We start from the raw sequence: 576716 nt of genomic DNA, 5'->3' as shown, positions 1-576716 counted from the left end.
TGTGTGTTTGAGGTGCCTTTCCAGGAGAAATTACCATCAGTATGGCCATCAGAATTTCATAAAGAGGCGTTTTTATTTAAAGAAAATAAATATAGAAGACTTCATTAATAAGAGAAAAAAACCTTTGAAGCAATTCCATACAATTTATCCCTCCAGCAATATTACTCTGGAGCAATTACCATTTGCGCTATAGCCATGCATAAAGATCCTATTGTTACAGTAGTGAATGAGGACAGTAATGAACCACATTACTGTCTTCAAAGAAGTGGATATCTGTCCTTAGAAGACATTAGAAAAAAAAATGTGAAACTGTTGAATGCAAAGCGTTATCTTGCTTCAAGATAAAGTGTAATGTAACCTTGCACAATTTTTATTTTTGCTATCTGCAGAATGCTGTTATCTGGGTTTTGTGAGAATTACTTTATAGGTATTTTTTTCAAAGAAGCACTTGCATTTGTCTTTCACAAAATTCTTCATCTTTTCCAATGGAAGCCTCTGGGCAGCTGCAGAGTATGTCATCACCATGCTCTGCGCCAGCCGACACGAAGACCCTGCTCAGCTCCCAGCAGGGCAGGGTGACACCCAGCACTGCACACAATGAGCTATTGCAGAAGTCCTTTGGTAAGCCTGGAGGCGCCAGCCTGTGCCTGCAGAAGGACCTCGAAGTTGGGAGGATGCCATTTCCCTACTTAGGTGCCTTTCTGTTGGAACGCCGGGCAAATGAATTGTTGTGTAACATTTTGCATTTCAGAGTAGCTTGCAGTGTGTTGCTCAGCAGAAACAACAAAACAAATCGAGTAGAGAGGCTTTCAGGCCTTAAACACACATTCATTTCTGTTGTGAAACACCGTATAAATTCCCTGAATGGTTGTGCCACACATGGTGACAGAGGGTGAAGATGGCTGACTCTGACAGCTCTCACTGTTTCTTGCTTCAGTGCAGTTTTATCTGTACAGCTGGAAAGAGGTTTGAAGTTTATAAAATGCCTGAATCTGGGTCAGGAAATATTTCTGCTTATTGCAAGCTGATTTCCTCATCTGATGTATGCTGGAGGTGTTGAGAGCAAGATTTTGCACAGCTGCTTAGTCTTTGCTCTCCCTCAGAAGGCTGAGAAGGAAACTGTGGGGCAAAACATAGAGTCAAACAAGCAGCCACTTCTACTACCTGATATTCTCCCATGCCCCTATTACTCTAGAAGTGTTTAACTTGAAGGAAAAAAGTACACATCACAAAATCATGTACTTGGAGGTGCACCTACCAGCACACAGGAGGGAAGAGTGATGTGAAACTTCAGGTGTGCCACTGATCCATCAGTTGTGGACAGGATCCCCTGGTGTGCATACACCACACAACCCCACGACAGCAATGGTGAGGTCTTGTCCCCACTGATACTATTTCTTATGACACAAAATAGTGGGGTCTTATGCTGAAGTTCAGAAAAAAATGGCCTGTTAAACAGGACCAGCTGGTGATTGGAGTGGTGGGAAGAGGATATGAGCTCAGCTTCAAATAGTGTGTGCCTTAGAAACACCTTCCAGGTAAGCTTATTATCTAGAAGGTGCTTCTAAGGCACCCTGTGTCCTGAGAGAGCCCTGTGTTTCTAAGGCATCCCTGTTCCTTGGAGGAGTCTGGTACTCCATGTTCCCCACTGCTCTGAGCTGTAGCATTCCCAGGGAATATCAGAAGATAGTTTCGCATCTCTATTCCTGAGTTAGATCCCATCTGTGTTGGAACAGGTGCTAAGTGGAATTAGTGGTTTGACTGATGTTTGCTTTTGCATCTATACTGCCAGCACTTCAGGTTAGACTTGGGCCTAACAAGGTCATCCCTGATCCTGTACATCTTGTACCATGGAATCAGATGTTGCCACATGCAGTGTTTAGTTTCCATCCTTGTTGCTCTCAGAGGTTTGTTGGTATTGTCCCAATTGATGTTTGCTTCTTTCCATCCTAAGGGCAGCTGTTGTTCACTATTGAATGAGCTGCCTGTGTTTATTTCTGTGTATTTCATAGAGTGTTTACAAATCTTGATTTCTGGTGTATTTGTTATCTCAAGAGATAATGTTATTGTGATTGTTTTTCTTTTTATAAACTGCAAACAGTAAATCATTTAGTCTCATTTAATAAATCATGTCATCCTAGTATCTAATTTGTTTATGCTGTTTCTTAGCTCACCTTGACTCTTTTTTGTTTCCAGTTGTATTGAAACACTTGAAATTATGTACTGGCATGAAAATGGAACATTTTTCAAGAAGAAATCTTTATTGCTCAGTATAACAAGAAATAGTGCTGCACATGGGTGCCTTGTTGAACATGCATTAGCATACCTTTTTATTACCTCTGTCTTGAGTATGGTCACACAAAATCTGAATTTCTTTCAGTTCCTTTCACTGGTTCAGTGAGGTTAAAATATAACAGACGTTACCAGTGGAAGAAGGAAAGTTGTACCTCTAAGTGGTCAAAATATCATGAAGATATTCTCCATAATATGGAAAATTCAGCTGTACCAAGTGTGATAAAGATATCTGAGCACAAACTACCCAGATGCCCTGCTTTATGTTGTGGAGGATTGTCTACTATTTTGTGAACGGGACCTTCACTGTGTGCGTGTGGTTCCGTGGCTGTGTCAGGACTTTTGTTTATGACCTCGGTCACTGTTTCCATTTCAGAAGAACTAAGATAAATCCTTTTGACATTCCAGCATTTTCTGCTCTTGGCTGTAACTCATGGTGAATAGTTCAGATTTGGCAAATAGTTCTGTCTGCTCTAATACTACATTTTTCAACAAATAAATGATTTGCTGGCAGAAGTTTGCCAACTATGGTCACAGTTGCAAAGCTTTTCATGCATCTCAAACCTGAAGAGTAGCCTGTGTGAGTTTTATTTCCAGATCTCTTTTGTTCTAGTAAAAGATATGGTACCCTTCCACAAGCCTTTTATACCACTATTGATCATTTTAGTTCTGTATCTGCACAAAAGTAATATTGTGCATGCATTTATTTCCGTAACTTGTATTCAGAATGTTTATCACATACTTTGCTTCAGCATTTGAGGAAAGGATTGTTTTTTTAAAGACTTAAGAAATAAACAGATGATAGTTTATCACTATAATCTGATAGCATTGGTAAGAAAATGGCTCTTGAAAAATCATTCCTCTAGGACGTACTTGCATTTTTATGGCTTCTGCATGCTTCAGAAAACTAATAGGAAAGCTGCTCTTTGCATTGTTAACAAGTTAGGGCAGGAACATCTAATCACCACTGCTTAAACTCTCTACTTTTAGAAGCAAATTCTTAAGGCAGGAACATGACAGGGTGAAAAGATCAGTGTTAGCAATTTCTCATATGATTCTTCTTATTTCTTTTGGAAATTCTCATTAGAGTTTTTATCCCTTGAGAAAAGCAATGTTTTCCACTTCCATTCTTTGTGATGTGGAAGACATTATAAACGTGATAGGAGTAAGCTTTCAACGCAGAAACTTCTTCATTTCACAGAGCGAAGGATTTTGTTCAGAATGACAATGTGTTCTATGTTAGCTGAGAAAAAAACAGAGGTTTACTTGCTTCTGCCAAACTATTCAGTGTAGTAGGCATAAAGATATGAATGTGAATGATAGAATGAATGATAGCAGCAGTGCACTCAGAGACATACCTTTCACACATTTTGTAGGATAAAATCCTACATCATCATTTTTGTTTCCAGTGCGAACAGACTAATGCTTCAATTGTAAGCTCAAGGCTTATTATTGAGGCTATCTGCAGAGTTATCAAAAGGAGGACTAATACAAGTGTGTTTGGGAAAGAAAACAAAACTGCAAAGCAAGAAAAATAAAGGATGACACCAAGCTGTGTGGTACAGTCAACTTGCCTGAGGGATGGGATGCCATCCAAAGAGACCTAGACAGTCTTCAGCAATGGGCCCAGGAGAACCTTGTGAGACTCAACAAATCGAAGTGCAAGGTCTTAGACCTGGGTTGTGACAATCCCTGCTATCATTACAAGCTAGCGGACATATGGGTAGAGCAGAGTCCTGTCAAAAAGGATTTGGAGGACTGGTAGATGGGAAGCTGGATATGAATCAGCCTCAAAGACCAGAAACCCAACTGTATCCTGGGCTGCACCAAAAGATGTGTTCAGTAGGGTGAGTCCCCTCTGCAGACAGTCAGGATGGATGAGCCTCAGAGCAATCTGATCTAGCCGTAGGTGTCTCTGTTCATTGCAGGTGAGTTCAACCAGGTGGTCTTTCATGATCCCTTTCAACTCAAAAAATTCTATGCTCCTATGAAAGTAGAAAAACATGAAGTGTTGACTTCTTGGATCTGTTGAGAAATACCCGCACATGAACTCATTTTGATTCTGTTTATTTTCCTTTCTTGTACATTAACTGCCTTCTTCCAGCAGAGCCAGCTTGGTGCAATCATATCTGGGGGGTTCTTCTGCTGTTGCCTAAGAAACCTGGGCTTTGTGGAGTTGTTTTGGTTTTTTTAAGTGCATTTGAAAAGGAAGATTCTGACTTTTACTGTAAAGCATTGAGAAGTATGCCTCTCCTGAAAGGAAAAATTGAATCTGCTGAAATCTGAGTAGTATTTTATTAGACTTCTCTATATAGCTATTTACCTGAAGCCAATAACAACATCATATGTATTATTTTGGATCTGAAAGAGCAGAATAGGACATTGAGAAGTTGAAGCTTCTGAATGATTTAGTTTTTGTTTGTTGGTTTTCGTTTGTTGGTGGGTTGTTTTTTTTAAACTGAAAATAGATAAAATCAACTGTTTAAGCAGACACTTCTGTGCTGCTAATTTTGTAGATACAGAAACTTATACATCAAGGACAACCAAAGTCATCCATGCTTTCTTTTCAAGAGAGAGGAGAGGGAGAATAATGAGGGCTGTACCACAGCATTGTGTCAGTTCCTGTCAACTCTGTGCCCTTGCTCAGTGACATTTGTTGGCTGTGTTTCTGGGTAGTGAAGAGTGAGGGAGGCAGAAATGCCTCCAGTACAGAACAGTCCAGTTCACATAAAGCAATTCAGTTCCCTAACTAATGGAAATTGGGAAGTGAGTTGTTCATTCAGGTCAGTCTGATGAAACGTGTGAATTGCAGATAAGCACCTTGCACTTCCCTGAAGTTAGCTGTGTCTCTTCCTTCACCTGAAAGACAGGGAATGTCTTTACTTTTCTATCTGGCCTCAAAGTGTGTCTCAGAAAACATGTAAATAAAAGCTCAAAAATTAGATCAAGCCACAGGGATTCATGTGGGTTTTGGATGAATTACCAGACTAATTGCAAATTTATCATTTTACATTGAACTTCTGCAGAACTTAACTATCTTGAGATGATCACTCAAAAACAAGTTGAACACTTGTTGGTTTCCCCTCATACAGCAATGCCCTCCTTAACTAACCAAAGTGCATATGGCCATCATTTTCTGTTTATGCACAGCGCCTGTTTCAGTAACACCTTGTCTCAGGTACAGTCAATAACAATACTGCTATAGAGAGGTTTGCAGGTTTTGAAAGGATTGTCTGGGCTTTCCAAGATAGCTTCATCTGCTATAGCCTAACAGGGGATTTGTCATACTAATCACTACCAGTGAGTGATGCTCTTTCTCTGTAGCTATTTTTGTACCATGATAATATAAAAAGAGGATATTTGGTAAACAACAGCATCAGCATCCAATGTTTATTTTTTAAAATAAAAAATCCTGCATGATTTGTAAAAACGTAAATAAAAGGATATTCTGCATTGAAATTTGATTCACTGTTTTCTTGAATGACTGCATAAACAGGGCAAAACCCTTCTGTCTTGAATATGAAGCTTATGATAAGAAAGTCATTCTGTTCGCTCCTGCTCACAGGCATCTAATTGCTGAGCTAGTTGCACAGGAAGTTCACGGCAGCACTATGGTTTTTAAATCAGATACAAAAAAAATCATGGTATCATAGAATCATTTGGATTTAAAGGCACCATTCAAGGTTATCTGGTTCAGCTCCCCTGCGATAAACTGGTGTACCTACAGCAAGATCAGCTTGGTCAGAGCCCCATCTATTTTGACCCTGAGTGTCTGCAGAGGACCACCTCTCTGGCAACCTCTTCCAGTGCTTCGCTATTATCTCTACCCTTCTTTCAAATATCTACTAGGGCCTTTTCTCTTACAAAATCTCACCTGAAGTGGGGATATGGATGCTGTTGGAATTCAGCAACAGGTAAAAGAAAGTGCTTGAAGATAACAACTGTTGAGACGCTCAGATGGATTAGCTCGATGCAGAAGCCAATACTAGCTATATCCACTATCTAGTTAAAATGGCTAACTTTTTGAAAGAACATGTACAATTTCACTCTGCAAATTGCTTATAATTCCTACTGCTGGCCAGAGCAGCTGAACTGGTTGAATTTGGGGGCACAGGTATAAGAGCAACTATTTGAGGGATCCCACTGAATAGCTTCCAATCTAATGAAATGTATCCTGCTCCACAAGGGAATAAGAGACAAACAAGTGCCTAAAGGAATCGTGCAAAATTATCAGAAGGATAATCAGAAGGAGCAAGTTTGAAAGGCCCTTACAAAAAAATCATAATCAAACTGGGGATCCTCTGAAGTGGAAGATGGCTGTATTTTCTTGTACCTCTAGAATATCCTTCTGTAACCATGTACATTGGTAACTGTCCATTCAACCATCAGCCATGTTAAGCAGCTGGGTTTTTGGTCTTGGGAAGAATCACATGGATTTGGAACTAAGCATATATCCTCTGGAATAATGAGAGATTCTACAAGTGACAAATTTCACCACAACCACTGAAAAGCAAACTGCTGGCATTTAAGGACTCCGCACGATGTGTCAGATTGCATGGTGGACACAAACAGTTGCCAGAGGATTCACATCCATGATGACAGCACCACAGTAGATGAAAATTTGGAAATTTTGTGTTTCCAAATGGAATGGACGTAGTTGCATAGATGTACCTCTCTAATTTCCTTTTCCTAACTAGGAAGACAAGAATGCTACAAGATTTAAACAAAGAGTGTTCCTGGGAGTATCTTTTTTCTTTTCATTTAAATTTTTGTAACAAATATTTACATTATAAATCCACAAGAGCTGCACTGAGCTTCAAAAACAGGAGCTACAGAAACAAGGAAGCCCTTAAAAAGTAGTTCAAACTGTATAAAAGAGTGAAAACCTTACAGATCATAACAGACAGGGCCAGCACATATCTAGTCTGAAGACAGGGTTAATAAAGGGCAATAGAAAACTAGTTAGGCAACTCAGAGAGAGTAAGAAATGTGATAATAGGTTTGAAGTAGTTTATACTTAAGGAATTGTGATTTGTAAAGAACAAGCTAAGTTTCTTTAGTGATGTAAAGCCAAAGTGAAAAATATGACAAAACTATTCAAGGTTAAAAGAATTTTTGGACTTTACTTGCAAAGTGAGTATCCAGATTTTTGTAGTTAATTTTCATGTAGTGCCCTCAAATTGATAGCTGTTTATATTTTGACTTATCTGACTTGATGTAATGAAATATCCAGTCAAATAGCTTTCTGTTTCTTTGACATGTAACCAATAAAATACATTATCTGATGTCTGCATGGCAAGGGGTAGAAACTGAAGGTCCCGGGAAGTGCTCATGACAGACAGTCAGTACTCAGGTAATAAATTCTAACAGGAGGCATCTATGTGCACTGCACAGCACTTGCTGAAATGGGCCCAGCTGTTGTCTAGTCAAGTGTGGTTCCAAATAGTGCAATGCATTTAGCTCTGGGGCAAAAGAAGAAATAAAGAAAAACAAAACAAAACAAAACCATAGACAGACATGCCCATGCACAGATCTGTTGGTGATGCTTTTGCCATTTTAACCTTCAATCTGCACAGTGAGCTAGATGCTAGATGTCACAGCAGGCTGGTTAGATGTCAGGGGGAAATTTTTCACTGAGAGGACGGTGAGGCGCTGGCACAGCTGCCCACAGAAGCTGTGGTGCCCCATCTCCAGAGGCGTTCAAGGCCAGGTTGGATGGGGCCCTGGGCAGCCTGAGCTGGTGGGGGGCAGCCCTGCCCAGGACAGGAGTTGGGGCGGCTTGGGCTTTGAGCTCCCTTCCAACACAAGGCGTGCCGCGATTCCACGACGAAAGGAGGAGGGGGGCGCAATAAGGCGGCGCCTTAATGCCTGGCGCGCAGCACGCAGAAGCCCTATTTTCCCGGCAGGCCGCGGGGTGGCGCACGGCGCTCGCCTTCGCCTTTCCAGCGTAGGCGAAGGGCGGCCCGGGCTGCCGGTGTGCCCGGAGGACCGTCCTTCATAGCTAAGAACCGAACGCGAGCCGTGGCGGCCTGGAGCACGCCAAACACGATCAGCGTTTCGAAAGCCGTTGAAATAAAAGCTAGGAGTGACTTGTGTTCAGTCGGTGTTAGAAAATTATGATAAGCGTCACATACGTGGAGTAAATTGAAGTGGGACGTTTGTAAAGGATAAATAAAGGAATTTGGACCTTCTGCCGCTTACATCGAAATGTTTAATTCGCTTGATGAGCAGGCGGTCCATTCACTCTGCTCATAGATGCATTTTTCAGTAAATCTCTTCCCACAGATCTGTGACTTAATATCTGATGCCTGCTACACAGCAGGGCAGAGGCAGCTGGCCCTTGTCTCGCTGCAAGCAGGCAGAGGGCAGGGCCATGGCCATCCCTGGGCAGCCTTGGCTTCCAGCTCCTCAGATCGTGAGGGCTTTGCCCTTGATCTCCACAAGACCTCGATTTCAGCTTGCAGTGATACAGAGGAGCATTGTAGGGGCTGATACAAGGCAGTCCTCCTCTCTTTGGCCATGTAGTGACTGCCCTTCAAGTGATGCATAGTTGCCCTTTGGGGCAGGGGCTGCTTGTATCTGCAGCAGTGAGGCACGTTTGAACCAGGCTTGCAGTGAGACCTACCAGGCTGCAGCTTCAAAGAACCAGTTTGAGGGAAACGTTGTTAAAAATAGAATCACAGCACTGAATGTTGAGCATATGGATTTAAGATAGACTCAGAGATGCGTATCTTTAATATCAACCAAGACTTCCACAATTAAGTAGCGTGGCCTCCAGTTTAACACAGCCACTGAATTCCTCTGAATTAATTTGTGCTTCAAGTTCAAAATGAGGTATAATGAGATATAAAAGTGCATAATTAGATGGCCCATTTCATCTTAGAGAAGCCAGTCATCTCAGCCTCCTTAGCTCAGCTGAGTGAATTGACTAATTAAGTATAATAGCTGAGCAGCAGGCATGGAGATTTGGAGGTTTAGTTTACTTACTCTTACTCTGCAGGGTCATGCATAGTAAAAAGGTAGCTATTCTATACTATTTGCAGTATTTTTCCTTTTAGAAGTGCTTACTTGACTACTTTAGGGGAAAAGAGAGGTTCTTAAAAGAATAAAGGGCTTAGCAGTACCCACTTGGGAGACCCAAAATCTCCATGTGAACTTTGAAGGGGTTCTCAAGTTGTTTGAGGTGCTCTGACAGCACTCTGTAACATAAAGGCTTAGGGAAGTATTTAGAATAAAGGACCTACAAAGCTGAGGGACAACTTATCCTCTCATCAGTTCTGGAGTCGATATAGGTGTGCATTTATACATGCATGTATGTATATAAAATTGTAACAATTTTCTTCTCCGTCTCCTGAAAGGTATATTGTAGAGAGTTCAATTTTTTCTGAATCTAAAGGAGAAACAGAAGAATTTATATTTTGTTTTGGTAAACTGAAAAGAAAATATCTTGATTTTTTAATCTAATACTTGGTAAAATAACATCAGAATGTTCATCAGTCAATCCCCATCTTCCTTCCCCGGTATCTATTTCTGTCTGCAGATGATCTTCTCTGGAGTTGTAGGAAAAGGTGACTGAGTGATAGATGAGACCTACTCTCTTGCTGGAGTGGTGATTTTCTCTGTACAAAGGTGTTCAGGAATAATTTAACTTTGGACTAAAGTAATCCATCAAAATCTTGTTCAGCAATCTATGTAAGCGCTGTCAGGATCATAGTCATGAAAGAGCTATCAGCATTGACAGAAGGGAAACTGAGAACTTTTTGTTGAAATATAAAGTTTGGCAGTAGAACTGGTTGTCCCTGGTAAATACCCAGCAGCGGTAATACTCAGGAAACTGATGTATTATCTCTAGAGTGCTATGGAGAGCTTCAGGAAAAAAGTTAGCAATAGGGAGGATGGCAGTGAAAGGACTGAAAGTTGGTACTCTGTCAGGTTTTCTCCCTGCCCATCACCATTCACTGCCAATAGAAATGCTAACATCAATTATCAATTACAAGAAAATGGTGTAACAAATTCAAGTTTATTCAGTATTTTCAAGAACATTTGATAATTACAGCATCCTGTCACTCAAGCAAGAAAGTTTGGTACTTGTGTACTCTCAGATGCTTGATCTACACTGAGATGACTCTGGCAATGGGTCTGCCTGTTCTTTGGAGGAAAAGGTTCTGTAGTTCAATGAGATGTTTTAAGTTTTCTTATAGTAATCACTTTTCTCATCTTGATGCTCCAACTGTTTAATCAGTGGAACTCAGAGAATTCCTTCTGCATGTTTTTATAACTTTACAGGTGCAAAAGGGAAGAGAAATTGCTTAACCATAAACTCTCTGCTGAAAGAAGAATTTGAGTTTCAAACTGTCGGGTCACATCCAGTCCCATTTCATAATTCAGAAGGTTGCCCTCATGACTTCTAAGAAGGCAGATACATAAGACTGCCAGTATAAAATTCCCATGAGTGAGAACAGACCATTTTAAACATAAGAAGGTAGATGCTAAATATATATATATATGCATATATGTATGTGTTTTTTTTTGTTTGAAAGAAAATTCAATAGGATTGTGGAGGAGAGAAAGTCAAAACTAATTAATTTGATTCAATTTACATATATAATATATATTGTAATATATATATATATAATATATATAATATAATATTGAAAATGTACATAGGAATGTTTTCCACAGATGTTTGTTAATACCATGACTGATCAGTTTGATCAAGAGGGGAAGCCTAGAGAGAGGAATGAAAATGATGTAGCGTCTGGAAAGCATAGAGGTAGCATATACTTCTGGGAGTTTATTTTTGCAGGACAGTAAGCTGGTTCTCATGGAATATCCTGAAAAACTCCTTTGTTTAATTCTGAAAATCCTCATTTCTCATGGTTTCACATGAAGGCTGACTTGACTTGATTCTACACGCACACTGTGTGTTACAGGAAGGTTATTTTTATAACCTGAACTGATCACTTATATTCAGCTGATCACAGGAAATGCTGTGCTGAGTCCCAGGGCCTCCCCTGCAGAATGTCTAATACCTGCAGTTGCTTTCTTCTAGGAGAGAAAAGCACAGTGGGAACTGTGGATTTAATGCATGCTGAGACTAATGAAAACCCTCCCACTGGTATATGGACTAAGGATGAGCCTCTGAATTAGTTCAGTGCAATAAAATTGAGCCCATATTAGTAGGTAGATGTAGTAAATTTCATGCCACCTCAGTGAAGATAAATAAAATCAAGTCTCTTTAATTTCATCCTCTTTCTTTCCTCAAGAGTGTATACATTTTCCAGCATCACTGCAGCAGCGCTGTTCTGCTACATTCAGTGTGTTACGAATACCAGAGGATCAGTGTGTTTGAATATTAAGGCTTTGACATTCAAACTTGAATGAATGCAGTAAAACACAACCCCAGCACTCTCCCCAGAATGAGACCTGTTGCTGCAGTCATCAATAGACCATTAAATATCACCCCTTATCACAACTAATGACGAATAAATATCAAGAGTGTTGTGCAACTTCAGCTGTTAAATATTGCCAGCTGAAAGTCTTCGGATGAAATGACTGATCTCGGAGACTGTTTTAATTATGGGATCTCTGTAAGCAGTCAGTGGGAACAGCAGTATTGATAAATTGGAAATGTAATTGAGCTGCTAGGGCTGAGCGTGGCTATGGCTGTGCATAGACATGCAGTGCGTGCCTGGGCTGCATGACACCAGCATGGGCAGGGCTCAGGACAGCAGCAATAACACCCTTATGGCAGATTTCACGTTTGCTTTCTTGCTTGATCCACTTAGATGCAGTGGGCCATTCCATGCTTCAGTTTGCAAACCAAGAAGTAAATAATTTGATTAGAAGCAGAAGCCTCCAATATTTGTAAATATTTGCCTTTTCTTTTGGGATGGGTTAACTACAAAGACTACTGTGTTATGTGAGCAGTGGCAAAGCGTGCACAGGGGGCTCAGCCATGCTAGTGCTTCTGTACAGCCAGTCTGCATGACACAGCTTTATCCCGTACCTCCTGCATGGCTGATGCTACAGAGAGATTTAAATTAAAGCTGGTGGAGCTTGCTTCTGCTGCTATACTTACTCTTTTTTAAATGGTCTCTTCTGAAATTAGTGTAATTTCATTTGGAATTAACTGAATTGATATTATTAATCAGTACCAGTACATGTTTGGCTTTGGATATTCACTGCATTACATGATAGTATTTAACATTCTGCTGATCATTTCTGAAGATGCAGCTGTTTTGTACAGCTATTTCTTTAAAAGATTGAGCGTGTCTGCCTCTTTGTAGTCAACTCATATCCATATTTTATAGTAAATGATAGTCTGTAAGTAAACACATGCCAGTTTGTGCAATAAGAATGAAAAAACACTGTTATTAAATATAGCAAAGACTCTGACTACGTTAGTCATTCAAAATCTTCTTGCAGTTACAAAATGGATCCTTTATAAAATGTGAAGGCACTCTTCCCCCATCTGAAATATTGCTGAATGCTCAGTGTTATCTAGCATTGTACTACAGTGGAAAGCTACCGGACATTTCAGAAACTGGATTTTGCCAGGGTTTAGTGCTTTTGAAAAGCATCATCAGAAGAGACTGGTGTACTATTTAGCCCATTTATAACAGACACTGCTCTAAAGTTTGTGATTAAAGAGGACATGAGCCAGAATCAGTTTGGGTCCTTTTGTCTTATACACCTACCATAGCTCTGGGGAGTTTACAGAATTATCACTGTGTATGTATTGTTGGAGTTACCTTCTTCTACATGTACTTTATTTATATTGAATTTCATCTACACTCCACAAAATAAAAAATCTATTAAACTTAATATCAGTACTTCTGAGTGATCGGTGATGACAAGCCAGATCCTCAAGGCATTGTAGTGCTGTCCTTTGCTAGGTGAGAAGACTGCTCTGTGCAGAGCATTGCTCCACATGATCTCCAGAGGTCTCTTTCAACCCCAGTTATTCTACATAGGTTGCTCTGAAAGTGATACCCCCAATGTATTTCCACAGGGACTAGAACAGGTAGCATAATAATACTATTTGATAGAGCACACTCTCAGCTACAAAACACTATATTTCAACGCAGTCACCACCATTAGCTATGTGTTCTCATCAGCCATGAATGAGAGCCATACTCATAAAAATCTGCATGACTATCTGGAATGTGGTTTGTCTTTCACTGTCACCACTGCTGGAACGCAACAACCGCCAGCTCACTGTGCTCATATCCACTCTTTGGTCTCTAAATATTCTTACAAATATTCAGAAAGCACTGATGAATGTCAGAGGGTGCATTTTTTTTCTTTCGTGCATGAAGGAATTCAGTGACATACCTTTGCTTCATATGCACTTCCATGTCCAATATCATTTTGTCAGGATGCCCATCCACTGTTATCTGTCACACGGCAACAAAATGTAACAGAATAATGGTGGGAAGATTCAACCTCTACTGCCATACCACCAACATCCACTTCTGACGTTGAGGACTAACATCATCAAATATGAGGCATTACTTTCGGAGCAGCCATCATATAATCCACAAGATTGCAGACCTGTTGTTAGGAGAGACAGGGGCAAGGTGGGACGGAGTGAATCTATGTCAGCTATTGCTAAGAAGTTCATCTTAGAAAAAAGGAATTATTAACCTTGTTTTGTTTTCATTTTTGGTTGATTTTATTGTGTTTTGTTTTAAAGGAGCCATCTATGCCAGCTAGACAATTGTCATAGCTTCAAAAGGAGCACCTGCAGCTGAGGCCAGACCAGCTGAAGTCATCACGGCTGGAAGCTGCAGATAGGAAGGGTGATCAGAGAGTAAGGATAGAGATGTATTCAGAGACCACAGACACTGAAGAGTAAGAGGCACAACTTTTTGTTTGGAGAGCTGCTTTTGTTGGTGTTCTAGAAGCAACGCCCAACAATAAAAGTACTTCCCACTACCAAATATTTAGAAATTCTGCAGATTACAGTTTCATTTTCCTTGAAATATGAACTTGCCAAACTCATTCTGTGAATGTTCAGATAAAGCAGAGAAAAGGGCTGTACAAATTCTTCAATGTGAAATTAATAAAATGTTGCCTTACCTTTTGGGTATCCTAAGTGGAGTCTTCTCCATAAGGCACCCTGCAGCTAGCTGGCCCTTGAAAGCACAGGTGCAGAGACACTGTGAGGTTCGACGTGACACAGACATAGGAGACCTAAAAAGAAATTGAGTAATAAAGTGGCAGTATTCACCAAGGATATAAAAATCAACTTCCAGGGATTTAAAGAGCAGCAGAGGAATCTCACAGCACAGTGATTTAAACAAGAGTCACATGGCAGTCAGTATAAAAAAAGTGAAGCACATACAAAATGAGATGACTCTAACATTATATACACAGTCATAGGTTCTCAAAGAAAATAGTCATTTTGTAGACACATTGCTTCAGACAGTTCTCTAAATACATCTCCTTGTTGCATGTTCATCAAAACATGAGCGCATCAGAAAATTTTAGAGAAGAAAAGAGAACGAAACCAGGTGAGCTTGCTATGCTACTGTTTACCATGGTGGAGAGATAAAGTACAGCTTAGAGGAGAGATGACTATAGGGTGATATGATAGAAATCAATATGGGCAAAGTAGAATTAAAAAAAAAAAATTATAAGGGCTAGGGATCACAGATGAAATTACAATGTATTCACCAAATGATTTCTAAAATAACCAGGAAGCCAGGAAGCGTGGCATGCAACCTAATACAGATATTCTTGTAACCTGCAGCCTTCCCGTACTTGAAGCTTACCAATCCTCTACAGAAAAATAGCTCTGTAAGATGGTAAATGACATCTCTGCAGGCATAGATGTTTGGCCTTAAACTCAGTACCTTTAATATCAAAGCAGAAGATTTGAGAAATAACCCAAAGTAACAGTTACGGGTTCAGAATTGCCACCTCCCCAGGCCACTTGGTCTGGGTCATGGGTCCTCAGTCTCATGCACCTATGCCTCAGAGCTCCTGAGAAGAAGAAGGTGCAGGGAAAGGAAAGTGCCATCCTGAAACAAGCAGGAAGGAGGGAGGAACATGGCATAAGTTTCCCATTGTTTGACAGGCCAAATTTCTGTGCTTTTGTTGTTGTTTATTTATTTTTTTTAAATCTCAATGAGTATCAGCCACAGATTCTTTTACAAATAGAGACGGTCATTGTATAATTCATCTGATTTGTGAAAATCACTCTCTACCTGCTGAAAGACATTTTATGTTTTCCAATATACAGGCAAACACAAAGAATTCTCAAACTTAAGATGCAGGCTCCGCCTTTTCAATTTTAGTTTTGCTGCAATTTAACTACTCCAAGAATTTTGATTCCTGTGAGTAACATATACAGCAAATATATCAGTGTCACCTGCATGTAAAAGTCACTCACCTTCTTCTTGAATTGTAGAACCTCAGTAATATCGAGCGAGAAATAAAAAATATCTAATAATCAAGATGCCTAGAGGCAAACAAAAATCCTAAATAAGAAGTCAGAATAAGGCTTAGTCATGAGACAAATAAACATAGAATCACTTGAATTTCCTCTATCAAATAGTGCTATTGTGCTCTTTGTATCTTCTGTAGTTTCCATGGAAATATATAGAAGGCATTACTTTCAGAGTGATCTACATACCCACAGTCTCCACTTCTCTGCAGAGACAATTTTTAACAAATGAGTTTAACCTTCTTGCTCTGAGGAAAAACAGAAGACTGAGGCCTTCTCCATTGTTACAAACATCAGGTACTATATTAAGGAGATATTACTTTACCTTTCCTAAGGGAGCACATCGGTGATCCTGTAGTGTCTCCTTTCATTTGATTCTTCTCATGTTGGCGGGGGGTTCTGCAACACTTAATGCTGTAATCAGATCAGACAGATTCTTTAGCAGGGTCTGTTGTGATAGTACAAGGGGAAATAGTTTCACACTAAAACAGAGATTTAGATTGGATATAGGGAATGTTTTTTACAATAAGGGTGGTGGGGCAGCGGAACAAGTTACCCAGAGAGGTAGTGGATGCCCCATCCCTGGAGACACTCAAGGTCAGGCTGGATGGGGCTCTGAGCACCTGATGGAGCTGTGGGTGTCCCTGCTCATTGCAGGGAAATTCAACTAGATGGATTTTAAACATGCCTTCCAACTCAAATGATTCTGTGATTCTATGATTCTATAATATTATCCCTAAAAGCACCAGAGAATTACAGCACGCTTTTTTAGCTCATACTTTTGTAGTTCCCATGTAGTTCACACTGCTTCATTTCGTAAGTACACCTGCTATTTGACTGCCAATTTTACTGAGTTTTGTGGTTTCACTCTTTTGCTTTGATGTCATACCTTCTGCATCATGTGGATACGAGAATCTTATTTATAAAAATAAAAATTTCCAGACCTCATGCATCTGGAAGGAAACTGGAAAGTAAGAATACATTTCAATGTGTAAATGGAAATAGAAATAACAAGAATTTACTAATATACCTAAAATGTATTTTCTTTTTAAAGGCAATGAACAAATGTGGCAGTAGGAAAGTACATTTTCATAATTTGGAATATTTGTAATTAGCAATACTGAGCTAAGGTGTTTCTCAGTGCTGGGTGTTGGGCTCTATTTGCTTCTTCAGGAGAGAAAGAAAAACTGAAATATCTGGCAATACAAAGCCTAAGCATAGGGGTTGATTTTGTTGTGTTTTTTACAGTGCGCGTCAGTCTTATGCAAGCAGCCCAAGATAAACTATAGATAGGATTTTTTTCCCTTTCTGAGAGATGTATCTGAGGATACTCAAAAGAGAGATACCTCAGGAGGCTATACCTCAGGGAAGGAGAAATATCTATTGATTGATAACATATCCAGAATGTAATTGCGTGGAATCCCTGTAAGCCTCCTCAAAATATCACTTGAACAGGGGGAAGAGACAGTAATGATTGATATCCAATTGTCCAGACTAGTATTTCACTGCGACTGCTTCAGTATTTTCTCTAGAGGACTTACCTGTATTGGCTTAGGTTAAGATATTGAGAATTTTTCAACTTCTTACTTCTGCTGAAGGAAAATTGACTAGTATTTGAAGGCTCATGTCATTAAAGAAAAATATCTGCAGAAGAACACAAATTGAAATACTTATAAATACGACTGCAGAATACAAAGATGAATCTAAATAGTTGAATGAACAGAATTAGATGTTATGATCTCATTTTCTAGCAGTATGTGTATTTCTCTGTAATAAATAGACCATCAAAGTATATTCAAAAGGCTTTCTTACTAGGGTTGTGATATTGATTTTTTTTTAAATGAATGTGCTGACACAGGAGTATAACCAAGCTCAGAAATATGTGCAGATTGCTGAAGATTTTCATAACTGGGTATAAATAGAGCTTGTGGAGAAAGTCAGTGGTGTCACAGCCACATCAAAAATCAGTGGGCTGTCTCTTAACTTTTATCTCAGAAGTCAGTTTCATAGACAATAAGAAAATCCTTGCTGTAGTTAACAAAATACACAAGTTAGAGATGTAGTCAACGAAATATGTAAAGCGGGGGCTGTCAAGGTCACCAGGCATAACCAGGCGTAATCTGTGTGGGCCCCTTGTGTGGTTAGTTAATACGTGAAAGGGGGGCTGTAACAGTCATCAGGCTCTGCGGGGACTCCTTGACTCATAAGAAAACCATGATGAGACATGGCAAGACAAGACATGCCACATGTCTATTGGACACAGATAACCGTAGCAAGGGTGATTGGTAGCACTGTGATATAAGGGACAACTATAAGAGTGTGTTGCTTGCAATAAGTGCCATTTGCCGCTCACCACATTGGTGTCATAAAGCGTGTGATTTGGCCGGGGCTGTCTGAGCACTTCACGACGGGACATTAATCAGAGGTTGCCGAAGCAAAGGCAACACCTTGCAGCATACATCTATAGTAGTATATGAACTGTGCTAGTGGTAAAAGCTGGCCACTAGTCTTGCAGTAAGACCGTATCCAAAGTACTGTATGATTTTTCATATGGTACTTCCATATACTTTTCGTTTATCGCTCCTTTACGTCTAAATCTAATACCACCATTTATGACACTGCACACTTGAACCAGGTGATACTTTTCCTGCAGGAAACTACCTCTGGCATTACCAAGCAATGATCAACCAATGATTAACCATCTTCCATGGTGTTTCTGCAAGTAGCAGCGAGTGTGGTTGCACATACAGAGAAACTGATATTATCCATCCACCCCCCTTCTTTTTGGTCTGGGGAAGTTTTACTATTGCTTTTATTTGTGAATACCTTCATAACAAGATGAAAAGGAGTGTTTGTGCAAATACAAAACTGGAACTTAAGGTATTACATTTTCACTCAATTCCATCTATGAATGGATTCAAAACCAAGGGGTAATTGTGTTTTGCACTGTGATGAAGATTTTTATATGCCATGGTTTTGGTAATCTCTATAAATAAAACTATATATATATAGAATTATTGTTACAAATTGGATCCACATGCTAGCTTTTCTCTCATATGTTTTTCTCAAACAATTTTGGGAGGTTTTCAATTACATTTTTGAAAAGGCCACTGCCATCAAACATGCACATCTGATCAGAGAAATACAGTCTGTTTGGAAAAATGCAACTTTTGTGATGTTGTATTCTTACAGTCCCTTTGCTGCCACCTCTCTTCACTCTAAGTCTTAACTCCTTATCCTGTCATTCCCAGTTTAAAGTCCTCCTTACTAGGGCGGTCAGCCTGCTGTCAGACATGCTTTTGCCCCACTTTCTCAGGAGGACCCTATCTTTTCCTAAAAGTCTCCAGACCTCAAAGAGGGTCACAGAGGAACCAAATTCCTGTCAATAGCACCAGCTGCACAGATACATATTGGCCCACAGGATACATTTGCTCCTCCCCAACCTTTACTTAACCAGCAGTACCAAGGAGATGCGACCTCTGCCACTGTGTCCTTGAATCCCACTCCCAGAGCCATGTAGTCACTCCTGATGTGCTTCTTATCTCCATCAGTAGTATCACTGGTTTCTGTATGGATGAGCACCATGCAATAGTTATGGAAAAGCCTCATCAGTATCCCAGATCAGAAACCCTGCTGCTGGTAGCAGCTAACTCATCAAGAAAGCAAGTCAGATCAGCTAATGAGTATCTTCGCCATTCCTGTCTGCCAATAATTTGCATAACTGGAAATGTAAAGTTCCTTAAACTTGTGAAAAAGCTATGGAAAGAGAAGGCAGTTCTAACTTACTTATTAAACAGGAGTCACAAAAGGAAAGGAAGATTTCTTACACAACAATGACTTACTTTATTTCACATTTTTACTCATTTCTAAGATAGTCCTAAATCCGGGACAGTTACACAGAGCAACAGTATACAAGGCCACAACAACACAAATGTAAATACTAAGGCAGTCAGAGAAAATTGCTTTTTAAATCTGATTACTCTTTTTTCCCTCAGCTGGGTCAGGTTATCACTATAATTCTGCTTCTCTCTTTCTCAGTCTCAAAAAAGAGTTTTACTGATCACATATGATAGCATCATCAAACTCGTGAAACTGAATTGCTCAAACTTCTGCTATCTGCTGATAAATTTTACTTGAAACTGAAATGCTTCTTAAACACTTTGACAAAGTCGGTAGGAATTGGACACAGATAGGTCAAGAAATCTCTAGTAAGAGCTTAGGAAACTATTGTTAGCTGGTAGATGAAGCTTGATCTCAGACAAAACACTTCTTCCCTTCAAGTAAAATTTGTCGTACTTGTCCAATAACACTTCAGTGCAATCGGCTCTTCTCCTTAGGTGTTGTTCTGTACTAAAAGCAAGGCCATGTCAAAAATGGAAATTTTCCTTTCAAGTTCTGCCATTAGCAGTTCTCAAGTATCAGAGTTTCAAAGAAACACCATCATGTTTTCCCTTGCAGCCTCACTATACAAACTCACCTTGGTTTGAAAAAAAGGAGGATTGATTTTAAATTTACAGGCAACAAGTTCTTAAAAGCTGATTTGAAGCTTCAAGTGAATACCGCTGCACTTGCACAAGTTGCTGATACAATCTATAAAAACCACTGTTAAGAAATACATAAGATTGTTGGTTTTTTTTCTTTGCATCTGTTCCTCTTACCTGGAAATTTTCATGTTGTTTCTGTTTGGGAAAGATGGAATGTCTTCGTCCCATGTAAAAAAATGATGAGCAGACATCATGGAGCCCAACTTCTCTTCTATTCCTCCCATTCTCAGTCCTATAAACAGAACAAAAAAAGAAGTAAAATAATCACATCAAACATTGTAAATGATAAAAAAGAATTTTTGAAGAGAGATCGATGAGCCTAGTATGAAACCATGTGCAGTTAATGCAATTTGCAAAGCCAGACCAAGCAAACAGAAAGATCAGTTGAGTGCCGTTTAAAGTGATATAACCTGTTTTCACATTACTCAGTACAGTGCCGCTTGGTTTGGATTTGTTTTTCCTGCCTTTAAGCAGCTCACTTGTTCTGTTTAAAGTATCTAGGGTTCTTATTTTACTTTTTCTTTCATCAAAGTCCTTTTGGTCATTTAGCACAGTTTGTACTGAAAAAAAAAGATACTAGGACATGAAATGCATTGTTGCTGTAGGCTAGTGCTTTCTGTGGGAACTTTCCTGAAATTAGTGCCATAATTATTATTTGCGGGACCGTGCCACGTTCAACAACTGAATGCATTTTAAGACTTAGTTGTCTGCACAACAGCGAGTATCAAACATTCTGTTCTTCTACTTATGTGAGAGTACAATGGAAGGGTAATGAATATAACCAGGGAGGAAAAGTCTAAGATCTGAAGCTGCAGAATTGTTATATTCTTCATTTTTCATTTTTATTTCTGAATTGCTGTAGCATAAGCTTTGGCACCAGCAGATATTCACACAGCATTTAGCCTGTGCAAGACCAAACTGCAATATATACATTATTTTGCATATGGTGATAATGAGAAATAAAAGTTACTTGTTTAATGTCAAGTCTGTGCATAGCTCCAACTCTTCGTCAGTGAAAAAGTCTGACTGTTTAGAGATCTAGTCTGCTTAGAAAGAATGAGAACTAACAATAAGGCATTGCTAGTTTATTCCCTGCACCAAGAATGGCGCACAGAAAATACAGTGGAAAGCACCCTCGTGCTGTTCCCCCAGTGTCTTCCTCAGAAGTAATTCATTTCATTTTTCTTTCTTTCCCTTATTACCCTTCCTTTCCCCACTGTTATTATATTTTCTGTTGTACTCTTCTATTGCAGCAGCCACTTATGTGCTCTAATTGGTAGCAGGGCTTACCGTGCCGTGCACACACATACAGGTGAAGAGCACTAACAAGTTAGTGCCTGCACTGAAGAACTTCCAGCGTGTATAACTGACTCTTCTCCATTTCTATTCCTGACTTCATTCACTTATTTAATAGTGAGAGCTGCTGTGGATGTGCAGTGTGAGTGCAACCCTGTATTAGATATCGGGGATTTGGGATATTTCTAGTACACTGCTGGAATTGTCTTATAAACCCAGAAGAGCTTTTGAGCAGCCTTTGTTTTATATAAAATAATGAGAACAATAAATCATCTTTGGCATCTTCTCCCACACACCTTTCTTTTTCTAGACTGTGTTCCTCATTTTTCTTTGTCTAATACAGCTATGAACTTTCAAGGTATGGTCAGCATGATTGCATAGGTGATTGTGTAAGGTGCTCTGCTCATGTAGCACAAAAAGGATACTTGCTAGTAACAACCAAAGGGGAAAAAAAACAGTTGAAAGCAGATTTTTCTGCAGTGTCCTTTTTAAAGTATCTCTTAAAGCTCTTAAGCAAATACTTGTGGAAGGCGAGCATGGACAAAACATCTTCTTCTTCTCCAATTCTGAAGTTAAAAGCCAGACAGAAGAGGAAAATACTCACTTCAAACAGAACTTCATGTGGGGGATACATCTTTGCCTGGATCTTTCTGCAGTCAGCCTTTGGCATCTCAGACACATTTAAGCAGCACAAGGGTTCAATAGAGCCAATGGTTAATAAAGCAAATAAAATCCAAATGACTGAAATTATTCCTACTTCTGCCTGACGCTCCAGCTCACAGGACAGGATTCCCATTGCGGCTCACTCTGTGTAACAAAAAACCAGGGCCACAGTGACATGAGCTGGTATCTGTAATTCTACTGGCCTAGTGGCTGTGGAGAACTTCCTGGAGATGTTCTGACCACTCACACAAATACCTCCCTTGGCCGGGGCTGTTAGTTTCAGTGGAGGATCACTGCCTCCTTTTTCAATTGTGTGTGGAAAAGAAACGGTGACTCATTTTGACTTGTTTGGTGATTTGTTTTTTGCGAACAATGACTTTCAAGTAACTTGCACAAAATATCATACAGAATCAGAGACATCTGACCACCATAAGGCTGAGACACTGCAAGTGAACAAAATGAAGTAGTAGGGACAGAGGAGAAGATGGAACTAATAATGTTCATCAGTGAGAATAGTCATGAGCAGAAAGTGACTCTCCTCTCACTTTACCCAGGAGAAGATCTCCTTGAAGTTGTGCTTTCATACTACAGTAGGACCAGCTCAGGCCTGCTGTGCTCCAAGATTAGGGATATTTAGTTCCAAGCTGTTAAGGAGAATCTTTTAGGAGATTCTGATATTTTAGCTACTGTGTTTCTTGGTTAGTTATTAAAATTTCTGTGACAGAGTTAATGAGAAAAGGTGGTTATTAACCTTTATGTTCAGTGCAAAATGCTGATTTTTCCTCCCACATCTCTTAATGCTACACAGAGCAGTGATTGGCACAGTTTACTTTGTAAAGATATTGCCCTCCAGTGACAGGGAGAAATTAGTCAATGATAATAGTCCAGGACCTTCCAGAGTGAACAGCAGGATTAAAATAAAACATTTTGAGACATGTATAACCCAACCCTTAAAAAATAGATATGATCCTTAATGATTTTTCTCAGATTCATCAGTAATGTCGTGCAGGTCAGTGATGTAAAAAAAAAAAAAAAAAAAGAAAATTATATTTCTAAATGACATTCTATTTTCAAAAAGGTATCAGTACTCAAACACCACTGCATTACAAGTTTTGTGGTAAAGCTCAAGCCAAACTAGAACTCACTTACAAAGTTGACAAAGGGAGAAGATGAAAAGTGAAGAAATTGAGTCAACTTTACAACTTTCCTCAGACAGAAACACCTTAGGATACATTCAGCTGTTTTCAAAAAGAAGGTGTGTGAGAACAGTTTTGAAAGCAAAAGTCATCCTAGCACTGCCTGCCTGCCTGACACTCAGATTAATTTCAGTAAACATTGTGAGCCTGTGGGAGAAGAGCTGAAGTGAGCTATGACTAATTTGAATGTCTAGTGATAATAACTTGTCCCTAGTTAAAGGCTGTGCTTTATCCATTCTTGCCTACATGAAATTTTTACATCCACCGCTACAACTTACTGTTATTGTTACATTTTTATGTGTCTGGAAATGCACAAGGCGCTTCACACTGTTAAAACTCTAAGCTGCTGCTTCTTGCCTATTCAGTTGTGAAACAAAGAGCAATCATATCAGTGATATAAAAATTAGATGATATTTTCTATAAGCTATTTATATGAATAAATAAAAATCTTCATTAAAAAGTATTCTAATCACTTCTTTCAAAAGACAATGAGGATTCTTAGCAGGAGGAAAGATTTGCTTTAATCAAACAGAGGAAAGCAGCTGAGAGTGGCGCAGGCCCAGAGCCTTTCACAGCAGACAGATATAAGGAAAAGATGGGGCAGGAGGCATTTGCTCACCACTCTTATAAATAGCAAAGCTCAGAATCAAATGCAGCATGGAAAAATCTTTTGTAGATAAACAGCCCCAAGCCAGCTACTAGTTGATCACTTCAGTTTACCCCCTGTGGGATACCAAACATTTCAGTGCTTATTCATTGTCAAATTACTGAATGGAAAACCTGGGAAAATGCTTCTCAGAAAATGATATGGCTTTACCTGCAGTTTGATATTTACATCCATGAATATTCTTGCTGATGAGTTTACAAGTGGGAACAGTCATTGCAGCACTGCAATTATACACAGCTACAGAAGATATCCATGAAAATGATGTTTGAATTCATAAACATCATTAAAAAGTCCAAGAATTACACCTGGTGGAAAAGCAAAGACACCCTGGGGATAAACGTGGAGTTTGGACTAAGTAGAGTGTGCCCTGATCCTGCATTCAAGTCTCTGTGGCCACAAGTGTTTACCCAAGAGGTTTCAGTAGTGAGACCCCCACAGCTGATTGAATTTTGAATGTAAGAGAGCCACAAGAGACTGCTCCTAAACTGAGAGAAAGCTGAACAGTGAACAGATCCAAGCAAATAACATGCTGCTCTTAGGAAAAAGAGCCATTGCCTCCAAGTTGAGGTACCCCTGTGGCCAATGTTGCCTTTTGTTGGCTCTGCAATAAAGAAGACAGAAACAGCTGGCCATATATTTTAATTAGTTAAATTACTCAAAATTATTTTTACAGTGCATCGTGAGTAGTTGTATTATTTTATAGACATCAGTATTTCTAAAACAGCATGGAAGCTCTCTATCATATTTTTGTAACCTCCAATGTTGTAACTGTAGCAAAATTGTCACTGATTTCAGACAAAGTCTCAGTAAGAACCTCTACATTTGGTTTATATGCTTAGGGTTTAATCTCTGCTCTTAGAAATAAGGATGTTTGTTTGCCCTTTGTGTAATTAGCCTCACAGATTGAAAGTTGCAAGAAATCCTGATCTTACCATAAGTAAATGCACTGAAGAATATGATTATCAAGCTGTTAGGTCTGAAATACCAGAACCTGAAATTTTGTGACATAAACGTGATTCATAGCCTTATCTATACTAGAAGAAAAGACACGTGTTATTTTACACCAATACAATGTGCAGGGATGCTGTTTTCTGGTGCCATGACTCTGTGTAAACTGTATAATCTGGCTGCAAAGTTGCAAAAATACTACTACATTTATGCTGTATTTGATTATTTGCCATTTTATTGTTGCCTTCAGCAATGAAGTGGTGTTGGGGCTCCGAGATTTTTTTTGGTAGAGTGTAGCCAACTCGTTAAGAAAACATGATATCATGCAATTGTACAAGCGTAGGACCCATCTGAACTACCAAATTGCAAATCTTTCTGTCATCTGGGTGCATCCTGATGTTATCACACCTGAGCCATGTTTTCCAGTGCTACTCAAAAGTCCCATGCACTGTGGAGAAAAAAAGGCCAGCTGCCAAATAAAGGTGGTCCTCCTGCCAGCTGTACTCTGTTCCCAGATCCTCACCTCGGCATGACTGATGCGTAGAAAGAAAGACTCAGTTCTAATTCTGATACTGCAGAACAAAGAAAGTAGACTGCATAATGTTGGCTTTAACAAAACAATGAGTCCGACTTGCTTTGTAAAAGTAGCTGTGATTCTAGGGGGAAAATTGTGAAACATCCTACAAAGGTGACCAGAATGCCATTAATGCTTCTGGCCTATACTCTGTCCCCCTTCTTTTCTTTGTTTTGAGATGCTGTAAATCCAGCCCTGCACATATTAGTATCTCATCCAAGGAACAGTTGGGAAAGTATAATTAAATTTAATTTCTGTCCAGACCCTTTACAGTAGTGTTTCATTGTATTTCTTACCACTGTTGGTCTGTCTTTGCCCATGCTAACCATGGAGTTAAGCATCCAGTGGAGGAAGAAGTGATGCTTAAAGGGACAGTTGCGATCCAGTTCAAGATCAAGCAGAGGATATTCTTTCCTGCTTGGTGTACTTATGGGTGTTACATTGTATCTTTATTATCATTCTTTCGCACTATTTTGTGTAGCTTTTAAAAATTGCTAACTCATCCCTAAGTAGCTGCATTTTAAGTGGTAATACTTGCCTAAGAGAAGAAATGTCCTGCCAGTGAATAGCCTTTCAAAAGGCTTTGAAGTAGTCTCTCAAAGGAAAAAAAGTAAACATTTTTAAATGTTTATGTTACATTACTTTAGTTTGCAAAGAGTAAACCTACAAGAGACAGTGCTGTGCTGTCCTGATGCATGCCCATGAAATCCCTTCAGACCAAGATGTCCACTGTCCCACTTGGAGCACCCCAAGCACATGCCTCTGCCCACAGGCCCAGGGAGAAGAAGATGATGGTTTGGGAGGTGCAGAATCCCCTTTGTGCAGCACCACGCTTAGGCTACATCAGTAAAACAGCATTTCCTTGTCTTTTTAATGCTGTCTCCATCCTTTGAACTCCCAAACTTCTCTGATATATTTGAGATTTAATAAGTTGCTGCAGTACTGAAAAAGTCATTCTTAAACACCATGCTTACAGGGGTGTTAAAACATATGATGTAAATAGGTCGAACATGAAAGAGACAGACTGTGTATTCAGTTCTAGATGACTGTGTTACAAACAAACCCAAGTTTGATTCTAGGCTATGCAGACCCATGTACTTTTCTCCCAAGATTTAGTTGCAGATACTTCCCTTTGACTGCACACAGAGGCACATTTTATGAGGACAAGCCAGCATGACTCTGGTGCTCTTTTTCACTGATGGCTGGGTTCTACACTCTTCATCATCCCAGTAGTTCCAGTGATGGATCAGGGCTTCAAACATTTTGCTTCTGTTAAAGGTTCATTGGGCACCTAAAAGACACATTAAATGACTAATGGATGCTCTTCTTTTCATGTCTTAAGGGTAGCAATGCATAATGTAATAATAAGGGCCTATTAGAGTGTATCTTATTAGCATGGGCTTGTAATATTAAGTATACTGTTAACTTTGATGGACTTGCACCATTAACGTTTAGTGGAATATTAGCAGCACTTTGTCAGATCATATAAAGAAGGGTAACAGAGCCTTTTTACACCCAGGCCTACATTTTTAACTCATGATTTCCCAAGCTTTTGTGTCACTCAATGACCATGCAAGCCCAAGGACTGTGAGTAGTGAACACAATCTGCAGCTATGAACAGCAAGACAATGGCATTTCTGTTGGACAGTTTGTTTCTTTCACTTCATAAAATATAAATCATTTAATTTGGCAGATTTGGATTTGCAGTCACAAATAAAAGAGAAGATGAAAAACTTTCTCTGTCATGGTAGTAGGCAGTGAGTTTGGGTTAAATTTGGGGGCTAGGGGAGCTAAGCCTTAGTTTTCTTCTTTTTATGGATTTTTATCATCTTTATTGCAGAGCTTAAGGCAAGCAAAGGTGTACCAGCAGTATTTTATTTTCTTACAGTAAATTTTAACAAGAAGGTCCTGGAAAAGTGCCAGAGAGTAACATGTTTCTTCAGAGATATTCTTTATTGGATATTTCTGAAAGAAGAAAAGAAGACTCACCTGGCAGCTGGAGTTATGAGAAGAGGGCTGCAAGAATGATCAGCTTATTTGTAAAATGAGGCACAAAACAATTTTGCCTTTTAACCTCCCTTCCCCTTCTTTTTCTTTCAGTGAAGAATAATGAAGAAAATATGGGGTTAATAATGTTTCTATCTTATTACTCTTGGAACCAGATAGAAGAGAATGAACACTGAGAGTACATATACTTTCTATGCTCTGCTGCATTTGCTCTCTGGTTTTCAAGCAGAATTTAGTGCACACAATTCCTATTATAATTAATGTGACAGGAATAAATGTGGCTGTGACAAGAAATGAGAAAGCCTGTGCTGTATTGCCACTTCTTCCCAGACCCATGCTTAGCATCATTTAGTCCTCTCTTTTCATTCAGGTCTTTTTGTTCTTTTATTCGTGTGACTGGGATGGTAGAAACTGAAAAACAGATGGCAAATAAAAATACTGCTGTATTTATTTTATTTTTTATTTCTTAGCTTTTGCAAAGGTATGTTTGGAACGTTTGAAGACTTCAGTTGGCAACAAGCAAGAAACCTTACATGATTTTGAATTGCAGCCTACTGCTTCTAGCCTGACCAAATTACGTGACAAAAGATTGCAGAATTGAGTCGTGAAGTGACGTGTGATATGACCTGCTATTTCAAAGAGAAATGCATGTGGGGCAACTGCGGAGGGAGTAGGATTCTCTAGGAAGATTTTCACCTCTATACAGGGTAGTAATAGAAAGCTATACTCATCTGTATGAATCTAGTGCCCCATACACTGAGTCCTCTCTACTGAATACTGCACTCTCTGCTTTTGTCCTCATCAGTGAATTCTTCCTCTCTCTTCTCCTCCCCAGTCCTTCCTGAGTTTTAGTCCCATGCTCCTTCTTTGCCAGTCTTTCCCTTCCCTCTGCTCTAACTTATCTTTCCATGGGTCATTAGGCAGGTCAGAGTTACTGGGTGGCCAGGTGGAAACTGCTGAGAGCACATGGCAAACACCTTCATAGTTTTCAAGTTGCAGTGAGGAGTTTCATGCAGCCTTTGAAGGAGCTACGCTAGAGTATAATCTACAGCAGACAGAATGAACAGAGATGAATAGCTGCCAGATGATCTGATGAGCAGAGCAGTATGAACTGAAGTTTCTAAACATACACAGTTTGGACAAATTTGGGTAAGACTTCACAGAGGACAACCCACAGTGAATGAATCCTTCTTGCCACATTTCAACTTGTAGCTCCAAATGCTAGAACTGCCACGTGTAGTATTCTATAAGAAATTTTTAACTTACATCAGTAAACATAATTATTCTTAATCCCCATAGAAATATCTCATTTTCAGGTCACTATCAGGTGTAGTTGACAGATAGACAGCACAGCATGTTTCAGCCCAGGAGGTCTTAAATATGCCAATACTGTGATGCAAAATTACTCTACAGTTAAATATCTGCCTTCCTCCAACACCTGGATTACTGTATTCCAGTTTTTTGAGTCGCTTTACTTAATTACAAACTTTTCTGCAGATAGAAAGTACTAAAATCCACTAATGCTCAGTGTTCCCTGGGGTGAGATCCATCTTTTCAATTATCTAAGGGCTAGTCATTGTATCTCAGTTAGTCAAGGGGGAAAAATGAGGACAGACATTCTCTTGCAGTATGTTATGTCTCCACAGTCAGCATCTCAGTCACATGGAGTAAATCACCATTGAATGCTTCCCACATCTGCCTACTGATCCTAGTAGGTGGACAGTGGATAAGTGTAAGTATCTGAAGAGAGGTAAGACAAGTCCTGTCAGAGGAAGCTTTCTGTTAACACAATCAGAGTTGGAAGAGGCATTCTGGCTTTTCATCTAAGTTGAAATCTTTGAATTTCAGCCTTATAAATAACCAAGGTAAAATTCAAAGGAAATTTTATGGGAGAATGGGGAGACTGAAGGAGGCAGCTTTTCTAATTCCATCTTGCATGATGATAAACCCATCTGGCCTGGTGGTTTGGCAAGGGAAAAAGCAGAGAGGATATAGTGGCCTGTTTTTAACTCCTCCGCTAAAGAAAATAATGTGAAGCAGCAGGAAATGGGTATATCTTTCTCCTGGGATAGGATCAAGGAAAATAACCTTTCCTATAAGAGCAAGTGAGAAAGCAAGAAGGAAAAGTTTAGGATTAATTCCAAGAACACAGTCATCACCTTTTTCTATCACTGTGAACAAAGTGCTGGTTTGTAGGACTCCTGGGTTCAGGTGCAATAAGGATGCTAAAAAGAAAAAGACCTAGTAGGTTAGCACATATTCTGGATGAGCTATAGCACCCTATTTCTCAAAAGTGTTTTTTGTTCGATTGTTTGTTTGTTTGTTTTTTGTATCCTGGAGTTTGATCTACTTTTTAAGCTCAAAACATTATGCAAGAACATTAACTGAGTCCAGAATATTCAATCTCTGCAGGAGGGTGTATGAATCATGTTTATTTCCAGCTGTCTCACTATGGTCAAAGATAACCTACTCTCAAACGTAGTGTAGGAAATACCATTTTATGCCAAGCTTTTTGGACAGGTTAGATGGAAATTGTTTCAATATTTTTTGAATATTTGAATGCTTCCAAGCATCATGAGGGGTGCTCCCGCCTTCAAATTTTCCTTTATTCATAGTTCAAAATAAGAGTGAACTCTAGGTATAGGGGGTCTCTTAAGGTTTTTATTTGTCCCTTCAAAAAGTTAAATCCCCACATTTAACACTCATATTGTGATGAATGGTGACTCAACAAACATTTAGCAGAACAATTCTTTCCATTAGATTTATTGTAATTTGAGAACGATGCGCCATCTGCCATTGAGTGCTCAAGTGTGACAGGTTGATTATCGTGCTGATGTTTAGTAGTAGGTAGTATCTTCAAACAGTATAACACAATACAACACAATATGATTGCACTAAGCACTTTGACATTGCCAACTTGAATCAAGGGCACACAGTTTTCCCTACAGCAATTATCGCTAACGATCTTTCTGAAAGTCTTAATTGTTTCGCAGGGATCCTCTGATTTAGATCGGAAAGATCCAGTATTAGCATCCTGATATATATATGTTTATACATGTATTTCTAAGGCAAGAAGCTAAGATCAGTGCTTTGGATAGATTCTGTGTCGTGCATTTTATGTATGTGAGCATAAAGTCAGCATAAATTATGCCCTTGTTGCAGTAGTGATACTGAAGTAGAGGGATTGGCTGCAGCAGGGAAGATGAACACACTGTGCTTCAGAGCCTCTGGGGGATAGTCTCTAGTAGAACGTACTACAGGCCATGCTCTGGGAATATAATAGGAAAGAAGTTCCTCATGGTTCAAACAATTTTACTTTTGTTCTCTCGAGGAGCTCTAAGGAATATGTTGAGGAAGAGGAGGCTTTATGTGAATCCTTTATGAGAATCTCCCATGCATTCAAGCACATCATTTGAATTCTTGCTTTTCCAAGCAAAGGAATAGTCAGTAGCTAGTTAGTTCTCCTCTTGTATGTGTGCATCAGTGACTGGGTATGGGTAGGTTATATTTTATTTAGCATTTTTTAATATATGTATTAAGTTCATCATAATTTCTATGTCCAACTTCTGCTTTATTTTCTGGGCCAGACTGGTTCATCTACATCCTGCTGTGTTGCTGCAGACCACATCTGAAAAGATTCTTTTGAATTTTGAACAGTATTGCACTTAAAGCACGTTAAATTGAAACATGTTTTATCAATTATTTTATCCTTTTGGAAGGAAATAATGCAATTTTGGAGGCAAGTTCTGTGACTCTCCCTGAAGTTCTCAATGGAAGAGAAGATACACATTACCCTACATTCGCAATATTAATATAGTAAAATTAGAGGTAGTTTTAAATAGCGTAGGTCAAGTTGTGGACACAGGCATTCATGGCAGTATGGAAGTCTTCTTGTTTTCCTTTGGTACTTTCTTGCCTAAGTAAAGCTACTGTGCCCAATATTTAATATATACAACAAGCTGCAGCCTGTTGTATAGTCACTGACTTCCTTTGACATCTGAAATCCTTGCTGGCCTTCTGTAGTAAAAAATCTGATACGATGAGTCTATGCTTCCTTCCAGCTTTTAGAACTCATTTATAATATAAAATCAAGAAAAGGTGGCCACCTGTACAAACACATAAGGTTTGGTAATAAAGCAGTTAATAGGATATTTTGTTATACAAGCAGGAAGGTTTTTCAAATATCAGCAGAGTTTTTCTTTTTCTGTTGTTTTGTTTTGCTCAGTTGGTTTTGTTAGCTTTTATGAAAAGACTTACTGGCAAAAGGGTGTTGAAAATAATTAATCTAGAATAATTAATCTAGAATGTCCTGCATGTTATTCCTGGAGTTCCAGAAATGGAACCAAAAGAAATGAGTCCAGGCAAGATAACAATATAATGAATTCAAAATATATGTTTTATTTCTTTCCAGATTCATACTCAAACAGATTAATGGGAAATATATAACTGAAATTAATTTCAAACTATTAAAAATGGATTATGAAATCTTATATCCAGTACACTGTAAGGTTTCACATTTTAATCTGACTTGCATTTTGACAAAAACCTGGAATCTTTTGCAATTTGCTAGCTATCAAGGGATTTGGAACATTAAGCAGACAAGTAACCTTTTGGGCTCTTCTCTCTTCTTATGATCATTATTATATTATATTTTGATTTATATTCCATGAGGGAATTTGATCATCCAGATGTACAGTGATTCTCTTCATGTTTTCAACCAGTCAAGGAGCATTAATCAAAACTATTCAGAATCTCTTAACCTGCAGCAGTGCCAAGTACCATATTCATACTGAGTCAGCAGACATCAGCAGGTTTCCATATGACAACACATTTACGGGTGTTTTGGAAGGACTGAGGCTTTCACAGTTCTAGTTCTGTGAAATAAGCCATTCTAAGTATGGAAAAACTTGAAACAGATTCTGAACTTTCAACCCAACACATGCACAAATAATAGAGCAGGAAATAACGTAAGCTTCTCTTGTTTGTTATTGAAATTTCTTTAGCCCTGGTGCATTAGAGGTTGTTTTTGAGACACTGATTACTCTTCCTATCTCATTTGGGAAGTTGCCAATGCAAATTTACATTACTCTCCTCATGGACAGATAGCTGGGAAAGGTGATTTTTGTACAAAAACTGACCCAGACCGAATGTGAGATGATGTTCCTTTAGATTGCTTTTTGCTCTGATTTTTGAAGGAGTGCTGAGCAAACAATTCCATTTTCGGTGAGGTGTTGAGAAAGCAAGGTTGGAAATCACAAATCCTACTTTCTGTTTCTAGATTTGTTATTGATTTTTCTTATTAACTCAGTCATATAATATACCTGGTGCTTCTACTTCTTTGCATACATTCTTGAGATATTAAAGCCTAACTCAGAATGCAGTGTAAGTTTTCAGTATTTTTGAGATACCTGCTTACATGGTACTGGAAAAACTGTAGGCACTGTTAAGGAACACTGGCATATTCCTGTTTCATTATTAAGATGCTGTGAAGTTCCCATCCATTCTTTTGTGGTCTGCTGACTATTACTGTACAAAGAGGTACGTGATCATTCTTCTGAATGTATGAATGCAGCTCTTGATGTGTTTACTATTGTGTAACTGTTATTTCAGTCTCTGAACAATTAAAACAAAAAGGAGGAAATACACTATTTTCTACCTGTGATCTGTAACTACTGTCCATGTGTTCAAATTCAAAGGCAAGCAAGCCCCTCTGACCTCCTAGAAAGGACTGATTTGGATCCAGAATATTAAGCTTGTTTTCAGTTTCCACCATCGTGGTCCTTCAAGCAGCTTACTTCATACATACTTCAATATTTTCTCCTAGTTTGTATGTTTCCTCCATGTGTCCATATATATCAGTGTTTCCTGGTGTCACATACCAACTTGCTAGTAAAAAACATCTGAATAGAGATCGTAATTACATACAGGTGATTAACAGACAAGTGGGTTTACACCTTTGCCCACCATTTTTTATGAGACTGTTGTGAGGTTTCTTAGGATTCTTTCTTTTGTTCGTGAGGCAAACTGTCTGTCCCAACTGCCCACAAGTCAGCTTGTGCCTCCAGCTCTCCATTTGAATATGACAGCCACTTCCCAGAGGCAATTTAATGTCAGCTTCACTGTATTAGCTGAATAGTCCTGCTTGCTTGAGTTTTTCTCTCTCTTCTCCTGTAGATCTTCCATCCTTGGTCTTTCTTGTAGTTGATGTTCTTCATAACAGCATTTTGGAGGCATAAGGGAGCCTAATTTGTTCAAACTACTGGAATTAGTGACCTCATATTTTTTTTAAATCAGAGATGAATCAATTCCACGTTCCCCAAAACACAATGATAGGAAGAGAATGAAAAACTCATAATAATAAGGGATAGAAAAGTTACCATTTCCTTCCTGGAACCATCCCAAAAGATGAAGAGAGTGATGAAGTCTGGCAATATCTATGTATTTCCTCTTTAACAGAAAGAATTCACCATGGGGAAATTGCACCATGCTGTGTTCTCAAAATAATAGGGCAGCATATGTGTTTGCAACATAGAAGTTCTGTTAGGCATTTTATTCTCCAGAGTAACATATTCCATGCCAAGTACACAACAAGTAAATAAAACAAAGCATGAGCGGGACTCTGCGCTCAGGCAGTGTTCTCATAAGCAAATTTTCCTGTGTTGTACAATCAACCTATACAGAGAAATGTAGTGCAGTGTAGCAAATGCTCTCTTTCTGTTCACGTGTTTAGGCTTTGCTTAATGGTATTCTTGACTATAATATTTGTGGATGCTTTTCTCACTCACTTATTTACACTCCACCGTGTTTTTCAACCAGGTGTTAATTACACATCATTGTTAACTCTTTTACTATATGGCTGCTTGACTCTTCATTAACAGACCCTCACGGTATCAGCTTCCATACAGTATTGTGTCCATGCAAAATCTTCATGTTAGACCATTACACACTTATTTGACTCATGGAAACATGAAAACATAACTATACAGTTATTGAGATTGCCGAGTTATAGAAATTTGCCTTATGAAAACCTTTTCTTTCTCTCCAAAGAACTACAAACATGGAGGGAAGGCAAAAGTTATTCCAGAGGTTAGCTCTTTTAAAGATTGATATTCTAATAAGAGGCCACCGTCTAAATAATCACAATTGTTCTGTGGAATAATCTCCCTTCTTAATGTGCCTCTGCCTTATTGTCATTTTATTGAGGAATACCTTTTATTTTTGGTCTTGGTTTAATAAAATGTAATTCCTATATGCAGAAGCGACAACACGTTTCACTCTGCCATCACCATTTGAGGATGAACACACACATCTCAAAGTACAAACCTGTATTTACATGCTTCGTGGTTGAAAAATGAGATTTCTCCTAGCATGCACAGCATTTGCATGATGTATCCTGAATAAGCACACTTATTAAGATATTGAAAAACAATGAGGTTGGAAATTCCCTAGATAATTTGAATTAAGGTTTAGAGAGACAGCTTCTTTTTTCCTTATTTATAGTTCCAGCAATTTAGTGGTGATGAAACACCACTAAAGGACAAAGCTTGGACTGGACACAGTCATGTGGGTGGGCCCAGGTGGGAATGGCCATGGCTGAGCAGGACAGGGCTGTGAGAAGAAAGAGATCAGCCTTGTTGGAGCCTTGCTGGGGCTGTGGTTGATGTGGGGACCTGGGCTCCACTGCAGTCTGAGCAGGGACAAGAGCCATCGCAGCCCTTTGGCCCAGGCATAAATTTTCAGAGTAACCACTGACCTCTCCTGAGTTTGGGTTGGAGTGGTTTAAAATGATAGAATCGTGACTGGGATGGCTAATGGCTTCTACCTGCAGAAGACAAGATTTTGAGTCATTAGGTAAACTAGTCCAAAAGACTGTTATTGCAAACTAGTATTAAACTAACAACCATGATCCTGGCAATTCCAGTTGCTTCAAAACTTTCATCAGAGGCAGCAATCTCTTTGTAATCATTACGGTATGACTCAGTTTTTGCATTTCATGTCATGTGGAATCATTTCAAAGAGATTTTACTCCCACCAAAAATAGAATTACAGGGCTTTTTCAGTGTTGTTATTATCACGATTCTCCTTTTGACACATGCTGATCCTGTATTTGATATGACAACAGCTTTGTGATAAAAGAACTTAAAACTAGCCCTAAAATTACATTTCTCTGGAAGCATATCACATAGCTCAGGGACCACACGAAACCCAGCGTGGGCAGACCTCTCAGCTGGAGGAAATTGTCATAGTTCCTCTGACTAGTGATTTGCTCAAACAAAATCTCAATTGCAAGTTATAGAAAAAAACAGAAAACAAAATGTATCACCTTTCTTCATCTGTAGAAACGCACCAAAGTCTTCTTCATCTCCTCTGATACTGACTTACGGACTTTTATGAATATGCTGTGTATCCATACTGTTACTAAAGAAAGGTGTGGAAAGGTTTTCAGATCTACATGTGGAGCCACATGTTACAAATGTGGTATTTTATAATGGCTTTTCCTAATGTAGTTGTTATTGCAGATGGAGATCTCTCCACTTAGCACTCTGCCAATAAGAGAGGCAATATTTACACCCTACATGCACAGCTGGGAAATCAAGGTACAGGAAGTCTGGGTGAGGCACCTAAAATCTCCAGATCCAGGGAAAAACAGATAGAAAATCAAAATATCCCGCATCTGCAACCAGTGTTCAGCTACCAAACACAAGTGAATGTTGTAACGATGGTAACAGTTTTCATCTTCTCAACCTTCTTTCCTCACAACTGAGGGAGAATCAAGTGAATAAAATTACTGGGATGGTTTCTAAATTATGCCAGGGTGCTGAGCAGCTGTAATGAAACAAAACAGAAACTCTGTGTTCTGATAGACTAATTCAGATTGATAGGGGGATTTGTGCCTGGCTGTCCTTTACTGTCAGCATGAGGGAAAGTTTTCATGTATTGTAGTCTGTGACCCATAAAATACAAAATGTTAACGCATTAGAAAAGAGTAACAGCATGCTTTCAGAATTGAACTGATTGTTAAAAGTAATTTCGAAATAAGCATTGTACAATTTTTGTGATTAATAGAAGGGAAGATGAAAGTTTAGAAAGAACATCAGAAAATCATCTCTAACTCTTCTGAGCTCTGTGAATTATTCAGAAGAACCAAAACTGTATTTAGCCAACGTGTGTTCTCACTGCTTTCAAGCCAGTCAAATAAAGTATACTGAGATCAATTATCAGCATCATTCTAGTACTGCTTTGTCACTGTCAGTAAGCTTTCTGCATTACACAGTGGTTGCTCAAAGAAGTCTTCCTTGGATCTTGGAATAAGGAATGCAGACCTTCCCTTGCCACAGGGATCTGACTTCAAAACTGGGTCCAAGCGATGAGATCAGCTATACCTGCTTTTCAGAACCCTGCAATGAAAGCAATCTTGTTTACTTGGTAAAACTATAAGAAAAGAGAGCTGAAGAACAGGACCCTGTTGTGGCAGATGCATCTCTCAACATCCTCCTAAGTTGTTTACTCAGTGAACAATCTGCTGTGTTCTACCAAAATGACAACTCACTTTGAAAATAAAGAGTTTGGATTGCCAAAGAAAATAATGGGAATGGAAAAAAAGCAGTGGGAGAGATAAGGAGGAAATTCATGGTGAGAAGAGCAAACATTTAAAGCTGTAAAATGCAGTGCATAGCTTTGGGAAAATGTGAGATTTGTACTGCATTTGTGTCTGCCTGCCAGCATATTAGAAACTGATTTTATCATTTTATTTTTGCTCCTAATGGTTGTTTCCGCCACGGAGAGTGCTTTTCTACTGTCTTTTGAAGCCATTTTGATGCTGTAAAAGAAATCAAACAGCATTAGGAAATTCACACTCCTATTGGTTTTTAAAGCATATGGTAGATAGGCTTCACTACATAGTTTCAGAAGTGTTCCTCAGTTACTTAAACTGGAGGGAGAAAGAGGAGGCAGAGAACAGAAGAGATCAGAGGGCAGCTTGATGATTGCCTGAGTATTGACTCACTCAAAAAGAGAAGATGTTCTACCTGTGACAGTAGTGGTGAATTCTACTTGTTTGGCAGTTAATGGGTATCCTCTACTTTCAATAAAACAGTTAAATCTTGTCATCTAGCAGATGACATTTCTTCCAGTGCAGTACAGTTCAGTCACACCTCTGGGAGTCAAGCTGAAGGCCACAGCACAGTGAGAGTAGACTAGATAGAAGATTTAGCAAATGATCAGTTGAATGTGCAATCATGCGACTGATGTAATCTGTAGACTGATGTAATCTTTGAATATCAGGGGTAGAGGGGAGTAGGAAATGTACCTCATTTTCACTTTTTGATTCTTATTATTTTTTTGCTTCAATCCCTACTTTGAGTGTCAATGGTGTTGGCCAATGTGAGATGATTTGGTGATTTCCCAGCACTACAGTAGCACAAGGTCTGAAATGGATGGAGGCTGGGGCAAGAGCAAGGACTGACTGCTGCTAGGGACACCACTGTCTCCAAAATAGAATTAGCAATTACTGATGGCACTTGGGAGTGGGTATTTGCTGCTGTGGGGCATTGGCAGTGGCTAGCAATAGTGCCAATTTTCTTTCTAAAAAGTCTGGTTTGCAGAAATAGGGAATTTTGCAGAACCTAATTAAGAATCAGATTTAAAGGAAATAGGATTTAGGTCTGAGAAGTATGAGGAACAAAGCTGAGCTTCAGGCAAGACATAGTCTTTCTATAATTCTATCTGATACTGACATCTCAAATCAACCTGTGTGGCAGTTCTGGTTTCTTGCTCACAAAATGAAATTTGCCTGCTAGCATGGACTTACTTTTAAAATGCACTGGTATTATCTGCTTTTGCAGTGTAAATGCCAATATGGCCATACACCTTCCATGCAGTGACAGTAAGCACAAACTCTTGCTTCATGAGCCAACAACAGCAAAAAAAAAATAAAAAAAAAAAGAATGAATTATACCTCATTACAGTCACTGCCTCAAATTGAGCTCTTTGCCTGCAATGTTTGGACAACAAATGCCACTAGTAACCTTTCTGTCTGAACGTATGACAAGGTCTGCTTCTATTGGCAACTTCTTTTTTTCGCAAGGGAAAATGAAATTTCTGAACTCTTGTCAGTAAAAGTCCCTCAAATAGGAAGGTCTGTCCCACCACTTCTTCCATATGGATCATTGTAATTAGTCTCACTTACAAGTGCCAGACAGTCTGTGGCTGGCTCTGATCGTTTATCAGATCATTTCATAAGAGAATTCTGCAAATTAAGACAGAAGGAGCCTCAGAAATTAAATAAAAAAGGAAATGAAAATACAAGGTATGTCCATTTCATGAGAGAAGCTCGTTTATGACAACCTGTGTGGGCTGCAGAAATTTGAATCAGACGTTTTAAGTTTCTGAATGGCTACATCAGAATAGCATCAAGTGCAAACACAAGCTGTATGTTTGGTGACACGTTATGGTTACCTTAACACTTAACACAGCCACAGAGACACAGTTGTGGATGCAGCGACATTTCTTCACTCTTCATCTCATCTCTCACCACTAAATGTGTCCACAGAGAACATAGCTATAATATTAGAATCCAGCATACCTGAATGCAAACCTGCATGGGGAGGTCTGACCACCCCTGACTTCTACAAGGGTTTATTTCCAGCGTTTCTGTACTTTTTTCCATACTATTGTTGCAGCCAACGATGAGATCCCATGCTGATGGCATGAGGCACACCACTGAAACCATCTGCTCACAATAATTATTATGAAAGCAAGGGACAATAACGTGTGTGCCAGCTGCATTGTCTGTGGGCACACGTGACCTACCAATTTATCCATAAAATTAGAGAGCAGGGTTTCAGTTACATAAGGTGTTATTCTGTGTTTTTGGGATAAAGGATTATACTTTCAATCTTAACATTGGACGAATGAAAAGTTGAAAGGTGAGGAATGAGAAGAGTCTTGCTTATGATGGGTCCAGGCAGCCTGGCACCAGCAGCTTCCTGGTCTTCGGGCATCTTTATTCATTGGGTGTAATGTCTCTGCAGACTGAATACATGGGTCCCAAGAAACGCATGAGGAAGCAGAATCTGAGACTGCATCCTCCATTTTCCAATTTATTCCCTATGCAAAAGGCCAGCAATTACAGGGAGCAGAAGTGGTATGTCCTCTCAAAGCATTTTTTTACCAATAGCCCCTTTAATGTGCCATCGCTCTGTCTGGTCTCTCTTAACTGTACACAAGAAGTGATTGCTACTCCTGAAGTCTGTTTCTTTCTAAGCCTTCTTGATGTATCCACTGTAGATATAAGACTGGGCCACAGGTCAAAGGGGAAAGCTGAGGTTTGCTTACTTCAATTAATCTCACAAAAAAAAAAAAAAAAAAAAAAAAAAAAAAAAAAAAAAAAGAAAAAGAAAAAAGTGACCGGGGCAGTTATATGGCTTTCATTAGTAGCTATTTCTCCTGTATTTCCATGTCAAAAGTAGCAGAGAAGACAGAGGTATGCAAGTGAAAAAGGAAATCTTTTGTGAATGCTGGAAGCTCTACTGAAAATCAGAGAGCATATCAAAGAGTTTGAAAGGCAATGCCTTCTACGTTTTTTACACTTGTCCTTAAATTCTACCTAATTTGTACTTTAGTTTATGTCTCCATAAGGAAAAAAAAAGACAAGTAAGTTAAGTTCAGCATCTTTTCACATCTGAATTGAGTTAATTAATGTGAATTGAGAACGTACATTATTTTCTACTGACAGCATACCCTGGAATATATAAAACCAGAAATAAAGGGTGTTTTGTTGGGAGACAGCCTGGTGACTGTTTATTTCAAATTCTTGAGTAAAACTTCAAGAGTATAGAAATTTTGACAGAACCCTGATGATTTATACAGAACATGAGGTGCTGAAATTAAATAGGTGCTAAAAAAAACAAACAAAAGTTACTTTTAAACAATTGTATTGCAACTCTATTTCACTGTGATACCTCTTTTTCTTGACTCTTGTGCAGTTACGGTTTCTCTATTTCTGCAGCAAAAAGGATCACTCAGTTCAGGCGACATCTGAATTCCTAATGATAGGTAAGATGGAAAATAAAAATGAAGTGGATTTAATGCATAACTTTGCTCCAGACCTGGAGAGCATCTCAACTGTAAGTAAAAAATGATACAGAATAGCACAAGAATCTTTCCTGTAACTTAAAGTCAGTGTCCCTTTTTTCATTCAACAATTCTCAAACGTGAAACTTCAGGTTTTTTCAAAACATTGCATTGTTCATACACCACGTATCACCATTTTGGTGATAATGTCAAAACAACAACATGTTTACTTACGTCATGTTGAGTAAAGGAAATGTTTTGGATCAAGTTTCTGTATGCTTGGGGATTATTAAGCTATCAATGAATCAATTAGAAAGATATTTTCATACCATATGTGACAAATTATTACGGCCACTACAAGGAAAAGAGGTGTAGGGGGGCTGCCATTTTGTGATTCATCCTATTTCCAGCTTTCCTCCTGCTTTGTATGCATCCTATTGCAAGTAGCTGCTGTTGTGTTGTTACTGATGCATTTTTCACACAGGCTGTAATCCTAGTCTCTACTTGCAGCAGTGAACACTGTATTTTCATATTTTCTGCATTGTTTCAGAGATTAGGAAACTTTGCAGATCTACATGTCTTGTTCTGTTACACCAAGCATGCATATTCACTAGGAAAAAAAGTCTACAAAAAAGAAGAAACCATCTTGTAACTTTCGTACAGATAAAAGGAGCTGAATTCTTCTACATTAATTACACCAGTATTCAAGGATCAGAAGTCTCCATGGCAACCTTATTGTCATATGGCACACATCAAGCTTCAAGTATCCTATGAAACTACTATTTACCTTTTTAAAATACTGAAGGACAAGGGAAGAAAAAAAAAAAAGAAAAAAACAACTTAAGGTGTGCTTTAATAAATATCAATATAAAGCTGCATCCATAAATGACAAGATATAATAATATATAATAAAAAATCTGAAGCCTTTGAATTAGCTTTTAAATATGAAAAACTTTTATTCATGAGAGTACTTGTATTCTTCCAGTACTTAAAGGGAGCCTACAAACAGGAGGGGAGTCAATTCTTTGAAAGGGTAGATAACAGCAGGACAAGGGGGAATGATTTTAAGTTGAAGGAAGATTTAGGTTGGATGTCAAGGGGAAATTCTTTACTATGAAAGTGGTGAGGTGCTGCACAGGCTGCCCAGAGAGGCTGTGGATGCCCCGTCCCTGGAGGTGTTCAAGGCCAGGTTGGATGGGGCCCTGGGCAGCCTGGTCTAGTATTAAATGGGGAGGTTGGTGGCCCTGCCTGTGGTAGGGGGGTTGGAGATTCATGATCCTTGAGGTCCCTTCCAACCCTGGCCATTCTGTGATTCTATGAAGACTCAGCCTCACATGAGGAGCTTCCTCAGTCTTCTTAACTGCATCTCACATTGTCTTAGTAAAGGGAGAATAGCTGGAGTAGGACTTGTATAGAAACTGGGGATAGATACGCTGGAAGAGAACACACCAAGGATGAGCCAGAGCAGAAAAATACAGACAAATAGACAACAAACAAACAAACAAAAACAACATGGCCACCTCTTTTCTCTAACTGCTTTTAGCAGCATCATTTCTGTTCTTTTTGGATACTAACAAATGATGACCTGTAGGCCTGATGTCAGCGTGGGGACAAGTGACAAAGGTTATGCTAAATAATCAAATCCATACACAGTCAGAGATGACATTGGGGAAGATATAATTATTTTTATGCAAAGAGAAATTGTACCTCACAAATCCATGAGTCCTCTGGTGTGGATTGAGGGGATTGAGCACACAGACAATCACAGGCCACGGTCTACCTCCTCTTCAGAAGGATATTAGCAAGATTTTCCTCCTCTTCCACAAGCAGAAAGCTCCTCGACAGCCTCAGCTGCTAATGTGTAAAAGGAGAAAATCCTTTCAGGGATTTGTAACATATTAAAAAGCATGAAACAATAGGTAGGAACAAATAATATTTTTGTGATCAGAGAGAGGATGGTGTTAGGACCTATGCCAACAAGCATAACCCTAAATGACCTGAAAAATGAGAAGAGAGTACAGTGACAATTTGCAGAAGAAACTAACTTACTCATGGCACAGGTCGTAAGGAAAATAAAAATCAACAGCGACAGCCTGCAAAAGGTTCTTAGAAGAATGATGGGTGAATAAAACAGCATATGAATTTCACTGTTTGTGAGGTGATTCACAAGAAGAAAAACAACCCTCACTTTGCATACAAAATGAGAGGCTCTGAACTAGCAATTACTGTTCAGAGAAGAGATCTTGGAATTATAATAAGTAGTTCTGTGAAAATATCAGCTCAAAGCTTGGCAGTGGTCAAAAAGGCAGATAGAAGAGAGAACAAAAGAACAAACGTCACCAGGCTGATGTATAGATCTAGATGGTAGCTGTATCCTCAGTGGGATGCGTAGCCCTCACCATCCCCATCAGAAGAGAATACTGTACTAGTAGAAAAGGTACAGCAAGGCGTAACAAAGCTGGTTAAGGTTTGGGGCTTCCATACATGAAGAAAATATGTATTAGAGATTATGTAGACTAGAACCTGTCAGCCTAGAAGATCAATGACCTTAATGATATTTATGAAGTTGTGATAATATAGACATAAACAAAGTTTGATTAACCACTGCTTTCCAGTATAAAGACAAAGGGGCAGCAAATGAATCATGAAAGTAATGGGTTGAAGGCAAACAAGTTACCACCATATACCATGTTCCCCAGGAGTGAAATCCCATACCACTGAAGGTAGTGAGTGCCATAAGCATTCTCAGGGATACAGAAAGAAATTGAGACAATTTCATACAAAAAAGTCCCTTCAAGGGTTATCAAAGAAAATAAGCCTGAATCTCATAATGAGGAAGCATTACAGTGTTTCTTTTCTCATCCTTAGGCTCTATTTTATGCATCTTTTCTCAGACACTGTGGATGCCTTTAGCCATCTACTTTCAGTATTGTATGTCATTCCATAGCAAACTCTTGGGAAAAAAAAGCCCAGCTGCATATAAACTCATTTCATTGTTTAAATGTATATTAGACTTGGCACAGTATAAATTTGGACTAGTAAATGGATTAAAACCATCTTAGTTCTTGCATTTCTGATGATGATGGAGAGCCATTTTCATCTCCCTGAGCTTCTGTGCAGGAAATCACACTCTTCGTCATTTAGTATTATAGTGTTTCATCAGAGAAATGATACGTGTCCAAGGGCATACAGTTACATAGAGAAATGTACTGAATGCACATGGAGAACTGTAATGATGATAAAGGACCTCAAGGGCAAGACATACAAAGAGTGGATGAGCTCCCTTGGTTTGTTCAGCCCAGAGAAGAGGAAACACTAATCTTTTCTCTATGTTGACAGCAAGAGGACTTCATGGATCATGGAGCTGCATCAGTGGAGGGTCAGGTTGGATATTAGGATAAAGTTCTTCATCAGAGTGTGGTGGGCATGGAATAAATTCACCAGAGTTCAAGAGTCAAGGAACAGAACCATAGAATCACAGAATGGCTAGGGTTGGAAGGGACATTGTTTGGTGGCCCTGCTAGGCAGGGGGGTTGGAACTACATGATCCTTGGGGTCCCTTCCAACCCGGGTGATTCTGTGATTCTGTGATTCTGTGACATTAAAGTTCATCAAAATCCAGTCTTCTGCCTTGGAAAGGACTGCACGTAAACAACACTCTCAGACAAAGCGTTTGATTTTTTGGTGGTCATATCACAGAATCACAGAATCACAGATATGTGGAGCCAGGAGTTGGACTCAATTATCTTTACTGGTCCCATCTAACTCAGGGCATTCTATGATTCTATAATTCTATAAGGTTTGAAGAGAAAGATCTGGAGGTGCTGGTAGCAGACAGGTTGAATATGAGCAGCATTGCAACTTTGCAGCAGTGTTGCATACTGGGCCAAATTAGTGAAAGTGTAACCAGAAGCTCAAGAGAAGTGATGCTTCCACTACATGCAGCAATTTTGAGACCCCAGCGGGAGGACTGACAAGAGAAATACCAAGACACCGTAGTAAGTCTGGGGACAGACCACTAGGACGCAAAGGAGCTGGAGCACATTTGTACAATGACAGGCCAAGGAAACTTTTTTTGCTCAACTTGGGGAAGAGATGGTTTCAGGGGAACTCAGTTGATTTTTATAGAAGAGAGAGTCAGAATGGTTGCAGGTACCCAGCAAAAGAATAGAAGGCAATGTTCACAAGTCAGAAGAAGGACATAGCCATAAGCTCAGAAGGCCGCAATAAGGGTGTTTACGCTTTGGCACAGGTTGCCCTGTGACTTATCCTACCTTCGTCCTTGGAAATATTCCAAACTTGACTGTGCAGTGCCTGATCAACTTGATGCGACTTTGAAATTAGCCCCTCTTGGAGCAGGCAGATGAATTACACGCACAGTACCGAGCTGTCTGGAGATGCAAAGGGATGCTGAGCATTTCTCTAGTGTATTCAAAGACAGCTTGGGTGCATCTCCCATATCTGGCACGGGTCAGTGTGGAACTGCTTATGCAGCTGCTCAGAACATCTGTAAGGACTATCTCCTCAAGGCACTTTTTGATGTTTACCCAAGCCCTAGAGAAATAAGTATATCCCAACTGGCAGTTCCATCTCTTCTCTGTAGTACAAGTTGTCCTGTGAAGAAGGAAATTATTTTCTGGCTCTTGCTATAGAAGGAGAATTTCTTTCTCACCTGTGGATATTTATAGCAGGAAGACTGTATCTGGGGAGAGCCCGGAAAAGCACTGTTTTAATGCTTTATTGTCTGTGAAATCTTTTTATTATATTTATTTTACGTGGTTATTTTAGTAGGTAAAAATATTTTATTTCATGCTCTTTGATGTATTTTTTTATTTTTTTATTATTATTACTCTTTCATGTTTAAGTAGAAAGCAACCATTCTTATCCTTCACTCAGGAGACTACAATACTTCATCTTGGGTAAATACATATTTATTCGTAGTTAATAGAGCAAAATTATTCCCAATGGAGCTATTAGTCTATCAGCTAAGTATGTAATTATGCTTTTTTAGAGCATATTATGTACTCATCAGACCAGAATGACAATACAGAAGTTACTCTAGTCTATCTAGTAAATAGGCAATTATACCTTTTATTCAAATTTTTATTTACCATTTTAAAAAGTCATTCAAGTCCATTAAGTTTCCTACAGATAGTACTCCTGTACATCTTTGTATGCATCAACATATCTCATCTAATCAACTGAAGCATACATTTTGAGTTGTTAGTGAAGTGTGCATGAATAAATACACGTTATCCAATATGCCATGAAAGTCTTAGTGATATACAAAGATTGTGCCTAGGGTGCATCAGTTCATTTCTTTCTGTTGATGCCTCTCTTGGAGTTTCTCCAAGCTTCCCAAATCGCTTCTGAGAAGCATGTATCTGCATTTTAAGAGTTACAGAAATCTGCCACCAAAACAATCTGCCTTAATGTGAGAAAGAGGTATAAACCTATGGTATGCTTTTCCTGACTAATGATAGGATAAATATATGGATATGGATGCCATATAGTACAGAGAAATGAATCTGCCAGCTTTCCCTCTGAGCTTTTCCTTTTGTTTTCAAGATCATTTGATAAAAGTTTTTATGAACATTCTTATTTAGCAAATACTTCAACACATTCTTTTTCCCTTGAATTCAGCCAACATTAAGCATGGGTTTACTTAATATAATTTATATAATCATTTCTTCTATAGTGAATTGACTAGCCTGGTAGATGAAGGGAGGGCAGTGGATATTGTCTAGACTTCATTAAGGCCTTATAGACAAGCTGTTAATTTAAAGGCTAGATGGGCAGATAGTGAAGTATACTGAAATCTGGCTGAACAGCTGGGTCCAGAGAACGGCCACCAGTAGAATGATGTCCAGTTGGAGATCAGTAAGCAGTTGTGTACCTCAGAGGTCATTACTGTATGTAGTCCTGTATAATATCTTAATGATCTAGATAATGTGACCTTAAGCAATTTTGCACATGACACAGAACTGGGAGGAGTGGCTGACATACCAGAGGATCATGCTGCCATCCAGAGTGATCTTGACAAGGTGGTAAAACAGGCTGACAGGAACCTCATGAAGTTCAATAAATGTGAAGTTCTGCACCTGGGAAGGAACAACTCCAGGCACCAATACTGACTGAAAAGCAGCTCTATGACTTGCAGAAAAGGATCTGGAGGTCTGGGTGGATACCAAGATGAACATGAGCCAGCAACATGCCATTGCAGAAAAGAAAGCTTATGTTATCCTGAGCTCCATTGGTAGGAGTGTTGCCAACAAGCCAAGACAAGTAATTCTTCCTCTTTACTCAGCAATCTTGAGGCCACACCTGGAACGCTGTGCCCAGCTCTAAGCTTTTCAGTGCAAGAGAGACATGGACATACTGGAGAGAGTCCAGTGAACAGCCACCACTAAAATCCTGATGGGTCAAAGCACTCCTCGTATAAGGAAAGGCTGAGAGAGCTGGAACTCTCCAGCCTAGATTAAGCTCAGGAAGTATCTTAACAATGAATATATAAACAATGAATATCTAAAGGGAAGGTGCAAAGAGGATGGAGCCAGGCCCTTTTCAGTAGTACCCAGTGCCAGGACAAGAAACAGTGGGCACAAATAGAAGCACAGGAGTTTCTGTCCAAACATCAGGAAGCACTTCTTTACTGTGCAGTTGACTAAGCACTGGTACAGGTTGCCCAGAGATGTTGTGAGTTTCCCTGCTTGGATGTACTCAAAAGCCATCTAGACAACGTTCTCTGAGTGGTCTTGCTTGAGCAGAAGTGGACCAGATGACCACAAGAATATCTTTCCAATCTCAACTATTCTGCAAATTTTGAAGACATCACCACTGAAGAATAATCACTTTTACATAATTTCTACAGGCTTCCAAAATCTATTAATTTTACCTATTTTATAATATATGCAAATTAAAATGCCTTAAAATGCCACTTAGGATAATTTTCCATAAAATGTGTAGGACTTCTTTCATAAAATGAGAGAAAAGTGTACAAAAATAGTCATAATACTGAAACATTGATCCAACAAGGTTTTTAAGCACAAGCTTAACTTGACCAAATAAGTATCACACTCATACTGCTGGAAGAGGTTGAACCACTCATAGAAACATAAAAAAATGAGACTTCTCCCCATTTTTAAGTTTGTGCAGAATAAAAGTATGTTCAGATCAATGAATGCCTAGATCCATCATACTCCAGAGAGCTGTAAGCAGCTTACAACAATTAGAAAAGTCATTTCCTGTCAAGAGAAAAAAAAGCAGTTAGGTTTGACAAATGAGTGAAATGTCATTGCAGATTTTTAACACTGTCCCCCCTCAGCATAACAAGCTATATTTTTGCATGTGTTTTTTAAAGGTTTTTGTAGAACCTTTGTGAAATAGAATTTAAGAAAGATGTGTTCTGGAAAGTAGGGAGGATGGTGGTGATGGTATTTGTTGTATAGTTTGAAGAATAAACTGAACAGGAATACTTGGGCTCAAAGTAAGATGCTGTGTTGTGTGTTCTTCTTTCTTTGCTCAACAGAAAGAATAGCAATAATAATACAAATAGAAAAAGCCCTTTCCAGAAACAGATCTCTAAAATCAAAGCCTATTAAAATCTGTACATTGACCCCTGTTCTGTTCTGGAAAATAAGGATGGTGCTGATTCTCTTTCTTCCTCCAGATAACAAATAGCTTTGGACATATTCAGCTGCATTCCAACCTTTAGACACAGATGCTACCATAAGTATACATTCACTTCCATTTCTTTTATCCAAGTGTAATAATGGAATAAACATAAGAAAACTCTTAGAAGCCTCATTTTTACATTCTCTACTGGCAGGTTATCAAGCTATTTCTTCTCTGGATTTTGGAGATGATGTTTATTGCCACAGCTCAAGTTCATCAGCAAACTTGTTGTTGTCAAAAATCCTTCTTTCTCCTACTGTCATGCTGACAATGCTAAAAGCATTATACATTTAAATTTATTACTTATTGATTTATTATACCTGTAGAATTTCAGCCATAAGATTTAACTTACTTTCCACTGCAGATTCTATTGATAGTTTTCAATGTATCTTACAAAACAATAGAGAACTAAGCACTCTGTGAGTAGCTATTATAGGACAATTTAATTTTCTGTTTGATAAACAAGGAATATAAGCGTTGGGGAGCTCACAAAAGAAATTCTTCTCAGAAGAGCTCTCACTTTTTGCTGACTTTCAGCCTTCTGTTTCTATTTTCTTTTCAATTTCTCACCGTGGCTTCCAAAAAGTAATTGAGATTTGACCTGGTGGTTCAATATATCTCAGGTTATGAGTTCACGTTTATGTACTACTGCAGTTTGTGCCTTCTGCGGGCTTTGTGTATAAACATCATGAGCCAGATCATTATTTGCTGTAGACTGGTGTAACTGCTCAGATTTCAGCGGCACTACAGCTGTTTACATCAGCAGAGGCTGTAGACGCAAATTCCAAACACGAGTGGTATATCTCAAGTATCTTTCATTAATTCAAAGGAATTTTTATCTGAATGCTAAAGCAGGACTTACCTAACCCTCAAGAACACTAGTTTTTAATGGATATTTTCAATTTATTTATTCTGTTTTTATCCCACATGCCATGACTACCTCTGTAAAGATACCTCAGTAAAATAGGAGTTAGAAGAATACCACTGTTTCCTGAGGAGGTCACTCCTTGATTGCTTGGCATAAGGAAACAGATATTGTTGACCTGGAAGCCAAAATGAACTTTCAAGTGTTCTGGTTATGAACACATACATAATACATGTGCAACCTTCCTTCTTGTATGTTTTAGTGAAACTGCTTTCAGCCCGCCAGTAAAACATGGTGGTTATAATTAAGATGCCAACTGGTTTTTACAGGTAAAATATTTTCTGCTATGAATAGAGAAAACATCAATCACTGTGTTATAACCGTCTGCGAATCCTAATTTTTATTGACAATCACTGTATTTTGACTAATGACACGTTAACTTATTCATAGGCTGTGAAACGTCTTTGAGATTACTTATATTCATTGCTACTTTTTCTTTTAATCAATGTTGCATTGCCAGCTGAGTAAACTACTGAAAGTGAGAGACCTTTGGAGAAGATTTTCAGAAGAAAAATTGATTAAAATGACCCTATATATCTTCTGCTTTCCTGCTGATTTCTCTAAAGTGACCCTCACTGGTTATCAACCAGTTGCAATAATTACCTCTGATCACCACAAAAAAGTGAATAGAATTTCAAACTCATCCTTTATCACAGGAACGTCTGACAGGAAAAGAAATAATGCGTACAATATAGAGTGCTGGTATCTTTGGTGCACAGAGACTCCAGATAGAACAACGGAAATGGTTATGGATATGGTTTTTATATACATTGTCGTATAGTCATCTGTCCTCATTTTGCTCTCAGAAGATCACCCAACCAGAAAAGTTAAAAATAAAAAGATAATTTTAACAAAATGAAGCAATGGTTAACTCTGAGCAGTTTTCTCAGCTCTGTTCACTAGACATATAATCCTTTCCCAAGTGAGAAAAAAAGACGTGAATATAAGGAGTGGAGTAGCAGCATGTGTGGATAAAGAAGTGGCTTCTTTTGGAGGCAATTACAGTGTTAGATATTGACAGGACTGAGCTCAGTTACAGAAGTCCGTGTTTACACAATTCCATTGTTTTTCACTGGAATTGTTGGTATGAAGTTTAGCCATTTCTCCTGTAAGTGAATTACATAAATGCATTGGTGCATTCTCACAAAAAAAAAACCCAAAACATACCTTCCACATTTGGCACATGGACTAGTTGTATGCCTAAACTAATACCTGCAGAGACACAATTCTCACACAAGGATATAGAGTTTCACTTCATCCTCTGTCACTTATATTCCTGGGACCCTAACTAAGTGTGCACAGATTGTTGCTTTCACAGAATCACAGAACTGTAGGGGTTGGAAGGGATCTCCAGAGATCATCGAGTCCAACCCCCCTGCCAAAGCAGGTTCCCTACAGCAGGTCGCACAGGTAAGCATTCAGGCAGGTCTTGAACATCTCCAGAGAAGGAGCCTCCACCACCTCCCTGGGCAGCCTGTTCCAGTGTTCCGTCACCTCACTGTAAAGAAGTCCTTACGCACATTCATTTGAAACTTCCTATGCTGCAGTTTATGTCTATTTCCCCTTGTCCTGTCTCCATGTACCACTGAAAAGAGAATGGCCTCACCACTATGGCCCCCACACCTTAGATATTTATAAACCTGGATCAGGTCCCCTCTCAGTCTTCTTTTCTCAAGGCTGAACAGACCCAGTTCACTCAGCCTTTCTTCATAGGGGAGATGCTCCAGGCCCTTCACCATCTTTGTGGCCCTCCGCTGGACTCTTTCCAAGAGATCCCTGTCTGTTTTGTACTGGGGAGCCCAGAACTGGACGCAGTGCTGCAGATGAGGCCTCACCAGGGCAGAGTAGAGGGGGAGGATCACCTCCCTCGACCTGCTGGCCACGCTCTTTTTAATGCACCCCAAAATGCCATTGGCCTTTTTGACCACAAGGGCACACTGCTGGCTCATGGCCAACCTGTCATCCACCAGGACACCCAGGTCCCTCTTCGCAGAGCTCCTCTCCAGCAGCTCATCCCCCACCCTGTATTGGTGCATGCAATTATTCCTCCCCAGATGCAGATTCTTTCCTTTGAGCTTGCACATGAGCTCCTTGCTTATCCACACAGGTCTCCTGCCACCCTTTCCTGATTTCTTGCTCACAGGGACGCACCGATCCTGAGCTTGGAAGAAGAGCTGTTTAAATGCTGACCAGCTCTCACAGGCCCCCTTACTTTCTAACACCCTAGCCCATGGGATAGCTCCAAGTAGGTCCCGGAAGAGATTGATGTTGGCTCTCCTAAAGTCCAGGGTAGCAATCCTACTTTTTTGCTTTGCTTCTTCCACTCAGGATCTTGAACTCCACCATCTCATGATCACTACAACCCAAGCTGCCCCCGACCTTTACTTCCTTAACAAGTCCATCGTTGTTAGTGAGAATAAGGTCCAGTAACACCTCTCCCCGCATCGGTTCCTCAACCACCTGCATCAGAAAGTTGTCTTCAACGCACTGCAAGAACTGTCTGGACTGTGTGTGCCTGACCACGCTGGTTGTCCAGCAAATATCTGGATAATTAAAGTCCCCCACAAACACTAGTGCCTGGGAACATGACGCTACATCCAGTCGCTTATGGAAGGCCCCATCGACCTCCTCCTCCTGATCAGGGGCCAGTAGCACACTCCCACAGCAGTGTCAGCCATACCAGCCCGCCCCTTGATTCTCACCCACAAGCTCTCCACTGCTACACCGCTCTCCCCCAGGTGGAGTTCAATACATTCTAGCTGCTCTCTCACATAAAGAGCAACTCCACCACCCCGCCTCGCCGGCCGATCTTTCCTAAAAAGCACACAGCCCTCCATGACAACATTCCAGTCATGCGAGCTGTCCCACCACGTCTCCGTGATCGCAATGAGATCATGACCTCGCGACCGCACGCAGAACTCCAGCTCTTCCTTATTTCATAATATCATGAGCATTGACAGTTTTGTCTTAAGTTTCTCAGCAGAATCTGTTGATGAAGGTGGCATATCAGATATTCCTAATGCTCTTTGCAGGGTACCATTCATGATTGCTCCTGAAGAAGGGGCTCAGGATCATTTAGGTTCAAATCTCAATTCTGTCACTGACTACTCTGGTTAAGTTCCAAAAGTTATGCAGCCTCTCCATCTCAGTTTCTGTCTGATCAGGGTGCAGAAACACCACTGCCAAAGTATTAACAGCATTTTTATTCCAATATACTGCATGTTATGGGGATCAATACAAAGATGCTTCTATGCAGCATGGAAAATTGAATGTTATTCAGCTAAGCTTTTTTGGGACGCTGAATAACATTTAGCAATTTTGAGGACATTTTCTTCCTGCAGCTTATTAATACCAAGCACTTATTTCTTTTTGCCAGTTCTAGTGAACTAGCAAGCTGCCAAGGTGCTAATGAGTGTGCAGCCTGAATAGTAATTCCAATGCCATTGGTGATGATGATTATGAACACTCCTGAATATAGATGGTGCTGTCTTGACCCGTCTCTGCCCTCAATTTGAATGAGTTCTACTCTACTCCAAAAGATTTTTCATCTCCTCTAACAAAAAAGTTTAGAACATTTTGTTTTGTTTTTCAATAAAGCGTACTGTCACTTCTGAAAGCACCCTTACATAAGAGAGAAGTGGCTAAAGATTTGCTTCCACACCCTAAAGTTGCTCAAGACTAGATCAAACCAAGCACTGAAGCAAAGGAAAGTCGCATTGAACACAATCTGGAGCCCTTCCATAGCTGAAGAATTGTGATTATGGTAGTAGGATTTCCTTCTCTTTCCCATCCCACCAACTCCTTGTCTTCCACTTCTGTTCTACTTAACAATTTATGTAAGACTGTGAAGTGTGGCTGTACAAGCCAAAATAATTTTGAAAGGCAAAGCACTGAATCCAGCTAGCAGGGACCAAGATTTTCTGGTGAGAGAGCTCAATAAAATAACGTTATTAGCTACTATTCTCAGTTTCACTTTGTGAAATAGGATTTGGCAGAGTATGACTTAGGGTTCATGAGTATTGAACATCTGCTGGGCTGAATGCATTCCACTATAAGCAGCATGTCAGATCATTCTCCTTTCGGACTGGTAATGTTTATGTTGCTCTAGGCTTCAAGCAGAAAAGTTGAACTCTCTCCAGTGTAATGGTTCCTGTCAAGTTCAAGCAACATGGACAACAGCATGACAGCCATGAGCACTTCGTTGTAATCATGAGGAATACGGTGATGATACACAAATAACAGCATGTTAAAAATGAAAAATATTTATCTTTGTCCAAGAAAATATTTAAGAACATAGCGCTATGGAATACAGTATGTTTCAATCCTTATAACTGTAGGACAGGCCTAAAGGATCAGCAGAATAACCATTTCCCCCCTTCTGACTAAAACAAGCTACAATATCAACCCAGTGTGCTCCTCTTTATTTGCTGCTCATCTCTGATGGTTTCTGCTATTTGATTATTCAAGTAAGTAAGTGTAGTAATCTGTAATCCAGTTTACCTGTAGGCTGAGATACTCAAACTACAGTCTGGCATTTGTTGGCTTTTGGTTTTTATAAAATGTTTTCCTTCAAAGTTATGTTTATCAAGAAAAGTAGATTTAGTGACATTTTTCACAAAGCCAAAGTTCTCTAAAGGTCACAACTACCAGCCAAGCATCAATAATTACAATAGACACTGATACAAGAATTTAAGGCTACTTACTCTGTGTGCTGGGTGATGCTGGAAAAGATTACATTTGGCTGTTTACACCGTACATTCCTTAGGAAAAATAATTTCAGTAGGTTCATTTTATGAGTGGGAGAAAAGAAAAGAACACTTTCCTATCACATCTTCAATTCTGCTCTTATCATAGGTGCTAAATAACAAAGACAAACTGAGATAATACATGGTATGTTCACAGAATCACAGAATGGCCCAAGTTGGAAGGGACCTCAAGGACCATGAATCTCCAACCCCCCTACCACAGGCAGGGCCACCAACCTCCCCATTTAATACTAGATTAGGCTGCCCAGGGCCCCATCCAACCTGGCCTTGAACACCTCGAGGGATGGAGCATCCACAACCTGTCTGGGCAGCCTGTTCCAGTACCTCACCACTTTCATAGTAAAGAATTTCCCCCTGACATCCAACCTAAATCTTCCTTCAACTTAAAACCATTTCCCCTTGTCCTGCTGTTATCTACTCTTTCAAAGAATTGACTCCCCTCCTGTTTATAGGCTCCCTTTAAGTACTGAAAGGCTGCAATTACATCACCCCACAGTCTTCTTTTTTTCAGGCTGAACAAGCCCAGGTAGGTAAATAGCAGAATGGACTTTGTAAAACAAAATGTACAATAGCAGACAGAGATCTTCCTTAGATAATAATGCATCTTTCACCAATAACTGATGGTGAAGGATGAAACTGATGAAACTTTCATCTATCTATCCCCAGCACAAGCTTTTAAAATCTTACTCGGCACTAAAAGGTAGAGGCATCACGCCTGTGCTCAAAATGGTTCTTAAAACTAAAAAAAGCATTCTGTTTGGAGCAGAAAATGAAGTTTATAGAGCTCATTATTTCTTTAAGTGGGATATTCATTATCTGCTGATTGAAAACAGTTCTTTAATTTCAAACTCTGCCATCTCTTCAGGTTTTGCTTTCTTTGCAGTTAAAGTGGGAGAGACCAGCTCTTCCTATGATGGTTACAGCACAAAATTGTATGCTTGTAAACAGCCAACTTCATTAAAGAAGAAACAATATTCAGTATTTTCTAAATATTTTCTGCAAGTATTTCTACAAAAAAAAAAGAAAAAAGAAAAAAAACCCTAAAAATTCCAGGACAAAATCTTAGATTTAGATGGTTATCTTAGAATCAGTGTATTTATGCATTCAGGGATCTAGGGCTGCTGGATTTTTCCTAAGGTTACAAAACTAAGTAGTTTTAGAATAATGCTAAATCGTGGCTGTTGGTAATAGTCCCTGACCAACTACAGAGATTTACTTGGTTCTTGGTGTACATTGCTTATCTTGTCACATAGATAATTGGATACAGAGTTCCCCATCCTAGTAATCAAAGGTTTGCCAGATCTTTTACAGTGTTCTGTAGACAGAATGTGAAAAATAACAGAAACCAAGACATTGAGACCAAATTTTACTTTGGTAACCTCCAGCTGGTTGTCCATCCACCTAAGCATCTTCCTCACCTACTGTCATTCTAAAACCAGATACTGTTCACAGAAGCTAAATATTGTCCTCTAAAACCACATGCAAGAGAAAATTTTCAAATTAAAAAACCTTGAAATTTTCTTCAATTAATATAAATAAAGAAAATAGAGTGTTAGTATTCAGACGATAAACTACCTCTTCTAAAGCCTTTCAGTTAAGTCATTTTAACCACAGATTTTATGTCATAGATCAATGTTTAACACCTAATTCTTAATTTCCAAAGGAAGTGAAAGTCTAGTTTAGATTAACTAATTGCATTTCTGATTTTGATCCAATTAAATCAGACATCTTCAAAAGATAGATGGATATTTAAGAAATCTTATTACTCAGATTCTGAATTCTGATACAGAATTATGGGGGGGAAGGTGGGGGGAAGAAGAAAAAGAAAAGATCCTTTGAGCAGGAAGGAATTTAGAAGTGAGAAAACATCACTGTTAACACCTAAATTCAAGACTTCTGTGACTGCAAATTTTCCAGATGTTGTTACTGATTGCTAGGCTTTACCAAGCACTACTGATTAGTTCATTAAATAAATGTTTCATTAAAGAAAGCAATAAAGCACACAAATGCCTGTATTTCTAAATAGACACTATTTCACTAGATCACTAAAGTCTGAATGAAAGCTAGCCTTTCAGTAGATGCATAAAACACTGCCTGATGCTCAACCAGAAGGGTGAGACAAACCTTGCTCCTGGTAGAAACAATGCCAAAGGTATTCTATTAGTTCCCTTCCAGCAGGCAAAAGCTTTAAGTGTCGTAAGAGATGACATGAGCAGGGAAATGTCTAACTTGCAAATAGTATAAATAAATAAATAAATAAATAAATAAGCACCTATTTCCTCTGCTGTCTTGAGCTTTTTGGTATCCAAAATGTAGGCAAAGATTCCTCTGTCTTTAACACATGCTTACAAGAATAAAGAATGCATTTCTACCTGTAGTAATCATTCTACTCCATAGAATGTGACCACTATCAAGTAGAGATTACATCCACCTTCACGTGGCAGATGTAACTGGGAGCTCTACTTGCTTGCTGCACAGGAATTATTTCCTGCAATGTGCTTTCTGAGTTTTACACAGCAACAGCAACATGCAGGAGTGTTTAGCACATCCATCATATGACAGAGACTGGAAGTCTGTGGAGAAGAAAAACAGTCCAATAGCGTTCCAGGAGCTTTCTGATAAATTCTCCAATGTCAAAGATAGTGGCAGAAATCTGAAACCCTGAAAGAGATAATAAAGCGGCTTGTGTGGAGATAAGCAATGTAATCACAGACAACACTTTTGAAAAAGAAAGAAAGCATGTACATTTATGTTATAGTCATTAATAGTATGAAACTAGCTATATGCCAATGCTGCAAAGGAGTTAATGCATGCTAATGGAGTAGTCAGGAAAATACATGGCACTTTGTCAGAGAAGGACAGAGTTTGACACTGAAAATCAATTTTAAATAGTGGATTTAGTATTTAGGTCATCCTAAGAAAAAGATGTAGCAGAAAGAGCTTCCCAGAAAGGGCAATGAAACTGATCACAAGTGTGAGAAGGTTTTCATTTAAAGGAGGAGAAAAGATTAAGACTTTTTGACCAGCGATAAGTATAAGCAGATAGAACACAATCAGACATTAAGAGCCAGGTCTGACTAACAGTGGAGTCATTGGGAAGTCTTTCATTAACTTCAGCAGGGGCTGGAGCATGCTCCCTGTCAGATAATTATGGTGATTCTTTCATGACAAAGGAACAGAGAAGATACTAAGTTAAATGTACAATGAAACCACGTTTGCCACCTTGAAGTACACTATTGAAACAAGGAACCTGCAGAAAAACAAGGGCGGTATTCACGTTTCTGCTCGGTATGAAAGTGCATACAGACAGCAATCGTCGCAGAGAAGCATCCACACAAACCTTTCAGAGACAGGAGGAGCAGTTCAGATGTAGCTAACATATGGCAGATGAGACTAGGAAAAATTTCTTCTGAGAAAGAGCAGTGCTGCAGTGGCACAGGCTGCCCATGGAGTTGGTGCAGTCACCGTCCCTGGAGGTGTTGAAGAGCCATGTGGATGTGGCACTGAGGGATGTAAGAAGTGGGTGTGGTGGGGGTGGGCTGATGGTTGGACGAGGTCATCTTTTCTAGAGGTCTTTTCCTGCCTTAATGACTTTAATATTCTACATTGGTGCAAGATAACATGGGGCAGAGCTTAACAGATGTATTTGTGGGCTCCCCTCCTTTCAGAATGAGGAGTTTGCCCAAATCAGCAGCTCAATTGGTGCTACACAGTATGCTTGAGCTTCTGTGGAGGTGCTGAGGAGTGGCTTAGCTGGTTTCATGCTGGAAAACATCTAGAGGACTTACCATTCCTAACTCTCATCCTGTCAGCAGCCTGAGTTCAACAAGAAATTGTTGAGCACATGTAAAAATTATGCTGGTAATTGTTTTTAAGTGATTTCTCTAGAGGTAGCATAGAGGTAAAAAAAGTCTAAATGCTCACCTTAAGCATATGCCTTTTTCTCTATTAAGTTTCCTCTAGTGCTCTTCGTGTGATAATTACTGTTTCTAAACTGCTAATTAAGCTTCTGAAGACAGAAATGCTTGATTGTAGTGAGTTTCAAAACACTGGTGCACTGGGAGAAGGATTTTATCCTTGAACTCCACCTGAAGATCAGCACTTCAGAGTTGTTATACAGCATCATTTGATCAATCCTACATGTTTTTCAAAACCATCTTTCAAAACCCATTTCTGATCAGAAATGATTTCATATCATGCGAGGCTGCGATTTGTAAGGAGAAATGTCATGGCTAGGGCCTTAGTTCTCATCTTTTCATAGAAAGACTTCCGTTGGAAAGGACCTCAAAGACCATCTAAATCCAACCCCCTGCTGCAGGCAGGAAGGCCAACCACTAAATCAGACACTAAATAAGGCTGCCCAGGGCCCTATCCAACCTGCCCTTGAGCACCTCCAGGGATGGTGCATCACAGCTTCTCCAGGCAGCTGTGCCAGCACCTCACCACCCTATGACGAAAGCAATTACTCCTAATATCTAATCTACACCTCTCCTCCTTTGTTACTCTTTGCTATGAATCTGTCTACCTTTGAAATCTCTGCCTGAAAACATGAAATTGTGTTTGGTCCCAGAAGACCCTCATCTCATCCCAGAGCAGTTAATACCATCTTGGAATCATGCTCCCTTTTTCCAGCCTTCTAAAAATGTTCTCCAAAATGCGGGGAGTACTGCAAAGCAGATAGAGTAGCAGAAAAGGTGAGCACACCTTCCCACTTTTCCTATTGTGAGATGGGCCTCAGCCATTTGCCCAAAGGACAGCATTTGGGAGGTAATAGGGCTGAGAAACCTGAGAAAGGCACAAAGCACTTAGCCAACACAGACATAAAAAATGAACAATTATAATAAGTCTGTAAGCTTGTTATGTGCAAATTTGTATTGAATTCACATGTACTATGCTGATCTGCAAGTACTGGGCAATTGTACCCAATCATTTTTGGGTAATGCTGAAATGTGACATGCAAGTTTGTTACATAAACTAAGGGATACACACTGCAAGGTAGTTAAAAACATAAAGAATTGGTTTTCTTTGCCAATGATAGATTTAGGCATATGTGTTTGAAATATTTGTGCACTGATAAACACAACTGGCTTTCGGCTGATCTGACGCAGTGCTTGGGGGGGTTGGGTTGTCAGTGGAGTACAATAGCTGAACCTTTTAAAAAAAAATCATGATATTTTTGTGTCAGCCTTCCCGTCCAAGTTGCCAACAGCAGGAAGCCCTTTATGAGCAGAAACACCTGTGGATTTTTCTCATTTTTGTGTGCATACCTCAGTGTCCCAAAGTGCATTCCTTGACTCGTGACTCCTTGCACAAGGTCAGACTCGGCCCTATTGTTTTGTGAGACCATGGGGCAAACATTCGGCCTCCGGGCCCCGTCGATGAGAATTCTTGCATGGGGTTAATTACAGCAGCATTTTAAATAGTTATCAGAAATCACTCTTGAAAAACACTTTGGAGATTACAGTTCAGGTTTTATCACAGAGCAACTTCAATAGTGAGCAGCAGGGTAGGGTTGGCCTGGGGCTTGCTGTACCCCCAGCTCACGCCCTGTTGTCGGGAGCAGGACGGGCACAGGCCGTCACACCTGGAGAGGTCCTGTTTTGTTGTCGCCGCCTCAGACGGTATCTTACACGCACATCACGTTCCGTGCATTGACGCTGCCTTTGTGGTTCCAAGCACGGTGTAACTATTGATCCCGGCAGCGGAAAAGATAAAGAACAAAACAAAACTGGGGGCTGGGAGCTTTCATTTACGAGGTTGGAGAGCTCCGCCAAGCTTCCCGGTGCTCGGCGGGCGGGGACGGCCAGCGGCCCAGCTCCTTGCCCTCCGACGGCCGCGGAGAAGCCCTGCCCCGGGGCGGACAAAGGCGGGGAGGCGGGGAAGCGCCGGGGGCCGGGCCGCGACGGGGGGGGGGGCCCGCCGCCACCACCCACGGCGCGCCGCGGGTCCAGCCCGGGGGCGGCCCCCGCTCGGCGGGGGGCAGCGGGCCCAGCCCGACGACACCGCCCGCCCGCCCGCCGCCCCCGGCCCGCCTCCTCGCCGCGACGGGGCGGGCGGCGGCTTCGCGCCCGCCGCCGGCATGGAGGCAGCGGGGCGGCGCGGACGGGAGCGGGGGGTGCCGCTGCCCACCCTCCTCCTCCTCCTCCTCCTTCTTCTCGAAGGTCAGCGGGATCGGGGAGCCGGGGGAGCGGAGGGGCTGGGGGCGATGCGGGGCCCCGCCGGACGGCCGCCAGGTGCCCGTCCGAGCTGCGGGCGGGGGGAGCCGCCGTGCCGGGAGGTGCTGGGGTCTTCCCCCCCCCCAGGCCTCTCGTGGCTGGACTGGTTTCAGTGTGCGGGAGGTTTGGGAAGGACGGCCCGTGTAACCCGGTGAGCACTGCTGGGGGCTGCTGTGGCACCCCGAGCGCTGCCCAACTTCAGCACTTGCAGTAACTTCCCGGGAAGGAGGGCTCCTCGTTGCTGATAGAGCGCGGGCTGCTTGAATTAGGAGAGGTGTTTCATCGTCCCTCTCTCGTGCAGTGCTTCAAGCACTCCTGGATCGCAAATGCGTTGGGTCGCTTTCATGTCCGGCTACTCTGCTTAGCCTGCAGATCGGTGAGGCTGTCTGTCGTGCCGCGTTGTGGTGTGTAGCCCTTCTCTAAAAGGGGTAACTGCTCAGGTTGAGAGCACAGGCTCAGAGCTGCATTTGACCTCTCCTGCCCTCACCCTCACTTTGGTGCTTGTCTCCGCTCCTGCACAGGTGATGGGAGCTGACCTGCTGAAATCTGTTGTGCGAAATTAAGATGATGAGTGTTAGGATGGATCAGCAGCGCTGGCAGCTCGCTGTGCAGCCACATGCAGAGAAGCCTTGCTGCAAGCTGGGAGCTTGTGGGCAGGAGGTGGTCACAGAGGTTGCTACGATGAGGTTGGGTTGTCCAGACCCCATCACACTGAAAGCTGGGCCACAATGGATGACAGTCAGGAACACATCTTATGAGGAATAGCTGAAAGAGCGGGAGTTGTTCAGCCTGGAGGAGGCTCAGGGAGACCTCATTGATCTTTACAACAGTCTGAAAGGAGGTTGTGCGAGGTGGGGGTCAGCCTCTTTTCCCAGGTAATGATGACAGGACAAGAGGGAATGACCTTAAGTTGCACCAGCAGAGGTTTAGGTTGGGTGTTAAGAACAATTTCTTCTCAGCAAGAGCAATGAAGCAGTGGCACAGGCTGCCCAGGGAGGTGGTGCAGTCACCGTCCCTGGAGGTGTTCATGGTGTGGCACTGAGGGATGTGGTTAGTGGGCATAGTAGTTGGACAAGATGATCTTGGTGGTCTTTTCCAACCTTAATGATTTTGTGATTCTACAAATGCTAATGGAGTCATCAGAGTGAGCGAGCTCTTGATGGTCAAGAAGGAGAGCATGGGATGAGACAGGAGAAGTCTGTCATTTACCTTAGGGAACATGGCCTAGGGCTTTGCAACACCACAAAGTGATTATCAAACAGGAGATTGAAGTTTAAAATGGAAGAATGTGTCCTTCCACATCCTTTAGCTGTAAAGAACTTGCTTACTGTTATTTCACAGTTGGAGCTGTTCATCAGTCCCAAAGAGCATTGCTGCTGAGGACAGTTTTGGCTTCCTAGGCAAGAAAGCTTGGCATGGTGGCGGGCAGAGCTGGCTGCAGTGGGGCTGGGCTAGGCTGGCAGGGCCCCACTGAGATGAAGCTGGCACTCAATCTGGTATAGAGCAAGGGCAGCGCTGGCCACTGGCTGGGGAACCCCAAGCAGCCCTAAGTGTCACTCTGGACCACTCCAGCAGGGACATGGGGCAGGAGCCAGCCCACAGACAGCTTCATTTCCCTCTTCTCCAACCCAGCAGTGCAGTGTGGGAGGCAGCTTGGCTTCAGGTAGTTCTCTGGAGTCTTCATTGAAAGACAGAAAGATAATCTGTGGTGTCTTGACATTTTGAAATGCTTTCTTTTTATTTTAAATGATTTAGTATGAGAAGGGATTGATACAGCCAGCTACGAAATGTGTGTACACAGAGCATCTAAATATGAACTTCTCACTGAAATTTGGAATGAGAGGGAATTGGCTGCCATTTGGATTATGGGGTCAGGCCAAGCCTCAAGTGAAGTCCTGTGATTGTATAAAACTGTTAGATTGCATTTTCTTTAAAGCTGTATTCTATGGCTTTTTGTTGTTGCTGCTGTTTGACTGCATGAATGTTATTTTTATTCAGCAGAAGACTGTCTGGCTCAGTGTGATAATGACTGCAAGGCTTACTGCTGTGATGGGACCGCTCCCTACTGCTGTTCATATTATGCTTACATTGGGAATGTCCTTTCGTGAGTATATTTGCTCTTCAGAACAAATGATGCTCACTGTTCATGAACTTGATGTAAATTCAGGTTGCTGGAAACTATGTTTGGCAATAAACACTGACAGGGTTTGGTTTGGGGGATTTTAGTTGTTTCTTTCCTTGCTGCTAACAAGTGTTGTTAATGCTGTAAGGTCTCACGTTTCTTGCATTTTTGAGGCATGCTTATACCAGAAACTTGCTGAGATTGAAGGTTATGTCCTTAACTTGTGTACGCTGCTGAAGCCTTTGAAAGCAAGCTGTACAGGTGCTGAGAACTTTGCTTCAAGCTCTTCAAATGAAGAGGACTGTATGTAGAAAACTTGTATTTTTTGTTGAAATGCTTTGTTACAATACCTGAGTTGAGCTGCTATTGAAATATCTTGCAATTTAGATCCTTTTTGCTTTACTTTTTTTTTTTTTTCTTTTTATTGACTTGTTTGTTTTCACTAAATTGTGCTTTGGCTCTTGATGAGGTTTACTGAATAGATTCAAGGTGAGGGTAATCTGATCCTTTAGCACTGTGGTGTGAATAGCATGTTTCACAGTGCTTAGAAGAACCAATGCAGGTGAAATGGAGTTGGTATGAATATTTCCTGGCTAGAGGAAAGCATATCGATAAAAATCTTAGTCTCCAGTGCAGGTGTTAGCTCTGCATTGGTGAGGAAGAAGAGAAAATTCTGTGTGCTAGTTGACCTGACTCCAGGCTCTGGGCTTAACTTAAGTTAAAACTTAAAACCCGTAAGTATTTCATTTGTATGTGAGGACGAACCTAAACAAAACACAAAATGTTCTTCAGGACAGGGCATCTGACCTTGTTTTTTGTCAACCTCATCATTGATTTCTTCACCCATTAGCATGCAGTCTGTGGAAAGGATAAATGTGGCACTAAGGGACATGGTCATTGGGCATGGTGATTACGGGTTGACACTTGGACTAGATGGTCTTAGTGGTCTTCTCCAATCTCAGTGATTCTATGACTCTCTGTATTTTTGGTTTGTATTCTTAGCTGAAACCAGAGAAAGAAGATGTGGTATGTCAGGTGGATTGCTCAGTGCCTGGGAAGGAGTGATTTCAAAGGCAGTAGTTTTTTCTGGAAAGACACCTCTGTTGCAGGCTTTGTATCTGTAGAATATATCACTGTTGCCTTCAGCTTATTATGTAGCACTTTGAAGGAGTAGGCATAGCATGGCATTTTAATACAGAATTGATCCACAGCATTTAAAGCGGATCAGACAGTTCTTGGGCTGAAGTAAATAAAATAAGGATGGAACATCAGAATCCTTCATTCCTTTGGAAATAAGAAAGCATATATTTAATATTGATTACTTTTGGAGAATGACAAATGATTTTATTTTCCTCTCACCTAGAGAATATATCCTTTTTTCTTAATTTTCTTTTCTCCATCCAAGATTGCTGTCCTGTTTAGATGCATGGGAAGATGTGCTCCATTCCTGTTCGTACATGGTTAGGAATGATAGATACAGTAGCACAGTATATCATTTGTAAGAAGGAAGTTTCCCATAGAGCAGCAAAGCAAGTGGATTTCCTCTCCCGCTAGCCATGAACATCACTGGCATTTGCCTAGTCTGATGTCAGAGCTATGCTGTGGGAGGGATTTCAAGGGATTCTTTGGAAGGACTGCTGAGATATTCAAACCATGCCTAACACCAGGTTCACAACTACTTTTCTGTGCACTTATTTAACCAACATAAACAGCTGTTGAGTTAGAACTGAAATGCAAGTGACACTAGCATGTTAGAAAGGTTTGTGTGTATCTGTATGCATGCTGAAGTGGCTTTTACAAATGCTGTTTGTCAGTGTGACCTGAAGGAGGTATTTCATTCTTCTCATTTTTTTATGGATAAGTACTTCAATTCATAAACTCTAAGACAAGTCAGAAGTCATTATTACTCCTCTGATCTGACATGTTGGGTGATTGAGCCATAGTTTTCACATGTTTGGGTTTTCTTTTCTCACTAAAAGCTGCATGGGGTGTAACTTCTATAAACATGCATAATCTCATTTTGAAAACTTCAGGCGTTAATGAATTGACCACCTGCCCTGCTAAATTCTTCTCTGGTTAATTTACTAACATTGCTGGGAAATTTTGCAGGGAAATGAAGGCTGAAATTCTTAAAGCCAGCTCTTAACTTACATGTGAGTTTGAAATGTGGCCCTAAATAGTCATTGTGACAACTCTGAACCTTATTGGTAAGCTGATTGAACTCTGTCAGGCTCACATGTAAGGTTTGTCCAGGGGTCAATTCTTTGGCCTGCCTTCGAGCTCACTCCATTATTTTCACTTCCTTCTGGAAATGTGGCAGTCAGAGCTGAGCACGGGGTGATAGAAGTCTTTCTGGGATTATTTTTTTCTGTAATTGAGCATCTAGGTTTCAGTATCTGTTTTGAAGCAAACGATCATCACTGAAGACATAAATGAATTTACTAGTTTCTTTCATGAATAAGTTTGTAAGTCATTGTCCTCAAAACATGTCTGGTACTTTAAGCCTGCTAATTGTTCTTTGCTAAAGTTACTAGCTTTGCATGTAGTGGTATGGCACAACAAGTGACTTTAGACTGTGATTTTAACTGTGCTCCATAACAATAGCCACCTGTTTTGGCACCATGTTGGTCTTTATTTTATGTGACATGTTTTCCTGAAGAAGTTTCATGTCACCTCACCCCCAGATGAGAAACCTATGAATTTACATTGCAGGATACAATCCCTGGAATCTGGAAATCACTGCTAGTGAGCCATCTTTTGTTGTCTTACTGTGAACAACTGAGTTTAGAAATCTTTTAGAGATTTAATCCAACAAGCTATGTGCCCTGATAGTTCCACACCATTATGTTCTTTCAATATCTTTGTTTTCCAGTATCATCATTTTTGATCTTGCTGCCTACACCAAAGAGTGGACTTTATCTGCATGGCTATTTTTAGATTGCCTTTTTATTGTCTAAAACACTGTTAGTAGTCTTTAGCGTTTTATTGGCTCATCTGCTTCTTTAGAGATTCTCAGTGCTTCTTTGTTTGTTCATCACTAACTTTTCTCCTCTGCATGTCTTTCTGAGGTTCCTGTTCTTTATCTTCTCCAGGATGTTTTTTTCTACATACCAGTAACTTTTCCTTGCAGTTTTGGAAGGACCTTTCAGCACACAGTAGGTTCTTTTTTAAAACAATTTGATATTTTATTTTATGCCTTTCACTCTTCTTTTTCTAGACTCGTATGCCTATGATTGTGCAAACAGAGTAGAAACACCAGCCAATAATGCGTATCCTAGTTTTAAAACAGAGTCACTGTGACTAGATCATGATCACTGATACTTAGGCAGCTTTTAGCTTTTAAGTGATTAATTCTCTCTTCACTCATTAAAATGAGATTCAACACTGAGATATTCCATGTAGGGTTCTGGATTTTTCTATTTGAGGAAATTGCCATCTTTTTAGGGCACTGGGGAGTTTTTTTCTTCAGTCAGATGAGGTTTTCAGCAAACATCCTCCAGGCTGTGTGCATCTGTGATTAGCCTGTTTTTCTTTCTGCACATGAAGAACAGATGCAGTTATCAGCTCACTCTACTATTAGGATTCCAAAGACTGTAAAAAGTCCCATAACACCACCTTTAGCTGGACTTCAGGTATAGTCTGTAAGCTTTCAAGATCTGTGGTCTGTAAATTCATGATCATCTCTAATGTAAAATGACACATCCTTCCTCCTCCTTCTCCTCCTGCTTTTCATGATAGCCTTTCAGAGCAAGTTGTTACAGCCTTAGTTTTCCAGCTGTATTTCCCTTCCCACTAGTTTTCATTAATTACAAACTGACATCATTTCATCTGATGCATATGCATTTCCTCCTGTTTATTCTCTAGGCATCTAGTGCTCAATAGTTAGTTCTTCTAAAAACGCTGTAGTTCTTAGACAAATTACAGATTTCTGTTTGGACATGGGCAATGTAATAGAATTGTAATCAATAAATGAAAAGATGCAGGAACACTCGAATGGTCAGACTGTTCCTCCTGCCCAGCTTTTCATTTCTCATCAAAAGGTAGCACTGGGATGCCCTTTCCAGCCTTTGGCATCATCCTAGCTCTTGAAGTCAAGAAACACAAATTCCCCTCGTCTTCAGAAGCTAGTTTCAATGCCCGTTGAATCATGGGTGACTGACCTTTTATCAGTTTCCCCATGTTGCATCTGCTTCTGCAGCTTGCTGCTGGGCAAGGGACTGAGAGGACTGCAGTGTGTTTGCTCTTAAACCTGCTCCAGATTTGCCTCCAGCAAACATATCTTTGTAACTAACCAACCAGCAGTGTTTCACCTTCTGTCACTCAGAGGAGTTGGAGACATCTGGTTACTGCCTTCAGTTCTAGCCTCAAACCCCAGCACTCCTCAGAAGCTCCAAAGTCCAGAGGCTGCTCAGTGTAGCCAGGAAGGAAGGAAGGCAGACAGAAAGAATGGGAGGAAAGGAGGCAGAAAAAAACAGCGTAAAAATCACGTGTTGGCCTCAGCCTGCAAAGCTGAAGAAAAAACCGTGTATGGTGTGTCTAGGTGTGGTATTTGATGTGAAATACTTCATATCCAGTAGTACTGTGAGAAACGTAGATGATCTCAGAGAATGACAGTTTTTTTCATGCAAGAGTGCCCCTTAAGCTGATGTGGCAGTATGGAATGGAGGGTGGGAATGGAGGAGGAGCACACTGAAGGATAGAATTAACATTTCAAGAGTTAAGAGTAGCATAGCCTCTAAACTCTATAGTGAGTTTTAAAAAAATCAGGAAGCTTAGTATTCACTGTATATTGCAAATAATTAAAATTAGATACGTTCAGGCATCCCACAATAAATATGTGAAGCAACATATGGGTTGGGGACGGTTCTATGTCTGCACTTCAGCTGTTTGATATTCTGCTTAAAATAAAAATGGGTTCCTCTTCATCAGTGCAGTGTTCAAATTTTCCCGTGATTGGAGTACTTCTTGACTATATGGAAAAGTGCTCTTTGCCTGACTGTTAACATTTTCTATCTCTGACTCTGGAATTTCTGATACAATGCCAGCAGGTAAGATAAAAGTCTGATTCAGTAACTATTTCTCTTGTGTTGAGGCTTCTGGTCAGGAGAGTCTCCTCCAAAGAGCATGCAGTGCAGGTTAAACTGTTAGGTGACAGAGCCAGAGCCTGAGAATGGTTTTTTAAGCACTGGGCTGGCTGTAAACATGTCACCCGGGAGGACAAGGCACCAATAATTGGACTAAAACAATTTCCCTTCATTCTGAGTAAGAGAGGGACAGCCGTTCAGACTTTTAATCCTTGGTCTTTAACATGTGCCATGCCTATGGAAGTGTGCTATTCATGCTTCAGCCTGGGAAAAACTCTGCAAGAGGTGGCATCCAGCTTGCTCTGTACGGGGGGTTGATTAACAAACTACAGCTTAAAGAAAGGCCTCGGATCATGTTTTCATTGTAAGATCTGCTGGAGAAAGAGCTGATAGTCAAAATGTGACCTTTGCAAAGTGATTGAACTTCCATTGTTTTTTGTTCCATGCCTATTGTTCCAGCTCATATCCTTCAGTAGAGAATGTGCAATCAGATTTATGACCAGAGCAGTGTCTGCTCTTATGAAGGATGTAGAGGAAACCCTTGTCAACACCAGATTTAAAACTTAGGGCGTCTCTTCTTTAGCCCATTGTGCTTTTAATTCTGACTCTGTGTTGTGACAAGCAGCTTAAAATGGAAAAAAAAACTGTTTTGTTTGCCAAACAGAAAGTATCAAAAGATAGCTCCCGTTTCACATTTTCCACCTCTTTTTCTTTTTTTGCACAGGGCATCCGAGTAACTCTTTTATAAATGTTTGGGACTTTAAAAAAAACTGAATTCTTTTGGCTGCTTGTTTTTGGAAGTTTTATGTTGCTGGTTTTTTATGATGTAGTCATCAGAAGTAGAATATTATTTTAATGAAAACTGGAGATTTTTGTAAACATGCATGTTCTATTATTAGTGAGAAAAAAGGTTAGCATGATTCTGAGTTCTTGACATCTCTGTGGATCATCTGTTTTACATCATTTCGAAGACTGCTAGAGTTTGAACTGAAAATGGATGCATTATGGTATAAATCACTGAAATGCTTCCAGAAGACTCGCTGGAGTGGAGGAAATAAACATTCCTAAGGGATTCAGCACAATTAACTTTCTTTTATTGCACTGTTTATTTCTAAAATGTATTTTCAGCGAAAAGGTGAGATAATTTTGTGTTTATCACTTGCAGTGGTCTGTTTTGGAAGCTTGTAAGATTTTTCTGTAAGGTTTGGTCATGTAAAAGGTGAATATTTTCCTAGCATTTAGTAAGACCTATCTAAAGACTTGACCTGGAAGAGTACATCGATCAGAAGTGAACTGTTCTTTGTAAGATTTTTTTTCTTCTGTCTGTTATTTTGTATCCCTTCTCCTTTTTTTTTTTTTTTTTTTTTTTTCCTTCATCCAGGAGGAGAAGGATACATCCCTACATTTGATAAGAAACTGTCATTTTGTTCAGTCATCTGTACATCCAAAGCTTCCAAGAAAGTTCTGATAGTCTGCTAGGCATCGGTTCAACGAAGTAGTTAAATGCATGTATAACTTCAAGGCAGTGAGTGGATGCAAATTCATCCTGTTGAAGTCAATAGTTAATCACTGTGTACTTCAGAGGAGACTCCACGCGCTGGTTCTAATGGGGCTAGTTGTAAACTTAGACACTTCTTTTGTCCACCACCACAGTTTCCTCAATGTTCTCTGCCACTCCATACTCCTTTGTTCCCACTTCAGATGCCCTTTATCAAGGTGCATCACTTGTGGTGGGGTCAGAAAGTACGCAAGACAAATCCCGTCTCAGCTGACTAATCCATTCCCTGCAGTAGGTCCCTGCATTTCTCAGATACATGCGTGCCTTCTCTACCCTCAGCTGAACAATTTCTGTTTTATTAGCTAATTCTGAGATTTCACAGAGTTTGGAGGATTCTCAGAGGATTACTCTGTTCCATTTTGTACTGGTTTCCCTGTAGTAAGTAATATCAAACTGACTGAGAGCACGGTTATTAATGAATATACTTCTGGGTCAAAAACTGGACAAGTGGGCCGTATGATGCAGTGCACAGTGTGGTTGCTACTAGTTCAAATAAAAGCTGTAGCACTCGTTCCGTGTTTGAACTGTATTGTCCTAGAAAGATAAATTCTCATTTTCCTTTTAAATGTACCTCTTTAAGAGACAGAAACAAAGTTTGGAGCATGTGAGCGATTAAAATTTAAAGGAAATGAGCTACTAATTCACAGGGCAGTCAGAAGTTCCTTTGAGATTTATAACCGCAACTAGATGGAAATTCCATAGTTAATATAATCTTTAGAAATTCAGTGAAGTTTTCTTAATGATTTTTCTCCATTAAAAAAAAAAAGTAATGGCATTTACATTTCGAATAACTTACACTATCATAAAACTCTTTTTTTTTTTATTTAATGATTTATGGTTGTAAAAACTCAAGATACGGCTGGGTTCTTACAGAATGTGTGTTTAGTATGAGATGGCGAGGCACTAATACCATAGACAGTAGGCATGCTACATCATCTTACCTCCCTCTGTTGGCTCTTTCACACAGATAAGAGGTTTTTACAGCTATCATTAAATGGAATTATTCTTTTTGCACACAAGGGAGGCTTGGTTTAATGCTGAATGTTCTAGGTTCTGTCTTTATTGAGGACTGTGGTACAGTTTGTAACTAATGCCAGAGATACTAAGGATCTTCTAGTGTAAAACATCATCTGTTCATTGGCCAAGATGCAGTGAACCTTATATTGGGATACCTTGTGGTCCTCCTGCACTGCTGTTGAAGCATAAAGGGACTATATAAGCTATTGCTACCCCAGTCCTTCATACAGTCCTTAGTCAAGGTGATCCAAGGAGAGCATAACCAGGGTACTGTTGCCCTGTTTCCAGCTGCATAAGGCACCAGTGTTTGCAGGCTAGGAATAACATATAAAATTCTGTCCCTAATGTATGTGCTGATGCTCTGTCATTTACTGCTGGTTTGATCAGTGATTCCCCAGTACTGTTTGCTCCTATGCTGTCTGTGCATTTGTTTTTTTTCCTTCCAGCAGCCGGGTGAGACACAACCTGGAGGTAAGCAGTGTTCCTTCCTTTCACAGTGCCTCTGCAACAAATCCTCATGGAGAACACAAAAAACAGGAACACTCTGATAATATGTTGAGGAGAATTCAGGGACAGAAGGCAAGCATTGGAAAGACCCAAAATGAATTACTCACTTACAAGTAGCACTTATAATATGACGGTGTTTAAATGTTACGTGATAGCAGCTCTTAATTCTTTTGTTTGGATCAAATCCTTCAGCAAGTCCCTGAGCTTTAAGGACTCTCCTCATCTGCTGCTTTGGAAATGTAAACCTGCAGGAAAGGAAATACGCAGCCATTACAGATTTAACACTTACTTATTATTGTTGGAACTAAAGCAGCACTAATCATATTTTGTACGAGACTTTGGTGAAATATATCTCTTTGAATGTTTGAGATTTTCCTGGAAGAGTAGTGAGAATTTTGCTAGTGTGTTTAGCTATTTTGTATTAAAAAAATGCAACTTTTTTTAAATAATCATCTTTGCTTTCCCCTTATGTAGCGTGTTATCATCCAAAGATTTCAAAACACTTACAGTCTTCTACTTGCAATATCCTGTCAGGCAAAGAAACAACATTTTGGTGTTGCACACCTGCAATCCACCTAGGATAGACTAATCAATTCTAAAAGCAGTATAAATGATCTCAAACAAAGGCAAATTATTTGGCCTCTGGGTAGAATTTGGATTAATTGGAACAAAAGCTTGATGTCTGAATTTGGACACAGAATATGTCATGGAGGAGTATATTCCAATGAAAACCTCCTGGGGCAGAGTGGGACTTTGCATGTGAGGGTTCTTTCAGTGCCGTGTTCAGCACAGAAGCTCTCACAGTTGTGAATGAGATACGTAGTGTTAATCTAACCTGAGGAATTATCAACCTTCCCTTAAAACTATTCCGTCAGAGCATCTCATGTGCAAATGTTGCACATTTCAACAACAACAGTTATTTTTGTCTGCCTTTCTGCTTGCTGACAGCTCTGCAGTGTGCTGACCACTTGCTATTCCTCATGTTCCTTGTCCCTGGAGACCTCAGTGAGGCTGTGTCTGATGATAGCTAATATATTTACTTGGCTGAAAGCTAATATTGTTTATTCAGCCCACTGTGGTAACCCTGTGTTTGGCTTGGCAGTGGATGGCCTATTTACATAAATTGAAATTATGAAAATGGATGACAGAATTGCCTGTCTGCTTACCTCGCTTTGCTTTCCTCATGTGGCTCCTTGCAGAGATAATGTGATATTAAATTCCGGAGGAGAGCAAAAGAACAGAGCTTCAAGGCGACAGGGGCTGGCTGAGAAGTTATGGCTTTTTTCTCCATTTAAAATTGTTTTAAGAAAAGCACAATTCATATTTGTTCTTGAGCCTTCATACTGCTAAATGAAACTCATGATCAAATTAGCATATTTCTTGAAATGTAATAAAATGTCATCTTGACAGTAACACTTTCAAAATTGCTATATTACAGGGATGCTGTGTGTTTTGTGTGTTTCTGATATTATGTTGCCATCAAGGAAATAAGATAATAAGCTGAAATTGAAAAGGAAGCTGTGGTATTTAACATCTGTATTCGGTAAATTTACATTGTCATTACCTTCTATAACCCAAGTTATTTCAAATTAAAATCCTGTATCAGGAAAGGAGATTTTTCCTGCACCACCCCAGTGAGTTTTTCTTCCCAGACGCACGTGTGATGACATGCAGCCAGCTCAGGAAATGGCTGGTGCTGCCTGGTGCCACAGTGAAAGGCTTTGATGACCTAGTAAGGTCCTTTTGCATTAGCCACAGAAGTAAGAATTTGGGGTCTGAGCTGTTCACACCTTCTGATGCTCTGGGCCAGCTGGTAGGTACAGGGACTCTATCCTGTGTTCTGTGAAGTGGCAAGCTGACGGCGGCTGTTTACAAGCTGACCTCCAGATTGATGTTTGCACAGCAGAGGGTGGTTTGTATTGTTTATCTGGCAGGCAGAGTCACCTCTGAGTGTGAGCTGGCCTGTGTGCAGCTAGATAAGCAGCCCTGCTTTGCATCACTCCAATTTAGCAAGTCATAGAGCAACTTTGTCACTCTGGTTTGGTTTTTGGTCCTTGTTTAGAGGAGAGTGTTGTTACTTCCTACAAGAGAAGATTTGTTCTGCATTTCCATGAATAATTACACAGAAGGATGTCCCAGCTCACATCTGGAGAGCCCTGTGGTCCCCCTCCAGTGCCATCCCAGGCGAACCTGCTTGAGTAGGGAGTAGTGGGAAGCTGCAGGGAGGCTGCTGCCCTTGGGAGCCAAGAAGTACTGAGTATTCATTAGATTGTCAGGTATTTTAATGAATTAAGGGAAGTAACACCTGCAGTTTGTGTAGTTAGAAATCTGTCTAAGGTTACAGTGAAATAGTTTTGAGATGACATTGATTAAGTTTGTATTCTCCTGCTTCACTTTCCTTCCAGAAAGGCACTGTTATTGCAGAGCTACCAGCAATCCCAGATTATCTCAGGAGCTTGCAGCAGATAGGTTAGGCTCTTGTCAGAGACTGACTTGTCTCTTCTGTGAGGAAATTGTGTTACTTGGAAGTTCTTGGTGCTTAAAATGCGGGGAGGTGACTCCTCCATGGGGACACCTGGTGGCTGATCCAGAAAGTCACTGGGGCTGTGTTGAGCCAGCCCAGTGATTGGACTTTTGGCAGGGGTAGGGATGGGACCCTCCTGAGAAACTGGCACCGTGTGGGTGGTAAAGGGCAAGCTTGCTTCCTGGGTGCCTTCTTGCACCTTCCCAGTTGTCTCCCAGAGCCTCTCCATCAGGACACACTCTTGGCACTGAGGAGAGATGCAGTACCTCTTTTAGGCAACATAAAAGCAATATCTGCTTTGTGAGACCAGTACCTAGAAAGTCAGTTAGCAGCCATAGTTTATACCTGAGAGACCTGTGCCTTGGGGAACGGTTTTCACTTTGGCCTTGTTATGTGTTGATAATTTAATCTGTGTTTCAGGTGCTGACAGGGCTTTGTAATGAGATGTCATTGTTTTTCTAGGCTCAACACTCGCTGTGCTCACAGAAAACCCAGGGTGTGTGGATCTGTGAAACAAGTCAGAAGATACATTACTGTTATCTGTCACTTGAATGGTTTTAATAACTGGCAGAACGGCTCCTTCATAATCGCCAGTAGCACCGCTATGGCTGTCGCTCTATTTTTCTCACTGTCCTATTTTTTTCAACTTGTATCAGGAGGTGCAATCTGTCAATTAAGTGAACAAAATTGTCAAGCCACTTGATTTGCACTGATTTACACTGGCTGAAAATACAGTCCACTGTGAGAGGAGGTACAAGATTGTCCTCCATAACTGGCCAGCAACATCATTTGGGCTATCTCTGGCCTGTCCGGGAGAGATCTGCACCAGCTCCGTGGCAGTAAGGGTTCCTGGTGCTCCATTGACTGTGCTCAGGCTTGAGAAGCACTTTTTTTTCTCGGTAGTGTCAGCAAAATCCTCAGACTGGTTTCCCAAGAGCAACACAAGCCCATCTGACCGGGGGCCTGAGCCATAAAACAGGGATTGGACGTTCTCTCCCTGTCAATTTAAGCCTTATGCTTTGAATTTTATGGTCTAACCTACTTAGGAAGTTGCTTGAGGCTGAACTTCAAAGTGACCCTCGTTTGGTAGCCAAGTATTTTCAGTCCTGTTTTATTATAAAGTTTTCAGCTGCTGCTTTCTCACAAAATAGCCTGCTTGTTTTACTTTTTGTCTCTATCCACCTGCCTGGCCTGCCAGAGGGCTTGGAAGGCCCTCATGGTGTCTGCAGCAACACAGAAGCCTTGGCAGCGAGCACCTTGCTTGGAAAAGCTTCCTCACCAGGCTCGTGCTCTTCTGTTCTAGCAGCTCTAAACAGGCCCAGAAGCCAAAATAAAAACAGTTTGGCCTGGAAAGTGCAGCTATTCCCCAGGAGAGATCACACTGTGTCTCTTGTGCTGTAGTGATGTGCGTGGCCATCCCAGCACAGACCTGACTGTGTCTTTGTATGGGAGCTGTTGCTGTCCATGTCCCTGCCAGCAGAGATCTCTTCAGAGGAAATTCTAGAATTCCTGCAGTATTTCTCCTCTACTCAAAATGCACGCTGCTGTTTCTCTTAGCCTGAGAGCCCCATCTTTGCAGAATATGTTTGTATCACAGTTGCTTGTCCCTGTGAGCAGGATCCCATTGTGTTCCTCCCTGCCATGTGCCAGGGATGTGCTCTCTGGGGAAAGATCTGTGACCTTTCATGGGATGATGCCATTGTGTAACTACTCCTTCATTAAAAAGTTAAAAGGATTAAGAACTGGCTGACACGTCAGAAAGTAGAGGCAGCAAAGAATTACTGTGTAATGAGGATTGTTTGCAGCAAAGTTCTTTGGGGATTAGCACTTGTACCGAACGTTTTCCAATGCCAGTTAGGTCCGAGGAATCAAATGCAAAATTCCTGGCTGAAAATATGTGTGTGTGTGTTTGTGTGTGACAAAGATACATTTTAAGTGAATGCACTTTTGAAGATCTCAGATGACATATATAAAGGGGGTTCTGTAACATGAATTTGTTCCTTTTCAGTGTGCTTTGCAGTACAGGTTGCAATTACACATTTTTCATGAAGCAGTGGGGTTACAGCATTTGTATGTCTTTGGCAGAGATATTTTCAATGTGTAAGGGCATGTACAGCTCTATACAGATTTAAACTTGGCGTTTAATGCATATTGCTTGTAGTAGTGCATAAGAGCCCCTCTCTGATCTTGGTATGAAACATTTCAGAGCTGTAAGTGGCTCAGGCTATTGGTAGCCAAAATTCTTCATCAGGTCTTGATGCTGGCAGCTAGCTCATGTGAAATATGTTGCTGGCCTCATTCCAGCTGTTGCTGATTACAATCAAAATGTCACAGCTGGTGCCAGATGAAATATTATTTGGATTGCTCAAAATAGAAGCTGAAGGGCCGTAGAATAGCTTATGCCTTTTGCTTGCAGAAGTACCTCCGTGCCAGGGCAAACAACACCTAGCAAGATAGTGCAGGGATGCTTTTTTCATTTTCTCTGTGGCATAACTTTTTTGAACATAAATGAGTCCCTCTCCTGTGATGTTAATACGTTCAGAAATTGCAATAAAAATTTCAGCATTCTAATTAAATGTCTTTTTTGGGTGGTATTTCAGGAATTCGGTGACAATACAGAGAGAGATGATCTATGCAACTTAATTAAAAACATAACAAATGATTTTACAGCTTTCTGCTCAGAAGTGCTTAGGGATTTCAGATCCCATTTTTATGCATCTGGCAAGAGGCTCACTTCCACAGAAGAGGCACTGGGAAGTCACAGAAAACTCAGACATTCTGCAGTTGGCCTCCTGTGGCAGAGGGCATCCAGAGTCACTCTTGGCTTTTGGAGTGCTTGCTTTCCAAACTTCCCAGAGTTGGAAAACTGAATGTCTTTGTGTACGTTGACTTTCGTGTTCTTACTTCTTGAGTTTTCAGTCTGAGCAGCATGGCTCTTTCTTGTTCCTTTCAAAGAAAAAAAATACATGAACGTGCACACACAAAATTCTAAGGTCTGGAGAAGAGAAGGCTAAGAGATGGCCTTGTTGCTCTCTATAACTACCTGAAAGGAGGTTGTAGAAGTGGGGATCAGCATCTTCTCCCAGGTTGCAGTGATAGGATGAGAGGTAATGGTGTTAAGTTGCACCAGAGGAGGTTCAGACTGGATATTAGGAAAAATTTCATCTCAGCAAGGTCCCCTTTAGATATTGAACAGTTGCTCACCCATTTTCCCTGAACCTTCTCTTCTCCAGGCTGAACAGCCCTAGCCTGTCCTTGTAGGAGAAGTGTTCCATCCCTTGGGTTATTTTTGTGGCTGTCCTCTGGATGCGCTTCAACAGGTCTATGCCTCTCCTTTATTGAGAACTCCACACCTGGATGTGGTACTCTACTCACACCAGCATGGACTAGAGAGGCAAAATCACTTAACTCACCCTGCTGGCCATGCTTGTTTTGATGCAGCCCACTGTCTGTTGGCTTCCAAGAGGAAAAAGGTTTCATCACCAGGCTCCACTTGATCAGGTAGCCTGTAGTAGACACCAACCACAAGGCTCCCATCGTTGCATCTAACTCTAACTTTCACCCATAATCTTTCATTTTGCTCATGGCAAGGGACAGCTCTTCACACTCCATTCCTTCCTTGATGTAGAGGGCAAAGCCTCTTCCTCTCCTTCCTTGCACATCCCTTCTGAACAGCTTGTAGCCATCTGCAGCCACATTTCAGTTGTTGGAATTGTCTGGAGTTTGATGGCATCTTCTCAAATAAAGGTCAAAATGAGAGTGAAAATAAGGTCTATCCTGTTTGAAATAGATTTCAGTAACAATATATTCATTCTCTTAAGCTACTTAGCATATTTTTCATAGCGCTGTTATATTTAAGCTATGAAATAGGATTTTTTTTAGTTGCATTTTTAGCTAGTTATTTTCAAGACCGTCTTTGAAAAAATTAATCTGCCTTTATATGTCGGTCTCAGTCTTAATTTCTGCAGTCTGAAAACAGATTTGCAAAGGTCCTGAAAATGCCAACTTGATTTATCCTGAAGTCAGTAGGAATCTCGTTGAGGCTGTAGAACCGGATTGGTAATAAATGCTTCTGGTCCACGTGCACAGCAATGGCTGATGCATTGTTCACGTGTGCCATTTTAATCTCTGAAGTACACAGGCAGAAGTGATGGTTGGAACCCATTCATCAGAGCAGTTTGGTATCAGTGCAGTGTCTTTGTGGCATACGTGAAGCAGAATGTTGTACCTTCCAACTTCATACAGTAAATGGGCCGTAGAAATTTGTCCATAGGCTGCCTGCTGAAGGGGGCTGCCTTCCCTGTTCTTTGCTCCACGGATCTATCTTTAAGAAGACATTGCCTTCCCACCAAAAGTCAGGATAATCTTACTGTTATACTTCTTTTTAAATTCTCAAAGCATTTAATTATTCCGTGGCAAGCTGGTTGTTTCCTGCTTGTCGCCACTTAATAGCTTTGTCAAATGAAATGTTTGGTTTCTTCTGTGTTATTTGAATTAGACCACAGTAACAGCTGGTCTTCAGGAGCTTGTGGATGAGGTGGCAGGGCTCCACAGGCAGGTACAAGAAATGTAGAGTGATAGTGGAGCACATCTACTACTTCTGGAGGTGCTTTGTGTTCAAAGAGAGGCAGGAAAGGAGTGCCAGAAGTTGTCATTCTCCAAGGATAACAGCCCGCTCCCAGGGATGTTTCTTTTGTGGTGTGGAACAACTCACAGAATGTGGGAACAGAAAGGGGTGGTGGAGGAATCTTAGCCACCTAATCCTTCTGCAGGAAGCCTGATCTGGTTTGGGGAAATGAGAAACTGTCCGGAGCTGTTTTATAAATCAGCTCCTCCTTCTGCCTGATTCCAGGCTTGCCACCTGCATGAGCAGTGTGTGGAAAGGGAGCTCACTTCTCTACATGCCTGACTCACCAGTGCCTCTCAAAGGTGAGCACCCAAATGCATGGCCTCCCACCAGCAGCTCACTCAGCTAGCGAGGAGGAAGAGGAGGAGGAGGAAGTATTTTTCTCTAGCCAGGTCAGCACAACAGGAGAGGATGGCCTGTTGTGGTTCTCACAAGGAACTGGTCATAAGGAGGAAGCATTAGCTGCTAAAGATGTAACATTTCTTGAATTGTCTGACAAGGCACAAAGTGTTTTTTACAGTAATGTTTATTTCATAAGTACAAGTGGTTATGCTGAGGTTGGATGGCTTTGCTGTAAACCATGTGGACTAGTTCTTTTTTGGTTTTGTTTATAATGAAATTCTCTTGAAAACTGCTTGTTCTGTAGCCTGGGTCCTGGTCCAGCTCCTAGCAAATTCAGCGGAAAGTTTCATGCTGCATTTCATGGGATGTGGCCATGATTAGAGGGCTATCACCTCCATAGTGGTAATGCTACCCTCTCCTCCTCCACCTGAACAGAAATGGCATTTGATTTTCAGCCTTACTGCTGAGTTGGCTGGTCAGCATCATGACTGGAGTGCGTTATGGTGGCTTAATGGCCAGTTATGGCTGTTGGGAGCTGGATCCCTTTCAATTCTGGAGTGGACTGAAACCATCAAATCATTTCTGCTGAAAGACCAGCAGCAATTTTTGAACTAATCACATGGAGGTATATTTTATTACAGCTCCCTTGGATGTCTCAAGCCTCCCTTAAGCAGCACATTTAAAAATCACCATAATCTCCATTCAGAACCTGAAGCAAAGTCATACACTGAAAGCAAGACTGCAGTTTGGCTCAGAGAGAGGTACTTTGATGTAGAGCTGTTACGTTTTGAATTTATTAACTTAATGTCAGGAAACAGGACAGTGAATATTGCAAAGTATAGTCCATGTCTAGAAGTTTCCAGTGAATTAGTTATGGTGCCATGAAGAAGGCAATGTGTAATAAGACAACGCTTGCAAAAATAGCTAATGTGCTGTCAGCTTTAGGGCTCCATTTAAAAGGCAGGGTGATAATGGAAGCACATAATGTTGCTCAGACATGATCATCTACTGCTGAGATCTGTAGGTCATACTGTAGCTACTCTCTAAATTTAAATAGGTACTTACTGTGTGCCTCTGCACCAGATGGCGTAGGTTTAGCACAGCCTGTGCTGCACTGAGTGAAATGGAGCCTTTTGTGTTGTTGGTAAGGCTACATCTAGTAAGATAGAAATACATTAGGAATAGACTTTTATTCCTCAAATAATGCCTCTCCCTGCAGTACCTGTCAGTCAGGCAGACAATACTCAAGGAATGAGTGACCAAAGGGGAGTAATGACTGCAGATGGGGAAAATGGTTTCAACAGGAACAAATGCTTGATTTCCTGAAAAATTCCTTATACCAAGATATGTGGTTGTAACCAGACCAGCTACCTTTAATAAAGCATAATCTTTTTAGTAACTCATTGCAGTGGTGTCCCGTTATCTTCTTGGCAGAGGCATGCAAATGCACTGTCTGTAGTGCATTTGTCCTGATGCTTAAACAGAGAAGCTACCTAGCCTGGAATTTATAATTCCACAGATAGTTCATGTAAGAAATGTTCAGAATCCTCAGTGGACTTAACTTTTGGAGGTTTTTTGTTTGTTTGTTATTTGGTTTTTGGTTTGTTTTTTTTTTTACAATCTGTTTAAACCAGGACATCTGGGAGTCGTGCATGCCATCGGAAAGCTGTTCTTGAAGCTGGCAGAGGCTGTGCAGGACTCTCCATTGCTCAGCTCAGCTCTGTGCATGTCTCTTGGCCCCCTGGGCTGGAGTCACAGTGGTTCTGGCATTTATAAGTATCTGCACACACAGTACCTCCGTAGAGGTCTATTTATAATGCAGTCTTGAAGGAAATATAAATTAAGGCATAGGCTAGCTAGTGACAGAAACAGGACGTGTTTTGGGGCTGAATGGAAGAAGAGTCAGCTGACCTTTTGTTTTGCCAAATAATAAATAAATACATAAATAAATCACACCCTATTTAGTGAAAATATAAGTAGCTAGTTATTCCCTAAAAAGATGACCTGAGAAATGATGGGTAGTAACAACCTCTGTTTTCCTGCTTGCAAGATGCCACACAACCATTATTAGATTCCTGATGTTTCAAAGGAAGCAGAATTGGGTTTGTTCTCCAGAGAGTCAATTAGCTGTGTACTGGTAAATATTCTAAATCTGCAGGTAAAAAAGAGTAAAGCTTTATCTGCACTATGGAGAGCAGGTCAGTTGTGTAACTGTTTCTGCAGAATTCATTAGTGAGTTACACGTCAGACAGAAGGTTAATTTGCAGAGATTTGTGCTCTTCAGCCCCAGGTCCTCCAAGCTGCAAGACTGCTGCCCTTGCTCAGAACCCCAGTGCCCCAGGGGATCCATTTACCTTCTGCTGTTTTGTCTGGTTTCCAGCTAAAACAGGAGTTACGTTTTACGGGTGTAATCTGGTAGAGCGAGGAGATCTACCTGTCAGTGACGTCTTCCAGACTGCTTTGTGTTATGGGCTTACTGGTTTGACCCTTCAGTGGTCAGATCTTCTTCCTTCGGTCCCCTGAGGGCTTCCAAGGACCAGCTTTGTGACAGCATGACACAAAGACTGCGACCACCATTTTAATTGCAGTATACAAACTGCTGCCAGGGGAAAGATAATTACTGTACTGTGTTGGTTTTTCTACAAAAAGATTTGCATGTGTACTGTGGAGAGCTAACGTTTTTGGTTTTTTTTTTTTTAAAGCAAAATTAGCTATATATAAAAATATATCTGCTTATTCCAGGTTCTATTTTTAAAGAGAAATCAGCGAGGTGAAATCTTGGCTCCTTTCGTATGGATGAGTGGGGACTGGTCTATTAAGCCCAGGATGTCAAACAAGTTGCAGATTCTTACAAGTTGTGCTCTTACATTTAAAAAAAAAAAATCATTATACTTTTTGAAGATGAAGCTTGCCCCTTTTCTCCCGTTTATAAATATTTCATACTGAAATAATGCATGAGGTAACAGAATGCTGCAGGGCTGGCATCGCTCTTTTCAGATTCTGATTGAAGTGGATCACTGGGGAACTGAGCTTATGCTGAACAGCGTACTCAAATCTGCCTCAGTAGGGTTTGTTTCTCAGCAAAGCGTATTAGGAAAACAATTTGGCTAACGAGGACCGAGTGCGTTTGTTACTTGCTTTCTAGGTTGGTGCAGAAGCAGAGCTTTAGGAAAACAGGAAAAAAAGAAGTGGTGTCTGACATTATTCTGTAGTGCAATAACAAATGCATTACCCTTTTCACCAGGAAGTGAATAAATGAAATCAGTGCATGAATCATTAAGGAAAAAGCTGTCTTTTTTTGTCTTTTATTTTTCTTTTCGGCCTGGAGGTTCAGATTTTGGGCTGCTGGTTAACTAGGGTAATCAAAGAAGCAGGCTCAGGAGGCAGCTATGGGAAAGAAGGAGAAAACCTCCTTTCCTTTTTGTAGCTCTTAGAAGAAGTAGATTCCCTAAACATCGAGTCAGGAGCGCTTCATGGAACTGAAGCTTCATGAAAGCCAAGGGTGGGTGAGCACTAACGTAGTGGGGAACCCAGCATTGCCTTGGCAGATCTGCCCTTGGGCACTGGCAAATGGAGGCTGCCTGCCTCTGCGTCGGACATGGGGAAAGGCAGAATGAGTTCTGGGGATGCTGTGCAATGAATGCATGAATGACTATTACAGCTCGTTACTTACCATGGAAATTAGGTGTACAGGCACACTATATACTGCAATTTAATATTGTTTGTATTTCCAGAGTCAGCTCATTTTATCTATGTAAAACACTTAATTTCCTGTGCTCCATCTCTCCCAATACTCTGTATTGTCATGAGCCCCACAGAATATGGGTTTTCCTGGAGGTCATCTGTTTCTAGTTATCTGTGAGGGAAAATCTCACTGTGAAAGAGCTGGAGCTGAAATAAACACCCTGTCAATTAAAGTATAATATGTTCCCTTTTTTGAATCACTAGCAATTTGCATGATCTGGTGAAAACTACAGGGAAAAAGTCCTTGGAGAAATATTACAAAATGCCCAGACAGTTTGCATATTCAAACAATTTATTCAGCAATCTGTTGAATCTTAAACGATCTATTGAAATGGAAAATATAAATCATCCAATATTTTAGCACAAATGAGGTTTCTTCATCAGAAGATAAAACTTAATTGTACGTTTTGCTGCTCTGTTAGCAGGATTTGTATCCTGTTAAACCTTTATAAGGTCAGTAATTAATTGTTTTACCAAGCCAGTGGTTTGTTGGGGATTTTCTGCAACATCCCTGTTTCTGATGCGTGGGAGAGAAACACATGTTCCAGCCATACCATGGTTTTTGTGATTCATCAGAATTATCTCAGCTAATACTGGGATTTCCTTTGGGTTCATTTTGTGAAAGTACCAAGGACAAAATTTGGATTGAATTATTGGGCAACCTACTAGTGAAAACTGTAGGTAAATTCTTGGCTCTGACACTGCCGCCTTGGGCAGTCTGTTGTCAGTTTGGCCTGCAGATGCCTTAAAGGAATCAGGTGTTCCCGATTCTATGAGCATGTATGTGTGTGTGTTCTTTTTTGTGTTTTTTTTCCTTACTGGCTTAGTAAGTTCATAGCCTCAGTTGAAGCCCTGTGGTACTGTTAGTCATAATAAAGCACACTCCCTGTTTACTGGATGCACGTTGACAGAATTTAGGAGTGAAATTAAATCAGAATTACCTCCACATTTTATACTGCTCTCTGTCCCAAAGCTGCTGGGAACCAGATACTGCTTTACAGCTCCTTTTGGAGGTAACAGAAAATCATTTTTCCCCCTGTGTTTGCAATGAGGCACCATGAAATGAAGTGAGTTGTCTAAATATTTTAACTGAACGAAAGGTGGAATTGTATCACCACACATAATCCAGTTCTCCTGGTATCTGGTCCCTTGCTGCAATTACTGCATCTCTGTGCAAATCTTTACCAGATGCAAGTTGCCAGGGTCTTACACAGTAAATGTACTCAGTCCCTGATCTTACCCTCCAGACAGCTGGCCCTAACACTGGAATTTGCTTTCTGTAAAAGTCACTTTCACTGTTTGAAAAGAAACAGGACATTCTAACTGCTGACCCAAGAGACTTTGAAACCAATGGGTAAATCTGAACGCAGAAAACAGACACTAGTTGAAATCCAAGTGCATATGTGACACAGGTTGTTTTTAACATTACTGTAATCAACTCATTTCTTGTGAAGAATCAAGTACTTGGGATTCTTCTGTCTTGCATCAGCTGTTTCATGCATCTTGAGGAGGGTGACAGTTGTTTTTCTGTAAAAAGATGTAAACTCATAATTAGGTTAACAAGTAAAAGTGCTGGCAATAACCATGGCTGACAGCTAGCCACCCACCCACCTATTCCTGCACTGCCCTCCTCAAGACAGTGGAGAAAGTGAAATGGGAAAGTCTGATGGAAAAGCTCATGGGCTGAGATGAGAACAGGGAGATCACTCACCGGTCACCATCATAGTGGGCATGGGTTGGGCTTGGTTGTTAATCTTAGAGAGCTTTTCCAACCTTAATGATTCTGTGATTCTATGATCATGTGCAAAACAGAATCAACCTCCTATAATTTGTTGCCACTTAAAAATAGAGTAAAACGTTGAGAAACAAAGATAAAAACTGAAAACACCTTCCACATAACCGGCCTTTTATTCCAAGCTGAACTGTTCTCATTCTCAGCTCCTCTACTCATCTCTTCAAGCAGCACAGCTCGAGGGATGGGCAGTGGAGGCTGTGACCAGTCCATAGCAACTCTTCTGCCGCTCCTTCCTATACATGCTTTTTCTTTATTCCAGCATAGCTCCTCTCCACATGCCACATGCACATCCAGCCCTGGTCTCACTTCACACAGCAGCCCTGCCGCCCCTCACTACAAACACCTACAGGCAGTGCAGTTTCAAAATCTGAATCTGGTTAGGATCTAAATGAATTTGGGTCCTCAAAATAAACCCTGCAAAGGTAATGTACTGTAGCAGCTCAACCTTGGTAATGCTGGGGCTTCAGGGATTACTGGGGTGCAGGGTCCTCATCTCTTGGGTAGCAGTAAACTTGAAGGTAGCATCATTACTCAAGCATGAACCTTTCTGGCATGAGGATGTGACTGTGCAGGGCAGTGCTGTGAAAACTGTGAGCTCTGTTTTGGGGTGCCCTGACACAGACAGAGATAGATGCAGAACGGTCCATCAGAGTCAAAACTTTGAGGGAGGTATCATGGGATTTGTCAGGATGGAGACAGTTATGCTCTGCACACAGGTGTCCCAAACTGCTGGTTGATCACCCACCAGATACTTTCCATCCCTGGTAGCTGCCATCCCCAAGGTCAGCCAGCTGAGCTGGGATGAAAGGACGCAGCTGGGTGAGTAAGAGGAAACAGCTTCCCATTGATCTTTACGGGCTAAAAGTGCCTTTGTTTCTCAGGTCTTAGTGGAGGTGGTGATGAGCAAACAGAGGAGCTAGTGAGACTAAAGTGAAGGACCTGTCTGCTATTAATGTTTCTTAATCAGTATCCACCTGGCTGGAAGCCATGGTCTTTGTCTGCCATCTCCATAGTAGGGATGTGAGGCTTGTCCAGACATCCTCACTCAGTGGCAGGGCCTCCTCACTATTCTAGTGGGTTGTGATGGAGAGGATACAACAAAGTTCAAAACTTGGGGAGCAGAATTGCCTGATTTTTAGTCATATTAAAATTATATTAATTGGATTTACCACACAAAAATCCTCAAAAGCCTTATAAGTGAAAAATTAAATTTACAAATCCTTCCATGCCTTTACAACACAAATCCTGCCAATAAATCCTAAATATGCTTTCAAATATAAATCCTTTATTTGCCATTGGGATGGAAATCACTGATTTATGAATCAGAACAGTAAAAATCATGGGCTTGTGTAGTATCTGCAGATCCTGGTGTATTTTCTAATGAAGAATTCTGGTTTTGAATTTCTGGTTTTTGTGTCACTTTAGTGTGACACAAAAAACAGTGTATGGTTTGTGTCTGCTCCTACATTTTCATGTTCTGGCATAGGTTCTGAAGTTCTGTTCTACCTGGGTCACTAGCAAGAAATGTGAATGTGTTAGGAAGAAGACTTTAAATGATTACAGCTCCCGTAGGAGAAGCAATTCAGGCACTTCTTGCAGTGATCTGGCTCCCTTTGGTTGTTGGCACATGTGGTGGTCTCCTTCTCCCAGTGCTAACTTAGTCCAGGCCACCTTCTTGCAACTGATCCTCAGCTGAGTGACAGGACTGATAGAGGTGCTGTAAGGATCAGAGAGATGGAGATTTCAGCAGCAGCCCTCAGCAGGAGATCAGCCTGGCCAAATGTGAAAATCAGCACGGCAATAATAGTCCTGAAAGGCTGCTTAGAGGGAAAAGACAATTTTGACAAAATGGTTAGGGAGACTGCCACATATTTAAAATGATTTCTGATGTAAGACTAAATTTACTCCTGCATTAAACCAAAAGTAACTAATGCATGCAAGAATTTATTTTCTTCCGTCAGTCGTATTTGTGTCTTCCCACATACTGCCCTGCTATCCATCTTCTCCGCTGATTTTCTTCTTTCTCCCAAAGGCTATTGACACCTGGGCTAAATGAGAAGCAAACACAGCTGTGCCAGGTAGTTAGAGCTGTGTGTTCACTCTGCACTTATGCAAGCTGCAGCTCAGGATTGTGTGGAGGTGACCTTCTATACAAGTTCCATTGTGTTTTGCTGTTTTCCTTCAAAAAGCTCCCAGCCAAACATACAACCACAGCTCAGATAATGTGTCTGGGGGTACCAGCACCTCATTCTGTTGTTTCACCCTTTGAAAAAATGTAACTTCTGGAACAGCTCCAGGGGCTCTCTTCACCGAGCTGTGTTCTCACAGATGTTGGAGAGGTGCAGGATTCCACAGTCAGCATTGGCCTTTGTTTCAGCCCATCCTTTTGTGGGAATAGGTACTTTCAGGTGTTGATTGTCCTCCTGTCCTGTTTAACCCTACTGTCCCACATTCCTCATAAAGCTGAGCACAAGAGCTTTTGGGGGAAGCAGCACTTGTCTGTTAACTCATCTCGCATGCTAGTACTCAACCCAAGACTGCCCTCACCGAGAAGCTCCTATGGAATAATCATATCATCTTTTCATTTCAGGATTTAACCTAATAAACATCTATATGTAGGAATACAAATCAGGAGGAAGGAGATGTAGTGAAGTAAAGGAGAACTTAAGCAAAGCAACAAGATCTTTGGGCTTTGTCATTTGGGATTCTGAGGTGGAAGTATACTGGTTTTTGACAAGTCTGTTTGAAAAAATCACTGTGGTGATATGGAGTAACTGAACAGCTCCATCAGCAGATGTATTGCCCAGTGAAAGCTAAGCTAAAGAGCTCCTAGCTCTATTTCCAAATTTTGAAACTGCCAAGAAATTTACACATTATATTTTGCATAATTTGCTACTATGAATATTGGTATTAATTCCTTTATGTAGCTATCATGTCATTCCATGCAAATATTTAAAGACATACTGACTCAAATGTGATTAATAATGGGGTTAGGACCCAGTATACTTGGATTAGAGGCTTGATGTTTGGTAGCCCATGTCAGCAGTCCTTGCCAGCTTTACTTCTGCTCCACGATTTAACTCTGCATATTTAGCGGGTGATTATCTTAGTACGAAGCCGAGAGTTTAAATCGTACTGAATTCCTGAAAATCACCTTCTTGGAAACGCTTTAAAATAATTTTGATTGGGTGAATAGTTGCACTCCCAAGTAGTCGGACAAATTTGATGAACATGCTTACAAGTAGTCTTTAAAAACACAAAGGCTGAATTTCTTTCAGGTTTGACCTGTTCTGTCCCCTAGAAGTAACTTGAAGACTATTATCTGTCAAAGCCATCTCTGGCCATTCTTCTGTCATGGTCAGGGAGGTGAGAGAAGTAGGAATGGGCCTTCATGGTGCAGACCTGATGCAACCAGGGGGATTTCCATCATGGACACCACACCGGGCAACCTCTGATCATCTCTGCTTGGAGCTAAGAACTGCACACATCAAAACCAAAAACTCCAAACTTAATGTGTAAGCACTGTAGCACAGAGGCAGTTAGTCTCAGCTCAGTTGTGTTGAGGATGCACTGCTCTTCCAGCTTGTGCACACACATTTCTTCCTGGGAACAAATACTTATTTTCAAGGTGGTTAATGAGAAACTTAGGATCAGTAAGACAACAAGGCAAAGCTCAAGTGTGATTCTGTGTTGCCTTATAAAAGTGTGAAGAGTATTAGCAAGGTGTACCTTTACAGAGGAACTAACTAGCTAACCTCAGAGTTGCTTCACTTTTTACTATAGCTAGAATTACACTAAAGAATGGCTGATATGCACCTTTTTTATAACACATGCTGTTACTTGTACTGTGATTGTGCTTGCTGTAAAGCGTGCTCTGCCTTAACATTATTTCAAAGGTAGTTCATGAACAAGGCAAACATTTAAAACTTAATAAAAAGGAAAAGTTGTGCTCTTTAACATCTTTATCAATGACATTGATTATGAAATCGAGTGCATCCTCAGCAAGTTTGCTGACGACACCAATCTGAGTGGTGCAGTTGACATGGTAGAAGGAAGGGATGCCATTCAGAGGGACCTCAACAGGCTGGAAAGGTGGGCCCGGGTGAACCTGATGAAGTTCAACATGGCAAAGTGCAGAGTTTTGCACTTGGGCCAGAGGAATCCCAGGCATCCATACAGGCTGGAAGGAGTGGTCCTTGAGAGGCGCCCTGCAGAGAAGGACCTGGGAGTTCTGGTGGATGAAAAGCTTAACATGAGCCAGCAGTGTGCCCTTGTGGCTCAGAAGGCAAATGGTATCCTGGGCTCCATCAAAAGAGGGGTGGCCAGCAGGGACAGGGAGGTGATTGTCCCTCTCTACTCGGCTCTTGTGAGGCCCAATCTGGAGTACTGTGTCCAGGTGTGGAGCCCCCAGTACAAGAAAGACAGACAGCTGTTGGAGAGGGTCCAGAGGAGGGCCATGAAAATGATCAGGGGACTGGAGCACCTCCCCTATGAAGACAGGCTGAGGGAACTGTGCTTGTTCAGCCTGGAGAAAAGAAGGCTGCGGGGTGACCTCATTGCAGCCTTTCAGTACTTAAAGGGAACCTACAAACAGGAGGGAAATCAACTCTTTGAAAGGGTTGATAACTGCAGGACAAGGGGAAATGGTTTTAAGTTGAGGGAGGGGAGATTTAGGTTGGATGCCAGGGGGAAATTCTTTACAGAGAGAGTGGTGAGGTGCTGGAACAGGCTGCCCAGACAGGTTGTGGATACCCCATTCCTGGAGAGACCAGGCCAGGTTGGATGGGGCCCTGGGCAGCCTGGTCTAGTATTAAATGGGGAGGTTGGTGGCCCTGCATGTGGCAGGAGGGTTGGAGATTCATGATCCTTGAGGTCCCTTCCAACCCTGGACATTCTGTGATTCTGTAAAAACACGAGCAGCTCTTGCACTGATGCCAACCCTCGAGCTATTGATCAGCAATAGCATATACAGAAATATTTGAGGGCTCTTTCTTTACGCAAGATATAAGAGATTTTTTTTCTGTTCACCAGCAATTCCGAGCTTCCGTGACAAAAGAGGCAGTGAGTAATATAACATGAGTAATCTCGTGTTCAATTCCAAGATATGTTTTATGCATGAAAAGTTTTGCCTGGCAGGCAATGAATTTCAAAAAAGGAGTGTATTTATACCACATAGATAACAGAAAGAATTATGTTGCCAACGCCATCATGGCTTCCAAAGCATTTTATTGTTCATGAAGACTCAGTGCTGAGGGAGGATAACTGTTTCAGGTCACCAGATCTTGAGCCAAGAGCCTGCCTGGCTCATGAAAGGAAAGCAAATGCAGTAATAATTTCTGCTTTATTTGAAACCTGGGAAGTCGACACAAAGATTAAAAGAACTGAAATGTTGAAGGGGAAAAACACATTGTTGGGGGTTTTGATGAGGCTTGTTCTACAAAAGCTCACTCATATTTTATTACATACCTCCTTGACTTTTCTGCCTGGTTCAAAAGTGCACAGCGGTGCCATTAAGACTCCCAGGGGAATGGATGCTGTCTTCTTGTATTACATTTTCACCACCATTTCACGCCTGGTTTTTAAGGTCAGAGCATGTAATAATGATCTGTGAAGTATATATGTGCTTGTCAGATAACTAATCCTCTGCTACAGTACTAGTTGTGTGAAAGGAGTATCACAGAGATTGACTGGGGCTTTGGGACATGCATAGCCCATTGGGCATGATGGGGTAAACTCCCACCTTTCTTATTTGCAGACCTTTTACTGTCATTTCACATGAATGTAAATGAACACAGTGAAGTGCAAAGCACTGTGAAGCTATCAGATATACTGTCAGATTTTCTTCCTGATTATTAACAGATGGATAAGAAGATGCTTGTCTTTTCTCCTCATTCTTCCCTATCAGGAAGAGGAGAATGACTTCAACTGCTTGCCCTATAACTGACTGCCAAATAAAAGCAGTAACCTATGTTTACCTCAAATGCAGGAAAGCAGGAGTCCTTTCCCTACTACTACACAACAAGCAAATCTACAGCATAACTTTGCCTTGGAATTACTCCATCATTATTACAATCATTATTGCCAGCCTTGCCTATATGTCAGTGCCCTGACCTGTAACTTCTCCAGCTCTGGTTTGGATTTAGCACAGATCCAAACATTGTGGAAATTTGCTGGTAGGCACAAGTGGCTGTACTTTTATTTCTGACTGCTGGCCTTCTTGGTTGAGAACTACTTGCAAACAGTAAAGGAAATGCAAACCTACAATCAGATGGAATCACTGAAGGGCTCTGTCTCATCACCAATATCTGGAGCACGTTGTATAAGTTTTAGATCCTTTGAACTCATATGTGAAGAGAAAGTGAAGGCTTTTACAGGCTGCATCAGACTCTGCATTCCTCCACAGACCTTTGTGCTCTGTTGAGTGCAGCTTTTCAGTATTCACTGTATCTCTACTTCACGTGCTGTATAACACTCGGAAATCATGAAGTTTTATTCTGCAATTTTGCAGTGTGAAGCAGTTGATACATATGAGGACTGGAAAGACTAGATTCTTTTTCAGGGACTACTGCAATTCAACCTCTTGTGTCTCCTTTCCTCCTTTCGTAAAATAGGGCTGTGTTTTGGTTATCTTGACAGGAGTGCTTTTGTAAAGCTAATTTGCTGTCCTTGACACGATTTGTAAAACCTGGTTAAGGACACGAGCATCAACTTCCACAGCTTAAAAAAATGTGACTTCTGGTGTTTACCTTGGCAAAGAAAACCTGCTTCTTAGGAGTGCATGTATAAAGAATTCATTTGTCTTTTCAGATAGCAAAGAGAAGACATGCATTGAAAATGAAATTCAGTCTGTGACTTGTAGTTTGTCCAGGCATGCTACACTTTCCACCATGATATCTCCATTTCATTTGATTGCTTCAGCCAAGTTTACTGAGATCCTGTCCCCAGGAGAGGATGTTGGTAGGGCAGGAAGGGTCTAGATATCATTCGCTTCTTCCTGTTAGCCCTGGACAGCAGCAAATATTTCTGCCACTGCAGTAGTTTCTAGGCTATGATTTTCTTGGCTGCATTTCCCACCTTTGCACTTCTGGCACTGACTAATTTCCTTACAATCTCATGTAGTAGGAGAGCTGCACACATCCTAAAATAAAAGCCTGGGATTTCACTGTGGGAGCTTAATAAGGTGGGCATGAGCATTTATGAGAAGTGTGATTTATCTATATTTTCATAAATGTATGATGACACTAATGCAGATGTTTTTCAAGTTTAGTCTTAAGAATGTGTTTCCTTTAGTTTTGTACTACTGGGACAGTATTTATTTTTCTCTTTACGCATTAAATCATGGAGATTTTTGGTTTTCTGGAAATGATGGTTAACCAGCTACTGTCAAGTCTTTTTAAATGTTATTCAACTGCCAAATTTCTTTTTTTTTCTCCCTCATTCTACTTTTTCTTTCAATTTAGACTTACCTGCAGTTTTTCAGCATGACATTTTAATGAATGGCCTGTTCCCTCAGCTTAGTTCACAAAAGCTTTTCTACCCTTGATTTTATGTCATGTCAGCTATAGACCAGAATAGGTGAACTTAACCTCGGAGCACCTGTGTTACATTTTGAAATCTAATGTATTTTTTTGATGGGCTGTGCAAGCTCCACTATCTCTGTAATGAACTGTTTTGTGTTTGCTGTCACCAAGCAGAAATGTTTGGAAGGGGCAGAGCTTTATATTCCCGTGATTCTGAGGTCATAGTAAGGTTACCAAAAACAAAGAAACAATCTTTCTGTCAGAAACCAGGCCTTACCACTGCACCCTGCCTCAAAATGTCAGTCAAGTTCTGCACAGTTCAGATAAACCCACTCCAGTTTCATGTTTTCTTAGTGCATGAGGCTGTTATTAGTGGCAGTTGAATAAGTGATCGGCAGAAACAACTCCTGCAGCAAGGATGGCAATCTCTGAGGAGGAAGTGGAGCAAGCCTAGGCTGGTATTCTTCAGGTAGTTCCTCTCTGCTAACGAGATCAAAATCTGGCTTCTCCAGGCATGAGGACTGGGAACATAGATATCCTTGGCCATCTGTGTCTGAGAGCCTGAGTCACTGATGAAAATTAGATCTACAGCTTTGTATTATTTATCTGCTCGTGATGGGTTGACCTTGGCTGGCAATCAGTTGCCCACTCAGCCGTTCTCACACCCTCTCTTCAACAGAACAGAGGAATTAAATAAAATGGCAAAGTTTATAGTCAAAATAAAGGCAAACAGATCACTTTATCAATCACTGCCATGGGCATAACAGACTTTCCTTGGGGAAAATAAATTTGTTGCCAGTTAAAAGTAGAGTAGGATGTTGAGCAACAACGATAAAAACTCCAATGCCATTCCCAACTCTTCATATTTCATCACAACAAGTCCTTCAGGAGTTGGGGAATGGGGACCGTGGTCAGTTCCTAACTGTTCCTAACTGTTCCTCTGCTGCTCCTTCCTTACCACACTTTTCCCCTGCCCCACCACGTTCTCCCCATAGGGAAATCTCTGTTCAGTGCCTGCAGCCCCTCCTGCCCCCTGCTGCTCTCCCCTGGGTGCTGCAGGGCCATTCCTCACTCCGCTTCCCTCATCTCTCCCTGTGGTGTGTTCTGTGCCCTCTTTTCCTCACAGTTGCAGTGCTGTAGGCATTAGAGGAACTATTTCTTCTCTCACTGACCATCACTTTATATAGAGAAAGTAAGGAAAGGGTCATTTGGATGCTACTGAGGAAAGAGGTATTTTGAAATCTTCTGAGATAGATCCTTAGCTGGTGAATATCTGCAGCAGTATTTGTTAACCTTCAAAGACCAATATCCTCTGCTGCCACTCAGGGACCTGAACTTCTTTTATCCTCTGGAAAGAAGAAAGGAGAAGCTATTTTCCATATTGTGAATATCTTCAAATTTATAATAGAATAGCTAACTTGGAATGGACCTTCAAATATCAAGTCCAATTGCCAGACCACTTCAGTGCTAATCAAAACTTAAAGTACATTAATTAGGGTGTTATCCAAATGCCTCTTGAACACTGGCAGCCATGGGGCACCAACCACCTCTCTAGGAAACCTGTTCCAGAGTATGACCACATTCGTAGGAAAGAAATTTTTCCTAATTCTCAATCTGAGCCTCCCCACCACAGCTTTGCACCATTCCCTTACATTCTATCATTGGGGTATATGGATATAATGTGACTTGTGTCATTTAGTTAAAAATAGACGAGTCGTCTTAGAAAGCTGAGAAAGAGATTTTCTCTTTCCCTCTTGCTTTCCTTCACCCTGAGGTATCTTGCTTGCCTGAGGCTGAAAGTTGAATAGTTGGGCCAGGACTGTGGTGCAAATTGTCAATGAATTGCAGTAAAACTAACTAACTAACTAACTAACTAAGTATCTTGTTGTCATCTCTGGAAATACAGCATGGTTGTAAGGCTAGGAAAAGAAGGGTACTTGGTCTTGACTTTTGTACTGGATATGCATTTAACTTCTCCCTTACATCATGTCAGACCTACCTGCTGGTTTTCTGTAGAGTTTTAATTCTGTAAGGTATTCTAAATAAGCTAAATGAAATAGCTTTCTGTGCAGCTGGTAAAAGAGGAAAATATGGAAGTAAAACATGACTATTCCTTTTGACAATTAAATAGGAACAAATGAACACAGTAGTTTAAATCATAAGAGATTTCAGCTGAGCTGCTCATTAGTGGTAAAAACCTTTTCCTCTAAAACCTCCTGAACCCTATTTTTGAAGGAAAAAATAGGAAAAAGCACTTTGCCAAATTGATGTTTTGAAATGAAAGGATTCAATTTATTTGTTTCTCTGCTTCCCAAAAATTAGTCTTTACAGCAGAGTCTCCAGACCACCCGTAATCTGGTAATGGGTCTAGCACAACCTTGAGTCTCCAAAACAGATGTTTATCTGAGCATTATCTGATTCCCTAGTGATGGGAGAGTCTGTTCATAATCCCCAAACCCATTAAAGAAATGAGGAGGTTGTAAAAACATTTTGAAATAGATGAAACACCTTTCAAGAGAAGTTGCTGGAAAAGCAAAGCAAAAGCACTGAGGAACTGAAATGATTCCTTGGATGCTTCATGCTCTTCTTTGGCAGCTGCAGTGTTTATCTCTTACTGTGATGATTGCACTGCGTGGCATGTGCTGAACAGTAGTTCTGAAATAAATAGCTGTTAAAATTCCTAAGCGGAGCAACCTACAGAATCATTACAACTAAGTAGCTAGAAGTTCCCATACTTCATTACTCATAAGTTGACAGGGGATAAGAAATGTGCAAGTACATTTTTATGGCAGGAAATACTTCCTTTAAATTGCACCATTAAGTCATTTATACCAGTCACTATATTCTATTGCTTTATGGGTTTCATATCAACTTCACCTTCTACTGAACGCTGTAGACAAGAGGGTAGCATTAAAGACAGGCAGATACAAATGCATTCACCTGATTGCTAAGTCATGGTTTTTGTTCAAGCAAACACGCATAGAAGAGTTATGAAATAGTGGAACTGGGAAAAGAAACACTCAAGAGTGCAAGCTTTCCACTGCAAAAGCCTGAAAGTGAGTGCTGCATCATAAAATGTATTTTCCTTTATTTTTTCTATTTGCTTCACTATAGTCAGTAATGTTTTGCTTTGTTCTTTTTCCAAACTTTAAAATTTTTCTTTAGCGTTCCTGGTGGTTCCTTGTTTATTGTGCAGTGATTAAAGTTGTTCAAATAGGAAAATGGCTGACTTGCTAATTAATGCAGCGTGGCACCTTACTCACTGCTGTCCCCATTCTCCAAGGCCCTTCCCACAGTTTGTGGCTGACTGAACTTTCACTGTGTGGCCAAAAAGTAGCAGTTTCCTATGAGGCATCTCATTCTGCAGTGGGAGCATGCATGTGTTGAATGACAGAACCACAGGTTTCTGATGCATTTCTGCTACTTCTCAGTAGTCTTGTGCCTTCTTGGTCTTGTGTCAGACAACCAGAATCTAATGTTCCCATCACTCCCACCCTGCACATTCCCCTGATCTGTGTGTGCAGTTGCTGCCATGTCCCTAAGGTGTGCCTGTGCAAAACTTCAATTCAGTTGAAATGCTGATTATGTACATAAAGGGTAAGAAGTGTTTGAAAAGCAAGGCGCAAACCGAAATAAGCACCGCTCCTCATAAAACTCAGCTCTGTTTTGGAGAAATCATTGTGTCTCATGAGTTTCCCTTACTATCAGGTTAGCCCTTCCAGCCCATTATGTCATTTAGGCCACTGGTACTTAAAAGCCTGATAATTCTAAACTCTATTCCTAGCCTTCTTCCATTACAGTTAACGTCACGTATTAGATGCAGAGCATTCTGCTGCTACAGCCAAGTCCAACATTCTGCTGCTTATTTTTCTGTTCCTGCTTTCCTCATTCCATTTAAGTGCTGGAGTCCCAGTGCAATAAAGCATTTAAACATATGTTTAGCTTGAAGCGATGAAGTGTTTTGTTGAGTCAGAACCTTCGCATTCAGCTCTGCCTGTTTCAGTACAAGTATCCTTTGAAGTTTAAAAGGCACATGGAGGGATTCTCAGTGGCACAGAGAGGACCAGTTAATATTTCCTTTTATTAGTCTCTTTGGCTTTTTAATATAGTTGCTCTCAGATTCCCATTTTTTGCTTTCTGTGCCACATTGTGTTTGCCTTTTTTGTTTCTCATTACTCTGCTTTTATTTACCACTCCTCCAGAGCTGGGAAGCATAATTCTGTTTTGAGCTTCAGACAATTAAATGTACAATTAATTGAACTGAGTGGACAGGTCATGTTGGCAGATCCATGCCATGCTTCTGGTACAACCAGCATCTGAAAATGTGAATGCCACTCTCATGCCACAATCTGAGAGTACCGTCATTTGTCTTGACAGGGTAAAAACATACATGCAGACCTACATGTTTGCTTGATACTGAAGTGGTCGTATGTTTTGTATGTAATCAGTCGATGCATGCAGATTCTTCAGAAAAAGAAGTATTGAAAATTTGGCCAAGTGTAAAATGGGGGTTGCTAATTAGATCCTTCTCTCAGTCTCTGAGCCCAGAGCTTTCCCCTAGCTTTGGTGACTTAGCACTGACTCAGAGAGAGATGAGTCCTTTTGATGTCTTTGCTTTTTTTTTTTTTTTTTTAAAAAACCTGCTGCAGCTTAGCTTTGAATTCAGAACTTTTGCTTGCTCTTCACTCGCAGGTCACTGTGACCAGGCTCCTGCCATCTCAGGCAATACATCACATGGTTGCTGTTATAAATGTGCCAAGCTCAATATTCACACCTCATAAGTAGCTAACCCCAGCTGCATCTACCAAAACACTGTTCCAGAGCCATGCTTTTCTGACTGTTCAAAATCTATTTTGCGAACTCCCTCTACAAATCTATTAATTCCAGGGATACATGTCTAAACTGACCCTGAATATCCTATTTTGATATGCAATTGTTGAAATAGCTTTTTTCATCCCTTGTTGAGTGATGGTATTTCCAGACCAGGAAAGTTCTGGGGAGTTGCTGTGTGGCAGAGTGTACGTCCTTGCATGCATCACAGCATTCTTGCTAAATACGTAAGTAAACGGTGCAAGCTAATATGCATTTACTCATTAAGGGGTATAATTCCTGTTTAATCAGTAGGATGCATGGTTTGCTTACAGCAAGGGACATAATCCAATCCATTTTTCTAGGAAAATATTTCTCTTTGTTGCCTCACCATGGTGTTGACCAGCCAAGCTACTCTTTCCAACAAATACACATATGTCTGAAGTAATTGTAACGGGCTGTAGCACTTGTAAAAAAAATTGACCCCATGAACACATATCTTAATAAAAATTGTATTAATATGTGTTTTAGTGGTGGCTGATGCTTTTGATTTTGACTACTTTGTAAGCCATATAGTGGTACTCAGTCGCTTCTTTCACGTTGTTGCAAAATTGTGTAGAGTTTAGATTAGTAACAGGTCGTGACATAACAGCAGTGCTTAAAGCCTTGAGGAAAATTTCAAAAAATGTTATGTTCACAGATCGTCTTGTCAAAATAGCTCAGATTGTCGCTACATCTCTGTTTTGGCTGCCAGAGATATTTGCATGGAGAAGAGCTCCTCTGGCTCACGGATGCTATTGTTGTTTCACAGAGTGATGCTGAGCACCCAGCCCTGTTCGAGAGCACCAACCTACTAGAGCATGCAGTATGGCAAAGGCCAACTGAAGGTTGGCTGCATTTGGTGTTCCCGAGTGTGTTTAACTGCTGTCAAACGTGATAATGACAGCATGGGAAAGCCCTCTGCCAGGCTGCCTCACCTTGCAGAGATGGGGAGCAGAGCATTTCTTTTTGAATAGGCGAGCCAGCATTAAAGCTGTTACCTTAGGCAAAACGAAAATGGAAGGATAACATTTTAATTGTTTGACAGACAGCAGATTTAGGCTTCTATTCAGCAAAGTACATGGCGTCTGTTGACTTCCTTGGGAGAGTTATATTTAAACCTAAGCATATGTTTGAGTTCATTCCTAAGGTTGCCAAGTGGGGCCTTCAGGGAGAGCGCTTCTCACCTCCCTGCATGGGAAGGAGAAGGCACTGGGATCCGTGCCTGAAGGCATCAGGACACTTTGCTGCATCTTGTTAGCATAAAAAGTAAGGTGAAGTGATTCTGAGGTCTGGGCAGAAGGGACTAAAAAGGCAACAGGGTGTCTGCTGCATGGCTCTACAAGAATAACTGATATCTCCTGGGTTAGGAAAGGAAGGGATCTCAGTCTGCTGTGCCTCACTGCTTGGGGGCTTTTCCTGTCCTTCACCCAGTCTGTGCGGGCAAGATCTCTTGAGCTTGCAAGGAAAAATATGGCTGAGATATCAGGAACTGGCTGTTCTCCAGGCTCTAAAGAGCTCGTGAGGTGGAAGAGGTCAAGTTTAATTAACTCAATACTACTTAATGTAGCATGTGCATATGTTTTTATCGCACAGCAACTTCTGCATTCTCAGCACAGCAGCCATCAATATAGCAGCTTTTATCATTTTGTGAAACCTGCAGAAACTACAGAACGCTTTCAGAATTTAAGTTTATTTTTCAGGTTTTTTTAGTTTTCTGACTCATAGTCATTTTCTTTAGAAACATAAAATGATTCATATACCAAAGCACTTAACTTACTTTAAATTTGTAAATGGCACTTCATGCATACTTAACAAGGGTATTCCAAACCACTAAAACCATAATTTGCTTATACTACATAAGAAGGCTTGAATCCTGAAAAGAAAGACTTATGTAAATAAGTTCATAGTAGGGTTTCAAAAATGGTGACCTATTTCAGCCATTCTGATATTTCTTGGATAAGCAACAAGGCCAAGCACACAAGGTCCAGGCAGTTCTTCTACTGCCTTGATGACAACTTTCCAATGGAGATTATGGAGGAGCCAACAAGCCTGCTTGACCTTTTTTCTGCTGACGAGAGGACTGGCCAGGGATGTGATGACTTGGGGAAGCTTAGGATGCAGCGATCACGTAATGGTGGAGTTCAAGATCGTGTGTTGAAGGAGCAGAGTAAGAAGTAGAATTGCTACCCTGGACTTTAGGAGAGCCATCTTTGACTTCTTCAAAGACCTGTATGGAGGAATCCCATGGGCTAGATGGTAGAAGGTAAGGAGGCACATGAGAGATGGTTGGCGCTTAAAGACCACTTCTTCCAAGCTCGAGATCATTGCATCTCTAAGAGTAAGAAATTGGGAAAAGTTTGTAGGAAGCCTGTGTGGATGAGCAAGGAACTCATGGATAAAGTGAAAGGAAAGAAGAAGGTCTGTGAAATGTGGAAGAAGGTCCTATTCACCTGGGAATGTTGTCAGGTCATATAGGGATGCAGTGAGGAAGGCTAAGGCCCTCTTGGAATTAAACCTTGCAAAGCAGGTAAAAAATAAGGGCTTTTTAAGTGTGTCACCAGTAAAAGGAATGCTAGGGAAAATGTTGCTCCCCTACTAAATGAAGTGGATGCCTTGGTGACAGGGGACGCTGATTCAGAGATCCTGAATGCTTCTTAGCTTCAGTCTTTAGTGCTAAGACTAGCCCTCAGGAATCCCAGACCATGGAGTATATGAGAGAGAGTCTGGGTAAAGGAAGACTTTCTGTTGGTCAAAGAGGATCTGGTCAGAGAGCATCTAGCCAAAACCAACTCACACAAATCCATGGGCCCCAATGGGATGCACCCATGTATGCTGAGAGAACTGGCAGAGGTGATTGCTGAACCTCTATCATCTTCAATAAGTCTTGGCAAATGAGGGAGATGCCTGAAGACTGAAGGATAGCCAGTGTCACTGCATTCTTCAGAAAGGGCAAGAAGAAGGATCTGGCAAACTACAGGCCAGTTGGCATCACCTCCTTTCCTGGAAAGGTGATGGAACAACTTGTTCTGGATGCCATCTCCAAGCAATTGAAAGAGAAGGTTATCAGTCCTAGTCAGTGTGGCACCAAGGGGAAAATCATGCTTGACCAACCTGATAGCCTTCTATGATGTCATCAAAGGCTGGGTAGATGTGGGGAGATCACTGGATGTTGTATACCTTCAGCAAGGCATCTGACGCTGTCTCCTACAACATCCTTGTTATGAAACTTAGGAAGTGTGGAATAGATGAGTAGACAGTGAGGTGGATGGAAAACTGGCTAACTGGAAGAGCTCATGGGGTTGTCATCAGCAATGCAGAGTCTGGTTGAAGGCCTGTAACTAGTGCTGTTCCCCAAGGGTTGGTGCTGGCTTCAGCCTTGTTCAACATCTTTGTCGGTGACCTGGATGAAGGGATAGAAAGTGTACCTTCAGTAAGTTTGCTGATGATACAAAGCTGGGAGGAATGGCTGACACACCAGAAGGCTGTGCTACCATTCAGCAGGACCTGGACAGGCTGGAGAGTTGGGCAGGGAGGAACCTGATGGGGTTTAACAAGAGTAAGTGCTGAGCTGTACATCTGGGGAGGAATAATGCTATGCATCAGTACAGGTTAGGGGCTGACCTGCTGGAAAGGAGCTCTGCAGAGAAGGACCTTGGGAGTCTGAGGGATAACAGGTTGGCCATGAGCCAGCAGTGTGCCTCTGTGGTCAAGAAGGTCAATGATATCCTGGGGTACATTAAAAAAAAGTGTGGCCAACAGGTTGAGGGAGGTGATCCTCTCCCCTCTACTCTGCCCTGGTGAGGCCACATTTAGACTACTTGGTCCAGTTTGGAGCTCGCAAGTTCAAAAAAGACAGGGATCTCTTGGAAGGATTGCAGTGGAGGGTTACAAAGATCATTAAGGGCCTGGAGCATCTCCTATATGAGGAAAGGCTGAGTAGCCTGGATCTGTTCAGCCTTGGGAGAAGTCTGAGAGATGATCTGATAAATGTTTATAAGTATCTAAAGGGAGATGGGAGGCAAATGGATGAGGGCATGCACTTCTTAGTGGTGTGTAGAGATAGGACAAGGAGTAATGGCCTAAAACTTGAACACAGGAAGTTTCGTACTAATATGTGGAAGAACTTCTTTGTGGTAAGGGTGACAGAGCACTGGAACAGGTTGCCCAGAGAGTTTGTGGAGTCTCCTTCTATGGAGATATTCAAGACCTACCTGGACATCTACCTCTGTGGCCTGCTGTAGGGTACCTGCTTTAGCAGGGGAGTTGGACTCAGTCTCTTGAGGTCTCTTGCAACCCCTGCAGTTCTGTGATTCTGTGATACGTCCATAATGTCCATTGGCCTGTATCTGTATGGTCTTCATAGGCTCCAGCACAGCACCTGTTAAGAAAGAGTGAGAAAGAAAAATGCAATTGGTGCTATAAATCTGATGCAGAAAATAGTGCAGAAGTGGCTCTTTTATTGCTTTCATAGGAGAAAGAGAGCTGAATATTAAAGTGTATTAGAAAAAAGAGATGGAAAGTGAAGATGAAAAACATTTTTTTTCTTTGTCTGCTCCAGAATTTCTAAAATTAAACTCTCAGTGTCTTATTATTTTTATTGGAAGATATGAGGGAAAAATCCTCCTGTGCTGGATAATTCAAAGCCCAGATAGATTTATTTAGGCTCAAAAAGCACAGTATTAGCTAGCACTGCCTTTCTTAAAAGCTGTTTCACTGTTATTCAGGCAATGCACATAAATTGTGATTTTCTTTTTAAAATTGAATCAAGTAATATATGAAGCTAAGTAATCTCTTAATCCAGACTTATCCTCCCTGATCTTCCTGGAACTATTTCACATTACTCTTTTTCAAAATAAATAAAAATAAATAATCACAAAACCAAATCCTGCATCTTTTTAATTTGCCTATCAGGCAGAATTCTGTAAGTAGTAAAACATTTTGAGTTGAAGTTTAGTAAATCATAAATGCATTTTGAGGGTACAGTTTATGTTCTGAGTCAAATTTCTGAACAGTCAGAAGCGTTTTTTCAGATCCATAAAGTAGCACTGCTTGGAGTCATCTGTTCATTTTCAATTACTTTATTGCTATTATTTTATATTATTTTTGCTTGGTGTTGTTGTCCCGCCTGAAGCTGCAGGAAGCAGCACCCAAAGGGCAGAGGAAGCTTCAAGGAAGCTTCAGTGCAAAAAGGACATCCGTAAAGCATCCTGAAATCTTCAAAAGGGGCAAGGCAGAGCTGTTGCTAGTAAGTGGAGAAGTGGAAGTAAAAAAATGGTGAAACTAGAGTTTAAAGTACAGTTTTTGTAAAATCCAAGATCTTGCCAGTGGAAGAGAGTAGTTGGTGGGCTTATCAAGTATTCAAGCCATCGGGTGCTAAAATAACACTCTCAGCACTGTTGGACAGTACTTGTTTCAGAGGGAGGTAATTTGTGATGAAAAAATACTTCCCTGCAAATAAATGTTCTGGGTGATTTGAGGTCCCATGCAATTTTTGAATATATAAGGATATATCCTACAATGCTAGAACAAGGTCTGTGATCCCTCCTTAGTGAGAATGACAAACTCCCCAAAAATGGGCTGAATGAACATTTCATGGAGCATTTCAGGGATTATGATGTCTGCAATGCTCTTCCAGTTCAGTTGGCACAAAAAAGAGCCGCAATTTGCTTTGTAATATCTGGTCTGTGAACAATTGTTTGGTGGCTTCTCCATCTGCACACTGCAGTCTTCACTACCCTGAAAGCTCACATTTGGATTTTGCTGTCTCTCTTGGGAGCTGATAGTGCAGTTTTCTGAAGTGATTCACCAAGTGTATCTTCAGGGGCTACATTGCATCTAGGCAGAAACCTTTCAATATTAAAATATGTTTTACTTAGCAATTTACATGAACTACTAGATTTTTTTCTAGGTTACTTTTGTCTCAGAACTGACCACAAAGAAGGAATAAATGTTTCAGTTGGCCTCAATATTTCCATAACTGGGAAGAAGATCTTGAGTCAGCAGCATGCATTTTTTTATGAAGCATGGACTGAATGCAAGATACCAAGTCTGAGGTTTTCCCTCTTCTACAGTATTTTGAGATAGAATACATGAAGCACAGCCAGTGTAGAAGCCCCAAAAGGGAACCTGGAAACCTCAGGGTCATAGCCTAGAAGAGGCACGTATACATAATGCAAACAGGTTTCTCATTAGCAAACCAAATAATAACCCTCTCTCGGAGTTATATTTGGTGCCATTGTACTCTCAAAGACAACTCTGTCCTGAAAAGAATACAGCTGGCAAAGAAAACAAGTGCAGTTACCTCATTTGACTGAGTCATTGAGTTTGGGCTATAGGCACATGACCACTTGAGTTATTGTGAATTTATGCTACCACTGGGAATGGGAAAGGGGAAGCTTTTCCAGCACTGCCCTCCTAAGCCACTCAATCCTGCTCTGCTGTGCCAGCGTGTTTCTGGGAAAGCCTGAATGGTGCCATGGTCAGGAATCAGGTCCCAGCTCTCAGCATCTGAGGAAAGTCACCCTGATGCCTGTCTTCTTACACCCCTCTATCAAAATGAAACACAAAGAAGAGTGCTTTTAATTTTGTTGATGCTGTTTTTTCCAACAACCAGTTTAATTTCTTTCCTTATTTTCTGTTCAGAGGACATCAGAGGACACTCAGAGCTGCTCCAGCTGGTGCCATAGTACTCAGGGATAGTAGCTACACACATAGGGTTGTTAAGAAAGAGAAAGACTATGTGCTCTGGGTGACATCTCACTTATTCCTCCAACCAACAGGTTATTCCCTGGTGGATCACTGGCTGACTCCAGGCTTTGATGCAGGCTCAAAGCATGGAGAAGGTGTTCTAAAAATTGCTGAGTTACCAATCTTTCTGGCAACTGGGTAAAAAACAAACAAACAAACAAAAAAAAAACAGTGTAAAACTAGGCAGGTCTGACTGTTACATGCTCAGAGATTCCAAGATCCGTCAGGCACAATGTCTGGAGTTGTGGTATCTTAGTATGGCTTGGGTTGGAATCTTAGTATGCCATGGGCAGGGCTGCCCCCCACCAGCTCAGGCTGCCCAGGGCTCCATCCCACCTGGCCTTGAGCACCTCCAGGGATGGGGCAACACAGCTTCTCTGGGCAGCTGTGCCAACACCTCGCTGCCCTCTGAGTAATGAATTGAGTCCTAATATCTAACTTACATCTCCCTTCTTTCAATAAATTGGACTCTTAGAGCAAGAGCTTCCCAGGAGGGGAACTGCAGGATTCTCTTACGCTGAGCTCATGGAGTTTGCAAAGTCTAGCATTTGCAGAAGCTGGTATAAATAAATTTTTTGCCAGAAAGAGTTTGTTAGCAATTAACAGAAAGATAATATTCCTGTGTTTCTCTGAAGTGTTTCTACCTGGTAAACAGTTTGGTGCCAAAGGTGAGTTATCACTAGCTTTGCTAATTTTGTGATCTTCTTGGAAACCTGCCACATCATCCTGACATTGTGCACTTTGACTCTCAGAGGGTTGCAAGCTGGGAAGTGATTTCAATATCTCTCATTGTTGTTGGTTCAGAAAGTGTTTTGAAGGCAGGTTCAGCCAGCAATGCAAACTGCAGGCATAACGAGAATAAAAATGCCTGAAATAAGAAAAGGCAGTTTAGCTGCAGTTGTGCATGATTTTCTATCTAAGGCAACATTGGTCTGGCCCTTGAATTCATAAGCACAATGAGGAACATTTTGAAAAGTGGAAATTGCATTATGGCTTTTGTTTCCTCTCCAGGAAAACATGTGAAGCACATTACAGAGTGAGGGAAGGTCATGATTGCAAGGGACAGGAGAGGATGTCTGAATGGGGAAAGGTGGGACAAGGGGAACTGATGGAAGGCAGGGGAGATGAGGGTGAGAAATTGTAACTGGAAGCTTTGATAGCGTCTTAATTAGAATTCTGTCAGATAAGTTAAAAAGAAAAAAATCTTTCTCTCTCCACCCTGCAATTCTTCTGTATTTCTGACTTTTTAAAAATCTCAGTTTAATATAAATGTGCATTTTTGTATATATATATTTTTTTAACATTTCAAAATTTTTGAACTGTCAACCAGACAAAATCAGTCTTATGAAAATGCTGGACAGTCTGAGACTGATCAAAATGTATTTGCTTAACCACAATCAGTTAATAACACTACTGGGTGTTAAGTACTGTGGTTGCTGTATGGCAGTATGCACCTCCCAGCTGTGTTTCATGCATCATTCCCTCTGTCTATCACATTATTTCTTAGGCAGCCCTGCTCCAGGCCCTGTCTCTTGAGGTGGAGGGAAACAGTTTGATCCCTGCTTTTCACAGTATGAGTAGGGCAGTTGTCAGTCCTGTGGAGTACAGGCAGAGGAAGTTCAGAAACTATTCAGAAACAGTGACAAGGGTGCTACTGCCTGCTTCCTGCTATACCATTACTTTAGTGGCTGCACTGGCTGCACACCTTTCCAACATCACTTATTTTAAGCACTTTGCAGACCTCCTGGTCAAGCAGAACTTCCAGCAGAAAAACCTATGGTTTGGCATAAAGGAAGTAGGCATAAAACATCTACATCTTTCTCAAAAGGCAAATTGTCCAAAGAGTCTCTGCCAAGGGTAGCCCAAACCAGAACAAGCTGTAATTACAGGCCTTTTGTTTTGCAGTTTATATGACTTTCTCTGTGGTTTTGCAAGTGCACCAGTTACACTTCATTGTCTCTGCAGCTTTTTAGCAAGCTGTAGAAGGTATTCTATTGCTCATGCACTGGCAATACTAAAAGGCAGAAAGTACTAGCCTTTAACCTTTTGCAAGATTATGTGGTTTAACAATATGGAGCAGTCTCAAATGGTGACCTATTATGAGTACCTGGAAGGAAAGAGGTCAGTATGTTCATCCACTACCTTTTCATTGTACACCTATGACTCAGAATATTTTGCTGCTTAAGATAGTAATATTGTGAAAATAATAAAGCCGAGTGAGATGGGCACAGAGGAAAAAATTTTGAAGAAATTTTGACAGCACATCTTGGATCCAACTGAATAGGAACAAAAGAGGGGGATACCTCCCAAATACGTTTTGTACACAGATTTAATAGATTAGATTTGTTTACAGATATACAATCAAATCACTGTCTTCCTTAATGCTGTAAAACATGCCTTTAAAGGAAGTTCTGGTAGGAATTTTGTCAACGTATGGTTTGCAAAGCTAAGCTTCAAAGGCAAGCTAGATGGTTTGGGCTGCTACTCTGCAAACTAATTATTTAATTTAAAACAAGAGGCAGCATCCAGCTGACTGTTTTATTGGTTGATGAATTAGATGATTTGTCAGTCTGTGTTATCCTAGTTTCTTCCTCCTGTGGTGGCAGAACTGTGAAGAGAAGGCTGCAAGTTCAGCCATGGGTATCTGGACTGATAGCTATGTCATAACTTCATAGAAATCATAGAATCATAGAATGGCTTGAATTGGAATGGACATCATAGATCATCTAGTTCCAATCCCCATGCTGTGGGCAGGGTTTCCAACCACTAGATCAGACTGCCCAGGAACCCATCAAGCCTGGCCTTGAACACCTCCAGTGATGGGACACTCACAGCTTCTTTGGCAGCTGTGCCAGTGCCTCATCACCCTCAACTGCACGCAGTGCTCAAGGTGAGGCCGCACCAGCACAGAGCAGTCCCTTCAACCAGATAGCAGTGTTGTAGGCTTCAGTAAACTGTTTTTATCCTTTAAATATGGCTACAGTTTCTACTAGATTTTTATTTCCAACAGCCCAGTACAAAATCCACAGAATATCTGTAATTCGTTTTCAGCTCAGGGGTTCTTGAGGTGCCCTGGACATGAAGCCAAACTGCCCTTGGCAGCAAAGCCACTTGGAGGAGCACTCACTGCATGGTTCTGCACTTAGAAGAACAGAGCAATTGGGAGGAGGGGAAAAAAGCCCAGAGCAGGACTGCTTGCTCCAGTGCACTCAGGAGAAGACTGCATGTGAGATTGCTGCACTTCTGCTGTCAGAGTAAACTGAGGTTTGCTGACCAAATTAAATAAATAGCACCCTCTCTCTGCAAGTAACATCAAGTCTGATTAAGAGTTCAGAGAGTACATTTTTCAAAATGTCGATCACTGGATCGGAAGTTCAAACATCATTGATTTCTTTGTATTTTATTTTATCCCAGAGAATGATTTAAAAAAACAACAGCAACAAACTTTATCTGCTTCTCTTTGAATGCTTGAAAGGGGAAAAATAAAGAGTATATATTAGTATTAGCTGTAGTATTCCAAAATATGTTACATGCATTATTGTTCTTATTATTCTGGAGATGCAGTGCCAGCAAATCACAGAGGATTGGCAAGGAATTAATGGAGGACTAAAAAAGTATTGGAAATTAGGAAAGGTAATGAAATGGAAGAGATCAGCTGAGCAAAGTGAAAATGGTACATCATTCTTGCAGTGAAAGGGTAATGAAATACAGTGGAGGCAAAATGGGAATACTGATCTTCATATGCTTCTAAGAACTTCTTGCCATAGCCAGTCAAATTTCAGTAAGGTTGCTAACACATGTTATTACAAAATGGAAAGACCTTTATGCCAATAGAAGTGCATCTTTGGTGCAGAGCTCTACCACTTCTGATGTGATAGGTTCTAAATTGACAGAACACTGTGGAGTGAGCCTGTGTCCTGCAGCAGAGGACACATGTCCAGGCCTCGTAGCAGGAAACCCAGGGCCCATGAACGTTATCTAATGCATAATGGGAAAAACAGCCCTAACTCCCACATGAAAGAATGGACTCTAAGCTGATGTTACCTCTCAGAAATGAGACTTGGAATTATGGTAAATAGTTCCATGAAATCTCATCTCCCAGTCGTTTGACAGCCTGATCCGATACCATGGATTATCTAAGAAAAAAATAGAGAACAAACCAGAAAATTTAATACGCCTCTGTGTAGTACGTTGTTCATAGTAGCAGTCGCCTACTACAGTACATGCATCTGCTCCATCCTGACTGCTGCATGCACTCCTCAAAAGTCAACTGAATAGGATGAGAAGGGCAAGCGCGGGTGACCAGAATGATCAAATTCACCATATGCAGGGTAACCATGATAGGGCTCCTGCAGGATGGAGGGAGCTGGCTTCCAGGTATGATGCTAAAGGTCTGTAAAATAATGGGAAGTGCAGAAAGGGATTCAGTTAAAACATGAGCATATGTGTCTGGATTAGAGAGTTGTTGAACTGCAAAACAATAGTGGAAGCTAAGGGAAACACAGGTTTTTGCATTTTTCTTTCAGTCTTCTGTAGGCATCTTTTTGGCTACTTGCTCCTATTGCGTTTTCCAGATTAAGAAAGCCTTTAAAGGTTTGCCAGGGAGGGAGAGAGCTGAAGGAAACAGAAATCAAGAGAAAACACCTGCTTGTGAACAACAACACATGCACATGCACAATTAGAAGACAAAGAGATAGAGATGGTGAGCAGTGCATCAGACAGCACCCGGCCCCAGGGAGGCACCCATGGGTGCTGCCTGGTGAGGATACTGGTAGATGCACATACTGAAACCTGGCCCCCATCATCATGTTTGGAGGACATCATTATGGTCTGTGGGTTTTCTGAAAAAGGTGATGGAAAGGTTTTTCCTCATCTTTGCAGTTCTGTACTAATAAGCCAGGCTTCCAGGCAAAATGTTATGCTCCAGGCAATACCATATGTAAAGTCAGGGCAGAGCCAAAGAAGGAGAAACCATGGCAATATAAAGATGACAACAAACTAGGAAGTCCATGCCATGTAGCAGTGCAGGCTATGGAGACTTGGCTCACAGATTTTGGTCATACATTTAAAAGTAGATTCCTAAGCTTCCTTTTGGAAGCACTAACCTGTTGAGCTGTAAGATTTTTAGGGCCCAAGGTGGAGATGACCTTGGATACAGTGCTTATCTGAACAAATTTTTCATCCACTTTGCTTGCCTACATCCCAAATCTCCAGCTTTCTGAAGGGGAAAGTGGTACCAAGTGAATTTCATTTTTGTTTGGTAAGACCTGAAGGAACAGAGCTGCTCTTCAGTTTCTCTCCTGGTCTCTGGTCATCTCAACCCTAGCACTCCCAGGTTGGAGCAGCAGCTGGTGATGCCCTGTCAGCTGTGTAAAAGCATCCAGGTCACCAGGCCCAGCAGGCAATGACACATCTGACCCTGGGCACTGTGGCCATGTCCTCTGCTTGGTTCCAGCTCTTCCATGGCTCTGATCCCCTGCACAGGGCTCTCTCTGACCAGCAGCATTAAGCCATAAATGATATTTATGTTCTTTCCTGTGAGATGTTGCTAGAAACACACCCAAAGCTGCTTCTTTGTATGTGATTTTTACCCTGACAATTTCTCCTGACATTTCTACACTTTAAAGTTATTTCTCCCCTCTCCCTCTTACTTTTCTGTGCATTGTTCTTCTCTGGCATTTTTTCTAATCCTATGCTTTTGCTTCTGTAAATGACTTTGCATAATGTTTTCCTTTAAATTATTCCATTTCAAAGTTTTCCCTCCGTTTCAAACTTCCTAGTTGCTATGTGACTCTGCTGTGTGGTTTCTAGGTCTTCTTTTGCTCTACAGTGTCCTTCATCCCTTAGGCAGATTCCCTTGAAAAGCTTTGTGGTGGAGATAAAATGGAAAATATCATCACGGGGTTTTACCAGAGCTGTTGTGAGGGGCAGATTGCTGAAGATCCCTGCATCAGAGTGTGTGTGTGACTCAGTCACTGCCTGTGCTCCCTTGTCAGAGCACGTCTCCCCATGTCATCCCCACCAGTGCCCCTTAAAGTAGAACACTCAGTCGCTGTAGCAGTTCAACCTGTGTGACTCCGGCTCTGATTAGGATCCCACCAAAGCCAGCAAATGCCTCTCTGCTGATGCTCAGTCAGGCTGCAGCCAGATTTAAAAAGTGACCTACATCTCCTTCTCTGTATCTCAGCCTCCATTTGCGTAACTGCCCATGGATGGTCTAAATTTACCACTGCGGTGTGAAAACATGAATGTGGGAGCAGCGGTAGGCCTGGCTATTTAAACCACTTTCTGTCCTGGTTTCAGAGCAGCAAACAAGACTTGCACTTACTAGCTTTGTCAACAGAGCTGAGCAAATGAATATTTTCTTTGGTGACCGTTTTTGGTTCCAGTGCATAGCTGTACCAGCAGGAGCCACGCTGGAGACCAGCACCCAGATCAGTTAGCTGTTTCTCCTTAATTTGCTTACTGAACCAGGCTCTCTAGCCTGGCAGAAGTTATGTTTAGACTGAGAGGCCTTCTCAGGCTTGGAGGCATTGCCGATGGATTTCAGGCATATGCACATAGGAGCCAAACTTAGCTCTTTCTGAATTTCAGTTGCAGGCAGACATGGATGGGCTGTTTGCAGCTGTGTCCTGCCCTGCCCATGCCTTTGTGCAGGGACAGAACAGGGCCGATCAACTAGCTCTGCACAACAGAGACCAGGGGAAGCTGCAGGGCTGCAAGGAAGGCCTCAGTTCTCACTTCTGTCACCTAAAGCAAGCTGTCAAGTAGTAACTTCCTGGGAGCAATGAAAACTCCTCTTGAAGATAGGATCCAACATTTTGCTGTCTTTTTTCCTTTCCTTATGAGCACTCTCATTTCTCATGTAGGGTATAATTGAATCCGCATTTGAATTAGTGGAGAGACACTGCTCTGGAGCAATAACAGTTCATGCAGAAGGGGAAAGGAAGAATGTAAGCTGGGGTGTCTGATGAGCACTGGTGCATGAAGCATGTTTGCTGTGGTGCTAGTGCAACCCATGGCTTGGGGCAGGTAACCAAATGGCATCCATGTAAACTTGCCTCTGGAGACAGCTGAGAAACTCTCATTTGAATGGTATTTGAATTGGACTTATATTAAGATAGAATTTTAAATTTAGCTCTTGGAAAGTAACTGCATGATATATTAGCTATATTTGTGTGCAATTTTGTGCATTATCCACATGTGTCAACATTTTGGCTGGAAGTTATGCTTTCCTGAATGTGCAGCCAGTCAGGAATGCACAGAATTATACTTTCTGGGATTTCTGGGAGATTGGCCTGGCAGGGCCTACCTGGGTTGCAGGTGTGCAGCACAGGTTCTGAGGTCAGTGGTCAGTGGTAGCTGCTTCTGTTTCTTCTTCCTGGGAGAGGAATGGTTTGCAGTGTTTCTGTAAGAGCATTCCCTGTCACCACGATGCTTCTGGTGAAGGTGAAATGGAAGCGGTGATGTCTGTAAGAAGTTGTTAATACTGGTGAATACCAAAGTGCTTTGGTCTCAGCAATACTCTGAAATGGCTTTTAAGCTACTGGTTTTGTGGCCAAGTGCTTGCTGCCATGAGTTAGCATTTTTAGCATTTCATAAGTTCAACCTTTATGTGTTCTGCAAAATACTAACAGGCTTACTGTTCCTGCACACCCTTCATTTATTGCTAAATGACAGCAGAGAGCGATTTAGCTCCCCAGTAGTGCATTTTAGTAAGATAGCAAGCTGTACAACTCTGTATTTGTACTGCAAATCATATCCAAGTTCGTGAATAGCTGGTACATAAAAACAAACTTTTAAATTCATACTTAGGTTCCTAAATAAAAGGATTTTTCAATCCTGATTTTTCACATATTGAGTCTACCCTGACTCTTGCTGACTCTGTGGAAGCTAATAGGCTATCAACATGTTGGAAGCCAGGTCTGCTGCTTAATGCCATGTTGATTGGGGAAGATAAACTGTTTAGACTCCTTTCATTATTTATCTTTGTGGTACTACTGTACCTTTTTTATTCTCTGCACTACAGTAATTCCTAGTGGAGCTTATTTCAGTTGACCGAACTGTCAGTTTGGGTTGAATGTATGAAAATGTCCAGTAAAAAAGTTTCCAGCAAGGTTGCTACCTGAAATCCTTGCTGGTAGAATACATTCACAGAGTAAGAACATTTCTGGCAGGTCACTGCTTTGTTTCATAAAAGGACAGGCTATAAATACTGTCATTCACACGTCGTTTCACTTCCTGTGCCTAACAGCAAACCCCAGTGAACTGTATGCTCATGAGAAAGGCTCATTTTGCCCTCAATATTATTGGGAGCTCCTCAATGCCTCTTAGTGAGGCTTTTCTCCTGTGTGTCAGTGCAATGAGGCTTCCTGTCCTTTTTCTGTACGATTTCAAGGAAAGTCTGATTCATTACTTCAGGGGCTGAGCTAAATTCCTTCCCTTGTTCCATTTTAAAAGAAATCATTTAAGCCTCAAATACTTATGCTGGCTGCAGCAGCAGATGTGCAAAAAGATGGGCACTTGCTTTGCTTTTTGCTGCTCACCCTCAAGAAGAGCAGGCTCTCCTTAATCTCTGGGCTCAGAAGCAGAGCAAAAGGACTTTTTGACCCAAGATAAAATAAAGACAAAAACATTCCCGTGGAAGCACAGCAAGCAGGCACTTTGGGATGCTTCTGGAATATATTACTGGGAGTAGCTTGCACTTTCTTTTAGAAAGAAAATCATACCAATGCCTTTAGGAAGAAGTCTTGTGTGATGAGGAGAAAGGGAGGAAATTATTCTTGGTGATATCTAATTGTTTAAATGCAGAAGGTCCTGGAATGATTTCACGTACAATAGGTAAGTCAGGAGAGTGATCTGGCACAATTACAAAGGTGACTTCGAAACAGTCTCTCCTTTTGATCTCTAAAATCTTTCATTTCTTCTATCCAGATATCCTCATGGGTCAAAATTTGTAGCATTTGCAGTAATCAGTATGCACTTTTTTCTCTTTTTTTTTTTTTTTTTTGCTCAAATGGAGGCCACTCCTGAGGAAAGAATTCTGTTTCTTTTTTAAGCATTATTTGGCTGAGACTTACTGCATATTTCCATTCCCCTTGCAGAGGCACGGCAATAGCTGGAATTGTTTTCGGCATCGTATTCATTATGGGAGTGATTGCTGGGATTGCCATCTGCATCTGCATGTGCATGAAGAACAACCGTGGCACCCGAGTGGGGGTCATCCGGACAGCACACATCAACACCATCAGCACCTACCCAGGTAAGGATGCCAGGTGCAAATGGGGCCTGAGCTCCTGGTGCAGGTGTAGCTGTGGGTAATCCTGGCTTCACAGTGAAAGCTCTTCCTGATCTGCAGGGAGCAGCATGGCTCCCTGCTGGAGAATCTCAAGACAGCTCAGTGCGCACAGGGTTCGTTAGGTCAGTGGGCTAATGAAGTCTGGCCAGATGTCACATCAGCACAGCTGTATGGCAGCAGCACATTCAAGTCCTGTTCAGAGCAGCACTGTGTTGTGTCAGACGGGCTTTCTCCACATGCCAGAGGCTCTCCAATGAGAAATCGATTGGTTTTCTTCCTTGTTCTGAACCAGTGGGAGCTTGGAGCAAGCAGCAGAGACGTCTGTTGTGCTTAGTGAAAGACAGAAGGGGTCTGACTGTGCATGGCAGTTCTAAGTATCAGATGTGCTCCTGCTTGGGAGGGTGTTGGGTATAGGAGCACCAAAGGTGGTTCTCCATTAGGCTACCAAGGTCATTTTCCTGGGACTCCCATCATGTGAATGAGGCTACATTATTGAAGAGCAAAGCTGATCCTGGGAGCAGTATCGGTGTTTATGCTGCACAGCTATATCTCTGCTTTGGTGACATGATTAATTACAAATACAGGAGCAACTGCCAAGGGATAACTGAGAGTTCACTGTAATAAAAGGCAATGGTTTTTCACAGATGAAGTCCCCTCCTCCCACTCTTAAGAGATACTTTCCTTTTATATTCCCTTCAGTTCCAAAGGTTGCTGCAAACCCCAGGTGCATTAAGTATACTTAAGGGCAAGCAATGCAATATTTAGTATGTCTTCCTTCTTCACATCCACTGCTCTTATTGTCTGTTCTCTCCCTCATCCTCTTACTTTTCCATTAAACTAAAACCAGCTGTAATCATCCTTATCATGGCAACATTGTTTTGCATAGAGAGATGAGTAATGAAATAAAACTGCAATATTCCCTACTATGATTTGCTGGAGAGCCACTTTAGAATCTAGCAGTCACCACAAGCTGTAAAAATGACAGCAAAATGAAGGCTCTGGGGCTGTAGCCTTTTCCTCCCCAAATGTGCTATGACTCACCCCCATCTCTCCACCTCCAGGCAGTTTGTCTTTGCATTCCCTCTCTTCCTCCAAGCAGTAGCACTTTTTGGCAGTTGTGCCAAGCTCCCAAATGGTATCTGTTTTCTCCATTGTCATGAACACTTCTGTAGTAATGAGTAAACTGGATTTTCTGTAAAGTTTGTGTCCAGTATTTCCCTCTTCCATTGCCAGAACAGCGAGTAAGAAAACGCTTTTCCTTAGGCCTCAGCTACAGTGGCAGACAGGTTTTCAGGGAGTGCTTTTCCCACCACACTGGGCCTTGAGTCTCTTATCCCCAGTGCAAACATCCTAGGTTTCTGTTTTCTTTCTGTTGAAGTGATATTTTGATTCCAGTCTGCTGGGAATAAAAGGCCTCCATGGTGACATGAACTGAGAAAGAGCAGACTCAAGCTTAAAATTCATACAGTACCATAATGGGGTTTTTATATGGGGCCTTCAGTTCCTACCACACTGTAATTCTGCAGCACTTACTGTCTTTTTGATCAATGAATTAATCCTCCTCTGTGGGTAGCAGAAGTAATTGAAGAAAAGGTTTTCAGCTATTTCCAAGTATTTTTGTGGGGTTTTTTTTCCTGAATGACTGATCTGGTTTACAAACACAGGGCTCTCCTCAGAAGTCTCCTTTAGAGAGAACAAAATGAAAACTCTGTTATTCCTCAGCTTGGGACCTGAGAGCATTCTAGAAAGATGTCCAGATTTGCCCCAGAAGCTGTGATGCTGCTGTGCTGCAAGGAACTTTCTGCCTTGTTTGACATGGCATGTCGCACATCTTCTGGGGATCCAAAGGATGTTTCAGAGATCAGCGAAGGCCCTGCCTTCATAATTGTTTTTAGGCAACATAAATCTGTGTTGATGACAAAGAGAATCAGATGGAAGAGATCTGATGAAAACCCAACCTTTCTCCTCTGAAAAACAGTAGTTCTCTGCTGCATCATCCTGGTATCATGTGCCATATGGCCACTCAAACATTGTTAACAGTGCATGTCTGCGGTCACAAGGATAAGCAGTGAAAAAGGGCAGTGAGCAAGGACTTGTGCTGACATAGAGTGAATGTATAGTGACTGTCTGAAGAAAGTAAATAGTAAGTAAATATAAAGTCAGTAGACTTTATATCTGTTCTATGGAAGCCTGAATGTCAACTAGAAAATGCATGCATACAAAAAATACTGTTTTTTAACTACTTCTTCTTCCTTCTCCCATTTTAGTGACTCCACCACCATACAGTTATGAACATGAAATGGAGTACCCAGTTGATCTACCTCCACCTTATACTCCAACCCCACAGACTTCGATACAGTATCCCCCACCCCCTCCTTACCCTGGTTATTCTGGAAAATAACGACATGGCTTCACCCTGATGTTAACTGCCTGTTGAAACAGCCAGCACTGTTGGAACAAATATTTTTGGCTCAGGGACAAGTAGGATGGGTTCTGCACCAATATATCTGGTCAAACATCAAAATAACCAAGGAGGTTTTCTGTGGCTCAGGACAAAGAAGAATACTGTCCATTTTGGACCATCACAACTCGTGGTTAAACAATGTGTGACAAAAGAAAGAGTTCCTGTAAGTCAGTGCCTGATGAGTAGCGTTTAGCATCGGTGCTTAGCCTTAGCTGCAACCTCTTAGAGCAAATGGGTATTGGAGTCTTCCTGTTCAAGAACATGCACATGGTTCAGATGATTCAACAGGGTCTATTTCAAATTACACAGGGGACAGCTGCTGGGACTTATTCTGCCGGAAAATTCGAGATGTGGTCTTCAAACACAATACACTTTTCTGTGAAATAAGGGGAATAAGAAAGAACAAGGAAGACTGAAGCTTCAGTTTCTAATTTGGGATGATAATACATGATGATCAGCTGTGCGTATTGATCTGATAAGTGCTGCTGGAGTTATTTTTGGCCAAATGCAGGTTGTTTTAAGTGCCTACCTTTTAAGAAAGTTGAGACTAGTTTATGGCCTAATATGTAAACATAAACACATTTTTATATGTGAATTACACTAATTTATAGCTGGTGAACTTTTAGCTGGAAATACTCTGCACATTGGACAAGGCTACAGTGTCTTTTTAAAACCAAATTATATGTTGATTTTTAAAAAAGAATATTAATTCAGGAATACTCACAAGTGGGAGAAGAAAAAGAAATCAATTATTAGAGCATCATAGGTTTGTCTTTCAGTTGGGCTGCATGAAGATGTTCTTTAAAAAAAGCAATCATACTGTTTTCCAGTAATAATGGTATCCACTCTAACCAAAGATACGAGAAGATTGACTGTGAACATCACATTATTTTCAGATACTGTCTTGGGCATTCTAAAACTTCAATTCACCAAACAATATTTTTTGCATTTGTCATGCATGTTGTTCAAAATTATTTGATCTCTACTACAAAAAGTTCAAAGCTTCATCGTTTAAGGTATTCCGTGCGCTTATTGGGCTGTTACTGAGTAGCAGTTATTTCACAACAGAGTATCCAGTTACCAAAAGCATCATCCTTCGGTGATAAGACTTGCATTGTGTTCAGTTCTATATGCAAATCACAAAGGCACTGGTTCTTTTCAAGATATTTAGTTTGAGTTGGGTAGCTTTTACCTCTGAGCAAAAAAGCTGTTCAGTAGTTTTCTTGCATCCAAGACCTAAGTGACTGTTCTTGCTCAGATTTTGTAATTGTATTTATTTGTCCTTTCCATGATGACTAACCTTACCCTCTTGAAGATCGCGCTAGAAACTAGAATTGCTCAGGAAACCCAAGCTGTGACGCAGATTTTGGTTGCTGGGGGTTCCTTGGAGCTTTATCCAAGGAAGGACAATTACATTGTCATTTCTGTTTTGCTGCTCAGATGTAACAAATCCTGAACTAGGTTATCTTCACAATTGCTTCTGCTTTGGACTTCATCCTGTGACATCTTCGCTGCTAACATGACCTCTCCTAAGATAGAGATGTTCCTTGGTTGAAATCCTCCTGTGAAGTCTGACTTTCTGTGCACTGGGTTTTGCCACTCCCTACTTAGAACCATCTGTTGGGGTGTCGAGTGTGCCTTCCAACCTTGCCATCTGGGCTACTGGTCAGTGTGAAGAATAAAAGAAGCATGTTTGGTTTTTGTTTTTTTTTCCTGTAGGAAATTGTGTTTCTACCACATCGTTCTACACTACTACCTCAGCACCAGATGGTCTTTCTGTGCCAAAAAGTTACCTGTAGATAACAAATACTATCATTCACCCCATATGTGTATTTCATTTCTTTGAACTGAGCACGCAGACACACCAAAGAGTAGTTTATATGTGAGAAATCCAGTCTCCTAAAAAATATAGAGAAAGAAAATCATCATGAATTTCCCTTTAAAGGGAGAATTTCTCCAGCGGTGACCTTTGTTAGGACAATTTACAGAGCAGATTTCTTGAATAAAAAGGTGTTTCTGTAAAACAACTAAAAGTCTGTGGTGACAGAGTCCTCCTTTTCAGCTTTGAGACTGTATGTTGTCTCTGATGATATTGCATAAAGGTACTGCATAACTATCTACAGATCACGTATTCCAGTGGAAAATTATGGAAATAACAGTTTGAGAATTTCATAGTGATTGAGAGCTATTTGTTTGATATGAAAACTCCAGTGAGGATGTTGATTTTAGTATGCTAATATGTTCTGCAGATCCATATATATTGGGCTATACCAAACAATGATTTTACTTCTCAATGGTCATCCCATCTTCACAGAATCACAGAATCGTAGGGGTTGGAAGGGACCTCCAGAGGTCATCGAGTCCAACCCCCCTGCCAAAGCAGGTTCCCTACAGCAGGTCGCACAGGTAGGCATCCAGGCAGGTCTTGAACATCTCCAGAGAAGGAGACTCCACCACCTCCCTGGGCAGCCTGTTCCAGTGCTCCGTCACCTCACTGTAAAGAAGTTCTTGCGCACATTGGTGCGGAACTTCCTATGCTGCAGTTTCCGGCTGTTTCCCCTTTTTCTGTCTCCTCACACTGCTGAAAAGAGTCCATCTTCGCCATTCTGCCCCCCACACCTTAGATATTTATAGACCTGGATCAGGTCCCCTCTCAGTCTTCTTTTCTCAAGGCTGAACAGACCCAGTTCACTCAGCCTTTCTTCATAGGAGAGATGCTCCAGGCTCCTCACCATCTCTGTGACCCTCCGCTGGACTCTTTCCAAGAGATCCCTGTCTTTTTTGTACTGGGGAGCCCAGAACTGGAGGCAGTACTCCAGATGAGGCCTTACCAGGGCAGAGTAGAGGGGGAGGATCACCTCCCTCGACCTGCTGGCCACGCTCTTTTTAATGCACCCCAGAATGCCATTGGCCTTTTTGGCCACAAGGGCACACTGCTGGCTCATGGCCAACCTGTCGTCCACCAGGACACCCAGGTCCCTCTCTGCAGAGCTCCTCTCCAGCAGGCCATCCAACCTGTACTGTTGCGTGCAATTATTTCTCCCTAGAGGCAAGACTCTACACTTGCTTTTGTTAAACCTCATCTAGTTTCTTGCTGCCCAGCTCTCCAGCCTGTCCAGGTCTTGCTGAATGGCAACACAGCCTTCAGGCGTGTCAGCCAATCCTCCCAACTTCGTATCATCAGCAAACTTGCTGAGGGTGGCCATTATCCCCTCATCAAGGTCATTGATGAAGATGTTGAACAAGACCGGACCCAGCACAGACCCCTGAGGAACACCGCTGCTTACAGGCCTCCAACCGGACTCTGCACCACCAACAATGACCCTCTGCGCTCTGCCAGTCAGCCAGTTCTCAACCCACCTCACTGTCCACTCATCTATCCCACACTTCCTCAGCTTTGTTATAAGGATGTTGTGGGGGTCAGTATCAAAAGTCTTGTTGAAATCAAGGTAGACTACATCCACTGCTCACCCCCAACCACCCAGCCAATGACAACATTGTAGAAGGCTACCAGATTGGTCAAACACAACCTCCCTCTGGTGAACCCATGCTGACTACTCTTGATAAGCTCCTTTCCTCCCAGTTGTCTGGAGATGACATCCAGCACCAGCTGTTCCATCACTTTTCCAGGGACAGAGGTGAGGCTGACTGGCCTGTAATTACCTGGATCTTCCTTCTTGCCCTTTTTGAAGAATAGAGTGACGTTGGCTATCCTCCAGTCTTCGGGCACCTCCCCCATTCTCCAAGCCTCTCAAAGATGATAGAGAGCGGTTCAGCAATCAACTCTGCCAGCTCCCTCAGCACCTGTGGATGCATCCCATCAGGTCCCATGCATTTGTGAACATTGGTGTTGCCTAGATGCTCTCGGACCACCTCTTCCCTGACTAAAGGGAAGTCTTCCATTCCCCAGACCCTCTCACTAACCTCCAGGGTCTCAGATTCCTGAGGGAGAGCTTTTTCACTGAAGAGAGAAGCAAAGAAGGCAGTCAGGGTAATCCCCCATTATCAGAACACCCCCCTCACTTAGCACGGGAGCCACATTCTCCCTAGTCTTCCTTTTACTGTTAACATACTTTAAAAAGCCTTTTTTATTGCCCTTTATCACTTTAGCCAGATTTAATTCCAGGTGGGCTTTAGTCTTCCTCGTCGCATCCCTGCAGGCCCTGACAGCATTCCTATATTCTTCCCAAGTGGTCAGACCCTTTTTCCACATTTCATAGGCCTTCTTCTTTCCTTTCAGTTTGTGCACGAGCTGCTTGCTTATCCACACAGGTCTCCTGCCACCCTTTCCTGATTTCTTCCTCACAGGGATGCACCGATCCTGAGCTTGGAAGAAGAGCTGTTTAAATGCTGACCAGCTCTCACAGGCCCCCTTACCTTCTAACACACTAGCCCATGAGACAGCTCCAAGTAGGTCCCAGAAGAGATCAAAGTTGGCTCTCCTGAAGTCCAGGATAGCAATCCTACTTTTTGCTTTGCTTCTTCCACTCAGGATCTTGAACTCCACCATCTCGTGGTCACAACTCAAGCTGCCCCCAACCTTTACTTCCTTGACAAGCCCTTCCTTGTTAGTGAGAATAAGATCCAGCAACACCACACCCCTCGTTGGTTCCTCCACCACCTGCATCAGAAAGTTGTCTTCAACACATTGCAGGAACCGTCTGGACCGCGCATGCCTGGCCATGCTGCTTATCCAGCATATATCTGGATAGTTGAAGTCCCCCATAAGCATCAGTGCCTGGGATTGTGAGGCCACTTCCAGTTGCTTATGGAAGGCCTCATCAACCTCATCTTCCTGATCAGGGGCCTGTACTACACACCCACAACAGTGTCAGCCATACCAGCCCGCCCCTTGATTCTCACCCACAAACTCTCCACTGCTACACCACTCTCCCCCAGGTGGAGATCAATACATTCTAGCTGCTCTCTGACATAAAGAGCAACTCCACCACCCACCTCACCGGCTGGTCTTTCCTAAAAAGCACACAGCCCTCCATGACAACATTAGGGAAGCAGCATCCTCCTTCCCCTCTCCATCCCTTTGAACTTCACCCTCATCACCCATCAAGCTCTGTGTTGAGCCTCGAACTACCCGCTCAACCCCAGTGGCCCTCATTTTGTCCACTTCCCCCTTCTTACCTTCTTACCTTACCTTGTTCTTGCTAAGAGCATAAAGAATACAGATGGCATCCTTAAAGCAAATTAGGTAAAATTAATGCCTCTTACAATAACCTCTTTTGAAAAACAAATGGTGATTGCACTGAAAATAAGTAAGTAAACTGAGAGCGTGAAAGATTCGTGGAAGTGAAGGAAGAGAACTTAAACATAACCTGCATAAACAAATGGGAGCACTTGCTAATACTGAAGTTGAATTCTGTTGAAAAAGTTGAAATGTTGTTACACCTTCAGTGTTACATTCTTTGTGTGGAAACATGTAATTTATTCAACACTTCTGTGTTCAAACTGTCTGCAGTTCAGATATTGCTGGCCAGTAGTCATTTATTCTGCTTCACACAGCTTGCAGGTGAGTGGGTTCATGCAAAGCATTTTTACCCAGTCATACAGATTTATTTCAGTCTCATGCCCTACATCAGATTGTGAAGTAAGAAAAAATGCAAAAATATAACCTTTGGCTGAAAGAGAACGAATGATCTTTTGCTTTTCTTCCTTAGCAGTGGACAGTCTCACTAATTCGGTCTGTGAATATAGCAATGCCTTGGGCAATTTGTATACTTAGACTGCGTGCTACTGATTTGCTTATGGTCTCAGGTTGCTCTGCCTTTGCTCATAGTTTGTAGGCTGAATTGGGAAGACAGGGAAGGTTACTGTGGCTGGGGCACAGGACTTGATCCCATGAATCTTCTGGGTTTTATAGCCTAGCTCATGAGGTGATTGACTGGTTGCATGATTGTTGTTCTGGCCTGGAAGCAGCAGGAACTGTAAGTGCTTGCAAGAGCACATATGCTTACGTATGTTCTGATGCAATTCCTCTCTTGCAGGAAGAAAATTCTGTGTAGCATCTTATTTAATCCTGTTTTGAAGGTATTTCAAGCCATGATTCATTTCACAAACTTAATTTTAATCTGGCATTTTCTCCCCCAGAATAAGCTACTTCTAAGCCAGTCTCTCCGACAGCCTGTTTTTCTAGCTTACATATCAAGTAGCAGGAGAAATGTATTTAAGAGCTAATGACCCATTTGGGAGATTTTAGAAATTAGGTAATAATCAGTTGGAGGAGTGACAAGGCCAAGGCAAAGCCAAGGGAAGTTAATGTGCTAGGCTGCCATTACCCAAATGACACACTCCAGTGAAAGGATTGTTAATGCAATTGTAAGCCTTTTTTAATTAATGAAAAAATGTAAGGATTTTTATTTTTAGTGCTGCCAACTTTGAAAGACATAGTTTCACTGATGTACAAGAACCAGATTTTCAGTAGTGCCACAATGAAAAGATTAGATTGCTCCACTTGAATCGATATTAGCAGCGTTCTTGGTACTGTAAAATACATTCTTCAATTTAAGGCCAGTGTTCTCAAGACCCTTTGTCAATGTAGTAGGATGGTTCATAACATACTGACAGCTGTCTATTATAATAGTTAATGTTCTCTTTTTCTGTATTCATTTTCATCCTAGAAGGTCTCCAGATGCTTTAGTAACTAGAAAAATAATTATTTTAATCTTGGAATTAAAAACAACAGGTATTTCACAGTATGCAGAACACCTTATGGTAGAGTTGAGGTAAACAGTTAAAGATAGTGAATATATTTCTTCAGTTTCACTAAAATGGCAGTGCTTGGAAAATACACCTTGAGAAAATAGTGATCAGGACCTTTTGTTGAGTGGTCCCTTTTGTTACTTTCTGATGGGAACACCCAGCCTACTGGCTACTCTCATATTGCAGCAACCTCTGATGTCCAGAAAGCCATGTTCCAGTCCAGGTGTGAATTATTGTACATTCACTATAAAAACCCCTCTCCCACTCCACCATGATTTTGATGTGTAGTCAAACTAGATGAACAAATGAAAGACTAAGGAAAGGAACAGTGATGGTCCCTTATTTTACAAAAAGGAAACAGGACAGGAAAAGCAAAATGATCAACACATTTTAACTTTGTGTGACCAGTAGAGAATGGTTCGTTATTCCTGTGGACAGCCACTATCATTGTATATGTTAGAACTGTGCTAAAGAGCTGACATGCAGCCAGGAGGAAAGCCGGAAGATCCCAGGAAGCCCAGACTCAGGGATAACGTAACTCAATGGGCTGGAGTTGGTACCTAGAGCAATTGTGTTGGTCTCTGTGGTTTGTTGTGAAGAAGGTAAATACCTAATCAATCAATGTAAATTAAATAACATCACTGGAAAGGAAAAATGTGAATTTTTGTTGTGCTATGTGTGATTCGTATTTTGCATCCTTAGTGGAGATAAGGAAAGAGCAGCCTTTGGTTACCGTTGATGTCACAGCAATGACTAATAATGAACTAAAGTCAACTAAAACAAAAGGAAAGTCAAAGGCTGAAGTTCTTCTGAACAAAGTGCTTTTTGCTAGCCTGGGGCATGGAACTGGTTCCTAAGGGAGGCAAGCTGACCTGCCCCCAGCACAGACAGCTGGTGTGAAGCAGCTTACACCTAAAGGAGTGTGTCTGAATCAGGAGCTGAGTAATGCCTCAGTCTTTACCTACTTACTTGCAGGAAACGTCTCAGTGGATGAGGGCTCAAGGCAGTGTTTGATTCTTGCATAAATACCAGATAAGCCATTCTAGTCCATAATCTTCACCACAAATCTAAAATATGTTCATTTTCAGGAACATGAGCAAAGCGATTTTTCCATGGCTAGGAAACTGTCCTTCGTTTTTCCTGGGGAAGCTGGCAGCCCATGGTTTGTACAGGTAAACATGGGTAAAGAACTGACTGGATGGCCAGGCCCAGATAGTGTTGATGAATGGAGTTATATCCAGCTGGTAATCAGTCACAAGTGATGTTCTCCAGGGGCCTGGGAGTCTCTCTGTACTGGAGCCTGTCTTGTTCAGTATCTTTATTGATAGCCTGGATGAGGTTTTGGATTGAGTGCATCCTCAATAAGTTTGCAGATTACACCAATATGGGAGGAAGTGTCAGTCTTTCTGAGAATAGGAAAGCACTTCAGAGGAAAGTCTGAATAGCTGGGTTGAGGCCAATGGGATGAAGTTCAACAAGACTGAGTGCCAAGTCCTACACTTTGGCTACAACAAGGCAATGCTACAGGCTAGGGGCAGAGTGGTTGGAGGACTCTGTAGAAGAAATGAACGTGGGGGTGCTGGTCAACACTCAGCTAAACATGATCCAGCAGTATTCACAAGTGGTCGAGAAGGCCAATGGCAAACTGGTTTGTATCAGAAATAGTGCAGCCAGCAGGAGCAAGGAAGTAATTGTCCCCCTGTCCCCCTGTCCTCAGTTGTGGTGAGGCTGCGCCTTGAGTATTGCATTCAGTTTTGGGTCCCTCACCACAAGAAAGACTTTGAGACCCTGGAGCACATCCAGAGAAGGATGGCAAAGCTGGTGAGGGGTCGGGAGCACAAGTCTTAGGTGGCTAAGAAAACTAGGATTGTTCAATATGGAGGAGGCTCAAGGGAGAACTCACTGCTCTCTACAACTACTTTAAAGGAGGTTGTGGCAAGGTGAGGTCAGTCTCTTCTTCCGTGTAACTAGCAGTAGGACTAGAGGGAGTTGCTTCAAATTGTGTCAGGGAAGGTTCAGGTTGGATATTAGGAAAAATTTATTCTCCAAAAGAGTGGTGGAAAAGGCTGGCCAGGGTGGTGGTTGTCACCATCCCTGGAGGTGTTCAGTAAATGCTTAGATGTTTTATTGAGGGACATGGTTTATTGGGAAATACTGTGGGTGGACGGTTGCACTGGATGATCTTGGAGGTCTTTTCCAACCCTGGTGATTCTACAGTTCCATGATTCTATGATTCTAAATTCTCTCAGTAAATGTCATATTATGTTAACAGAAAGTCCTGTTACAGAGGTCAATCTGGACACTGGCATTGCCTTTCACCAGTTTATCCACATTGCCCCATCTTTTACTATTACAGCATTTGTACCAGTGATTCACCTCGTTGTCCTCATTTCACACACTCCCTCAAGATCCCTCTGGGCTATGTCCTTATTTTCCTGCCACTTGCCAAAGAGCCTTTCTGAGGAGCACTGATCATAGGAAGATGTTTGTAGGCAGCCCCTTCAACCTGCCCCCACTGCATTACCACTTTTCAGGAGCTGTGTGGGAGGATCAGGCTCTGCAGGAGTAATCTGTACCCAGGTTTAAACATCACCTCCTCCACAGGGAAGGAACATGAGCTGTTCACCAGCTATCCTGAGATCACCCTCAGCCCAAGCTGTAGTGATCAACCTCCCCTCTCTGGGTTTTCCCCAAATCAAAATATGAACAGCGAATTAGAGAGAGTTAATGGAAATGGAAAAAGAAGACATGCCCCCAGGTTTATCTCGGCTCTGAGAGATGCATTTTGCTCTGTGTATTTCCAGCTATCCAGTTGACAGGATGTTCCCTATTTCTGAAGGGAGACCTGATCCCTTCCCTGTAGAGCTGCCTTTAACCAAAGAGGAGGGTGTACATCAGCAATCCACACAGCTCCAAAACGCAAGCATTACCTGGGGCTCTGCTGTGATTTTGGCACCTCTGGCCCTCTGTTTTGCATTGGATCTGGTTTTGTATGAAAAACCATACCAGGAAGTTTTCTTTTTTGTTGCTGTTGTAGTTGAAATATAATACACTTCTGGGCTTAATTTTTAGATATGTAACATCCCTGGGTTTTATACAGGTGGGAACTTGGTGACTGTGCTGTGCTTAATTACCCAAAATGTTAACCTATGGCTGGGAATCCAGTCAACCTACATAACAGGACTCAAAAATTTAATGTATATTTCACTGTTCTCTGAAATTTAAATAATAGCAACTACAGACTATGTGGGGTGTACAACAGGATATGCAGAGCATATGCATGGAATAAATGTGTATACTTGTGACTGGCTTTGTTTAAGAGAGACTGGTAGCAGTGACCCGCTTTGTTACGATAATGAGCTTGGGATGGTTAATTACCTGCCAAGCCATGAAGAGATATCATGGTACCTGCTGTTTATTGGCAGCTAAGAGACAAACTTGTTTCTGTAGTTGCTACCTCGTGTACCAAGAATTTATGAAATCATCTGAGGCTGCCCTTGTCAATTATCATCATCATTAGTTCTGTGCTTAAAAATACAAGGCAGGGTTCTTGTGGGCATTCATCTAAGAAGTGCTGTGGTTCTGCAGTCTCCACTAATGTGCCTCAGCCATGATCTAATCAGGTAAATTATTGAGATAGATATAAGAATGAAAATAGATGCAGATGAACTGCTTTACTATTCCTCATTTGGTGGTACTCTTCATCTGGGGTGAATGCTGGGGGATCAGTGATCTCATTGAGGTTTTGAAAATCAACGGATATATTTGTGCATCAAGTGATGAATTGACAGATAAATCATCCCAGCTGAGCGATAAATTTTGGGTTCTTTACTAACAAATTGTAAACATGTGCTTAAGATTGCTACCACTGCCCTAGTTTAGCTATTGCTGTACAGCTGTCTTCATAATCTACAAGAGAATATGGAGGAGCATTAATGGTCTCCATCGTGTATGAGTGGTAGAGTAAAACAAAGTTACCTGCTGTCACCATGTCATTGTAATCAAAACAGAGCAGTTCAGTGTGTCCTTGGGTGTGTGGTGGTTTCCCAGTGATGGGCAGCTCAGCTCTATCATACTGCTTTCTCACCCCGTTCATCAAAAGGACAGGGAGAAAACATAATGAAAAAAGGCTCATGGGATTGATATAAGGACTCCATTCTCCCAGAGCACACCCAGCATCACTTGTGACTCAGCCCCAGCAGTGGTGGGTCACTGTTGGAGCAGATGGAGCTGCTCTGCTCTGACACAGGGCAGTGCTGGGCTCTGCTAATGGAGGCCCACCCCGCTACCAAAACCTTGCAAGGTAAGCCCAGTGCAGGGGAGCTCACTTATCCTGACTGTGTGTCCTCATTCACTAGCATACAAGTAGCTGCTCCCAGGTTCAGCAGTGGTTGGTGAGTGGCACATGCAGGGTGGTAAAGGGAATGAGGCAAAAGCCAGTAGTTATTTTCATTGGAAAATCTTAAAATCTGTGTTTACTTTCGGTGCTTATTGGCTGTTCATAATTTCTGGTCACCTATAGTGAATGGAATTGTGAATGAGCTGTGACTAGTGATGTAATGTAAAGAGGGGATACTGTACATCACAAGGATCAAAGCGCTGTGGAAAGATTGACTTGATAAACAATAACCCTAGGAATGCCATGGCACAAACACAGTCTTATTATGCTTGTCTCTGAAGCCAAAAGGGAGCATCCTGACCTTCCTATCCCTTACACAAGTCATATTCATTTTAAAATGATCAGGAACCCAACATCGTTTCTTTCACCAAGTGAGTGCAAAGAACTTCTTTTCCGAGCCTGATCTATTCACTGGTAAGCTTAGACAGTGATTTTTATGATCCCAATAAGGATAATAAGCGTTTTGGTTTTTTTTTCAGATCTTAGATCTTGGCTTGTTGGAAGTAAGGCAAAACAAAGCATCCCACTAGCTGGAGCTCAAGATTCACTGAAGTTTTAAAGCACTTTCCCATCAATGTGTGACAGACTTATTTAGATCCTTGATAGTCAAGGCATCTGATCAGAGTTTTCATAAATGAAATAGGACAACAGTTATCCATTCTGTCTGCAACAGGAGAATAATTCTGCCAGTCTAGACAAAGTGTCTGGCTTTCCTGTGCCCTGTTCACCATGACCCTCACATACAGCTTGCATGTGTGATAAAGATGGATTAAGCAAAGTGGGACCTGTGTCCAGAAATATACTTATTCATTTTACATCAATTTGATGAGCTGGTATTTTTGACCCTTGCAGTGCAAAAGGGCAGTTAAATCTTTGCCATTTGCTTCTTCCATGCCTCAAGAGGAGTTGACCTCTGGCAGTGGCTCTGCCTGTCCTTGCCCTCCCGCAGAGTCCAGCAACGCAGAGAGAGGGAGGGAATGCTGCTCTGAGCATCCTTAGGGAGAGATGTTCTGCATGCAGTCATGGGAACTATTAGACTATTGCATGACAGCTCTGCAGTTTCCAGACTCTGAACTTTTGAGATGTAGTATAGCTTCTCTGTATAAAGCTTTTTATACTTGTGTGCCTACAGGAGAGGTTAGAAAATTTTGTTCCCATTTCCAGCTTCTGAAGTAGTTCTCCTTCCTGCGCAAGGCAAACAAAATGATAAACTTTCCCTGAATTTCACTTGAAGATTTCCTCACTTCAGGTAATTAGCTTCACCTGAACACTTCCTCACTTGAAGGTAATTAGTTCCAATGGACCCTGGATACAAGAGCTGGAAAACAGCATCCAGAGATTTCTGTTAAGAAAAATTTATCATGCTGGGCAATGGGAGTGATTTTGGCACTTCTTCTTTAGAAGATGATTAATGCAGTCTATAATTCAGAAAGATTTCAGTCATCCTGATTATGAAAAGGGGATTGAACAACAGGAGGTAAGAGAAGTTTTTGAGTACAGATAAATCTTTGTGTTCCTCATATCTTAGAGGTTGGTGTTTAAAAGTAAGGAGCTATAGATAGCGATCTTCAGCAATTTTCAGTCTTCTCTTGCCTTCTTGTGTATATTTCCCAAGGGACTGTCAAGTGTTATTTCTTCCTGGTGTTGTCAGCTTCTATTGTCTGGCACATGATATATATTTTAATTGACAGCCAGTAGCAGTCATTCCAGTCGTAGTGAAAATGGTATTTTATAGCTAACGTGGATAGTAGTCATTACTTGAGGATGTGTCAGTTACTCATAGAAGGTATGAATAACCAGTAGCGAGCGTAACTCTTTTTCACAGTCCTTACTTAATAGAGACAATGTAATCACAAAATAGTTTTGTTTTTTATTATTTCTTTTATGTATGATTTCCTATTCTCTGTGTAGTTGAGGAAAAAACTATTCAGTATCTTGTTAGGGTCTGAGTGAAAACTTGAACTTAGAAATGTAATAGAGCATAACAAAATACTCAGTTTTGCCCACAGAAGTGTTAAATACAAGGTTGCCAGCTGAAATGTGTTGCTAGCACTGTTCATTAAATGTGCCAGCCAGACTTCATGTTAAGTCTGCATAGTGATATGGAAGTCTGATTTCTCATGTGCTGTAACACAGTTGGGAGGGCAGTAGGGAGGATATGACAAGCAGATCAGCCATCAAGGGCACATACTCAGCTCTGGAGGGGCTGTATTATGCTCCAGGATCACTTCTGTGAGTTCCTTGCTCTTGCACCTCTGTTGCTGTCAAGAAAGACATGGAACTCTTGGAGCAGGTCCAGAAGAGGGCCTCTAAGATGATCAGAGGACTGGAGCACCTCTCCTGTGAAGAAAGGTTGAGGGGACTGGGCTTGTTAAACTTGGAGAAGAGAAGGCTCCAGGGAGACCTCGTTGTTGCCTTTCAGTATTTGAAGGGAGCATATAAGCAGGAGGGGGAATGGCTGTTTACAAGGGTGGATAGTGATAGGACAAGGGGGAATGGTTTTAAACTCAGACAGGGGAGGTTTAGGTTAGATATGAGGAAGAAGTTTTTCACACAGAGCGTGGTGACACTGGAACAGGTTGCCCAAGGAGGCTGTGGATGCCCCATCCCTGGAGGCATTCAAGGCCAGGCTGGATGTGGCTCTGGGCAGCCTGGTCTGCTGGTTGGCGACCCTGCACATAGCAGGGGGGTTGAAACTGGATGATCATTGTGGTCTTTTTCAACCCAGGACCTGTGATTCTATGATTCATATCATTACTGGTAAATTTGTGTTTGCCATGTTGAGATGAATGAGATCTGTATCCCACCAAAAATAGACATGAAAAAAAAGTAATGTTACTTAAAGAAATATTTTGGTCTGAGCATCCACTCGCATTGAAGATGAAGCTCCTGTGGAGTGCTTTGCTGGTGATTAACATGATTTCTGTTACCTGTGTGGTATTTCTGAGTGTGGCTAAAGCTCATCATTGGCTCTGCTCACTGATCTTCATTTTTTTCCTGCAATACAGCAACTTAACTACACAGACTTTAGCTGAGACTGTACCACTAATGTTAATTCTTGTTATGACTGGCAAACTACCAAACCTGCCCCAAGACTGTTAGTGAAAGTATTATACCCCTTTTGCTTGTTGCAGGACGTGTTCTGGGTTTGTAGTCCATTTGCACTAAGACTGCCTTGCCTTCTAGTTTTCCTGCTTTTTTTTAATCTCTTCATTATCCATCCAGAGGGTTTTTGGGGGGCAGATTCTGAGGACTTTCCAAGTTTTGCTGTGGACACTCAACAGACTTATTGGTGCCATTATACAAGAGCTATTTAGTCCTGGACAGAGAAGCTAGGAAGTGGCCATCATCTGCTGTGTGATTGACCATGCCCCAGTGTAGGGTTGGTGGACCTGGAAAGAGGCAGATAGATAGGTCTTCAGATCAAATGCTGCCAGTCACTTGCTCGCTGCAGTAAATAAAGCCTATCTTTGAAATAGACTTAAAGCATCTTCACAGAACTTTCTAGAAAATTCATATTGATTGTGCATGCATTCATACTTCTAACCAGGAAATCTTCAGACTGAAAGGGTACAGGGAAAAAAAAAAAGAAAAAGGAATAAATTAAAAAAAAAAAAAGTGTTTAACCACAGGCTAAGCTAATAACTAGTATAACTAGTCATAGTTATCTTGTTGTAAAATAAAGAGGGAATAAAAGTCAGGGTTGGGTGATTGTTTGTTTTAGTATTGACAATAATTTTCCTTTCCTCAACCCCACTATGCAGACAACAGGATTTCAGACCCCCAAAATTTTTTAAGTGAGATAATTGCCAGGTATTAGCTGTCTCACAGCTTTACAAAAAATAAATAGGCAAATACCTATAGTTCATATAGTGAAGATGCAGTTTTAAAAATGTCAGCTGAGCTCAAGAAAGGAAGAGCTCTCTTCCCATTTAAAGCTGAGCCAAAGCTGTGAGTTCAACTTTTATGCACCCAATTGGATGGAACCCAATGGCTGCTCAGCAGCAGGAAGGGCAGCATGCTGCCTCAGTCTCCATGACAGTGGAGACTCCTATCAGTGTCCCCATTTGCTGGGGGCTCTGGACTGGGGTATTGGGCTTGGTCCACAGTGCTGTCATGCAGCCATGGGGTACATTGGGTACCCCACAAGCCCCTCTCCTTGGACTGCCTCAGTCCTTAGTGGCTGGAGCCTCCATTCCCTGCTGGGAAATGACAGCTCCTTCATGAAACACTGCCAAAAATGAGAGTTTAATGAGGCTGAAGTCAGCAGGTAGTTTGGCAAGTCACTTTTTTATGCCCATTGTTGAATTTCATACATCACTGCCCTCTCCTTTTCCTTCTGAAGGCTGCTTCTGGAGCAAAAGTGTGAGCAAATAAGTAGTAGTCCCTTGAACCAACTCTTCTGATTTGAGTCTAACTCCTCCTTCTCAGTAAGGTGAGCAGCATTGAGCCCTTTATTTCTCTTCTGTGAGTGAGTGATCGGTGAAATCCCAACACAACATGGCTGGACTATCCACAGATACACAATTCTTCATTGTGTCACTTCAAAGCACGTGGAAGAAAGTAACAGAAAAACGTAGAGGTGGACATGTTCTACCATGAAACCTGGGCACATTTGCTGTAACCAGATAGTCTGCTCATGGGTGCCAAAGTCCCAAGTTTGGCAGTCCCCAGAAATTATGACAGCCAATACGTTTGCTATGGCAAAGAGCCCTGCACTCCGTGGAGCAGAGTGCCCTGACCTGTTATTTAGAGCTGACTGGAGTCTAACATTCAGTTTAGTAGGTCATCAAATATTTCCTTTCTGACTTATCTGAGCTGAAATAATCTAATTTTAATGGCTTCTTTAGTAAATTCAATTTGTTTTTTCTCCTTTTCTCCACTCCTCAACATATGTTTAGGATTTTTGAGGACACAGTTACATTGGCATAAGTATGCCTCGTTTGGCTACTTCATGCTGTTCTTCCTGAGTGGGAGTAAGTATGCTGGAATTAAACACCTCATAGTGTAGTTATATCAAAGGAAAGTTGTATTTCTTCAAATACACTGTGTACCATTTAGTTTTAAATGCTGCCTCCAAAAAATAATGAAACTCTGCATCTCTTTTAAGATACTCTTCAAGGCAGAGCCCTTGTCCTTTTTGGGACCTTTCAGGCCCAGAAAAGACTCTAAGCTAGCACAGAAGCCATCTCATTGCCTTACAGGTTGTTTGGCCCTTCTAATAAAAAAAAAGAAAAAGTGAAGAAATGGCTGGGAGCTATCAGAACTATCAGAGTTTCAGAAATAAATATTTGTTGTCCCTATTTTCTTTCCTATTCCTTTCCCTTTTCCTTTCTCTTTTGCCTTTCCTTTTCTTTGTATGAGATCCTGATTTCCAGAGAGTGCTATGCGAGGAGTTTGTTGAGGGACGGAGGTGATTGGGAACAAAGTGGGTGGAGCAATAGACAGCATTTCTCTGTTTGCTTGGATGGGTGCTTTCCTTTTTTGGGTTTCAGATTTACATGGCTATCTCTTCTTCCAAAAGACAGATCAGCCTCCAGCAAAATTGAGTTGATACAGACCGGATGAGATCTTGCCCCCAGATACAAGGCAGGGCTCCTCTACGAGGATGATATAAGCCAGTCTCTTCCTTAGGAAGGACTTAAACATCAATGTTAAAAATATCCCCAAAATGTTCTTTTACTCATTTTTTAAATACTGATTAAATTACTCATTAAATGGCATTTATGAAGGGCAAAGTGTTATGTTGTTATCTCTAGGCCATAGCTGTTTCTCTGTTACATGAAGCTCCATGGAATACCTCGAGTAAATAATAGCTCTTCACGGAAAAACCATGTCACAAATTGGCATAAACAAGTCTTGCTATTTGGAAGGATTGTGTTCTTACAAGGCAGAGAACAGCACACTGTACAGCATAGTCAGCCCTCCAGCACTGAGTAGAAACACAGTACTTTCATTTTATTCATCTTTCTAAGAGGGACAGTTAAATCCATGCCTTTAAAAAAGTACCCCCAAAGTTTAGAAGTTGAAGACCTTCTCTGCAGTGTGGCCTTACTCTTTTCACCAAATAGCAATGATGTAGGTCAGGGTCTCTACACAGCTAAGAAAAAGAGGAATAAACATACAAACACCGCATAGGCATACGGTGGTGTAACCTCACTGCATTTTAAGGAAAATGTTAGTATTTCAGAACTTGTTTTGTTTTGAGTTTCCCACAGGGTATCTTGGACATACGCTTTGAACTCAGCACACATAGGTGTATGGGAACTGCTGAATCATGGCCTGAACCTCTGATCACCTGAGGCGAGCAATGAGTCAGCCATGGGAGCACAGGTGAAGGCAATTCAGCTGTGATGCCAGAAGGGGTGGAGCCTGGCTGCACCTCTCCTAGACCCATTTAAGAGCTGGCTACCAGTGGGGAAGGATCTCTTCTGGAGAGCTACTCCACTGGAGTTTATTACACGAGCCCAGGATAGGGTGAGTGTTCTCTTTTCCTTACTCTAGTATCATAACTAAATCAGACAAACTCCTGCATATACTATACCATCTGCGTATTCATTGATTGTACACATAGGTGAGATTTCTTGGCATCCAGGATAGACTGGCAGATTGATGCTTATCCCTCCAACCCTGCTGTACAGAAGCTCTGGGACAAAACTTTCTCCTCCCTGCTGAGTTCACATTATCTCTGGGGCTGCCTACCTGTTTTGCTCAGCCTGCTGCTACTGGTTGCCCAAATTCCCTGTATAGCACTTCCAAGAGCATCCTGTGGTAGGGTGCACCATCCCTCCTGCTTTCCACCCCCTGGTGCTGGGCCATAGGCCCAAGGCCAGTAGTGCTTCAGGTACTCCAGCCAACCATGGATGCATCTCAGCAGTGTGGATCCTTCTGAGGATTCCTGATCTGCTCCTTAGCAGGATGGAAAAGATCATTAAGTTGAGACTGAGGCATTTGAAGGCATGGAGCTGGAGTAATTATTGAGAAGGGGCTTTGGGAAGGTGCCTGCCCACCAGAACCCAGAACATTCCCAAACTTTGTTTCTATTAAGGATGAAATGTGTGTAGGTTAATTAAAGAAATAGCTCCCAACGAGAAGCATTACTAAAAGTGCAGAAGGGCCCAGCCTCCTTCACGCTGCCTTGAGCTCTTCTGGAAGGGCAACGTCCTTGTCTGAATTTGGACTGAACACACCCAAATCAATGTGAACAGTCTCACAGCAACATGTGAAGCATGTACCTTGGTCTTCCTTGTATGGGAACATGGTTATTGCATGGCTTAATTGACTGTGATCTTATCTTACATCAGTTATTTGAAATTTATCATTTCTCCAGCAGTAATACATGAAGCCACCTCGTCTGTGTGACGTTTCCCATTCTTCATATCAAAAAGATTTTCTAATTATTTGCTACATATGCATTGCATTCTGATCTGAACTCAAATTTTTCTGCAGTACAGGGGAGAGGTGGAATAATTAATATCCCCCTCTTTCTGAGAAAGACTGAGGCACAATAGTAGAGGAAGCTGAAATAATCATTCTGCCATCAGTTGTTCTCCCCTGGGCCTAACCGCAAGAAGTCATGTGGAGAACTGTTAGAGGCAGGCAGAGCTGAGGGTTGTCTGCTAATTTCCATTTACATCTGCAACATAACCCATTTAGTCAGAAGATACACTCCTTCTCCAATGTGATTCAGAAGAACCTTAATCTGATGTGATTTCTTTCATTCTCTCCTTAGTAATTAATATCACTGCACCAAATCTGAGGATTACCCTTTATTGCAAGCAATATATTGTGAAGTGAATCTTTCTACCCAAGAAAACATAATCCATATTTTATTATTAATTCTCTAAATCTGCTGCTTTTATTTAATAATAATAATATTGTCTTAGGAAATGGTGGTTTAATGATCTAGATTCTTATCTCTGTTGCAAAAAAGAAGGTGATGAAAATGGGAGTATTCTATAAATTCATAGTGTACACAATTATTTATATGCAGCCTTTGAGTTTCCAGAAGCTTCCCAAATATGTGTGTCTGTTGATAACCCTATTTATGGGATATCCAACGGACAGTGAATGACTGTCATTTTGCTCACTTTGAAGAATTGGTTTTACATTTTCTTTTTTTCCTTTTTCCCTCCTGTTTATACTGCGTTTGGCCTGAGTTTCCTAAGCTGTGGTGCCTGAAGCTCTGAGACGTTTCCTCAGTACAAAACTCTGACCCCAGATTGCCTCAGTTTGAATAGACAGTGTCGAGTGCTGTGTTGCTGAGAAACCCCCAGCCACAGGTCAGTGTTTAACTCATTTATATGATGGTTCTCAATAACTAACCAGAGATTTTCTTCTCACTGTCCTGATGGTCCCTTTCCTGCCAACCTCTCAGTTCCTAGCTCTAAGCAGACACTGCTCCCTTATTCACTGTCCTTTGTCATTCCAATACATCCCATGTTCACAGGGGCAGCAACTGAAATAAGGAAAGTTGCCCAAAAAAGTTGTGCAAAAAGGGGACACTCTCAAACAGCCAAAATGGAGGAAAATTGCCTGATTCCAGTAAAATCAGTTCCATGAAGTTTTGGTGATAAATCTTTCTTTCCCACGTGTCCTCTCTTTTTTAATAGATGTCTCCTTCCCACATTACTTTAACCTCGTTTTCCTTTCCAAATATATATAACTGTTAATATGATGGTTCAGTGAATAGGGCACTCACTTTGGAAGTACTTTGCTTTTGCTCATTACTCACCTACAACTGTGATTTTTCAGAGTTTAATCTTTGCTGTCCCTCAGCTTGCTGTGTGCACAGTAGGGATGGTATTTTCCTCTTACACAAGGCTACTGTAAAACAGAATCACTTTAAGCCAGCAAGCACCTGAGACAGGATCTGGTGAGGCTGCTAAAGAAGTTGAATGGATTACAGGAGTGGCATGCCACCATCTGCTAGGGAAAAAGCTTTCAGGAGACTGCCAGCCACATCACCTATACCACCTGTAACAACCAGGGAGAAGAGGGGATGTGTGTTTGTTGATGGAAGCAGGACTGTACAGAGGACCATGCAAAGTAGAAGGGGCCTCCGTTAGTTTTTAGCCACAATGGTGAGTTGTCTTCAATAGAAACCTATGAGTGGGAACAGATGAAGACAGAATAATTCTGAGATTTTTTTTTTTCTTTTGTATTTTTCAAAAAGTTAATTCCCCAGTCCTGGCTTATGGATGGAAGAATTTTGCAGGACAAATAATGAGCCCCAGTGAAAACTGAAGCACATTCTATAAGCTTTCTTGAAGCTCCCTCTTCCACCAGGGCTTTGGTCTTTAGAATAGATGTTTCTAATCTAAAGGAGTGTTAGAAGGTCAGGACAGCCTGGCTCTAAAAAGGGTTGCCTGCAGTGTTCATGTGGACAGTAACGTGAAAGATGTGAACATCAGTGTTAGAAGAATAACTGAGATTCCTCAGTGCAAACGGAGCTTGTAACTTAAGCTTGTACCTTAATCCTCACCAGGAAGGTGAGGATTCACCTACCTGAAGTCCCTGTCATGTCAAGTTGTCTCTTCTTTCACTTGAGAATAATATGGTCATTTGCTGGTGAATGCCCCTCACTCCTCAACACTTGTGACATAACTGCACATGCATGCAGTTGTTCTTTTACGTTTGCCTTATGTTCTGCAGAAACATTGCAGTGCCAACACCAGTGATTAAATCACACAAAACGTCTGAGAAAATGGGCAGAAAGGGGAGAAAAAGGCTTTTAGATTGTGTTTGAGTCTCCTTTGAACCTAGGAATCCACTACTTGATGGTCCAGATAACAGAAATAAGGAAGAATGTGAGGGCTTTGACACATTAAAAATTCATCTTCCTTCAAAGAATGCTACTGTTTATGGAACCAGACAGGGGCTTCTTTCACGATGAGCTTAAAATCTGTACTCAGTTCTACTCTTCAAATATCAAAATGGGTCATTCCTACTTTAAAAGGCAATTTTTTGAGTTATGCCAACCTGTATATGTACACACCTGAACTCATGCAGACCCCCAGCACTGTGAAGCTCACATCAAGAGCACTGCTAATGTAAGAGCAAGTTGAGACTGCCCCAGGAGCAGACCTCGGCAATCTGGTGGAGAGGAGAAATCCAAGTGAGGGAACACTGCGGAGATGCAGTCACACCTGCAGCTGTGCCACGCAGATCACTTGACTGCATGGGTCAGCATAACTCCTACAGGATATCATCTTCAAGACAAATATTCTTGAATGTTCTTAACATTTATCTTGGAAATTCATTTTGATAAAGAAAGTGAAATTCATGGAAAGCAAGAAAATAAGTGTAAGCAGCTGAATTCTTAGAAAATCATAGAATCATAGAATAGCCTGTGTTGAAAAGGACGATAATGATCACTGAGATTCAGCCTCCCTGCTGTGTGCAGGGTCGCCAACCAGCAGACCAGGCTGCCCAGAGCCACATCCAGCCTGGCCTTGAATGCCTCCAGGGAAGGGGAATCCACAGCCTCCTTGGGCAACCTGTTCCAGTGCATCGTCACCCTCTATGTGAAAAACTTCCTCCTAATATCTAACCTAAACCTCCCCTGTCTCAGTTTAAAACCATTCCCCCTTGCAGAAAGGTTTTCATCATTCAACTCACCTAAAAACCGACTTAGCTGTTCTCCTTGTTGAGAAAAATGGGTTGCAGTAAGCACAGCTTTTCAGAGTACAGGTTCCTCCTACATTTGTGTCATTCTTCAGACTTGTAATTAAATATTGAAGAGACGAAGGAGATTTGGCGGCAGTCTCATTCACAGTGCTCTGGTGTCACATGATTTGTCTGAAAGAAAAATGGTCTGAAATGGATGAAATAATATACACTGAAAAAAAGCAACCAGGAACTCACTGGACAAATATTCTCACAACATTTTATCATCAGTACAAATCAGCCCTTTAGAAACATCTGACTTCAGCCATGGCAGCTGAAGGTCCACATTGACATTAGAGCAGATTTTTGCAGTGCAACATTTGAGTTTTTCTATTTCTTGCCAACCAAATTAGGCTCAAAGCAGTGGGAAACTAGCTCGCAGACATCTCTTGAATGCTGTATTCCTTTTAAGCAGCAATAAGTAATAGATCATTCAGAGCCTTCTAGCTTTTAGTGAAAGGCCATCTTTTCTTCTCCCTCCTTTTATGATTTTCAAAAGCATCTCCAATCAAACTGTACAAACAGAACTGCAGTAATTATTTCTGTCTCAAAAATAGAAGATTACTAGTCTGCCTTACCCAGAAGACTTGGTGTTTTCCTAGAAGCTCCTGTAGTTATTTTCTTGTGTCCCTGACATCCCATTTGCCTTCAGTTGTAGACTGTGGAGATTGAAAGAATGAATAAACAAATACAAATTTTCAGAAAGTTTGCAACTACTTGAAATGCTGCTGTCACAAACTGCCCCCATATGAAACACTGTGGCAAGAAACTTCTTTCTCGTACTCTATTCCATTTAATTGGACTAATTCTTCATAAGCTTAGTTAGGGAATGACTAACTTCAGAACCTTAGCTCTAAGGAAATATGGTTTATATTTACATAAAACTTTCTTCCCTGGGGCTCAAGATGTCAGCATTTCTGCTAACTTTATGCCTCTCCTCAGAACGGGTTTTCTTTTTCTTTTTTTTTTTTAATTATTATTATTTTTTTTTTGTTATTTGTGCTTTTAATTCCCAACCACAGGAGCCAGAAACTGACCAGCACAGACACACACAGCTGAACTGAAGTCTGTATGGCTAAATGCCTCCCCAGTGCAAGGCTGTCTGACCCTTTCCAGGATAAAGACTATTTTATGGGTAACTCCAGGATTGCCCACTTCTTCCATCTCTTTTACATCTTCATTAACCTGAAAGTGTTCTTACTATGAAAAATGTGTGAAAGCTAAACCACTAAGAACTCAGCTGAACAGAACATCGCTTGCGTTGAAGCCACTCTTGGCAACATTTTAATGACTAATAAATCAACTTCTTGCTTTAGCAACAGTAATTGACACCACTGCTGCCAGAGAATGTGGTCATACTGTAGCTGTTCTGATTAACAAACCTGGAAGTCTTTTTCATTTAATTACAGAAATTTCACATCTGGACTGTGAAACCGCATCAAGCTGAACCTTGCAATACAGGTTGGTTGGTCTTTTCATGAAGAGAAGGTTGCTGCTTTGGAGAAACAGGGACAGCTGTGGCTTCTGACCTTTGACAGAAAGAAAGGCAGACAGTAAGAGCTTTTTCAACCACAGACAGAAGTATAGTTTCAGATTTATCTCTGTGCTTCCAGAGGATATGAACCTTGTTAGAACAGTTCAACAATCTTGAATCTTAAGTTCCTCACTCTGCAGTGCCCGTGGTAGAGCCAACATACTGTGTGAATTATTTCCTCATAAACTAAGTGTGAATCTGAGCTTCTTATACACTACTACTTAAATTGTATTCTGAGGGGAAGGCAGGGTTTGTGTGACTTCTCTGCCATAAATTAAAACTACACAAAGCTCAGATTCTTACAGCCAAAACGACGCACAGTATTTGGAGTACTCAGCAATAAGGAAAACTTTATTTCCTCATTTTCTCTCTTCTTCTCTGATTCAGTAAATTCCATTTCAGAAGCTAATCATATTAAGCAGCTTAAGTTATTACAGGCATGATGGCGAGTGAGCACACTAAGTCTAATACCCAAATTATTCTCAAGGATATAATCCATTGTGTCAGTTAGTGATCAAAGTGTCCATTTGTATTCACAATGCTATACACAAAATGATTTAATTTCAACATCTATGTTTTTAGCCATAAATGATTATGTAATAAACAAATCATTTGGAAGCTAAAAGAGTAGCATGGTTGTAAATCTCTCTCGACTTGCTTATTACGGTTTGTCAAAAATCTGATAAACTATGACCCACAGCAGTTCCCTCAACTGATCAAGATAGGGAGGGCACAAAGGATGCCTTTATTACATTTTCAAAGGCATGTAAAAAGAAGGAATGCTATTAGAGTTGAGCCTGCTGCTCTCTGTCTGCCTTGAAATTGCACTTCAAACATAGGTATTTCTATATTTTTGCTTTATACAGTAAGCCTTGTTTTAAATAAGCAGCCCCAGGAACTAAGAGCTCTTATTGTGAGTCTTTGTTCTCTAAAATAAACAACCGTCCCTCTTTTCTGAATGAGATTTCACACTGATAGCAGAAGAGGCAGACTCTTTGTGGGACACTGTGAAATTGATCCATGTTTTGGAGGTAAAGACAAAGTTTCAGTGAATTCTGGCATAAATGGTCATAAAATAATATTGGCTCTTTCTCAGTAGTTTCTTAGTTAAAAGAAACATCATCTCTGCTAAGCAGTTGTGGCATTTCTTTAGTCTTTTTCTTCAGACAGCATTTGCCCCAGAATCCCAGTTTAAATGAGAAGTTCACTCAGTGTAGATCACAAAATACAAAAACCTCCTGCGTGTTTTGAGTCACATTAGAATCAGAGAATCATTGAGGTTGGAAAAAACCTCTAAAATCATACAGTTTGAATGTCAGCCTTTCCCCCCCACACCCACTGCCCTCGTCCCTCAGTGCCACATCCACACGGCTCTTCAACACCTCCAGGACGGTGACTGCACCACCTCCCTGGGCAGCCTGTGCCACTGCTTCACCGCTCTTGCTAAGAAGAAATTGTTCCTAATACCCAACCTGATTAGTATCCTCACATTCACATACAGCAAGAATTACAAAGTCCTGGAATTGTTAGTGATAAACAGATAAAGCAGCTACAGAAAGATTTGTGTAAAAGCCTTAAATCAACCCAAGGAGTTCTTTGGTTGAGTTGCTTTCACTTCTAGAAAATAATGATGAGAAACATGTGGGGCCTTCTTTAATGCAGTCACAGATTTCATTCACAGCTTCATTTTGCTTTAATGTCATGTTAGCCCTGAGCACATCCAGTAGCCAACATCTTTGTTTTGCTGGCTTCCCCATCTGAAGCTACTGCTGAATATCTGAATAGTCATATAGACTTTGAGTAGTACCTGTCTGAATCCCAGGGTTTAAAGAACCCCCTGTTTGCCCAGCATACAGTGCTGTACCCTTTGCGCACCTGAAATATCATCTACATCAGGAAAATCTCACTGCTCTCTGTATTTCCAGATATCCCCACAAAGCATATCTTGATATATTCTCGCTGCAAGGCCCTCACTCTCCTGGGAGCAGCCCTTCTGGCACCAGGGTTCAACACCAACAGTTTGGGTCCTCCTCACCTCCACAGTCATCCCTCAGTGGGGTGGCTGGGGGGGCACTGAGTTTCTTACAAGCCCCAGTGAGTGGTTTTATCTTTAAGGTAGATGTTCAGCCACTCTAAAAAGAGACACCTGGCACCATACATATATATACACACAAACACAGGCTGTAGTGAACAGGTATCTTCTTTTTTTTTTTTTTTCCCTTTGTTTCAGAATTTCTACAGAAGTTGAGGTTACGTACCCAGGGATGTATGATAACAAGAGAAATGATTGGATACTTAGCAGCACAATATTTGGTTTCTTCAGACCATAGTCAATTCGCCACCTTGTGCTTTTTTATAGGCCAACAAGGTAGCCTTCAGTCACGCTCATACTATTAAATTAAACAACAAAAGAAAATCTATATGTCATGTTGTTAAAGCTATACTAATGAGAAGGGAAAAGAAAACATAGAGCTGTTGATGTGTATCAGATATCAGGCAACCTATATTTCATACAAAAATAAAAAAAATAAAGGATTATCTGAAAAGGAAGTACATGCTGCTTTTTGAGAGCTTAGGCTCTTTCTCTTTCTCTCTGTCTTTAAGGTAGATAAATGTAAAACTTACAGATATTCCTAAAAACAGCAAGCACATGGGCACATCTTTACAATTTGCCCTGTTCAGGCTAGCTAAAACTTTGAGCAGCTGAAGAAAGAGCTACTCGTTATGTGATAGCTGTTAGATGTTAGATAGCTGTTAAGTTAGATGAATCACCCGTTTGAAAACACGTTGTTCTCTTTATTGCCCACAGAGAAATCCCAGGTGAAATGTGTAGTCTGAACACCTAGGGTGGGAATTCAGTTGTTTAAATAAAAGGTTTCAGAGCAATTGCCTCTTTTAGCTTATCTGGAAGAGCAGTATAGGGCTGGTGGGGGATGATCTGTGGCTTCCTATCACTTTTAAAGCACCAGTTTTTGAAGGTCAGGTGGATTTGGCTGGTGGTACCTAAATGGTAGTGGGTATTTATGTTTTTGCTATTGATTTACATCTGGAATACAGCAGTTAGCAGAGGTTGAGTATTCCCCTGGTTTATCCCTGTATGCCATAGGAAAAAAGATTCTCATGATAAGAGACCTGCAGCTCTTGAGAATTTGAGTGACAAAGAAAAGAAAGGTAATTTGGATCTTTTTGCTGTGCCGATGCATAATAGAAAACAGACTTTAAGCCACATGGAATTGTTGCTTCTTCAATTATTGTGCTTAGTATGCTGTATAGCTCTAATAACACCTACTGAGCCCTACTGTTGTGACAGCACTGAAATCAGATGAACAGGGGTTTGTGGTGAGATATCTCTAAACTGCAGTGGTTCTCAGGCATTATCGTGTCTGCAGGAACTTCAGATGGATGAAATTCTTGAGTTCGTAGTTTCTTTTTCAAGAAAGCAAAAGCACTCCTAAATCTGAATTATATTTTATATCTGATCTTTTACTAGATTGACTGTAGTATCTTGCTGGCCAATGCTTTTATTTCTGGAGTTCCTCAGTTATGTATTCTTTAGATGTGGTATGCATTAATATTTCTTAATGACATGCTAATGTAGTCAGTCTCCCATTTATTTTTAGACCTGTAACTGCATGTTAGTTTTTTGTTGACTGATACACAACTGAATCTTTTCGCTGTAGAGCCACAGAAACAAGACCTGCTTTGTGTGTGAACATCTATTTGTACATGTGCAGGTGAGAAAGCATGTATGTTTGTGTATGTAATAATCCTGTATAGATCCTATTCTAAATCCTGTTCTTGGGCCTTGGCAGCTTCTGCCTTAAGAATCTCTGAAGTGCTGGGTAAGGCAGGTCCCTGTCTGCTGATTGCATTTTGTTGGACATTATTTCTTAGTTATGAATACCATGAATGTGAGAAAACCACTTATCCGTTTAGAGTGTGGAGGTTAAAACTGTTTTGTCTACTGTTGTGTGAGTGTCAGTTGCCCAAACTAACATGCAGCAAACAGTTATCAACTGAGATGTCAAAAAAGGCTGTCACTGCAACAGCTGGAGAGGCTACATTCATATCATTGCTGAAGGAAATGCTTGCTTAGCCAATGTCTGTAGGTAACAGTGAATCTATTAAACTTTGCATTCTTTGCCTGGTACTTCATGTTTCATGAATACCTGGTGCTGGTGGTGAGTAGAAAAGATGTTTGTGTTTCAAGGGTGAATCATGGCCAGGTCTCTAAAGATGTACATTTTAATTATATCATGTTTATGCGCACTATTGATGAAGGAGACCTTACCTCATCCATTTTGTTTCTCTTTTGTTCAGCTAGGAGCTGGTATAAAGAAACTAGATTAGCACTGTTTCAGGAAGCCAATTACTGAATGATGAGTGCAATTTTGATTCTTCTGTAATGTCTTAGATTAAGAATAAAACAACTTCTCTGATTGAATCCTTCAGTTCTATCGTTCTGGAGGCAATAGCATGTTAATTCAAATAGAAAAGGTGTGGACGGTGATTTCATTTACTTCTTTAGAGGAGAAAAAATGGGTTTTCCACAGCAAGGCTTACCTGTGGGAAACAAAATGGCATTCCAGTAACCATCAGTGTACTGCGGATCATCACCTGGAAGGCAAATAATGCATGGCCTTGTGCCAGCTGGCATTAAGCAGCACCATTTCGCTCATGTGTCATGAGTAGTATTTTATACTTTCTGTTATGTATAAATGAGCTGACCTTAGTTGGGTCAAATATTAAGAGTTTAATTAGAGATGCTAGGCATTCTTGATGTAAATTATCCTAAAGCTAGCAAAACCTCTTACTGCTGAAATATCTCCTAAATATCAGATTATGTATGTTACAGTGAACAATCTTCCTTCTTTTTCCTGACAAGAAGTTGTTTGGAGAGGCTTCTCTAAATGAGTGCTGGAACACTTGAGTTTGGGATGGGGCTTAATTAGTGGAAGGTAAATGTTCCAGAGACTTGCAAGTTTTACTAATTGGGTTTTCTGTACTCTCAGGGATGAGCAGTTATTCTGGAAAATGTGTGAGCAGCTGAGAGTATCTGTGTTATTACTGTCAGAATGCTGCAAGTGCCTTGAAATGCAAAGGCATGAGGTCAGAGTCCAGTAGAACATGAAGGAGGAGATAGCTGTTTTGCAGGCACCCTGTCCTGCTGAAGTCCTGTTACCATTCATCCCTGCTGCTTACTGGAGAAGCAGCAAAAAGCATGGCTCAGGTCCTCCAGGGTTTTTCCTTCAGCTGCCTTTTCTGTCTCTGCCAATGGTGCTGCCTTTCTCTGGCACCAGCCCTGATTGCTTGCTGCTGTTGGCAGCACAACAGAGGCCAAGTGGATGGTTGCTTACCTGGCTGTGCAGCAAGGTCTGGAACCTGTGATTTGTGTTTTTTTGTCATGTAACAGAGGGACTATGATGCCATCTTACAGCAGAATCTCTCCATGAGTAGATTCTCTTCCACATAAGGCCCAATGGAGCCTTTACTTGCAGAGGATAAAAGACAGAAATAAGAGTGAAGAGTAAAATATCTAAGTACAGTGACTTCATTTAAAAAATTATGACTACGTTTAAATATTATATCTCATCAATGAAGGGAGAAACTGGTTCAAAACAGACAGCCATTGTAGTGCTTCAGCAACTTGGAATATACTTTACAAATGCTGTCTGTATTCAGTGCTGAAAATCATGGTTATGTTTGAATGAGGCACATGTTATGAGTCTTAGTTCTATCCTAGAGTAAAATTAGGAAGACTTTCTAAATGTAAAGCTGGTTGAGTATGTTGACCAAGAGTATTTGATGCTATGTTGTCTCAGAAATAGAAGCAACCAGTATGCTGGCTTGAGTAACTTGACTAGGAAATATTTAGAGCCATAATTTCTATTCAGAGAAATAGACCTCAAGGAGACTTGAGCATCTACTCAAAGCAGATGTAGATCTTATGCTGACCTGACACTGTGGAAGGTTTTCCCTAATTCTTTTTAATTGAAGTCACATGCAAGAAGGAAATATGAATCTGCAAGTGCCATTAATACTGAGGAAATTTTGGAACTGCAAGTTTCTGGAGGAAAGATCAGGCCTTTAAAAAGACAGTTAAAGAAAATGACGCAAGATGTCAAAGATGAGAAATTACTCATTTAATTTATGCAGAAGGAAATGACCTGGTATCAAATGGATTGTGCTTCCTATGGGAACATAATCTAGCTTTGAAACTACCTGAGCCACCAGAATACTGCTTACACTCTCTCTTTAGCATTCTCTGTCTGATCTATAAGCTTACCATAGTTTATAAGACATCATAATGAAAACTACATTTTTTAATGTCTTTAAGACAAGTGAGATTAAGAGATCAAAATAACTATCTGAGTTTAATAAGGTTTATTTTTCACGGATTAAAACCATGATACCAACAGCGTTTGTTTTTATTTCTAGAGAAGATGAAGTGGTATTTCAATTAATAAGGACCAAAAAACAATTTTCTGAAACACTTTATGTTCTATCCATGGCAAACTCTCATTACTGCTCTCATTTTATTTAGAGATTAGAAACAAAGGGCAGGTGTAACCAAAGGTTAATATTGTCCTTATGTAGCTTCTTGTTTGTTTCCAATGCTCACAAGAAGTTTAGAGAATGGGTATTCTAGAGGCAGATTTAAAGCAGAAGTTTGCTTTGGACAGTCTGAGTTCAAACTGGAGGACAAGTGTATTTCTGAATATGAAGGTTGGCCTCCAAATACTCCCAAAGCCATTGACAGCATGGTGATTTTATCCCTTAATCTGGGTATAACTATTCACTGAGGAAGCAATGGTACTGTTTTATTTGCTGCCAAGCTTCCAGTTGTTGGAAAAGATATGGTGAAGTCTGCTATTCTAACATTTGGATTGCGAATTAACATATTGAGCAAGTAAGGGAGATCTTAAGCACAGTATATGTGATCCTTATCTTAATATGCTATGGAGCTGTTATCCCAGGCTTTGACTGATATTAGGTACAGACTTCAGGAATGACAAAAGATGGCACCTTTGCCTCCTTTTCCATTCTGTGTACCAAACTGCTACACTAAATGTTCTTCTACTTTGTATTAAACCTACATAAGGTATTGTTATTGTTTGTGGGATAGATAGAGGACAGATGCAGATTCTGTAACTTCAATGCGTTTGTGTATTTTTAACTAGAGGCAGGTTTAAAGCTATGTAAAATTGGTGGTATAGCTGTACTTGGCAGTTCAGCCTCAAATTCCATTCCCCAAGCAAAATGGGTGGGATGGTAAGGGACTGCCATGGGGTTTTTCTGCTCATCCACACAAATGCATCTAACTCTTTTCAGGGATTTAATTTGAAGCCTGAGACTTATGAGCATGGAAGGCAAATGAGGTATGTATCCAAACCTAAAGCTTAACGGATGCTTCTTGGCCCCCAACTTAAATATCAGCCCAAAAGGAAGGGAATTTAGACTGAAGGGTTCAGGGTGTCCACCTGCACATAGGTGTGTTTAATAGTGTTTTGAGGTATTCTGAGGCACAATTTCCATCCTTCCTACTCTCTGGGCTGCTATTACATCATGTTCCACATGGACTGTCCAAATGATGTCAAAGGACACAAAATACAGGCAACACACTTAGTGGTCTGTGAAAGTCAGAAATGCTGAATAACTTAACGTGGCCAGGAAAGAGACTAGAATAACTTGTTCATAATTGTCAGCTTGATTTTTTTTTTTTTTTAAAGCTGAGGGATAAATCATGTATTTACACCATTCCACTTTAAGTTTACTTCACAACCATATACACACAAGAAATGTAATTCCACATACAGGCTGGTTTTAACTTTGAGTTTATTCCATTGGTAAGAAACAAAATGGATCTCATGGTACATTTTTATATGTATGAAGTCACAAGATAACAGGAATCAAATGTAGCATCACCTCAGACTTGGCAACAGCAATGTCTTGTTGGAAAATGAAAAGGATACGATGAGTAAAACTTAGCAGAGGAAAATGGTTATGACTATGGTCTTACTTTACAGGCAGGGAAAGAAGAGGCAGAGTTTCTGGTTTTAATTTATCCCTAAAATGTAGAAGGAAAGTAGCTGGACAAGAGTAATGAGGATAATCCATGAGAATTAAAACCCAGTAAGTGTTGGAGGAGAACAGAATTCTAGCAATAAATCCAGGACACCAGTTTATTTTTAGGATCATCTGAGGAATCCTAAACTGACCCAGCTCGTAGTGATTTTTGCCTCACTTCCAAGTGAATTTCTCTGCAAGTCCAAGTCCTGCCAAGTGAAAATGCAGGATTGCTGATAACAGGCAGAAAAGCTCCCCACCGCCTCCCTTTGGAGGCACGCTTGCAATGTTGCACTGCATTGTTGCTGCTGTTCCTTTGGGCGATGCCATGAGGAGCAGCCCTAGCAAGCTGGGTATAAATAAGTACAAATTGACTTTCAAGTGATTATCAGACACCTGGAGAATCATATCTTCTGTTTAATGGAAGCACAAATCCAACTTTACTAAATTCTCAAGGCAGTCTTTGTAATGAGTGTGACTGATATAGCTATCCCACTGAGCTACAAAACTGCATTCAGAGTCAAACTGACCATTAAACTCACATCAGAGTTGCATTTTGGAGGGTTTAGACACTATGAAAGAATGTAGGACTGCAGAAAAGAGAACTACTTACCTTCATTATATGATATTTCAAGTTGCTCCCCAGGAAACACAGCAAATGCATCCAGGAAATAACAAATGCAATAGTCTCATTTGTTTGACACAGCATGACTTCAGCCTGCTCAGACCCGTATCCTGCAGACGTATGCAGATGCATAGAGCAGGGTATTAGAGATGGATGTGTTTTCCTAACATTAAGTTATTTAATATAAGCATAAGATAGAATGTTATTTGGTTAATCTTAATTGTAAAATAAGCAGATAAAAGTGTGCTGATATCTTCCCTTGTCTATAAAAGAAAGTCTCTTGGAATATGAATCTTGCTCTGACCGTGTCTGCCACCTTCCTCCTGAGCTCAGCAGGAATGTGAGGTGCCTGCTGAAGGCCTTTGGAGATCTAAAACAGTAGGTTTGGAAAATGGTGGGTTTTTTCTCATGAATTCTCATTGCTATAAAATGATCCTGGAAGAAAGGAGGAACACTGAGGAGGTGGAGAAAGCAACCAAGTTATAATCCATCTTTTCCAGCAGTATTCACAAAACAGTACCTAACAGAAGTAGGTAATGATTACTGTGTTAACCCCTCCTGCGTATTTTTTAAGTTATCTATTTGGATTTTTTCCCAAGTCCCATAATGTGATTTTTATACATCACTTGATAGCTAACGTGTCACGCAGAAAACCTGCGTTTATACATTCCAGATATGTTTTGTATCTGGCTTTTTGATTTGTTGATACCTCCTTGTTAAGAAGCAAAGACATTTCAACCAACTGTGTTGTTAAAGACATCAATCCAATTTAATTCAGCATGAGGGTGATTACACAGTTTTTTTGCACTATTGTAGTTGAATTGGTTTCAAATCCAACTTTAACCTGATCTATGGCAATTTTCTATCATAGCCCCAAATATCAGCTATTTCTAGAAGTCATCAGCCAAAGTTTTCTTCAGGAAGGCATTGTACTTAAAGGTCTGAAAATTACCCATCCAAATATGTAAACTCACAAGCATACCTTAGAGGATGTAATTGTAGCCATGACAGCATTATTATTTCTTAGTTCATGTTTCTCTTGGTTTAAGTATTAACTCTTTACAAGCTGCTACAAACTGAAAATCAGATCTGCATGGAATTGCTTGACACAAACTGAGTACAGCCCATGAACTTAATCTATTCCATGACCAATGCATGCCTGAAAAGAACAGTTCAATTTTTCAGTGTGCTTGTGAGTGGGAATTCTTGACTTGCTTATATTATGGAAAGCTAAAGAACCAAGAGGATGTGTGACTTTGTCATGCAAAGCCCTAAAGAGAAAGATGTCCAGACTTGTAACCTTGTGCTTTAAGAAAAACCTGATTGAACTTGTGTGAATGTCACTTAATGGATTTTGCAGGATTTCAGTACAATGTTTTTCTCCTTCTGGCCAATCCTGCAGGATGCTCCTATTTGTGCTAGGCTTCCGTGGGACAGCTCTATATTAATCTTCAAGTGGAATATGGTAGAGTGAGCACTTTGGAGCTGTTGGAAGATGTACCTAAAGGAAATCAAAAGGAAAATGGATTATTGAGGAACTCTATTTTGTTGGTGACAAAGCTGTTTCTATGCGTGACCCAGCAGAAATAAGAGATCAGGAAAATATTTTGATAGCTTTAAAGGAGTCTCAGTTTGGGCTTTAGGTGATGGCTGGGCTGCAGACAGAGCTGGCCTAGAAAGGAAGTCTACTGTACAAGTGCATAGACTCTGTCTGGTCATATCCTTTAACCTACAAGTTATCTTACTAGTCCTGAAATATAAGGATGTGAATGGTATCCTTGTAGCGCAATCACAGTATTTTTGCTACCAAACGTATGTGTTCTTATATCTGTGAGTGAAGAAGAGGTTTACTTCTGAACCCCTGGATTGGAGAGAACCTGGAAGAAGCTCAAGCCTTTCCCTTCCCCCAGTCTTTTTCTGGTACTCAGAGGTCTACAGACCAAAGAGAACAGCTTTGTCAGTCTCCCAGCTAGAATCCCAGGATCCTTTACAGTTTTCGCCTGCTGCTCGGATGGACACACCAGGGTATTTTATGGTATTTTTTATGGTATTTTATGCACCATTTATTTCCTGAGTAGCTGAAGCTCAGAACTTCACCGTAACTCTCAGAGATGCTGCCAGGCAGCCAGATATAATATGAGGCCAGCAGAATGCTGATAGCTTGTCAAAGCTAAGGGAAGGTAAACACTGTGAACTGCCAGAGGGAGAGCTCCTGGCTGATGGGATGCATCTTGCTGTGAGAAAGTTTGTCACAAACTGTTCGGATTTTGCTTGCACTGGGATGTTGCTTTGGGATGCGGCTGGCTGTTGATGCCTGGACTGCTGCTGCCCTACAGCAATCACAGTTAATCCACTGCTTGAGGCCAGGGATGAAAGCTCACTGGAGCCCGCAAGCCCCAAAAATCTGCACAATCAGCCACTGGCTTTGGGAGCCTGGTTTTGATTTGCTGAGATGGCAGCTGCTCTTTGACAGATGTATAATGGAAATGGAGGTATGATTAAGGGGACAGGAGGTAGCTAGAGATGATAAAGGGCTTTATTTACTTCTTCATCAAATAAAACCTGATGAGATTTTAATCTCTCAAAAGAGATGTACAGAAATGGAGAAAACCAGCCTACCTACAGCCTATGCTTTTAGAAGAATTAATCCTTTTTATCTTTTTAATGCTTTCCCCTACTTCTCTTCAGCTCCTCGCTTCCATCATGCTGAAATCTGGACCAAAATGTCTAGGGAAAGTTGATCGTGTTTCTTCAAGTGCCCTTTGCAAATCAGAGGTAATTGCAAAGTTAGAAGGATTTTGCTGATAGTTGTCTAAATGCTTCTGCAGTCAACTGGCATTCTGCAAGCTTGTTCTCATAAGAGTGATGGAAGCTCACTAAAAATGGAAATACCAGTTTTCACAAAGCTTGTTTGTTCTTTAAAAAATAAAACTATCTTAATCCCAGAGCAGAAAACCTCTCACACAGAAGGTAATTAATGTTGAAACTTTGATGTTAATTAATCAGATCATTGATATTTGGTGATGAGTTGACATTCCCAGGGTATTTCCAGGTTAGAGCAAGAACATTTTAAGTGGTGAATTTCCTTTTCTTTCTATAGCCACCACTTTTGCCATGGAAGTGAATTCCAGAATATTGGTCTAATCCACACCTAGTTTATAATCTAATTATAATCTAAGCTAGGTCAGACCAATATTCTGAAATTCATTAAAAATATGGAGGAAACTTTTGATCAGACTTCACTGGCATGAGCAAAAACTGCAAGGGGATGAAGTTTTTTTTGTACAGACTCTTGGTTTGAAATCTGTAACTTTCAGAGACCTGTTTGTACTATGCTATTGTCTTTTTGAAACCACTGCTTTAGTCAATTTCAAGTTTAAAAATGGTGGCACTGGTGGGAACAAATTGAAGGATGAAAGGAGTGTGCTTTCTTACTCCATGACAACACAGCACATGTTTCTAACTTTAAAAAATAATCAGGAAAACCAGAAATTCACCTTTAAAACACCAACAGCCTCCTAAGATTCTCATTGGATTGAACGTTTCTGGGATGGCAGAGCAGTGACACTGGCCTAAGGGAATATTTGACATCAGAGCCCACTAAGAAGACACAGTTTGTTTAGCTTCACACTGTGAAAATCGCACTCGCTTTATAAGCAAGGCTCATTAAATTTTGTTTTCCTCTTTTTTCACAAAAGTTAAGCACTATATATTTTCCTTAAAAGACATTGCTCTCTTGCATGAATTATTTTGAACTATTTCTCCTCTTCTAATTCTGTTCAGTGCTTGCGAATCTCAGGCTGTGGGGGACTGTTACATGGTGTAATAAACTGGAGCTGCAGAGGTTGGCTGTAATTGATCTTAAAACTTCCTTCTTTTCTGACTATCCAAACAAAGGCATTTTGTTTCTTTTGCCAGCTGTTAGAAGCAGTAATTCCTGTAATCAAAATGAGGGTGCTGCTGCTGCTGTTCTGCTGTGGGGTGAATATCAGAATATTAGGAACTCTTTTTAAAATTGAAAACTGATTCATTTCAACTTTCCCAGGTATTCTTTCTGTGCAGATTAGGCTGCTTTACGATTTACTGGTTTGAGTATTAGTTTTTAACCTAAGGAGAGCTTTCTTTGCATTCAGATAAATATCTTGGTGTGTGCATATGGGGACTTGGAGATAGTTGCCATCCATTTTGTGGGATTTTGGCCGAGCAGCCCCTCTACCACGGAGCTCCCTGCTGGGAAGCCCCTGCTGCTTGGTTCAAACTTTGATTTGTTTCATACTTTTTTTCTTCCCCCAGGAGTAATAGGCAGTTTGTTCATCACAAAATCAATCATGTTGTACCATTTAGAGGAGGTAAGTCAGTAGAAGAGAAACAGCAGAACATGACTTACTTGGACGTTCTCAGAGTAATCCTTCAAGAGTTAAAGTCCAAAGTTAGCAAACCTTCTACCACATCCTTCAGCAAAAATACTGTTCAGCAGAGCGTATGTCAAAAAGTGTCAACAAATATTCCTGACAGCATTGGCTAGATTAAATGAACTCTCTCAATCATCTGTTCTTATACAACATCTTGAGATGAGTGTCAGGTGCAGCAGTTTACTCCTGGCTGGGTCACCAGTCTGTAACTCCAGAAACTCTCAGAACAGATTGAGATCCCACATCATTTTGGGAATTATAGAATCACAGAATGGCCTGGGCTGAAAAGGACTACCATGATCATCCAGTTTCAACCCCCTGCTATATGCAGGGCAGTCAACCACCAGACCAGGCTGCCCAGAGCAACATCCAGCCTGGCCTTGAATGCCTCCAGGGATGGGGCATCCACAGCCTCCTTGGGCAACCTGTTTTAATGCGTCACCACCCTGTGAGTGAAAAACTTCCTCCTAATATCTAACCTGAACCTACCCTGTCTCAGTTTAAGACCGTTCCCCCTTGTCCTATCACTACCCACCCTCGTAAAAAGCCATTCCCTCCTGTTTATATGCCCCCGTCAAGTATTGGGAGGGAACAGAGGATACTGAGTGCAGATGTCTCAATAGCATAACAAGAGCAGTGTAAGCAGTGTTCAGCCCCTGACCTGCATTCTGAAGTTCAGCAACTAGTTTCCATCTTCTAAAAACAATTTTGCCCTCCAACAGTTTTGATTTAAATAGTGGAAAACTGGCACAATGCTGTTATAATAGGTGAAGCATGCAGCACCATGTCTTGCATCTGTCAACAAGATTTTATTATTTCTGCTTTACCACAGAAAACACTTGTCTTAACTTTCACTGGTCATGGTGATCTCTGCAGGTATTTCTGCAAGTTTCTTTGGAAACCTGTTTTGTGAGACATGGTAGAGCTTAACGCTTCCAAGCATATTTCATATTGATGTGATTTTTAAGTCATTGTTATGAAGTTGTTACTGTTTTACTGTTTGGGGTTGCTTGATAGCCCTGTGCTCTTTTGAGAGCCAGCACTCAATGGAATTGAAGAGCAAATAAAAATAAGTATCACACATCAGGCATCCTCATAAAACCACCTGCAACCCGTTCTGCCTGCTAACCAAACAAAATAAGGAGTGTCTCTGTTATTTTCTCTTAATGCAGTAGGTTTTCTTGTGGGCTTTAACTTCTGCTACCTTCACACAGGCATGTATTATCTAGGTTTATTCTGAGTTTTATTGACTTGCAAAACAGAGAGGTGGCCTATCCACTTCTGAAGAATTGCCACCTGCTGACAGATTGTTGCATGCACTAGAATGGCATCAGTGAGGGGTGAGAAACTTGAAGAGGAAGGTAAGCACAGCCCTACAGGCTTGTTATACAAGGCTACAAACCAGCGTCCAGTTTCACTAATGTTGTTAGACTTTGCTGACCTCCTCTGCAGCCACCAGCTATTCAGCTGAGGCAGCTGGGTGTGTACAAAAGCGCAGCTGAAGTCAGACTGTGGGCTTGTATCTATGCAACCTCACTGACTTAACTAGATATGACCAAGAACAGCATGTGGCCTGCTAAGCGCCTCAGGAGGTGGACCAGGCCCATTCTTTCAATGAGTAATTGTAGACCTCTCCCTTCAGAGGCTGGCTGTGGATTATAAACAGATGAGAGGAAGAAACCTGTCCGTAGTCACAATTCAGGGATGTGAAATCCAGAGGGGAACAGAATTTGAGCACACCAAGCACTTTTGTTCTGATCTTTAGATCACTTTTGAAAGGTACAAACAGCGAAACTTATGTTAGGACAGCAGATGACACATTTGCCCTCTCTGCAGGGAGGCTGTGCTGGCCTGAAGCAGTTCCCATGAAGGTTTTATCTGAACACATCATGTTGCGATCCGCGGTAGACAAAGCTCAGATGCTTCACAGGCAACTTGTCCTTCCCTGTAGGAGGAGAAGTGGGGACTTAAGAGCAAAGGGCACAGTGTGCAGTGGGAGGAACTTTGCAACGTAAGATGGCCTTTATTCACAAGGTTGGCAGGGCTGGCTTCTACAACTGATAAATTTGGGAATTATAAATCCCTAGAATCATAGTATTGCTTGAGTTTGAAAGGGCTCTTAGAAGTCATCTAGTCCTAGCCCTCTGCAGTAAACAGGGGCACCTACAGCTAGATCAGGTTGCTCAGAGCCCCATCCAGCCTGACCTTGGATGTCTGTAGGGATGGGGCATCCACCACCACCACCTCTCTGGGCAACCTCTTTCAGTGCTTCGTTACCTTCTTTATATCTAATCTAAATCTTCTCTCTTTTAGTTTGAAATCATTTTTCCTATCAGAACAGACCTGCTAAAGAGTCTGTCCCCTTCTTTCTTATAGCCCCCCCTTTAGACATTGAAAGCTGAAAATCTGTGGGCGTGGACAAAAGATGCTGAATTCTGTCAGCACTAGCTGATTCTTGGACTGGAGAAAGGAATATAACTCAGCAGTCCAGTAGAGATTTCTGATTCTGAGCTGGGATAATGGAATGGCTTGTCAAATAATTCAGAATTACCACCTGAGCAGTACAATGCCAGAAAGCTGATGCTGTGTTAGTGTAGAAACCGAACAATGCTGCAAAGCAGATATTTTTACATTAAAGTAAAAATATAGGTACAAAATGGAATATAGCAAAGCTGTGCATGAAAATGTTTGCAGTGCTCTGCTGTTCATACACCTGCCTGGGTTTTCAGTTTAAGCTTTCCAAGCTAAAGACACCACGGTGATTGCAGAAGACATGCTGTGTTTTGTATCATTATTTATGGTTGTGGATTTCCTTCCATCTATACACTCTAATTAAATGTTCCTATCATCCTGTAAATTAGCCTTTCTCATTTTAAACGTCACATTTGCAACTCCATGTAGCTATTTTCATTTCAGCACTGAATCAGCAATGTACTGAAGCACATGAATGATCTCTTTGAACCCAATGGGACTCCACACATCCTTAAAATTAGGCATAGTTTTATCCTTTTGCTAAATCAGCAGCTGTACTACCATACAGAGATGGGGATAAAGGAGGTGGTTTGCATCTACTGTAAACAATGTTATTGAACTGGACGCTTCCAAATTCTATTTTTACCAACATATTGTGTTTTCAGCAGAATCATAGTATTGGAGCTAGAGAGTATATGTATCATAGAATCATAGTATATGTATCATAGAATCATAGTATATGAAGCTAGACACCTCACCATATGTGAGGTGTTCACATTGAATCGGTTCTTCCAAAACCACCATTTCTCTAGAGGCAAAGCAGTTTTAAGAGGCTCAAGCCCTCTCTTGCCCTCTTTCAGTTCATTGCCCTTTCAGACATGCCACTGAGACAGGTGGCAGAACCTGCACCAGGAAGGGCATTTTACATGGGTATGGATCATTGTGTTTTTCAGAATTGCTACATGCTCTTATATCACATGGGTGTATCTGTGATGGTGATAAAGATAATCTGTGACGTATGAACAGGAGCAGATAAGGGAGGTGGGAAGACTGTTGCCACCTCAGTCCGTTGAATTCCTGAAGAAAGCACATGTCTGCATCCTGGAAAATCTCTGCTGTGATCTTCTCTCCTAAACTTGCATACTTACTAAAACCTGTCACTTTAACAGTTTAACCAAAGCTCGCCTATATTCAGTAGTAATGGAACAATGAGAATTACCCATGAAGAAATTGGAATGCTTAAGAAAAGAATGGAGTGAAACATTCCATGTTGCCTTCTATAGTAGAATATGAAAATCTGTATCAACTACCTCTAATTTTCAACCTAAGAAACAGAGGCACTTAAATAAATAAATGGAGCTACTATGTGCTTAAAGATTCTCTTAGAGACAGAAAATTCATACAGTGGTAAAGTTCTTTTTGTGACTTAGCATCCACTAATGGGGATGGACATAACCCAAAGCTGTGGATGACAAGAGGCTACCGTGACAAAAGTTTAGGCAATGTGGTGACAGTCTGCAGGGAGCCTGGATCTCAATTAAAAAGCCAGCACACATAGCTCTATAAAGTGAAGACAAAGAGAGAGCAGGGGAGGGTTATATGTACTGTTTAGCCAGAAGACCTGTTTAGAGATGCCAACAGAGTGAATGGGAAAGGATCCAGTATGAGGAAAAGAGGTTTAAGAAAAAATCACATGGGGGGTATTGGTCTATTTGTTTCACTGCATAGGTTTTGAAAAACAGATCAGTCTGGGAAGAAAAAGTCTGATTGTTGGTTTCCAGTTGACATTCTGTTTCATGCAGGCTTTAAAGGTAAGGGGCCCAATGATGTTAACACTGCTACTAGAATAATTTGCTGTCTAGCACAGCTCAGTCCATAACTTAACCAGTTTTTGCATCAAACCCTTACCTTCTGTCTGAAGATAACTTCTAAGAATTTAGTGCTGATGTACAGGTGCATGGATGAAGAATGAACACCCTTCACTTACTGAGATGTTTTTTAATTCCTGAATTTCTCCAGCTTCAGCTACCAGCCAGCACATGAATCAGCAAATAGATTTTTTTACATCTCATTCTACAAGAAAACATCACTGAGGTGCTTTATATTAGATAGAAAAACTACTTTACCCACTGGTGTTCCAACAGTAGTAACCTCTGACTCTAGAACTGGGCTACTGCAGTACAGGGAATCCAATTAAACTGCCTCTCCATGAGAAAAACAAAACAATGTTCAGCACACACAACATACTCCAGCTACCTAAAAGCTGTTCTGTGCAAAATAAAATTGAGGTTATTAAGCTCCAATTCCTATTTATCTATGTAGATAACTAGAGAATAACTCTGTTTTGCATTAAAAACAGAGTTTTGCAAATGAGAGGGAGGAACATAATTTTGTGGGGCTGGGATTTTATTTTTGTTTGTTTTGGTAATTTGTTGTTGTTACTGTTGTTTAGTGCTGAGTCTGCAATGTCCCCATAAGTTGGATATTGCCACAGTGGATTACCAGACATTTGGCCTCAGTGCAGAAGTGATACCTTCTGGCTTTTCACGCGCTGCTGTAGGAAGAGCTAGGTACTAGAGAAGGGATCCGAAACCTATACAGCTCCTCAGTCTGTATTTGTCTAAATGGGATCTTAAAATAGCGAGGACAAGGACATCTCAGGTATTCTGCCTTTATTTAGGGTTTGGGGTTTACTTGTGACTGCAACTCTTCCTCCATTTAGGATCCCAAGACCCATATCTGCATTTAACAGTTGTTTTCTTTGTTTCTTTGCAGAAAATAGAACAAGGATTCTTTTATCTTTAAAAAAATTGCCCCAGAACTGTTATTGTATACTTTTTTAAGTTTCAACTGGCAAGTGTGAAAGTTTTTAGTTACGTACAGAACACGGGTCCTCCTTTTTTTTTCTTTTTTCTGAGATACAATTATTTTGGACATGAAGTTACTTATACTTGCATTTCTCAGATCATTAACAGCTCCAGCAAAAGGGATAGAGATCATGGCTCCTGCTCCTCATCTTTGTGCTTTCTTTGTCACGGAATCTTTTGGGTGGAAGGGCCACAGAAGTCTCCAGCCTGATCCCCAGTCAAAACAGAGCCACCTCTGTGATCAGATGAGGCTGCTCCAGGCTGTCTTCAGATGGTTCTTGAAAATCCCACAGATTGAGTTTTCTTCTGCCTTAGATGACTGACTGTTGATCAGATATTTTTCCTGTGAAGCAAACAGGCTGAACACGCCCTACCAGAATCAGATTTTTGATATTTTATATTTTGTTAGTTTGTATTCAAAAGGGCTGCAGCAGCATCACTTCTTCTATCAAGCCTCTACAATCTGCAGTCTCTTAACACATCCAAGTCTGTCACTGGCTGTCTGATGCCATCTGAGAATGTCTGCAGGAGGTAGGGTTTAAGGCCATGCAGGTAAAAATTGATTTATAGCTGATTTAATGGCAGCTGACAAAATAACATCTACTGGTATTTAACTGGGTGGTTGTTTGTACAAATGTACGAAGCATGTTGTCTTTGTAATGTACTCTTCCCTTCTCATCAGTGCACATCTCCTCTTTCAGCTCCTTGATGTTCTCAAAACATCCTTCAAAAATTGTACTGAAGTTATATTATGAGCAAACCTCTTTATAGAAATTAAAGGGCAAAAGTTTCATTAGTATTTATGAATAATGAATCACTAGTATGTTGCCCTTAGATAAGCGAGCTATAAACGTTAATACAAGTGACCACTTAATGTAAACACAAGTATGATGTTCTAATTTATTTTCTGTTTCCCTCTGTTTGCTAGTTCATTGACTTATTAAACTAACTGAACAAAAAAAAAGACTCTGCAAATAGCAATTTCATTTGTTACACAGCTGATAAATGTTTAATATTAATAGGTTACGAATTGAAGGGTGGAGCTCTGTTGGAAAGATGCTATTACCTGTGCAGTATGGTTTTCCCAGCTTGCCCTTATCCTTCCATTGCTTGAGAGTTGAACCCACACTGGCCACATTATAACTGTAATGTAATAATCTCCAAATTCTGTGTGCGGGACAGAGATGAAACAGGTCAAAAGAGACTCCTACATACTGTGTGTGCTCCTGCCTGAGTAACCAGTGTACTCTGGGAAGAAGAAAAGCACCTCGTGTCCCTGCTGTATGCTTTTGCCCTAGCAGATGTGGTGAGGCATAGCAGATGTAAGGTCTGCATGCATTAGAATTTGTTTGTTCTTCGGAATTGTATACCATGCAAGATACAGGAATTTATGCTTCATGCAGCTGTTGGAATCTTGCTGGCATTGCTCTGATTTCTTACTGCTTATTATGAAATTATTCACACTTGCAATGAACATCATTTAATGATGATTCATACAATGACTTGTTGTGCTAGATCCTCTCACCATTCAAAAAGCTGTTTGTTCTTGCTTGAAGAAGGGGAAGTAAGTCCAAGTAGGTGTTCAGCTCCTGCCTTTTCCACTTCACTTTCACTTAATTTTCTTATAACCTAAATTATAATTCTGTTGTTGGTCAAATAATTATAATGATGCAACTCATGATAAACTGTAAATATTTTCTTAGCATTCTAGCTAGTAAAAATTGGAAAAGTTGGTGTTATTACTGAAACTATTAATTATGGATTATAACTTTTGACAGTAGGAGGGTGGTTTCTGGTTGAGTAACTTCACAGTGTAACTTCACTGCAAGCAACAGCCTCTTTTTTGCTTTGCTCAGGGAATGCATAGGAGCAGAGAGCTGGGTACCATGGATGCGGGGTTTGTGAAGTGTAGACAAACAGATGCCACCATCGCCAACTCCTAATCTGTTTTCCTATGTATCCAATAAAAAAGAAGAGATGAGTTTTTCCCTTTCTGAATGTTTTCATTCAATTCATTTTTTTACTAAGGATAGTCTGCTCTTTCCTTCTCCAAAAAAAAAAAAAAAAAAAAAAAAAGGGATTTTTCATCTTCATTTGTGTTCAGTGAGCCACTCCATTGCTGATGTGACTCAGCTGTTCTTAACAAAGTCATACCAGAAATACATTTGTTGCTCAGAGTTTCGGTAGACTTTTTTCCTTTTCTTGCTTGTTTCTTCTTATTTTTCTCATGCAGTTATTAAAGTGGTAGTATTCCTATTTTGCATTTTCAGTATAAGGGCTGCTCTGAGACTAGTGCCTCCTATTTCGTTATACTGGCCCGTGATGTCAGAGACAGATGTTGGTGGTATAGCAGTAGAAGTTGAATCTTCCCACAAATATTCCATTACATTTTGTTGCCACGAAACAGATGGCAGCAGAAGGGCAGTCTGATAAAATGGCATCTGACATGGAAGTGCGTATGAAGCAAAGGAGTGTCATTGAATTCCTCCATGCGGAAAAAATGGCACCCACTGATATTCATCAATGCTCATTGAATGTTTTGAAGACCAAACAGTGGATGTGAGCACAGGCAGGTGGCAGGTGGTGCATTTCAGCAGTGTTGACAGGAATGCAACACACATGCCATGTTCTGGGCAGCCATGCACAGCTTTCACACCACATGACTCTGCTAATGGTGGTTATTATGCTGACAAATAGTGGATTTTAGCTGAGAATTTTCCCTGTCAAAGAGCGTTGCTGTTCTTTTTGTACCTGTTGTCATTTCCATGGAAATTAATAGGAGGCATTACTTTTGGAGCAACCTATGCACATTGATATTTTTCTTCATGTGCTTCAGGATGTTCCACATACTAATAAGCAGCCTGATTGCAATGAGGCTATAATTATAACCCGTAAGTAGTTCATTATCTTTAATCTTCTAAGCATTTACTGAAGTTTCACAATACTATTAAGAAAAAACGTTTTACATTCTTTCACATGTGTGAATGAAAGCTCTGACTTGTTAGCAGGCATTGTACCTGCTCTGGTGCTAGTATAGTTTGCCTCAAGTGATTTGTATGACATGATTAAATTAGCTTTAAACATTAGAGGCCAGAACTGCCTTAAAATCTTTTGTGATATAGATTCCATGGGTCCAAGATAGCTTTTGGATTTAGCAGTCCCCATGTTGACATTCTCAGTGGAAGCTGATGAGTTTGCAGCAGGAGCACCTGTGTGCTGAGATGCACCAAATGTTTATGACATGAATGCTACAAAAATAATACTGGTATTCTTCCAGGGATAGACTGATAAATATACTCACTTTTGAGGATAGAAATATACTTAAGAAAAGACAGTTATTCTGGAAAATGCTTGCAAGGAAAAGAAAAACACAAACTCTGAATTAGTTCTTGTTCTTATTTTGCTGCAGACACTTAATTCAGCATGATGAAAAGTGATGCAGGAAGAAGTGATGTTTTTATGCTATTGCTACTCAATAGGGAGGAGTCAAAAAGTGTAAATGCTGCACACAAAAGAAAGGAATTGCTTGATCATTTATATAAATGCACTGGTCTATGAAGTGAAGACAAATGTCCCTCTTGACTTTTGTTTTTAAGTATTTTTTCCTTCTTAACATAAGAAGAACTTTCGGAAAGTGGTAAGCCAGCTCACAACCACAAACTTCATTTGTACGTAATTTGTTTCCATCAGTTGAGCCCTATCTTTACAGTACTGTGGCTGTTGCTCAGGCCCTGCAAGTAGCCTTCCATTTGTTGTCAGCACTTCAGGGAGGTTCAAAACCACTGCCTTGTAGCACAACCATGGGTGCTCAGATTTTCAGACTAGGTATGCGATATATTTTCCTTCAGAAACAACGGAAGATTTGTGTTTTTCATCTAGAAAACCTAGCCAGGACATTGTCTCATCAGTGTGCTCAGCAAAGCACTCTAGGCATGTAATTGTCCAAGACGTCTCACTGACAAGGTATGATATAAATGCTTTACACACAGGCGTTTTGCTTATATAGATGGGCAGACCCTACTTGCTTTGCGGTTATTTGGAGAGCTTTGTGTACTTTGCATGTGAAGAGCAATGAAGTGATGGATTTAGAAAGGGAATTTTTATAGCATTTATTTTATTACATTATTAAGTGCTGCCTCAGCTTGAATGCTCTGGTTGTGCATTACCCAGTGTCCAGAGAGCTCCAGGCTCACCCCAGAGAAGGACCCTCAGGCCTCCATTCATGCCTCAAAGTACCCACAGTTGCCTCCAGAAAGGCTTCCAGCCTTGTGCTGCTGTTCCTGCTTTCTTGTTTATTCCCCACCAGCCTTGCAGCCTAACAGCAGGGCCCCAACATGACTGTACCCCCACAGGCTTCTCCTGCCCTCCCTCCTCACCTTCAAGTACCTAGGACCTTTTAGTGGGTCAAGGCATCACCAGAAGCCTCTGCCACTTGTGGCACCCCAGGATAAGGGCATTGCAACCCATGTTGGCTCCAAATTATGTGTGTTCTGTGCTGGTGTTGAGGGAAACCCAAGCTGTCATGACCACTTGCCACAAGCCAAAGATGAGTTCCAGCAAGAAATTCCTGTCCAAAACAGAATCCTGCTGTGAAAACCTCATGAACCTCTGCGAGAGTGGATGGTTTGTGTGAGAAAGGTCATGCTTGGCTACACAGAGCTTCACAGCCCCTAACAGGGGATCATCATTCTCTGCACATGCATGAGTATGTGCTGCTGTTCCCCATCAGCAGGAAATTTAGCCCATGTGGAGCACCTTTCTGGCACTGCCTGCCAGTCTTGCCATCACATAGTCAGCATGCTGTGGTGGTTGGAGGGTTGGGGGCAGGGGAGAAAGGAATAGAAATGAAAAACTAAGAAACTACATTTGAAGATATGAGGGCGGTAGTAGTATTGTCTTTCATACCCCATGGTTCAAATCCCTGCTTGAATGCCCCAGCCCTCTCCTTCTGGGAAGTACAGAGTCAGGAATACCATCCCCAGCAGTCTGGCAACACAGTTACAGTTAAATGATATGTTTTGAATGATACCAAAGGTTCTATGGAAGATTTTCTGCTGTGTCAAACAAAACTCTAGAGATCTTAACTTTATTTCTGAATTATACATGTATATGTAACCTTTTCCTTCTCTTAATGCGCAGCTGAAAGAAAACAGATTTTGTACATCTCTGTCATAGACCATATAGTAAAGGTGCTGCTAGAAAGGCCTTATACATATACATCCTTGGATATATATGTAAGTTACTGTCCAATACCAAATCCATGGTGTGCCTCTTTGTTAAAATGTTTGTGATGTGCCTACTGTATGATCAAAAGAGACAGAAGAAAAAGATATGGTTCTTTGAGTTTGACCTCATTAAGGCTTCCATAAACATTATGACTCTGAAGAAAACTTGTTTTCACTGGTTGTCTACAGAAACGTCCTAGTTGCACTTCTGTTTGTAAGTTGTCTAAAGGGAAAGAGGATTTAGTCTGATCTTTGTATAATAATAAATTAGAAATGTTAGTCAGGTAAATCAGTAAATATGGACACAGGCTGTGTATCCTGGACATCGTGCAAACAAGACCAACATTGCCCCAGTTCTAGAAGAATGAAGATGTGGAGAAGATTTCAGTGGCAGCCTTTTCTCTTCTGATGAAAATAAATATAAATCTTTAATTCTCAAGGTATTGTTACAAAGATGAAAATAACAAAGATAGGTACAAGTGAGTATCTTCAGAATATTAGGCAAAATTCAGGAGTAAAAATTCTACCATTCCATTAAACAGAACATAAAATGTTCATATTCGTTTATTTAATGATTCTGATCATTGCAGCTCCTGCCTATTCCCAAGCATCACACCTGATGCTAAATACACCCCTTTAGACTAAATGTGAAGCTTGAGAGAGCAGGCAGCAGCAGGATAACAAGAACTGAGTCCATTTCTGAATTCACAAAAATGCTAGTACTGAACTGGCTGAAAATGTTTATTGTGTGAAACATCAAGGGAGAAAAGATTGCTTTTCATATGGATTTCTGTTCTCCTTTGGGATCATTCTGTCGGTTTGTTTTTAACTCAGATGGAAAAATCCATCTGCCTTTCATTCTGGTTGGTTTTAATTCCCTCATCACAGGGAAAGATGCAGACAGGCAGAGACACGGGAGGAACAGGAAGCAAAGGGCGAAGAAGACAATGAGTTTACCCAATACAGCAATTGTTTTTCTAACCTTGTACATGTGTGTGGATGCTTGGTTTGGAAGGCACACCAGAGAGAAGACAAATCAATAAAAGCTGTTCTCACAAGTCTGAGATTAAATATTCATAAAGCACTGATATAGAGCAGGTTTTGTCTTTATCTATTTCGTATTTTTTCACTAACCAAAATTTAGTTTTGAAAAGACTTCTTTCCAGCTTACTGCAGAAGTTATTTTATAGAATTTCTTTATGGTTCTAGACATGACTTTCAAAACTGACCACTGATTTTGACTGAGGAAAGATTTTAATGTAAATATTGTAAAGAATTGAAAGAGATTGTTATTGCTGTCACAAGGCAGATAATTTGATGATTGGTCTTTCTGCAGCTCAGAAAAAATAATGCAGTTAATATAGCCTTGGAATGCATTTCCTCTAACATCTGTCAGATGTCAATTAAAATGTTTTCATTAATGCAGTAATGTCCTTTTTATCATGTAAATTGTATTGAGCCTACTTTTGAGTAACTTAATTAAATATGTTCATAAACTAGAAATCTGAGGAGCTACAGATGACACAAATATTTGATAAGCTGTCCTTTGAGTCAAATAGCAATAAATGCTGTAAGCTATTGGCAAAAAATGCTGTAAACCAGCAAGGAACAAATAAAAGAGAAAGGAATACATGTTGTAATTACAGTGAATATATCTGGACAAAAGGTCAGTTCACATAGATCTTGGATATGGCTCACCTCAGTGTGAGAAGAAGAGGCTCAGGGGAGACTTTATTGCTCTCTACAGCCTCCTGAAGGTTGTAATGAGATGGGGGTTGGCCTCTTCTCCCAAGAAACAGTGATAGCATGAGAGGTAAGGGCCTCAATTTGTGCCAGGGGAGGTTCAGGTTGAGTATTAGGAAACATTTCTTCTGAGCAAGAGCAGTGCTGCAGTGGCACAGGCTGCCCAGGGAGGTGGTGCAGTCACCGTCCCTGAGGTGTTCAGGAGCCGTGTGGATGTGGCACTGAGGGACGTGGGCAGTGGGTGTGGGGGGGGTGGGCTGGTGATTGGACTGGGGGATCTTTGAGGTCTTTTCCTACCTTCATGATTCTGATTTTATGACTCAAAGGCATTGACTTAGGCAACTCCACCACGTGTCAGAATTCCCTAATGCAGAGCAAATGAAGAAGACAGAGGTGTGAAGATAACACCAGCTCTTAGGCGTTAGGAACCAGCTTAGGAACTCCAAGTGCAGAACTGTATTGTGAGCATACTGTTCAACAACAGATCTGAGTACTAAGGTACAGATGCTCTGTAATGACATGTGGGGTAGAGTTGTCTGAGCTTGTCCTGGAGTTGTCTGAGCTGCAGAAGGGGCTTTCTTCTTGGGGACTGTTGATATTCCAGATCTAGAGAGGAAGGACACCATGTTCTCCAACTCTCCCCAGCTGTCATCTTTGGGGAGCAAGATTGGTCTTTCTGTATTGTACACTGTATCACTGTCTAAACTTAACTTGTGCTGTTCTTGGCACAGGATAACATTAGCAAAGCACTTGCAATTCTTATCTGGTCATCTGAATGCTGGAAGTTTCTAAACCAGCCAGGCAAGAGGGAGGAAGTACTGAGAAAACAAGTGAAAGAATCAAGTTGTGTTTCAGAGATACTACTTATTGAATACACTAACAAAGAATCTTACATCAGAAAAAAAAAAAGAAATAAAGCATAAACTGCCATTGTAATCCTTACTGCCTCAAGGCATAGTGTTGCTTTTTGTTTTGTTCCTTTTACAGAAAATTCAGTTCAGTATGCCAAATTGAATTTGTGAGAATTTAGGCTAAGTGGTACTTTGCCATAAAAAATCAACCAATATTATTTATTGAAAATGAAATATTTCTTCTGAGGAGAAATCATTAAAGAATAAACATCTGGAAAGAGGATATTCTAAGGCTGCCATAGCTAAGAAAATTTTGTATTCTTGGCGAAAGGAGACCTATGCTTCTTGTTTTCAGCAGAAGATACTTCATATCTCTATTGAATTTGTAACAATACAGGTGATCTGCGTGTGGCAACCTGTGACAACTCATATATGGATTTATTCAAAACAGCTTTAGTGTTTTCTTCTGTTTATCCCCATTGAAGATCATGTCTCTTGACCTTGCTAACTGGAAACAAACACATGTTTGCACAGCATCAACGCTTTAGATTTTGACAACAGAAGTTCTCAGTCATATCAGCACTAGGATGAAAAGCACCCTACTCAGTCTTGTTGATCAAAAAAATTTTTTTCACTTCATTCCAAAATAAAAGATGAATCCTTGAGACACACAAGAAAATGCTTTGTCATTCAATTCCTTTGACTTTCCAATATGCACCCAGGTAAAAGGCACACACAGATTTACTTTCATTGGCACTGCTGCTGTTAATGTTCTGACTGCGAGCTCTGCTTATGCATTCTTTTAAATGTGGTATCTCTCCTTTTTAAAATTCAGCCTTGCATTTGGATGAACACAAGTTGAAATTCGCTTATGATACAGAAAATTGTTGTGACAATTAATCTAAAGATAAACTAAGCAGACAAGTAAGAGCATGAAAGATGAAGGGTTAAGTGATTATGTGAGCAGAAGCTGGGCTCAGTATTGTAGCTGTTATAAATCCAGAAAACAACATAGCTGCAAGGTGTTTTATGACTTGAAAAGCTATTCATTCTTTACATAGCATTACCATTAGTTACCTATGTAGGTTGTATTAAAATAAAGCCAGGAGTTAACTGAACCTTACATTTTATAGGTGCACGTTTAATTAAATTGTAAGTTTTATCTGAAGTAATAAAATACGAAAGTCATCTGAGTTAACGCACAGCTTTACACTTTTAAGGCCTGAAATATCTCCAGCATCTCCATTCCAGGCTGTTTGGTATATGAGCCATAACATCCACTGGGGGAAAGTGCTAATCTCTGAACCTTTTCATTTGCAGCTAGGAAGCTATCCCGCTCATCATGCTGCTGCTGTATTAAGTGAGTAAATAAAATGGCTTCCTGTGCTGGAATGAAGCAAACCCACAACCTCAGAAGAAAATTCTCATAATCATTGCAGAGCACTCAGCATTGCATATTATTTAAATTTAAAAGCACCAGTACAGGACGGTATTATAAAAATATATTCAAGCTGTCCTGAAGGATGCACAAATGTTTCCTGTTGATGTTGGAGGACAGAGGAAGACACTTTTACATAGGGAAACATTACATGAAAAGCCTTATTTAACCACATGTATGGTTTTTGCGGGGCTTTGTTTCTAGACTTTGTTTTTCATGAATAATTTTTCATTTCCCTCCCTGTTACAACAGGTTTTGCTAGAACTTCATCTAGCCCAGATAAAGGCTAGATAAAGGCTAGCCCAGGGAAAGGCCTCAAAATAGGCATCAGTACATCCCATAAGTACTACTACAGTATTGTTTATAGAAAAACTGAACTTTTGCTCCATGTGTATTTCTAGACTGTGGTTTTGCCAACTCAATTTAGGGAAGTTCAAATAGTAAAGAAATTCAAGTAGTAGGAAAACGGATGACCTGATCTGTCACTGCTCCCTTATCACAGTTCAATCACTCATCCCTTGATTTTTTTGTGAAAAATCTAAGGGATTTAGCTTAGTTCACATTTAAACTTCTGTGAATCCCCCCTTGTTGGGGGTTATCTAATGAGGTCTGGCAAAACTCTGCATTCATTCAGCTCTGCAGTATTCTGGTGGTACCTCTGTTAGGAGACTGGGAAGTTGTGTGGACTACCTGCTGTCTGTCCTGCATATCTAGGGAGCGTGAGCTAGACAGGCACCTGCCAGGCCCTGTCTGTCATTCCTTTGGTCATGGCTGACACCAGGACTGCTCCTACCTCCAAGAAGGGTTTGAACTCAGAAAGTCCGCTGGTGGGCACAGTTGTGTCATGTGGAGCCCGTTGCTATACATCCTCTGCCTAGGCTGACCGTCAGAGAATGGAGATGCACCACATGTAATGAACATCTCAGAATAAAAAAAGAGTTGAGCCTGTTTTCACTTATCATAGAATCATAGAATCATAGAATCATAGAATCACCAAGGTTGGAAAAGACCTAAAAGATCACCCAGTCCAACCGCTCACCTATTCCCAATAGCTCCCACTAAACCATGTCCCTCAACACAACATCCAGCCTTTCCTTGAACACCCCCAGGCTCGGTGATTCCACCACCTCCCTGGGCAGTCCATTCCAGTGCCTGACCACCCTTTCTGAAAAGTAATACTTCCTCATGTCCACCCTGAATCTCCCCTGCCGTAGCTTGAAGCCATTCCCCCTGGTCCTATCACTAATGACACGAGAGAAGAGGCCGACCCCCAGCTCACTACAACCTCCCTTCAGGAAGTTATAGAGAGCAATGAGGTCTCCCCTGAGCCTCCTCTTCTCCAGGCTGAACATTCCCAGCTCCTTCAGCCTCTCCTCCTATGGCCTGTGTTCCAGACCCCTCACCAGCTTTGTTGCCCTCCTTTGAACACGTTCCAGGGCCTCAGTGTCTTTCTTGCAGTGAGGGGCCCAAAACTGGACACAGTACTCGAGGTGCAGCCTCACTAGTGCTGAGTACATGCACATGGTTGTGCATGGACAAGTCAGGACTCAAAAATGCATTCATGTAATGCTACATTATCAATCTGTCAAACTCTGACAGCAAAAACTGTACAAAATTTTTTAAGATAGAATCAGATATGGTTGAAACTTATTTATCTTTGACCTAGCCAAATGTTTGTGAGTGAAGAATGATCCGGACAGAACACATCAAGAAGCATTTCTACTGAAATTAAATACAGAATTTCTTTTGCTAATGTCCAAGATGATTGTAATCAAGAGGATTACAGGGACGGGTCAACTGAAACCAAGTTACTTCACTTTCTCTTCAGGGTCTGGTGTATTTTGTGTATTTTTTGACTGAGCTGGGAGAAAAAGAAAGACATAACTTGTTTTTATTGCTCTCTTACAATTAATTTTCAAACTATGATGACTGTGCAGTCGATTCACAGCACTCGTAGCTGCTGACTTCCCCACAACCCAACAGAGACAACAAAAACCTCTACTGAAAGAGATTATTATCTGTATCCTGGAGATCATTCTTGATTAATAACAGTAATGATTTGTGTTCATCATAAGACAGAACACATCTATCACACAGATAAACAATCTGTTCTTCCTCTCTGAAGCACTGCTTGTAGGTGTGAAGGAGATTGTTGAGGATTCTTGTTTTGGAAAGCTTGGGCAAACATGTCTAGCTAAAGTATAAAACTTCATCCCTTGAATACAAGTTTCTGTTGCCTTGGCTTGTTTACTGCATAGACAGGGAAAAATTCATAGCTATGTACCCTTGGCTGCATCAGAATCTCGTAATCAGTGGGAGGCACTGCTGATTATTTAACTTTGGGGCAGTGAAAATGTAACTTTTGGTAATTCTTTCTAAGATTATTAGCTTTGTGAATCCTTAGATAAATAAAACTGTAAGCTGACTCTTAAACAGCCACAGTTTGCTTAGCAAGCAAATACTTTGCACGATCATTCCCGAGAGAAATAGTATTACACTGTAACAGGAAATCACAGGTCATTTGTGTGAAAGTTCAGTGCTTGACTGCAAATTCTTTCAGAAAAGATAGTATTCTGTCATATATCAGTAATTGCGTCCTGGGTTTGAACTTGAGAGTCCAGGTGTTCCAATAACGTGTGTCTGGAATAATAATGTATTGCAGACACATTTTCTCGGCAAAGTTACATCTGGAATTTGCATGGATTTCTGTTTAGTTTATACTGCAGAAGAAGAGAGGAAGCAAGGACTATTTGAAGAAGAAATATGCTGTTATCGTGCCTGACCAGCCTACCTTCTCACTGGCAGAGATCAGTGGCTCTGCAATGAAAGAGAGAGCACAGGGTGTTGTATAACAGATCTAGATTGGGTAAATGGACAATAAGGTGGGTGGAAATTTGGCAGGATAACTGGGCTCAGAGGGTGGTGATGAGCAGCACGAAGTCCAACTGGCAGCTGGTTGCTAATGGCATGCCCGAGGGATTGATACTAGGGCCAAGGATGTTAACAGCTTTATTTACAATTTGGACAACGGAATTAAGTGCGTGGTTAACATGCTCCTTCCAGTGTAAATTATTCTAATGGTTATTTTTATTTAGGGATTCACAAAATAGGTAGGGCTGGACACAAGCAGATGAGGCACAGTGAATGTGTTAAGTCTCCTTCCTTGTAAAAAATGCTTATTCCTCAGCAGTGACTTGACAGTGTGAAAGTGGATTCAATAGCATGCCAACTTCATACAATCAGAGAATCATAGAACTGCTCAGGTTGGAAAAGACCTTAAACATCATGGAGTCCAACCGCAACCTAACCATATTACCCTAACTCTAATAACCCTCCACTAAATGTATGCAGTAGTGGAAAGACAGAGCCATAGGACTGGAAAATTCCATTCTGAATTGGCATTACTGCTGTTGACTGAGTTACTGCTCCAGGGACTGCCTTTTACATGTAAAGAGAGTCACTAAATAATGGCATTTTCTCTTTTATCTGAAATCGTAAGAGCCAACAAGATAGATAGCCTTAGTGCTGTTTCAGATGCTACTTTCATGTGGTTCAGCATCTCCTCAAGAGCTCTTCCACTGGCCAATGCACTCTTCTCTAGCACTTGCTTCAAAGCCCACATCTGCCACTTTTTCTCAAGATAAAAGTGATATAAATACCACTGCTGTGTATGATGATAAAAATACTGCCCCGTGGTAGATGAACAGTTTAGCATTTGCCCAGATTAAAAACAAATTTTGAACATTCAGGGGACAGCTGTCAGCTGGATTGCGTTTTTAATATTCTGAGGTTTGGAATCATTTTGGGGGGTGGATTTTGTGGAACTCTGTACAGAATATCAAATCATAACAAAACAAAAATCACAACAACAACCAAAAGAAACCCCACCAAAACTCAACAAAAATAAAAAAGAAGAAAAAAGAACCACTTTGGCTAGTTATTTCTAGATGCCTATTCCCACACTCGTCTTCCTATTTTGCTGTTCATATCTTCTGTTTTCAGTGTGCCTGACGTACACGATATGAGTCATCCCCATCACTTACGTTTCCTGACTAACAGCAGTTTGGGATGAGACTTTTTTTCCTTTCGTCTGACGTTTTCTTTTGGAGTAAGGGGCAGGGAAATATTTTAAAGTAAATCTAGTATTTAAAAATGTTGCCAAGCTAGCGTGGGAACTTTTCAGTGAAATCTAGAAAGGAACATATTGTCAGTTTCCTGCTGGGATTTGATTCTTCCATCCCAAGAGGAAAAGCTTTGAGGAGTACAAGGGCATTTCATTTTCCATACCATCCAAATTAGCCACACTAACTTTTCTTTGTCTTCACCATTCAGAATTTTACTCATGATGTTACTGTATTTTAAAATATCTTGAGCATTCCTTCCATTCACCTGCCTGGCCTCCTTCCTGTATGTTTCCTCCATGCTCCATTCTAATTTCTTGACTTCTTTCTACCTGCTCCTGATTCCTTTCCATCTTCCTTGGGTACCAAGTATCTAAATTATATGCTGAGAGAAAACAAGCATCTCATTGCATTGTAGAACCACATCGTCCTTAATGCCTACAGGAAAAATACAATTACTCAAGCACTCTTTTTATTCACTTGGAGAATTTTCCCCATACATATCTGTGTTTGTTTTATTTTTTCTCATTACATTTTTAGATGGAGAAGTGAGATCAAATCAATGTAATCTACAGAAACAACTGTAGATACAGATTCACAGCATCAAATCCTTGTCTTCTTATCTGGATTTTCTTTTGTTTTCAGATGTAGCTGCAGCTGAGATGAGACTGGAGCACAAAAACCACAGCAGAGAACAGATATAATTCACCTCAAAATAATGCAAGGCAAATGTATTTGTAAATCTTTATGGCATACAGGAAAACACAACTTTTATCACTCCATTTTAGTCACTGTCTTACGTTTTCAAAGGCACAGTCCACAGCAAAGACAATGTTCTCTTTTAGATGTCAGGGAGATGGCTCATTAAGCGCAATCTCCTAGCAGCCACCTGAAGAAGCTTTTCCTTGTCACATGTGATGATGTTCAGTGCTTCCAGTTAAGTAATGCACAGTCTTATACCAGAGCAATATTTTTTCCCATAAAAAGTACTTCATTCCTATTACTTACATTCATATTCCATACATCCTAATACTTACATTCCTATTATAATATACACATTTTTTTTAAAGAGCAAGGTTGGGATTTTCTTTTTTTCCTTAAGACATGATTAAAATTCTCAACTTTTTTTTTTTTTTTTTTTGGCTTCTTGCAGAGGCAGAGAATCAATAATCACCTTCAAAAAGAATGCGCGTCAGAACTTGACAGAGTACAATGCATCCCTATCACGCATGTGTGCCTCAGACTGACTCCACATGACTACTACTGTCCCTTGTAGCTTAATAAAAATGAAAAAATAGAAAGGAAGGGAGATGGGGGAAGGGAAGGGAAGGGAAGGGAAGGGAAGGGAAGGGAAGGGAAGGGAAGGGAAGGGAAGGGAAGGGAAGGGAAGGGAAGGGAAGGGAAGGGAAGGGAAGGGAAGGGAAGGGAAGGGAAGGGAAGGGAAGGGAAGGGAAGGGAAGGGAAGGGAAGGGAAGGGAAGGGAAGGGAAGGAGAGAGAGAAAAGAATTGAAATACAAAAATTCTGAGTATAGGGCTTCTGATGTACTTTGAAGTTAGCAGTTCATTAAGTGTACCATTCTGGTGCTGAAACAATTCATAAAAGATTTATGTTCTCCAGAAGCATTTATCATGTAATGACAAGAACAATGAAATGTCCCCTTTTTAAGAATGTCATAAAAGATGAGTTTTCTCTTCAGCACCCAACTACAGTGAAGCTTTATGATACAGAGGTTGCAACATTAAATAAGGAATTGCCAAGTGTACAACTGTGTCTTGATTTGTATAAAGGACCTTCTACCCACAAATTCAGTTTGCTGGGATAGGAATTTGAAGGTTTTAGCTGGACTTTACAATTCATGCTAAGCTCTTGTTTCAGTCATGCTGCTCATCTTAATAAACCCAGTAGCCAGTTAACTATATAACCTAGAAAGTTTTTACTGGGGGGGGGAGTTCCTTGTAGGATTTAAAAATATATATATTAGCTACAGCAGTTTAGGGGGAATTTTACTGAAACTGTTGTACCTTTATAGTCTCAGGGAGGGGCAGAGATGTTGGTAGCCTCTCCTCCCAAGTGCAAGCAACCTTACTGAGGTCAGCAGAGCTCATTGTTTCGTTGCTCAGAGATACGTACTACTTGAAAAAAAAAAAAAATCTTCATTTCAATGCATTTATTCAAGTACTTGGAGTTGTGCACTCCCTTAGAAGCCTTCCTGAATGAAAATTTTGAGATGACATTCTTTTGGTTGCCTCTGTCATTTTCTACTTGGCACTCTTCTTCCTCACAAAAATGATTGGGTTTGCTCTCCGTCATCTCAGTGAGTAGTTATAAACATATCCACAAGTCTTTGGATGCCAATACAAATGCCAAAAGTGGCAAAATAATGGTACTCCATACTTCTTTAGATGGCATTTTCACTTTTATTGACAAAATCTTGCTCTTTTCATCAGCCACACTTGTCCATTTTGATTAATTTTATATGCACAGCTTTTAGCATCATAATGAAATATTATTTACAAAGTTAGATCCAACTAAAAGTAGGTGGAAGTATCTAGAAAGCAGGAGCACTATTCAAAGCACTGACTTTAAAATATTTATTATTTGTGAAACATATTCATTATTCTTGGCTTGTCTCTGTTCACTGCTGTTATTTATCTTAACAGAGCCCTCACTTCAGTGTGAACTCAGTCTGCCCTATAGAAAAAAAATCTAAATGCTTTAAATCACAATCTCACACTAACAGTAAAAGATAATATCTCCACTTTGTTTTGCCTGCAAAAACGTCTGGGCCAAGAGGACTGCCAAAACTCATAAAGCTCTTACGTTACCTATTGATTTATTGGCATGAATCTATCATATCTTTATATGATGTTTACTGGTGTTGACTTCAGTTCATGCCAACATTAACTTCCTTTAATTTTAACTCTCTGTGTGTACTTGGATATCTTTTGGTAGTGGAGATTTTTTTTTAGTTTGGTATGTTTATGTTTTTTTGCTGATGTTTTGTTTTTTGTTTTTTAAAGGAAATTGTATACAAGTCTGTCTTCAAATTTGGTGTACAGAGAAATGGAAGATCTGCTCAGGTTGATAAGAATCATGGAATCACAGAAACACCAAGGTTGGAAAAGACCTTTGAGATCATCCAGTCCAGCCATCCACCTATCACCAATAGTTCTCACTAAACCATGTCCCTCAGCACAAAATCCAAACATTCCTTGAACACCCCTAGGCTCGGTGACTCCACCACCTCCCTGGGCAGTCCATTCCAGTGCCTGACCTCTCCTTCAGAAAAGTAGTATTTCCTAATGTCCAGCCTAAATCTCCCCTGGCACAGCTTGAAGCCATTCCCTCTAGTTCTACCACTAGTTACACTAGAGAAGAGGCCAACCTCCAGCTCACTACAACCTCTCTTCAGATAGTTATGGAGAGCAATAAGGTCTCCCCTGAGCCTCCTCCAGGCTGAACAATCCCAACTCCTTCAGCCACTCATAATGCCTGTGCTCTTTCTGTTTTCAATATTGAGATTAATGCAGACTTGAGCCTAAAGAGATATGTTCCAGTATCTTCTTACTTGACATTGTCATTACTTCAGACAGTCTTTTTTTTTTTTTTTTTTTTTTTTTTTTAATATAAAAACAGCATTGAATCTCTTGCTATAATGAGACCAAGCTCTTTATAGTACAAAATGTAATCAGCCAATTTCCATTACTATCGTGTATGACAGTATGACTTCATTCCTAACACAATTTACTTAAATTGAACATTTTGGCAGATGTGTGCATGAGACTAGAGGAGCATAACTTCTATTAAATCATATCCTGAAACAATAACAGATTGTGTTGTAGATCTAGCTATGGAGAAGTTTCCAGCTCTGCTCATAACTTATTGCACGTTATAAAAGACATTAGGAAAGTATACCCAGCAAAAGACTGAAAAACACTCCATAATCTGAACAGAAATGACATGCACAGATAAACAAGGTGATTTGTGATGAAGAGGCTTACATAGCATTGCTTTGTAGTCAATAAAGGTCAGTGCACATGTCCACTTGTAGTGATTTCAGAGACACGGATGAGAGGAAATGAACAATCCTTTGGTGAAAAAATGTCTTTTTCTTCTGCTTTTCTGGACTCATATACTGTCTTCCTTCAGATAAACGATAAACACAAAACACAACTGTTGTCTCCGCAGGTAGAGAACTGTGCAGTCACTGTGGTGTTTTTACTAATTATTTGTGTATGTGCAAATGAGTTAGTGTTTGCTGTGTAGTACTGAATACAGGTAAAAGAAATAATCCTAGCCCTTGGACTATAGTTGTACAAATGTCTGAGAAATCTTCATTTGATTCATTAATAATCCATTAATCTGTGATTCATTAATAACATGCTCCAACTCTTGCCTAAACACAGGGGTACTTACATGGAAGAATGCACTTGAAGCAGAACTGTCAACCACAGACCAACATGGGCAGGCCAGCTTATGCTGGGTTGAGGGATGAGTGCTAGAACTTAAAATAATCTGTGGAAAGTCAGAATGACCAAAATCTGCAGCAGTTTTCACAAAGTTTATTTGAACTTTATTTTTCATCTTCTCAATGGGATTGTCTGGTCTAAATCTAACAGATTTCATCTGGGTTCTTTCAACTTGAACTGTGTCAACTTTATACTACCAAAGGGCAAAATTATTTCAAGTGCAGCATTAGTTGTGAGGCTTTCTGTACTTTTGACAGTTGTTGGCACAAACCTACAAGCAGAATTGGTAAAGCTCTTGGAATGAGTCCAGAGGAGGGCCACTAGGATGATTGGAGGTCTGGAGCATCTCTGCTATGAAGAAAGGTTGAGGGAACTGGGCTCGTTTAGCTTGGAGAAAAGAAGGCTCCAGGGAGACCTCATTGTGGCCTTCCAGTATTTGAAGGGAGTGTATAAACAGGAGGGGGAATGGCTGTTTACAAGGGTGGATAGTGGTAGGACAAGAGGAATGGTTTAAAACTGAGACAGGGGAGGTTTAGGTTAGATATGAGGAAGAAGTTTTTCACACGGAGGGTGGTGAGGCACTGTAACAGGTTGCCCAAGGAGGCTGTGGATGCCCCATCCCTGGAGGCATTCAAGGCCAGGCTGGATGTGGCTCTGGGCAGCCTGGTCTGCTGGTTGGTGAACCTGCACATAGCAAGGGGATTGAAATTAGATGATCACTGTGGTCCTTTTCAACCCAGGCCATTCTATGATGCTATAAAGCATTATTGGTTCTTCAGTATCTGGAGGGAAACGTAAACAAACAAACCAACAAATAAATCCACCACCACAGCAAAGTTAATTACATTCTCTAGACCTTGATTCTGTAGTAAACTTCACTATTCAAAAGTGAGCCTTCAGGAATTGAAGAGCATTGAGTCAACAATGTCCTTGTGTAACTATTTAACTTCCAGCACACCAGAGGCCTCTCTGAAATCAGGAGGGCTACTTGTACGTTAAATATTGGCCACAGTCGATGTATTGTTGACTGAGAGCCAACGGACATCTCTCACATGGTTATTCCTTTAAATAAAGCAACTGGATTTAGCAGCCAAAAAAAAAAAAAAAAAAAAAAGAAGTCTGCTTTGGGAAATGATGAAGTAGAAATCTACCTGAATGAAATCTACCTTGGCTGATAAAATAATTTCTTTTGGGAGGGGGTTATTACTTATAGCTTGTAACTTATAGGCACTTCCATTAGAGTTCTCGTCTACCTACTGAGAGTGTGAAATGCCATTCATATAGGGTCAGTGGTTTCTAATGACCTCAGAAATTCCATAGCTGTGTCACCTGGAGCAACTGAGCTGTTCTCCATCATAAAGTGTTCAAATTTGCCTAGGTGTTTCTTGTGTTTTAGATTTCTAGTGGAGTAATTCTTATTTAACTTTAGTTTTTAAAATTAAAAACTTTTTTTTTTTTTTCCATTTCCATTTCTACTAACAGCCCCTCTTCATTTGAATAAATATACAGATGGAAAGCTATTTTCAGAAGTGCTCAACATTGGCTTACATTCTGTGGAAGTCAGCAGTAGAACTCCTACCGACTTTTACTTGAGAGTGGAACTATGTCAACACTGAATGGTTTTGAAAAGCACAGCGTGTCATTTTGACTAATGCTGCCCAGGTATAATGTGAATATATTAAGTCAAAACATGTATTTAAATATGTCACAATATTTTCTGTCCACATTTTCTCCTTAACATGGATGCCTTGCCTGCACAGGCAGAGGCATACCACAGAATAAGTTGAATACTTCCTATGGATACTGCTGCTTAATTCAAGCTGCTGTTACAACATGTTATATAGCTTACAAAGTTTAGCTAAAATGTGTTTGAAGTATACTAGCCATGTGCATTCTCGCTGCTATACATAATTTCTTTCCTTTTGTGTTTTTTCTTAACATAGATGCCTGAAGGAATTTAGGTAATTTGTAATTGATCTTGAACAGTATACCATTAACATCTGAATAATGATAGTAGATAGTGCTGTTCCACAGGAACAGAATAAAAACATCCTTAATATGGTGATTCCCATGTATATATGTATGTATTCACATACATGTGTATGTATATATATAAATATGTATGGTGGTAATTTCAGCACATTGATTTTTAATGTCTCTTCCCATCTAGATTCTGAAGAATGAGGCTGCGGTTCCATGACAATTGAAGCCTACGTAGATTGGGATGACTGCAAAACCAAATCTTATCCCTGAAAAAGATATATATTTCCACCAAATCAGCTTCTGAGAGGACTCATTATGTAAGTACTGGTGCTGGAGTATGACAGAAGATGGAAAAGCCTGGGTTCTTGGGTCACTTGCACAATGGTTGGTTTAGAGGGCTGTGCAATAGCACCAGAATATCTTCAGCATTCCTTAACATGAATTGGAGACCTGAAGATTGTTCCCTGAAAAATCTGTCTGATATCTGCTAGTTCATAGAAATGTGATTGTTTGATGATGATGAGAGAGACTTGGATCAGTCTGTAAGCATGTAATAAGAACAACAAGTCCTTTTTTCTTAGACTTTCTTCTTACAATTAAGTGATCAGGATGGTTCAGTCAGTTTTGAATGTCACCAATGTTGTTACAGTAGTAACATGTGGGTTCCATCAACCCATGTGGTTAATGGGAACCAGGACTGTTTTTCTTATCTAGATATATAATTATGCCTACAACTGCCTCAAGAGAAAAACAATTAAAAATATATATGCAATAGAAAGTACGTACTACCTATTTAATATAATTACATATGTAACAAATTTCTCAGTATATATACAATATTTAAGTGGAAGGAGAAGAAAAAAGGAATACATGCTTTCACAATGTGACAATAAGCATACTACATTTGCTACAAAAGCATAAGAAACCAAGTGAAACAACTTAGAAATTGTAGCCAGTAATGTTGGATTTATCTGCTTACTTTTCTCCTTTTTTTTCCACCAGATTTTGGAGATTGGCCATCATAATTTATGTCCGTTTATTACTTTCAATATGTTTAGGATTGTAGCCATGCTATTATATATATATATATATGCTGTATGGTTATTATGATAGAAATATTTGCTGTTATGTTTTTAGATGTTGCTATTTTCAGTATAACTTTTCATTAATTCTCTGCCATAAGAATTTCTTTCTATCTCGTAAAACAGAACATCTGCTACATGCATTCCTGAGAGTATCACATTCCACATTCAAAGCAAATGACATATATTTGCCACTTCACCTATGCTGTACAACCATTGCCACCTTTTAAAAAATGCGGCTAGGGGTTCTGGCTATTTAATATGAGAAACAGTTAAGGCTCCATTTGGGGCAATGAATGGGCAAGTCAAGTCAGGTGACATACTCAAAATAACCTCAGAGATTTCAGAATAATTTCTCACATTTTCAAAAGTCACTTTAAATGAAATTAAGTCAACTTCAGGCAAATCACTGTTGAAAACAGGACTAGGCAAGCTTTACTGGATATTAGCTTTTACAGTTTGTTGTGACTCACTCTATGATTATGCAGTGCAGTTGTTCGCAATCAGCTGAATTGAAAAGTTAGTTCCCAGGGCGGTCTTTCTTTTGTGTACAAAGATAAGCTTGCATATGCAGGTGTCAGAACCTGTTCTCTCTATCACACTGTATTGATGTTTGGAGGGGAAAAAAGTCTGACATGACACTGATCATCTTTAACTCTGCATATTTCTGTGCTATTATAAAAGCAGCCCTATCACTCTCAACATTTTGCTGGTAGCTCATTATAAAAATGCAAAGAATAATGTCAGCATCTCTGTTTCCATGAATATTTTGACATTCACACCTCTGCTGATGGGTGCCTGAATAAACAAGCCACGTGAACTGCACAGGTGCCTGGGACCCAACCCTAGCCCTAGGGCTCCTGCTCCATTGAGTGCTGAGGTGGAAGGTACAGCAGGTACAAGCCTTGTGCAGTAGGTGTGATCATGTTGTGACACAGGGTCTGTGTGTTAGCAGCTGACGAGAGGAGCCTTGCTTTATCTTATCAGCATGCATAGTCTGGTTTTAAAGCTTTTTCAGTGGAACCAAAATTGTTCCAATGAGTGCCTTTCACAAATGCAACTGCATGGGAAAAAAACTTCACTTACTCCCCTACTCTCAACACGTTTTGGAGTCTCTGCTCTAAGTCAAGGAATAAGGCAGACATGCATCAAATGAATTTGAAGAAATATTTTAAAATTGTGTTGTTGAGAGAAACAGTGAGGTGATTACAAAGCACAGAGGATCTAAGAATGGCAGTATTTTTGTATACGGAATGGTCTACAGCTCTTCATTGCAATTCCACCCCTCCCACCCCTCCCGCCATCTCCTTCAATACAAAATCATCCACTGCAAAACTACTTCAGTCACTGATTTACATGCTTGTGATCAAACTTTCCTGCTTCTAGTACTGTGAGCATTTTATAAAGGATACTTGCAATTCCTAGATGGACTCAACTTGTCTGCTCCCATGCTGCTCTGCAGCTGCTTTATTATGCTTCTGGCTTCTCAACAGTGATTTCAGTTATAGGATGAGACTATAGAAATGAATCTCTTAGAAGAGCTCACTAATATTTTGATGATCTAATCTGCTTAGCTGCACTGTGCCTTATGCTTTGTGGAAATGCCCATATCAATGTTAGTAGATACAGCTAATTTTTCAAGGCAAGGTTAGATGATATTGGTCCTTGCCCCAGAACAGTATCAACTGTCCCACCAAGCTGCCTGATTTGTACTGTGTCATGTGTGCTTATTAGCCTAGACATATGATGTGGGGTATCACATAGAAGATGAAATATGCCATGTTCTGTAGCTGCATGCAGTTTTTATGAGGATACTTTTTTTTTTTTTTCTAGTTTGTTTCCACTTTTATAACAATATCCCACAGCTAGGCACTACACAGGCTATTCCATGATATTCTTTCTCGAACTCCTAATATGAATTTACAAATGGAGAGGTAGGAGAGTTGCAGATGCACTCTTTTCCCCCAGCCTCCTACTCCTCTTGCTCAGAAACGGCATAACAAATGCTGCTATGGCACGGTACTGGGAATGCAAACATACTGATATTGTAGTGGAAAACTGTGGCAGTTGCAAGAGTGAAAGCCCCAGGTAGTTTTCTGGAGCTAAAGCACAGTCGCAGTCATTTACAGCTCCATTGTTTGACCCTCAGCAGAACCCACGGCCATTCAAGTGCTTTCTGTCTTACAGACGGCTCTTCAGGGAGTGAAGACATAGAAACCAGTGGCAGCTATGCACTATCCCTGTACCTGTGTAACAGTTTCGTGGATCGGCTGCTTTTTGCCCATATTTGAAGTTCAGGCTTATAGCTTGAGAGACTTCCTTGTAGCTTGTTGAACACTGATAGAGTTGTGTTCTAACCAAATTTGTTATTACGTAAAGGCCTCAGACTTCACTTCCTCTAAATAGTTTCTGTTTACTGCTTCAGATTTTCACAGCCTTCAGAAGAGCTGCTCTATTTTTTCTCCAGGGACAGCTGAGGAAAGTCTAAGTTATGTGGTGAAGCTTCCTATACAAGCAAGGTGAGGAATGAGGATGCTTTTATTAAAGTTTTTTTTGACAAGGTTGTTGTGTGTTAAGTGGGGCCTGCTACTGTTCTTAAATTTATAGTTTTTGTTTTACCTATTACATACTAGCTGAGGCTGTCAAAATCAAGCTGAGCATTGTATTCAGATCCACAGGTGGTATGATGGTCTCCAAACATCTCAACCTGTTGTGTTAGCAGGCTGAAAGCATTTCAGGATCTAAGATACTATGCTGAAAGAACCAAAATAACAATGTATCTTTTCATTCTGTACAAAAGTGCCTGGTTAACTAAATTCAGAATCTTAAGATACATTTTGCAAATGTGTATCCACGTACATATTTCTGCTAAATTCCCTGTTTCCATTTTTTATTTCAATTTCAAGACAATTTTGAAATAAATTTTTGTACAAACATCTCGTTGTGCCCAGCCAGAGACCACTTCTTAACTTGAACTCCATTTGGGCATACGTGGAAGACTTGTATGGCCTGGAAAAAGCCATTACAAAAACTCTAAGCTCTTTGTTTAATAACTTCACTACATTCAAGAACAGTTGATTGATTTACCAGCAGCACCCTTCTCTCTTGTAAAATGTCTGTAAAAGGAATAATCAGTATACTGATATGTTCAGTCATATAGTGTGGAGGAGAGGAAATAACTGGAGCTCTACAGCTGAGGGGAGTGTTGAGAATTCCTGGTCTTTGGAGAGGGACAGGCAGATGGCAACAAGAAAGCTCTGGGCAAAGCTGCAGAAGGGCCAGTCCTTTAGAGGAGAATCTGACATGGACAAAGCTCTAGAAACCTTTGTCTATGGAGACAGGGGCAAAGCATGATGGAAAAACAGGAAGGGACAAAAAATAAAAAAATAAAAAAAATAATAAAAAAAAAAGTAAATCTCTGAGAGACAGAAAATTACTTAATGACTTCTGCATACTGCTAAGTGCAATCAAAGATTGAGAGAAATTAAATACAGCCTGTTAATTGACTCTATTTTAATTAAATAATGATTTGGGACATTAGCACCATGAACTGCAATGTTGAGTCTGAGTGGACAAAATCATAGTAGAATAAGCTGCTGAAAAGCGACTGAGAGAACAGTAAGTATTTCATTTAGCAGCCTTCCCAACACGTACAACAAATTACATCCAAAGTTTTGGTTGCAGGGGTGCAAATCGCTAAATGTCATTTGCATAGTTGCTGTGCAGTTAGATGCTCTCAAGGGTTTGCTTTAGTCATTCAGAAATGCTTATTGTTCTCTGAACAATGAGAAACACGACTTGCCTGAAAAGAAATTTGCTTCTTGTACTGTAGGGTGATTTTTTTATTTATTGGGAGAGAGCTGTTTGTACTGAGTTTTTTGGATGTAGGACAGTGAAGAAAAATCACACCTGAAAGCCTGCACCTGCAATAATATCCTGGTAAATTGCCCACACAAAGGCATGGGACCAAAAATATCTAGGAAGGTTCAGGGTAAGCACTGGGAAAAAAGAAAAAAAAGAAAAAAAAAGAAAGAAGTTAAAGTTAAATCCAGATTGGTCTAGGAACATTTGCATCATATAACAGTTGAGTAGACAAAATAAAGGAGACTGAACTAATTGAATAAGCAGCCATTCTGAACACCACCTCCCTATTGACACCACCAGCAAGCAACAAAGGGAGGAGCCATAATAGTACTGTGTTTGTTTGGCACGGAGTGGTGGCTATATGTGTTCACATCCTAATCGCTAGAGCAATCGTTGTTGTTCGCAGCTCCATTTCATTTCCTTGGCCGAGCACTCCTGGGATTTTGGACTGTGATCTCATTATTTGCTTGGCTCTGCCATTCGTTGCATTATGTACCTGCTCCAGCAGATATCATCAACTCCTAATACTTCTGTGCTACACAGAACAAATCATTTGCATTTGAGTAGGTCGCTATGGCTACTGGCTACCTACATCTGTACAAGCCAAAAACTAAAGGTGCTCTGCAGAATTCAGACAAGGATCGACTGTTCAATCTTTGAGATCCTATCCGCACCTATTGTTATTGCCAACAGCACATACTTGTGTAGGCTTGATTAGGCTCAATCTCTCTCTTCCCATTTTGGATTAATATTTAGAGACTCTTTCTCAGGGCTGCCAGCTGACTCAAAAGGAAAGACTGTCTCTAGAGGACGCTTGTATGACAGTAAGCAGATTAATTATACCTGCAGTGGTTCAAGGTGAATCATGAAAGCCTAAAGGTTTGCCATTAAAATTAATTCCATGCTATTAGAAAATACAAATTCCTGCTGGAGTTGTCTGGAACAAATTGCTAATTTATGTGTAGAAGTTCCCAGAGTACAGAAGAGCTCCTTAGCTGGGACCAACGCGGAAGGTTCAGTAAAATTCAACTCCTCGGCTTCCAAAGGTTCGCTCAGAAATACTAACCTTAGTGCTTTGTATTGTTCCCTGCATGAATCACAAAGGCAGGGAAACAGTGTTAACCACGGTGAAGAAAATGTGGAGACTGAAGTGAAGTGACTCCAGAATGAGACAGTGAGTCAGCATTAAAGGCTGGACCAGAACTCAAGTCTGCCAACATGCAGCAGTGAGAACAAAAGAAATCATCCTAGTGAAAGCACTGGCTGTAGTGTTAGCCTGAAAGAATCTGACTGAGGAATCGTCCGTAATATGAATAAGATACAGCAGAGGCTGATAACAAGAATTTTGCTGGTGTGCATGATAAGAAGTCTCCATGATGAGAAACTCAGTGAACATTAGGAAATGGCATGTATTCTATAAAACCACTTGCACACATGAGGAGACATCTGGCAATGCTGTGAATGCATCCGTGCCACAGGCTGTCTGTTTTCTGTTTAGGACTTGTGTAGGAGTCCTCCAATTAGAACCATGGGAGCATTAAGGGGAAATGTGTTGCTTAAAATTATTTGAATGTTCAAAGTCTATACTGCTTTTTCCTTCCCCAGTAAATACCTTATCTTAGCTATTATGTTGGGAGGGGAGTTGGAGAATACTGAAATTTCCCTGTGTCCCCTCTCCCATATGAATGGACTATATTTGGTGAGAAAGTATATGTCTGATCCAAAAGCATGGTGCTTTGGTAATGGCAGCAAGGTATTGGTGCAATGGAAAGACAATTTATTTATTTATCACTGTATTTCATGAGGTTATGAACCAGACTATGGTATTTTGTTGTCTTTTTGGGAATAATGTCAGCATTTGTAGGTAAGATCAACTTACTTCATGGGTGTGCTCATAACAAATTGTCTAGATTAACAATGATTACATATACATCATATATTAAAGTCTGTATAATAATATTTGGCATCATTTGCACGGAAAGATACAGAGGCAGAGCACAAAAGTGGCAAAAAAAAAATGAAGACTGATGTGCATGCTTGGTCATTGTTTTGAATGCTATTACATTCAGATTGAATAACAGAAATCACATCTGGATATAGTTTGCAATTGTTTGCTCAGATTATCTTATGTACCCCCTATCATTCTGTTATCCAGCCTGTACTGCCCTCTTCTTTGGGAATATATATTCATTACTCATCCTGCTGTGCAGTGGTAGTGGTTTTCGTAGCACTCCAGCTATGACTAATTCCAAGGCCTGGTTATTTCAATCCCAAGAATTTCTATCCAAATAAGACAGGTTAGAGAAAGCAAGGCAAAAAGCATACCGGACTTTCTGTGTAGATACTGAAAGAGGAAAGAGAATGGAATATAGGACACAATTTCTTTGTTTTCTATCAGCAGGCCATCTCTTGATTTTGTAGACCTTGCAAATGACTTTCAAAGGAGTCTTTAGTTATGGCCTTGGTAAGTCTTGTCACTGGTTTGTATTAATGGGCTGGACCTACATCTTAGGCCTTCCTGAACCTTTGACTTTTCCACACGTTTTCACTTGAGCCTGTACCACCCTGAGGTGTGCGACCTCATGGCTTTGCCCTTCTCCCAGTGAAGGGCAGAAGGGGCCCACCACGAGGGAGGATGTAGGCTTGGCTCATCCAGAGAAACTGCAGTTGAAATACTGTTGGGATTCAGAGCTAGGAAGAAGCGTTTGCAAAGAGCTACCAAGCCAATAATATATATAATAGAAGAGTGACATGAATCTATTTTGGTCTTCTATACATGTGGAAGCTGGATTCTTTTTTTTTTCTTTTTTTTTTTTCTTCTTTTTTTTCAGAACTTATAAAGAGCTTCCTTCTGATTGCCTCCATTGTTTCTGGGAAGAATTGTTTTTGAATGACCTCCATCAGCTCCAGCAGGATGTTGCTGATTTGCAACCACTGCTGCCTTTCTTCTGGCTGGGTTTAGAAGCCAACTGGTTGGGAACATTTGCATAGTAAATCCTTCCCTAACCCCTTAAAGCCATACAATCATTATCCTAACAAGCAGATAACAATTATTACAGCTAAACCTGCCATTGTTGTTATTTAACCAATTTTAATTTACAAGTTGTGTTGTGTCATGGGTCTATTTCTTAAAAGCACCTACTTAATTACACTGGGATATACTTCACATCTGTACACAGGGGGAGGGAGGGGCCTCAGCTGTTAGTTGCCAGAGACCGCTTAAATTCACTGAGTGTGACTCAAGCAATTCCCCAAAGCCAGGGTACACTGTCAGTTCATTCATTTGTATGAGAAATGTCATATTTGCATGAGAATGATCTTCTGAATCTAGAGCTTGCCTATGGGGGTAAAATGCTGTGCCGCTGAGGTGCCTTCCCAAATATTTCAGCCTGCCTGACCCTGCAATTGTCTGCTTCAGTCCCATAAACGTCCCTCTGAATCAGATGAAGCTTGGACTGAGTCTCAGTGGATTTCTGCTTTGACTTGAAAAGAACATGGACATAAGTCTGCTGGAGTTCAAAATGCATTTGGACAATACTCTCTGGCGTAGGTTTTGAATTTCAGGTAGTCCCATGTGGGGCCAGGAGTTGGACTTGGTGATCTATGTGTGCCTCTTCCAACTAAGTGTAATCTGTGGTTCCACAAGAAGAGTGCTGAGGACGATGCAGCCCAGACTTCCGTCCCCAAACCACATGCTTGGGAGACTTCACTTGTCCCTTCTGTGACCAGGCTGAACTTCCCTGTTGCACAGGAGGTCTGTTAACAGTGTTCTTGTGGGCCTTAGTGGGAGTAGAGAGCCTGCCATAAGGTCAGCAGTTCAGACAGAACATTCCAGGTAACATCAAACTGGATTTCATAGAATTATAAAATATTCCAAATTGGAAGGGACCCAGAAGGATCACTGAATACAGCTCCTGGCTCCACACAGTGCCACCCAAAGACTGTATGTCTGAGAGCATTGTCCACACGCTTCTTGTACTCCAGCAGCTTGGTGCCTGTTTCAGGGCCCGACAACCCTTCTGCTTGCAAGCCACGTGAAAAAGGACTGAAGTTTGATTTCTTCCTCGTTCAGCTGCTGTGACACTTAGTTCAGTCAGTGCTCCTGTGTGCATTATTTCTCAGTGACTTCCACAAATTTTGCATTGATCTTGCAATTAGCAGTAAGCAAAGCAACGCCGGGGGTCACTGCTATCTTGACAGCAGAAGGCTGAGGCCTCAGTTGTGCGCTCAAGTGTTTTGGACACAGATTATGTATTGTGTGAGAGGCTGAGCAGGCAGACACTCCACCTTCCAGACATTCTAAGGTCTGCCCGGTTCCCCGTAGGACCGAGCCCGGCCCCGAGGTGCTTTCACCACACAGCACCGCCCCGAGCCGCCGCGGGCCGGTGCTGCTCCGCCCGTGCGCGGCCGCTAGGGGTCTCCGCGGGGCGGGAGGGCCGGGCCGGGCCGCGCCGCACCGCCCGCTCGGGGGCGGGCCGGGCCATCAGCTGACCGGCCCCGCCGCGGCGCTCAGTGGTGCCGCTGCAGCTCAGTCGCTCTCCTCGGCAGCGGCGCGGCCCCGCGGATTTACTGCCGTAGCCCAGCGCGTCCCGCCGGCCGGCCGCCCTTCTCCCTCCTCCCCCTCCCCTCTCGGCCGCCGCGATGCTGCCCCACTTAGCCCTTCTGCTGCTGGCCGCCGGCGCCGCCCGGGCCCTCGAGGTAAGCGGGGCAGGGGGCGGTCGGGCGGGGGCTCGCTCCCGCCGTCCTCCTGCGCCTCCCGAAGGCTTTGTCTGCCCGGAGCCGCCCCTGCGGCGGGGCTCGGCGGAGGTCCCCGGTGCCTGCCCGGCGCCGGAGCGTCCTTCCCCGGCCGCCGGCGAACAATAGGGCCGCTCCCGCCGAGCGAGGGGGCGGTGGGGGCAGAACGGAGGCAGAGAGAGAGGTCGGCGGCTCTCGCGCATCGCTGCCACCCGGCTGCCTGCGCCCACCGCTGCCTTCGGGCTTTTCGGGGGGACGGTGCGCGTCCCCGGGGGTTCCTCCGCCGATGGTCGGGGAAGGGAAACTTTGCCGTCCGGGCGGGGGGCGCGGGGCCTCGGGGGGCGGCGGGCGGAGCGGCGGGCGGGGGAGGCACCGCTCCCGCCCCGTCGCGCACCACCCTCGCAGGTGCGCGGGGCGTCGGCGAGGAGCCCCCGGCGGGGCTGGCGCGGCAGCCGGGCGGCGGGGACGCGGGGCGGGGGCGGTGTGCCGTGCCGAGCAGAGCCGTGCGGAGCCGCGGGGCGGGTTTCCCTGCGGCGGGGCGGGCTGGGGCTGCGCGGCGGCGAAGCGCGAGAAGATGGCGCCGCTGCAGTGCAGCAGAGGGGCGCCGTCATGCGAACGGCGGACGGCCCGGCCGTGGGCGGCATCGCCCTCTTCTTTCTCCTGCCCCGCTGCCCAGTGCTGCCAGGGCAGCACCGGCCCGGCGGCATCCTCCGCTGAGGTCCCGGTGGGGCGGGGGCGGGTGGGCTCCTCTTGTCCCCCCAGGGCTGAGCGCAGAGGGCAGCCGGTGCCGCCCGGTGAAGGTGTGCGGAGAGCCCTCTGCTCCCAGCCTCTTCTGCCCCACGAAGCCCGCGGGACTGGCACCCGGCGCTCAGCCGGGACCCAGAGCCCGGAGCTCGGCTCGCTGCCGGGCGGAGAGCCGCGGGACCCGGTTATTCTTGGGGACCTGCCCGTCCCTGTGCCCGATGCTGCTCTTCCAGACACGGGCTGGGAAACGCTGAGCAGGGTTGTGAAGAGGCTCAGGGCTTTATGGCTTCCAGTTATAAAACTCGTTTGGGTGTTAGCTTGATGCAACCGTTTGTTGCCTGAAAGTAATAGAAGGAAATCTCTGCCTTGGGTGCTTAGATGGAGCCAAATAAAGGGAAATAAAATTGGAACAGTGCTTCAGGTAGCAGTGCCCGTCGCTGTGTGGTTCATTGGATCTCTCTGTCCCTAGCCTTAGATATGTGTGGATATATATATCTATATCTATATATATATATATATATGGAAAAAGGTATAAAGTTGGAGGCACTGTATAAGCACTTACAAGAAGGAGGGCTTGGGTTTTGCATCAAAACCATTCTGAGGAGAGCCTGCATTCATCTGCAGCCCCATCCTTTCCATGATGCCTGCTGGAGTAGCATCCAGAATTTTCAGAGACGTTCTTTGCCTTGAAGTAGTTGTTTAAATGGGCAGCACTGTTTGTGCAGAAGCTTTCCATCTTGTTCTGGCAATTCATGACAGTGTTTGCGGCTTTGCAGTTTTCCCCTTTTTTTTCTGTTTGGTGGTGGGTTAGTTTCTTGCATCTGGTAATCTTGTGATTAATCTTGGTTCTTTGTATCTTGATACACTGAAGGTTGATGATTTGAACAAGCGGCTGCTTTTATAATATTTAAATATTTCATAACAGGAATTGCATGCACACATTTACTGCACTTGCATTGTCTTTGTGTGCTAAAGTGTGAAATTTTTGTTTGAATTAGATTTGAGATCTCATCTCCAGACTCAACCGTTTCTCCTGCCATTTTAACAAACGCATTTTGGAAAGCAGCAGAAGAACCTATCTGTGTTTTCAGAGGGAGTGTGGTAGAAGGAGAAGGGAAAACAAGAACAAAATTAAAAGCCTTGCAATATTACACACAAGAAATTCCATTCTTAAATTACAGGTAGATTAATATTCTGCATCTCTGAAGGAAATACACCATAGTGATGCTACAGCGATGTCGCAGTTGCTTAGCATGCTACTTGCAGCCAAGTGAATCATACTTGGAGGGGGTAGGAAGCTACTGGGCAATTGTTACCATTTAATTTCATCCTATGTATTGTCTGATTTCAGTAGGTAAATGCAGTAGACAGCAGCTGTGTATTTGAGTGAACGATCTCAGTTTGGCATGTTGAGATTTCTTCTAATTAGCACACAATTGGGGTGTCGATTTGTCGTGCCTAGTACTGCTGTAGATCCATGTTTATAAACGGGACTCTCATGCCAGCAAACTGAAATGGAATTACTAAGACATTGATAGCATACAAGCAGGCCCTCAGGAAGTAAGCTCACAAGAAGCATATTGCCTGGCAGCTTTTTTGTAAAACTGTCTAATGCTGTGATTTCTAAGCTTTTATTTTTTTGTCTCTTTTTAAATGGAAGCTCCAAGTACTCGTTTCTAAATTGTTCAGTTTTAAGTAGATCTTTGAAAATGACTTCCTGTAACATGGGCAGTAAAGGAAGCTTTTCTTTTGCCTCCATTACAGAATTTGAGTTCGTTCTTCTGCTTCTGTTCTTGATCCTTCCCTGGGAAATGTTTTTTTTTTTTTTTTTGTTAAGAGATCCCCTTTGAACTTCCTCCTTAAAATTCTGCAATGGCAGGGCAGGCATTATGGATTCTGGTGCATTGGCAGTCAAATGGATAAACTAAAGGAGGGAAGAAGGGAGCTTCTCCCTCACTGCCCTCCTTGTCTTTTAGGATAATGAGCAACAATTTCTAGACTATTGTTCTCTTTAGATGTGTTTTCTGAAGTGAAAAGTCATCAGCTGCCATACTTCTCACAGAGCATGTATGAAGGTGACAAGATTGTGAAGATTGTGAGATTTTTTTTTTTTCTTCTCCTCTCCCCCTCCACCATTAGCTATTTATGGGACAAGTGTGGGTGACCTTTCTTAACTGCTTTAATGAAGCAGTATTCTGATTTGTAGGGGAAACCAGTGGGAAGTGGAAGTCAACTTCATGATGGCTTTTCTCTTGGCTTGTGTTTAAAAACTGTTGGGGACAAATAGTTTATATGTTTTGCAAAGAAAAGGTACAAAGATTCCTTCTAATTGTCCATCCTTTTAAAATACAAAGCTTGGCAATGTACTTTCAGAGCATAAATATTTCATTTAGCTGTTTGATGAACTGGCAGGTGTTTTTCTCGACAGAGTCATTTCTCAATGGCTCAGTAAAATAATTAACACGAGCTGTTGAGTATGGAGAATTGTTCAAGAAATTAGTTGATAGGATCACAGGATTTCTCAGGATGACTCTGGTTCAACCTCCAAAAAAGGGCCAGTTCTGGACGCTCAGCCAGGCTACCTGGGGCTTTCTCCAGGCAGGTCTGAAGATAGAGCTCCAAAGGCAGAGCCTAGGGAACCCTGATGAGTCCGTGGTAAGGTTGGCTCATCTCTGGATTGAGGTGTGCCTCTAGGCTGTTGTGTATTTATTTTTTTTTTAAGGCATTATCTCTAGGCTTAACTTACATACTTGATCCTCAAAACTTATGACGCTGCACTTTAAAAAGGTCTGTCATAACTAGTAGTTGGATAAAAAAAATGTTTGGTTAAAAGTCTGCTTGTTCATGTAAATGTACATGCTTGCATCATGTGTACATGTGCACATTAAAATCACCTAATACGTCAATGTAATATACACAAACGTGTTAAAGATACCTTATATGTTAGCATATTTCATGTATGACATTAACATTGTTGTGTGTGTATGTATGTGTATGTACATTGCATTTTTGTGTTGGCTGTATTCGGACAATCTAGGCAATGAAGAAACAATTATTGGCTGCTAGTGGTAAGCATATAATAGGGTTTGTGTATGATAATATGTTCACTGAAGTTGTTAGGTGATCTATCTAGTATGGGTTTAACACATAAGTCAAGGGCTGTGCGTTATTGGATTTAAACTCAGGGGATTTTGGAAAATCCTGTGGTGTAAGAAGATTAAAAGTAAAGCAAATTGAAAAAGTACCGAATGACTTTCTGTAAGCTTGGTTAACTGTTAGAACGTGTTCTTGTGGTGAGAGTTCACAATGATCATTGACAGGCTGAGCGTTGCCAAGAGCAGTGTTGATAACAGGCGTGAGCCTGGGCTACTTCTAAGAAGGGACTGTCAAAAGAAGACGAAGTACCGCTCTATATTTATTTTTAAAACAGAATGCAGTCAGTTTGAGGAGCCTTTGCTCTCGGAACTTGGTCTGGAAACTGCCCTTCTTGCCTGACTTTCCTTCAGAAGTATCCTACAGTTGAGGCACACTTTCTATCCCTTTCAATGATGTAGGGCCAGCTGAGAGTACAAACCAGTAATGCCTGGTGCATAACTTTGAGATATCAGCTCTGAATATGTCATGTATGTCCCATTGACTGTTTTGGGATTTAGTTGTGAAGCTTAAGTATTTGTTTTCATGAGTTTAAAAAAAAAAAAAAAAAGCGTTCAAAAAGCTACTTTGTTTCTTTAATGTTGTGATCTAAAGACGCATCGAAGTTCTGAAAATATCTACCACTTCATATGAGAAATTAATCCTACAGAAAATAAGCCAAATGGGAATAATGGCCCGCATTCACAGGGACCAGATGGGATAGCAGCCAGTTGGTGTGTGTGTACATAAGTGTTTAGCTCCCAGTGTAACAGCACTGTAAGCACTGTGGTTTCCTCAGCTGTGAAGTAGGACTTCTGGCTTGCTGTGTTTCTCCCTTATCCATGCAGAAAGTTCAGGAGAACCCAGTCTTCTCTTGAGGACTTCATATTAAAGGGAAGTGTAGACTGCGCTTGTTTAAGAGGTTTCCCAAGGGAAGCCAACGTTTTAGTCAACTGCTCACCGATTGTGAGACAGCCAAGCTTTAAATGTAGGAGCATGTGAGCCAGTGCACTTTGTGGTTTGTAATCCACTTGGCCTTTTCAGGCTGGAGTTAAACTCTGCTGTATGGCTGGCAGAGGACCTAGTTCAGGAGCTGGCTGCTTCAAGCTGCTTGTTTTGCTTCCACCAGTGGTTTCTGCTTTCTAAAGTCAGCCCGTTCAGCTCTCACTGACGACTCCCTGCTGGTTTCATGACCCTGTGCTGTGTTGAAACAAACAAGCTGTGTGTTTTTTTGGTATGTCTCTTTTTCTGGCAGATGCTTCTGAGACCTGAGTTAGAAAATGGCCACAAGCAGTTGAACTGGCCCAACCAAAAGAGCAGGCAGATGCTCTGGGAGAAGAGCCTCAGCCTCTGAAACCACATTTTCTGAAGTTGATGGAGCAGTGTTAATTAAGGTGTTGGTCTCTTTGACTTCCTCTGGTGACCTGTGGCAGGACATGAGCAGTCTTTTTGCACTTGACTTCTCTTTGGTTCCTGATTGTTAAAAGTTAATGTCAAGTCATTGTGAAAGGCAAAAGCTCCTAGGAGCTGCATTCAGGGATGGATAGTTCCATTCAGTTCCTACTGACCCATTTTGAGCTAATCTAGATAGGAATTCCTTGTTCACCCTTCTCTGGTTTATCCTTCCCCAGAGTAGAGCTTATCTATTCAACCACAGCAGATAGCATGTGACAGGAATGGGGCAAAACTGGTTGTACTAGCTCGTAAAAGCATTTCAAAATTGCTCCCTTTGAGAGCATGCCATTCTTTAGATCCAGTATGGCAGTTACTATTTTTTATGTAATTTCTTTTAGGATTTCATAAAACACAGTGCACATCTAACAAGAGCTTAAGATAAGTGAGCAATACACTATATTTTGTTTTGGAAACTATGTGAAGTTTAGACTTTGATTTCTTTGGAGCTATGAAACAGGGACTTATATATACACAATTCAGGTTTAGGTAATACAGTTACTTGGTCTTAAAATGGGTTGTCTTTATTTTTCTTATGGTGAAGATGAGAATTGTCTCCTCACCCATCTCTAAGATTTAGAAATAGTATTCATTTGACGCAGATGACATAATAGAGATGTAGGGGCAGAACTTGGAAGTTACTTCCAGTCTCCTTGACATGCCATTACATCGTCTCTGTGCCTGCAGCAAACATTGTCAGCATGTCTTAAAGATTGCTCATTTTGAAGCTTTAACCCTGTAAATTGAGGCCCTGCAAAATGCTCTGTCTTTTCATCCATTTTTTTCATATGCAGCAATATAACTTTGAGACAGTTGACTTATTCTTGTTATGGTTAGTTGTGTCAACTTATTTGTCACTGGAGTTTTAAACTGGTTTGGAATATGGATTACTGAGCTAATAGAGTAGTTCACTTTTCCTCATCAAGGGTCAGGCTGCGTGTAAGGAAAAGGTTCATTACCAGAGATCATAGAATCACCAAGGTTGGAAAAGACTTAAAAGATCATCCAGTCCAACCGTTCACCTATTACTAATAGCTCTCACTGTGCAATAGCTCCCATGTCCCTCAACACAACATCCAGTCTTTCCTTGAACACCCCCAGGGTCGGTGACTCCACCACCTCCCTGGGCAGTCCATTCCAGTGCCTGACCACCCTTTCTGAAAAGTAATACTTCCTAATGTCCAGCCTGAATCTCCCCTGCCGTAGCTTGAAAACCATTCCCTCTGGTCCTATCACTAATGACACGAGAGAAGAGGCCAGGCACTGGAACAAGCTCCCCAGGGCAGTGGTCATAATACCAAGCCTGCTGCTGTTCAGAAGGCATTTGGCCAATGTCGGATGTAGGGTTTGAATTTTGGGTCGTTCTAGAGTTTGACTTGGTGATCCTTGAGAGTCCCTTCCAACTTGAGATATTCTGTGATTATCCAAAAGGCAGCTTGAAAAACAGTTTGTTCCCTGTGTCCTGCCTTAAAATACAGGTAATGGAATTCTGATGTTCTTTCTTGATAAAGTTTTGATACTATTCATGCTCTAAGCTTCTCATAAGCTTGATTCTTGGCTTCAATTTTTTTTTATCATAATAAAAGCTTATTTTTATACACATACAGCACCTATATATTTATTTACACTGGGAAGGACAGTTATTATTTAGGGGAATTTAAACTGAATAAAAGGAAATGTCTTTTTATAGTATTTAGCAGCCATTTACTTTTAAATGGTGTTCAGCATTTTGGTAATTTTATTTTCTTACAAGCTTTGTAAATTTAAATATAATAATTGATTAATTGTAGTTGACGAGTAGTTACAGTATGGGAATTAGTGATACATTTTTTTTTGTTATGCATAGTGTTAGTAAGCATCTAGGCTTGCAGAATATGTGGTAAGCTGTGGGGTACTTTTGAAACTTATTTGATATTTTTCTGCAGCTCTGCTGTGTGTGCTTTTTCAGTCTTCTGGCCAATTCTCTTAACTAGGTGATGGAATAAAACTGCTTCTAATGACACGACTTTCATCATTCTAATTCCATTGCTGTTTACTTTCACCAGTTCTACCTTCAGTTCCATTAAGTCTTGGAAGAATAATACTGATCTGAAGTTGTTTCACAGAATTTTAAAACTGAGGATGTTGAAGTTCTTAAGCTGTTCTTTCAATGTTGGTATAGCTTCTAGAACTTAACTGTGAGCAACTTGCAAGTGAGGACTTGTCTATAATCTTGACATCCAAGAGTACGTGACTAATCATGAAAATGACACTCTGCGTTGTGGAGAAAGCAAACAATAAAAACCCCAAACCCTCAGAGTTCATTATTTGAATTTTATTTGGGATATTAAAAACTGAAGTTGCAAAAACTAAAATGTCAAAGAGCAAGTGAGGGACCCAGAATATCCATATGAGATAGAGAGAGTTGAGGGGAACCTCTGGAGTACATTTTGCCTGGACAAGGAAAAGCTGTTTAACTTCTGTTAAGATTTTTCATTTCTTTTTATTTCTTACAATGGTAGTACTTTTTTTTTTCCCCCTGCTAACCTGAACATTGAAAAGCCAGTTTCCCATCTTTGACGTGTAAGGTATTCTTGGTCACAACAACTTGGAGCTGTTGAGGTGAAGTGTTTCATCTTCCTGTCATGCCTGTGTGGATCCATGTGAAGATGACATCTCTTTTAAAACCAGCACAAAGATTTGTTTATTTGGGCTGTAACCTTGCTTCAGTGCATGGCCAGCAGGAGGTGTTGGCAGGGTCAGGAGGCAGCTGCTGATCTGGGCCTGCATGGCACCCTGCGCAGAGCCACAGGCTCACTTGGTGGGTGTTGTTAAAGCCCTGTGATGGTTAGGGGGCTTCCTTAAAGCAGAGGATCTAAAGTCTTTCTGAAGGCGTTCAGAAGAAAATCCTGGGTACAGCTGAGCTTTGAGAGAAAGTCTCTGATAAGCAGCAGCGTGAAATTAAAGTGTTTCACTTTAAAATAAGTCTAAATTGTTTCTAAAGAGAGAGGATTTGTGCAACAACTCTAGACTGGCATTAGTACTGTAGTTATACACGAAATTACCAAGTTCCTGCTTGAATTTAACAAAACTTGCATGTGCAGCAGATGGAAATGCTGAAAATCAACACCCAGACCCTGAAAATCCAGGCTGCCCTATGTGGTGTGGTCTCCTAGGTGGAAGGTTAGGTGCAGGGCTTTGCCATGAGGGACAGTGGGGACTCAGCTGCATGGGGAACTTGAATGAGTATAGCATGGATTTGAGTTGACCTTGTGGGAGCGTCAGTTGAGAGCTTGGGGCTTCTGAGCCCAACCCTGAAGAGAGCCCGTCTTCTCCATGGAAGGGCTGACAAAGTGGGGTTTGGTTTAGATGCTAGCAGTTCTGAGGGATGGAAGCTACTTCATTTACTTGTTTAAACTTTAGCTCTGGAGGTAAAACCAAAAGAGAAAGATAACCTGTAATTTATTAGAAGAAAGATTGAATAGTGCCTTAATTGCCTCCACAAAGAGGAAATAGCAGGAAAAGAAAAGCCTGTCAGCTAGTGCTGTCTGGAAGGCATTCAAATAGGAAATCATGGACATGTTTTTAATAGTACTGACTTGTGGTGAGCTGAGAAAGGAAATGCATTTTTTGCCTCCAGACTAGTGGCAAAGTAAGAGTAAAGACTGAGTGACTGATTTTTCCAAAGGGGTAAATACAGGATGTTGGGCTGCATCATGGCAAGCAGAAGTGCAGTAACCAGTGAGGCACAGGAGATGAGAGCAGGCCTCTATGTGGTGGGATTTAAATTCTGTGTTCACTTGAAGATCCCACTAACTTGAAATGCACAAATGCACCCTTGGGGAATATGGCAGTGTCCTATTGTGGAACACTTTTTGGCTTGCAGGCACCAGCATTGATTGCAGATAACTGCGTAAGTTATTTGCTTGTTGATTTTAGGGTATGAGCTTTGGTGTTACCAAAGTGCAGGTACAGCTAAGTGCTAGACTTTATATATATAAATAAATATAAAATATATATACAATAAATATAAAAATAGGTATTTAAACCTGTTGAGCCACCATTTCCTGAGGGAAACTGCATAGCATGGTTTGGATTTCAGAGGTGTTTGTGCTAATATTTACGAATCTCCTTGAGAAAAAACTTAGAAGTGTCTGCTCATAGTGTTAAATTATGATTTTAAAAAAGTGATATGTTGAGCTTTCTCAGTTCTTTAAACAGTTGTTACTGGTCCTGCTGAAGCAAGAGATGCTAGAGTAGAACTAAACACAAGCAAACTGGATTTCTCTGGTGCTTTCGCCACACCTGTTGACAGTGCAAAACAGGTTTGGAATTGGATCTCTTCATTCTGTGTGTTCAGATTGCCTCCATAACTTCACTAAGCGAGTTTTAAAGAGAAAAGGAAACAAACTGTGGGCAGTTTCCTGGGGTTGTGAATGACTGTGTTGGCTGAAAAGTACTTACACATTTTACAGGGTTCTTGACTTTTAAGTGTCTGTTGCTGCAAAAGATAAAAATCTTGGGAGGATTATCATTAAATAGTGTATCTTGAGTGATATGTCCTGAATATTTCAAAAAAAACTGAGAGTGATGCAAAAGGCTGCAAGAAGTTTTAGGGAATACACTCTTTGAACTGGATTGCAGGCTCTGTGTGTCTATAAAATACTGCTTTTTGATCACAGGGAATAGCTTGGTTAACAGAAATACTTAAAACTGGAGAAATGTGGCTGGCACATCAGAAATTTCTAAGTTAAATTTTAGTATTGTGCACTTCCCTCTGGGATCTGAGAGATTTGGGACATCTTTAGAAATGAAAATTCTTGTTCTTACTGGACAGTCAGTTCACGTTAGAGTTGTCCTTGAGTCAGTACTATCTTTGTCAGATCTTTTTAGGTATGCAGCTGCTTGTCTTGGTCTAACTTCCTGATTTCTTGTTTGAGTAGAAACAGCACGGTACAAGGTTCAACAAAAAAACCCTTCTGTATTCCTTCTCCAGCATCTTACTTGGCTAAACGTACAGCGTCAATGGCTTTCTAATGGAAAGGCTGTTCTTAATCATGTCAGCAGCCAAATAAATAGGTGGTCTGTCTGAAGATGGTCTGCAAAGGAAGAAAAAAGGCAGAGTTGTTAGGCTGCTTTGTGATGTGTGCTATAAAAAGCCATACTAGGTGGCTTTCCCAGGGTGATGGGGAGAAGTGGTGGATGGTATTGGTGAGCTAGTGAATTGCCTGTGAGAATCAAGAAGAAGAGCAGAGAGGGAAGGCCTTACAAATACTATTTAATCTTTGTGAGGGGTGGGGAGGCGTGGTAACTCTTCCTAGTTAAAATACCTCTAGATTTTTACCTAATGCTTACCTTGTAGGCTTAGCCTTCCATGTACTTTGTTTGAATTTACAGTATATGTTGGAAATTACCAATTGTGCTTGCTAAACCAGATGGTAAAGAAATTCAGAAGTTATGTTCTTTGGAGTCAAAAGGAGTAGAAAAGAATATTTCTATCCACCTGTTCCTGTGGTTTCAATTGCGTGTCGTAAAAAGCACATAAAATTTCCTTGGGGAAGTGCCACTGCAGTATCAGTCCCACTTGGTCAAATCTCTTACGGTACCTAAATTGGTATAGCGTTGAGAATGCCTAAGGTTTTGTATTCAGTGGGATGCATTTCCTTTGCCTTTCTTCTTGTGCTTTAAATGAGGAAACTGACCTAAAGTAGGAGTGGCATGCAGTGCCTGCCCTGTTAGGTTTTAGCTCTTCTGAGTCTGTATGAGGATCTTTGCTGGGCATGGTTATTACTTTTTTTTTAGGTAAGTGTTACTTAGTTAAGGTTTCGTATTTTGGCAACACCTTTAGGTCTTTCAAAGAGAGCTCACCTATGTAATCGGTCAATCTAAGTATCAAGAATAGTGGAAAAACATAGAAATGAAATAGGTGAGCACCTACAGGGTTTCATCTTTGCTAACAGATTTTTATACACCATGCTAGTGATTTGTTTTAGTCTGCTTACAAACTTTTCTCTCTCTCTTTTCTGTTTAAAAAAGTGTTTCTGGTGCCCAAAATAGTAAATGTGCTTTGCTGTCTTTTTCAGTCTTAACCAACACCATGTGCTGTACGTAGATTTGACTGTGTGCAATGCTTAGATTTGTTTTAAGCATGCTAACCTGATTCCCTTATAAGCAGTAATAAAGGGCAAGTGGTGTGTGAACTGGCAATGGAAAAGTGAATTGCATGAGTTTCAGTATAGCTTTTTTTTAATAGAATGCAGTGGTTTTATTTTCAAAGGTAGCACTCTGATTATGAATTTCTGTTGGCAGAACAGAGTAACTAATGCAATTGTACAGCTTGCATTGTTTTGATTAGGTGTTCAAAATGCTTATAAGAATTGCTGGGTCACCAGCACTTGCAACAGGGATTATTGTTATTATTATTATTATTATTATTATTTTTTTTTTTTTGAGAAATTGCTTGCTTTAGAGCTTACAGCAGAAGTATTGGAAAATATAAGGTGGCTTTTTTTTTAGATGTAGCTAAAAATGCAGTATTAATGGAGGAGAGTTTGTCATATGAAATAAGAGAGCTTCATCTCAGTGAGTTCTCAATCTTCGGTAAATTTTTAATTTTGTAACTGATTTCCATGCTAATGTAAGGAAATTTCATTATTTCATGAGGAAAAAAGCCTTTTTTTTTTTTTTAATGTATGAATAGATACTGCATGTGTTATTTAGGCAGGTTTTTACAAATCAGTTCCCCTCTCTGTGGGTTGTTAGATGCATGTACATAAATCCTTAATGCCTTCCCCACATTGAGATGTTCAGGAGCTTACATTACCTGTAGATATCATTCTGAGTTGGATCATGGGTTTGGTTGCCTGAAAGTGTTTGAAATATGCAGCCTGGCTGTACTTGAAAGTACTCATGTAACAAATACTTGGTTAATGTTGGGTTAGCTGACACACCCATGGCTCAGAGTGGTTTTCTGTCTCTTCCCAGTTCTTAATGATGGGAGGATATGGGGAAGATGCTTTAAAAATATATGCTTTTCTTGCTCTAATTACCACTAGGAAAGGTGCTTAGTATGCTCCTGTGCTGACAGTGATACTGGGAAGTCTTTCCAGCTTGGACTTGATCTTCTTGGGGTGCCCTGTGCGTGCTGTCATACCTGCTTGGTCTTTGCCTCCCTTCTTTGGCCCTCATCTGCAAGGATGTGGTGGATGACGTTTGTGCTATCTTGCTTTGAGTTTTGGTTTGTGACAGCATGTGAGCATACTTGACATGGCTTGTTGTTTTCCATTCTCTGGATGTGGACGTGTGCAGTTCCCACACAGGTTATTTTCCTGAGGTGTCAGGAGGAAATAATTTTCTCTTGGTGAAGCTTGGCTCTCAGGATGTTCTCTTGAGGTAGAGGTGACTAGTACTGGCTGGTAGCCGTCTGGCAAAGTGCTACCTGCCCAGAGAGTAGGTTTGGCAAAGCGCTGTCCTTCTGCTATTAGTCACATCTTTTCCTCAGCTTTGCCTGTGTCATTAGAAAGGAAGGAATTCCTGATGGTTCTTAGCAATTATGAGCGAGAGATTTTTTTTTTTCCCCCTAATTTATACTACACATCTGTTCATACTACAAAGCAGTGGCTGTCAATTTGCCAAGTTTGTAGACTATTTCTAATAATCTGTTTCTTGTTGACACTGGTGGCTTCCTGCTGCACCTGTGTTGGCATTTAAGTTTGTCACATTGGTGCATGAGGTACCTACCGAGTGACAGTGCAGGGCTTGGTGCAGTGCCTGTGGGCTTAGATCTGTGGCATGGAGCCCTCAGCTTTGCTCTCTGGGTTGTCCCATATCCTCTAGCTGCTTGCTAACACAGTGATAGCCAAGGGTTGGCAGGGCTGACTAGGTCTTGCAGCTGCTTCGCTAGAGGCCCGCAGTTGGACTAAGGTAACACAGTGAACTGTGGTCATAAATGTGAGCATCAAACTACTTTGAAAAGCACTTTCCTTGTGACTGGTGAACAAGGGATTTCCAACTCTTATGATTCCTAGCACTGCTTGTCCAAAAAAGGCACTGGAGCTGCCACGCATGGCCAGGTGTTGAGGTTATGCCCCATGTCCAGCTGCTTCTGTTAGGGCTCAAAGGGAAGGAGGTGGGTAGAGGGAGAGGGGGAGGGATGGTGTTAAACAGATGTTTACAAAAAGGGAAATCATGAAAGTCATTGCATTTATACCTCTCCTCTTTTTGTAGGCACTTTTCTCCACTTTTTTGGAAGTGGTACTTAGCCATTTGGGAGAGACTGCTTAAAGCAATCCCTGCTGTAGGTGAAGTCTGAAATGGCAGGGCAGGCTGCTGTGGTTGCTGTGTTTGTGTGTTGATGTCTATGCACACACGAGCGTGTACTAAAGTTAAGCAATGCTAATGATGGCTAGCTCCAGAGTTCTCATATGAGGAAAGAATCAGGTAGGCAGTGCTCATTAGGATCTCTGAATTTGTGTTTGCTTACTAGAGTGGAAAATAAGTCTGGGGTTATCTTTGACAACGCCTCTCATGTTTCCCCCACAGTTAATAAATAGTACATTGCCTCTTCTCCTGCAAAGTCATTGTTTACATTCATCCTGCTAATATTCTGGAGTTTACTTTTAGACTAATAAAATCTGTTCAAAGATGGAGTGCAGCAGCTTAGTCAATACCGTGTGAGAAGCTTTGTTAGCTCTGTGGCATTGAGAGAAATCACAGGAAGACAGTGTGCATGTCTACAGTTGAATGTTTCAGTTCTCAACAGGAAATGCAATAAATGAGAACGCCCCTGGAAAATCTGTTTGTTAGGATTTTTTTAGCAGTCCAATTTGAAACTATTTGAATTGCAACTTACCAGTTCTTCTGTTGCTATTAAGGTAAAACTAACCATATACTATCCGTTGCAGATTCCCAGTAGTCTTTTTTTTTTTTTAACATTTTATTCATTATTATTTAAATTTAGAAGAAATACAGCTGTTGTGATCTAATTTCAAAACCTTTTTTTAATGATCAATTACTTAGGACCCTAAGCATTTTGTAGCAAGACATAAAATTTTACACTCTACAGCCTTGAAATGAGATTTGAACAGAACCATGGTGTCCTATGGCAACTGCTATAGGTATTTTGCAACATGATGCTTGGAAATGTAAAAGGTAAACAAGCGTAAAAGCCGTGGTCAGTCATCGTCTGGGCAGTAGTCCCAGTGTGATGTTTCAGGGGTAGATGCATGTTTGTTTATTTATTTATAAAAGTCATCTGGAGAGCTTCAATTTTTAGTCTCGTCCTGGGAATAAGGTACAAATGCACACTGTGTGAGGGCTGTACCCTTTAAATAAAGGATATTTCTGTTAATTATGTACTGGGTGTGCCAATGTCAGATGCTTTAAAGCAGTCAAGTTAAATGTGTACATGTTACAGATCTGGTCTTGCAGGTGGAATAAATGAGTGGGTGTACCTAAAGGATATTCTGCATTGACTATACGTGCTGTGTTTTGAAACGGAGTGCACTTGCAGACATTGAATGCATGCAGTGTGCACACATCTCTTCTCACCAGCGGTTTTCAGCGTGCCTTGCTCAGTCCCGGTTCCTGCTGGAGGAGGCGTTCTGTCCTACCTGCAACTACAGATAAATGGGGCTGCCAGCGGTGCTGCCAGCTGGGCTCTGCTGCATGTCAGGGCCTTAAGCAAGGAGAGAGTGTTGGAGCTGTAGGAGTATGAAGAGAGGAACAGCTGGATATGGCAGCTCACACTGAGTGGCAGGTTTCCTCCTGCAGGAAGAAAGTGATGTTTTCAGAAGTGTAATACATCTTAGCGGGTACAATAACATTGCCACAGAAGCATATCTTTTACTCGTGGTTTTAAGGTGGAGTTGCAGTTTGTTCTGCGTGTAGGTTGGCAGTGGAGGGGAAGCGCATGGAAGTGATTGACAAAATGCAAATGTCAAGTCTCCAGTTCTTTTCATAGATGAAATGCTGAATCTTCTGTCCATCTTGGAGGGAGATGTGTCAAGTTTTTAAGCTGCGCTACTGGTTTTAGTCAAAACATTCCCTAAAGGGTGATTTTTGTTTTCTGGAAATAAATGGGAACAGAAATTCTTCTAACCATTACGTTGGTGTGTTATGAATAGAATGAAGTGAGTAAGGTTCAATATTGATAGATGGTGATGTATTATTATAGGAATGAAGGGACAAGCGAGATCTTATTGCAGTAGTCATGAGCAGTTATATATAATGCTTCTTGCCACTATCCATCTTGCCCTGTTGATTTGAAATGTAGTCTGAGGTTGGTTGTGCTTATAGGTACAGAAAAAAAACAGAACTGAGATTGGATGGCATAAAAGTAGTGCTTTATTCTATTTAGTCAGACTCCCAAATCTAAATATAGTCATCACTCTGACATGAGCACACTTCCTATTTATATTTGGTTTCAGACTTTCTGCATCACACAGGAGTGTCTGTTTGTGTCTTGAGCACTTACAATTTATTGAGGCTGTTGTTCTGCATTTTATGGTGATACCAAGTGAGGCAGATGGCCTCGGTCCTGCACTCCAGTGTGCCTGATTAGGTGTTTCCAGCCTGCTCAGCATGCATGCATTTCTTCACAGTGCTCTGCTGTTCACAACATGCAGAGTGATGCATCCAAGCCAGCCAGGGTAGCGTTCATTGCAGGCAGCTGGTTTGGGGCATATGAAATAAATAAGCAAGTCATCTTTAAAGACTGGCAAGGATCCTGTCAGCTTGAAGCCATCCTTTTCAGCTCTCCTGCTAAGTCTTTCTGACATGGGGGGGAGGGGCTGCCCTTTGCACAAAGCCAAGGGAGCACTGGTGCGTGTGAGATTGTACTGTATTGGGGCTTGAGAGCTCTTGGGCCCCCTCGGGTGTGGTCCTTCAGCAAGAAGAAAAACTCAGAGTGGTTGAAGTACTGGCAGGCAATGTGCAGGCAGCCCAGTGGGTCTGGTGTTGCCCTCGGAGATGTCCATCTGTGTGGAACAAAACTTGATTGGAGAAGTGAGCCTGACCTGTATTGAGGATGCTGAGAGGCTTAGGTTTCCATTTGCTCTGCACCATTGTTTGAAGGGATGGGGCTGCAGACTGTTCTCTTGTTGCCCTGCAGTCTGTGGGCTAATTTGATGGATTTATTAAATTTTCTACACATGTATTTCCTCTTCCATAGCTATGCAAGCACAGAGTCTGCTAATCTAGGCTGTGTTGAGCATTCAGAGAACCTGAATATGTTTGCTGAAACGCATCAAAACCTTGGATGGTGACACTGCGCCCAAAGTGTTTTGGCAGTAGTGATGTGTGAATGGAAATCCCAGTGCTGGGTGGGATGCCCTGAGGCTGGTGGGGCAGTCCCAGCCTGGCCTGCTGTGTCTGGGGACTTGCAGTGGCTGGGCTGGCAGCTAGCAGGGAGTACTGCAGTGGGAAGATGTGGAGATGGATCTGTTCACCTTCCCATGGCCATGGGTTTGCTTCAATTTTGAGGTTCCTATTTATTCCAAAGTTCTGGTTTTACTGTGCTACACAGGTCTTTGTTTCTCCCTCCTTTTGCTCTCATCCTGGCTGAAAGTGGATGTTAATTAGTCCGCTGTTGCCTGTCACTTGTGCAGACGGGCTGCTCTGCACAGGCTCTCATGGTGCTGTGGCTGTGCTGCTAGCAGTTCAGGTTCGAGAGCTCACAGGTGCCTGGATCAATGCGGCCTTTGTAAGCAGATAGTGTCACCCTGTGTGATCCTCTTGCACTTGTGTCCTGGAGATGACTGCAAGCATCGATGCCTGCCTGACCGCAGACAGGTCTGTTGTCTGCTTTTTGCAATTGGCTGGTTGATAAGCTGAATGTGGAATTGGAAGATACAGTTATTTATCTGTAGGGGAAAAAAAAAAAAAAAAAAAAAAAACCCCAACCAAACAAAAACCAACTGCTGATGATGCCAGTGTATGTGTGCTTGGGTTACAGTTCTGTAGTTGCTTGGAATCGGCTGCTGCAGCATTTCAGAGGCTGATGCTGAAGGAGTGGCCTCCCTTGTTTGCACACCCAAACTGCTTCAGCATCCTGATGTAGGCTGCCTGGTGGCCAGTGCTGTTCCTCAATGCAAAAAGTGAAGAATAGAAACACTACAGAGTTCTGTCTTAGGTCATTCCAAGGTCTGTGAGCAGCCTGATGCTTCATGGCTGACATGGGAGGCTGGGCACTGCCCCAAGTGTCCTGCAGCTGTTCTGTGTGAGGAGATGGATGGATGGATGCAGGGACCTGCATCTTACATGGGCTGTGTAGCACCACATCTCAAGTTCTGCTTTATAAAATTTTAAAAATAACACACCTTGTGTATGTTCTGACTTTCGTCCTTGGCAAAATGGCAGGAGGTCTGTACTTCCCAGAAGATTTGGCTGAGGTGTTGTAGGATCACAGAATCATTAAAGTCGGAAAAGACTTCTGAGATCATTTCATACAATGGTCCACCTACTGCCAATGTTGCTCACTAAATCCTGTCCCTAATTACCACATCCACATGGCTCTTGAATGCCTCCAGGGATGGTGACCCCTTCCCTATGCCAAGCTGGTGGATAGGTATCTCAGGCAACATATGCACTGTGAGGAATAATGCTGCCTTTGACTCTTCAACTTTGTTATTATTAAAAGTAACTAACTTTCATATATTATGTGTTTCCCTCCTCATCCTTGTCACTGAATGTTTTGAACAAAACCTTTTCTGTAGCTGTTCTTTAAAAGTATTTTCCTTAAAACTTTTAAAGAGGATTTAATTAATAGCTATTTTAAACTAGATTTGGTTTTGTAGCCTCGAAGAGTTTGCAAAGAGCTCTCAGTTTAGGAAGGAAATTATTTTGGTTAGTTATATTAAGGTCAGATTTGATAGATGAATTAATATGGAGAAATGTCAGCATTGATGACAATACTATGTTCCTTTCCAATCTCTTAATTCTGAAAATTGATTTAAAGGAATAAGACAAAGAAATAAAACTGGGAAACAAACGCTTTCTGCAGTGAGGTTCAATTGCTGTTACAGAAACTAGCTCTTGGTTGTCTACTTCGTTCTACTTCTTGCATTTATTTTGTTTCCCTGAAGCCTGATAAACACTTAATCTGGTGCTGGCTTTGTGGTTGTTCTGCTTGGGTGTGCTGGTTCATAACAAAAGCTTTCCAGAGTTGAATACAGTATTATAGAACAAATAGTTGTAAATAATTTTGATAATCTCTAGCCTTTATTTTTTTTTTCCAGCTTTTTAAGAGACAACAAAGTTTGAAGGTAAGGCAGGAGGGAAGGGGGAGGAAATAAAAAGGGAAGTTCTATATAGGGAAGGAGAGCATGGTGGCTCATGGTTTCAAGCATTCAGTGCTGAGGAAGGAAATGGCATTCCATGTTGAGATGTGAGCAGAAGCTGGGAGATATCTCTTGCATGCTTAATGCTGCAGTGCTGTCTTTAGTTCAGTAATATTACGTTACTTAACAGGTTATTTGTAGCTGCTTGCGTCCCAGTTCTGAAGTCCCTTCAGAGCCTTTTTCACCTCTTCCTTATCACGTTTTCTTTCTGAGCAGAGCCTGAATCTGTGGCTTCTCAATGGACCTATTGTTGTAGACAGTATTTTTGTTACAGTTGTTCCCTTTCTGTTGAAGGCAAGAGAAGAAACGGTCCATTATGTAGAATGGCTCCATTTTTGGTCCATTATAAACTTTCCTTAGTGAAGAGAGTGGAAAGATTTCTCATGTTTCATTTACCCATGTGTATTTTTTTTTAATATGATAATATAGTAAACAATTAGTATGTGCAAGTTCACAGTTAAAAAGTCAGATGTCTAATGGTGGTCTGTTCTGAGAGTAAATACTTGTTTTATTTATACTGTGCCAGAGACCTAGGAGTCCCAGAAGGCTGAATGGGAGCTGGGGTGATGAATGCTTCACTGCTGTAGATTGTTTGAGTAGAATACAGAACAAGAGAACAAGTTCTTTGGCAGTGGTCTGAAGAAGCCATTTGGTAAACAACTGATTTGAGGCGTGTGATTTTTATAGTCGTTTGCTGTACAGTAAAAACAAATTTCATATCTCCAAATCTGGGTTTATGGAAATAGTTTTGTAAGATTTTCAAACTCTCTAGTTAAGCTTTCTGTCTTCAGTGGTGTCATTTGAGTGAGGTGATGCCGACATTGTACAAATCACAGCGGGTTTAAGGTGGTGATTATTTTTAACAAGCTTGTCACTTTAATACAAAAAGCAAAGAAATGAAAAATTGCTGGCATGCATTGTTTGAAGTCTGAGAATTTTTATCTACTATTTCTACATGTCCTTTAAAAAAAATTGACGTTAATGTTGTCTTCCAGTCTACATTTGTACAGATAAGTGTTATCATAGAATCATAGAGTCCTTAGAGATGGAAAGGGGACCTGTGAAGGCCATCTAGTCCAACTCCCCTGCAGTGAACAGGGACATCACAGCTAGATCAGGTTGCCCAGGGCGTGATCCAGCCTTGCCTTCAAAGTCTCCAGCGTAAATGACATCTCTGTTCCATTCCAGTGCTTCACCACCCTCACTTTAAAAGATTTTTTTCCTTATATCCAACCTAAATCTACCCTCTCTGAGCCTAAAGCATTCTAGACAAAATACACGCTGCACTTATATGTAGGTTCATAGAAGGTCGCACACCTCTTCCTTGACACATAGGCAGCATCTTGAAATGGAGCCTGCAGCTCATTTGATAGAAGAGGAATGCCTATAAAAGTTATTTGTCTCATTTGCATTTGTACTATACTTTGAATGTCCATTTTTGTGAAATTTCAAGTGTTACGTTGGAGAATTGGGCTGTAAGTACTGCAAGATGCCTCCAGAGAACCAATGCAGCAATGGGTTGCTTCTGGCCTGTTCTTTTTGTTTTTAACATACTGAGATACCTACTGTATGTATCAGCATACAGCTGGCATTCTTCTGTGTAACCTGACTTCAGGACAGTGATCTCAAATTGCAGTTTGTCTGAAAGGTAAAGTGCACAGAGGAGCAACTGTAATGTAAACTGTTCAAACAGGGATGGTGTTTCAGTGAACTTGCTGCTGCTGTTCCATATTTGTTAACTAAGTTCTGACTTCAGGACCAGAATGTGAATTACAGCTGATGATGTTTAACAAGTATGTAAAAGCTATATCCTTGTCTCTGTAGATAATGAGGAGAAGGAAGTGCTTTACCTAATGTCTTCTGTTCAAAAACCAGCAGTGGGATGTAAAAACAAAGAGAACCACTCAGCAGCAATAATCTAAGGAGGAAAAAAAAAAAAAAGCATTGCAAACCCATCAGTTTCTCTTGTTTTCCTGTTTAGTCTAGGAAAGAGTACAATATCCCAACAGTCTCTCTTCTTTGTAAACTAGATCTGACAGGATAAGCTGGGCCCAGTGCAGCTGCAAGGATAGCCAAGCAGCTTTAGTGGGCACACAGTGGGTTTGTGGGATCCCCCCCAAGCCCCTCTTCACAGCTGCCTCCAAGAACCTCTCCAGATTGCTATTCCTGTGGCTTGTTACTTTGTGCTGCAAGCCCTAGTGCAGGAAATCAAGCAGTTTATAGTGCTTCCATTGTTGCTATCTGTATAATCATACACATACTCTGTATGATCGTTGAAATGGATCTGTGGTGTCTGTTTATTCAGGCTAATTGCCTTTGACAGACTTTAATAAGAAGATAGTTTTGAATCAAGAATGGGTAGGTGTGTTGGGCAACTTGTATCTTAGCAATAAGAAAGCTGTCTGAGCTAGAATGTAATATATGTGTGAGGAAAAAAGGTTTTTCAAGCAGGCTGAAAAGATCTTGTGACATGACTATCCTGTAACTTTCTAAACGTCAGTGAAATGGTGCAAAATGCCCTTCTTTTTTTCCAAAAGCTTGACATTTAAAACAAACCTACATTTAATTTATTCTTCTCCATAGTATAGGAAGAAAGGTATGTTGTAGACTCTATGGGTGAATGTATTCTGAAGTTTGCCAAGAAGATGAAAGGGATGCATATGAAATGCAATTCAGAATCAATGTGTAAGGACATAACCTGGTGAATACAGTAACTCACGCTTAGCTTTTCTGATTAGAAAGTGAGAAATTGGTTTAGATAAGTTATCATAGTAGTTTGCAAGTGGAAATCAATAGAGTAGGCAGGTGTTTTCTTAAAGTGTTAAGATGGTGAGGGGAAGAAAATTTACCAATACTTAATAGGACTTTTCTGAAATATTCCCTGAAGGTCAAGGATTGGAAGGGACCTTGAAAGATCATCTAGCCCAATCCCCCTGCTGGAGCAGGAACACCCAGATCAGGTCACACAGAAACTTTTGATGGCTTTTGATGTCTCCAAAGGAGGAGGCCCCACAACCTCTTTGAGCAAGCCTGTTCCAGTGCTCTATTACCCTTACTGAAGTCCTTTCTCATATGCATGTGGAACCTCCTGTATTCCAGCTTGCACCTATTGTCCCTTATCCTATCATTGGATGTCACTGAGAAGAGCCTGGCTCCATCCTCCTGACACACACCCTTTAGATATTTATAAACATTAATGAGGTCACTTCTCAGTCTTCAGCTCCCTCAGCCTTTCCTCGTAAGGGAGATGCCCCACTCCCTTAATCGTCTGTGGGGCTCTGTGCTGGACTCTTTCAAGCAGTTCCCTGTCCTAAAATTAGTAGTCCTTAACTGTTGTCACACTGTCTCTTAAGGTTACTTTGTTTGTTTAGATTTGATACTTATTTTTTGCCTGTATGTAACAAGAGTATTATCTGAAACTAAGTATGTGCAGTTCTGAATATATGTTTGGTTTCCTTGAAACTATTTCATCTCTCAATATAATTGTAACAGGGAAGGTGTTTGTTTTTTTTTTTTTTTTTTAAAAAAAAAAAGTTGGTGTGGGCAACTTGCTTGCTGTTTTGTTAGCAGAGGAAGGAACCACACAGTATATACTTGCTTTCTGGGGTCAGCCAGGAAAAAGGGTAACGCCACTGCCTCAACAGAATGAAATAATGTACCAACCAGATCATTGGTTGGAATGAGCAAGTTTTAGGACCTCCTATTTCATATTCAAAGTAACGTGATTGTGAAAGACTTGCTAATTTAAAGCTATACCATCAATAAAGGTGCATTAATACATTTAGCTTGCTTAAGCTTAGGTTGAGTGCAAGCAGGAGAGCTGCTGTGCCTTCTTATGAGTGTTGCCAGGGCTGCTTTAGCCATCTACTATGCTACTTCGGTGCTGCTGTAAGATGAACCCCCCTGATGTCTTAGAGAAGCCTTGCCTGCCCTCCTGAATCTATGGGAGAGAATTAGAAGGAATGTGGGACAGCTGTAGGAAAGCTTCTCATCTTCTCTTGCTGTGAGCTTCTGGTTGGTTACCAGCTGGAAGCAGAATGATCCCAAACACACAGAATCAGAGGAGGGCCTGAGTTGGAAGGGACCTCAAGGATCATGGGTCTCCAACCTGCCTGCTGCAGGCAGGGCCACCAACCTCCCCATTTAGTATTAGACCAGGCTGCCCAGGGCCCCATACAACCTGGCCTTGAACACCTCCACAGCCTCTCTGGACAGCTTGTAGCATAGTAAAGAACTTCTCCCTGACATCCAACCTAAATCTTCCCTCCTTCAACTTGAAACCATTTTTCCTCTTGTCCTGCTGTTATCTACCCTGATTCCCCTCCTGTTTGTAGGCTCCCTTTAGGTACTGGAAGGCTGCAATGAGGTCAACCCCCAGCCTTCTTTTCTCCAGGCTGATGAAGCCCAGCTCCTTCAGTCTGTCTTCATGGGAAAGGTGCTCCAGGCTTCTGATTGTCTTTATGGCCCTCCTCTGGACCGTCTCCAACAGCTCTCTGTCTGTTTTGTATGAAAGTGTTCAAGTCGCTGATCTTTTCAGCCAGCTCATGTTGAAAACACCAGGTAATTCTTGGTGACCGTGTTTAAGAAGGCAGTAGTTGAGACAGTCCCAAAGCTGACATGAAATGGGAGACGTTGGACATCATGGCTCTGTGACATACTTTCAGGTTTTCTTTTTATTCTTTTCTTGCTTGTCTCATGGCTTTTCCAAGGAAATCTGCCTAAATTATTGCAACTGGTATTCTAAGCTGCTGCTTTCAGCAATTGAGCAGAGCTGAAAATAAGAAGGAAAATGTGAAGTGAGCCTTTGAAGGAAGAAAATAGGAAGACAGCTACAGGTTGCTACAGAATTTTTTTAGCCCATATGTGGAATAAGAGCAGAGTTTTAAGGCAATACTTAATGTCAGCCAGGAAAGACTCCAGGATTGTGCTGTATTTTTTTAGTGGTACTGTTTCTGTCAACCTTTCAGCATAACCAGTGAAGTGACTCAGTTATACAAGACAACACGTTGGGTTGAGTTTGTGAAAACAAACGTGTGCACCTTACAGAGTGTGTTCTTCGAAGGTGAAAAACCCAAAGAGGAGGCAGTGCTGCAGGTTGGGGCAACAGTTCTATCAGTGTAGGTCATAAGTGATTTTTTTAACATCATCTATGAGGAAAATTTGAGGACATAAATCACTTGCGTGTTGCTGCTGAGTAGAATTCAGGTCATGGACAGTTTGTGTTCTACCTCTAGTACTCTGAAATTCCTGGTGAGGGGTCAGTATCACTGCTTAGAGTCTTCAGGTGTTGTATCAAGTGAAATAAATGTTATTTCTGCTTTCTTGCATGTTATGACCTACTCATAACATCTTGTAATAAGAACTGACAGCCATCATGCTTGTTAATCAATTACTAAGTGGAAAATAAAGTTTCTTGTAGTCTCCTTATAAGGCACCATTACTGTTCAGTAGGACTTTGTATTCTGGTGCTCCAGGCATGGTAATCAAGCACAGATTTTTCTTCCTCTGTGTGGCTGCAGAATGCACGACATCCTTCTCATCGTGCCTGCTCCTTGTTATGTCTCAGTAAGGCAACAAGTGAGGAGTGGGAAAGCATCGTATTGCTTCTTCATTTATGGCACCAATTATCAGGATGCTGCAGCTGATGTGTTCTAAAACACAACATGTTTTATTAATCTTCCAGATTACTCAATTAAAATGCAAACAAAAATCCCCACAAACAAGCCACTGTTTGAAGGATTTATGTTCAAAGTGACAGTCATATAATGGAGGTATTGACAAATGTTAGATTTTCATCTTGCAGTGTGTGGTTCCAAAATGATTAAAAAAACTGGAGGTTTTTTCCCCTTAGGAGAAGACTAATGCTTTGGTTTTTTTCTGCTTAATGATCTGTGGTTTTAGTCCACTTATTGGTTAAGAAACAGTACTTCATCTTTATTAAGTCTTCCTATTTGGATCAGTTCTTTCTTATCCGATGACAGTAGTTAACAATGAATAATTTCATGTATCTGCATTTTTTGAGGATCTAAAAGTGCTCTGAAATTTCATCTTTCATAAGTCTGTTAAATTCAATTAGTGTGAATTTGAAACGGTATTTAAGGCTATTTCTTTTGGATGCAATACTTGTCAAGATCCTTCAAATCAATTGCGTATGAGTATCTTCTTTTCCTACTTGTCAGGACTGAGCACAGCTGCTGTTAGTGATTAGACCCAGCAGAGCTTCTGAAGTTCTTTATTTAAAAAGAGAGGGAAAAAAAAATAAAGCAAACAGCGCCCCTCAGCATCAACAACAAAAATAAAAATAACCCTGAATTTTGCCATCTGGTTCACCTCTTCAATCAGTCATTTTCTGTATCCTTGTGTGAGTTGAACATCGTAGTGCAAACTCCTGATGACTGTACCTACGTGTTTGTTTTGCGTAAAAGTAAGAGCTGTTTTTTCATGTTTGGTTTTCTTTTTTTCCTTACGTTTTTCTCACTTCAGAGTAGTTTTGCGTTAACTAAGCTTCTAGACAATCCCTACTGCTCTCTTTCATTCAGAAGTGATAAGAACATTGCTCTGGAAGAAAGCCCTCAGACTGTAAGATTTAGTCCCTCCCTAAGCCTGAGCAGCACAGATGTATGTAGGTCATGGTGCTCAGTAGTGCTTGGTAAAGTTGGAAATCCAGAACCTACAGTTCTCCTTTGTATATAAATCAGAAAGGGAAAACCAACAGTGTCTTGTGCTGTGTTTTTCAGTGTTTAGAGCCACAATAAAAAAACAGTAAGGATTTTTGTGAAGACAAGGTGTGGAAGAATTTAAGTAAATCCTGTGTCTTTGATGCACATATATATACACACATATATACACGTGCTTTTAGATGCAAAATGTTTTTGGACTATATCATAAGAAAGGTAGAAAACGGAAGTGCACAAGTCAGAAAAAATCAAACACTTCCGTAGCATTTGTCTTAAAGTATGGCTGTCTGGCTTGGATTTTTTTTCTTTTGTTCCTTATTCTTCCCATATATTGTTTTTTGTTTATCTTTTTGAATTTCATCATGAAGTTTATGAAGTCAGAGATTTTATCTTAATTAGCTTTCTCTGTGATTGTTGTGTCAACAGAGGCTAATTTGATTCAGGCCTGATAGAACTCCAGTTGAGGGTGGGTTTGCTTAGTTTATCAGGTTAAGCTGTAGACCAATTGGCTGGTATAGTAGTTCCTTCATTTTATTATTTCCAATGAGGTTAAGACTCCTGGTTTATGTGATTTGCCCTTGTAAGTCGATCATGACCGTGCAGATGTTGAGTAATCCCTGTGCTGAAGGGAGAATTTGTGATGTGATTCATTGTGCAGCACATTGCCTAGCCTACTAAACTAAGTTCTTTTCCCTCTATCTTCATTTGCTGGTTCACTTCCTTTCCTCCTATTTTTGCTTGCTAGTTGTTGGAAGTAATAGGTACTTCTGAGTTGGAACAGAATGATGTGAAATCCATGCCTCTGGCACATACAGTACAGTAGCATTTCATGTGAAAACGTGCAAATTGTAGAAACCTGAAACGTGCATTCTTGAGGTGATGGCAGATATTTTGATTTTGTCTTCTTTCTCAAAATCTTAAAAACCTTTGTATTTCTCTCTTAGGCAACTCAAAGTCTGTTTCCTTATTACTTACATATTTTTCATGAATATTTTATGTATACAATAGTGCTGGACTTCTCTTTGTTGTGCTAGTTGAAATTAAATACGCAGTTTCTGTCAACTAGAGCCATAATGGAGAGTAGAAGAGAAATGGTTTCATCTCCAAGTCCAGGAGAATTGGGCATAGTGATGGTTGAAGGCCAAGTTTTCTTTTTAAAATGCAGCATAATTATTACAAAAAAAAATACCACTATACTGATAATTGCTGTTAGGGAAACCTGTACTGAAAGCAGCTGCTCAACAAGAGCAGCTGTAGAGAATAAATCTTGTGTCTAGTGGGACAGTAGGGCTAGGGATTTTTAAGAGTAATAGATAATGGTGAAGTACCCTTTAATATGGAACAGGATCTTTTTTGGCATGAGATGCCAAGTAATGCTTTACTCGTTTCCTTCTTGTCACAGTACTGATGTTATGGAGAAGCAGAATTTCATTCCATTTTTATGGAGTGAGGACTGAAGGTCTGTCTCAGCATGCAACTCAATCTCATGGCAGCTAGTGTTAGGCTTCCATACGTGTCTTGAAAGTAGTCCAGGTAATTCACTATGTTGTTTAATCCTAGTGTTGACGGATTAGTTCCTTCTGGCTTGCTTATGTTGGTGCTCTTGAGAGCTAAAAAAAGACCTCTCTAATTAGAGACATGCTGGCATCCTGGGTAGCATAGTATCTTGGGAAGGATCTTATGGAAGTGCTCTTCGTTGAAACAGTCATTGACTCCTCACCTTGCCAGAAGCTGGCGGTTAAAGTCAGCAAATGCCAGAAATATCTTTATTCATCTTCCTGTTGTTTGTAGAACGAAGTTAGGAAATCAGTGATAATTTTAGTAAGCCAACTTGTAGGACAACTTGCAGAGAGGAATTAGTGTCTCAGGCTGTAGTAGTCCTGCGTCAGGTGAAGGCGAGGGGGACATCTGGCGTATTCGTGGAATGCTGTAGCAGTGCAAACCAGCTGACAAAGGCTGTGTGTTTAAATTGGCCAGTTACGTCTGGCTTCTCACGTGGCTGTGTTCAGGTGCTTGCAGTTCATCCAAATGGCAGCAAAGGGGGTTATCATTCTGGGTATTTTGAAGAACGCTGTTTGCAATGTGGTCCGTGGAGCAGTTACTTCAGCAGTGTGTGTTGAGGTTAGCTAACCAACTATGTAAAAGAGTAATGAAAATAAGCTATCAGCTTATTTGTTGTACAGTTGATGCATAGAGTAGGTCCTGGGTCACAAACAGAACACCAGCTCTTTTGGTTGTTGGGAATTGCTGAATAGTCAGACTGCAACAGGAGAAAAGTCTGCTGAGTAGGTGGGCTGTGCTTCTCTTACTTCCTGGAAGAGTTTGCAAAGTGAGCTGTTTCTTCCACTGCGGTTATCTGTAGATCTAGAGCAATTAGTTTACTAATTCAGTGCTTCTTCCTACGCTAGGGAGACTCTGTAAGCCTGCAGTTTCTTCCAAGTCTGTAAAATGCGGCATCACTTTTTCAAGGAAGTTTGTTTCAAGAAAGTTCATGTGCTTTCTGTACTTCAGCTCATTTTAACAAAATGTTGCAAAAAATACGGAATTTGTGTAATATGTCAGCCATAGGAGAGTCATAATTGGAAGTGCAACTTGGGTGTTTGTTTCCCTGCTCTTCCTTTCCTTTCCCTTTAATTCTGTGAGCTGTTGAGTATTAAATAATTTTATGGATTTAAGGTAAAATGTAATTATCCTTCAGATTAGCATCCTCTTATAATCTGTCCTTTTGCAGCCCAAGTTTTAGCAGCATGAGTTGGGAAAAAAAGCACAACAGTATTGGAAAAAAAAAAAAAAAAAAAAGAAAAAAAAAAAAAAAAAAGAGTGAAGATTCCATAGAGAAGAATTGTTCTAGCGTGAGATGCTTACTCAAAGTGCTGCAAATGTGATGGATGAGATGTGAAACTGTGTTTTTAAGTCAACAGCTACTTCAAATGAATTCTCGAAAATGGAAGACATTCTATTAAAAATAAGTCAATAAGTTACTGAGCACTGACATTTGAGCTATATAGCTCATTTGAGGAACTGACATTGCACAAATGTTAGCTTGTTTATCAAATTTGTCAAACCAGAATAGTTCCTCATACACTTTTTGATCTGACAGGTGCAATTTAAATTCATTCAATGATAGAGTGGTTCTGCATAGTATTTTCCTTTTTACATGCATCCCATGCACACGTGCACAAAAATAGTTTTATTATGTAATTTAGACTAATTTAAGGTACCTTTTTGTGAGGGGAAAAAAAGGGCTTCAATATAGATGAACACTAGATCTTAGGGCTCTTCTAGTGCTTGCTTTCACTTTGTAGTTTAAACTTGACAGGCTTTCTGGTGATTAGTTTACATTCGGTGTCGCAGCATTTCTGCAAATGTAGGTATGCCAAAAGAATTAACATTTGTTATATGTTTGTTCATAGAATCACAGAATCATTATGGTTGGAAAGACCAATAAAGTCATCTTGTCCAACCATCGACTCTTGTATGTGACTACTCATAATCAACCAACTCAGTTGATTAGGATAAGTAAATGTGTCTTTCCTCAAACTTGTGCATCTGTTGGATTGCATGTCTTTTTTTTTCTTTTTTTCTTTTTCCCTATGCAGTAGAGCGCATGGAGGACCATGTGGCTTTTCTCACTGGGTCCCACGTGCATGAGGTGAGGGCTGGAGGACAAGGCCTGGCCTGCTGTCCTGTGCATTGTGTTGCTTGCATGGTCCTGGAATCACAGAATCATTAGGGTTGGGAAAGATCATCTAATCCAACCATCTAATCTAAGCCTATCCCCACCATGCTCACTAACCGTGTCCCTCAGTGCCACATCCTCAGTGTTCTTCAACACTTCCAGGGGCACAAACTCTATCACCTCCCTGGACAGTTTGTTCCAGTGCATCATTACTCCTTCTAAGAAGAAATTTTTCCTAATACCCAATCTGAACCTTCCCTGGCACATCTTGAGGACGTTCCTTCTTGTCCCATCAGTGTTACCTAGGAGAAGAGGCTGACACCCACTTTGCTACACCGTCCTTTGAGGGAGTTGTAGAGAATGATAAAATGTCAGTTCAGCTGTGACCCAAGTTGCATGGAGATGAGTGAAGCATGTTTTGTGGTAATTTTTTTGAGGAGATAGGCAGTTCTGTAGGGATGCTGGGAGACTCATTGACACTGTACTTGTTGACAAATCTATGCTAAGTATATCTTTTCTTTTTAATACATTCATAGAACTGGCACAAAAATCTAACTTGTGTGACTTGCTGGGAATTCCTGATTCCCTTCTTTTCCTTGACTATGCTCAGGGATGTTGATTTTTTTGTAGCTAAAGCTTAGTTTGTAAGCCTTTCTCTCATGAGTATTTTTCTGCAGAGGGGTGTGAACTGAGTCCTTGCTGCACTCATTCTCCTTCATACTTTCTATTGCTTTCAACTACTCTGAAGAAATCCTTCAATTCCTAGATATATGCTTCAACTTGCATATGCAGATTTCTTTTTTCCTACCTGAGGAAGTTTTAAACCTGATCTGGAGTAAACATAATGTATGCCTCAGGAACCTGTGAAGGGTAAAGGTGAGGAGGGCAGTCAGTTGCCAGAAAACAGCTCTGAGGAAAACATCCTCTGTGGCCTTGGGAACAGTCTTGTTTTGCGTTTATTTGTGGAGCGGGCTGCTCTGGAACTGCTGCAGAGGAGTGGGCAAAGTGCTGTTACAGTGTTTTTTTGGGCTATTTGTGAAGTAGAAGAGCAGTACAGAGGTGTTTACACTTGGCTTAAATAGGATATGGTTACGGCAAATAAAAGCTCTGGTTTGCTAGGAGCTTTTTGGTAAAGTCTCTTTCTCAACCAAGTTCCTAGTGCATTGAACTTCTGAAAAGCTGGTGAGTTTTTTGTAAAGCACCTGGGAGTCTGCAGCTGAGATGCAGCCCTTTTCTTTCCTTATGGCTGGAAACATTTGTCTTCCAGGAGGGAACAGTTGTGTGTGCAGTTCTGCTGAGCAGTCAGTAGAGTGGTTTTTTGACCTATTAACTTCCCACTGATTGGAAAAGGGGAAACATAACCCCCATTTTCAAGAAGGGAAAAAAAGATCCATGAAATTACAGGCCAGTCAGTCTCACCTCTGACAGATCCTTCTGAATGCCCTACAAACTAACATGGAAAATAAAGATGAGCTAATTGGTAGTAACCAACATGGCTACACCAAGAGCAAGTCATACCTGGCAAACTTGGTGACCTTTTATGATGGAACTACAGTGTCAGTAAATAACGGAAGAGCAACTGATGTCAACTACCTGGACTTCTGCAAAGTGTTTGACACTGTCCTCCTGCATGACATCCTGGTTGCCAAACTGGAGGAAAAATGGATTTGGTGAATGGACCACTCGCTGCATAAGGAATTGTCTGGAGAGTTGCACTCAGTCTGTTGTGGTCAATTGCTCAGTGTCCAAGTGGGGACCATTAATGACTGATGAACTTCAGGGGTTGGTGCTGGGGCCGGTGTTATTTAAAATCCTTGTAGGCAACATGGAAAGTGGGACCAAGCGCCCTACTAGCAAGTTTGCAAAAGATACCTAGCTGAGTGGTGCAGTTGAAATGTCATCCAGAGTGACCTGGACAGACTTGAGAGGTGGGCCTACACCAACCTTGTGAAGTTTAACAAGGCCATGTGCAAGGTCCTGCACTTGGATTGGGGCAACCTCAAGCACAGATAGAGGTTGGGTGGAGAATATATTGAGAGCAGCTCTGAGGAGAAGGGTTTGGGAGTGTCAGTTGACGAAAGATTGAATATGAGCCAGCAGCATGCACTTGCAGCCCAGAAGACCAACCATATTCTGGGTTACATCAAGAGAAGTGTGACCAGCAGGTCAAAGGAGGTGATTCTGCCTCTCTTCTCTGCTCTTGTGAGACCACACCTGGAACACTGCATCCAGTTCTGGGACTCCCAAAACAAGAAGGACATGGAGCTGTTGGAGCAGGTCCAGGGGAGGGTCACGAAGGTGATCAGAGGGCTGGAACACCGCTCTCTGAGGACAGGCTGAGAGAGCTGGGGCTCTTCAGCCTGGGTAAGGGAAGGCTCCTAAGAGACCTTATAGCAGCCTTCCAGTACCTGAAGGGGGCCTACAGGAAAGCTGGGGAGAGACTTTTTAAAGGGCAGGTAGTGACAGGATGAGTAGAAATGATTTTAAACTGGAAAAGGGCAGATTTAAACTAGGTCATAGGAAGAAATTCTTTGCTTTGAAGGTGGTGAGACACTGGAACAGGTTGCCTGGAGAGGTTGTGGATGCCCTCTTTGTGGGAGCACTCAAGACCAGTCTGGATGGGGCTGTGAGCAACCTGGTCTAATGAGATGTGTCCTTGCTTGTAGCAGGGGGATTGGAACTAACGTGATCTTTGACGTCCTCTTCAACCCAAACCATTCTATGATTCTATTTTTGTAGTCTGACAACAGTAATTACTGTTTCTATATTAACATTATACAATAAAAACTGTTCCTAAATTATTCATGCTGATGTTGACAATCTCTTACTCTTGCGACACTGTCTCTAAAGAAAATTTGACAGATGGAAAATTTTCCTTGCTTTTAAAGGCAAAGCGACGCCTTTAAGCTGTAGGGAAACAATAGTTTGGTATTTCCTCCTTTTTAAATTTGGATTCTTTATTTATTTTTGGCTTGATATCCTTTCCTTTCTTCTAGAGGTTATTTCCATTACGCATCTGAGAAATCTGGCTATTGAAATAGCTTTTTAAGTGTTTATGTTCCACATGGTTGCATAAAAGTCTAGGAGGAACATCGCTATCATGAAAGCTTAAATAGTAAGTCTGGTAGTCCACGTGCTGTGAGTTTGAGAAAAGTTGGTAGTTTACCAGTGGACAGGAAGTGATTAATTCCTGTTGGATGACAAGAGCCTGTGTTAGAACTGTGTGGATTTCTGAGGTTCAGCAGCCATCATCACTTGTGGGATGCAGAGCTTTGAATGTGTGCAGCCATAGCACATCAACAAGGCTACCTCCTGTTTTTCCTGCTAAACGTGTAAGGGAAGGTAGAGAGTCTTATTGCGCACTTTTTGTCTTTATTTTTTTCATAATAATGATGAGCAGACACTTCAAAGATAGGATTTATTTTAGCTTTTTAATAGTCGTAGAGGAAGCACATTGCCTTGCATGCGAGTTGGTGCTGTGAACTTCTCATTTCCTGAATATAGTCCAAGTTCTTGGAGGAAGTGCAGGCATCGTTTCCAAGGGTGATGTGACTTGAGTGTGCTTGTTCTTCACAGTATTTAGATTCCTTTTAGGTTTTTATCTTCAACAGGTACTTAACTACAATACAGAATACAGAACTGCAATGGCTGACTTCTCGATTGAAGGGCTGGAACTGCTATTAGCGTTAGAAGTAGAAAGCAGGGAGACATTATTCTAAGCACCTTCTCTAATGAGAAGGTTATTTGTTGTTCTTGAATAAGCTGTAGATATGGAGGTTGTTACTGTGTCTTCACTGTGAAAAATAATTGCAAATGGAACAAACTAGTATAAAATATGCTTTGAAGGCTTATGATAGTGACTTTGGGTTAGTATTTGCAGAATGAATGATTGCAGTCTGCATCAGAGAAGCCCTCTTCAAGAACTCAGGAATGCTTTTTGATGTTTTAGTGTCTAATAAATAGTACACACAAGGTCTGATGCTTATTTTCATGTTCTATTGTAGTCCTTCTTAATTATAAATGAATAGCAGAGTTCTGTCTCTATTGAAGTATTGTAATTTCAGTCTATTGATGGAAAACCCCTCAAGGTAAAACCTTGCAGTCTGTATTTTTTGAGCATAACCTTAGTTGTGAACAAAGACAGTGCTGTTGTTGAAACAGGGATTATGGAGAGCTGTTAGCAAATACATTAATTACTTTCATAGTTGCAGAAAGCAGTGAGGCTGAATGAATGAGAGGGCTATACTTCCTCTTAAATAATGGTGCTTAATTGGAAAAGCTTTTGCTGTCCAGATACAGAGTGAAAAAGAAATCCTAAAATTACTTCTTTTAAGGACCTTTAAGGTTTATTGTTTGTGTTTTTTGTCTTTTTTTTTTTTAATTTTATTTCTTTTGTAACGAGTTAAACTTCTCTCAGTCCTCTGTTCTCAGCTACAAAAAGCCTTTTTGAGCATCTTGGAAATTGTGCAAACTGCAACTAGCATGCCCAATACCCTGAAGCATCTGCACCTCTCCTCTGCCACATTTGTTAAATTTGGTCCAGAAAAGGGGGAGCAAAGAAGGGTATCTGTACCCCATCTTCATGTGGGGAAGAAGTTGTTACCCAGGTCTTTTAGCTCTTGCATGATGTCTTTTATTAAAAGCAAACGTTCTGGCATCATATATGTTTGGAAATGACTGCTTTCCCTCTCAAAGCAAACCTCAAAGTGCTTGGTTTTGACGACAGGCTTTAATAATTAAATCGCTTCATTCAAGCGACTTACCTTGTTTTGTCATACTTTGATTAAGCTTGTAAATATTAACTATTTGGCAAAAGATAATTGGAAAGAAGCTGGATTATGTCACCTTTGATTATCCAAAGCGCTGTGCATAGAATAAGCAGCTATATACCTGTTGAGCTTTCTCTTATGGAATCTTTTCCTGATGCCACTCTTTCACATTTATCATGTGATTTTTTTTTTTTTTTTTTTAATGTTCTCACCTAAAGAAGCAGTTTATATTGAGGTGTTTTTTTTTCTTTTTTTTTTTTTTTTTCTGTGAGCAGGCAAGATACTTTTCAAGTATAATGTTCTAATAGTTTTAATTTCTTTACTGTCAGATATTTTAAGCACTTGAATATTTAATTCCTCATAAAGGAAACACAGCAGGGAAGTGTGCAATAAGGTGCAGACAATTCTGGAAGAACTGAGTATTGCAGCTGAAACACTGCTGAAATGCTGAAACTCTTCAAGGGAGAGCCTGCTGTCAGCACTGCTCACTGCACACATAATATACTATCAGCACTTCCAACTCTTATTACAATTTTGCAATTTGTTAATAGATCTGTAACAAAGGTAGTAATTTTCTTTTCTGTATCAGAAAGATCAGTTTGATGCTTTAACAGCTTGTGGTGTTAGATAAATATTTACACAGTTTTAAATAAGGTCTATTTAGGTAATTGTTTTCAGGATCATTAAATTGCCACTTTGCAAATACCTGTGCTTTCCATTTTGGAAATTCAATTCTGATGGAGATGCCTTATTTATTAAAGTGATGAGAGTAGTAGTAGTGTTTTGGTCTTTCAACACTGTGTCTATACTGTGGAAAAAAAAGAAGAGCATGGCTGTTATAGTTCACTGGGGGCAGCGTGTTAATTGATCTGTCATTTAATAATTTGCAGCAAAAAAGCATGTGCTGCTACTTTGAGGTTGTGCATAAAGGAGACAATAATATATGATCACAACTTCATAAATATACCCACAGTTTCCACTTTTGCAGAATACTAATAATGCAAATAGTTGGTGTTAGTGTAGTTTGTGTTGCATGAGTTATTTTTTGGGAGACTAATTTGCCCTGCAGCTTTTGGATTAGTCAAGGAGAGATTTCCACCCCAGATATTATTGTAAATGGTTGGACCATAGCTTTATGTTATTCAGTGTAACTGTATAGAAGCTGCTTGTCTGGGTAGATCAATGCTCTAGATTATTTGATCGTGTTGTAGCGCAGATAATTTTTCTTGGCAGGCAATGAATGTAAGTCAATTAAACCACTGGCTATGAAGAAAACTTGAGTGATGCATAAAATTCGTGTATTTTAGCTGGATAATATTCCACTGACATGACCAGTGACTCATTAATTCAAGTGTTTTAAATGTTGTGACATTCCGTATGAGGCGAATCACTTTCACTACATTGAGCTTTTTCTCTCATTTCACTCTCTTGCCTATTTCTTTAAGTTGATTTTGTTCGAGTGTCCAACGCTTTTGGAAGAAGTGCCACATTTTATGTTCAGATAGGGTTGTTCAGTCCTCCTTGTGATGGCACTGATGTTGGATGTATTTGAGAATGGTTCCTAAACTTGTATGTTATCAGCAACTTCTGCAGACTAGAGACTCACTAAATTAGTAATCTTTTATTTTTAGCCTCACTGTGATTGTGAAGCATCATCACAATCCAGTCCCTGAGGGCAGGAGGCAGGAACAGAGCTATTTTTTCCTCAAAGTGCTGTGATGTTTGAGGCCTTAAAGACAAACTTGATAGGAAGAGAGATAGTGTGAAGAGAGCTGTTTCATTCTCTCGATGTGATACAAAATGTGACTCAGTCTCTTAGCTGGAGATTTTCAGGACAGACCCGTCAGAAGTTTCTAGCACACCTTTAATTCCCTGTAGAGTTTTTGTAGCACAGTCCTGATGGAAAATTTAGTTGGGGTTTTGGGAAAGGCTTAGTGTCCAAATGGCAGCTTATAGCCTAGATGTGCAGTAAGTGTTGTCAGCTGTGTTACACAGTGTTAGGTGTTCAGTGCAGCTAACTTAGGAGGCAGAAATCTGCAGCAGGCCTGCCGTAAGAACTGAAGCTGGAAAATCTGTACAAACCCGCAGGACATGTAGGTGAGCTTAGTAGAAGTGAACGCATCTGAATGTTTGCAAGTATCATGGTTTTGTGTTTTTTGCTTTTCGGTATTCCACATCATAACATCATGGAGAGCACTGGGAGTTAAAGTATTAAAGCTCCAATTTCAGGTACCTGCTCCTGTACATTGGAGAATTCATGGGATCTGACCCTTCCGGGTTGGGCGGTCTCTTACTGCCTTGCAGAGGGTATTGGAGGGTGCTTTCCTAGCCAGTCCAATATCATAATTAGTAAAATAAGTTTTCCTCCATAGATCATTGCCACTGGTGTTTTTTCCTTCCTTGAGCCCAGCTCCAATCTCCCTATCCTTTTTCCCTTTTCCTTCCCAGTTTGTGGGACTGGGGGGGCCCGGGGGCCTACTGCCCCCATGTCATGGGCATAGATTGCTCTAGTTTACTCCGTGGCAGCAAGATATGGAGTAATTTTGTTAGAATATCTCATACTTAGTGCTTTATGTACCTTTTTCCTACTGGTAATTGCTATGCTGAGCATATTAGCAGAAATTCAATATAATATGAGGTCAGAAACTGGCCTAAGGCCTTATCAGCTTGAGTTTACTTGTCATGTTGAAGCTTTTTAAAACATAACTACAATGATTTGTGTAGCTGGAGAAGACTCCTGGTGAGAGAGGAGGCACAGGGAGTGAGTGTCAGAGGCTCCACGGCTGCCAGTCCAGTGTGAAGCTGCCTTAGGAGCTTCAAGGCTCTTCTCATCTCATCAGACTTAAAGTTAAATAGCAACAATCCTTCTTGAATTACAGAATGGGTTTGTGCTGGAAGGGGCCTCAAAGCCCATGCTGCCTCAACCCTTGTCCTGAGCAGGGCTGCCCCCACCAGCTCAGGCTGCCCAGGGCCCCATCCAAGCTGGCCTTGAGTGCCTCCAGGGATGGGGCATCACAACTTCTCTGGGCAGCTGTGCCAGAGCCTCACCGCCCTCTGAGGAAAGAATTTCATCCTAACACTTGAGGTAAATTTCTCTTCTTTTAGTTTAAAGCCATTCCCCACTGTCCTGTCGTTATCAGACTGTGTAGAATGTTGGACTTCTTCCTGCTTATAAGTTCCCTTCAAGTACTGAAAAATTACTGTTCGTATTTAGAAATTTGCCATGTCTTAAAAAAGATCCTGTAAAGTTAAGGCTCCAGGGACTAATCCCTTGCTGGTATCTCTTTGAGCCAATCTTTTGGGAGTGCTCTTTGGTGGGAAGTGACAGGAGGTGCAGCCTGATGCTTCTTGCAGACATGTTATTGTTTTTCACTTTTGTTCTGGGAAAACAAGAGAAGGCTGCCTGGTGTACAGGCCTGCCTCTTAGGGCTGCATAGAGAAATGGGAAGGAACTGAAACATGTGGCATCAAATATTCTTGAGTATCTGTTAATTAGCATATGGTTATTGGTCCATGTGGTTATTGTGGACCAAATACACAGTTGATTTTCAGCTTTATGGGTTTCAGCCTTTTGCCTGTGGGTTTTGTTACAGTCAGTAGGTTTGCAGAGAGAAAAAACAATGTGTAATGCAATGTGTAGCTTAATGCTGTAGCCACACTTTGTATTATTTCTGGGATCACAGTTGAACAGTTTGTGACAGAATCACAGAATTGTAGGGGTTGGAAGGGACCTCCAGAGATCATCGAGTCCAACCCCCTTGCCATAGCAGGTTCCCTACACCAGGTAGGGAGACAAATTAGCTCTTGGAAGAATAGGAGTAACAGGGCTGAAAGATGCTTGCAAAATGAGTGAAGGGAAATCTTTATGCTGTTAATGACCTTCTTGTTCAGGTTTCAGCTACAGGCCCAGAAGAAGCTCTCTAGGCTTCATGAGGCCAAGGTCAGATCTGCTAATGCAGTTAGCTTTTGCCTTCACGTAAAGGAATGTTCTTCAGATTGGCTATTGTGTTGGCCACCACCTGTGCATGAAAGACACCATCAACATCCCTGTTTCTGTAGATTTCACAGCAGGTAATCTCTTGAAAAGCAAGAAGCTGCTGGTTTTCAATAAAAGAAAGTGCAACAGCAGACCAACTTCTTATTTTCTTTATAAATGAAATATCAGATAGCAAAAATCTTGGGTTAGAAATGTATTTCATAGACAGAAATAGCATGAAGTCTGTCTCAAAAAATGAATCTGCCAGTTAAAACTTGTGCAATGGAACTGCAGGTTTCACTGGTAGCGTGCTGAAAATACAGAGTATGAAATTGTTCCTCGTTAGAAAAGTTGAGAGATTCATAGCTGAAATACCTGGTTTGCACTGTGGCAGTATTCGCTTACCTTCAGGTATTAAATAATTTGACGTTGCATTGTTGTTTTGTTCTCCTCAAGTAAAATGTTCTAAAAGGTGATATATCCATTCTAGTTGTTTGCTTGAAAGCTCCTATCTCCAAGCCAGGGATGTGACAGACAAATCCATTAACCCGCCATCCTTGCTTAAGGGCATCTAAAGGAGTTCAATTTCAGAAGCTGAGATTTGCATTATTCATGATCATGATCTAAATGCTTTAGTTCTGTTTACAGTGTCTGTTAATTGCTCCTGTATTTCTTTATGATTAGTAACTTTTAGCTGTCTTAATCAATAAGATGAAGTGCTGTGCTGAGCAGTTAATTACGATGGCCCTGTCAGCTCAAAATAAAGCAAGCTAAATGTGCTTGTGGCTTGTTTGAGTAATTGGATTAAGCTAGGAGAAGTCTTGTCTCTTCTGAAGGGAATGAGGTTTTAAGTAGACAGTCATAGGCTGTCCTTTTAGTTAAATTGATAGCACTCCCAGCAAACTGCCACATTTTTTTCCCCCAACTTTAGTTGGAGAAGGTGAAGGAAAAAAAATCAAACAAAGCAGAAACTTCTCCATAAATTTGTAACTTTTTTTTTTCTTGGCAAGGTCACACAGTATGCTATCTTAAGTCTGCTGCTCATACTTTATTCTTCTAATAGAGGTACCTGTTGGGTTAGTTGATGGAGAAAATTGAAAGTGTTTGCGAGTAGAGACCACATACCATATAGTGAATGACTTGGTTCTGTTTCATTTGAAGTTCTGGTTGAGCTATGCTGCATTTGTGAAGAAAAAAAATCCTTGGAGGATTTTATGCAAGTGATATACCACTTTTGAGGTGCTCTGGAGTTGCTTAAATAGTAATGTAATATTTCTACTTATCAAGGCAAGCTGGATACCTTGTCCGTTTGTGGAAAATTCTCTAATTTACTCAGTGGAGGGCAAGGGATGGTTGACTGTTCAATTAAGTAAAAGTTTCTGTGTGATTCTGTGATTTCCTTGGTAGAAGAAAAGCTGAGGTAGGGAAGGGAATCATTGCCAATAGAGCAGTTCCTGTTTCAGTTTTTAAGTTAAATTACAATAACATGTTAGCACCTTAAAGAAGGCAGGAAACTAAATGTTCTCTCCTTTTCAAAAACTAAAAGCTGAAATGCTTGTTTTAATTGTGGCATTTTAACTTGCACTGATAATCTAATACTGAGAGTAGTTAGATGTTGACTCAGTGTTTCTGGGTGCAGAATGTTTCATCACTTTAAGCATATGAAATTCATTCTTTTTTGGTTTGTTTAAATGAAGAGCGAAGAAATTAAAGATACTGGATTTGTAATACCTCTTGTAAAGGAGTCTTTCAGTTTCTTCAGTTTTTCATGAATTCTTAATGATTTTAATTTTTCCCTTGAGAAATCTTCTGGCTAAAAATTAAATGTAAAAAAAATAAGCATTTAAGCATAAGTGCCGTACTCTACCATATCTTGAATGTGACAGGCTCACTTCTGGGAAGTGAATGGCTATGAATCCCTGTTGTCTTCTCTTATAACAAATGTAACCTGAAGAGGAGGGGTGTGTGTGTGTGTTGAGTTTCTCAGATGTACTTCCTGCAATATATGTTACCAGGTAGACAACTCCTAAGGGCAGAACTGGTGGAAAGAAGATCATCTGATATGCATTATTGATGAGGTCTTTCAGAATGTTGTCAGCTAATCTACCAGCCTTTGCTGTACAGGAGGAAGAGGCCATGCCCGTTCCTCAGTGCTGCCTTCCCTCCTACATGCTGCAGGCTGTTTGGTGCCTGTGATCCTCCAGGGCGTAATCTGGTAACCTGAGAGACAGCTGGCCCAGAAAAGAAGGAGGGAGCTGGGAGAAGATGGGGCTTCTTTCTGTGGGATTTTAAGATGGTAGAGTCCACAGATTGTGCATGGAGATGTTGGGAGGCCCTTCATGCATCTGGTTGCAGCAGGTCTACAGGGTTAGCTTGGGCCTGGGACCTCAACCTCACCAAATGGTGAGAACTGAACAAAGTAGAAGTGTTGGCAATGCAGCCTTACCTGTCCTCTTCCTAAGCAGAGGCACGCTGTGGAATAGGCTCCCTAGGGTGGTGGTTGAGTCACCATCCCTGAGTGTGTTTAAAAACCATTTGGATGTGGTGCTCAGGGACGTGATTTAGCGGAGGGCTGTTAGAGTTAGGGTAGCATGGTTAGATCGTGGTTGGTCTTGATGATCTTTAAGTCTTTTCCAACCTGAGCTATTGTATGATTTTCTAGTACTCCAGTTTGGTTTAATTTCCCAAAGGATTTGCTGCTTTCAGAGTTGAGCGTAGTGCTGGTAGAAAGGGAAGGCACAAAGGCAGTAAGCCAGGGGATGCTCTGGGTGTTACAGTGACGGTCTGTTTGGCCTAACTGTGCAAGGAGTGGCTTCCCTTAGTTTTATTTCAAGTATCAAATAAGCATTTAGCAATGCTAATGCAGCTTCTCTAGTCCTGTTGGCAGCTGTCGTTTTATTTTGGCAACGTTCACATCTCACACAAGATTTTTGCAAACAGTTTTCCACTTCTGGTTGGACAGGAAGATGGTGTCTCATTTATTTCATAGGGGTAGATCAAAAGGAGGAGGGTTAGCTCGATAGCTGGAATTACGCAGATATTCAGGTCTTTTCTCTTTAATGAATGAGAACGATGGGAACATCCTTTCATGGTGTATATTTGTGTGTAATGACAGTAATAAACAGCAATTTCACTGGACTGTGAGATGGAAGGATTCTAAGGTTGTTTATATGGTATGAAAAGCTCCACAGAAATGGCTAAGAAATGGTAAAAATGAATCTGTGCTGCATGAGACGTTGCTGTGCCACAGGAGTGGCAGTGAGGAGTTCACCTCCTGGGTGATGCCTGCTGATTTTTTTCAGCCTCTTCTAATCCAGTTCAGTCAGTGCAGCATGGCCTGTCCCCGTTCCTGGCTGGGAGCAGATTCTTTAGCTGGTTTTGGACGCGTGTAACCTTCCCAGGAGTTTTCACTCAGCTTCACTGTTGTGGTAGGCCTGCTGATTTTTTTCATTTCAGCTGCTGATTTATCTACTTTTAAAAGGCTTTGTTACCCAGGCAGCATCTTGAGATTGATTTCAGCAGTGGTGGAGATTAAGATGAATTAGAGGGCAGGTAGGGTGCACCTTGGGGATAAAGAGAGTCCTATGGCTTTTTTGAAAACAGGACATTTGAAATTGTTTCCTGTTTTCCCTGATCCATATTTTGGGAATTTTGGGATGATTTTTATCAGTGATCAAAATGGGTAGGTACAAGTAACAGTGGAATAGAATCTTTAAAATGTTTAATTGCATACAAGTGTTTTTTTTTGTTTTTTGTTTTTACCTTTCTAAGTTTTGGGAAGGAATAATGTAGATTGGATTCCACGGATGTTGCTTGTTTTTTCTTCTGCTCCTTGTGCTGTATGTAAACCAATGCAGAGGTTTGTGAGTGAGAAGGATTGCATTCAGTCCAGAAATCATTGAGGCTCAGAGCCCCATGTAAGGAGGGAGGCTGCCAGGTGATGTTGGGTTGGGCTGGGCACTGTCGTGGCAAGGAATAGTGCTGACTTAGAGCATCTCATATTGTGTATTTCAATATTTGGTTTGGTAGATGATATTCTGTAATTTTATTGAGCTAGACTCTTACCATTCCTGTTTGATAGCGCTTTATCCAGTGCATTTTAATGCTCTGTCAGAACAAAGCTTAAGTGTAAGCTGCCACTTCTAACTCATGAAGTTGATAAGGCATGACATGATGCATCCTCGGTGTTCAACATGTGAATGAGCTAGAGATGCTTTTGAAAAAGGTTGTGTTGTTCTTCTGGTAATTGTTGGAGACTTTTCCACACCTTCCAGCACCAGTATACTAAGTATGTTTGGATTTTAAGTTTCTGTAATCAGCTCTGAATGTTGTTCTTTGTTTAGCTGACATTGATGAGGTAGTCGAGGGTCCTGAAAAAATTATTTAAAGCTTTAGACCTTGTGTTAAATTATTGCGTGTCTGAATTGCAGTGGAGATGTTATTTAAACTTCTCAAATTTGCTCTGTTCAGTTTCTGTCTTTGTGGCCATGGATGGGTGAGCTTAGGCTTTGATTCAGGCTTGCTTATGTTGTTACAGCTTTAGAAGGACTGAAATGTCAAAAGTGAGAGTAATACTTATTTTTTCTTCTCCTTTCAGGTGCCTGCTGATGGAAATGCTGGATTGTTGGCAGAGCCTCAAATTGCCATGTTCTGTGGCAAACTCAATATGCACATGAATGTTCAGAATGGAAAATGGGAATCTGACCCCTCTGGAACCAAGACCTGTATCGGCACTAAAGAAGGGATTCTGCAGTATTGTCAGGAAGTAAGTCTTTTGTTTGGGAGTATCTGTGGTGTTTCTGTTTAAGAACCTACATGCAGGTGCTTACAGGAGAACTGAATCTCCTTAGAGATCTTCCCTTTCTATTTTTCTCTTCTGCTCTATTGCCTTTTTGTCCTTCTGTCCTCTGTTTTCCCCAGAGGCTGTTAAAACAGCTTCAGAAACTGGCTGCAAGAGGATTATTGAGACTATTGTTGGATAATTTTGTCTCTGTCTTATGCCTGTGGGGAGGCTAACTTTATAACTCAGAAGTGCATTGTACATTTATAAAGCATTTAAATCAGTTTATTTAAAACACTTTTTTTCATTCTGGGCTGGAATCTTGGAAGTCAGCTTCAACCATGTCCACTGTCATTGTACCATCATAATGAAATATTCTGGGTCACTCCAGAGTTATTGGTCTTTGCACCACACTGAACCATTCAGTTTCTTAATAGAAAGAGCTTGCACTACAGATGAAGTCACAATGAACAGTTTCATATTCGAGAGCAGTAAATTATTACCCTCTCATTCATGTCCTAAGAACAGACTGTGTATCTAATTTTGTTTTGTTTCCATGCTGCGATAGCGTGATGACCTTGTGCCAGTGCGTGACAATTTGAAAAGAAAATGTGGATTTCATGCCATGAAACAAAAGGGCACGGCTTGAGTTGCTTTAATCCTTACGTCTTTTTATGCCATCTCTGCTGTTGTTTTTTTTTTTTTTTTTTTAAAGCAGAGGTTATTGCTTATTGCTATAGCAGTAGCTGTCTTGCTTCCTAAATGTCAAACCAATTCTTGTGAAAATGCCTCTTTAAAAAGCAAGATAATTCACACTTCAGATCTTTCCTCTCTTAGCGTCTTCATCCCTGTCCTTTCACCCATTGATTGATTGTTCCTTCTGTTTCTGGCGATGTTTTGTTCAATTGTTTGAGGTTGGGATTTATGGTCTTGAATAAAAATTTTAAGAAAACTTCTGGTGGATATTAAAGTGGATATTATAGCTTTCTCTTAATAAAAAGTATTGCTTTTTGAAATTAATAATATTTTTGCCTACTCTAACAAAAATACCAAGCATGACATGCTGGCGGGGTTTAAAAGGCTGCTTCTTGTTTTTCACTGTCTGCTTTGAGTTATCTCAATGAAGTTGTTTTATGCATAGTGAGAATACTGAGCATGGGGAAAGGAATAAGGAGATGAGTGAATAAAAGCCCATGAGGTAGAAAGTAGTTCTGAAGTTACAGAAAGAAGTACATTAATTTACAGGAAGGAAGCAACAACTAAGGCAGGAACGGTTCAGAATTGGCAGTGCAGTTACAGATCTAGATACAAAAGGATTCCAGAACAAGTGCTGAGAACTGTAAAACTCAGCCGAATGTCAGGTGATGTAGAAATTTTGCATCATAGAGAAAAATGCTCTTGTTTAATAAATGAAAATGATAAGAAAAGCAAAAGCAGTTGGAAGGCAGTTGCTGTGTACTGACAGATGACAAATGGATCAGTAAGTGAAATCATTACTTGCACGTAAAAAAAAAAAAAAAAAAAGTTCATTGTGACAGCAGCCAAAAGCTGGCACAGGCACTCAGTCAGGGTGTGGAGTCTCTGACTTCAGAGACTGGGATTGCTGAACCAGCAAAGGACTCGAGCAGCTTGGGCTTTGATGTGAGCCCTGCTCAGAGTAGGGGGAGGTGTAGGTAATCTTTATAGGTCCCTTTCATCCTTTCTTTTTTATTTATTTATTTATTTTTTTGTGAATCTAAACATTTTTCCCACTGGAGAAAAGATTGAGAAGAAGAGAGCTGCTGTTATTTGGTTTAGAGAGTTACATATTTAACTACAGTGCAGCAATAGCCTTGATTGATGTGCTGATTGTTCATTAACTTAATACTAGCTTATCCACGTTATGATTTGCTTAGCTACAGAGACACTTCAAGAAGTACAGTACAGTGGGGTCAGTATGTCATAGGGCAAGCTGCTGGCTGATCTGCTCCCTATAAATGGGAGAGGCATCTTAATGGTTTTAGTTTCTAGTTAGTGGCATAAGATGTCAAAAGGCTAGAGAGGTAGTAGGCATGGGAATTGGAGTGAAAAATCTTTCCCTCTCTGTTGGGCAAGTTTGTTCATGGAACAAGCTTTGTTCTGTTTGTTCATGGGAAGGTGCTGATGTCCTGCCTGATCCCCTGGTTTCTTTCTCACCTGGGCTACACAATTCAGCTTGTAGAATTGACAGTGGTGGAGACAGGACAGGCTGCTATGAGATGCCAGAGCATTGGTAGCACCACTATTCATGATAAGGCTGTAGCTGGTTTAGGGGTGGGGAAGAGTCATATGACTTTAATGTCTAATGAGTTTGATGCTGCTAATGAATACAGAAATTAACAAATACCATGAAGATGAGATCTACTGACAAGATAAAATTAAAAGTCAGGTTGAAATTGATCCAGCGCTGTAGGATAGACCAACACTCCTGGTTTTGTACGACTCTGTCCCATAGTGTTTTGTACTTCCCCTTGTCCTTGTGACCATTTCTGTAGCATGGTAGGTTTGGGTATGGCCAGGAAAAGGCACTTCTGTCTTGCTTTTGTTTAACTTCCTTATGACCTGAGGAGTGGGAGAATCTGGTACAAGCACCATCTTCTATCAAAGAAAGGAATTTGGAGAATAGCACTAGTAGGTGCAAGTCAGACTGACTTTTCAGCTGTGGAAAAAGTCTTCATGCTTCATGCTCTATATACTTTTTATACTGGAAGTAATAACTGAGGTGACTGTGGTTTTCCACTTGCCTTCTGCTGTTTACCTTGGCTTTGTTAATAGTGTTTGCTGTTGTCAGGCCCAGGGAATGGGGCAAATGCGTATTTTCCTATTAGCAGGAAGCAGTAAGCATCCAGATGATATGGTATCATTTGCATTGGAACAGAACTTGGCTAAAATCTCCTTTCTTCTTAGTTTTGCCAAATACAATCTATTCCTTCCTTTTTTCCTCCAAATAGATGACAGCTCCTTTTTGGGATGCAGTCTTTCTCAATACAGGCAGAGGTTAAGTTTTTGTACTCTGCTAATAAAGAAGACAGGTACTGTGCCTGGGCATCATGGCAGCTCCTTTCCTTCCTCAGTCTGGCTGGAGCAGCAACTGATGGTACAACAGGTGCTAGGATACTATGTTTTTTTTCCAACTCTGAGCAGAACGTTGAAATGACAGGGAGCAGAAGATGATGAGATTTTTGCCTGCATTTCTAGTAAGAAGTCTATTCTATCCATCATGTTGTTCTGCCTAGTTTTTGTCACAGGTACCTTGTGTAAAGTTCTCACTATTTCTGTAATGCAAGAGGTGTTGCTCTACTGCAATAGATCCCGCAGAAGCAGCCTATGCACCCAGTTCCTCTCTTCCATGGCTTCTTCTTCCATGAAGGTATCTTGAAATCAATAAATGAATCTCCCCTATCATCAAAATTTATTACAGCAGATGTGTTTTCTTATAAGTGATTTCAAAAAGAGCTTTTCTTTACAACCCAAGGCTGGAACAGGTATGGAGTACAGAAGGACTTAGAATTCTTCTCTGGAGAAGATGTTACAGGTATCCTTGCATGTTTTCCTTGAGATTGTCATAACTGCCTCTCCTTGACTGTTGCCAATGTAGGTGGATTTTGGAAGTCTTGATGGAGGAAGTAACAGTAAAGGAGCATTGCAGGGCAGAAAGGGAGGAAAAAGTAATAAGCAGAACCACCTACGTGTTTTAAGGGTATGTGTTGCTTGTTGTTTCTTCTCATTTTTTGAGTGGGAGCTCAGTGCAGTACAGGAACTGTCTGGATTTATTTTTGAATAGAGCATCCCGCTGTTAAAATTTGACAACTCTCAGACGTATTTGAAGGGAGCTGGAAAATACTTGAATGCTACTTTCTGATTTTCTTGAGTTCAGTTAAACTTTGTTTCTAAGCTAACAAGAAGTGGTTCTAGAAGCAGGGCACACTGATCTCTTCTACCCTGAAATCTGTGAAGTCGCTTGTGTTTTTAAGACAAACTAGGTGAAAATTAATAACACTGGCTTGTTTACTGAAGAGACAGCTACCTAAGCACTGGTTGCTTTTCTTTTTTCTACTTTTTTTTTTTTTTTTTTTTTTTTTTTAAATAGAACAACATAAAATGTTCCTGGGTAGAGTTAAACACTGTCTGGAGAGGTACAATTTATTCATACATGGTATCTTCTAATCTCAAAAGAAATAGCATGCTGAAAATGGCATGTGCCTGAATTGCATACGGTTGTCAAATGCAAGCGCTGCTGGCGCTAGAACAATGTTTATTCAGGTTGCATTAATGTAAATGGAGTGGTTACACCTGTGTTTGTGCCGGAAGCATTAACATGTTGTGAGTATACTAGGTGACACTTCAAATCAAGCCATCGGTCAATCTAGGCCTGTTGCTGACACTGCACTACCAGCTCTTTGAGAGGGATGTTGAAAAAACCCTGCCATTTGTAATTACTGCACTACTAGACCCCTGGGGGAAGCTGCTTCCCAGCAGCCATTGATTGCAAGTTAGCTGTGAAGCCCTGGAATGTGGGGACCGCTGCTCCTGGGTTTTGTTTTTTGTTCAGTGGGAGAGACTAGGTGTCCCCATCCACAGATGTTCAAGTGAAGGGTGGCAACAGCTCTGACACGGCATGTTACTGTGGAAGGAGTGTGCATTTTGGAGCAGGTTCTGCTCACTGAAATCCAAACAGCTGCTTATCTTGCTAAATAGTTCTCATAAAACCAAGCTGGAACCTGCCCTTTGGCAAAGTACATATTTTCACAATCACGTGTGTATGAGGAGACGGAAGTTAATTTAGGTGTGTTCAGTTCCCTGTTCAAGTGGGAAGAGTGTTCAGATGAAAAAATATTGTGGTGTATGGTGTACTATATTAACAATTTTAAGCAGCTCTTACATGCTGGATTTTTATGTTTAGTAATTAGCCTATGTTATAGAAGTTGCTTGAGGGGCTGAAATTATTTTGCAATCTGTGTTGAATTCAGTGTCTAAAATAAATTGTGAAAGCAACGCTATCAGCTGGCAGAAAATTCACGTTGCCTAATACGTATCCACTTTTTCCCTTGTTTAATCTGGAATTTCTTAACTCCACTTAAGTGTATTTGGAATTTAACAGAATGGAAAGGAACTGTCCTGAAGATTGGTTTCAAAAGCAAATCAAAACTATAGTATAAGTTGTTTGAGTGTAGATATTGCTTGTGCTATTGACTGGATGTAGTGTATACCTAGGAACTTAGGGATGAATGTGTTCCCTATAGCCAGCAACTGGCTCCCTTGTAGATAGTTGGGTAGAGCTTGTAGTGGCTTCCAGACACAGAATATCTGTGTTGGCTTCAAGAGCTGTTATACCTCGCATCTCTGAATGCACACAACTGCTTGGGATCTTTGTGAGGTCATGCATGTATCCGGTACTGTCTTGAAGATCCAGAGCCATGTCTTGTAACGAATGTGTGTTTCTTACAGAATTCCTTCCCAGAAATTAAACATGAATTCTAACTGCACACTGCTATGCTTTAGCTGTGGGGTTTTTTTGTTTGTTTTGTGTGTGTGTGCGCTACATGGAGCAGAAAACGAGATAAATTAAGATAACGGATAAAGCATTGTAACTATTGACAAAACAGTGTTGACTCCAATTATCATTCTTCCAAAGAGGATGTTCTTGTCTTCTGCTCAAATCTAAATCTCCCCTCTTGTAGTCTGTAACCATTTCCCAATGTCCTATCACAGCAGACCCTGCTGAAAACTCTCCAAGTCCCCTCTTTCTGGAGGTAGGCCAAGGAGCCATCACAGCAGGCTAACTGTCCCATCTTCATTTTGGTTTGCTTGTTTGACTCCATACTGAAGGAAGAGAATCCTTCTGTTCTTGTTGTCCTGGGTGCTGTGCAATTTAAAATTGGGCAGGCGTACTGATAGCAGCACTTCCAACTCTCTCTTGTCTCTCTCTTTATTGAGAGCTACAGGTTTGTTAAAGGAATCGTTGGACAGCCAGGAATGCTGATGCTTTTTAATATATGAATTAAAAATAAGGCTTTTCTTGTGAGAGGAGAATTTGAGATATAATGAAAATGGTCTTGCTCCTTCGATAATGGTTTCTTTCTGTGGTATCCTGTCACTTTCATCCTAATATGAATTGCTGTTTCTGTCTAGGCTGTATGATGTGCTCTTTCTAATTTCTCAAACCAAATAACTATTGTATTGAAGATGAAATTGAGTTTTAAACTTGAGCTCCTTTCAACTAAGCTTTAAAAGCTATACATTTTGCTCAGAAGAAAATGGTCCATCTAATGAAAAATCATGGAAAACATACAGATTTTTGGCATCACAGACTGTCTTTAAAACAAATGACATTTTAAAGGCACGTGTTGGTGTATTCTCAGAGGTACGCAGCCAGTCTTACAGGATTAGATGAACAGTATCTTAGTGTTCTTTGCATTGAGTTCTTTAGTTTTACTTAAATTTTAGTCCACAGGAAAAGTCTAATAAATTTACTCTGCCAGGGCTTGAACCTCATTTGCCTTAATAAAAGCTTAGATTTTGGAAATGCAGGTTCTGTAATGGGTGATGTTGATTGTGTGTTTACGCCTTAGTACATTCACAGTGTGACTGACTTGAGAAAGAGGAGCTTTCTAACCCAAGTGCTGTAATCTATTATTTAAATTCATTAGTCACTTGATTTGAAATATAACTTAGCATCGTGTAACATATGCATTGCTCTCCTTTGTTGTGATATTGATGAAGTGCTCTCTTTTCCCCATGTGGACTTTTTTGTATGATCTGAAAATAAAGGAAATGAAAAATATCAATCTCAATATATTCTATTGCTTTTATAATAAATGTTCCAACTTCTTTTGAAGAAACCTATTTTTCTTAGGGTGGGTGAGCGATTCTGCTTGAAGGCTGAAGAAGGAAAAAGGATAAAAATACAAGTGGATTGTCTATGTAAATATATTTTAGTAAATCTGTACTGCAGTGCTTAAGGAAGGCAGCTATGCTGTGTTTTCCCCCAGGATTAATTTTAAAATTCACATATATGATAGTTGAGGTGAATGGCTCAATTTATTGCCGGATTCCATCAGCATAGCCTTTGTACCAGGAGTAGGATGAGATATTTGTTTCTTCTGTCCACTAAAACATGCAAGTGTGATGGCTTATGTGCAGGGTAGTCCTATTGCCTTTGGTTGAGAATTGAACTAGCAGATAACCCTTTAGCACATGATCAGACATCAAAAGGCATTCAATACACTGAGTGTGCAGAAGACAAGGAAAGACATTAAAATATTATTTTTAGTATGCTCTGCTTGTGTCTTGCTCTGTAAGGTTATAAAGGGACTCACTACTACACTTCAGCAAGGTCTCTGTCCATGCCTAGGGAGGAGAAAGAAGCTCAGTTAGACAACCCTTGGCCCTGCTGAAGCCCAAGAGACTTGAGGGCTGTGTGGTGTTAGATGGGATCTGCAGAAATGCTACCTCTCCTGCAGCTGTGGTGTTGCATGGAAGATGTCCTGATGGGGCTGAGGTAGTGCAACTCTACTGCTGCTTTTCACCATTTCACCATCCTTCTATATAGAGTGATCTTAGTACGTTGTCTATTCTTCTAAGATGCATCTCCCCTGACATATTGCCCTGTGTAGCTCTAAGATGGACTTGTATCAGCTGTTCCTTCAATAAATAATGTTATAAGCTTAAGATACTCCAGGTGTAAAGTGCAAAGGTCACCTAAAGTGAAGAAAATATGTTACCATTGCACATCAACTCTTTTGAGAAATATCTATGCTAATCTACTTTCTCCACCTTTCCAGATGATGGTTGCATGGGCATTTTAGTCTGGCATGGATCTATCCTACTTTCCAAAAGGTCATCCTGGGGTATCTTTAATTCCTGGCACTTTCCACTGTGATGCAGTTTTTATTCTTCAGAGGATGTTTTCAGAAGTAGGTCAGCTCCTTGATCCAGCTTCTGTGTTATTGCTGGCTCACAGGGGAGTGTTAGTGGTAAATGGAGAAGAGATGGAATGAGACAGGAATCATGCCTTGGCAACCTCAGATCTGTGTCCAATTAAAGGTACTGAGACCATGGCCATAGCATCCATGAATCTACCTCTGTAGATGGATGGGATGCAAGTGTGATTCCTTCTTGGTTTTTTTTGTTTGTTTGTTTGTTTTGAGAGCTGTCTGGTTATGTTTTTTTGAGGGTGTGAGTTTATTTTTGAAGGTTTAGGAGTTTATTTTCTTTCTGATCACTGTTTATGACTACATTTGTGCCTGAGCAGTGTGTGTTGTGGCAGCCTGTATTTTTGGATCATCCTCTTTGCTTGTGTAAGATCATACAGCTTTCCCATGCTATAACTTAATAGCTTTTTCCTGCAGTGGTAGCAGTACTGTCTTTTGGGGGAGCTTCTCCCTGTTCCTTTTTTTCTCCTTTTTTTTTTTTTTTTTTCCTTTTTGTCTTTTTTCTTTATTCCTTTTTTCCTTTTATTTTTCCTTAGCCTGTGTGTTTTGAAGTATTTGGAAATCAGAAATATTCACTGAAGATCTGTTTTTCATCACTATATTACATATGAAGTTGATGAGTAGCAGACAGTGGGCTGATTTGTTTAGGTTAGCACAGGATCATTTCAAATTCAGAAGCCTTAATGTTCAAGTTAGAGGAGAAGATGCTTTATGTACATTTTCAAGTGTTAGTTCTGCGGGCAAACATTAAAGAGAAAGACTGTTTCTCTTGCTCATAGCTTTGAGGCTGTGAGGAAGGTGACAATTGCTTGAATTCATAACAGGGCAATGCCCAAAAGTTGGATGGGGGAAATATTCTTTGATTTCTGGGGCATTCTGTGTTGTCTTTTTTTTTTTTTTTTTTTTTTTTTTCCTGAGCAGATTATTAACTGCTTCTTTCTAAGCCATGCCATGCCACGATCATCTGGTTAGTGTTTATCCAATTAAGATATTATATAGTACTGTACGGAATGCCTGCTTTAATCTTCCAAATGCTGTATACCTCTATTTAATCAAAAATCCCACTGGTAGTCTGTTTTGATAAATGTGTGGTGATTACAGAAAATAATACTCTCAGTTCCAGATGGCTGCCGATTTAGTCATGGAGAGGTCTCTGAATACCTGGCCAATTACTGATTCCTTCACCTGCCTTTTCCTTTGCAGGTATATAGAGTGATCATCAACAATTCTAGCAGAATTTTAGCTGTCAATTTTTGTTTCTGACGTGAGTGGGGGGAGAATTTCACTCAGGAAGTTTACAGCTGATGTTTGAAAGTTGAAAATTTCCTTGTAGATCTTTCAGAGTTCTTGATGCCTCTGGCTTAATGGTGAGGCTAAAAAGAGAGTGCTGGGTCTAAGTTCCTTAAGGCATTTCCAAAATATGAGGACTGGCATGAAACCTTGCTAGGGAAGGCAGAAACTGTCCTTCCCTTCAGTATAATCTCCTATCTTAGTTAAAAGGGGGATATATAGTGTTTAAAAGATGGATCCTAACATCTGTTAAAACATCAGCTTTGTTTTCTATGGGTGCTGATAGTTTTTTTGGTTTTTTTTTTGCACAGATGAACACACATATCCCAGAAAAACAAGCCCCAGGAATTTCATTTTACAGTAATACCATGTTTAATGCTTTTACTCTGTCTAGGTATGAAAATCGAAGCACTAATACTGTTAATCTGAATACGGAGAAACAGTCTGATATAATCTTTTATCTTGACAGTTTAGTTTCTTTCTATAAATATTATCGTGGGTCAGGAAATTGTTGATCCTATGGAAATTCAAGAAGTAATAAGCAAAAAAGAAACCAAAAAAGAAACAATATATCTTTAAGCAATTAAACAGTTTTATCATCTAGTGAAATTAAATTTATATGGTTCTTATCCAGTGTCATATATCTTCTTCAACTGTGATAATTAAGCACTCGTAAAATACCTGATTTTCTGCATTCATGATTTGATTGATTCTATGATTTTAATTCTTTCTCTTCTTCTCTAAAGGCAGCTCTGTGAAACAGTTGTGGTCATAAGCAGCTTCTTAGCAAGGTTGACTTTCAGATGCACCATCTTTTGATGCCTTATTAACCCTTTTTTATTCATTTATTTTTGCTTTATCTTATTGCAACTAGTTACAGACTTTGTAAATCTGTAAGACCATTGTAAATCTGAGTTGGGTTTCAGTAAGTGTTCCTCTACACATCTGTGAACTGTTGCAGCTAACATTGCTCCCACACAACTTGGCAAATTTGTAGTCTCCATGTAAGAGGAAAAAAACATTCATTTAAGAGCTGGAATTGTGTTTTTGTATTTAACCAGAGATCTAAGGGATGGTAGCAAGATTGATCTTACAAAAGCTGAACTTGTAATACTGTAAATTGATATGTGTATACTTTCTGGTATTTTAGAGGAGTTTCTCATTGAAACTCTCATTTGGAGTTGTTGAGTAGAGGTCAGTGGATACGTCAATCTGTAATTACTTGCTAAAGTCTGAAAGATGGCTTTGAGTATTTTAGTGCTGGTATGGGTCAGAGCTGCTAAGCTGAGCAGCAGTGTGATGTTTCACTACTGCTATTTTATTCTCTATTTTAGACGTTTTATACAAGAGCACTTCATTGGTTTGCATATTTGAAACACCACAGAGGACCTGGGACTTTCATATGCACAGCCAAGTTTTGTTGTTCCCAAACATATCCACTTTATCATACTTCAAATTATGGCATCTTTAACTGTGGTAGCTTCAGATCTGTAGAAAGAACAAACAGTCTCTCCCATGAGATAGTCAGATTGCTTGAGCTAATTTTAGTGTTTCTTATAAAACTAGCAGTTAGGAATGCTGCTGCAGAGCATCTCAGCAGAAATGTTGAGCTGAAGTGGTACATGCTGTTGCAGAAGGAGTCAGTTTTGTTCACCTCCTCCTCATATCTGCTCTGCCACATTTCAGCGTATGTCTGATCTTGTGATGAGGAAGTTTAGAGAACTGAAGTGGCATGAAGCTCACCCCCACAAGCAAATAAAAAGGATAATTTTCTCTCTTTTGAACCAGCTTGCAGGGTGTTGGAGGGGCTGAAGTATTAATATGGGGAGGTGACAGGCAAGAACAGGATTTTATTCTGACAGCTGACTACAGAACTAGCTTTGCTGTGGTGTTTGAACAGCCTTTGAAGGAGAAATACCTTAACAGTTTCTGAAGACAATACAACATTCTGCTGCTTTGTCCTATGCATTTTTAGAAACATGCCCAGTTAATATCTGACTTTTACTAGCAACATTTCCCTGGCAGCAGGCGGTGTGAACAGTTTAAATGGAGGAAACGATTGGTTTTATTAGGTCCTGAAAAGCACATGTTAAATCAAGCCTATAATGAACAGGTCACATTCTACATCATCTGTGGTGCAAATGGGGCTCTATAGCAGCAGCAAGGTAAGTGTAGAGCAAACAAATTCGAAATGCCAAGATCTGCAGGAATCTGTGCAGTAACGGAGGTAAAAGAAAGTAGGTGAAGGTAAAGAAATGTGAGTAAGGGTAGCATTTTTAGGCTGATGACAGGAGGAGAAACAGGAGAACTGACAAGTACATGAAAGACTAATAAATTAGATGTTATAAATTAATCTCCTAGCATTGATCTGAGGTGCAATTGTGTCCATAGATCACTTGTTAAGCACTTCTTCCACAGGCTTGCCATACAGTATTTTTAGAAATAGAGCATGGACCTCCACCTCAAATGCAAAGTCCCAACTGCTGCTAGTTTCTCTGCTGCTCTTGCTGGATTTTGCAGCTGAAGGTCCACCTGGCTGCTTGTAGCTGCTGCTGCTGCTCACTGGCTGGGAGCTGTGTGCCAGTCCTAGCTGCATCAGTCTCCTTTGCTGTTTTCTAAGACCTCTTTGTTGCATTTGTCTAGCAACCTGAAATCCTATCTGAAGTATAACGCAGTGGTAGATTTGTTGATTCCAAATTAATGGGAGGTATTTATTTATCATACAGTTTATCCATGTTGAAGAATTGTTTGTAGGATATGAGCTGAAAAGGTAGAGCTGCATTGATAGCTTGGTGCAGAGCTGCTTGCACTGCTCTAAAAGTTTGGTATAGAGTTCTTTGAAGTCTTTGCAAATCCTTGCATTGATTTGGCTGCCCAGATTAACTTGGGAGCAATAGCTTCCTTTAACTGTAGCGTCTCACTTTTGGAAGTACTAAACAAACTAAAGCATATCTGTGTAAGAGTTACCCTCCTAAACAATAGAAACTGTTGAACCACAGAGTAATAAGGGAGATTGCATGATAATGTAATCGTGAAGATAAGAGCAGTTCAAGCTTTGATCTACTTCTTTCACTTCCAGAATTCACAGCACAGCAGCAGGTGTGGTTCTGCAGGGCAGGAAATATTTCTCCCAGGATGAGCCAAAGCAGTATGAGGTGCTAAGGATTTTTATTTCTTCTTTTGTGAACAGTTCGAAAAAATTATTCCTTCAAGAAGTACTTGCTTAGAATGGTAAAATGATTTCTTTGTTTCTTACCGTCAGCCCAATCCTGTGGACTTTGTTCCTGTTGGAGGAAGGATGCTAATGTCCTTTTAAAATTAAGTGTATTATATACTGCTCTCATTGTGAAACAAAAGTAAAAGGAGAAACGTGGTCAATTATTATGCTTCCTTTTAATATTAAGTTTTCAGAGGATTTTGAGGAACTGATAAACTAGAGGCAATTGTAGTAACTGAAATGTTTGTATTGCTGCCACATGAGTTGGGATTGCTATAATGCCTCCATCACAACGACACCTAGAGCAACCTGTTTGTGTAATAATTAATGTAAAAATGAGATTTTCTGCTTGATTACTCTTCAGGATGTCAGTCTGTTGAGTGCTCTTGTTGTATACATTTCTGATGATGGTCAGGTGAGTTTGATGCCAAAGGCCATATTTGACAGTACTTGTAAAATTGTATGTAAATCCCTGTTCTCGTTATTTTTTTCCTTGAAGCCTTTGCTGGGCTTTCCTATCCAGAACATCATTTTCTTTAGACACTTTGAGCTTGAGCCTTGAGTTGGATGCAGCCACAACAATCATGTGTTAATGAGTTGCCTCAAGCAACCAGTTAATTGGTGAATTGTTACGCAGGAAAGAAGAAACAGTAGCAGACTCTGATGGCAGATTTTCTTTGGAGATTGTGCCTCAGTGAGAATGGGATGAAGCTTTAACATAAATTAAATCCTATTGCAGGCTTTCTTGTTTTCATCTTCAAGAGCAAAGTGTACTACAATTTTGAGGTATGTGGAGTTCAGAAATCTCTGTGGAGTTGGTGGGAGTAGTGGTGAAAACCATGGACGTCTTTACACAGATGCCTCCACCCTTTCCTCCAGTGCACGTGTGCTTGAAGATGGTAGAAGTCAGTTTTGGGACTACCTCACTGAGATGGCATAGTTTAATGGAGCAGTTCACCCAGGATAATAATTAGAGCCTGGAAACTGTATTTGACTCACTGGCAGTTAGAGGTTAGGAAGAAATTCTCTCCTCAGAGGGCCGTGAGGCACTGGCACAGCTGCCCAGAGAAGCTGTGGTGCCCCATCCCTGGAAGTGCTCAGGTGGCCAGGTTGGATGGGGCCCTGGGCAGCCTGAGCTGGTGGGGGCAGCCCTGCCCATGGCAGGGGTTGGGAGGGTTTGGGCTTTGAGTTCCCTTTCAATCTAAGCTGTTCTGTATGATTGTGTGATTTATCCTAATCTTCCCTTTGCTCAGTGTGCTTTTGATAACTTGAAAATGCACACATTAATTCATCTTGAGAATTCAACATCCGACGTATATTTCTCCGTAAGTTTTGTTGGATGTGATTTGACTTCTTGTTATGCTGCAGCGGTGTTCATCTTTAGGGATTAACATTGCTGTGGTCAGTGGAATAATTTGGAGCAATGTGAAGTGCTTCTGGTTTCTCCATTTGGCAACCATCCTAATCCTTTTGAAATTATTCTCTGTAGGAGAAAAAAAGAGATTTTTATTTTCTTTCTCTTGGCTTTCTTTGAGCTGATGGATTCAATCTTCATGTTAGTGAAGTTGGTGTCAGGGTTCCCATTGACTTCAGTGGAACTGGCGATGCAAGGCTTCAAAACAAGTTTTGCCATCTGTGTGGGAACAGACCGCAGGAGGAAGACTGCTGGCAAGAAAATGTTTAGCTGCTTTTTTTGGTGGGGGATGGAATGCTGAAACAGTTTGTTCTTTGCATGCTTCTGAGTTGCTTCTGTGAAACGTACAGATGCCTGTAGACAGCCCAGTGACTTGCTCTGGTCGCACAGGAGTGAAGTGTGGCTTGGAGGAGCTGTGAGCTCAATCACAGAATCACAGAATTGTAGGGGTTGGAAGGGATCTCCAGAGATCATCGAGTCCAACCCCCCTGCCAAAGCAGGTTCCCTACAGCAGGTCGCACAGGTAGGCATCCAGGCAGGTCTTGAACATCTCCAGAGAAGGAGACTCCACCACCTCCCTGGGCAGCCTGTTCCAGTGCTCCGTCACCTCACTGTAAAGAAGTTCTTGTGCATGTTTGTGTGGAACTTCCTATGCTGCAGTTTCCAGCCGTTTCCCCTTGTCCTGTCTCCACTCACCACTGAAAACAGTCTGGCCTCTGTAGCAGAAGATGTGCTCCAGAAGCACATCTGTTTCCTCCCCAGCCACTATCATGAAATAAATTGAGCCTGATAGTTCTGTGGTGCCACTGTAGTTACAGGGGCTCATTTTCTCTTGAATGGATTTTTATACTGGAAGAATGGCGGTAAGATCTTACAGTTTTACTGATAACTGTGTGTTACTTAGCTAAATTGCCCTGAGAGATGCTGTAGGTTCCTGAGATCCGTGGCTACTTGGGTCTGTCAGAATACAGGTATTCTGTATGTGTGTGTGTATAGATGACTGAAAGAGCAGATAGGAAGAAATAACACAACTCTTAATTGATTTAGAGTTGATATGAATTAAAAGCTTGCAGTGCAAGGTCCTCTTTTTGAGAGTGAGGATTGAATATTTACAGGTGTTATATCCTAGTGATAACTGCATGGGCACTTAGCATCAGGATTTCTACACACTTGAGTTAGAGTGTTAAGCAAACAAAAAAGTATTAGCATTTGAAATTCATGGCTGACTTCATGACAGTGTAGTTTTGAAGACCACAGAAACGGAACTGTAGTCCTTGCATCCCAAGAGCAGTGGCTGGCAGGATGAAAGAGGTGATTGTATCCCTCTGCTCTGCCCTCATGGGGTCCCGTCTGGAGTATTGTGTCCAGGCCCGGGGCCTGCAGCACAGGAAGGAGTGGAGCTGTTGGAGCATGTCCAGAGGACAGCACAGAGATGATCAGAGGCTGGAGGGCAGTGAGGCGCTGGCACAGCTGCCCAGAGAAGCTGTGGTGCCCCATCCCTGGAGGCACTCAAGGCCAGGTTGGATGGGGCCGTGGGTAGCCTGAGCTGGTGGGAGGCAGCCCTGCCCAGGACAGGGATTGGGGCAGGGTGGGCTTTGAGCTTCCTTCCAACCCCCACCATCCCATAAATACTTTGCTTAACCAATTCTGACAGTTCACTAATCAGCCAAATTGGACAAAACTGCCGTGTCCTTGGTTGTACTCCCTAAGGGTTGTTCCATGCTGCTTCCTGACATTTGAACCATCCGTAGGCTAAGACAGTTCTGCTGATCTCCTGCTGGGATCTCTCCTGACACTGGGCACCTGCTGGCTGAATGGGGCTTCCCTGCCACAGCACCCAGGAACCTTCCTCAGGTACCCCGTGGGTCTGGCAAGCCTCACAGCACTCTCGTTGCAGCACTCAGTGATTGCTGCTGTTACGAGTTTTGCTTTAAGATTATAATAAAATGATTTGGTTTGCAAATGTATTAATGTAGCATTTAAAGCAAAGTAGTAATTGTATGTTTGCAGGAGGAGAGGGAGTGTCTGAAATTGCTTTGTATTTGCTCTGCTTTTAACAGTATGTCATGTCTAACCAGGGGTGAAGCTCCTTTGAAAAAAGGGGAAAAAAAAGTATTTTAAGAAGCTCACAAATGACATGTATGCAGTTGAGAGGCAAAATTATTTTTTCAATTAAAAATGTTCTGTAGTCCTATTTTTTCCTCTTAGTTACTAACACGTTTAATGTAAGGATGCCTTTGCTGAACTGCAGGAGTGCTTATCTTAACAATTTTTCATCCAAAAAAGAATCTGCAGTCAGTGTATAAACTACTAAGAACAATTGAAGTCACAAAAGTGGAATTGGCTTCATCCTCTTTTAAAAAGCAGTTATCAAATATATTATCGGGATGTTTTGTTTCTGTCACATTTGAATAGTTAACTGTTGAAACACTTCAAGCGGTAACGGGAAAAAACTCTTTCCTGTCCACCTTCTATTTAACATCTTTTACAATCTGGAAAGAAGCAACAACACCCAAATTATTTTCTGGCTGTGTTCTAAGTATCATAATTAAATACTATAGCTTACTGATAATGAGATTTTTCTGGGATTTTCTTGCTGTAGTTGCTTGCAGTGTCCATGCAGACTTCAGAGATAGGAGTACATGAAAGTGCACTCTTTTGAATTCTAGACTCAGACTTTTCTTTACTGTCCTGTATTTTGAGCTGGTGAATGAATTTGGAGTTTGCTTTTGGGAATTGTAATTCCCAAATTCCCCTCCAATTCATAGACACTTTTTTTTTTCTTTTTTTTTTCCTCTCCAGCATTAGCAGTGTGAGTGGAACAGTCTGTTATGTGGCATTGGTGTTATTTAAATTAATGTTTCTTCCCTGTTCTGCTTTTTATGCTGTGTTTTGCTTGATGCGGGAGAACTAGCCTTTGGAGGTGGTGGCAATGGACCTGAGAATATCAGTCGTTAGATTTCTGGTTTTAACTTCAAATCCATTGCTTTGTTGTGGGTGAAGTCTGCAGGCTCTGCAAAATTTGTTTGCTGTGGTACCAGAACTTCATTTTATAGGCAATTGTTTCAAATGTAACAGTTTCTCATTATGTAAATCTTATTGTTCAGTGAGATCTTCGGTAGGATGAAGTGTGCTAGGCATACAGTCATCTCCATTGGAATTCTGTTACAGATAAAAGATTTGTGGGGGCTTTGCTTTACGGTGTAACACATGTGGTAATGCCCACTTCATTTCTTGCTTTGCTGTCAAACTGGCAGTCACCCTGGATTTCGGGGTGCTGTTTTATTGGGAGAAGCACTGACTGAAAGCTTTTCTTCTCAAAACAAAAGGTGGCTTGGAGCTGTTCTTGTTAAATAGCCACCTGGATGTCATTCATGGCTTCAGGATCTTGGCTTATTTCTTTAGTAGATTCTACGATTTAGCATGAAATGGAGATGAGAGGATTTTCACTTCTATTCAGCAAGTGGAAAATGAAGAAGCCAACTAGTTTATTCAAGCCAGAATTCTTACATCTTCGAAGATGAACAGCCAAGTTTTGTTGCAAAGGCATTTTCAGGTTGCAGTTGGTACTGGGTCTCTTCATACACATTTTCTCTCCCCATGTTCCCTAGGGGAACTGACACATTGAGAAGCAGAATGAGAGAAACAGTAAGTACAATTTGTGAGTATAAGTGAATTATTTAATAGTTAGTGGAGATTTCTTAATATCCAACTGAATATTATATTTTAATAATGTTTTGTAAGCTTTGTTAAAGACTTGATGCTGTTCCATGCAGGTTGCTTCCTTAGCAGACTTCTTCTTTGTGACTTGCTGAGGCCTCCATTGCCTTCCCTTCATTGCAGAGCTCTTCACTGTACTTTTATCTCCTGCAACAAGGACATGTGGAATGAATTTCTGCTGAAGTCTCAGCAATGTTTATAACACATCATTTTGTTCTTTGTTGACTGAGTTCACTATTGTTTTGGAGAATTCTGAAAGCGCAGATGCAACTTCTTTATATATCCGTTTTAGAAACTAAGTTATTTCCTTGGATTATTGATTTTTGTTTTCTTTTTCCATTTTCCGTGACTCAAAAGAAATGCGTTATGTGGAAGTTCACAGAAGATAGCAATAGTTAAAAGGGTGGAAAAAGAAGGAAAGAAGAAGGAAGGGAAAAAAAAAAAAGGAAAAATGAGCAACTGTTGTGGAAATGTTCTGTTTTCTTGAAGTGTAGTCTTGAAACTCCTAAAGGTTTTCCAGTAGTACAGATCTTGGTGAATTGTTTTTTTAGGGGAAAAGTCAGGTATTGTAAAATGAAGTATTGAATAAATCTGTATGGATCTAATGAAGCTGAAGTACACTTCTTCAGCTTATTCTACTTTCAAACAAGGGCGTACGTACTGCAATACCAGAATTTATTGTGCGTGTTTTGGAGCACTGTTGTTTTGGAGAGTCCCCTATATGAAACAGACACATTCTGAATGGCAAAACAGTGAGCAAACCTCTGTATTGGTGTCTACTTCAGATTACAATTCCCTTGAGTAGGTAAGGCTTGAGAAATGCACAGTGACATTTTCAATAGGTGAATATTGATGGTAAAGTTAACAGTATCTGAGATAAATTTAGTCATGATAGTAGAGGTAATAAATGCCTGATATATTCTCAGTTATGTATTCTTCCCAGATCAGTGTCTTAGGAGAGCAGTTTGTAGGCAGAATGACTGCATTTGTGCAAGAGAGTGGTGAGGCATTTAAGACTTCTGTGGACCATATCTTAGGAGTACTTATGAGAATTACTAGAAAACTTGGGAAAAAAAAACATGAATTTATGAATATTTGTGAAGAAAACTGATTGGGAAGGGAAAATTGTGTATGTAGTATCAATTTTATATTGACACTAAATGCTGTTCATATTTCAAAGTTGTACTGTGTGTACAGTTCAGCATATCTCATATTTAACATACACATCTTATAAAAATTATAAACCAGAAAATTATCACTGCTTAATTTGGAAGGAGGAGAAAGCAGTGTTGTCTTCAAGCTACTTGGGTAATTATTCTAAGTGCCCTGTCTTAAAGGACTAATTCAAGACACTGAATGCATATTCCTATGGTGTATACAAACGGGAAACGTTATGATCTGAATGTGTTCTGATTTTCTCACTGTATTTGCTTGCCTGTGCTTAACTCCCCAGTTTTTAAGGTAAGGGTATTGTAGTATATCAGGTAGCCTAATTGTTTCTCTAGGTTGCAGATTTGCCACAACCCTTTTATGTATTCTTTCACTACAGAACTAAACCAAGCTGAACATGTGGTTTTCTTCTAACCTTGTATTGTTGCTTCACATTCTAGTTAGGACCCTGAAGTTGATTTCAGAAAAAGAGAAATCACAGCCTTGATTGCCTTTTGGGGCATGTGAGCAACTGAATCTAGCTCTTAGATTAATGAATCACCCATTGGCTAGTTCTGCAGTAAACTCAAGAATGCGTAAATTAATTAGATTATTAGAAATGAGTTCCCAGGCCTGTTACTTTGTGACGATTCTTGCATGGCCCCGAGGACAACTTTGACATAAAGTAGGTCATTTTGTGAGCAGTAGAACTCAAAATAGTTGAACAGAGATTTTTTTCTTTTTTTTCCTCCCAGTATAGTATTATAGACTTGATGCTACTGTTGCGGTATGTCTTATAATGGAATCTACTTAGCAAACAGAAATAACAGTCCATTCACTTATAGCCAACTATGTTCTCCAGGTAGGTAGTTTGATTTGAAATGTAAGTTACACCTTATTAATGTTGAAGATTTTTTTTTTTTTTTTTTTAAATGCAGAGGAGAAAGAAACAGTAGTTTTCCACATATAGTCATTTTCACAGTGCTAATTGATTATGTAGTTCAGTGCCTTTGGAACACAACCCCATCTTCGAGCAAAAAATTGCTGGCAGAAGCTCTAGGTCTTTCCCTACCATTACTTTCTGAAGTTTATTATGCTTCAGATGAAGTAATGTTCTGTCTTCGTTATGACAGTACAACAAAATGTATGTACTTTTAAAATTCTCTTTTAATTCTTGCTTTTTTGAAATAGCATTCTTACTAATGGCTGCTCCTGATGATTCATCTCAAGTCTCTGAGCCTTTATTGCAGACTCTCGGATGCTGTTATTAGCCAGCGGTCTTATTTAATCATCCTCCTTGTATGCTAGCTGTTTTATACACGTCACTGTCAAATTTTATATTGATACGATCAAGAAAGGAACTGCTGTTGCCTTCTTCCCATGGACATAGGCTGCCACCCCTCCATAGCACGTGAGAATCCCATGAGATGGACCCAGGCTCTGGAGGTGCTTGTGCTGTCCCACTTTCATTTCCCTGTTGATGCTGTGCTCCATGCAATGTTTCAAGAGGGAATGGGATGGCTGAAAGCTTCTCTTGTGCCTGAAGAAGGTGAGGGGTAAGAAGTTGACCTGCAGCCTTATTTCTGCTTCCTTATGTTTCTGCCCTCCCCGAATACTCAGCACTCAGAGAAAGCCAGCGTGGGAGCATGTGATTAAGTCTCTGCTAATGTGTGGAGTCCCATGTGTGGTTTAAGGTTGAGCATGCTTCTTCAGGTCCAGCAGGTTTTTAAATGCTTTAACTACAAGATAAGTAGTAGTTTTCTGTGAAATTCCGGATAAAAACACATTAAGGATTTCTAGCAGAAAGGAAACGTGTACTCATGAAGCTGCTTGCGGTCAAACCAACCCAACTGTCCAGTGAACTAAAACCAACTCATGTATCTATGACCTTCAGTGCTACAGACACTTGGAATACCTTACCTGTTCTCTCTCTTTGCCCCCATTCACATCACTGCTTGTGGATAATACCTGGTTCACTATCTACCCTTTCCATCCTCCATACAGACTCGTGTACGATGCAGCCCCACCCACCTAATTGTTCTCCGTATTTTTTTATTTCTCCCTCTCCTCTCCTTTAGGAATTTGAGGAAAAACAGAAAAGACAAGGAGGTGGTGATTGTGAAATGAGCAAGTGTGGCGATGTGCGTGGTTCATTTCCCATGAAACGCAACAGCTGCTGTCTGCAGATTTTGGTCCTCAGGGGCTGCCTGGAGTAGTCAACTTGACCACGTAGTATGGCCTTTGTGTCAGCAAGTTGATTTTTTCCCCTAAAGCTTGCATCGCATCCCTTCCTTGCTTGGCAGTTCAGAAGTCTGCATGGTTGCATGTGTTATCAACATGTGCAATTCACTGTCTTTTTCTTTTCTCCTCTCTGTTTTGTCAAGAAGTTCAAGAGAGAGTCTTTCCAGACAGTATGTGATCCTTTTTTAATGGACATTTTAACTTTGATGTTGTTTTCAACCTTTAAATTACATGACTGTGCAGCAGAAAATACAAAAAGCAAACAACAAATCTAAGTATAAATCTTGACTTGAAAACCTCTTGCTTCTCGAATCCTGAGTCTGGGTTTAGATATCAATCAGTGAAGATTTAAAATTGCGGAATACCAGGATGCTTGATTGTAATGTAGAATAATAGTTGTAAAAAACAGAAATCAACTAGAATATTTTGACAAGAGACATCCAGTAACTTGAGTCTATGTACAGCTGCCTGTTTTGCAGATACCCTGTTCTCAGTCTTGCAATCTGTTTTTCAATTGGGTTTGGCAGTGCTTGTGCCATTGCTGCTCATGTGATGCCACTGCTGTTGCGGTTGACCTGGGTCAGCTAGGAGTCTGCAGTGTTGCTGTTTTGCAAGTTTTAGATGGAAAACTTGCAGAAATAGTGTGCACGGGGACACCAAAATGGGTATTTCCTCTGACTGGACATGCCAAATGCTTTGAAATGAGTGCAGCACGTCTGCTTATTACTGTTCTGCAATATATCTATGCAAAATACTGGGAAGCAGCTGGTGTTTTGTTCCTTTTTGTGGCTTTAATGTGTAGGCTGCTTTCTGCCCTCTTTTTAACAGGAAATTCCTCAGCAGGATTTTTTTTTTTAAAGACACACTCTGGAAAGGAATAGTTTTAATCTTATTAATTAGTTCTAATTAGCTAATCTAGAACTGAAGGCTTTTCTTCCTCAAAATTGAAGCTTTATTTAGACATCCTTCAGATTATGCTCACTGCCAGAGTGACATATTCCACAATTTTAAGACCATTGCATTCCTAAATTTTACTAAATGCAGGCTTTTTTGGTGCTTGCATCAACTGTTTGCAAACTACCTCACTGAAAAAATTTAAAAGAAAAATTCTTCATTCCATTAAAGCACAAAGGCTGATAGATAATACCTGACACAAACCCATTAATTTTTTACAATTTTAAAAAGCTAATTGACAATTTCAGTGAACAGTTCTAAATACTAAATTGATATCAACATTACAAACACAGAATATTAAAAGTAAAAAATCTCGTGGTCCAGTTGGAAGGAAACTTGTACAAACGAAGGGGGGATTTGTTGCTATGACTGTAGTTAAACTGTGTTTCAGTTTCAGTTACCTTCCACTTTAAGTAAATCAGAACATCCAGGTTAATCATGTTGCTGAAGATGTTACTACTGAAACCACCTCATTATTTGTTCTGTCTACAACGGTAGTTTCTTAAATTCTCATAGCTACATGTATGTTCCTACCTTTTCAGTGGCCTGTATTTTATATTTAGTTCTTAATATTGCTGTCACTGAGACAGATTTCAAGCAGATTGCCAGCTTGTCAATACTTGATAGATTTAGGCTGAATTTGCACAGTTCTTAAGTTACCATGTTTTAGGGAGATTGAGCGGTGAGCTTTTGGTGAAACAGGAGTCTTTTTTCATTGTGACATTAGGGAGTTGAGAATTATGTTTGAATTCAAGTTGACTTCAACAGCTGTGCCAGATGCTGATGCATAGGGTAAAAGCGAACCCAAATGTGTGATGTAATTTAAGGTACGATACCATGTGTAGGTACAGCAAACAACTGAAGGGTTAGGGAAAAGGAACAAAAAGAAATGATAACAAGAAAATGTATCTGCTTCTGACTGGTGGCATGTGATGGTTCTCAAGCTAATGTACATTTCTAATTTGGACTTTCAAGTGTGGTGGAGCGTGGCTTGGGAACCATGTCAGCCAACTCCCTTAAGACTCTGGGATGCCTGTCATCTGCCCCATGGACTTGTACATATTCAGTTTCATGAGTCGATCTAGAACTTGCTCCACCCTTACAACAGGGGAGAGTGGCTCCCCTAGTTCCAGCCTAGAGACTTAGCTTCAGGGAGCTGAGAATCCTGGCTGCTAGTGAAGACTGAGGCAAAGAGATATTAAATGGCCATGGGCCTGTCCCTGTTCAACTCTGTGGATTAGTCCTGGAGCTAGGCACTTCCTCTGCACACGACACACGATCTCACTGCTGCTTTCTGGCTTGCCTTTGAACACATTCCAGTTCATCCCAGTCCTTCTGAATCACTGTCCTGCAGCTGGGCCTGCTATTGCTGGAACAGCTGTGACCATGCCCGGTGCCTCTGCGTGCCTGGAGCTGTGTAGACTCTGTTGCCCTCAGTGGTGAGCTCATGCTCACCAGTGGCTGTCCTCAGTTTTCTGAGGTGATGCTTCCTGAAATAGTCCTCCTGTCCTGTGGGAGAGGCCTGTGCCCCCAGCGTCTGAATGGCTTGGGAGTGTGTATGCAGTCTGGCTGTGTGGAAATGCCTCCTGCCTGACTCCAGTGCTCCTCACTGACACTGGAGATTGCTGTGGTGCTGACTTGTCCACAGCGTTATTTTGATCTTTTTCTCTGCCTCCCAATTTTATGTCATTTTTTTCACTCTTTCCTTCCAGATTTGTTAATAACAATGCTGTTGAATAACACACGTTCGATAGGCATCTTGTAACGTAACTGTCATCAATACCTTAGTGTATAAACGAAGCTACTTCTGTTAAGTACGTACATTCATGTTTTACTTCCATTCCAAGCATCATCAGGCTTGAGAGTGGTGAATGTAAATGTAGAAAAGATTACATTAAATTTTGAATTACCTCAGTGCAGAGCCTTTTTTGGTTTTAGCTTTTTAGCTCAGTTTAAAGACATTTATTCATGGAAATGGAAGGTTGACCTCCATTTCATCCACCACTTCTTATAAAATACATTGGAGGTATTGCTGTGCAACAAGTAGGGATAAAGATGAAATTTTGTAATTTTCTGTAAATTTTCTAAAGCTCTCACTCTTGACTATCCAGAGGGAACAGTGGCTCATTAGAGACACTATAAATAAATACGAATCCTATTTTTCTATGCCACTAAGTAGGTCCCAATTCAATTCAGAGCAAATATCTTACATAAGTCTATCTAGGGTACTTTCTTCAGTGCATGTGGTTTACTGGTGTAAACCTACTGACAGTGACATTCAAAGCATGTTTTCTGTTTTGATGGGTGGACAGAGCTTTGTGTGAGCTGTCAAAGGAAATAAGGAATTTGGTAACTGATGTAGAAACAGAAGAAGCTTCATTGTATGTTTTATTCCTTGTGTCATTCTAACACCATTAACTCCTTATAATTTGGTCTGACATACTAACCAATAGTTAAAATTACGGTTTCAGGAGATAGTGAAAGTAAAAATAGTGTACCTTCCCTAGTCTTATTGTTTCAGTATGAGTTTACAGTGATAGTTCATGCACTCATTAGAAATTTACCTCAGGAAAGCAGCTTAATATGTCTTTGTTCTCATGAATCAAGGTTCTGTTTCCACTTGTTTTAAAGCTGTGCATGCATTCTGTGTATGCATAAAAATTCCAAATAACTCCTTAATTTTTAATTTTTTTTTAATTTTTTTTAATTTTTTTGTTGCATTCTGGCCCGACTTTTTTGAAAATTCTTGATCTTTTCTATTTAAGAGATTTACTTTCTTCATATGTGATGGGTGACACTTAACTCTGAGAAATGTTAAAATGGCCCTCACGAGAATATGTCAGTGACACCATGTGCTATATGGAGCGTGTGGTTTGTGCCAGCATCCAGTGTATGTGCCTGTAAACTCTAATTATGCAGTGCAATGTCTGGGGATGTATAAACTGGGAAGATTGTAGAGTGATGGTGGTGATAAAGGCAGAGTCCAAAGAAAAGTAAAGCTTTGTGTTGCGTCTTCCTCATTAGCTCTTGAGGCAGCTTTGTTGCCTTACTGCGTACTATTTTCACAGCAGTTGAGGTGTGAAATTTCCTGCTGCAGTGGAATCCTAATCCATTCCGGCAGTGCTGTTACTGAGTGTTGAGAGCATGAGCATGTACAGACCTGTCTGGTAGAAATGGGGAAACAAAGGGCAGAGATAAGGAGATTGAAGAGGACGGGTAGCTTTCATTTAATTTGCACCTAACTGTTTCCATTCAGAACTCTGTATTTGAAGCAGAGGGGGAGCAGTAAATTCTTCTGGAGATGCTTCTTGCAATTATAGTGAAAATACTATATTTGCAAAATAGATGTTGACCATCAGCTCTGGTCACCTGCTGGAGAGTAAACAAAAGAGAACTGAGCCTCAATCTTCCAAATTTAGAAATGCTTTCAACTAAATTTGCAGTTCTCTTTTGTGGGCTTCATTTAAGTGGATGGTCTAGTATGCTGGGTTAGCATAAAAGACTGCATGTGGGAATAAGGCTAATTTTATTTTATTTTATTATTTTATTTTATGTATTTTTTTTCCTCAAAGAAGGCTGTAGAAGTTCTTGTTGTGATTTTCCAGGCATTGACTTTGGACTTCTAGAACCCACTCAACTCAACTCTCTTCAATTGGTGTTTTGTTTCTTTTCTATAGGATGTTTTTGGATCATCTGCAATTAGTTGCTTTTCTTCTGTGTTGGTAGTTATGAGTGGACTGTAGCTTTTGGTCTACCTAAATCCTCAGATTTGTCATACTCAGAAATTGTTAAGGATTTCTTGAGGAAAGGTGTAGGAGATCTGGTGTTTTCTGAGTTTAATGTTAGGGCAGATAGGCATCTGATCTGAAAAATGAAAAGTGAGAACCATAGGCTAGAGTAGCAAATGTATTGTAGTATGCTGGAACTTGGGAGTACAGAGTGGCATAGCTGGGACTGAACACCCATGCTAGCATACTTTTCAGGCTTTGCTTTTGTTGAGCTGTAGGCTTGTTTTGCAGACTAACCATCCATTAGTGGCTGGGGAGGAAACAGATGTGCTTCTGGAGCACATCTTCTGCTTCAGTTTGATCCAATGAGGAATCCAGTTTGCATGTGCTAAAAATTCTTCACAGCACGATCATAGTGACAGTAGTGTGTTTCTTATGAACTGAAAAGCTCATGTAATAGATGCTTTCTGTATGAGGTGACTGGGAGGTGGGTCTGTGCAAAAGTTCATTGTCTTAGGCTTGTCCAAGAAGTCAACAGAACAGACCAGAGAAGGTGATAGTGACAGAGATAATTTGTAAAAGAGAAGTGTCTAAAGGTCAGAGGGAGATAAAAAGACAAATATGTAGTGTGATTGAAGTTGTGGCTTCCCAACAAATTAGTCATCTACTCTGCTGGTGGTACAGTTGTGGATAGAGAAAGATGTTACAGTATTAAGAATAGGCTGGATTTTGATCTCAGTATTCAGGGAAAATTTAAAAGACGTTTATATTGGTGATGCAAATGTAAATGTGAATAACTGATTCAACAAAATGAATGCTGTGCAGACTGCTGTGGGGAAGAGTATGGTGTTTGTTAAAATAATTATGAGAAACATAAAGAGCATGCTACTAATATATATTAATATATATTGGTCCTAATCTCTGTATGAAGTTTTACAAGGACTGTGATATCCTGGACTTGAAGGAGACGGTATTTTAGAAACTTATTGAGATAATTTTTAGCTAAAGGAAGTAGCCAAGTTATATTTTGACCACCAGCTGCTACTACCATTGTGTTCTGAGCTGGCATGTTTTTTAGTGATGAATAAATGCACCAACTTTTCAGGTAAGTGTCTATACTCATACTATGAAGTAAATCAAAATATACAGCAGAAGAGGGAGAGGTTAGGAAATGGAGTATGGTGCTAGAATATGCATTTTACCTGTTCTGTGACCCAGAGTGCATATTTGTGGTAACATTTTTCAATTCCTTTTTTATATTTTTAATGTTAGGTTTACCCTGAATTGCAAATTACCAATGTTGTCGAAGCCAACCAGCCGGTTACAATCCAGAATTGGTGCAAGAGAGGGTGGAAGCAATGCAATGGACACCCACATATTGTGGTTCCCTACAGGTGTTTGGGTGAGTGGTGGTCTTTTTCATGCTTTTTGATGTTTCTATCTCTTCATGAGAGTCTACAAAACTATTTTTTTTATCTCTCTATATTGCTGTATTTTCTGAGGAGGGTTTTGTCTTTTGTCAAGTCCTTTGAAGCTACCTTAAACAGAGAAAAAATGATCTTGTTCTTCCTGATTCTGTTTTCATGAGTGACTGCAAACCAGGCTTCTGCTTACTCCCCAGAATTTGTCACTATAATCTCTCCTTTTCCCCCACATAGACAAGTCTTTGTTATAAGCTATCCATCTCTTCCCTGTATATATACTGCTGACTTCTATTTGAAAGCCAAAAGCACTATGAAATCCCGTTTCTTTTCTGCAGCTTTTTTTTTTTTTTAAGCAATAACTTGCTTTTTTCTCCTGACTCTTAGGTGGATGGAAGTTCATTTCTTTGTTGTTTGGGGGTTTTGTTTTGGTTTTTTGGTACATATGTTAACTTCTGTTAGCTTCCTATCAGCATTCAGAAACTGAAAATCACATTGATTTGGTGTTTTCATTAATATTCTTATCACATCTTTCTCTTGAAATTGTTCCACAAGCTGTTTGAATTTGCTGCTTTTACCAGTGTTGTTTGTATCATGTCATGGATTTGGCTGCATAGAGTTCAAAGTTGGAGTTTCTGTCCTGTTATACTGGGGCAGTTAAAATCACTTTCTAGGAAGCATCTCAGACTAGTTATTCCATGAAATGAATAATGAACGAAAGAAAATATAGAAAATATGCAATCTTTCTAGAATTCTTGTTCATTTGTTAGGCTAGCTCAGACAAGTAGCACCCTGTACCTGATACAGAGAGGGTTAATGTGCCAACTTAATTACACCAGAACTGCAAGGTGACAGATAGACACACGACTGCTAAGAAGGCAAAACAACAGATGTGAAAAATAGGTACTGAGAAGTATGAGGGGAAAAAATGATTCAGTAAAGTTTCTAGATCTGATGTTTGATTTTATAAATATGAAATATGTGTTTCTTGATCCACAGTGTTTAAGTATGTACTTGTTGATGCTACTGCAGATAAGAATGACAAGACTATTCTAAGCGTTGGCATTCAAGGGCTACCCAAATTCAAGATGTTTTCTTGCAGGGATAGATCTTCCTCTACCAAAAAATTCAATTGTATGAAAGAACCTGCCACTTTCTGAGTGTTTTCCAAACCTTTGCATGTATTATGTCGATTACTCTTACACCAAATTTTTTTGATGTTAGATGTTTAAAAGGTCATCTTTCCATTTGTTGCTGCGTTTTCTTCAGTAGTCCATAGTCAAAATAAGGATTAGCATGTAGAGCAAGTGAACGTTTAGAGAAAGATAATTGTTGGGCTGAACTGCAGTCTCACCTGGCTTCAGTGTTACCTATTTGATCAAATTTCATGTGAATCTATTTGAACATTAAATTGCAGAATGTAATATAATGATGTTACAGAGGTGATGAAAAAACATACTAGAGGATGTGCAAAGTCTAATTTTTATTATTTATTGTATTCATAACTAAAGCTCTGAGTTATTTTCAGGGAAGTATTATGCTGAGGACTCTGCATATTGATGTGAATTTGGTCAGAGCCCTGGAGAACTTACAACTTAATTTAAGATAAAAGACAATGTCATCACAAGAGCAAATGAATATAAATTGACCATGAATAAATTTAATCTGGAAATTACAGGGAAGTTTCTGCAAGGGCAAGGAGCTCTAGTAGTTTCTCGGTAAAAGGAATAGGAGTAAGAAGCCTAGTAATTTAGAAGGAAGTTCATAAATTTATGAACAGCATTATGAGCAGTTGCCTCCAGGTGTGATGAACTGGTCTTGGACTTTTAAGATACTTTTCCTGAGCTGCTGTTTTGAAATGAAAATTTATCAAGAGTTAAATGTCTGCAATCTTAGGTAGCAAGTGAGACTTTCCTTGCTGAAGGCAAGAATTTTAAAGGCATTTAGGTAGCTCATTTCCAATAATACTTTGCTCTTTAACTTTTATTCTATGTTTAAAAAACATATATGCTATTTTTTGCCAGATTTCTTTGTGACCGAAGTTCATGCAGTTGTGTTTGCCTGCATTATGGATGTTTGAAATCCTTCTCCTATCATACTCTTTGCTGTCTGACCGATAGAAACAAAATCCTGAGCTGAGGCTGATGTTTGTGGGAGTAGTAGGGGAAGAGTGGCCACATTGCTATATCCACTGGAGGAATGGTTGCCAGTATCTGTTATTTCTCCATCAATGCTCTGGTTGTTATCTGCGGTCCCTCAAGGGGTAAAACAGGTTTGTCTTTCATGCAATAAAAGCGCATTAGAGGGAAAGTCCTTTCCTGTTGGCTCATTGCCCTCATGGTGGTAAAGCTGGTGGTATGATGAACAGGCGCTGTGAAGAGAGCACAAATCTCAAAGGGGAAGGAAAACAAAGTGTAATTTTTTAATTACTGAATAATGCAGTTTGAGTAAGTATTACACTGCTTGTCATAATGCCTCTTCAATATTAAATATATATATATATAGTTTTAAATACATTGAAATAATAATATTGAAATAATAAACATATATTTAAAGTTTGTTCTTATTATATAGGTTTAAAGTTTGATCTTATTATCTCTTTATATGTATGTTTGCTACCCTTGATATGGTTGGTAGTGGACAACTTCAGAAGTAAGGCTCTGTCTGTAACCTTTCTGCAGTAATCTTAGTACAAGGAGACCTTTAATGTAAACAACAATCAACTAATAAGAAATGAAATGCCATAAAAAAGCTTGCCAATGAACAACTGATGGCAGAGTTGCATAAGCATAATTTCCTGTTTTGTTTTTTCCCTCCCTCAAGACTTAATGGTAAACTTTATTAAAACTTTTTAAAAGTTCTTTATCAGTAACCATTTTCTAGCATTAAAAATACTATATTGATGTGAAAATCACCTTCAGAATCTTCAGTCAGCTTATCATTTCTTCCGTCTTGATATTTGTTTTCCACAAATGGTTAGAAAGACTGAGTGACAGAAATATGTCTGCTTTCAGGCCAGAGCATCTTCATTATCAGTCAGCATTCCGATCTTCAGTCTTGTGAGGTGTGTAGAGCATGTATCACTGTAGCACTTGACTGCTCTATTAGCTTTTCTTTTCAAGACTCTTGTGTGGTAATGTAGCAGTTTGTAGCAATACAGTTTTGTAATATTGATAAGATTTGTTAGATTGCACAGGCTCATATTTCCTTTTCTTGAGCGGATGCAGCTAAAGGATGCAGACAGTAATTAAAGGAGGCAAAATGACAGCCTCTGACTTGAATGAGCCATGTGCTTCTGCAGTGACTACAAATGTTCTAATTGAACCAAAGAAGAAAAGCAGTATCTTTTTTATTTATTTTCAAGATGAGATTTTGTGCTGTTGTGCTGGGCTTGACAATATTCTTGAAACTACAAGCTTTGGGAAAATGTTCTCATGCAATAAATTTCATTCGTGATGTCTCTCTTGCATGCTTCCAGGGACATGGGCTACTGTACAATGTCAGTTCAATGAGGAGAAAAGGAAATTGTTGATTGAATTCTAGTTAGCTCTGTGAACATACTAAAGGCATTTGGTGCAACGGTGTTTTTATTTTTATCTTCATGTTTTTAGAAAATGACATCTTCAGGTGTGCTTATTATAGCTTGAAGCTGTTACCCACCTTATGACAGAAATAGGAATCTATTTAGGTTGCTCTTCCTCTTTTTCTTTTGTTTTTTTCTGTCTTGACAGCAGTCTGACACAATTCAAAAGAGATTTTTTAATTACAGAGTTTAAAGGGTTACATTGTGCAATTTGAAGGAGAAATACGATGGTTGGCATAATCACAAATGTGTGTTCAGGCAAAGATGGTGAGCAGTGAGACTAGCAGGCTGTGGAGTTAAAGATCTGCAGTGTTTTTTGGCACTGTCTGCGACTGTGCGTGCTGGCATCTCCAAACCTGCAGCATGCAGAAAGCAGGCGAAGTCCATGTGCTCCAAAATGGTGACATAAGCTTACTGCAGGGTTTCAGCAAGTGGTGCCAATAAGGCCATGATTACCACTTTGTTTTTTAAACTGTTCTAGAAGATACTCTGGCTATGATTTTGGCCTCATTAAAAGTAGAAGCAGCAGGAAGGCAGGACTCGTGCATGGGGACAGCGTAGACGAGCAGTTCTGGTTTGTTTTCTCTTCACATCTCCTGTGAGAAAAAGCAGCTGGTGAATCTGTGTAACATGGGCTGTGAAATGAGGTAATTCACTCCATTTTCCAGGCTTGCTGCAGGAACAGTCATCCTTGTCCCAGCGGTGCCATTCTTTTAAAACCTTGGATAAATGTATGGCTACGCTTTCCTGAATAGATGGCATTTCATTAACTATTGGTGAAATATACCCTAGCCTATCTGCTCATTATATGCACCATAGCCTTGGGGAGAAAGGAGAAGCTAAATTACATAGATGTTTGTGGATATCCACCAGTGATGTGGGGTGAAGGGGAATTACCAGGGCTTTGATTAACTGTCCTGTGTAAAATGCTTGTGTGTTCATGTGTGACTGTTTTGTTGTTCCTTTAAGGTATGCTGTTAAGTGCTGTATGTTTAGGCAGCTCTTGAAGAAGGATCCCGGTGTACTGAAATGTCATTAAGTATGTAGTCTCTCTCAGTCAAACTTTGATTACTTACAATTCGTAAACAAATGGATCAGGTGATGCAATCAGTATATTTTGCTGTTTGGTTATGTAGTGAAATGTTGACTTCTGTTTCTGGTTTTAACAAAAGCATCTTTGAAAATATGTATTACTTTGTCGTGCTTTATTACTCTAACAGCTTGTAAAGTTAACCACTTGTTGATATCAGACAAAAAGCATACACAGGATTTGATGCACATGCCTAGCCAGTTATATCAGAGTGAACGCTAGGGTTATGCCTGGAATTATCATTGAAATAAATATATATGTAGTTAACAGTGCAACTTGTTCTGGTCCATGTGGTATTTCGCTTGTGGTTTTAACAGTGGGATTTGTTCATTAAAGCATGTGAAATGCCTGTTTTCCACTGCTGCCTGGCAGTACTGGCAATTCTTTTCTCTCAGCCCACTGCATAGCTCACCTATTTCCAGCTGTGACGGCAAGCTGTTTTTCCAGACACTTAGGAAGAGCTCTCCACTGCCTTCTCCATGGAGTAACTAATCAGCAGAATGGCATTAATTGCCTGTCCCTGTGTCCCGCCTCTAGCTTGCCTCAGTCTCCATTCAGCCATGGGAGTCATGCAGACAAGCCTTGTGTTGCACTCTTATCCTAAAATATAAGATGTGCTTATTTTCAGCCTACACAACTGCCTCACGTCTAGATTTTCTGACAGCACTAGCTGACAGGAGGGAGAAGATCTCGAAGACTGACAGTCTGAATTGGTTAATGAGACCATGGGCAGATAAATCTGTAGTGAAACGAGAGGCACATCTACACATTGCAGTGCTGCTGAGAGAAATCCTGTAATCTCTCTTCTTTGCTCCATAGTGGACAATACTCCTTCTGCCAGTGGTGCTTTTGACACGATGCTGGTGGGCAGGAGAGCCCTGCCTGTGCAGGCTGGGCACATTATCTGAGGAACAGCGAGACCTGTGAGCATGCAGCTTTTCCTGCTGCAGTGCAGCAATAGCTCAGGCTGCCTCGCCAAGCCCTGTACAGGCCCATAGCCACACTTGGCTGGCATGCTGGAGCCCCGTGGCGTTATGCCAGCAGAAAGAATCTTCTGTTGCCATGCTCTCGCTGCTCAGCTAATTGCAGCAAAATATGGGGACTCAATTCATCAAGTGTCTTCCTGAATGCCCTGCTCTGCAATGGTGTAATTAAGAGCATGGCCTGACATGCTTTATTGAATAGAAATGGTTTTCCATATATACCTGAACTCAATTGACCTGAATTTTATGGTCAGCTGCTGTAGTAAGAAGGTGGCTGCTAAGCATCAGCTGGCTTTACTGACCATTTTCACAAACGACAACAAGTTTATCTTTTCATAGCGATTCTCAGCAGCTGCATCATCTCCTGGTTTATTGTAGTGCCTTTCCAAGCTTTTTATTCATGGAGCAGGACTGTATAAACCACTAATGTGGTACTGGCATGCTTCAGGGACAAAGCACCATTCACTAGAGGAAGGGATGGGGAGTGGGCAGAGAAATCCTGAATGCAATCTCTCATCAGGCAAGTGAGATCTTCCTCAGCCAGTAACAGCGCCTGCACTTGTGCCAAGCGTTGATTCAGCTGCTTCTTAGCCAAGTTTGAGCTGGAGATGATGAAACGTTGAAGTGAAGAGATGAAGCAAAATTAGCCTGCTAGCAGAGACCAGAGAGCACCTTTACATATAATTAAACGTAAAGTATCTTACTTTTGTACAGCGTTAGACCAGGAGTAAGTCTGAGTTCTTCTATTTCTGTGCATTTTTAGGGTGTACGCAGGTTTTACTTCCTTAGTAACTGGAGTACATTTTAATTAGAAATGGATTTGTGGAATAAGTCAAAATGGAAAATCTTCTCTAATGTTGTGAACGTAACAGATCTACAAATCTACTCCTGAAGCAGCAACAATAAATTCCTTTTAAATAAGTGTGGTAAGCAAATGCTTCATTTATCACTTGAAAATGTGATAGGGAAACCAGAGCAGGCAGTGTATACACCTGAACAGCAGCTCACAGGAAGCAGTCACTGATTTGCAACGGTCTTGTTAATAGCCAAATATTAAAGAAAGCAGTAAAAATTGTAGTTAAAAAAAAAAAAAAGAAGTTTAAAAAGCCCAGGCTGTTTTGAGATGTGTAAGAGCTTGAGAAGGTAAATTAAGTTTTCTTCTTGAATGACCGATCCTAGCTGGACCAAGTTTCTGTCTCTTCTGACTCCGTCTGGGCTATGTGAATGTCAGACATTCCTCTTTTATCCGCAGTGCTTTATGTAAAATGAGCTTACCACAAAAGGTGTTTCTGAGAGCTTTGCTATGGTTAAAATGTTAATGTCAGTGTCATGTGGTTAAAATGTCAAAAACTGGAAAATGGAAAGCTAATCCATGAGCTTCATAAGCTCCGTGAGCTTAGGCTGACCAGTCTGGGACTGTACCAGTGCTCAGCCACTGCTGTAATCCTGATGCGCTGCATGGTGTTTTGTTTCTGCATCCTGTTCAGTCATCATGCAGCCTTCTCCCTTGCTTGCTGTTCAAATCCTGCCTAAAGGCAAAAATCAGTTACTTCTCTGAAGGTCCTCTAATCTTAAATGGGCACCTTGGAGACAATTCTAATATCCTAGAGGTCATGAGGTAAGGACTGTTAGCCCTATTTTATAGGTGGAAGGCTGAAGAAGGGTTGGATGATGCTTCAAAAGGGTTGGATGAAGCTTCAAAATTAAAATTATCAGTTACTAGTTGGCTTCAAATTATAAAAGTCTTGAAACAGTGTGCACGTATGTCTAACTATACGTGCAACAGTTATTCATGAAGTGTGCACGTGTTTGATTAAGTGTGCATTCACACATTTGCAACCCATGAACAATGTGTGAAGCCACTGCAGAAGTTTCATACCTTGTACACTGTACACACCCAGCTTCAAAACGGGAACTTTACATCTGAGGATCTTTGTGCTGCCACAGAGATGATTCATCCTTCTTTGGGTGTTTCTTCCAAAATAAAGTACTTAATTTTGCCATGGGAGAATTCTGCTAATTAAAATGTGTTGTTCGCCTGGTCAGGAAGGAAAGATAGGGAGGGGGAGAGAAGGGAAATGTACATCCTGTCACGTGTCGTTAAATTGATTTACATATGGAGCATCTTCCCACAGATTTCTGCTCTTCCTAAATATGTTCTGTTCTCAGGGGGATTGAGTGTTGCTAGCAGATTTGATGCAGTTAATGACTGCAAAGGAGGGGTCAGTGATGGGAGTCACTGGATATTTTTAAAATCTTCTAAGGAAGATGATAAAAAGTGGATTTCATCACTCTACTGGGGAGAGGCAGGGCACAGACACCTTGGGATATTGGCTTGCCACTGAGTATGAGATTGAGGAAGAGGCACTTCCGTTTATTTGAAGGAGTAGATAGGCCAATAGATAGTGTGTCTACTTTGGTTTTTCAAAAGAAATTTAACAAGGTCCATTACCAGAAGCTATTAAAGAAATTAATCTACCATGGAATAGAAGAGAAAACTATTATATGGCTAAATAAGGAAGGAAAAAAAAGCTAGGAATTAATGGTCCGTCCTCAAGGTGGAGAAAGGTCAATAGCAGAATCTCAAAGAGATCAGATCTTATGCTTGAGACATGCAGAGTATTTGTGGGTGATTTTGAAAAGGTGGTAAATTATGTGGTGACCCATTTGCTAATGTCACAAAGCTATTTAGGGTATAATTAATAAAGGCAAACTATTAAGAATTTCAGGTGGTTCTCTGATATTGATTCACTGGAGCTAGAATGGCAGGAGAAAATCTGTGCAATAAAGACAGTGTACATGGGGGAAGCGTAAAATAAATTAATCTTATTTTATTAGATATGGTGATACTTTGAGTAGCCCCTAACCACTCTAGAATGAGACTTAAAGTATTAATAGCTCTGTGAAAACACTGGTTCTTTAGTGTCATAAAAACCCAACAACGTAGTGTTAGGGATTATTAGGAAAAAGGTTGGGAGTAATCATAGAATATAACTGTGCTACTGTGTCAACTGTGGGCTTATCTGGGCTTACCGACCCCTGGGGAACACCGCTTGTGACTGGTTACTGGCTGGATTTAACTCCATTCCCCACTGCTCTCTGGGACTGGACCTCCAGCCAGTTCTTTATCCAGCAGAGTGTGCCTGTCTGTGCCATGGGCTGCCAGTCTCCAGGAGAATACTGGAGCTATCCTTCGAGAGTATGAGCAGCCTTTCAACAACTGCTTTTACTGTACTTGAGTTGATTTTCTGTAAAGTGTAGGTTGCTTGAAGAACGCAGTAAAATGTTTCATAATTTACTATATTATAACCTACAGTATTTGTTTTTTGTTTGGTGAAAGTTTGTTTCTAAGAGTTCATCTGTAACCTTAGAAAGAATTAGTAAAATGACTTTAAGTGCTGTAAAGAACTTGGTTAATTTTCAGTGAAGTATTTCTCATAAAGGACGCTTTGCCCTTCAGGCAAAAAGGGCTGATAAAGCTAGATGTGACAGCACAGCATCTTGGCATTTAGCTGCTCTGAAAGGATAAGTCCTCCATCATTGGCAGGGAAAGGCATGGCAGCATTATGGGGCTGTGCACTGAGTGCTGGAAGTCGCTCAGGCCTATCACACATTACTTCATCATATCACATTGCTGAGAGCCTCAAGACAAGAGAAGATATATGTTGTGCTGGCCAAGTTCATGCCCAGCCTTGTCCCCATGAAGTAGCCTGCTGGGATTCAGAGGCGGCAGGGCTTGTTGCTGTTCTTTGACTGTGTCCCTAGGGTAAGTGTTACAGCACTTCACAGTTGTGTAAATATCCAAAATCTGTGCAAGATGAACATGCTGACATTTGAAGGTCAAACACGCTTCGACACTTCTAGTCCCTTAGCTGCAATTGCAAGCATCTTTGTCATGTGAGCAAGAATTCCCCTTGGGTTCTTTACTCTTTCACATGAAAACTTGTACTAATAGTCAGTGATTACAAAATAAGATACTGTGACAGGAGACATTTTGTATTCAAATGTAGCTTGTTATTTTCATGTAGAAAATGTCTGCAATGGGAAACGTGAAATCTTGTTTCTTTTGAAACTTTTCAAATTTGAGTACAAGTTTTGTCCACTAAGAGTTGAGCAGACTCAAGCAAACAGCCCTCCATCCTGCCACTCGTCCAAAAAAAGCTGAAAAGTAGTATCTTTTTTTTTTTTTAAGGAAACTTTCTGAGTCTGTGTGAGACGCTCATGCTTACTGACCTTGTTTACAGGTGGATGGCTGACAGAGGAACTGAAAGGCTCAGTCTTCACTGAGATTTCCCTTGATAATACACCCCGTCTTTTTTGCTTTCACTGTTTGCTGCTGTGCCTTGAAACCCTATAGCAGGTGTCCAGTCCCCTTCCAGCAGACCCAGGATATGTTATGCTGAGTTACAAGCCCCTTCTTTCTTGCACTCCTGTGTGAGTCAGAGGAACTGGCTGATCCAGAGCCAGAACGGTACAATGATTTTCCATCTTTGTGCCTTCCTTGGGTTAATTGAGAAGAAACATGCCTGTTGTAAGCAAAGTGGTGGAATGTGGAATCTGGCTGTAGCAATGACCAGCATGGTCCTAAATTTTCTAAACTCCATTTATTTATGCATAGATTATACCAGCATAGTGCTTAGTAATACCAGCAGCCTACATGATAACAAAATAAAAGCAAATAGTTTTAATACTTAATTAGCTTGAGGAATTGCTACTGATTTCAGTGATTGCAGTATAGTCTTTCCTTCTAAGTGTTTTCATCAGTATTAACAAATGTATCAGTAGTTCCCTGTTTAGCTTTTGCTGTGGATCTAAACTTTATTTAGAAATCTTGAGCTTTGCTTCTGACCTCCAGGTTGATAAATAATGGGTTTTTTCAATATGTTCAGAATCAAATGGAAACTTTTCATGATGATCACTATGGCAACATAAAGGGGACTTTAATTCCATTTGAATATGTGAACCCGAGGCTAATACAAAGTACTTTGATTTTATTAGAATGTATGAATATCTTTAAAAAAGGAAAGTCCTAGTTTTTCCTCTTAACCTGCTGTTAAGTTTTGTTTCACTTTCTTCCCACTCAAGATTTTTTTTTAAATGTACTTATCTTTTTTTTTTTTTTTTTTTTTTTTTTTTTAAGGTAGGAGTTATTGTTTAGCTCTGTACTTAAGCTGATGCACTTAACCTCCAGGCTGGATGGGCCTTTGAGCAACATGGTCTTGTGGGAGATGTCCGTGCATAAAGCAGGGGGGTTGGAACTAGGTGACATTAAAGGTCCCTTCCAACCCAAACCATTCTGTGATTCTAACTTGACAATTAAAAATGCTTCCTAGTTGTTCAATTTGACATACTGAAAGGCTGCAAAAACCTGTGCTAGGGATAATGAATGAGGATCATGATTATTGGAAATTATTTACTTTCTACGGTAAGATCTTTGACCTTTTACTCTCGTTGGCTTTGTTAGAAAGTTCTTGATGGGTAAAATATTTCAATTACCCTACTTTTTTATTAGATCATTGCAGTTAGGTCAGAAAATAGAATCATAACAACTTGATATCAAAGTTAATTTTGGTAACACAAATTAATTTTGGCTCTGTAGTAATACCAGCTTCTACTTCTTTCAGCAGAAGGTGCTCTGGCGAATACATAAGGAAAGTCTACTTCTTAGGAAGTTTGATCCTGCATGGCTTGAAGGAGTCTGCTTTTCATTTTAGCTTTTCTGTTTGCTGTACTTCATTGAATTGGTTTGTATATGATGTGTTTTAATTATAGTTAAGCCTAGGACACACTTTCTGAGTATCTATTATTTTCTCAAGCTATCCTTTTCCCCTCTTGTGTGTTCTTAATGTGTTATAAGATTATTGAATATTTAAGATTAGCCATACCATGGTGGTATTTTTTAAATGTAATTTCCTTTTTTTTTTTTTTTTTTTTTTTTTTAGAACAGCCTTCAGGAAGGCTTTCTTTGAGTGAAATCCCCTCTAAGTTTTGCAGTCAACCTCAAATTCTGCTCCCTGTATGCCAGGAAATTTTTATTGCATCTGTTTCATAACCTGACCAAATTTGAATTGAATCGTGCATTTTTACTTCAGTCTGGGAAGAAATGAAGGATTTGGGGTAGGGTTTCCATTTTACAGTGTCTGCAGTACCAGAGTGGTGCCAGCAGCCATCTCAGGATGCTTTTCTAGAGCAGAGATGGAAGCGAGCATTCAGAGTTTGATGGATGTAGATTGGTCTTTCTACTGCCTGTCCACCAACCTCCCTCTTGAAGCTTGTTCCTGTTAACCCAAGAATGGCAGCCAAACATCTTGAAATACAAGCCAAGCTAATTATCTAAATGATCCCCAAGTTGCCTTTCAGTAGAAGGTATTTAAAAACTCAAGTCCCTGATCTTGCTGATAGTATGGTTATAGGTGTGATAACTGTGAGGGCAGGCTGGAGAAGGGGAGGGCAGGCTGGGGAAGGGCAGGGGCCTGTCTTATTGAGAGAAACATTGACCTGGGTTGGCCTAAGTCAATCTGAATTGCATTATTCCCAGTTTTTTGAAAATATAAGGTTCCTGTGCTCATCATTTAGCTACTCAGAATATTTTTTGTTAATTACTGTGTATTTTATATTTTTAAAAATTGAGGGAACTTGGAAAATAAAAGATGTAGCATGTATATCACTGCCATATTACTGCTGTAGAGCATTGAAGTGAAGTGATAAATCTTTTGTAGCTTTTTTCCTATTTCAGGCTGGGGGAGAGTTAGATCAAACTTCATTTTAGTTAATGTGGACTTCCCCTCTGCCTGGCCATTTGCTCTGTTCTTCAAGTCAAAAACATCCTGATACAATTTTTTTCTTTTCTGTTTTGTTCTGTTAGTGTGGAAAATGAGATGTTTAGCCTGATTTAATCTTAATTAAAGCCTTAATTAAATCTTAATCTAATAGTTTTTCTGTAGCCCACCCAGACCTTTTTGGTACTTCATTTGTTCCCATTTATTAGCTAACAAATATCTCTCAAGTTGATTTGGCATATTATAAAAGAGTAATACTGAAGTCTCTCACACCTCTCCTTTATGTTAAGCTTTGTAAAATTATAGGCAGTTCTAAAGTTTCATTTCAATTTTCAGTTATGTAACTGGCCTCATAATTTACAATGTGTCTCCTATGTCAAGGTGTTTCAAAAGTAGCTTTAAAGTTCTAATAAAAATGCAATATGTAATTTTAACTTAAACTCTAATACCATTTGTATTATGTACGAACAATTGGCTACATGTAGTTCCTGTTATCTGGTCTGTTACAACAGAATCAATTTAGAACATTTTTATTCACATTATCAGATGTAAAGCTCTTAAGAAAAATGTATTCTAAAATAGTAGGAGCTCTGCTGAGGCCAGCTAATTGAGATAAGGGAATTGGAGAAGAGGGAGAATGCCTTTCTGAGCCTCACAAATGCTTTGAGAAGCCTCCTCTTTCCCTTTGTCCTCCTCCCCCCATCTACAGAGAATTCTAAGTTCTCTGAGGTTTCTTATTGCCCTGAAATTCTACCATTGTCAACATGAAGGAGTGTGAGTGGTGTCTTTGCTCTGTTGTCTTGGTCTGTACGTCACACCAGGTAATGCAGACTAACTCATGCCCAGGCAGTCCTCTTTCATCTGTAGATGATTTTTGGAATGCTGATGCTTGCAGCTGCCTCCTCTTTTTAATTCTTTTTTTCTACTTCCTTTTTTTTCCTTCTTCCCCCCTCCTTCTCTCCCCCCCCTCCTTTTTTTTTTTTTTTTTTTTTTAATGCAGAATTTGCCATTATTCCCACAAGATTGTGTTTATCACATGATTAGAATAGCTGGAGATTGAATGGGGGTAAAATAGCACCTTTGGGCAAAAATCTGTTGAAGAACTCATTGGAGTTGCTTTAAGCAGTTCTTCAGAAAATGAGTTTTGCCAACTGAGAGTCAAAGTGCTTGTTTTGCTAAATTGAGATGTCAGTTCACTTTACCCTTTTCTCTGATGTAGGAGGTTCCAATTTTTGAAGAAGAATAACCATGTGTGGTGTAAGAAGTGCTCGAGCACAATCACTATCCCAGCAGACCTCTGGGAGGGGCTTGCTGTGAACATCTTTTGCACTTTTGTGGCTTTCAAAATCTGATTCTGATTACCTTCAAAGGAGTCCCCTTCTTGGTATCATGTGTAATTACATCCAAATAGAATATGGGTTCTTCTGAGTTTCACATATGAAACAGTTTGACCAGCTTACTGTTCCCTTTTTGTGGGAACTTGTAAGAAGTGTTTCAGTTCAGTGTGGTGCCTTTTTCTGTCAAATGTACGTCAAGATATAAAATATTCTGCTTTTGATTTCATTAATGTCACTCTTGTGTTGTCTTATGTTGGACAGATTCATTTCCTTTAAACTTTTTTCAGTGTTGATGCTAGACACTTGACTTGGAGAGGAATCTACGGAGCGTTTAATTTATAAGCTTTTATTAACCTTTTCAGTTGCATTGCAAAATGTTCCATCCCAGTGGTTCTTCTTGATTTATTCAATCTAATTTGGTCATCCTTGCTGTAGGTCTATAATATGATGTATTTACTGTTCTTGTTCAGTTTATTGTCTTCCTTCTGGTTATTCATCTTACTTTAAAATCCATTTACTCCATTCACTCTCTCAAATTTTTGACCAGATAAAAGACATTAGAATAAAACAATCAATGTTCTGATAGTGTGGACTAGGCTTAGGCACTAGGCAGCATTTCTGAGCCCAAAGTCTGTGCAAATAACAATTGTTCTTTTAACATATTGCCTTCAGTATTTGCATGTAATTTACAGTTTAGCGTAGTCCTTGGGGTAAGGATTCTGATCTTAATGGAAGATGATCTTGCGTGCTAATCCTGACTTGATTTCTGTCCACAATGACTCATTTGTACAAGAGAGAGAAAATCAGACAAGTTTGAATTGATCAGTTAGTAAAATACCACCACCTTATGCCAGCACTTGTTTATTGTTGCTGTGTTCAGTGAATTTAAATCTTGTAAATGAAGAGTGAAGAGGAACGCTTTTTGTCCTAAAGTAGAGTGGGCTTTTTCTTTTTTTTTAATAAGCAGTAATATTTACATAAAATATTTCACAAAAAATGTTGAATTTTACACAGTGCTGCAAGTGCGCTACACAGACTTCGGGGCTATTGTGTGCTCTCACAAGGAGGACTAGAGATATGATGCAGACCTTTTGCCTGTTAATCAGAGCAGCTCACACTATCAGTAGTTGTGGCAGTCATTACTACCACATATCAGAAACCAAAAATTGCATTTTTTTTGTTTGTTTGTTTAAGCTACTTTCTAATATCTGAAGCTGGTGCAGAACTATCTTCCTCGTTTACCAGCAGAAGGTCGTGCACGAAACTCATTCCATCAACTTAAGAATGTGATGTTGACAGTGTGACCCTCTTGTTTTGTTTGTCCATGAAGTTGAATCAACCATCACTTACTGCTGTTTGAGATAGATAACAGAAATATAAGCTGTGTTGTTCCCCTTCTGTAATCATACAGAGTATGCCAAGTTCCCTGTGAAATAGGAAAAGCACCACTTTCTTTGTGATAGTGTGGTTTGTAATAGCATCAATAAACTCAGACTTCAGGTTGCATGAAGGGTACAGAATAATGACATTTTGAAAGCTAGTGTGATAGGAATGAAGTCAGAGATTTTTTCAGGTTTGGGTTTTTTGTAGTACAGTATGTGGAAGTGGAGAAGACTTAAGGGATTAATGGAATCATAGGCCAGTCAGACCAGAAAGGACCCCTGGAATTCTTATGTCTTATCTGCTGCACGAGGCAGGGCTTGTATTTTCACCAGATTACTCAGGGCTTTGCCTGGCCTGGTTTTGAACACATCCAAAGACAAAAGATTCTACGGACTTTCTTGGCTGCTAGTACTGTTGTGGCCGGGATGGAGTTAATTTTCTTCATAATATCTTCTATGATGCTATGTTTTGGATTTGTGATGCCTTTTTTCTCATGCTTGTTTTATCTCTGTGACTTTTTCCCCTCTATATCCAGTAAGAACTGTCTTTTCATGCAATGCACCACTGCAAAACAGCTAGTTCTGTTGGCTTGGTGATGTCCCCATTGGTATGAGTGGGCAGGTACTAATTCACCTGAAGTTATGAGAGCAGGACTCTGCACTGAATAAGTCCTGCTTCTTCAGCCTCTCCTTGCAGGCAAAGGTGTCCCCAACCCACCTCTGTCTATCTTAGTGACCACCTACTGAACTCAATCCCGTTCATCAGTATCTTTGTTGTACTGCAGTGCCCAAAACTGTACGCAATATTCTAGATACAGTCTAGTGAGTGCCAACTAGTAAGAGTGAATCACCTCTCTCAGTCTATTTTCAACTTCTCGCAGCCTAAAACACTGTTGGCCGTGTTTGATGTCAGGACGCACTGTAGGCTTGAGAACATCTTGTTGTCCTGCTAGAGACTTTCTGCAGAGCTGCTCTCCAGTTGGCCACTACCCAACCTGTATCATCGCTAGGACTTTTTTGCTTCCCAGAGACAGGGTTAGGCATTTGTCCCTGTTGAGTTTTATGAGGTTTTTGTCAGCTTATTGCTCTAGCCTGTTTAGGTCTCTCTGAGCAGAAGCTCTGCCTGCAAATGTGGTTGCTCTTTCTCCTGGTTTGGAGTCATCTGCAGATTTTAAGGGAGCGCATTCTGTCTCCTCCATATCATTAACAGAGACATTAAACAACAATGTAAAAACCCTTACTGCAAGATGAGTGAAGTTTTTGCTCTAGAGCAGAAACACGTTTTTGTGGGTAATCACTGCTGTGCTTATCTGTAAACTTTGCAAAGCCCAAAGGTGGTTTCCTGTTTTCCCAGGGCACTTGTAACACAGTGAAGTCTTTCAACTACAGGCAGTAACAGTTTGAATAGAAGTTTTGTCTCAGCAAAAAGAATATTCAGGGCTCCATGGTTATGGTAACTGATTGCTTAGGCTGTTAATAATCAGCAAAGTATTTCTGCTAAGTTGGTCTTCAGCTGCTGTGTATTCAGTTATTTATTCACTCATCAGATCCTTTGCACAAGAAGATATTACAGAAACAATTGCAGTCTGATTTGATTTTATAGTGATTTTTCTTCTTAGCGAGAGAGAGCAAGTAAAAAGCATGAATTAAATTACTGTTGGAGTAAAAAGAATCTGAATTTTATAATGAAACATTTAGTATGAAGGTGTTTAGGAGGGAAAACAGAAGCAAAACTGAAATATTACTTCAGGAAATATATTCTTATTTGAAATCTGATTTGTTATTGGAATACTTGTGCTTGAAACAGCCTTTGATGATGAAACCTTAAGGCTGTATGTAACACTTAAATTCTTTCCAGCTATGTGTATGGTCATTACCTCTTCTAGGCACCAATGACTGGTGGAGTTTTCTCTAGCTTTGCTGCTAATACCAGATGCTTTACCCAAATTACTAAGGATTGCCCATGAGAAACATCTCGTCATGTAATAAAGCCAAGCATGTTGGGATTACTGGTCCCAGCAGTGCTGAATTCTCAGTGTCCTGTTTTTGTGCTATCTAACCATTTGATTGGTGTGTTCAGCAAGTCACTAGTATGACTAAGTAATATGTTAGTAAAGTAATTAATCTAATTACCTCTGACTGTATGCTGTTTCCAATTCAGAGCCCATTTTCCAAATAGGTTTTACATAATCAAGTGCGGTGTCACTTCAACCAGAAGGGAGGCACAAAATGTTAAACTGCTTGGAGATTTGCACTTACAGATCTTGCTGCAAAATATGTCTGCTGCCTGCTGTGAGAGAGGGAGCAGAAATGGTAACAAGTGCTTTTAGACTTGTCGTGCGTCTCAGCAGCAGCAGAATATGGTGTTAATGGCTGCAGTGTTAAAATTCATGTATTCAGTAACATTCATAAAGCATAATCTTTTTTGAAATTCAGCCATACTATTGCTTGGAAAAACCTGAGGGCAGCTGGAGGAAAAATAAGGTTCACAAATATGATTTCTTAAGATTTGGAGCGTATCCACTTTTGAGAAATGCAATTAAGTTTTATTTGGTACATACGCTTGCATGTGAGAAAGATCATTAAAATGGATCCTGCTGTATGGATTATTTTTATTAATTAAATCAGGCAGTTTTTATAGTCATTTCTCAAATGATTTTTCATATGTTTTAAAAGCTGCCAGCTTTTGTTCTTTTTAGATGTTTTTGAAAACTGACTTTGCTATAATCCTACTGAATATGGAGAAGAGCAAGTGTTGTCTTGAATAAGCCTGGCAGTGGGACTACACTGCACTGACTGTTTAACAAATTGAAAACAAGGGCAAATTCTCTTTATTTTTTGTCTTAACTGATGCTGACTGGCTCTTAGCAAACATCAGTGCAGATGGGAAACCCCAATGTGGTGCAAGAGGAGGAGGTCCAGCACCAGTGACTAAATGCCTGCTGTAAACAAGCAAGTATTTGAGAACAGTACATGCTGATCGTAAAGAGATGCACCTCCTCAGCTTTTCCTTATCTTTTTTTCCAAGTTGCTGTTGCCAAATGCTTCACCTGAGCATGTGCCTGTCCAGCTCTTCTCACCAATGCAAAGTATGAAAGGGGTGTAGAGTCCCATTGCTGGAGAGCCAGCTGTGTGGCCTGGTGATGTCCAGTACAGATTTGCTGCTTTGTTGCCTGCTGTGGGAACCATGGGCCTTTGATGAGGCTCTGAGAGCTCCCTGTGCAAGCTTGCTGCAAGCAGCTTCTCCCTCTGTGGGGTTTTTTGCTATTTGCTTGGTGCTTAACCCACACCATGTTCTTGTTACTGAATATCCCACCTTGTGGTGATAAGAGAACTGTAAAGGAGCTCATCAGAGCAGCCAGAAGGCAGGCGGCAATTAAAATTTTGGGTCTTGAACCAAAAGAAACAATTTCACAAAGCCAACCTAGTAAACAAAAAAGCAAAAAAACAATGACAGCAACAACAAACAACCCTGAAAACAACTGAGATTTTAAAATAAAACAATAATCTGACTCAGGCTGCTTCTTAGTATCCCTGATCATTTTTTCCCTGTTATTAATATCTCAAGATTGGGTGAATGATTGTGGTGTGGAGAGCGTTTAGTCTGTGTACCAGCAATCTTTCTCCACCCTTCATGAGTTCTTCGGGTGACAAATTTGCTTGGAGCACATGCAGTGCTAACAGGTATGATGAGGCCCAGGGCAGTGATCCTGTTTTCTCCTCTTCAGCCTTCTGGGTTAGCAATCCCACATAGTATTGTTTCTACAACCCTAGTTAATGGTGTCTAGAAAAGTGTCCCTTTAAGAAGAAAACTGTTTCAACTCATTCCTCAAATGCTTTTTGATTTCCATAGTGTTATCCTTTTTATACTTATATTTTACCATAGTGTCTCAGTGGGTAATGACTGTGAGGACCAGAGATGTGCTTGGTGGTAGCTTTTGATAGCAGAGTGCTGGAAAAATAAGTGGATGTGGAGAACCAAAGGGCTTCATGTAAATGGATTTAAGCATTGGATGATGGCAAATTGTTCTGTGTATAGTACTGCCACAGAAGGGGGAGTGTGAGCAAAGGATTCTTGCCTTGATAAGAGAAGCTTTGATGGCACCAAGCTATGTGGTGCAGTCGACTTGCCTGAGAGACAGGACGCCTTCCAGAGGGACCTAGACAGGCTCCAGCAGTGGGCCCAGGAGAACCACACAAGGTTTAACAAATCCAAATACAAGGTCTTGCAACTGGATTGTGCAAGCTGGGGGGCATAAGGGTAGGACACAAACCTGCCAAAAAGGACATGTTGGAGTGTCCAGAGCAGGGCTGCAAAATGATTCAAAGGATGGAGTCACCCCCCTCAGAGGACAGGCTGAGAGAGCTTGGCTGCTCTGGAGAAGGCTCCAGGGAGATCTGAGGGTGGTCTTTTAGTATCTGAAAGGGAACTGTAAGAAGGAAGGGACAGATTCTTTAGCTGGATTTATTGTGATAGGACAAGGGGAAATGGTTCCAAACTAAAAGAGGGGAGATTTAGACTGGATATAAGCAAAAACTATTTTACAAGAAAGGTGGTGAGGCAGTGAAACAGGTTGCCTGGAGAGGCATTGGATGCCCTGTCCCTGGAGACACTCAAGGTCAGGCTGGATGGGGCTCTGAGCACCTGATGGAGCTGTGGGTATCCCTGTTCGTTGCAGAGAAGTTAGATTAGATGACCTTTAAATGTCCCTTCCAATTCAAATCTATGGTTCTGTGGTAAGTGTTCCCAAAATTCTTGCCGTTTTTTCTGCTGTACCTTTCTGGTAATAGGAGATTTTTTTTTTTTTTAATTTTTTTTTTATTTACCTCCCCTCCTCCCTACCATAGCCTTCTCTCCCCCATACTGAAAAGAAAATGTTTCAGATTACCCTTTTTTGTCCACACTAACTTCTGGGGGCATGGAGCATATGATACTCTTACATTTTTTTTTTATCTCCTGTGCTCCCTTTCTGGACAGAGATGGTCAGTGAGTAATAATGTTGCTGTGTTTCTTTCACAGAAACTTGATGTAAAAAGCTGCATAAAGACAGGATGCTTTTCAAACAGAATAACAGCAGGCATCTAAGAAATAGCAGGCATGTAACTGCATATTCCAGACAATGCTGTGTAAACAACCTGAGCATCCTTTCTTGTGGAGTGTTTTTGTCTTTGCAAGTGCCACTATCTTGTTTTCCCTCCTGTTTTTTCTTCTATTTTGGTTGTGGTACAGGATATTTCAAAACTTTGCTTTTGGTTCTACTTTGGGACTTTATAAAAAGTCTTACTAAATCTTCACAAAATTATCTCATAAAACCTTTCACACTTTAAATCTGTTCCTTAGAGTTTTTCAGTGCTTTTTTTTTTTCTTTTTTTTTTTTTTTCCCCTTCTATGAATTCTACTGACTGTTTTGTGTAGGTGAAGAGATTTCCAATAAATTCTTCATTATCCTGTGTTCTTTTTGAGGAGTACTGTTATTTTCTCTGCTCTACCGCAGGCAGAAAAATGAAGGAGACTTTTCTAATTTGCCTTAGCTCTCAGCACCTTTCAGCTTTTCATTGCCTTCTATTTTTATTCCACTGCAGAGGATCTGTTTTAGCTAGACAAACTGCTGTCAGCTCAGGATGGGACTTGGAATCCTTTAAAAAATAAATAAATGCAGCAACCACCCACAAGTGGCATCTTTCAGTTATAATCTTTTTTATACTGTGAACAGCTGGGCTTCAATCCACAGTGCATTCCCCAGTCCTTCAGAGCAATTGACCACATCCTACTATAGATTTGTTGAACAGTACTACTGTGATAATTGAGTAAAAAATAGAAAGGTGGGACTGATTGTTATGAAGACAGCAGGGAAAACAAATTCTGTTGGGACTACAGAGAGCAGAGGGGAGGGAAACAGAAGCAATTAAGGATGTTGTGGGAGAAGGTGAAAAGATCTTTGCGCAGCATCACAGAGGAGCTGTTTGACTGAGACAGGATGGAGTCGAGTTCTCCAGATTGACATGTGTAGTGTTTTTGTTATTTTTGCAGTTCCCTACTTATTTCCTAGGAAATTGAGCAGCATTACAGAACTGCGGGGGAGAGGTTTATATCTGCAACAAGTACTCTCATTTATGGCAGAAACTTTAAAGATGTGATTGCTGCATTGAGGAACTGGAAAAGAGCAACTTGGTCCTGAAATTTCTTGCCTTTCTTGACTGGGCAGCCAGTTTTTGGGATGATTTCTCAGTAAGTCCTAAGTTAGAGGCTGTGTTTTGATTTGTGGTGCAGAGCAAGAAAATTTGTCCTTCTGAGTCACTGGTCCCTAGAGAAAGCAAACCAAAGAGAAAACCCTCCAGATGGCCTTTTGGGGGTGATGTTTGCTGCTGGTCACACTGATAACAAGTTCTGATAGGCTGTTTGGTGGTTTGTTTGTTTTTGAGATTGTGGGCCATTTAGGATGTAGGAGTTAGGAAAAGGAATCCCAACATGTGACCTAACCCACGAGGTTGGGTTAGTGGGCACTGGCACAGTTCTGTTATGTTGCATTAGTGTGCAAGAGAGGGGCATAACAGGCATCTTGCTGTGCTCCCTGAAAGACTTTCCACAAAGATGGGGGAGAGCTGTAGAAGAAATAATTGAGCAGTAAATGGGCTTAATGCTTCAATGAGCCACAGAAGTGCTGTAGATTTTGAAGAAATGTTTGTGTGCCTTGTCTGTAATGATGCTGGAACATGTGATGATGTGCATTTGAATTTTCTTATGTGTAAACAAATGTATCTGTTATTGGTGTAATGCATAAAATATGAATGATGCTTACATTCTGTCTGGAAAGTAAGCCAATTTCATAAAAAAACGCATTCAAGCAAAAAAAAAAAAGTATCAGGGTGAGCAGAAATTCCATTTATGTCAATGATCAAAGAGTTACAGAGGAAGAAGGAAGAAGATAAGAGAATAACCCTTCTTCTGTACAGAACCTTATGAAAACAAAAACATAAACACTGAAAATTGCTTTGAGGTGCAGCTCTTATGTGGTTCATTATTTCATGTGGACAAATGCATTTTAATGGGTTGTACCTAAAAAGTTTTAGCCCTTCAAGCCCAGAATTCTACCTAAGGTATTTGGATTTTCCAAAAACTATGGCTGAACAGCACCACGGTTGGGACCTGATGTGCATTTGCTGGTGTGCATATTCAGATGTCATTGCATTCAGTACAGTGGATCTTCTTTTGCCTTGATCTTGTGTCACCAGTATGGTCATATATTGTGTGTCACCAAAGAACTTGTGAAAAGCACATTATCAGGATTCTTCAAAATGGTTTTCAGAGTATTGAGACACTAAGTACAGCTAAGACTACCAGTTTTTAATCTCAGAAAGTCAGAAATGTTTACCTTTTGTAGCCTAATAAATGGACAAATTCTGCAGATGGTGAACGTGGTTTCCTTGGGTTGTTGCTTCAGATGTACTTGTTGCTGCGTTGCACAGCTGAGTGCCAGCTCCTTCCTCCTTCAGCCTGACTTCTACCGGTGACTGTGTTTTCAGCACCTGTTGATGCTGCTCTACGTGTTTACTGGAGAAAGAAATACAGTGGGATGGAGTTTGATTGCTTCCTATTTACCGATGCTAGTATTGGTAGTCATTCATAGGTAAAAGCAAATTACCTTTCAAATGACTACAGATGGGTTTTTACTTACTTCCTAAACACTGCTTCTCTTTAACTTTGAAATTGGAGAAATCTCTGAAACCTCTGTTTACCGTGTGCTGTTTGAAACCCTTTAAAGCAGACTGAAGGACTTTCGCAGTCTGCCTGGGCACACTCATGCTGGAGTGAGAGGAAAGCCGTGTGTGGAGCAGGGCCAGTGCCACCCCTAGGTATGGGGCAATGCAGTGCCTCATCACAGCAGCCTCTGCCTCTTCACCTGTGGGTGCTAGGTCAATAGTAGGTGCTTGGACAATACTGGGACTTGTTTGGTATATTTCTAGATAGCTGTGCTTACTAAATCATTTGCCTGAAAAGCAAAATGCATTTTAAAAGTAAACTGTCCTGTGAGTAAGACTTCAAATGTCATGCTGTCTGCTATGTAAATGTTACCCTTAATAGTGGCACTTGAAGTTAGGTGACTGAATAAATGTAAGGGACATACTTGCAGTAGGCACACAAGCTAACAAACACGCTGAAAGCTGAGCTGTTGCACCTATAGAACAGGGCATCACAGAGCCCACGGGCTGGGAAGGGCTTTATCACTTGCTGCCAGTGTCCTGGCATGCGGCTGTCTGGTGTCATCCATGGGAAGTCATAGGAAAAGACACATTTCTTCCAATGTGCTCCTCAAGAATGTGGGTTTAGACACTTAATTTTGTAATTCATTTCAGCAAGGCCTTGTGCTCACTGGTGGCACTAAAAATGAAGCCACAAACTCTAGCATTTGCACTGTATTTTCATGCAAAAGTTAGAACAGGCTCTCTTTAAAAATACTCCCCTGAAGATAATTTGAGCATACTTATTTTTTGGTTGATATCCCAGCCATCTGCTAGCAGGTGTTTGGTTTCATCATAGATTTGGTTTCATTACCTTTCTCATCTTTGCTCTCTTTTTGTGTGATGTTGGATGAATCCTCACATCCCAACTGTTTTATGCAGTGGATGGAAGATCTGCTGACAGTACCTCACACAGCATATGGCATTTTCATTTTGAATCATTTTGCCCTGATATGATATCTACCATTTGAACAGATAGGGCAGACATGTTCTTGTAAATGTGCTTGCTTGCTGAGCCTTTTTCTTCCTAGAGTAGATTTAAAAGTCTGCCTTTGCTAGAATCCTTTTATTAGAGGCTGAGTCTTAATAGATTTCATAGTCTTTGCTGGTTGAAATACGTATTTCTGAACTAAAACTTAAGATCTTGCAGCACAAAATCTGTTGCTGTTCCGGGAGTATTTTTCAGAGAATACAGGATGTCGTTGTCTGAATGAAAATAATTCGGTAGTAAAATGTGGCATTATAATCTGTGCCTGTGATCTGTAATGTGTGGCAGAGCTGTCTTTGATGCATGTCAACTGCTACACTGTTGGTGTCCGCTGGGATGTGGCAGTGTGAAGGCTGCTACAAAGGTAATGGAAAATTGGGCATTGGGAAGGAGATGAACTGAGATTTGTAAAATGAAATTAAGCTGTGATTTACAACGTTAGCGTGATGTCTTGCAGTGATGTGTAGCACTTAAGCATAGACAGTGAATACAACAACTTAAACATAGCTGTTCAAAGACAGAGGTTTGAGTTGGGAGCATGCAGCTTAGTTCCAGAAGAGCAAGCAGAATATTCTCTGCCTTTGGCTGAATGAATTGTAGGCACAAGGCTTTTTTGTGGTTTTGTTTGTTTGCTTTTAACGTGGTAACTTGATCTCTGCCTGAAATTCCCCTTCAGGGCTGTTTCTTCCGGAAGGGCTAGAAACCCAGAAGGCAGAGCAGGCTGCTTTTGTTCAGATCTTCCCTGCAAGAACGGGTAAACATCTCCTGAAAAACAAGTGGTTATTCTACTTGCCTCTTGGATTTCTTGAGGGAATTTAGTGATTTATGAACTCATCAGGAGACAAACTGTGCAGTCATGTTTTATTATTAGAGTTACCTCAGCAGACCACAGATGTAGGACTAGAATCAAAATGCAGGAGACCTTGAAAAATACAGAAAAATACAGAAAATAGGGATAAATGCAAACCTGACAGCAGTACCAATGGTGATGGTAATACCACCCCTTTGTGGTTGGGGTTTATCTTCGAGGTAAATTTTGCCAGTCCTTCTGCCTGTGGAACTCTTAACATTTTAGAGCCCATTGACACTGGTCCTCACTCAGGAGGCACAGGATTGTTCACTCTTCATGTCTTTATTTCCTCTGTGCAGTCTGTGGGTTACTTGTTTGAAAAATCAAACAGTCCTCAAAGGCATAGTGACTCAGCAGCACTGAAAGTTAAATGAATACTGAAGTTGTACAGATAGAAGCCTGTCCACAAGCCAAATGTATTTTAAGTGCTACTTCCTGATGGGCTTGTGTTTCTGGTAGACTGGCCCAAGCAAAATAAATGTTTCAGTTATCAACTGAACTTAATTCCCTCCATCAAACTGTCCCTTGAGCAGGAATTCATTAAAGCAGCAAAAAAAAAAAAAGCAAACCTGAAGCCCACCAAGAGCAAAAATGCAAAGCTTTACATTTAAACTTCAGAAATAGTTGTAAGAAATAGAATTTTAAAAGCTTCCAGGGCATGCTCTTTTTATGTGTTGATAAAGCTCAGAAGACTCATTTGCAAAGTTGCATGTAATTCTGTATAATGAAGGAGTATTAGTCCAAAAAAATGCCCTTTTCCCCAGTTGCAGAAGTTAACAGGTGTGTTGGTATTTGGACTCTTACGCCTATGCATATCTGAAGTCAGATGATAAAGGGTTGCTCATGGTGTTTATGCAGAGCTTCTAAATTTGCATCTGTTTCACTGGAGTAAAATGAATTTTGTGATATCTGCCACTTTTGCAGGATTTATTTTGTTTTCTAGAAATGTTTGCCGTAAAGGCAAAGCTCTGAATGCTTTGTATGCTTGAACAGGCAACAACACGTAACTGCAGGTATTTGTGAAAGGCTCTGTCCTGTGAGAGCGAGGCAGACGTGCACCATAAGCAGAACACCCATGTGTTTTCTTAGTGCTCAGATACTTGGCTAAATGGAAGCATTATCCGTTACCTATGAGCTGAATCATTTTGGGGGTGTGGCAGTATATGACTAAAAGCACATTTATTCACATTTCAGTGCAGGATTTAAGTATGACACCACTGGTGGTACAGACTCCATTAACAGAAGCTGCAAATTTTGTATTCCGGATTACCGGAAAGTGTTTCAACTCATTATTTCTACAAGTTTATTCTACATACCTCCAGAAAGCATTTCTGTTAATAATTTGCAAGCAGTAGAGCGTGTCACACAAGGGTAAAGGTAATAAAACCCTTTTTCCTAGTAAATCAAGCAACTGAATTTAAAGACTTGAGATCAAAAGCACTGAAGTAGAACAAGGAACTTTGTGTGAAAAGTACATCCTGGTGATTAGCAAAGCTATATGCCTGTATTTGCTGAACTGTGCTTTTCTCCCAGTGCAAGGGGATGTTGATTATTTTTAAAACAGACTTTGTTAATATAAGCTTCAAGGACTGTTTCATCAGGTCCCTTAGATGACCCTCTACTGAACAGTAAACTTGCAGTCATCTCTTTCCAATTCATTAACTCATTATTGTGTCCGTTCAGCCATTGGGACATCATGGTTTGTTCATTTAAAACCCACTGTAGTTTTTTGGAGATTGCAGACAATTGCTGTGGGGAACTGATCATTTATGCCAGCTGAGTCATGTGCTTCACAATGCAGGGTCTGTCCAGTGTGTCAACTTTTCAAAAGCATTCTACAGTTGTTTTTTTTTTTTTTGTTTTGTTTTTGTTTCTTTTAAAACATTTTTCAAGGGTTTGGGTTTGCTTAATTGTAAAGCCAGAACTGTACAGGATTAGTGATTTTAGTCTAATGAATCGTGTTATTCATCAGCTGAATTTCTTTTTAATTGTAAGCATTGAAGCTGTGAGTATTATGTACTTCAGTGGTGTTCTTGTTGCTGTGCTACTGCTAAAGGCAGCACAATTTCTTTGTTCAGATCTGTCCATTGCAGAGTCCTTTTTCCCCTACTCTGGTCAGATCCAGGTAGGCAGGTGACGATGAGTCATCATGTTCCCTGGCTTCTGGTTCTGGCTTCATGTTCCCTCCCTTCTTGGTTAATCTGAATTCATCTGGCTGATGTAATGAGGCTGCAAGAGAGAGTCTACATCACAACAATAATTCAATGGACTATTAGTACCGTAAATACTCTAGGATTATTAAAAACAATATGTTAGGATAAGATTTATTCCATAATGGAAGAACTATTAATATTTCAAAGCACTTCAGGCCCCTTCCCTACACGAGCCCTGCATAGATGCAGAAGCAGAGCACTGTCATGCCTCTCAGCATCTTGTGCTAGACTTCCATGAGCTAGATCCCGCCATCTCCTAGCTTCATGTTGCACCACACGTCATCAGTGGGTCCAACGTACTTCACATAGCTCAAGTGGAAGTTTCCATATTATGCTAAACTTTCCATAATCCAGTATCAAAATCAGATCAAAGTCAGGAGCATTGTGGAAATTCAGAAACTGCACCGTTCTTTGCAAGCAGCCCTGCTGCTCATCCATGAAAGCTGGCGTATACCAACCAAGAGGTTTAAGAGGATGAGGTATTAGATGCAAAATTACTGTTTATTATTCATGGGTTTTTTAATTTACTATCATTTCTTCTTTCAGTGGGCGAGTTTGTGAGTGATGCCCTTCTGGTACCAGACAAGTGCAAGTTCCTTCATCAGGAAAGGATGGATGTGTGTGAAACTCACCTGCACTGGCATACTGTTGCTAAAGAGGTATGTTAATCTGCTTTTCTAGAACTGTATCACTATGCTGAGAATGAGCTGAAGTTATGGTAGTGATGCTGAAAAGAAATTAAAAGGGTGCTTATGAATGGTAGCGTAAAAGGCTTTTACACTTAATAAAAATTGTGCATTATTTAGCATGAGCCCTATTTAATAGCATTATTTTTCCCCATGTTCCATTACCCACGGTGTTTTCTGCCTCATCTGGCTTTCCTTGCAACTATTGCTCTGGAGCTAAAGATTAACTGATAAACTTTAATTGATGAAGGCTATGCCTTTACTGCTACCATCAGTTGGTGTCATATTCCTATGCCAGCTACTTCACAGGGCCTCAGGATGCAATATGTGAAGTTCAGCATAAAAGTTTAAGAGACCTTGTGAAACACAGAACTGTACAAAGCCATCTTGCAGTCAAGCACAGAGTTCAAATTTTTCAGTATTTTAACTGAATACAGAAATGAACTTAGTATTACAATTGCTAATATGTATCTATATAATATCTATATCTAATATATACATTGGCCTCTTAAAATAAGTGTTTAAGGCACCAGCCTTCATGTATGGAAATTCTAATTTTAAATGTAAATCTGTCTTGCAGTGAACTGTTTAAAAGCATTAATAGCCCAGGAAGACAAATAAGCATTCTGCCTTAAGGTTTTATGTGAAACAGAACATGTGAGAATTTTGAGCAGGAGCATATTGTGTCACCATGTATGTGGGAGGTGATAAGTCCTTCCATACAGGCAAAGACAGAAGAGCAGGGGAAGGAAGGTCTTGCTGCTTGCAAAGGTCACGGAACGGTTTGGGTTGTAAGGAATCTTTAAGATCACCTGGTTCCAGGCTCCTGCTATAGGCAGGGACATCTCCCTCTAGACCAAGTCTCTCAAAGACCCAACCAGTCTGGCTTTGAATGTCTCCAGGGGCATCCACAACTTCTTTGGGCAACCTGTTCCGGTGTCTCACCACCCTCACAGTAAAGAACTTCTTCCTAATTTCTAGTCTAAATCTGCCCTCTTCTAGTATAAAGCCATTTCCCCTCATTCTGTCACTGCATGTCCTTATAAAAAGTCCCTCTCCAGCTTTCCTGTAGGCCCCCTTCAGGTATTGGAAGGCTGCTGTAAGGTCTCCTTGGAGCCTTCTCCTGTCCAGACTGAAGAGCCCCAACTCTCTCAGACTGTCCTTATAGGGAAGGTGCTCCAGCCCTCTGATTGTCTTTATGCCCCTGCTCTGGACACAATCCAGCAGCTCAATGTCTTTCTTCTGTTGGGGGCCCCAGAATTTGATATAATATTCCATATAGGGTCTTAAGAGAGCAGAGTAGAGGGGCAAAATCACCTCCCTCAACTTGCTGGCCTTGCCTCTCTAGATGCAACCCAGGATATGGCTGTCTGTCTGTGCTGCAAGCACACATTGCCAGCTCAATGCAGACACAGGCAGGGAGCTACCAACAGTGTAAGCAGTAAATGCAGAGGTGATGACTTAAGTCATGTTTCAAAATTCAGCGAACATGCAGCTCACCAACTTCAACCTCCTACAGCTGTACATGGCCCCTTATTTTCTCTTGAGATTAGTGACATCTTTTTCCAGCCTCCTTCATGACAATGTTGTTACTTTATTTTCTGTAGTCCTGTAGTGAGAAGAGTATGAATCTGCATGACTATGGCATGCTGCTGCCCTGTGGAATTGACAAGTTTCGTGGTGTGGAATTTGTTTGCTGCCCGTTAGCAGAGGAAAGCGACAATCTTGACTCAGCTGATGCTGAAGATGATGATTCAGATGTCTGGTGGGGAGGCGCAGATGCAGACTATGCAGATGGAAGGTAGGAGTGGCTTTTTCCCCTTATGATCTTACAAGATATGCCAAAAATCTGTCTGAAAGACCTCATTGTTGAAGGAAGACTCCTTTCTATAAGTGAATTTGCAGCTACAGTGGCTAAACTAAATTTTTTTAACCTTCCACATAAAAGCTTATTGCTCATACAGTTATTGCACATTTTATGCTTTTAATCTTTTTTTTTTCCAGTTAGAAGTATTGCCATATTTATATGAAAATGCTTAATTGCATGACTTCTTGACTACTAATTGACAAATACTGTTATCTAACATGCTTCCTGTGCAGTCTGGGGGCATTGCAGCAGATATTTTAGCTGCCATCGCTGTTGGAGACTTCGAAATATCTTCATTTATAATAGGCGTTAGCTGTGTTGTTTTCTGCTGTTAACTTCTTAGTGTGAGTTATAGAAGAAAATCTGTTTTAACGTCTAGCCTTTGACAGTAAGACTAATTAATATGCTTCTGCTGGAGAATGAGGTTTCCCTTGCAGCTATTCCATACCATACTCATCTTTGCCTTTTGACATTCCCTATGCACATATGTTAATTTTGACCCAAATGTAAGTTCTGATGGTGTTGTGATTGAGTGGTCCAGTGCTGTCAAGAACTTTTCATGCAGCTCTCTTTAGCACATTAGATAGCAGTTGTGAGAGCAGAGAACTGAATTCAAACCAGTACTGGAAGATGAGTTACTTCATAAAACCAATATTTAAGTACAAATTATCTTTGTACTCCCTAGACGTGAACATTTCATACTGTGCTAAAAAGGTTAGAGAATGCAGCGCTTCTGCTTCTTAGGTGGTGATATTGCAGTTTTTGCACATAGTGATGGCAAATCCAAAACTTGAGTCAAATTATAAGCAATCTCACGGAGCACCATGAAGGCAAACTGGGACCATATGAAGTGTTTAATGCAGAAAGTTAACAGTTCGTAATTGTGAGTTTGGACTTTGTAATAGTCTTGATGAAAATAAGCTCAGGAATAGGGTAGAGGTGAAGGACAGAAATTAAGTTGCTGTAATATGGTGTAAAGAGATGACATTAAGATAATGAAAAGTTAGGAAGACTCTTCATGATGGGCATTTAAATATTCCCTGACAAGGTATTAGTTTGTGTTGTAAGGAAGAGTTCTTGAAAAATGCAGTAAGTAAAAATAATTTACAAATTTAAATGAAGATTAATTAAAATGAATATTTTCCTACTATAATTTTCAGTCTTCTCTTGTAAGTAGATGAGTGAATGGCATGAGCTGTTGGAAGCAAGAAATCTCTATCAGGCAACATTGTATATTCCCTCTCCCAATGTTCAGGATTTTTTTTCTGACCTAAGCTTCCAATAGTTATCAAAATGTCATGATTTATAACCTATTGGTGTGTTTTGCAAACTAACCTTTGGAATGTTGCTGTGTCTCACATCTTTGTTTTCTTTGATCTATGATTATAAAATGTTCTCTTAGAGTATGAAATTAGCATATACTTCATCCTGATTTGCTTTTTCCTTTGTGTATATATATATATATGTGTGTGTGTGTGTGTATATATATATGTATAGATATATATATACACACATATATATATCATATATATATATGATAGAGAGATAAGATAGATCTGTCTTGTTTGATCTACTTTATCTCTATATCTATATATTGTATATATATATATTGTATATTGTTATTATATAGTGTATATAGTTATTATTATATCTGTATAATATATTGTATTATATATTGTATATATTGTATATAGTTTATATATTGTATATAGTTATTATTATATCTGTACATACAACTTTCATGTGTCAGTTCAAAGTTTCCTAAAATATTTCCAATGGAAGAGCACACAAGGTTGTATATAAAATTGTTTTGTTTATAAAGCAATTTATTTCTGTTTTTTCATGTTTGTCACAGAACATTTACCTTACTCTTCTGTTTTGTTCTTCTTGAAGCAATTTAATATATGAAGAGAGTAGTTCAGGAATAACTTCAGAAGTTCTTTATCCTCCGGGAATAGGAGCTGGAATTGCATTTCAAGCAATTTCTGAAGTTCCAAGCAAATATTGCTTTTTTTTTTTCTTCACCTTCAGTACACATGCATACAAAAGAAAAATGAAAAGATCCTTTTATGGGCACTTGTACTTCAACTGCAGATGAAGAGCCAAGCAATTTGTAGTTCTCTTATACTGACTCATTCGTATTTCTTGCTGCCTCTTCAGCTTCCAAACGGCCTTTAAACCATGTGTACTGGAGACAGAAATACTCTTGAAATTTAATCATATTTAAAACAAAAAAAGAACAAAAACACAGCAAAACCTCAATTCTTCATGCAGTAGTAGGTGGTAGTTCAAATGTTGTATATTTTTGTATATTTTTATTTGTACGTACATCCATCCATGCATATAAAAACATATGTTTTAATAAGTATATATATGCCTTAGTGCTAAGCTGATTGTGAAGAACAAAGGAGAAGGGAAGGCAGTAGTACAGAAGGATATCTTTCAATGCTGAATTCCCAGTATTTTATGCTATTAAAGCCACATTGTTTGAAATATCTACTGAAGTTTTTATTTTTCATCTTAAATCATAGAATCATATAATGGTTTGGATTGGAAAGGACCTTTAAGATGATCTAGTTCCAAACCCCCTTCAAGTGGGGGTTTCACAAGAGCAGAGAAGAGGGGCAGAATCACCTCCCACTGGTCATGCCTTTCTGGATGCATCCCAGGATACAGTTGGCCTCCCGGGCTGCAAGCTCAAATTGCCAGCTCATATTGAGTCTTTCATCAACTAACATCCCCAAATCCTTCTCCTCAGGGCTGCTCACAAGTCATTCTTTGCCCAGCCTATGTTTGTGCTTGTGATAAATGTTTGATCTTGCACTGACAATGTCTGTCTCAGCCTGAAACCTTCTACTTTGCCCTGGATTTGTTGTTGGCATTCTGCAGAATTTCTATTGCAGCTCTTATTGAGCTGATTTATTTTTCTGTTTCTACCCAGAAGTCAGGATTTCAGGCCAGTACTGCATGAGGACTTCTGTGGTTTTTGTTGTTCCATTAAGATCTGCCTGTGTGGTTTAACCTCAGAAGTTTTTGCCATAGGTATTTTAGTATCTTTTTTGCTCAGAATTGGCAAGTGGTACAGCTGGAACAGAACTCATTCCTTGCAGTGAGGTGGAGACCATTCTGTTACTGGTGACCCTGACTATGGGATTAATCCATGCCATTATAAGAGTTTATGGAGGCATTTTGAGCTACAGCATCATCACAAATGGATGTACTGACCAATGTGAGTCTGACTGACCTGCACCTCAGCATGAAAAGGACATGGCTTGCGTCAGTGCGTCACTTGTTGGAAGTGCTTGGGAAAGGGATGGAGGATGTTCTGCCGTGATGGATATGGCAAATTTCAGTGAGGCCAAAATGGAGATCTGCTGTGCTTTTGAAATGGTGTCGTTGTGCTAGTCCTGAAATAGTGTGCAACTAAGCCATTTTCAGTGGTGTTCCTTGCTGTTATCCATGCTTTAATTAAACTTACCTTGAAGACTGCCTGAGGGACAGCCAGGTGCAGGTATGGGTTCTCAGTGTAGCTGCAGAGGTCTCCATTTATAGCTGCAATTCAGTCAAATGACCTACAAGTTCTGGCTGCCCTTGAGAACTCAGCACAGCCTCATGGCCTCCTGCCCATACCTGGACACTTGCTATGAGCTTTTGGTTGTCCTTGATACCTCAAGCTGAACATCTCTAGGAGTGGTGGTTGAGCTGAAAACTTAAGATCTTCTCTATCCACACGCTTTCACGCGCGCTTCTTCTCGTCTTCTCATCACTGTGTATCAGACCTCCTGTGCTTTCCTTGCAATCTGCAAAATAGGCTGCTGTCAGTATCACTCTGTTACACTAGGGAAACAGAAGTGCAATGTTGAGGGTTATATAGAAAGTGTTTCTTCAGGACATGAGTCTCATGGCTCAGAAGGACAAGATAGTGTCCTGAATTCAGTCAGATGTCATTTTACGAGACTATCTGAATTTATTTTCAAGGTTTAAAACAGAGGATTTAATTTTCTCATTGTTTTTTTCCTTGACAGGTCAAGCCAAATTAATTCTGTCTGTTCAGTGTATGTTCATAATGTATGTTCAGCCTGATTTAATGTTTTGGGTAGTGTAGTAAATGTGTTGTAGTGCTTTGTGTATTTTGTAAGGGCTCGGTTTACAGTTTCTCATAAACTTCTGCCAAGCGAAGTTTTATGGCTTATTCATACCTGCCCTTAGGATTTTTAAAGCTACAGTAAATAATTCAAAGGAATGCAATCCATTTTATGCTGAAAATTAGGCATCTGTGAAGTAAAACCCAAATAATAATTTATGTTGTATAAGGCGGTGGTCATGTTGTGTCCTGGTTTTGCAGTGCTCGTCTCCCACATGCTGCAAAAGAAATGGTTAAAGCTATATATACTTTTTTTTGCTATCTCAAAGAACTTTTTTTTTTTTTTTTTTTTTTTTTTCCAATGGCAGGCATCTGGAAAAACTGAAATTTCTTAATTGTCTCCTTCACCCATAATCCAGACAATCCTGAAAAGCTTTTAAAACCAGACATTTTTTCCTAATGATGAAAACAGCATAGTATATCTGACTCCTATGCTGAATTGTTTCCAGGTCAGACATTGTGCTTTTAATTGTCTGTTTTCTGCAAGCACTCAGGGAATAAAAGTAGCAGAGGCTTATAAAACTGCTCTGCTGAGTACCTTTACAAAGACTCTCTCTTGACATGGAGGAGCTGTGCATTTTCTTTCTTTCACTTTTTAGCTCATTTTATACCTTTGTGACTCAAGTGGTACAAAGATATCAATGCATGGTTTTACCTACTGTCTTCTTTTCATAAATGCCTGCAAGTTAACATAAAACGAGTTACAATGGATATTCCCTGGAGTGTTGTCATTAAATCAGTCTGTGCGTTTAAATTGGCCACAGTCATTTAGTGCCCTGACCTGCTGCAGCAGCACAGAGTCCTCCTTGTATGTTACGCTGTTACCTTGGCAGAAGCTACACAGGCCAGACAGGCAATTTGTCTACTTGTGGAAAATATTTATGAAAAATTCCTGAGTTAAACAGCGATATGTAGCAAGTAATTGTAGTAGGCAAGAAGTGTTGAGTATACAAGAGTGGATATAATAATTTTAGAAGCCAAATATTATGGGCTTTTGTCATTTCTGTGCTTGAAAATTTGTCTTGCCTACTTTAGGTGGAACTATGAGCAATTCCAACATGACTCCCTTCTTTGGGTCTGTGTATCACAGAGCAATTGGAGACTTTGTCCAGGCAAGAGCCGTTACTTTTTATCAATCTTTCTTATTTACAAATCTGACTAATTCTTCAGTCTGTTTGGCATTTGAACTACCTCTGGAAGAAGGAAACTGATCTCTAACATGGAGAAGATGAAAGTGGTGATGTCAACTAGTTGCTTCCTCCCATTTCATAGAATCACAGAATGGCCGGGGTTGGAAGGGACCTCAAGGATCATGAATCTCCAACCCCCCTGCCACATGCAGGGCCACCAACCTCCACATTTAATACTAGACCAGGCTGCCCAGGGCCCCATCCAACCTGGCCTTGAAACCACCAGAGACGGGGCATCCACAGCCTCTCTGAGCAGCCTGTTAAGTACCTCACATAGTAAAGAATTTCCCCCTGACATCTGACCTAGATCTTCCCTCCTTCAACTTAAAACCATTTCCTCTTGTCCTGCCGTTATCTACCCTTGTAAAGAGTTGACTCCCCTCCTGTTTATAGGCTCCGTTTAGGTACTGGAGGGCTGCAATGAGGTCACCCCATTTCAGGGAGAGATTTCTGCTTCACTTCTCTGGAGGACCTCAGTGGTCAGGCCTTCAGACTCGTATGTTGTGCACCTTTCCTGTGAGTGCATGTGCAGCGAGGCAGGCTCCTGTATGTGGATGGGCACCTCTGCTGCTGCGGCGTGGGAGCTGGGTCTCCAGCATCCTCATGGGACCAGCTGCAGGCCTGAGGGGGGCTCAGCCTGCTGGCTGGTTGTGCACACTTGCTGGTGTAGGGCTGCAAGGGCTTTAGGAATGAGATTCCTACTGCTTCTTAAACCCTTCAATTTCTGCAGGTTCACTCGTAGTTTAGCTAGTGTGCCGTGCCATTTTGTGTCTTGTCTATTCTTCCCTCCTCCCATCATTGCTACTGTTAGTGTTGTCCTGCAGTGCTGAGTGAAAAATCAGTAGCTTAACTGGAACCAGTTCTGGGCCCAGAACATATGTCTTAAGAATATAGAAATAGGATATCTGGAGTCCTGAAGGTTTTGGTATTGGAAAGCTAAAAACAGTGACATCAATTGAGAAAAAGGAAGGTGGTGATGCTAAATTCTTTGTTGGAAATAGTCACTGGAGGAAAAACAAAATTAACGTTTTGTCTCTGTTGAGTATTCATCTGTTTTCAAGCTATCATATTACTTGCATTAAAATAAACAACGAATTATCTTCTGTGTAAGCTCTTTCATTAAATTGGAAAGCCAATTTCTAAAATGTCAGTGAGAAATCCTCCAGTGGGAATCTTCTAAATGATTCTTGGGAGAAAAAAAAAATCAAAACTAATTGCATCCACTCCTGAAGCACAAGTAAAGTTGAAGTAGATCTGAAACTGACAAAGGGTCTGGACTGCAGATTCTGACTTAGAAACAGGAAATTACTTGCTTTTGTGTGGATAAACAAGATTTCCCTTTTTCTGTGCTGTGCCAACAGGCTGTGTATACCCCTGAAATGTTCAGGAAATGGAAATTCATGCCAGTGGTCCAGGGTTTGCTTTGAAGGGAGTTTAGCCATCTGTGACACAAGAGCAGGGAGGGATGCAACCAGAGACAGTGTTCTCCTTGACTATCGTAATACAAATTGTTCTTAATTGTGGGTCAGTGATCTAATACGTACGCAAGAAGTTACAAACTTCCTTATTATTAATTGCCCTCCTCCCCAGATTAACTTCAATAGAGATTAACAGCAATTGTTGAAATAGGTGAACTTGATGTCATAAGAATTGTCCATCGCCAAATTGGTATTTTAAAGAAATGGAGTTAATGGAGGGGAGAGGGTGTGGAAGGTGGTGTGATTTTTGAAAAACAGTATTTCAGCTAATTGGTCAGAAGTTCATATCTCCTTAATGTTTGTAGTTAGCAACTGGAATAACAAAGCATCTTATACCTGTTATAAAACACATCTGAAAATATTGTTTTAACACAGCTGATATTAATGGTACAGCTTATCTAAGAACTTCTGTTTTTCTAAGTATTTTCATGATAAAACTTAATTGCTTTTCTTTCTAAATTTAAGTCGCTATCAAGTAATAGGCACAATATTACTGCTTATGCTGAATATCTTTTCAAGTATTTTGTCCTATTAGCATATTCTGTATGTGATTAGCATATTCAGTATGCTATTAGCATACTGTGTCTTACATCCTTACGTTAATTGTTTTTGTCTCTCATGTAGACAATTTCTTAATACTTAGATAATTTACAGTGTCTTTTAATAGCATTTTGTTTTTTCGTGTGGATGTTGTTAAAATTCAGAAAGCACAGGAGTGTTAACAACTCTAGAAAGGGTGCTAAGTGTTGGATTTCTTCTTAGGACAAGAAATTTCAATGGAATTGATGAAACAGCGTGTTGCGCTGGGGGGTAATTGCATCGATGCTGAGTTGGCAAATCTAATCACCATTTAAGTATAAAGCCTTAACAGAAATGATGGATGAGACTATGGGCGGAGAGAATTAATCTAATTGAGAAAGTGATGAGTAGGATATATCCATGCTTTTGTGACCCCTTATGAGAGCAGTTTGCTAGCTGTGCAAACCGCCTATAAGATTTACATGAATGTTCAGCCTTTTTTAAGGAATTTAATGGTGTCAAACTTGGATATTTAATAAATTGTAGACTTTGAGAGAGGGATGTTGTTTTTAAGACCTCAAAAAAATGAAGTCATTTCTTGCAGTTATTTCTTTAAGTAATAAGCAAAAGCGTTTTAAGCAAAAATGTTGTCACTTGTCCAACACTCAAATGTTGGAGCAAAAGGTTCCCTGTATACATTTGTGTAGTAAGCAGCCCAATAAACTGTTCTGACATTTCTCCTAGATGTTCTGAAAAGTTCTTGTGACGTAAAGATATGTACCATTCCATCACAAACAGTGTGTTGTGTATTCTTTGTGAAAAAATATTTGGAAGTGAGAAATTTGCATCTGGGTTTTTCAGCATGTATTGTCACACCAGGATATCTGTGTGCCAATGGATTTGTAACTGGATATTCCTCCACAAAGTTAGCCAGCAGTTCCTTCTCTCCTTTACCTTTCAGTAATGGAGGTTGTTACTGTGGTCTACACTGGAAATATGAAATCAGTATTACGATGCTTTGTGGAAATTTAAGAATTCCATTTCTTGTGAGGCTATGCTATTACAAATGCCGTGTAGTAGAGCTTTTTCTGTAGTTAATACTTTTTTTCTCCACATTTTAAGACAGGCTACATATACATACTTCCGAATATGTGGATGGATATGTGGATGTAAATACTTTTCTATTTTGCTGACAGAGGATATTTCTAATCTTGAATGTTTTTGGCTCTCGTTGCATGATAACATGCTATTTCTTCACATGGGATCTCTGTTTTTATCACTGCTGAGAAAAAATAGCAGTGAAATTGTGACTTGAGTGAATAAGAAAAGGTTAAAACAGTAAAATTCTGACCTGGTGAAGAGCTTGGTCTGACTGTGTGAGTGAAGGGGATCCCCTCAGCAGGAAGTCTGGATGCTTGCAGAGGATGCTGGTGATAGGTGCATTTAGAAAAGTTAAGATGGCATGTTCTTTGAAAAATGTTAGGAAACAAATTGAGCATCCAGGGTGCCTATGTGCTTCTGGCATTTTTTGTTTGCTTTCCCAATTGTAAAACAAAGATGTTCTTGCAGTTTGGGACTGTAGTTGCCATGTGAGGGTACTGAGGTGAAGAATTCCACAGACAAAGCATGTACTTATTTGGTTCATAGTTCATACTGAGTACCTCAGATAAGCTGTGAGATAGCAGGTTAGACAAAGGGACGTTGAACAGTCCCTTCTAATTACAGCAGAGATTTTGCAAAAACAAGTGTTTTGTAACAGATCCAGGGGTTCCTGCTGATTCTCAGGCTGGCTGAAATAGAGCCACGCAGACGACCTTCACCCTGCCATCGCATTCAGTCTTAATGTGACTCTTCTACTGTCAGAATTTTGAATTTATTATTGATTAAATTTCAGAAGGCTCTGTGATTCTGATGGATTTTATGTGTTTGTAAACACATTTCTAGTTTTGAGTTTCTCTGCCTTTTATAAGATGTTCTGTTTAAAAATGAGATTAAAAGATCTTTAGTGCAACTTCTTACTCTTTCTACTGGAATTAATGAAAGCAGACAATTTTTTGTTATCATTGTTATGTGTAAAGGTAAAAAAACCAAACACTGTAAAATCAGGAAGATGAGAGACATTAAAAATCACATAAATCTGTTGTTTGGTAAAGTCTTAAGAATTCAACAGCAGCTTGTGTAATACTGTGAAATAGCTTAGTTCATTTTTTATTTTTTTTCTGTTAGGATAGGTGAAAATATACATAATTGCAATCTAAGAGTAAGGAAAAACGAAAGGGAAAATGGAAAATAATTAGAATTTACAAAATGAATGCTGCAAAAATGCTAAACAGTGTGAATCTCTCGTTATGATTTGGTATATGGTAGAAGATGCCCATCTGAATTCTTAAAATTTTATCTGTACCTTAAAAATTGTTCATACGTGCCCAAATGTCACATCATTTCTTCATGTTGTGAGATATCTAATTTATTTGCATAGTTTAATCCAGGCCTAATGAAAATAACTAAGGGAGTTTTAAGCAGTTTCTGCTTTTGGGGTCATTTACCAGGCAGAGCAGAAACATGGCTAAGGTATCTCGTGGGTTAGACTTCTGATTCTGTAGATCACTGTAATTTTACATGCTTTGACGCCAATAAGCCATTTAAAAGATCAGATATGTTGACTGGGGGTCTGGCATTAACCCTTTTCTGTCCTGGAACTGTGCCTAATCTCATGGTTACTTCACGGTTTAGTTCCTGTCCTGCTGTTTCCCCCCACCCTGTCCCAGCAATTGAGGGAAAAAGACATTTTTGGTGCAACTCCCTCCTCCTATACTTTCAAGGTGAATGCTGAAATCTTCATTTTGTGCTTGGTTTTGACTTTCCCTCATCTACACTAAAACAAAGTTACTCTTGTTCACATTTACTCCTCTGGTGCTCAGTTTCACGTGGCTAATATACTTACTTTTACCTTGAAGTCAAGTAGTACACCAAAGTTAAATATTAGGAAGTACAGTGATGTGAGCACTCACGTTCCTAAGTGCACCCTTGGCTTAGTTTTGAGCTTTAAGTAGTTCCTGTGTTGAGTCATATGTTTAATTAGTGGCACTGTTGAGAAGAATGCAGTGTGTGCAGTGGTAGGTTCAAACCTGGTTTGTGAGAAAACTCATCCTTCAGTCAGAGGAATGCATGCTTTGGATAAATGCTAGGTGGAAAATGCCCAAACCTTTGACTTGCATATTGTGAGGAAATTTGTTTCCTTGCTTGTTAGCTTTCTAATTTGCTTTTAATCAAAAGCCTGGTAATTAGGCCAGGTCAAGTGCACTCATTTTGTTTGGATTCCAAGCATTTGTCATACTCTTCTGTGTTCCTGTTTTGTGTTTTCTGTGAAGATATTTACTCTTAAGAGGTTCGCAGCTGGATCTATTTCCAAACTCACATTTAAAGAGCTTTATGCTCTGCATCTTTCCTATATACTGGAATGCGTATCTGTGTTTATCATTAGTCTTCTGGTAGAAGCAAAGTTGTACACAGACTGAATACTTGAAAATCCAGTCCTGTCTCATGTTTCCTGAAGTTCATTTGAAAAGACCTGAAGAGGCTATAGAAAAGCACGGGATGGTGGCACCTGCAGCTGTCCAAGTTAAGGATTCATAAATGTTTCTCAGCTTCCTTTGCTGGGCTGGAAGAGCAAAGGCAGCAGCTTATGTGAGGAAGCTGTCTGTCATGTATTAATTCCTGTGGCTGTCTAGAGTCAACGTAACATCTCTACACCTGCCTGAAAGGAGGTTGTGACAAAGGTGGGAGTCAGCCTCTTCTCCCAGGTGACAGTGAGAGGATGAGAGGAGTGGCCTCAAGCTGCACCCAGTGGAGGCTCAGGTTGGATATTAGAAAACATTTCTTCTCAGCAAGAGCAGTGAGGCAGCAGCACAGGCTGCCCAGGGAGGTGGTGGAGTCACCTTCCCTGGAGGTGTTTAAGGAAAGAATAGATGTAGTAGTAAGGACATTGTTTAGTGGGCAGTGTTGGTGGTAGGTTGATGGTTGGAAGGATGATCTTAATGTGTCTTTTCCAACCTTAATGAATCTGATTCTAGTTACTCAGTTTTGATGGCTAAAAAGAAAAACAAAACAACCACCACAGTGCAGATGGAATCTATTTGCGTTAAAATAGTTTCAGAAGTCTAGTGAATGCTAATCTTTTCAGATTTCAAAACATCTGTCTCTCACACCTTTTCATTCCTTTTTCACCTAGTGATGAAGTATGTTCAAGTTGTTATTTGGCGAAATCGTGCCAAATGGATGAGAGTTCATTGCAAACAAAGGTGTGAGGCACTTCCCCAAACTACTAATTAGTTCTTAGTTATTTGTTATTGGCAGTTGAAAGCTTTGCCAAATTTTTGTCTGAAGGTAATAATTACAGACAGAAATCTCTTCTTAAAACATAGCTTGTGATGAAGTCCCATGAGTCCTAAAGCACAGTTGGAAAGAAAACTAATTGCTCTCTTTATTTGTATTTTGTTTTTGTCTCCACTGTAGGGACATTGTATGGAATACTAAAATCAAACCTTCATCTTCTTTTTCTCATTTCTTGATCAGTAAGTGAACATAATTCACTTTCATTTGTTTCCTTTTACCAGTCTTCCAGTTTTGTCTTCAAGAAGAAATGGGAATATGCTCAATTCTGAGTGAAGTGAATAAACGATATGTTGGTGTCTGTTCTTACTGAAGTGATGGATTAAGTAAAGAAAGTTATTAGATATGCATAAACAGAACTGTGCTTTAAGCACTGTTTGTAACTATGTGCCAAGATACATATTGAAGGTAGCTGTACAGTGGTATGTCTTCTAGAAACAGAAATATGCCCATTGGTATGTTTTTATTTATATCAGTGCTGGAAATGGAACTTGCTACCTCTTAGGGCTGCCTGAAACTCCAGTGCCTCTGCTGCATCAAAAACAGTACTACAACTGCCAAACTTGAAGTAATGTGTTTCATCACACATAGGAATGTAGATGATTCCTTTTAACAACCCACTGCACTGCTTGGATGCTTGAAGGAAGTCTTATTTCCATGATAAAGCAATGAATTTTAATATCCCATATGTGGGGAGATAGGAGCAGGAGGTTCAAAGCCACTGTGACCTCTGTGTCCACTATTAAAGGAAGTGGTGCTGCCTGGTCTGCCAGAAGTCTCTGCTGACAGCAGAGTGAGGTACAGTGATGTTTTGTATGAAAATAGCAAATATTTTCATGCCTGTGTTCAAGCCTCAGAATTAACCTCCATTGTTTACTGCTGAATTGTTAAATTTAGATGATGATAATATGGCTTTACAAATCTGTGAACTTGTCAGTGTATCAAGAAATATTTTTTGAGCAGACTTTGAAAAATGCTGTCACCAGTGGCACTTAAGCTAAGGCAAAATGTCAACAGTGTCTTTTAAACGAAACACTTCAGTCTGTAGTGCTAATAAAACCCTGCCTGGAATGGCATCGAGGGAATATATGGAAATGTTAAGGTACTGCAAAGAAGAAACAAAACTGAGACATACTCATAAAGCAAAGAAGGTAAAATGTAATAATGGGAATTAAGCACACCTGCTACATATATTAACACTCAAAGATTTCTGAGAAAAATACCAGCATCCATATTCACCTTGTAGTAAGCTTCTGTTGGAAGAAGGTGGATGCTGAGGTGAGAGGTGTGCAAAAACTGTGAGGCACTATGTCTGTGGGAAACAGCACTGTGCAGGTGCTGATGGAGAAATGTGAAACGGCTCTGGAGCATGAGGTATGACATGAAGAAACAGAGCTTTATGCAATGTGCAGCAGGGAGGTTTTGGCACCATTCAGAAAGTAGACGCATCAGTCCAAAAGCTGAAGTATAACTTAATTCCTCTGTTGTTTCTCTTTGTGCTCTTTGAGGAAGACTCAGAATAGTAACAACAATGAAGTCCAAAGAAATAAACCCAAGGATAGTTATTCTTGTTGTGTTACAGGAGGTGTAGTACCTTTCATAATACTAGAAGTGCCAACTCCAGCTCCTGTCTTTGTGACAGAGATCCGTTGGGACTTAGCGTTGTTTATAGACACTAAACCTATCTTGAAGGGTAAGGCTCGGTGTCCCCTTACTGGCAAACACTGGGATTCTTCCTCCTCACCAGTGGCCCTTGGCCCCTGAAGAGTGATCTTAAGCTACTCACACATTATTGCTTTTCTTGATCATGTTGTGACCGTTATCTCTTAGCAGATGTTATTTTCTGCTTGCACTGCTAGCATGTGTGCTGTGATTGAGTCTTAGGAGAGCATGAATTAGCGTACTTGCATTGATTTCTGATGTAAACAGTTGCTTTTTTTATTGTTAGAGCTCGCTAGGGTATGTCCCTCACTGTTTTATATTCGAGTGGTTTGCTCTGTGTTACTGTGTTGTGTAGCTGAGCATAATACTAGTCCCATTCTGGTATTCAGTTTCACTGAAGGAGAATCCTACTGAGAAAGTGCAAAGCACTTTTCCCCTTCCACTCTTCTTTGAACATCAGGACTAATAGGGAAGAGAAAACCTTGCAGAGCCCAATTTCAGGTATCATGTTTCTACAAGTATATAGCAAGGCTTATGTTTCCATTTAGGTATCAAAATCAACGGCAAAAGCACTTTTATTGTGTTTTTATTGTTCCTTTTTCTTGTAGCTTTGGCAGTAAAATAAATCCTGCAAAATACCATTTCTGTGATTTGAATCTTGCCATATGTGTTGCTAGCACAGATGCAGTTTTTTAGGAATGATCACAAATAGTATCAAGAATCTAGCACGAAAAATCTTTTTTGGAAGATTTTTAGAATATTTTCAGGAGCCTGATCCTGTCAGCTTTGACTGTTGTAGTCTTCCATTATTCCTGCCTTAAAAAAAAAAAATCACACAAAAACAACCTTCTCTGATGTACAGTTCTTGGAGGAAGGAGCAACTCATAAAGGGGATGCAGGTTGGGGCAACCTGTAGTCAGGTTCCCTATTTCCTTCTGATAAATTGCTAGATAGGAAACCAGGGACTACTGTGATGGTGAGCTGAAGCAACTGCTACATATAGAGAATTTTCTTCTTACATCCTGTCTCCGTCACGCCCCCCCTTAACAGGAAAAGCTTGGCCTTGATGCCGAGTTTCCAGTAGTCTCCATGCTGGAGACTGACATAGTTAATTGCTGTGTAGCTAAAAACAGATGGTTATTGGATGCATGCATACAAATTATTTTTGAAGTAGCTTTCCGTATGACTAATTGACTTTCCTTTTTGTTTGTTTGTTTCATTAGTGTGAGGTGTTGAGTGATTGGACTGGAGGGTTGGTTTTTTATTCTTATTTTTTAACTTTATGAACTTGCCAGTATCTGAGAGTAATCATTTATGTGAAAGGAAAATGAAAAGTAATTGCACTTTCCTAAAAGTTCCTGTATTTTTAGCTCAAATGAGAGAGAGAAAGAGAAAGAAAGAAAGAGAGAGTAGCTTTCTGTGAAGTTGAAAGGCATAGTCTGTCTGATGCTCTAGATCAAAACCTGAGTGCCTTATACTCAGCACATCTAGTTTGAATGTCTGTAGGTAGCCAAGACTAGAAACTCCTTAGCTTGGAGATCAGAAACAGTTATTAGAACTTAAAAATTCATCTTCCTTTGGCTATTCAAAGGTTACAGTGTATGTATAGCAATTCTTTCATGCTCCTAAAAAGGTTTAATTGTTTGAAATGGAAACAGAAGAATTCTGTTGCTTCGAAAAGATTTACTAAGAACAAAGATGGTAATTTTGGAAATACTGAAATTAGAATGCTGGAGGAAGACCATATTGTAGAAATGCTGGAATTTCTAATTTAGTTCTTTGAAATGAAAAACTAAGAGAAGAACCTGGTGATTTTGTCCCTTTTTCAGTCTTTCCCATGTAAACAGAAATCACTTTTTCTGGTAATCAGGTAATCACTTTTCCAGTCTCTTCCGCAGTTTAGTTTTACTATTCTCATTTTTGTAACCTGCCTAGGCTTCACTCAGTGGAAAGCTCTATTATTTAATTCTTTCCTGTGTTTTGAAAGGCCAGTTATTTTGGGAATGAGAAATAGAGAATGCATGCTTGTTTGTATATAGTCTTAACTTATTCCTAGTAATCGTGCTTGTGGCATACAAGATTCTTTTCACTGTTTCCTAATTTCTTCCCAACACTTTTTAAAAGACCATTCTATCCTCTTTTTTGCTCTGAGTTTACTCTCAAAGCTGTACTGGACAACATATTGTAAAGTGAAATGTTACAGTCTTAGTCTTCAAAATGAAGTGTAAGAGGCAAGGTGTTAACGTCAAACAAAAGGCTGTTCAAGCATATGTGATGCCATGGAAAAAAAAGATGCAAAACCTCTTGTGTATGATAAAAAGTCACTGCGTGTTTGAATATTTAAGGATAATTTACTCATTAGCAGTGAATTTCAAGAAGAGGACAGATGAACTAATGTGAGACTTTCCTACAGCTGGTGCTGAGTTAGGAAATCTTCCTAAAACAGCAATGGCAGTCAGTAAGTGTATGTATTTTGGCCTATTGCCTGTATATCGTTCAGAATTATGAGCAATCCTGATCTTCTTGATGCATTAAGCCACCAAACATGTTTGGTAACTGACTGCAGTATTCCTTCTTAGTGCTGAAAACTGATTGAACTCCTGCAAATTTTACATGGCTGCAGGAATTGTCGTTTAGGATCATTTAGGATCCCGTGATATATTAAGAGGTTTAGCCCAATAATTTGAGGTTTCTTCATGAGCTCAGATGTGTGCTTACATTTCATACAATCATGGCTTGGGTTGGAAGGACCACAGAGACCATCTAATTCCAACTCCCCTGCTGTGGGCAGGGTTGCCAACCACCAGATCAGGGCCCCATCCGCTATGTGGCAGCTTAGTACCATAGTACCATAGGCCTTGCAGTGTAGCTTCTCTGAGCTTGCCATGCTGAGCGACTGCCTACTGGCTAAGAGAGCAGTCTTATCAGGAAAACCCTGCAGACTTCAGCATTTGGTCAATGCTTCTTGTACAGAGGGCCAAAACTGGAAGGCTCTTCTCTCTTTCTGGATAATTGGGTCCTTAGTGTTGCTGCTGTGTCCATTGCATGCTTTGAGGTGCCTGAAGAACACAAAACCACAGAGAGAAGAGCTAGCAACAGTCAGCTGAGGAATGAATTGCAGCAGTGTGTCAGCTACCCCCTCCCTCCCACAAAAAATTTGAACAATGTCTTTTCACTAAACCTTGTGGAAACTGCTTTGTCCACAATTCCCTTAATAGTGGCTTTTCTATTCACAGGATACTGTTGTAACAACAGAATGAAATGAAATTGTCATTTGTAGACAATTAAGGGTCAGCTGGATGCTTGGTTTGACACTGAGTTGTCTTCTGAGGATGACAGGCAAAGTAGCCCACAGCATGTCTTTGAATTAGGTGTCTCCTGGGTGAGAAAATCCTGAGGAACTCTCTGCTTTCATCTGTGTATGAGCTGAGTGCATTTTGGGCTAATTTGGGCTTTTTTCAGACTACAAATTGATTTGTTGATGGCAGAGTGAAGCAAGCGTATTTGGAGTGTTATTCAGCTGTCAAAATATGGTACTGCTGATGAGAATTCTTTTTTCCATCCCTGTGTACAAAGAGGAGTTCCAGTCTGGTATCCTGCAAGTTTTCTCACAGCATTGCTAATGCTTTTTTTTCCCTCTGATTTCTCATTCATTGTGACATTTCAGAGTCCCTGACTATCTATGTTGTTTTATTTAAAGGTGGAAGAGGGAGATGAGGAAACATCTTCCTGTCCTTACAGTGTAGCCTATAAAATGTCTCACTTAGCACTTTGGAATCATTGTTGCCAACTCATCATTATAATCTTCTTTGTTTAGCGATGATAAGGTAGTAGAAGAACAACCAGAGGAAGATGAGGAGCTAACTGTTGTGGAAGATGAAGATGCTGATGATGATGACGATGATGATGGTGATGAAATTGAAGAGACAGAGGAAGAGTATGAGGAAGCAACAGAAAGAACTACCAGTATTGCAACCACTACTACCACAACTACAGAGTCCGTGGAAGAAGTTGTCAGAGGTAAATTCATGGGCAGTTAGATTGTGGCTGGAAGACTGTTCCTACTGCTTTGTACACTTGCTCTTTATGACAAGAAATGTTCCAAATAGCAAAATACTCTAAGCTGCAGCATCATTTTGTTTCGTCTTCTGTAATTTGCAAGTTTAATCCCCTCCCCTTTTCCATTACAAGTATTCTTTGGAAGTGTTTGGTCATTGTGTATGGTTTGAATAGTAACGGAAGAAGTGTTTCTGGTTTGTTTGTTTTTTTTTTCAGTTGAAGTACCATTCAATAACTTGACTGCCATGTGTAGCAATTAACACAGAAAAGTTGTGTATGGGATGTTTTGCATTTGTTTCAGACTAGTGTGTCAGTTCGAAGCAGGAACTTGCACCTTTTACCCCAGTCAGTAGTCAAAGCAGCACAGTATTTTTAAAGGCCACACTTCTCCTACAATATGTATTTAAATGAATTGTTCTTATGTTACTATTTTTATAAGAACAGTAGAGTATGATGTAAATATCTGCAAAATAGATAGTGATTTTTTGCAGCACTTACAGCTCTACCAGTAAGGGCTGGAGATGATGGCAGAAGATGAGATTAAAAAAAAAAGAGAGAATTTGGGACTCGCAGGAAGCGAAGGCAAAATGAGACCAGACAGGAATCCATGGTAGTGTGCTTGGCAGAGCAGGTAAGGAAAGAGGGAGCAGAGGGCTCCTGGCTGTGATTTCTCACATGTGCTTGTGACAGAAGAGTGCCAAAGAGAAATGCCTTGGAAAAGGGAGTCTTTCTTCACTTAGTTTTTCTAAAATTCGGTGTCTGTGTAGGTAAGCTCTCTCATCAAAAGCATTAATGCTTTAGTAAAATGATTGGCAAAAATGTCTTTCTAAGGCTGGAGAAGCTGTCTTGTGTCTTTCTGTCTTATATAACTGTCTGTTGAGTGTTTTGCTCAATTATTGGAGAGCCAGTTCAGTGAGAATGGAGTGGGAAGAGATTATATTTAAATCTTTAAACCAATTAAATACATTTCCATATGTGAGCTTTCACCACCTGGGAATAAAATGCCCTGTTCTGAATGGAAAATGAATATTGAGGAGGAGGGGGAAAAAAAAAAAAAGAGCACTTCATTTTAATGGGATTTTGGATGAGTGGAAATGAGGACAAATTAGGTAGAGCTCGTTTCTTTACTGAGGCTGACATTTCTACAAGGTTAAGATGTTTAGCCTTCAGGAAAATAATATGTAATAATATGAATGTAAAATACAAAAAAGAAGAGGCAAACTATTGGAGCCACCTTTTAAAAATCCCTTAGAAATGTACATGCTTGCTGCTGGCTACAATGAAAAAGCTATTGTCCTCTTTCTCCCAAGTCTAAAATTTTTCATCACAGAGAAATGAGAAGAGCAGAGAAAAATACCTATTGCTGCAGATGAGGTGAGGGCTGTCTGTTACCAACATAAATTCCTGGCACAGCTCTGTCCCAGCCCTTCATACTTTCTGACCTCCAGCCTTCCTGTGGCATGGAGAGTGCTGAGGCTGGCTCTGAGTGCATTCAACTGAGCTGCACCATGCAGAATGCTTGTTTATGTCCCACAGAATTTATCATCTTAGCCCTTACTCCTAATTCTGTTGCTGTGCTTGAGAGAACACTTCCCTGAGGGCTCCGTGTCCTCCTGATGCTGCCAGCAGGTCCGTGCAGAAGCTTCTGCAGTAAGCATCCACCGTTCATAAAACGTGTCCTAGGATGCTCTTCACAGGCACAGCTAGTTTTATGTAGAGTTTATGAAGCTGTGGCTAGTACCAAGTTATAGCATTAAAGAGCACAATGTGTAGATTTGTCCCATTTTAGAAGCTTTGCTTTTCAACCTGAAATCAACAAAGACCAACTGTTCTAAAACCATAAATTGATGTCTAATTGAGTCCTTTCTCTCCCAAATCAATGGAATAACTGCCGTCAGCTGTAAATAATTGAAAAGCATAATGTAATGTTATACTGTAAAGACAACTAGTACTATTGTAGAACCAGTTTGTCAGACGATTTTATTTCTGTACATACTTTAATAAATAGTGATCAAAATAGCAATAGTGCATCTATTTGCAATCTTCTTTCCCGTGAAAAGGAAGTTATGATCTTGTCTAGAGAGTGAGCGAGGTCACTGACAGGACAGTCTTTTCATTCATTTTTTATAAGCTACAGTCTTTATTTAAAAATGCGGATAAACTTTTCCTAGCACAGTACTTGGCATTATTCACTTTCCTGCTTTTCCTGAGGGACAATTCCTACTCTCAGTTCATATGGAGTAGGGCAGCAGACTGAATTCGAACTTCCAGGTCTGCTCTTGCTGGAGTTGAGGTGTTAAATCTAGCTGATGGTGAGTCTGAGGTTGCAGGGATCCACAGAGTTAATAAAAATATGTATTTATCTCTGTTGGTCACTGGGACATGTTATCACTGAATTTGTGGTCAAGAGAGCGTGGTTTTTTTATAAAGCCTGCAAGAAATCGATGGCTCTTGATTCCACACAGGATGAGGAGAAATGGCCTCAGGTTGTGCCAGGGTAAGCTTAGGTTGGATATTAGGAAAAACTTCTTTACGGAAAGGGTTGTTAAGAGCTGGAATAGGCTCCCCCAGGGAGGTGGTTGAGTCACCATCCCTGGATGTGTTTAAAAACCGTTTGAATGTGGTGCTCAGGGACATGATTTAGTGGAGGGTTGTTAGAGTTAGGGTAGGATGGTTAGGTTGTGGTTGGACTGATGATCTTTAAGGTCTTTTCCAACCTGAGCAATTCTATGATTCTAGACGGAGTGAGGGAGGTGGCTTTTTCTGGTGGCCAGGTGTAAGCAACAGAGCATTCTGCTGCTGTTCTGGCTGCATAGTGGATTTTGTGGAGCTGTTCCTGAGCCATCCAGGTTCCAGGTAATTCTTACAGTGTGTGACTGAATAAGCAGTTGCTCTGCTCTTCAATCATGTGCAATTGTTTGTGATTTTTTTTCTGCTCACCTTCAGCATAGTAGATGATACAAGAAATCAGTGTCTCTTGGCTTACAACAAAGAATAAGCAGTTTGGATGTAATGCTTCCTGTCAGCGTAGTAGTCAGTCAGGTCTCATTTAAAGGAAGGCAGTGGGGTCAGTGCAGCAGCCTGCAAAAACATTTGGCAGCTTCTTTTCATACCTGTGGAAGCACATTAGCAAATGTGGAAGATTCGGCATAAGCTTGACCTGCCTTCTCTAATATGTAGTGCTGCCCTTTGGCAATCAATTTGGTATTCTCTAATTCTACTCAATTTTTTTAAACAGTTAGGAAACAATTTTATCACTGATGCTTGACATGGTATTTTTACTGTGTTTGCAATCTGAAGTTGCAAGCAGGAGATCATATGCTGGCTTCCTAGCAAGAGAAAACTAGCCTGATGTTTGTGTTATAGCTCCTACCTTTATTGATCTAGTATATTTCTAGTGTACTACACTTTTTTTTTTTTTTTTTTTTTTACCCCTGCAGATTTATGTGCCTAAAAGACTTGAAATCCACTCATTGACAGTATTTTAAAGGCAAGGGAGGTTAACCCTGGTGGCTAGACCCATTAGCTGTAAATTTGGGGATAATATTAAAAATTTTAATAGCTTTAACTAGATTTGAAATGTTATTAACTTGCCTTTAAATTAATACTTTCTTGTTTTTCATTTCCATCAAGGCTGTGCAGTATGCTGTATTTGGAAAATGATAATGTGTGGTTGTATTCCATATTAGAAACCACTCGCACATTGCTATCCAAATAGCGCACATTAATTTAACTCCGCTGTGTTTTATTATGAGATTTTCATTAAGAATGATAATCTACTGTAACATATGAGCAGGATCTGATTAAAATTAGCCTAATGGATTTGCATTAAAATAACTGATAGCTTTTGGTTAAACGTTATAATTTAAAGCATCGCTATTCCAGTGCAACAGAATACTTCAGAATATATTGCAATTAAGGAGAAATCCTTTTTATGATTTACTAGTCTTGTTGATGGAAAAGCAGTATATTATTAATATTTTGGGTCAAGGGCAAATGTGGTACATAGTAAACACAGTAAGTCTTGCCTTATGTAAGGTCAGAATATCGGAGTGTGGTTTTGCTTAAATTATATTCCAATAGAAGAAATCCTCCAGGAGCCTGCTTCCCTTGATGGAATGTCATTTTACTATATCGATCCAGATTTAAGCTTAATATTTTGCTCTGCTGTGTAAAAAGACTGGAATGTGCTTTTGAACTAATCCTCAGATTCTTCGTGTCCTGCCATGTTCACATGATTATGTTGTTTTTGTGGCAACTATCTTTTTTGAAAAATATAGATAAATTCATGACATTTTGTTGGCCTACACTTGAAAACAAACAGGAGTTTTTGTTTCGGTTCTGGCTGTCAAGACTAAGTATGTGACATCTTGATTCAAAGTGTAATTGTTTTACACAAATAAATAGAAAATATGCTTTCATGTATTAGTTCCACATGAAAATTGTGAGGCATTATGTTCTAGAAGTGCATATCTTTTTTTTTTTTTTTTCATACATTAAATATTCCCCTTTGGTAGAATAAACATTAAGAATAAACATTAGAGAGAAAAATCCAGTCTTAATGGCTTGCAGTGGGAAGTACAGTCTTAAATTTTAAGGAGGACTATTTTCCAGGTCTGCTTTTTGAACTCTTAATTTTGCTTTTTCTTTTAACTTTATCTATAGAAAGCATTTTAGTGGTTGTGTAACTAACGCACCAACTTTATTACTAGGACATGTGCCAGCTTCCCAGCTGTCTCATCCTAATTCCAAAAACCTCCTATGAAATTAGCTTTTGTCTTTGAATACTCAGACTAAAATTTGGCTGCCTTTTCTAAGTATATATTCAGCATGAGGAGGCTTTGTCTCAGTGAAATTATCTTTAAATATTCCCTTTGATTAATTCATTGAACAAAACAGTATCATTCCATTTTGGAACAAAAAGTCTAAGAAAAACAGTGCACATTTATTCTTTAACTTGTCTAATTTTTCTCAGCTAATTAAAGAAACTGAGACTAATATAGATACATGTGTATTAATATCTTCCAGCAATAGTCTCAGTTCCTGGACATAATAGTCCACTTATAATGTTATGTACTAGCATGTAATAAAGTGGAACATATACTTCATCATATGTATTTGAGTAATTTATTCCTTTATTCTCTCATGCATTAATTGATTACGTTGTTCTTTAATGGTAAAATGTAAAATATAGAACTGTGGTCCCTTTTACTCAAGCAGCTAAGTAAATCACTTGTTTGTGTGGGTATGAAGCACGATTTGAATGGATACTAGCATGGACAAAGCAAATACATAACCAGTGCTAGTGAGGTGGTTAACATCATCAGCATGATTTAGTTGTATGCATTTGCCATTATTAATGTTACACTTGAAGGGCAGGTAGTATGGAAAAGGTCAAAAGGCTTCATATTTTCCAATTCTGTGGCTAAATTAAAGAGTGCGTTGTATTTTGGAAGCCAACATGATGAGAGCTTTCCAATGTAGCATTAAGGTAGAAGATTTTCAGAAGTGAAAACTAAATATAGGACCCAGCTTCTAAGACAGGTCTAAGTTAATTTACTAACTCCTCCTGTTTGTCCCTCTTCCCTTAAATTACATCAAATTTAATTTCCTGTTTAAGGTTTGAATTAGGCTGTACCAGCGTTTAAATGAGCTTAGTTCTTAGATCGCTTAGTTCTCTTAGATCTCTTAAGTTTTCATAACTCGCTTAAATATCATATAGAAACTCAAATCCTCCATATCAAGGAATCGTAATGATTGCAGTGATAGAAGTATGTAAATATATTTGTTTATTTGTTTTATTTTTCCTATTAGAATCTTAAGCTGTATTACACATTGTTCTATTGAAAATGCTGGTGTTCACAGAGAAGTTTTAGTCTCATGCAGGAAAAAAAAACCAAAAACACCAGGCCTGCAATAGAGATTTTGAAATAAAGCAATTATTTGATTTTGATTTAAAATCAATTTTTCTCAGGGAGCAAAGAAACAATTGATATGGCAATAAAAAATTCTAAGATGTCATTCAGAGGCATATTTTTTATTTTCCTTTGTAGAAATTGATCACCAAAAGTACATAGAATGCACATACATTTTAATTAGCTTTACTACCAGCATTTTAGTGAGTGAGTGTTATGGGTGTTCTTTACGTGAAGCCACTATAAATTAATGGCCACAGACTTGCAAAATGTTTTTTCTTTCCCCTAGGATGCTGCAGCTTATCCATTTCTAGGGAAAAAATAACAGTGTTCATGTTGATTGTAACTATATATATAGTTTTATATAAATATATATATATAGTTTTCAGTACATCGCTTTATGTGTTAATTTAAGATGAAATCAGAAAACTTTGCCACAGAACTATCTTCCAGAGATAGTTCCATCTCCCTGCTTTGTTAGAAGCAGCCTTTTTTGCATTGGGAAGCTGGAATATGTGTAAGAAGCTCCCGATGAGGAAAATTGAATTATTCTCTTCTGGTTATCTCAAAAATAACTTAAAATCTAATGTTTTGGAGGGAAGAAATTGGCATTTGTAATCCTTGGTACAGGGCACAGGGGAGGTGAGAGAAGTTTTACTGTTGCAGCAGGATGGTGCGAAAACTGTACGCATCTGAAAGCAAAGTTAGCGTGTAGACCAGTTATGAACCTGAATTGTGCCAAAGGCTTGTCCTCTTTAATTGTGTTTGGTTTCATGGAGCCAAAGGCAAAAAATGCATCTTTGGAAGGGAAGAATGAACCAGTTAAACAAAACAAAGCAAAGCTCATAGTACTGTTCTTGATTTTAAAAAGTTGTGATAACAATTAAAATAGAATTACACTGTGGCAGAATGTATCTTATCTTTAATCAGTTTTCAGCAACAAAATTAGTATATGAAGCAAAGACAGCTTTTAATTTTTTGATGAATCATTTAGCAGTGTATGCTGCCTTGCTGCTAATATCTGTGAAAATACCATAGCTCATACATCATAGGCATTAATTGCTACACTTAGTTCCAGTGGATGGAAGGGAAACAGGACATGGATGGCAGTAATTTTTTCTTAGCCCAAGAAAGACTCTTGAGGTTCGCGCTTCATTGCCCCATCTTCTCAGTTAGAGCAGTACAGCTGAAGATTAAATGTGGCTTCTTTAAATTGAGCACAATTGATAGGAATATGGAGAGGCATGGAAGGAGCATTTGTACCAGCAACAGGAGCAATCAGGACCATTTCTCTAGCACTGAAGGTGGCTTAAAAGTGCATTCTTCTGAAGCAGGGGTTAAGGAATGCTGCTCTGAACCCTTCACAGAGGGAGGGTGGTGATGCAACTGGGAAGGAATGACAGCAGTGACAGTTGCCTACACACAGCAGCATGATTCCTTCAATTAGGGCAGTCATGAAACAGTTTACTTCTCCTGTTTATCTTTGTGTAGGCCATAAACTGTTTGCACAGCACACTGTCTCTCTGTATGGTGAAGTAATTTCCATTTAGATCTCAGAAAAAGCAATCTGATTGCCTGTGTGGGCTGGATGGAAGGATGTGCCAAGGGCAGCCTTGCGGGAGAAGTCCCTGCCCAGAACACTGGGCTTCTGTCTTACTCTTCTTAATGCACTTACCCTGTGCTTGCCAGAATGCTTGTCCAAGTGCATCTTCACATGTAACACATATATGACTGACTTGAGATTCCAGAGAGCTAACTCCTTGTTACCACTGGCACTAGTTATTTGATGGATGATATTACTTCATTTTTGCACGTTATGTGTATGTGCACAAAAATCTCTGTTTCTATTTCTGAGAGCAGTACACATAGGAAATTTCAAGCTAAATATATGAACCATTCCCATCTTGATAACACTTAACAGTACAAAGTGAAATAAATCAGACTTTATAGCAGAACTATAAAAGTAGAAGGTGCTTATTGCGTATGTGGAGGTCAGTCCATAGTCAACTTGAATTAAGTGATTTCTAAAGAAAGACTGAGTTGTTGAGACCTTTGCTTTTTGAAATGACATTTCCTGTCAGCAGACATTCTCTTGATTATACCTGTCTCTTTCATGTCATGAGTCACTATTCATTTTTAATTGACACATGGCAGCTCTTCCAAGTCTGCGCAAAGTTATCATGGTGTGAAGGTTTGACTGTATAATTGGATGGAAGGGCAAGATGTTATTCAAAAATAAATCTGAGGAATCACTTCTTTACTAAATGTGGTATGTAGTTAATCTTACTGTTGTATAAAATTAATTGTAATTAATATTCTTCACAATTAAATTTGTTTTGCTTTTTTTCTTAAAAATGGCTTGATACAGAACCATAACATTATTTGTAGTACAGCTAACAAATGCATATGTGGATCTGTTTCTCTCAGAGCTCCCTAATATTGACTCATAATATTGCCATATTTGCATAGATATATGAAATAAATTCACATATCTATAAATAAATCCATGAGTAAAATTTTGTTATATATTTAAGAGCAGGCAGACACTGGCTACCGATGACAAATGAATATGAAATCCATGCAGTCAATAGTGGCTCTCCCAGGGAGGGTTGCATTGCCTGTCACTGGTCAGGACAGACTGCCAAACAGAACTCTGCATAAGCAGCATCTGAGAGGTGATGCGCTGATATTTCTTTCTACCTTTCAACCCTTAGGCATCTGCCTTCCATGAAATTCAAATTTATGCAGGGAACTTAGATGCCTCTAGTGAACATGTGAGTTTCTGTGCTGATGTAGTGTGTGGGATGAAAGCAAATGAGGGATATATTGCTATTTGACGTTACGCAGTTTTTATATGATGCATACATAGTATGTTGGAAGATTGTGGAGGCTTTTTTTTTTCTTTTTTTCCTGTTTGGAATGCTGTTGGTTAAAGGGCTGTATGTTTACTTCAAATTCCAAATTGCAGACAGAATTTCCTTTGTCTTCCTTTCATTTGAATAGTTTGATTTTCCCCTCAGGTTTTCATGTGTTGCAGAATATAGGCAATGACTGTGGTGGCTCACAAAGAAAAAAAAAAAAAAAAAAAAAAACACTTTTTTTCTTAAAGTCTGTTTTTTTTCCTGTCTATATTCACTGGGGTGAGATTTCCTCCTATGGATGGAGTAAAGCTGTGGCAGTAATTTTATGTATAAGAGCCCTCCAGATACAAATTACAAACCCTATACTAGGCAGGCTGCAAGAGGGGGTGGTTTCTTCAGCGGTGATTGTATATAAATTGGTGTCTGAGGAGGAATTCTTTTCTGGTATAACTCTTATATATTTTATTTGCATAGCTAAGTAACTGAGTTTGGAGGTTTGCATTGCCACAAGGAAGAAACTGACTCGCATGCTTTCAGATGCATCCTTCCGTGCATATGGCTGAGGTTACACCCTGGGCTGGAAGGAGCTCAGACTCTTCCAGCAGCAAAGCCTAAACAGGCTTGGTACTAAGTGGGCCCAGCAGCACAAATCTGAACTGTTCAGAATTTGCCTGCATCACCTCAGGGATGGTTTTAGAGAATAAGCATTGAAGCGCCCAGCAGTTCGTGTTTCTTTTTCCTAGATGCTCCCTGGGTACACCTTGATCCTCACACAGGGATGTTGAGGTGTACCTTGGCACACTGAGTAGATGGAGGTACAGGCAACGCTGTTTTCATACTAAATGTGGTTCCTCTGGGTCTCCTGTGACTAGAGGTGTGCTCTGAACAAGCTGAGACGGGTCCCTGCCGCGCAATGATCTCCCGCTGGTACTTTGACGTGGCCGAAGGAAAGTGTGCGCCCTTCTTTTACGGCGGCTGCGGTGGCAACCGGAACAACTTTGACTCGGAGGAGTACTGCATGGCGGTCTGCGGCAGCGTCCGTAAGTGCACTGCCAGCCCATTGCTGCCTCTCTCCGACCGGCCCTGCTGCTTGGGAGCGGGCCTGGGCTCACACTAATCCCGCTCGTGCTGCCCTCGGTCTGTCCATCTTATCTCTAGAGCTTGTTAGCTTCTCGCTAACCCAGCTTGGTAGCAGGTGCCTTCTTTGCCCTGTAGACAATCTTGCACATAGCCGGCCAAAAGCCTAACACTTCTGTAGATGAAACCTTCTCGCTCAGTTTTTCTTCATCTTCTGTCAACGCCTACTAACATTTCGTGAGTCCCTGTTTTTGCATGTGCAGTGTATGTATGGGAAAAAACTTTAGGGAAACCTCAGGTAAGTTTAAAAATGGCTCTTTACACATTGTATTTTCGTGTTTCTTTTTTATCAAAGCAATATCAGCACATCAGAATATCAGAAGAATTATTGCCACCCATGGAAGAAGTGAAGAAGTCTTTTATTTTTTTTCTTTCTTTTTTTCCAGTTTGATTGAATACTTAATATGCATTTGCAAGGAAAAGGGATGAAATGATTTGTTTTTTAGGTTTCCCTGAGGGCCAAGATGCGCACAAATGCAAATAAACTCCCACTTATTTTGTTTAACACGCCATATATTTTAATGATTGCTTTTCGTGAAGAAGGAATGTTTGCACTGTGATTTTGGTTTGGGAAGGATGGTTTTCCCATAGCAGAGTACTGGAGCTTGCATTTCAGTTCAGCAGTCCCTGATGCTCTCTGTTTCTGTTTACCTCATCTGCGTGTATTATTCGGAGAGCTAGAGCTGCCATTTCTATCTGAAACATTAAAGGATGATTACATATTTTGCTGCTTCGCCTTCTCAAAGGGCAGAGAGGAGGAGAACAGAAGGAGCATATTAGGACTGCTTTATTAAAGTATTTTCCAAGCAGCTTGTTTTAAATAAGAAGAAAGCTTAAAAGTGCACTTGAAAGCATGCAAAGTCATGGCAAAGTGTGGCGTTCGTTTTGTGAAACAGAGGAGCTGTGGTTTATTCAAGCTGGAGTAAGGGTGCTCATGGAGGCAGGATCGCTACACTGGTCCTCAGCTGTGGTTCATCTTGGTGTCTTTTAGAGCTACTCAAGGCTCCATGAAGGGCTCCACACTAGACTAAATCAGTGAGCAGGACTGATCAGCTTGTGCAACAGGAGAAGATGTAGTGAGTGTAGAGTAAAAATATGCCGCATGTTGGAATGAGGACTAATACATTTGCTAAAATAAGTAATTTTTAAACTATTAAGTTTCTGTCCTACGTGAAGTATTTCCAGAGATGGATAACATGGTTTTCTCTGATTGTGAGCTCTGGGACAGACAAGAAAAACTAGGACTTTGTAACAAGAGTTAATTTAGGGCAGTAGTAGAAAAGAAGAGAATCTTTTTGAAGGAATGTTTCTCCAGTGAAAAATGTGGTATTGATGGGCAGTTATCTGTAGATGTGGAACAAGGATGGAAAAGCTGACTGAATATAGCTGTCTCAAGCTGATTAGGGACGTAAAAAAAACTCTGTCATGAGAAAGGTATTGAACAATATCCATAGGTCAGTTCACCTCTTGCACATTTAGTTTTAGGTAGCTGAGGTGGGGCTGTGTTTACTGTTATGACCAACAGAATTTGTAAAGGGTAATTACTTTTTTAGGCATGTGTTAGGTGAGCATCATGCCTAAATGATTGCAGACTCAAAGACAACATGGTAGCTATAAAAGCAATAATAGAAAATAGCTGAGAAACCAAAGCTTTTGCTACTTTGCATCTGGAACTATTCCCAGTTAGCAGGTAAAGGATGATAAAAGTGAACAGTATTTACCCACACAGAGCTCTAAGTACTTAATGAGTTGGCTACAATGATATGCAAATGTAGGGCCTCTGAAATGACATCTCTTGTTTCTAGGACAGTACCTGTTCCTTTGTCCAGAAGTTTGTTTTTGTTTTGTTTTTGGGAGGAGGAGTAGCTTTTGTCTTTATACCTCATGTCCAAAAAGGTAGGATTGAAGAAAAAGTAACTTGGCTTTTTATACTGTGCACTTTTATGGTCAGTAGAAGAGTTTCAAAAAGCTGCATGCACTGGTTCTTGGTGGAAAAAAGGTAAGTATTTTGATCTGTGTTGTTGGAATGAAGAATTATTACCTTTGTCAGCATTACTCAGAAACATAGAAGAAAGCTGCACCATAGCATAAATAAGGACTTGTAGCAGATCTAGATTCTTTCAAGATTGCATTTTGTTACACTTCCAGTTTTTTTTATAGATTTGCTTTGACTCCTGCCCTTCAAGCTGAGCCATGTGGATGCATTTCTTTGTCCAAATCCTGCAGTGAGGCTCTGTGCTGACTCAAAGGTCTCCTTACATAGTGCAGCTTGCATATGGAGCTTCAGTTGCTCACCGAGTTCTTCAGATCTTAGTTTCATTGGCATTCATATGGCTGTGAACTTACTACATATAGATAAAGATGTTGCTGACTAAAGAGCAGTAGAATCACAAAATAGATTTCATGAGAGCTATTCTTACATAGTAAAACTTGAAAGGATGACTCTTGATTTGTTGTATTGCTAATACGATGACATTTCTTGTCATATACAGGTTGTAGGTGGAATTGTAACACTGGATATTTTTACCAATAAGTAGCACAGTTTACTCTAGGATGAAATTGAGATGAGACTGCTTAGATGTATTTCCCAAGAACCTCATAATCGTTTTGCAGAAAATCATTCTGCTACAAAGGAGTGACCTTGTCTGTGTTCTTTAAAAAGTGTATTACGGATTGAATTGGACTTGGAAATGAGATTTGTCTTCACTTTTTGGCAGTGAAGGATGTACAGCCTGAGCTCATGCTGTTCAAGAGGATAAATGATCTTTTAAATGATTCTTCCATAGCATGTAACATCAGAAATCAATGAAGAAACAACTTCTATATTAGTTTATAGTATATTCATTAGGATATTCAGATGAGCTTAAAAGATTCCTCTTCTCTATCTCACAGAAAACTTTTTCCTAGGTTCAATTCAATAAAACAATGCCAGGAATGCTAGCATTTGTGTTCATTACATATGTGTCTTAGTTTACTTTGGGAATCCTATTTTTGGTCTGTGTCATTTTCTCTTTTTGAAAAATGCAGTTAATATAAGTACTTGAGCAACTTGGTTTAATTGCCACAACTGGCAGTAAGGAAAAATCTAGATGGTCTTGTCTTTTAAAACAGATCTTACCGAGGATTCGTTCTTGGTTTTCCTCAGTACTTTCTCAAGCAGCTTTTGACTCCACAGGGTATGTTTTCCAAGCTATTTAGTTATGTTCTTGTACCTGTATTTTCATCTTAGGTCCAAGTGTTCCATATACTGATCAATTCTTATTTCTGTTATTTAAATATTTTGGTTTCATTTGCTGTGTCACTATCACCATGCTGTTTCTCATTATTCTTCATCATTTTGCTGGGGGAAAGAAAAAAAAGGAATGAAAATTATTACAGGTCCTGAATATGATACATTTCACTGCTTAAGTGACATCTTGTCTTTGAAATCAATCCAGTGTTGCTGAATGTGATGGATTGCCTTTAATGGGTTATAGCAAGCCTTGGATCAGGCACCTCCAAGCCCATTAAAGAAAAAGAAAACAAACAGGACTGAAGACTTTCAGTATAGAAGTCTAGACCACTGCTTCCTTATCTGTCCTTTGTATTTCTTTATGTCACCCTTGCCTTAATCTTTCTATTTGGTTTTTATGCCCTTCCCTCCCTTAGCTGTCTGCATTTGTACTTTTTTATTTGCTTCATCATTTATTTCCTTCTCTCCAATGATCTCATTTTTGTTGCTCCCTGATGTCCTGTATGAACCTTCTCAGCCTCTGTTAATGGAAACTGAAAGCGCATCTATCTTTGGTGAAACTGTAGTTTGCTTTGTGGCTTTATGGAGAGTAGTATGGGCAATGGCTGTGTTTTTCTCAAATAGTTGCTTAAGGATGAAAGGGTGTAATATGAGTTTTAATTTTCTTGTATTGCACTGCAATTGGACTGAACAAAAAACTGAGGAGATTGAATTGTCAAGAATACCTACACACTGTGAATAGAGAAAATATGTATACTGAATACTAATATATGAACACAGTCTATGGAAAAAATGTTTTTCTTCTCCTTTGTTAAGTCTCTTAAGGAAGAGTCTTTAGGAAATCTTAAGTCTCTTAGCCTTGATCTGAAAAGGTGATTTTGTCAGGTTATACAGAGCCTTAGGCTTTCTCTGCTATCAACGACTATGACGATGCTCTGAGGTCTGACAAAAATAATTTGTGTGTTGGGTAGGAGTTATTTCTGTCAAATTTTCACATTTATCACCCCGCAACACTGGAATTGATATATAATTATTCTAGAAGTAGAAGGCTTTAAATATCTTGTTACCAGTTCCTTCAGCTTACCAGACTACACACTCTCTATTGATTTTTAATATTTGATACTATCTCCAGTTTCTATTCAATTTAAGGACTCAAACTTCTACTTTGTGCCTAGCCATAACGGCTTCTTTGAATTTATTAGAATCTATCAGATAGTTAACTCAAATATAATGACCTCAAAATGGGTATATATTGACAAGAGTAAGCAGAAGATGATGAAATGCTGTTACTGAAGGAATTAAATTATTGTCATACTGAAAAGTAATTTAGTGTAAGATTTTTTTCACTTGTTTATTTAATAGCTGCTAGTTAAACATCCTTAAAGCTGTAGGAAATACATATTTTTAAAAACTGTTTTGAAATGATGTTAATGTTCCAGCCCTAACTTGGAGATGTGTGAAACTTAGAGCTCTTAAATACGCTCAATTTAATGGCTGTTGCATACAACACTGCTCTTTTCCAGCTTCTGTAGCCATAAATTCAGAATGCCATGGAAATCTTGCTGCAGTATTTTCATTTTTTTTCTACAACTGCAGCTGAAGAAAGCTGTACTCTGGTAGCACTGTTTGTTTTTAAAAGCTTTGATATACAATTGAAATAATCTTTTATTAAAACAGAGACTTTTATTATTGCAATGAAATCTGGTGGCTTAAAATATAGGAAACTGTTAGGTTCCAGTACTATCAGTTCTTCTTCTATGTTCCCTCTGAAGTGTAGTAATAAATTCAAATGTTATCACGTACTGCTATATTCTTGATATCTTACATCATGATCGCATATTTTTGTATGCATTTAGGTACAGCAGTATTTCTCCTCTGCGCTAAATACAGTAAACTTATGATTTGTTAAATCTTTGGGTAAGTGTCAAATACTTTATTGAGTTTCGAGTTGAAGATATGAAGAGAATAAAAGCTACAATTTCATAACATGCATGAAATTTCATGCTATCTAAATATATACTAAAATATTGTGTGCAAGATTAACACTAATGTGGGATCCACTCCTACTGCTCTTACAGGCTGATTAGTACCAGTCTTTTCCTAATAATTGATGAGAGAGTTCTTTTTGTTTCCAGTTCATGCTTTGAAGTGAGGGAAAAATACACAACCTCTGTCACTTTGCAACATCCAGTTTAATTTCTCTTCCAAGCTAGTTTATATAATAATCTGTTCCGTTTAACAGCTAAGACTTAGGAAATGATACTCCAATCATTTCCTGTTGTCAGTAATTTCCTTTACCTATACACTACTTGTTCAGGATCTTGACATCTCTCCCATTAACAGGAAGTAAAATACTTTGCCAGTTGAACTTGCATGCCAGCTTCTACTTCCAGAGCATATCATAAATGATAAGGCATTAGAGAGCTGCAGTGCATTTGGGTAAGCAGAGTGGTAAAATATACTGAGTTACCTAGGAAGAATGCTTTAATCCTTTAATATATGAAACTATTGCTTGTTTCATCTATACAATTTCAGAGGCCACTTGAGCTTGAGGTCAGATATGAGGCTTAAGACAGAAAGCAGCCCACATGCAAAGCACATTCATCTGAAATAACTGCCACTGCCCTTTCACTGTTCTTGAGGTTTACGGGATAGTTGGTAGGCCTATGTCTATAAAAGCACTGGAGCTTGCAAGTTAATTTGTGCCAGGAATGCATCTTTTTGACAATGCACTTAGTGCTGGAAAATATTCATCACAGCAACTGGCTGTAATACCAATTTGTCACAGCACTATAGTATGCATAACTTAAAATACAGAAGTCTAGCGCTAGCATTTCAAATTCTAAGTAGTGCTATTACAAGGAAGTATCTCACATAATAAGTACAAAATCTTTTATTTGAATGAATAAAAAAAAATTACTACAATTACTCTTATGCCAGTGACTCTTCAACAACCTGTTGCTTTGTTGGAAATGCTCTTTGTATTCAGTTGTCTTATTGCTCCCCAAATTAGCAATAAATGGGACATTACTTCACATAAATGTGTCCCTTTCCTGCCATCTCTTGCATGAATTGCCTGTATCTGCTGGGTTTTATTTTCTCTGGTATGAAAACAGAACCGAATCATGCATCTTGATGAAGTTAAGGCCAATTTCAAATAGTGTAGATGAAATCTTAAGAAAAACATATTTTTGCAGTTCATTGTGAGCGTTTTACATTTGTCATTTAGTGCCTAGGAGCTATAACTGGATGAATTCCATTATCTGTTAAAATTGTAAATTTTAACTATCATTTTTAGGGAATGGAAGTGGATAACTTCTGTTACCACAATTTCTTCACCTGTTGCACCTTGCAATTATTTTTCACCCTTGGTTCATTGTGCGGAGCCAGTGCCTTTTTTAAAAGCAGTTGGATAAAGCTTTGGATTGAAAAAAGAAACATTTGAAGTGTGCCTAAACACATTTCTTACTTTTTTTTTTTTTTTAATAATTCCTTCATCTTTTTTTTTCTCTGTGTATGTGTGCTCTGTGGAACTTGCTGTGTCTTAGTTACAACCTTGGCAATAAAGGGGTGTTTGGGAGAATTCCTTTATACTTACTGGCAGCAGTCTGATTTGGTGTAATGTGAATAATTATATGTTTTTTCCTGATAAATATTTAAATTCGTGGTTACAAATCGTAATAGAAAGATCGTGGTGCAAAGTGTTGCAGAGATGTCTGTGAGGCCATCAAAGGACTGCCCCTCACTACGAGAAAGACACGGAGGCCCAGGAGTGTGTTCAGAGATGAGCAACGAAGCTCATGAGAAGTGTGTAGCACAAGTCTTATGAGGAGCAGCTGAGGTAACTGGGGTTGTTTAGTCTGGAGAAGAGGAGCTCAGGTGCTCTCTGCCACCACCTGAAAAGAGGTTGTTGGGAATCAGCCTCTTGTCCTGTGTAACTAGCAATAGGAATGGCCTCAAGTTGCACCTGGGGAGATTCAGGTTGGATTTTAGGAAAAATTTCTTCTCTGAAAGAGTGGTCAGGCATCAGCTTGGGCTCCCCAGGCAGGTGGTGAAGTCACCGTCTGTGGAGGTGATCAAGAAATGTTTAGATGTTGTACTGAGGGACATGGTTTAGTGGGAAGTATTGATTGACAGATGAATGGTTTGACTGGATGATCTTGGAGGTCTTTTCCAACCTTGGTGATTCTATGAAATAAAATTATAACATATCAAAGGAAGATAGGAGCAGTCTTTGCAATGTATAGTTCAAAATGGAACATAACTTTTAAGCATGGTTTTAGCCTTGATGGGTAATAAAAACAATGGAAAAACCCATATATTAAGAAAGGAAGGTGTATCACTCTGAATACTTGGATTGGCTTCTCCTTGGTGTGTTAATTCTCTTCATGTCACCTCTGCCTGAAAATTCTTTCAATTAAAGTTGTAGACATTTTTAAACAATGTGCTTTCTACTCTGCTTTAGGAATATTCATCTAATTTAAAAGAATTTTGGAAATTAAGAGACTTCCTGAAAAGGAAAGCCCCAGAACTGCTGACCCTTTTACTGTTCTTGAAATTGATCCCTAACTATAACTATTACAGAGCAATTTTTAATTTGGTAAAAAGATGCGTATACTTTTTTTTTCTGACAATAGGATGTATTTCTTTTGTCTAGTCTGTTAGCCTATTTATGTCTTCTGAGTCCCCAGTACTGCAGTCAGAATTCCTCAGTTTTTATGAAGAACACTTTACTTTCAACGACTTCTGTGGTGTCTTAAAGATAGTTGTCAAAACATGAGGAGAAAATAAATGTACAGGATAAATAAAACCCAGTGGATTTATTATGATCAGGCTGAATGGTAAATATGCAGTTGAAAAGGATGGACCTTAGCATCAATGAAAATCGTAGTGGGAATTCATATTATTGTAATCTTTGCTGAAAATTAGAAAGGAATTGAGTGATCTGAAGGACAGGGATTCCAGGCTCTAAGCATAATCAGCACAGTTCACAGTTCTGCCATTAGCTTCCAAGCAGGAAGATGGGCTGGCAATTCACAAGGTGAAAGATCAGGCCCTCAAAACTCAGTCTTAAAGTACTGAACAATTATGAAGACTGATGATGGAGGATATTCATAAGGTTTGTGTAAGCACACAGAAACTCTTTTTCCAGAATTCAAAATGGCCCCTCTGAGTCTTTGGGTTACGGTTGTGTCTCCTGCAGTTCATTATAAAGTAGGTTTTTGAGGCACTAGGTGGCATTATGGATGTGATTGCAGTCATTTCTGGAGTGAGAACAATTGTCCGTATTTATAATGCAGTAGATCGTTATTTATGTATCATGTATAAATACACTTAGTGTTATGTGCCATAGTATTGATCTCAGTACTGAAAAACATTCTTGTCTGGCACTGTGTGTCCAAGTAATTAAATTATGTTAACCTTCACAAAACTCATCCTCGTATATCCTTTTCCCAGCATATATTATAATAATTTTCTTACATTTCATACAAGCCTTTTCCAGTCTTCGTCTGTCTTATATCATGTAGCCAGTAACTTACTTGCTTTGTAATAAAAATGTAACCAGCATTTTCTTCTACTGTTGTTTAGAGTCCATTCGTTGGATTTACTACCGCCGTGTAACAAGAGTAGCTTATTCACAGAAGAATGGGTATACCATCTTGTAAAGCTGTTCATTTCACAAGGTAGCAGTAGCAATAAAAGAAAACCTTGCTAAAGATACACCGCAAGCACTTGTGATTGTCAGAAGTGATATAATTAGATAATTAGATGTGATCACAGTCAACAACTGAAAGCTTTGATCTTAATCCTTCATTAACATTGATATGGCCGTTATGTATGTGAAAATTAGAAGCGACGAATGCATTCACTGAATGCTGCATAGTAGTTAGGTAATGTTCTCAGTACAAACGGCTTCCCATATTGCATGCAACAGCCACACTTGTCCAGAAAGATGGCATCTACCTACCTCCTATACTTTATGTTTGCATGGTGAGTAACTCTCATTCATTTCACTGGAGATACTGATGTGGATTATTTATTTTTATGCAAAATAGGACATAGGAAGAAGATATTTTTTCAAGTTTTTTTCGTTTTAATATTTAATAATTGTTAGATAGCAAAATGTATTTAGAACATAATTTGGCTTTACTATTGAACCCATGTCTCTACAAATGCTAGGATTTTTAAGTGTAATTTAAAAAAAAATCTATGTGGGAATTGACAAGTAGAATTTGAAGAAAATGTCATCTGGTACTACATTTTTTCCACAGCTATCAACACACACTTGTTGATCAGTCTACAAGCAATATACTAAAATGAGTTGAATTAGAAAACAAGCAATGCATAGAAAATAAAACCTCCTTCGAAAAGCAAATGTGGTCAGAAATGAGATCAGACTACAGATTTTTAAGGAATCCTTACATGTATCTGATATCTGACCAAATGTTCCCAATGTACCATGAGAAAACATGCAATACATCCATAGAAATAAAACTCCCAAACGTGTTGGAATGGAAAAGATAGATTTTGTGCCAAGAGCCATGAAAACATTAAAATGTTTCTGCTATATTGCAGAAGGGGGGCTCAGTGTTTTTTGTATTTCTTTTCATTTGAGACAATGGGTTTCCAGTTACTGTTATGTTGGAATCACGAGTCCTTTAAGCATACTGTAGGTAATATACTTTTTAGTATCAGATGGAGAAGTTCTCACATAAACATTTACCTGCTTTGTAGATATGAAGATCAAAATCTCGTAGGGTTATTTGTTTTTAAGAACTGATTATTTTGTCAAAAAAAAATGCTACTGATTTCAGATTATGTGGATAGGTAACCACTCATAAGAGAATTGCTTTAAACCGTTTCAAAACGTTATACCTCAGTTACTTCATTCTGATAAAATTACTGTTAGAAATCTTCTCTCGAGATTTTCTAAATCAAGCTGGTATCTGACTTAGTCATGTATGAGTGTAAATGATGAAGCTTCTTAACATAACTGAAATTAGACCTTTATTGTACTTCAGGCCTCGACTGGTTTTGAGCCTGGACTGCTTTATTTGGGTTTAGACATTAAAAAAACTCTTTTGCTATCTGAATTCTTTGTTCACCCTTTGGAATTTTCCATTCCTCTGACCCTGCCTTGTTAAGTGTCCTGTGTATGGTTGGAAAATCTGCACTGGAGAGGCCACATGTGCAGGTTGGGAGCTTTTGATAATCAAACCTTAAGTGTACAACTGTCTTAACTGATCTTACTGCAAATTCTGGTGACCTTTTTTTCCTGTTCAATAAATTAAAGGTTAAATTTGCATAATTTATTGGACAGTTATTTAAATCATCACTTCTTTCCATTCATATTTGTACAGACTTAAGGTGGGAGTTGCATGGGGAATTGTAAAAGATGGGAAAAGATGGAGAATTACATGCTAGAGCTTCTCCCCATTTCTGTCCTGTGCCAAAACCTGCTGCTTCCTGCAGAGGATGGCTTAGGCAAGGGCAAATTTTCTATGCAATGCCCAGTGTAACTGCAGAACTTGCTGCCTTGCTTGCCTAACTGTGTTGTGAATGTTAAGTTTTATGCTGGTTTGAAGAGAAAAAAAATGAGAGTCATAGAAGACAAACCCAGCAGTGTCAGTCAGATGTCACAACAGCGTATTACATTTCTCACAGATGCCTCCAGGCTTCCAGTGGGCATAATGGGAGAGTGTTGCTTTAAACTTGTCCAGCTCATTCCTAGGAGTGTTTGGTTAGCCTGTGCCAGTAAATAATAGTACCTTGCAATTTAGTGCTTTTAAATTTCTCCCTGGTTTTAAGTAAACTTTTATTTTGATTTTTTTTAAGTGGAATTAAAATGTACTGCACTTAACTAAAGCTCCAGGAAAAAAAATGAAGATTAAATTAGTTTGGTGCTTGAGAGATTAAAGAGGAAAGATATTTTTAAATACTTTGTGCCATCACAGAAATGTTTTCGCTCCATTCAAGTTTTGGATGAGTTGTTTTTGGAATTTGCTTTCCCCAGTGGTTAGAGCCATTCCTGCCAGCAGCACTGCACCCCAACAGAAACCACTTCCTACACTTGTGCACAACTTTAATGCTCTAGAAGTCTTTACTAACTGAAAGTTTTGGTCTTAAAATCCAGTTAGACTTTTTGTGCACATGGGGGACAGTAAGCTCATGGATCTGATTTTTCCAGTAGTGAAAATACAGATGGCTAGCAGGAGGTTACAGATTAATGTATGCACTAATAGCTGTCTTCCACTGACCACTGTACATTAAAGACCTGGCAGAGGAGATGAGATTTGCAGAACTCTTACCTGACTGCCTTGCAGTTAATTTAAAAATCTCATTTAAGTCTTCCTTGGTTTGACACTTGGAATTGTATATTTCTAATACTGCAATCAATCACGACTCATTGAAGATGAGTTCTGATCGTGAAAAGTTTAAAGCAAAAGCACTTTTATGCTTTTATAATGGTATTATAGGATTTAAATTGTCTGAAGTTGTAAGAGACACTAAATACTAAGAGTAGTATTCTATTTTTTAACTTTTATAGCTTGTCATGAAGCTTATTTGCTTCTGTTTGTTACAATACTTAGTAATATACAGGTTTATGAAATGTATAGCTTGCAATTAAATATTTTTGAAACATCTGAAAATGATGGAAGAATAATTTTTGCTACCTGTGCTTCCTCCACTGGATTCCTTGTAGATTCCCATCAACAGCATCCTAAAACCAACTGTACCTTTTACGTGGTCGTGATATCCCAAATGCAATCAAGGCCAAAGGTTTTCTGGTCATTGTTTTGTTTGTTTTTGTTTTGCATTTGAGTTTAGACATCTAATGGAAGATTAGGTTGTATATTAGTTTAAGATTTTATTAAAATTTGAGGATGTATTTCACTGAGTGGTGAGGCACTGGAACAGGTTGCCCAAGGAGGCTGTGGATGCCCCATCCCTGTAGGCATTCAAGGCCACGCTGGATGTGGCTCTGGGCAGCCTGCTCTGCTGGTTGGTGACCCTGCACACAGCAGGGGATTGAAACTGGATGATGCTTGTGGTCCTTGTCAACCCAGGCCATTCTATGATTCTCTGACTGACAAATGGGGACCATGTACTTATAACTGTTGATTTAAAGAAAAAAAATTAAAAAAAAAAAATCAGCCAGTGTGTCTTTATATTTCAGCATATTGGGGAGAGTAAATATTGGTTGATATTGCTCAGTCTAAACTTCAGATTAAAGTTTGCTTCTTCTGAACACTTTGAGGTTGAAGGTTGGAGCCAGGGAATTCTGATGTTTTTTTCTTACCTGTATCAGCCTCCACAGTAGAATGTATTACCTGTGTTAGTAACCTATTGTATGTGCAGTCACAGGAATTTAATGAAATCCTGTGCAGCTGTGTGTACAGTCTTTATTTGCTTTATAAGTTTTTTAAACTAAGTTATCAGTTGTTGAACAAACTGTGACCAGGGAAATTAATTATAAAATAAAGATCTTTAGGGGCAGTGTAGTAGAAACAAAATGGTCAATCATCATTAAAGAATTTTTTTTTTTAATTGCTATTATGTCCATAGCACAAAAATGCTAGACTATTTAATCTAGGAGTCTTTGGATGTTACTACATAATTAAAGGATGGTTGCTTGAATTACCCCAAATGTTCTTCTTTCTGATACTGGTGTGCTAGGCACTGCTTAGTTGTCTGACAGGAATGGCCAATCATTAGCGCATGCTTTCTGATTACTTCCAGCATCTGTGAAGGGCTTTATTAGTCAGAGTTGTTACAAATAAAGTAAATGCCTATGAGGCCAACTGCTATTAAGGGAAGGACTTGAAGTATTTCATTAGGGTGCCTTGAGGTCCAAAGGTGCTTTAAAATGTATTAGCGTTGGCACTAGTGTGTTACAGTTTGCCTTTTAAAAAATACACTAATATACACAGCATGTCATTCTGCAAAGGGTGTTCTGCAATTTTATGTATGTTAGCAGTGGGCTTTTTTTTCCCCTTGTAATTCTTTCCTTTGGCAGTGGTTTCTAACTTATTTAAATGATACTGCTTTGCTCATTCTGAAGAGTTTCTCCTGGATTATATAATGGGAGGGAAATCTTTTTACATGTTTATATGTATTTCCTGCATGTACTATATCTGACTAAACCATGTTGTTATTATTCTTCTCTGAGGTTACGCTAATGGCTTTATTCTGATGGAAATTAGAACAGATGTTTCTTTCCTGGTTCAACCAAATTTTATCTGTACTAAAGTAGAATTCTGGTTTTTTTTCCCCTTTCCCTTCCCTCTCTCAAAATTCTACCTCAGTCCCTACCACAGCTGCCAGCACTCCTGATGCTGTTGACAAATACTTGGAGACACCCGGGGATGAAAATGAACATGCTCATTTCCAGAAAGCCAAGGAGAGACTTGAAGCTAAGCATCGTGAAAGGATGTCTCAGGTAAGAGGGGATCTCTTTGTCCACGAATATGGTAGAGAGCTTTGCCTCTCAAGTCATAAGATGTTTTCATTTTCCTGTTTCTCAAGGCTTCTGTGAGGTTCCCTGCCCATCTGCAATGCTGTAAATTTACCAGTTACTACCTTTCTGAATACAGCTAAGAATTTAGTAGGCAAGGACAAAGGTTTGTGCTTGGATTACAGTTGTAAACCCAAGCTGCTACAGTTATTTCTGCTGCTAAAAAGGAATAAAAAGTCTATTAACGGTTGCTCTCATCTTTTTGAAGATATTTGGTTTGTAATGTTATTCCTATCTTTAAAGAAAGAACTTGACCACTGTTATTTATCCTTCTTTTGTAGAGACTAAACTAGATTGCATGTGATTAGCTTCATTTTCCAGGTGTATGTATACATGGTAATGCCCTGGGGTAACTTAAGCTTGTATATATTTATCGAATGCTCTTGAGCCTCAAGGTAACATAAAATGCATCTAATGCCAAAGCAAAGAGAAAAAAATCAGTGCTTTTGATCTCAACTAATCCAACTGACTCAATCCTTTTTATTTTCCTTAAACCAGAGTTTTGTGTAGCCTGAAACTATGTACTGTTTTTAATCTTATTGAACACTAGGAGATGAGCTATTTATTCTTTCAGAAATGGAGTTTGTAATAGAAATACCAATAAAAATTGTGATAGTTCTACTTCAGTAACAATGAAGAAAAACTATAGAAGGTTTAAAGGGCAGCCTGTGATATAAGTACTTTTTTTTAAGATGGATCAACTAAAAAGAATTAATGTAGTACAATTCAGATGAGCTTTGAATATCATATAGATACTTCAGTATATTTTTTTCTTGTAACTTTACCCTCTGTTGCATTTTCAGTTTCCGTATGTTACTGACACATTATCCATTACCTTTTCATTATGAAGTTTGACTGAGCCTGAAATTAGAAAGTCTCCTTTACTATCTCTGTAGATATGTATCTTCTTATGAGTAGGCCAGGGGCATCTTACATGAAGCAGTTGTTGTTTGAGACCCCATACAGTAGATATGACACGAGGTAGCAACATAAGTGTTCTTTATCTAGCCTCCACTTCAGAAGAGCACAAAGAGGGCATCTCTTTCTTACAAAGAGGAAACTGATCCAAATTAATGCTTGTTAAAGTGTTAAAAGTCTGGTCATATTATCTTTCCCTTGGAAGTTTAAACAGTTTCGTGGAGGTGACCTGTAACTGAGCTGGTAGCAGGAAGGGGTGCAGCTGGAGACTAAGCTCAAGAGCAGTGTGGGTCAGCAGGAAAGCGAGCTGGATGAGCAGTAGTTAATGGGACAAAGATGTGCTGTGCTCCCTCTAAGGCAGCAGCTCATTGCAGCTGAGACATTTAGTCCTCTGCAGCCACTTATTCCCTTCCCTTTCCTGAAGAAGCCCTTTTAGGTATGCTGTCAAGACAAGTGCCCTGAAATGGAAGGGCAGTCAGTAGGGAAGGCAACCTTTCACAAAACAGTCCTTGAATTCTCTGCTTATTTTCACGTTTGCCTCTAACATTAAATATGCAGTGTAAAGATTGATCTGAGTAATAAAGGGCAGTATTTCTATTTCTACAGTATTTAAAACTGTGTATTTATTTTCTACAAAGCTGAAAGGTTTGTGCAGAAGAAGTAATGAAATACATAGGAGAGAACACTGTCAGTGCTTGAGGCTAACAAAGCTAACTGGGAAAGCTACTGAACTGCAGCTGCAGAAAACTTGTGGGTAAATGCTCTGCACATTCAACCATGTGCATTTGGGGGAACTTTATAAATGAATGCTGTGGTTCAAGAGTTTGACGGAAGATCATGCTGGTGCTGCCGTGTGTTCAGCCCTCGTTAGCACGTTCCCAGCCATCCTTGCTGTCAACACTAATGAGCATACAGCTGTGGGGTGAGGCAGGTCAGCTCCCTCATCTCATTGCCATGTCACTCTTATAAAAAAAAAAAAAATAAACCAGCTCTGGACAGTTCAGCAGCCTAAATCAGATCTGGGAAAGAGTAGCACAATAGGAACCTCAAGAAAGACGGAATTGATCTGTAGTATGCCCAGGCTGATGATTAAATTGCAGTGTAAAGTTATATGTCTTGAGTTGTTTTTGCATATGAAGTATGCAAAACACCTGCAGAGCTTTTAAGAAGAAAATTCACATAAGTTTTTAAGAATTAGTTTTTGCCACTGTGAGTAATGTCTTGTACAGCACTGAACTAACTCCTCACACTAATTGTTCTAAGAAGAAAAGATCTTAGCAGGTAGAAGTAGGTAGAAGCTTACCAGTCCATGTCTTGTTTCCAGTGGGAACTGTGATATCTTTGTGTCCCATACCAGTCTTCTTCTCTGGCCATTTATATAAATGTATATAAATATGTATGTATATATATGTATATGTATAATATATACATATATATATATATTATTGTATATATATATATTATATATATATATAATATATATAATATATATGTATTATATATATATAATATATATATACAATAATATATATATATGTATATATGTATAAAATTTGGGTTTTACACTTTTTTTAAAATCATGAATTTTCTTAGCATGCTTTTAATCAAAAATTAACTTGAAGTTGTTACTTGTTATATTGAAAATAATGCTGAATAAGTTAACTGAACTTTTGTGTCACGTTTTTCTTTAAAATTAAAGATCGTGAGACTCTAGCTCTGCCCTCCAGCTGCACTAAATATATTTATTCCTTTTTGTTTAGTCACATAGTAGTTCAAAGTTTGTTTCTTTCAAAGCTGAGAAGGAGCAGAAAAGTCCACTCTTACAAAATGTTCTTTTTATACAGTGACCTGATACACCTCTAGTTCACGCCATTTAGATCCCTTCTGCTCTTAGGAGTCCATGCCTTCAGACCACCGAGTTTTTCTGCCTTTATGTCTGCACACACCAGGGGGAACAATGCTTATAAACTTTTCTAGGCAGTATTGTAAAGAACATTACATCAGCATATGATTTCTAACTTTTCTTGGGTTTCCAAATTACCAGGACAACTACATTCCCATGCAAACAGGGCAACCAATCGCATGCAACATTTAGATGTTTGCTGTTCTTTTATATGTAACAAGGAGAAGTTATGTTTATTTATCTCAGGCTATCCTAGCTGTTTCCTGATTTGATACAATCCTCCTTTTACTCCAGATCGTTAACACAGTACAATTCCCTCACTTAAACAGTTGCTGGTAAATAGCCTGGTGAAATCAAATATTGAATCTTACTCAAGGGAGCAGTATATTTAAACTTTTTTTGTTCTCCTCAGCAAAACATCTTGAGACATCCTGGAGGCTTGAATTTATTCTTCCTGTTATATTACTATTGACAGTGTTTTGGGGACCATACTGTGCTTAGTACTTAAGACAGGAACTTAATGATACTTTGTCTCTGACAATAGCCTTACTTCTTGGAATTGCAGTTCCAAGGCAAGCATCTGAAAGCACTACGGTCCTCAACCTGGCTGAACATAAATGCAAAAGCCTAGTGTTGGGTTCAAGATTTCATTGAGAGGATAGCTTTAAAAATGAAACACAAAGTGGGTCTAAACCAAAGTGTTTGATCCTGTTTGTCTTCAAAAGATGTACAGAAAAAGCTATTGTTTGTGTCTAGACTCCTGGGAGAAGAAGATAAGGCCAAAAACAACTCAGAAAGTAATTTCTCTGTATTCAGGCTTCTGTTAATCATGGGCTGCTTACTTTACAGCTTCTCCCTCAGTATACAGTGTACCTACATTTTAAAGCATTTTTGGAAGAAGCCTCCCTTAGTAAATGACAATTAAAAGTTTCTTATAACATATAAAGTACACTTCTTATCTCATACCAAGGGCATGACCAAGCATGACAGCAATCAGTGTGTTTGGAGGGGTGCCAGAGTGTTATCAGAGCTCCTTTATTTGTTTATCAGGTAGAGTTGCATCAGCAAACCCAGTGTTGATCTGGTGTTGATCTGTAAGAGGACGTGGGTAACCAGAGTTGTCCGTCTGTTCAACAGCACTAAGAGTCATTGCATGCTACTTGTTCCCACATCTTTGAGGTACTTGCTGACTTTTAGCACCATATTCCCTGGATCTCTCTGGCTCAGCTGTTCTGTGTGGGAACTCTTTCCTTCTCTAAAACTGTTAGCTTAGTTAGGAGAACACAAATACCAACCCACCCCCAGTTACACTCAAGGCTTTTTGAAGAGATCTAACGATGTTATTACCAGGAAAAGAGTCAAGACTTAAGTGTGCAAGAAAATCTCTTGACAAACATAGGCATCGTATTGTAATGGCTTTGTCAAGCTAACTAAGCAAGCCTTAAGTCAAGGACCTCTTCTGTTGTGATTGGTAATGTGAATAAATTCTACTGGTTTCAGTGTAATGAGATTTTGTACTTAGTACTAGTATTTGCTAGCATTTGTACTAGCATTTCTCTTAATAGAGAATGACACTTTTCTTGCATCCTTTCTCCCTCTTGCTGTCCTCTACGGCCCAATTTCTAAAGGAATCTACCAGGCAGTAAGTCCCAAGTCCTGAAGAAGTTTGACTTTGAAGCAGCTTGCTTCTTAAATCTTAACCAGAAATTGTCATTTTCCAGGTACAAATCAGCCAAACCTTGGAGAGTTATAAATCTATATGGCTTTGATAGGTCTGTGCTTTCAGTAAAAGAGGATAGGCTTATAACGGCACATAGAACAAGTTCAGCCTTCTCTGCGCAGCCATATCTGAAGAATGATTTTTTTTTTTCCTTTCTGCTTGATGGTTTTCCATAGACCTCAGTGGTACGTTTGCTAATCTCTCATAATTCTGTAAAGGTATGGCCTTCAGTAAGAGCCCACGACTTCCCTTGGTATTAGCATTTGCCCATAGATACCTGTAGGGCAACTGTTTAGTTAGAACAAATCCACACACTCCCTCCCCACCCACACTGCTTTCAACTGTTAAAGTCTTCCCAATTGCAAAAACAAAACTCAAAATGGAACTTCTGTAATCTTTAAATTGAATGTTATTTCTGCAAACAGCCATGTTGTTCTGTGCTTTTTTACACAAGCCACTTGTTCTTGCACTGGAACTGGACACTGAATCCAGTAATTTATATTCCTCCCAGCTAGCTGTGTAGGCTGTCAGTTTATCATCCCGCCTTCAATGCTTTAAAAGATTTAAAGAAATAAATAGACAGGGAGACTTATTCTAGCCAAAGGTCTCCTTCTTGCATTATCCATAAGGCTTGTTTTCATCATGTGGATTAGCAGAGTGTCTTTGTCTTTATGCTTTTCAGGATTATTTTAGGCATAAAATGGCAAGGAACTGTTGTTCTAAAAACCCACTGATGCTCATTCAGAGTGAAAAAGAGTATTAAACAGATGTCAGACATGAGATTTGCAGACATAAAAGAAGGGGTGGGAGAAGAAAATCTGAGCTTTGCTAGTCTAAGTCAATGCTCAAGTTTTAACTGGTATTATTGTAATTTATGACTTGAATTAATGCTGGGTTCTGGGTCATGTCCTGGCACTGGTGATGTAACAGCTCTCTAGAAAGATGCTGTTTGTGATTGCATTAAGATTTCTCAGCCATGACAATGGTATAGCCTAAGTGCATAATTAAGAGATGAATACCCAATGCACCCTTAACACAGATCAGCACTCCAAACACTAGTCCATTTTTTCCAGAATATATCATGACACTCTAACTAGCTTTTTGCTTTGTGCTCTCCTGTACTGCTTTGTTGGAGAAGGATTAAAATCTTCTGTGATTGAGGCTTAACTTGCAAGCATGAGACACAGCACTTTGTCTTGTCTTTGGTATTTATTCTGGTAAAATTTTAGTTATGTGTATGAACTATAAGCTGTTCTTAAATCCCCATTGGAAAGTATATGTTTGAGAATTTCTGTTACAAATGGTATGAAAGTGTGTTTTCAGGTAAGAATTGGGAAGGAAATGTGCATTTTGAGGAATTGCTTCTGTTTCTTCTGTCTTTTGACATTGTGCTAAACCTTCACATAAACAAGCCACTTATCTGTGTGCACTGCATTTGGTGACAGCTATTGCTCCATCACAAATTTGATCTGAAGAGATGGCTCTCTAGGCATGAAATGAGGAAGGTCCCTGACAAAGACCATGAGAAGGTTATGATGTAATGAGCAGCTAGTTAAGAGTAATATTTGAGAATTCTTGAATTCTCCCATTCACCAATTCTTGAAATATTTGGAACCTAATTCTGAACAGGCTGACACAAACTGCATGTAGATCTTCATCTGCCCTATTCAAAGGCAGATGAGATAGTCCAAAGCTAAACATTTTTCTGATGCACCCAAAACTGTCACATAGAACGAGTGGAAATTTGCTCCTTTTGACTACAGATGGAAACGTTTTCCTTTTTGTCTGAGATGAAAATGATCTGGTGTGTTCACCCATAGAGATTCCACTTCCTTTGCTTGAAGGTTGACTAACATCTGTGAAGTTATGAGAGCTTGTCATGATGTTCAAATACTGAAATTCGGTCTTTGTTTAAATTAATAACAGGATTCTACCTTTGTTGCAATTGCTTTTTTGTAGCAATGTAAGGAGGGGGAGGAATATAAAAAGATGATTGTGTGAACTACAGTGCTTGGCAGTTGCTGAGTCCTGAGATGAGAGAAGGAAATTTGAAATTCACACTCCTTGTTTTGTTTGTTAGGTCATGAGAGAATGGGAGGAGGCAGAACGCCAAGCAAAGAACTTGCCAAAGGCTGACAAGAAAGCTGTTATTCAGGTAAAAAAGAACACTTCTGCAACCTTATCAACTGGGACTGCAGTTAAAATGCAGTGCTTGTGAGTGGTGATGTAATTTCAAAGCATATTTACATGAAGATTTAATGTTATTTTCTGCTCTTACTATCTTTGTTTCCAGCTGTGAAAAGCTGCTGGTGTCTCTGTACTTATCACCCAATCCCTGGAACAAAAGTGCAGAAGAGAGAATTTTGACTTCTCATCAGTGAGAACTGACAAATCAGTTCCCATAAGGCCTTTTCAGAGTTTAGGCTGTGATAAACTAGTAAGCTATGGGATGTAATCTCAAAGCAGAGATGGAAAACATGATTTGAAGGAGGAATCACCATCAGTTTAATCTGGAAGAAACTCCCTGCCAAAAAATCTCTTATACAAAATTATATTATAATTCAAAAACTCTGACAAGCCAGACACTACTTGAAAGCCACTGTGGCTGTGCTAGATATTATTCAATGCTGCTAGAATGATTTCAGTGCAAAACTATAAAAAAGTAACATTCAGAATCAGACTGCTTTGCATATTAAATCCCACAACTTTGCTCTCTCTGCATTATATCCACTCAAGCTTTTCCTTTAATGGAATGAGTCTGGGTTCAATTTTTCTTCCTGGTGGCCAATTTATAAGGAATTACACTGACTCTGCACCGGTTGAATTTTTTTTGCACTGTGTAGATTTGTTTGTAAAGTCACTTTGATACGTGGAAAGCCTTTGTGATTGCAGGAGATGAAGTCTTGTCAAACTCCATCCTTTTCTACACTGAATTCCCTAACACTAAACACAGTCACAGTGGTTGTGTGAAGGATACACTGGTGGTTGTGCTGAACATGTAAGGAATGTTTGACAGATTTAAAAAAAATTGTGGCCAGGTGTTCAGAAGCAAGTCCTACTGGAATCAATAAGAGGGACATTCAGCACAGAAGTTCTAGAAGCCAGACTGACATGTGGAATTATTTTGGCGATTTGCAGGCAGATTTTTCATGTCTGTTGTTCTCTGCTGGTGTCTTCACTGCTTCTGTTGTGATGAGTGTTTTTTTTCAGCATTTCCAGGAGAAAGTGGAATCTCTGGAACAAGAAGCAGCAAATGAAAGGCAACAACTTGTGGAGACTCACATGGCACGGGTGGAGGCCATGCTGAATGACCGTCGCCGCATTGCTCTGGAGAACTACATCACAGCATTGCAGACTGTCCCACCCAGAGTAAGTGCAATATCACCATCATTTGACTGTGTCAAGGTCAGTCTAGTCATCCTGTGGAAAAAGAATGTATACCAAATAAAGACCAGCAATGAAGCACTGACTGTGCAGTATCTACTGCAGCTATCAGACAGTTTGAAAGTTTAAAGTTTTGACATATTGTGTGCACACAAATATGAACACAGACATGCACCCCGTACCTACGTGTAGGTAGATACCTACATACATACACACAGATACCTAGGTAAATAGCATGAAAATGCCTGAAATTGTAGCCGTTTGCAGATCCTGATAAAGGATGCAGTCATTCTGAGTGGTATGCAGTAGGATGCTTTGTTAGGTCAAGAGGGAGCTTAAGGATAAAGGATACTTGTGTTCTTGTTTCATATACTGAATTGTTTAAACGTTTGGAGAAGGATTGTGGAAGGATTGTTGGATGGTGTGAAAATACCCCACTGGCAATTCAAATTTGGCTGTTTGATATGATGGCTTTTAGTGCTGTAAACACTAAATCCAGAATGTGGATTTGAATGGAATTATTAAAGACACTACATCTGTGATGTTTTTGCTTAATCTTTAAACAGCCAGTCTGTAGCCTTCATAAAAATGAGAATCTTTGTGAATCCTATGGGAAAACAGTTGAATATTTTACATAACTCTCATCTCTTGAATGCTTCCTAGATGGGAAAAACATTATGTGACTTAAAGCCTTTTGAGTGATTAGTGTAAGATGGATCCACCAGTTCCTAAATCTGGTCTCATAGGAAATTACATCAATATTGACTACCCTGGTAAAATTATATATTTTAAGTGAATTTCCTTTCATAGAGAAACATGCTCATTCAGAGAGCATGGAAAAATGATCGTAATCACAATTCTTTATCATCATCAAACTTCTTCTCCACCTCTTGCAAAACTGTGAAGTAAAAGAGTAATCTTGAGTTGCCTGTCTGTCACAGAATAGCTGTATGAAGAATTAGTATTTTGCAGCATAGTGATTTGTTGAAAATGAAGCAAATGTGTATTAAATTGGGTGGAGGATGTTAGTTGGTCTGACTGTGAGATGCTGTGTGTTGTAATCTTTGACTATTACAAGTGTAGTGAAGGGCTTGGACTCCAGAGTTTTTTTTGCAAGTTACGGGCTGGTATGCAGCTTTCTTTGGGAGATAGGTGTCTGCCAATCAGAACTGAAAGTGAGATGTTTGAGTTCACAGAAGGGCTGCAGGTCCTGTTCTTCTGCTTTGTGGTTTTGAGGAGTTCACCTCAGATGCAGTTTCACGTTTGGCTTCAGGCATTCAGCTCTTGATATGAAGTTGAGCCTTGTGTGATTGTAACTCTGTCTGAAAACTATCCTAGAGAAATTATTCTGTTTTCTTCTCCAGTCAGAATGCCCTCAACTCTCTCAGCCTGTCTTGATAGCTGGGGCACTCCAAACTTCTGATCGTGCTCATGGGCTTCTTAGGACATCTCCAACAGATCCATGTCCTTCTTGTATTGGCGTCCCCAGAGCTGAACACAGTATTCTAGGTGGGGTGTCATGAGAGCAGAGCAGAAGGGGACAGTCACCTCACTTGCTTCTTTAGATGCAGCCAAGGATACAGACTGCTTGTGCACATTTCCAGCTCGTGTTGAGTTTTCCATCAATCAGCACCCCCAAGTCCTTTTCCTTGGGGCTACTTTCAATCCATTCTCTGCCCAGCATGTATTTGTGCTTGGAATTACTCTGGCCCACTTGCAGGACCTTCCACTTGGCCTTACTGAACTTCATGAAGTTCACATGGGCCCACCTCTCAAGCTTGTCAAGGTCCCTCTGGATGGCATCCCTTCTCTCCAGTATGACAACCACATCATATAGCTTGGTGCTGTCCGCTAATTTGTTGAGGGTGCACTCAATCCCACTGTCCTTGTCACTGACAAGGATGCTAAACAGCACCTGTCCCAGTATGGACCCCTGAGGAATACTGCTCATCATGAATTTCCACTTGGACATGAGGCCACAACATTTCAAGTGTGACCACATTTCAAGTGTGACCATGCAGCCGATTCCTTATCCATTGAGTTGTCCATCTGTCAAATCTTTCCAGTTTGAGACAAGTATGTCGTGTCAACTACTTTCTACAAGTCTGTACTTAAAGTGGTAAGGTCTCTTAAATAAAATTAGAAGAATATTAGAGTTTAAACTGAAAAAGGAGTTGTTTTTCTTTATTGAAGTAAGTAAGTGTGTTGGCGGGGGAAGTAGTGTTTTTCATGTGCTGTTTAATCACTTGGATGTGTTGTCCACATATCCTATCTCTTCTGCAGGAGTTTTTCAGATGTTACATGGAATCATTGTCCGTGCCAGTGTCACAAGAGCTTGTCAGGACACCACTCTGAGCAGCAAGGGAGTCAGGAAGTTCGTTCAGAAATGAATGACAGAAATGAAATAACGTAACTTCAAGGTCTATTACAACATAATTTTTTTGTCAAAACCAAGTGCTTGTTCTGTTGTTTTCTCAGAAGCACTGTCATGCAAGATGCCCAGAAAGTTAAATTTTATCCTCATCTCTACTTCTCAGTACAGCTTAACTGTGCTGCTATATTCTGTTGTCTTTGAAAACAGGGTGTAGCTGTTCAGTATCCGGTGTCAAAATGCCATATTGTTTCATCCCACTTGATGGTCTTAGTACAGAAAAGGAGGATTAATGGCAGTTGGAACTAATACGCTTCTACTTTTTAAAACAGTTGGAGATTTTCCCCTTCATTTTGGAAGTTAAATAGAAGAATTCAAATGCATCAGTCTCTGCAAGCAACTTGGTTCTATAATTTGCGTATATTTCCTTTCTCATGTGCATGTCAAATTTATTTGGATTTATGTCTCCCTGTTTAAGCTTTGTTGGTAGCAGAAGCTCATTCTGTGTGGGAAGTCAGGGGGAGGAGGTGTGGTGAAAAAAAATGCAGTTCACAGTGGTGAAATAAAGGGTTTCAGAGCAAGGAAACATACAGGAAATCTATGAACAGTAATTAATTAACCTCCTTATATTTTGCACAGAGTAAAATGAGCATATAGTAATTAAATTCAGTTTAAAATGTTTCTCTTGCACTTCAGAACTGTTTCACTAAGATGCAAATTACTGCTGTTCAGAGCAGGGATAGTTAACATCAGCCCTAGCTTGTACATTAACCCATTTGAATTTATTTCCTGTATATTTTCTTGTTTCCCTTAATGTCCTTTCTGGTACCATTTGTGCCCTGAGTTTGTTCCTTTGGTGAGAGCTTACTGTGGACTGAAACTAGTCATGTTCTGCTATTTGGACTTGGAAGAAAGATCTGCAGAAGGGTCCTCACTCAGTGCTTCTGTGTTCTGGAAGTTCAAAGACTTTTTTGGGTCCAGCAAGGTCACTGGGGAAATACACAGTTGGAGGCAGGGAAAAGTATAACTGCTGATCTGATAAAAATCCTTCCGTGCTATAGGAGAGATCAGTCCAACTCTAATACTCCGCTCTCCATCCTGCTCACCTAAACATGTAAAGTTACAATTTCTGTGAAGTTTTGTGCTGAATTTTGTGGGATTTATAAAAATAGACAGCATGGATTTTAGCTCAGCTTTTAAACCAGGTCAGATAGAGAAAGATGGTTGCTTAATTCAGGTTTTCTGAAGCTTTTAGGTGAATAAAACCACACTTCCTTGCTTTTTCTCTAGTCTGAGGAGTTGAGCGTGTGGTATAGTCATACACCTCATCTTGCCCAGTAGGATTTCTCATATGAGCAACTAAAGTCAGAGAGGCAATTCCAAATGGATATTACAGTCTGCAAAACTTTGGCAGATTCATCATAACTAAAATCCAACGTTTTACAAGAGCAGACACAAAATTTAATTTGTCAGAGTTGAATAAATTTAAATCTTGTAAAAGCAAATGATGAGGTGGAATCAAATACTGTTTTCACTTTGTTCTTTCTCAGGAAAATCCTTGAGAGAGAAGGCAATGGGAAATTTTGAGTGCTAATAGCAATGTATTCGTTATGTGTGGTAATATACTTTCTTACAAACTAGCAGAAATATTGAGAAGACATCTTTAACTCGACATAAAATGTAGGATAGGGGTTTCACATGAATGAAAAGTCTCTCTGTCATCCTAGCCAGCCATCCTTGAATGTTCCTAAAATGAACTGCAGTTCCAGTATCAAATACAGCCCATGAATCAATAACATAGCAGTTAAAATGCATACCTAATATAGTATATAAGGTATCCTTAAAAATTGAATGAAAAGAAACAATTGTTGCACATTTCAAGAGCAGTAATCAGAAAGGAATGGTGATTGATGTTTCTCCAAAGGCAAGATGAAATATTAAAGTACAGCATTGTGGATCTTTCCTTTCTGGTTTAGAGTGAATTTTGATCAAAATGACAAGCCAGCTCAGAACTTCCCATAGAAGTTCCATGGCACACAGACATGGGAGGTTGTAATAAATACACAGAAGTACATTCGGATGGTTTTCATGTTGTTTCTCTGCAGAAAGTATTTTGAATTTCTACAGAGAGAGCGTAGGTTATATTTGTAGCAATCCAAAATAATTTTGATGTTTCTGTTTTCCATGCTCAGTGAAATAGCACTTTTTCACAACTCCCTTAAAATCTGAAATGATAAGGTAGATTCTGTGTAGAGGTCATATATGTGTATGTATATATGTGTATGTACAAAATAAATGTGTGCATATTTTACCAGTTAGAAACTGTTCTGCAGTTAGAAACTGCATTTTAGACCACATGTATGATTTAGCGAGGTTGGGATTAGGAGTAGACCAATGGGTTACATTTTCTTGTAAATGACCTGTAGAAAAAGAATTAGGTTTTTGTTCTCTAAATTTTCAGATGTGAATGAACCTACCTTATCTACATTTCAAGGAAATCGTAATAGCAGCAGAGCCAAAACTTAGAAGTGAGAGAGAGTGTAGAAAAAGTTGTGAAAGCTGTAAATGATTTTAATTGTGTTATAAATAAACAATAAGTAACATTTTCTGCTGGCTAGAACAAAACCAAGCTAAATCCTTGCTGAGACCAGCAGAGAATATAATCAACTAAATACTCACTATTTAAAATTGTGTTTGAACAGCTTCTGGTGGGCTGCCTTCTGTAGGGTTCTTCTACTGTGTTTGATAAACCAGTACTATCAATCTAAGTCATGTTACAATACGAGTATTGTCTTCGTATGGCTTATGTGTGCCAATTTATTTCCTCCAGAAGGATTCTGAAGTGCTTTGAAGCATTTAATTACACAGAATTTTTGCCTTTTGAAATGTCTTAAAAGATGAAGTAGAAAGAGAGCCCTTGTTCTCCAGTAGTTGATACTGGGAACGCCGTCCACGGTAAGGACAGAACAACCCTTGGCCAGCATTGGTGTGTATTTGGACATAAACTGCAACATTAATATTATTATTTCATTGTTAAAGAGGAATGTCAGTGATCTTGTCTCTAAACTGATTCTACCTGAAATTAAGGCACCTTTATTTCATGCTGATTAAATAGTCAGTGGGGTTGGGATTCACCACTGGGTAGCAAAAGTTGCCGTCAGTGATTTCTGCTTGTGATGCAGTGATTTAGGCTTGTCTTGTACAGCTGGAAACCTTTTAATAGGTTGTCAGGATTGCATCTATATATCCACCAAAGAACTGCTTTACTAAGAAGAGAATAGATATACTAAAATACAGTCAGATAACAGGTCATCTGTTCATCTGTTACAATAGCTTGTAAGAGGACTATGATCTGGCTGTGCTAAGTGTTGGATAAAAAGCAAATGTGGAAAAAGTTTCATGGGCATAAATGACATGTCTAAATGTGCTTGAAATAGTTCAAAGCTGCGTGTAACAGGAGCCTTTGCACTACTTCACTCAAAATTACTGTATGTGTGCTTATTAGATGTGTTCATGTTATTCTTTAATTGGCCTGAATAATAAATATCTGCCATGCTTATGTGGAGTTAAGCTTCTTTCTAGTCAGTTCAGGGTTTTCCAGTTCTGAGTAAGCAATATTATTCCTATCTAAACCACATTCCTTGTGAACTGATATGCATTCTCAATTTGGTGCTGGATCCTCTTGCTCAGGAAGTCACCAATCATTCTGGTTACTAGCTCAATTGCAGTTGCCAGAAATGTTGGCCACTTATTTAAGATAACTAAAAACATGCGGATAATGAAAGCCACATTGGGAATATCCTGGTCTCTTTTAGAGGAAAGCTGATAAAAACAAGCTGATAATGCAAATACAGCTGGAAATAATAGTATTATTTCATGATGGTTAGGTAGCCCTGGTGGCTGATACAGGTTAGTTATTCTGTGAGATATTTTTTTATGAGCTAGCCTGTGGAGCCATTCCTTTCCTCTGCTAGACCACTTAGTGTGGCTGTTCCACTCTACCACATTACAAGAGTTCATACCACCACTTGAAACAAGAGGTTTGGGGGCAAATCCCGCTGCAAAAAGTATGTACATGAGTGTGATTTCTAAGCAGAAGTGGTTCACTTCAGTGTGGAGATGGGATTTGGGATTAGAGGTATTTTTGCTAATCCACAAATTTGTTCGAAGCTTGCAAGCAACAGATCTGCAATTCTAGGCATAGAGGAGAAAAATAACTTCTGCCTGTTAAATTTGGTTCTTGTTTATGGTATCCACAGGTGGATATGAGAAGTCCTGCAGAGGTCTGTGACTACTTGGCACCAGCCCTAGCAGTTTAGCCTTCAGCAAAGGCCCTCAAGTCTTTAGCCAATAGCATTTCAAAGTTGTGGGAAAGATTGGAGGTCTGACCTGATCTCTATTGCATCTGGGACATTTAATGGCTATTTTAGGACGTAAAAGCAGAGCCATTTTAAGAGGACTCTTCTGAAAGTAATACCTCATATTATAGTATATTATATTGGCCCATGACGTCAGAGGCAGATGGTGGTATGGCAGTAGAAGTTGAGCCTTCCTACAAATATTCTGTTACATTTCGCTGCCGTGTGACAGATGGCAGCAGAGGGGCAGTCTGGCACAATGGCATCTGACGTGGAAGTGCATGTGAATCAAAGATGTGTCATTGAATTCCTCCCTGAGGAAAAAATGGCACCCATTGATATTCATTGACACTTGCTGTACATTTCTGGAGACCAAAAAGTGGATGTGAGCGCAGTGAGGCAGTGGTGATGACAATAGTGGGTCGTCTCTGCTCATGCAGATTTTTATGAGGACAGCATGCAGGTTCTAGTGAAAATGTACAGCTGATGGTGGTGACTGTGTTGAAAGATAGCGTTCTGTAGTTGTTAGTTTGCTCTGTCAAATGGTGTTATTGTGCACTTTGTATCTGCTGTACCTTCTATGGAAATAAATAGGAGGCATTACTTTCAGAGTGACATATGTATATCCTTCTGGCATTAGACATGACATTTCAATTTGAGTATTCCTTGAAGAAATAGAAATTAATCCATTTCTCTTTAATGTACACAAACCTGCTATCTTTATGTGCTTCAGGGGAACAAATGATGAAATGTCAGGAAAGGGAACAATATTTTCTGTCTTCAGAAAATTACTATTTTAAACCTTAGTGGTCTTCTAGCCTTTATTCCTATAAACTGTCACAGCTGGCATTTCATTTTGTTTTGCCATTATAGTAATGTTGTAGGGATTGCTTACTTTTCAACATTTGTTCATGGCTTCTTGCAACTTCATCGCAGGCTGTTTGACTTTGGAGTTATTTTCCACAAAAATGAATTTTCTGTCATGGAACTACTGAGTTTAATCCTTTCATTGGGAATGATTTCACATTCTCTGTCTGAAAGATCCTCATATAACCTTTGTTTTACTTTCTTTGGACATCTTAAAATCTACTGCCTCTCTCAAGCAAAGAAATTCTTCAAGCTCTATGGCTTAGTATTCATATCTTGTGTAAATGTTAAATTAGTTTAGGATCTATATTTGACCATGAATCTAAGTTCCTAAAGCTTCAGCTTCGCCCACAGTTCTTTCTGTTTCAGGAAGCTGTGCACAGAGCTTCTGATGCTTATTTTGTTGCTTCCCCACCCGTTCTTCTGGATCTGTACCAGTACCCAGTGAAGCTGCTCCCTTCTTCTGCTCATTCTTTCATTTCCTGCACATTAAGATCACCATTCCCTTCCTTCTCACCCATGTCAACTTAATTTTTCTCACTATTTAGCAGCTTCAGAAAAAATACACAAGCACAACCAGGCAAGCAGAGTTGGTGAGGGGGGCTGGATTTCCAGAGTCGCCCTAAACACTGAGTTAAAAGTGAATGTCTTAGTTTCATGGTAGGAAAAACTTCCCTTCTTTGCAGTCTTCACTGCTGTACCATCAGTCTGTGTGTATTTTTCATGTTCCCTTCAGCTGCAGTTCTCTCCTCTGTTCATGTTCAGTTGTATGCCTTGAGGCATATAGTTAATGGCTTTCAGTAAGTAAAACCACCTGAAATGTATACATAAACTTTTCTTTCTTTTTTTTTTTAAATCTGATACCCAAGTTGGGTACTTTGAGAAGATGTGTGCCCTAAAATACCTCAGCTATTCCTTTCCTCTTCGTTTCTTCTGCTCACATAGCAGTATTAACAGGACAGAGCAGTCTTGAATTTGTTTAAAAAAGTTTTTCAGTCAAATCTGATTGATCCTTGGCTTTGATAGAGTATTGCCTTCAGATGATCTTCTCTGCAGGTGCTGAGCAGTTTATTAACCTTCTGGTTTGATTCTGGATGCATTCTATTTGATAGATGATACTGTTTAATAAAACCAGTTTTAGTCTTTTGCAGTTTTAACTATAGTTAATAGATATCGATCTCAATTGAGCATGCAACGTAATAGTTATTCTGTGCTCCTGTTTTGGTGCATACCTCCAATGTATGGAACTAAAACATGTGTTGTTCTAAATTTAACTCATTTATTTCCTGTTTCTTCCCTATAGCCTCGTCACGTATTCAACATGCTGAAGAAGTATGTGCGTGCTGAGCAGAAAGACAGACAGCATACTCTCAAACACTTTGAACATGTCCGGATGGTAGACCCAAAGAAAGCTGCCCAAATTAGATCTCAGGTAATCCCCACTCAGGGTTGGTGGGGTCACATTTCTCATAACTGTTGTGAGTTTTCTGTCAACTTACTTTTTAAAAAACATTTGACTACTTTCTGTGGGCAGCTTCAGGTGCAGTAAAAAATAAACTGTTTTCCTGAAGAAGATCAAGACAAAGTGATGTAGTAGTCATGTGGGTGTAATTTATCTTTTGAGAAGAACTGAAAAGCAGGTTTTCTGTCCGTCAAAACAGTGAGCCAGTCATGAACACTTCCCAAGAAGCCATCCAGAGCAGTAATGCCCAGAGCCTTTATTACTGCTTTGGTAAATAATACCTCGAGGAAAATGTTTGTAATAGATTTAGCTGACACATATGGTTATGCTTCACTCAGCTGAAGCAGCAAAACCAGAAGTGGTACAGCCATCTGACTGCAACCAGCTTTTTTGTAGTCATTGCAGAGGTACTTGTAATGTCTATAAATGTGATTACTGCAATGCACTCGAGTTTAACATAATTTTTAAAATGTGCATGGTAGTTTGTGGCATTTTAACTGCTGAATGTTACTGCAGTCCTCAATGTGTGTGTTTTGGAACAGCTTTTATGTTATCTTTGTAAATCACGGAGGGTGAGGAAGCAAAAAAACACAAGATATAGCTGGCTTTCAAAACAGCAATTAAAATTGTAGGCAGAACGGATAAGCTGCTAAAAGCGTGTGCTGTAATCTGCAGAATCTGCCTCTGTTCCAGCCATGCAGTTATGAACTGATTGGCATTGCTAAGAGCCAAATCAAAACCATATACCTCATTGAATGGCATGATTTGCATATTAGAATTATGAAACAGCTATTTCAGCCAGACTTGAGAATGGAGATCATGCTAGCTTGAAATTACTAGAGTTAAAAATGCACACTTGTAAGCATCTTCTGCTGCAATCTTGGTTTTCTCTTAAATACGATAGCATGTCCTTTTACATTTTACATTACTTTAATTTCTAAAACATTGGATTGTTAAATCACAAAAACCAGTGGAATTTTGCAGACTACAAGCTGTTTGGCAGCACACATGAAGAATGGAAAGTGACATTTAGATACAAGAAATGCAGTTATTGTTTTGTATATTGCCATAGGAACGTGTATTTCCATAACATCTTCGCTTCTTGAATAGGTCAGAAGGTCGAAGGAATGTAGGTTGGAGGATCTACCAGGGTGTTTTTATTTCAGTGGAAAATGGAAAAACAAAATTGTTCAGAAGCATAAATTTTTTCACTGAAATTCCTGTATGTAACCTATTTTCCTGTTTGGGCTTAAAATTGCCTTTGTCAGTAGCCTATGTCTTCCAGAATGCACCTCTGTTTTCCTTTCTGTTGAAGAGAGGTGATACCTGCAGAGTACCCTGGGGAGGATTATTGTGGGATGTTGAAATTCTACCCATAGCAGCATGGAGGCACAACCTGAGGCAACAGAATCACCTGGCACAACACAATAATGCTTCTGGTTGAAAATATTTTTTGAAATGTTTTCAAATGCTTTCAACGAGAGCATTCAGTCTTTCTTCAGAGAGTAGCTGTTTCTTTTTGCAGTGTTAGAATAAGGAGAAAGGAAAAAAAAAAACCAAAACAGCTGATACATTTTGATCCAGCAATCAGTTGCGCCTCACTTGGCTTGAATGGCATGCAGAAGATTACAGTATTGGGCAAGTGTACACATTATTGGAGAGTAAATGAGGCTGTGAATTTCTGCTACAATAGTTGTTTGTGTACCCCCACAGCGAATGTAAATTCTTGCTTTAAGTTATTTCATTCCCATGGTGTTTCAGGTATTTGCTATGGAGGAATGTCTAGCACACTACTTGTGTAGGAGAGGTGAATATCGCAATGCATTTGATAGTTTCAGCACATGGAGCATATTATTCCTACTTCAAGTAAAAACTGTATTGCTTTGCAAAAAAAAAAAAATTTGTAAAATCTTTGATAATAGCTACTAATAATAGTATTAGTATTCCCCTCCTTAAAATATTTTCATTTCTTTAGGTTATGACACATCTACGTGTGATATATGAGCGCATGAATCAGTCTCTCTCCTTCCTCTACAATGTGCCTGCTGTAGCTGAGGAGATCCAAGATGAAGTCGGTATGCACACTGCTAATGTAGAAAAACAAAAATATTCACTTGATAAGAAATCACCACTAAAAGCTAAATTGCAGCATCTTCTATTGATACACTGTCCCAGCTTACAAATAGAACAGGCTTACTTATGAATTATGAACTATAATGAATATAAACTTGTGAATATGAACTATCAGACAGACTAAATGGAAAAGCTTGTTCATAGTTTCCTTTCACAGCTTTCCTGTTTCTTTAAAAAATGCAATTTCATTATCATTATATGTAAACTTCATTAATTCCTGTGTAATCTATGCAGTAACATAATCATACAGCCTTTGTTGTTAATGTATTCCCTGTAATATGTTAATATACATTTGGAGCCTCCATGCTATATGGAAGCAGCTGTTAACAATCAGTAGCTTTATTAAATCCTTCCTAGGTTTGGATATTTAATTTGATGTGGCATTTACTTTAACTGATGCAGTCATTTGGGAAATCCCCCAGCTAAAGAATAGTTACGTTCACAAGAATTTGAGAAAAATGTAGGTAACTACTAGAGGCTAACAAATACAACTTGGAGTATCTTACCAGTCATGCATTTATTTGGTAAATTTGGTAAATTCTGTGATTATTTATGGAACAAGGAAGTGAGCGGTGCCATTGCAATAAGGGTGTGTTGGACAGAGTGGTGGTGGATTCCCCTGCACCCAAAGCACAAGTTAGGAAGCAGGTGTGTTTACTTGTAAGATAGCTTTAGAAAGTGGGAGATGAGCTCTGAAAACAGAGCTGGGAAGGTGGTTATGAGACCATAAGGAGAGAGATTAATTCAACTACATTCTTCTGTTCTTCATAGTTACAAGGCACAAACAACAGTCTCAGTTTGCAGTTGCAGAGAGCTATTCAAATAAGACCCTTATTGATAAATTGAGAGTGCATCATTTCTGCGGGAAAAAACCTGCTGATATTAGGTACTGGAGATACTCAGTTGTTGAGTTTGTTGGTTTTTACTCACAACTGTCATTCTCGTAGTTGTATTTTTGCTTGAAGTTTCAATTTCTTCTATTATTAGTAAAGTTAATGCTTATTGGTGAGGACATTCATCTTAATTGTCTTTCCCGAATACTGAAATGGAATAAGAATTTCAGAGGCTTTGAAGAGACATGGGAGCTGAAATCTCTTAACTGCTAAGTGGTTTACAAAAATCTGACTCCTAATCTCAAGTGTAATACTAGTTTTTAGGAGAAAAAAAAGGCTAAAATTAGTGGGGTATTATGTCCTAATGAAATGAAAGGAGCTAAGAATTTAATCAGTCTCTGAAGAATTTTTTCCCTACCTTGATTTTTTGGGGGTGTGTGGTTTTGGATGTAGTATAATTTCTTCAAAGCATTGCAAAATGCAAAGCAATGAAAAATATGTTCTTATATTGGGAGTTATTAGGCAGCAAAAATTAAAGACTACACTATTAGATCTGGGCTTTATTAAATAAAATAATTTGCAGTGTAGACAAGGAAGTTTATTCTCTTCCAGGATTACCATCTTGGTAACATTGACTTTATATTTGATTATACATGTGGCTTTTAAGGAAAGTTCTAAGACATCATTCCTTTCTATTAAAGAAGACAATGTCTTTCTAGATTTAAGCACAGTGATGAGCCAGCTTCAGATCTGTTCTGAAATTAATGACCTTCTTAGCCTTGGTACTCTTCTTAAATGCATGGAAAAGGAGATCTAATACTGTTGCTAAATCTATGAAGAAGAAAGATGCTAATAAAATTGTACTTTGTAAGGTTCCCCAAGAAATACTACAACTATCATTAAAAAGACAAATGTTTTAGTAAATACCTTCTTTGGAACCACTGGCTTAGAAAGTCCAGGCTAGTGACCAAGTTGGAAAATACCTAGGTAAAACTATTGCAAGCACCCAGCGTGTGACAAGTTATATGTGAGGAAACAGTTGAAAGCAGTTCTTCTCTCAGGCTGCTGTGATTCCAACTGAAATGCCTTATGTTTTAGTTGAGTTTCTTTGTTCATTATGCTTTTGGTTGCTAGTTCCACACTTGACTGCAGTGTTTTTGGTGAACAGTTTTCACCTTGAGGAATGAATAATCTTTGCTTTAGAATACATAGTTCTGACAAAATTACTTTTTCACTAGATTAAACAAGTGGTTCTATGAGCAGCAAGACAGACATGATCTAGTTTTCTGTGAATTTATGTTTTAACTCCTCCACAATAAGGTGCCACTTTTGGCTAGATCTTCTCACTGCTAGAAATATTATGCCCATTTTGTACAGTTTCTCCATGACTAGCTGTTGACAAAACTGAATGTCAGGTCTTCATATGTATGTGTATGTATATATATATAAACTACAAACTAAATTGACTTTTTCCTCATGTCTGCCTGAAAGACTGCTTACAAGATTCACCCTTGAGAAGTAAGTGGTGTTCTTGCCCTGGAAATGCATGTGGAGCTGAGGTGCCCCCTTATAATCTCTGTGTTGTTTTTGAGATCTTTATGCGGTGAAGTTGATTATATGAAATAGAATGCAGAGTTGTTCCTGGGACCTGGTGATTTCATGGACAATGTTTTCATCTTCAGCAGTCTGAAGATTACTTTAATTAGTAGCTTGTTGATTGTATGAATTGCAGTCTAACAGTTGGACATTCATGATTTCCTTTAAATAAAATATATTTTAAAAGTTTGTAATCTCAAAAAGCAGATTTAAGTCATAATTCTAAGGTGCAGATTCCAAAATGCCAAATCCAGCTTTTATTCTAAATGCAGCCTTTTCAAACGTCTTTATCAATAACTCTAGATGGTGCACCTTCAGCAAGTTTGCAGATGACACTCAGCTGAGTGGTACAGCTGATGAGAGGAAGGCATGCCATCCAAAGGCACCTGGACAGACTTGAGAAGTGGGCCCACACGAACCTAATGAGGTTTGACAAGGCCAGGTGCGAGGTGTTGCACCTGGGTTGGAGCAAACCCAGATGTGTGTACAGATTGGGAAGAATTTATTGACAGCATCCCTGCTGGACAAAAAGCTGGACAAGAGCCAGCAGTGTGCACTTGTTTGCCCCTAAGGCCAGCTGCATCCTGGGCTGCATCAGAAGAGGGGTGACCAGTAGGGAGAGGGAGGGGATTGTCCCCTTCTGCTCTGTTCTTGTGAGGTCCTGCCTGGACTACTGTATCCAGGTCTGTAGCCCCCAGCACAAAAAAGTCATAAAACTGTTGGAGAAGGTCCAGAGAAGGGCCACAAAGACGATCAGAGGACTGGAGCACCTGTCCTGTGAGGGCAGGTTGAGGGAGCTGGGCTTGTTCAGCCTGGAGAAGGTTCCAGGGAGACCTCATTATAGTCTTCAAATGCTTGAAGGGAGCTTATATACAGGAAAAAGACTGAGGTTTTTACAAGAGTAGATAGTGATAGGATGAGGGTATTCAAACTAAAGGAGGGGGATTTAGGTTAGCCGTTAGGTGGAAATTCTTTCTTCAGAGGGTGGTGAGGCAGTGGCACAGCTGTCTGGAGAAGCTGTGGTGCCCCATCCCTGGAGGTGCTTAAGGCCAGGTTGGATGGGGCCCTGGGCTGCCAGAGCTGGTGAGAGGCAGCCCTGCCCATGGCAGGAGTGTTGGAACCGGATGATCTTTAAGTTCCCTTCCAACCAAAGCCATTTTATGGCTCTTTGAATGCCAGCAGGTATCACGGCAAGAAGTTAAGATAAAGCTAAAGACAATTGTAGCCCTTATGAGCAATTTGTGACCTGTTTATGTTTGTTGGATTAAACAGAAAATGACTGAAGTGTATAGATGCATAGGAAGACCCACAAGATTTGAGGAATAGAAAGCATCCCTTAAATGAAGGAAGGGTTTGTTTTTTTTTTTGCTGCTTGGCATTTGACAAATATGTAATGTGGAAGTGCCACATCAGGATGGCAGGAATGCATTTTTGCAGGAAATTCAAGATGTGTAAGGAAGAATGCTGCTGCCAATCTGGACTTCAAGATGAGGCAGAGGGATAAAGGATCAGTGCAGCAGTTGCAGGGAGGGGTCTTTCTGACTGTGATTTTTATGATGGAGCTTGGAAAACAGGCAGACGTCTTGTTTAAGAGACCATTTATCACTCTGGCTGCAGGTGATTTCTCAAACTGCAGTGATGCAAATGTGCTACAAACCAGGTCGCTCTCTGCAACTGATGTAATCTTTGGCATTAAATAGTGTTTCTCACAGACAAGGATTATGAATATAAATAAAAGAGTGGCCCAAAAAATCTGAGAAGTGAGATTTGGACGCTGCAAGATAATTTACCTACCTTGCTATTTGTACTCTCCTTTTCCCTCTATAACCTTAATAGGTATACAACTTCAGAGAAGCAATGGTGGACTTTTTAATAGAAATCAGCAGTTTATTTTAGCACATCTTGCTTTAAATCCTTATTTGATTAGGCTGCTTATCCATGTATTAAAAGGCAGTTTATTGCTGGGAGTGGCATAGCCAGCACTGCTTCCAAATAAGAAGCTACAACAGAGTTCTGGGTATTAGTCAAATGGGTAGGTAATGAGCTGAATATTTAATTGTCTTTGCTGCTCTGTTTCCAAACTGATGTCCTCAAGTTCATGTTTTCTAGCCCCCTACTGATGAAATATTTAGCACCACCTAACTCAGCAGTATCATAAGTAACCCTGAGCCATCCAGTTATGAGTTATGAGCAAGTAATAAATAAGAGAATATGATTTCATTTGTCCCTTGGCAAATAAAATCAAACTACCATTATTTTATTATTCTGTTCCATTGCGTCTATCCTGTTCTTCTGCAGCACGCTTATTATATATCAGAGGGAGTGAACAAACACAAGCAGACTCCAGATCACTACATGCATTCAAATGCATACAGAATGTGGTGGTTCATGTGCCATTTGAATTATTTGTATGCTCTAGGTTAGCATTTGAGCAAGAGAATTTTGCCTCTTGACATTTAGTTCACAACTTCTGTTAATATTTGTAAGTATTTTTAGAAAAAGCTTGACAGCTGTAAATATAGGACAAGGCACAGACTAAAAATGAAGATTTGCTTTCTTTTAACCCTTTCTCTTTAACCATTAGATCCCTATGCCAGTCAGTTTGCATCTGCACAGGTAGTCTGGGTAACCAGACTACACTGAACTGCTGTTACTGAAGTGCTGAGCTACGTCTGATACTGAAGCATTTCTAAAACTGTTTATTTTCTAGCTGCTGATTTACTAATGGTCAATCCACAGCCTTGCTGCATTTCCTGCTATAAGCTTTATTAGAATGCTTTTCTCTGTTTCTTTTCTGGCATCCTTCTTAGGAAATTGGGAGGGCATTAGCTGTTTGCTGCAGGCTGACAATCCAAAATGAAAACCACTGTGGTTTGGGAATTTATTTTGCAGTATCAAAACAAATCCTTGAGGTTTTCCCAAAAGCAAATTGTGTATCTGTTCCGATTGGTGCCATTTCTTTTGTGATTGTTTTCCTTATCTTCCTCTTAAATTGTTATGATTTGAATATATAACCAGGTGATGTCTTTCAGACCACAATGGAACTTCTTGGCATCTCCTTTTTTTTGAGACTCTAATTAAGATTTAGCTGAATGAAGAGAAGCCCATCTTCAGAAATATTTAAAATCATTGAAGTGATGCTTAGGATTTCTGTGCCTTTATTTGAAGTTGGGTTGCCATATGGAAGGTATCAGAATAAAAAAGGGAAGTTGACATGTACTATATGTGTCAGTAGCTTTTAAAATGATGTTGTAAGGTATGGTAATAATATCGTTCATATATCAAGTAAAAACGGTAATTACCTTATGACTCAGTTTCATTACATTACACTATAAAATATTAAGGAGCTTCTTGAAAATGCTTAGTGGTCATGAAGATGTTAGGTAAAAGTTAGGGATCAGTTCTAGTCTTCCTTTTAAAACTAGGGGTGAAAGTACTGGTAACAGTTGTTTGATACAATTCATGTCGTGTACCAGAGTAGCTATAGAGTCTTATGTTGTTATTGCTGTTGAAGGAGAACCGGGTGCTGAAGCATGGATCATAAATGAATAAGCACTAGGATTTTTCTGTACTGAAGCAGACTAAGTGCAGTGAATGAGCACAGAGTAGGATAGAGAATTGTCATCTGTAGTGCACCTCCTAAGCACAGTTAAGGTTTTGCACCAGGTTTTGACAAACCTGCTTAATTAAGTCACTGCAAATCATCTGGAGTCTGCAATAGTGTTTTAACCCACATTTTGTAGGGACTGTTTCAGTTATCAATATTTACATTCTTGTTCCACTTCTTCGTAGTATAAACATGGTCTCTGACCTTGAAATAGATGATGGAGAATTCAGCTTGGTCGTTACACTGCCTGTGAGTGGATGAAGAGCCAGAGAAGAATTATTTTTCTGAAGCAATTCCTCTTTGTTACTAGTTATCCATACTTTCCAGCTCGTATTTCTTCTTGTCTTTTTAGATGGAAACAAATGGAGTTGAACTTGTCACCTAGGATAAGATAAACGGCTATAAATCAGTCTGCAGCTGCAGTAGTTACAAAAATCTGCAGTTGAAGAATGTTGGACAATTCCTACTAAGTTTTTGTGTTCTCCACCATTCCAGAGGTCACATTTGTTACCTGGAGTTGTAGTTTCTAAATTGTCCCAGGCACTTGTCTAGTTCTTAAGAAGCAGCGTCTTTGATTTTGGATGCAAGAAAATGTCATCTTTGCCAAATCATAGGCATTGTATTTCCCCCCCTTAAAAATGGCACATTTTTCCTTAGAAGTAATTCTTCTATTCAGGTTTGATGAATGTTTCTACACCATAGAGAAAATTCTCCATAAACTCAGAACAGATCTTCTGTAAGTAGCGCACTTAGGTGCATCTTAACCTAAGGTACTGTAAATCCTATGTTCTAAGGTTCAGCAGAAAGTTTCTGTGTATCTGGGCTGTGTCATACAAACTTTCTATTCCTCCAGTTCTGCTCTGCTGCCTTTGCCCAAGAGAATAATGTGATAGGAACAAACAGTTGAATGCAGCCTTCAGCGAATGTGGTTTTGCACAGATCACCCTACAGTGATTTCCAGTACAAACTGAAGGCTTCCAAAGGAAAAAAAAATTGAGTTTTCTATGCTGTTACTCTTTATTTTTTAATCTTCCTTGAAATCTTATAACATTCTTTTGAATAGATGATTCATTAGTACTCTAGCAAAAAATATATTGCTAGATCACAAACCAAAGATAGCATGGAGTTCTTGCACAAAAGCAAATGAATTATATACTAAAGCTTGCACATTATCTAGGGTGGTTTTATGTGCTTAAATACTGACATGATACATGCCTGCTGGAATACTTAAAAACAACTAGGACTTCTTCCACCACAGGACATTGATTTTAAAATCGTTTGGCTAGTTTATATATATAATTCAGCTTTTTTAGGTTTTTTTGCTTCATCATAACCCTACAGGATGTACTAAGCCACCAGTTTTGCCACTTCATTCTCTAATGTTTGAAATACAGCTAGATATCATTGAGCTGTTTCTTGTAGTATGGCAATGCACTCTGTTAATGAGGGGAATCAACCAATGCCTTCCTTTACTATGTTGCATTTTAATAGGGAAAGGTACTCACCAGCTGGAATAGCAGTCTGTTGCTGAGCCTTTGTAAATTCTGCACTCTGCAGGCTTGGCAGAGCTGATGAACCTGTTAGTACTCCAGGTTGGAGACTCAACTCTTTCTGCTAGTAAAATATATCCTCTGCTGCAACTTTGGAGAAGAGGAAAAAAAATCAGGGAAATAGATTCAACGTTTTCCTCTTCTAAGCCTCTCATGCTTTTCTGTCCAGTTTATTTAACTGTCTTAGAAAATTAGGCAGAGAGTAAAAGATGTTAAGAATAGATCTAAATGCACTTTGCTGACATTGATGTTCTCAAATGCTTTCATTAGTAGCATGCTATATCCTCTCCATTTTTTGTAGCTAAATGGTCTGTCGTATCTGGTCACGAGCATCAATGTTCTTGAGGAAAGATATGAGTCTTGATTTTTGTACGTGCAAGCCCCCTTTTAATCTCATAAATATCATGAAAACAACTTTAGGCAGTGAAGGAGCCAGCTTTCTCCAGATCTGCAGATATTGCAAATGAATTGATGCTCGGCTGAACATGAGCCGACAGTGTGCCCAGGTGGCCAAGAAGGCCAATGGCATCCTGGCTTGCATCAGAAACAGCGTTGCAAGCAGGAGCAGAGAGGTGATTGTTCCCCTATATTCAGCACTCGTGAGGCCGCACCTCGAGTACTGTGTCCAGTTTTGGGCCCCTCACTGCAAGAAAGATATTGAGGCCCTGGAACGTGTTCAAAGAAGGGCAACGAAGCTGGTGAGGGGTCTGGAACACAGGCCATATGAGGAGAGGCTGAAGGAGCTGGGAATGTTCAGCCTGGAGAAGAGGAGGCTCAGGGGAGACCTCATTGCTCTCTATAACTTCCTGAAGGGAGGTTGTAGTGAGCTGGGGGTCGGCCTCTTCTCTCGTGTCATTAGGGATAGGACCAGGGGGAATGGTTTCAAGCTACGCCAGGGGAAATTCAGGCTGGACATGAGGAAGTATTACTTTTCAGAAAGGGTGGTCAGGCACTGGAATGGACTGCCCAGGGAGGTGGTGGAATCACCGAGCCTGGGGGTGTTCAAGGAAAGACTGGATGTTGCGTTGAGGGACATGGTTTAGTGGGAGCTATTGGGAATAGGTGAACGGTTGGACTGGGTGATCTTTTAGGTCTTTTCCAACCTTAGTGATTCTATGATTCTATGATTCTATGATTCTATGAAATAAATGGCTGCGAAAGGTTTTCTCCAGTCATTTCACATGGCTCTCTTTGAAGAGAACAGTTGTATAAAAACAGTGAATGTATACGTGTATTATTTTAAATCAATATACTGAATATGTTTGGTACTAGAAAGCTTTGTAGGTCACCATTAACTCATAGTTACAGATATGTCCATGGACATATATTTGATTTGATTTACTTGCTCTTTGGTATGAACACAAAGAAGAGCTGGAACACTCATTCGCGAGATGATACAAACAAAGTACATTGTGGTACTGAAATTTTTTACACATTGCTTAAACTGGGACTTTTATCTAAAGCCTTATTTACTGCTCTGTGAAGCAGGATGGCTTCTCCCAGTCTTTCTCTTTGTATTTCCTATACTGCTTCTGCCGCTATGTTTTAAGGAACTAATGACTTCTCATGTGCCAGATTTAGAATGTCGTTCTTTCATCAGATGGATGACAAGTCTGAAAAAATCTTGAAGTTGTCCACCTTGCAAATGTGATCCAAGAGAAAGTTGGCTTGGAAGTGCTTGACTTTGTGAATATATAGGTTCCATTCAGTTGGGAGAGGCACTAGTTTGCTGAATGCATTTCCCACTTACAGAATTATCAATATGCTTAGTTATTGAAACTTACTTGGTTTACTATGCATGCAACTTAATTCATGGATATGTGTGCCTATAAAAGGCAAAAGTGTCTGGAATGGATAATGATGAAGTTTCACAGCTGTTCCAAAAAGGTTTTGGACTGTGGGGAGATGAAATCTTCACTGTGCTTGTCTATCCCAGCCTTTGTTAATCGACGGAGACTGAGTCACATCAGCCAAACTCCTCTTCCTGTCACCATAGATTGAGTTATTAATGCAAGTGTCCATGAATTTTCAGCCATGATTTTGGGCTGAAGTAGCCCAAAATCATAGGAGCACAACCACTCCAACACGAGCTTCCAAGTCTGTCTTGCTGCTGCATTACAAATGTCATTGAGTTTAAGATCAGACTCCTAACAAGGAGTGTTTGATTGTGAAAGAAGCAAATTAATCATCTTAATTCTTACTTGCTATTAGATTGAAGGTATCCACTCAGAACTTGTTACAGACCATCTGCAAAAGCTATAGAACTAGCATGTCAGTTGCCATTCCCACAGCAAGTCTCAGGAATTGCTATCCAGAGGAGTTTAAGCACTGAAGTCTGAAATGTACAACCATAAGCAGACGCCCTGAGGGGTAGATCTATGTATGCCTCTAATGCCAGTGGTGTGCTAAATTTTACTCTACTTGACCATGACTATCTTCACCTGTGCTCAGAGAAAATTCACATGTGCTTACTATAATCAAGAGTATCTGATGTATTCTTGCTAGGCAAGCTCTTACTGTTCAGCTAAAAAGAGAAAAAAATTACTGAGGTAAGGATATTTGACTTTGCAGAATGTCTGGATTGATGGAAATATTACAGTAATCTCCACAATTTAGTTGCCATGCACATGGGATTACAAATGAAGCAATTTTTCATCAGCACAGCTTTCTCCTGCTGTTCAATTCTCATATGCCTAATTTAATTGAAAAATGAATTGTGCTTGCTATGGGGGGAGTCCAGTCCTCTCACTGTTCTGCTTCCTGCTATTAGAGCCTGCATATGAGATACAGTGTACAAAGGTGTCAGTACAGACCATGTCCTCCTACATGTATATATTTGCTATGTTTAACAAACATTTTTCTTTAGAATACTTAGCCTAAGTTATATTTAGCCTATCAAGTGCTAAAACTGGACTTAGAAATAGGCAAAATATCTGAAGCAGATGCTGCACAGTTCCATTTAGTTCTGATTCAAGTTACTATGAGTGAGTCAAATGTACAGTGCTCTCTTAAGTCCAAGGGAATCAGACACAACAAATTAGAACTTCAAAATGCTCAAATGTGTGTATTTTTATGGAATATGTAATGGTTTCCAAGCTGCCCAAAGAGTTTGGTAAGCATCAGAAAAAAATAAAAAAATCTGTGTGATTTGTCTAGTGACCTGTAGAAGAGCTTATATAAAATAATAGGTAACTTCTTTCAGGTGTTAGAAGGAGTTTTAGGCTGTGTTCTGGTTTGGGGTTTTACCATCTATTATGAGGTTGGCAAATAAATATGGCTGATAGTTAAATAACTTAGATATAAATAGCACAGTGCCTGATGTGGATCGGGATTATGCTGTATGAGGGCTGCTCTAAAAGTACAGCTTTTGATTATGTTGTGCTGGCCCACAACATCAGAGATGGACAGAATGGCTCCTGACATAGCAGTACAGATGAAGCAAAGGTGTCACTGCATTCCTCTATGCAGAAAAAATGGCACCCTCATTCACTGACTCTTGCTGAGCATTTCTGGAGACCAAACAGTGGATGTGAGTGCAGTGAGGGGTGGGTGTTGCATTTCAGCAATAATGCCAGCGGTCACCTCTGCTGGTGCAGATTTTTATGAGTGCAGCATGCAGGCCCTTGCTCATAGCTGGCAAGAATTGTGGTGACTACGTCAAAAAATAGTGTTTTGTCACTGAGAATTTGCTCTGTCAGCCAGTGTTATTGTGCTCTTTGTTGTCAGAAAAAAATGTTGTTCCATTTGTTGTAATGGAAATAAATTGGAGGCATTAGCTTTGGAGCAATCTCCATACAGTGTATATTCTTGATCACAAAATAGTTTCAATTCATTTTTTTCTCCAGGTATGTTTTTTTAAGTACTGTTTTGCCTGAGTTGACGTTTGGTTGTCATCATCTTACTCAGAGAGGAACTTTTCACATGCTAGAACGTAGAGATCCCTGTCTATAAAATGTGGTGCTCAGCATAAACAAAGCTGTACTCTATTCAAATTTTATACCAAAAGGAATGCTGCAACATGGAAGTAGCGGTTTTTTATGTTTACTCCAGAGCTTTTGTGGCTGTGAATAGTGAATTCTGTCTCATAGACAAAATTACTACATTAACCAAGTTTAATGAAGTGGATGTGAGCAGCGGAGGAACAACAGAAATGGTTAAAAAGTCTTGAAGTCATGAAAGTGAAGAGCAGTGTCTTTTAGTTTTATTTAATGACTTTTTTTTTTCCAGAGGTAACATAAGCTTCTGGTGTTTTTCTGTCCCACATATTTTGTGCAATACTCTGTTTTTAATTAAAGAGGAAATGCAGTCATGATTTAGATGACTCACTGTTAAAACAAACTATAAATGTGTACCTATGTATAGCCATATATCAATATTTATCTACAGTGTATTTAGCTGTTGAGTAGCTAAGAGCTTACAGTAATTACAGCATTCTTTCACTGAAGGCAAAGAATTCCACAGCAGCCTTCATACAAAATAGGCAGAATTTCAAGAGATTTATAACCAGCTGTGGGAGAAACAGCAGGTGGATGTTTCTGATTCTTCACCAGTGTAGTGGTGTGGAAATTCTCATGCACTTCTCTCCAAGCCTCTCTGAAATTGCACAACCGTGTACAAAACTGAATTGGCATTGCATTCCATCTCTAAGGGGAAAGCCTAGGTCATATTGAGATTAATCACTGCATAGTAATAAAACCAGCTGGTAAGTGTTTTTGCTGAATTGGGTTTTCCAGACTTTCTCATGCTTTGAACTGTTTAATGCCAGAAATTTTTTTTGTAATACGATCCACTTGTAAGGCAACCAATTTGTATCTAAGTTAAACATCTTTTTTTTCTTTTTTCTCTTTTTTTTTTTTTTTAACAATTTAAGTCAAATGAGTCCGAGACACAAATTTAAGTGGGGCATTATTACATGCATCTGTTTACAGGAGGGTACTCATATGGGTTGTTTTTATAATACGATTCGGGAAGCATTGAAATCTATATATGCTGAAGTGGCAGAAGCTGTAAGAAACAGAAAAAAATGAAACTTGTAATTTTTTTAATGGATTAGAAGCATTCTTTTTATATTACAGCCATTCTTTTTAATATATTTCTAAATATTACAGCTGTTCTCAAGTTCAGAGGTGTATTTTCTTTAAACTTCAATTTTTAGACAGCGGGGTGTTTTTAAGGGCCCTGGGATGGTTCTTTTATTAACTTACTGCAAGAGGAAAAAATATAAGTCAACTGTTTCATGATACCTCAAATGTCATTTTATGAGAACTTGAAGAGCCTTTTCACCTTATGGAAAGACATTGCCATACACATAAGAATCTTCTAAGTCTGAAAAACTGCTGCTGCTACTTCTGCTATTTACTTTTGTCTTAGTGGTGATGTTTCTACAGAACAGAAAGTAAGAACTGTGAAATGCTGTTTTCCATGGTTATTGTTCTTTCAGTCTCATTTTAACCCCAACAAAGACATAATGCAGTGTAAAAGTTTCCATAAGGGGACCTGTGATGTAATTCCAGAGGCTAGCCATAAGAAAGTTTAGATCTGATGGATCAGGTAATGAAATTTCTTTGTCAGTATGGATCAGACATTATAGGCAGGGTTCATTTCCAGTGTTTCACAGGATTGATATTTCTCATCACTCTTTTATCATCATCTTCAAAGCCTACAGACAAATGAAACCACTCATGCCTTCCTGTAGACAGGTCGCTTTTAATAAAGTTGTCATCAGAATCAATTCCTAAATTATATTTGTCTTGTACCACTGAAATGCATTAGTTCAACACTGAACAGCACATAATTATGTTTTGCAGCTTGATAATTATGACATCTAGCAGGATGCAACATCGTCATATGATACTTGATTCAGAACACCTTAAAGTAATTACATGCTTGGAATTTAGTGGAGCTTAGCTCTTTATGGCTTGGTACAACCAAGTAGGATTAAATTTAAGCACGTGCTTGAAATTTCTTCTAACTTGGACAGAGGCTGGAGGAAATAGACACTATTTTCTGGCATATTCTTTCCTTTCATCTCAAAGGAGAAAATCCTACTTGATGCGATAAACTTTGTATGTGAAACCTACAGGATATACGACTGACTTAACTACCTTTCTGACTTGTAGAATCTGCATTCACTGCAGGTACAGAAAGCACTTCGGACTGCAAAAGTTACCTATGAAACCCTCACACATGGTGAGATCCTCACTTTGCGTTACAGAGTTGCTTGCACAAACCTGTAATTCCCATGTGTCTCACCACAGGTGTCTTCTGGAGAAATGTTTGTGCTTCCTAAATGTGAAATACATTTGTTTGCATTAGTTTTGTGGCAATACTACCAGTATAATTGATGTTTAGAAGTATGTGTTGTCAGTTTATACAGGAGTTCTAATACAAATGCAGATGTTCAGGTAAATAATATTATATTTTGTTTTAAAATATTCACTAATACAAAGCCTCTAAGGAGGTATTGTTTTCACATTTACCAGTTTGGGGTGTTTTGATTTATATAGCTGACAAAATTCAGACATTCAGGTTTAGTTAAAAACTAACTATATTACATCCATGCTACTCCTTTGGGCAAACACTTGTGTTGAGGATTATGAACTGTGGCATACTGAATTAGCCCATAAAATAGGCATACAACTGAAAGCTGCATTTAACCATGTTACGTCTTACCACATGCATTATTATAAATGATTGTGTAATTGCTCTTAGTAATCCTAATTGTGACATAAAACATTTGCTTGATTTAAACTATCTTCCAAATGATGTAAGATAATACATGTGCAAATGAAGCAATCACTGTGACTCAGATGCTCCTAATTTTTGCCATTGGGAACAGTAAGGTGGTTGCTGACACTTCTAAATTTGTCATTTTGAAAACATGCTCAAAAGCAGCTATAACTTTGAGAGGACCACATGCTTATTTGTCAGTGAGTGCTGACTGATAAGGGTGATTATGAAGCAATAAGACTCTGCTTTTGCACCAGTTTATTTGAATTGGTTCCCAAACCTTTATTTGCTGGATCGATATGCAGTCTATCATGTATATGTGGTTTTTAAAAGGAAGTTTGCTTATGGAGTGAAACTATGGCATGTATGTAATTTGAAGGTGTCTTAATTAGTACTTAGAAGAGTTGTTTTGAGTGCATTTCTGTTCTAATTTGATTTTAAACCTTAAATTGACATACAGAACTTCCAAAATTCTAACTAACTACCAATTTTGAAGTTACTTTTTAAGCAGGTACAAGAATTGTGCTTGCCATAATGAGGTCAGAGCTTTTTGTCTGTAGGTATCCAACAAAAGAAAATAAAGCAAAGCAATGATGTAAATACTTTGGGAAATTTTAAATACATAATTTTGGAAATTTTAAATAAATAATCATTTCAGTAAAAATGATTACTTGAAAGATCATTAGTGAACAGCTTGTGTTCTAGAGCAGCAAGTAAAGATGTTCTCCGTTAAACTTTTTTCGTTGTATCTATGCCAGCTAGGATTACGTACCGCAGAGTCCAATGTGGTAAACAGTATTGTATACCAACAAAGTGTGACAGAATATCATGATCTGTGTTGCTCTAATAGTTTTGGCATGGTATTCACTATTAAAGTGCTCTTACAAAGCCAATCTGCCAAGGGTATGGTCATGGGATATTGTAAATGAACTGCTTTCAAACAACCCAACGTCCACCAGATGTTTCCAATGAATTTATTTTCTTCTCCTCCGTATTTCTCTTTTCCAGAGAAGTAGAGAAGAGACCAGTCTAGAAAGGAGTTTGCAGTGGTCTTAGTCTTGTATCTAATGTTCCCAAAGATATTTTGCTTCAGTTTTTCTTGATGCTATTGTTTAGTGGTAATAACGCATGGGGGAATGCCCACAGTGAGTGTAAGAATGAGTGAAACTTCCTTACAAATGCCAGTAAGTCTGAGAAGTATTTTATTGAAGAGTGTAACTGAGCCTCTTTCATCCTACGAAGGATGAGTTTGGGTGCCTGAAGGTCGCCGTGCTGCAAGTCCCAGGCTTTCTGTTAGTAGAGCAGTTGCACTTTCACACCAAAACCAGCTGCTGGGAGATTTGAAGTCTCAACTTAGTGGGTTTTTTGTTGTTTGTTTTGTTTTGTTTTGTTTCTGTGAAGTTGTGGTTACTGTTGAGCTGTGCTCTCAAAATGTAAAAAAATGTTTCAACATCCTCCTTATTTTTCTCTGGCAGGACTTAACAGAATGTTACAAAGAGATAATGAGTAGAGCAACAAGTCTATTATAGGAAGATTGTCATGAGGGTTTTTGTCTTGTTGGTTTGAGGGGAGATGAAATTTTGAAAAGCAGCCTAGAATCTGTATATTTTCAGCGCCTAATAATGAAGACATTCACTGCACAAAGAAAGCCCCTGAAACAGCCTTGAATGCACATCCTAGCCTCCAGCTGCATCTGTACTCTCTACTTATTTAGGGAATTGTCTTTTGTGGGGTGGGGAAATTGAACTGGCAACTGTGAGAAAGGGAGGGAGTACTTTATTGATGGGTAACAATGAGGCTATATGGCTTTCCATTAGCGTAGCTGGTGATGCAAGTAGACATCGATACTTTGAACAAAATCAACGCTGAAAGAATCAATCTTGGGATTTGCCAGCTAGCATCAATAACTGGAAATCCTAGGGCAAACTTTTTTAACAGCTCGGAGATTGAAACAATTGTTTGCAAATCGTTTACTCAATGCAGACTCAGATGCCTTGGTCTGATGGACTCAAGCACAGTTCTTAAGCCAAGAGCTTCCCATTTTTCACCATAGTTCATTGCCATCGTGTCAGATGGGCTGATTCATTTTGGCCATTGTCTCCCTGCTTGTCAAGTGAATGCAATCATAATCTGCTTATTGCAATATCTGTTTGCCTCACGCGAGTTGGTTGAAGTTTGTGTTGTGTGCCACAGCTGAGTAGCAAACAACGGAGCCTGCAAGAGCTGGTGACAACTCACACCCAGTTGGGCAGCACTGAGAGCTTTTACGTACTTGTCCCTCACAGCCTCTGTAGCGACAGTATTAATGATGTGAGTCTGGCACACATCTCTGCAGCTCAATGGGTCCTCCTGTGTTTCTGCAGTGGCCTTCCCCTTGAGCATGGGTCTCCATGCTGGAGAGCAGGTCCTACACCCCCTGCTCCCTCCCCTCCAGGCATGTTACTCTCCAAGGGCAGGAGCTGTCTGTAGGTCACACAGTGTGCATCAGCAGAGAGAAACAAGGCAGGAAAAGCATTGTGCTGGTGCACAATTGACACTACCTGTAGAAAAAAAGGGGTGTGTGAGGTACAGCACCTCTGTGCCTCTGCTGCCGAGGCTGCAGCTCTCTGCATCTGTGTCACAGAATCCGCAGGCACTGGGAGGACAGATAGGATGAGGCAAGTTGTGCCTCAAAGCAGTTTCTGGGTTGCAAGTGCTTAGATCCCCAGTGATACTCATCTTTTCTGTGATCAGCCATAACTTGGTATCATAATGTGCTAAGCAGGTGTTACCCCTGACGCCCTGCAAGGCACCCGGCACTTGGAAACCAGGCTTTTTAACATCTAGCTCCTTTTTTGATAAGTCTCATCTTCTGCAACTAATAAAAATTAACGTGTACCATGTGATACAATGTCTGCTTATAATATCAAGTTACAACTTATGAAATAATATTGTTTTCAAGAAAGTGAACATGAATGGAAAAATAATTCAGTGTTCAGCAGGAATTCTGTACTGTCCTACTAAGTCCTTCTTATGAACAAATTCACTGACAGAATTTAATTTTCTGTACACATTAACAGTAACGTTGGCTTACTGTCTACTAATGTGATTACTGCTTCAGTAGGAAAATTGGTATTGAAACGTCAATTTGCAAGATTTAAGACCTGTGCTGGCCCCAGGGTTTGGGTTGTAACTTTGATGTTCTGACTCTGGTGCAGTAGTAGTTTCATCAGCTCTAAGAGATTTATATATATATTTTATATATCTAGGCTTTGCAAAGCCTACATATATCATCACTGAGAGAGGTAGTGAAGCAGTGCCAAATCTAATGCTCTTGAGTTGGTGGCGATCCTTGTTGAGGGCTACTGTGTAGGTTCTGTTTGCTGCTGTGGTGGTATGCTGTTGTGTACGCTCAAGAGGGAAATATGATTGAAAAGATTTCACTGATGTCTGTAAAGCTCTGGTGTATTTAGAAATGTAGATGCAATTTCTCATTGGGGATGCTAGGAAATGAGAAAGCCCTTACAGAGCTACATAAATGGTCTAGCAAAATACAGTGGTGATTGCTGTCCCTGATTTGCTACAGGTTTCAGATGTGGATGTGAAGCAGTAACAGTGACTTGACTTAGTCATTAATGAATTCAAAAGAGAAGCAAGTCCTAAGAAAAGCTTTTGTATTATCAACTGTCATGTGTGTACTCATGTGCAAGCACTTGGACTTGACTAGTGTTAACACTTACAGGCTTCAAGTCTGAACTATTTAGAACTTTTAACAGCTGCATACTAAGTATATTGATGTATTATTAGCAGTTACTTACCTTCTTCATAGCACTTGCTTACTAGAAAGTGGTTTTGTGCACCAAGTTCCTTCAGAGTATGTGCAAGTAATGTACCTCTACTGAAAAAAGAAAAAAAAATACAATAAAGGAGATCAAGAGTGGATGAACTTTGATCTAAGAAAGGTGTTGGAATAATGAAGCACACCCAAAGAACCTTCAAGCATATTTTTAACACTGAGTTCAATAATCTGGCCTATAATATCGTTGGAGTTGGAAAGTGCTTTCATTGTTCTCACTTTACTGTAGTCCCAAAAGAAACCACAAAAAACAAAACAAAACAAACTAGATAATATTGCAGAGCTTTAGATCCTGGTTGTTTGTGAAATTTTATGTACAGATGCTTATTGCTTATTGTAATTTAAGATTGTTAGAAAAGAACTATTTCCATGTTAGTAAAGTTACATCGTTAAAAGAACAAATGTTTCTTCAGATTCAGTGTTATAGTGAGCCCAATTTAATACAGTAACTGTTGCAGTGATTTAGGATTTAAGAACAAGGCTGAGCTTTTGTAAGTGAGCATTTCGAAAGAAGGGAAAATAGCAAAGACAGTCTTTCCTGTGGACCTCTTGCATGTTGAGGTATGGGAATGTGTTGAGTTGAAAGGAATTGATTTGTGCTTCTTTTAAAAGAAATGGGGAAGAATCTAGGGACTTGTGAAGCACACGCTGTGATCTGTGGTGTTAGATGGGTAACAGTATGGAACAGTTCTGGTTGATGTTTAAAAAATGCTTTACTTAGCAGTGGTGCTCCTCAGAGTTTCAACTATTCCAAATCTTGATGTTTTTCTTTATCATGATAAAGTAGGGTCTCATGACTGTAAATTTGTACTACAATAACCCTGGAAATAGATGCTCAGAAATGCAGGTTTTTTTCAGATCATTTCTGTGTTCATTTCCTTGCAGATGAATTGCTTCAGAAAGAACAAAACTACTCTGATGATGTCCTGGCCAATATGATCAGCGAACCCAGAATCAGCTATGGAAATGATGCTCTCATGCCTTCATTGACAGAAACTAAGACCACAGTTGAACTTCTCCCAGTGGATGGAGAGTTCAGTCTAGATGACCTTCAGCCATGGCATCCCTTTGGTGTTGATTCTGTTCCAGCCAATACTGAAAATGAAGGTAGGAACAATAGTGGGAGAAACCACAGAGTATTCTCAACTGTATTTTATGATGATTCTTTCATTTTATTCATTGAAAATCGGCATATTTCTGATGTAAGAATGATAAAGGTCTCAACTGTGAAGTTTTAGAACTGGTCTGCCTGCTGTGTCTCTTTGATCAAATAGTTCTGACTTAAATGCCAATATAGTCACACAATATAATTCAGAGTTGAACTTATTTCTCTTTAAAAACAGATAAAAATAAATTCCAGCATCTTATGAGTGTCTTACAATGAGAATGAGCAAAGGGAGATAAGTTGTCAGATGTGTCATGATAGAATAAATGTTTTCATTAAAGAGCTTTTTATTGCTGGCATGAAAATGGCTATAGATCTAATACGTTGGTTTTGGGTTTTCTTGGTCATATGGAATGTACTGCAGAAATATTTGTGCATACACAGCAATGCAACTAGCTAGTGATGACGTCTTCCCTGAGGAACATTTTATGTTGCTCATGGGCAAATGTATTGAAGTGGCTGCCTAATGTTTTAATAATTAATGTATAATCTGGAATCGGTGGTTCACTTGGGTGCCAGAGCCAATTAATTAGAAACATAAGGAAACTCTGATGATGTTGTTCAAGTTCCTTTGCTTGTGCTTGTTTTCCTTTACCAGTTCAAGTCCATCCTCATTAGTGCAAAGTTAATCCCAGCAGTGGAGGTTTGTTTCTGCAGAAGAGTGCTAGTTTTACAAACATCAGAGTTACAGAAGTTTTCTCCGTGTAATTCTGTGCTTTGTGGATCAAGCATAGCTGGGCTGTGCAGACAGTGAAGTATTTCAGATATGTTTTGAAATCACTGGTTTAGCTCTGCCTCCTCTGAGAGTAAGTTTTGATCACACACCTTGTTCAGTTCTCTGTGAGTGAGTGCTTTCCTCTAAGTCTCACTTCAATACAATGTGTGAGAGGCTGTGGGCTGCTTCATGCTTGCAGTGAAGCAGGAACCAGTTTTGTGATCAAAGTGGGTAATTGCCAGGTGTCAGAGAAGCCAAAGATCCAGGCTAAGGTGCAAGCAGAGGTCGACTAATAAGTTAAATGGAAGCATATCGAATATGAGGGGAAGAGAAGAGAGTGGGGCTAAAATGAAAACATCAAGAAGTCAGCAGAAAGGAGATGGGCAAACTCAAGTGGACTGGCCAGCCATACGAACCTGAAGAAAGTAGATGGTGGTGAGGACTCTGGGCGTATCTGAAGGATGGCTACAGATCCATTATGTGCTGACTGGCTGAGAGCAACGGTCTGGATTGCATGAGAGATGCTGACAAGTAGTACGAACCTCTGACCAGGCTGACATGCTAAACTTCAGTTTCCTGGTGAATAAGCTGTGGCTCGCTGTAATGCAATTGTTGAGGCTGACTGCCAGGAGCAGACTATGGTCCAGCTGGTGGCATCTGTCCTGTAGGAATTTTCCAGTACATCTCTCACTGCAGCATTTCACACAGTGGAGACATAAGGAAATCCATTCTGTACCCACTGTCTGCTTTCATTAAACTTGAAGGGGAAAGAAAGAACACCTTTTGAAGCCCATCTACTCCCTTCCCAAATGTACTGGTTTCAGTCAGAGATTAAGAAGTTACTGGGTATACAGGTGCACTCAGACATACAGTTAAATCCTTTTTTTTTCCTTTGGAAACCAGACTAAGCTCAGAATTTAATAATGAAAAGTACATTCTTCAGTGTGATGCTGAATTCACTTGGCAAGTATTCTGAGTGTAGTTACCTTTTTAAAATGCATGACAGCAAATAAGAATAAAAATTCTTCTGCCTTGAATAACGTACTGTTTAATTATGAATCCTTGTGTATTTTAATGCGCTACATAATGCAGCACTTCTTAATGTTTACTGTGGGAACACTTTATAGCTTCTAAGACTTTAAATTGGTTTGGTTGTTGTTGGGTATTTTGATACCAGAATTGTTTTTCCTATGAAGTTCCTGCAGGCAAACAATTTCATTAGCTCAGTCATTATTAACATTTAAGTCCGCACAGTTGAAAATCATCTCATGGCTTAAACCCCTGCAAGTCCTTCTTGTTTCCCGTTTGACTTCTCTGTCACCAATCAGACAGTACTGGCGAATAGTATTTGTGTTATTTGGGTCATTATTTCTACAATACCTTTTTTTGCTCTTTAGATATCTTCTCTGTACCCTTGTCCATAGTATCAGAAGTGGAATTCACACTCATCTTTTTCCTTTGTGTTCGTCTCCCATCTTACTGTTCCAGAATCCCAGGACGAACAGTGCCATTTGTCCTCACTTCCCATGCCTGTTTTCCTCCATGTCCATGGTCCAATCTCAGGCTTTGTTCAAATTGCTCCCAAAAACTGGTGTTTGTCTTGTTATAATGTGGAAAGTAGCACAAAGTAAATAACAATTGAAACCTTTTTCTACTTTCTCCCTCACCATCTCCTAGGGTTTCTTTACATAATCTGTTTTTAACACAGTAAGATCCACTGATGCAGAAAGTGTTTTGTGTTATATGCAGTACTGAGCAACTCAAGTGAGTTAAAAATTATTGTGCTATGGAAACCTCAAATACTGTAGAGCGACTCACTGTTGCAGTATTATGATTGTTAGCATCTCAGGTTGCTGGGAGATGCTGAGCACAAGAGCGAAGGTTGGAGAACCAAGGACCTCTGCTTCTGTTGGCTGAGGACTGAGGATACCAACACCATCAAGAAAATCACAGCATGTTTAAAAGGAAGGGCCTGTTGCCTGTGAAACCTGCTGAGCAGTTGCTCCAGCATTTACCGGAGGACTATCAGCAATTTGCCAGTTCAGGTGTTGATGCTGCTCTAGTTTGGAAGCTTTACATTTTTAAAAACTCTTTAGTACCAATCCAGAGTGCTGAGAGCTCAGGCTTCCTCAGTGCAAAGAATAATTACACTATATAAGCAAGAATTTTCTTTAGTCTGGCACACTGGATAACCCCTAAGCTAGATAAATTCACCTCATTTTAGACTTGCATTACTGTCAAATTTTTCAGTGGTGCCATTGATATCTGAGAGGCAAGCTCATTGGATCCAGGAGCTAGCAGAGTAAGGACCTGGCGTCCACTTCCTCCACAGTCACAGCACTGCGGCTTGCTTTTAATGAACCATCCATGGAATACTTAGACCAACATGTAATTGTGGAAAAAAGCTGAACCTAATGCAGCCAGAAAGTCTCAATTTCAAAGTATGACCTGCATACAAATGATCAGTAGAAAATACTTCCAAAAATGCCTTCAATTTGTCATTTCCTCCCATGTCTGTTTTCTTTCATGACCTAATCCCAGGTTTCACTCAGAAACATTAATTGTATATTGAATTGATAAATTGTCACATAATGTTACAGTTCCATAAATCTGTTTGAAATTTTCCTCATCTAAACTGCATGTTTAGATGAAAGGGTAAGTTTCATGCAATCAGTTTTATGCTATTTTTTTTTCTTAATTAGTTAAAATAGTCTAACAAGATATTGAAAGTCTAGCATAGCTCAGAGCATATTGGAATGGAATATTGAGTGTAGTTTTAAAACATGCTTTACTTTTTTTTCAAACCTTACAGCTAGTGCTGTAAAGAATCCTTATTAAAAGGAATAAGGAGTCAGGATTTGGTGGGTTTCTAAGTCAGTTTGCAAGAACTCATGGTGTCAGTACTTGCTGCCACTTCTAATCAGCTGACTGAGAGATGTCTGCAAGTAAAGAATACAGTTTGACTCTTCAGACAGAAAGTCTTTGATCTCAATAGTTTCTCGCTTTAAGCTGTAACCAAAAAATGATGTAAAATTGACACACAGCTGTGGAGCTTTCTTTGGAAGTTTTGTGCATCCCTTCTTTTTATTTCCATCATTAGTTGAAGGCAGACCTTCTCTAGCTGTTGCTTTTGTAACTTGTTTTATGCAGTATGTCTCTCCTCCACTATCCCAAGAGATCAAAAGTTGAATTTATCACCTTGATGCATTTTGCTTATTTTCTGTTTACTTTTTTGTTTCTTTTCTACACTTCCCCAGTTGAGCCTGTTGATGCCCGCCCAGCTGCAGACAGAGGACTCACCACACGACCAGGTATAGAATTTGCATGACATTTACCTAACTTGTGTTTTCCCAGCATGGTCTGCTTGTGCTGAAATGACCACCTTTTCTTTGGTACAACCCTCCATTTAAATGTAATGCTATATCACGAACCAGCAGCTGGTACAAGTGTTTGCACACAAAACCCTGCTGGACTGTGTGAGTGCTGTCTGTATCCCAGGTGTTCAGTACATGTGCGTGCAGGAGTGGGGCCCAGAACTGACACCCTTGGTAAGCTGCCAGACTGCAGAGAGCACTTTCAGTTTTGCAGTGTATGAGGGAAACGTCCAATGCTCAATGCACGTCTGCTGTGTTTGTAAATTGTGACTGATTTCTGTATATCACTTAGGAATGCCGGGGGACATCAAGATATTTTTTTCCAGTGACATTTGTCTTAGATAACTGCAGGTATCTAAAAGTTGATATGTGTATTGTCCCTCTGGATTCAATTAAGGCACCTCTAGACAATTATTCATGCCATTATAGTATAGGAAAAGGTGATTATTTGCCCTCAGTACTGTAGATACCTGTATCTTCCTAGTCTGACTAGCTTGAGTCAGGTTGCAAACATTTAGAGTTGCTGGACAAATTCAGGTCTCAAAAGTAAAAGATTGTTTTTCTTATTAATTTTCTGCTTTCTAGGTTGTTCTTCACTCATCTCCACTTAGGAATACCTTGAAATGGCTGATTAGAGCAAGCACAAACAAGCTGTAATTTCAGCTTATTTTCCAACACAGATTAGATCTGTTTATTTTAGAATCAGAATTATTTCAGTGTCACATCATATTTTTTTTGTGTGTGTTATTTCTTTCTTCAGATGAGATCAAACTGTCCAATCTGTCTTTTTTCCTCCAAATTTCCACTGGAAAGCATTATGGGCAACATCTTAAAATGTTTAAATCTTTCCAATAACTCGCTGATGTTTACTGGCTGCAGTGAATGGTACAATGGGGAATTAAGTAAGACCATATGTTACAGCAGTTGGGATGCACATTGAGGCTGGCTAGATGACATGTTCCTAGCATTGTTTTAGGAGGCTGATACCTGTACTTGTGCTTGGAGTCTTAATTTTGTGAAGAGAACCTGGAACCTGGTACAGAGCTCTCCGAGTATTCAAGTTTGTGATAATTAACCTTCAATCTCCATGAAAAATCCCTTGTTATGAGGCCCATATTTACTGCTAACAATTATTCCTTTCTCTCTCTATTACCATCCCCCCTCACATACAAGTGATGGAAATTGCTGCTGTCAGTTCTTTAGAGGAAGAATTTTTCTCATGCTGCCACACTCCAGTTTCAGGAGGAAACAGGATTTTTTAGGCCATTGTGCCAAAGCTTGGTGTTGGTTGGGGTTATATAAACAGCGTGAGGAGTATGGCTAGCATCCTCTATGAGAGGTAAATTGTCAATGTGTAGGACAGTCTATTGAAGAGCTGTAAAAATATTTTAGCATGTGGGCATCATGGCTTGAAATTTCCAGCAGATACAGGAAGTTCTGCATTATGGAAGGAACATGGATTAAAAGTAGTATCATCCAGAGGCCTTTGCAGCCGTTGTTGCATTGTAGCACGGTTTAAGTGATGCTGAGGCTGTTCTGCTTTTGGCAAAGAGATTGATTCCCTCCAGGTGAACAAGGATGCACATGAATGTTCCTCTGTGAAGATGAATAGTCACTTCACTAGAGAGGTTGAAACCTCTGGCTGTTGTGCCTGCATTGCAAATTTCACAGCATCAAGAACCTTACAATAGTGCTAAATATATTGTAATAGATGCAGCATTCCTGGTAGACCTTCATCCTTATATCTTTAATCACCATGTCCAGCTTCTGCAAATTTGTCCTTACTGACACAAATTCTAACTATAAATACCCATCTGATTTTCCATCATCTTTTAATAGCAACTTATCTGTGCTAGAATTTCAGTTTAACAAAAAATTGGTATCAGTCTGAGTAGCTGTCATAAACTAGCAATTGTGCAAAGCAAAAGGATGTTTAATTAAATAGCATGAAATACAGGGAGATTCTGACAATTTAAAAATTACTGTGCTTTAAACTTGTTGTACTTGCTAATTAAAAATAACACATCTTTGCTAAAGGTTAAATAAGGAAAAGAGGTTTTTTTTGCAGTCACTGTACTTTTAGTGTAGTCAGTTGTACAGTTTGGAGCTATTCGTCAGGAATAAAAGTCTGACAAATGAGGATATTGTTACAGAATGGAAAAGTATTAAAAGAGGGCCTGGAGTCAGATTAATACTCACAGCTGCTTATAACTTTCTGTTTTGTTTTAATTGTCTGCATTACTGTTGATTTCCCAAAAGCTTTGCTGTTGTAGTCTTGATGTTTCATTGCAAGCTTCTAATTGTTTTGCTCAAGTGAACTAGGTGGTTCCCTGCTTCTTCAAGGCTAAAATATAGCTTTCGTGTCAACCTGCAGTAGACCAAGCCTGGGTTTAAGATCAGTTGAATGTTTTTTAGTTGCTTTGGGTGTTTAAAACCCGTGGAGAAACTTGCCTCTTGAAGGACCAACACAAATGTACAAACACACGTCCTTTTTTCCTTTTTTTACTGCCTTTTACTTCTTCTGCCCCATATGTCATTACTGCAACAAATACTACACTTTTCTTAACAGCTCAAGATCACACAGATGAAATTTGTCCCTTGCCTGCAAGAGATGTTGTTTGGTCATAGGACAGAAAGGATGAGCAGAGCAAGTACTTAGATCTTTGCAGTATTTATAGTAGTTAGAGTCTTGTTACTTCATCACATAATACTCTTTCTTTAAAAAAAAAAAAAAAAAAGGGAAAGAAAAAGAAGAAAAAAAAACCTAACAGCCATAAAGCAATGTAAGAGAAAAAGCTGGAAATGTGAAGAGTTGCCCAATCCATAGCAGGAAAGGACTAAGTGTAAAGTGTTTGCTAAGATTCAAGCAGGATTGGTATGAATCTCCATCTCTGTTGCATTCCACCTTGCCTAGCAGCAGCTGAAGCTTGAATTCATGGGGAATTGCTGTTTTCTAGTGTAGATACAGCATCTGCAATGGTTCACATTGGCATCTGGAAGGAAGCCTAATGCTTCCATACATTTTCTTTCCCCTTTTTAATTCACAACGGTGTTAACAAAAACAGAGTTATGCCTAAATCTGTTTCCTGTCATCTCCTTCCTGAGAAGCAAATAAACAGAGTGAATAAAAAGGTCAAAGAGAAGGCAAATATCTAGGTGTACTAAGCAGTCATCATTGAGCTGTGTTTGTTAATACACCATGAAATGTTAAGAGGTTTATGGCATGTTTCTTGCCATTTAGAAATGACTTCATATAGGCAGACAGTTAGAAGAACTCAGTCCAGTCTGAAAACATGGAAGCTTCCATAGGAAGAGCTGGTAATATGAATACCTCTTACAGTCTGAGAGTTCTTTCAGTATTATTTCCTTCTCATCACTTTTGCAGGATAAAAATTTATCTTTTTTTTTGCAGCTGAATTTTGAGTAATTATTGGTAATTTTGTTTTGTCTCTTTATGTAGAGAGAGATGTAAAAACGTCTATGAGAACACGTCTGGATGCTTATATGCAAGTTTCCTATTATCCATGTTAACTCAGCAGGTCTGATCAGTGGGAACAGGGGAAAATAGAGGAATAGAGGAACAACTGAAAGATGTGCATCAGAATGGATGTTGCTTAATAGCAGCAGATTTTCTGAAGTTCAAGGATAAAGAAAATAGCCATAGCTCTGTTCAGGGTGGATCATATTCACGTGTTGAACAGCTGCAGAGGCTCTGCAAACCTTATGACTGCTCTGCAGAATCATTAGCACATATGCTGCAGTCTGTATGAGGTGAGGGCATGGAGCAGCTTAGGAAATTATTTATGATTTTCTTGCTAGAAATTGCCAGGTCTTTCTCTGGTCTTAGTGATGTTAGTTCAATACAGTGCTCTTAAACCAACTATGTTCAGCTACTAAATAAGAATCTTTTGTGGATTTTTTTATTAGAAAATGACAGGCTCTGGCTCAACAAATCTCTTAAGACTCCTTAAATGTAGTTAATGGGCATGGAGTGAAACGTTTTTCTGAATTCTGTGCTTAGATCTTTATTGCACAAACCATTTAAAAATGTGCTCCTTTTCCCCCCTGTATATAGAGACTATCCAATTCTGGCAGTTTTTACTGTACTTCACTTGGAGGTTTGATTTTTAACTCTAAATCTGGAAGACCTTGGACATGGCTAAGATTGTTTCAGATCTTTGCAGAACAAAATCTTACTAATCTGCCATTTAACCGGTTGGCAAACTGGTCACAGGCACAGGCAGCGTAGCCCATGTTCATTCTTGTCCTTCTTAAAGCTTAAATAGAGATTTACATGAGCAGAAATCCATCTGTGTGAGAGTAGAGTGTTCCTCATAGCAGCTGCCTTGCTTTTCTTTTTTTCTTTGGAATGGTTTTTAACTCCATGTTTTATTGTTTGTTTGTTTCCTGTAAGGGCAAGGAACAGTTAAGCTTATATACAGTGCTCTTTTTGGTGTTTGGAATGTATGTTTGTGCATAAATGCCCAAGTGTGTATGTGTGCATGTGTATAAACGTGTATATGTTTAAAAGCAGCTAACACTGCTAATTAAGGGCAAAATAATTAAAAGACCACTATTCAACAAACCTAGTTATTCATGAGGAAAACAAGAAAAAAAGCTAAATCTTATTCTGCTTCATATACAATTGCAGTTTTGTTTTATCAAAGTATAAACTAGCCCATTTTGTTGGATTTTACTGAATGCTTTTAAGACTCTGGTTTTGATAGCTAAATAGTTTTTGTCAGTTTTACTAAGAAGATGCAAGTTAAAATATTTACCAGCTGCACTGTAGCGTTTTAAAATTGGAGTAATTAGGAATGCAACTCCCCAAAGACAGCATGTAATTTAGAAGAAAAAGCACTAATAATTATCATTAGTTGTGAGTTTGCAGTGAGGCTGTTGCTCCCATTTTTCTTCTTTTATGTTGGCTTTTGTATTTGAATGAGTACAGCGGTCTTAGCTGTTTGCATCACATACTTCCAGTAAGACTTTCAGAAAGACTCTAAAGCTTTTCCTTCTGCTACCTTTGAAAAATAAATCTGAGGTGCTTCTGTAATTCCTGCTTGTCGTGTTAGGCTCTGTTTAACTGAAGCTGCACTGTCTAAGGTCTCATAGCTTGTTTCCAATAACTGTGGTCAGAGCCCAGGAGCAGTGGTACCCAAGTCCATTATCATGCCTTTGGCAGTGGTGCCTACAGAATAATTAGAGATTTCACCTCGGCCTTAGTACTACTAACACATTCACTGAGCTTTTGGCAGCCAGCATTTGACAGACTTCCAGGACTGGCAATCATATTTTCACTAACAGTAACCCTAGTTACTGCTGGTAACCCTAGATGAACCTTTCCTATTTGCATTTGTTCTTTTGTATTTTGAATGTTCTTATTATTTATGCCAATGGGTTCCACAGTCCAGTTTTTCATTGCACTTCCTTATGTTAGTTTTTAATCCACCGTTTCATAACTGTGTTGCTGTCCTGTGCTTCCATAGGAGAAATAATGAATCACTTCTTGTAGATTTTCTCCTTGTCATTCACGGTCATATAGATGTCTGTAGTGTCTTTTTCCAGTTTGAATACTCCTGATCTGTGTAGTCATTCCTTGTCCAGGAACCTTGGATTCCTTGTCTGTACCAGTGATTGTTTCCCTGCTTTGTACATTTTCTAGTTCTTCTGTATTCCTGTGTGGTTGAGTGTCCAGAACTGATAGCCGTATGTAAAATGAGGTTGCATCATTTGTATAGTGGTGTAATGACATTTTGTTTTCTCTGTTCCTTCATAATTACTTCTGTCTTTCTCTTTGTCTTTTTGACTGCTACTGAGACAAGTGCTCACAGAAAATTATCCACAGTGACTCCAAGGTCTCTGTCCTGGGTGGAACAGAGCCAGTATAGAGCCCATTGTGTATGTATAGTCAGGGCCTTTTATCCCTGTGTGCACCACTTTCCGTTATATCAATATGAAATATCCTTTTACTTCTGTTGCACACTCAGAATTCACAACATGTTTTTGCAGTTCTTTGCAACTGGATTTACTTTGACTTTTTTTTTTCTTTTTTGTCAATAAACTTTGTCACTGCACCATTCACTCCATTATCCAGATCACTTCTACAAGTGTCACAACACAAATTCTTGTGAGACCCAGCTGGTAACCTTCCTCCATTGTGAAAAATGGCTGTATATTTACCCTTTCTTTCCTGTCTTTTAATTGGTTATGCAAAGTCAAGTAGGACTTTCCTTTGTAGTTCTTCCCTTCTTGGCTTCTGCCACAGCTTTGATAAGGGATCTTCTCAGTTGTTTTTGGAAATGGAGATTCCCTCTGAGGCAGATCACTGTTTCCCCTGTGCTTGCTAACTCTTCATGACATCAGAGAGATTTGGGAGCAGGGCTTCTCTCTACAAAACTCAAGTTGATTCTTCACCAATATGTACATGTATATGTTCAAATCAGTATTTTCAGTGAATTTGCCAGCTGTAACAACTGAGTTGTACAATTCCCCCAGTCCTTCCTCAGGGGGAGTTTCCCAAACTTGGTGGTATGGCCATTGTACCCAAGGAGCAGCCAATGTGGCCATGGACAGCAGCAAGCACTGGGAGCAATTAAAACTGTGTGAAACACTGCTTTTTCGTTATTGTTTCCCCCATTTAATCCTAACAACAAAGAAGCAGGGGGCTTGAAGGGGTGAGCCTTGGTGTGTCCAGATATGTGTTCTCATTTTCTTCACTTCTTGATGAATGTATAGGGGCTATGTTTAGATGATGCACAAAGAAGAGCAAATCACATTCTTAGTTTGGAAAGCTAACCATGGCTGCTTCAGGTATAGGCAATTAAATCTCTTTGCAGGCACCACGTGGATTTTATTTCCTTCATTTCCATTTCATTGACAGATCATCATGGTTTGTTTTCAAACTGCAGTTCCTTAAGTACTTCACTGTTCTTGCATTTAGAAATGGCCTCTTATGTATAAGTGTCATAATATACTTGTCAGTAAGTGTAATGTGGCATCAAAAATCAGATGCTTAATTTAAAAATAAAAAAAAAGAGATCTTTGAAGTGTTTTATTCCTTATAAAGATAGATTTTTATGGGGCAGTTGGGTTGCTCAAGAAAATAACCATAAATAATCTACTGTGTTAAGATTATTCTTGTTTTAACCTTCGTATGATTTATTGTGAAAAACAAGATCAGTACCTCAGAGTGAGATTGTCAGTGCAGTCTGTAGAAGCTCCTGGGAAGGTTCTCACTGTCTCGTAATACAAAACTAAGTCAGTATTTAATGGAGGAAAAAAAAATGCACAAAGGTGATAAAGGGGGAATCATGCTTTCATTCAGTGCTACTTCAGACTGTGAAGCTCATTGGCACATCAAAGTCTTCAGGATTGTATTGACAGTCTGGAAAGGTGATGGAACTCAATTGGTATTGCTAAGAATTTTAGAAGAGGTTTTTCCTCTGCGTCAGAGCTTATGATCAGCCCAAAATACTAAGAATCAGAGGGGATTGGTAAAATACTAAAATAAATACTGGCAAGGAATATGAACCCATTGGTTCTCATCACATTGGACAGTGAGGAAATAACTTGTAATAAACACCATGTTTCTGCAATGTTTGGACCTCCAAGCAATATAAATACCAATCAGTTGTACTGAGAAGGGGGTTAGCCAGCTATGTGAATATCCATATATTTTCTGCAAGCCACAGCCAGCTTTTTGGGACAGAACATTCATAGGTACACAGAAAGGATGCACTGTTCAGCTATTCTAAGTCTGGCTCACTCTCCAAAGACTACCTTCCGGAGAAAATCCTGCTCTTCTTCCCAGTTAGGCAAGCACAGCATCTTCCCATTGCACCTAAGGGGAGAACAGGTCTGCAAACTGCAATTAATATCTCTTCAAGCTGTCATTACTTGCTTTACTTTATGATTCTAATCATGAGATAAGTTCTCTCCTTGGCAGGAGTCAATTCTGAGCAGTTTGAAATACATGGGTAAGAATTCTAAAAACTTCACAGGCATTAATAGTGAGTTATTTATGCATATTTGCATATAAGATACAAGTTCAAAGGAAGCAAGAAGATAACATATATGTGGTTGCCCACCTCACACTAGTGGTATGTGTTTTTAATTCACAGCAGCCTGAGCTTAGGGAGGAAAACAATTTCAGCCCAAACACTAAATGTGCTTGACATGGCTAAAGAGGCTGTCAGAGCAGATCCATCTGCATCCTGTGAGCCAGTTCAGGAGACCTTGTTGGTCCCTGGCAGCTTTGCTCTTGCTGTGTTTCATACTGAAAGCCTTTGATGCTTGTACCAGCATAGCTGCGGAGGATTAAGGAGCAATAACAGAGGAGAAATTTTACCAGCTCATTCTGTGTCACCTCAGTGACTGATGTGTCAGACGTACCTCACTTTCCTTCCAGTTCCCTTTCACGTTGCATCACACCTCCTCCGTGTGAATGGTACCATTGCCTTCTGCTCCTGTAATGGTGGAGGTAAGCAGAATGCGATGAAATGATGACTCTAACAGAATGTCTCTGTGCTGCAATGCAGGTTCTGGCTTGACCAATGTTAAAACAGAAGAGGTATCTGAAGTAAAGATGGATGCGGAGTTCCGACATGACTCAGGATATGAAGTGCATCATCAAAAGCTGGTGAGTGAACAAATGGTGCTCTGTACGTGTGCTGTGAATTGCTGATTGTTCCTGAACTTGGGGGCCACTTGTGGCCCTGTTTCCTCTGGGTATGGTGGATGCTGAAACTGTCAACAAAATAATTTCACATGAATAGTGAATGATTCTAGTGATTCTGTCTACACATGGAAGTAAAGCTGGAATAATTTCAGTAGTGAAAATAAGAGCCAGTAATTCTTACATAAGAGGAAACCCTGGCCATTCCTGCCCTCACACCACAACGTGGCCGTATGTGTATTTGGGCAATACCTTTCCTGCTTCTATCTGCCTTTGTCATGTAACTGAAGCGAAGAGACACAGGGAAAGAAAATGCTACGTAAGTTTAAAACGAAATAAGTCGCATGGAGACACAGCATGGTGCAGCTAGAAATAGAGTGGCTCCTATTCAGGAATAGACTCCTGATCTCTCAGAACAGATGGGAGTAGTGCATGGAGGAGCTGAACTCCATGGAGCAAAACTTCTCATAAGATCCCCCACTTGGGATAAGAGGATGCTGCCTTAGCTTTGTGCATCTGCGCGTTTGGTTCCATAAGCTGTATTAAATTACTAACAGATTAAGGGCAAATAGGATAAATATACCATTCCTCCCTTGAACTGCATTTCTTAAGTGTACAAAAATAACAACCAAATTCAATGTAAGTAAGAATAAGCATCTTCTAAAAGCTTTTCTTCAGTTCCTTAATAAGTAATGAAGTACAGCAGCGTCGACTTTTCTGCTTCCTCTTTTGTAAAGGTACATTACATGATGAGATTTCAGTTCCATGACTTTCAGTATCATATTAAACTTGAAAGCTTTTTTTCTTAATATATTCTTAAAGCTAAGTAGTGCTGAAAATTAAAATTAACATGGGACTCAGATTTGCATTTGAACTAGGCAATCACTGTGTGAAAAGATATTCTGCTGTCTCTTTGATGCTGAGAACTGAGAATTCCCAGTTTGATGAGCTAATCCAAAATGCATTAGCGCTAATTTGGGAGATTCTGGCGTGCTTAGCTCAGATGACTTAAACATCCTGATGGAGAAATATCGTGTGAGTTTACTGAAGGGAAGCAGCCTGCAGAAGTGCATTTTTAGACACTTGTTCGTTAGTTATTGATCCTGCATCACATACACTTCCCTGCAGCAATCTTTAGCGTTTAAGTGGTTTGATAGCGGCCGTTTGGAGCTGCCAGCTGCCCTGCCTGTGGTAGCTGATGGGGAATGCACTGCAGGCCATGCACTTGATGCACTTGTGCAATCTGTGTCAAGCTTAAAATGGGACCTTTCATGCTTTTTAAAGCATTTAATGCTGTGCTTCTTGCTGGTAGCTACAGCCGTTATTTAAAAATCAGTAAGCAGTTCTCTAGGTTATCTTTCCAATTGAGACCAAGGAAGGAGTCTGATGTTGTTGAGAAAGTACTGGACCACACTGCTTATTTACTGCATGCCATATCCTAGCTGATCCCCTTCTCCATTAGCTTTAATTTAAAAGCAGTAAGCAGAAAATTCTTTCATCTGTTTTTAGTTCTTTGCCCTGGAAAGATTTACTGTCTCCTTAGGATATTGCCTTGAATTCAGCTTTGTATTTTACATGCAAACTTCTGAAATTGCAGTTATTTTCTCCTTTGTGGGTGCTCCCATTTTAGCAGAACGTTAAATTGATTTTCATGACTCAGAGTGCTTAAGGCCTTCCTCTGTTGCACGTATACATTAGCTGGGGCATTTCGCAGTGCTCTGAAATAGCATGGCAAGGCTTCCGTTCCTGTGCAGGTGAAATTGGGAGAAGAAATTATTACTTCACATCAACTTATGCTAACGCTGTCTATTGTGTGTACTTTGTAGTGAATTCTTAACTTTGTTGAAATGTATTTCTTGCTTACAACTAGGAACAATATAAATATTTATACTGCTGTTTTAATACCTCTCTGAGGAAGATTGTGTTTCTTAAAGACTGCAAATGTTATACAGCTCATTATAATTCTCAGCTGGTTTCCTTGCTTTCCTCTGTATTTTTGTTAAATACTTGTCAAAGTATTTAGTCTTTCAGAGTGAGGTCGTCTTACAATTCTGTGAATGTAATTTATTCTCTAATCCTTTTTGCCCATTTTTGTAAAAATAATAATAATAAAAGCCTAATATTGACAAGGGGACAAAAGCACACATAAATGTAAAATAATCCAGTGTTTACTTTGAATACAAAAGGGAACAGTGAAAACAATTGCTCACATTTCATATCTGCTCTTGTTGCTAACAGCCAGTCTTACTAAATGTGTAGTAAAGCGTCTTGCTGTCTGCTGATTTCCCTTATCAGTACATACAGTTCAAGTGAATCTTCTTTGTTTTCCACGTGACTGTCACATCATGTAGGTCACACATGAGTTTTGTCTCCATCCGGGTGTAGCTCATTCTCCTTTGCCCTGCAAAATCTTGCTGTGCCCCTTGCCTGGTCACTTAGATCAGTATGCTGTGTTTGCTGGATCCTTGTCCCTTTGCTGTGAGAATTTTCTCCCAGCTGATTGCATGCCAGTTTTATTGTTATACTGCAGGTCTTCCCTGCTCCCTTACTGAAGTGAGATGTAATCCAACAAGTTTATGAACACTTTCACGATCTTCATTCTTAATATAAAGATATGTGTATGCTCCTTGGTCAGCTCTCTACAAGAATATCAGCCGTTTGCAATTATCTTCGCTTGCTTACCAAAAAAGCCACTACTCACACTTCTGTTGTCATTAAGTCCCATTCAAAGCAGAGAACTGGAGATGAGCCATAGTACTACACCAAAGGCCAAATAATTTTCCCAAATTGCTTTTGTACATCTTCTCCAACTATGAGGGCTTTGCGGTACAGTGAACCACTTTTGAATAATTCAGATTATATGCCATGTTTATTTACTGATACTGCATGAGGCTTTTTATTGCTGTGTTCACTGGAGAAGTTAACCAAGTACTCAGGTGTTTATTACCTGTCTTCTTTTATTTTTCCTTGTAGGTGTTCTTTGCTGAAGATGTGGGTTCAAACAAAGGTGCCATCATTGGACTAATGGTGGGAGGTGTTGTCATAGCGACAGTGATTGTCATTACTCTGGTGATGCTGAAGAAGAAGCAGTACACATCTATTCATCATGGGGTTGTGGAGGTAAGAGACAACGACCAAGCACAAGTGGTGTCACGTGTACAGCAGTCAGAATGTGTTTACAAAGAAACCTCCGCTTTGGCTGGCCTTACGCTCACAGCCTGAGAGGTTGCATCTAGCACAGAGGAATTTAATTCCCTCATTTTGTATAAACCATGTTAAGTTGGATGCAAAACCACAAAAATCTATTGTGGAACTGTACCAGACCAGTCACCTCATAATGAAAAAGTTGATCGTATAGGAAATGTTACGGTAGCTAATGATCAGATATTGCACAAGAGGAAAAATCTATTTTTACTGTTGGTGGGAATTCATGCACCAGTTTTCTTCATTTACTTTGCAGATAAATGTATGAGGTAGATCTGCTGCGGATTGTGCTTATGCTACAAGAATTTTCTCTGTACAGATACTTCATTGCTTTTTGTTCTCTAAACCAGATTTACCTTTGCCACAAGCAGATTTTGATTTATGAGTAATCTGAAGCACGTAGATTTGAGAAACACAAATAAAATACAACACTCCTACCTGGGATTTAAAAGATGAAAATACATGTGTCTTCCCAACCTACCAAGTACATTTCTGGTCAATTTACAGGCATATAAAATGCCTCCTATGTTGCTTGGTTTTAAGAAAGAATCTCTATACAGAGTAAAACTTAAATTGTAAGACCCAGAAGGGGGGTCCTGTAGTGTTTTTCCCCTTGTATATCGATACCTGTATATCAATTTGCTGTGTCAGTACCTGATTTGCAGGTAATACTTACATCAGCACTTGAGACGCTTAGGATTTTATCTTCCAAAACTGGTATTTTAAATTTTAGATTGAAACCAGGTCTTGTTCTTGTCAGCAGTTACATTGGTTCCAGACTGAGTCAAATGAACATTGGATTGGTTCTTCCTGTATACATACATACTTCATAAGGCGTATAGACCATAATTTGGGGCATTGAAGGGTCTTAAAAATATTTGTTAACCTTTGTCTTAAGTCTGTGTTTGCATGTTTCTATGTCCATGCAGTCATTGCCTGTTTGGTGTGAAACCTCCTAAAGAGATGTAGCTGGAAGAGCACTAATGGTTTGGGGTGGGACTGGAGCATACAGCAAACCATACAGAATTTTGGATCAAATTATTGAGAACAGCAAGCAAGAATCTTGTCTTTGACTTTCCCTATGACAGTTTCCAACCCATCTTGTAGAAAATTCAAACCAGTTTTAATTTTAAACCACTGACTTCTGCTGCCAATGTTTATATGTCAGCTGAGGTGTGAGGTTAGAATCAGTGCATTTTGCTGCCAAAGCAGCATTCCTGGGGGTGCAACACAGCACCAGAACAGAGCTCATGCTGAGCTGGCACCTAGAGGTGGTGGAAGGAAGCTCACAGCTGCTCATTGGGTTTGCCTCAGCTGAGACCCTCCTCTGATTGAGTTTAGTGACAACAGAAATACGTCAGGAAGCTTCTTATGCCAAAGCCCTGAACCAGACATTGAATGAGCACATATCATTGTGGCAGTAAGGCCTTAGAATTTCAGGTGCGTTTCTCCTCATGGAATGATGTGGCAAAAATAATCATAGATTTTTACGAGCTTTCTTCAGTGGTGGTGAACTTGAAAATATGGCAGTAGAAAGAGCAAGCCCAAGTTGAACAAGTAATTCATGTCAAAATTACAGCATCTCTTAGGAAATAAAAACCTAGAGCATGAGGTTCTACTGAAAATATTAGCTGGTATTTATTAGCACACCATAGATAGTGTTGCCTTCTAGATTTCCTGCATTGTGTTTGGTGTTGATAGGTAAGATTGATTCTGCATTCTGCCACGCTTGCTCTGTAGTCTTGGCAGATTGTATAGCTTCATTGTGTTTTCCACTTGCTAGAAAGAGACAACATCTTTTATTGTCCTGAGTTCTTGTAGAAAATGTTATAGCATGTACTTTGAGAAGACCACAGCATGCAAAGAACGTGTAAAGTAGATGCTTAATATTAAAATGCTCTCAAAATTAAGCTTTTCCATTCTAAAGAGGATTACTGTATCTTTGATATGGCAAGTAGAAAAAGCACAAAAGAGCAGAAACACTTGATGTGAAAATAACTGTATGTGAGCTCTGGGTTGACTGTTTTAACAAACCTTGAAAGCTGTTTGTTGCATGTCAGAAGTTACTGTGGGAGTTTGTCTGTGATAATGGATGCAAAATTACAAAACAGGTCCTATTCACCTGTATTTGTATCTTCCAAAAAGTCAGCTCAGACTGTCCTACCTGTTCTCGTCTCACTGTAATTTCTGTAACAAGAGTCATTATTAAAAATCCTGTTAGCCTTTTTTTCAAGTTCTGGAAAAATATTTTTCCTATTTTGAAGAAGTGTCATACTTTCTTCAGGTCTGATAACAAAAACATTTCAAAGTGGCTCAGCCTCCCCAGGAAAGGGACTGCCAGACTAAAGTGAATGAAAATTCACTTTGAATGGTTGAAAATTTCTTGCTGTATGTGTACATTGCACTCCAACAGGCATGTGGAGGATTGCTTTTGCTGGTGCACCCTTTTCAGCTATCTCTGTAAAAGAAGGCAAAAAAAAAAGACTCTCTCCTCCTGTGCTCCAGACTGCAGCCAGCTGTCACAACTCACCTTCATTCGATATCTCAGCTTTGAAGCTCATTCCTTGTCTGTCACAGCAGCAGCACCTCCAGCAGCAGCTTGTGGGGAGAAGCAGTGATAGAAGGCTCACAGAAGGAGCAAAGGAGCCATTACAATTGTTGTATTACAGCAATACAATTGTAATGGCACCTTTGCTGTTTCTTCTCTGTTGCTACTTCAAATTGTTGTGTATTATAACAACTGTATCCACATCTCGGTGACCAATCTGCAGATGTGTATTAGGCAGCATCCACTTACCATCATTTAAAGATCAGTATAGTATTGGTCACAACTCTGAGTGCTGCAAGCACATCCTGTCTGGGATTTTCACCTTTCCCATGTGTGTAGAGGCAGAATGGACATTTTCCTGCACTACTGCCATCTTCCTGACTCCACACTAGGAGTTTCTGCATGGAAGACTAATAAACAGGCTGGAGCAGGAGAGGATAGATGGACAGTCTTTAAAGAGGTTATCTACCTGACCTGGCTGTTTTCTCAGGAGACACACGTTGTGGAAGAGAGAAATGCCTGGATTGCTTCTCTGTGGCATGAAAGCACCCACACCTCTTAAATGCCGCGTTCAACTTCTGCCACCTCTATAATGGGTGCAGAAAGCTTCTTGAAATGGTAAAGGGCTTTAGTGATTTACTGAGAAGGAGATAGCCAAGGTCAAGGCGTGCAGTTTGACAGAGCAATACCTAGGACACAGGCTGAAGGAAAAGAGGAACGGTTTGTCAGTTGAAATGGGTAAAAGTGAGTAGAAGAGGAGACATTCAGGATGAGCAATAGTGCACGTAGGTTGGCAGTGAGATGGATGAGTGTGTGGCTGTCAGCTGTAGGAAAGAGAAGCAGCGCTAGCACTAGGCATTTTAAAGGCTAAAGGGGAAATTTGAAAAAACGAGTAAGTCTGCAAGTGGAAGCCTCAATAAATCCCTTTCATCTCTAAATGCCATATTTCAGAGGTTATTGGACTTCCTCTGTGAACAAGTTATAAAAGTGGGGCTTTTTGGTACAGAATATTGTTCAAGGATGTTAAAAATTCAGTCTGATTTCTACCATCCTTCCTCATATTTTTTACCAATCTCTTTCTCCCTGATTTTCTTCCAAGTTTCTCATCTGTTATTTTCTCTCTTCTATCTTCTCTTCCTTTGATTCATTTTTATTTATATTGTGTTACCTTTCCCTGTTTCTTTCCCACAAGGAGGTTATGCTGTGTGCTTATCATATCTCCTCCTCCTGAATAAGAAGTGATGAGTGGGAGGCTTAAGCTATAACAGGTTACAGAGTTCTGAACAGTGTTTGTTTGGAGCTTAAAATGGGAAGAAGTGCAGCACAGGTTCTGGCACACCCTTCCTTTGCATCCTGTCCCAGTGGGGGGAGCCTCCTAGAAAAAAAAATGTTCTCAGGCATGTATTGATGCTTGGAGATCCCTGATTGTATTGATTGGAGATCTCTGATTTCTCAGCCTCCCCCCACAGCTCCATATAACACTGGTGTTATGCTGGAAGAGAATCTTGTAGAGCTGTCAGTGGGTTTAGTTGTGAATTGTGAGGCTCGCACCTCTTGATTTGGGTCAACACCAGAACTCCTGTAATGCAGCGTTGCCATGCTCAAGAATCATGGCTGACCCAGCATGATAGCAGCCCATTCAAGAGCAGAAGGAAAGGTTGCTTCTCCTGTGCATTTACATTGTATTCTTATATTCTGTAAGTGCTAAAAAAAAAAAGCAATAGGAGCACTTGTAATTTTCCCTGCTTTGTTCTTCTCTTTCCTTCCCAGCTGTCTTGGTGACAACAGCAGCAGTGGCAGATGGCGTATGGTGACACTGACACAATGGAAATAGTTGATGCTGTTAAATTTGCATGGTCCTTAGGGCAAAGATTAGGCCTTTGTTTGTGTTTATACAAGACCTGTACTGAATGGGTTTGTTAGACCCTTGTGCTGTTACAATGAAATGCTTACATGAAAACAAGCAGTCTGCTGCGGCATGGTGGTAGTGTCAAGGAATCACCAGAAGCTGATTCACTGCACGTGGTTATGGATGGTGTGTCAGCGTGGAGGGAAAAGTTGGCTTGGAAATGTGAGTGCGGGGTCTTACTCTGGCTGCTGAGGTGCCTTGGGATCTGCAGATAGAGGCTGAAGGCAAGCTGTGAAGGTCTCAGGGTTCTCCTGTCCTTGATGGATTGAAATGGTTGTTGGCAGCCAGGCACTCTGCCTACATGAGCAGGCCAAGGGAAGTGTGTATTTGGTCAGCAGAAAAGAAAAAGATTTCTTCTGTTGCTTCTGGAGAGGAAGGGAAGAAGGCAGGGGAAGGACACAATTTCCCCCCTGATTTCTAGTGTAAGGGAAATCTGGAAAGTGATTTAAGGCAAGAGCACCATTTCTAAACAGAACCTCACTGCCTGAGCCCATGTTGCAGGAGGTGAAAAAATTGATTCTGGGGGAGCTGTTTGCAACAGCTTTCAAGTAAAAACAGTATGTGACCTTTCAAGTTGTGTGTTTCACCTTAGAGTGTAATTATTATGTAAGAAGGAGATTTCACAGAAAATGCAGCACTGACTGGAACATGGGTGAACTCTTGAAGGGGAACATAGAAAAATGGGTTCAGGGTTAGCAGCTGATCTGAGTAGTCATATATACTTGCCACACATAGAAGCATTTCTTCCCTGAAGTAATAAAAGACCGTCAATATGGAAAATGTCTCTGCAAGGATCCATTTTCTGGCGGCCCTGCAGGAAGGTGGTATGAGCGTATAACGTATCTCAGCAAGGGAAGGGCTACAAAAATAAGCTGAGCAGTTTGCATTGTCTCAGGCATGGAAGAACACACCTTTTCAGTTCCTCCAGGGTATCAAGTAACAACTTGCAGACATCCATAGTCTGCCCTCACCAAGGTGAATATTGTAAAGTGAGTACCCAATATAAGTACTGCTCCTTTATTATTAGAAGGCCAGAGTAAGCTTGTCTGCTATATAAGACTTCTTCAGAGAATATACTTTCCATTACCCAAAAGGTTATTTTCATGCCAAAAAGAAATGGCTATTTTTCCTAAAGGTCACTGCTTACAGAAATCCACAGGAAAATGTCCATGCCCAGTATTTTAACGTAGAGTTAAAATAGGGACCTTCCTGATATTACATTTTTGACAGTGTAAAATTCACTTTCTACCTTCTAAGAGCTGTCAAACACCAGAGGTGAAAGAGCAAGTGATGAAATAGCTGACAAGCAGACTTCTTCAGGTGTGTTTTAATAGCTGGTGGTTGGCAAGATGGCCGTGCCATGGCTGGGTTTGAATACGCAGCAGATATTGAGCTCCCAGCTGAGGGAGAATACCTAATAAACATTTAGAGTCAGCCCTTGCCCACTCTAATTGGCATTTTATATTACTGTAATATTCAGTAAAGAAGGAAGTAATTTGTGGAGCAGCAAATATTCAGTGAAGAAGTCTTGACTGAGCTGTCCTTATGCCTGTCTTGCAGGTAATGTAGAAAGGTCAGTTTTTGTTAAGTAGAAATACTTAAACAACGAAGATGTGTCAGACCTCTGGTCACTAAGCCTAACCAAATATGACCTTTGAGCCAGAGAAGTTGGTTTCAGAGAGTGCAGTGAGATGTTAGCTCACCCTCTGCCTGGCTGCTCTGGCTTTCCCTCACACCCTCATTTTGTTTTTGCCATTTAACTTTTAATAGCCTTCAGACCGTAGCGCCTATAACAGATCTGATTACAGCACAAATAGAAAGCAGCCTCAAGCCACTTACTTCTGCTTCTTCTATTCTCTTTTTTTGTGAGCGTTTTATTTCCTTTTGCGACCAGTTGATCACAAGTGCAGATGCTGTACATTCTCTAGGAGAAAAAAGAGTAATGATAGGGAACTAGCAGAGAGATGTGAAACATATCCCCTCACTACAAGAAAGACGTGGAGGCCCTGGAGTGTGTCCAGAGAAAGGCAATGGAACTGTGAGGGATCTGGAGAACAAGGCTGGGGAGTGGATGAGGGAGGTGGGGTTGTTCAGTCTGGAGAAGAGGAGGCTCATTGCTCTTTACAACCACCTGAATGGAGGTTGTGGTAAGGTGGGGGTTGCCCCCTTCTCCCTGGAAGCAGTGATAGGATGAGAGGGAATGGCCTCAAGTTGTGCCAGGAGAAGTTCAGGATGTTAAGAATAATTTCCTCTCAGCAAGAGCAGTGAGGCAGTGGCACAGGCTGCCCAGGGAGGTGGTGCAGTCACCATCCCTGGAGGTGTTCAGGAGCCGTGTGGATGTGGCACTGAGGGACGTGGTTTGTGGAGATGGGCTGATGGTTGGAGATCTTAGAGGCAACAAAATTGGTAAGTTGGGTCAGCCTGTTTTGCAGTCCCAGCAAAAAATTAGTTTGCAGACTGGTTCCTGTTGCCCTGTCTTTTCCTGGGTATTAATCTTGGCTTTGAGGAAGCATGAGGTGTGCTGTGAGTAGAGCAAGGATCTGAGCTGGTTTCCTCCTTCCCACAACAGGTGGATGCTGCAGTGACACCGGAGGAGCGCCACCTCTCCAAGATGCAGCAGAACGGCTACGAGAACCCCACCTACAAGTTCTTTGAACAGATGCAGAATTAGGACACCACAGCAGCCTCATGAGTTGGACAGCAGAATGATTGCTTCACTGCCCATTGGTGTTCCCTTATAGAATATGGAGAGAAACAAAAACACTCTGTTTTATTATTTACTCATTATCGCCTTTTGACAGCTGTGCTGTAACACAAGTAGATGCCTGAACTTGAATTAATAAAATCAGTAATGTATTTTCTCTCTCTCTCTCTCTCTCTCTCTCTCTCTTTACATTTCAGTCTTTACACTACATTATTAATGAATGTTTTTTGTGAACTGTAAAGAGTTTAGCTGTATTTAACTAGTGCATGGATAGCTTCTCTTTCCCAATTATTTATCACGTAGCTCCTTAGCCAGTTGTATATTATTCTTGTGATTCGTGACAAAAATTAAGTCCTAATTGAAATATGCTTTAAGAATGGATGGGGGATGCTTTCTGTGTCTGTGGGGTTTAGCTGCTTCTCTTTGCCGCGCGTTCTTTTCTGATCACTATGCATTTTAAAGTAAAATGACATTTTTTAAGAAGTATTCCGGATGGGTTATTGAAATTCCTTTCCTCTGCAGTTGCATTTTATTGTACAGATTGTTGCTCCTGCTGTATTAGTGACGTAGAAATCATGGGAATACACGTTTGTTTCTTTGTGCCTGTTTTATGTGCACACTTTAGGCATTGGAAGGTAAACCTTATTTTCTTTTCCATGTATCTTTTTGATCTTTAAAAAAAAAAAAAATATTAAAAAGAATCCCTGTTAATTGTGAGCACTTCTGGGGGGGGAAAAGTGCCTGCTGGTCGAAAATTAACAGGGATCCTCTGCAGGATGATTGTACAGAACCATTGCTTATGAATTGATAGCTTTCTACACTGTGTTACATAAATAAATTAAGAAAAGAACTTCTGGGCGAGAGTTTTCTTTGGAGGCAGAAAATGGATTCTGAAAGCCACTGAAGCAGGGAGACTGTGGGAGAGGGGTGGGGAGAGGTGTTCCTGCAGGGACAGCAGCACTCTGGCCTGACTGGTGTGGGAGAAACAGCAGTGAGACTTGGTGGGGGCAGAGGGGCACTGGCACACCTACCCTTATGGAACGTGCTTTTTTTTTTTTTTTTTTTTGCTTTTTTTTTTTTTCCTCTCCTCTCTTTCAGTTTGTATAATAGTGTTTTAATGTAAACGAATATGTCCCTGAAAGAGCCTCCCTGTGCTGTTGTGTTTCTGTGCGCAGAGGAGTGGCCTCCTGCCTCCTCCTCTATCCCCAGCAGCAGTGTGGCTGCGACCAGCCCGGCATTGTGCTGTAGTATTAGATGGAGGCCCAGGAGAAGGAGAACAGTGCAGTCAGTCAGTTTTTTTTTTCTCCAGAACACTATGCAGAGCTGCAGAGACCACAGCAGTGTGGTGATACAGCTTGCTTGTTGCATGGCTGCCCTCTTGGTGCTGCCACCAGTTCTGTTTGTGCAGGCAAAAGCCAGAGACAGAGCAACAGAAAGCGTATCCCAGCTCAGGGATGCATGGCCTTAGCTGTGTCCCCTCCAGTATTACAGCTCTCACTGGCCACAGAAGCAGAGCAAAGCCATCAGCCAGACTCTGGTATGTAAACCCCTGCTTGGCACCATCTGCCTGTGGCCTGCTGGAAACGTGGCTGAGGATTTGCCCAGAGAAGCTGTGGTGCCCCATCCCTGCAGGCGCTCAAGACCAGGTTGGATGGGGCTCTGGGCAGCCTGAGCTGGTGGGGGCAGCCCTGCCCACGGCAGGGGTTGGAGTGGGTGGGCTTTGAGCTTCCTTCCCACCCAACCCAATCTGTGATTCTGTGTCTCCCTTCATTCCCAGCCCTGCTGCACAGGCAGTGCACACTGCCCTACACTGCAGAGCCCACCCATCTGGAGGAGTGAGACTGTTTCGTTTAGTGAGGCCACAGCAAACAGACCCAGTGAGCTTCCAGGTGACCTTTCATGGAGCCCTCCAAGTGACCTTAGAGATCTGCTGGCCGAGCTGCAAGTTGAGCAACAGGGTAATGCCAAGAGGTGTGTGTCTGCTAACAGAAGAGATAAATATTCTCTCTCTTCAGAAAAAAATAAAGCAGGACTGAGGGGAGCCAGGAGTGAAGACAGCAAGATAATATCCAGGGGAGGACTCTTGGTAGCCCATTTTGCCTGCAGGCCTGAGCCTCTTCTCCAGCATCAATTCATGTCCATAGTGAGAACCATGTGGCTGCACAGCTCAGCAAGAGGTAAGATCTCTTGTCACACAACAGGTGGTGGTGAGCAGGGGCCCACAGGTGCCAAGAAATCCACCAGAATCAGAATGTTTTGTTTCACAAATTTTTGGGGCAAGAATCTCATTCGCCATTGTAGATCTTGTTACAGAGGTCCCACGTGCCCCCTGGAAAGGATTGTGTAAGACTGCTTTCTGTGCACATGTCTGCTGTCACTGGAGAAGATCCTGCTTCAGGGGGAAGGCAGGAAGTAATTCAATTTAGTGCAGTCTCATTAAAGAAGCATTATCAAAATTCCTTTCAGGAGAAGGTGGAGTAATCCCTAAGACACAGAGGGCCACCAGCCTTTAAAGCAAATCCCACTTATAATACCATAATCCCGTGCAACCCTGGTTAGAGAAAAATGATTCCAATAATAGTAGATAGTTGGGTTTCATGGTGAAGGGTTACATGGCTGGTGAGACACCAGTGCTGCTCTTCCTGCTCATGGACCGACTTTTAATTAATCACAGCATTACTGCACTGATCAGGCAGTCAGTTTTTACAGTTCTATCCACATAGGCACACTTGGAAGAAAGGCAATAAATACACGCCTTGGCGTGCACATAAAGCACGGGAAGCAAAGAACGTTCCTTAAACTTCAGCACTAACCCTCCTGCAGTTGCTTCAGGCCTGAAAGCAATTTATCACAGCTCCCAGGTAATAGCAGCAGTCTTCTGCCTGTCTCCAGCCATGCACGCTGCTTATTGTGGAAAGATTATATTAGAAGTGAATAAAAACAGCCTGACAGGCCCATAAAGCAGAGAGGCTGACAGGAAGGCAGCTGGGCACCTCGCTTCCAACACAGGATGGATGAGTATGAGTTGCTCCAGCAATAAGCTGAGCCATGGGCTGGGAGCAAAATTCCTCTCCCCAGCCCTGAGGAAATAATGCTTAGGGGAAGAAAAAGTAAGATGAACATATCCCCATGGCTGCTGAGCCGGTGGTACAAGCGATAAGGAAAGTTGTATCATTATTTTGATGGAAACAGGGTAGGGAGCAGTTGTAGGCTGGAATCCATGGGTTGATTTGGGGCCAGGGGGTGCTGACTGCAGGATAGTCTGTGGAGAACACAGCGCTTCTCACACAGTCCTATCATCACCATCCTCCTTATATATGCATTTACCAAAGCAATTTTAGCACCATTACTGCGTGGCCTAGGAGCTTATCCTTGTTGTTTAAACTAACGGGTTTGTGGACGGTGGGTGAGCTGCTGTTAAAATGCTTCCAGACAGCAGGACTGAAAATACCCTAATGACAGGTGAGGATGGATGCAAACAGCGCTGCCCTGCGTCCTGCTGTGTCCTGCGTAATTGTTCTGCAGGGGAACGGGAGAAGGGGAGCGTCCGCACTCTGCCAGCAGCCCTGCGTCCTGCTGCAGCCCACAGAACTCATCCCCACCTTTTGGCTCCATTCCTCAAAGGAGTCAGCACTGGGCCTTTCCTGCAACTTCTCACAGCTCTGGGAAATTTACTTGGCAGACTGCATGGGGAAATCCCTTAAGCTTCCAAATGTAAGTATAGGGATTTATTCAGAGGTAATAAAATATTCTGGCTTTAATTGGATTCTTAGTTAAGGCTGAATTTGGACATTGCATCAGCAAATGCATGTCCTCAACCTCCTATGTCTCCAGCCCATTTCCTATGGTATGGCTCATGGGAGAAATGTAACCAGAGCAGTTTCAAATAGAATATCACCTAAGTCAAAAGGCAGACATTCCTCTTTCGAAATGTTACTAAAGAAAATAAATATATATAGGAAAAAAAAATGGATGGCATGGGATAAACCCCTCCTCAGGGGCTGAGCAGGAAGCAGAGCCCTGAAACAGCCACACTGATGCAGTGGGCTATCAGCAGGATGTGGTGGCAGCTGTGTTGAGTCCAGGTTGAGCCCATCTAACCAAGGTCAGTTGTATCCTGGTTTCTATCAGAAGTAGTGCAGCCAGCAGGAGCAAGGAAGTGATCGTCCCCCTGTACTCAGCTCTGGACAGCCCACACCTCGAGCTTTGTGTTCAGTTTTGGGCCCCTCACTACAGGAAAGATATTGAGGCCCTGAAGCATGTCCAGAGATGGAAAATGAAGCTGTGAGGGGTCTGGAGAACAAGTCTGATGGGGGAGAGGCTGGGGGAACTGGGATTGTTCAGTCTGGAGGAGGATCAGGGGAGACCTTATTGACCTCTACAGTCACCAGAAAAGAGATTGTTGTGAGGTACGGTTGGCCTCTTCTCCCAAGTAACGGTGATAGGAGAGAGGGAATGACATGAAGCTGTGCTAGGGGAGGTTCAGGCTGGGTATTAGGAGAAATTTCTTCTCAGCAAGAGCAGTGCTGCAGTGGCACAGGCTGCCCAGGGAGGTGGTGCAGTCACCGTCCCTGAGGTGTTCAGGAGCCGTGTGGATGTGGCACTGAGGGACGTGGGCAGTGGGGGGGGGGGGGGGGGGGGGGGGCTGGTGGTTGGACTGGGGGATCTGAGAGGTCTTTTCCAGCCTTTATGAATCTGTGATTCTGTGGTTGCTGGCTGTCATACCACATGTCCCTCACAACACCTAAATACTGCTTCTGGCCAACGCTCTGGGAGCACTTCCGTGCAGCATCCTTCTTCCATTTAATTAAGGTGAGGGCATTGGGATAAACTAACAAAAAGCAGTCTTTAATTTGGTTGAATATACACCAGTCCTACAGGAGGACTGAATTATCATTCTAAGCGTGACTTCTATCACAGAATACAGTGCTCAAATGCAATGGTTAAACAACACAATGCAAATCAGAATGATAATTTTACAGATTCCTCAGGGCTTTTCCTCCACCTTCTCTATCTTTTTTGGCAATACTAATGAATCAGAATTCAGCATGATATTAAAGTTGCTGCTGACCTTATGGCTAACGCTTTACAACGTACATGCAGATTCAGCATTCAAATGTGAATTCTGGACAGAAGAGCACTCTCAGTACGGGGACAGGTTAGTAAATGGGATTTTGGATTTCTCTCTGTAATGCTGTGTCAAAAAAGCATGTGAAAATTGAAATCTATTGGATGGCTGATTCACTTGTCATAATGTAGCAGAAATGCTAAGTCAAGACCTGAAGCGCTGATTGAGCACCTGGTGGGAAGGCAGGGCCAACCTGGGGGAGCTCAGGTGCAAGTAGTGCACCTCGTTTAAGGGCAGTGGAGGTGAGGGTATCTCATCTTGAGATCCTTGCGTACCTAAGGCTTCCCAAAGGGAAGCAGCTTTTTTCCTTTGTTTCTTCTTCCACAGCTGCTGTATTTGGGCTTATCCTCACTTGCTGCAGCCTGGGACTCTGCTGCCCTGCTGTCATTGCTGTGTTTCCCATCACATTATAGTGTTACACACAGCGTTGAAGCAGAAGGGCCTATGTGTGCTGAGCCTCAGAGTGCAGTGAGGTGAATGGGCTCAGGGACAGTGAGCTGCCAGACCCAGCTCACCCACCCTGCTGCTTCTAGCTGCACCCTGTTGACCTGCACATACCCATTGCTCTTACAGCAAATCCGTGTCACCCCCACCATAGGACAGCAGCACTGGTTTCACCACTGCCCTTGGGATAGCAGAGTGATAAAGAAGCAATGAAAGCAGGCGCATCCGAGCCATGCTGCAGGCAGATATGCTAAAGAAGCTGGGACCTTTTGTGCTGTCTTCCCTGAAGTGTAAGCTCAGCCCCGTGCCCACGTACTGGCTGGCATCCATTCACTGTATTGTAAATAAGAGATACAACTATTCACAACTTCAGCAAATTAAGATTTTGCCTCACTGTAGTTTATATTTTCTAGTGATAAGCCCTGTGACAAAGGCCTTTCTCAGCATGTGCGGCACGAGAGGGCTTGAGTTCTCACCTGGAGTGGTTTCAGACACTTTAATCCTGGCCTATGCAGTGAGATGGATGTTCCTCACTAGGAGGAGGATAGCATATGTCATCTGATAGCATCCAGTTATATGAGGGTGGAAGGAATGAAAAAGAGTCTAAGAAGGTTGCTGTAAGGCAGTCATGAATTTGGGGTTGGGTTTTTCATCCAGATTTGGGTAGATGTGGTGTTCTATGTCAAAAATCTCTCCCATAAAATAAACAAGGAGCAAAACCACCACTTCAGCTCTATTTTATGAGCAAAAGAGTAAATCTTGCACAATTTCTGGCAGAAGGAAGCATACAAACCTACTTTCTGGGGATGATTTATTGCCTTCCAGAAAGACGAGGCAGAGTCAGAGCTCTGAGCCCCTGAGGATAGGGAATAAACACCCACATCCTCATTTTTCTTTCTGGCTTGCTCTGGAGGGCTTTCCACTCATTATCCTGACTTTCAGACTTCATCAGAGACTCAGGAGCCAAGCACATTAAAAAACAGCTTTTATGTGCATCACTCTTCTATTGATCTGCTTAAAACCAGGAGCCCTGGCATACAGCTTTGATAGCCATGTGTGAAAGATGTGCCATGTTTACTTGAAAGAAGGAGCATTCTGCAGCATTAGCAGTCCTATGCATTCCAAACATGTGCTTGAGCAGTGCAAGGTCCTGAGACTTCAATTTATTATGCATTCTTATCTGCCTCCTAGTTTAAGAATCTTGAAGATAAACTCGCATCTCTCAGCTCTCAGCTGCAGTCACATGGACTGTGATGCTGTGGTGGAAGCAGGATATTGAGAGCTCCAGTCCATCATCAGCCCCAGTGAAATTCCTAATGCTACTGAATCTGATAGAGCAAAAGATGGCATTGCTCGCTTGGGATTATAAACTTGACATTAAAACAGACAAAAAATACCAAAAACCTTTCTTGTCAGCAGAACCAGGGAGGTAATCATCCTCTGTTACTCGGCACTGGTGAGACCACACCTCAAATACTGTTTTCAGTTTTGGGTCCCTCACTACAACACACTGAGGCCCTGGAGAGCGTCCAAAGAGCAGCAAAGCTGTGAGGGATCTGGAGAATAAGTCTGATGGAGACTGGACGAGCTGGGAATTTTCAGTCTGGAGAAGAGGAAGCTCAGGGTAAACCTCATTGCTCTCTATAACTACCTGAAAGGAGGTTGTGGTGAGGTGGGAGTCAGCCTCTTCTCCCAGGTAACAGTGATAGGACAAGAGGGAATGGCCTCAAGTTGTGCCAGGGGAGGTTCAGGCTGGATGTCAGGAACCATTTCTTCTCAGCAAGAAGTGATGAGGCACAGGCTGCCCAAGGAGGTGGTGCAGTCACCGTCCCTGAGGTGTTCAGCAGCCGTGTGGATGTGGCACTGAGGGACGTGGGCAGTGGGCGTGGGGGGGTGGGCTGGTGGTTGGACTGGGGGATCTGAGAGGTCTTTCCCAACCTTCATGACTCTGTAATTCTGTGGTTCTACAGCATTCTCGTGGAAGCAAATCTAGTTAATGTTTGTAATATTGGTAAGTTAGCATGACTAAAATGCACACGTTGAAAATGTTATACCTATATGCAGGAAAGATACCAAGTGTCAGGGAGTTAGACTCAGAAGCAAGCATGAAGATTCAATTCAACCCCAGTAAATTCACTTTCGTAGCCCACAAGTATGCACAGACAGAAATATAATCAAACAATTTCTTCTGCTGGTTGAGAAGGAAGACAGAAAATGCTGCCTATTATTTCTATTTTGAAATAACTGGGAGCTGTTTGAGGTCTACAGCTCTGTGGCTTTATAAAACGCACAAGATTCTCATTACCATAGACTTTTCCATTGATGATTTGAAATTAATTTAAATACACAACTCAGGAAATTCGGAAGTCCATAATAAAAATAAGCCTTGATTACACAGTCAACTATATTAAGAGTACACACTTGTAGATGCATCTCTATGAACCTATAATTATAATAAATACTAAATATATGCACTGTGTAGGCAAGCCAGTCTTAGCTGAATGGCATTTTAAATGGCTCCATATGCTTTTGACTAAACTACTTTGTAAATGTGCACAATAAAGTCCTCAAGATCTTGCTACTGCATAACATCTTTGTTTTTGCAGTGATGCGGACTATTACACACTCAAGAACAAACTCCAGTTCCATTTACAACACACAAAACCTTGGGTTTATTTAGACTTCTGCTTTGATTACTTTTTTCCGACTTGGCTGTAGACAGCATAAGCTATAAACTCTCCCAAAATGTCCTTTATTCTTCCCTGTTCTGATGGAAACTAGCTGGTCTAAAATTGGTGCTTCTTCAATAATAAATGATTGGACTTCAGCGAGCACTGTTAGCCTTTCCTTATCTATAAGCAGAGGTTTTGATTACTGCAAAAGCAGGCAACGTGTTGTCTCTGTAAACACTTCACATTTTTCATTTTGTACCTCTTTCAGTTTGAGAATGCTCAGCCCAGCACAAGCAGTAAAGAGCCTGAGTGAATGACAAGGAGCCATGCTGGCAGCAGCTGGGAGCACACGGGTCTCACTATTACTAAAGCAATGCAAGCTTTTCCAGGTTTGAATTAAACAGAGCTGTTCAAGCAACTGGAAAAGAAAGGAGGGGAACCATGGAATATAAAAGCTGTTCTGAAGGAAATGAGTCCTGCGATGCATAGGAAACTTCATGCTTCTGCTTTTGATGAACAGAAAGCTGGTGAGACATCTGGCTCAGCCTACCTTAGCAATCAATGCAGTGTAATAAGTGTGAATCTGCTGATCAAAGCATTTGGTCCTGAGGCATCTTGTGTTCTTACTGCAAATCAAGTTCAAGGTGTTTATTTCAGTGTCTATAATCCAGCCTCAGGGCTAAACAACCCAACTGCACACATGGTCTGACACTTTCAGAAGCCAAGTGACCCCACCAAACCCTGCCTCCCCTCCCTGAAGCCCCTTCCTGAAAGCATCATGCTGTCCTTTGGTCTGTCTGCTGTTAATGTGTCACTGCTCACATCATTTTGTGTACACATCATCTCCCTTTTGAATCTTACAGCCAGAAAACCTCTATTTCTATCCTTCCTGAGTGGAACAAGGCTGGACTTACTGTCCTCCTCCATCATGTTCAGGCAGTGTGACCTGCAAGTGGCCAAAGGTGGAAGCTAAACCTGTTGTGATGGTAGGTGGAAATCTGACATCAATCATCCTGGACTGTGTGCTCACTAAGGACGAGGACAGGTCGGATTTCCTCTCAGGTAAGCACTGTACTGAGACTGACCAGGGTCTGGAGACTTGTGGGAACATGTCACCCTTGGGGTGCCCAGTCAACATCCAGCTTTTGTGTGGGATGGACTACAGTCAAGACCATCAATTTTGAGTGAAGACCGGCACCTTGTGTCACCTTTTGGGATCTCCTCCCTGGGATCAGAGGAGCTACTGCCCCTGGGCATTTCTCCATGCAAGTCTTGCCAGTTAGCCATTATCCAGTTTGAAGCAGGCAAGACTATCTCGAATACATCAAATCTCTGAGAAACAAACACACCAGTAGGACAAATGGAGGCTCTCGGGGTTTTTTTCTTTTTCAAACACCCACATTACAGTTCTTAATGAAAACACTGAAGTCAATACAATTTCTTTTTCAGGTGTGAGACACAATCAGTCATTCTTGTTTTCTCCTTCCCTCCCTTTCCACCCCTCCTTCCCACTCTGTAAGAAATGTTAGCACTATTCTTGTAATGCCAAGGGATACCTCAGCTGTTCCTGTCTTCTGGGTGGAACAAGTAAAACACAGGTTCAAACAAAAGCCAGCTCAGCAGGAATATAGATTTGGTTTTGTCTGAAAAAACAGATTTTTTTTTTACCCTTTGGACTGCTCATGAAAACTACATTCCCCATCTAACAAGAATGCTGAGCCGATCTCTGAATTCACCAGGCAAACCACTAAAAAGCCAAAGTTGGATTAGGTCTTCTTATTTCCATTCCAGCCATGTGAGTCTAGGCCAAGCAGTCTGTCACTGCTTTAATGCTTTACAATATGCATTTTTGTCAAGAGAGGTCAGTGGAGTCAAGTAAAGGAGTCATCTCAATCCCAAATTTATACATTCAGCTGCAGAAATGAGAGAGAAGACAGCTATTGAGGTAGGATAAAGGGCTGTATTTGTAATAAAACTTCTCATTGCAGCACAAATGATAAAGATACTAGTTGGGGAGCTATAACTTTGGCCTGAAACAATTATCACTGTCCAGCCTCTGTATTCCTCTTGCTTACTTTTGTCTACAGTGAAGGGCATCTGCTTCTGAGCTGTCTCTCCACTGATCATTGTGGGTCTTACAGACCCAGTCTGTGTAGGTGTAGCCCACAGCTACCTCTAAAATGAGGTAAGATGAAACAGAATAATGAAGGCTGTTAAATCTACACTAGTTCTACAGCAGAGCCTCTAGTTCAGAAATGGGAGCAAGAGTAACAAATTAGAGCAAAGTAGCTAGCACAGAAACTCTGTAAAACAAGAATAAACGTACTATGCCTTTCCCAGCCAAAAAGAACCCCACCTGGTAAACTTAATGGCAGAAGAGTCTAGTTCTAGAGGGCTACAAGAAAGAAGGGGACAGACTGTTAAGCAGGGTCTGCTGTGATAGGACAAAGGAAGAAAAAGAAAAAAGCAGGAATTCCTACAGGCACCAATTTATAGTCTTTTTCTCAAAATACCTGGAGAGCGAGGACATTTTTAAAGCTTCTGATGACTGTCTCAGAAAGCTTCACCTGACAATAAACATTTATTGGTGCAAGACAGCAACATTTTCTTCTTTTCCATTCTGACTGTGAAACACCACCTTTACTTTTACGCCTACAGACTACCAATTAGACAGATGGCATGTGGGTGCTGCTTATCACACTGGAGGAGAAATTGTAGCACACAAGGTTCAGGGTACAAATTAGGAGGTTGGCTGTCCTACGTGCACCCTGTGGGCAATGAGACAGAGCTTCCAGGGATGCATCAGCAAAGCTGGACTTGAACCCCCACTGCAGTGGGGATTAGATCCCAAGCTTTCCCAGGCAATCACCATCTCTGCACCAGCTGTCTGCAGGCATAGAGCATCACAGGCCCTGGGCCCCTCAGAAATAATTATATCACAACTAAATAATAGCTGTGTTTTAGAAATACAGAAAAAGAACTGCCAGTTTTTGTAGAATAAGTGCAAAAAAGATTACGATGCTAGAGTGGGAGGAAGGGGCAGGAGAAACAAAGACTTAGTGCTCAAGCTGACTACCAGTCTGCTGCTTGAAGTGCTAGTAAGAGTCTTCCTTCTTCCCAGGGAACCAGGGAGACCTAGACAAGCTTTAGCAGAGGGCCCAGATAAATCTCATGATGTTCAACAAAGCCAAGCACAAGGTGCTGCACCTAGGTCATGGCAATCCCCACTATCAGTACAAGCTGGGAGACATACAGATAGGGCACAGCCCTGCAGAAGAGGAGTTGGGGGTATTGATGGATAGCAAAGCTAGACATGAGCCAGCAATGTGCCCTCACAGCCCAGATAGCCAACCATATCCTGAGCTTGCCTACATAGCTAGCAGGGCAAGGGAGGTGATCCTGCCCCTCTACTCTGTGCTGATGAGACCTCGCTTGGAGTACTGCACCTCTCAGTACAGGAAAAACGTAGACCTGCTGGAATGTATTCAGAAGAGGGCCAGAAAAATGATCCAAGGGATTGAACACCTCCCCTATGAGGACAGATTGAGAGAGCTGGGGTTGTTCAGCATGGAGAAGGCTTCAGGCAGATCTAAGAGTAGCCTTTCAGTATCTAAAGGGGGGGGACAGACTCTTCAGCAAGGTCTGTTATGGTAAGTCAAGAAGAAATGGTTTCAAACTAAAAGGGAGAAGATTTAGACTGGATATAAGAACAAGGGTTTTTACAATAAGGGTGGTGAAGTACTGGAACAGGTTGCCCAGAGAGTGGTGGATGCCCCATCCCTGCAAACACTCAAGGTCAGGCTGGACAGAGCTCTAGTAACCTGATCTAGCTGTAGGTGTTAATGTTCACTGCAGGAGAATCGAAGTAGATGGACTTCAAATGTCCCTTTCAACTCAAGTAATTCTATGACAACTCCAATTCTCTCTGTGAAGAGAAACGGAAGCAGAGAATAAACCACTGAGATTAAGTGGCAGTTCCCTGGACACCTCAGCTAGCTGATTACCCACAACAATGTTGAGTATTACAAATGATTTTGCCTGCTGTTAACCAGTACACATCAACCAGTGTGTGCTGTATAGGTGTGTGCAGAGAGGCCCATGGGGCAAAGCAGACCAAAACACAGCTGGAAAAGGAAGTCTGTCTAAGGCATATACATTCTGCTGCCTTGTTTCTTCAAAACACTTCAGATTAACATGCCTCAAATCAACATTAAAACTGAAGCTATGAAAGCAGAAATGGTTGCATATGACAACTTCTGGAAACTTCAGTAAAGAGACAGACAAAAAATAAATGTAACATGCACCACTGTCAGCATATCACAGTTCTATTTTTAACCTCTTAAAAATGTATTTACACATACATTAGCTATATACTCTCCTCCTAATGCTAACAAGCCAGCAATCTTCCCCTCATATGGAATGTAGAATCATATCATCCTTAGAATTGGAAGGGACCTTTAAAAGTCATGTAGAGAGCTCATCAACTGCTCGGTAAAAGGAAAGGAAGCTACTTTAGGAGAAGCCTTGGGGTGAGGTATGTGAGGGCTTTCAAAGCCATCACAGACTGCTATATCCACCACCTTGTTCACAGCTGGAGCTCAAGGGCACCCCTGAATCCCATGGGTCATTAGCCCCAGACAGGCAAAAGCAAGTGCTTGTCTACACCACAAGCAGCCAGCCTCACTCACTGCCTTAGGAGTTCCTGGAGACGCTCTCCATAACTCTCCACAAAAGGGCTAGACAAATTCATCAATAACAGGTCCATAGATAAATACCAAATGGACCTGATGAGGACGTAGGCTCTTACAGCCCAAACACAGTGCCTGGAAACATGGGGAGTGTGAAGAGGAAGGACTGCCACTGGTAGCTGGGCTCACATGCACTCTGCAAATGGCATCTCCTGCTGGCTCTGTCAGAGCTAAGATGCTGGGCAGCCAAGATAGTCCATTAATCCAATTCAGCAGGGCATTTGTCATGTTACAAATAACCTTCCGAATAAGTACGGAAAAAAAACCCAAAACCTTCCCTGTGACTGCAGAAAGTATGAGAGGTAAAGACAGCATTTGCACTCCTGGGAGTTTGAGCAGCACTGGCCCACCTCAGGAGCTCGTTAATTACACTGTTAAGCCCAGTGCCCCCAGGGGCTCTCCACAGCCAGCCAGTGCTGGAGGAACATTGGGGTAGTAATATTTCAAAGTAGGCTGACAGCAGAGATCACTGGCAGGGTCATTTTTGCTGCTGTTCTCTCTTGCTCTAGATGCACTAGAAAATGAATATGAGAATTCAAATGATAGCAATTCTGGAGCAGGAGAAGAAGCCAAAACAGAAGAATAACACTGCAGAGCTGACGAGGAAGAAATTCTGACCAGAATTTAGACGTGTGCACTTCAATGTCTTCATCGATGATCAGAAATCTAGGAGGTACAAGCACCACGTGCTAACACTGAAGGTTGGGGACCAAATGCTGAACCCCACTGCAGATGGGGCTAAAGCTTAGACACGTGGTTTCATGGGCAATATTGGTGATAGGAGGACAGTTGAACTAGGTGATCTTAGAGGCTTTTTCCAACCTTATTGATTCTGACTCTATGAAATGAACCAGTCTCCAAATATAAGGTATGAGAAGGACCTACTTTCTTTGCTTGCCCCCCTTTTTCTCGTCACTTACCTGTATGACATGACCAGCTATACTCACCCTGACTCATACTCTTGTTGCATGCTTCCTGTTCCTTTTTTACCTACAGGTGCTTTCTCACACTAAAGAATCTTTCAGACATGGGAATACCTGTTTTATACCTGTAATGCTATGATTGGATGGAAAGTACCATGATAATAGCAAGGTAGCAAAGGTTTTGGCTACAGCAAATGAGAACAAGCTGAAATGCAGCAACCACAGATGCAAAACTGAAGGAAAAGGGCTGCTTATCTTTGGAAGGCCTCAGGTACACAGGGATGTCCACATAAGATCCCTTCATTTCCACAGCCAGCCCTTAAATGAGGTCTGGAAAGGGATGAATCCAGGCTCTACCCCTTCCAGTCTCTCAGGTGCACTGCATGCACCTGAGCTCCCCTAGGTTGGCCCTGCCTTCCCACCATGTGCTCAATCACTGCTTCAGACCGTGGCTTCTGCTACTACACCATTGCTAAAGTACTGTGGCATTCAAATCCCAGCTAGGATGTGTATGTTCTAGTTGGATTTGTAGTGAAAAGGAGTAAGGTAGATTTGAAAGAGTACAAAGGAAATATCTTGGGCTTTCTGTCAGCTACAAGTCATTTTGCTGGTGCTACCCAAAGCCAGTAGGATGCTACACTTGCAGATACTATGCAACAGCTAGGAGCTAACTCTCTTCTAGGTGGACCTATCAATGGAGCTTTCTGGTTCCAAGAAGAGATGTGGAAGCTATAAGCCTCAGGGAAGGAATAGCAGGCAATTGCTCAAGAGGCCTATGGAAAATTAATTCCTTACTAGTCTCTCAAACTTTTCTCCCTTTCCTGCCACCCAAGGAGGCATTGGTTGGTCCATCAGCAAGGATACTGGAGCTGCAGGCTCAGACACAACCATGCAAGCCAGAAATAGGTACGGAAAAAGGCTTGCTGGACTGTTGAACTATTTTCTCTATCTGGAGAAAATAATACTTGATCATTACAGAAAAGCTCATTTTGAAATCCTATAGCTAAATCCTATGATTTAACCCAGTAATTTTCCTCTGAGCTTTTCTGGGAGGAAGAGTGTAGAGGTTAAGTTGGGCTGTACTCCGCACTCTTTCACCCTGCACTTTCTCCCCACTTCCCACTATACTGGGCACTGTGACCATGCAGCCATCTCCTGCTTTTGCCTGCTTATACATACAGCCTGACCTCCCCTGGGTTTCAATTCTTTTGTCTTCTATGGCTTTTACAGTGTTGATAATATAAAACCCTGGGGAAAAAAAAAAAAAAAAAAAAAAAAAAAAGGTCTCATTAGTGTAACACTGGAATGAAGCAACTGCATGCAAAAAAAATGGGAGGCAAAGAAACAAAAATGCCACCTTAGCTTTACAGTCTACCTCTGTAGAGAGAACTGGTACACCCTGCCTCCAATAGCCTGCGCCTTAAGCGTGCATGGTAGGGAATTTACCAAGATGCCACTGCTGCAAAGTCTTTGCAGTACTCACAATAGGACCCAGTTACTCTTTTTGCTCATCCCTTAGAAATTTGATGTGCTCCCAAAGGTAGGCAGCTGTGTATGCAGTTACAGCACTGTCACAGGGAACCAGAGCCCCTGCTGCGCGCTGCTGGTACAATTGCCTGGAGCAGACAGGGAACATTGCTGCATGTCTTTTCTTGCAGAGCCTTTCATAAGGCTTACTATGAACTGCCACGGGTAGTCAATGTTATAAAACACCTCCACATTTGGGGCAGGGAGGGAGGAGGATGACAGGATAATGAGGGAGAACTGCAGGAACAGAACTGTAAAGTGGCACAGTAGTTTCTCACTCCACTGCCAGAGGAGAGCAGAGGCTACTGAGCAAAGGAGAACCGTTTGCTGACTGAAGAGAGCATTGTGTTCTGGGCAGATACATGCAGTTTGTCCACTATAGGTTAGACAAGGACTATGGCTGGCAGGGCAGCAGCAGTGCATCTGTCATCCTTGTATTCTCATCCAGTGGCATAGTATCCTCAAGCAAACAGCCCCCCAGTGTGGTTTGGTTTCAGTGTTTTTGTTTTGTTTGTTTATTAGTTTTTGAAAGCAATTGCATGGCAATAATCTTAGGCATTTGCACCAGGAGCAGTAGTTAATCACAGAATTGCAGGGTTGGACCTCAAGAGACCATAGAGTCCAACCCCATTGCTAAAGCAGGTACCCTACAATAGCTCACACTGGTAGGCATCCAGATGGGTCTTGAATATCACCACAGAAGGAGACTGCAGCTTCTCTGGGCAACCTGTTCCAGTGCTCTGTCACCCTTACCATTAAGAAGTTCTTCTGCATGTTAGTACAAAACTTCCCATGTTCAAGTTTTAGGCCATTACTCCTTGTCCTATCACTATATACCACCAAGAAGGGCCTGGCCTCATCCATTTGCCTCCCATCTCCCTACTTATAAAGATTTATCAGATTCCCCCCCAGTCTTTTCCTCAGGCTGAACAGACCCAGGTTAGTCAGCTTTTCCTCATACAAGAGATGCTCCAGGCCCTTAATCATCTTTGTAGCCCTCCACTGGAATCCTTCCAGGAGATTCCTGTCTTTTTTGAACTGGAGAGCCCAGAACTGGACACAGTAATCTAAACGTGACCTCACCAGGGTAGAGCAGCAGGGGAAGGATAACTTCCCTCAACCTGCTGGTCACATACAGGATCATAGAAACACCAAGATTGGAAAAGACCTCTAAGATCTTCCAGGCCAATCGTCCACTCATCACCAATATTTCCCACTAAAACACGTCTCTCAGTACAGCATCTAAACATTCCTTGAACACATCCATGGATGGTGACTCCACCACCTCCCTAGACAGCCCTTTCCAACACCTGACCACTCTCTCTGAGAAGTATTTGAGGCTATATACTCTCATCTTATTGCTAGTTACATGGGAGAAGAGGGCGACTCCCACCTCACCACAATCTTTCTTCAGAGGGAAGTAGAGAGCAAAAAGGTCTCCCCTGAGCCTTATCCTCTCCAGACTAAACAATCCCATCTCCCTCAGCCACTCTTAGTAAGACTTGTGCTGCAGACCCCACACCAGCTTTCCCGCCCTTTTCTGGAAATACTCCAAGGCCTCAATGTGTTTCCTGTAGCTAGGGGCCCAAAACTGGACACAGTACTCAAGATCTGGCATCACCAGGGCTGAGTACAGAGGGATGATCACCCGTCTGCTTCTGCTGGCAACACTGTTTCTGATACAAGCTAGGATGACACTTGGCCCTCTTAGCCACCTGGGCACACTGCCGGCTTACTTTCAGTGGAGCAACAGCTGACTGATGACCCCCACGTCCAATTCCTTCACACAGTCTTCCAGTCACTCTGTCCCAAGCCTGTAGTGTTGCCTGAGGTTGTTGCAGACAAAGTGCAGGACCCGGCACTTGATCTTGCTAATCTTCAACCCAGTGGCCTCTGCCCAACGATCCAGATCCCTCTGTAGGGCCTTCCCACCCCCAGGCAGATCAACACTTCCTCCCACCTTGGTGTCACATGCAAACTTACTGAGGGTGCACTCCATCCCCTCATCCAAATCATCAATAAAGATATTGAATAAGGCCCCAGTATTGACCCCTAGATGAACAGGGGATTTTGCCCCCTGGGGAACACCACTCATGATCAGTCACCAGCTGGATGTGACTCCATTTACCACCATACTCCTGGCCTGGCCCTCCAGGAAGTTTGTTACCTAGAAAAGACTGTATCTATTCAAGGCAGGGGCTGCCAGCTTCTCCAGGAGAATACTGTGCAAGACAGTGTCAAAGGCTTTGATGAAGTTTAGGTAGACTATGTCAACAGCCTTTCCCTCATCCACAGATGGGTCAGTGGTTCATAGAAGGAGATCAGGTTGGTCAAGGAGCTGCCTTTTACGAACCCATGCTAGCTAGCATCCCTTGGTTGTCCCACACCTGCCGTGTGATCTCCCTCAAGATGATCTGCTCCATAACCCTTCCTGGCACCAAGGTCAAGCTGACAGGCCAGTAGTTCCCCAGATCATCTTTACTTTCTTTCTTGTAGATGGAAATACACTGGCAACCCTCTGGGACTTCTCTGATAGATAGTGGAAAGCAGCTTGGCTATCACCTCCACCAGCTTTTTCAGCACCCTCAGGTGGATCCCATCTAGCCCTATGGACTTGTCACAGTCCAGGTGGAAGCAGTAGGTCTCTGTTTCCACCTGAATCACAGAGGGTTTATTCTGCTCCCCATCTGAGACTTCCAGATCAAGGTATAGAGTACTTTGAGGATAACTGGCCTGACTTTTAAAGACAGATGTAAAGAAGGCTCATCCTCAGTGGTAACTGCATCCAGTAAGGCATGAAGACTCTCCTTAGCCCTTCTCTTACTGTTAAAATATTTGTAAAAAAATTTTTTTTGTTCTCTGTTATTCCAATGGCCAGGTTGAGTTCAAGCTGGGCTTTTGTCTTTTAATTTTCCTCCCTGCACTTCCTAACAACTTCTTTGTACTCTCCTTGAATTGCCTGTCCCTTCTTCCACAGCAAGATTCTCTTTTTCTCCTGGAGCCTCAGGAAAAGCTCCCTCTTCATCCACACCGGTCTTTTTTCTCACCAGCTCATCCTGTGGCATAGGGTAATAGCCTGCTCCTGAACCTTTAAGACTTCCTTCTTGAGGAGCGACCAGCCCTCCTGGATCCCTTTGCCCTTCAGGGCTGAATCCCAAGGAACTCTCCCCACCAGCACTCTGAACAGTTCAAAGTCTACCCTCTAGATGTCCAAGGTAGCAGTTTTGCTGCCCCCCAACCTGACTCTTCTTCACTAAGAATCGCGAACTCTACCATTTTGTGGTCACTCTGCCCAAGACAATTCTCCACCAGCCCTTCTCTATGAACAGCAGGTCTAGCAGGGCATCTTCCCTGGTAGGCTCTCTTACCAGCTGCATCAGAAAGTTATCTACCATACACTATAGAAAAAGAGCCTCACCAGGATGTCTGCTTTGTTGGCCCTCCCCGATCCCTACCCATAGAGACTCAACCTTATCATTTCTAGCCCAAGCTCAAGAACATCAAAGCACTCTATAACACAGAGCCACACTACCACTCCTCCTTCTTTGCCTGTTGTATGGGAACTACTGAATCACAGCCTGAACCTCTGATTCATCACCTGTGGCAAGCAATGAGTCAACTGTGGGAGCTGCATGAATCTTCAAGCCTCTAGGGTCACCAGAAGGAATGAAATGGCATCAAAGCATTCCAGTGTTGCTATTAGTTTATGTATGACACCTGGTAATGGTTTACATGGGACTGATGGAGTGTAGGATGGACCTGCACCTCACGACTACATGTCTCCAGCAATATCATTGAGCAATGGCCCATGAAAGAACATGAACCTTCACCAATCATCACTCATCTTAAAATTGTGTCAACATACATCGTGATGGGAAAATTGTATAAGCATTGCAATGTGTCAGATTTCTGTATCAGGGAAGAGTCACCCTTTAGTTAACTCAATCATTGGTTCATGCTATGAGGGGATAGAGTGTATGAGAACTATTGAATCATGGCCTGAACCTCTGATTGATCACTTGAGGTAAGCAATGAGTCAGCTGTGGGAGCACAGGTAAAGGCAATTCAGCTGTGTGACCAGAAGGGATGGAACCTGGCAACACCTCTCCTAGACCCCATTTAAGGGCTGACTGCCAGCAAGAAACGATTTCTATCTGGAGATTGCTTTTCTAGGAGTCTTTTTCTGTGAGCCCAGGACATGGGTAAGCTTTTCCATTTGTTTCTGGTTATCCCTTCCTAATGTGATAATCCTTCCAGCTATATGCTCTCTAAAGACCAGCCTAACTTCTCTGTATACTTGTCAATTATACATCTGTATACTTATTGATTACACACCTGTCCTTTCTGAAGAGCTTATAGCCATCCATTACAGCACTCCAGTTTTGAGATTAATCCCACCATGTTTCTGTAATGGCAACTAAGTCACAGTCTGCCTGCCCCCACAGTGATTCCCAGCTCCTCCCGTTTGTTGTCCATACTGAGTGCACTGGTGCAGATGCACTTTAGCTGAGCCCCTTGCCTCAGCCCCAGTCCTGTTATCATTCCCCTTATGTCCTGCAGGCCTGATTATATTCCCTTCCCCCTCCATACCTAATTTGAAGCTCTCTCAAAGAGCCCTGTCAGCTCCTAGGCAAGGATCCATTTCCTCCTTTGAGACAGCTGAGACCCACCTGCAGCCATCAGGCTGGGTGCTGAGTAAACCACCCGATCGCCAACACAAACCAAGTTCTTGCATTTGCACCAGCTTCTCAGCCGTTCAGTTAAGTATGGCCTTTCCTACCACTGCAGGGATAGAGGAAACACGGCCTGTACTCCCGCTACACCTGCTAACAGCCCCAGTCCCCTGAAGTCCTTTCTGTTAGCCCTCAGGCTTCTCTCAGCCACTTCACGGCTGCCGGCCTGAATTACCAATAAAGGACAACGATCAGAAGGGTGCATCACACGAGGCAGTTCCCCGAATTATCCCTGGCCCGCTTCATGCAGGCAGCACCCCTCCCTGCGGTACGGCCGCAGTGCCCTCCGCCGCTCTCAGCAGGAGCCGCCTACGGCAATCGCCCCCGGTCCCTCCTAGCCGGGGCAGCCAGGAGGTGCGGAGAAGACCGCCTCGGCCTCGACAACCTGGCGGGTGGAACTCCCATCGCATCCTCACTCACCGCTCCCTCAGATTCCAGAGCCTCAAACCTGTTATGGAGGGACACCCGGGGAACCGAGGCAGCTCGGCACGAGGGCCGCCTGGGACGCCGTACAACAAACCGCACCGGCGGCCCGCGCTGTTCGTGCCGCTCCTGCTCCGCCTCTGTCACGTCACAACAACGCCGCCGCCACGTGGAGGACAATGGCGCCGAGCTGTTCCCTGACATGGCGGCCCTTCAGCCAGCTGAGGCCGTTCCCTGCTTCGGCTCGGAACGTGTCTGCTCCAGAGCTGATTACCTCGCCGAAAAAAAAAAAAAAAAAAAAAAAAAAAAAAAAAAAAAAAAAAGAAAACAACCAAAAAACCGCCTATTGGCTTGTTGGCCTTCTTATCCACAAGGGCACGCTGCTGGCTCATGGCCAACCTGTTGTCCACCAGGACGCCCAGGTCCTCTGCAGAGCCCCTTTCCTGCAGGTCAGCCCCTAACCTGTACTCATGCATGCATTTATTCCTCCCCAGGTGCAAGGCACAGCACTTGCTTTTGTTAAATTTCATAATGTTCCTCCCTGCCCAACTCTCCAGCCTGTTCAGGTCTTGCTAAATGGCAGCACAGCCTTCTGGTGTGTCAGCCATTCCTCCCAGCTTTGTATCATCAGTAAACTTACTGAAGGTAAACTCTGTCCCTTCATCCAGGACACTGACGAAGATGTTGAACAAGGCTGAACCCAGCACGAACCCCTGGGGAGCACTACTAATTACAGGTCTGCAACCAGCCTCTGCACTGCTGATGACACCTCTTTGAGTTCTGCCAGTCAGCCAGGTTTCAATCCACCTCACTCCTCTGTCCCACACTTCTTAAGTTTCATAACAAGGATGTTGTGGGAGAAAGTGTCAAATGTCTTGCTAAAATCAAGATACACAACATCCACTGCTCTCCCCACCAGTGATGACATCATAGCGATGATCTACCCAGCCAGTGATGACATCATAGAAGGCTATCATATTGGTCAACTATGATTTCCCCTTGGCAAATCTGTATTGTCTATCCCTGATAACCATCATCTCTTCCAATTGCTTGGAGATGGCTCCAGAACAAGTTGTTCCATCACCTTTCCAGGTATGAAATCGAGGCTGACTGGCCTGTGGTTTCCCAGATCTTCCTTCTTGCCCTTTTTGAAGACTGGAGTGACACTGGCTGTCCTTCAGTCTCCAGCACCTCTCTCATTTGCCAAGACCTTTCAAAGATGATAGAGTGGTTCAGAAATCACCTCTGCCAGGTTCTCTCAGCATAGGTGCATCTCACTGGAGCCCAGGGATTTGTGTGCACTCATTTTGGCTTAATACTCTCTAACTAGATCCACCTCAACCAATAGAAAATCTTCCTTTACCCAGACTCTCTCTTTTACATTCCATGATCTGGGATTCCTGAGGGCTAGTCTTCGCATTAAAGACAGAAGCAAAGAAGCATTCAGGATCTCTGAATCAGCATCCCCTGTTACCAAGGCATCCATTTCATTTAGCAGGGGGATCCATATTTTCCCTAGTATTCCTTTTACTGTTGACACACTTAAAGAAACCCTTCTTGTTATCCTTCACATCCTTTGCACAGATTCCAAGAGGGCTGTAGCCTTCTTTATTGCATCCCTACAGGCCCTGAGAACATTCTCATTTTCTTCCCAGGTGGATAGGCCTTTTTTCCACATTTCATGGGCCTTCTTTCCTTGCTCATCCACACAGGCCTCTTGCCAACTTTCCTCAATTTCTAACTCTTAAGGATGCAGTGATCTTGAGCTTGGATGAAGTGGTGTTTAAGCGCCAACCAGCTCTCATGGGCTTCCTTACCTTCTACCGCTCTAGCCCATGGCTAGCAAGTCTTTGAAGAAGTCAAAGATGGCTTTCCTGAAGTCCAGGGTAGCAGTTCTACTTACTGCATTGCTTCTTCCGTACAAGATTTTGAACACCATCTTGTGATTGCTGCATCCCCCAACCATCTTGTCCCTGAACAGCCATTCCTTGTTAGTAAAAACGAGGTCAAGTAGCACACCTGTCCTCGTTGGCTCCTCCACCACCTGCATCAGAAAGTTATTATTCACACACTGCAGGAACTGCCTGGACCTTGTGTACCTGGCTGTGTTGCTTATCCAACAAATATCAGGATGGTTGAAGACCCCCATGAGAACCAGTGCTGGGGAACACGAGGATACTTCCAGCTGTTTGTAGAAGAACTCCTCCATTTCCTCCTCCTGATCAGGTGGCCTGTAGTACACACCAACAGTGTCACCTATGTTAACCCATTCCTTACTTCTTGCCCATTGCCTAAGAAATTCTTATCCTCTGCCTAACAAAGAACAGCAAGCCAAAGAAAAGGTGTGGGCTGAAATGCATGAAAACTCTCAGTGAACCCAGCACCAGAATGACTCACTCTGAGAGGGTGTGAGGACAGAGCTGCAGAGGGAACATAAATCTTTTGGGTAAGGGGGAGCACCTGAAAGTGGAGTTTTCATTAAAGTACAACATACTTCCACTCCATTTTCATTGGGCACTCTGGGTCTCTACAGGCCCTGATAGCCCCTGGGCAGTGGCAAAGGCAGTGGCTTTTCTTGCACTGTGTTGCAATTATCAATTTTTATATGCTACCTTGTAGGCTAAGTAATGTCCAGTGGCTGTTAGATGTGTCATAGTCTGGTGTCAAACTCCAACAAGTACTTCCTGACTGCTGACCTCTTTGCTTTTTGCCCCTCACTGTCACCTCCCTGCCCAACAGCACTCGGTACGGCAGGTGGGACAGCCTGGTGGAGCCCTATGTAGCTCCAGAGTACTACTCCTGACACTGATTGATGAATTCTATTTAACTGCAGCCTAGAGCACCCCAGAGAGGTGGCAAAAGCAATAACAGAAATGGAAATAAGGTTCTGTAGACCAAGCAAAGTCCTGAGGGAGACAAGGAAGGTAGTTTTTAAGCCCGTATGGTTACTGCTTCTGATCTTTCTTGCTGTGGCAGATTATGGTAATGTAAACTTCAGGCTCGGTGGTTGTGGTTTAGCAGAAAAAAAAAAGGGGGAGATACATTTGTGGAGACTGAAAGTGAAATAAATCCTTTCAAAGAATAATTTTCAAATATACTTCGTTGATAACCCATCCATCAGTATCAATGAGCTAATGATGTAGTATCGGGAATTGTCATCCTCTGAAAAATAACTCTTCTGATCAAGTGCGACGTCAGCACAGAAGGTGATCTTTTCTGAGAAGGAAGTTCTGGTCCCCTGAGCTTCCCTCTGGCTGTGTTACAGAGATGTTTCTAATACATACCAACTCACTCAGACAAGGGGTTGGCACAAGCCTCCTCTGTGTCCTGCTGGGCTCTTCGCCCGTGATCACATTGCCCATCTCTCAGTGCAGCCTGCTCTTTCTCCATAGACCATATAAGCCTAGAAAACCCCCCAAATAAGCACAGTAGGCAAGAGAAAAACCATGAGCAGCCCAACTGTGAGGAGAACAGGACCAGTAGGATGGGCAGGTCACTGTCCTCCCCAGAGCACTTGGGGCTCCTATGTCCTGGTCCCAAGTCTCATAGACATCCCTCTCAAGGATTTTTCTATCTACTTGGGAGGAAATGCCTAGTGGTTGTAGTCTAAATCTCATGGGATGGTGCTTCTGGGGCACTGTTTTCCTCTGGGCAACAAAATTCATTTTTGTTCACGCTGTGAGAAATTTATACCAGCCCCAAATTTTCTGTCAGCTATGTACTTTATACCCTGGCTGCTGCAGAGTAGGTTGAGGGGAGAGAAGTGAGCCAAGATAACTTCCCTTCTCTGACAATGACTTACTTGGGTGGCAGATCTATTTTTTTTTTCTATTGAGAAGGCTGACTGAGAGCTTTATCAAGCAAAATATATTCATTTCCAAAAAAAAAAAAAAAAAAAAAAAAGTTTGGCTTCAGAGGTTCTAATGAAAAAGACAGGCAAACCCCAAACCATGCTTCTTCCTTGGTGAATAAAATTTTTTGTTAGTGAAAACCTAAAACTGATAAGCCAGCATTGATGCCGACATGGAAAAGTTTCTTCTTTCCTTTCTGGCCATGTCCTTTTATCCTCTAACTCAGAAAAATGGAGTATAATATGCCTCTTGCTCTCCAAAGACCTGAATAAATTCAAGCAGACAGATGTATAATGAGGTTTATTTAACAGACCCTTTTATACTACAGATGTTTCCACAGACAAGCATGAACGTGGAATCCATCAGTTTCACAGGAAGCTCTTAATACCCACTTGAATTTAAAATACACACTTAAGAAAAAAATGCACTGTATTTTAATAGCTGTGGGTGACTTTGGAGGTTGTGAACACAAGGAGACAAGTGGGTGTATTAGCATCAGGCATTAATTCCCATTTTACGTTCTAGCAGTGTGCGGCAGTCCTTGAACTGTCGCGGTGCAGCCACTGCTTTTCTGATCTTGAGAGGGACTTTTCTGACCAGAAACTAGCAATCATAGCAAATTCTATTGCAGTTTTATTAGTCAAACAAACACCCACTGGAGACCACTGTTTTCACTAATAGCATGCTAACACATTTGGTCAAATCCCATGCGTAATGCCAACAGAGATTTAAATGATATTTCAAAGTTTAAGCCAAAGCTCATTTATGCCCTATTAGGGTCACCTGCGTAGGGGCCAAATTTCACAGCAGTGAGAGGAAAGAGGGGAAATAGATATCCAGCACAACTAACACAATTAATTGGTCAGCTAACTCATCCATGAATTGCTTTGAATGAGAGAATTCTGATGGAATCCCTTTATTTACAAAACCACTGATTCTCTTTTCTCAGTGCTTGTAAGGAAAGACAGATACGAAAAAGCACTCCTGATGACATCCACACGTTCATGTGCCTTCCAGTATGGTGGGAAACGCATGTGAGCAATTCCTTATGGCAGCTTTCACACAGTTCCCAGACACAAAAGCAACCTGAAGGCAACTACATAGCCCAGAGGCATGGTCTCACCTTGTGCTGAGGGTCACTTCATCCATTTATCTCAGCACTGGCTGAAAATCCACTCTGTATCCTAAAGAAATGTTGCTAGCCACTCATTTCCAGGCTGCTGCCTGAGAGCATAGCAGGGCTCTCTTATTTCAGTTGGATGAAATGTTTGCAGGAGAAATTTCTCTGACAATCTGTGTTTATCACCCTTCTGTTACACAATACACAGTCTTTTCAGCATTACTCAGTCAATGCTAATTTAATCTTCACTGCAAACCTTTATATCTAAATCATTCATATCTCTTACAATACAAACGAATTTCAAACCAGGTGTTGCAGCATAAGAATTATTATTATGTGGGCAGCTTGTGTGTGGGAGAATATTTCAATATCATTTTAGCTTCTTTGTTCCCTCAAGACAAAGAATGGGGAGGTCAGGCTGTCCCAGTGTCATTTGAGAGATATTAGAAGCAAAGATTTTGCTGAGCTGCCCTGACAAAGGTGCATGGCAGCAGGTTGCCAAGACAAAATATTTCGCTTTGCCTTTTTAGTATATGCAGGCAGTGGTCTGAGAAGCCTCAAAAATGCTTCAGGGGACTTTGTGACTTTTTTTCTTTGCACAAAACTTGTCAGAAATAATGGTCTTGTAGGAAAACAGGATAACCTTGACTGGATATTGGCTCCTATTTTATGACTGTGTAGAGCAGTGATTTCTAGCTGCATGTTGTCACATGAAAAAACACCCAAAACCCAAAGTTTATCACAAGGGTCTGTTAACTCCCTGTGACTAAGGAACTGGTTTTTTGTGCTGTGCTGCCGTAGTGACTGCCTCTGCACGGTCAGAATTGAAGGAGAATGGACTTCACCTTGACAAAGGCAGCTTGAATCTGGTGATGCTGTGAAAGCTTCTCTGAGTATCCATTTTTCTGCATCAGGCTGCCTTCATGCATGGTCTCAGTCTGTCAGTGTTGCTTGACATTGGAGCCTGGAGAAGACTGCTGACATCAGCCGCACAGAAAGCAATAGTGTAAGTAATGCACACAGGCATCTGTTCCATTTTGTTGCTTGTCTCAAGAGAGAGGATTCTTGAAAGTCCAGAATATGCTGTCTATGAGTTCAGTACGATCGCAAGCACCATAGGAAGCTTCTGAAAAAGAAAAATATCACAGTTTTAATAAAAGACTAATGTGGTTGTTGAAGCAAGGAGGGACCTCATCTCTCCTTAAACCATAATGGGTACAAAATGTAAGACTCCAGTTTCTCTGAATTACTTCTTACTAAGGCACTTCAGCACACTAATCTCGGCAAATAGCCATCCCATTGTATCTTCTCTCTAGGCATCCACTAACCTAGCCTCCCACTCCCATGCTGGAAGAAGAAGTGGCTGCTGCTGACTGCTGAATTATAGGCTCTGGCATTGCCAGGATGACATTTCGTAACAACAAAAATATTAACAAACAAACAAACAAAAGGAAAGCAACTGAGAAAGCATCTGAGGGGAATAGGATGTGTTTTCCTTCCAACTGCTGTACATGAGACAGCATGATACCCTCTAAGACAGCATGAGCAGGAGATGGTGCCAACACACAGCAATGAGCCACCTACCGCTTCTCATGGAACTGGATGCAAGCAGGATCCTCTCCAATCATCTAGCAGTATTGCCAGCCCAGGTATTTTAGCCTCAGTTTAATTTTAGCAGCTGCTGGCAATCAGGAGGTGTGGGCAGTTGCACACTGTGCATGCCAATGTCACATAACAGTCTTGGCCAATCCTTCCCTTCGCTTTCCAAATTGCAGTTCAAGTAAACTAATAAAGGAAAGCTTCAGGTATGAGAGCTGAGGTTGCCCCACTGCTTCAGTCCTGTGCCGTGTCTCAGGCTCTGATCCCGGAGACAGTGGCAAACCCAAGCCAAGCAGGGCCTGTCACTTGTCCTGTGTGTTTATATGCTTCTGTTCCCATATAAACTTCTCCACTGAGTCTGTGCAACAGCTTACAGGGACACATAATTAAAAGGACCACAGAAGTAATCAAGCTGAAAAATAACCTTAACAAAATATACTGTGAGAGTTATTTTAAATAATGTAACTATTCTGTGCAAATACCAAGCATGCCTACTTATACGTTATGTCATATAGAGTTGTAAACTATAGTATGTTAGCTTTTAATATATTTACTGCAAAACATCAAAACTTGACATTTCTAATTCAGATGAGTTTATTGCTATGGTTTGCTTTCCACTGAAGTACAACAACAAAACCCCACTTCATAGAGCCTCTGCCACACATTCTGCTAGTTCTTATTGCCCCCTTCATTGTTGGGACCCCAGGTCTGATCTCATCACCTTAAAAGACAGCAGCCTACACAACTGTAGTCAGGACAGAAAATGTATTTCATAGAATCACAAAATTGTTAAGGTAGGAAAAGACCTCTCAGATCCCCCAGTCCAACCTTCAGTCCACCCCCCCCCACACCCACTGCCCACGTCCCTCAGTGCCACATCCACACGGCTCCTGAACACCTCAGGGACGGTGACTGCACCACCTCCCTGGGCAGCCTGTGCCACTGCAGCACCGCTCTTGCTGAGAAGAAATTTCTCTTAATATCCAACCTGATTTAATGCAATGAGCAAATCTGGGCAACAGCAATGATGGCCCCCCCAAACAATCAGCCTTTTGACCTTCCACCATCTGCCTGGTCTGCAACCTAATGATGAGAGAAACAGCCAGGCCAGGGTGCATGCCCTGCTCTCAGCTGCAGCCCCAGAGTGATCTGCCCCTCCTCTCACGGCTCCCATGGCATGGCACTCACACACCACGCTGTGCGGCAGTGTAACGAAAATGACTTTTTAATAAAAAAGGCCCTGATTTTGAAGCCAGCGGTAAAAAGATCATAAATCTTTAGAAACAGCTCATTAGGAAGCTGGAATTAAGCACAAGTGTGTAGGAATTTTAAAGATGATATCCTAATTTTTTAATTTAAATTATTAGTACTGCAATCTTCTATTAATTTCCTTCTAATTTGTGTATGGACTTAAGAAAAAAATACAGCCCCCATCCATCTTGTCAGACACATACGTTCAGGATTTTAACAGCAAGAGATTGAGAGCACAAGCCCAGGGTTAGTGCAGAGAAAGCTGCAGAAGGACCCCACTGCCATGGGAAGTCTGAGCGCCTCTCATTTTGTAGCACAAGGCCCACAGATCCTTGTGGCCTCACAGTTTCTTTTTTTTTTTTACGTTACTTCAGCTGAAGATCTTCGAGCACACCGCTGAAAATGTCAGGGAACAAATCGGAATTGAGAATAGAGTGTTGCTGATGTGCACTGCATCACATGCAAACAGAGGGGCAGTGCTCCTTCCTGCAGCACTTGTGCTGGTGCAAGTGCCTCTGTCTGACACTTTGCCCCAGGGGAAGGGAGAAGTGCTGGGATTCTGAACTTCCTCCAAATAACTGTCCTCCCACTAGTTCAGCACAATGATCAGGAAACATTAGAAACCATCAGAGTTGCAAGAGGGCTGTGTGGAAGGAAAGGACCTCGGGGTCCTGTTTGATGTTCCGCTCAACGTGATCAAGTAGAGTGCCCAGGTGGCCAAAGAGGCCTACGGCATCCTGGCTTGTATCAGCAATAGTGCAGCCAGCAGCCAGCAGTGATCATCCCTCTGTACTCAGCTCAGCTCAGCTCAGCTTGGGCCCACAAGAAAGACATTGAGGCCCTGGGGAGTGTCTAGAGAAGGGCAACAAAGCTGTTGAGGGGTATGGAGGGGTCTGGTCTTATGGGAAGCAGCTGAGGGAGCTGGGGTTGTTCAGTCTGGAGAGGAGGAGGCCCATGGGAGACCTTACTCTTCTCTACAACCACCTGAAAGGAGGTTGTGGTGAGGTGGGGGTCAGTCTCTTTTCCCAGGTAACAGTGATAGGATGAGAGGGAATGGCCTCAAGTTGTGCCAGGGGAGGTTCGGGTTGGATGTTAGGAAAAATTAATTCTTAGGAAGAGCAGTGCTGCAGTGGCACAGGCTGCCCAGGGAGGTGGTGCAGTCACCGTCCCTGAGGTGTTCAGCAGCCGTGTGGATGTGGCACTGAGGGACGTGGGCAGTGGGCATGGCATGAAGCTGGACAGTTGGACTAGATGATCTTAGAGGCCTTTTCCAAACTTCATGATTCTGTGATCTCCAGGTGTGTCATTGCAGAAAACCACAGCACTCTTTTAGATAGGAGGAGTGTAATTTTCACAGTTGCAGAAAGGCTGGGTGGAACATAATCACTACCGGTTGATTCAGTGCATTTGTTGTTCAGTACTCTGGGAGATGGGGTTTGTCTGAGGGCAGGAAGGTGAAAGCTCAGTACCCACAAACACCAGGCACAGATGGTGTGAGGAGGAAGAGCAATGCAATCCACATGGAGATGTGCGAACAGCAAACCTCAGGAGAGGTCAGGTGCAGCACTGCAAACGGGCAGCTCCCTGCTGGGCTTTGTGACAAAGCTGTGAAGCAGCATGAAAATAAAAATCCAGTAAAAATGGATTTGTACTTTCAAGAGCAGTTGTAACAGATTCCCTGCAAAGTCAGGCCAGAGGCCCTGAGAGTGTTTTATCACTGCAGTCCTTGCCTCCATGATGGTTTGTAGCAAAACCAAGCATCTTTCTCATAGGGAACAAAAAAGCCTGTGACGTGATGCTGGCCACACGTGCCAAGACTCACCATTGTTAATGACTTCTTTACTTTCAACTTGATACATCTTTTTTGCTAGTTTCCCAGCCTTCTTGTGTTCCTTTGTGCATTTGCACATCACCTTACCAGATTTTTCTGGGCTTTGTTCTAATGTGAAATATGAGCAAGTAATGTGCAAAGCATTGGTGTGCATTCATCATTACCTCCTTCCCAGATTTAATTCTCTTGACTGCATTGTTCACATTTTCTTGGCTGGCAGCACCCTTACCAGTACCTTTAGGCTACAAATATCCACTGATTCCCCTGAGACTTGGACCACATGGAACTTCCCCTGTAAGGCTGCCAAACATCCATAGCAGTGACACTTTCCCTGCTCCTTGCCTTGGTATGCATGCAAGCTACCCTTGTTAGCATTTTCTACTGAGAGCAGCCCCATCTTGGCCTAGTGGTTTTGAGGAATGGGTCTGCAACAGCCCAGGGGTAAATCAACCCTCAGGGCATAGAGCCAACGCAAGGCAGAGCAAAGGCCCTGGCAGTCAAGCAGGGTTAGGGTTAGGCAGTACGCCTGTGTCGGCACAGTGGGACATGCTTGCCTTAGTGAGAGTGAGCCAGCCACGCTACACAGAACAATGAGGACCTTCTCCTTTTAGCAGGCTCCCATTCCTCACGGGGAGGACACAGGTTACCACACTGGTGGGTGACATCACTCACCCAGCCCCAGAGTGGCAGAGTCCAGGCTGCAGTGGGGGCAATGCCATCAGACAGCATAAGCTGCCGGTGAGGGCAGAACACTGAGTCCCATCGCCTTGGAAATGGCTCTACCATATGCACATATATATTGACTATAACCTCAGGATGTGTCCTCTCAAGTCAGAGCATCATCAAATTTTATAGAGTGCTGCTGTCTTGGAATTCATTGTCAGAGTGACATCAGCTGGGAGAAGCTGGTACTGAAGCAGAGTTGCATTTCAAAGAAGTTTATATCCAACAAGAACCAAATTGCTCCTGGTTCCAAAGCAGAACATCTCAGTTACTCCAACATCCAAAAATCCTGGGCAAATTATAACTTCTTTTAATCCAAAAGCAACCGATGACTTCTCGCTTCAAAAGAGTTACCCAGATTAATACCAAATGAAGGACTTCAATTATTCATGCGAACCATAAATTCTTTATAAATTAAATTAACAAGAGAAAACTAGAGAGAAAGAGTGAAGCACACACTGGTGAAAGGACAGAGTTGGGTTTTTCTCTTTCAGTCTCATAGAAATGAATCTTCAGCACCTGCTCTGAGGAGGTTGGAGCTGGCAATTGCCATACCATAGGGATGGCTGGTTGGCACAATTCTTTCATTTCTGGTCACTGTATTTTAATATTTTAAGGCTATCTGTTTCTTATTAAAAGGCAAGGCAGCTGCAACACAATGCTAAGTGATTCAGCATATGTTTGTAATAATTTTTGTTTCTGGCTGGCAACATATATTACACGCAAGAACATAGCATATTTCATATGATCTTGGCATGGATCAGGATTGTATTTCTTTCTGACAGATATTAACAATTGCAGTAAATTACCTTAGATAATTCTGGCATTCGTAGATGAGTGGAAAACATACCAAGATTTTCTTTGGAAAGAAAGCATACTTCATTTTCAAATATATGATAGTTGAGGTTGAAGAAATCCTCCTCTGAGAGGAAGATGGGTAAAAAAAGCCTTGGAGACTCAAAACCCATGTTGAAAGATCTGTATTTTTCTTGCAGCAGGAGGCTGTAATCTTTATGGAAATTTTTCAGCTGAAGAACTTTATAGGTGCAGTTGAGCTTGTCTTTTGGGAAAAGAAGCTGCATGAACTCTCACTTAGTAATGCCTGTGGTGTATGCTGCCCTCTAATCTATTATGGATTTATTGAACCACAGCATTGACAGAAGGACTTTCGGATAATGATTGTGTTTAGTGACTAAAGTTGTGCAGTTCTAACAAGTGATGGGCATTTTCAGTGCCTAAGGTAAGTCTTGCAGAGGGAAATTGCCACTTCTTTCATACAGAAAGCTGAATACCCCAAAGGTCACAGGAAACAAAGCTTTCTAGCCACAAGCTAATTTAAGAAATAGCCATGAAAAATTGGACCGCATGCGGCAAGTCTATTGGGAAAAGGGAGAAAGCTGAGATTCCCAGAAGAACATCACTCCTGGGCTTTCCTTGGCACCAACACCCTTTGGTACAGAGACAGGTGCTGAGCTAGCATGTTCCCTGGGATTACTGTCAGGAAATGGAGTTGTCTTTAGCTCATCCATTTCTTTAAAGGAGTTCCAAGGTGATAACACAAAAGGGAAGGTACTCAGTGGAGTAAATATCTCCAGTAATTCTCAAACAATTAATTGAAGTTAGATTGAGCTGAAGCTTGCTTGTTTCTCAGCAGCAAACAGCATCTGGCCAAACTTCAGTTTTGTTGCTGGTTGAAAGAAAATCATAATCGGTAGTAGCTCAAGCAATAGAAAATTCCAGGAAAAGCAGAGAGCATTGCAGCACAGTTCTCTTTTGCAAGAGTTCTTCTACAATCACAAAGCCAAATACAGTTTGGAAGAAGAAATACAGATGCCCTGGTATTTAAGAAGCTTTGGAAACAAAGGCTTTAAATGGGCCACAAAGTGTTTAATTGGTCAGTGCACTAATATAACACTCTGTTGGAAAGCTGACTGGTCCTGGAATGAATCTGTTACCTGGAGTTGAAAATAATTCTCCATGGGACATTTGAAGTTTAATCAGACCAGGTTTTTCAAAACCCTATGCAGAAGCCCACATAATGAGAAATGTTTCTAGCTGAATGCTGTTAAAAATGAAAGAGAGAAACTACTCTTTCTTGCCCAAGGACGTAATGAATTTCAGTTGCTTCAGTTCTTAGATAGCAAGGATATACACAAAAGCTATGCTGATGCTGTCTGGTTTATTTACATCTGAGATGTGGTGCCAGCAGGAGACACCTTCTGCCTTACAACACCAGGACCACTTGCAGCCAGCGGCCAGCATCAGCAGAACTCATCGCTTTTTCTCAGACAAATTAGGAGTTTCTTCTCTTCCTTACATTTTAGTTTTCTGGCGATGTTTGTTCCCCCCCTCTCCCCCCACTTGCTTGCGTGTACATTCAGTCAACATCAGTGCTCTACCTGCATGTAAACACAGCTTATTAAGTAACATTCCCATCCTCAGTCAAAATTTCAGGGTACCTTTGCACCTCTAAGGAAAACATTTTTATTTCTTTAGTTTTTCTCTTCCATCTCTTAAAAAAAAAAAAAAAAAAAAAAAAAATATATATATATATATATATATATATATATAAAAAAGCACTCCTCTATTTAAGCTTCCTCTATGGAATAGTGAAGTCCAAAAGACACAATACTATCTGACCAAGCAAGGATACAAGCAAAAACCCACACAATATATGGAACCATAGAATCATTAAGATTGGAAAAGACCTCCAGGATCATATAGTTCAAGCATCAGCCCACCCCCAAATGCTGACAAACCACATCCCACTGCTATATCTTGAACACCTCCAGAGATGGTGGATTGTGACACCACCTCCCTAAGCAGCGTGAGCCACTGCTTCACCCCTCCTGAAATAAATTGCTCCTAACACCCAACCTGAACTTCTGTACTTCAACTAGTTCTGTAGTTGAACAGTTCAGCAAATGGTTACTCCACAGCTGCTGGATGCACCAAGACTGACTTGTGCTTTGTTTTCCTACAGAGCAAGCAGGCTGATTTGGGTATGTTCCTGCTTGGGCATTCAGTCTCACAGAACTTGGAACACTTCAGGGTTTTGTAACCCTTTGAGTACAACAGTCCCAGGGGCGGAAATATCGTAGAGCAGCAAAGAGAGACTTTTGTTCCTAATAATCCTACAATAAAAGCCTTCCCCAGCTAACTTTTTCCCTTTGTTCTTACAGAGCTCACTGTAGGGCTGGTGGATTATGCCTGAGGACATGTTCAAGCTCCTGTTACAACTCCTAGTCCCATGGTGGGAACAGTTCAGGTCATTTTTATTAGGAAACCAAAGTCCCATTGTGGGTATATGTATTTCTACGCAGTTCCTGTGAAGCCCAACACTTCTGCATGCCTAAGGACACAGAAAACGTGCTCCATCTGGGGAAAAAAAAAAAAAGTTTCTGCAATAAAACTTCACCTTAATTAGGATTTTTTCTAAAACAACTTTAAAAAAAACAACTTTATTTTTTGGTCTCAGTCCTGAAATAGACAGAACTGTCTCTCGCAGATGTCTTTCCCTCTAATTAATCTCATCTCTTTCACTTTCTTGCATTGTCACATTTTCAAACTTTTTTTTTCCATACACACACTTTGCAGCTTTCAAGGTTGGCTGTTAGTAGTGGGTTTGTTTAGTTCTTTTTTTTTTTTCCCTATTACTTTTATTAATCTATTTACTTTACATACACTTATATCTCACTGCCTTCTATAACTGAGGCTTCTTGCAAGCCCAGGTCCCATCAAGCATACACCTTGAGAGTGAGCATACTGAAAAACTTAGGTTGGGTAGGAAGAAGGAGAAAGCAGTTAACTTTTTTTTTTCTTAAACCCAAAATATACCTTTCCCTAAAAGGGAGGAATTACAAACAAGCAACAAATCTTATTTTCAAGAAACAGCTTGCTTGGTGCCAACTGTGCTTGCTTAAATTCTAATTCATGTAACCATTTCTCCTTGCTTTTGATTTGTGAGTTCTGATACATGGAAACACAGCTCCTGAATGGTAATTTCTTCCCTTTAGATTATAACACAAATTACAAACCTAAGATGTGTTAAGATATCAGATCTATTATGGATAAAAATACAGTTTCTATGAGTTTTCACACTCATCAGAACTACAATGAGATAATCAAGTGTTTCTCCTGCAGCTTCTAAACAATTCAATACTGGCAGCCTAAAAGCGACCTTAAAGAAATTAACCTCATGTTTTGAACATCTACTATCCAGCAGTCCCTTTACAATTCAAGAACTGCTGGGCAATAAAAGAAATCATTTCAGACAATTTCAGCTGTTTCTGGTAGCATTAGACAAACACCTAAGTACAACCATTTCTCATACCTACCTCCACCTTTTAACTACTTTTTTTTCAGTAACAGCTTAGAATCGTTCTCTTATTATCTTCAAATTCTCTCCTTTCATAGATTACTATGGTGATACTACCTCATAAAAGAACATACCTGGATGTTGCATGTCACAAACCACAAACACAAGGATCAGACCCTCTGTTCAGATAAACAAGAACAACTCCACAGGTTGCAGGCATCTTCTGGCACCATTTCCATTACCACCATTTAATCCAGGAAATGAGTGCCACAATTATTTTAATTAGAGGCAGATATCAAATATTTGTGTTGTTTTTGTTTTTTTTTTTTCTTCACCCTTCTCAGCCTTTTTTTTTTTAACCTTTTCAAATTATTAATGGCTAAAACATCAACACTCTCCAATTACAAGCTGGTAACGTTTCAGTTTGAGGCCTGGTTAGGTGCTCAACCTGAAATACAGATACAAAATGTAACAGAGGCATATTATTAATTACTGAAGTAACATTGTTTAGCGTAATTCATATTACAAATTACTTTCTCAAAAGAAGCTACACAGCATCAAGTCAAATATATTGTAGAAGTCATAATATTGTGTTGCTAGATGAGCAACACAACACATGATTTTGAAGAGCAAACTAAAATCCCCATTGCAATTGGTATATTTCCCACAAACCAGAGCAATCAGATCTTGCATAATGCTTCCTTCAAAAAAATTCTGCCATGAACTCCTGTCAGTGGACATTTCATCTCACCTTTCTCTGATCAGGCAATGGAGTCCTGTAAGCAGAACAAGACAACACAACTGATGGCTGTAAGCCGTCGATCCATAATTCTCTCCGCTGTTCCAATCAAAATATGAATCCCAGATCAAACTCAGATGGACATGAAGATACTAATTACTTTGAGCACCAATAAAATGCTGTCATTTCACTGGACACTGAGCACATTTAAATGCACTTTAGAAGGCTGACAAAATGCCTCAAAATGCCAAGGGAAACAGAAACATTATTAAACTGAGCAATCCGTTCAGTGTGAAGATGAGCAAATATTTCAGTGCTGAACTTGACAGTCTAGATGGATGAGATAAGAGGTACAATGAGAAGATTTCCATCAAGATACATTTAAAAGTAAGGTAATAACTGTGTAAATAGGATTTGATCTTCTGAACAAGAACAGAGCTAACACTGGAGTTCAAAGGCCACGTGAAGTAAGGGAGACTACAAGAATGAAGAATAAAAGTCCTTGCTGGGATGCATTCATTTACTGATTAATATAAATCTTTCCATTTTAAGCATTCCTAAAAGAACAGAATTACTGTTTGCCCAGGATCCAAGACGTCCTACTGTTGTTTCCATCATTATTTTTTATTATAGCCCCATTTTAAGATTTGCAATTAAGATGTTCAAGTAAGCTGTTACGAAAATGAGGAATACTGAGTTCCAGTAGAAAATACACAGGCAAGTATCAAGTCAAAGACTACACAACTTCAAAAGAAAAAGAAATTATTTGCCTTCTTTCTTGTAACTCATTTGTGATCTTGGAAGTAATGAGAATGCAGTGCATACATTAATCCTTAAACTGATCATGCATGAATATTACAGACAGCTTTCTGAAAAATTAACAAGTCAACAGACACTGGCTGTATAACATTTTTATTTTACTATATTGACATTTTATGCACAAATATTTTAGAGTAAAAATAACTGTTTCATGTAAAATTACCAAAAAAATGAAAAACACAAAACAAATACATAATTATCAGCAGAGTATAAGTGTCTTTATTTAAAGAGTAAAAAGTATGCAAAAACCTTCTCTTTTACAAAAAAATTGGGAATATTCTTTCTATGTTTTTATCTGGCAGCATCAGAACAACTCTTGACAGTATATTCTACATCCTTTTTCACTGAAGACATCAAGTTAGTCACAGGTTTCTCCCTCAACAACAGAAAATATGTCAGTGATTTTATACTGTTTGAAAAATTTCTTCTTTGCTAAATTAGAACAAGGTGGAAAAGTAGATGACCAAAACAACCCAAAGAACTGTATAGCTACTGAAAAAGTTCAAACTAACAAGCAGATGCATTTACAAATCAAGTGTGATATCAAAACTTTCCCCATACCACGTATGAAAGAACATTCAGGGGGATAAATAATTGATATTACATTTCAACTTCAGTTTGTCCTACTGCAGTCCAGTTAGATGTAGTAAATTATTTTTGTGTTTATTTTTTTTTAAACTTTTTTTGTACTGTATTTTAACAAAGAGGCTTTTCATGAACTCTGCTGAATAGAACTAGCAACTTGTATTGGATTTCTGTTTAGTAAAGGCATGATGTTATATATACATAGTTGCTGCCACTGTACTATCAGCTTCACGTTACTCTTAGAAAGCAAATCTATTTGCATAAGTCACCTTAAGCACTTGCCAATTGGTGGAGTTGGACTATTTTAACAGCAAATGTGGATTGATGGTTGACTTCTAGTGACAGACACATACTTTGCTCATGGCTTAGAAGATTTCATTTTAAAAAAAGAAAAAGTCAACATGCTTAGTTGATGGAATACTTTTTAAGCACCCAAGAATGAACATAATATTAAGAGTTGATGAAAGAATCTGTCAAGAAAGTGTTATAGTTATGAAAGTAATAAGAAGGTAAACTAGAAATGCATGCAAGTTTTTTAATTAATCAAAAGCTATCTGCAAATGAACACGCACCTATAAAACAAACAGCTCTGTCCTCAACCCATCTTTAAAATAAAGATGAATGCTCTGTTTTCTGCCCTCTGACTACCAGTAAGACTACCAGTAAGACCATTCCTTTTCAGCCTAAGAACAACCACCCAGTACTCCAGTTCACCATGTAAATACATTTTACGTTTACAAAGTCTCTGTACAAGCACTTTTTATTTAAGGTTTAAGGGTAGCTGAATTAAAAGGTTTTCCCTTAACCATTTGCATTTTAATTGAATGTGAAATGTTAGTGGGAGCAGGGTACTCAGTTATAAAAAGTTTGGAAATATGCCTTATAACAATTACAATGTTTAATAACAAAAAAGGTGTGTACTAAAACCATACTATTTTCAAACATCAAAAGAAATAGTCATAAAAGTAGAAGCTCAAACATTGCAGCCTGCTTTTTACTGCACTTTCGTATGAAGTTCTCTCTATACCAGTGTCTCAAAATTCAGAATATATTCCAAGCATTTCTATTCATCATCCATACTTCAAATTGTACCCAGTTCTGGAGCACGCATTTGGATTATGAAACTTCAGAAACATCATTTGAAGTTCAGAAAGAAATTAATTTTAAATAAAAATTGCACATCTTTGCACTTTTATACATGTCATTCTGTACAATAATTTGGAAATTAAATTTCAGTTCTCTTTAAAACTACTTTCAACTTGCATTTTGTTTCTAATGAGCAAGGGACTAATGACTGTGATTAACTTAGTCTTCAGTCACTAGGGTTGACTATCATGCAGGTATAAAGCACCTGGCAGAACAGAGCATAAAAACAAGCAAACAAACAAAACCCACCTACAGACTACTCTTTGGGTGAGGGATATTTTTTAAGTTTTCAAATCACCTGATGGGAGGATGGTGGGGAAAGAAGTTTTGTTTCATATTACATGGCTAGCATCAACAAGGTCTTTTAACAGGTTGGTACTTGCCCTCATAAATGCAGATTATCAACATATTACAGTGAAATACTCATAATTGGCTTTTCACCTAAGCCAGATCTAAACCTGGATCTCTTTCTTCAGCACAGATCTTCAGTTCTGCCTTGCCTTAGTTTCCTTTCCTTATAAACACAGAAGTTATTTGAGGAACCCGATGCTTTGTCATGTTTGGTGTGCCTTTCAGCTCTGCTTGATTAGGTAAGAGTAATGAACATTTAAGGTTCATTTAAGTTTAAAAGCATCAAATTCAATTTGGTAGCTCAGCAGAGAACAAAAAGCTGGAAAGAACCCAATCCAGACAACTGCCCAGCCTGTGTTTACTTCATTTTTGTTAAAAAGCACTGCAAAAATGATTTTGTAGAGCTGCAAACGCAGAATGCTGACCAGTTCAACTTTTTCCACCAATTTCAGATTGTATATCATAAAGGCCCTGACTGAAAGTTGCAGAAGTTGTGGTGATCTCTTAACGTACACTGAAACATATGCTGCTAAAAGATCCAAATTTACACAAGTCCCAGTTCTTTGTAGAAAATCATGCATGGTATTGTATTGTGAAGAAAAAGAAGAAGCTTCCATTTCAGATAAAAGTAAAGCAACTTCTCTGGCTATATAGGAAAGGCCATGGGTTCCCATTTCAGGTCCTAGTGCTTAATTATCTTTCTCTGTTTGCAGGGATGCAGTAGCTAATGCTACTGCTGTAACTGGCTGTGCAATGCCATGAAGCTGCATCTTTGCTAGTTTCTTTTGTTCACATTCTCTGACCAACCGATTCAGCTCTGCTGCGCTGTATCCAATGAGAGTTTTCAAGTCACACACAAATTTGTAGACAAACCTCTTGCCTTGCACTTTGCATATCATGTCTCCATCATAATAGTATCTGTGGAAAAAAAAAAACACAAAAACAACAAAACCAACAAATTAAGTTTTCAGAATCTGTAAGTTCCACGCACATCCAGTCATTTACTTAAAGACAGTTGGATGCTGAAATAAGAAATAATAATAAATAATAAGAAGAAATAATAATGTGAAATATCTTTTCACATTAAGATTCTCACGTAATTTTATGTATCAAGATCAACTTTGAGTGTTTTCTTTCACAAGAAAGGGAAGAGAGTTGAAAGCTGCCCTTTGCACCCTGATGTACTGAAGGGAAACAAAGCAGTAATTATTTTATAAACTGTATAAAGCACCAAGACCATCATTTCTAAGCTAGACCAGTTCAAAAACAGCTTGTGGTTGGAGAAGAGGGGATGGAAGTTTACATAGTGCTTAGCCTTGGTAAGAAGGCATTATCTCCCCCCTCATTATTGTCTCTTGCCTTCTTTGTTCATCTCTGCTTTTCTGAGATAAACAGTTTACGTTTGAAGCAGCCTGAAAATCAGCACTGTGGTTTTTACAGTATTAAACAGAATAGGAAGAAAAAAGATAAAGATATTTCTCTTTCACCAGCAAGATCAATTTAAGCAAAGTTAAAAATCTAATCATATCAGTCTAATCATATGTGGTAACATACATGTTGAATACGTTTCTACGTATAGCATTTGCCTATTCAAAAACCACAAGCATAATTCTCTAAGTACCCATGCAGGTTTTATTAGCTATCATGTTAGAATGTTTTGAATCACCTGGAAACTTTGCTTCAGAACGATAGAGGAAATTAATACTTTTTTTCCCAAGTCTTAGTTTGCTACAGGGTAATTAAACAGATGCTGATTGCAGAAAACTACTAAGTTATAGGAATAACAACAAGCTGCCCCTCCACTTTTCATGACAAAAACTGTTTTTCCCACAGCTGGCTGGAAGATCGAGCATGTTTCTCAATGATATCAGTTTCAGCACTAAGCAAAACTGATACAGTAATTTCAGTACACTGATAAACAAAACATATTACCATTTTTGTTTTAATAAAAGTTTAGCTTGGCAACAGTGTTTATCTCAGCAGTAAGCGAGAGGCATTAAAGATCCCTTCTGACATTCAAGTGTTAGAAAACATGTCAATTGCAAAATGGCAAGATTTTGAGGAATGTGATTTCTTTAATTCAGTAACTGAAATATAACTGTAAAACTTCTCTTATACTAATTTACAGAAACTACTGTTCAGACATCTGTTTAATATCACAGTGATAAGAACATTATTCCAGAGTTCTTCAGCTGCTTTTAAGATCTTCTTATCAACAATGCTTGTTGATAACCCCCCCCCAAAATTAGCATCATTTATAAAATTTGATGTTTCTGTAAGTTTTCACATATACATTCTATGCATAAACACAGATTCAGACAAACACACTGGAAACAGTGGAATGGTACTGCAGCCCTTCAAATCCTTTTTCCCCTTTGACCCAGGTGGACCCTATCTGCAGCCATCAGGTAAGTAAATCACCCCATGGTCAAAAAAGCCAAAACCCCTGTGGTAGCACCAGCTTCATATCCATGTATTTATTATATGGGTTTTCCTGGTCCTTCCAAGCCACTAAAGGGATATGGAAAACATTATCTGTACTCCCAACTCTATCCACTAATTGCTCCAAGTCCCCTGAAGTGCCTTTTGATAGCCCCCATGTTTCTCTCAGCAACTTCATTGCAGTCAGCCTGAACTATCAGTAGGGAATAACTGGAGGAAGAAACAAAGTCAGGAAGTCTTCTAGTCATTCTCTGACCCAGGCGCCAGGGGGGTAGCAAGCTTCCCTATGGGTAGAGACTGGCTCACATATTGGGCCCTCTGTTCTCTACAGAAGGGAACTGTCTAAGTCAATTAACCCTGCTTTCCTTCTTTGCAGAAACAGCCTTAAGGCTTAGAGTTGTCCTCCTTGCCCTAGACAACCTCCTGGGTGAACCTTCCACTGCATCCTCACTTATCTGTCCCTGAAGATTCTCAAACCTATTGCATAACAGCACCCGGGAAGAGATGGCATCAGGGGAACTTACCAGCTATGTTCCAGTACCTATAGAGAAGTCTCTGGGAAAAGAAAAGCCACGTATGGTGGCACAAAGCAAGGGGAACAACAACTGGCATAAGATGGAATGGGAAGGCATCAAACTGGGTACGGGAACTTCCTCCCCTGGAGGACAGGCAAAGAGTGGGATGAGCTGCCCAGTGACGTTGTATGGTTAAGCTGTGTATCTGCTGCCTGCCAATTTCTTCTGATGCCTCCTCTTCATGTAAATGCGATAGCTGTCTTTACTTACTCCATGCCAATTTATGAGCTTATAAACTTCAGTCGTCCTCAGTGTCAGCATTATTTCCTCAAAGAGGTAAACGTACAGAGAATTTGGTATTTTTTAAACAATGCTAGATGAGTTTACTTCCTTTTATGAAAAATAACATAGCCAAAAGTGGAAATGTTTACAAGTCCATCTTATATCTCAGACATCAACACAACTTTAAAACTATTTAAATATTTATTGCTTAATGCTGCAAATACCCTTCTTGAAAACCAACAGAAATAGCGTTCACTGTATCCAAAAAGGAAATAAGAAATGCAATCCTAATGATTTAAGGCAACTTAGATGAATTCTCCCATGCTCCTAGAGACCAAATTAACTGGGGAAAAAAGTCTGAAATGGAGCTACTCACATTCTTCCCCGCTCCCTCAACCATATCACCTATGGAGATTCAATAATACAAATCTTTTTTACCAATGTCAAACTATAGAAGTCATGATGGAATGAAGAAAACCTGTAACCAATAACTACAGAAGAATGTTTGTCATAATATAAGAAGAACAGAAACAAGTAAATATGAAAGTCAGTAATACAGACTATTCAAACACTCCTGCAATTTTCCCCACTAACGAGTACTGTTTACAAATGGGTAGATGTATAAATGTTGAAGACGTGTCAAAAAAGAGAAATAAATGTAGGAAAGGCTAACTACAGAGATTATCTGTCTTGGTAGTGTTCAACAATCTTGGGGAAAAAAAAGAATTTGTATATGCTTAAGAAATTATCGCAATAACTGCTATGAAGAGAAGACTAGTACAATCTAACAGGAAGGAGTAGCTTTACAGGAACTGTTTATCTCCTTACTGAAAAAAATCCCACGAAAACATTTAGGTCCTTTATTAAAACAGCTCAAAATGAAGTAGTCAAGAGCAAGTAAACATCTGATCAATTTCTGAAGTTTCTTACCTCAAGGCCCGACTAAGCTTTTCATAGTTCATTGTGGGCTTGTTTTTGCGCTGCCCCCATTTTTGTGCAACCAGTTCAGGTTGATTCAATTTAAACTCTCCTTCATCACCAACCCAAGAAATACAGTCCCGAGCATCTTTGTCAGTGAGAAGTTCTAGTAAAAACTGCCACAATTGGATCTGGCCATTGTTTCCTGCCAAAATAGGAACAAGATCCACTTTTCAAGTAGTCCTTCTTCATTTTCACACCGAAGCAAAAAATTTTCAACCAACAGATTAAAGCAAACCAACACAGAACATACAATGGAAAGAGAACCTGCATTTAGTTTATTTCATCTTCTCTACAACGAAAGAAATACTTTCCTGCAAAGTCCTTGTATCAATCTATGCAAAAAGAAACTCAGTAATATGAAAATTAAGACTTCCCATGAACTTGTTTCTAGAACTTAGGAACAAAATTATCTAACAGCACAAATAATCACTTAAAGCACACATCTACTCTGAAATAAAACAGATTAAACATGACTTGCTTATTCTTCTTCAGGCATAAATATATATATGCAATAGAGTATATATATTTTTAATGATCACTTTTCACTGATTTTTTACATGTAATATTAGAAATGGGGAAGAAAGACCCACGTACCACAGTTTAAGTCAATATATCACCTTGCACATACAATCAATCAGTAAGATTTCTTTTTAACTCATCTACCTGCAGTTAAATTACTAAATTCTCAATGAGATATAGAGAGTAGATGTAATTCCTAAGAGGGAAAAACAGTATTTTGCATTGATGTTAGATGACAAATTCTTGGCCTAAAAGCCCTGAATGACAATAATGGACTCTCACGCAGAGTTTCAAAAAAGGAAAATGTAAGGGTAAGGAGAATTAAGGATTTAAAACAGCAATTCACAGAAGTGGAGAATATTAAAGCAAAAATGACAGTATAAGTTAACCCAACCTGACAAGTTCGCATACGCTTGTGATGCATTTTCTAGACACAGTCCCTTTTTGTATCTATACACATATTTTCCTAAAAACCTTGCAACCAGAGTGACAAAGACATGTCCTATAAAACTGTAATTCAACTTAATGAGTGTTCACTGCATTTGCATTTAAAAATGATGTAGACAATACCTGTTCTGTTCCCAGGGGAACTTCTGTCTTCCCCTGAGATCCTTGGAGCTCTCTGTACTTTAGCTGCCTTTGCGCTGCTGTTTATTACTTTAATGGTGGTTGGGGTAGCAGGCTGTACGGATGCTGGAATAATGTGCACAGCTGTAAAGCAGAAAACATTGCAGAACATCAATTATAAATAGCTAGGTAGAGAAACATCAGATGCATAGGCATATATTATTTACGGTCTATATGATAACAGCAAAAGCTAGGGTTGTGGTTTGTTTTTTTTAAACATTCACTAAAAAGATGCACACTGTCGAAATCACAACACTGAGAATTTAAAGCATTTTTACCACTTCTATTAGAAAATGTGTTTTAGGACGTGTAGTAGAAATGGCACGTTGTAGATAAAGCTTTAGTCTACTATTATGTTTTACATATTTACATAATAAAACTCATGCCTTTGATTTCATTTTTATGCCGTTCCCATGTGATTTACCTTAACTCTTCTCTACAGTCTGTGCAATCCTTCATGTCTGCTATTCAAACAGCAATGAAGACTGGAGGATTTGAATGTCCCATTCTAGGTGAATTTAACTAGACACAAACTCAGGATGCTGTACATGTTTATTTAATACATAAGCTGCTCACAAGTCCTCTGAAAATTCAATTTTAATAATTGATGTCACTGTACTACATCTAAAAGGAGTTTCTAAAATTTTTCTTCTATTATTTTTCAAGCAAGTCCTCTTTTACACATGCCTTCACTTTTTTCTTTCTCAACAGCTTTTTTTTTTTTTTTTTAAATAAAAGAATTATAACTTACCCGTTCATTAAAACAATACATAGCACAAAATACCAAAACTTCAAAACTTACACCCTTGAGATCTTATTTCAATAGAGAGGAAAATCTATCATAAAAAATGTATGTCTTGAAGTATGAAAGTTTCTAACTTACAACATCATTCAGCCAGTAAAGAGATACTGAGAAATCAAATGCTTCACTCTGAATGTTAGAAGACAGCCTCCTCTCATCAAAGAAAGCTACTGTCTAGGTACAACAGTAAGAAAGTCACATTATAGCGCTGTACATCAAACATAGCACAGAATCACACTGTCAAACTTGCAAGCAGTTAAGTGTATTAATTAACTTCTGGCAGAAATACTTACGCTGATCAATAGTAACAGTTGCTATTTCTCCAGAGTGTTCTTGGCTAGCCAACACATCTGCAGATCAGAAAGAGTTTTCACTCAAAACATTAGCTTCAAGCTTACCTTTATCATCATTTGAAAATCAAAACTTTTCATATTTCATAGAGGGGAATAGAGCCCAACATTTTCCATCAGTTTGGAAAAAACACGCATAGCTCATGGTCTTGTGGGTATGCAGAAGCATTTGATGCTTTACCATTTATTTTCCAGAACTAAGTATGTCAATAGTGAATTTCTAGGTGCCCTTTGCATTCTATATACCTTAAAGCCGTTAGGTATATAATGTAATGTGACATACAATGCAAAATGTGACAGAAGTAGTTTTTAGTCTGCCAGGTTATACACAAGCATGGTAAGTCTGAAAGCATATTTATACACATAGAAATGCATCGCTTCTCAGTCACGCTGTGCACAGTCTAAGGATTTAACTGCCTATGATTAATACTCTTCAATTCTATGTGAGGCAGAGATGTACACTAAATAACTTGTTATCAATATTTAATTATAAAATTCTCAAATTCAGGAGATGCACAAATTAAAAATCTTAATTAAAAAAAAACACAAAGGATTTATCAATCCATACTTCTTCCATATTAGTTATGCAGTTTAATGAACAATGGGGAAGCTGCTTATCACAAGGACATGCTTACTAATACCTCCTGTTATTTTGTGCTGATGCTCTCATTTTTAATGCTAATATTAAAGAGAGGAAAAACAGCTACTTTCAACTAATTTTAAGAATAAATAAGAGAAAAGGGGGAGTTAAGTAAAATCAGTTACAGAAAAATCCCATACACTTTCGAAGAAGTTCCAAGTGACTCCACAGAATCTCCCCACGTGGGACTCGCTGGAAGAAGTCTTCTTGAGTGAGGCTGCAGAGTTCCCGCCCAGGAATGCTGAGTGCATTAAGGTCGATGTCTGACATGCTGAACTCCTTCATCACCCATACTACCCAGTGGAGCACTTGGTCTGTTGACCACTGCACAGGGTCTGGAAAACAAAGAAATGAAACTGCAATACATCCATCACAAACTGCAAGGCTCCTTCTCAGAGAGGTTACAGAGGTAATCCTCACTTAACTTCAAAAAAATGAAATACAAGTGGCCACTGAGTGAGCCATGGGATTCAAAGAAGTGTAACCTAGAGATCATCAGACTCACAGAATGAACTCATAGAACTCATAGACTCAAGGTTGGAAAGGACATACAAGATCATCCAGTCCAACCGTCCTCCCATTACCATTGCTACCAAAAGCACTAAACCACATCTCGTAGCTCCTCATCCAGGCGCCTCTTGAACACTGCCTGGGATGGCAACTCCACCACCTCCCTTGGGCAGCCATTCCAGTGCCTGACCACTCTCTGAGAGAAAAAGTTCTTTCTTATGTCTAACCTAAACCTCCTCTGGTAAAACTTGCAGCCATTTCCTTAGGTCCTGTTTGTTGCCTGGGAGAAGAGGCCAAACCCCTCTTCACCACAACCTCCTTTCAGGAAGCTGTAGAGTGCAATAAGGTCTCCTTTGAGCCTCCTCTTCTCCAGACTGAACAATCCCAGCTCCCTCAGCCACTCCTCATAAGACTTGTGCTCCAGCCCCCTCACCAGTTTCGTTGCCCTTCTCTGGACACGTTCCAGGGCCTCAATGTCTTTCTTGTAATGAGGAGCCCAAAACTGAACACAGTACTCAAGGTGCGGCCTTACCAGAGCTGAGTACAGGGGGATGATCACCTCCCTGCTCCTGCTGGCCACACTGTTTCTAATGCAGGCCAGGATGCTGTTGGCCCTCTTGGCCACCTGGGCACACTTGTGGGCTCATGGTCAGCTGAGCACCAACCAACACCACCAGGTCCCTTTCCTCTTCACAATTATTTTTCTATACAACCTTTAAGGTTTTTTGGTGTTTGTTTTTTATTTTTTAAAGCTTTTTTCTAGGCCAGTCAGTGTTTATACTCAAGATTCAATGACAGTATGCTCTCAATTATGCATTTATTTTAAGACAAGTTATTGTATAACATCAAGGAGAGGCATGGTGACTCAATTTGACTAGATGGAAAGATGGACTTCTCTTAAAACGCCAATGAAAAGGTATTAGTTTGGCAGGAAAGGGCAAAAAAGGGATTTTCCTTAGGAAAAAAGTATTTCACATCCCAACTATCCACAACACTTCTCAATACACAAAATCATTTTTTTCTTTTTTTCCACTGTACTTCAGCGAGCATCTCTCACATCAGGATGCTCTTCTGCTAATACACTGATCAGTGTGCAATAATGCTGAAATATTAAATTCTGCATTCATTCACCATTATCCCAGTTTCTAAAAATGTTTAAAATCACAGTTGTGCTGAGTTTGGCTGGGATGAAATTAAATTTCTCCACAACAGCCTGTGCGTTGCTACGTTTTAGATCCGCAATCAATTTATTGCAGGATGAATCTCTGCCTCACGACAGGCCTAGCTGCCTCCCCCCATCCCACCCCCTCCATAGGAAGCCAGCAGAGAAGAGAGAAAGAGGAGCTGCTGCTCAATTAAGAAACAAAAAACAAACAAAAAAAAACAAGTTGACTACTTTGAATACCTGATCTACATCCATAAACTCATCTGCCAAGTGGAAAGCCAAGGAGTGATCAACAAGACTTGCTCACTATTTAACAGCCCCATATGGCCAGCAAGAAAAGACAATGGAGAATGGAGGCTGACAGTGGACAATCATGGCCTGAATGAAGTTCACTACTGTTGAGTGTTGCTGTACCTAACACGCAAGAACTTCAATATGAACTCTAATCAAAGGCAGCCAGGTGGTAAACCACAACTGACGTTGTCAATAAACTCTTTTCCATCCATTTACCAGCAGAGTGCAGGCCACAGTTTACCTTTACTTCAAGGAGCATTCAGTACACTTGGAACTGTTTGCCCCAGGAGTGGAAACACAGCCCAATCATCTGCCATTGGCCATTCCAGACCACACAGGAACAGAGTGGAGTTCTTGAGCACCTGCAGTACATTGACGATATTATCACGTGGGGCAAAACAGCAAAATTTTCAAGAAAGGGAAGAAAATAATAGCAAAACCAGCTTGCAGAAGGATTTGTATTAAGTGAAGTAATGTCAAGGGACCTGCACAGGAAATCCAGTTCCTAGGAATAAAATGGCAAGACAGACATTTTCACATCCCAGTGGATGCATCAACAAAATCAAAGTTACGTCCCTGCCAACTAGTAAGAAGGAAACAATCTTTCCTAGGTGTTGTGGGTTTCTGTAGAATGCATATCCCCAATTATAGGCTCAATGTAAGCCCTCTATCAAGTGACACAGAAGAAGAATGATTTTGCACCTGAACAACAATAAGCTTTTGAACAAAGTAAACAGGAGACAGCCTGTGCAGGAGTCCTGGGACCAGTCCAGACAGGACACAGTGAAAAAAAACTTGCTCTACACTGCAGCTGGGGAGAAGGGTCCCATCTGCAGCCTCTGGAAAAGGACACCAGAGGAGACCCAAGGTCGATCCCTTTGATTTTAGAGACCAGGATACAGAGGATGCGAAGAGCGCTACACTCCAACTGAAAAAAAATATATCAGTAGCACATAAGCAGGTTCAAGCTGCTTCAGAAGTTGGTACTGAAGCACAGCTCCTTATATCACCTTGACTACCAGTGCTAAATTGGATGTCCAAAGAGAAGGTCCCTTCTACACACCATGCTACTGATACTACTTGGAGTACACGGATTGCACTGGTTATACAATGGGCTCAGATGGGAAACTTGAATCATCCAGAAATTTTGGGAAGTAGGGCACCAGGTTTCTAAAGGGCTGAACCTCATAGTCAAACCTGCCAAGTTTTTGTACATTTTCTCTACAGGTCTGCACAGAGGAGGCAAAGTTTTCTTCATATTCTCAAAGGGTGGTAGTCCAACTAACTCACACAGGGTCTCTCATTATCTTTTCATTTCATTGCTGACAATGTATTGGCAAAAACTGCTGGTGTGGTTTATGTGAACTTCCACCACATAACTGGTGAACACCTATCTCTCTTGGAATCACAGATCCCCTTGCCTTGAATAGTGTTGAACAGGGCTTGGTAGGCATAAGTCAGGCCCTAAATAATTTGTGCCTCCTTAGATCCACCAGAGCTACAATCTTCCTCTCTGAAATACTTCCCTCAACATTCAGGGCTCTACAGGTGTTCAGGAGTGAAACTCAATGACACCAGGGGTGCCCAATTCTCTAAGTTTTCTCCTAAATTCCTTCCCACCCCCTGCCACTCAATATTTTCCAGCTTTGGGGCAGATCCCTGACCAATATTAATAATGAGGAGCACATACGGTTAACATGACAGTATAATTATGGCAGTTTGGACATTCCAGACACATGCAAAAACTTCAAGGGGGAGAAAAGGAAATGTATGGGAGGAGGACAGACAGTGGAAGAAGTGGAATCATTAGCAACACCTGAAGTGTAATTTGTAATGCTCAAATCATGCCATGTTGTATACAAGCATCGGTCCGGTGTACACACACAAAGAGCCCAGAGTGACTTCCTTAAAAGAGCTCCAATAGGTTTTAAGTAGCACAATCTGAAGCACAATTGTGTGCATTCCCTTGAAAAACTGTGTTAAAAGGGAGAAAAATAAATTTTCTTCTTTAGCTAACAGCAACAATTTGGCATGGTGACAAGATTCATTTGAAACTGCAACGCAGATCCAGCAGATCTCCTATTTCAATTACTATCATGCCCCACATTGGGTGTCAATTCACTATCTCAGGTTGAATCTTTGCTGCATGCCAGGCCTAGCCCCTTCCTCCCATCTGCCCCCAAAAGGGAAGCCAACAAAGAAGTGAAAAGGCAGAATTGTTGCTTAATTGATATAAAGAGACATCTCACATTCTTTTATCACTTCAGTGAAATAGTTAATACAATATAAAAGAAATCAAGAGTAATACATTAAATCAGTGAGAAAGAGGATGTCTCCTAACCATGCTGCTTGGTGGTACAGAAGAAAAAAAAACAAAGGGGGACTTAACTATGTCACTTTGTCTCTCCCTCCCAAAAACCACGTGGGAAATACTGGAGCATTTTCCAAACTGGTTCCTCCTTAGCAGTTGTACCAATTCAGACAGTTCACTGCATGATGTTATGATATGGTTATGGAAAAAATATATTTGAGTGTCATCATTTAAGTGTGTCATAATGTAGAAATATTAAATTCTACATTCACTCAACATTATCCCAGTTTCTAAAGTATTTAAAATCACAGTTGTACTCAGTTTGGCTGGGATGGAATTGATTTTCTCCACAGCAGTCTGTGTGTTGCTGTGTTTTAGATTTGCAACCAAGTTAAGTGTTGACAACAGACTGACATTTTAGTAACTGCTAAGCAGAACTTACAGTGCATTGAGGCCTTCTCTTCCTCACTCAGCTTCCCAGTGAGTAGGTATGGGTGGGCAACTGGGTAAAGGACACAGCTAGGACAGCTGACTCCAACAGTCCAGATCACTGGCCTGAGGCTAATTGTGTGAGGTTCAACAGAGACCGAGTGCTGGGTCCTGAGTTTCAATCACACAACCCCACAAAAACTACAGGCTTGGGGCAGAGTGGATGGAAATCTGTGCAGAAGAAAAGAATCTGGAGTTATTAGTTGACAGCCAGCTGAACATGAATCAGTATTGTGCCCAGATGGCCAACAGCACCCTGGCTCGTAACAGAAAAAGAATAACCAGCAAGTGTAGGGAGGTGATCATATCTCCGTATCCAGCACTGATGAGGTCACACCTTCAGCACTGTGTTCTGCTCTGGGTCCCTCATTAAAGAGAGACATTGAGGCCCTGGAGTGCAACCAGAAGAGGACAAGAAAGCTGGTAATGTGTCTGAGGAGTAGCTGAGGGAGCTGGAACCATTCAGTCTGGCAAAGAAGAGGCTCTGGGGAGACCTCATAGCTCAATCAATACAACCATCTGAGAGAAGGTTGTGGAGAGGTGGGGGTTGTCTCTTCTCCCAGGTAACTGTGATATGATAGGAGGCCTCAAGTTGTACCAGGAGAGGCACAGGTCGGACGTTAGGAAAAAATTTCTTCTCTTTCAGAAAGAGTGGCAAGGCATTGGAACAGGCTGCCCAGGGAAGAGGGGTCACTGTTCCTGGAGATGTTCAAGAAGTGTGTGGATGTGGGACTGAGAGGCATGGTTAGTGGGAATGGTGGGAACGTGCTGATGGTTAGACTAGGTGATCTTAGTGGTCTTTCACAACCTTATAGTTTCTATGAACAGACTAAGGAGATATTTTTAAATTATACACTAACCAAAATTTTAAAAAGCAAAAAAAAAAAACAAAACAACCCAAAGCTTTCTAAGTTTATAAATATTAACTAGGAGCAATAATTTCTATTTCGCTTAATAAAAGACAGTAAGTAACATTGCATCATTTCTCATCAACGCTACCAAAAGCCATGTAAAGTAATCCTCTGGGAAAAGCCACACCAAAAGGATCTTACCTTTAGAATCTTATAATAAATCACAATTAAATACCAAAAAAGTCTGCTAATTTGTTCCCTTTGAACGTGATTGCAGGGCAACACAAATCATTATTTTCCCTGACCAGGTTCCATTGTTTTCAGGGTTTCTACAACTCCCTTTCTGGCTTTGTTTCTCATTCCAATGAATACTTTCATTCTTCCCAGGAACCCTTACTAAACTAAACTTACTAAACTTCTGGATTTCATTAGCAGAAACACTTTTAACAGCTGAGAAATTGCAGTTTCTGGCAAAGCCCACCAAAATGTATCACAAAGGGAAAGCCACAACATTTCGAAGGTCTGCTAAAAGCTAGTTTTTCCATCTGCAGCAAAACAGAGAAGCCCATCAGGGCAAAGACATCCTTCCAGGTGGTGATTTTCTACTGATTGGACTTGACTTTTAACACCAACACACCAGGTCTTTTAAAAACATCCAGGAAATAATTTAAATGATTAATTTCAGAGAACTTCACAGAACCAAACCTCACAACTTTCTAAAGGAAATTTGCCTCTTTTTCCATTTTTTAAAAAAATATACATATCTAGAAATATTTGAAAAGGTTTTATTGGGGACTTGCTAAGAACTTTAACATTCTCAGAAAATTTGGGCTATATAATATATCATATCAGAATATCTGACATACTATATCAGAAATTTACAGTGCCTCATTTCAAGTATCTACATTGGGAACTAAACATAGACAAATAAACATTAATATTCTTGGACTAGATGATCCTGTAGGTCCTTTTCAACCTTGTGATTCTACGATTCTTAATACAAAGATTTCTGCTGTAGTAAACTAGTAGATCTTCCTGGAAAATCTGCGCTCCCATGACACAGAAGACATTCAACTTCCACAGTCACAGTTGTGGGTCTTAAGGTTTTACTTAAAGCAACAGAACTATTCAAACTTAGGAGCAACATTATTCAGCATCATAATAATGTGGTTTTAAATAACTTTTTATTTTTTTCAGCATCCTCATGGGAGAGCATGCAGAAAAATGTCTGCTCTGATAATGCATTCTATCTTCGCAAACATCCTGCATCAAATCCTTGACTACCAACAGACAGAGCATGATAAAAGCTGTTTTGGAAATATTTGCCAATGAGAACAATTAAAAGGCATCAAAAGACCACTGCTTTAGTTATCAAAAATATGTTTGAATACTGGCAAGATACTACAAAGACATGTAACTACACTGGGATTTTTAAGCACTACAAACTTCCCTTTCCAAATACCCTCTCGTTCTGCAGTTGTGCTTACAGAGCACAGCCTCATATATTGAACATGCCTCAACAGTACATCTTATTCAGCCAGTCAGAACATGCAGCTCAGCCAGATAATCTCCAGAGCGTGATAAAGGTCAAAAAACCTACAGTTTCAGGTCAATCCTCTGCAGGCATTCAGAGGTGTTTTTTCTAAAGTAAGAATAAACTAGCAACCTGCTCAGTATCAACATTAATTCAGAAGAGGTGATGATTTACAGAATCTTTATATCCATCTCTGAATTTTCTTTCTCCCCCATTATGCTGAAGCCAAGCATGGCTTTCCATGCAAAATCTGAGTTTACAATATACTTAGTATGCTGCAACTCATGAAACAATTAGTTTTGGTACATTCAGAAGCAAACCCCCACCAAGCACTGAGTATAATTCAATTTCAGATATATGAAAAGAGCTTTATCATTAACAAATGCATTTTTATGGAGGAGGAAGAAAACTGCTTTGTAAAAACTCACTGTAAAAGAAGTACTAGAACAAAAAGCATCATTTTAATAGAAATATTAGAAGCACTGACTCTACTCATCTCTGCATAAGACAAGGCTAAATAAATCTGCATGGCACTGATCTGTAACGTGCCTATGAGCTACCAGAGCACTTGAATTGCAGAACCCAAGTTAATTATCGTTTATGAAAAACAGGCCTCCTGCCCTCAAACAAACAGAAGAACCAACCCCCACCTCCCTAACCCAACACATGCACAATTTACCATCAGATATTATTACCATAGGGTATGCCTAGGCGCTCCTGCTCCTTTCTGTAGTCTTCCAACGCTGCAGCCCATCGTGTCACCTGCTCAGAGGTCTCATCTGAAATGGTTGTAATGTGTTTTGTTCCATCTAAGGTTATCACTTGAGCTTCCTCAACAAGGTGAGCTTCAGCCTCTGCGTGATGAGCATCTGGATCAATTACTACCTCCACAGTTTCCACAGGCTTCACGATTTCAAGGATATTTAACTTGGGGTCTGTCCCTAGGTACACATCAAATGAAGAAAAATTAAGGATAATTGATTAGTATGTGTTAGCATATTTTGGAAAGAAGCATTATACAAAAGAACCGTCACAGAATTTCTGAAGGTGTCCTTAAATGAGAACTACCTCAATAAAAGTGAATACAAATTTGTCCCACTTTCTTTCCCCAGTGTTGCAGTTTCATATTCTGTCACACACCAAAATATTTGTTCTTTAAGAAATATACTGGGGAAAACAAAAAACAAACAAACAAGCCATAAGCACCTGCTGCCTTCTTCCAATCAACACAGATTATTTCCAATGTTTACTGTTTTCCCCCACTGTCTCTCAAGTCTACACAGGAGCAAACCTTTTCTCCCACTGCAGAAAACAGTGTATTTAACAGCAAGTCAAAACTTGACTAAAAAAGCTCAGATTTTCAGCTTTATCAATCTTTTTGTTTGTTTTAATTCTGTCACGATTACTGTACTGTCAGGATGTAAGGTACTACACCACGGAGTGAGAAGATACGCCTTCGTTTTGCAATGTAAAATTAAGTGGAAATAGTTTTTTTGACAACTAGTAAATTGCTGAGGATTCAACAAGGGGAAAACTATCCTATCTGATACCTCAAACACAGACTGTGCATCAGCAAACATTACCAACTTGGTTAATGCTCCATCTCAGCAGTACTCAACTCAGAGCTCTTCAAAGAAAACAGGTAATAGTGATCCCAACCCTTCATATTCATTTTCAATTAACAACTTTACTCTCATAATCTAGTAATACAAAAAACACACAAACAACCTTCACAGAGATGGAACTGTCACTCATCTAGACAAAAATCTTTTGCCTGCTTTAATACTTGACCTCGTATGATTAACTACTCACCCTTAACAAAAGCTTCATACTCCGGGTAACTCTCACTATTTGATCCAGATTTTTTTTTTCCCCCACTTTAAAATTGATATGAAGTTTCATAAGACATTTTGCATAGCTTTTGTCAGTTTATAACAATTGTTTTAATTGGTACTACATATAACCACAGTAAACAGTGAAAAAATACATCCTGAAATTATATGACCACCCATTTACAGCTAGAAAGAGAAGAGTATTGGGTTTGTTCACAAGCACTCATATAATATCAGATGGCCCACAGAGCAGACAAACGTAACTGCTTACCTTGCCTAGATACTACTTGTACACTGAGTTGCACTGTTCCATCTGTTTTCACTCCTTGATCAAAAAGGCTTCGATCTGGGTCCAGCTTGATAAAAGCAGAAGTATTAAAAAATAATAAAGAATGAAAATATATATTAGTCACAAAGTTATAACAATAGTTACATTAAAGTTTCTGAGGGCATCTCAATACATGTGGGAGGGGAATTTTCTCAAATATTGTGTTACCTGTGCACCTGAATACCATAAAAATATTTCTGCTTTATTCAAACACAAAACAAGATTGGACTCTCAGAAGATTCTCAGATAGCTACAAACGATATGGGCTACCTCATGAGTTTTTGCTTAGACAGTACTGTCATTGCACTCAATCTTCTTTCACCCGTGGTTGGGTAAGGGGAGTGTCACCCTCCAACAAACCGTAACGTCTCAGGCTTTTTTATTCATTCATACAGAATCTATGTACACACGTTAAATGTTTTTATGATAAGGAAGTTGACGTAAAATTAAACTCCATCAACATATAAAATAAAGCAGGAAACTTCATGATGAAAGAAAGAGATGAAAGTATAATGCCTCTGTGGTAAGAGTTTAAATCTTCTATAACCTTGCAGTTTACCTGGATATCTTGCAGACAAATTTCATGTGCATCCAAGGAACACAGCAGTCTGGGTTCCAGTAATTTCTTAAGATTTCCAATTGGTTCATTGATGTCAATAGCTTGATTCACAAATTCTGCTGTGGTGTAGGTTTGCTCAACAATGCTTTAAGTACCAAATGAACACAATACATCATTACCCATATGTTAGTACAGCTCACACAATACAGCAGTTATAGAACAGAATTTTTTTAAAGTTAGAAATAAGCTACATAAAAAACCATATATGAAATCTTAATGCCAGTCAGATAAATTACTTGAGTACAGTACCAAATTCCATCCTGATGATTTTACAGCTAACTTTTTTCTAAGCTGTATCACAGTTCAAAAGATAAGCTAAATATCAATATTATTTTCAGACTTGAGTTCTCAATATATTGAGTTACAATCAGCTTATTACATACCGTTAACCTTCACACTGAGTAAACTAATTCTGTCTGCCTTGCATGCAGCGTGTTTAAAAGATTCACGTTAAAAGTCAAATATGAAAACTTAACACGCAGGGTACAAAGAAGGAAAAAAAAAAAATCCCCACTTCTACAGATTAAATGTCCATGTCCTGGAACTAACCAGCATAATGATAAACCTGACACATAAAAGAGAAAACCAGAAAGAACTGCAGCAATTCATAACCTCGAAAGACAGTCAGTCACATATCTGGGTTGTCCCATTGCACTATTAGCATGGGCATTCAGAAATATCAGTTTAAACAGAGGAAATCAGAAAGTACAAGGATGCAGTTCAAAAGTATTAAAAATTATATGAGGAGCTCGAAATAAGGAGAAACTAATAATTGGTTTTCAAATAGTTCTTCAAACAAGTTCTTAAAAGACCAGGTCACCTACTAACCTAGGCTATCTTTTCCCATGCTTTGATATTTTCAAAAACAGCTTTGAATATTAGGAAAGAAGCTTTAGGAACTAAAAACCAGGTTGAGATAACTAATGCAAAGTAGACTTCTGTATCTACAGTTTTATTGGCCTCATCAATAATGCAATCACAATATACAGATTTTAATCTCTGCTTTTTCAAAAATTGGCCCTGGATAGCAAGGAATGCAATAGACTGGAGAAACTAAAGGCTCATTTCAGTTAAAGAAGAATATGCTGAATCTGAAACATCTGCAACAAGTACACATAGAAATATTCATACAGACTGAACAGTAAAGAAAAAGTTACTGTAAGTACTATAGAAATAAAAAAATAAAATGTGGTGAGGTTTAACCACGATTGAATAGTGTGATACACTAGTGTCACAGACTGGAAAGCCCTATGGAAAGGAGCCTGAGGGTTGTGTTGGAGTCAAGTTGAATTTGAGTCAGCAGTGTGCCCTGGCAACTCAAAGGTCCAACCACATCCTGGGGTGCGCTATAGCCAGGCACGGGAAGGAGCTGTCCTGCTCTGCTCTGTGCTTTGCAGCCTCTCCTTGAGCACTGTGGGCAACTTTAGGTGTCACAATGTAAGGAGGGCATAAAACTATCAGAGCGCCCAGAAGAGGGCAATGAAGATGGTAAAGGGACAGGAGTGGAAGAGCAGCTGAGGCCGCTCGCTGTGCTCAGCCCAGAGGAGCTGAGGGGAGCCCTGATGGCGGCTGCAGCTCCTCACAGGGAGCGGAGGGGCAGCGCTGAGCTCTGCTCTGTGTGACAGCGACAGGGCCCGAGGGAACGGCATGGAGCTGCGTCAGGGGAGGGCAGCTGGGGGTCAGGGAAAGGGGCTGCACCACAGGGCGGTGGGCAGGGAACGGGATGCACGGGGCTGTGGGCACGGCCCCGAACCTACAGTGCTCTCAGCCACACTGTTTGAATTTCACGTGGTTCTGTGTGAAGCCTAGAGTTGGACTCAAGTGCTCTTTGTAGGTTCCTTCCAAACTGGGATATGACAGCACTACACTGGTTTCCAATAGCAGCTACAGTTCCATTAAAACAAAACAAAAAAAAAAAACCCAACACTTAATTAGTTGAACAGAAAAACTAAAGAGAGCACGGGCAAAATGAGGACTTTTATAACCGTAAGAAAAGCAAAAAAATCTGCAGAATCAAGCAAGCAAGCATGGGAGCACAGAGATGACAGTGATCCAGTTACTTTTACCACTTTAAAGTTACTACTTTCACCTAGCTAGAAAACACTTGCATTTATTTCATAATCATAGTCATCTCTGAAGCATTACACAATAACTAATAATAAACCTGGGTAACTGAACTTAGTGTGTGCAGTCACAGCTCTGAAATCAGTAAAACAAACAAAACATAAATAAATCAGAGTCTAATGATTCTCAAAAGCAAAGACAGTACATACCTTTCTTCAGTACATTCCTGTTTCTCATTTCCATCAATTTCTATTTCTATCAACTCCTCTGCTTCTCTCTTAGTCATGGCTGAAACGTCTTAAGAACAGAGCTAGGAACAAAGACGAATTCTTTTTGTAAGTCACAGATGAACAAAACAGGCTGATTGTTTGCATCCTATCAAACTTTTTTTAAACCAAATACCTAGATAGTTTAAAGAAAAAGGGAAAACCAAAACCTAACGTCGATTTTACAAAATAGATGACAATACCTGTTGACAAAAAAGTGTTATGCAGGGCAAATTCGGAACTCCAAACAGAAACAAACACTGAGGCCAAAGTCTTGTTTTCTTGCATACATCTCCACTTACTGACTGCTTTTGGAATAGACTAACTAAAACTTCTCATGGCTGATTTCAAACAACTTCCTACAGTTCTTGGAAAATTAATGCATATTTTGCCATCTAGATTTAGCTATGCATTTACCTTCTGCACGAGAGAAGAGGCTAGAAAGGTTTCCATCCTAGATTCTTTCTTTCTCAGGTTCTAAACTAAACCCATACCAGCTACTAGTAAGGAGTTTTCATTTTATCAAAATGAATAATAAACAAGTCATACAGCTTTTAGAGAAATTGTTTAAAGAAATTTATGCTGTTCATCACACCACATCCTTCAAAAACTTATGTTAAATTAGTTGTGCTACCAGAAGAAATCATGCACTGTATCTGATGTCAATCAGTGAGAAGCCACCAGGGTTGGATAGGAATTAAACAGCACCTCATTAATATCTCACCACCAGAACCTGCTCCATTCTCATCAGACCTAGCCCCATGAAACTCTCCTAGATGCAGGGGATGGCTATGCTGAACTGCCAGTCCAAGGAGTCCAACTAATCTCACATATCGTCTTCACACTACATGGGGAACACTTCTGAAGAGACAAGTTTGATTAAGACTCTGGAAGAACTGATGTCTGCACTGCTACAAGTGATCTGGTTGACTGTTAGGACTTCTAGAAATTAAGGATTGAGTAAATAAATGATTTATGAAAGAAAATACTCAATATTGGTAAATGCAAAATGACACACAGTGCGTAAACATTACAGTAACACAGTAACTGGAACTAGAATAGTTCCAGAAATTGCATAGAATAAGGCAATATATTTTGGTGTTTCTGTGGGCTGGAGTCCAAATTGGCAGCTGGACTGGCACTGTTCATTCCCTCTCCTAAGTGCTTTGCCTTCTTACCATTACAGCTGCATCTCATTGACTACATTACGCTTTTAAATACCCTGGGGAGGCAGAGGAGGAGGGCAAAGTGCAGACACAGAAAGGGGAAGAAAGATGGTTTCCACCAAGCACAAAACACAAGAAAAAGAGGTGAGCAGAGTGGGAAGAGGAAGAATAACATGACCAAAATGCATGAAGTCAGTAACGCTTTGAGGAAGACTAATGGAGAAAATTAGTCATGTGTTCTTACACTAAAATAGAGACTCCTGATAATATTAAGAAGCAGCATGCTTCAAACAAAACAAAGGTTTCAGACAACGTCCAATGAAATTTGCTGCTACAGGATTGCTCCAAGACTGGAAGTGCGCATATGTTCAGATGAGACAAAACAAATTCACACAGAGCAGCTCACTGGGCTATTAACTACAGAGATTGGGGACTGTCATGTCAAGAACCAGACACAGATTCTCTGGAAGAAAGAAGACTGGTTAAACATCTGGGATGTCAGCTGTCTATCACCAGTGAAACAATGTTGAGCAACAAGAACAAAACAGAATTTGTGCTCATCATTATCATTTGTGCGAAGCAGGGGCAGTTCAAGGAGCTCACCAAACATTAGTGAAAAAAAAACTCAACGAAAGTATTTTAATTATATTTCTCAATCTGCCAGATTTGCAGAAGAATCGCATGCGATGCTGTAAATGTGGTGACCATACAGTAGTACAGATACAATACAGATGAAATACAAATAAAATACACGTAATCAATCCCATGAAGCAGCTAGGAATTCAACAGAGGCAGCCTCCTGGGATAACAAACTGAGAGAAACCTAAAGAGGTTGCACAAGAAACATTTAGATGTTGTACTAAGGGACATGGCTTAATGGGAAAGCATTGATGGTGGGGGTTGGTTAGACTGGATGATCTTGGAGGGCTTTTCCAACCTTGGGTGATGTTATGCTCCTGCTCTCTGGAGGGTCCCACGGTTCAGCTGTTTCACAGGGCACTCGTACAGCCACCCCTACCGGTACTTTCATTGGTAATGCCACACACACTCAGCGGGACCTTTACATAGGGCCTTATGCAAGTTACCAGCCAGTTTGCATTCAAGACAGAGATGCTAGATGGGCCAAAGTCACGCCTGTTTTCAGACGTTTTCCTTCCTAACTAAGGGTCAGAAGTTCGAAAACAAACCCAGCCATGAAAAAGTAGCCGTGCAGCACGTGCCTGGAACAACACTAAGGCCATAGGTGGGACGACGAGTACCCCCGCACACTGCCGGCCAAAAGCCGTTTTTAAGGCTCAAGCAAGCTCCAGCGATGCTGCTCGGCCAGATGGGGGCCTGCCGTTACGCGCCCAGCCTTTCGCCCAGCCACGGCCGGACCCTGCCCCGCCCGGGGAGCCGCCAGGGCCGCCATGTGCCGCTTCTTCCTGCCGTCCCCGTTTCTCTCCCTGCAGACCTCCTGCTTCCCCCCTCCTCCCCGCGGCGTTGTTTGAACCCGAAACGGAAATGAGACGCGAGGCGCCGGGGAGAAACGGAAACAAAACACGGGCCGGGCCGGGCCGCCAGGCCGCGTCGCGTTCACCCACCTCCGCAGCCTTAAGCGCCGGCCCCGAGCACAGCGGCCCACGCCTCCTCCCGCCGCCCTCGCAGCGCCGCCGATTCCCGCCGCCACCGCCGCCCCGCGGAGTCCGTCGCGCGCTCGGGATTGGGCGGTGCGGCCCAGCGCGGGCCCGGGCGGGGAGGGCGCGCCGACACCGCCACCCCCCGCGCAGCCGCGGGAACTACACCTCCCGGCGGCCCTCGCGCGCGCCTATCTGAGAGCGGGAGAGTGGGGAGGGGGGGAACGGCCACCCCGAGCCGTTTCCTCTCACCCGGAAGCGCAGCTCCTACTTCCGGCGGTGACGGGCCGGCGGCCGTTTGTCCGTTACTCTTTGTCAGTCCGGCGGACGGTTGGTCGGGGCTGTACGGCGGACGCCGTCCCTCACGAGACCTGCGCGCGGCCGTGGGGGTCGAGGTAAGGCAGCGGTAGGCCGCGCGGAGCCCCAGCATGCCTTGCGCGGGAGGGCGGGTCTGGGCGCATGCGCGCTGCGTCCCGCCCCAAGGTGACTGAGGTTCCGCAAAGGTGGGTCGGGGCTGTCGGTTTGGGTGAGAGGTCGCTTATGTTAGGGAAGGCCGTCGTTATCGGTGCGTTCTATTCGCTTGTTTGATTGTTTTAAAGTAAAATCGTCGGCGCCGTCATGATCCTGCATCAGATCCTGCGACTTTCTTCCCTTTTTCGCTCCGCTGTCTCCGTTCACCTGCGGAGAAACATCGGTTTCTCTGCCATTGCCTTTAATAAGGCAAAAGAGCTCGATCCGGTTCAGAAGCTCTTCCTGGACAAGATCAGGGAGTACAACACAAAAAGCAAGTAAGTACGATGAGTTACCTTACAGTGGATGGTACAGGGGTTAAAAATGCTGCTCGTTGTTTGCTCTTAAACAAGTTTGCTTGCTTGCTCACAACAAAAGTGGGTTTAATTCTGTCCTGAAACCGTTCTGAAAGAGAACTCTTGCTTTCCTGCAGCACCTACTGATAGTGCCACAAGTTAAAGGCTTGGCCTTATGAACCTGGAAGAAGATGTGCAAAAAAAAGCAAATAAAAAAGACCCTGATGTCTTTTTTCATAAGGAGTTAAAAGGCACTTAGCACGCAATAGATGGTGACTAGTCTACAGAGTTACTGCTGTAACTATTTTATACATGTATCCCAAGGAATCCTTGTGTGAGTCCAATTGAATTAAGTATCCTCTGTTTGTTATTCTTTTTTTTTTTTTTTTCTTATTTAATACTCAAATCATGATCATTAATTCAGAAATAACAGAGGTACAAATCACAGTTTTGTCAAGAAGTCACACCTGGAACAAGTGAAACTCCAGAGTTCTGCAAATCTCAGCATGGTTTTGTGTCTCCAAAGGCTGCCTCTGTAGCTTGGAATTTCATTATTCACAGCAAAAAGCCCTTTAGAACCCATTCTGAGAACCTTTAGTTGTAAGGTAAGTGGGCCTTAAGGTGTGTCACTTCTGAAAATGTTTGGAATTTTTTGCTTCAGTTGATTGTCAAAATGATAATCCATAAATCGCTATGAAAATGTAGAACTTCCATATAAACTTTCAGAACTGAACTATTAATTGGAACTTTTTTTGTTTGTTTGTATTTTAGGCAAGCTGGAGGGCCTGTTGATGTAGGCCCCGAGTTTCAGAAAGACATGAATGAATCACTTGCCAGGCTTCAGAGGATGTATGGAGAGGGAGATCTAACCAAGTTTCCAGAATTCAAATTTGAGGGTGAGTTAACAATGGTACTGAACCTCTGATTGGAAGAAAGGTCGTGCTCAACAACTGACCTTTGTAGTCAATTCTCTTTTAGCTTTTGTTGGAACCATTCATGTCATGCAAGATGCCCTCAGTAAATAACCTTAGTTTTCCAGTGAAGAGGTGAACTAACTTAGATCAGTGTTTAACTAGGCTTGCAGTCAGTGGGCTGGCATACTTACATTAATTAATAGTTTCACAAACACTAAGAAAAGTGCAGAATGGCCTGTTGTTTTATCAAATTTTCTCATCTTCCCAAAGAGGTCAGCAGTGTTTGTATATTGTGGATAACCAGTGCGTATCATCCAAGCTCCAGTTTGTAAACTTTTTAAACTCATCCGGAAAGTCAGTGATTTCAGAATGATGAACATAGAGCTTATTAATGATTACATCATGACTAAAGTATATAAAAATTTCTTCTCCAGTTATTTGGAGATGATCTGACGTTAGCTGCTCTCAATTTGTATTAGAATTACAGAATCACAGAATGGCCAGGGTTGGAAGGGACCTCAAGGATCATGAATCTCCAACCCCCCTGCCACATGCAGGGCCACCAACCTCCACATTTAATACTAGACCAGGCTGCCCAGGGCTCCATCCAGTCTGGCCTTGAACACCTCTAGGCACAGGGCATCCAACCTCTCTGGGCAGCCTATTCCAGCACCTCACCACTCTTCTGTAAAGAATTTACCCCGACATCCAACCCAAATCTCCCCTCCCTCAACTTAAAACCATTTCCCATTGTCCTGCAGTTATCAACCCTTTCAAAGAAATGTTTTGAACCCATTCAAGGGAGTGTTTTTATATGACCCAGACTGAGCATGAGAAGAATGTTTGGCATGATTGGTTAATGTGGAATGCAAAGGGAATGCACCAACTCTGCCTTCCTTAGAACATAAGGGCAAACTTAACCTTTGTTAATGACAGGCTCATCTAGTTGTTTCTCTTGCTTACTTAAGCAAGTACACCTCAAAATCTCTACTGCTCACAAGCAGCTTTATCTAAAGTCAGGTTGGGGTGGTAAATTGTCTTTCTGCTAAGCTGTAAGCAGCTGGTAGCTGGGACTCAGCAGTGACTTGAGTTATATAGCAAGGTTTTGGTGGCAGAAGCACTGTTAGGGTGGCCTCAGTGAGGACACCAGGGGTTGTGCCCATGTTGGACGTGGTTGTAGCTGACTCCAGCAGACTCAACACAGCACAGGGGTAAGTTCCCAGTGATACTGATGGCACCTCTGTATTAAGGCACTCCATAAACAGTAAAAAGAAGCCACTACAGCAGCTGTGAAAGGAGTAAGGGGAAAATATGTGAGAAAGCAACCCTGCTGACACAGTGAAGAAGGAGAGAGATGCATATGAATCAGAAACAAAGGAGAGACAGTGAGCCTGGGAAGACAGGATATGTGGGGAAGGTGTTCTTGCTTTGTTGTTTGTTCATCGCTACTCACATTTTCATTGGCAGTAAATTAATCTTCCAAAAGTTGAGTCTGTTTTGTATGGGGTAGTAATAAATAAGCAATTTTCTCTTGAACTTCACCCATAAGCTTTTAAATCTGATTTTCTCCTCCTCTGTTGGGAAGAAGGGAGTAAGCAGTTTTGGGGCATCTGGCAGCCAGCTACAGTTAACCCCCCACAGTCAGTGCTGTCATTCTGATCAGGCTAACTAGAAATTTAGTTTAGACCAGGAACTCACCTCAGTTATTTTGGTGGTATTTCAGTTGGATTAAGAAAGGATTTGGCCTCAAATTCTTATTGGCACAAATAAAATGAAACATCTTTATAGGAGGACTTACAGTGGCTTAGGGGCATGGTTTATTTATATTCTGTTTTATTTCTATGCAATATGTTAAACAATAGTACTAAAGTTCAGGGGTTTCTTTTTAGGATGAAACAATTTGTGTGGCAATAGGACCAGAACAGTCACATGGGCGGGCACTGTTTTACCCTGGTGCTTTTTCCACCACTGTCTGTCCTTAATCTAGGTTCAACAGGTTTTCAAAACTGTGACTACATTCTTTAGACTTTTGTCTAAGTGAAGATTCGTATAAACAGAATCTTTAACTTTCAGACTTCTTGAATCAAAGTGAACAAGCATCTCTAGATCACCTGTCAAAACCTCCAGCTCTTCTGAGTTTGTACTTCTGGCATCAGGAATTAAGTCCTCATGGTTTCTGTAGTGTGGAAATTATCTTTTGCTGTGCGTAGTTGAAAATGTGCATTCCTTTCACTTTATCAGCTATGTGACACTAACAAGGAGGAAAGAAGAGCTTAGTTACTAGTTCTTGTATGAAAGCTAAGCTGGAAACACACAGTACACTGGCCAACATGTACTAATATTCTGACTGATTTCTTCAGTTTCTCAACTGCCTTTTTTAACACCTCAGGTATTGATAAAAGACAATGCAGTAGAATGCTGCCAAGGCCTGTGTCTTTCTTAAAGCTGACATACACAACTCTTAAGGTGGATTAGACCTGTTTCAAAGTGCAGTCAATGCTTTTAATGGTGCTGTGGTGGTGTAACTGGCTGTCATTGGCTGGGTGGATGGGGGAAGAGCAGTGGATGTAGTCTACCTTGATTTCAGCAAGGCATTTGATGCTGTCTCCCACAACATCCTTATAACAAAGCTGAGGAAGTGTGGGATAGATGAGTGGACAGTGAGGTGGGTTGAGAACTGGCTGACTGGCAGAGCGCAGAGGGTCGTTGGTGGTGGTGCAGAGTCCGGTTGGAGGCCTGTAAGCAGCGGTGTTCCTCAGGGGTCTGTGCTGGGTCCGGTCTTGTTCAACATCTTCATCAATGACCTTGATGAGGGGATAATGGCCACCCTCAGCAAGTTTGCCGATGATACGAAGTTGGGAGGATTGGCTGACACGCCTGAAGGCCGTGCTGCCATTCAGCGAGACCTGGATAGGCTGGAGAGCTGGGCAGAAAAAAACCGGATGAGGTTTAACAAAAGCAAGTGTAGAGTCTTGCATCTGGGGAGGAATAATTCCATGCACCAGTACAGGATGGAGGATGAGCTGCTGGAGAGGAGCTCTGCAGAGAGGGACCTGGGTGTCCTGGTGGACGACAGGTTGGCCATGAGCCAGCAGTGTGCCCTTGTGGCCAAAAAGGCCAATGGCATCCTGGGGTGCATTAAAAAGAGCGTGGCCAGCAGGTCGAGGGAGGTGATCCTCCCCCTCTACTCTGCCCTGGTGAGGCCTCATCTGCAGCACTGCGTCCAGTTCTGGGCTCCCCAGTAGAAAAAAGACAGGGATTTCTTGGAAAGAGTGCAGCGGAGGGCCACGAAGATGGTGAAGGGCCTGGAGCATCTCTCCTATGAAGAAAGGCTGAGTGAACTGGGTCTGTTCAGCCTTGAGAAAAGGAGACTGAGAGGGGACCTGATCCAGGTCTATAAATATCTAAGGTGTGGGGGGCAGAATGGCGAGGCTGGACTCTTTTCAGTGGTGAGTGGAGAAAGGACAAGGGGAAACGGCCAGAAACTGCAGCATAGGAAGTTCTGCACCAATGTGCGCAAGAACTTCTTTACAGTGAGGTGACGGAGCACTGGAACAGGCTGCCCAGGGAGGTGGTGGAGTCTCCTCTGGAGATGTTCAAGACCTGCCTGGATGCCGACCTGTGCGACCTGCTGTAGGGAACCTGCTTTGGCAGGGGGGTTGGACTCGATGATCTCTGGAGGTCCCTTCCAACCCCTCCGATTCTGTGATTCTGTAACAACCAGTGGGCAGCCCAGCACCACCACATTGCTCTTGCACTCACTCTCCTTAGAAGGATGGGATGAAAATATGATTGCAGGGTGGGGAGCTTGTGGGTTGAGATAAGGACAGGAAGATCACTCACCAATTATAGTCATGTGCAAAAGCAGACTGTAATTTATTGGCAATTAGTAACAGACTAGAGTAGTGAAAACTAAAAGCAAACTAAAAACACCTTTCCCTATCCATCCTCTTCTAACTCCTCCCCTCAAGCAGCACAAATGAATGGGGAATGAGGGCTATGGTCAGTCCATAATGGTTTTTTTCTCTGCTGCTCCTCCGTGGTCACTCTGTCTCCATTCTACATGAGTCCCTCACATGAGATGCTGTCCTTCCCAAGCAGATCATGTGTGGGCTTCCCTCAGGCTGCAGTTGTCCAGGTGCTGCTCCAACATGGCTCTGTCACAGGGCCTGCCATTCAGTACCACAGTGCTCCACACAGGTCCCCACAGGTGGCAGCTCCCCCAGCCATGCTCCACTATGGGTTCCTCTCCAGGGGCTCCAGCCCCAGGCTGCTCCCATGGGGGGCTGTCCATGGACTGTGCCTCTTCCAGGGCTCATCAGCTGCTGCACCAAGTCTGTAGCTGCAGGTGGAGATGTACTGTACCCATGGACAGCAGGGGGAATGGCCTGCTCCACCATGGGTCTCTCCTGAGCTGTAAGAAGTTTTTGCTGTGTGCCTTTATCACCTCCTGCCCCTCTTTCTGCACTGACCTTGGTGCCTGCAGGGTTTGTTTCTCTCACATTTCTTACTCCTCTCTTCCAGCTGCACAGCAGTTTTCCCCTTTTTTAAACCTGCTGTCCCAGAGGCACACCCAGTGTCAGTCATGGCTTAACTCTGGTCAGCAGTGGGTCCCTTTCAGAGCCAGCTGGAGTTGGCTCTTACCTATGCCTGGGCTCTTCTTAGAGCTGCCACACCTGTAGCCCTCATTGCTACCAAAACCAAAGATACTGAAGCTTAATGTTTAGTTTTTTTTTTGAATATGAGATGAATGGTTGTGTTTTAGGCTGGAATAAGAAAAAACTAACATGTCTCTTCTCTCTCGGCTTCTTTCTTCCTCCTTTAGAGCCCAACTTTGAGGAGACACCAAAGTGATTTCTTTACATCGTCCTCCAAACAACATCCATGGAGTTGCTGAATATGGCATCAGTTGTAACTTAATAAATACAGTGTTTCAGTTTGATTTCTGAAGCGTGAACAAGTTCTCAAACGCATGGGGATTCTAGTTAGCTGATTGTGTGCTCTTACAGTTACTGAGGTACCTGAATAGCATATCTCCCCACTGCTAACCCCTTTAGTAAACTACGTTTCAGTGCTGAGAAGTTATAAAACTGAGTGATAAACACAGAAGAAACTTTATTTTCCCCAGTTTGTAACATTTCAAGTTTCTGCAGGAATTATTCAGAAAGCAATTCTAAATTTGTAGCAAAGCCCAAGGGAGGTGATAGATCTGCATAGGCACAAATACTTCATTTTACATCAATGAACGCATAAGTGGTGCTCTCACAGGAACAACTGAAACTTGTTACTGATGTTGTAGGGCATAAGCTCCAGTAACAAAACTACTGACACAAACACTTCAGGCTCTGAGGAACTATTTATTTGTAATACTTTAACATTTAGGGTCCAGCTATTACAACTATAGTTGTACTGGCAAGTAACGTATGCGATTTACAGAAAGAGGTACTTCCTTGTAAAAGAGATGCTGTAGGCATTTTATATTAGACAACAAAACAATGCTTGGGCCTCAATTACAAGCAGCTTTGTCCTGGCTGGATAGTGAGTTAAAGTCTGGGCAACTATTTCTGCACTTCTAGATGGCTCTGTCAAACCTAATATAATGTGGACAGATAAGTAAGAATGAAGTCAACGTTACAGGAGAGTTTGAGCCCTTGACAATGGTCATCTACGAAAGTTACTTGGACAGACTGTTCCAAGCTGCAAGAGTGAATCCTGTATTGCTGCACGTATACATCAACAAAATGAAAAGCCACACAAATTGACTTGTGTATGCCGTTTAGTTGCATCTTTAAGTTAAGCAGGTTTGTCGTTGGTTAAAGAAAAAAAACCAATCATACACAAATAAGTTGACTAGATCTAAACAGTAGCAATTTCTATTTTCAGTGCATAGTACATGGAAACAATATTTACAGAGTAGAGGTCAAAAAATCCCTTTGATATTTTTGTATAACAAGTAGTTGTTTGATGTCCCTCACAGAGGCTGAAATCTTCTAGATAACAAAGGATTTGGTGTGCTTGAAATCCTAAATGAAACAAGCAAGGTCACTTAAGTAATAGTTCAAGTACTTTAACTACATTAACAATTTGTATTTCAGAAGAAACTCAGGCATGCAAACCAAAAAGGAGCATGACTGATACATTGTAAGTTAATTTATACTGTTACACAAAATATAATTAATATTCTATTAAAAGGTAAAAGTAGTAGTATCTATTGAGCATCTGATGCACAAGGGCTTTAATGTTGCTCCTTCCCATTCAAAGCAGCCAGGTAGCTGGCCTCTTATCTACATTCTAGATAACAAAATACATGCTGAAAATGTACACATGCTACTAAATGTGAAATACCTTTTCACTTGTAGATTGAGAGTTAGACTTCCTGTTAATAGAACAGAAAAGCATATTAGGTTAAAAAGGTTTTAGCCCTTTGAAAACTTTACAAATGTTTTTGTTCTCATTTCCAGCAATCCTTAGTTTTTTTCCATCTTAGTAAGATGTATAAAATCTGTAACAAATACGCCTGATGCTTTTAGATAGCTGTCATGATCTCAGGAGCCACAGCCAAATTGCTTTCCCTAGCTTGTCCCTTCAGGCCTTCCAGGTGCACTTTGTCTAATTAGCAACCAGTATAAGCAGTACTTATACTTTTAACAGTATGGTAAAAGTGGAATTTTTCTTCAGTACATTGCTCTTCTACATGCTGTTACCTAAAAGTGCTCCAATAATCTTTTAAAAGCAAAAGGTTCAGTGTTCAAGATGTCATTGTATGAAAGAAAGTCTTTAAACAAACATCACAGTTACTAAATAATCAGGATGTAAATGAAGTTTACAGTGACATGGATAAAATATAAAAGTACTTACTGGGAAGAGCTCTCCTCTGGGGAAAGAAAAAAAAGAAGAAGAAAAATGAGCACAGGAGTAGTTTCCTCCAAAGTCTTTGAAATATTTACTCATAGCTTCAGTTGCTAAATGAAATTTCAGTGTAGTGTGAGTTTGAACAGAAAAAGAATAGATGGCTTTCAAAGGTAATTTAAGTTCTACATGGACAGGGATGCTAATATCAGGTCTGTTACTTTCGGGCAGCAATCTTTCTCACACGGACATTTGCGATCCCTTATTGCTGTGCTGAACTCTACCGGTACTGATATAAATGCTATGGAGAGGTAGATTCCTTGGGCTTGAGCTTTTTCCAGGTAATCCTCCAGTTTCACTACATGCGCTTTCACCACAAACCAGAAGAGGGAGCAAGTAAGTTAGTTCCCCTTCATCAGAACTCAGCTGCTCCAAGTACCCTTTATGGATTACACGTAACCTTGTATGGCTTGTTTTTATAGTATATTTCTTTCCCATTCCTTCTCGAAACTACAGCAGAAGCTGTAGAAGCCAGGATTTTGCTTGTTGCTTTTTCCTAGATTGCTGCCTGCTAGCAACTGTATGCAACTGTACGAATGCCTCCATCTCAGTCTTGCCTCTGCAGTAGGAGGCTGAATAAAAATGCAGTGAAGTTGCTGCGGTAATACTCTTCAGCTATAGTACCATGGAAGTTAAGTGTGAGAAGTACACGTTACAATCAGCAGAAATATAGCTCTGTTTTATTATTATTTTTTTTTAAACCAAAGAAAGAGTGATTTTACTGTACTTACTTGTAAAATACCCTTTCTTTTGAGCATAAAGTACTCCAAGGCCACACAGTGCCATTATCAGAGCCACAATTACTACAGCAGCGATGATACCGCTTACGTTAAGGTCATCTGTAATTATAAAAGAACAATACAATGTTTTAAGTTTTAAAAATATCCATTAGATGGATTTTTTTTTACCCTAATTACTACAGGTACCTTTTGTACTTATGAGCAGACTTTGACCTAAGCGCTATAAATTAGTTCCTGGCACCCGGATGTGGATAAGGTGTTCAAAAGGATTACTGTATCACAGCCATGTTAACAGGAGTGCTTGATACACTTCAAATCTTTCCTCTGAGTGAAAAAGTAAGGAAAGGGAGTGGTCGAAAGACACAAACTCCTTGTTCTGCCTATTCAGTATTATTGAGGATCTTAAACATTTCTGTCTCTTCAAGATTTCAATATACATTCCCTTGGTCTATTTAAACAACTGTTAGTTTGCCTCAAATAACCAAAGCAGCTGATGACAGTCACATCTGTCATGAAGAACTCTTTGGCAGGTTATTTAAAATTGGATTTTTTAAAAATTATTTTTCAACAGCAAGGCTTTTAAAATTCAACGCACTAAATGCAAATATATGTAAATATTACACGGCTACTGAAGTTGAGCCAATTTTATTTTGAAGATGACAACCTATGCCTATTTCTTCCTAAAAATCCATATTTCATGATTAAATCTGTTGGGGTAATAACCCACTCTGGGAAAAAAAAAGACAAAGCCATCAATAAGCAGAAACATTTTGATTGATCTTTTTGTTATTTAATCTTTGTTATATTACCATTATGTAGGAAACCAATTACTTATTTGGATCTTGACTTCAAGACACGAATACACAGATGTGTAAATCTCACCCAAAGGTTTTTGCTACAATTCACTTGGATGGATATTTCCACATCTGGTATTTGGTAGTTGGTAGGAACTTGGTAATTCATTCCTAGCTGATTATAATCAAGTATTCTATGCATTAAAAGCTTTAATATAGTGATTTTCAACTAAATTCTAAGAGAAAACCAAATAACTGCCTTATGGAACACTGTAACATGAAATAGTACAGCTTCTATGCAGGGTTATCGGTGGGTTTTGTTTTTGTTTTTTTGAAGATACACCGACTCTTTTCACTGTTGCTCTGGCAAGTATCAAATTATTTTCAGTTTAAATTCTGATCTGCTACACTATGATCTCACACAAATGCATCTCAAAATCTTGGGGGGCTGTTAGTTAACAAACAAAAAACCCCATAAAACTACACAGATAAACTAACAGTGGACTGCTACGTTATGCTGTATAACATCCATAAAAGAATTCTGAAGCATTAAGGTTCTCAGAGGGACACTGTGGTTGTGTGACGTTCACTGCTGAGCAACATTAAGGGCTGGATACTGCAGTAATACCCAGCTAACTGCTTTTCTGTAAAATACAGTGAGACACACACACACACACACACACACAAAACAATAAGTAATGCTTTAAGCAGTCACCCTCACTACATATAAGGTCCCCTAGTATATGAATATTGTTCTTCCCCATAATACCATAATCAAATAAAAGGCTATCATTCAATAATAGTTTCTCGACTGTATCACACAATTAAATCAGCTCAGATGCAAGACTGGTTTCTGCCCTCTTTTAGTCTGATACATACCAACTTGCATTCTCTTCATGGAGCATTTCTGAGGTAATCCAATCCCATTTGAGGCTACGCAGAAATACTCTCCAGTGTCGTTCTTTGAAACAGTGTTAAATATCTGTGAAGACAGAGTCCAAAACATTATCAGAATGGGAAAACAAAAGAAAACAAAAAAAACCCATAGAAATGTTGACATGTCAGTATAAAACTTTTCCCCCAAAAATCTGAAAGAGGGTGAGAACTTCTGCTCTCATGTTCATCTCAATCCTGCTCTCCACTCATATCCCTAGATCTTAACTTCAGCTACTTAAACATGAGGGCCTTTAGATGGGCATTTTTACTACATGGAGTGTACAAAACATAGTACAAAAGGTACATCCAAGGATTTTTTTTCCAGAGATGTCACTTTCTCTATTATTCTAATGGAGAAATGCTGAACTGCATTATTTATGAAATACTTCTAACATAATAATTACAGTGAGAAAGCAGAAAATGGATGCTGACCCTGTATCAGTTTCTACGTTCCTCTGTAATTATTTTTATAAATCAGATTTGTTAAATGTTCTCCCTTTAATATATCCTATACATTAAAACTGTAACTTTAAAGAAGAGATTGTTTCTGAGTAGCTCAGAGTGTGCTGAATTACCTACAGCACCTGTGAATGAAAAGGCACAAAGGATATGGCACATTCTGGTTTCCAAACATGATCATTTCCAAGAGTAGAGTGTCCCTAAAATGACTTTTCTAAAAATAAATAAGTAAAGATCTCAGCTTAGTAGTATGTGATTTTTTTTTAATTTTATTTTTTTTAGAAGGGGGAAACAGGGCTGAGAAAAAGATAGCCAGTTCTCACAGGGAACATACCAGAAAACACACTAAGTTGACTTAAAGCCACTACACACTCCCACTGACAATACAAGGACAGGACTGGGACCTTTAAATGCTTCTGGGCTGCAGAGGTTCTGGACTGCCCTTGGTGCTGCAGTTCCCACTGAAGTGTGTGAAGCTGCTGTTTTAGATTTTAAGGCACTATCAAATATAACTCAGTCAACGTACTGAGAGATCATTCTCACCTGGAGCTGGCTGGCTAACCAACAAGGTGAAATTTGTCATTTATTTGCTAGATTCTGCTCATTCATAATTACTACAGCCTTATAAGTCACCCACTTTGCCTACCACACTCGACCTCTATGGTCTGAGACAGAAACCATACCCTATAAATTTGTTATCAAATTTCAGCATGACATTGATTTCTGAGAAAGACCTTGTGCCTTGGATTAAAGCCACTGCGCATTTCTGTGCTGTACAGAAATTTGGTTTTCTCTACAGCTGCTTAATACAGCTGGTTACTACACTTACCAGAGTGCCAGACTTTTTATTCATGGTGTAAGTTATGTTGGTTGTTCTAGCACTGCCCGTTCCTGTCTTTTCCAGTAAGGCAACGCCATTCTTGTACCACTGGTACTCAGATGGAGGAGATCCCTCAGCTTCCTTACAGCTCAGCTCCACTACTGTTCCCGTCATTGCAGAGTTGGGTACCACACATATTGGAGTAGTGGGAGGAACTGGAAAACAATTCTGTGCTTGTTACACAGTCTTACCAGTATTGTCTATCTCACAACTTTTTGACAGTCACTGAGGAGGTGAACACTTGTGTACATGCTCAACAGCTACCGCATTAACAAACGGGGGCTCTGGAGACAGGGTGGATGGCTTCAGTTCTGCTACTGAAGGGCACTGTAAGATATGTAAGCTGACAAAAACAGTGAAGGCAAACGTTTGCACCTAGGCTCCCTCACCACATGCTGTTTTATCGTGTCTTCAATCTATACACATTCATCCAAACTCTAGATATCTTTTTCCACCCCATTTATTCAGTGGGGCTCTTGCTCCCAGACACAGAAGGGATGTCTCAAGGAATCTGGAGTCCAGGAATTTTTTTTTCCCTCAATAGTATTTAAAAACAAAAGTGAGAAACCATAAGAAGATTCCTGTTTTGCTTCTACTGTTTTTTAAACACAACTGTCAGAAAGAATGACAAAGACTAGCAATCATCACAGCCAATGCATGAATCTCAGGTAGAAGATGAAAGGCAATTGACTATTAAGTTCAGTTTAAATTAAAAAAACAAAGCTGAACAACAACAACAAAACAAACAAGAAAAAAATATATTCCCCCCTAGTCAAGTGCTTGTTTAGTATTTTTCTTCTCTGAGCAGGGAGAATCAGTGAGGAAACAGTTCTAACTTTCCTCAGATATTGTTGGAGTATTTAGAGAAACTTCTGTCGGGTTTTGCATCACATTCTGCATCACAGATACAGGACAATGCAGGTCCCTCTTCCATTAATATTAAATATCTTTTTCCAACTTTTATTACGTCAACAGAAAATGAACTTCTTCTTATTATTATTATTTTGGTTCCTTGAAACTATCCAGATGAAAACTAATGGTGAAGAGGAATACAAGGCATATTAAAAGCACGAGTGACGCCTTAACAACTATTCATAATTTTTCCTTGTCTGACTTTGAAATAGAAAGAAAACATTCTAAAAACAAAACATAAAACCCACACTGAACTTCCATAAACTTCCAAAACGTTTCTGCATGATTCACACAGTCACCCACCACTCTTTCAATTCCAAGGTTTCAAATTTAAATGAAGAAGCTACACTCCTATGTGTTGAGAGAGTGGAAAAAAAGAAGGAAAAGGTGATATTACCTCATTGTTGGAATTATGCAGAAGCTCATGAATTTATCATTTTTATGAAGAACTCTGAGACTTTATTTTTAATTTCAAAAGATCAGTTAATTTTGTATTGAAAAAATACAGGAACTTCTTTCCTACTCATGAGGAAAGAAATGTTAACTATCTACCTATCTAACTATCTCATCTATCTGTTGATTGGGAAAAAGTAGGAGGAACAGTAGAAAAAAAAAAAAAAAGGGCTTGATATTCATTTTTCCATCCTTTCCCCAAGCGGGGAAAAAATAAACAACAACAACAACAAAAAAAAACCCATAAAGAATAATAAAATCCAACATCTCTCCTATAAATAAAGTCTACAGATTGCTACCTGGCACTATGCAGGCACTGCAGCAATTTCTCCTTCCAAAAGCAGGAGGAGACTGTAGCACATTAGAATGAACTGCTGCTTTGGAATATTTGATAAGTGTTGACAGATGCTGACTTTCCAGTGTCAAAGAAGATCAGATTCTCAGCCGCTGAGTAACTTCAGTTTTAGTAGAAACGGATATTTCATCATCACACTGATCATCATAGTTGATAATTTTTGACAATGAAAACACATATTCGTACCATTAAAGAAATAAGTTCTGTTACTTTCTAATACAAGCGTGCACTTCTTTGAATACTGTAGAATGGGAATGTAAGCAAGAACATATATTTATTACCCAACACAAGAAAGATCCAAAAATCCAACAGCTACATTCTACGTGGACAATCATTCTTGTAACACCCTTTGCCATCATTGAATTCATTTACAGAAATCTAAGTGATAAAGTTTCTTTGTACCCAACACTGTGAGAGTAATAGAAGCCTCTCCCAGGCGTTGCCCCTCTTCACTCTTCGCACTGATTTCGCAGCGGTAGGTCCCAGAATCCTTTCTAGTCACATTTCTTATACGGATTCCTGTATTCAACATCTCTGCTCGGTCTCTAAGATCACCTTTTAGAGAGAACAGACAACGCGGTTTCTGTTTATCACTTACAGAAAATATCTGTTTCTTACTGACTAGCTCTGAAATCCCAAACAAATTATGAACTATTGCTCATTTATGCAGTGCTAGATATCTATCACCAAGAGGCAATATGTAATCCCCCTCCCAAGACAGTAAGAACCTTCCACAAAATTCCCCATTTAGTCCAGAAGAAAAGTCACTCTGAAGCATCAAACAATTTCCAGTTGGAAGATAGAATACTTTTTTCTTTCTGTGGACATTTCAAGAAAGTATGTATATCACTAGTCATGTGACTAAAAAAAAGAAAAGATGGAGTGACTGGAGTGATGGCAATCACTGATTTAATTCTCTTACAAAAAGGATTCTGAGCGAGACTACAGCAAACTATTTGACTTTTTAACTTTGCGAGAAAAAAATGATGGATTTAGCAAAGATATTGCCAGTTTTCTTACAATGAGCTTTTCTTCATTCAACAGCTTGTTATGAAATTAAACTTGCACAAACAGAACAAGGAGTTCTAGTGTCTTTGTAACTGAAACATATGCGAGGAAAAAAAGTTCATCTACAAGACCAGCACATCTTGCAAGTTCAACAAAATTGCTGTGGCCTTATTTTACTTCTCAAGCTTTACTTGTCACGTACAAGGTACCAAAGAACCACGCTTTCTTCAACAGATAGAGCTGAGGTAAATCTTCTAAACAAAGTATAAACTGAAATTCTACTTTTGAAAAAGAGTACAAATAATTTAAAATGTACTGCTGAGTTTATATTTTATGTATATAAACATTGTTGCATTATTCATACCTAAGCCCCTAGCTCTACAGCAGGCTTCTGAAACCTCTTTGTTAGATAGGAGTGCAGAGCTTTCAACAGTTTTTTTTTTTTTTGTGAGCTTATGTTTGAATGTAATTTCATTTATAAAAAGCCTCAAGGAACATGCACTGTCCATTTTCTTTGTCTCCAATTTTCTTATATTTAACTTTCTTAAAAACATAACTTAATGTTGAGAATTTTCTGAAGAAAAGCTGTTCTTTTTTCCCCTGAGGAAACATTATTTTTCTCAAAAGGACAAAAGTCAAGAGCATCCTCTTTCAGTCATTTTCCTAATGTTATTCCCAAGGAGAGCTGATATCTGTGCAAGAGAATGATGTGTTAAGCCCTTAGTCCAAGCTTGTAGTACCGTACCTGTAAATTCACCATTGTAGTAAACAAATGAAACTTCTTGGGACTGGATTTTCTTCCATTCTATCCTTAGACTCATCCCTTTTGAAAATTTGTGCTTGCAACTAAGAATAGCCTCTAGAGAGGGAAAACAAACAAACAAAAACAAGCACAAAAGAACAAAGAGCAAAAGAAAAAGTTAGAACCTTTATCGTTGTGTGCAGTACACATTAATTAGTGACATTAATCTCTTTTAAAAGAGCTTGAGCAGACAGCAATGGCTGGATCTATTCAAAATAACGTCATAGAATCACAGAATCACAGAACTGTAGGGGTTGGAAGGGACCTCCAGAGATCATCGAGTCCAACCCCCCTGCCAAAGCAGGTTCCCTACAGTAGGTCGCACAGATAGGCATCCAGGCAGGTCATCAGACCTTCTCCAGATTTACACAAGAAGAAATAGAAAATAGTAATTTCCCATTAATGCAGTGGCCTTCAAGTGGGATCAAGCTTCAGATGTTAGATGGGCAGAGATTCCATACTACTATCCTCGTTTTATGTTTCAATATTTCTGCCAATGAACAAACACCATTAAAAGGACTCTCTTCCAGTTATGTGTATTGACTCTGAATTCATTATCAGTAGTTTACCTGTAACAGTGAAAATGAAAAACACACTAGTAAGATGGTTAAATATTCTAAGTAACTTAAATATTTAAATACAATTTCACATTGGTTATTTTAAGGGTGTGTGGAAGATGAGCATGTGCTTCATTAAGATTATCCAGACGACTTTCTCAGTGCAAAGATAATAGTAATATGGGGTAGCAACAATCTAAAACAAGCTAACTGGCTAGTAGGAAGCTCAGGGTTGGGGCAAGAGAGGCAGGTAGGACAAGGGCTGTGACAGTTCTCAGGAGATCCATGAATGTGTATGCGTTCTTCTGGAACCTAGAGCGTTGTATGAGCACTTTCACCAGTGAACTCCTTTCTCCAAAGAGGAGGAAAGAGGCTTAGTTGTCTGCACTTCACCTCAACAACATAACACGTGGGTGCAGCTGAAGGTCGCACTTCATCGTTAGTGGTTTGTGCGTGCATCTCGGAGTTGCACACAGAGCCTTGCTACTGGCTGAAACTGCAAATGGGAAAGCAGCATGTGTATCCCTCAGATTGGGACAAAGACCCCTAGGACACCAGATATACCAAGCTGGGCTCCAGCAGCCAGGCAGATGGAGTCTCCTTCTTTTCTCAAGTAAAGAAGGTTCAAAAAACTGTTTGCATTTCTGCCTGTCCACTCAAGTTTCCCTTAGTTATGTACAACATATTATACAAAGGCTGAGATTTCAAGAATTACTGCTTTTTACTATAGTTGCCATAACTGGGTAGGAAACAGAACAAAATTAGTGTCTCTTACGAGGAACAGGTCAACTGTTATTTTTTATTCCCTTGCAGCATGGAATGAGCATATGCCATCTCTAATACGCAGCCTGCATCATAGTAATTGTGGTCTCTGGGCAAGCCTATAGACATGATGGGGGAACTGAACAGGGAGAGAAGGCATGACAAGCTTGTAGAGTTATCTAGATAAACTCAACATTTCAGTAGTTTCATGTCTCTGGAAAAGCATGCTGGAAAATGTATTTATTATTTTCCCTGTAGTGAGTAACTCTTGAATATTAATAATAATTGCCTGGATTCTTTCCTCTGTCTCCAACCACAGATATGACTGTCTCTGAATCTATTAATAAGTGAAATTTAGTATCTCTCAGGATCTTCTGTGAAAGAAAAAAATACAGTATTGATCTTGACTTCTTGTCTTTCAGCATAGGCCAGAGCATCATGTATCAAAAGCCCTTGAAGTTTTGGCAATACCTGTCTGGTTTAGAGGAGGCAAACATCAACTGAAAAATGTACAATCAGCCTGCATTAATCATCTTCCTTTTCAATCTCAGCAGAAAAACCTGCAGGGTGATCAAGAGGTACCAACAAATCTTTCCATTCCCTTTAGACTTGCATGCATTTCCAACGCACTAGATTTATGTGTTCGTTGCCCTCTATATTTGAATTAAAAAATATTTTTTAAAAGTAAGTTTGGTTAGTTACATACATAATTGTATTATATAATTTATATGTGGCCCAAGACCATTCCTCTTCACTCAGTGCAGCCCAGGCAAGCCAGATGATTGGACACCCGTGCTTAGAGTTTCACCTCCCAGTCTGCCCTGTGAAGAAACAAAAAACTTCAAAGGGGCCAGGCTGGTAGCACTAGGGATCTCTCATGGGGAAATAATGTCCAAACTTGAAAGAAAAAAATGAGACAAGAGGGCATTATTTGCCAGAAACATGTTACGCACGCACTGGCTGCTTCCAAAAACATGTCGTGCACTCAGGAAGCCTGAGGTTCCTGACTTCAGGTTGAGTAGCTGGGTGGAGGCTTCCTGAATCTTAAGATTTGCTGAAGTTTCCTTTCCATTCTGTTTTTGTATCCTTCTAACAAAGAAAAGCCATCATTCAAGCTCAGTTTGCTTTTGCTACTGACCTTGTGACAGCTGGCTGGTCCCATGAGTTGGTCTTTATTGGCTGAGCTGCCTGCATCAGCTGAAGTGTTCTCAGCTTAGCATGTCACCTCTGCCTTGAAAGAGCTGCCAGTCTCATGTGCCATGGTTTTTTTTCCTCTTCAGAAAAGCCTTGTATTGATGCCCTCCCACTAATCTTATCCAAAGAAAAGGTACAGAAAGGGAGCAGTGGAATGCACAAAGAGCAGAGAAAAGGTAACAAAAGCCTTCCTTACTTATAGTTCTCTTCTGCTTTTCCCCATACTAGTAGAGTCAGTGACAGGAATTTTCCAGAAACAATCTACTTGGTTTTCATTAAGATAGACCTACAAGAAACTGCACATCAGCAGAGGCTCTATGAGTCTGATAAGTACCCTCAGGGATCTTGGAGAGATCTGAACAACATTGGCTTTGGATTTATGTCTGGTCCAGGGCAATTATTTGGTTAGCCCTCCTCTACAGTAACAGAAATTGGAAGTGAAAAAAAAAAAAACCACATTTCAGATCAGCTGCATTTGGATTAATAGCAAAGTCTATCTGCTCCTACATTCCCTTAGCGCAAACAACTAAAAATTATGCTCATTTCTACATTAAACTGATCTCACTCTCATACAAGTACCAAAATAACAAAGTACAAGCCACGCGTATGGGTAGGGAGCTGACAGCTTCAGAGACCATTCAAATACTTCACCATTATCTCGTAGATGAATGAAGCCTCGGCAAAAAACTCTTTCAATTCTGAAATACCCATCTCTCTGCATTCCAACCAAGTACAATGAAATAACAACAAAAACCCACACAAGCCACATACCTCACATACTTACACACTACTGGGATCTCTCTCTCATCTATTCAGCTAACATCAGATTTTCTTCCCTGCCTCCTTCACTTCTGTAGCTGATTACTGGGAATCATTATCCACCCATGATAAAAGTCATGATAGTAAGTATACATTTAAGCAGTCATTAAAGTTACTGTCATTTTTCAAATAGTCACTAACTTATAGCTACTGACAACAGGAAGAAAATAATGGTAAATTCACTAACTCCTCACATCTCTGTTTAAGATTAATGCTTTTCTTCTCCATCAGTTCACAATTCTTTTTTGTGGAAGGAAACAAAGCCAATGTTACGGTGAGCTATCAGGATTGAAAAACAAGTCACAAGAATCACAGAATAGGTGAGGTTGAAAAGGACCTCTGGAGAGCATTTAGTCCAACTCTGTAAGCGACTGAAAATGGAGACAAAACAAAGATTACAAGAGCAGTCAACAAAGAGAGTAGGATCAAGACCACCACCCTCCTCACTGCCCAAGGAAAAAGGAAGACAATCTTAACTGCACAGCTTCTGTCTGCATAGCTTGCATATATTTATTACATGTACTTTTAAATCAGAGCAATGCATATACTATACCTTTAAACTCCTCTGCTTTTACATTTTTATTATCTGTCTCAATAGCAATTCCAGTCACCTTATGATCTGTAAGAGGACAGAAAAAAAAAAGCAGTTCAGTGATAAAAACTTATAATTTTCTTTAGTGTTTCAGCAGTTTTTGAGACTTCCTTACACAGTACAGGTTGAATATTGTCTGCTAAGAACGTGACTAAGATTTAGAGTATGGCTGGCCATGTGGGTAACCTTGAACAATTCATGTTTTTCTATGACCTGGTATGTGTAAAAAAAAATAAAATGTAATGTTTCTCTTTAACAATGCCATGGTAATATTTATACATGAGAAGTTCAATATAAACAGTAGGTGTTGTTTTATACTGGAGCAACATCTCAGTCTGCTTTTAATTCAAGTAACTTGTATTAACCCAGGAGTATTTTTCATTGTATTTCTGTTATATGACAGGCTTCTTTCCTAAATACCACAAGTTGCTTATCCAGGCTAACATATGTGCAGTAACTGGCAAGAAAGTCAAGAAAGTACTCCAGTCTGCATTCCCTCAGATTGCCTTGCAGGAACAACTAAATACATTTCTTTACACAGGTTTATGTCAATATTATATCAAAAGCATCTCAAGTTCCAGAGGGATAAAAAAAAAATTCAGGACAGTATGGACACTCATTTCACACTCAATTTCCTATGCCCACATCAGCCACTGAGCAACTGCTACAGAGGGTATGAAGAAGTGAGTACAATTCCCCATCACCAATATTTAGAAACATAGCTAGTTCAAAAGAGGAGTGTAATCTTATTTTTGAGTGATAGAAACTAGTCCAGTTTGACCTGCTATTTGCCTCTTGCACACACAGACCTCCTTTGTCCAAAAATTAATTTCTCATCCCTCATTAGGCATATCTGGGTTACCCAGTATTGTTCTGAAAACACAAACAGATCAAAAATCCCTTGCTTCTCATTATCTTCTTTTGGTTCCTCATTACTTCTGTCAAAGTGTGTTCATCATTTATCATTTCACTGAGTCTATCTGGTTTTCGGATATGAGTACTCACAGCTCCAAGTTAGGATGCCATTTTCTTTATATAAATATATCACACAGAAGTCATCTCTTGCTTTTCTTTCCAAAATCATTCCCTGATGTTCTAGCCTGGTACTACATATTCCATCCTCCATCTAAGATGCTCCCATGGGCCTTTCTCCATAATTCTCTAGTACGTCTCCAATTTCCTTTAAAAATACAGATTCTGACATATGAGTATCCTTAACCATCACAGCAGTGAGTCATAGAGCAGTTACAGTAACTATTTGAGTCTGCACCACTACAGCAGAGGTTCAGTTGTTCATTTCTAGTATCCTGTTGAGGTGGGTTGACCTTAGCTTGCTGCCTGTCATCCATCCAGCCATTCTCACCACAACTCCTCACTGGGACAAGGAAGGAAAGTAAGATGAAAATGCCTTTAGGCAGAAATAGAGGGGGATCACTCATCAACTACCATCATAGGGAAAACAGAGTCAACTGAAGAAAACTAATATAATTTATTGACTGAGAGAATAGAGAACGAGGAGTGCAGTCAGTCATAACAGCTCCTCTCTGCACACTTTTGCTCAGCTCCAGTGCAGAGCTTTCCCTGCAGCTCACTTCAGGGAACATCCACCCGATCCTACCATGGGCTCTAGGGCTGCAGGGACAACTATGCTTGGGCACCTGCAGCTCCTCCTTCTCTCTGCTGGGTGCCTGCAGGGCTGTTCCTGCTCCCTTCAACCCTCCCTGCTGCATTCTGTGTGCCCTCTCTTTCCCAAACTGTCCTTGAGGCATCCCAGGATGGCTGCTCTGCCCAGCCATGCATTTGGCACAGGTCAGCTCAGGCCTTGCCTCACACAGCAGTCCCACAGCCTCCTAGCTGTGCCTCGACACCTGTACCCCAGCACACCTGCACTACTATTCAGAGCTGCTGCTTTCTAGGTGTCTTGCTGCCTCTCTCTCCCAAACCCAAATGCCAAGTTCAACATTTCGTTGTTACTCAGAGAATACAGCTTCACACATGGCAACATAAAGAGAATTTTCACATCTGCAGATTAATAAATGATCCAAATTCATGTGCAACTATCCTGTCCTCAATATGTCTTAAACACCTTTGTGTTACTCCAGAATAGTTACTGCAGAAGTTTATAATATGAAAGTAAATTCAAAGCAAAGATTATGGCTCAAGCACTGCCATTTATGTTCCCTCAGATTGCAGAAATTGCAAAAATATTTCCATTACAAATCACGCTTGCAAATTTTTCCACTCCATCAAGAAAGGAAACTTTCCTGTTGGACTTCCAGAAAAGTAAAACAGAACAAACTGCTAAAAGAGCCCTGAGAAGAGCAGAAGAGGGAGCCCCTCTTCTCCCCCAGCACCTCCCAAAGTAACAGCTGCCCCTTTACCTACACACACAGCCCATCTTTCTGATTTTGTCTAAGCTTGGCCTAAAATAAAGGCTGAAATAATTCTCCTTTACATCTATTAAGCCCTATTTAGATTTATGGAAATAAATTTAGCTTTTACTTTTACCCAAACCTGTTTCTAGAATAGTCAAAAATTAAGTGTCCTATAAGCCTGTATGTAAAAAATCGTGTTATCTACTGAAATAATATCTTCCTTCAGATTTTCACGGTAGGTAGAACATTTTGTTTTGAGGCCCTGACTTCAGCTAAACTTGAGTAGGAAGCATTTCTAGGCCCTAAGCATGTGGGTAAAGCCATTTATAAGTTATTGGCATATCAGCCTTCTCTCTGTGCACAAAACAATCTGACCATTATATTACATACACCATTTCATGAACTTGAAAATTCTCTCTCCTCTTTAACACAGTGATCATACAGAGGCTCCCTGACCTGTTTTAAGTATTCACGAGCTAGAATACACAATAGGAGATAATGTTTTATGACTTCTGGAGCAAGAACTTACTTAATAAGTACTTACTTATTTCTGTGGAAGATGTTTTTTTAAATTACTCTGTGTACTTTGCACTGGGAGCTTGCAATTGCACCAAGTTTGTACATTTCCTCCTGGATCAAGGGATTACAGAATACACAAGTCTGGTATGCAATGTAACAGGTACTAAATATTTTGTGAGGAAAAAAAAGAAAAACAAAGTATTCAGATGCACAAAGCCTTCCTCGTCACACACAAACTGCACATACACATGCTCCTTTTCATGAACATTAAGGTGGTGCAGTGGTAGTCGATGATCAAAACCCGATCAAGCAGGAGGTCTTTAAAGCTAAAGCACTTTTTCCTTACAATGCCCTTTTAGAAAAGTTACTGCCAATTACTCAAAAGCCAATTCTCAAGCACTGGATTTTAATTCACCATATGAGGAGCAACAGAGAAAAGATGACAGATAACTGTACTACCAAACTTCTTATTCATCAAATGCTTTTATACACACACTGAAAAACAACAAAACCAGAAACCAAACAGACAAACCCCTACTCTTCCATGGGAGCAATTTAACTTGTTTGAAACTAGGCCCACAAAATGCAGTTTCCATTTAATCATCACACAGCTGTAAACTGACACTAGTTGGAGGAATCATCAAGGAAGAGTGCATTAGTCAAATCAAATCAAAGGAAACTGTGGTGTCTGGAGGAAATTACATGAGAACAGAATCAAAACAAAGTAATAAGTACAAGAAAAGACGTAGTCTTGTGGTATTTGTTTTGCCAAGTTGTAAGTAGCAGGTGGCCAAGAACAAAGCTGAACAAAGGATTTCAAAGGATACTGAAAGCTTAGGAAGTCCAATGTCCAAAGAATCAAGAGATAACACAGACAGTTCTCTCGCAATACTCCCCAACAGAGAACAGGAAGGCAACCATTATGAACTCAAATGACACCTTGTGTCTTGTCACGGCCACAACATTCACGTATCATTTGGTGCTTGTGTTGCCATATTTTTTCCTCAGTGAAGTAGCCCATAGATGGTATAGTCCATACATGAGAGACAGAAGTGAAGAAACTACTTAACTTCAGATAAAATTTATCACCTCAGAAGACTACCCTGTGAAGAAGGACTTGCAGGTCCTGGTGGACGAGAAGCTGGACATGAGCCAGCAGTGTGCACTTGCATCCCAGAAGGCCAACTGTGTCCTGCGCTGCACTAAAAAAGAGATGGCCAGCAAGGAAAGGGAGGTGATTGTCCCCCTCTACTCGGCTCTTGTGAGGCCCCATCTGGAGTACTGCATTCAGTCCTGAGGCCCCCAGTACAAGAAGGACGTGAAGCTCTTGGAGTTGGTCCGGAGGAGGACCACTAAGATGATCAGAGGGCTGGAGCACCTCTGCTATGAGGAAAGGTTGAGGGAACTGGGCTTGTTGAGCTTGGAGAAGAGAAGGCTCTGGGGAGACCTCATTGTGGCCTTCCAGTACTTGAAGAAAGCGTACAAACAGGAGGGGGAATGGCTGTTTATGAGGGTGGATAGTGATCAGACAAGGGGGAATGGTTTTAAACTGAGACAGGGGAGGTTTAGGTTAGATATTAGGAGGAAGTTTTTCCACACACAGGGTGGTGAGGCACTGGAACAGGTTGCCCAAGGAGGCTGTGGATGCCCCATCCCTGGAGGCATTCAAGGCCAGGCTGGATGTGGCTCTGGGCAGCCTGGTGTGCTGGTTGGTGAACCTGCTCGTAGCAAGGGGATTGAAATTAGATGATCCTTGTGGTCCTTTTCAACCCAGGCCATTCTATGATTCTATGTGGTCACTACAACCAATAGGCTACCTACCATCTTGCTCATGGTGGTGCTGGCAGTTTAGGCAATGTTAACAGCAGTGTGCCAGGGCTGAGACCCACCACTATTCCTAAACACATTGCTGTCACCAGATAAGTGTTTAAGCAGTTTCTGTCTTCCATCAAGTCATGTGGTAAATGCTAGCCTCCAGTAAACACACTGGAAAGAGCTTAGGACCATTAACAGACTGTAACTGCAAGAATCTCCAGTGTTTGCCAGAAACCCCAGCCAATTTCAGAAACGTGATTTATGAACCAAAATGTAGCCTGGACTGAGCACAAACAGCCCCACTTAGGAAATATAACATGGCATTAAGAGTTCAAACTTTGGACTAGAAGAAATTAACACGCATCATGAAAAAAAAAGAAAAAGCTCAACTTCTTTCATTTATCTTGTAAGTTTTTGAACTGCAATGATGATAGAACAGGATTTACTTTAGGAAAGCTTATCTGTTTTACAAAAAACAAACAAAAAAACAAACACAAAACAACAACAAAACAACCAGAAACTACCCTGCATGCCTGCATACAGAAAACAAATATAAAAGAAATCTCATTTGCAGGGGAGGCTGTAGAATCCATCTAAATCCAGATGCAGTTTGTATTTTACTAGGCATGATGCGACTATGCAAAGCACAGCGATCCAAGGAAAGAACGCATACTTTGGGGCTGGCAAACCAGCGGGATATAAAACACCAAAAGAACTCAAGGGCTTTCTCAGTCATCCCTTCACTTATGTGGTGGTAGCTGTCAGCAGCTTTTATAATGTTTTGGAAACTGCTGGATTTAACCACAGTAAGTTTTAGTCATCCAGGCACCAGAGCTGGTGGGTAATACATACAGCACCTGAGAGTATCTTAACAGTACATGAATTACATGGCAAGATTTTAAACACTCTTCTTGGCTAATTAGGACACAGTCCATACAGATGTTTTTAATCAAGACAAAAAAACTAGGGATCCCACATCACATATATGTGTTATCCATGCTTCAGCGGCAAATGAGATATTTCTCTACTAGCCTGATGAAACGGCCTTTAACTAAGTTAAGTTTTTAATACTTCGTACTTGTTAAGAAAAGTTGCTCCTCAGTAAGATGCAGTGCTTGTTTCCTGGCACTACTAAGAAGTTGTTTGAGTTGTATCTGTGCTGCTACAGTCTCAAGTGAGGGAAAAACACATGGCTACTTATTTTCAGTAAACAGTACTAAAAATGCATTATCTTGATCTTCACTCTTGGGAATGATGGGTACATAAAAAGCAGCAGCCTTTTCTAAAAGGCTCAGAAGAGAAAAAAATATATATACATGGGCAGAGTAATACAGCCTAACTTCTATGCTTCAGCACAGCCTATGAATTCCCAAAGGAAGTGTCTTTTCCATTACTAGATCAACAATCTCAAGAAGAATCTTGTAAAGTACTTGCATTTGTGCATGCAGATACCTGTTAACTTCCCCTCATTCTCCCTGACCCACTTTCCTATACACCCTTTCCTAAATCCTGACAAATCTCTTATTCGTGGAGAAATTGACCAGTTTTACAAAGCATGGGAAGAAAAAAAAAAAAAAAAAAAAAAAAAAAGACAGCTAAATTCAACATTTGGTTTGGCTTTTCTTTTAGAAGAGAAGCTATTACAAAATTACAATTCCAACTCTACAGTTGAGTAGTAATCTTACATTAAAAAAATTGACCTTTCCTCTGTAACCCAGAAACCCCAGAAAGTTCCCCCAAACCCAAAGGCATTTTCCCCTATTACATACAGACCAGGCTCGGAGCCACACACAGTAGATTAGTCCTCCCTTCTGCCTGCTCTCCTGAGCAAAGCCATTCATTTGAAGGTTCTAACAAGGCCAGCATCCAGATGGTAGGGTAGTTAGAAATACAACACACACACACTACATGTCTCGCTGAGTTAGTCATCAGGCACTTTCTTCATCCTTCTTTGTTAAAAGATCTCAAATAAAGAGCAACAGCAGTCAAATTCTGCATATATATATGTACACACACACACACATTTCTACAGATACCCAAGCAAGACACAACAGTCAGTTTTTATAGTACCCTACCTGCAAAACCTCTATTACATCAAAGGAAGGCGTACTTTAGGCTGTTTTCTCAAAATATGACAGAACAGTAAGCAGTTACAGAAGAAAAGTTAAAGCATTTAAATGGCCACGCTGTTCATCTTCAAAGTTTCTCTTGGGTTTACTACTTACTGCAGATCTAGAGGTCTAAAGAAAGAAAAAGCAACAACGAAATGTAAGTAGCGCTATTTTATTTAGATGTAGCATATAGAAATAAAAATACAATACAGGAATTCTTCACATTCATCTGTTAAAGAAAGCATGTTTTTAATCAGAGTCAGCAACTCTGCCTTTGTGATGGAAAACACATGAGAAGCAGCTCAGAGAGCCATACTAGGTATAGCTGAGAGCTGCTCCCTAGGGGGCCAGAAGCTTTGTCAGTGCGACCAAGAGCAGAATTTCTACCTGTGTTGAAAGCTGTTGTTGGATGGTCTGAAGAGCTCTCAATCTCACAGGGGCAAAAAAGCTCTTTTGTTGTATTGCCTCAATTACAGAGTGGACTAGAAATGCAGTTCTTATTCAGGATGCCAGCCTAGGAACGGTTTAATGCTCGGCTTTGTGTCTGTGCTGTTCAGTGCAATCTGAAAGGCCAGCACATCAGCTGACGTTGCCTTTACTTCTACTCTCAGGATATTTTTTTGCTTAACTTGAAGGTCAGGAATAGCAGGAGTACAGTTTTCAATTATCTTTAGTTAGCAGCAGCAGTCCCGGGAGTTTAGGATCACATTCATGATCACTTTGGAGCACAGCCCCAAGGACAGCAGGCTGGCAAGGCAGAACTGGAAGTGCCTGTAGAGGAGAAAGTAGGGAATAAAGACAACAAGTGGCATGGGACAGGAAAGGATTATTTAGGTCAGCCTTTATGAAGAAATTGAACACCAAAGTAAATGAATTCCAGAGAACACTAAACAGCCTCCAAATTGCTTTCAGTGGTCCCAACGCAGATTACTGCGTGACAAGGAGTGGGAAATTAGAATGTGTACGGTTTTAGAGATACATTATTAACCAAACAACTATTTATGGCTCTCGTTTTCACAGCGGCCCCACAGAGACCTGCCTCCAAGGCCCGCTGCCCAGCGCCCGCCGGGCTACGCATTCGGGTTGCCACAGCAACGCGGCGGCGGCTCAAGGCAGCGTGCAAGCGCGGGAAGGCCCGGCGCTGCGCCCACTGCTGCCTATTGCAGCAGGCATCAGGATGCTGAAGGCTTGTGTCCTGTGCCATTGTGTTTCAGCAGACCGTTAGGAGAGATGTCACTCCCACAGCCTGTTGGCCGCCGATGTCCCACACACCTCATGTAGCACGCAGCAGCAGTGAGGTGAAGGAACAGGTCTAACAGTTCAGCAAAACGCTTGTCTGCCCAAATACCTGGAGAGATTCTTACAGCGTGATTACTGAATTGACAAAGCCAAGGCCCCACTGCAAAGCGGCATGTCCCTCTGAGGCTCATAGTGCTGGGCTGATTTACATCAACCGTAAAATCAACCCTGAAACATAAGGGAGCTGGGAAACAAGAGAAAACAAACAACTCCCTCAAAAAAGCCACACAACCGTTTGGGCTCTCATTTCAAGACAGAAGTTCCATGCTAGATTTCAGAGGTCTGCACAACACTCAAGTGACTTTTGCTGGGACTGCCAAGCAATTTCAAAAGGATAAATGCTTTCAAGAAGTTGGGTCTTTTATAAACCCACAAACACACATCGAAAAAAAGCCTGAAAACAGATTCAGTTTACTTTCCAGCTGCATCAGTCATGATTCAAAAAAACACCATGTAGAGCTGGAGCTCCTGCTTGCTCAGAACTAGAAGAGCTACTGAGCTTCCTCATGTCATGTTTCCAGGTCCTAGGAAAAACATCAGGTCTCTAGGATTTCAGATCTTGGAAACAAATACGTTGTTCTAGTAAGGGAATGTTTCCTCCCATAAATAGTGTCATCTTTTTAAGCCAGAATCAAGCTTCCTGATCATCCTCAGTCCCTTCTCAGGTCTGAATCATTTTTTCCACATAGGACTTTCCAACCCCTTTTTGATTAATCTAGGCATTTCTACAAAGCGCTTTCATGGCAGAAGATGAGTACCTATTAAGGAGTGTCTTCTAAAGGTAAATGAGTACCAAACTAGTCATAATTGGGCACTGCAAAGAGATCCACAGTAACAGGTAGAATTGCCAATTAGACCAACCACATCCAAATGTCTCATTTTCAGAAAAATTAAATAGTCAAAATCAAACCAGCATTGTCACCTTATATCCTCCACTGAAGGAAATGATCAATCTGAAATCTGTAGCTTAAAAAATACATTACTGTCTCAGAAGCATTCACCTAGAATATACTTCTGTACTAAATGCGGAATGGATGCAAGAACAGTTCCTCATGGCAAATTTTTAAAGAGAGCTTTGCACTGGCTTCCTTCCATTCAACTTCTGCTGACTTTGGAACAAACTATGACTTCATTCCAGCTAGCGTGTCCATTAAACAAAAGTGTATATACATAAGAATCTTTCCAAAAACAGTAGGATACTCTTTAAATGGGAGTGTCAGGTTTCTGTAATGCTTTGTGGATTTAGGATTTCTGAGGAGACATTTTCAGCTGCTGATGGTGAGGCGTCACTTGACTGAATTTCACTTGAACCATGAATTTTAGGACTGCATCTTGTTAGTGATCAGAAGCACTGGACTATATACTAGCTTTTGTCCTCACAGTGCTACAGACTAGTTTCTTTGCTAATACGAGCTGCACGTACAATGGCCACTTCTCTCCCAGCCAAAGAATATGGTGATCTCTTCCAAATCATCTGCACACAGTTTGCCAAATTAGCTCATCCCACTTTCATTCACACATGATCCCACAGTACTGCCAAGTTCTCTCAACAGTCTCTTCCTGCTAGAAGCAGCTAGCAGTTATGTTTGATGTTATTACTTTCAATCAATGTTGTGGTTTACAGTACAAATACATGCATATAATGTATCAAGAAGAGCTAGGAAAAGCAGAAGATGTTTTGCATGCTGGAAGATGTAGGGTGATTAGAAGATATCCTCCGGAAGGTAGAGCTAAGAACAATAGGTCACAGTGTAGTAGGTGCCAAATTTTCCTCAAAGGGAATGAAGAGGGTAATAATAATAATAACCACCATAGAGCTTTCATCCCAGTCGAAGTAACACAAGGAAAAAAACATATGTGTATTCAGATTAGAAAACATTGGAAGAGCAACACTGTACTGTTACACAGGAAACAGGAATAAACAGAGCAGCTCTGTGTTGTATTTATTTTTAAAATCAAGTGTACATGTTAACTCAGTGATCATCACAGCACTTCAACAGAAGAGGTGTGCCAGGAGCCACATATTTGAGAGAATATTTGGGAAAGGTTAACAAGCAATTCAGCTGCACTGCGTCAGAAGGGCAAGCTTGGGAAGCAACCCAACATTCACAATTCACTAGTTTGAGGCTTCATGTAACATGACTTGATTATCTTGTCAGCAGATATTTAAACTAAGAAAGCACCAGCTGTTTCACTGTCACCAAAAAAACAAAACAAAACAAAACAAAATCTGTAACAAAAAAAAAATAATCCTGGGGAGAGAACAACTGCATGGAAGACAAATAATCTTGTCATAATTTAGAAACAAAACTAATTCCTATTTTGATGTGTTCCTTGTAGTCACTATTATTACTTTTAAGCCATTAGATATTTTCAGAATTAAAAAATAAAATCTTTCTAATGATTTCACCTCCTGGCCCACCTTTTCAAGTGCAACTTCAAAGATCCATAGAAGTCTGGAAGTTGAAACGGCCATATATAGAATACAGAAGATACACTATTCATGTAAGATATATATCATTAAAACTCAGGTATTACGCATCTAAAATGCTTGCTAGATTCAACGGATTAACACATTTCAGGAAATCATGACTTCCAGACTGGCATATATGCTTTTTTAAACTCCTGTTTTGTTATCTGCTTTGCCTGCTTTTGACTTGATTCTCTTTATCACCAACTGTTCACAAGATATGGATATTTTATGAACTCGCACGACACTACATTTGCTTAAACTTAAATTTCCTTTAGAAATAAGACTAAATAGTAGTATTTTGTAGTACTCAACTCAGGCTAACTAATTTCAGCTTAAGGATTTCCTTTTGAGAAAGGTATCTGAAGAACTGTTTAAACACTATGCTGGCATGTAGGTTATACAGGCAGATGCGTACCAGAATAAGCACTATGATCACATGGTATCCAAATAAAAAAAGTCTTCAGAGTTTAGCTCCAAAGCCACGTAGCAATCCACGTTAGCAAGAAGAGGATCTGACATATTTACATATTTATTTCCACTGTTGTTGCAGGTCTGCTCATCTTGCATTAAGACTGTATGGTACCAAGCTAGCATCAGCAGAGTTAGGAATGGTCAAGAAGACAAGAAAGGGAACAAGATGGTCTGTTAAATAATAGATAGTTACCTGCAACTCTCTCCTATAAGACGAACTCATTGCCATCTAAGTTTAGCTGAAAGCACACTTGTTAAAAGAAGCCTATAAGCTTTTATGCTTTATGTTTGAGTGGCAAGTTATGTTTTATGGCAGCTAAGGACGAGGTCCCTTACAAGGCAAAATGAATTACTCTTCCACACGCACGCACACACACACACACAAAAGAGTATCCACTTTAGGGCTGACAGATATGCAACTCCTTATAGCCAAGTCTACATATACCTTCCACTTAACCAGTTAGCCAAGCCCTTGACACACTTAGCTGTAAGAGTTTTTTTGGATACCATCCGCCCACCCTTCACTTTTCCCATCCCAAAGTAGAGACAGATAAAAGTCATGAATTATCTTCAGTCAGCACAATTCAGAATTTAAAACCGATTTCATACCACATTTCTGCTTTAAAGACTTTGCCCATATGGATAGGGCTCCAAAGACTGTAGGGATTCAAATGCAGGATTCAGCAGCAAAATGATACTGCAATTTTTTTCTTCTTCTTTTGATTTTCAGATGATTAGCTGCATCCCAAAACTGAAGAGTAAATCTTAGGTTACTAACATGTTAACACAGGAGATAAAATTGCAAATAGTATGCCTGTAAGCAGGGCTACCAGAACTGAAGTCTGCTTATATATGCACATATTGGACACCAATGACACTGTTAGTTCTACTGATTCTATATATTATCTTACTCTCCTTGTGTTCGTGCAAAATTATTCAGTTTTAAAAGAAAGACAAAATTCCTCCCTACCCCCTGCTGTATTCTGTTCAATGCTTTTAGCTTCTCATCTCTGCTGGAAGTCACAGATATTGCATTGCTTCAGTAACGGACAGAAGATCTGCTCACTACCCAGCCCACTCTCCCCCAGACTGCTCTTGTGATTTGTGAGGGGGAAAATAAACAAACAAACAAATAAATAAAAACACACACTGACATAATTGTTAAAAGTGCCAGTAAGATCCAAATTTTCCCCAACAATTAGATGAAATTATGAACTGTTCTGTTCCCGTTTTTTATCGAATGCTAGGCTGGTTATAAAGACTGCTCTCAGCTTTCCAAAGTACTGTAAAAACAATGTTTTTGTTTAAGTAGACTTTGTTGCATAGATATTCCCTTCGAACAGAAAACAAAGTATCTGCCTTAAACATCTATGACATTTTTGGAAGAAAGCACAAGTTTTCTGGGATTTTTTTGTTGGATTGAAGACTATCTTATAAGACAAGAAAGCAACAAGAACCCACAAAAAAACTGCACTGCTTTATTGTTCCCTAAAAGGCATGGCGTTTGCTTTATCTCAATAGAAGCATTCTGCACCTGCAAGTCTCTCAGCTGTGTATACGAGAATCAGCCATGCCCACTTCTCTATTTACATAACTTGGAAAAGGTTTGCATAAGCTTTAAAGAAGTTTGAAAGCTTATAAACAGATATCACTTTCTTACTCTCTCACAGAATTCAGCACATTCTCCCATGGCTATTTATGTTAGAAAGCCTGTACTTATTGCAAAATCTGGACATGGCCTCAGAAGCAATGCTTTCACTTCCCCCTTCCCAAAAAGGGAGGATAAAAACCTGAACACAGCTGTGAAGTGAAGAGCAACTGTGAGCACTGTTAGAGAGCTGTGAACTCAACCAGAGATACAACTGGAACTCATGTCAAGAGTCATAGCAACAGGAGCTGAAAACAGCTTTTAGTCACTATCTCCATACACACTGCTGATTCCATGTAGAAAAACAGCTTTCCCAGATGACTCTTATGCCCCAGAACATTATTTACTGAAAGGCTCAAAACCAAGTACATTAAATTCTGGAAGTGCACCAGAGCCATCCATTCAGTGCTTGAACTGAACACATAGAGAAGAATCGCATCTACTTCTTGTACTTAATACGTTTTGAGAGACTTCTTTATCAACTAGCACTGTTTGAATCAAGTGATGTCTAGGATGTAGATCTTCTACAGGACAAAAAAAGAAAAAAAAAAAATGCAGTTGACTTAAAATGGAATTATGTAAAGGCCTCGTCAAACTGTATGGCAAGAAGGAAAAGCTTATGCTAACGCAGCCTCAAGCACTGCTTCACACTATGTAAGCATACTCTCACTATGGTATGCATCTGCTTACCTCTCTATACCTTCTATTCCAGGCAGAAACTCTTGATATTACCAGCAAGACTGGTGTCCCTGAATTTGTCCACTTTACTATCAATCCAGTACTACAAAAACAGCATCTTAAAAACCTTATGAGCTCTTACAACTACCAGGCTGTCTCAATCTCCCTCTACCTCTTCTACATTTTCAGCTGCTCTATTCAGTATATAAACATTGATTTCTTTCTGTGTTAATTTACTTTCAGGACCTTCTCAAATGATTACAACATATATATGCATTAGTAAACCACATTACACTTACTTACACATTACCTTACTATGCTCAGCTGCAAGTAGCAGTAGCATTCACTGCAAGATACAAAGAAAACCTGAAATACTGACTGAAAATAAAACATTTTCATTTCACTCATTCATTCACATACAAATATTTACTGGCATTTAACATTTATTTAACTTTTGTTTAATTTGTTTAATTGGACTGAACTGAATGCATGTTACGAAGCTGATCCTTACTTCTGGACACTGCTCTCAGTCATGTGGTCTGATTTTTGGGTGATCCTGTGTAGGGACAGGAGCTGGACATAATGATCTTTGTCAGTCCCTTCTGACTTGGGATGTTCTATGATTCTAACAAAAACTAAGTAAATATATATCTATTGAAACTTCATACCTGCCAGAGCTGTTCTTTTCATCTTGAGTCTGATTATTTCTTACTTTTTTAAAAGTCAGGATCAACTTGTTATCACAATGCAAGCTGGATCTTACTGAAAACAGCCGAGTTTTGAACTTCCTAAAATTAAGCATTCAGAAAGGCTTATTACTGTATTTTCCCACCATGTTCTCCCCTGGAAATAATCTCTGAAAGAAACTGGATGCCTCCTTTGATTCCTGTTAACCAGGAGGGGCGACAGTCTCACCAGCGGTTCAACAACTACTCCTGTTGTTGTATTCTTGCTGTTGCTCAGAAATGGCTATTTTTCCCTTCTTGCATCTCCAAAAGCTCCTTCACCTCCCAGTGCATGCTAGGAAGTGACAACTGAATGGGACCAGATGTTCAGCTGCCAAGCTTACCTTCTGCCAGTATTACAAAATAAGCACTCAAGTGCTCAATGATATCCTGTGAGGATTAAGGTGACTTAAGTCATTGGAGACTTCTAGAAGAAAATGTGAACTTGGGAAACAGAGGTGAGCACAAGCACACACAATCACCCAAACATTGCTCCAGCTTCATTTTCTATCCCATTCTCCTTTCTGAAACACTAGCATTCTGGAAACATATCATTTGTCTGGATTACAAAGGCACCATAATATTTGCTCAAATCTTCCTGTGGTAGAATTACAACAAAGTAACGTACAACACTTTGAGGAAGATGTGGCAGGTTTTTCTGCAGGAGTGTTTTGTTAAAAGTGATAGTTCTCTGAGAGTTAATCAGGATGGAAAACGACATGCCAGAAAGTAAAAACTAGTCTTAAAAGGTCAGTTTTTCTTGGGAGGAAAAGGTGAACTAACAATAAGAAAATTGCCAGTAAAATATTTGACTTTCAGTTTCCACATAACATTTCCCTAAGTTTCCATTAAAACACGCCCGGCTAGATATTAGCTGCCAAACCGGAGAGGGCTAACATAACTAAGATAACTTACCAAATCATCACAGTGGAGAAAAAAATCTCAACCAACCAACCAATCAAAAACAGCAGTAAGACAGTCTGTGACAAGTGGTTCTGCTTGATGTTAGTCTGTAACTTCAGGGAAACCTTAATTCAACCATTCTATATAGCCCCGGCAAAAGCCTGCAATAGCAAATACAGACTTAATTGTTTTGATATAAGAACAATTCTATCACAGAATCACAGAATTGTAGGGGTTGGAAGGGACCTCCAGAGATCATGGAGTCCAACCTCCCTGCCAAAGCAGGTTCCCTACAGCAGGTCGCACAGGTCGGCATCCAGGCAGGTCTTGAACATCTCCAGAGAAGGAGACTCCACCACCTCCCTGGGCAGCCTGTTCCAGTGCTCCGTCACCTCACTGTAAAGAAGTTCTTGCGCATGTTTGTGCGGAACTTCCTATGCTGCAGTTTCCAGCCGTTTCCCCTTGTCCTGTCTCCACTCACCACTGAAAAGAGTCCGGCCTCGCCATTCTGCCCCCCACACCTTAGATATTTATAGACCTGGATCAGGTCCCCTCTCAGTCTCCTTTTCTCAAGGCTGAACAGACCCAGTTCACTCAGCCTTTCTTCATAGGGGAGATGCTCCAGGCCCTTCACCATCTTTATTGCTGAGTGGATGCTCAATAACTTCCCTTTATGTAAGTTTTACACTGGACTGACCTCTATTATTGCTAGGAGAGAGCATGACACCAAATGTGACTTTCTCTGAGAGAACTGTTAAGTGAGAATGCCAGTTGTAGGGAATCAATTATAAAGAGATCATCTTCAAAAACACTCCGAGAGAAAGATGACATTTCACAGTGCTGATGGAAACTAACTGAATTGTAACAAACTTTTAGATTTCAATTTCAGAGTTAAGTCACTAGTTACTGATTCTCCAAATGCAGACAGCCCTCAAGATTCACCTCCCCATCTAACAAGGGAAGCTTGCTTTCTGCTACTGCAGAAGATTTACATGTATGTCACAGTTTATCTTTAGTGAAAGAGTATCACTACTATTTACTCATGTGAAATGGAATGAGAGCTGATTTTCCTGTGCATTAGCCATGCAAGATGATTTTCCCATACTTAAAAAGAGTTGTCTTGCTCATGACCACCAGCACTTGGGGTACCCTTTGAGGAAGCCATATGTAAAAGCTGTCTGTAACAACTTCAGCTCACTTCCTTAGAAACAGGTTTGCACATGCGCTTCCCCAGTAACATCTGGATTTAGACAGTGGCCTCAGACAAGCTTGGTAGCTCTAAGTTGTGAAAGATGATTCCAATGATCCCGCAAACGTTAAGTCAATCATCTAAAGAGAAAATATGAAGTCAAAGTTTGAGCACTTCCACATTCTTACTCATTTATGACACCATCAGCCAATTTCTGTAACAGAATCCAGCTGCCAGCATGCTGCTGCCAAAGTAGTCTGTAGCAGGAAATACAAATATTATCACAAAAACAAACAAACAAAAAACCAACAACAGAAAGAACAACCAATAAAAACAACCTTGGTGTAATTCAGTTAAGTAGGCAACAAGGAGACCTCATCCAGGCTCAATTAGATCTGCTATTAACAGTGGTAATTTTAGCTCTCATTATCAATGCCATATGCCCTACTGCAGTCACAATTACCAGAAATACATGCCCTGTAACACGAACAAAGAATAGCTGCAGCACTAAAGCTGAGAGAACAAGACCTTGGGGGCCAAGAAATAGTAAAAGCAAGTGTTCCAACTTGAATACAATCACCCTAAACAGAAAAAGGGAATTGTCACTGCCTTGCAGTGATGGTACAGGTGCATTTCATGCTTCCTGTAGGCAATGAAGGAAAGCAGTCATCTTCATTTTTCCTTTTGCACACTGAGAAGCAGGCTGTAGGGGTAGTAATCAGAAGAAAGGATACCACAGAGCAAGCCAGGAACCAGCTCCCTATATCTCCTCTCCGCTGGCAGAGAGAGACAAACCCTTACTAAACAGTGGCACTGCTGCTGACTGAGTCCCTCTGAAACAGAGATCCCTTCAAAGATGAGTATCTAGAAAATAGTGAGACTTTTCAATGAAGCTTACAGAGAAAATTTCCCCTGAGCACTGAAGATCTAACCAAGGGGTCTGAATTGTGAAGATAATAATAGATTGAGAAGTCTGTCTCTCTTGCAGAGGCAGGAAGGTCTTCCAACCAAATCCTGAATTCTTAAGCTTTCTAGAATTCCTGTATGTCACGCTGTGTCTCCACAACATGAAAACAAAAACAACAACAATAAAAAACAATCCAAAAAAACAAACAAACAAGAAAGGTAAGAAGGCAGACAGGTTCAGTGTTATTTTGTACTGACTTCAGAGAAATAGACAGCCTTGCAAATTTAAGAAGTTCCATCTCACCTGAAAATGGACTCCAATTTAGAAATCAAAATAGGTCCTTATTAAGCTAATCCAGCAAACACAGAGGGCTTGACAGAAGACAGGGGGTCAACTTCGAGAACTTCATCATATGTAACAGGGAAAACACAATTTAAAGACTTCCAAGCACAATGCTATTTTGTACAGCTAATGCAGTCATGCTCGCTGTGTTCTTCAAGGGATGGAGACGTGACTTTTTTTGACTTAGAACCTCTGCATCTGTCTGAAAGATTCCCAAGCACTAAGCAGTGTTTGTTTTAAAGCCAGTAAGAAAAAAAAAAATCACATCTTCACCTTATTTATTGCTGAACCAAACTACCCCAGAGGGCTCCATGAGATGTTTATGTAAGATTGCTATTTATTGCCACCGCATTGTCCTCACCCCGACACATCGCACTGCATTTGTTTTCAGCATCACCAGCTTAAATTTTAATTCTAGCTTACAGTAATGCAAAGAAATTAAAAAAAATAAAAATAAAAATCACACCTGGAAGTTCCTCAGAAGAGCCAGTTCATCAGTATGTACCACCTCCCCAGCAGCTGCTGTGACTATTAATAGCAACTATTTCTGTACATTTTCTAACTCATACCAAGAGAGCTCACAAATCTTAGCCTGCTGACCTTTGAAAACACTCGCAGGCAGCATCAGTTTATGGAGTTCCTGCAGACTGAGACCGTATGACTGATGGTCTCCAACTCCCCTACTTTCCCCTAAATTAAAGATAAGAGAGGCTTTAACTGAGAGCAACCACTCCTTCTATGGGTTATTAGCATTTCTTAGTAGGCTCTCGCTGAAAAGACCTCAGCACTGTTCTTGGCTATGCTGACTTCCTATGACCAATTTATCCAGCTCTTAACTCCTGCAGCTGAATTACCAAGCAAGTTCTCTTCTGCTGCTCTACAACAACCGTCACGCTCTTTCAGTATTAACCTAGTTCTTTCTTTTCCTCATTAGCTTTTGGCCATTCCCTGCTATCTCTGCAACATGTTGGGATCCAGACCCACACTAGAAATTACTCAACACATACACCTGACATGAATGCCAGCATTACTCAGACTTATTGTTAGCGTGAGTGTGCTACAGCCCTAGGAGCAGCAGCAGACTCGCAATAGCTTTTTCTGCCTGGATTTCCTCCAGCTCACAGAAACAATCAGCATTTGCACACCCACCTGCAGCCACTTTCTTCATGCAAAAACTCTGTATCACCACATTGTTGGTAAACTGAGCCCTCTCTACCAGGCATTTTTTTGGGGAACAGTGACAGAAAGAGAGAAAAATAAGTGTCTGCCAACAATTTAGCCACCAGACTTATAGTACTGCTTTTAAACCACTCTGTGGCATTTCCATGCTGACCAAAGCCAGCAGTATCAACACACAAAACCCAACAATGAGCAGCCTGAAAGTGCTGAAACCACTCACTCACTAAATAAATAAAACACCCACAGCAGCCTTATTTGGTTAGATATACCCATGAAACTAACAACAAATGAAGAAAAAGATCAAAGAACACTTAATTTTTTTTTAATTTTTTAATTTTATTTTTTTCTAATTCACTGTGTGATAGAGGAAATCTGCATCAGCCACCCACCTAACAACTCAGGTTTTTATAAGGACTTGTACAGGTAAAGACCAAGGAAAACTGCTACCAAACCAGAGAACAAGCATAGTGTAAATCACTTAAAGATCTGCCCTTTCAGAACATTACTAATCATTATGGTATGAAAAGACGATCAAGTCCAACTGTCACCATGCCTACTGACCACGTCCCCCAGTACCACATCCACACAGTCCTCAAACATCTCCAAGGACGATGACTCCACCACCACTGTGGGCAGCCTGAGCCACTGCCTCACCACTCCTTCTGAGAACAATTTTTTCCTAACATCCAACCTGAACCTCTCGTGGTGCAACTTGAGGCCATTCCCTCTCATGCTATCTCTGTTACCCGGGAGATGAGGCTGATCCCCACCTCACCACAGCCTCCTCTCAGATGGTTGCAGAGAGCAACGAGATTTCCTCTGAGCCTCCTCCAACTGAAAAACCCCAGCTCCCTCAGCTGCTTCCCATCAGACTTGTGCTCCAGCCCCCTCACAGCTCTTTTGCTCTTTTCCGGGCATGCTCCTTCTTGTAGCAAGAGTCCCAAAACTGAACACAGTTCAGTGAAGACAGAGGAAAAGAAAAATAGCCACCAAGCTAAAGAACTAGCAGAGTGCATGTTACTTTGAGTCTACCCTCCTCCAAAAAAAGATCTTCCACACACAAAAATAGGTGAGGAGGAATGAAAGTTAAATGCAAGAGTGCCCTACTGAGCAGCTGAAACAGTCAGGTCTCAGGTTCTCACTTTGTTAGCAAGATAACACGAGCTGCACAGTTTTTTTTCAGGGCATCCTTTCCACATATTGCCTCTTTCCCAAAGGCAGTAGTGAGACACAGAGTGTGTAAGAGCACAGTCAGATGTGATCCAAAAGCACAAGCTTTCAGAGGACTGACGCTAGGAACACTGCATATTCGTTCACTGCTTCTCTGCAGCTACGCGGCCCCGCACTCTGCTTTCACTCATGTCCATGTGCTTTCTGGGTGGGGCAGCTTTTGCCAACTTCACCTCTCTCCATCTGGTTTTTCAACGAGTCAGACAACAGGACCATAGACACGTTGGAAACATCAATCCGCTCTGGGTTACCCGCAGAAAGCACATTTCTGGAACTTGCTCGTTCACCTCTTTGGACCCACCCGGAGGGCACGCGGCGCAGCCCGCATCCTAACACTCGCAACGCCGCAGAGAGCGGCCAGCTCGCCTTGAGGCTGGAGCAACTCACATCCGCGCCCGCCCCACAGTCGCTGCCCCCCGGGACGCAGCAGGGACCCGCGCCCAGCCGGGCCCCCCGCGGCGCCCCCTGCTGCCCGCAGGGCAGCTCTCAGCCGCCGCCCGCCTCCGCGACCCGCGCAGCCCGAGCACAGCAGGCTGCCCGGGGGCTGCGGAGCGCTCCCTGAGGCGACGACAACTATATGCGCACACCCACATATGCACACGGACAGACGCGGCACGAACGTACTCCTAAGGAGGAGGCGCGGCAACTTACAGCAGAGGACCCCCAAGTACCCGAGGAGCAGCAGGCGGAGGCTCGCCATCTTCCCGGCAGCGGCCGCTTCCCCCGGGCGGCAGCGGATAATCACCGCGGGGGGACGCCTGCTGCAGCGGGGCGTGGGGCGCGGCCCGGCCGGCGCGGAACGGAACGGAGCGGAGCGAGGGGGCGGCCCGGTTCGGCCTCGCCTCAGGCGGCCCCCGCGGGGCTGCGGGGCTCCGCGCTCGCCCCGGAGCTCCTCTGCGGAGCGGGGCCCGGAGGGGCGGTGCCGGCCGCTGGGGGTAGCCCGCGGCGGGACAGATCCAGGCGGCGCCGGGGCGGCAGGTGGGGAGCGGGCGGGGGTTGCTGGCGGCGGGTACCGAAGTTTTCGGCTCTCAGGCGCAGCGCCTTCCCGCGCTGCTCGGTACAGACGGGTGGCTCCCGGGCTCGGCTGCTTGGTCCTCCGCGTCTCCGGGCTTTTCGGGGTGACCCCGGGCCTCCAAGTCGTCCCTCAGGGCCCGAGCTTTGCCCGCTTGTCAGCTCTCCGTGGCCGTATGTACGTGTTTACATGTGAATTCACGGGTGTTGGCAGCGGCAGAATAAACTTTGGCTTCGATTACAAAAAGCTTAAACTTCTCCTTCGAGAAGCTCACAGTCACTGCTTGCGTTCGCTTCTGCAATTACACCCATCTAGGATGGAGAGCAGTGGAATGGAAGCAGGCGTCACAGGGTGAATGGTGAAATAGAAGTGCAGGTGGATGCTCTTGGCAAAAAGGGAGTGACGTGATGGCAGGGAGCACCTTCAGACACAGAGCTCAGCCACAGCCATCCATCACACCCGTGCAGGATAGGATGCTGTGTGCATGTATACAGCAGCACAGCAGGGCAGCACAATCGCCTCCACAGCCTCCTGTCCTGGCACTTTATACTTGGTTTAGGAAGATCTTCATTAAATATGCAGGAGGTGCACTGGTTCTTTAAATGTAGGAATCAAGGAAAAAAAAACTCATCACAATTAATTCTGCATCTGAGTCGTTTCTAATGACATTTTAAAATACACTAGCGATGTAAAATGGTTCTGTAATAGGAAAAGTTTTAGAAGTATTTCTGATGATCAGTGCAGCAACATTGGCTGTATTTTTAGACTGAGCAAAATGGGGAAAGATTATTTATAAATGAAGTATCCAGCAGCTCTTTTAGTAGCAACCAGAGAATTAGGATGAAACTCTTCATATAAAAATCTGAGTCTATTTATCACATTCAAAAACGTGCATAGAATGTAAGTAATATTTCTGGAAAAAAAACAAACAAACATATGTATACAAACACACACACATGCATCTTGCAAGTACATATTGCCACTCTATGGAAGGAGCCTAGTGGAAAAGGTGTAGAGGAGGGGAATGTCAAGAAATGGCAGAACAGTACTAAGGTAAGGGACAGCTCGGAGGGTGGCTGCTGAAGCCAAAACAATGGCAGTGAACCAATAATGTGAATGGAGAGATCAGAGGTGAGGAGGAGTTGTCTCGTTAGGATTTCCATCAGAGTCCTTTCATCATGGTAAATACTCCATTTTGATTGTCCAAATAGATGGATTCTTATGTAGCATTTAATTTGGATTTCATTAGCATGACTCATACCACAGTAAATCCACTTAAATCCACTTATACAAACAAGAGCTTTATATGGGTACTATTGAATTATGGCCTGAACCCCTGATTGATCACCTGAGGCAAGCACTGAGTGAGCTGCAGATGCACAGGTGAAAGCAGTTCACCTGTGTGACTGGAAGTGGTGGAGCCTGGTTACACCTCTCCTAGATCCCATTTAAGGGCTGACTGCTACTGAGATAGGATTTTCTTCTAAGAGATTGCTTCTCTTGTGGGTTTTTTCCCCCTCTCTCTTCTTTCTCTGTGAGCCTAGGATATGGGTAAGCTTTTCTATCCATTTCTGATTATCCCTCTCCAATGTGATAATCTTTCTGGCTCTAAAGACCAGCCTAACTTCTATGTATACTTGTTGATTATATAAACTTATATTGGATATAAGGAAAATGTTTTTTACGATAAAGGTGGTGAGGCAGTGGGACAGGTTGCTCAGAGAGGTGGTGGATGCCCTGTCCCTGTAGACACTCAAGATCAGGTTGGATGGGGCTCTGAGAACCTGGTGGAGCTGTAGGTGTCGCTGTTCACTGCAGGGGTGTTGGACCAGATGACCTTTAAAGGTGTCTTTCAATTGAGAAGATTCTATGATCCTATGGTTCTGTGATTAAAAAAAAAAACAAAAACAAAATCTGCATACAGAATGCAGGTGAAAGATTTCTACCTTATGTTGTAATAACAGTTATAGTCAAGTTGTTTGTATGCAAAATCCTTAAGAATAATGTGCAAGTGTAACACGATTTCCAGACTTAGCTACTTAATGATCTCAGTAATTTCTGAAAAAAAAACCATTTCATTATCTAATATTTTACATAGATCCACATTCTTATATTACAGTGGAATTCTTTCTCTATTTAATGAAACTTTGTAGTAGAGCTGCTGGCATTAACCTGCTATAACATTACAAGTTTACATCTTCTATTAGTGTCGGGAATAACCCACTTGGCCAGGGAAACCTGCTGATAAACCTGGGGAAGCACACCAACTCAATATGAGTGAACAGCTTCGTTTATTGTAAACACAGCAGACCTTATATAGATACAGAACCTGAAACCATGGTTATAACCAACTCTATAAATCACATACCTAGGGTACAGTGTTTAGACAAGCATGTCGAAGGAACAAAAGCGAGCATTCCAGAAATCTATTCACCAAGCGCCGTTGCTTAGGTACAATCTATGCTACATTCCAAGCATAAACCGTCCCTGGCTCTTAAGCCATGCAATCTAGTTCAAGCATCTTCTAGAAACCCAGATTCAGATACAGAAAACCCACTGCAATTCCCCCCTTTTTATTTTATGGGCGCATCTCAAGATATTCCAAGGAGCTATGACCTCCTTGCTCTTTAAGCCAATCTTGAATAAAATCATTCGTCGAAAACGTTGTACTAAATACCGGCATGGCTCGAGGGGGATCGATTGCCCTTTGAAGACAGCCATATACAATTCGTCCACCTATAATTATCAATAGCAAGATCAGTAACCATCGCAAACCTTCTTTTATCAGGCCGTATGCCCATGAGGAAAGGCCTGGAAAAGTAGAACGAAGCCAATCGTCTATGGGATTATGATCTTTACTCACAGATTGCGTGTGATTCAGGAGCCAGCGAATCTGCTTATGTATGGAATCACTATGATCAGACAAATTAAAACAACACATTCCCTCAAAATCAGTACACCCGCGTCCCTGCGCTAACAGCAAAAAGTCTATAGCTGCTCTATTTTGCAACACCGCGTGCCGTAAACTGTCCATGTCCTCCAGCATTTCCTCAAGAATCTGGGACGTAATATTGCTTTGTTTGACTGTCCAACATGCCAATCGCTCAATCTGCTTCAAGGCTTGTGCAGCCGCCAGACCTGGTGCTAGGATAGACACAAAGATGTTCGCAGTGACCGTCCATAGCTGTACCTCGTCACGACAATCTTCAGCCAGAATCATTGCCGAGCATCGATCCCTCAGGCGGTCATCTCCAGATAGCATCCTATTGATGTTCATCCATTCCGCTCGCCGTGGTGCAAAGAAGGTTAGCTTTCCTAAATAGCAGGGTCCTCCTACTATATTCTTAGGTACCCCGGCCCATGCCCTATCCCCACAAATTAGAAATATACCGGGGGGAAGGGCTTTTGCTGTATTCATATTGACTAGGGTCTCCTGCTGTAACCTCCCAGAAATACGGGTGTACCTAAGACCATACGCATTGCCTATGCTAAAGTTTCCACCACAATAGTTATTAAAGGCAAAAGCTCCTACATTCCGAGGAAATACAGAAGTCCATGGTTTGCCGTGATAAGGACTTAAGGGATTTTGTGGCCTAGTGAGACGCATAGCAAATTTATCATAAGTACTTCCTGGACCGAACAAGAGACATTTAATGTCTCCTGAGGCATTACTTGCTGTTCGAGATCCTAATAAATCCAATTCCTGAGGATCCCACGGAAGGGTGTTATTCAGTTGACCAATCAAGCACGCACTACGGGTAGCCGTTTCACTATAATTACACTTCTTAACGCTATATACAAAATGTTGAAAAGCGGACAAATCATAATCAGGCCAACCAATTAAACAAGTGCGAAAAGGCTCTCCTGCTGATTTCAAGCTAAGACAGAAATCTGGATGATTTGTTCTATTAGCCCAAGTTACCCATACATTAGCTTCTAAAGACAACAGCGGTTCCCTTGGTTGGCTCGACATGATCAATGTCATCCCACTGTATTGACATTGTTCATGTCAATGAAGGTGTTGTTGATGGCTGATTAAAGACAGATTATCATAGAACTGTAGAATCATAGAATGCTTTGGATTGGAAGGGGCCTTTAAGATCATCTAGTTCCATCCCCCGCTATAGGCAGGGACACCTCCTAATAGATCAGGTTGTTCAAAGCCCCATCTAGCCTGGCTTTGAACACTTCCAGGGTGGGAGCATCTACAACCACTCTGGGCAATCTGTTCCAATGTCTCACCACTCTCACAGTAAAGAATTTCTTCCTAATATCTAGTCTAAATCTGCCTCTTCTATCTTAAAACCATTTTCCCTCTGTCGCTATGTGCCCTTACAAAAAGCCCCTCCCCAGCTTTCCTGTAAGCTGCCTTCAAGTACTGAAAGGCCACTATAAGGTCCCCCCCAAAGCCTTCTCCAGAGAAGAGCCACAGCTCTCTCAGCCTGTCCTCATAGGGGATGTGCTCCAGCCCTCAGATCATCTCTGTGGCCCACCGCTGGACCTGCACCAACAACTCCATGCCCTCCTTGTGCTGGGGACTCCAGAACTGGATGCAGTACTCCAGGTGGGGTCTCACGAGAGCAGAGAAGGGGGCAGAATCACCTCCCTCGATGTGCTAGTCACACCTCTTTCCAGCAGGAAGAGCAGACATCTTTAGTGCTGTGCTGCTCTTGCAATGATCTACTGGTGAGCCCAAGGCTGGTCTAGGAGCCATGTGGCCATAAGCAGCCATGGTTTCTCCTGTACACTTTGTGACTGTATCTTACACAGTTGTGGAAGAGGTGGGGTTCCTGTTGCCTTGTTAGGCAGTCTCCCATCATTTTCTGGTCATTATAAAATACCATCCATGGTTTCCCTGAACTTCAAACAGCTTTATGAAAACTTGCACCTTGCAATTAACTGTGGCCAGTTTTTCTCCACTTTTATTACCTGTTTTTCCTCTGTACTACAGAAACACTTGGTGTCGTGACATGCTGAAATCCTATGGACTCCATCCAAATCCCTCCAAGTGTACTTTTCAGTCTCTGACTAAAACCACTGACAGTGGTTTTTGAGCATTGACAGGTAGATCAATAGTTTGAGGATTAAAGCAGGCCTGTTAGACCCTGCTGGCTGCTTGTGGGGCTGCACCAGGCAGCTGAACATAATCCTCAGCCTAAGCTCAGCTCAGGCCTAGTATTGTGGGCCCAGCTTTCTTTTTATTTCTAACACAGAAGCCTCAAGTAAATATACAGAGGTAAACAATGCTATAATTGTGAACCAGCTGTAGCACCATGTATGACAAATAAGCTTGAAGACTGAACTTCGTAATTAACCTCAGACTGACAGCAGTGTTGCTCCCCTGTTTTTGCTTTTGTCCACAAACTGTAGGCTTGTCTGCTGATCTCTGGGTGAAATTGCCAGCAGCTTCACATGGTTTTGATTTCCACTGGGGGTTAAAGCTTTGCACTGTACTTTTCAGCCAGGGATTACCAGAACACAGGTTTGGCCGTGCTCCTCCTTCTGCTGTGTACTGCAGATCCCAGGCAGCTTTTGTCTGCTTTGTGCTTCTACCACAGAAGTGGAAGTAGGGACTGGACATGTTACCACCATTTTCCTGACGAGTAACCTCAGTGAAGAGTTGCATATATTCATATGAGAGAAAATTCAGAGATCAGCATTTAAATCAGAGATCCTGCATGAATAAATAAATATGCAGTAAGTACTAAGTACTAAGTCAATCATTCTAGTCATTCAAGACTACATCATAGTGACAGGATAGGGTATGATTCAGTCTTTATTCTCCATGAAAGTTTGAATGGCCTCCTATCAGACTAGAATATTCTTCTTTTTATACTGTACATTGTGAACATTTTTCCAGTTAAAATAAAAAGGTTATGTGATGTAATCAGTGACCACACATGACCCGTCAAGTCATCAAATAGAAAGTTAATAGAATAGTCATAGTTCAGCTTTAGTAAGTGATAATAACATCTTTGTGTTTTCTAAGAATCTTTCACCACAAGGCCATAAACTGTTTATACATGGAAGCATGTTGCCTATGATATGCTGACTGCACTAAAAAAATGACTTGTGTTTACCTCATTTTATCATAGAATCATAGAATGGATTGGGTTAGAAAGGATCTTAAGGATCATCTAGTTCCAATCCACTTGGGCAGAGCTGCCCCCCACCAGCTCAGCTGCCCAGGACCCTGTGCAACCTGGCCTTGAATACCTCTAGGGATGGGGAACCACAGCTTCTCTGGCCAGCCTGTGCCAGCGTCTCACTGTTCTGAATAAACAATTTCCTCCTAAAATCTAATCTAAATTTTCCCTCTTTTAGTTTAAAACCACTTCCCCTTGTCCTGTCACTATCTGGCCATATAAAAAGATGGCCTCACTCCTTTTTATAAGCTCTCCTCAAGTACTGGAAGGCTGCAATGAGGTCTTCCCAAAGTCTTCTCATCTCCAGGAAGAACAACCCCACCTCCCTCAACCTTTCCTCATAGGAGCTGTGCTCCAGTCCTCTGATCATCTTTGTGGTTCTCCTCTGGACCCTCTCCAACAGCTACACATCTTTTCTGTGCTGGGAGCCCCATGCCTGATTGCAGTACTCCAGATAGGGACTCGCAAGGGCAGAGCAGAGTGAAACAATCCCCACTGTATGGGAACTGCTGAATCATGGCCTGAACCTCTGATTGATCACCTGAGGTGAGCCATGAGTCAGCCATGGGAGCACAAGTGAAGGCAATTCACCTGTGCTGCTGGAAGGGGTAGATCCTGGCTGCACCTCTCTTAGACCCATTTAAGAGCTGACTCCTCTGGAGTTTTGTAGTGAGCCTAGGATGTGGGTAAGCATTCTATCTATTCTCTTTTTGTCATTATATTCTGCTTGCCAAACTCTCTTGTTTATTTCATAATTATAACACCTTTATATTCATTGATTATACACTCACCATCTCCCTGTTGGCCACCCCTCTTTTGATGCAGCCCAGGATGCTGCTGGTCTTCCAGGCTGCAGATGTATACTGCTGGCTCGTGTCCAGCTTTTCATCCATCGTCTCCACAGAGCTGCTTTCAATGAGTTATTCTCCCTGTCTGCAAGCATATCTAGGATTGCACTCAGCCTTCTTCTCAAGGGCCCAATCTTCAAGCCTGTCCAGATTCCTCTGGATGGCATCCCTTCTATTGTATCAACTGCACCACTCAGCTTCATGTCATCAGCAAACTTGCTGAGGATGCACTTGATCCCACTGCCTATGACATCGGTAAAAATGTTGAAGAGCACTGGAGCCAGACCTCTGGGAGACAACACTCACTACTGGCCTCCATGTGGATATAGACTGATCTCAACCCTCTGCCTGTGGCCATCCAACCAATTCCTTATCCACCAAATAGTCCGCTCTTAAAATCCATATCTCTCCAATTTAGAGATGAGAATGCGGTGTGGGACCATGTCAAAGACCTCCAGAGTCTATGTAGATTACATCAATTGCTCTTCCTCTGTCCATTGATGCCATCACTCCTTTGAGGACTGGGCAGGTATGATTTGCTCTTGGTGAAGCTGTACTGGCTCTCTTGGATCACTTTCTGGTCTTACATGCGCCTTAACATAGTTTCCAGGAGGTTTTAAAATGTGAGGAAGGAGTATAATTAAAACGTGCCAAAATTCTTGGTCTATCAAAGAATGTGATGAAGAACAGGAACAGCTCCTGTAGCCTCACATCTGGGTTTCTGGATGGCAGCCCAGGTAAGCAGGGCTCCAGTGCCAGGTGTTGCATCAGCAGGAGCCGACAACCCTCAGCTCATCTAGACATGGCTGACTGCAGCCGCAGTGGAAAATTCTGTATGTTACTGATTATGACCAGTATTAGCACATTTTATTTTTTGTGATGCTGAGTTGCTTTTAATGGAACTATTTGAGTGTTACTGTTTTGACACTGACGTGCTTGGTGACTGTTATGCCTTTGATATTGGGGGATCTGGCTCACAACTGCTGCCAGCTGAAATGTGAAACATGGGTACAAATCCCGAGTTCTTTCACACATTTAATTTTCCTGAATGGTTTTACTATATGGATTGTAGCTAGCTTGTGTTTACTTAAATCTTTATGAGAGTGGAAGTGGTAGAGGAGTTTGTGACTGCAAATTGGTAATTTGCTGCATGAAGTTGGAGTAATAAACTTGGCTGCTTTTGCACACTGTTGGCCTCTTGCTGTTAGTCAGTCAGTGCAATGAACAATTCATCAGACGTTTCCAGACGAGGGCTGGGCCTCGGCTATTAACCCTGTAAACGCAGCAGCGAGTTGTTTCAATCTGCTCCGCAACATCCTCAATGTGCCGCTTAGGGGGCGGTGTAACCGCCTGCAGTTAGGACGTGCGTGCACGGCGGAGGAGGACGGAACGCTGCGAACACAGCGCAGGCGGACTAAAACGAATCCAGACGGCCCACGACTGACGACGAGGTTCCACGGAGCCGCCTGGCGGCAGATAGTGGAGCGGCGGGGGGAACCGCGCTGCCGCTGCCGTTGTTTCCAGCGGAGCCGGACGGGGAACGCACAGGGACTGAGCTGGAGCATGGCGGCGTGCTGGGCCGCCCGCTGCCTGCGGGGCGGGCGGGAAGGGCGCCGTGAGTGGCGGCGGGACGGGAGGTGGGGCAGGGGAGTCGCGGGGCGGCGGCTCGGCACTTCCTTCGGTCTTTGCTTCCAGCGGCCGGGCCTGCCGAGCGGCGTGGTGACCTGCGGGCTGCGCCGTGCTAGGCGACCCTGCGGGCGTTTGTTGTTGGGGCGTTAGCGGGGAGCGGGTGCTGTCTGCACTGTCGGTGTGTGTGAGGGAAGGCTAGCGGTGCTATGTCCTGTCCCCCTTTCTGCAGAAACCGACGTGTAAAGAGGCTTTGAAATCGCTAATTTTAGGTTGTGTCTTTTACCAGGCTTCAACTCTGTACTCTCTGCTTCTCGACTGACGTCAGATGAAGTTACTCGGATGCGTAATGAACTCTTTACCAAAGAGAAGGAGAGGCAGTTATCTCTTTATCCACGAATTGAGAAAATCGAAGTGAAATACACTGGAAAATCTCACCCTGGCAGCGTGTTTGTAATGAACAAAGCTTTCTCTACACCGTACAATTGTGCCATGCGTAAGTGAATGGACTCTTCAGCGGACTCGTAAACTGCATTAATTATGGAATCACAAGGTTGGAAAAGACCTCTAGGATCACCCAGTCCAACCGTCAGCCTGTCCCTATCATGCCCACTGACCACATCCATCAGTGCCATGTCCAAACAATTCTTGAACACCTCCAGGAACGGTGACTCCACCATTTCCGTGGGCAGCCTGTGCCACTGCCTCACCACTTTGTGAGAGGAAATTTTTCCGAATACCCAACCTAACCCTCCTTTCAGGTGGTTATAGAGAGCAATAAGGTCTCCTCTGAGCCTCTTCCAGACTCAGCAATCCCAGTTCCCTCATCTGCTCCTCGTAAGACTTGAACTCTTTTCTGATGTCATTGATAGGGAAAATTAGTTACCAATGGAAGTGTTTGCCATCCAAACTTGAAACATTAATGTTAGTGGTGTTTTAATGACCTTGGTAAGGGATGTGTATTCAGAATATTTGTATTTAAGTTTACAGCATATTTTTAATGTAAACTCAGTGTTTACATTAAACTAGATGACTACATGTAGAGAAGTTGGACTAGATGACATTTAAAGGTCCATTTCAATTCTAAGAATTGTATGATTCTATGTATATATGACTAAGTGACCTTTAAAGGCCCTTTCCAATTCAAGTGATTGTACTATTCATCATGTGAAGTATATCTTACTGGTGTGAAATATATCAGTAGAAATGGAGTTGATTTTTCGTAGGTTCTGTTAATGTCTCATCCTTTCAAGTCACCTTAGAGTAGTTAAACTTGCAGTGTGTTGTTAGAAATGCAGAGGTCTGAACTGCTGGCTCTGAGGAATGATGTTAGTAACTGTGTAACTTGTTTTTCACTTTCTTTAGATTTAAGCGAATGGCATTGCAAGAAATCTGTTCTAGCTCTTGTGGATGGTGAAGTCTGGGATATGTACAGACCCTTGACCAAGTCTTGCGAAATTCAGTTCCTCACCTTCAAAGATGAAGATCCAGAGGAAGTAAATAAGGTAAGTCTGCATTTTAACTGATTGCAGATGACCTTGATCACAACCATTTTATTCTGTATGCCTGTTTTAGTTCCTTGAACTTCGTTGTTGTGAAAGTTATAGGTATTTTTAATGGTTGGCACATCATGGTTGTTGTTATTTAGAGCACTGTGTGGGCTGGCTGACACGAAGGCATCCCTTTCAACCTATATTGTATGATAATACAATTTGAGATTTAAATATCTCCAGAGAAACAATTAGCTTGCCTTTTCACAGAATTGCAGAGGTTGGAAGGGACCTCATTGGGTCCAACACCCCTGCTAAAGCAGGTTCCCTACAATAGATGGCACAGGTAGGTGTTCAGATGGGTCTTAAGTATCTCCATACAAGGAGACTGCACACCTTTCTGGGCAACCTGTTCCAGTGCTCTCTCGCCTTTACTGTAGAGAAGTTAGTACAGAACTTCCTATGTTCAAGATTTAAGGCTATTACTCCTTGTCCTATCACTACACAACACCGAGGCCTCATCCATTTGCCCCTCACCTTTCTTTAGGTGTTTATAAACATTTATTGGATCCCCGACTTTTAATTTTGATTCTCTTGATGAATGTTCTAACTGTCACCAAACAGAAGTTTAAATTTTAATGAAAGTAATGTTTGGGTTGGCGTGGAGGTTTGTGCCTAATTCAGCGAAATGTTGGTGTTCTTGGGTGTAAATAGCTGATGTTAATAAACTGTGTTCTGAAATCCTTACAGGCTTATTGGCGTTCCTGTGCCATGATCATGGCAAGTGTGTTAATGCGGGCGTTCAAAGAGGAGTACTCTGTGAATCTGGTTAAAGCTCCAGAAGTGCCAGGTAGTATAAATGCTTTGTAGTTGATTGTCTTGTCTTTTTCTGCTTAAATGAGTTCTAACAATGTTACAAAAGAAAATCAGAGGCTCCTTTTCCAATGATTGAATGTACTTAGCATTTGTATGTGTTATCTGGAGTTGTTATAGCCTTGTATTTGGTAGGAGGTAATCATACACTTTGCAAAATTTGGTGTTAAAAAGAAACCAATCTACATAAATGTCATAGAGATCCCATAGAATGACTAGTTTCTTATTACTACTTTTTTGTTATTGAGGTGATCCAATAATCTGTGAATGGGAATCTGTGCTCCTAGATGCTCCACTGAAAAAATAATTATCAAAAGCAAAATGTAATGTACCAAGATTTCTTGAACTTACATTTATCAGGCTGAAAATAATTTCTTCATTCAAGTACAGAAGATTGATCTGAGTGGTTCCTGGACAAGTGTTGTAGTGCTTCAGATTACATGAAGTTAGTGACTTAAGGACATGACCTTTTAATTGTGAAGCTATGTGGGGAGTGTGAGCACTTGAATTATTAAAAATTGCCATGTACACATCAAGTTGGAAGATTATTGGTGTTCAGTAGGGTTAGTAACAACTTGTGTTCACCTGTAGCCTAACATTCACAAAAGTGAGAAAACACACAATTAAGATTAATTACATGGACTTCATGATCCTTGTGGGATCCTTCCAACTCAGGATACTCTGTGATTTTGGTAACAAAACTTACTACACAATTATATATTTGACATATATAAGAACATGGTTGGTTGTTCGGAGTCTTCCTGCAATTGATTCCCTTTTTAACAATTTTGGCATTTGTCTTGATTGATAGATGTAGAGCAAGTATTTGGCATAATCTTGTGTATGCTAACATACATCATTATGGTGTAAATGTAGAAATAATGTGAACTTACTGGGGTCATAAGCTTAATTTTTAAGGTGTCAATAGCTTGATAAGCATTCACAACCTTCTTTTAACCGTTTTAGTTCAGCTTCCAATGTTGTCTGATTTCTCTATGCAGTGAATTCTCTTTTATAATTGAATAGTGCAAATTTGGTTTATGATGCAGGAAGAAAATACTGTGAAATACTTTCAGAGTGTGTTTTTTTTTTTTTCTTTCATTCTTGGAGATACACTTTTTTTTGTTCTTTAGTGTATATTATGTCGACATCAAATTCAGACATTTGGAATGAGTATTTCACACGCGGTGATGTGAAAATAGCGGCACAGATTTAAGCTGCCATTTGAGTGTGTGATCACAGCTGAAAACCTGTATTTTATGATAAACTTTCTTCTATTTTTCTTACTCATTTTGATGTATTTGTAAGAGTATAATTTGGCAATGAAATGCATATTTTGTTACAAATGTGAATATTTTCTCTTTGAAATTGCAGTGATCTCTGGAGCTTTCTGTTACGATGTAATTTTGGACAATAGACTGAATGACTGGAAACCAACAAAAGTAAGTGCAATAATTTGCCCAGAATGTTTTGTAGCTTCCATCCTTGTCCAGTGGTTCTTTGGTGGGGGAAGAGGGCAGTGGTGTAGATAGAGTTTTTTTATTTTTATTTTTATTTTTTTCCCCCCCTTGCCCCCCACTTTTCATAGGGTGTTTTATTTTACATTGAGAATACGCCTCAGAATCTACATCTCTGCATTTATCATATACTGACTCTTGCTGAATAGAGCTCTCAGCACACAAACTGGGTTTCTTTTGGATGTGTTTAAGTGCAGAGCAGTCCTCCAGATACTTACAAGTTTCAGCTTTAATCTGAAATGCAATTTCAAAGCAGTTGGCGTGGCTGTTGGGACCTCTGTGCCATCAGCTCCACTCCTACTTAACTAACCTTGTTTGGTGGTGTGGGTGCCACGGTAGGCTTACAGCATTTGTATGAGTGGAACCCTCTGACAGTAAAAGTGTCTGTAATTCATGTATTTTCACCTAGTGGTGTACAGCACAATCAGTTTATTGTTGTAGAAGAGCTGTGAGCACATTTAGCCGAAACACTTCTTAAAGCTTGTATTTCATGCCCTTGAGTAAACCTAATCATCTGCAAACTTTGGTAGCCAGTGTTGTGACGAACGTTTGACTTCTCTGTTCTGTTTGCTTGCCAAAATACCAGCAGATATGATCTGCTAACAAAGAAGTGTTAGTACAGTGCAGAATTTTTCTTTGGTACGGCCTTGTAGTTAAAATGACATACTTTGTGAATGATGTAATAAATCTGTGTATGCAAAGTTTTGGTGATTAAATTCTAACTTATACAATGTTTTTTCTTTTGATTCCACCAGAGTGGAGATTGTTTATAATTGGAATTGTGACTCTGGGAAACAGAGTACACAGATAAATCTTGAATGGTGTCAAGATTATGTATGAATACATCGTATTAGGAAAACCTGAGAAGTTTAACTCCCAACAAATATATTTTTTCTGACAGAACAATGCCTATTGATATGTTCTTTAGCATTAAGTTGCTAATAATTAGTAAGGATTACAATCTTATAGCAGTAGTTCTATACTTAGGATCTCGTTAGTTGTTTTGTCTAATACTTAGTGTTTCTTGTGCTCTATTCAGTACAGCTATGAAACATTGGTGACAGATTTCTATGTATCAATTACTTTTTAGGACAATTTCCGTTCCCTTACAAGAGATGCCAGTAAGCTAATTAATAAAGACCTGCCATTTGAAACACTGCACGTTGAAGCAAAAGTAGCGCGTGAAATGTTTCAGAATAACAAGTAAGTGTATGAGTGTGCCTTAATTCACTTAAATCCCTAGAATAAGGTGTGACAGGTGAAGTAAGACAGCACATCTTTCACTACTGTGAAAGCGTGCCAGCTTGTTTCCGTTGTCTTTGTCCCATTAGCTCATTTCATTGTTAGTATTCTCTCCAGAGGGCACCACGTTTGCTGGACATAGTTTTGTGAGACGTGGGAAGGCTGCGGTCTTCTGAGTTTAATATTGAGCCTCAAGATTTCATACCTTTGAACTGAAACTCTGGTGATTAGACTTTTTGTTTGCTTGTTGCTTTAAGCCTCTGCTGAAAGGCTTTCATGTTTAAAGAAATGTAGATTTTTCATATCTCAGTATCTTCAAATGAATATTTGATGAAATGCGGTTTGTGAGCTCTACAGGGGGAAAATGGGCAAAATACTCTGGGCTGTGCTACAAAGAAAGCCTGTTTAAAGGATTTCTTTTAGCTGACAGACCGCTTACTGTTTGGGAAAAAATTACCTGGTCCACATCTTTTTGGTGACTGGAGAAAAGTAGGGAAAATAATAAATAATTTGTCATTTTGTGAATTGAAGTTTTGCTCAAAGCTAAAGTTATTGCAAAAACAAATAGTATTTTTAGCTTAATTATACTAATATGACATACAGATGAGTATCTCAGGAGTCATCACTCGGATATACTCATCTACAGATGAGTATATCCGGAGCACTGGAACAGGCTGCCCAGGGAGGTGGTGGAGTCTCCTTCTCTGGAGATGTTCAAGACCTGCCTGGATGCCGACCTGTGCGACCTGCTGTAGGGAACCTGCTTTGGCAGGGGGGTTGGACTCGATGATCTCTGGAGGTCCCTTCCAACCCCTACAATTCTGTGATTCTGTGATTCTGTGATTCTGTGATCTCTTTACTAGGTTGGCTTTTAAGCGTTTAGAACTGGTAGGAGCTGGCTTCTGTTAATGGCACTAGACATTGTATATGTTCCTAGTATGAGGAGAGACCGCTCTGCTGTCTTGTGGATGAGCAGTTGTTGCATATGACCACGTGTTGCATGTGACCTGATTGTGTGACCTGATAGTGTCTGCTGGTCTGTCAAGGCTGACAAGTTTGACATGGTCTTATGTCTTGAAAACCTTTCACGTAAAGTAGTAGATTCATTTTATCTTTCTGAATAAAATTTTTGAGAGAGCATGGATCTCTGAAGACATATATATGCTTTATGAAATGTGCCAGTACACATTGGCATGTGAAGTTAAGGGTTTAAACCTTGTTTAAAGCTCTCATAAATACAACCATGATAAAAGAAAAATGGTCCTTGAACAAATCTTTTCAGAACTCAGTGTTAAAGGTAAGAATTTTTTTTTTCTTGTTCAGGTATAAAATGGAGATAATAGACCAGAAAGCTTCTCAGAACAAGGAAGGAATTGTAGTACTACATAGGTGAGTAAAACTAAATTCTCTTTCTGTAATATTTCACTGAAAGATTTAATTATATTGCAAGTAATATCTGCAAGTGAGAAAAATAAGTTACGTATAGATTTTGATTTAAAAATCAATCTTAATTGCTGTTTGTATTCTATCAAGGTTTTTTTATTATATCCTTCCTTCCACTCTGGTTTGAATGACAAATTTAACTCACTGTTAGAGGCAGCGTGGCTTCAAAAATTTGATACCTTTTGGACTTCAGGTATAAATTCTCTAAAGTCATTTTAGGAAACTGGGTGACCTGTACTTTTGCTGCAGGAAACCTAGAAATGCTAAACTGGGAATGTGCTTAGATTTGGTTTGGGATTTGTGTGGATTTTCTTTCATCGTCTTTGATGTGTTCTGTAGATAGGATTTTGCTAATTAGAACCAAGTAGGATTGTAATTCTATTTGACTATATTTTAGTCACAACGGATTTTCTTTCCCCTTTGGTTTCCATCAGGGTTGGTGACTTTGTCGATGTTAGTGAAGGACCTCACATTCCAAGGACAAGTTTCTGTTTCCAGTATGAGATAACAGCAGCTCACAATCTTCAGACTAGTCAATCTGAATTGATAAGGAGGTTCCAGGGTGTGTCCCTGCCAATCCATTTGAGGGTAACTACATTTTTTTCTGCATTTTTTTCCTTCATTTTCTGCATTTTTGCTTCTCTTTTTAAAGTTAGGGCATTTGGTGTATTTTCTGATCTTTATTTTATACTGGTGATAATTCAGAGGCAAGAGGAGTTTGAGTAGCAGAAAGTGATGGCTCAGGGTGATGATGATGTGGGTGTTAGAGGTTAAGTTCCTTGGAACTCTTGTGAATGTGGAATCAGAATTGGAAAAGTGGACAAAAGCATACTCTTAATGTTATCTCTCAGTATTCCAAGTGTGGTTTCATTTGTGCAATTGCTGCATGGCTATTTCATTAGCCTTGCCTTAGTGAATTGTTTATTGTTGTGAGCTCACAATGTTTATTCAGATTGAGGAAAGAGCAGAACTTTGAATTTGCACTCATGATGAAGGGTACTACATCTAAGTCTTTCATTTATGAGAGAGTAAAATTTGAAACAGCAAATCCTAGCACTAATCTGTTTTAAGGAAGGGCTCTGCAAAAATACAGCTAGAGACAGGAGTCCTTCCCCCTCCTTTTGACTTGTGGTGTATTGGCCTGTGATCTAGAACATGTGCTATTGTCTCCACTGGGGAAGTTTGTAGGAGACAGCTGATATTTTTAAGTCCTCTTTAATCAGAGAAATATGGGCAAATTGGACACTAAAGTAATAAGCAGTAATGTGTGAATTAGGGTCTGAGATGTTTTTATGCCATAATTTCTATATACTTGTCATGATCTAATCTATAGTAAGATTCTTTTTCTACTATTTTCTTTTTCTACTATTTCTAACATTTAATACAGGCTCATCACACTGTGTGGCACAAACTGCTGGAAAGATCAAAGAGACTGGTAAGTCTCAGTGGTGAAATTCATCTTTCCAAGTATGATAATATGCTGTGATATTTGAATGATTAGAGATGAGTAATATTGTCAGGAATATATCTTTAAGAATGGAAATGTTAATGGGTGAAGAAAAATTGAATGCACATGAAATCTAACTGCTTTGTAGTAGAGAATGTGCTGGTATTGTTTTTGAAGTTTGGCTATTAAAATGCATTGTACCATTCAGAGAAAACAAAAACAAAAAAAACCAAAAACATTATTTGATCAGTATCTTTTTTTTTTTTACTTTTCTGAAAAACTGGAGCAAAATATATTGGATTTTCATGACTGAAACTGTCTGCTATTGAGAATCTCAGATGTTTTTTTTAACAGTCTCTCTAAGCTATTTTTAATTATCACTTGAGACTGCATCAGTATTTTTCAAATATAAGGAAGTTTAAAAGTTGAAATTGGCTCATCCAAGAAAAGTTTTTCACTGACTGAATAAAGGCAAGTTTTTAGGATAAATGGATCAACAAAATCTAAGTTTGCATGTAACCAGAGACTGACTTTCAGAGCATGGTTAAACCTAGGAAATCATAAGAATTAAATAGCAGAAGTTTTTGAATCTTCAGATTTCTTTTCTCTTTAGACTGTCCTCTCTCTTTAGACTCTCTCTGTCCTTTCTCTTTAGACTGACAGTGTGAGGGGAGGATTTTCAGGATCCAAACTTAGATCATGTTTAAAAAGCAATAACAAAGTTATGTTTCTGCAGGTCACTGAGGAAAAAAGTGTGAAAGCAGCAGCAGAAAGTCATGAGGCAAAAGATGAAACTGAAGAAGGAAAACCTCTATCAATGTAACTTAACCTCTTAATGTACATAATAAAATAGTGTGGATTTTATATATTTTTCTTTGTTTGCTTGGCTTATTTGTGCCATGTGTAAAAATGTTTTGGTTTAATTCATTTGAGTTCTGTAGAGCTGAATCATGGATAGATAGATGACTTAGGGAGCCAGTATTTCACATTGCACTCTACTTGAATTTCAGTTTTGTGCTACTGTTAGGCATTAATTTTACCTTTAAAAAAAAAAAAGTTTCACTTGTGACAACTTACCTTGCAAATTACCTTTGTCCTTATCTCAGGAACAATTTTATGGGTCCAGATGTTATCCTCTCTGATTTTTGCGGTTTGGCCATCCTCTTCAATGTGATACAATGTCAGGACCCCCTTGTTTAGTCTTACATGAAGAGAGAATGTATAACTCCTGATATGGTGTGTTTCTTGCTGGAGATTCCTGATGAAATTCCACTGACATCTTTGCCTACTACATTGGAAAGTTGAGACAAATGTCTTAAGAACAAACAAAAAAATCTGCAAAAAAAAAAAAACAACCTACCAGAAGTCGATAAAGGCTTATAAAAGATTCTTACTTCCTAATTTTGATTTTCTGTCAGAACTGGAATTAGATTATCTTTTGTCTTTACTGTTCAAAAGACTCCCCATTCAACATCTCACTGAATAATTAACGTTGCTTTACCAGTACAAGAATAGCAGAATGTAAATGCCGAAAAGTTCTTTGTGGTTATTAATTGTCATCTGTACAAGAGCAGTTAATATCACTTCTAAAGATCATTTTCCAGAACAGTACCAGCAATGTAGTATATTACTTCCATCCCCAGTGTAGTGAGATTTATTATGCATTTTCATTCTTTGATATTTAAATAAGGTGGCTTCAATTAAATGTCTCCAGCGGTTTTTGTTGGATGATAGTTTCTGACATTTTATATGTTCATCCATAGCTCATTAGAGCTTTCTCTCATTAAACCAAAAGAGATTTTATTACTATTTGAAGTGCAAATATTTTCACTGAATTTCATCCCACTTATTCCACTGTTAACTGCATCTCTTGCCCAGCAATCAGTTGGTACACGGTTTTGCGTAACAGTGTAACAGTAAAACACATTTAAGTAAGGCAGTCTTACCTAATGACTAATGAAACTGCAGTAACTAATAAGTAAACAAATGCTAAATGTGGCAGAAGGCAGAAGAAAGGATGAATGGTGGGTGGATAGTAATAGGACAGGGAGCAATGTTTTAAACTGACACAGGGGAGGTTTTGGTTAGAAATTAGGAGGAAGTTTTTCACACACAGGGTGGTGATGCAGTAGAACAGGTTGCCCAAGGAGGCTGTGGATGCCCCATCCCTGGATGTGGCTCTGGGCAGCCTGGTCTGGTGGTTGGTGACCCTGCACATCACAGGGGGTTGAAACTGGGTGATCACTGTTGTTCTTATCAACCCAGGCCATTCTGTGATTCTGTGATGAAAGTAGCTTCTCTTGAAATTGCAGAACTCTAAGAAATGTATTAAAATATCATTGTTCCTTTGCATTTCTGTGCGCAGGGCCATTTCTGGTCGGGTTACTGTGAGATACAAAGTTTGTGTATATGCTAACAGACTATGGCCTCTGATACTGTTTCCTGCCATCTGCAGCACATCTTTGATGTATAGTCCCCATTCTCAAATTATTTAAAAAACCTTTTTCTTGCTTCTCCCCACTATCCTTAGTATTGCCAATAATTCTTTACCATGTTATTAGCTTTTTTTTTTTTTTTTTTTTAAATGACATTCTTATATAAGGTTTACTTCAAGTGTGCATATCCACATTCTATCTATTTTCTTAATACTACGAATGATCTCCGTATTGAACTTTAAATATTTTTTTCTTTTCAGCCTAACCTTCTGAGTATGCTTTGGTTTTGGTCCTGATGGTCTGGCGCTAATGAAAAAGCAGACATTGGGTAGTGTATTGAGGAACACAACATTTGTGCTTTTGTTTTCTGTTTTTGGAGTTCCTGCAGACTATGATTAACCCACATGGAAATTACACAAGTGGAAACTCATCTAGGTGTCCTACTTAAAATCTTAAGCCAGTTGTAGCAGTAAATCACGTGGTATGTTTTTGGGAATTGCATTCAAAATTCCTCCTGGATTCCATGGCCCAAGGGTGATGTCAGTCAGGAAATTTGGATTTTTATTTTTATTTTTTTTTACCTTAACAGGGGCTTAATCATGTAATTCTAGAATACTCTGAGCTGTAAAGAATCCGTAAGGATCGCTGTGTCCAACTCGGCTCTACACAGAGCCACCTGAAATCAAACTCTATGGCTTAGAGTGCTGTCCAAAAACTCCATCACTGGTGGCCGTGCCCACAGCCCCGTGCATCCCGTTCCCCGCCCACCGCCCTGTGGTGCAGCCCCTTTCCCTGACCCCCAGCTGCCCTCCCCTGACGCAGCTCCATGCCGTTCCCTCGGGCCCTGTCGCTGTCACACAGAGCAGAGCTCAGCGCTGCCCACAGAGCTCATGCCGCGAGGTGGCAGCAGCGGCGCGGGAAAGCAGGTCGCCTGCTGGGAATGTGTGGTAAGCCTCTGGGGGGGGGGGGGGGGGGGGGGGCGGGAAGGAGGGGGCAAACACAGAACTGTGTTACGGAAAAATCTGTTGAGGGCTATTAGCTGAAGTTTACGTGCGGTTAGGAGAGATTTAGGTAAGATATTAGGCGGAAATTCTTTCCTCAGAGACCAGTGAGGTGCTGGCACAGCTGCCCAGAGAAGCTGTGGTGCCCATCCCTGAAGGCGCTCAAGGCCTGGTTGAATGGGGCCCTGGGCAGCCTGAGCTGGTGGGGGCAGCCCTGCCCAGGACAGGAGTTGGGCTGGGTGGATTTTGAGCTCCCTTCCAGCCTAAGCCATTCTGTGATCCTACTACTTAAGTGTTTTCTCCACAGTTTGTATATAAAAGAGTGGAAAGACAAACTTATGCAGGATCTTCTTACTAGCTCACATCTTGGCATAGGTGGACTTCAGAAGGCAAGTGTTCCTTTGGAAGGGATTGAGCTGGAAGATGTACTTGGAAAGCACCAGAATACAGCACTGATTAAAAATGAATCGGGTAATAGAAGATGGTGACTGCTTCTCTCTTATGAACAAAATTGTGACCACAGCACTTTTCAGGAAGTCAAGTGTATCAATAGAAATATTTGTAATGTAAAATATCAAAAGGAGTTTGGATCTTGGAGACCTCTAGATCTGTCCTGCATACTATGGAGATTTTCTCCATCATCTACATTGGAAGTAACCCAAGGAGACCACAGTAGGTCTGTTCAGAAAGAGAGAAGAAAGTAGAGATTGTTGTTTTCCTTTACTGAATGCTATAATTTCCATTAACTACAGGGATTGGAGGGTGTGTGGACAAAAGAGACTACAAGGTTAAGCAAAATTTCCTCCTGATCTCTTTCTCCCTTTTATTAAATTCTTATCAGGTTTAAAGAGGTAGTTCTTAATAAATTCATTTTGCAAAAGAAAACTGGTTCTGTCTACAAGATAGTGAGACCCTGGAGCGAGCATGTCCAGAGTAGGGTAATGGAGCTGTGAAGGGTCTGGAGCACAAGACAGTATAGGGAGTAGCTGAGGGAACTGGGATTGTTCAGTCTGGAGGAGAGGAGGCTTTGGGCAGGCCTTATCACTCTCCACAACCCCCTTGAAAGAGGTTGTAGTGAGGTGGGTGTCAGCCTCTTCTCCTGGTAACAGCAACTGAACAACAGGGAATGGCCTTAAGTTGTGCCAGGAGAGGTTCAGTTTGGATGCTACAAAAAATTTCTTCTCAGAAAGATCAGGAGGCACTGGAGGGAGGTGAGGGAGTCACTGTCCCTAGTGACATTCAGGAACTGAGGGACATATTTAGTGGGCATGGTGAGGTTGGATTTGATGATGGTAGAGGTCTTTTCCAACCTTAATGATTCTATGATTCTATTTCTGATCCAGAGGTAAGAAAGACTCTGGAAGACATAATGCAAGATAGATTTTGGAGAAGGGGGCAGACAGAGAGACTTAGGCCAACATACGTGAGCAAAAGATGATACTAGCAAGTGGTAATCTCTAACTGCTGACTGAGCTAATGCTATACCACTCATTTTATCACAATCCTTTTTAATATCTGAGCTTGCTAGTGTAGCTATATTTATTTTATTATTACTTTTTTTTTTTTTTTTTTTTTTTTTTTTTTTTTTTTTTAAGGAATCTAGACACAGGCATTCAGTATCAAAGAGACATTCAATGGGAAGAACTGGCAGTAGACATTTCTTGAAGAACACCAACCATGTGAAAATGGTAATGCTGTCATGCTGTAGTCTTTAGTAAGATTTAACCCCATTCATGAACAGCATTAACATTTTTTCAGAGTATGAAGAATGTCTATATTTTTTTATATATGCTAAAATAATACCTACAAATTAATATGTCCATTTTTATGGGGAATTAGCTATGCAGAAAAAAACCACACATATAAATGGTAAAATAACCATATTTTTATGTGCTGTTTATTTCTTAAGTTCATAGATCACTTTTCATTCACATTTTAAAGAGAGAAAATGTATGAGAACATGCATATGATTTTTACAGCATGACAATGAGGATCGAGACCCATTCTCTTCCTTGGAAGTGTGACTTCTATTGACATGAGTGTGTATAGGACAGAAGTGAGGAATGCAGGTTGGAGAGTGGAGAGATGGGGTGAAATGAGGATGTCATTGTTTGAGTAGCATGCCACTCATAATCACTGAGGTCAGTACTGTATGCCATGTACAGAGCTCTGTTGTTGCTTTAAGGCTCTGGAGATAAAAATCCCTTACTGGTGACACAACAGTAAATGAGACATACTGAATAGAATGAGGATCCAAGGAGTGTATCAAGTAGTATTTTCCTTTTGGGAGTACATAATAAACATCATCACTTAATTAATGCTCCTTTTTAATCTATACATCCCATGTGAGAATTTAACTGAGGGAGATAAACTCAATACAATCTTCAGATTTCTGCATTTCACAGAAGTCTTTGTGTTAAAAGAGTCTGCCCAAGCCCATGGTACACCCAGGACCCCTTCTTTGTCACCGTGTGGTGCAGCTCTACCAGGGCAGCTTAGGGCCTGCTACCAGTTCTCTGGTAGCAGTGCTGCCAAGAAGGGGAGCAGCAGTGAGCTGCTATCATGGGGCTGACTGCCCACTTCTAGGCTCTCAGGACCACCTCAACTTCATGAAGAGAACTGATACCTCTAAACCTTGCCTCAAGTTGGCAGTAGAATCGGGCAGTGCTGCTCTGTTTCACCCTAGTCTCAAAAAATTAGAATTTCCGTTGACTCTTCCACCACAATTTCCTTCCACTTTCACAGTTAATTATCCAGTGAAATTAAGAGAAATGTGTGGTTTTTTTGGCTCTGACTTTGGAAGGAGTGAGCTGGCTCTTGTGTTCAGGTGGGCATAACCTCTCACTGCTTATGTTCTCAGAGGAGCTTCTGATCTCACAGCCTGTTTTGGAAGAGTCATGCCCTGCAGCAATCCTACCTGAGTGGAAAAGTGATATTCAGTGAGACTGTTTATATGTGAGACTGTTTTATAGGTGAGGCCATTGATTCATAAGTGTTTGTGGTCTTAAGGTGCTCTGTAACTACACTGCATGCTAGGGATTCACAGTCAAAACACTGTAGACAGGATAAACATATTGACAGAGCACGAACACTGACCTTGTTTCTTTTCTTACCTAATGATCTATCCTTTGGGTCTTTATTTTCTGCTTATGTTCCCCCATTCACTGCTCATTAAGCAGATTTAATTAGAGCATAAGATAGAATATTTCAAAGCCTCACTGTCTCAGTTCTTGAGAGTATTTACGATGTATCTATTTTGACCTTCTGTTAGAACAGTATTTTTCTATCTCTTGGAATTTTCTGGATTTTTGTAAAATTTTGGTAATCACTTTCCTTTCTTAAATGAAATGATGTAAGGAAACATTTGTGCAAGAAATAAAGCCAGAAGACCTGAAAAGCAATTAAAAAAAAAAAAAAAGAGACAATCAAGTTGATGAGCTCAGAATAATTACGGATTCCATGTCCTACTAAAGATTTATTGATACATAAAGATGCTTTTTTCCAGTGCCCTTAACTTAGACCACATTCTACCACATTCTGTCTGTTTGCAAAACAACCCATCCCATGTTGAATGGAGGCCTTCTCAGTGTAGTACTGACTGATTCATGATTTCTGTTCTCCTCCCACAGCAGCAGTTTGTTCCTTGTTAGTTCTGGTGAGAGGCATGATACGGTGTTAATGCTAACATGTAGGAGTCATGCAGAAGTAAAAACCCCTATCACGATTAGCATTAACAACATACAGCCTACAGAAGAACTCTAGAGACTGGAGCCTGAGACATACGGAACTGAAACCTCCGTTTTTTTTCCCCTTGAGATACCTACAGAATAAAAAAAAGAGAAAAAGAAATGCATCTAAAAATTATGTCATAAAGAGTACAGACATCAGAGGAAAATGACAAAATCTGTATTTAGTTAAATGCAGAAGAACCGTCTGCTGTATATTTAGAAAACTTCAAGCCTGCAGTTGTTTTCAAGTTATTTTTGTAAGAGAGGTAGCAGTACTATTTTTCTTGAAGGAATTTTATTTCCATCCTTCTCTTAAATACAATTTTTTCGTACTGCTTTATTTTCATTGAACAGAAGGAACACAAACTGTAGCAGTCTAACCCAGTTTTGCATCCCTTTATGTGTCAGTTAATATAGCCTGAGATACTCAAAATTTTAAGAACCCCACATAAATATGCGAACAAACACAAATTGCCTGATTTTATTTTTACTTAATTAGACAAAATACCTATCAGAAGAGCTGACTTTTAAACATGATATGAGAAACACAGCTAAGGAATACTATTTCCTCAGTATGGAGTGTTTGTAATTCAGCAGCAAGTATTCCTTTGGATTATGGAAAAGTAGTCTGTGGAGAGAAAACAGAAAACCTGTTGGATAGGTTCAGTTTCTCGTATAAGATCCTTAGGCAGCACTCTTACATCCTTGTTACAGGAGGCTAGAATGTGATTCATGACCACAAATCTACAGTGTTTGCTAATCTTTTCTTCCTCTGACCCTTTGGCCATAAAATTAATAAGTACTGATATTTTTTTGACCAAAGTTGAACATTTTTTACTTCTTTCCGTCTCTCTCTTAAAACCTAAAGAGGAAAATACAGATATATATGCAATACTATAAAATATTTTTAAAATCTGCAAAGAAATCACGTAGCGAGGTAGGAATACATTCAACAGAATAAAGGTTAGAGGATCCTCATTATATAGCCAACTATCTGAATTTTTTTACTGTTTTCAGTTACTTACATCAGTGTTATGGGTTGAATAGTTGAGATAGTCATTCCAATCACGTTTAAAAAGACCTAAGTAAAGTCCAGTTATTTCTCTGCTAAATATATCTTGATTGAAATATATGTTCCTTTTTTATCCTCCTAATGTATCAGCTCCGGGGCAGAGGTCAGGTGTAGTTGAATCTTATGTGCTTTCTACTTTCTCTTCTCCCAGTAAACACTTAAAGAACCATTGAGTATTGTTTAATCTACAAGCAATATGAAAACCTGCATGGGAAATGAGACAGGATATATAATTTTGGAGACTTTTTTGGCATGTAAATGCAAAGAAACTTACGTATATTTATAACTTCCCTACTCTTACTAACACATGTTTTAAGAGGAAGTTAAAATGTCATAGTAAGACTGTGAGCTAATTTAGAGATTTTAGGGAAATTACCACTATCTTTGTGCCACTCTAAATGAAACCAGAGAAGTACAGAGTTGTGATATGTAAGTGGCAAACAAAAATTCCAAGATGAATGTAAAATTTTGGTGGGCATAAAGAAGTGGTTTAGAAATTTCCAAACCTCAAGTTTAAAATGATGATTCAGAGCTCTGTTGAGTACTGGGGCTAAGCTCTACTGAAATTAGACACTGAGACCTGTGGGATTGCATTTGCGGGCAATGAAGGGAATTGTATCTAAACCTGTACATCAGTACTCATAAATGGTGCATGTGCATGAGCAATATGAGTGTAATGCTGAGGGGTGCAGGTGAAGGAGGAGGTGGGAGATGCAAGCTGTGGTATCCAACGTGAAACCTTCCTTTTTCTTTTCCTTTTTCTTTTTCCTTTTCTTCTCTTTCTTCTTTTTCTTTTTCTCTTCTTTTTTTCTTTTCTCTCTTTTTTTTTTTCTTTATTTCTTTCTTTCTTCCTTCCTTCCTTCCTTTCTTTCTCTTTTCCTCTCTTCCTTTCTCTTGTTGTTGAAGAAAGCAATCAAATTAATTATGTCTATAAAGCCACTGGCTTATCTGAACTCTTTGTGGACTGAACCTGTTTAAGCAGTGTTCTGGGTATGATGAACTTTAGAGAACCTTTCCAACCTAAGCTGTTTTGATTCAATTATTGCATTTTTAATGTCTCTAAGTCCCAGGCTCCTTATTCACCTTGTGGATTTGCATCTTTATGAAAGGCATGATGCAAAATGCCTATTTCTCTAGTGGGAACACTGTATTTGACTTCGTTGAGTGGACAGAAACTTTGCTACAAGAAGCTTCTGTGACTTCAAAGTCTACTACCCAAAGACTATTCATCACATTTGAAATATGCATTATCCTAAAACTATTCCCCATTACCATTATTTACACCACACTTTCCAAAACCTAATTCTTACATCTCTTTAGGCTTTACTAGAAACTCATTAGATTTTGCTAAAAAAAGAGAATATTTTATCTGTGGCTTGCAGCATCTCTTTGTGGTTACTGGCACTTTCCTCTTCATTCTGCTTTTTACCACATTCAGTCTTGGAGGAGTATTTTTGAGATTGATCACTTCAATAGATATGTTAACTGTTTCTCTAAAGAAGCTGAAGGAGTGATGTATTTGCACTTGCTTCTAACATGACTGTTGAGCAGTGAGGGAAGCAAGAGACTTCAGAGAGCAATACATTTTAGCCTTACTCTTGAGCCTGCTCTTCTAGGAAAGGTGGGTTTGCCATAGCCACTGCCAAGCCTTTGTCTTTGGTGTTTCCAATTCCGAGGTCCTGAATTTAAGTAATGCAACAGTTTTGCCTAAGCAGGCACCATAGCATTTTAATTTTGGATTTAAAAGCTGCATAGCTTCTCTCAAGCTGCAAACTGTTCTGCTTCTCTATGCTAAAGGAAAAAAAAAAAAAAGAATCATGCTTTATCAGGAAGTGGTGAGAAATGGCATGTGTTTCCTCTTGCTGAACCTTTGTAACAGCTTCTTATATAGCTGTCTGATTTCCATTACATGAACAAATATTGCTGCCTGTCGTCTAAAAATGTGGCTGTATTGTCAGTGGAAATGGTGATCATCTACTCATGCTTTAATGCAATTAAATAAAATAACCTATAGCTAACCTTGCTTCATTATTAAAAAAAAAAATGAAATAACTTCACAAGATCTAGTGCTTTTTTCTCTCTTCTTCTCTCCAGCACTCTCTTCAGTTATTAGCATCAAAGTAACATGTACATTCTTCCTATCATATCTGCTAATCTCTAATGCTAATGGGAGTCACCAGCTCCCATCTACTCATCTACTTTTCTGTTCCTTCACCTGCTCTACTGACCTCAGAACAATAAATGTGTTTTAATTTCATTTTCAAGCCTCACATTGCTACTGACTCCACAGATTCTGTCAGTGTCAAAGTTGATCTCTTAGGTTAGATGTTCTACTCCTTGGCTATTTTATTCTTGTTTGACACTTGGAGACACATGAAAATGTTCCACCTTGCCTTTTTGTGCTTGTCCTTTCTTGATTCGCCTCCCACTTTCCTTCAGATAGAATTTGATTCTTACAATTCCTTTCTCCTAAAGGTCAGTTGCTGCTAAGATAGCTTCAAGAAATTTACTAGTGCTTTCTAAGGTGCTTGTGGGGCAGTTGAGATAAACTGAATATTTGGGTGACGTACTTTTAACTAGAAGCAATAAAAACAAAAGCAAAAATAGTAAAAATTTGCAATATTTTCTCTGCTCTTGTATACAAAAATGTACATGTTTTAAATTTCTTTTCTGGCTTTTCAATGTCGTCAGTATGTTATGGTATTTATCTCCATTTCTGTTGCAAAGCAACTGATTGAGTCTTTCCTGAGATTTGTGTCATTATGGGAAAGAAAACTGACTAATAATTGTACAGAGACTGATGCATAAAACAGCCTTATTCAGTACCTTCCAGAATGTGGGAGAATGAACATCACATTCATAGCTTTCTTTTCATTTCATGTACTTTTTTTTTAATCTATAAGTTATTGAGGCACTCAAATGTCTACTCAAATGTACGTAGCTCATTGTTCTGTAACTGATGCATTTCTTTCATCAGTAAATTACATGTAGTTAATCAGTGCAGGTTCCTTTCAGAAGTAGCACAAGTACAGTTCAAACTACTTAACTCATTTCCACAACTTTCCATTTGAACATCACTTTTACCTCAAGGGTTGGAATAGACTTGCACTGGACCACTGATAGACTGCAAACATCTAGTCTTTAAGTCTGGCTGTATGATTACTGACCAACTTTGACACACAAATCCAAGTGATCAAATCAGTATTTATCTACCAGCCAGCTAAAGGGGATCCTTTAGTGTGAATATGTTGTAAAACAACTTTTTGTCTCAGGGCTGGCAGCAAGAGTCCATGCCAGCTTTGATAGTACTTCCCAATATAAAGTATTTGTAGAAACAGGATTAGGAAGCTAACTGGAACTCTGCAGTGTTTGATAGCCATTTCTGAAAGGATAAAAGCATTCTCTAAGCAACAAAAAAGAGTTTAGAAGTCTTTCTTGTGGGGAGCCTCATCTGAAGTGCTTACGTTGTGCAATCTCCTCCATTTAGTGGGAGGATATGGGGGACAAAAGGCTATTCACCAAGGCCAGAGATCTGCCATGAACATGCATACGAGTGCGTATATTCACAGCCCTGCTGGAGGAATAAAGTGTGATAGACTCTTGATCCTAATACTTTGAAGTTGAAGAATAGAGACCAACACTGATGACAATAGGCTTTAAAACAGACCTGGTGAGCTCCGGTCTGTTAGTTCAATTCACCTCCATATATATCAGGCATAGATTGCAAGCACAATGCCTGATTACCTACTGAAAAGTAACTAAAGGCCTGATTCTGTGAGAAAAAAAAACCTAGAATGAGCTTTGAGATTGTGTGAACAACTCTGTAGGATACATGGGATGAGACTCATGCTACCTAGCTGCAACTATATAAAAATTAGTCTTAGGCCTGTGCTATCTATGTATCATCTGTAACATTCAGCAGAGAAACAGAAATAAGCAGGCATTGGCCAGAGGGCAGCATGATTCACTTGTATTACATTTTTCTTAGGGCATGACAAATTACCCTCTGCAGGTATCTATTTCCTTTAATTTCTAAAAACTAAAATTTGCTACAGGCGACAAGGTTGACTTTTGGATATGTGTTCTTTTGCAGCCATGAAAAAAGTACCTCTTGTAAAAAACACAGCCAAAATGAAATGTACCACTTTCAGAGATAGAGTTGCCCCTGAATAGCAAAAACCAGGTTTGGCAATTAATGGCAATCATTAGCACATACTCTAATTCTTTTGATTACCTTCAAAGGGCTATTACAGATAAACAGTGCACCATACATCCATTTTCAAGTGTTCTGTATACATTTTCAGAAGTACTTCACCTCTACTTTGTCAGAAAAGAAAACAATTCTTTTTAAAAGAGTTAGAAAAATACAGAAAATAAAGCTCTTACGTAAGATACTGGAAGAAGGGCAACAAAGACGTATATGGAGATAGAAGTTTCATTGCTGAAAATGTATCTCTAAATTAAAATGTCCCTATTAGATTTATTTCACATTGTGGACTAAGTGGCTGGAAATTTTTGGAATATACTTCAGCTGTTTTGTTGGTTCTTCAATAAATTAAAGATAGCCATATCAAAGAGTAATAAAATAAATGATTAATGTGAAATACCAGCTGCCAAACTTGAGTGCAGAACAAATTTGTATGACTAAATAAAATTTCAGAGTTTCCACCAGGCAGGTATTAATTCTCAGCACAGAGTGCTGCTTTGTCAGTATGGTTATGCATTTCAGGAAAGTATAGAAAAGCCCACAGTTATATTTTCATTTTAAATAGAATGAAAACAAACCATACCTAAATGATGCGAGTATAATGGTGTACTTTAAAGACGGCATTTCTCTGTTGCTTATTTATGAAATGGGGGCCTGTGTCCAAAAGTATCTGTGTGGCCAAAATTAAGTAAGTCAAAGCAGTCAGTGAAGTAAATTATTTCCCACTTCAACATCTCTCTGGAAAGCTGTAGGCAAGCAAATAGCTGCAGGTTAGCTATAAACCTCTTTCAGAGAGATTACTGAAACACTGCAGGAGTGGTATTCCCCATTGCCTGATCTTCTAAACTGTCCATCTCAAAAGGAGTAAAGGAGAAGGGCAGGAATTAAAAAGCAGCGTGCATTCCCCATGGCCTCCTAGCTGTCTGCAGATACTTTTCTCATGTGCACTGCGCTCTGAGCTACATGAGGTGTAGCTACTTGCAGAAGTTCAGAGACAGCAAGGGAGCTGTTCTGTATTCACTGGAGGCTGACTGTCCGTGTGTGATTCTGGGTGGCCGAAGGCGTATCTCTGTAAGGATGTCTATCTGAGTATTTCTGTACTGTGTGGTGTAAACATTTGAAGTTTAGCTGTCTCTAAACCCTGTCCCAGGGCCCCTTCCCTTGGTCTGTTCCCTTCTCCTGTAACATATGATCTTCTCATTAAAAAGAAAAAAAAAAGCACACACAAAAATAAACAAAGAAGCCAAAGAACCAAACTGAAAAACCTACCTGCTATGAGGCAGTTTCTTTACTCAGAGACGCAAGCAAAACCAATGCAGCAAGAAGGCCACAGACTTCCTCTGTTCCATCTCACATGTTAACCATGATCAATTAGCCCGGGTTGTATTTTTTTTTTTTTTTTTCTGAGAGAGAAAGAGAGAGAAATAAGGCAAACAAAAATGAAAAAAAAGCCACTGAGGCAGCAACAGTTGCCACACAGGTCTGCTGGTCTGGCTGGTCGCCCGATATCCTTGTAGCACGAGTTAGGTGAAGAAAGCCCGTTCCAAACAACTTGAGACCCTTTATAAGTCATGAAGGTGACTCATAACTAACCGTCTTGAGTAAATCCCCTGCTTTCCTTTTCTTAGAACAGAGCTTAAAAAAAAAAAAAGAAAGAAAGAGAGAGAGAGAAAAAAACCAAGGAAAACAGAAAAGTCCAATCAAAATGAGGATTAAAAAAAACCAACCATGTACTTTCCTTCCCTCAGACAACTTGGCATCAGGTTTTGAACTGAGTAATAATAGTAATAATAATAAATGCAAACAATTCTTTAGTAGTGGCAGTACACTTAAAGAAGTTAAGGAAAGTTGTGCAAGAGAGAGCTCATGCTGGTATCTTCAGAGATCTAAATGGAGAGGGAGCTCGCTGTGGTGAGATACTTCTTACTTAACTCTTCTTCATGTCACTATTTTGTCCACAAGTGGGACAAGTTCTAGCTCTCAAACTACCCATTTTCACTATAAGTAATAGAATTCCTTTTGTCTCATATATGAAAGTTCAATAATTTTTCCAGAAATATTTTCATTTAAGCACTATTAAGGCAGCTGGAAGTCAATAATTCTTTGTGTCAACCACTGAAATGAAATAAAAAGTTTTGACAGCTTCCACCCTTCACCTGCTGGTCTACTCTTTGTTGCAGGTATATAATTGAAATATCTTCATTTACCCCATTGAACCTATGTAAGTTTTGGGTGCTTGTCCACTTATTCTGTGCTCATCTCATTTCTCATTAACAACATGATCAATTTTGGCTGTGGCTGTAAGAAGAAGATTGAAACTGCTACTGGAGCACCTCAGCAAAAGCAGTACTGAGAAAAACAAACTTCTGTGGGTGTTGGATCCTAGTTTTTTTTTGCCTCTGAGGTCTGATGCTCCAGGGACGTTGCCATCATGTCAGACAAGCTGTGTGTGCTCCTGGAGAAGAGGGCAGCAGGTAGGGAGAATATGGCAGCTGCCCTTGCAATTTCATTTCTATGCCTATTGGTCAGGAGTGTGGTCTTAGGCTCTTGCCCAGGGAAAGAAAAAATACTAAGCTACCTGTGATACTCTCCCCTGTGTATCTCCTGTTAATTGGTGCCTGTTGGTGTAGGGCCAGAATGTGAAGCCAGCTTCCATAGAGAAGAGGGGGGAGGCTCTGTGTCAGTGAGGTTAGACCCTGAGATTGTTTCTACTAGTTTCTGATTATATAATACATACCACACATTTCTTTTAAATGCATTTTTACTTGATTTGACTATAACTTGGGAACTTAAATTCCTAACGAGATGAGGCATATACAGCTACACTGGAAACATGCATGTCTGTGTGCAATATCTGCTGGTCATATCATCCTCTTTGATGACTTGAAGTCACGGATCCCTTTGAATCTGCACTGACAGTGGGATATCTCAAGGATAGGAACTTCCTATCGTTTTTGTGAAAATGATGAGCAGATTAGGAAAGGCCTTATTCAAATTCCCACTAGTGGAAAGGATGGTAATTGGATTTCTACTCTTGTTAAATATTACAGGGCCACATGGGAACTCAATTACAAATCCATAGGCAACCAGATTATGCTCATTTTGCTACTCACAAAATGACCTGGTTTGTAAGGGATTACGTTAAGTTCATGAATGCACCAGTCATTACATGATTTTAGGTTGAAGAACAAATAAAATTCTATAATCACTATGAACAATATGCATGGGTAATTTAACATGAAAGCTGTCAATTAGGCTTCGATTCCTGATTAGGGCTCTGTATGCACATCTGTGTTCGAAGGCATGCCCAGACTGATGATTATTGTGAGGCAGTCTGGTGCCATTGCCATGGTCCAGGGCCCCACCAAGGCTCTGCCTGTTCTGCTTTGCTCACCTCCTGCTCCTCTAAATTTCACTCCCCAAACTTGTTTTTTGCATCTTGCAGCAATTGTTGCTGTGGTTATGAACTCAAGTACAGCACAGAATGATAGCATACGGGAGAGACAAATTCCTCTTGTCTTCAGACAAAGCTCTAACACCCTGCAAGAACATGAATAAAAGACCTTAAAAGTCATTAAAAAAACATTCAGTCTTGTAAAGTATGCCAGGTATTTTTAGAAAATTCCTTAATTTCTTGTAGTTGTCTAGCATACACAGAAATATAAATATCCAAATTGACACCAGTGGTCAGTTTTCCTGACTTCTGTGATGCAATCTGAGATATGCCTGGTCAAAAGAGGGCATTATGTCCACACAAGCAATAGACGCCGGTGCAAAGCTTGTGGACATCAAGGAGAGAGTGAGCTTAGTCTAACACCAATCAGAACCATGACATTCCCAATTTTATTGGAGATAGTGGTTAAAACTCTTAATGATGTCTATCTCAGACAGCAGTGGATCACAATTTGCTCTCTATTAGAAAACAAACAGACAATGACAGAGGTGGAAACACCAGATTTAATTATAACTATTTAATGACAGAAGTATTATCTTCAAAAGGAGTCTGTTTATGAATAACTACAGGAGTTTAACATGTAGGTCGCTGGAAAAGGGAATAACAGTCTATATGCAGCACAATTCTCTTTTAATTAACTGCAGTTCTCTTCAGACCTTCCACACTCATCTTTTTCTACTCTTTGATATAAACTGTTTATTTTCTTGTCTAATGAGTTTTCTGAGCTGAAAATTCCAAGACTGCTTTAATTAGGCTTTGCAATAAAAGTCAACTGTAAACTTTTATTCTTAATACACTTTTAATACTTTTATGGAAATTGTGGCGTTGATTAGATAAAATAGCTTTGAATAAAAGTTCTTTAAAATGTAATGTTTCAATTACCAGAAGGTATGCTATGGTTTATCAGTTCTCATCACACTGTTGCAGAAATGCCTGAGGCAAAACATGAGATGAATGTTTGAAGATTTTACAAACACTCTTTTCCTCCTCCAACTCTTCACAACAGCTCATGGCATGGCAACATGTCCAGTTCTGGATCTTCATGGCAACTGATCTGCATTTACAGGAAATCAGTTTTTTGTTAGGGGCACCAAACTTTTGTTATAGTTACTCTTTAAGTAAGCCTGTCATAGTGCTGATCACCTGTGATACCGAAATCCTATTGGTAAGCCACAGAGGAGCCAGAACACGATTGCTCAGCTCTGCCTTTTCTGATTCAAAGGTCATTAAGCCCTAGCAACAGCTTCAAACACTGATAAACAGTGCCCTCCCTTTCACCACAGTGTCTTTGGTCCATGCGGTGGTGATGCTGCCTTCTGAAGCTGCTGCACAAGGAGGGTGTTTTGGGTGACCTACTTTCCAGAGGGATTTGAGGAAGTAGAGCCAGGACCTCCAGAACTGAATGAGCACAAAAGAAACAGCTGAGCTACCTGCGGTCCTCTCCCACCCATGTCAAAACTGTCAGCATGGAATTCGGGGGGATGTTGGCAAAGAAATAGGATGCACAGACCTTGGAGGGCATTGGGAGCAGTGCCAGCAAAAAGCTGAAGGAATGGCTTTGAACATGAGCTCCAAAGCTCCTTTGCTCAAAGCTGAAGAAGGAGACAGCAGTGATGGAGAAAGCTGCTTAAAAAGCTGCATCCTAGGTAAAACAGGTTCCTTGTATTTATTTAGGGAAATGAAAAGGCGTGTTCCTGGACAGCAATGAAAACTGGAACTGGGAAGGAGGACTCCAGTTCAAGAAGAGAAAAAATGTTATTGTGAACTCCTTTAGGAAGTTTTCTTATGCATCTTTTTATGATGGAATGGACTATGTTCAGATGAATACACATTTTAATGCATCTTGGAGAAGTCCACATGTGACTGAATTAAACTCAGATTAATTAAAATGTATCAAATTACTGGATGTAATTTCTGAGGGCTTTGAATTGTATTTATCTGGACATCAAAGAATAAAGTTTGCATTTGTATCCTGGTTGCATTTCCTCTAACACTGTTCTTAGCTTTCAGTTGCAGCTCTTGTAATTTCTGGATTTTTTCGCTATGATATGTCTTTTTTTCTTGGGGGAGAACTCACATCTTTTATTTCCAGACCTTCAGTAATTTGAATTTCTAGCAGTCCTCTATTTATTGTTATCTGTATCATCCATGCTTTGCCCACTTTAATGCTAGAAAGAAAGACAATAAAGAGGGTAGATTAAAGTTAAGGAAGAAATTCTTCACAGCAGTGAGGCACTGGCACAACTGCCCAGAGAAAGTGTGGTGTCCCATCCTTGGAGGTGTTCAAGGCCAGGTTGGATGGGGCCCTGGGCAGCCTGAGCTGGTGGGTGGTGAAAGTGGACCAGGTAACAGTTAACTGAAACAATTGCTACTAACTGTTCAAACTTGTTGAAAAATTACAATAATATACCAGAGATGCAGGGGGACACATCCTCAGCAAAAGAGGGGAAAGCTGAAGAGTAGCTGCAATGTAGATTGTAGGAAAATAGAAGGCTGATTACAAAACAAAAGAAAAGTGAGCCTAGCTTGAAATTTCCTCACAATAGAAGAGCTGGCAATGCTTCACATGATTTGGAGTATCTGTGAGTGCCACTTGAAAGTAAAAATCCTTTCCCCCAAATTTAACATATTTCACTTCTGAGAGTAGTTCTCGTGCTATTCCTTTGTGAGCTGCATCTGAATACCTGCTAAATGCATCTGTTCAATCATTTTGCACAGTAGTCAGATGTAGTGAGATAAGGCATAGAGCATAAGGTTTCTTCTTGAGAGATATCATTCAGTGGCTCTGACAGTGGAGTTCTGCTCATTGTATGATGTTACACAGATTGAAGATTTCTTGGTGAAGAATGTAGCTAAAATGTCTGATAAATTGAGTTAACTGCATCATCGGGGGTTTGGGATCTAAAGTCTCAGATTCTTGCTCACCTGTTATGGTTTATCTTGAAGATCTCCATGCTGTTTTATCCATTTTAGACTGCAAAGTATATTTTATTCATCTTAAATATCAGGATATTTCTGAAGTGAGAATTTTGAAAAACCATCATCTGCAGGACTGTAAGGTTTAGTAAGAATTCCACAGTGAAAGATATCCTTATTACAGTTTCAGGATTTCACTTTGCCTTGATGTCTAGGGGAATTTAGATAAGAATTATAAATTCATCTAGCCTTATTCAAAGCTTTCAGCTTGCTGCAGTCTGTGTATCACTCTTACAGTCTAGCAGAGGTTTCACTGAGAACTAAATTGGAAATACCTACCAACTACTGAAAATTTAGAGCTGAATCTGAGGTCACAGCACAGTTCCATTTCAACAACATACTGGGCTGTCAAATTAAGAAGCAAAACAGATGTTTATTCCCCAGATTGAGAGAGTATTTTAATGTTCAGTATGAAAATAATTACTTTCCAGATGTTAGAAACACCAATACTGTAATGAAGGGCCACTCATGAAAACACCCACTAGTATCTTTTGTAGGTAAATAAAAAATAGTGAAATTATCCAATGAGTAGAAAAAGGCTCTTAGAGAAAAAAACTCTCCCTCCAAGCACCACTATTTCCCATTCAGACTGATGCAGTACGTCATGTACTGAAAGGGTTAATGGATTTTATCTGCTTCACTTGTACTCACAGGAAAGCTACTTCAGGCAATTTCCTGTCACACAGAGAGCTGTATCACAACATGAAACATTCAGCTGACAGTTTTATGGCAAGAAATGGAAGGAGCCGATCTGTGAGACTGTGCTTCAAAGACAGCAATGTGGGTGGGGAATTTTTACAAGCTACACACAAGTTCAGAAATTTCTGCAGAAGTCAATGTCCAATCAATGATCTTTGTTTCTGTAAAGTACATGGGATTTTGTACTTTCTTCAGTGATAAGTATTTCCCTCCCAGAATCCACTTCGTGACAGCGCTGGTTATTACTACAGAGGCATGGGATTTAAAAAAAAAAGAAAAAGAAGAACAGTTACACTTTTCTTACACTGGAACAGGTTGCCCAAGGAGGCTGTGGATGCCCCATCCCTGGAGGCACTCAAGGCCAGGCTGGATGTGGCTCTGGGCAGCCTGGTCTGGTGGGGGGTTGAAACTAGATGATCAATGTGGTCCTTTTCAATCCAGGCCATTCTATGATTCTGTGATTTAAAAGTAGACAAAAAAAAAAAAAAAAGTGTAGTAATATGGTAATAAGTATCTATATGTCATAGACAGAGAGAGACTGAATAAAAAAGTACATGACTGGATGCCATCCGTGCTCTTCTGTGTGAGTCAGTTGCTAGGAAAACTGAATCATTTCTTAGATATAGCATATTATAAACATTGGTATGCATTTTTTATCTTAATTATCAGTAAGGTTTATTACTAACAACAGCAGCAGTAGCAACAGTAACAATAATACTTTCATGCATAATTTATATACTGAGCAGTAATAATTAAAAATTCTCATTAATTACAAGAACTCTCCATTCAAGATATGTATGAATAGGTATGTAACACAAAAGCAATACGTAAATAAGACAACTGAAGTGGAGTGGGCTGGTCTCAGCGAGGTTGTAGATCTCTGAGAAGGACAGGCGACTGTTGCCCTTAAAAGAAAGGTGTTTCTGGAGCGCATCAGGTTGAGACAATGTCACTGTAGCCAATATGTTTGTAACTGCAACTGTACTCCTACTGAGCTTTTAGAGAGGAGACGTGGGGCTCCTACCCTCAACTTTGTGTAAGTGGCATCAGAAGAATTAGAGTAAGCAAGTCTTGAGAGTGTGACAGCATGTGTTACCAGCATCACGCTTATTTGAGAAACCAACTAGTAATTTGTGCTAAAAATCATGTAATCAAGTCACATCCAACACAGTCTTCAAAAGAGAGGCTGTGGTCTTGAATGGGGCCAAGTTTAACTTTGAGTCATAGACCTAACTGATTTCTTCTCAGTTGGAGGGGGAATGAAAAAGGGATACCTATTCTGTTCAAATAAGAACAACACAGTCCTGCAGCAAGAAAAGAGTTACAACTACATCTGAAACAAAGTGCTCTGTGCTGTCAGCAGATGAGGGCTGGATATCTTGTGGTTTTACCCAGGTATGGAGTACATCCTCAAATAATCAGACCTGTTAAGTTAAATAAGATTATGATTGTGCCTATCAGCTGTAGGATCTGGACCATTTATTCCTGCTCCATTTCTGAAATAGGAAAAAAACAGATAATTACCCTAAATCAGAACAGGGCTCAACATCAAACACAGGACCAGGAAAGAAGCGCTGCAGTTAATAAACAGGCTAGCAGCGTGACAACTCCACGTGGTACATCTGTATCCATGCAGACCTCTTTCCTCTGGATGATCTGTTATACATTTAAGCTAACTCATCAGCCTGAGCGTGTCTGATGCAAGATGACCTCTCTGCACAGCGAGGCTGAAGGTGAGATTCACGAAGACGTGTGGTCTATGATGGTCTATGCTAATCCTCCTGTTTGTGGCTGGGGGGTGGCCCCATGGCAGCTTCTCAAGTGAAGGGATTAGGGTTCCCAGCATGTCCCTGGTAAACAGAGGTGGCTGGAAAGTCCCTAAGGGCAGTTTCCTGCTATCAATTTCAAAGCCCAGGAGCCAGAGAAACTTCAGTTTCAGCAAAAGCTCTATATATCTCTTAATAGCTGGGAAAATTCTGTGACCAAGGTTCTTCTCTCCAGAGCTGACAGAGTTTATATTAAGGCATTTCATAAATCTTACTTTAACGTGAAGTGGTACGGCCCTGAAGTGCTCCTAGTGGGAGAGATGTGGAGCTCTGGGCCTAGAAGCCTCACTGAGTGGAGCTCCCACTGAGAGATGAGCTGGTGAAAGCCTTCTGAAACAGAAATATTTCCATGAAGTCAGAAGCAAAATATCAAAACACTGATTTAGAAGTGGTGAAACATGTTCCCACACATTACTTCAGGTTCTCTGCATTTTAGTATCACGTTTTAAATATGCTTGTGCAACTGTGAGGACCTGCAAACTACCCTGAGTGAAAGCTGGAAATCTGATGCTACTGCCAGATTCTTGAGTTTGAGTTTTTAAGGAAAACCCCTAATTGTAATTTTGAGGACAGACAGGCCAGCAAGGCGAGGTGATGGAACTGTTTTTTATGTGAGAGAGCAATTGAAATGTATTATGGATGCCTAGGGATGAATGACAAACAAATGGAGAGATTATGGGTGAGAATTAAGGGGCATGCTAATGTGGGTGATACCGTTGTGAGTGTGTGCTACAGCGGCCTGATCAGGAAAATGAAGTTGATGAGGCCTTCTACACACAGCTAGAAGTAGCCTAATGATCACAGCCACTGTTTCTCATGGGGAACTTCAATCATCCTGACATTTACTGGAAAAGCAACACAACCAAGACAAGCAACACACAGTCCAAGTTGTTCCTGCAATGCATGGAAGATAGCCTCCTTACACAGATGAAGATTCAGTGAGGGGAAATGTGCTGCTGGCCCTTGTTCTTACAAGCAAAGAACTGGATGGGGATATGATGGTTTGGGGCAATTCAGGATCATGCATGATACAAGTAGGGCAATAAGTAGAATTGTAGCCCTGGACTTCAGAAGAGACAACTCTGACCTCTTCAAGTTCCTACTTGGAGGTATCCCATGGGTTGGAGCACTGGAATGTAAGAAGGTCCAAGAGAGTTGTTTGACATTCAAGCACCACTTCTTCCAAGGCTAAGGCCTACTTGGAATTAAATTGTAGAGGGAGAGCAAGGACAAGAAGTCTTCTTTGTATAAATAACAAAAAAAAGACTAGGGAAAATGTGGCCCTGCTCCTGAATGGCTGGCTGGGCAGTTGAAGGGAGTGCAATGGATGTTGTGTACTTTGACGTTAGCAAGGAATTTGACACTCTCTCACAACATCCTTGTAATAAAACTTAGAAAGTACTGGATAGATGAGTGGACAGTGAGGTAGACTGAGAACTGGCTGACTGGCAGAGCTCAGAGGGTTGTGATTGGCAACACAGAGTCTGGTTGGAGGCCTGCAACTAGCCGTGCTCCCCTGTGGTTGGTGCTGGGTCTGGTCTTGTTCAACATCTTCATCACTGACCTGGATGAAGGGATAGAGAGTAGCCTAATGATAAAAAGCTGGGAGGAATGGCTGGCATGCCAGAAGGCTGGGCTGCCATTCAACAAGACCTGGACAGACTGGAGTGTTGGGCAGACAGGAACCTGATTAGATTCAGCAAGAGCAAGTGCCAAGTCCTACAACTGGGGAGGAATAATTGCATGCCTGAGTACAGGTTAGGGGCTGCCCTGTGGGAAAGGAGCCCCACAGGGAAGGACCTGGGTGTCCTGGAGGACAACAGGCTGGGCAGCAGTGTGCCTCTGTGGCCAAGAAGGCCCATGGTACCCTGGGGTGCATTAAAAAGAGCAGGTTGAAGGAGGTTATCCTCTCCTTCTACTCTGTTCTGGTGAGGCCACTTCTGGAGTCCTATATCCAAAAGACAGGAAACTTCTGGAGAGAGTCCAGTGGAAAGCTACAAAGACAACTAGGGGCCTAGAGCATTTTCCTTATGAGGAAAGGCTGAGAGACCTGGGACTGTTGAACCTGGGGAAGACTGAAAAGGGATCTTACCAATGCTCATAAGTATCTAAAGGGAGGGTGTCAAGAGGAGGGGACAGGCTCTTTTTGATAATACCCAGCCAGAGGACATAGGGGAATGGGTATAAATTTGAACACAGGAAGCTCCTTATGAACATGAGAAAGATCTCCTTTACTTTGAAGCTGCCAGAGCACTGAAACAGGCTGCCCAAAGAAGTGATGGGGTCTCCTTCTCAAGAGATATTGAAAAATCACCTGGATGCTTTTCTGTGTAAGTGAACCTGCTTTAGCAGGGGTTTGGACTAAGAAGTTCTACAGAGATGCCTTCCAATTTCTACAATTCTTTATTTCCCAACCCATCAGAGCTATAATCTGCCCAGCAAAATGCAGCTACTGCACACATTTGTTCTTCATTTGATCTTTGTCCCTCCTTTTCCTGCATTCTCCAGTCCTGCAGAGAGAACAGATGACAAGGAAGATTTGGTAAGAGCCATAACATTTCTTTCTGTTACTTTAACTTTGTGCAGTAGTTGACAGCTCAGTACCCAGTGAGATTTAGGAGGGAAATATTCTCTTCTGTGTCTTTAAAACTATCTTAAACAACAATGTAGCAGATGCTCACAGAGAGATATATTGGCATGAATAACCAGTCAGTGTCCCAGAATTGAAATTAAAAAAAGTTTCTCAATGGAAGTAGCCATTTTGGAATGATGCTTTCATGTCCTAGGGGATCTGGAACTAGTACACTTATCTGAGCGACTGAAAGACCAGTTCATGTTTTTCTGGGTTTTATCTGTGCACAGCACATCACCATCTGGCTATAAAGTTCGCTTTGAAAGCAGAGCTGATGAGATGAAAAGCCATATACTTCAGGAGACAAGACAGACTAATACCTGTAAAATCCACCAACTGCATGAAAGTTAGTTTGGGAAGAAGATAACAGCCCATTTCCACTTTTCGCTACAAAGAAGCAGATCTGTCTGCCACTGGAGGTTTTAAATGAGCTCATTATAAGTGTGCGCATGTGTTTAGATATATCCTTGCCCCTTGCCCACTGCAATGTTTACAGCAGACCATCAGACAACTACATGCCATATGGGCACTTCTCAGAATACCAAACATAGGTATGAACGATAGTCAGCAAAGACAAGGTGTCAGATGGAGGACCAATAGACCTGTAAATTACTTTCTGATCCAAGAAGACTTACAAGGTTACAAAAACACACACATGCTCTCACACACACATGCACTTACTTCTGGAGTCTTTAAACCTTCAATGAGGACATCTTTTCTATAGGAAATAGCTACCCTCTAGCATAAAGGGAAAATCTTCATGTATAAACATTACTGCTTCTCTGACATTTCATCCCGTAAAAGATGAGCATTATAAAGCAGAGCCCACAGCTAACAACTAAGTATTTTCATGCCCACCACACACATATCATATCCTCTTTTCCAAGTGACATGGCTTCATATGCAAAGCTTTGAATTTCTAAAGTGACTCATGAAATGACTGCAGGCTTCGTTTATGCTTTCTGCACCTCGTTAACAAAGAATGCCAAACCGCTGAACGTTAGGAAGCATTCCTACTTCATTTCTTAGAAGTTTTTGCTGTTCCCCTTTCTAATGAAGGCTACCGTTACAGTTGTATGTCAAGAATGATTCATATAACACAAGATAAGTTTACACATGCTTTGCTTTGTGTACTTTTACTTATTCATAAACTTACACGATCAATTCTTATCTTAAATTTTAATTGCTGGATCAGGACACATGCTCATTTATTTAGAGAAAAAACATTTATCACATTGCTTCAAGTTTTATGCATAGCATTTGTCACCTGGGCACTTGGATGATTTACCTTAGATAAATACATTCAAAAAAAGAGTTCTATAATACAGCCTGTCAAGATACACATTTATTTACTATATTTCTTACTATAAGTGGATGGCTTTGTCTTATGTGCACTGCTAATCTAATTTTACTGGTTTTTGTGATTGATTGTTGCTTTTACAGTGACTTATTGCCTGGCTGCTGTGGGTGGTGGACTCATGGATTTCCAGATATTTGCCAGCACATGCTGCTGTTTTTTTGAAAATCCTGAGAATAGGCACCAGGTATGGACATGGTAGAACTATGTCATGTGAAAACTAAACTGGTGACGTTTGAATGAACATGAAAGGACAGTTCTTGCATGAGACTTGCTGTACATGCATGCAAACAAATCTGTTGGTCCTTTGTTGCCAAGGACATTCCATGGTTTGGGCTGTTCATCCCAAGGATAATAGTGAAGTCCCTTCAGGCTTGAATGGAGGCAGATTTGGACCTTGGGCAGTGGACTCATCTCATGTATCATGGAATTTCACAGCACAGACATCTGTGTCTGCGTTAGTTACCTTGGATTCTCTTTAAGGTCAGTGGGAAGTAGCAGATATTTTTTAGAAACAATTCATCTGGCCTATTTTAGATTTCTTCTTTAGATGGAACTGATTTAATCCTACAAAACCTGTCTATCTCTATGACCATGTTGGAAATCTATAATTTTATCCCAACTGCTTAGGTCTACTTATTTTAGATGCAATGTTTGAGGGTGAGTCCTATTCACAGGGGTCAGAACAAGTAAAAGATTAAATGGAAAAGCACAATGAAGTGCATTAACTTGGGTACCTGCCAGGAATGCAACAGCTATAGCCACAGACACCCAGCTCTGATTAGTAATGTTAGTGACACAGACACATTCAGGAAGTTTTGTGGATTTATTCTAAAAGAATTCGTTGAGTATTGTTGTGCATTTACTTCATAAAATTGCAGTTTCAATTTTTATTTGGCTTCATTTTTAACATTTGATGTTGCGGTTAATACTCACATTTACTGTGACATTATCTAAATACAGCTGTAAGATTCCACACTTAAAACAAGCCCAGGAGAAAATATCTGAAATCCAAAGCTATTCAGTGGATTTATCATTTTGTAGCTTTGTTTATGTCTAGTTCAAATATAAATCTGAATGAATGTATCTGTAATGATCTCTTTTTGCCAAAGATTGTAAGTAAGAAGAATGGTTGGGCACCTTCTGTCACTGTGAGGGAACTCTTGGCAGGCAGTGACTAAACTAACTGGGGAGTTTCTTATTTATGGAGTGCAATATAAGAAAATTTATCTTGATCCAAACATCAGTGTTTTCTCTGGTTATTTACATGCAGAAGCCCAAATTTTGGTAACCATATTTGAGCTCTTTAAGGCTTGTCATATTCATATGATCAGTTGTGGTTATAGTTAGTAGATTGGATTTTCTCCCCTCTAGTCCAGTCCTCCACTAAAGCGAAGACACAGTAAAAAGGCAGCGATAGGGAAGGAATTGAGTCACATCTTTGCAGAAATGCAGTTTATATACCTTTATTTTGATGTTCATCTAAGAACCTATTCTAATGATGCACTACTATCTCCTGGTGAATACGTAAAGTAAAAGCTTTCATTTTGAGATTCAAATTAAGGTGTCACCTGAAGAGTGCTCTGTATGCATTAGTTTCAGTAACGCTGTGAGTTATTTGACCAAAAAATAATTTTGGCTGCCCAAATGAGATTCTTGCAGGAGAACCACATTCATTGAAGAACCAAATGATCTGAATGTCTACATGAACACACTGTATCATTTTGTAGGTTGCTCTGAAAGTAATGCCTCCTATTTAACTATGTGGAAACTAAAACAGATACAAGGAGCGGAATAACACTATCTGATAGAGCAAATTCTCAGCTGCTTTTCAACATAGCCAGCACCATTAGCTTTGTACTTCTGCCAGTGATTAACAAGAACCTGCATGCTGTGCTCATAAAAATGTGCATGGCCGTACAGAATGTGGCTGTCTTTCATGTCACTGTCAATACTGTTGAAGCTCATCACCCACTGCCTCACTATGCTCGCATCCACTGCTCAGTGTCCATCAGCATTCAGCAAGCATTGATGAATGTCACTGGGTGCCATTTTTTCCACAGGGAGGAATTCAGTGACACATCTGTTCTTCACACGCACTTCCATGTCAGATGCCATTTTGTCAGACTGTCCCTCTGCTGCCATCTGTCACACGGCAACAACTTATAAAGGAATATTGGTGGTAAGGTCCAACCTCTACTGCCATACCACCAACATCTGCCTCTGATGTTGTAGACCAGCAAAATAAAATAGGAGGCATTACCTTCAGAGCAGCCCTTGAAGTAAAAGGAATAATGTATCTTAGTAGATTAGAGTTACACAATATGCAAGCACAATGTGCTGTGCCATGAAAGGAGTTATCTCACATGAATGTCACTAGCATTGTATGCTCCTCAAAAATTATATTGCTCCCTTCTTTCAAACAGGAAATGTCACTTATATTTGTCAGATTTTTCAGAACAGGACTGTGTTGTGACTACAGTATTTGCAATATGAAACAAAACTACTATATTCTCACACTCTTACAACATAGGGAAGAGTACTAATTTTCAAATAAATCATCTTACTTGGATTTCAGCAAAACCTGAGAAATGTGGTGACCGATCAGGTCTAGGGGCAGTGAGAGGATTTTGTATCTGAGCTCCATGAAAAGGAAAGATGTTTCATTCCAGCCTGTTATATCATGATTTTACTGGAAATCTGTGAAGCTAAGTTCCTTCTGGGAGTACTGGTGAATTAATTTCTCAGCTGAAAATCAAACAGAGGTGCAATATTTAGTTTAAGAATCCAGAGATAAGGGTTTTTGAGTGATTCTTCCATTGATTTCTTCAAAAGCATTTTGTATATGTATGTACAGTACATGTTTTCAGGTGGAGTGGGTTTGCTTAGAAAAATATAAAACAGTTAAATAAAAGAAAATTCTACAGTATTATCTGGAATATATAACTAGATGGAACACTGCTGGAATGTGGAGCCAGTTTTCTTGTGGGATGTAATGCAGTATTAACAACAAATAATTATTACTTCATTAGTTGAATAAGTTCTTAAATATAATTGGGTATTCAAACACATTTTAATGAATACCTTGTGTTCTTAACACTAAAGCCCATATAGAATATACCATTTAAGTTGCAAGTAAGTGTTTTATTTGATATTATGTAATACAATAAAGATTCACTGAACAGAATTAAGATTTTGTTCATTTTGGTCCAACACAACTTAATGGCATATCTCTGCAAGATTCCCAGGTTCATTCATTGGAAGCTGGAGCCAATGGATGAAGACAGGAAATCCCAACAACTACTTACAAGAATTAAGAAATATACATATCATATATGAAACTTTGGTAATCCATGCACTATCTCTGAAGCAGTTTGAAAACATGCTATTAAAATTAACTGAAAATCTTGTGAGAGCTTATTTTTTCTTACTGGTAACCATTACTTACTCTCTATTATCCAATGACAAATGACTCAACAGCTAGATGAGGGATTTGGAAACAGATTGCTATTTGATGTAGGCAGTCTTTTTTTTTTTTTTTTTCCATTATTATTTAACTTGACACTCAGGTAATATTTTTAATCTAAAATTTAAAAACAGATCTCAGAATGACATCACAGCATATGGAGTCTTACACAGATGTCTCTTCTCCATGTTTCTTCTCAAGAAATGAATCTGATTTTGCAGTGGTCTGCAGTCATTTTAAGCTAAAAAAACCTCATTAAAATAATCAGTGTGGGGTTTGTTTGATATATCTCTTGGGAACATTACAAGGAAAATCTGAAACTTCTCTCACTTTTACACCTTTCATCCTGAAACTTCCTTTACTCAAATGAAATTACTCAAGGGTTCTCAGCAGCCACAGAGGAGAGGCAGTCTCCCATACATGTCTTCTGCTCTCACAGAGAGACAAAATGAAGCCTTCCCTTTGTTCTAGCTGGGGCTGTATGTCACCAGATTGCATTACGTTGACCTAAGACCTCCAAATCAATACCTACCTAAATATATACTGTATATACTGTTGTGGTATGAGCAATGAATAATGATAGAAATTGTCTTTTGGATAATTAAATGGTTATACTCATATTTTACTTGAAGCAGTGTTCGTGTTTATCATATAACACCCAATCTGTCCCAGTAGGGTTCACATGGGTGCTAGCAGTGGTTTAACTAGTTTATGTCTCACTATTTACAGGGCAGTTTTGTGTGCGGGCAAATTGTACAGCAAACAAGACACCTAAACCTGGTGTCTGGTTATTTCCTGGCAAATTTCCTGTTCTCCATTTGTGAAACACTGCTTATAATGGAATTAATTATACTTTCTCATCTGTGTTCTCACAACTTTTTTTTATTAATTTATTTTTAATTCCTCAAATATACTTCAAATTCTCTTCTGGTGTCATGTCCAGGCAGAATATAAGGCATGTCCTCAACATTCTTTTTCTGTAGAGTACTCCTCCTCACAGTGTTGTTTGTGGCCTATGTCTCGCCGTCATTCCTGGCACCTTAATAGAATCCTGCTCAGTGACCACTTTCTTTGACAAATACTTTGATTTGGTAACAATTCTGGTAACGGTTCATGCTAATCGTAGAAATAGTGGTAACAGTGCTTGACTTCAAGCAAAAGAGTAATTCCACCAAAGATAACAATAATGCTCAAGAAATTAAAATAAATATAGGTTAGCTATCCCTGTTTGCAGAATCAGAGCCTAAATTTCTGAAGGATTCAAGAGATTGCTGTGGCGTGCTTGAAAAGACAATGAAATAGTATTTAGATCCCTTGTAAGACACGGCATGAATAATGCCATTACCTAAAGGATATTTGCATCTCATTTTTGGTTTGGTAATCTGTTTTCTTCTTGTGACCTATATTTATACTGAGTCATCTCTTGATATTGCAAGGACACTAAATCACAGACAGACAGAAGTGGTACTCACAGGAAAACTATTATTTTTGCTGGATACCTACATGCCATTAAGTTTCCTGATAATTCCAGCTGTATCTTGTGTCTGAGGGTGGAGATGTTTTACTGTTTGATGCCTGTGAGTACAGTTCAGTGTCATACTGGTTCATTGTGTTCACTTTTTTTTCTCTTCATCTCTTGAAATTTTGCTGTGCTAATTTTTATTACATTTATATTTTTCATGCTAAAGAGAGAGAAAAAAATCAGGCTTGCCACCATGCTGTAGGCAACAATTATAAAAATAAAATAAAATAAAACAAATATTTTTTATATATAAATATATATATATATATTTTTTTTTTCCTGCAATCTTAGAGTTATGAAGAAGGAAAATGCCTTACATAGAAGAGACTTTTAACTCCAATACATACACAAATAACTGTAAATGAGAGCTCTGACTCAAAGACTTAAAGAACAACATAATTTTTGGTGATCTTAACATCCAAGATGTCTGGAACCTTACATGTCTGGTATTGGCTAGGGTGCCACTGCTGTGATTCATTCTGGCAATTTTCAGATGATTTAGTACATTGAAGGGGGATTCCCACTGAACAAGGGTAATTTTAAATGAGTGCTTGTAAGTGAATTGCTGCATTTCAGAGTATTTCTGACCTCAGCCCATTTGTGAAAACGATGTGAGTTTATCATCCTACATGTGTGTCTTTGCTCCTCATTCACATTCCCTCTGCTCAAATCTGTGGAGATACTGTGTACAGTGTGGATGTGATGTCTTCATTCTAGTGGAAAGTAGAAATTCTACGATTAGAAACAAAATTCCTTCTGACTCTCATTACACACATTTCCGCTGTTTTCCAAGAGTCCTTCCTCTTCTCCTAATATCATCATTTATTTTTTCTGCTAAGCTTTCTTCACTCCATGCCTTTACTCCAGGAATTGCTCCTTCATGTTATACTTACTCTCACTTTTACTTCTACCTCATGGATTTGATAATATTATTCTCAGCTCGTACACCCTTTCAGTTATCTCCATTACTACCGCTCATTTTTCTAGACATTCGTCCAGCTCTCCAGCTTCTACATATTTCTCCAACCTTTTTGGTTATCATTACTTTATCTCTGTCCATAGCTTGTTTCCTTCTCTTCCTTGAATGACAATTCTCATCTTCTGTGGCACTCATCTCTCAAATGGCACACAAGAAATGTAAAAAAAAAAATAAATTCCATTTTCAATTGTTTTGCAGTTGACTCTTAATATGGACTTTATTTCACAGACCATGTCTTATCTTTGTAAACTTACGGTAGGAGGTTGATAGTTGAAAGTCTGCAGAAGATGGAGTGCTTCACAAAGAGAGAAAAAGAAACACTGGGACTCTTATAAAAAAATACTAAGACAAATACTGAAACAATTTATAAACACCTGGAAGAAAACAGGAGATAATCTACAGCCTGTGTAGGTTCATTAAGAAAATATTATGACAAGTAGTTTCATCCATAAAGTTAAACATTTCTTTCTGCTAGGAAAAGTGTTTGATATTATGTCTTAGCATCCTTAATGCTTTTGACAGTTTCTCACATGACACTGTCATAAGCAAATTCAAGAAAAATGGTCTGGATGAAACTGCTATAGAGAGGGTAAAAAAGTGTTTGGAAAGCCATTCATCACCAGGAGAGGTTATATGGAGTGGGGTTTTAGTAGGCTACTATTCGCTGTTTTCATCAGTGTTTCTGAGGAAGGAATAGAGAATATGCCTTTTACATTTGCAGATGACACCAACTACATTAGATGGTAGGATTCAAAGCTCTAATAAACTTTAGAAACAATCTAGGAAAGAAAAATACAATTCAATAAAGATAAATACAAAGTTATGCCTTTAAAGTAAACTTTCTTTTGTATTTAGAATGTAACTTAGCATTTAGTGTGTATTTAGTAACTGGAGTGATGCTTTCAAAGCCTCACACGATGTTTCATAAAGAATACAAAATCTGAAGAAAATCCAGAAATGAACAGAAAGATGTTCCACATCTTAAAACACATCATTTATGATGACCTGGGATTATTTAGCCAACAAAAGTGAAGACAGAGGTAGCAGTTGGTCATAGTCTTGAAAAACATAGGAAACTAATAGAAAGGGGGAAGAAATAACCTGCTTTCTTTTATCTGTCTTTTACAGATAGGAGAAGAAGCAATAGACTTTGAAGTCAGAGAAACTGAGGTAAACTGTTAAGAGTTTACAAAACAACGTGTGAAACCATAGTCTGGAACAGCTCTATCAATCCTGACTCACAATTCCCATTTTCACGGCTCTGAGTGGACTAATAAGCAAAAAACATCTTACCTGGATCCTCCATCTACATCCATGCATCCAGGACCGCTAAGGTCAGCCTGAGGCCCTCATGTCTTTCCTGAAGCATGCTGGAGAATTGCCCTACATGTGGAGCTTGGCCCTACACGTCTATATAGCCCTTTGACAGAGCCTTCAACCTATGGACTGGCTCCTTGACTTGAGCAGGGCCCTTGATTTGCCTAGCAATTCTAGGACTTCATCCCAGACATGACATGGGTATTGACTTCCTGGCTTGACAACACGTCTGCCTTGTTGCCACTATACTGCCTTACGGTGTGGCTTCTTGGTTGGACCTGGCTACGACCTCTGGGTCTGTCCTGCACTCTTGCTGTGGTGGCTGACCTTTGGTCAGCAAGGTCCTGCCCTGACAGACTAGGACTTTCTCCAGCTCCTGACTCCTGTCCCTCAGATGGGAGCTCTGTTCCTGCTGCTCCATGGGAGCATGGTCTCTGGCTTTCCAGGGCTTTGTTTCCACAGGCTTTCCTGAGGGACTGTTTCTTGTGTAGGCTCCGCTCTCCCCACACAGCCGTAGTGGCACAGGCCTACACACGCCCACCTTGTATCACTGGCAATCCACAGCTGCACCTGTGTGCCCCCGCAGCTCTCATGCCATGTCCCTTTCCCGGTTGCTACCCTTGATCCTGGTTTATGTCTTCTGAAACACCTCCCTGTTTTCCCATGGCAATTAAATTACTCTGAGGCAAGACCTTGCTGAACCCAGACCCCTGCAAGATGTGAGGACCGACTGGTCTAGGAGGGGAGGCTGCTGCCCAGCCTTGAGAATGTGCACAGACCTGGCCATGCCCTGGGCACAAGGCCCCAGGTGAGACTCAGGACTACATAACCCTGCCCCATTGGGGTCACAGTGGGGCCAGGCTCCGGCTTCACACAGTCTTGCCCTGCTCAGCCATGGCCCTTGCCCATGCGTGGCCTATCCCTGTCCTCAGTGAGGTGCCTATTGCCCAGAACTGGGGCTGCCCAGGTGTCCCCGTCTGCTTCTGATTAAGGTAGGATGAGATCTGAATGATGTGGGAGGGCCTCAGGCCCCAGGTCAGCATCCCCACACTGCCTGCCTTAATGACACGCATCTAGAAACAAACTTCAAGGATGGAAAGGGCATCCTGAGATGCCCATCCTCCAAATTCTGTGAAAGTTGAATATTATTTCATAGCTCAAATAAGTATTATGGATGACTGTTAGGTAAATACTAATTTGTTTGAATAGGCAGTACATATATAATTTGGATTTACCTATTCCAAGTGATAGGGATCATTCCTTAAGTGATACTGTTTCAATTACACAGATTTGACCTCTCATCCATGCCGTACTACATTTCCTATACATAGGAAAGGGGTAGAAAGGCTCAGGTAGAATACTCCATATATAAACATTAACAGGGGGGATGTATTTTGATTATAAATTTCCTTTTCAGGTTAGGCATTTTAAAAAAGCATTTTTTCTACAAATGACATCAGCTTGGAAATAACCTATAACTTCTCTGGATACAAGAGATTAACGCAGATCCCTAATAGTAGTGTTAATCAGACTTTTCATTTCTGTTATGCATACACTTGGCAGTACAAAAAAAGTGAAAAAATAGTTGAACTACAAGAAAAGACAGCAGGTTACATGTGACAAAGAGTCTTAAATTATAATTTTAAATAGTACGCATTAAAATCCTGAGGGAAAACAGAAAAACTACAGACCACAAGTTCAGCAAAGAAGTTATGTTTTAATTTTAGTATAGTCAATTCCAAAGCCCTTCTTTATCTTAGAAATGTATGCATAGCGGTTTTTTGCTCTTTAAATCTTATTTGTGCTGAAAGTAAAGTAATGAATGCTGGAATCTATTAAAAAATGTAGTGTTTATGCAATACTTTTTTGAAAAAGTACTGTAGAAAGCGAGAACAGAAATTCTAAAGAAAACCCCTGGTTATACCCAAATGTTCCCTTCCCCCTCCAGTCTTGGAACATATTACTCAAGTTGTTTTCCTCTTTTTTCTAATTTTTGTCTGCACTTTCAGCCTCCTGACTGGAAAAGAAACTGAATACTCTCCTAAAGTGATGAAAAAAGATGGAGCTTTAAAACTTCAAAAAATGAGGAAACAAGGAAAAGGTAGGGAAAAGTCATATCTTCAGGGGATTTCCAAATAAAGCTATATTGATTTTGATCAAGAGAGAAACAGGGAGCATTTGGATTTTTAGATACATTTTAGTGCCAACATACCTATTAGTGTTTATATATTGAGTTTATGGTCATCTAGGAATGCCTAAAAGTGCAGAATTAAAAAACATCTGCCACTTGCCAGAGCCTTGCCTCCAGAGAAATCTGACATCTGGTATCAAAGTTTTAATTTACAATCCATTTATAATAATAGGTTGCAGATATTTTTTGATGTTGGAGAAAGTATAAAATTATAAGATGTCATATAACCATGGAATACAGCCAGCAGAGGTGATTTTCAGGGAGATCATATGCACAGAATCATAGAATGGTTTGGATTGAAAGAGATCTTAAAGACCACCCAGTTCCCTCTTGTTTTGGCCAGGGCACCTTCCACTAGATCAGATTGCCCAAAGCCCCATCCAGCCTGGCTTCTTCAGGCTTGTATCTTCATAGGAGAGGTATTTTCTGATGATCCTCATAGTCCTCCTTTGGACTTACTCCAAGAGGCCTGTATCCTTTTTACGGTGGGGACCCCAGAGCTGAATGGAATATGCCAGATGGGGGTCTCATGAGAGAGGAATGGAGAGGGGGAATCAACTCTATTGCCCTGCTGGTCACTCTTCTTTTGATGTAACTCTGGATACATTCGGCTGTATCTGACTTGCGCACCCTCAGGTTCCTTAGACAGTCTCAAACTTTAGCACTGAAGAACAGCAAGAGATATATAGAAAAGTTCTGGTCAGTAAGGAAGCATGTAAGTTTTTACCAAATGTGGCCTAAACAGGGATGGCTGGCTGCTCTGCAATAATAAGAATTATTTTACATAATTTTTTAACGTGGAGTTTTTTCTATAAGTAGAGAAACATAGGTCCTGTTAGCTATTGATTCAGTCGTACTTTCTTACTGGCCTATTTTAAGACAGAATTAATTATTCCATGGGTGTCCCTGTTTCCACTGCCTGTAGAAGTCTAGATGACTAAGTTTGTTGTAGGCATATATGTTTTCTTGGCTCTAGACTTTCTTGGTAGGGATAGTGGACAGGAATTCTGAATTCATTTCTGCAGGGGGTAAAGTTATGTTTGTGGTCCAAGTTGTTCCACAACTACCACAGGTTTTCTATCTACAAATGCTCAGTGGGATTTGAGGCAGCTATCACTGAACAATTTTTCATTTGTATTGCTTCCCTCTTTTTCTGAGACAATAAAAGAGAAATTTGGTCTTAGTAGTGATTTCCATTTGGCAGCTTCAAAAAGATGGTGAGCCCTACTGGAGTACATTGTCTTGTAACAGCAGACAGGGTTAAAACATGAATTATAGTCATACTCCTTCAGTGTAGTTTGTTGAAGGAGGTACAGTAAAGTCTCTTGCATCTGCAAAATGAACTTTCAAAGCTTCCAGTGGGGGTTTCCAAGTAACATGCATCTCAAAATAGTGTGAGCAATAGCATCCAGATCTGATAGGTACACATTTTACTAGATGTTACCTTTGGACTAATGTAGAAGACTGTCACAACTGAATGTCAGAAAAGTCCACAATTTTCAAGATTCTGGATTCTACCTATCAATTTTATGTCTGTCTCACTGAGATCAAAGCTCTTCTAGCCAGCTCTGTAAAGTCCATCTTAAGCAATTTCCTTTTCACCCAGTATAGTGTCTTCCTTCCTTGGTTTTCTAGAAAGCTCAGCATCCTTTGCTGATTTCCTTTGATTTGTGTTTCCCCCTGTTCTTCCCATCTACATACATCACTGGCAATTAGGTAAATGCACTCAGCTACATTTATTTAAACATATTCTGAGCATAAAGGTCCATTGCAGAGCTGCTCCATACACTAGAGAGGAGTAATTCTGGGGGACTCTGGGCTGAAGTATTGAGCATGGGTTGGTAAAAGGATTGCCCACCTAATATGATTTTTTCAAAACCAGAATCTTCATCCTTGCCTATTAATGATCACTTTGCAATCCTTCTTCACGTGCTCCTTTCCATATATTGTGATTTATCTTCTACCTCCTCACACCTGGGACTTCCACAGTACCTGTTCTTTCCAGGTCTTCCTTCCTCTTTTCCACTTGACTACCAGAATAGAATTCCCCCATTCAGGCAATTCTCCCTTGAAAGTTACTGGTAAGTCTTTTCCTCACAATTTTGTAATGGTTTCAGTTTTGATGAATTTTCCCAGTAAGCAATCTCTCAATTCAGAAAATACTGCTTTTTCACAACTAAAAATGGACCTCTCTCTTTGCAAAAGTACCTTTCCAGCTGACAGTTTTGTTCAGTATAAATTATCACTTATTATTAAAAAAGCCCCACATATTAACTGTAAAACTTTTAGTTTCTTGTAATTTTGCTAGTCAGTATAACCAAAATTTTGCAAGTCAGATATGTTCCTCCAAAAAAGCCTTTTAAAAAAATTTTTTTTCCTGATAAGTTGATGAAGATGCACCAGTTATATTCAAGCACAAGGTTTAGCAGTTTAGCCTCTGATACTTAGATCTGAAAGTTTTCATTTGGACTGTGGGGCTAGATTAATTTGGGAGTGAGATGAATAGTCTGCAACTGTTCTTTTTAACGTTATCAGTGCAGGAAGGATTTCCCCTGTAGTAATTAGTAATTTGAAAAAAGAGAAAGGTGGCTGAACCACAAAAGCAACTTTTTAATAAAATTTCACTTTAAATGTTAACCAGTCTGTACAAAAAGCAAGGGCTTAATCATAAATAAAGTATCAACTGAAAGGCAACTTAGTTAGCTGGATTGAATTCAATCTGCCATAGACAAGCGTACCACAGATACTTCTGGTGTATGAAAGACTATTTTTAAACTTGACAGTCTTTTGCCTTTTTAAAAAGGTGATGGAAATTTAGTTTCTAAAAAATCAACTCATACTGTTATTAATGCTCAGAAGTTCCCTTTACTACAAAGATATAGGCTTTCTTGTTACACAGCACAGCCAGAGACATGTAAGAACAAATTTGTACTTCTGGCTTATCTAGCACAATTATCTTTGGATCTCATAGTGATTTTTTTGTCTGTTCATATGCACATTAGCAATATGAAAATAAAACCGTACACTTGCTTTAATGGCTGATTAATGTCTACAGTCCAACTCACTGATAAAGCCATGAAAATTAACAGCCTTGTGTGATGAGAAATGCAAAATCAAATGAAGTGATTTGTTTGGTGCTCTTATGCTTAGCAAGTTTTACTGATAAGCTGTAATTGTCAGTTTCTCCCATTTGAGAGCTGAACTATAAAATTCCAGCTTGCTTACAAGATAGCAGTATAAATACATTGACTACTGAAAAACTGCAGAATTTTTTCTGTATTTTTGATTCACTCCATGACTAGATCGGACAGGAACTATTATAATAAAAATTAAAAATAACCAAAACAATTCTGCTACGAAATCAAGCTCTTCAAGCTGAAGGTCTTCTGTGATATGCAAACTTAACACTCAACAAGATCCTTGTGCATATTTTCTTTAAACATAAGGAAAACCTTTTTCTCTCAGAGAGTGGTCAGGCACTGGAATGGCTGCCCAGGGAGGTGGTGGAATTGCTGTTCCTGGCAGTGTCCAAGAGGTGTCTGGATGAGGAGCTGTGAGATAAGGTTTAGTGCTTGTGGTAGCAGTGGTGATGGGAGGACGGTTGGACTAGATGATCTTGTAGGTCCTTTCCTTGTGATTCTGTGATTCTTTGAGGTATTTGCTTTATTTTCATTTTTTCCAAACTGATTCGTACTCAGTGAGAAGCTAATTATGATATTGTATTAGTATAATGGTGTGGTTCAATACAACATTTACTTTGATTGTCCCTCCTTGAATATGGAATGCTATTTCATATGACATTGATTATTCCACAGTAATAAATGTATTTACTTAATATTGCAACTTTACAGGTGTAAGACACACTGGTTTCTTCATACAAAGAGGAGGCGAAGGAACAGAAGAATCTACCTATATGATATCTATCAGTCTTATATATCTACTTCAAGATGCCTGCAGCTTAATTTTTATTAGACACTTACTATTAGCAATTTTTGGGCTGAAGTTATAGCTTTTACTGAATTCAGTTTCCTCTGTGAGCTTTTAGTTTTGACCCCAGAGGAGAATCTTAAACCAAGCATTTAATGAGAAACTCATAATCAGTAATCACCCTAGAAAATATTTTAAAAGCTTTTCTGCTTAGCTGAGTCTGTGTGACGCAGACAGCGATAAAATGTAATGTGGCGGGGGTGGACTTCACCTGTTTTATTCAGAAGGCCATCTTGGCTCCTATTTCAGTTTGCACTTTCCAGTATCAGTGACAAATGAAATAAAGGTATTACAGGTTCTTTCAGTGCAAATCACTGGCTTGTTCCCAGCGATAATTCATGCTGTGTGCTGAGAGAGGTAGAAATCCTTATAGCATGTGGTGATATAATTAAGGCTGTTACAATGCACTCAAGCAGGGATTTGGAATTAAGGTGAACAACTTTTCTCATCTCATTACTTAATTTTAGTGTGATTAATTTTATAGTAATCACATAAAAATATGCATTTATGCATAAGCTTTAAGTTCTTAAAACAAAGGACAAAGAGGGGAAAAAAGGGAAATTAGGCTATCCTGCAACACATAATTATCAGCAGGGTTGCTATCTTTAAATCAGTAACTCACATTTCTGGCATTTGAGATAAAGTTACAGGTAATAATGCCACTCATTTTCTGTGTGGACTGGCAGTGAGGCGGAATGAAAACCTTTATTTGGACACAAGATTTCATATGTATTCTCTGCTACCAGAGAAATCTCATTGGTAATTTGATTCTCTGCTGGGGAGCCTGATCTGCTTTAATATACACCATTCATTTTGGATTTTTTTTTTCCATTTATTGGTGTTAGGAAGTGTTCAATGTTTCTTTGTCCTGTCTTTTGCCTTGTTCCTAGGTGCTGGTTCTCTGAGGTAGAGATACTTAGCTCTATGAGTTTTTGGTGTTGGTACATCTTCATATGTGGGTGTAATTCTGGTGCACTCTATTGCAATATAGATAAAAACATGTATTCAGACTTCAGGCAATTAAGTCTGGTCTTCTATTAGTAAAATATATTGGAGTTTGGGATCTAACACTGTCAGTGTCTTATTCAGTTATTCAGTGATTAATTATCATAGTCCATCCAGTTCCAGCTTATCTGTAGGATGCCTTTACTCTGTGTTTAACTTTTTCTTTCCAGCATTTTGGGTGCTAAACTGATTCAAATAAAGGTAGAAAGTTATTATTTTCCTATAACTGAAGAAGTTTTTTTACTGAATTCACACTTGAAATCATTCAGATTTTCTGCAAAAAAAATTTGAATAGGCAAAAGGGAGACAGATTTCAGTTAGAAAAATATCTTCTGAAAAATGAGTGACTGGAACAGACCCTATAATGGAAAAATTGTTATCAGTCTTTCTCAGGGCACCTGAAAACTCTCACCTTCATTTGACCTTATTATTACATATTGAATATTTTGAATGAAATACTTTGACTAAAATATTCCTTAGATACCAAAGATATGGCATATTAACCATGTATTTTTTAAGCAATGACTAATTTTAAAACTGCACCTTTCTTCAATAAATCATCAGTTGTTTTTTTCTTCAGCATATACAAAGTATATAAAAGCTGCACAGATGTCTACAGTCTCATACCCCATCTTCAGGGTCATTATGCACCAAACACTATCATATCCTTACAGCTAAACTGGGGAAGTATGGATTGGATAAGTAGACTACCAGGTAGATGGAAAACTGGCTGCTGTCAAGATGGGTCCTTGTCAGGATGGGCAAATGGACTGATAGTCTTCCTGAATTTCAACAAAAGCACATTCAGTGACCTGGGCCACGATAACACTGTGCTGGCAAGCAGGCTGAGGCCTGAACGATAAGAAAGGAGTTCAGAGAAAGACAAGATGAACTGGAGTGTGCACCTGCAGGAAAAAGGGCAGCCTAGACTGCATTAGCAAAAATGGAGCAGGTTAAGGCAAGTAACTATCACTATTTCCCCTCTGATCAACATTTGTTCCTGTGTGCTCTGACCAGTCTTGGGCTTCCTCAGTACAAGAAAGACATAGATATACTCATGAAAGCTTAGTGAAGGGCAGCTGAGATAACAAGAGAGGTACAATGCATGGTATATGATTGGAGGCTGAGGGCTGAGTTTGTTCTTTGTTGAGAGAAGAAGGCTGGAAAATGGAGGATTTTATTGCTGCCTTCAGTTTCTTAATGAGAACACGTAATGAACATGGAGCCAGACTTGTCTAGCAGCTGAATAGTGAAGGGATGAGAGCTAAAAGACACAAATAGCAACACAGATATTTGTTTTTTTTTCTTTCCTATAATAAGGTTGTTCACACACTTGAGAAGGTGGCCAAAAGCAGTTGTGGAATCTTCATCCTTGGAGATATTAATAAATTAGATAAACCAGCTGATCAAAGTTCACCTTGCTTTGAGTAGGGGAATAGAGGAGATGACACCCAGAGGAATTTTACAAGCTGTATAACTACAGTTTTGGAAAAAAAGAAAAAAAGAAAAAAAAGAAAAAAAAAAGTCTTTTATTTGGGAAGAAAAATCTTTAGATTAAACTCACCAGTATTTTTCACATATATCCAGTGATAATACTGAGAATTATGAATGTACAGAACATGCTTATCTGTTCATGACAGAACTTTAGATGACTAAAGTGAGAAGCATTCACATGCTGAACATTTCCTCATACAAAGCAATGTAGTTATACCATGTGTCAGTTGCTTTTTTTCTGCGTTAGTACACCTTCAATTTACCATTTACTTCACAGTGTTTCTTAAAAAATGAGGAATGTTTCCAGTCACAGGCAGCTGTTTTGTTTTACTGCTAGTGGACTGAGATTCTCTGATCTGTATTTTCCAGTCAGTTAAGTCTGCACTATCCCAGTGCTGGGACTGGTTTAACTGATGGTAGAACACCCTCATACAGTCAAGGAATTAAACTGATTCACGCAATCATAGAATCACAAAATATTAGAATGGCTTGGGTTGAAAGGGGCCCAAGGATCACCAAGTTCCAACAGCCTGCCACAGGCAGGGTTGCCAGCTACTATATCAAGTAGTAGATTGGATTGCCCAGGCCCCTGTCCAACAGAGATGAGCATCCACAGTCCCTCTGGGCAATCTGTTCCAGCACCTCACCACTTTCTTAGTAAAAAAAATCTCTCCTGACATCTAATCTAAATCTCCCTTCCTTTATTTTAAAACCATTCTCCCTTTCTACCATTCTCCCATAGTCCTATCACCCATGTAAAAAGTTGATTTTCCTCATGTTTATAAACTCTCTTTAAGTATTGGAAGGCTGCAATGAGGTCTCTCTGCAGCCTTCTCTTTTTGAGGCTGAACAAGCCCAGTTCCTTCAGCCTGTCTTTGTAGGAGAGGTGCTCTAGGCCTGTGATCATCTTTGTGGCCCTCCTCTGGACCCTCTCTAAAAGATCTTTCCAGTGTTGGGGGTGCCAGACTTGGACACAGTGCTCCAGATATGTTCTCATGACGATGGAGTAGAGAGGGACAATTACTTCCCTCATCCTGCTGGTCACCCCTTTTCCGAGGGAACCCAGTGGCCTTCTGTGCTATGAATGCGCATTTCCGGCTCATGGTAAGTTTTTCATCAACCAGATCCTCCTCAGCGGGGCTACCCTCATGGAGTTCTCCCAGTTTGTATATATGTCTGGGATTACCCCAATCCAAGTGCATAACCTTGCACTTTGTTGCACCTCATTAGGCTCTCAAGGATCCACCTTTCGAGTTTGTCAAGGTCCCTCTGGATGGTATCCCTTCCTTCTGCTGTACCTACCGCAATGCTCTGTCTGGGGTCATCTGCAGGCTTGCTGAGGGTGCTCACAGTTCCATGTATCTATGTCACTGATAAAGGTGTTAAAGAGTACCGGTCACAAGACTGACCCCTGGGGAGCACTGTTCATTACTGACCTTCACCTCGACATAGAACCATTGACCACAACCCTCTGCCTGTGAGCTTCCAACCTATTCTTTATGCACTGAATGGTCCGCTTTTCAAATCGGTATCTCTGCAATTCAGAGATAAGGATGTGGTGAGGGACCATGTCAAGGGCCTTGCAGAAATCCAGGTAGATTACACCAGTGGCTCTTCCTCTGTTCACTGATGCTGTCCCTCCAGCATAGAAGACCAGCAGATTAGTTTGGAAGTGGGATCTTCCTTTGTTGAAGCCATGCTGGCTGTCTTGGATCACCCAGTCATTCCTCATGTGCCTTTAAATATCTCCCAGGAGGATCTGTTCTGTGACCTTCCCAGACACAGAGATGTGGCTCACCAGCCTGTTGCTCACTAGATCCTCCTTCCTCTCCTTCTTGTAAATGAGGTTCCTCAATTTCCATTGTAACCTTTTATCCCAGCTACCCATGAGAACTCACCACAGCTGTTGACTACTTGTGCCAGTTGGCACTCAACCATTCTCAAAGAATTTGAAACTTTATCTCAATAAACAGCTGAAATTTCTTTTTTATTGTACAATTTCTTGGATGGTATTAACTGTTTGATGGCCCTAAAGACTCTAATTCAATCTTTTCTCTCCAAATAATGTATATGACTGTTAGTTTTCCATTGGAAAAAAGAGAGCTGAGCAGATATGTGATGTAGCCTGTGCTCTAGTATGATAGTCCCTCCACACAAAAATTAAGCATATTTAATAATGCATAGTAATAATTGTCATACAGTATCGCCAGGATGTAAGGGCAAATCCTTTACTTCTCTCCAGTAGAAATGGCATGTACTTCTTGCACAGTACGACGTGTTAAAATCCCATTTCAGGGCCTCTATTCAAGAAGGCATCTTGGGGCCCCAGGAACGTGACTGCCTATTCTTCTTTTCCTAATTTCTTTCTGTTCTGGGGAGGTGTATATACACACTATAGCAGTGGTGTTAGATGAACTCTGTAAGCCTTGTTCTTGTATGGCCAAGTTTGAAGACAGAGAAGTATTGCCAGTTCCTGTGGTTGGGATCCAAAGGTGAAATTAAGAAAGTCAAGAGTTTCTGTTCATACTCACAGGTCGGCTAGTAGCTTTTGACGAGATCTGATTATGGGTTTCTATGGCAAACCATGTTTAGCCACAATGTACAGAACAAAACAGAGTGCAATATTGAAATGATAAGTTCATTCAGTGCTTAAATTTAAATTCTGCAGCAATGTTTTGTTTCCAGTTGGGAAAACTGGATCTTAATATTTCATTTCATACTGAATCTACCTGACTGGAAACATGACTGCTGACCTGAGATCAATGTTTTATATTCAGATCAGATTGAATTGATGTGGTAACTCCTGGAAGATGCAGTTGTGGAGAAAAAAATCATGCTTTGACTGCCTTAGGAAGCGGTGAAAGTGAAATAAGAAATGTTGATCATGTACTTTGTCTAATGCCAACTGAAGGTCCAATAAAGAAAATACGGATATTTAAATGTATACATTTTAAAGGGTGCCTTTTTTTGTGTGCATGCATGCATATGTATTTCCACGAGAAATATATATTAAATATACTTATATATCAATATGTTTCTATATTTCGTATATATCTTTATATAGGTAATAAAATGGTTTTTTGTTTTTTTTTTTTGTCTTTTTCTTTTTTCTCTCAGGAAACATGGCCAGAGGAGAGTAAAAGATGTCTACAAACAAAATGTCTTTCTCTTTCTAGATACTTTGTTGTAGTTCACGATGCTTTTATTTCAACACTTGGCTAGGCAAGTGTCTGAACATTTAATGTGTGTATACTGTTATTGAAAGCACTGTGCCACAGGTAGGCACGAGAACTGACAGTAGAACAGTTCAAATATATAAAGGAATGATTTAATGTTCATGGGATTGTGTGCAGAAGAGCCACAAGATGGCAGGAGCACCACACACCAGTTTATTTTCATAGCATTTTGATTCTATTTTTTCTACTTTTCTTCCACTGCATTGCAATTTACATAGTTTTGATGGTTTTAAAAGCCAATTCAGTTCAACAGCAAGTCACTTAAAAGGTTTTAGGTCTCTTATTATGTATGCCAAAATCCAGAGCAAATGCAGTAGCAACATTAAATTTGAAGTGTCGTATTAGTGGAAGAATGAACCACTTTTAACATCCAATTCCACAATCATTTCCTTATTTAGAAAATAAATGTATCTCCGTCATATTTTCAGCTGTTTAGGAAATGATTTTTTTCTTTTTTGATCAAGTTCATAATGTTAAAAAGTACTAATGGACTGGTAAAACTCTCCCAATTTATTCTTCACATTAGAATTCTGAAAAAAACCCCAAACCCTCAAATTTAAAATGCAGACAGCTCTTTAACCAAGTTAATGAGAGAATGCTGTAATTTCTGTGCTACTGCAGGAATGTATACCAGATGCAATGCTATCAGGTTATTCTCTAGATATAGAGCAGAGACAGTGTATTCATGCTTTGAAGAAGGGTTGAAATTTGGAAGAGGACCTGTTGGTCCTCCTGTTGGGACCTGCAGTTTTTACCACCATTAGGAAGTGGGCTCAAATTTGACCATACCATAAGTCTAGAGGATGATCAATTTCCAAGAATTTACCAGAACTCTGTTAAGAGTTTGGCAGTTTATTTTGTGAGTTTTCTTGTCTGAGCCTGCTCTAACTACTTCACAGGGTTAAGTAGTGTTCTATAAAGGTGGAGATATACAACACCCCACAGAGTAAATTGAGCAGAGGCCCTCCGGGGCTGCATAATTTGAGATGACTTTTTTTCTACAGTTTTGGATGATTCCTTTTTTTCTGCTCTGTTCACCGTGTGAGACTGAGGTTCTTTGGGAGGAACAGCATGTGTCCATCATGTTACCATTGACTGTACAAAAAAATTACTCATGAAGATGAAGAGAAGAACAAAAACTGAAGTGGAGGGAAAATATGCTTATGTGGAAGAGGAGGAAATATGACAGTGGTTTTTTGTGTTAGGATGACAAAGGAGATACATTTTAGAAGGGCATGAAGAAGAGAATATGTTACAGTGCTTTAAAAAAGCAGGGGAAAAAAGCACAAGGCATTTGCAAGGGTGGAATGACAGAGTCAAGGTAGGAAGTGTCAGTAGGAGTAGCAGCCTAAAGGAGCTTATCTGCCTTGGATGCTAAGGACATTAGTCACAATTGCAGTGGCCAGAGCAGATTTCACAGGAGGTTTTATTCTCAGTGGGTGAAACTCATTTTATATGCAGAAATAGAGTACCTCAGTACAGGCTATGAATGTGAGAGGAAGAGTAATTTTTTTTTTTTTCCTTTTGGCAAATGGTGTGTGTAGACAGGGTCTGCATTTAAGGTCTGACTCTCTTAAGATCCCGTTTTCAGTTTTTTAGGAGATTTTATGGCTTAAAATGTTCTGGGTGAAAATGGCCATGCCCATGGGTGTCAAATTTTATTTCTGTAAGAGATACAGCTATATGGTTAGGTCATTTCCCAGAATGTAAATAGGGGGGAAAGTACATTTGCCCTTATAAAAGAGTCCTACATGTTTCACTGAAAAGAACCAATGCTTCCATGTTTGGAAGAAAAAATTCCTGTGAGACCCATTTTTAAATCAGGACGTTAGCTTATTTATTTACTTATTTTATTAAGCACACAACCGATGAAATTTTAACTGAGAAAATCTCAAAATGCACATGCTGCTCTGAATGCATACTGGAAGACCTTGCCTTGTAAGCAAGGCTGCCTACAACCACTTCTACTTAGTGACTGTATGGGTTCATAAGGTTATAGTTTCTGCTGCTGGATGGGAAGGAGGTATCTGCTTTCCAGAAGCATTCCTCAAGGAATGGTACTGAAGGATCTGGAAAAATGGAATGTAAAATATCTCCTGCCTTGTCTTTTCCCCAAACCATTTGCCTATGCCTTCATCCCCCTTCTTCATATTTCTCTTTTGGAGGATCAATAAAATGTAGTTTGTTTATATTTCTGAGTGCCTGTGATCTAACTAGATTAGTCCTTAACAGTTTGCAAATTAGGTGATTGTATTAACTTGAACCATCTGAGAAAGCTGTATCAAGAAGGGATCTGAAAACCTACAAATAGAATCACTCACCATGGCAAACAAACCATAGGATACGAGCTTAACAGAAATTCTTAATTTTCACATTTATAAACTTTTGGATGCCTCACGGTGTATCCTTTTTTGTGGTTTTCTTGCACTTCAAACAGATCTGCATGTTCAAAATATTTGCGTGGTTGTCTGCTAATATCTATCTAGTGATCTAGTTATCTCTTGGCAGGAATAAAATCTGTTCTAATACAAATCCGCAGCTTTGTATTTCTTTCTAAAGTGGAAAATGTAAGTAGTAATTTTACCAGCAGAGAAAATCTATTTGAAGGCTTTCTTCTCATCTTCAGTCTCTTCCTGATTTTTTTTATTTTCTTTAATACAATGTAAGATGATAAAGTACACAACTACCCAGTGGAACCATAATCCATTTTAGCTGTTCAAGCAACATCATGCTATCAAAGGACTTTTGATTTTAGAGCCTTTTCACTGTGTGGTACTGCAATTGCTTTAGCAGTATATTTTGTGTGCCATTCAAATCCATTTTATACTCATTGTCTGTCTTATAATTATGTATTATTTACTGTAAGCATTGCATATGATCATCTATAATTTGTATTATTGCATTTATTTATTTTTATTTTACAGCCCATGCATAGATAATTGCAAAAGAAAAGGCAAAATTTTCCCTCTTCCCTTCTGTTCTCCTCTCAAGACCTGATCCTCTCTTAAGCATTTCGAAAGCATAAATGATTTGGAAATTGTAGGATTGGCCTTTTTTGCCTTTATAAAAAGAAGGCTCCTGTTTGTGACACCCACTGTATCACTTGGCTCTTGACTGAACTTCCAAAGGTATTCAGTGTCGTTGCTGCAGGTATCAGCAATTGTGTTTTTCTCTGTAAGTGGCCTAGAAAGAATCCAATCAGAAGCAAGAATATCTGTGAACATTTGTTTTTTTACCAATCATCTGGAGGAAGAAAGAGATAGTGTACAGTATTATTCCCTGCAGTATAGTCATAATCTCAAAATACATGCAAAAACTATATACCATTAACTGTAGAATGGAATTATTTCCATCATTGAATAGGATAATGTACAGACATTATTCTGTAAGGTCCTCCCCTCTGCATGCTTTATTATATCATGCTTTGATATGAGTTTAGAATTGCAATATATACATCTATTTGAATTAAGTTTTTTGAAAGATGACAGTCTTTTCCTGACATTTGGCAGAACATAGAGAAGTAAATGCTGAACTACAAAATACAACCTCTTCTCAGTGCATTCTCAACACTTATTTTTCTATACTTGGTACTTCTGTGCCAAAGACAAAATATTTTTCTATCATCTTTGCACATGAAATCAGATGAAAGTATTTGTGAAAATAGTAAGACAGCTGGTGAGACAAAATTCAAACATTTTATGGAACTTGAAGAGGGCAGTGCCAACTGTGGTGTCTTACAACTGCAGAAAATTTTGAGAAAAAGTAGATCCTCCTGTAACCTGTCCCATCTAGTGACTGTTATCTCACATCACTTACTTTCTCCTTAACATTTTTTTCCATATGAAGACTGCACTCTTCATATGGAAGGATGGCACCCTTCCAGTCTAGCCTGCACACATCCTCTGAACTGAGTATCCCCATTGTGTTGCCCTGAGAAAATAGTCTGGCAGAACCAGGCCGTAATGTAGTTAAAATGCCATCACTACTGTAAATGAATAAGCAACGATTACGGTGAAGAGACAGACTGTTTCAGCCAACAGTGACATTGTTAATTTTTAAATAATCCCTAAAATAACTTTATTTTTTTTCCAAAGAAAACAAATACTTGGTTATTTGCAATTAAGAATCTGTTCACATAAAAATGTACTGATGGGTAATAGAAGCTACAGTTTTATTTATGCCTTAACTTTTCAAAAAAGGAGAAAAGATTTCTTGACACACTATTAAGAAAATTAGCCTGTTTGCTAAGTAAACAAAATCTACATGAACGATCTTTGCAGTTACAACTAAATATTAGGCACCAACTCATTTATTTTACCTTTGCTGCCTAACTTGCAAAGCAAATGCAAAAAATGCTTTTGCTACATATTCATCAGAGCACTTCTTTCATTATCTGCATAACCTTCCAGTCTGTATTATTAGCAATAAATATCAGGGTGACTGATAACAAACCATTTTACCCTCTAAATTTCACTGAAAAAATAGAAAATAGATTTCGGTGATTAGCTGAACTCAATCATGGTAATGATGAGCAGTAATTATGTAATAAAAACAATTGTTGATATAAATCATTACATGGATTGGCATACTTTTTCAAATAAAGCAGATTACAGAGAAACAAGATCTTACCATTCATGTTGAGAAGCATGCATTTTCCTTGTTAGGAAAATGTAGGATGTATGGCATACAATATCCATGAAGCACATTTAAGAGAACAAAATATTTAGTTTTGTTGGGAAATAGTATCACTGCATTAGTCTGGAGTACAGCAGGACCAAAGTATGAATTTCTTCAGTAGTGAAGATATTGTTGTTACCTCTGTCTGTCCCACAAAACTCTGTGCATTGAATACAATGAAAATTCATAGTCCTGGAAGCTTCAGTAACCTAAAATCCTTGGCAGTAACATTAATGACGCTGTGATTCATTTGAAATGTAATGTTCTGATGTAAATGTTTTCTACATTTTAAGTGTTAATTCAGAGCAGTCATTCTGACAGTGTGGTTGTGCATACCTTCGAAAGAGCTGTAAGGCCCCTTCCCTCTCACTGTGGCTGGAGTGTCCCGTGGAAATTCATGTCAGAAAGCAGATGGCGTGGGCAGTCAGACATGCAACTCTGAGAGTGCTCTCAGTGTGACTGTAGCAAGGTAGAGCTGATGCAGCCCTTGAAATCAGAAGTAATAAACTGAGAAGTGATGACAATATACCTCAAGTATAGTAGAAATTGCTCATAGTGACCTAATTTGCTACTGTTGTAAACAATACACATAATTTGGGATGTTCCATTTAAATGTTATTAACTCTCTGCTATACAAAGACAGTAATGTTTTTAACATTCACTTCTGTACAGATATTTGTCTCTTTCAAAATTAAATATTGTAATTAAATAACAATTATCTATTGTGGCCCCCCAGAAAGTATGAAGAGCATCCCCGAGGCATATTGCTTAATAGCTGTTTCCACATGACTCCCTGCGTATTTTGCTGTGTACCAGTCAATAATATGCTCCAGAGCTAAAATTAATTATGCAGAAAATTGCTCATGTCCCTGTTCTGATGTGACGTAAGAAAAAATACATGAGCTTGTAGATGGATAGTGCCCTAGCAAAAATACCATTTCTTAGTAAGAAAATTACCTAACTGTTCTAAGAGGCATTATGCAAACTGAGTGAGGATGGTGGTGACAATGACAGTTCTGAGCTGTACTGCACAGTGCTTTATTACATTATAAATTCTTGATGGAGTGACATCAATATTCATCTTCTCTAGTACAATATAGAAGCCACTGCAATTATGAACAAAGCCTCCACAAGTGACTTTTGCACTGGGTTGTACATTTAAAAAATCAATATTAACAATTTAAATGAAAAATGCTAAATTAAAGGGGTAGTTGCTAATGCAATATAATAAAATCTTTCAAAATGTGACATTGCTTTCTTTTTATTTCTGCTCACAGAGGAATAAGGCAATGACATTATAAAGAAAATCTTACTTCAAGAGCCTCATATGCCACTGTTATTTCAGATGCTCATTTTCAGACCCCTGTGGAGTTTGACTGAATTAGTTGCTTAGAAATATCAGTTATCTGCATCTTGCTTGAAACCTGTGTGTTCTTCATGAGGTAACATTTTTTTACAGAAGTTTACAGCACCTTGAAAGTATCTAGGCTCAAATAATGAAAAATATGTAAAAAAATGAAGATGAGGCATGTTAAAGGTATTCATTATTGCAATTAATTGTAGTCAGAACTGTAAGAAGGAAGGAATAAACACCAAAATCTATCTAGGCCTTCCAAGGTCACAGGCAAACCTAGACATCTTATCTATGCCTTGGACTGAGTTTATGTGGGCATTAAAACAAGACAGAGGAATAGTTGTGGTAAATTACATGACTCTATAACAAGGCATAAGACTGATGAAGAAAACCAGTAAGTTGTTGTTGCTCTATAGAGTCGAGGCAATAGATAAGCTGATTCATTCTCCGAAAAGCTGTAAAATGCATCTGTCACCGATTTTTATGCTGGACTCTTAAAAGGCCAGGGTACATTATCCTGACTACCTCTTGCCCAGTAATCTATTCTCATCTAATGGCGTTTTAGAGCAAGGGATTCTGGCTGACAGTTCTGAAAAAGCAATGGAAATTTCCAACGTGCTTTGATTCTTTTAATGGTAAAAGAATTTTCAGGATAGAGAGACCACAGAGATATTAATCTTCAAAGTAAGCAGCACACACCTTGCGCATGATGTGATCCCATTTGGGGTTCACATGGTATGGATGCTTTGTGTTGTGTGTGTTTGTAACTAGCTGTTGTCTGATGGATTTTATCTAGTCTTAGGAAATATTTCCAATATTTAGATAGAATGTATGATTTATGATTTAATGATATCAAAGACTTTAGAAGGCACAGAAGAAAATGAACCATTTTCTTATGGAGGTAAACATTTCTCCAAAATGCGTATGCAGTGTGAATCTATGTGATATATGTATTTCAAAAGAGCAGAAGTGTATCGCTTATCATAATTTTCTGTCTCTTAAACAAAAATGTTTTGTTATGATAAGCTCTGAAGAAAGTGTCTAAAATAAGAAAAGATTTTATGACCAAGGAGCATGAAAAAAACCCCCACAAACCAAACAGCACACTTTTCCTTTCCAGTGCAATGGAGTAGGGCTTAAGAGTATGTATAACTAATCTAAGGTAAAAACTATCAAACACATTAATATACAATACTTCTAAGTCTGCTTAAAGCACAAAGCTAAAATTCTGAAGAAATTTATAAGGCATTAAGCTGTATAGACAAGGTACTCAACAACTGTGGCATCTCCCTGTAAATTTTCCAGTCCTTGCAGAAAATTTAGCACCTTGTCTGAAAATTACCTCTTTTGCCATTGTCTGGCTACCATTACACTGTTACTGAAATAAGTACATCATCTTTTAGACATGTTTCACCAAAGCTGAAGGTCTGGGAGTCTGATTGCTGATTGCAACAGTCTGAACGTAATTTACTTTCATCTAGGAAGTACTCTGAAGCTTTTGTAGTGTTTTCCTTTTCTTTATTCTTGTGGAAATCTTCACCAGCTCAGTCAAGGTGAGACAGGTCAAAGCAGCTGGCTTTGCTAGGAAACCATATTGTGCAAAACTTGCAGGACTTGCACAGTACTTAATGAGCTTCACATAACCTACTGATAAATGCCTGCTATTGTGCGTGTTCCACAGAAAATTCATGTCTTCTCACATGTGTCACAGAACTAGATTATGAGCTTTCATCATTTCGGCTCTGGAGCTCCTGAGTATGTTAGAGGACACGGAATAGGCTGCTTCTTTGTAATTCTGCTGTTACTGCCTTTTGGAAGAAGGCTTTAACATTTAATTTTTTCGAATCTTGGATGAGAATATATCCTAGCAGCTCTTCAGTAACAACCCTGGCATTCTTCATTCTTCCTGCCCTTATCAGCCGTAGAAAAACAGAGCAGTGGCTTCTTCACTATTTTCCTGAAGTAGCGGTGGAGACAAAATCAATATATTCACAACAGTGTTTCTGTGTTTTTCTGTTAAAAAAAAAGATTTGTGTGATATGATCTGTTCATGCTAAATATGCTCTCGAGTGCATTAGGCACTGATGAGTGCGTAAGATGCTTAATACCCATCATGAATGGTTAAATCTAAAGAGAGAAATTTCTAGAGGTTCCTTCTTGACTGAATCTGATCTCTGATTTTCAGAGATCCTAGATCACAAGATCATTATGTGACAGTTACTATTTCTTCCAATAGCGTAATTAGATGTATTATTATTTAGAGATAAGGAGAGAGAATAAAACTAGAACTGCTGTGACTGCAAGGAAGTCAAATTATTTTTAACAGAATCCAGCTAAATTTGAAAGCATTTATTTAGACACTTGGTTGTGCAGAGCCAATTGCTTAGATTGAGTTCTGATGTGATATAAGTATTTTCTTGTTTTAGTCAGTGCTTTTAAAGGGACATTAAGCTTTTTGATCTTGGAGTAACCCACTGTGTTCTCTGAAGACTAGGAAAAGACTGATGGTTACATGTGGAAAACTATAATTCCCATGATTTTGATGGGTGTTTACAGAGTGCTCATCAATTTTTTTTTTTAGCTACATTAGGGCTGGAGCACCTCCCCTATGAGGACAGGCTGAGGGAGTTGGGCTTGTTCAGCCTGGAGAAGAGAAGGCTGCGGGGTGACCTCATTGCAGCCTATCAATACCTGAAGGGAACCTACACCCAGGAGGGGAGTAAACTCTTCAAAAGGGCTGACAACAGCAGGACTAGGGGAAATGGTTTTAAGTTGAAGGAGGGAAGATTTAGGTTGGATGTTAGGGGGAAGTTCTTTACTAGGAGAGTGGTTAGGCCCTGGAACGGGCTGCCCAGGGAGGTTGTGGATGCCCCGTCCTTGGACGTGTTTAAGGCCAGGTTGGACGGGGTCCTGGGCAACCTGATCTGAATATGTATGTTGGTGGCCCTGCTAGGCAGGGGGGTTGGAACTACATGATCCTTGGGGTCCCTTCCAACCCGGGTGATTCTGTGATTCTGTGATTCTGTGATTGGAAACCAGTTTTCTATGAGCCACTTCCAAGCTGAGCTCCAGCAATATTAATTCCTTTTCCCTTCTCTGAATAGAAATCACTGAGTTGCTTACAATCCATGAATGGAATTTTATCTTCATCTTTATTTTAATTGAGCTGATTTGTTAATTTTTCATTTAATAAATATTTGAAATTGTCATGCACCTTGAATATGTTGTAAATTAAAACAACTGATACTCTCTACTTAAAGACATTCTCTTTTTGAACCACTTTAAATGATGTTTAGCAAATTAGATCAGATAATTAATGGCCTTTAGAAGTTATTAGGGGCAAAATTATTTCCTACTGTGACTCCAATCAGTTCACAGTAACATTATGCTGGAGATTAATTTTGCTCTTTCAGGTTATAATATTAAGCATCCAAAAATGAAAATAGGATCAAAATGCCATACTGATGAAACATTCATGAATACTTGAGCTCTTACAATAACAACCTTGCAGTCAGATATTTCTTAGCTCAGTGTGGGATGGTGATATGACATAATGCTGTTACATAATATGATTGATAAATGTATTTATTTATGCTTTTAGTTTAAAAAGATTTTAAAAACATGACTAGGAAAGTAAGCATATAACCTCTTATCATTGTCTGGTCAAACAGAAAACTGGATATGATTATCTCTTTTCCAAACTTACTCCAGTTAGTTTAAAGTGCATAAATTGTAAACTTTGGGCAATGCTCTCATCCTAAGTGTAGTTTTGCTTGCAGTTTCTCTGCATGTTTCCTTTGCTAATACATCTCAGTGAACTGCAAATGTGCACGCAACCTGTGTACTGCCAAGTGTGGTAACTCTGTCAGTGCTACTAATGATGCTGATACTAATGCATTTATTAGTTCAGGATTTTTTTTCCCACCAAAGATTGCAGGAAGATTTCCACAGGGAAAGATCATTATAAATTATTATACTGAAACATGAGATATTATTCTGAAATATGTGCCTGTGTGTATATTCCATGTCATTTCTGGGAGGTGAGAGAATTATTACTTTTCCATCAGGGGTCTAAATTGGACAAACAGTTTTGATGCCTCTGTTATGCCAATGTTAAGCCATTCAGTGTTTGAGGTTTCAATGTGCTGACTTCAAAGAACAATTTATATAAAGTGAACTCACCTGTAGCTCTCTTATAAGCAATTTTTCTTATTTGCTAAATCAGAATGTGGAATTTCACAGTCAGTGAATCTGGAGGGAAGGTCTGTGTGTGGGTGAAATCTAGCAAAGACATGGAATTAAACAGCAGAGAAAGACCTTCCATAAACACAAGCCCAAACGGGCAAGGCATAACTGTGCTTAATTTCCCCTAAGTGCTGCTCAAGACTAATATTGCAAAAAATGGTGGTATTTTCCAAACTGGGAAGATGGGGTCTGCGTTTCTTCAAGGTATTAGCTCTTTTTTAATGGCAGATTGGTTTCATATTTGGCAAATTATACACATTCTACTGTACCCCTGGTACCCAAAATCTGCTATAATCAGACACATGGGGCTCTGACATGTTTAATATTATTAATAAAAGCACTGTTTGTATTTTAAAGGGCCATACCTTTGATTTAACTGAAATACTTAAACTGACCTATGTTATGCTCTTCCTCTGCTATATCTGCATCGTAGACATTATAAAGATCTTAATTCAATGAGAATATTACACTAATTGAAGCTAGTACCTTGAAGTGCTGAAGCAGCAGATGTACACTTGCTAACAATGAAAACACAGAATCTCTGCCAAACATAATATAATTCATCATAAACAACACAAGAGCCTAAAGAAAGGCAATAATTTAACTGGAATGGAATATGCTTCCCTGATGTGTCACTTTCCATCGCACAGTGGCTCATTTAGAACACAAATTTCCCTTAGGGCTTCTGCATTTTGTAAGACTTGCTGACTACTCGTGCACTGATAGTGTCCATTCTCTCTTACTATATTTAAATGGATAATGTTTGTTAATGTTAATAGAAAAGCTCTGGATTATTTAAAAAAGAAATGTATTCAAAACCGTTGTGTTGTTGTTTTTGACGCAGAATATCTACCCATAACTAGTATTCCATTTTCCACAATTGAATAAGAAAACTGTATATTTATAAATATGTGTGTTAATTTCAACTGAAAAATGAATCTGATCTAAAAGTGAGTTTCCAGGAAATAATAATGCAATAATACTGCAGTGTTTTTGTTCTGGGAAAAGTGTGATATGCTGGAAATGCTTGTGTTGTGCTTCACAAAACCAAGGCATTTGTAATTTGCTCTGCAAGGAAGGAAATGAAAAAAGGTTTGGTTCTGGAAAGCTCCATCTTTGGGTTTTTCTAGGATGAAAGGTTCTGATTTCTTCTAGGCAGAAGGAGGAAATGTGCCTATGGCTCTAGAAATTGCCTCACTTCTAGCTGTAGGGGAAGGAGATAGGAAGAGACCCTAGCTCACACTGGAATTACTAGTACCACTAGAATTTTAGCTTTAACTAGAGCAGAGCTGTAAACACTAATAAATCCTGTCTTCAGATTCTTGGGGACTGAGACACTTAGCTGTTATCTAGAAAGTTAGGATTCATATAATCTTAGAATACTCTGAGTTGCAATAAACTGACAAGGATCAGTGAGTCCAGCTCTGGGCTCTACATAAAATCACCTGAAATCAAATTCTATGTCTTAGAGTGTTGTCCAAATGCTCCTTGCACTCACAGCTCACGGCTGTGCCCCCTGGTGCAGAACCTTTCCCTAACTCCCACCTGATTACTCAATTTCTAAAAAAATACAGATGCAGGATATGAATTTCCATCATTTTCCAGTTCAGCACTCTATCTGAAGTGCAAAATGGGCCTAAAACATTATATATGTAGACAGTTCTTATTTGAATGCATTTTATATCCAAGCTGCCTGGCAGTAACTGGTTAGAGATCACTATTACACGATTATGATTGGAGGAATTAAATGAAATGCCCTGATAGAGCTATTCCCAAAAGCCTGTTCCTCTCTTCCTTCAGCTTCAGGACTTGTGTTTTTGTCTCCCTGGCCTAAGGACACTGTAGAGCCAGCTGTGCACCCAGCAGCTCCATCTATACACATCACAAGATAAGAGGGTGAAAACCCTAGTAAGAAGATGCCTACCATAAATGGTACAATTTCTCTTTGCCTCTCTTTCACTCACTGTTATTTGTTCTTATATATGTAGCATACCAAGACAGTATATGGGAGATAAAACATCTCTCCTAGCTTTCCCATGGCTGATTATTTTCTTTGTAAAACATTCTCCCTTGCACAGCTATGTTAGTCTTCCTAGGTTCCTGAAAATGCCTACTGACTTTTCCCCTTTAGAATTGACTACAGTTATATAGTATCTAACTTAAGTATCACCCTACAATTTTAGACAAAGACCCAGTGGGGATTGAACATTAAAATGTACTAGTCAGCATGACATAAAACCCCTAGTATTTTATAGCTGGAGATGGCAAGCAGAATGAATGAAAGCCTTTGTACTTGGCTCTAATTCTGCATAATCTACTCAAGGCAAACTCCTGAGCTTAAAGGGGGTACTCTTAGGTCAACGATGATAAATAATGGTAGTGTTTGGAGAACACTTAGTGCTAATTAGAGCTGAAGTACTATAATTAGTTTATTTGCTTATTTCTTGAACCTTTTGTAGTTTAGGTATTGATTTTATACATACAGAGATGGTTTAAACAGGGATATCAGAGGCTTTATGTTCTCTGAAGACCTTCCACTGAACTGTGCAATAACATACAGCACAGTCAAAGAAAAGGAACCAAAATAGCAGTACCTTAAAAGCACTTTTTTTCTGTTTTCTTGGAAGTTGCTTTCAAGGCATTTGTTACGGAATGATGTTAGTTCTGTGTTTTTTAAAACGCTAAAAAAATGCCTTAACAAAATTTTTTGCCAACTGTGTGATTTCCTTTTTTCTTTTGCATAATTTTTAATTTATGAATAATTTATATGCCATGACTCATAGTGCTTCCATGTTATTGGAAGTATACCGCAGTGCAAATACTAAAAAATGTAACAAAATCAACTAAGCTTTAATTTGGACAATTAGTTGACAATTCCATTCATTCAGTCACTCTCAAAAAGAATTTTCAACCTGTTCTGGTCTTCCTGTGAAACAAGCTTCCTTTTGTAGTTTTTAATTTCAGGATATGGTTTATCTGAAATTAAAATAAAGAATGTAATGTCTTCTTAGAAACTGAAATATCAAAGGCAAGCCTGCAATATCTATATACAATATTCAGCAAGTTTTATACGCATTGAGGAGTCTACTTAGTCTGAAGAAATGAGTATAGAACTTCTTTAAAAAAAAAAAAATTAACAATAGGGTAAGGCAATTCTTGGGTTCCTGGAAATATCTAATTCCCATGTGTCAAGAGTTTAAGAAATATCATAGTGCTTCAAACACTGAAGTGTCCTTCTAGAGTCACTTGTGCTTGATCCATGGTCTGTGATACTTCTCTCTTCACCAACAAGTGTCTTAGGTACAAAAGTGATGGATTTCCTAACGTACACAAAAACATTTAGTGGGTTTCTTGGACAATCTGTGGCATGTGGGATGAGCAAAGCATTTCACCACAAAATCCTAAACAACCAGCCAATAAAAATCTACCTGCTCACCATTCCTAAACACAGAGAAATTGGATGGCTCTTAAATCCCACACTTGCCTTTAGATTTCTGTCTTAAGATGAAGTTTTTCTATTCTATTTTCTATTTTCTATTTCTTTTGAACCTCTGAGACCTCTTTTTTTTCTTTCTACCAAGTCAGTGAGCAGTTTTGTTCACTTTTTCTCCTTCAAGGTATGCCTGATGAGGCTGTTACAAACTACTCATGCAGGAGAATTGCTTGATGAATAGAGCATAAATGCAGTATGTAAGAAAATACAGTTTAGTTCCTCTCCTTGCCTAGGGGGAATTATAATTCAGATGTCTCCCTAGAAATACAGTTACAGCAATAGCTGTCTATTTCTTTTATTGTTGTTTTGCCTCAGTACAGGAAATAAAGATTTCTTGGGCCATGAGGAGACAAAAAGAGTAAGTATAATTTTTGCAGTGTTCTTTCTCCTAGGGCAAACTTAACTAGAGTGCTGTGTTTTGGTGAGATCTCTGCAGAGATTTGGATGTGATGGGTGGGATGTGCCCCAGAACAACATCAGTCTGTTACCCACAGATGAAAGTGCTCTCCTGGCTCCTGGGAATCTTCAAAGAGACCCAGATCTTCAGTCCATGTTCTGTTGCACAAATGCTCTGACCTTTGAGCACTTGAATAACCATTGCCATTACAAAATAAATGGGTAAGTAGCAACTGCATTTTCTAAAGTATCTGTGTGTGCTGCTGTGCATGAGGCATTTTTAAGGAATAATAAGGTGTGGAGAGCTCGGATTTTGGATAAGGCAGTCAGGAATAAGTACACAAACGTAGAAACTGCACTTTCAGGTCCATAGGGAAGTATTAACAAGCACTGAGTTGAGCTGCTTCTGCAGAAGGTAGTAATTGAGTCAAGATTTTCAGGACTGCCGCTTTAAAATAGCTAAACTCTGCCAAAGATTTCTCTTTTTCAATGACTTTTTCTGTATCTGTGGGAATATGGCTCTGTTGAGTGGTTCTTGGATCTGACACAGTTAACTGTGGCTGTACTACTTGGTAAATTTTTGCTTGCTGTTAGAGGTCCTTTGCTTTAAACTTATTTGACGAATGCATGATGCACTCAAGATTTACTAGCCTCTATAATTTTTTTGTCTTCAACAATAGACATGTTGCTAATAGGAAGAATTTTTGCTATTCCAAGTTATTCTGACTGTGATTTAATGAGCTGATCACTTTTCTACTGATTACTTCTCCATTAAGAATTCCCTGCATGTGCAGAAAAAAATCCCTTCCTAATTCTCTTAATTAAACTATATTACTTCATTCTTTAACATAGGTGTAAAAGAGATTATGCACATTTTTTTAATTTGCAATTATAAATAAAAATTATGTGATGCATACAATCAAAGTTTGTTCTCCAGGCAGAATATCCTGCATCTTCTTTACTTTTTTTATGCTTCAATTACTCACATGGCTTCTGCTTGTTATGGTGAACTCATGCTGGAGCAGATGAAAAGTGTGATTAGGAAGAAGGAGCAAACAGAAACCCCTATGCCAATCCCTACAACCCCTTCTGAACTACCCTTTACCTCACTGAAGGGACCAATTGCAACTTGAAGTGGTAACAAGAAGGCTAGAGGTATTCGGGATGTTGCAAAACATGGGAAGAGGGGTAGAAATATGTTTTCTCCAAATGTGTAAACATCTTTTTCATTTTTGTTTTTCTTTTTGTTTCTCATTACTTGAGTCTTTAACAAAACATTATTTTAATTGGCAATAAATTAAGCTAATTTCACCAGGTTGTGTCTGCTTTGCCAGTGATGGTGATTGGTATATGATCTTCATGTCTTTATCTTGACCTATGAGCTTTCCTGCTCATATTCACAAAAGTCACCTCCAGTTTGTTCCCTTAGAGGTGCTTGACACATAACAAGCAGCATGTGTACTTCCAGATGTCACAAAGCGTTCATGTCATACTGCATTGTAAGAGTGCTAAAGTCCACAGTTCTCTAACTGTTCATCTAGAAGTCTGTCATTGTCTTGCTCACAGTGTCTTCTAGATGTCGCAACAACTCTACCTTCTTCAGTGCTCCCTGTTCCCATGCAGAGCTTTGAAATTCACTCAACACATCATATTTGGCCTTGATTTAGGTTCATGCATATCTTAATCTTATTTACAGCGTGACCTAGCTGAAACGAACCCGAAGCAAATTGTGCACAGGTACAGTGGTGCCTCTGTTGCTTTTGCAAGATTAAATCACAGAATCACAGATTTGTAGGGTTGGAAGGGACATCTGGAGATCATCTAGTCCAACTCCCTGCTAAAGCAGGTTCCCTACAGTAGGTTGCACAAGAATGGGCTTTGAGTATCTCCAGAGAAGGAGATTCTACATCATAATTTAGGCTTAATTGGAAATGTGATGGAAAAATAAAATATTTGTTAGCAGGCTTATGTGGATAACAGTGAATGCACAGATTTATTTTTTTTTTTTAAAAAAAAGGACTGTGAAATGTTAAATGAATGTTAACAACAGAAGGATTTGTGAAACAAGTTTTTTCAAGTAAGTTATAGGACTTCAAGTGCAATGAGGTCTTTTAGAGGATAATGAGGGTAGAGACTGAAGCAAGTAATCCTTGCATGTCTTTGCCTATTTTCTCTCCTGACAAACTAAATTTTATCTCTTTTCTTTCTTTCTTTCTTTTTTTTTTTTTTTTTACTTGCTATTGAGGTTTGAGCTTTAACTAAATGGCAAAGACTGCATCTCCAAAAAGTCAATCCAGCATCCATTGTCCTTGTGTCACCACTGTCAGACACCAGCAAAAGAAGTGCTAAAGTATATAGGTCTTATTGTGTAAGCAAAATAAGACACTGACATTTACTACCCACTGAAGTTGTTGAAAGACAGATTTTGTCTCCTTTTCAGTCATGAAAATGAACCCCCCTTCCTCCAAATGCTGTTAAAAGAGTATTTAACCTCCAGGATGGACTTAGTGGGGTAAAATGATGGTAGAGAATTCATCCCTGTCAGGGACTTGAAGTAGTTCATAGTGAAATACCATCTACAACTTCACAATTTTACTCAACAGTAGCCACCACTGCTACAATTTCAAATTCAGGACAAGTATAGAAATAAATATACTTATCATCTCTTATCTTCTGAGCGTGTATTGACTCATTACAAACATTTCTGAAGTAAAAAAACAATCTGAAGTATCTTGGAAACTTCTTGTGTGAGTCCATCTATTCATCTACTTCACCAAAATAGAGAAAATATCAAACTGGGACAGAGGTACAAAAAATTATTATGTGGTACAAATTATAGATGTTTAAGCTGTGACAATAACAAGACAAGTATTGATACTGCAATGTACTGTGCAGAAAGCATGTCATTGTAATCTATGTATTGAATTGACATCCCAAGTTTTCTTGAACTCCGTGAGCCATGGATATGACCAGATGAGAAGAGGGCAGATGTAGATGAATTTAAAAGAGAAAATTATCTACAAGAAGTCTATATTAATTGTAAAAATACCCACTTAATATGGTTGATTGTACTTTTGGCACACTTCCATAATGCACATGCAGCAATAAAACTTCCAGACAAATATAATCTGTTTCTCCAATGATTACAATTTTTTCCACAGTGAAATTCTACTTCTCACCTAGGGCATCTACAATTTTTCAACTTTCAGATAATACTTTGTTAATAAGAAAAGAACTCTTGATTCTTCTGTTATACCTTCTGTGCTTCCATTACTCATACATGGAGCACTACAGTCTAGAATTTTCGAGAGAGCTTCAGCAACTGAATGGGGTGGCCAAGTCCAACCGAAGCCAATATACATGGCCAACCGTCCTCAGATATCCTTCAAAACTGTTCTAATCAGATAAGTGAAAGATTAGGGATAAGAAGACAAAGCTGAGTGGAAACTACAGAACTTTCTGTGATGTGTCATTTTTTCCTGTTCATCTCACCTTCTCCCTATCTCCTTGTCTCTCTCTCTTCCCATCTCACTCCACCAAGAGTCCTTCATATTGTCCTTTTGCCAAAGTCTGTTTCACTCACATCACACTTTCCTTTCTTTTCTCATTCCTTCTTTCACAGCAGCGTATTGTTATTTCTGTATCTTCTCTATGCACTGTCAGAGCTCAGTCAGTCTTTCAGATCGTATTTTTTGTATTTTCTTCAGCTAAACTTTAAGGGCCCTCAAGGTTCCTCGGTTCAATTTGTTTGTCTCTGTTTCCACAGCATAGAACCCACTTTAGGCAAGGGTACACAGCTTTCTATCTTACTGATAATAATAGAAGACGTGGGCTTTTAGAGAAAGTCTGATCTAGTCTGTGATGAGTTCGTGTGGTTTGGACAAGTGCCACAGAGAGATAATTGCTTTTGTAGCACTAAAATTATTGTCTGCTTGGTCTCGCTGATTACCACATTGCTGGAAGAAGAGTGCTGTCACGATAACATCTTAGTTTCTTCTCTCTTTTCTCCTTTCCCAGATCTGCGGGTATTTAATCTTCTCTGTCTTGCTAAACTACAAGCAATATTTATCCAGAAGATACTCCTTCTCTGCTTTTTTTTCTTTTTCTTTTTTCTTTTTCTTTTTTCCCCTCTATAATTCCAGTTATTGCCCTAAAATTAATTCTTGGATACTTTTTCTAGCTTCCATGTAATTTATATATTTGATAATGCTGATCCTTTTTCCCTTTAGGCTGCTTCAATTTTCCTTGCAACTTCTCTTACACAGTGAAATAATACAAAAAGGACATATTGTAAAAAAACCATCAAATGGTCATCTCTTATTGTTTTTTTTTAGAATTGTCCAGAGTGCCTAAACAACTATCGAAATAAATACTAAGACTTAATTTTTTGGGGGAAAAAGAAATTTACTGAGCTCATAAGTACTGCTAGGTATTCAATGGAATGGATTGTCCCACTCTGCTCCGTGCTGGTGCTGACTAACCTGAAGCACTGCATGCAGATGTGGGTACCACAGTATGAGGAGGACATAAAACTATCAGAGAGCATCCAAAGGAGGAGTATGAAGATGATGAAGCATTTGGAGGGGAAAACGTATGAGGACAGCTGAGATCCCTTGGTGTGTCCAGCCCAGAGCAGAGGAGCTGAGGGGAGGCCTGATGGCGGCTGCAGCTCCTCACAGGGAGCAGAGGGGCAGCGCTGAGCTCTGCTGTGTGTGACAGCGACAGGGCCCGAGGGAACGGCATGGAGCTGCGTCAGGGGAGGGCAGCTGGGGGTCAGGGAAAGGGGCTGCACCACAGGGCGGTGGGCGGGGAACGGGATGCACGGGGCTGTGGGCACGGCCGCATTCCTGACAGAGTTCAAGGCGCGTTTGCACAATGCTCTCAGGCATAGGGTTTGATTTCAGGTGGTTCTATGTAGGGCCTGGAGTTGTACTCAATGATCCCTGTGCGTCCCTTCCAACTTGGGATATTCTATGATTCTGTGATTCTATGAGTATTTTTGGCGTATGATGAAAAAAAAATCAGAAGCCCTGCCATTTGTTTGCTTACTCTTTAAGTAGCAATGTGGGTTAATTATTGTGGTCTTTCTGCCACAGTGGAAGTTGCTCTCCTTAGTGATGCTGTTCATAGAAGCATCAGATTTTCAGATCTGCTTGCTTCTCCTTTTTGTTCATATTCTGCTGTTGTTATTATAATTAGAACTGGTATTGTTAGTAGCAGTAATACTGTGGTCCACTGCTATCAAATATCCTTTAGAGAATGCTGCATTTTTCTTTTGCAAGGCTGGCTGATACCAAAGATAACAAATCCACGCTTTTAGAAGTCATGTATTTTTATGATGCTAAAGAAAACAAGCTTACCTTGAATTTATGAATTGGTTCTCCTACCTACTGTGATATTTGATACTGAATCACAATTTCCTCTTCTTTCTATGAATAACACGCAGCATATTCTTCTACCTCCTACTCTAACTTTTTTTTTGCTGTGTTTTAGATTATTTTCCTTGGAGAAATATAAGCCAGAAAGACAGTAAGAAATAGAAAAGTTCTATGTGTATAGGAGGTATTATCTTCTGAGAATGTCTCAAAAGAATAATAATAAAAAAAAAAAGAAAAAAGATCAAAGAACTATGAAATGTGCCAAAGCAATCATCTCCAGAAATGAACAATTGTCTCTACCTTGTTTTAGATAGGAGCTAGCCACAATATCCCTACAAGTAAATATTCTTTCCTTAAATTTGGTGAATGGAAAAAGGGAAGCATCACTTCTGTTTTTAAGAAAAAGAAAGATCCGGGAAACTACAGGTTGCTTTCCTGTGCCCGGTAAGATCATGGGACAGATTCTCCTGCATGCTGTGCTAAGTAAGGTGCATGCAAGACAAGGAGGTGATGGGACAGCTAGCATGGGTTCACCAGGGGCAGATCATGCCTTACCAATCTGTTGGCTTTCTGTGATGGTGACAGCATCAGTAGACAGAATCCATCTACTTGAATTTCTGCACAGTCTTAGATATGGTCCCACCTCACATTCATATCTCTACATTGGAGAGACATGGATTTGAAGGGTGGACCCTTTATCCACTGAATACCCACTATTCAGTGGATGAGGAGTTAGGGTTAGGATAAGGAGAAAAGGAATGCAATGGTTGTTGCCAAAAGTTTGTGGTCAGTGGCTCTGTGTCCAAGTGGAGGCTGGTTACAAGTGGTGTCCCCCACGCGTCCCTCTTGGGACCAATGCTCTTCAACATCTTTGTTAACAACATACGCAGTGGAATTGAGTGCATCCTCAGCAACTTTGCTGATGCCATTAAGCTGAGTGGTGCAGTTGATACAATAAAAGGAAGGCATGATATCCAGAGAGCCCTGGACAGCCTTGGAAAGATGGCTGTTTAGAATTTAGTGAGATGCAACAAGGCAAGTTCAAAGTGAACAGACAGAACTCTTTGATAGTTCTTCTCTTGCTGCAGACAAAAACTTTGGGCTTCTGGCTGATTAAAAGCTTGATGTGAATTTGCAGTGTGCACTTGCAGCCCAAAAGGCCAACTGCATCCTGAGCTGCATCAAAAGAGGAGTGGCCAGCAGGGAGAGGGTTGTGATTGCTCCCCTCAGCTCTGCCCTGGTGATGTTTCATCTCGAGTACCGCAACCAGGCCTGGGCCCTCAGCGCAAGAAGCAAGAAACATGTAGCCCTTTTGGAGCAGATCCACAGGAGGCCATGAAGGTAGTCAAAGGTCTGGAGCATCTCTTGTACAAAAAAAGACTGAAGGAACCGGACTTGTTTAGCTTGGAGAGAGCTTCAGGGATAGCTCACTATGGCCTTGCATTAATTGAAAGCTAACAATTAGGAGGGAGACTGATTTTTTATATGTGCAGTTAGTGATAGGACAAGGGAGAATGGTTTTAAACTAAAAGAGGGGAGATCTAGATTACATATTTGGAGGAAATTTTTTACTCAGGGGATGGTGAAGCCCTGGAACAGTTTGCCTGGGGAATTTTTGTTTGCCTCATCCTTGCAAGTTGAATGGGATTCTGGGCAGCATGATCTAGTGGGTGGCAGCCCTGCCCATGGTGATCTTTGAGGTGATCTTCCAAGCCATTCTATGATTATATGATTATATGAACCTCCTGCAGTCAGATGACTATATTGTAATTTGGAGACAGATTTGCTTTCTCTAAAATTGTGATTTCTCCATCTTTATGATGAATGCATGTCTTTGGCTTAATAGATTCATTTCTCATTTAAACATCATATTTCTCTTTTTAAGGAGCAAATCTACTGTTATTCTATAAACTTTTTCTTCTTCGTAGTACAGCTTTCCTGCCCTCCTCTTCTGTATCTTTGAAACACATGACATATTGCTTATACTTTAGTGAGTAGCTCACAGTATAAATGTTTATTCACTGTTACTTGTATAAGAAAACATCAGGATTTTTTAAAATCTGTTTGACCCTAGCTTTCTGCTAGGCTGGCTTAATACACTGATTTATACAGTGGGAGGAACTAGGAAACAGATTTTAATTTGGAAATCTTGTGTTTTGCTGAATGTAGCAAACATCACAAAAAGAGCACAAAATATGCACAATCTGTCAATTTTTCACACATATGCACTATAAATACTCCTGCCAAGAACTCAAAAATGGCAGAATGCAGATAAGAGTCTTTTTGAAAGTTATTTTTCAATGTACAGCATGGTAATTAATATGACATGTTAGTATAGTAATTATGAACAGTGCATTATATTCCTGGCTCTTTCTGTGGTGTATTATAAAAAAGACACTCCACCATTTTTATCATTGTTTTATGTTCTCTGGAAGCCTATTTATTACAATATTCAGAAGTTATTGTTGTATTCTGTAATGTGGTTCTGACAGTCTGGAATCTTAAAACATCTAGCAATGAGCCAAATACTATGCTGATGAGTCTCTTAGCCCTTTTAGAAATCTACAGACTACTTCTAAATTTAAACTAATTTGAACAAACATGGCTCCAAATAATAGAATTATATTCTTTCAACTCTATAACTGGACTTTACATGTTCTAGGTTTCATAAAACGTGATGTAAAGTTGGACTTGATGATCTTTGAGTCTTTTCCAACCTAAATGATTCTATGATTCTATGATAGATACTATATCTGCAGCTGGGATCTTATTGAATTTTTTTTTCATGACTATCCTTCTCTTTCATATTGGTCTGCCATCCAATTGGTGGTTTCTGCAGTGTGTGTACTGTGAAGAAGAAATACCAATAAAGAAATAGATGTGTTGAGCTTATCTAGCATTTTCTTGCTATTGTTAAAGAATTTTATGATTTTTAAGTCTTCAGTTTATTTTTTTACTAGACTGGTCTGAATATCCAAGTCTCTTGCAATGTTGCATTTACATGTCTTTAAATACATGTATGAGAAATTGTTCAAGCATAAGTTAAAAACAAAAAAAGCATGTTTATGAGAAATCAGGAAGCATAAACAGGGAACTATGCAATCAGGTGTGTCATTTACTGTCTTGGCAGTGACCTGAAAGTTAAATATGCTCAAGAAACATCTTGATTCAGGGCTGCTGGTGGATACAAATGACTTCTGCTGTTTAGTTTATTTATTTAGTTTTTTCTTTTTTCCCTAATTAGAATTTTTAAAATATTGACTACTTAGCAATTATTTTTGCAGATACTAAACTTCAGGGTTTTTTTTTAAATATATATATTATAAAGATCTAAACATATTTTTGGGGATTTTGGAGCTTTTACTTTCAGGAAAATCATGTTTGTACCTTGAGGATTTTGGGAATTTTGGGAAAAAAGGAAAAATATAATTCAGACTGCATAATTCACTCAGAACTGATACTGTATTTATTATATATTAAGAAAAAAGCATATTATTCACTTTAAATATACAATAACTGAGATACAAAAAAATCCATCAGAGAAACTTGCAACATATCCATTAGATGCAATGAAGATAAGACTTTCTGCCTCTAAGTTGGGAGGTTCATTATATCAGAAATGAGCTAAAGCTACTTACCACTCTGAAAATGACATGCAAAATCTGCCTTTGTGAGTTACATTGCCTTTCTGAGTTTCTTGTGAGGTCAGAAATGGATTTCAGGGATATTTTAATAATATGTTATGTAAAAATGCTGAATGAGTACTGTTATTAATGGTGAGTTAATATTTCTTGTTTAGTTCTTTTTTTTTTTTTTCCTGGGATATTTTTATTCAGCCCTAAACCAGTCTTGCATAAAGCTGAAAAAACCTGAGAGAGATATGGTTTGCCAAACTAGGCAGCTCTAGGAAAAAAGAAAAAGTAAGTATTTGCATATTATTCTACCTTCAGGGCAAGCCATAAAGTGAAACTAGAATATTTTTTGTAATTTCAGATTTAATTAATCTTTCTATTACTTTTGGGTTCACATAGAGACATAAAGTGCCAGTATATAAAAGAGGCATGTAGTAGAAAAGGACACCACTGTATTTCGACTCTAGTTAGTAAAAAAACCACACATAATATAATGGAAAGTATGTGATTTGTGGAAAAATCTATGTGTTGTGTGTGTATTTTGGAGCTCATTTAAAATATATCAAATTGTAGTCCATTAATTTAAAAATTCATTCTCTTTCTCATTCTTTTGTGGCTGTCTTTAGGTATATATATGTGTATCTTACAGACTGGAGAATTAGGCAGAGGAACCTCATGAGGTTTAACAAGAGCAAATGTAGAGTCTTGGACTTGGGAAGGAATAACTGCATGCATCAGTATAGATTAGAGAATGACCTGCTGGGCAGGACTTCTGCAGAGAAGGTCTTGGATGTTCTGGTGGACAACAGATAGACCATGAGCCAGCAGTGTGCCTTTGCAGCTGAGAAGGCCAATGGTATCCTGAGATGCATTAAAACGAGCATGGCCAGTGGGTTGTGGGAGGTGATTTTTCCCCTCTACTCTGCCCTGGTGAGTCCACATTTAGAGTACTGTGTCCTGTTCTTGCTCAGTTCAAAAAAGACAGGGATCACTTGGAAGGATTCCAGTGGTGGGCCACAAAGATGATAAAAGGCCTGGAGCATCTCCTGTATGAGGAACGTCTGAGCGACCTGGATCTGTTCAGCCTGGGAAGGAAAAGACTGAGAGCTGAGAGGGAATCTGATAAATGTTTATAAATATCTAAAGGGAGGTGAGAGGTAAATGGATGAGGCCAGGCTCTTCTCAGTGGTATGTAGTGATAGGACAAGGAGTAATGGCATAAAACTTGAACATAGGAAGTTTTGTACTAACATATGGAAGAACTTCTTTGCAGTATGGTTGACAGTGCATTGGAACAGGTTACCCAGAGATGTTGTGAAATCTCCTTCTATGGAGACATTAAGACCTGTCTGGATGCCTACCTGTGAGACCTGTTCTAGGGAGTCGCTTTGGCAGGGGGGGTGGAGCGAAATGATCAACTGAGAATCCCCGCAATTCTGTGATTCTGTATGATTCTGTAATGCAGCAATTTTTGAAAACTTTTTTTGAAGTGTTGCAAGCAGTGATGTATTCTGACTGCTTCTGTGAGGAAAACAGAGAGGCAGAAATACCGAATCTTGGCTTCCTGGCTCTGAATCGAAGAGCATGGGGGATAAGAGCTGCAACACCATAGAAAACTGACTTCATTGTGGAATAGCAGTTAAGTAAAAAACACTTTCAAAAATCATTTAAAGCAGTATTCCTGTATCATAAACAAAAGCATTTAATGGTATTTTGTCAGTATGTGTGCCTGAAGGTAACTATTTTGAAAAACCATTACCCATCTGTTGGCAATTTCATGAACAAACATAAATAATGACAGAATGATTTGTAGGCTTATGAATCATTGCATTCTACATGCTGGAATGGACAGGGGAGGAAGAAAACATTGAGCTCATGGAGAGTGGACATGATAAGGTACTGTTGTCTTGGCGGAACATGTTATGTGGAAGGAAAAGGGGAAGTTTCAGGTTGGATATTAGGAAAACATTTTTCTCAGAAGAATTCATGATGCAAACTAGGTGGTAGGTTTTCCAACTTTAATGATTTTATGATTCTGTGATTCTATTTTGTGATTCTATGAAAAAAGCTTTCATGGCTGAATAGTTATTGCAGGAGTGTAATTTCTGCTGCTAAAAAAGATGCATTAGTGCATGCACATGTGGCCCTATGTGTTCAGCCCAAAGTGAACAGAATCTAAGAAGTGTGGCAGGCATGCAGATGGCTTAAAAGGGCCTCTGAGTGTCAGAACAGAGCAGGAGATAGGTGGGGAAGGGACAAGATTTAACCAGCAGGAGAAGAGGGAAAGAAAACAGCCTGTACAATGAGGTGTGCTGGTCTTCCTAAGCAAGCACACCCACCACAGAATGAGTTGCCATTGTCACAGTCAGGAATTTCTAACACCAGTGTTTATAATTTCCTTGATAAAAACCCCAACTCATGTGGCCATGTCTGGACTTAAGATCATTATTCTTCACTGATGCAATGAAAAGGAGTATCTGGAGCTTGCTTGGAGGAGGCCAGACCCCTCAGACAAGGGGATGGTTGGCTCTGGCCCTGCACCTTGCTTCTCTGGTTTCATTCAGCCTGTGTTTTCTGACTGTGTCTGGCATTTATGCAGCTCCTGGGCAATCTGTGGGGTTCCCCTGGAATAAACTTCTCTTGAACATTTTTCTCCAAAGCAGGATGATCCTCCCTGGAAAAGTGAAGAGAATGGGAAGATTTGGTTGGAAATTCTTGAAAGAGAAAAGTGCATTTCCTGATGTATTTTGTCAAGGGACTGTTAAAAGCATGCTTCCACTCTTAGAGACAAGGCATTAAAAAGAAAAGTTAGTGACAGAAGAAAGCCTCTGTTGTCCCATGGGCAAAACAGAACAAGAACTGAGCAAGTGAAGCTGGAGCCAGA

At 40.3% G+C, this 576716-nt stretch overlaps 7 protein-coding genes and 2 long non-coding RNA genes across 15 annotated transcripts; 5 read left to right on the top strand and 4 right to left on the bottom strand.

Moving 5' to 3' along the window:
* The first annotated feature begins 60128 nt into the window (after positions 1–60128).
* Positions 60129–116963, top strand: CYYR1 (cysteine and tyrosine rich 1). Of its 2 annotated transcripts, none has more exons than XM_048968117.1 (4): positions 60129–60240; positions 62293–62398; positions 111837–111994; positions 114298–116963. In XM_048968117.1, the coding sequence occupies exons 1-4, from the start codon at positions 60159–60161 to the stop codon at positions 114429–114431; spliced, it is 480 nt and encodes a 159-aa protein (XP_048824074.1). In that variant the 5' UTR covers positions 60129–60158; the 3' UTR covers positions 114432–116963. The 2 variants fall into 2 exon arrangements, with proteins under 2 accessions (XP_048824074.1, XP_048824081.1); XM_048968124.1 differs by having other exon boundaries at positions 62296–62398; positions 114298–116962.
* Positions 116964–172477: 55514 nt separating this feature from the next.
* On the top strand, positions 172478–182565 carry LOC125703569 (uncharacterized). The gene is made up of 5 exons (XR_007380892.1): positions 172478–172746; positions 175610–175762; positions 176271–176400; positions 179591–179684; positions 182134–182565. It is a non-coding gene; the product is annotated as an uncharacterized LOC125703569 (long non-coding RNA).
* A 2936-nt stretch (positions 182566–185501) lies between these two features.
* LOC125703482 (amyloid beta precursor protein) lies at positions 185502–388393 on the top strand. 2 transcript variants are annotated; one of them, XM_048968035.1, is made up of 17 exons: positions 185502–185727; positions 228106–228273; positions 255226–255355; positions 282866–282978; positions 284613–284806; positions 302075–302277; positions 311965–312132; positions 325769–325902; positions 332599–332673; positions 333729–333887; positions 342802–342930; positions 344936–345035; positions 364129–364350; positions 368381–368434; positions 377038–377138; positions 380148–380294; positions 387405–388393. In XM_048968035.1, exons 1-17 carry the CDS (start codon positions 185671–185673, stop codon positions 387504–387506), a joined length of 2256 nt encoding a protein of 751 aa, XP_048823992.1. In that variant the 5' UTR covers positions 185502–185670; the 3' UTR covers positions 387507–388393. The 2 variants fall into 2 exon arrangements, with proteins under 2 accessions (XP_048823992.1, XP_048824002.1); XM_048968045.1 differs by lacking the exon at positions 311965–312132.
* A 36069-nt stretch (positions 388394–424462) lies between these two features.
* Positions 424463–449038, bottom strand: GABPA (GA binding protein transcription factor subunit alpha). 2 transcript variants are annotated; one of them, XM_048968064.1, is made up of 10 exons: positions 448926–449038; positions 445835–445935; positions 443502–443646; positions 442886–442970; positions 441478–441723; positions 433769–433963; positions 432932–432988; positions 431780–431920; positions 430640–430832; positions 424463–427388 (listed from the first exon to the last, which is right to left on the bottom strand). In XM_048968064.1, exons 2-10 carry the CDS (start codon positions 445909–445911, stop codon positions 427160–427162), a joined length of 1368 nt encoding a protein of 455 aa, XP_048824021.1. In that variant the 5' UTR covers positions 445912–445935; positions 448926–449038; the 3' UTR covers positions 424463–427159. The 2 variants fall into 2 exon arrangements, with proteins under 2 accessions (XP_048824021.1, XP_048824013.1); XM_048968056.1 differs by lacking the exon at positions 448926–449038 and adding an exon at positions 448641–448805.
* ATP5PF (ATP synthase peripheral stalk subunit F6) lies at positions 448958–455335 on the top strand. Of its 2 annotated transcripts, none has more exons than XM_048968174.1 (4): positions 448958–449068; positions 449273–449461; positions 450251–450375; positions 455219–455335. In XM_048968174.1, exons 2-4 carry the CDS (start codon positions 449292–449294, stop codon positions 455245–455247), a joined length of 324 nt encoding a protein of 107 aa, XP_048824131.1. In that variant the 5' UTR covers positions 448958–449068; positions 449273–449291; the 3' UTR covers positions 455248–455335. The 2 variants fall into 2 exon arrangements, with proteins under 2 accessions (XP_048824131.1, XP_048824121.1); XM_048968164.1 differs by lacking the exon at positions 448958–449068 and adding an exon at positions 449118–449176.
* A 156-nt stretch (positions 455336–455491) lies between these two features.
* JAM2 (junctional adhesion molecule 2) lies at positions 455492–489417 on the bottom strand. The gene is made up of 10 exons (XM_048968107.1): positions 489081–489417; positions 468527–468592; positions 464585–464698; positions 463234–463386; positions 461061–461266; positions 459716–459818; positions 458034–458141; positions 457252–457267; positions 456739–456769; positions 455492–456416 (listed from the first exon to the last, which is right to left on the bottom strand). Exons 1-10 carry the CDS (start codon positions 489127–489129, stop codon positions 456384–456386), a joined length of 879 nt encoding a protein of 292 aa, XP_048824064.1. The 5' UTR covers positions 489130–489417; the 3' UTR covers positions 455492–456383.
* Positions 489418–491996: 2579 nt separating this feature from the next.
* LOC125696509 (uncharacterized) lies at positions 491997–493414 on the bottom strand. Its single transcript, XM_048952314.1, has one exon. The coding sequence runs from the start codon at positions 493412–493414 to the stop codon at positions 492020–492022; it is 1395 nt and encodes a 464-aa protein (XP_048808271.1). The 3' UTR covers positions 491997–492019.
* A 3439-nt stretch (positions 493415–496853) lies between these two features.
* MRPL39 (mitochondrial ribosomal protein L39) lies at positions 496854–506941 on the top strand. 3 transcript variants are annotated; one of them, XM_048968086.1, is made up of 10 exons: positions 496854–496964; positions 498351–498557; positions 499427–499566; positions 500302–500401; positions 501799–501866; positions 503032–503144; positions 504507–504572; positions 505061–505214; positions 506014–506061; positions 506810–506941. In XM_048968086.1, exons 2-10 carry the CDS (start codon positions 498404–498406, stop codon positions 506894–506896), a joined length of 930 nt encoding a protein of 309 aa, XP_048824043.1. In that variant the 5' UTR covers positions 496854–496964; positions 498351–498403; the 3' UTR covers positions 506897–506941. The 3 variants fall into 3 exon arrangements, with proteins under 3 accessions (XP_048824043.1, XP_048824052.1, XP_048824034.1); XM_048968095.1 differs by lacking the exon at positions 496854–496964 and adding an exon at positions 497776–497886; XM_048968077.1 differs by lacking the exon at positions 496854–496964 and adding an exon at positions 497921–498050.
* Positions 506942–511411: 4470 nt separating this feature from the next.
* LOC125703571 (uncharacterized) lies at positions 511412–514571 on the bottom strand. Its single transcript, XR_007380896.1, has 3 exons — positions 514263–514571; positions 513252–513329; positions 511412–513161 (listed from the first exon to the last, which is right to left on the bottom strand). It is a non-coding gene; the product is annotated as an uncharacterized LOC125703571 (long non-coding RNA).
* Positions 514572–576716: the final 62145 nt, after the last annotated feature.

The sequence above is a fragment of the Lagopus muta genome, chromosome 1 (assembly GCF_023343835.1).
Source record: "Lagopus muta isolate bLagMut1 chromosome 1, bLagMut1 primary, whole genome shotgun sequence".
Taxonomy (NCBI): domain Eukaryota; kingdom Metazoa; phylum Chordata; class Aves; order Galliformes; family Phasianidae; genus Lagopus; species Lagopus muta.
The sequence above is the reverse complement of the archived record's forward strand: the minus strand, read 5'-3'. Positions and strand labels throughout refer to the sequence as shown.

What these genes read in the sequence shown, in the direction of transcription:
- GABPA (XM_048968064.1), bottom strand. Translation starts at nt 445,911, where the DNA reads ATGACTAAGAGAGAAGCAGAGGAGTTGATAGAAATAGAAATTGATGGA. An exon ending in CAGGAATGTACTGAAGAAAG is followed by an intron (nt 443,647 to 445,834) that starts GTATGTACTGTC and finishes TGGTACTTAAAG; the next exon opens with CATTGTTGAGCAAACCTACA. An exon ending in TTTGTCTGCAAGATATCCAG is followed by an intron (nt 442,971 to 443,501) that starts GTAAACTGCAAG and finishes GCTTTTATCAAG; the next exon opens with CTGGACCCAGATCGAAGCCT.
- LOC125703482 (XM_048968035.1), top strand. Translation starts at nt 185,671, where the DNA reads ATGCTGCCCCACTTAGCCCTTCTGCTGCTGGCCGCCGGCGCCGCCCGG. An exon ending in TTCTGCAGTATTGTCAGGAA is followed by an intron (nt 228,274 to 255,225) that starts GTAAGTCTTTTG and finishes TTTTAATGTTAG; the next exon opens with GTTTACCCTGAATTGCAAAT. An exon ending in AAGTGCATCATCAAAAGCTG is followed by an intron (nt 377,139 to 380,147) that starts GTGAGTGAACAA and finishes TTTTCCTTGTAG; the next exon opens with GTGTTCTTTGCTGAAGATGT.
- LOC125696509 (XM_048952314.1), bottom strand. Translation starts at nt 493,414, where the DNA reads ATGTCGAGCCAACCAAGGGAACCGCTGTTGTCTTTAGAAGCTAATGTA.
- ATP5PF (XM_048968164.1), top strand. Translation starts at nt 449,133, where the DNA reads ATGCGCGCTGCGTCCCGCCCCAAGGTGACTGAGGTTCCGCAAAG. An exon ending in GAGTACAACACAAAAAGCAA is followed by an intron (nt 449,462 to 450,250) that starts GTAAGTACGATG and finishes TTTGTATTTTAG; the next exon opens with GCAAGCTGGAGGGCCTGTTG. An exon ending in TCCAGAATTCAAATTTGAGG is followed by an intron (nt 450,376 to 455,218) that starts GTGAGTTAACAA and finishes TTCCTCCTTTAG; the next exon opens with AGCCCAACTTTGAGGAGACA.
- CYYR1 (XM_048968117.1), top strand. Translation starts at nt 60,159, where the DNA reads ATGGAGGCAGCGGGGCGGCGCGGACGGGAGCGGGGGGTGCCGCTGCCC. An exon ending in TACATTGGGAATGTCCTTTC is followed by an intron (nt 62,399 to 111,836) that starts GTGAGTATATTT and finishes TTCCCCTTGCAG; the next exon opens with AGGCACGGCAATAGCTGGAA. An exon ending in CACCATCAGCACCTACCCAG is followed by an intron (nt 111,995 to 114,297) that starts GTAAGGATGCCA and finishes CTCCCATTTTAG; the next exon opens with TGACTCCACCACCATACAGT.
- JAM2 (XM_048968107.1), bottom strand. Translation starts at nt 489,129, where the DNA reads ATGGCGAGCCTCCGCCTGCTGCTCCTCGGGTACTTGGGGGTCCTCTGC. An exon ending in GTACTTGGGGGTCCTCTGCT is followed by an intron (nt 468,593 to 489,080) that starts GTAAGTTGCCGC and finishes GTCCTCTTACAG; the next exon opens with ATCATAAGGTGACTGGAATT. An exon ending in CTCAATCTACAAGTGAAAAG is followed by an intron (nt 456,417 to 456,738) that starts GTATTTCACATT and finishes TGTTTCATTTAG; the next exon opens with GATTTCAAGCACACCAAATC.
- MRPL39 (XM_048968077.1), top strand. Translation starts at nt 497,999, where the DNA reads ATGGCGGCGTGCTGGGCCGCCCGCTGCCTGCGGGGCGGGCGGGAAGGG. An exon ending in TAAAGCTCCAGAAGTGCCAG is followed by an intron (nt 500,402 to 501,798) that starts GTAGTATAAATG and finishes TTGAAATTGCAG; the next exon opens with TGATCTCTGGAGCTTTCTGT. An exon ending in CCCTGCCAATCCATTTGAGG is followed by an intron (nt 505,215 to 506,013) that starts GTAACTACATTT and finishes CATTTAATACAG; the next exon opens with GCTCATCACACTGTGTGGCA.